Here is a 576,716-nt window from a genome sequence, read left to right as displayed (position 1 = left end):
TCTTAGGGGATGCGGTCATTTGGTCTACAGCATGATGGTCGACAGTCATTAGGTCGACATGGGTCTAGGTCGACATGGGAAAAGGTCGACCTGATTCTAGGTCAAAAGGTCATTAGTTCTACTGGTCATTAGTTCGACAGGTCAATAGTTCGACAGTGTCTAGGTCGACAATCAAAGGGTTGACATGGGGTTCTTCACTGTTTTTTGAGCCGACAAGTGCCGACAGGCGGTATTTCATGCCCTACTGTACCATCCACTAGGGCATGGTGTGAGAATAAAATAGTGTGCCGAGCATAGTGAGGCACCGTGCCATGCCATGTCCATGTCGACTGTGTTGACATTCGGGTAAAAAATACATGAAAAACCCCATGTCGATCTTTTGAATGTCAACATGGACACTGTCGAACTAATGACATGTCAACCTATTCCCATGTCGACCTAGAACCATGTCAACCTTTTCCCATGTCAACCTAATGGTGTCACCCTAATGACTGTCGACCATCATGCTGTAGACCAAATGATCCCAACCCCTTAGAGCTCTGGCTCTGTCCACACAGTGGTGAAAATCAGGGGTGTGACTTCATGGGAGTGCTGTGGTCATAGACCACGCCTCCTGGTTTCTAGGCCATACCCCCAAATACATTTCGGGCACATGCAGGCGTTCCTCCTTCCAGTGAGGTGAAGTGTGGATGTATGGTGTGCACGTGCCAGAAAAGATGGCGTGGTCACTAAAGGGGCATATCCTTAAGATGGTGAGACATAAACAGATGCTGACACTAACAACAACTGTCACACATACACACATACAGACATTGACACATGGAAGCTAACAAAGAGGCTGACACACAGACAAGCATACAGATACTGATGCTGACACACATATGCCTACACACTGACACTGATATGCAGACAGATGTTGGCACACAGATGATAAACATGGGGCCTAACTCAGACCTGATCACAGGGCACATTTTCATTGCAAGTTGACAAAACCATGCACACTGCAGGGGGGCAGTGGCTTTAAGAGGGGGGTGGACCGAGTACTTTTTACCCGAGTCCAGCTCTCAGATCCCTCCTTGCAGGGACCCAGGCAATGGGGAGAAAAATTACAGGCTGTCGCTACAGCTCAGCTTCTCTCCCAAACTCAGCACATGCTGATCGGTGCTGTGTAGCGTGCTGGGGAGAGAGACAGCAGTAGCTGCAGCCTGTCATCTCTCTGTGTGCGAGGAGGCTCCCACCCACCACTTTGCACAAATGACATGGTCCCCACCCCACCGGGGACATGGCCATACCAGCTCTTGGAGGCCATGCCCCTATCTGGTGACCACACCCATTTATTTTACAAGGGTGTGGCCAACCTGACGGCACCCCTGCAAGGGGGGGGGGGGGATATGTAATATGTGCAGATAAAGATTTAGATTTGGTTTGGGTGTGGTTAAAATGAAATCTACAGTATATTGCAGTGTAAAAATAAAGCAGCCAGTATTTACCCTGCACAGAAACAAAATAACTCACCCACATGTAATGGGGTGTACACACGGTCAGATGTGCCTTCCGATTCGATGTTCGATTCGATGTTTAGTTCGATTTTTACTTTTCCCCTTTTTTTATATTTTTTCTCTACTCCTGTCAGATCTACAGACAAGGGTAGTAGCCCTAGTGCTGCTAGAGAGCGCTAGTTGTGTAGATCAAAGCCCCAGTGATTAATTTATATTACATATAAGTGCAAATTAGAAAACCTGGGTTGCACTGATATAAATGACACGGTACTTATGTAGTATCTGGGCTGCCGATTTCTAAATCGGGTCGGATCGGGAGATCGCATCGCATCGCATGCGACCATGCGATTCGATGCGATGCGATGCGATGCGATGACCCGATTTTTCCATAGGAATCAATGTTAAAATGGACTGAGTCCATTTTAACATGGAATTCAATGGGAAAAATGGGTCCTTTTCATACCCCTACTATCCAAGTGGGCATGGAGTTGGATATAAACCTGTGGCGAGCGTAGCGAGCCACCGAGCCCGAAGCGTGGCGAGCGAAGCGAGCCCCGCGAGGGGACGAATACCGTCCCCTCGCGGGGCTCGCTTCGCTCGCCACGCTTCGGGCTCGGTGGCTCGCTACGCTCGCCACAGGTTTATATCCAACTCCATGCCCACTTGGATAGTAGGGGTATGAAAAGGACCCATTTTTCCATAGGAATCATTTTAACATTGATTCCTATGGAAAAATCGGGTCATCGCATCCGATATCGGATGCGATGCGATGCGATGCGATGCGATATCGCATCGCATCGCATCTGATTGTATGCCTTAACTTAAGGCATACAATCAAAAAATCGGCAGCCCAGATACTACATAAGTACCAATGACACTTTCTTTCCACTGTGCAGGATTTGCTGCTTCTTATCAAATGTGTGTAACCTTTTTTAGATACAGAAATGGAAATTAGTGGCAGATACCAAACAGGTATCTGTCACTTTAAGAAGCGCAGTCCTGCTCAGTAGATTGAATATCCTGACCAAATTGTTTTAGTAGAATGAAAATATTTATTAAAAGTTCTTGTATAGGGAAAGCTTGCTCCTGTTGAAAGCACCTAATTGGGTGTAAATCACATAGTCAAAATTTACTATTTTCTATGCATAGCGAAGGCATAGAAAATTTTTACAACGCAATGATTACTACACATATCACACACCATTACATGATATTTCACAATGCCCATTACATGTAATGCAAAACACCCATTACACATTCTTTTAAACACCGCTACGCCCATTACACATTAAGCCACGCTGTAATGCCCATTACATATAATACCACACACTGTTATACTTATCACATATTATGTCACATTAAATGCCGCTTATCTACATGGTCATTGCCAGGGGTTACATGCTTGATGCCAAGGGTCACAATGCCCGTTGACAGGTATAGCAGGCAGGAACAGCTGGTGAAAACTCAGTTACAGCCAAACTCTCCCTCCTAATAAGAAACCAGCACCTCTACCTCCCCTGGCCACACACATGCCCCAGGTAATGCCCCTCCACAGTACCATATCCACAATACCCCCCCCCCCCCCCCCCCCTAGTGACACATACATAATGCCTGTGGTGGCCGGGCAAATGGGGGATAGAGCACTGGTGGCTGAGCGGAGGGGAGGGCTGTCACGGATCTCACATGGCCTGCAGAGGGTGGCTGTCACGGAGTTCACATGGCCGGAGGGGGGTGCTGTCACAGAGCTCACCTTGCCGGGCGGAGGGGCAGTAGCGCACGCAGGGGGGGTTTCTGAGTACCCAGAAACCCCCCCAGGAGTTTAAGGACACTAGGCTTAAAGCTGAGAGTCCCCTCTTTCCATGGGTACAAGAATTTTAAAAATCGGCCCTTGGGAACCGGAGATATCTGACTTCAAAGTAGTGGTCCCCATCCAAGCCTGTTAATTGCTCTTCCCAGTCAGATATTTCAGGTTCTGTCTGACTTAGAGCTTTTCTGAAAAGCTGGGACTCTCCCCCTTTGATGGACACTAGCAGCTTGTCTCTACTGTTCCTAGAACCAGAGATATCAGCCTTCCAGCAGCTGGTTACTGCTCCAGCTCCACACACCTGGTATGTAGTTTTATATACTCGTTGGCGGATTGCTCTGCCTCCTGAACTCTGATCCCCTAGTCCATTATACCATTTGGAAGGTGGGATTCTCTAGTTTTTAATTCCATTAAAATATAAGAAATCTAGGTACTTGTTTCCTATCTGGGCGCCCAGGTTTTCTTTGTACGGCACCGTAATGAAATCGGATCGCATCGCATCGTACACATACACGATATTGAACGATGCGATGCGATCCGATTCGATTTCCCATAGGAAACAATGTGAAATGGCTCAATTTAGCCAAATTCTCATAGGAACAATAGTAAATGGCCCAAAAACACCCCTGAACATTGAAATGTCCCCCCAAAAGTAGTTTACGCCACCCCGCCATCAACGTGAACCCGAAGCGTGGCGAGCGCAGCGAGCCCGCGAGGGGCAGCGGTACGCGTCCTCCGACCTTTTTATGCCCTACTATCCACGTCGGCGTGGAGTGAGAATAGAATAGTGTGGCGAGCGCAGCGAGCCACCGAGCCCGAAGCGTGGCGAGCGCAGCGAGCCCCGCGAGGGGACACGGATACCTTCACAGTTATACGCGTCCCCTCGCGGGCTACGCGGACATCTGGGAAGCCCGCGAAGGGACGCGTTTACCTGTGAAGGTATCCGCGTCCCCTCGCGGGGCTCGCTGCGCTCGCCACGCTTCGGGCTCGGTGGCTCGCTGCGCTCGCCACACTATTGTATTCTCACTCCACGCCGACGTGGATAGTAGCGCATGAAAAGGTCGGAGGACGCGTACCGCCGCCCCTCGCGGGCTCGCTGCGCTCGCCACGCTTCGGGTTCACGTTGATGGCGGGGTGGCGTCAACTACTTTTGGGGGGACATTTCAATGTTCAGGGGTGTTTTTGGCCCATTTACTATTGTTCGTATGATAATTTGGCTAAATTGAGCCATTTAACATTGTTTCCTATGGGAAATCGAATCGGATCGCATCGCATCGCATCGTTCAATATCGTGTATGTGTACGATGCGATGCGATCCGATTTCTCTACGGAGAATAGCATGGTGCGCAATTAACTTAGTGGGCGCCCAGATAGGAAACAAGTACCGAAATCTATTTCCGGTAACTGGAGATACAGTATCTGCAGTCAAGCAAGCTGTCCTCCCACCAGAAAATTATGAATAATAAGCCCACTCCACTATACACCCCTCCGCTGCATATTAAACATCCTGTATAACCCTGGAAGTTATGTATCAGGGCCCCTTCATTCATCCCAATGCCCACTTCTCCCACCCCATCTCCCACCATCTGTACAGTAAAGGGGTAATAAGTGGAAATTACTGATCCAGGCCCTACATGCTGAACGGTTGATATAATACCCCCTACCACCCGCGGGACATCAAAGCTTCCCCCACCCCTACCGCTGGAGGATCGGTAGGGGCCCCAATACATTGCTATAACCAGGGATCTACACTGCTGTTATATTTATATGTGTGTGTGTGAGTGTGTGTATATATATATATATATATATATTTTTTTTTTATTATTATTATTATTACTATTATTATTATTTATATACATTTGGTCTATCTATAATACTTTAACTGACCCGGCATATACTGGGTCACCTAAGTGTCCATCTCTGTGCTTTGCTCCGCCCCTCTGGAAACCCCCTTGTGAAAATCCTGCGTTTGCCCCTGAGGGGGGCTCCTGCAACAACATGGAAGAGGGACAGAGCTTCAGCGGCCATGCTGAGGCGGCCATGGAGCTCCCGCAGCCGGGTGGAAGGGGGACTGAACTCCGGCAGCTGGGTAGAGGCAGGGACGGAGCTGCTGGGCTAGTGGCCGCCGCACTTAAACTTTTATACATGGACAGCGGGGAGAGCGCGTCTTTCTACACCAGCCTGTGCCTGACAGGCTGGGCTGGGGTTTGGGGACAGCGCTGCCGCTGACCTGACAGGAGGGGGCGATGGGTGGTCAGACTGCCTATGACCAGATTCTGCTTCCTCCCTCCCTGCAAAAAATCTGGTTGCCAGGAAGCAGAATCTGGTCGCCGTGGCGACCTGGCGCCAGGTATTTGTCGAGCCCTGCAAAACCATAAAAATGCTTATACTGCATACTAATATTCATGGGTGGTGTGAAGTGGTAAAGTTCATGGGATATATAACAGTGTGAGCCCATACGTTGGTGGTCAATGGCATAATGCACATTATTATACTGTATGTACAGTACATTTATTATTATTTAAACTAGGTGATTCATCGCGCCCTACAGACGCTCTTCACACCGTCGTAAGGGGCTTGAGTTGGGCGGGGTCTGCAAATCGCGGGAGGGGGGGTCGCGGCGGGGGGGGGCGCAAATCGCGGGAAGGTGGGTCGCGGGGGGCGCGAGTCGCGGGAGGGGGGGGGTCACAGGGGGGCGGCGTCCGGCTGAGTGACAGGTCCCGGGAAATCGGATCTTCAATCAGATCGGACATCAGATCTGAAGGACATCGCAAGGCGCATACTATGCATGCGATCTCCTTCAGATTTCCACTAAAAAGTCTTGCCTGCCCTCTATTTACAATCTGATTTCAGAGGACACGGGAGCGCGCATCGCCCTCAAATCGGAGCCTGAAGCCCTTAAAAAACATACAACCTACATCCGATTTATATCCGATTCCGATCCGATGTATCGTCAACATCGGAAACGAAATCGGACTGTGTGTACACACTATAACTTTCTCTACACATGTTACATTTGCCCCACCTGCAGTGCACATGGTTTGGTCCATTTGCTAACAAAATATGCCCTGTGATCAAGTCAGAATTAGACATTGTCCGATGGGTGCTGACACACTGACAGACACTGATACATGGACAGTGACACACAGACGCTGACACACGGAGAGGCTGAAACACTAACACCATTACATGGATAATTGCATACACAAGAAGGTTGACACACAGACAGACGCTTACAATTGTCAGACACTGACACATGGATGCTGATATACAGACACTGACAAACTGAAAGATGATGACACACGGATGGTGACATCATTGACAGATGTGACACATGGACACACAGGCACTAACAGATACTGAAACACAGACCAGTGCTGACACACAGACAGATGCTGAGACACAGATACAAGAAGGCTTACACAAATATGAACACATGGATGCCGGCACACAGACATATGCTGACACAAAGACTAATACATGGTTGCTCACACATAGACAGATGCTAACACAAAGAATAACATGGATGCCGACACACAGGAAGATGCTAACACAAAAACATTAACACACAGACACTTACATACGGACACACAGACTGACGTTGGCACATGGACACACAGGCAGACAGCACACTATGCCGACAAACTAACAATACACACTGGCAGATGCTGACAGACAGACATTTCCACATGGATGCTGATCCACTAACCCCAACACAGTGACAGACACTGACACACTGACTATGACACACAGACAGTTGCTGACACACAGACTTTGGTATGGTATGGTATAGTATTACGTTGACCCAAGAAAGGTCGACACTCCTTAGGGCAACACTGGAAGGTCGACAGGCAGAAGGTGGACAGGGACTGAAGGTCGACAGAGTCGACTGGCGGAAGGTTGACAATTCTGAAGGTTGACACGTATTTTTTTATATCTAGAAGTCTAGTTCTGGACACTGTCTAAGTGTACGGCAGCCCCTCACTGAGCTCGCAATGCTTCGGGCACGGTGCTTTTCTAGGCTCGGCACACTATTTTATTCTCCCTCCATGCCCTAGTGGATAGTAGTGGTAGTGGTCTATTCTGGAACCACAGTGAGGAACGTGACCTTCTGCATTGTCGACCTTCCACTAATCTGCAACTAATCGCTGATGTCTCAGACCCTCCCCAAAAATGTCTGGGCATGCCTACGTTTCTTCTGAAATTCCCAGAAAATGCAAGGTTTCCGCCCAGAAACACTGGCTTCCTCTCAGCCAATCTGCGAATGGATTGTGTTTATGATCCACATGCACTTTCTGTCACTAATTCCCCTCATGTATATGCAATGCGTACAGTACGCATGCGCAGTAGTTTGATTATCGCTCAATTTGCAAATTCACTAATTAGCGATCCATGCTGAATAAATTTACTAAACAGACCGATCATGGCTGAGCCATTATACAAATGTGTATGAATAGCTTCGTCCAGGAATAGCCGCATAACTTGGCAAATTTACCATGCTGCTCAGTTATTTATTTATTAACAGTTTCTTATATAGCGCACACATATTCCGCAGCGCTGTACAGAGAATACTTGAACATTCAGTGGAGCTTACAATCTATATTCCCTGCCACATGTACATGCACACACAGACATTCTAGGGTTTGTTGGGAGCCAATTAACCTACCTGTATATTTTTGGATTGTGGGGGGATACTGGCGTACCCGCAGGAAACTCACGCAAGTACGGGGAGAATATACAAACTCCGCACAGTTAGGGCCATCAGGATCTGCATTTGGAGATGGTGAAGTAATTAGTATTTGAATGCCAAATTTCCCGGCCTGGACTTTTGGGCAATTCTATGCTGTCTTATCAGTGGCGTAAGTTGGTTCCAGAAGCCCGGAGGCAAGATAAAAATGTATGCCCTCCCCCCACACTTTATGTAAATATATGTTATGTATATTATGTTGAAAATAACAAGAGTTTGACATCTATAGTCCTGTTAGGAGGGGGATTCAGCCACAGAATCATTATAGACGGCTTTCAAATAAGTGATTCAAGCATGCAGGGTAGGAGCAGGGCCGGCGACAGGGGGGGTCAAGGGGGACATATGTGACGGGCCCCGGGAATCAGAAGGGCCCCAGAGCCCAGCAGTGGCCCGTCTGTATTACCCCCCTCGGCCGTCTACTGTGCAGTCTGTGTGTGCCGTCCCCCGCTTGTGTCTGTGTGCTGCCCACTGTGTGTGCAGTGCACCGTCGCTGGGTCTCTCTTGCTGTGTGTGTCCGGAATAGGCGTGCGCACCCCGATCCTGCCTGCCGCCCGGCACTGACAGCAGTAGTCAGAGGGACCCGCTCATATTCACAAGCAGGTCCCCGCTCACTGTCAGCACCGGCTGCTGCTGTCATCCTCCCTCTCTTGTCAGGCTCCCACTACCTGCCGGTGCGCCCGGCGACATGGGGGGACAAAGGGCTCAGCCACTCGGCTGCTTACCCCAGCCACTCAACCTCTATCCCCTCCCTGCACCCTGGTCAGCGCTGTACATTGATTGCATGCTGGGCAGCTCTCAGTGGGAGATGGCCACAGGGGAGGTGCAGGCAGGGCAGAGGCATGCGATCGGATGCAGGAACCTGTCAGCAGCAGCAGCGCTGCTACACAGACTCAGAATCATCTGATCAGTGTAGCAGTGCTGCTGTTTCTGACAGGTTCCTGCTCACTCCCCTCCTTCTGACCCAGCACCCGGACGCCCGCCCCCCGCCTGCCAACTATATATATAAAAAAAAGAAGTGCGTGTGTCCCTCGGACCCGGTAACTGGCTATCACGCCCGGGTATACCTGTACTGCACTCGCCCCCCCCCCCCCCTCTTCCCTGAGATGGCCAGCGGGAGAGGCAGACAAGCTTTCTTGAATGTATGTACTTATTAATTTTCTGTGTGTATATATATATATATATATATATATATATATACAGGTATCCTGGATGTGGGGGGTTAATAGTGCTTGAGGGGGTGGGGGCCCCCAGAGATTTTCATGTTTTTCATGATTTTTTGGTGTCTATGTAATCATACATTGACATGGACACTGTATTTATGTACCACATACCTTGCAAGGCTCACCTCGCTCATCATGCTTCGGGCACACTATAATTTTCCCACTCTATGCCCACTTGGATAATAAAGTATGAAAAACAACCTTTTTTAAAAAAAAAACCTCATGCCTATGTCAACAATAAGCTTATTTCGACCTTTTTACAGTGACGACTTAAGTTATGTCGACCTTTTTAGGTGTTGACCTAGTCACTGTAGACCATTAGTGGTCGACCTAGTGACTGTCGACATAGACATTGTCTATCCACTGATTGTATACCTTCTTTCAGAGGATACTTACATTTTAAGGGCATACTGTCTTTTGGGGTGATTTCACACAAAATGTGAATAAACATGCTCCAAAGACTTAACTGTTACATGTGAGTGAGTTTATGTAGAAGATGATAAACAAAATACATAGCTCATAGCTCACACGTTGATGCATGAAGGTAATGAGACTTTACACATACCTCCCAACATTTGGTATCTTGAAGGCGGGACCTGCTGCACCAAAGCTGTGTCCAACCCTCAAAAAACAGGGCGTGACCTAGTGCTGCAACCCCAATTTTCATCACTTTGGGGGCATGCCCAGCACTCCCCGAGCAGCTGGGCAGCCCCACCCCACTGCACTGAAGAGATGCCGAGCGCATGAATCCGGAATCTCTTCAATAATCACTGGCTGAGTAGCAGAGTACTGGTGATATACGGCTCTCCTCAGCGCCCCCCCCCCTCCCCCCTGCTTGCGGGACATTGCCCCCCCCCCCCCCCCCTCCCATGGGAAGGACAGCGGGAAAGTCTCCAAATAGCGGCACTGTCCTGCTGTAATCGGGACGGTTGGAAAGTATGCTTTATAGGGTACAGATGAACCCAGTTTGAAATGGGGGGGAAGGAAGAGGAAGGGCAAAAGGAAGCTGAGGGTAAAAAGGTGAGGAACATATGTTACACACAGTAACTAGCCACACACTGTAGGAACTGGAGCTGGCTACAGGGGAAGGAGGGCCCTGGAGGTGGGTGTAGAAGAACTATGGGGTAGTTGCTAGACCCCTAGAAAGGGTATTATCTCCATGCTGACTGCTGACACTTTCCATCAGCCCCACGAGCCAGTGAAGGCAGGAGGGGCTAGTTGTTAAAAAAAAAAAAAAATCAAAAATTCTTCATCACACCCAAACAGAAAAATGTACAAACAAAACACCCCCCGCGACCCCCCTCCCGCAATTCGCGGCACCCCCCCGCGACCCCCCCTCCCGCGATTCGCGGACACCCAGCACACCCCCCCCCCTCCTCCCCACGATTCACGGCAACCCCAGGATGGCACATGCAAAACACTGACGTGGCTATGGTCGACAATGAAAAAGGTTGACATAGTTACATAGTTACATAGTAGGTAAGGCTGAAAAAAGACTTGCGTCCATCTAGTTCAACCTGGTATAGATATCCATTGCTGATTTGGTAGGTTCTGGTATTTTACAGACAAATTATATTTTTTATTTGTACCCATGGATGTTTTTCTCCAGTAAATGTTTGTCCAACTTTGCCTTGAACGCATTTAATGAGCCAGCCGTTACCACCTCTCTGGGAAGAGAGTTCCAGAGTTTGACTGTTCTGACCGTAAAGAAATTCTTTCTACTAGCTGAATTAAATCTTTTTTCTTCTAATCTATACTCATGCCCTCGCGTCCTAGATTCCTTTCTAGTAGAAAATAGGGTGTGTGACAGTTCCTTATATTGGCCCTTGATATACATGTACATGTTGAGCATGTCCCCCCTTAAACGTCTCTTTTCTAATGTAAATAGTCCCAAATTGCTTAATCTCTCCCCGTAGCTTAAATTCTCCATTCCCCTAATAAGCTTTGTTGCTCGCCTTTGGACTTTTTCTAATTCTATGATGTCCTTCTTATAGTGTGGGGCCCAGAACTGTACTCCGTACTCTAGGTGAGGTCTCACCAATGCTTTATATAGTGGCATAATTACCCTTGAGTCCCTAGTTTCCAATCCCCTCTTAATACATGCCAGAATTTTGTTGGCCTTTTTTGTAGCTACATTACAATGGGCACTACATCCTAGATTGCTGTCTATTTGGACTCCTAGATCCTTTTCAAGTATGGAATTACCCAGTTCCTCTCCGCTAAGGTTGTAACTTGCACACTGGTTGTGTCTCCCAAGGTGCGTAACCTTACATTTATCTACATTGAACCTCATCTTCCATTTTTTTGCCCACTCATCTAGAATTGCAAGATCATTTTGAAGCATGGTGACATCTTCTGGTGATTTGATGACTTTGCTAAGTTTTGTATCGTCCGCAAAGATGGATACATTGCTGAGTAACCCTATCCCAATATCGTTAATAAAAATGTTAAACAAAATGGGCCCCAAAACCAAACCCTGGGGCACTCCACTTAGTACCGGTATCATATCTGATACGGCACCATTCACAACCACTCTTTGTTCTCTATTACATAGCCAATTCCCTACTCATCTGCAGATATTTTCACCCAATCCTAGGTTCTCCATTTTATTAATCAATCTCTTGTGTGGGACAGTATCAAATGCTTTAGCGAAATCTAGGAAAATCACATCTACAGCATTTCCATTATCGAGGTTTTTGCTAACCTCTTTATCGAACCCTAGTAGATTAGTTTGGCATGAACGATTTTTCACGAACCCATGTTGGTTAGTACTGAGTAGACGGTGATGATCTAAATATTCCTGGATACCATCCCTTAAAAATCCTTCAAATAGTTTACCCACAATTGATGTTAAACTAACGGGTCTGTAATTAGGATCTTCCTTTTTTCCTTTTTTGAATATTGGCACTACCTCTGCTATTCTCCAATCTTTTGGTACTATACCTGACGATAGTGACTTGCTAAAGATATAATGTAGGGGGGTAGCTAGTTCATCCCTTAATTCCATTAATACCCTCGGATGAATCCCATCTGGCCCTGGTGACTTATTTGTTTTGAGTTTGCTTAGCCTCAGTATTATTTCCTTCGGCGTGAAATCCACAATGAGATCTGGCTTATTTGTCCCGTTTGTGGTAAATGTTCGTTCCACAGTCTGCTCTCCCTTAGTAAATACTGATGAGAAGAACTCATTTAACAGTTTTGCTTTTCCCTTGTCCTCAGTAACACTTTTTCCACTAGTATCAGTTAGTGGGCCTATGTTTTCCTTAATTAAACGTTTACTATTTATGTATTTAAAAAACTTCTTTGGGTTGGTTTTGCTTTCAGTGGCTATGCACTCTTCATATAATATTTTAGCTGCTTTGATTACCCCTTTACAAGTTTTGTTTGATTCTTTGTATTTTGCGAACGCCTCCTCATTCAAGTTATTTTTATAGAATTTAAAGGCTCTGGTTTTATTGTTGATAGCTGACCTTACTTTTTTGTCCAACCATGGTGGCTTTTTTTTGTTGAATTTACCTTTAGTTACTTTAGGAATGTATTCAATAGTTAGTGAATCAAGCACCTTTTTTAGAGTATCCCACATTTCCTCTGCATTTTTTCCCTCCATAACCGTTTCCCACCCAATTCCTGTTAGGGCTTCCCTGAATAATTAAAAGTTCGCTTTTCTGAAATTTAGTATTTTTTCAGATCCTTTTTTATGTAATTTACTGAAGTTGATTTCCAGTGAAACCATACATGAGTTTTTGAAGATTTATTTTTCAAATTTTGAATGTTTTCATATTCATTCTCATGTGTCGACATGGACACCAATGAAGTGCCACATGTGTTGACCTTTCTGTGTTGATATTTCTTGTGGCGATTCGCGGCAACCCCCCCCGCACCCCCCCCTCCCGCGATTCGCTGCACCCCCCACGAGCCCCCCATCCCATGATTCGCGGAACCCCCGTGACCCCCCCTCCCACGATTCGCAGCAACCCCCGCCCCGTGACCCCCCTCCAACGATTCGCGGCAACCCCCCATCACCGCGACCCCCCTCCCATGATTCGCTGCAAACCCCCGCACCCCCCTCCCGCGATTCGCGGCACCCACCCCCCGCGACCCCCCCCCCCTCCCGCACTTCACTGCACCCCCTTCCCCACCCCCCCGCGATTCACGGCAACCCCAGGATTAAATAGCACATGCAAAACACTGACGTGGCTATGGTCGACAATGAAAAAGGTTGACATGAGTTTTTGAAGATTTGTTTTTAAATTTTTGAATGTTTTCATATTCATTCTCATGTGTCGACATGGACACCAATGAAGTGCCACACTTATGTCAACATTTACATGTGTTGACCTTTCTGTGTTGATATTTTTTGTGGCGATTCGTGGCACCCCCCCGCGACCCCCCCTCCAGCGATTCGCGGCACACCTCGCCCCCCGCGATTCGCTCTACCCCCGCGACCCCCCCTCCCGCGATTTGCGGCACTCCCCACGAGCCCCCCTCCCATGATTCGCGGCACCCCCAGCGACCCCCCCTCCCACGATTCGCTGCAACCCCGCCCCCGTGACCCCCCTCCAACGATTCGCGGCAACCCCCCGCCCCCGCGACCCCCCCTCCCGCGATTCGCTGCAAACCCCCGCGCCCCCCCTCCCGCGATTCGCAGCACTCACCCCCCGGGACCCCCCCCCCCCCGCAATTTGCTGCACCCACCCCCCGCGACCACCTCCTGCAATTTGCGGACTCCCCCCGCGATTCACGGCAACCCCAGGATTAAATGGCGGATTCCGGGATTGAAAAATGCTCATTCCCGGGATTCTCGGGATCCCGGGATTGGCATCCCTAAAAGAAAAACACGCCCTTTCCACCCCGCAGTTTAATCTACATGTGCAGACAGCAGCGCTGTGGTGGTGCTTGCCTGGTACCTCCGTGCAGGTAGCGGCAGCACCAGCTGGGCAGGAGGGGAGGCTAGGAGATCAACACAGCCGGGAGCGTTTATCTGTAGCAGGAGAGAGAAGAGGCTCATGTGGTTTGCGAGCCGCGGGTTGGCCACCCCTGCTCTAGAAAATAGTAGACAGGATCTGATTGGTTGCCCATAGCAACATCACATGTGAAGTCTAACTCACATCTTAGTAAATTTCCCCATTGTAACAACTTATCCCTGTAACAACTTGCCCAGCCTGCCCCTACTTTGGTGCCTCTTAAATGTTTTTTTTTGGGGGGTTGCGGGGTGTCCCCTTTAACTCACCACCCCCCCCCCCTTTCCCAGTTACAGCGCTCATGCTTTTTGTTTTCATTCATTTATAGCCTGATGAAAAGATTTTTTGTTCTTATTTTATTCCATATTATTATTCTATGTATCATACTGTATATAATGTGTAATCTATCTAGAGATGCTGTAGATTTTAGATTAATTTAAATGTATACAAATGTTAAATAAATAAATAAATTATAGCTTAATACATTAAAATTCTGAATTGATGCTGGTATCATTACAACTGTTTATTTAGACATACATATATCCTAGCACTGACAATATAATAACTCTTTTCTGTTGCATGCATCTTGCTCAAAACGAAAAAGAAAAAAAAGAAAAACAGTGGTACTGTGTATATATACAGAAGCACTGCTAAATATCCCAGAACACTGTCAATCAATAAGGAAAATAATTAATTTAATCCGCAATGCATTGTATACATAATTATTGGAAGCTGTATAGGAATTCCAATATAATCTACATTATGCAGCTTCTGCTATTTTCATTCTTCAAATACCATGAGGTATTGTATGCCTACAATGTCCTTCGGGGCTTGGCACACAATAAAACGCAGGGGCTGATCAGCAGTCGGATTAAAATCTCTATCCCTCTATCTCTCTATTGCAGCTGTGAACTGGGAAGCATTCTCCAATAAGCAATTGTCTCCTGGTCTAATAATCGGACCCAGCTCATCCTGTTCTTGTAATCTCTTATCTTTGTTTCCTGAGAAATGCAGACTCTATAGCTTTAATGACGGGAGAGAAAAACAATCAAAAAGATTTTGCAGTAAAGCTAAAATGAGGTGGCATCTGTGTAGAAAGAGAATATAATGAGATACTTGTCCCATTTAATATTCATTTCCTCTTCCCTTGAATACCATCACTGCTCTTGTTTGCATATTTGCCCTTTCAATCTCAATCAATTGTAATAATTAAAAAATGCTGGAACTGTGGCTGTGACAAAACAAACTGTAATTGCCTGTTTTAAGGAATAAACCTTATTTCTTTTGTGATAGTTTAAGTAATGTACACTGCCCTCAATGTCTAAACATCTTAATTCAACTGTTATCTAAATAACATATTAACCCTAGTTTAAGTATTCCTCTAATTTTTGTGGATAGAGTTTACATTAAGGGCCTAATTCAGACCTGATCGCAGGACCAATTTGTTCTCAAAATGGGCAAAACCATGATGCACTGCAGGTGGGGGACATGTGCAGAGCGAGTTAGATTTGCACACACCCCACCCAAATCTAACTCTCTCTGCACATGTTACATTTGCCTCACCTGCAGTGCAGCATGGTTTTGCCCATTTTGGGTGTCCATACACGGAGTGATGTGCTCCATACTTTTCGCATGGGGAAAATGCTCCATGTATGGCACCTTCAGGCCCTAAATCATTATAGGATCTCAATAGGCTGTTTTCTAGCACTTTTTCGCTATAAAGCTGTTTTTATTTTATGCCATATAAACTTGTTATTAACCTGGGGCTGATTTAAGCATATTATTATACTCATGGGGCAGGATGTCATTGTTGATGTGAAGTCAGCTGGTAACACGGGTGCACCTGAATCTCGCATATGCATCAGGAAGCGTCTCCTACTGATGCTTCATACTGCATTTGCTAATTATTTTGTACGGTATTGCACAGTCACTTCCAGAGCAGTGCCCACTATATAGTGCAGGGGAAACCGCTTAGCACATATAAACATATATGTTATCATGTATGTAATATGGGCATCAGAATGGGGAGGGGGCAGCTTTCCCAACATCGTAGAGATGCCAACGCTAAATGCAGTGCCGGCACAAGAGAATGTAGTGCAGAGAGGAGCTGTGCTGAACAGGTGCTCTCTCGACTGCTGTTTCCATCATTGCTGCAGGCTGCCACTGCACTTGTCAGACTGTATGACACATGTCTTCTCCTTGCTGGCAGGTCTGGTGACTGTGTTCTCTGGCATCTGGGTAGGGTCCAGTTCCGGGACCTCCTCTCATTTATTTCTGGCTACAATCAGGCTTGTGAAAGGATCCGGGCAGAGCTGCAGCTGGACTTAATGTTAGACGTGTATAATTATGCATGCAGCCCTGGCGGTATTTTATATAGTGGGCAGGCTGCTACCAGTGACACTGCAGGGTTCCATGGTCTACAGGAGGCAGAGCCCTAAGCAGCATCAAATAATGGACGAAGAGTAGATTCCCCCCCAATTACACATTATGCCAGATAGACTATTACACCAGGTAGATCTCTCATTACTTAATACGCCAGGTAGATCCCTCATTACACACTTTGCCAGGAAGAGCCCCCTCTTACATGTTGCATGGTAAGCCCACTTTGCAAATTGTATCCTCTTACCTGCAGCCTCAGCTTCAGCAGAGTCCAGGCCAAAGCTGTGACCGAAATCCTGCACCTCCGCAGCTGGAGAACTAGGGTCTCTACCTGGCACAATGTGTAAAGGGGGATCTTCCTGGTATAATGTGTATACTAGGGTCAATGTATGGTCTACTACGGGCAATGTATTTTATGGTCTCTTCCCTTTGCACATTGTATTGAAAGGAAAGTATACCCTTTTGCAGATGACACAAAGGTATGCAATAGGGTGGACATACCATGGCTGAGGGTAAAGCAAATGATTGATGATCTAGGTAGACTAGAGAAATGGTGTCAATAGCATGGTTATTACAGTTTAATGCCCAAAAAAATGCTGGTACATGTGAGTTATCCGGACGCCCGATTTCAAAATCGGGTCGGATCGGGCACATCGCATCGCATGCGACCATCGGATGCGATGCGATGCGATGACCCGATTTTTCCATAGGAATCAATGTTAAAATGGACTGAGTCCATTTTAACATGGAATTCAATGGGAAAAAGGGGTCCTTTTCATACCCCTACTATCCAAGTGGGCATGGAGTTGGATATAAACCTGTGGCGAGCGTAGCGAGCCACCGAGCCCGAAGCGTGGCGAGCGTAGCGAGCCCCGCGAGGGGACACGGAATACCGTCCCCTCGCGGGGCTCGCTTCGCTCGCCACGCTTCGGGCTCGGTGGCTCGCTACGCTCGCCACAGGTTTATATCCAACTCCATGCCCACTTGGATAGTAGGGGTATGAAAAGGACCCCTTTTTCCATAGGAATCATTTTAACATTGATTCCTATGGAAAAATCGGGTCATCGCATCCGATGGTCGCATGCGATGCGATGCGATATCGCATCGCATCGCATCTGATTGTATGCCTTAACTTAAGGCATACAATCAAAAAATCGGGCGTCCAGATAACTCACAAGTACCAAAATGCTAATCATGCATTCGGATCTCAAAAATCCAAAGAATAAATATAGTATTAATGGGACTATATTCAAAACTGCTGAGTATGAAAGGGATCTAGGAGCCACTGTTTCAGGTGACTTAAAGGCAGATAAGCAATGTAACAAAGCAATGAGTAAGGCAAGTCAGATGCCTGGTTGCATAAGGAGAGGAATCAGCAGCAGAAAGTAATAATGCCACTGTATAGGTCATTGATACGACTTTATCTAGAATACATCTGGAGGCCATATCTCCAGAAGATAGGAATACATTACAGATGGTACAAAGAAGGGCAACTAAATTGGTACATGGCCTCCATCACAAAACTTACCCAAAAAGACTAAAAAGTCTCAATATGTGTAGTTTGAAGAAAAAAGAAAGGGGGGACATGATAGAGACTTTGAAATATATCAAGGGTTTTAACAAGGTCCATGAGGTAAATATTCTTCAAATGAAGAGAAGTATTACAACACGAGGGCATGCACTGACACTGGAGGGAGGTAGTTTCATGGGAAATCTGAGGAAAAATTTATTCACAGAAAGGGTATAGCACAAGTGAAATAGCCAACCATCAGAGGTGGAAGAATAGAGGGGTTTAGGACACTAGGTGTCCTAGGAGGGGCTTGGAAAGGAGTGGTTTTGCTAGAGCAGCGGATTCCTGAATTGGGAAGTCAAACCCAAATAACGTAAAGATGCGAAGAAGAAGGCATGAAACCGCACTTATCTAAGAACATGCAACAGGTGTAAAGAATAATAAACAAATTTATTAAAATACTTGTGTTAAGAATTACTAAATTAATTTATTGGATAATCCATAAAAATTGCTGGTACCACAAAAGAATAAAAATTTGAGCAAGGATAGTCACCCAGAGTCCGAACGAGTGATGTCCTGTGTCCATTCCTATAATTGCTTCCTTGCTAGTATCCCATTGGAAGAAGGCCGATGTTACAAAGAGGACTCTGTTAGGAGAGATTGCTATCTCCAACCCAGGGAGCGCCTGTTGTTATGGAGCTCTACCTGGTGTGCTTGTATTGCGTTGTCCCGATTTTTGCGGCTATTGGGATAGTTCTGGAAGCTGGTCCGGTCGCATGGAATGTATACACATTGGATGTCCAAATAGTGGGTGTCCTGGCTCTATTCCACCCACGTGTTTCGCTTTGCAGCTTTTTCAAGGTGGAATAGAGCCAGGACACCCACTATTTGGACATCCAATGTGTATACATTCCATGTGACCGGACCAGCTTCCAGAACTATCCCAATAGCCGCAAACATGGGCCAAATGGTTATTTTCTTGTGTCAAATTCTATGTTTCTATAACTCCAGTACCTAGGTTATTTTCTCGGGATGTAACCTTTCCAATTAACCAGAAAATGAACTGGACCTCTACTGAACTTGAAATCCAGAATCTTCTTAACCAAATATTCCTGATGCCCTTGTATCATTTTTGGGAATGAGCAGTCCTGGATCTCCCAGAAATTAATGCTGATTTGAACAAAGAACAATGAAAGGTGTTATTAATCTTCTAAGATTTCAACACTAATTGAGTAATTTGTTGAATAATTAGGAATGGACCAATGTATCTGGGGTTGATGTACCTTAAAATTTTGGTTGAAAAAAACATATCCTATTGCCAATTTTAAAAGAGCACAATCTCTGTAGTCTGTCAGCAAACTTCTTTGTCCGCAAAGAGATCTTGGAAGGACTTGATACTCTTCACTCCAAATTTTTACCAGATGAGTTATGGGATTAAAGAAGAAATTGTTGCTGCTGGAAGCTAGGATGGAATCCGGTCAGACAAAAGAAAGGTGACATGGACGAGGATGAGTGACTGGAATTATTATATACGAATTCGGCAAAACCCAAATGATCCACCCAATCATTATACACTTTGAAGCATAACAACAGTGATGCCGCCAGCCATGATTCTGGCTCCGCAATCCTTATCGATTTTGACATTCCAATGCCAGTCTCTTGGCTATAGTCAGGAAGCTGGCACCGGAAATGTGACTTGTGGAATCCTGTCCGCCGTGATGCTAAACATATCCCTGTAGAGCATGTTGGAGTCATCTCACTATAAAATGCTGACATGTATATGTCACTATAAAATATCTTTCAATAAATGTTGATTTTAACGAATGGCACCACCAAAAATTTGGTAAAACCACGTCTCCAATATCTACATTTCATATATATAGTTGAGATAATGACCACTTTCATGCAACTTGCTATTTATCTTTATAAAGTAACTGTTGTCATTTCCCTAGTGGTGCAAAAAAGTGCGGCTATATTTATGATACCTACTCATTCACAAGTTTTGTTTCAACCCTATAAGGCAGTGGTTCCCAACCCTGGTCCTCAAGTACCCCCAACAGTGCACGTTTTGCAGGTCTCCACACAGAATCAGTGAAATAATTTGCTCCACCTGTGGGTCTTTTAAAATGTGCCTGAATAATCTGTGCACCTGCTGGGTGACATGGAAGACATGCACTGTTGGGGGTACTTGAGGACCAGGGTTGAGAACCACTGCTATAAGGCTACATACAAAAATCTGCTCATCTATGGGGAGTCCAGGACTGAGGAGGAGGTGAGTGCAGGGCCATCTTAACATATGGGCTCACTGGGCAGCTGCCCAGGGGCTGTTCATTCTAGAGGCCTCTGAAAAGAGGCGTTTGCCCCAGGCCAGTGCCTCCAGAGCTTATTGGTAGGCAGGTAGAGGATGCTGTCCGACTCCCCTGAGTGTAAGTGACACAGAGTGACCAGGCAGCATTACCTACCTGCTTCCAAGTCTGAATGACTGTCAGAATGCTGATTGGTGGATTGCTAGAAGTATTCACTAATAAGTGGGTTTACAGCCATTCACTGTATAGAAGCATGTGGAGAGACACTCCACATGTCTCCATGGCCCCCGGATGTTACTGAAGGCATCATCATGAGAATGGGTAGGTAGGGGCTCTAGTACAATGCATGGCCTGCAATGCTTTTAAGCCATGGGTGAGTGGTGCTGTCATTGCTGGAGATTTTTTGCAGTGGCAACGGCAACTCATCCCCCTAGCATCTAATAGGATTTACCCAATAAAGTTATGTTACTAGGGATTCTGTAGCATACATTTTATTTGCAATTAAATTCTGCAGTCAGTTTCCCCTCAAAACCTCCTGTTTAGGGGTCTCTCCTAACAGGCACACCACAGCTAACAATATATTACATTACAGTGCTGAACTCATATATTTCAGACAAACTACCTTTGTGACTATGACTACCCTCATTATTGTCTACACTCATCACAAGATCTGTTATTTTTGAACCTCTTTGTTTGCAAGTGGAAAGAACAAATGAAAGGGTTAACTGTACATGTAGTTGGTAGCCAGAGGGCAAGTTTAGTAAAGGAAATCTGTCAAACAGAACCCAACTGGCACTGTCATCAATAAGGCTGACAGCTGCTTTGTCACTGAGCTAGAAGTCACAGCGACAATAATGAAGTACTACAGGCCACAGGCTCTTAGTGAACTCAAGCGTCTAATTCTTTACACAGTTGTAATGATCGAAGACTAAAAGTACTTTCGACTCTAAAAGAATCTTTTCAGCTACTGAGAAAGGTCAAACTCAGATAGGATGTTGACAATTTATAGCAGTTGGTCAACATATAACTTATTAGCACTTATTCAAACTTCAGCACATACTTGATTTTAGTAGTGTTTTATTTATACTCTTCTATATCAGGATATCAAATGGCAGAGACTTTGAAATTTGCAGAGCCCCTGCGCTGTACAAAAGGGAAACATGGTCTACATGGACTAGTTACCAATGCACTGATTAGGGTATACTGTATATCGTCCCGATACCCTTAAGGGGGGTAATCAATAAGCGCTAATTTCTGGTAAATAGCCCCACATCATGGAGAAAGGCCATTCAATTAGGCTTTTTCTTGCGCCAGAAAAACGGGACTAAAAACCCACTAATTCTGGGTAAACTGCAGAATCAATGTGGGTTTTCACACGCGTGACCCAATTTTGTGGGTTTTTACATAGATCCATAAGCTGTAAGGTTTAATTGGTATGCAGTGACTTGCGCGTGATGTATTCAATGCTACCTTAATATCTCTGGTACTGGCTAATACCCCACTAAGTATCATAGCTATCTAGGATTGGCATCACAAGACTGCCATTGCGTAGAGCAGGGGTGGCCAAACTTGTCCTCAAGATCTACCAACAGTTCATGTTTTTCAGGCAACCTGTGGATGTATAGTAGGAATGACTGCAGCAGGTTTGTAAATGTGACAGTTAGTAATGACCACAGCTGTGCACCAGCCAGGTGATTTGGAAAACGTGGACCGTTGGTAGATCTCGAGGACTGGTCCGGCCGCCCCTGGTGTTGATGATTTGGAAAGAAGCGGTAAAAGAAATATTAGCCAGAAGTCACACAGAACAGGAAGGTTATTGTTTGGGAAGGGCAACTTGACACTACTCAGATATACAACAAAATTCACTGGCAATATAGGGGTTGTTCCTTGTTCTGCTTGAAAACAAGTTGTGAAGTTTCCTTTGTGACCAGAGCAGAGGGTTGACTGCTACCTGACATAACAAATTACCATGTATATATGCCAGTGTGCCTGGTACAATGTATATTTGTAGTATAGTAAAGGCTTGTGCCTACTTTCAGGCTGCCCTCTCTGGGAGAGAGCAGCCGGCTCGGATCGGGGCCGCTGGAGGTGTCGGGGAAGGGACAAAGTTTATGGGAAGATCCATGCCTTGGGGGCATGGCCAGCAGGATCGCATCATCGTGGCCACGCTCCACCATGCCGGTAGTACAGGCATTGCACAGCAAGGGGGGGGGGGGGGGGGGCAATGATGACACAATTTACATATTTGATCTCCACATACCCCCCACGGAGACCGAGGACAATGCTGGGACTTGCCCACCTTTCTGGAGGGTCGGGAGGTGGACCTGGTTTTTGGGAGCCTCCCAGCCATTCCGGGAGGATAGGCAACCCTGGTGTAGTATTATGTGGATACAGTGGGGTAAATTTACTAAGATGGGAGTTCTATTAAAGATGAGATGTTGCCCATAGCAACCGATCAGAATCGATCTATTATCTACTAGAAGGTGTTAAATAAATAAGTAGAATCGGATTGGTTGCTATGGACAATATTCTATCTTCAATAGAACTCCCATCTTAGTAAATTTACCCCAGTGCCATATATATTTGTCAGTGTGTGTGTGTGTGTGTGTGTGTGTGTGTGTGTGTGTGTGTGTGTGTGGTAGATTGCATATATGTAGTATATAGTCTATGTAGTATTTCTCTATGCTGATATATATATGAAGCCACACAGGCAATGTCAAAGACAACAGCTAGTACAGTGGTTCCCACAGTGTATGCCATGGCAGCCTACCCTGGGGTGCTCGGGAAAATGACAGGGGTGTCCTAGATTAATGCCCCAAGACAAATTTAAATTAATTATGGTTAATGTAAAAGACAAAACCGGTTCTGGCGGCTGCTATTCATAAATTATATGGACAAACATGCTGCATTAGGGGAACGGGCTGCAGGGGGTGAGAAGGGTGCGAGGGAAAGGGGAGCCGCACTGCTGGTGAAGATACAGGCTGTGGAAGGAGTAGCGCTGTGGGGGGGGGGGGGGGATTGTGGGGGCGGGAGACTGGTGTGTGGAAGTCAGGCTGTTGGGGGAGGGCAGGTGTGCAGGGAATATCCACTGCAGGTGGGATACCACTGATAATCCAGCAAAATTAATAATTTGGCACACTGCTATTACCAAGGGTGCCAAAATATCAGTGGTGTGCCTGTACTAATTACTATCTTCAGTCTATACAGCAGCAATACTATACTACACCATGTATATGAAATATAGTACATACAAAAGGACATGTCTTAATCAGTTAAGTATTGTGAGGTAGTAAGAAAGGGTGAATTTAAAGGTCAAGTTGCCCCTAGGGCATTATCAGCGCTATCATGTCACTGCCCCCTTCATATTGAGGTCTGCCAACTGCCAAAGCAGCACTAACTCCTCCCCTCTACCACTACAGTTTACTGACCATTGCCCCGCCCCCACCCACCCACTAGGCATGTGCCGAGTGGTAACAAGGGTTCAACAACTGTGAGATGACAATCTTTAGATAAATTATTTAAGAGCTGGAGTTGAATTTATTGGTTCGATAGAGAAACATTCACAGATGGATAAGGCAGTATATATCACTATGGGATATTTATAGGGCACCTCCAGTGCCCCTGGCAGTGTAATTATATATATATATATATCTAATGTCTGTGTGGCTCCCTCTGTGCTTGTAGGTATATGAAGTGAATAAAGGATTCCTCTTCTTCCTATAACACCATTCAAGATGGTGTTCTAGAAAGTAAGCTAGTATGCCTTTACTTTACGTTTCCTGCTGCCTGAACAGTAGAAAACGTAACATTGCTGTTGAAAGCTATGGCTTGCTCTCTTCGAGGAACGTCTGTAGTAGTGGGGTACCAACGGAGAAGATACTTGCAATGTCTTCCCCATAAGTCTTTTGCTAAAATGCTAATTTCTGCATAATTTAAATAGACAGTTGCTTTCTGAATAGAATCCTATCAGATTAGTATACACATTATTGCATAGAATATACAAGGATGAATCAAATAGTAAAATTAGAAACAATCTGATATAATCTCCAGCATGTGATCATTTAGGATTTTGTTATACACAGTCCATTTTATTTCTCATCAGAAAATACAGCTGGGTATGCTTTGTTGTAATAGTAAAGGAAAGTTATAGTAAGGTTAATCCTCCGTGCAGAGATATATGCTGCATTCTGCTTAATGTGCAGTGCCTTACTGATAGCAGTAGGATGTGTGAACATTATGGTTCTTCTTGCGTTATAGTTGCATTTATATTGTTCATATGGGTCCACATCACCCTTCACCTTCTCCAAAACTCTCGCTTGCCTTTCTCTTCTTCGAAACTGCTATATCCAGGATTTCAATTTTCTTCTTTTCAACTTCTCTTTTACAAAACGACAGAGGAGCTTGGTAACCATCTTCCTGTGGGTCCAGGGGATCTTTGGACAGGAGTATGCAGATAGAAGGAACATTTTTGTGAACAGTTAAACATGGGGCTGGGTCCTTGATTTGTGGCCCTTTCTGCTGCCACAGCTCCTGCAGGGCTTTGTACTGTACCTTGGTGATCTGGTGAAGACCACCTATTTGCCTCTTCAGTATTTCCACGCAAGTGATGGCTTTAGTAACAGCACGACCGTAGGCTCTGAAGACAATCTGCCCAGTTCCTTCTGCTCCCATATATGACATTGCATATCCAACCAAATTGCGGATTTTACTGCCCTCTTTTACTCTCATCTGTGCCACATGTGGACGAAGGTTCTGGAATGGCAAAACTGTTCCATCATCTACATCCATAATTTGTACCCGGCGGAAATTTTCCATTCTGGACAAGGAAACAGGACATATTTTTAAGAAATGTCTGAGACAAAATGAATGGAGCTGAAGGATTCTAGTATAATAGAAGGACACAACAGTATTTCATCTGGAAGATGGATGGCAAATGCTAAACAGCTCAGTGGGAATACGAACTCTAATGACAGCACATCAATGTTCCCTACTCTAAAATAATGTAAGCAAAAAGTATTCAAGCAGACAATGCAACACAAAGCCCAGCCAAGTAGGAGATGACAACGGTCTAGCCTGCAGTAGGATATGGGAGAGATAAACACAAGGACAACCTATGCAAGAAGGAAGTTAATTTAAATTATGCATAATTAAGAGAAATTCAAAACAAGAATAACGATAATTAATCTGCACAGTACCAATGCAACCAATAGTAGTGCAGTAATGTATTATTGCAGCACTACATAACTGTAACCTTGCTGGTTAGACTGTATGGAGTAAAACTACAATGCGTTACTGTGGTCAATAGAAGTTATGCTGCGACATAAAAGTGTGAAATAAGCAGATTTAAACCAAATATTTCTATTCATTATAATGATACTCACTTTTCTTGTCTGAAGCCAGGTATTTTTAAGATCTCCTTACAGAGCCTCCTTCACTGAGCTGAAGAAGGACCTAGGAAGTTGCCCCGGGCATGTTCGCGTATTCCCAGCGATTGTGCTCTAATGCTTGTCCCGAATGCCAGCTCTTATCCGCGTCCTAGCAGATCCTGTTCAGACAGACCCTGTCATCCATGAGAGCGGTCCCAGAGATGTGTGGTGACCCCCCCGGCATCCCCCAGTGTTACTACTGTGCAGTGTGTGTAAGCGCCGCTGCTCCTGTCACTTGTCTCCCTGTGCTCCCCTCTGTGTGAGACGCCCTGTGACTGCTGTGTCTGATGCACTTAGCACAACACCCACCTCCCTCCTTCTCTTCTCCACAATAATAGGGGCTGCTGCATCAGGGCTGTTACTTCTGTACAAGCACTTTGCCGGAGGAATGGAAATGCCTAGAGATTATTATCTGTAATTATACCCCTAGCCTATAGACGGGCTTAGCTGCGCTTTGTAATCATCTTGTCTAAAGCTGGGTACACATATATACAATCGTCGGGCCGTTCTTCCAATCTGGGGGCAAACGGTCGTTCGATTGTATAGGTGTGTACGCTGTCCCAATTGCTGCTGTGCGACCGATAAACGGCCAAAAACGCTCTTGGCCGTCCACGGTCGGTCGGTCGAAGGTTCTTTGCTGCTTAATATTTCATCCGACAGGACGGCTCCATATCGGAACAAAAGTGAAGTGTGTACGCACCTTCGATCGATATGCTTGACAGTTTGACAAAGCACGGTGGTATGCTGCATTATGAGAGACCCTGTAACCCTTTGCCTGCTGTTTTAACTAATGTGTGTATAATGCCTCACTGCCCAACACTTTAGACGCATCCCTTTAAGACATTAATCAATGTTGAAGTTTTAATAGTGTGAAGCTGGTGCCCTGAAAAGAGCTTCCAGCCCACTCTATTAAAACTTCAACATTGATTAATGTCTTAAAGGGATGCGTCTAAAGTGTTGAGCCACTGCTCAACATATATACATTATATACACATTAGTTAAAACAGCAGGCAAAGGGTTACAGGGTCTCTCATATACTTCTTCTTGCGATTGTTTGGACGGGAGTACATCGGACGTCGCAAGTAAAATTGTACATATGTGTACGCGCAGAACGGTCGTATGTTTTGGACGGCCGAACGTGTATTCGGTCGATCGAACGGTCGCAAGAAAAAGGAAATTGTACATATGTGTACCCAGCTTAATATTCTCACTTTGCTGCTGTACCCTCTCCTCAGCATCGCTGTCTGCCTGCTTAATATTCCCCAACCTGCTCACATCCACTCTGCTATCTCCAAGGAGCTACATGCCTCTTCTGTGCTTGCTACACACAACTTCCAGCACCTCTCCAGCCACGTCCTTTCCAGGAACAGTTCCTCCTTCACAACCATGTGGCTTTTTTATCCTTTCAAGAACAGTGTAAAATTAATAATTTAATTTTTAAATCAGCAAATAATTGTAGGACGCAAAAGGTCAAAAACTATAAAAGCAGGAGAGAGAGAGAGAGAGAGAGAGAGATAGAGAGAGAGCAACAAGGCAAGAGACACTCATGATGTAATAAATAAAACAATTGACTGTAAAATAATAACCCTTTCACACCACAACTAAATCCTGGGTTATTGCTGATTTTTTGCCTGGTCGACCTGGTTGTGGTGCAGTGTGAATGTACCACACTAAATAACCTGGGTCGACCAACCCAGCAATTCGTTCCAAGCTATAAGAAGGGTTAAACCCAGGCCACTCTCTGTATAATGGGCTACCCGGGTTTAGTGTGAAAGGGTCGAACACAGGATCTGACCCGGCTTTGCGCTGTGAAGGCGGTATAACTAATGTGCATACCAAACGAGAAGGCTTGCAGTCATCTCCCCACTATTATTACACTGCAGAGGAGGATGCAGAGGGGGGGAGGTTGCTGCTAGGAGATATAGTCTCCAAACCTCTCCTAACCGAAACTGATACATAAATCCTAAATTGCTATCCCTAATACCCTAACCCCATCCCCCAAAATGACAGTAATACCCTAGCCTAAACTGCTAAAACAACTCTAAAACCTATCCCTAATATCCTCCTAACCCAATCCAGTAACCTTAACCCCAAAGGACAGTCCGGATGGGCCTAATCAGGAGTTAAAGTGAGGGAGAATGGGGTGGAACTGAGTTTCACCACCTCTAATGGTGAGGTGGAACTTTTTAACCTCCACATTGGCCCTGCACAATAATTTTCATAGGAAAGCATTCTAGTTTGCAGGGGGATGCCAAAAAATCCTACCACTGGCCCTGTCTCTGCCTAATGGGGGGAGGGGGGGTTATGAGGTGGCATAGAGAAATGAGTTCCCCCACCTCTGCATGACCACTTTATGCCGTGGCCCTAATGGTTCTTATCTGGGACCAGGACACCTGACTGCCTGTTCCCTCAACCAGACGCTGGCCTATTTGTAGTTATATAATTTAATTCTAGGAATCATGACTGAAGAACAACCGGGATTGACATCACACACCCTTCCCAACGGCCCTCAATTCTTTCTTCCCACCACCTCTAAGGCAGCATGGATCAGGCCTTGTCATATACTATAATTGGATGCATTATGCAGATTCCAATTGTACTTTTGTAGAAAATAAAATTACTTGGAACACCTTCACTATTGTAAAAGAAACTTTAAAAATTCAAAAGTGACAAGTAACAAATACTGTTGTCATATTGCTGATGGATAAGGCATAAGTGAAGCTAAACTGAGCAGGGTTTTAAAATAAAAAAAAAAGATGAAAAAAATGGGAAGATTAGATGGTTTAGTAGGCTGAATTTAGCAGATACATTTCACTCTTCCATCAGCTCAGGGAAAGCTACAAAACCAGGAACTAAGATAGCCGGATAAGTAAGCGCAGCAACACAAATGGAGAAGCAAAGCATACACATAGGGGGTTATTTTGGTTCACTCTTTCTGACAAGTTCCTTCTTAGATGGACAAAACCATGTGCACTGCAGGTGGGGCAGATGTTAGTTGTGCAGAGAGAATTAGATCTGGGTGGGGTTTTACTTCAAAGTGAGATCTATATTGCAGTGTAAAAATAAAGCAGCCAATATTTACCTTGCACAGAAACAAAATAACTCACCCAAATCAAATTCTCTCTGCACATTTTACACCTGCCTCCCTGCAGTGCACATGGTTTTGTCCATCTAAGAAGAATTTTGGCAGAAAGAGTGAACCAAAATAACCCCCTATGTGTATGCTTTGCTTCTCCATTTGTGTTGCTGCACTTACTTATCCGGCTATCTTAGTTCCTGGTTTTGTAGCTTTACCTGAGCTGATGGAAGAGTGAAATGTATCTACTAAATTCAGCCTACTAAACCATCTAATCTTCCCATTTTTTTCATCTTTTTTTTTTATTTTAAAACCCTGCTCAGTTTAGCTTCACTTATGCCTTATCCATGAGCAATATGACAACAGTATTTGTTACTTGTCACTTTTGAATTTTTCTTCGAGAATGCCTTAAACAATGTCAAATCATTTTTCTTACTAATCATTACAAGCTGTTTCCACCGCCTTATATACAGCTAGTTGCGTCTTGCTTTTCTAACAAACTTATAGGATTGTTCAAGTATGTAGACTACTTTGGATGATAAATTCATGCTTAAGTTGGGTACACACTGGGTAAGAATTACTTGCACACATGCCCAAGTGCACACACACTTGCCGATGCCAGCAGCGATAATGGATGGGTGGGGGCATTGCTCTAGATAGTGATATCTTCTGTGATCCTGCATGTACAGCTGACAGACGACATCGCCGGGGGCTGCCCAGCTGCTAGGGGAGCGCTGGGCATACCCTCGAAAATGATGAAAACTGGGGTTGTGGTGCCAAGTCATGCCCTTTTCACTGATGTCACGCCCACCCATGCAGTAGCTCCACCCCCTTCTCGGGTTGGCCGCGCCTTCAGAGTGGCAGGTCCCGCTGTTGAGAGGTATGCTCTAACGATATTGTTATTGTGCATATCTTATTCTAGTTCACTCTTAGGGGCAAATTCCTTCTCAGTTAGACAAAACCATGTGCACTGCAGAAGGGGGGGGGGGCAGATGTAACAGGTGCAGATAGAATTAGATTTGGGTGTGAGTTATTTTTTTTCTGTGCAGAGAAAATGCTGACTGCTTTATTTTTACACTAGAATATAGAACTCACTTTGAAGAAAAACCCCACCCAAATCTAACTCTATCTGCCCCACCTGCAGTGCACATGGTTTTGTCCGTTTGAGAAGGAATTTGCTTCTAAGAGTGAACCAGAATAAGGCCCAAAAAGAGGTGGTTGTGGTAAGCGAGATAGTACAAACCACATGCTGTTTGAGTTGTCTGGTCAATAAGAACATAAAAGGCACAATACATGATTATACACAAAGAAAATCATTACTTATTGCGAAAAGGGGATAAAGAATAATGACAATTGAATTTTAAATGATATTTTCCCTTAAAATAATGTTAAAATCATATTGACCTTTTAGAATAATCATATATTAATCTCTCCCACTTAAATGATCACACAATAATGTTTCTCCCATACGTTCAATTATTTTTTTTACTCCCTTAATCAATACATAATTATTATCCTCATCATCTATGCGTATACCGTTTCTCCTCTTATATTCATCCAACACCTTTTCCACTGACTTATCTGGGGCATTCACCCTGTGAAATTGCCACACGTTGCTGGAATGACCCTAAAAACCACTGAATAGTAAATGCGGTGGGATGGAGGGGAAGAGCGCCACATTGCTAAAACTAGAAACCAGAAAGATTCTTAGTAAATGTTCCGTGATGTTGCATGCATTTGGCTTGAACAAGATAACAACATGATTTATATACTGTATGTGTGTTAATATTATCATACATTATGTTATAAAAATACAGACTCCACTTTTCATGGAGTCTTAATAGTATATATTATCTACTTTTATCCTGATATCTGTGGTCTTTCAGTTGGAGTAGATAAGATAGCATTATGGCCCTTATTCTGATTGAGTCGGACGGCTGCGTGTTCGGTCAGACGGCCAATGTATTGTGTTTGCGCATGTGCAAAGGCGTTTCGGCGCATGTGTGTACACCGTGCAAATCCGAATACGGTGTGAATTCCGTACAGAAAACGATCGGTCGGAACAATCCGAGCAGGTGGTTGAGAGGGGCGTGAAGGGCTGTTTGGGCTCATTACCATATGCGTACACCCCGCGTTTCATGGGCATTCCCATGAAAACACTGGGCGTTCGTATGGTAATCCGGCCGTGACGCATGTGTGGGGGGCGGACAGCTGACATAGCCGGATGCCAGCTGCCCGCCCATATCCCTGCTTTTGTCCGAGTGGTCTGGAGCTGTCTGACCGCTCGGTCCATCATTTGATGGTCGACGACCATCGGAGGATGGGGGAGGTTCCCACAGATGGGGGAGTTGTTCACATGAAACATCCACACGCAGTATGTTCACTCGGCGTCTTACCGCATTCGGACGGTGTGAGCGATCCGTACGGTAGGTGGGGCTAAGAACACTCGGTGGCCGTCCGAAAAATACGCATCCGTCTGAGTCAACTAGAATAAGGGCCTATATGCGGACAAATATTGTTGTTCCTGTCTGACGCTGATAAATGTTTGCAGTGCTTCTGGCCACTGGCAATACCTTAATACTCTATTTTGCACTCAGTATTATTTGGCATAAATTTCCATTGAGCAGCTTAATCCATGTTTCTGATTCTTTTACACATTTCTTTCAGTGAATCGTATTATTTACATACCTGGGGATCTGGATCATTTTGAACGTCTCTGAGCATTTTGGTTTATGGAGTCCTTTAAGAAAAAAATCACATACAGTATAGTGTACTTCCACTTATGCATTCCGGATATCTGTTTGTACTACAGCACTTCCCAGTGTACATTCCAGTGTTTCCCAAATTATTTACATATTTGTTTCCTCCTTTGTATGGAATCAGAAAAGGGCCAAACTAATAGAGAGTACACACGGGGGATATGCACTATGGGCCTTATTCTGGTTGACTCAGTTGGATGCGTATTCGGATGGTTGGCCGATGTTTTGCGTATATGCATGCGCAAAGTCTCTTCTGCGCATGTCTGTAAGCAGAGACCATCCGAATTCGGCTAGAATTCTGCTCGGTGAGTGCATGCTCATGGAGGTTCGAGCAGGTGGTGGAGAGGGGGGTGAAAGCCTGATTAGGCTCATTACTATATGCGCACGCCCTGCGTATGGAAATATGGTGGTGACGTGTGTGCGGGGGGCGTACAGCTGACCATTGGTAAGTGAATGGGCGGCACAAGCGATCCGTACGCTAGGTGGAGTTTGCAACGTTCGCTGCCCGTCCAAATACGCATCCGAACGCGTCAACCTGAATAAGGCCCAGTTTTTCTATTCGATTTTGCTTATAGAAGCAAAATCGAATAGAACATCGAATGGGCATTAAATGGTTTTTCTACATTCATTGCAGATTTGATCCCGATGCATGCTCTCGTGTAGTGTAAATCGAATACAAAAATAGTCTTGTCAATAGTCTTGTCAGGCAAGACTATATAGTACAGATCTGTACTACATGGTCAAAACCGAATGTGAGCACTGTAACCAACCCAGATCAGGACACAGATCCAGACACAGATCCAGATTGAACAGGGGTTGAAGAGAAAGTAAAATCTCACCATGTGTATGCACCATAATAGTGGGTACACATGGTGAGATATGCACTATACAGTATTTCTATGTGATTTTGCTTATAGAAGCAAAATCGAATAGAAATCGATTCAAAATCAAATGCACATTGAATGCCTTCATTAGCATTTGATGCAGATTCGATACCAATGCGTGCTCCCATGTAGTGGAAATCGAATAGAAAAAAGTATTGGCAGGCGAGTCTCTGTCTAGTGCAAATCTAATGTAGATAGTGCTAATATAATGGGGGAAATTTACTCAAGGAAGTTTGTAAAAAAAATAGGTGTATTTGTATCCAGAAATACACTTATTTTTGACATTTACTATCCCGAAAATAAGGCAATTCGTATTCGTATTGATAGCACATCAATACGAATATGAATTGCCGTATTTTCGGGATAGTAAATGTCAAAAATAAGTGTATTTCTGGATACAAATACACCTATTTTTTTTACAAATTTCCTTTAGTAAATGTCCCCCAATGTGTTCACTGCTGCATTCTATTGGATTCAGATTCGATTTCAATCTCTTGCCTGAAGGTTCAGAAACACTGTGAGATCGAATTGAAACTGAATAGTGTAAATCGAATTTAAATCGAATCTAATAGTAAATCAAATAAAAAATAGTGAAAATCGAAAAGGAGTAGAAAAAACTTCAGAACAGGTCAAATAGGCCAAATCTAATCGAAATCAAATCACAAACGGAATTGAACCGTGTGCACCCACTATTAGCCTTAAGATTTTTACCAGATCCACGTAGCCTCTCCTACTCTTACTATTTAGCTCCTACTCTTACTATTTAACTCCTACTCTTACTATTTAACTCCTACTCTTGCTATTTAGCGCCTACTCTTACTAGGCCCCTAGAATTGTGAGGCACTGGGCATTGTGCCTCTGAGTTAAGATGGAGCTGCCATCTTATCACAGAAATTGCTCTGTTTTAATTTATTGTTTTCATACTCACATTTTGTTTATTTTTTTTCTTTGTCTGATCAACAAAGCCAATACATAATTCCTGTCTTCTGTTCTCAAGGTGCCCATACACATACTGATTTTCCCGGTGCAATGTGTGCTATGAGATGCGTGCTCCCGTGGCATCTCATCGCACAGTACAATAAGTATGTGCTGCACATACTTTTTTGTACTGTCTTTTGATCACATCGCATGCACAACGCATGCAATGCAATGCGATCCTATTTTAGCACAAAACGTACCGGGTAATCGGTATGTGTATGGGCACCTTTAAGGCCCCCATACATTAGGCCGACTTGTCCTTAGGACAAGTCGGACCCAACTCTCCTGTGAGCCGCCCGGCAGCTCCCCGGGAGGCTCACATACAATTTGGCACTTGATGAGCCAGTTTTTACATGTGATAAATCGTTTGCGATTTATCACATGTAAAACAAATGGGGAGCTGCAGGGCGGTGAGGAGCAGTGGGGGCGGGCGGCGGCAGTAGTGGGGGCGGGCGGCGGCAGTAGTGGGGGCGGGCGGCGGCGAGTGATGCTGACCTGGCCGGGCAGCTGTGATGACAAATAGCAGCGCTGCCGCTGCGGGACGGGACGCACAGTGGCGGCTATTAGATTTTCAAAATCCCTGTCAAATGACAGGCCGTTCTGTGATTGGCTGAGAGAGCTCTCAGCCAATCACAGAACGGCCGGTCATTTGACAGGGATTTTAAAAATCTAATAGCCGCCACTGTGCGTCCCGTCCCGTCCCGCAGCGGCAGCGCTGCTATTTGTGATCACAGCTGCCCAGCCAGGTCAGTGTGTCTGCATGCATATGCCTGACAGGTGGGCAGGCATATGCATAGCATACAGGGAGGTCGGATGATCTTATGTGCTGACCGTCCGACCTCCCTGATCCGGTCCGATGCGCACGGGACCGCGCATCGGATCATACATCACACACCTGCGATTTTGGGGCAATTTCATCCGGTTATCGGCCCAAAGTGCCGAAATCGGATGACATCGTCCCAAAATCGTATAGTGTATGGGGGCCTTAAGATGCACTATGCAATCTTTCTGTTATGAACATGATGTCAGCCAAAACGTTTTGTAGTGTATGGTTATTACACGTTAGAACCTTATCCCTTTTGGTTAGAAACTCACTAAGGAGGATGGTCTCACAGACGTCATGGTATAATATGGAGATAATTGTTAATGGAACTTGCCCTTTCTGAAACTTCTAAAAAGGAAATATTATGAATGAAATACTAAACATGTATAAACAGAAAATAGTTGTAATCGATGGTGCTTCTTCGATTGTATGATTGTCTACCTGTCTTCCATTGGGAGAAATGAATATTGATTGTTAATGACATTCTGAAATTAAATGTAATTATTAAAATGTATGTTAAGTGTTACATGATGTATACGAAAAAAAGATCTTTTTCTTTTTAATTGGAATTTTTTTTTGTTTCTTCAATAAAATATATTTTAAAAAAAGAACATGATGTCACTGTCTTTTCCACACTTTTTGGCATGTTATGTGTGTTTCTGTTGTGTTTGATTGCGTCTACGTGTATATGTGTACTTCTTCAGAAAAATGTAAATACACCTCATTTAAAATCAATGTAAAATGCATAGTTAACTCATATAATACACACAATACAGATTATTTTTGTTTTTAATTGCATGTTAACAACATGTCTTAAAACCGCATTACAAACGCAAGTACTGTGGCCCTTATTCTGGTTGGTGCGGCCAGAGCCGCACACGGGGCTCCGGCCGCACAAACCAATCCCCGCCCACCCTACGGATCGCCACGGCCGTCCGTACACGGACGGCTGGCGATCCGCATAAAAATGGTGGAGGCTACGCCTCCACCATGGTGGGAGCTGCCCCCTGCATTCGATGGTCGTCGACCATCGAAGGCAGGTCCGCACGCCGCGGCAGCTCCCGCAAGCTGAGACCACACGGACAATCGTCCGTGTGGTAGCTTGTATGGGGGCTGAAAGCTGACATCCGGCGACGTCAGCTTTCCGCCCCCATGAGTTGCGTCATGGCCTCATTACCATGCATACGCCCCGCGTTTGCATGGGAACGCCCATGAAACGCGGGGCGTACACATAGGGAAATGAGGGCATGATGCCTCTCACGCCCCTATACGCCCCCTTTGCGGCGGACGAAATACGTCTGCGGCGAAGGGGGCTGCACATGCGCAGATTCACCTCTGCGCATGTGCAGAGTAAAAACATCGGCGGTACGGCCGCACGCGGGCCGTACCGATCCGATTAGAATAAGGGCCTGTATATGTTGCCTATAAGTGACTTCTCGGACTCAGCCTGATAGATCTGTACACTCGGACCAAGTTCACATGATTATAACCCGACGACATTTTGTAATGCATCTTCAGGATCAGCTTCCGACTCTGTCTCTCTCTCACCACGTCTCTTCTTCTTGCTTTTGCTCAAGGACACCTACTTTTTTTTATTAAGCTTGCTTTATCAGCACAGCTATCTGACACAGCCCAGTGATTCTGCCTGTCCTGGCCCAGCAAAAGCCAATTTATTATACTGTCAGAACTCCTCCAAGCCTGTGAACACATATTGTGACATACCCTAGTGTTGAGATGTCATAGCGAGATGTATTTAGCTGCTCAACCTTAATATATCCTGTTCGGGGGAGGAATACTATCTAATTTATACACATTAAGCCATCCAATACAAATAAAGTGGGGGGCAAAGAGGTCAGTTCCAGAAACAAAAGGCAGCAGTGGAATCTATTTTTGCTAAAGAGCATTTCTACCATTATACTGTACATGTTGTGTACTGTGGAAAAAACACAGACTAAGGCATCCCTTTCTCTGCCTGCTTTTGCAGAAATGAATCATGAGTGGCAGACCTTCTATCACCCCCTTCTATCAATGCTGAATAGCAACACTCAGCTGTTCCTGTGTTGAACTCTGACAGTCAGAATTCAATGCAGCAAAGAAAATGGAGCAATAAAAGTTGATACAAATGCTGGTTAATAGAGGCTATGCCATCTGGAAGGCATTATTGTTGTTTTGGAAAGAGATCACTTTATTTTACTGTATATTTGTTACTAGGAGGTGTCTGCTTTGTACGCTTGTCACTAGTCACAAAAGAGATTTATGCTTTGTTTGTAGTCACCATAGATATGATCAATACCTTGTACACAGAGGGATATGGATTGTACACTAGTCACCATAGAAAGTGATGTTTTTGCACTCTAGTGCCCAGAATGCTATTCATAAGAAATCAAACTAGTTTCAGGGAGATTATAGTTGGTAATAGAATTTTGTGCAGTGTCCCATTGAGGGGGCGTGTCATGCTCCTCCCAAAGGGCGTGTCTAGTTCCATATATGGAGAGAGTGTGAAAAGAGATTGTGAATGTGGCACCTAGAAGCATGGGTGTGTACTGCTACATCTGAGAGGAGTCTTTTAAAATGACGGTACTCTTTACCTAGCACGGCGCCCACGATTTTGATCGTGGGCATCGCAGGTAAAAAAATCGCGGGCATCGCGGCCATTGAATGCACTAAAAATCGGGTGCGACGCGACCGACGCGATGCCCGCGATTTCCCATAGGGAACAATGTTAAATTTCTCAATTGACCCGATTTTACTGTTCAATGCCTCAATTGACACGATTTTTCCATAGGAAACAATGTTAAATGGCCCACAGAGGCCAAATAGCCACCCTGAAGTGTGAAATGGCCCCCACAATTGGTAACGCCACCCCACGATCAACGTCAACCCGAAGCGTGGCGAGCGCAGCGAGCCCACGAGGGGCGGCGGTACGCGTCCTACGACCTTTTCATACCCCCACTATCCACGTCGGCGTGGAGTTGAGAATAGAATAGTGTGGCGAGCGTAGCGAGCCACCGAGCCCGAAGCGTGGCGAGCCCCGCGAGGGGACGCAGATACCTTCACAGGTAAACGCGTCCCTTCGTGGGCTTCACAGGTATCCGCGTCCCCTCGCGGGGCTCGCTGCGCTCGCCACGCTTCGGGCACTATTCTATTCTCAACTCCACGCCGACGTGGATAGTGGGGGTATGAAAAGGTCGTAGGACGCGTACCGCCGCCCCTCGCGGGCTCGCTGCGCTCGCCACGCTTCGGGTTCACGTTGATCGTGGGGTGGCGTTAACAATTGTGGGGGCCATTTCACACTTCAGGGTGGGTATTTGGCCTCTGTGGGCCATTTAACATTGTTTCCTATGGAAAAATCGTGTCAATTGAGGCATTAAACAGTAAAATCGGGTCAATTGAGAAATTTAACATTGTTCCCTATGGGAAATCGCAGGCATCGCGTCGGTCGCGTCGCACCCGATTTTTTAGTGCATTCAATGCCCGCGATGACCATGATGGGCGCCGTGCTAGGTAAAGAGTACCAAAATGACTTATATCCAAATGTAGATGATCACCAAAGCAGTTAGTAAGAGCTACTGTACTTGGTAAAGTGCTGGGACATGGTACTGATTATGCAATGTAAATGTATCTATCTCTTATTCCTTTTTTCCCCAAAAATGTAACAGTGTAATGTGGACTAGGTAAAATGAGGGAGATTGCTAGACTAATGAGGGAGAGAGGGAGATTGCTGCTATTTCAGGGAGTCTCCTGCAGCCTGCTCTAGGGTAGGCAGCTATGCCAGAAATATCTCTGCCTTGCATAAGTAGTCTCCAGAATTTGAGCAAATAGATAGGAAGGAATCACACCACAGTCTGAGTGTCAAAGTCTTCCCCTGCTATGAGTATTATTTTTATTTACAGTTTCTTATATAGCGCATTACATTTGTAAAGGGCAGCCCTCACCGGGCGAGCACCAATAACCGGACCTTGATAGGTGTGTATGAATTTGTTTATTTTCTTTTTTCACACAATGTGATTTTTGCAATTTGTTTCGCCGAAATTGCACTTTTTCATGAATTCGCATATTTAATGAGATGCAAAAAACGGCAAAAAAAGCCGAAAGTGCGTTTTTTAGTCACGCTGGAACTCGCATCCAGACGTTTCCCCATTGAAAAGTATACAATTTGCATATTTGATGAGATGCAAATTCAGGGAAAATGTGTCTAAAAACATTTAGACCAGGTTCTGATATGCGAATTGGCCAGAACCCTGCACAGATCATTGAGATCTGTGCATGGTCCTGTGTTAAAAAATGGGCTAAAGGTTTTTTTTTTTTTTAAACGCGTGGGGTCCCCCATCCTGAGCATAACCAGCCCCGGGCTCAATGAGCCGGACCTGGTTCCAAAAATACGGGTGATAAAAAGCGTAGGGGTCCCCCGTATTTCTGATACCAGCCCCAGACTCTCTGCTTTCTAGCGGCAGTGAAATTTGTGTAGAACAGGGGTGGGGAACCTCAGGCCCAGGGGCCGTATGCAGAACCAGTAGACGGTCTGAGTGGCCAGCCCACTCGCCGGGCAGCTTTGCCGGGAGTAGATTACAGGGGAATTATCACGAGAGTTTGGTAGTTCTCGTGAGATTCCTCTTAATCAACAGCACCCGGAGACTGTCAGTCCTACTCAGCGGCAGCCGCCGAAGCATGGGACGGCTGCAGCAGGACAATTTGTAAGATAATTTTTTACATATGGCTCTCGATGGATTTTTTCCCCATACAAACGGCCCTTGGCATAAAAAAGGTTCCCCACCCCTGGTGTAGAACCACGATTCAACTGTAATGGAGTTTACTCAACATTGTATTAAAAAAAAATAATAGTAGTATTCATAACAGTATATTTTATTTTTATGCATTATGCCAAGTTATTCGTTTACAAATTGTAAAAGCACTGTCCAGTTATCTGACTCATTTCACTGTATTGTTTGCCACTGCAAAAATAAAGAGTATATATATATATATATTAAAATTTTATTTGTAAAACTCCCCAAATCTCTCTTTGATTCTCACATTTGGCCCCAGGTTTCAACCACAAAGTACTGCTTGTTTAAGGATTCAATCTCCACTGCAGGTATCAGTGTGTAGTGTTGTAAAGCACCACAATGCAGCTCTACAGCTGCCCATACACGCCCCGAGACGGGCATGCTTTCTGTGCTTAATTAGCACGGATCACATTGCATTGCATTGCCTGTGCACACGTTGTGCATGCAATGCGATGCAATGTGATGAAAACTAAGTACAAAAAGTATGTGCAAGCACATACTTTTTTTACTGTGCGATGAGGTGCCACGGGAGCGCGCACCTCAAAACACAGAACCCACAGCCCGCATCGCAGCGTGTATGGGCTGCTTAACTAAGCATACTACTCTATTCTGAGACATAAGCAAAGCATCCATGTCACAGTGCTGGTTTCTCAAGGGCAGACCACTTTACTGTGGTAGTCATAGACTTGCCTACTACTTATTCCTTATGGGCCCTACACACATAGCGGTGTGTGTAGGGTGAATTAGCTATGCAGTGCTGCGGTGCTGTCGCTTAGCACCCAGCGCTAAAAGCCCACACACAGTGCGACCTGTCAGCGCTGTGTGCTGAGCGAGCTGACAGCGCAACTGGTGACCGGTGAGATTGATGGACAGTGATGTGCGGGGACGTGCATTGCTGACGCTATAGCCCCCACATACACACACCAATTTAGGGGCATTTTCTAAGCGACTTTGCCAAACTAAGCAAAGTCGCTTAGAAAATGCCTTAATATCGGCATGTGTGTAGGCCTATAAGAGTACAGGTTGTTAATCCTAAATTACATAAATTGGAGATGATAGAATAGTGAGGAATACAGCTGAAGTTGATGGGCCAGAAAATGTGGAAATTTGAAGGACAAAACTGTAGCCTTTAAACTCACATATAAAATAAGACCCTTGAAACACGATCAATATAAATTACGTTTCAATTATGTGGGAGCAAAGATTGGTAGCTGTCTTATAAAGGATATGCACAGGGCAGATATTTTATTTCTAATTGGCATGACCTTTATTTATTAACAATTTGCAAGTGAAAAATAATGTACAGTTGCACTGCCACCTATTGTCCATAGCTGGAATGGCAGTATATCATTATAACCTTATTCAGTCATCATAAATACCTGCTGGTCTCCACCAGGTATGAACAACATACCTCCTTACTTTGCCCATTGTAGAGGTGCATAGGGAAAAGTGACGGAGCATAAGAGGGGAAGGTGGGCCTCAGGGGGCATGGCCTCTTGTGACCTCAGTTTCTGTAATTTTGGGGATGTGCCCAACACTCCCTGGGCAGCTGGACAGCCAACGCACGGCATCTATTCAGTGATCACTGACTGCTTTGCAGAACAGAGCAGCAGTGATCACAGGCTCTCGCAACTGTGTCCAATTCATAAAAGTGTATCTATATAAATGAAAATATTTAAATTAATAGCAGCGATTCTAGTAAGTATGCAGTCCAATGCAAACCACAAGTATCAATTGTACTGCATGTCATTAACATTGTGTGTACGGGATACAGTCAAATTATCGACCACACTTAGGTCGACAGTCATTAGGTCGACACCGTTTGGTTGACATGGGGGAAGGTCGACAGGTGTCTAGGTCGACATAGGTGAAGGTCGACAGGTGTCTAGGTCGACATAGGACAAGGTCGACATGGGTTTAGGTCGACATAGCGTTTGGTCGACATGGGTTATGTCGACAGGTCGGAAGGTCGACATGTTTTTTTTTACTGTTTTTTAAACCGACATGTGCCGACAGGCATTATTTCATGCCCTACCATCCACTAGGGCGTGGTGGGAGAATAAAATAGTGTGCCGAGTGCAGCGAGTTGCCTTCCAACTGTGTCCATGTCCACTGTGTCGACATTCAGGTAAAAAGGTACTTATGTATTATCTGGACTCCCATGTTAAATGCACCCCATTTTTTCATACTCCTACTATCCAACTACGCATGGAGTTAATTTTATATAGTGTGGCGAGCGCAGCGAGCCCTGCGAGGGGACGCGGTCTCATAAGAAAAACGGGAGGCCAGATATTACATAAGTACCGGTAAAAAAACAGTAAACAAAACCACGTCGACCTTCCTACCTGTCGACATAAACCATGTCGACCTAACGCTATGTCAACCTAAACCCATGTCGACATTGACATATGTCGACCAAGACACTTGTCGACCCAACTGTGTCGACCTAATGACTGTCGACCTTAGTGTGGTCGATAAAATGATCCACACCCATGTGTACACACAGAACAATATTGTCATTCTGATTTGGGGATACTGTCACTGGGTTTATAAGCATTAAGTCGACACCACTAGGTTGACATAACTGGAGGTTGACATGCAGGAATGGTAATTTTTATTGCACTGCTTTTATCCTTCCCAAGGATGTGTGGACTTTTATTTAGTTATTGATTTCAACTTGTGATATTATCAATTGATGTATTGAGGACATGCACTACAAATGAATATACCAGTGCTAGCTAACTGAAAAATGATTATTTTTTCCCTCTAGCAATGTCGACATGACTGAAGGTTGACATGGGTTAGGGCGACAGGGTCATTAGGTCGACACACGCATTATGTCGACATGGGGAAGGTCAACAGTCAAAAAGTCAACATGCATCTTGGTCTAGTGGTGTCAACCTAATGCTTGTAGACCTAGTTGCCTTCTATCCAATGATCCCATTCCCTGATTTGTTGGAATCTGCAAAATCGTTCCATACGTCATTCAGTGTGCACCCAGCTTAAGCGTATCACTGCTGGCTCCACTGCTGAGACTCCAGTCCATACTTTTTAGGTGAAAAGTACTTTAGTGCTTCCTCAAATAAAGCAGTTTTCACACAGTACATTCAACTTATACCTTATGAACTTTACTTTGTGAGTTCATTTTTTGGTACTTGTGTACTAGCACGGCGCCCACGATATTTGATCGTACAACATATAATCGCATCGCATGCCATACACCCGATGCACTGCGATGCAATTTAAAATTGTATAAGCCCCCTATACGATGTTTAATTGTATAAGCACCCTAATGGGGGCTTACAATGTTAAATGCACCCCCACTCCACCCCCACTATGAACGTGAACCCGAAGCGTGGCGAGCCCGCGAGGGGCGGCGGTACGCGTCCTCCGACCTTTTCATACCTCCAATATCCACGTCGGCGTGGAGTTGATATTATATAGTGTGGCGAGCGCAGCGAGCCACCGAGCCCGAAGCGTTGCGAGCGTAGCGAGCCCAGCAAGGGAACGCGTATCACTTTACATGTATTCTGCGTCCCCTTGCGGGGCTCGCTGCGCTCGCCACGCTGCGCTCGCCACACTATATGCTAATCGATTCATCCATGTGATTGTTATCAATTATCGCATTGAGGAATGTAACAATATTATCACATCACATCTTCCTCTGAAGAGGCAGATGGTGATAAATCGGTCTCTAAATGACAAAGGCCCATATATAGGTTGGATTGTATACACTAAGCTGCTCGTAGCATCTTAGCAGATGTAATCCTTCCTTAGCAATGCAGATGCATGTTCAACTGCTACAATAGTCTGAGTAATAAGTCTGACCTTGCACAGGCTCCCAGTTGCAGGGCCACGCCTGTGAAATGGGGCGACATGCCCCTGCTTTCTAGAACACCATTTGCCTCCGCCTTCATCCCTTCCCACACAAACCTCTGCCTGTCATTCAGACAGAGGTGTTCGCAATATACACACTGGGTCTTGCGCTAGTAATTGCTTCAGTGGTCAGTAGTGAATAGGGACCAAATTCTTGGAATTTAGGATTAGGTTTTGAATGGAGCAAGTGGGGGTTGGTCAATGGACAGTACTGATCTCTATAGCTGGTGATTCCGGATACATTAGTGCTGTTGGTGCTGTCAGAGAATCTTCAGTCTCAAACACTCCCAGTAGGCCTGATCATATGTGGTGCCATCAGCTTCCACAGTGTAACACTTTGGTATGTTGGAACATGTTCAATGCCCAGTTTGACAAACCCAACAAAGATCTGTATGACCATAATATAGATGGCACAAATGGTGAGAGGTCTTATTATTACTGTTTTCAAGCCATGTCTTGGATCTGGTGAGTGCACCCAGTACATCAGAATGAGCACATGCTGCCATTTGGGCTGCAGGGATGACAATACAGATATGTCTTTAGAGCAGACATTAGGCATGTGATGGCAGTCCATCTCTAGTGGTATTCATCCACAGAGCACTTTTTTAGAAAGTACTTGGCAGCGCATACTGCCCTTTTGGCCAGCTGATTAGACTATTGAGGTTTGCTAGTGGTCTGCTTGATGTCTCATGTTTTGATGAAGTCTTGTTTATGGGCTGCTCACTATTATTCATGAGAAACTGTTGTGGGATGGAATTGCCCCTGCAACTTGATGACTGCTGAGCTAGTAAGGTTAGGCAAGTAGTCCTTTTTGAATCACCCACACTACAAATCAGCCAGCAACTGGTGCTAGTTTCCTCTCTAATCAAATACATCAGCTGCAATGGTGGACCAAGGAAGGTTGGAATGCTGCTACAAAGTTAGGGGGTCTTTGGTATGCAGAGATTGAAGGACAGTGCAGGGTGCACAATCAGAGACCACACATTCAATGTCACTATATAGAGGACTAATACAGAGCATCCTCAGCCCTGCTTTTTGCCACCTCACAGCCAGGGTGTCTTTGATGGCCCTGTTTGGTACAGAAGCATTTGAGTGAAGGAGACGATGAATAGGTGACTATGCAAGATGCCATCAAAGAGTGTGAGTTCACTGATTGACTGATTCTGGTTCACTTGCAAAAGCAAATTCTCTCTCTTCTGGACAAAACCATGTGCACATGAGATGCAAAAACCACGAGAACACATGAGATGCATGCGCAGACTTCCATTTGCAGTTTGTACACAATATCGACACTAGGTCCACCTCTGAATCAGGCCCATAGTATCTCATTCTGATCCTTTTAAGTATAGTAGCTGTAACCAGTATGACATCATCAATTATCTTTCTTTGTGTAAAGCATTTTATAGTATCAGGTGTCTTTGGATTCATGCAATGTGCAATGTAAGCTTTACTGTTACATTTACCATTACATACTTTTGTCTATATACAACTCTGTACTGTTTCATTCTGAACATTATTTTTGCTATAATTACTTTTTTATTTTCCTGTGATTTACTGTACCCTTAAAAATAATTACATTGCTAAAACAATAAGTGAACATGTTTCTGTATTTGGAGGTGTGCCAGATGGTGCCTGTCGTGCATTCCTTGGTGCCTCACTATATTATAACTATCGCCATTTATACTGTTTTCATGTGTTTTAGCTGAACATTGGGGTCATTCTGATTGGTTCATTCTCCCATGTGTTCGCACGGGGGACCAATGTTTTGTGTCTGCGCTTGCACATTTCTGCACATGTGCAGATGCTGGGTGCGAGAGGGCATGGCAAACTACATGTTCACTGTCCCACTCGCACCTAGCAATATGGCCAGGGGCATGGGTTGGTGGCGGGGTGCGCAGCCCATGGTAATGCCCAGCGTTTCATGGGTGTTCCCATGAAAACGCTGGGCGTTTCCATGGTAATTGCCCGGCGACACGGGTGCAGGGGGTGGGCCACCTGCTTCCTGCCCACCTGCTTCCTGCACAGGACATTTGGAGATCAGAGACACCATAGAGGTATCTCTGATCTGCGAGCGCTGGAGAAATCATTTGATGGTCTCCGATTATCGAATGATTTCTCCCAGGCAGCAAATGGATGATTATGAAATTATCAATTCACAACCGTGCGGGGATTCATGGGGGATCGCAGCGTTCAAGGGGGGGGGGGGTGGTGGCTGGCACTGTTGGCAGCGGGCAGTGGCTGGTGGACTCGCAGCTTTGCAAGTCAACAAGAATAAGGTCCATTATTTCAGTGATGTATACTTCTTTTCTGCCATGGTTGCTATAATTTTTTTTCCGTAGTGCACTGTTGTTATTTTTTTTATATTATTTATTCATTTTTTATTTGATGTTGCTAGTTTGCAATAAACAAAGGGGAAACTGCTGATTGCATCTTCTGCATTAGACTGCCCCATTCTGTGAGGGGAACGATGTTACTTTGTGGTGCCGACATAGGAATATTTACAATCTTACACAACTGCGAGTCCCCTGTGATTATGTTTGTCTTTTTGTGCCCCTGGGTACAACAGATGTACATTGCAACAGCTGCTGTGAATTCAGTCGTGACAAAAAAGACAAAAAACAGCAGAATAAAATCCCGCAGGCAGTAAGAAACAGCAAGAGTGTAAATGAATGTATGCATGTAGTGTCCTTAAATACTAAGCACTTATATGCAGTGCATACAATCTGTATTGTCTTTGTATGGAGCAAGGAGAAGGCCGTCATTATCCTCAGGATGGCAGATGTGTACACAAAATCCACTTTCTTTGGAAAATGTCTTTGTGGTTTGTTATCCTTTTATTACAGTGCAATACAACCGCAACATGGAAATAAAAACATACGCATACACATAGGGGCCTATTCAGACCTGTTCGCTAGGCTGTGTACACTCTGGGCACAGGTCAGCGAAGCCTGCCAAACACCTGCACCCCCACCGCCACCAGCACCGCCTGGATCCCCTCGGGAATGTGTAGGAGAACACATCCCCTCGCAGCCAAAGGGGAGAGAAAACATTTGATGGTCGCCAACCAGAAATAAATGTCAGTCTAAACTGACTTGGATTTCCGACGCTGATTGTCAGAGATGGGGCGTGCGCTGATGTCATGTGAAGTCAGCTGGTCGCCCTGAGCAGGCAATGCCAATGCCCAGCGTTTTCATGGAGATGCCCATAAGCAGCTGGGTGTACACCTGCTGCCGCCCCTTGCCCGCTCCCATCCCTGCCCGTGCAAACGCCTCGGCCATTGTGATTCTTGCTGAAGGCTTTTGCACAGGGGAATGCACATGCGCAGACCCCCCCCCCACATCAGAAACGGGGCTGAATTTGGACCCGTATGAACGGGTCTGAATCGGCCCCCAAAATACACTGCTCAACATACATTATTTTCATGGTGAATGCAATAGTGGGTTACTTATGAAGAAGCAGAAATATTTATGTGCATTACATATATAGTTGTGATTTAATGCACCTGTTCTGGACGGGTGCCGGACAGTTTCCTGACAGTCGGGATCCCGACAGTCATTAACCCGACGTCAGGATCCCGACAGTCAAATCCCGACACTCTGGGTCCCGACGGCCACCGGCTATTCTCCCTCGTGGGGGCCACGACCCCCATAGAGGGAGAATAGAATAGGTGGCGAGCCACCGTGCCCACAGTGTGGCGAGCACAGCATTGCATGTGGACCAGAATAAGTTGCGCTCGCCCTGCTGTCTGAGTCCGGGCAGTCAGGATCCCGACGTCGGGCTAATGACTGTCGGGATCCCGACTGTCAGAACCATATACCACACCCTTCTGGGGGTATGCAAAAGTTTGCATCTTCTCATGGGAAAAGTTACGCTGAGTAGGGGTTTCCTAGCTAAATGCATGCTAATATATTGGGCCTTATTTTGATCGCCTCGCTCCCCTGTGCATTTGCACGGGGAGCGATGTTTTCCTTCTGCGCATTTCTGCATATGTGCATATGCTGAGTGCGAGCGGGCATGGCAGACTGCTAGTTCGCCGTCCCGTTCGTACCTAGCAGTGCGGGAAGGGGCACAGGTGGCAGTGATGGGCTGCACCCGTGGGAACACCCAGCATTTCATGGGTGTTCCCATGAAAATGCTTGCCGTTCCCATGGAAATCAGGCAGCGACACGGGTGCAGTCAGATGTCAGCTGCCCGTCCTGTTGCCATACAGGGAGTACGCAAAGCTAAGATGCCAGAGAGTGTCTTAGTTTTGCATGCACCTTCCGAATCATTCGGTGGTCAGCGACCATCGAATGATTTGGCCCCCACACCCAAGGCTGCGAATGGATATGTATGCAAAACATCCATTCGCAGGGGGGGGGGGGGGGGGGGGGGGGCTGTGGTTTTATCCACATGCAACGCTGTGAATTTTGCAGCATTACGTGTGGACCAGAATAAGGCTCATTGTGTATAAGAACACATCCACCAACTAGCAAATCTACCATCTGATGTGTATCCTTCTCCATCTCCTCACATTGGACTCCAATGGCAAGGACACACGTGTAAATATGGCAATACAATGGAAGCATTCCCACATGTACTGTGTAAAGATGCATTGCTCACCTACTGTAGGTTGAACTGTCAGGACACAAATGATTCATCTATGCATTAGTCAGCAGGCAGGGATTTCGGCAAAGTGATATCCAATGATAAGCCCAAAAGGTCTTGTATGTTGGGAGGCAATGGTTCACAGACAGAGATGAGGCCAACACATCCGAGGCTTTGTATACAAGAGCAAGTATATAGCAGACAAGGGTTAAAGCAAAATGTGGTTAGAGACAAGTCAGGTCAATACACATTAGTTCAACAACTGCAATTACAAATGAATGGTCAAGAAATAAGTCAGAAGCCGATATCTCATTCAACATTTGTGGGCTGTGCACAAGAATGGGTTCACAGCGCAATCACAAAGCAATCACCTAGCACTGACTCCTAGCTGAGATCTCATCATACATTCTGTGGCACAGAGATTTGATCACAGGGAGGTTAGTTGTTTGCCAATCATGTGCAATCCCTCTCAAACAATCCTGTAAGCCATGTACTGTCTCATCCTATAGGAAATGTCACCAAATATCTGAGAAACATTTTGATAGCTTAGCATGCTATACTGGCACAAAATTTGGTACTCTTTACCTAGCACGGCGCCCACGATTTTGATCGTGGGCATCGCAGGTAAAAAAATCGCGGGCATCGCGGGCATTGAATGCACTAAAAATCGGGTACGACGCGACCGACGCGATGCCCGAGATTTCCCATAGGGAACAATGTTAAATTTCTCAATTGACCCGATTTTACTGTTCAATGCCTCAATTGACACAATTTTTCCATAGGAAACAATGTTAAATGGCCCACAGAGGGCAAATAGCCACCCTGAAGTGTGAAATGGACCCCAAAATTGTTAACGCCACCCCACGATCAACGTCAACCCGAAGCGTGGCGAGCGCAGCAAGCCCGCGAGGGGCTGCGGTACGCGTCCTACGACCTTTTCATACCCCCACTATCCACGTCGGCGTGGAGCTGAGAATAGAATAGTGTGGCGAGCGCAGCGAGCCACCGAGCCCGAAGCGTGGCGAGCGCAGCGAGCCCCGCGAGGGGACGCGGATACCTTCACAGGTAAACGCGTCCCTTCGCGGGCTTCACAGGTATCCGCGTCACCTCGCGGGGCTCGCTGCGCTCGCCACACTATTCTATTCTCAACTCCACGCCGACGTGGATAGTGGGGGTATGAAAAGGTCGTAGGACGCGTACCGCCGCCCCTCGCGGGCTCGCTGCGCTCGCCACGCTTCGGGTTCACGTTGATCGTGGGGTGGCGTTAACAATTGTGGGGGCCATTTCACACTTCAGGGTGGCTATTTAACATTGTTTCCTATGGAAAAATCGTGTCAATTGAGGCATTGAACAGTAAAATCGGGTCAATTGAGAAATTTAACATTGTTCCCTATGGGAAATCGTGGGCATTGCGTCGGTCGCGTCGCACCCGATTTTTTAGTGCATTCAATGCCCGCGATGACCGCGATGGGCGCCGTGCTAGGTAAAGAGTACCCAAAATTTCAATGAACACTGAAAATATCGCCACACGTATTGTTGACTGTGACATTGGTAGACAAGAAAATATTTTTGGAGAGAAACTAGTGCTGTATGAAGACTTGCTTAGGTGATGATTCCACAGGAGTTGGGACAGTCATGCACAATATCGGACAGACCAGATTCCCTATGATCCCACACTTACTTTAAAATCCAATCTAGAGTGCAATCTCAGAAAATATTACATGGATATCAGCAGTCCTCTCATAATGGCAAACACTTACTTAATATTTCTGTCATGAGTGCCTATAATGGTTTCTTTAATCTGTATATCCACTGACATGCACACAGCCTGGTATACATATGAGGTAACTGACACTTCTTGTCTGCCACCGTATACCAGAGACCAGTCAGAGAGGAGCACAGGTAGCCTTTCCATCCTTCTCAACACTGATAGAGACTGAGATTTGTATTCCGTACATCAGCTCTGCATCGCAGACTGCTATTTAGGTTTTGTGAAAAACTACCAGGAGACTCTCTTGACATTGCCACATATTTCAGAGTTTCCCAACTCTATTCCTTAGGGACTCCTAGCAGTGAATGGTTTACAAATACCCTAGTTGGTGCACAATATATTTATTGGGCCGAGAAATCGGGTGAAATCGGCCTAAATAGCATGTGCCGGCCCCCTCCCTGCGACAGGGTGTGGGGATTGCATGCGATACATGCGATGTGTCACATTTGGCATGAACCAAAATCCATGTTAAGTGCATCCTCTGGGCAGTAACAATCTCTGGGCTTTTAACCTAGGAACTAATTAAGCTGGCCATACTATGATGCAATTTGGGCCTTTTCACCTAATTCCGACAGTGGCGATGTTCCTTATAAATTGCAATCACAAATTCAGACAGGAGGTTACATACACTTCCTCCTGCATTTGCATTGCTAAGGATTGCATATGCTAAACTGTTGCAAGCAGCTTATCATATGTAATCCTTACCGAAACATGCCTTTAGTCTGTAAAGTTGGGATGTCGGAACTCTGGCCACATATACTGTAATACTGTTCAAAACATATGGCCAGATAACTCCATAACCAGGAATACCCACATTGTATTTTAGCCAGGTACAGCAGGCCCATTTTAGTACTTACTGTCCATGACCACAGTAAAATGTATCATATTTTTATTGAAGTCCTGACTCACTGTGCTATAAATATCCATGTTCACTATCAGCTGACAGATTGACGTATTTGGCTCCCAAACTTCTCTTGCAGTAATTAGAATGACAATTGGCCATTTGCTCTACTTGTCAAGAAATTACTTTTAAGTTGCATAAGGAGCACTTTGTCAGTGTTGACCACAAAAATTAGCTAAAGAGTATTTTGTGAGCCACCAGCAACAGATTGAGAGTTGAGTGTAGTACCGCTGTACCTTGTGATTGCTAATCACCTGGTTTATAGTATGCTAAGTGGTTGTATTCCAAGTAGCTATTGAGTAAAGCTGGGTACACATCTATACAATCGTCGGGCCGTTCTTCCATTCTGGGATGGACGGACGGCCCTCCAGATTGTATAGGTGTGTACGCTGTCCCGACTCCCTCTGTACAAGTGATAAACGTCCTAAAACGGTCTTGTCCGTCCATACTCGGTCCGTCGAAGGTTCATTGCTGTTCAATTTTCATCTGACCGGACGGGTCCATATCGGAACAAAAGTGCAGTGTGTACGCATGTTCGATCGATATGCTGGCCGTTCTTGCGACTATACTGCCAAAGCTGGAACGCCCATGTGGGCGTTCCATAGCTGCATGATTAGTTTAAGAGAAAAATTACATTAATTAAATATGTCATCCTAGAAAGGTAGTAGTAAGTAAGGGCTTTTGAAGTGACCTGGGCCTGATGGTGAGATGGGCCTGGTAGTGCCAGGGACCCCTCACCCCCATTTTACTGGCTTCCAATTCCCTGGGGTGCGTGCCTATGTCACACCATAGATGCCCAGAGGGGACACTCACCTTGTTTTTCTGAGAGCAGGATGAGGGGCTAGAGCAGCATCACTGGACTGGACCCTTTTCCCAAACCAACCTATGGGGCCCAACAGTGGCAAATGTAGGATTTTTAGAAGGGGGTTTCCAAATGTAATCCAAAATCTCCCACTCTGCAGCTCATTGGACTCTACCACAGTAATTCCAACAGAAAAGCCTGTCACAGTGGCTTCTTCTTCTGGCACAGCGTATGTGATGCCATCACCACCACTGAAGTGAAGAAGAGCCACTAAGAGGAGCAGGCTCTGTGCTTGCTGAAGACAGGGTGAGAGGGGGGAGGGACACAGAGATTAGGAGAAGCTGCTTGAGGGACACAGGGCATGGAGCTTCTGAGGGACATGGACACTGAGCTCCTGGAGTGACAAAGACATATTTGTATAAGCAGCACAACTGTGGATAGTATGTGTATAAGGGGCAATACTGTGTGATTTAATATGAATCTAGGGCACTGCGAGGAATGTGTGTCCTATGGGAGGTAGGACACAAATTCCCTGGCACCTAATGTGTGTGTGTGTGGTGGGGGGGGGGGGGGTTAGGGGAAAAGAGTTCCACCACCTCTCCAGGACCACTTTAAGCCCTGTTGATGAGTCAAATAATGGAATGCAGTATTTATATTTAACAATATATATACATTATATATTGATTAAACAAGATAAGTGGTCAGGAAAAGGTTAAACATATAATAAATAAATACACAAGCATAATAGAAACAGTACTGAACTTTCTAAGCTCACAATCTCCCACTTCTTGGTAAGGCTCCTGTCTCTTACTCCTGGCAGCTACTTTCTGGTCCATTGCGATATTTGAGGGCTCAGATCCACGTACAGTAAATTTGGCAGAAGAAGCTGGTACACTAGGCGTGTGCAGCAGCTCTGCTCAGTCCCTTAAACTGCATGATGCGGCCACTGGAGGGCGGCAGTTTGGAGCAGGCCTTCCCTGGATAGAGGTTGGCGGCGGCCGCAACTCTTCCCCCCCCCCCAGGATCACCCCCGATGGAGTGACTTGGCTGCCTTCGAACGGCAGAGGACCTGGATCGCAGCAGCGTTAAGTTTCCTGCAGCTCTCTGTGGGTAGAGCAGGGGAATCCCCAGGTCCCTCCTGCGCCACATCCCCCGGCACCCAAGCACACCCCACCCCCGCCGAGTGACACAGCAAACCCAGGTCCCTCCCGCGCCGCATTACCCGAACTCCGGCACACCCCCCCCCCACCCCGTTGAGTAACATGGCCAACCAGGGCACCACATCGCAGGCCTCTCCACACCCCCTTCCCTCCGTGTATCGGGTGAGCGCCGGGGAACCCCCCCCCCCCCCCCCCCCGCCTGGAGCGCTCCGATGTCTTGCCCTGGCCCTGTATGTGGCAGTATTCATCATATTATATACCAGTGCTATTAATTTCATAATTGAAGGCACAGGGGGGGGGGGGGGGGGTTTCTGGGCAACCAGAAACCCCGCTGCGGTTTCCTATGCCCAGCCTGCACTTTTCTGTTCCTGCTTTCCATATGTGCACTCAGGTGGAGCAATAAGCCTGTAAAAAACTGATTTTCCCCTTTTTTTTTTAGGCTTTCATTGTGCTGCCGTGCTGCCCAAATATACAAAGAAGTTCTATTGTGTGCCCTTGGTAAATGCACTTTTTTCCATAATAGCCTTTAATACTGCTACACACTCTCATACATGTCGCGCACTATACCAAAAGACATTCATCATACAACTGTAACGTGGTCACTCATGGAGACATCTTGTAATTAAAGGGTTATACAATACTCTTCAGTTCCAAACCAATGTTAGTTAAAAAAAAAGCAGTGGTAGCGCAGTGAAGTGGTTGAGCTCTTTCTGACAGGATTGTTCTATCCTCGAGCTAAGAATCTGACAGCTTAAGGAATAGCTGTGGACGGTAATTAGCAATAGAGATGCTAATAATGAAATCTATTACAAGTGCAACTGCAGAGAGGGGAGAGAGTATTCCAGGGGAGGGAGGGAGGGAAGGGGAATGACAGGGGGAATATACAGAAGGGGGAAGGAATCACAGACGTAGGCATAGAATATAACAATATACATTTAATCTACATGTATAAAGCAGGAAATCTGAACAAAAGATAGAGGTGCATTTGGAAATGATGTACTGCAGAACATCCCATTGGCCTGTCTGTTCTGTGCTGTTTTAGTTTTTTTGTTAGAGTAACCTATCCTTTATGCTGCAGCTGTTTTTGCTTACCTAAGCTTAGAAAGTATTAACAGGTGCGGTCACAAGGAAACATGAACATGAGTCCATTGCATACTTGCATACCTTTCCATGGAGCATACGTGGCTCCATGGAAAGGTGGGCACGTCTCCCACCTTCTCCCTGAAACCCAAGAGGTTCAGCCAATCAGTGGCTACCCAATCATTTGTATTGGCTTTGTTTTTAAAGGCCTCTGCTCCTGCCGCTGACGCTGCACTGCTGCCCGGCTCCCTGGTTCCCTGCGCCACCCCACACCCTGCTCCCGATGGCGTGCTGACGGCAGCGGCTTCCTTCCCTGCCAAGCTCCCTGCGACCCCCCCCCCCCCCGCTCCCTTTGCCCAGCTCTTTGGTCACAGGCATTCCCTCCGGTACCATCCCCCGTTCCCTGGTCCCCTCGACGGCGTCCAACACCTGCAGCTCCCCTGGAACTGCATGGGATTTATCACATGCACAACTTGGCACATCAAATGCCAAATCGTGTGTGACCCCCGGGGAGCTGTCAGGATGATGTCCTTTGGACAAGTTGGCCTAATGCAGGCATTCCCACACACGGTCCTCAAGGCACACCAACAGTGCAGGTTTTGTAGATATCCAGGCTTGAGCACAGGTGACTTAATTAGTACCTGACTGATTCTGATTAAACCATCTGTGCTGAAGCCTGGATATCACTAAAACCTGCACTGTTGGTGTGCCTTGAGGATCGTGGTTGGGAAAGCCTGGCCTAATGTATTGAGGCCTTTACTTACAAGAGGTTCTTCACAGATTCAAAGTCCTTCACAGTGGTATAAAAATGCCACCGCAGACCTAGCAGTGGTGCAGGGTGCAGGGTCTCTATCTGCAGATTCCATACAGTCTGGCTGCATGGAATTTGCTTGAAAAAATGACCGCCGCCTTTGATGATACAGATGCTATTAATTAGATTGGGTTTATATGACATTCTTGGGCTCAGTTATATGGCAAATGGCAGGATTTGCTTCTGTTTGTACACATTTTATGATTGGCAGCCACCAGCACTGGATCTGCTTATAAATATTTAACCATTATTAATTTGAGTTGGTCCTGGACCACCAACCCAGGGCACCCCTGCATGTTTCCCGAGGCACCCCAGGGCACCCAGGCCACGGCACACAGTTTGAGAACCACTGGGCTATAGTATTCAGAATATCTAGTCCACGGCCAAACACAGAAGATGCCCAGGACTTCCCTCATGTTACTCCTTACATACAAATCAACCAATTAAACTCGCTCACTGGCTGGACAATTTTGTCAGACAGCAGCAGCAGGAGCAGCCTTTTGGTCTTACATTTGTGGAGTCTTTTTATAAAAAAAAATTCTTTTGCACCAACATTTATTCAATTGGTTGTCACTGTAGCCATATCCCTAGTATACTGTATTTTACATCTTAAATAAAAATAAAACATATTTCCCTTGATATATTTTTTTATTTTCTTTGCCCTGAATATTACTCTGTATATAATGCAGACCTCATTCTCCGAAGGCAGCACATTTGTGTTCACTAAACGTGGAACTGCTATCAAATACATTGTTTCATCACAAAGTGTTACTATTTGCATCTCAGAAAGTTACATGCTTGCTACTGATGAGTAACTGCTGTCAGTAATACTAACCAAAGTCATTGCTAGCCTAAGTACAATTATAAATATCTTTTCCCTTACAGAATCTAGCATCTACTGACCTATCAGCTAATTGGCTTAAATGGTCATAACAATTTAAAGTCCCGTACACACAGAATGATTGAAAGGACAATGTGTGCGTTGCCGATTGATGGGAATGACCAATCGTTCAAATGGTTCCGTGCATCGTTAACAATGTGCGTACTCGCCAATCATTAACAATGGTCTATGATCTTTCCTGCATGCAGTAAGATTATAGACCAATCTTTTGGGAAGTGTATCAAATTGTTCTGTGTGTACACAGGATGAACGATTTGATACACTTGTGAACGATGTCAGAACGCTTCTGGCATTGTTCCATTTGTATGCACCTTTTGCGTAATACAGATTATTTATCCATTATGACATGTCGAGACGCTCTCCTTTACTGAGTTAATAAACAATGTTACAATTGGGGGAAAAATGGAATATAGATATAAAGGCGCAGTGAATACTTATAACTTTGTGTCAAGTGTCCTTTTTGATGGTCTTTTTCCAAAGTTGTTTGTCTCAAGCCGTGGTATTCAACTAATATAACAACAATAATCAATTTTTGTTGTGTGTTTCTTATTTCATACAAAAGTGTCTATTCAGTGAGAAGGTGGACTATTTCCCTGGAGCGTACCAAGACTCATGTTGGATTAGGTGGAATAAAGCTTATAACAATTTCTTTGATACGGTCCTGGGAGAGCTCCACTTTTTAATAGAGGTGAAAGTGATCTGCTTTTTTCCATAATTATTCAAAATATGAACTGGTGTTTCCACATGTGCCCAAACAAAATGAAGAAATAGAAACGACTCATGTGTAGTACATAAGTGAACAATTTCTTATTAATTGGTGAGTAAGGGGCTGCAAAAACTTAATATATTTGACAGCGTACCTCACTTACCCTAGTGCTTGTGATAAAAAACATTTAAGGGTTTCTTTAAGTAATTGGGCATACCCCCACTCACGATGTTATCTGTGGATTTCAAACCTATAAATGCTTCTTTAAATATGTTATTCAAAGTGGCATTGTGTAGTTGTACTCATACAAGTGTCCAAGTGCACCGTGATCTGATGACTCCAGTGATTCAAGATATATAAGAAATAAAAGATAGTTCAATGTGTAATTGAATATATTCAATGAAAGGGTTTCAACAATAGTAGACCACCGTAAATTGGCATACCTTACTCACCCCTTTTAAATGGGGGCCAATGCCAGATGTGAAAAAAACCTTCCCAAAAAGTTTTAAGGAGCCAGGCTTGATAAAAAATTCCAACTGCTTTTAATCCGAAAATTCTACATATATCCCACATAGAGCAGCATGGGGACTACAACAATTTAAAAGTCCATAATAAAATACAAACAATGAAAAAAAATCCAAACAATAAAAAAAGTCCAATACATACATCCGGAAAAATTGGGACTGTACACTCTCCTCTGACCGGATCTACACGTTTCAGGCGGGTGGACCTTTATCAAGATGTGTCAGAGAGGAGTGAGAAGTCTACTTTATATGGTCGAGCCAATAGAAGGTCATTATATGGTCAGCCAATAGAAGGTGAACAGGAAGTGAGGTCATCACAACATATATGCAATTTACATAATAATTATTTTGCTTATAAACCATAAAATTTCCTTAGGGCGTTTATCCTGATTTATGCGACAATATTTTGAACCATGTTTCATCATATTATTTTCAAATTCCAACGTTTTATTAAAATATCAAGTTCATTGTACATTGGTTACCATAGCAACCCTCTGTCAAATCCGGGCACGGATCTCTGTGTATTCAATGTGCACTTGTGGAGGTGATTGGGCAATGGATATATAAAGTCCGTGCCCCTAACGTTACAATTATTCTACAGCATTTCTCAAGGATTATTAGAGGTGTGTTTTGTACCTTCAGGATATTGAGCCACCCCTTCTGTGGCATAAATACTGTATATTGCATACTTAGCAGGCTTTTAATTCATGGTGTTTAATTTGTGACATATATCGTTACCCAAAAAATAGTTTATAGGCAACCAGTAATAGACCACACATACAAGCGTATTTACTTGCTGTCACTAATATTGTTTTGTCAATATATAATTGGTATTTGTTGTTTGTCTGCCTGGTTAAATATATGTTTTTATATTATACAGATTATTAAAAGTTACAATTTAATTTCATTCTGACATACAACTGAGAGTGCCCCCAACAAAAGAGTACTTATTCTCCTTACAATTTGCACTGTAAATTTACTCTCAGGGGAGCACCTCCAGTGATTTACCTAATAATTGTGGATTTCACTATTTTTCCACTAACATTCTAGAAATAATTGTATACTACATGGAACCTGTGCTTGGGTATCTCTCCCATTTTCCCTTTTCCTCTGACATACTGCAATAATTAGTTCAAGGAAGTCCGTAAGCTGTATCAATACAGAGAAGAGAAAGGAGTTTTGTGAGTACTTATCAGAGGTGTTTGTCTGCCATTTCCTCTTTCTGTGCATTGGGAACAGGTTCCAAATGTGTAATTCCTATCTTGACACGCATTTCACCGACATGAGGCTTGTTCACCAGATGATTTGTCGGTACTTGTGTATTATCACAGTGCCCAAATTTACTACGTACGCAAACGTAGTGAAATCACATCGCATGCCATTATGGTATGCCATTATGGTATGGCATTCGATGCGATGCGATTTTGACGCTTATAATGGCATTTAATGTACTATAGCATTAAATGACATATAATGTCATTTATTAATGCCCCCCCCCCCAGTATCGACGTGATCCCAAAGCGTGGCAAGCGCCTCAAGCCCCACGCAGGGGGGGGGGGGCGGTGGTACGTGTCCGACCGACCTTTTCATACCCCCACTAACCACGTCGGCGTGGAGTTGAATTTATATAGTGTGGCGAGCGCAGCGAGCCACCGAGCCCGAAGCATGGCAGGGGCAGCGAACCCCGCGAGGGGACGTGTATTAAGTTACATGTATTACGCGTCCCCTTGCGGGACTCGCTGCGCTCGCCACGCTTCGGGCTCGGTGGCTCGCTGCGCTCGCCTCACTATATAAAAACAACTCCACGCCGACATGGATATTGGGGGTATGAAAAGGTCGGTCAGACGCGTACCGCCACCGCTCGCTGCGTTTGCCACGCTTCGGGATGACGTGGATAGTGGGAGGGGGGCAAAATAAATGACATTATATGTCATTTTACCATTAAATGGCATTATTCTTGGTTCCATCAGAACCGATATCTCATCGCATCGCATGCCATACAATATGGCATGCAATGCGATGCAATGCGATTTCACTACCGTAAATAGCCCTCTACGCAAATGGAGTAGTGGGCGCCGTGATAATACACTAGTACCGATTTGTCCTTCTATATACTGTAACCCATAAACTCTAGGAAGCACCACCATCTGAGTGATCATATTTGATATCCAAATCAAAAATACGCTATGTTGGATTAATTTATGTACTATAATCAGATCCTTAGAACCCATCAATGAGCAAGAAACCTATAGCAACGAGCATGTAACCCCCTGGAAACAAGCTTGAAACACCTGTAACCCCTGGCAAAGAGCTTGTAACCCTTGCCAATGATCAATTAACATGCAGACAAAAAATTATAATTAATGTATTAATGAACTGGGGGGCCTTCAAATCTTTTTTTTGGGCAGTGGTGCACAAATTTTCAAGTTATGCCAATGGTCCTGCTTATTGAGAATTTGCTCCTCTGGGTCTGACTGCAGCCCACCTGCTTTCTCTGTAAGTTTCCTACAGCTCAGAAGACACAGGAGTGCCCTTGCAGCCAGCCGTATGCCCCTTGTGTATACCTGCATGTAGATGAGGGATCCAGGATGGTGGAAGTGGCAGCTGCTGCTGCTGGTGGTGGGACAGGAGAGGCAGAGGAACTATAGTGGGAGTGGAGCTATCTGATGACTCCTCGGATCTCTCATACAGTGATCCAAGTAGTCTGACTGAGAGATTAGAGTAATCCATAGCAGGACTGTTAGCAACATGGAGTCGTGACCCCATGCTGCTGGTCAGGTCAGGACCAACTTTGGGGTCATGACCCACAGTTTCAGAACCGGTGCTCTACTGCATTCAGTTTATTGCATTGTAAAATAGGCTTGTTCATGCAAATATCCTTTTGAATAATATACAAGACATATTTTCCCCTGGCACACCAAAGGAGCAAGTAAAGATTAGATAACCAGGTGCCCTATATGGCATAATGTCAACTTTGGACAGTGTGGCACAATGTGAACTGGAGGCACTACAGTGTGGTATAATGTGAAATGTAGGCACTTTAGTCTTTGTGAATTAACATGAACTGGAGGCACTTAGGGGGTAATTCAGACCTGATTGCTTGGCCGCGATCAGGTAAACTCTGCCCCGCTATAGTGAAATCTAGCCTTGCAAATTAAATTGTACGCCGTATGAGGTGATGTGTACACCTTGCGAAGATGTAGCAGCCGAGTTAATATGTCCAAAACCTTTCGTAAAGAGGCTCACCATCAAAAGATTTTTCCTATTGGCAACACTCATCACAGGCTCAGAGAAGCCAGAGACTTACTCAGCGGCTATGCTTTAATACAGGCATATTCGGCCTGTTGCTGAAGTCACACTTCCTCCCCCAATATGCTTGGGCATACCTGCGCTTTCCTGGACACTCCCAGCATTTTTTCTGGCACGCCTAGCGTATTTCTTGGAAGTCCTACAAAATGTCCGGTTACCACCCACATGCGCCTACTTCCTGTCAACCACCTTGCGCACGCCTTGTGAATAGAAAACGTAGCAGGATTTTATTGCTGGTAGGGCTCATGCATGTGTACTGCGGCCCGTACGCAAGCACAGTCTATCTATAATAAGCCGGCGTGCAAATTCACGGGCGTGTGATCGGGTCTAAATTACCCCCTTAATTCTGTGTTGTATATTATGAACTGGGGGTACTAAGTACTGTGTGATCTAATTCAATTCATGTTGACTTTAGTTTAAAAAAAATTGGTTTAAAAAAAAAAAGAGCAGTGGTCATAAAGTATGGGACAACAGCGGTGATAAAACTTGACAACTTTACTGCCTATTAACGATTATGACATAGGGGGAAATTTACTAAAATTGACAATTATGGGCAATCTGCGGTACAAACTGGTACAACTGGGATTTACTGAGCTGCCGAATTCTCAGGATTCGTATTTTCTGATGGTGAAGTCTTTCGTATTTGGCTGCAGAGTTTCCCGGAAGCCAAATACGGATGAGCAGATCAGTTAGATCTCTGTGATGCTTCTCTGTGTAAAAAATTGAAAAACAAATAAATAATTTTAAAAAACGCTGTGGGGTCCCCCCTCCCAAGGGAAACCAGCCCCGGGCTCTTTCAGCTGGTCCTGGTTTACCGAATACAAGGGAAAAAAATAACCGGGGAAACCAGCATTGGGCTCTTGAACTGGCCTTGGTTACAAAAATACAAGGGGAAACGAATGGGGATCCCCTGTATTTTTATAACAAGCACCCGGCTCCATTGGTGCATGCCACAGCAAGGGGAAACCTTTTATACAAGTTCCCCTGACCAAAACATGAGGACTGTGGCTGTTCAGCCCTGGCCGGGTTCCTGGGGAAGTAAGAACCTCCGAAGGGTACCCTCCAGGGCACATGCTGGTCTACATCAAATCAGGATTGAGCTGAGCCCTGATTGGGGTAGGGGGGGGGGGGGAGTGACACACAGTCACACAAGAGCACTGATAGGTGGTAGGTCTCATATATTAGTCTGAGCCAAGCTGCTGCCCCTTATACAAAGGTTTGTGGACCTCTAATAAAGCACTGTGGGGATGGAGTCAGTGAAAACATTCACTGGCCCCTATTTAGGAGACCCAGCTATGCTCAGTGTAATAAACACAATTTTATATATTCATAGATTTTTTTAAAAACCCCACCAATAATCAGTAAAAGATCATAATAACAATCAATTTCGAAGTGCACTTCTAACATAAAATAATAGACACACACGACTCACAACATATAACATATATAATCAATACTGCATTTTTCATTTACACAGGGATGCATCTGACTGATCCGTACATGCTTCATCAAGATACAAATGGAGCGACGCTTATCTGTGCTCCCAGCGACCTGACCCATGTAAGACCCTTGCACACCCCATTCGCAGCAATGGGGCGCGCTAGCATCTCACACGCACGTGCCTCCCATTCTCGGCCATCGAGCACACATGAGCATGGCTCCATCTGTACGGCTGCAAAATGTGGTCTATTTCACAGTTATATTTTCTGCTGAATTTGTGGCTGAATTCGGCAGAACGATTGATAGTAAATGAGCCGACCACCATAGAGCTCATGGCCATTTACCGCTAAGTTCTACAAACGGTGTACTCCTTCGCACTGCCAAATTTGGCTGAAATGGCTGTTTATAAAAAAAAACGCAACTCCGCCGATTTAGAATGTGTATGAATGATTTGATCTTTTCCGTCATAGTGGCAAGTTGTCAAAGCAACGGCATTCTGGCCAGGTGTTGTAACTGGGACCACCAAATCTAGTTTACCTACAATATGTTAACAATAATAAATGCGCTTTATGCAAATGACAATAATAAAGTGTACTCTAACCCAAAAATGCACCAGTAAGAAATACAACACACGTATAGAGCATATTTACAGTAAGTTCTCTGTTATTTATTTCTTAAATAATATGGTTGCCTAAAAATGAATATTGATATGTAATATGTATAGAACAGAGCTGAAAAGAGAATTTCAGTGCTAGCTTCCTATTGTTATCTTTGTATCTCTAAAAGGCAATAGTGCCCCCTCTGGGTCAATGAGATGAACTCTCTAGTGCTAGAAGTACTGAACCAAAGGCATTTGATTGACAAAGTTCCCTTGAATGTAGATATGTATTTTCAAAATGAACAAATACCAGATAAATTGAAGCTGTATTTTGTCTCTGACTGCTGAATCTCTGTAATTGGTAACTAAGTCACAGTGACACATGCGCTAAAATAAAGACAGCTGCTATGACTCTTTAGTTCATGACTTATTTAAGACAAAAGTGATACTTGAGCAGAATGTTCTAAAAAGAAATATAAAGATATTACTAAATTAACCCCTTCACTGCGGAGGGTTTTCTCAGTGCTCTCCTGAGCACATTTTCACTGTTTGTCACATCATGGGGATTCCTGCGAGACCTAGGTAGCTAGCACACATTCTGGACCTTATTCTGGTTCATACGCAGAACGAAGCTTTTCAAGCTTAGTACATCTGGCCCAATAAATAGTGCTACCAGGCTCAGTGGCGTAACTATAAATTTTGCTCCCCCCAGCCAAAATATTTTCAGGCGCCCCCCCACTTACTGTCCCTTATACATTAGGCAATCCATCTTAATGTCACTTATACTATATGATGCACACTGTAATTACACTCACACTATACACCCCACACCATAATGTACAGTACCTTACACTATACACTCTATGGTTAGGGTTATAGGATGTGGTGTGCTTGTATGGTTAAGGTTATAGGCTGCGGTGTGATTGTATGGTTAGGGTTATAAGCTGCGGTGTGTGAGTGTATGGTTAGGGTTATAGGCTGCGGTGTGTGAGTGTATGGTTAGGGTTATAGGCTGCGGTGTGTGAGTGTGTGGTTAGGGTTATAAGCTGCGGTGTGTGAGTGTATGGTTAGGGTTATAGGCTGCGGTGTGATTGTATGGTTAGGGTTATAAGCTGCGGTGTGTGAGTGTATGGTTAGGGTTATAGGCTGCGGTGTGTGAGTGTATGGTTAGGGTTATAGGCTGCGGTGTGTGAGTGTGTGGTTAGGGTTATAAGCTGCGGTGTGTGAGTGTATGGTTAGGGTTATAGGCTGTGGTGTGTGTGTGTATGGTTAGGGTTATAAGCTGCGGTGTGTGTGTATGGTTAGGGTTATAAGCTGCGGTGTGTGAGTGTATGGTTAGGGTTATAGGCTGCGGTGTGTGAGTGTATGGTTAGGGTTATAGGCTGCGGTGTGTGAGTGTGTGGTTAGGGTTATAGGCTGCGGTGTGTTTGTATGGTTATGGTTATAGGCTGCGGTGTGTGTGTATGGTTAGGGTTATAGGCTGCCGTGTGGGTGTATGGTTAGGGTTATAGGCTGCGGTGTGTGTGTGTGTATGGTTAGGGTTATAGACTGCGGTGTGTATGGTTAGGGTTATAGGCCGCGGTGTGTGTGTGTGTATGGTTAGGGTTATAGGCTGCGGTGTGTGTGTGTATGGTTAGGGTTATAGGCTGCGGTGTGTGTGTGTGTGGTTAGTGTTATAGGCTGCGGTGTGTGTGTGTGTAAGGGTTGTGGGATGCGTGGTGTGCATGTATGGTTAGTGTTATAGGCTGTGGTGTGTGTGTATGGTTGGTGTTATAGGCTGCGGTGTGTGAGTGTATGGTTAGGGTTATAGGCTGCGTTGTGTGGGTGTATGGTTAGGGTTATAGGCTGCAGTTTGTGAGTGTATGGTTAGGGCTATAGGCTGCGTTGTGTGGGTGTATGGTTAGGGTTATAGGCTGCGGTGTGTGTGTGTATGGTTAGGGTTATAGGCTGTGGTGTGTGAGTGTATGGTTAGGGTTATAGGCTGTGGTGTGTGAGTGTATGGTTAGGGTTATAGGCTGCAGTGTGTGAGTGTATGGTTAGGGTTATAGGCTGCGGTGTGTGTGTGTGTGTATGGTTAGGGTTATAGGCTGTGGTGTGTGTGTATGGTTAGTGTTATAGGCTGCGGTGTGTGTGTGTATAAGGTTAGGGTTGTGGGATGAGTGGTGTGCATGTATGGTTAGGGTTATAGGCTGTGGTGTGTGAGTGTATGGTTAGGGTTATAGGCTGCGGTGTGTGTGTGTGTATGGTTAGGGTTATAGGCTGCGGTGTGTGTGTGTATGGTTAGGGTTATAGGCTGCGGTGTGTGTGTATGGTTAGGGTTATAGGCTGCGGTGTGTGTGTGTGTGTATGGCTAGGGTTATAGGCTGCGGTGTGTGTGTGTATGGTTAGGGTTATAGGCCGCGGGGTGTGTGTGTGTGTGTGTGTGTGTATGGTTAGGGTTATAGGCTGCGGTGTGTGTGTGTGTATTGTTAGGGTTATAGGCTGCGGTGTGTGTGTGTATGGTTAGGGTTATAGGCTGCAGGGTGTGTGTGTGTATGGTTAGGGTTATAGGCTGCAGGGTGTGTGTGTAGTTGGGGATATAGGCCGCGGGGTGTGTGTGTGTATGGTTAGGGTTATAGGCTGCGGTGTGTGTGTGTGTATGGTTAGGGTTATAGGCTGCGGTGTGTGTGTGTGTGTGTGTGTGTGTGTGTGTGTGTGTGTGTGTGTAAGTGTATGGTTAGGGTTATAGGCTGCAGGGGGGGGGGGGTAGGTGTACACACTCACACCTTATTGTACTTATCTTCTCCTGCAGAGGTCTCTCTGCTGGCTTGAAGTCTGCACAGCCGTGCAGCCTGGAGCAGGAGGGTTCTATAAGGCACTGGCAGGCAATGAAACAGTGCTGCAGGCGCTATGTGGAGACACCTTTGGGCGGAGAGTGACAGCTCCCTCAGCATAATTTCACAGCAGGCTCCGTGTCCTCAGCTCCCCCGGCATATGACACAGCGCCAACTCCGTCTCCATATATATATAGCGCCGGGGCTCTCCTCACTCACTACAGGAGGGACGCTGGTACAGAGCGCGGGCACAGCACACTACAGCGCTGGGCACCCCCCACAAGTAGCGCTACAATTGGCTGGTAACGGAGCGCTGAGGGGCTAACTGCGCTGTCACTCAGAGATGTGACAGCGCAGGACGACGCTGGTACAGAGCGTGGGCACAGCACACTACAGCGCTGGGCACCCCCCACAAGCAGCGCTACAATTGGCTGGTAACAGAGCGCTGAGGGGCTAACTGCACTGTCACTCAGAGATGTGACAGCGCAGGACCGCCTATACCTGGGGATGGTGGCTGCAGGGGTCAAACAGCCTGTGGGCTGCTGCTGGGGTTGCTATGGAGAAGGTTGCCGAGCGCACCTCTCCAACACCTGCGCCCCTGTGGCCCCGGCTCCCCCCCGCCACCGCTGGGGCTGCCTACCGCTAGTTACGCCACTGACCAGGCTGAGGCTTCTAGTTACAATTGACATGGAGTACATGTGAAGTTCTTAGCACAAATATGGCCAAAAATGTGGTCCCATCTACCACATCCAGGTGAAATTCATCAGATGGGTCCCCAAGAACCATATTAACACATTATATACATTTATCTTACCTTTAAATAGTGCTCATTCTACTATGTAGGTAACACATCCAGCACACACTACTAGGACCTTGAAAAAGACTCCTTGGCGGGTAGAAACGCGTTGGTCGGTGGGCCGTGGACGGAGAGACTGACAGCATCTTGCACAAGTGCGGGCACTCACCATCAGGAGCCAGGACAAGTGTATATCACCCGGGGTATCATTTAATGCTATGTTCTTTCTGAACTGTGTTATCCTACCAGTTCACACGCCCTCTGGTAATTTGTTGCTATCCACCCTATACCACGGCTATGTGGATGTGATGAATTTTTTAAGATTGATATTTTATATTGTTGAGTAAACTGTACTTCACTATATTATCTTTCTATTTCATTCTGGGTTATCCATGTGCCATTGGAAAGATTATCCATCATAAGAATTGATTCAGCGCTAGCAAAGTGAAACTTTAGAACTTTTTCTATGTATGTCTATTTCTGGTGAAGGTTTGGGGAAGCTTCAAATTCTATGAATTAACCTGCTCAGTCTTTCTTTGTACATGTGGCTTCTATTATACCGCTTTCAGGCCGCAATCTAGACCCGGGTTATTGCCGTGTTCTTGCACCCCAACACGGGTCAAGGTGGATTCTGAAAAGGCCACCACGGGTCGAGCAACACGGGTGTTCAACCCTGGTAATGACCAGGGTTGAACACGGCTATGACCCGTGTCAAGTGCAGTGTGAATGGGTGCCTGGGTCGAGCGACCCGTGTCCCGTTCACAGTATGGAGGAGGCAGCACTGTCAGCTCCAAGTACTGCCTCCTCCAGGGCCCCTGATGACGCGCCGCCGCACAGCTCCGCCCCATGTGACGTCACCGACTCGGCAATATGCCGTGTCTGTGTCGGAACTTTCAGATCGCATTGCCGTGTTGCTCTTGGTAGTGGACCTGTGTCCTAATCCCGTGGGAGACACGGTATTTGCGATCTGAAAGTAGTATGAGTCTGCAAGCTGTACAGAAGGGGCCAAACCGCTGGCTGTACAATTAGCTCATCTTGATGAAAGCCCTCCCACAACTGGCTCTGACCCTTGGTGATTTCCCTGTGTCAGCTGAGGGTGAGCTACACAGGATGGGGGTAAATCTATATGAGGAGGGGGAAGGGCAGAGCCACATGATATACCACTTAATGGACGCTGTAGTCATATATTTGTACTTATGCGTATTGTGAAGCGAGGCACAGTGACCGTGCAGTAGAAGCCGTTACAGACCTGTTTTTACATGTGGCATAGAAGTTAAGTTTTATTGCCTTCCCCTCTCATAGGAAGCTTCACACATGTTCCTTACCACCGTCTCTCCTCCTTTATTTGCTTCCTCCTCATACTTGTACAGTAAAAAACGCATGTGTGCCTCTAGCCTTGTCCCTCCCCTAGTGTTCTTCTGTCCTCCACCCATTAGTGGGACTCTGTCCCTCCCTTCCTATATGTGCCACTAACTCTCCCCCCAACTCACCCATGTTTGCCTCTGCTCCCTCCTCCAAATGTAATGCCCCTTTCACATTGCAAAGAGGGGTGGCATGTGGTATTTTTTACACTGGCCCATCCCGGGTCAGTGTACATTCAGATTGGTGGCCCTACTCGACTTATTGCTGTATTGGTGATGTTACCAACAACCAGGGGCGGATTCAGGAGAAAATGACAGGGGGCACCATGATAGGAGAGGGTTTGCGAGGGGGAGGGGGGTGTTAGTGGTACATGCTAAGAGAGCGTTGAGAGAGAGGAGAGCAGAGAGAGGGCAGGAATGGGATCAAAAATAGACCCTGACATTAAAGTACACAGGCCAACCTTGGAGACAAAAGTGAAGGATGTAGTTGTGAGCGCGCTGAAGGTGTGCTCCGGAAAAGGGGTGTGGCCACTGAAAAGGGGGTGTGTCCTTGAGTGTAGTGTACCACACCATATACAACTTCTACACATTATGCAACAAAATACTAGACCCCATTATACTTGCCCCTTACACATGATGCCAAATGGAATGAGCCAAAATTGACATAATGCCACATGGATTGAGACAAAATTCACATAATGATACATGGATTGTGCCAAAATTCACATATGCCACACGTATTGAGCCAAAATTCATATAATGCCACACGGATTGAGCCAAAACTCACAATATGCTTCATAAATAGCCTTTGGCGCGCATTAAAAATTTACATCATAATGCCCATTACATATTAAGCCACACATCATAATGTCCATTATGTATTATGCCAAACACCATAATGCCTAATAAAAATTACGCTAAATAAGTGCTTCTTACCTACATTCTCATTGCCAAGGGTTCCATGCTCATTGCCAGGGGTTCCATGCTCGCTGCCATGTGGGATTACATGCTCATTGCCAAGGGGGATTACATGCTCATGGTAACTGGGGGACAACTGCTGCCAGGCAGAAGTGACAGCCAGTGGCAGCCATTGACAGCCGGGCAGAGTTTGGGAGGCTGCCCGGCTGTATTCAGAGCACTGCAGGTCCAGGCTATTTGAAATAATACCCTTTCCCACCAGAAAGTGCTGGGAATATGGCCCAGGATCATGCAGCGACATTCCCAGGTTGGCCCCTTTTACACCAGCCTACTCCCTGCATTTTCTGCTGGGAGGGGGAGAGAAAACCACCACCTCCCTTTTAATCGGCTATATTGTTTAAGCAGCTATATATTCGGAACCAACAGACCAGTATCATATTGAAGAACTTTTGAGTGGCCTTCAAATGATTTTGGCCCTGGGAAACTGGTACATTTGGTTCCAGAGTAATCTGCCCTCAAAGAACATGAACAGCCATGAAATTACATTTCAGAAATAAAACAATCGGTCTACCCACAATATCTCCGGAACCAATTGACCCATATGGACCTGCCCAGTGACTTGGGTTCGAATGAGATCAACCATGAGCTGTGATGCCCGGGGGAAGGGGGGGGGGGGAATGGACTGGCAGCCATCGTACTGGGGGTGTGTGTCAGAATTAGCGGGTCCCGTGTTATCCTATGGGGAAAACGTTCCAGCTTTGCCCGGCGGTATCTCTGGTTCCCAGGGGGCTAGGCTTCGGCGCTGGGCTGGGCTCATTGGAAAGCCCTGGTCCTCAGCTACAAAATTAGCTATGTCTGAAATGACACAGGGAGGCACGTGCCCAGGTGCCCCCCCCCCCCTGAATCCGCCCATGCCGACAACGCTACCTGAGGTTGCACTTGGAGATAAGATCATCTTCAAGTGCCAGCTCTTCCTACCTTCCTATTATGATAAGGACGTATCGAGAGGTGTTGATCACAGGTGCCAGGTCAACCAGCCACCCATGTTCAACACTTCTCGATAACTGGGTTGAAATGCTGGTTCACTCGTCCTGGCTTATTTCATCTGGGTGCTTTCACACTGAACAAATTCTAGGGTTGATGCGTGTTCACATGAAATAACCTTGGGTAATTCTGGTAGTGTGAAGAGGTATAACTGTGCTCCCACCACATTCCTACAGTGCTTTGCCTCCACCATAGGCAGGGGCTAGCTGGCAACTTTTAGCCTGGGTGGCAAATCCAGAGGACTGGCCCGGCCTGTTATTAAATTGCATGATGACAGACCAGCACAGATGCCACCACTAGCACCTATAAAAGATGAATGCATACATTTTGAGATTAGAATGTCCTTCTGGAGATGAAACAATTACACCCTGAGAATCTCCAACTTCTGACAGGACAGAGTGGATAGTTGATGTCAAACTGTTAATGGATTGCCTATGTGGAATACAGAGGCATAGCAAGGGGCTATTGCTTCCCAGGGCACCATGTAAGTGCAGCCTGCTTGCTATAGTTATGCCTGAATTAGTGCACGATTAGAGCACAGTGGAAACTCTGACCTACAGGGCTTTCCTATCCATGTAGTATGTAGTATGTTCCATTGCTATCACATGGGCTGCAAATGCCGACAGTGACTGTAGGATCGTAGCCACATAACTTACTTGACTACCAGGTCTCTGTGGAGTGAGCTGCCCAGGATACCAGCTGATGGTATGTGCCAGGTGATACATCCAGACACTGAACACAAGCACAGAGTTGTTTAGTAACGCCATATGCCTGTACATTTGCTGCTAAAATGGCAAATGACAACTTTCCCGATAGGCGCTGTCCATTGCCATATAAGGACTTCTGGGTTTATAACTCAGATCTTTTATGTCATAAACCCAGATCCGAGGGAAAGAACATAGAGAATTGCATGGGTGTCTATACTACATATGGATGGTGTTGCCCAAGCTCCAGAAATGTATGTTCTCCAAAGCTTGGCGTATTTGAGTAATGCAGTCAAACCTCCAATAATGTCATTTTGGGAGTTGGAACACATTTTGCCTTTGATACATCTTTCCCTAAAAGCTTTGAGGAACCCTTCAATATGTTGCTATGGGTACCACAAAGTTATATCTATGCCCCTGTCATCATGTATCCATTGCCTATTACCTTATAGAGTAGATGTAGACTTCCAAAAAGGACATTTAGAACCTGATTCTGGTTCATTCGCAAAAGCAGAATCTCTAATGGACAAAACCCTGTGCAGTGCGGGGTGAGGGGGGGCAGATGTAACATGTGCAGAGAGAATTAGATTTGGGTGAGGTTTGAAATTCAAACGAGATCTATATTGCAGTGTAAAAATAAAGCTGCCAGTATTTACCCTGCACAGAAACAAAATAACCAGTGGCAGGTTTTACCTATGGGCTTCACTGTGACTGGCAGTGATTTCCTATTGGAAGTCTGAACTGCCAGTCACCAAGGCAGTCCCATTGGGAGGTGTTCCCTCCCTCCGGGACACCTTGCTGTGGGCTGCCGTGCAAAATTGGCAATTGTGCATGCGCAGTACCTATATCGGTATTGCGCACGTGCTGGTCTCGGTGCCTGTCATTTATATTGTACAGGCACCAGGACCAAGATTCCTTCTATGGGCTGTTGCAGAAGCAGCCCATAGAAGCTGGCCGCCTGCACAGTACATATGTTTGTACTATGCATGTGCCAGTCCCGGTGCCTGTCATCATAGGACAGGCACCGGGGACCAGGAGGAGAGCAGCGGCGGCAACAGGGGGATTGGGGTGCCTGCATCGCGGCCGGTACCCCCACGGTGGCTGCGGCCAGAGGAAGTTCCCCTCCCCAAGAAGGTAGGAGCCACACTAAAAAATAACAACTAAATCTAACTCTCTCTGCATATGTTACATTTGCCCCCCTTCTGCAGTGCAGCATGGTTTTCTCCATTAGAGAGAGAATTTGCTTTTGCAAGTGAACCAGAATCAGACCCTTAATTTCTATGGTTTTTTCCCTATTTCACTGCCAATTATAAAGCAATATTATAGTGCTATAAATGTAAATGTTAATAAATAAAAACATACTGACATGCATGTTCCAAGACATGGCTTGCTAATGTAGGTAATGCCAAACTAATTTAATCAAGTGTACCGTACCATCCATATACTATACATATTTACATTCAGTACCTCTTTTAGCCCAGTAAGATAATCACACATTTTGCCAATTGGTCCTCATTCTATATTATTATGAGAAACTAATATTGCACTATACAGTATATTGCCATTTCGCACAGCTTACTGTATAACTCCCAAACGTTTGTGTATGGTAGAAGATTTTCCACTCTAGAATGAACAGAGTTAACCTCATGTGGACTAGCCCTTTGCATCAGCCAAATGTAAATTATTCAATGGGAGAGACTTGCAGAGCAGATAAAGTTGTACTACCATCTGCCACTTGCTTGGAAGGAAATGCAGAGAACTTACTTGTAAGCTCCTGCTAATATCTATCTTTTATGAACATTTGCTAGCTTTTTTCTCACAGACTTTATGCTGATCAATTATTTATATGGAAAAGAGTAATGCATCAGAAAAGCATTTTAGCTGTTTTCTTTTAGTATTAAAGTAGATTTATAGTACATATTTAAATGGCTATTTTAAATGAACTTCTATTAATTTTCTGATCATTTTATTGCACATATGTTTACTTTATTAAAAAGAATTTCATTACGTTTTAAAACATCATGCATAGGGCTTAGCAATCACATAGTTTGTATTACTCATTTATACATACAGTATTAAGCCGGCTCAAAGCAAATGCTTCGAAAGCTAGTAGATGTAGTGGGACGGGGGTTGGGCGGGGCGGTGGCGGCACCCTGACATGGGAATGCCCAGCATTTATGGGGGTCCGAATGCAAACGCCCATGTAAATGTATCCGTGACGCAGTTTGCCGGGGGAAGATGGATGACATCACATGACGTCAGCCACTCACACTGTCTTCGTCCCGGAGCCTGCTAATATAAGTCTGTCTCCACTAACTTATATTTTCGAGCCAAGGTCGAAATCCTTCGAAGGTTGCCGACAATAAAATGATTTTTCTTGCTGCGAACACATGCGACAGGATGTGTTTTCATAACACCTCCCCTTGCATGATTGCAAGGTGATACGGCGGCGGCGGTGGAGGGGGCGGGGGCATTTTTTCAGCAGGGCGGGCACTCTGGGACTCAGTAAGCTGTGATCTTCGCAGCTTACCGAGTCAACCAGAATAAGGGCCATAATTTGTAGGTCGCATGTGATACCCCGCCATCTCACCCGCCAGCTCCTGGGCAGCAGGACCACTTATAATATATTATACGGTGCTTTGCATACAATGTATCGTATGCGATCCCTTATCTGGCTGTAAGGTCCTTGGTGCAACAGTGCCAATCTCTGGCTCCTATCCGATGCACACGGGACCGTGCATCGGATTGGAATCGGAGATTAAACAAACATGATTTGGGCCCTTTTCATCCGATTCTTTGGCCCGATGCCTCGGAAACGGAAGAAAAGGGCTAAATCGCATTAGTGGATGGAGGTCTTTAGACTTGGCCTATCCTGAGACTAGTCCCACTGGAGGCATGTAGTGGGACCACGTTACCTTAAAAAAGGCTTTTTGGTTTAAGAGTGACATTTTTTTTGCATGTATTATTACATGTAATAGCTTTCTTTATTTTAGGGCAAGAATTGTATAACTATCAAAGTAAATATGAATTTTATAATAATACAAAACAGAGGAATTCCATTGTGGGAAATAAGTGCGGTCCATACACTGAAATTATTGTAAGGTTAACCCAAGTGCAAATGTACGTTGTTACTGGTAAATTAAAATGACAGATTAATACAAAAAAATACAGTTCAATGCAAAACTTACTATTTGAGTGTCCTTAAATTGATATTGCGTCCTGGGATACAGTATGTATCTCTGCATAAGCTTTTAGTTCATAAAGAATGTAAATTTATTTTCCAATGCCGCAAGTTATAATCTTTACAGAAATGCTTATGACCGGTTCCTAGTCCAGTCCCAATGTTTTATATGAAACCTAAGTTTGCTGCTATATTATTTAGGTGTTTAACATCAATATGTTTCTTCAAAAACATATTTTGTTCTTTTTATTCCAATTCCATGATTTCTGAGGTCCCATAAGGACGTGCTACCATTACTGGCCAGGAGATGGCTCTATAACTATTCTGTATAATTCTTACTATCCAAATACTAATGAACAGCTGCTTCCCTGCCTTGAGAGCAGTCTGGCCCTGCTGGCCATTTTTCTTCAGGCCTTTTCTACCCGTGTAGAACATAAATCTTTCTTTCGTCATTCTAACCTGGACAGCAGATCCATCCACCTGTGCCCACACTATGGACGGACATCTTATGCCCAGAGAGAAAATATAAGATTCTTACTACTTTTTTTTTTTAAGTGGGAAACAAATGACTTTTATTTTCATTTATACATTTAACTTGAATGAGCATATCACGGAAATTCTGAAGTATCCATGAGTTTAATGAGACATAGAAAAAGAATGTGGGGACTGATCACAAATACAAAAAAAATAAAGATCTTTAAAAACTATACTCCAAGCATCACTATACTCCAAGAACACTGAGTTATTCATGGGAAAATGATGTAACATAACAAATATATTTTCTACGTTGCATGTGCTGTAGAACGACAGGCCTTGTGTTCCCAAGTTCAATATTTGCTGACAATATAATAAAAAACAACCAATAAATGTTATGCACTTTCAAGGTAATAAACCTTATACTAAGGCTCCTTTAGAAGTCATCAGTTTCCAATTATTTAAAGTCTTTAAAATAAATAATTTAGGCCCTACTGTAAAGGTACGACAATGTACACACTGAGCGATGTATCGTTAACGACATGCATGATAACGATATTGTTAACGTTATATCTTCGAGTGTGTACATACTATATGGTTATTTATTTATTTAGAGCTTCCTATATAGTGCAGCAGATTCCGTTGCAATTTACAATTGTTGACAGTGATAGAACAAAAAGGGTAACAACAGATAGACACAGGGCCGGATTATAATGGAGGCACAAGGGGTCAGTGCCCCTGGGCCCCCCACTAGCTAGGGGCCCCCTGTGGTTGACATGTATTTTAAAAAAAAAAATTTTTTTTTTTTTTTTTTTTTAGCTAAAGGTTTTGTGCATGGCAGTGGGGTAGTGCTGCAGCTTCACTTATCTGCCAATGTGACAATGATTAATGGTGCTGAGCATCAGGAGCCAAGGCACACTGATTGCACAAGTGTGCAGTGCATTACTGGGAGTTGACTAAGTCCCATGACAATTTAAACCAGACGGCAGAGGCTGAGAGGCTTGTGCTGAGCTCTAATTGGTGGAGCTCATTACATGCCCATGGAGAACAGCAGCAGCAGCAGCTTAGTCATGGGAGGGTTTTTAATCAGAGGCAGCACTAGGACTGTGAGGTCTCCTACAGTGTGAGGAGCAGAGGAACAAACACAGGCTTTTCTTATGGTATGTATGTGTGTGTGTGTGTGTGTGTGTGTATATGTGTGTGTGTATGTGTGTATGTATGTGTGTATATATATATATATATATATATATATACACATGCATGCAGTTACCCATTGACCAAGTTTATACTGCCTTTACTCTGGGTTTTGACAGTGTAATATTCTTCCATGCAGTGTGCGGCCAGTAATGACAAGTGCAAGGGGGCCCCACTGGCTAAAGTACCCCGGGCCCCCTGAAGGCTTAATCTGGCACTGGATAGACATGGAGGTAGGAGGACAATGCTGCTAGCTTACAGTCTATAGGGAAATAGGAGGGAAACAGAAGGACAGGCATCAGTAATAGCATAGCAGTCCCACCAAGTTCCAAGTCCAGAAGGGAAGCTATAAGATACATAAGTGCCTCAGAGTGTTACGCGTGTGGAACTTAAATATGATAGGCTTGCCTGAAGAGGTGAGTTTTCAGGGAACGCTTGAAACTTTGTATTGTGTGTGGAAGGGCATTTCACAGGGTGGGGGCAGTCAGATGAAAGTCCTGTAAAAGTAAGTGGGAGCTAGTAATACGTGCAAAAGACAGAATCGGGTCTTGCACAGAGCGGAGTGGTCGAGTTGGGAGATATTTTGAGACAAGTAAAGAGATATATACGTTGGTGTAGTATGTTAAAAGCATTATATGAGAGGTATTTTATATTGAATATGGTAAAATACAGGCAACCAATGGAGGGACTGGCAGAGCGGATCAGCGGATGATGAACATCTTGCTAGGAAGATCAGCCTAGTAGCAGCATTCAATATGGATTACAATGGCTAGAGTCTGTTCGTGGGAAGACCAGTAAGGAGATTATTGCAATAATCAATACGGTATATAATGAGGGCATGGATTAGAGATTTAGCAGTGTCTTGTGTAAAGATAGGGTCGTATTTTGAATACAAAGGACAGTTCAGAGTTACATAGGAGGTTATTCTGATCGGAGCGGCCAAACGTGCGTACGTTCACTATTAACGTACGCTCTCCGTACGCGGCCGTTGGGGTTAAGTCCACCCACAAATTAGCCGCATACGTACGGCCAGAAACAACGTCAAAGGGGAGTGGCGTACAATTGAGCGTACGCCAACGTACACGGACGGACCAGCCCTTACACTCCGACAACTGGCGTACAACAGAGCGTACTCCACCGTTTACGGACGTCTCTCGTCCGTCTTCCCACCGACTTCTTGCGGCTATCTGAGCGTACGCCAGCTTGCACGGACGGGTCCCTATTGTTTTCAATAGAAAACTCAGCTTATGTCACCGCTCTCGAGAGTGAGCGTACGTCCGTGCACGCTGGCATACCCTTCACATATATGGACCTGCAAATCTTGCCTTTCAACTACAATTCAGACAATTAATTAATTATTCTAATTGTTATTCAATTATTGTTTTATATTAACTCAATTGTCTACCTTAATAAAGACCCTAAAAAAACAACATTTTAACCCTCATTACATGTATATTTGTTATGTTCTAATGTGGCATTTTAATCACTATCTATGTGTCCCCACATTGCTGTTACTTTTAAAACAAGTTATGTTGGTGTTTCTGTATATGTACTAAATTATGTCCATAATTATTTTGTCCAAAATGTGTAACATGTATACCTACCCTGATGTTATGTGTGATGTTTTCATCTAACAACATTAAACATTCATGCATTTTCACTGTGTTATTTAACTCAAAAACACACACATTCACACAGCAATCGTTACCCCTCACATCAAAATACAAATATAACTTACATTACACATCTGTATGTACCTGCCCTTACAAACCTGCAAACATAGGCCCTTATTCTAATCGGAACGGTACGGCCCGCGTGCGGCCGTACCGCCGATGTTTTAACACTGCACATGCGCAGAGGTGAATCTGCGCATGTGCAGCCCCCTTCGCCGCAGACGGATTTCGTCCGCCGCAAAGGGGGCGGATAGGGGCGTGAGAGGCATCATGCCCTCATTTCCCTATGTGTACGCCCCGCGTTTCATGGGCGTTCCCATGCAAACGCGGGGCGTATGCATGGAAATGAGGGCATGACGCCACTCATGGGGGCGGAAAGCTGACGTCGCCGGATGTCAGCTTTCAGCCCCCATACAAGCTACCACACGGACGATTGTCCGTGTGGTCTTAGCTTGCGGGAGCTGCCGCGGCGTGCGGACCTGCCTTCGATGGTCGACGACCATCGAATGCAGGGGGCAGCTCCCACCATGGTGGAGGCGTAGCCTCCACCATTTTGATGCGGATCGCCAGCCGTCCGTGTACGGACGGCCGTGGCGATCCGTAGGGTGGGCGGGGATTGGTTTGTGCGGTCGGAGCCCCGTGTGCGGCTCTGACCGCACCAACCAGAATAAGGGCCATATTTTTGATTAACAACACCGGCAACTTCTCTCTGTACAGAAATTTTTAATTTTAAAATACAAACATTAAAAAAAATAAACAAACTTAAATGCGGGCCTCCAGTAGGCCAAAAAGTAACTGCAAATATAGGAGGGTCAGGAAGATCTCCCGAATAATGGCTGCCACCTCCTCCTGGTGCTGTTCAGTGTCTGTAGTGAAGGGATAAAAAAAATATATATATATAATATACACAAATGTTTGTTGTATTTGTACATAATAAGAAGTTGTGAGTTATGTGTGAAGGCCACATACATTTTTTAACTACATTGAAGATGGGTCTGATGTAAACACAGTACTAAAAACTACACACATACTGTACATAGAAAATAACATTAATTAAATTACTCCTTCTTGGATGAATGTTTTCTGTATCCCAATTGGTAGTTTTGTTTTGGGGGACTCACCTCTAACCTCACAATTAGGCTGTGCTATTTAAGGGTTATGACATTGTTGCGGCTTAAGCACTCCTTAATATTTTAAAATTAGGACATTGCTGTACAAATTATAGGCCTAAAGCTATGTTTGTAAAGCATGCATCCGCATGGCCTCACACACTATGAACAAAACAATCTATAAATTAATGTTGCACATCATGCTGGGAAGTGGAGTTACCCAACACCTGGACCCACATAACTACAACACCACTAATGTCGGATATCTCATTGGATGTACTGTTATGTCAATTATTCAAGGGGTGAGCCATGGCCACACTCCAAAAAACCACCAAGGGGACCCTTGTTCCTGGAGAAGGACAGGCCACACCTCACCTGCAGTGATATGTTGCAACTTATGTTGATGTTGGATACACATATGTGGTTGTTGTGATTGTTTATGTGTAGAAATGTGTAGGTAAACATTAGACACATTATTTACTTATGGCTAGTTGAGCCATCCTGCTCGCCGCTGGTTGGGTGTGCGGTGGTTGGGGGGGTCAGGAGCAAGGGGGATGGGATAGGACTTGGGATACTGGTAGTGGGTTGGAGTGGGGATTGGAGAGGTTTGGGGGTGGGTGGTGGAGAGGTGTAGGGGGGTTGGAAATGGGGTGGGGAGGGGGTGGGGGTAGGGGAGGGGGTGGGGGTAGGGGTGTGGGTGGGGGTTGGGGAGGGGGTGGGGGTAGGGGTGTGGGTGGGGGTTGGGGAGGGGGTGGGGGTTGGGGTAGGGGTGTGGGTGGGGGTAGGGGAGTGGCTGGTGGAAGGGATGTGGATATTTGGTGGTCCCCAGCTGGACCCATTGTCTCCTCCTCTTCCTCCTCCTCTTCCTCCTCCTCGTCTGGCTGCTCCTGGGCTGCCTGTTCCTGGGCTGCCTGCTCCTGGGCTGCCTGCTCCCGGGCTGCCTGCTCCCGGGCTGCCTCCTCCCGGGCTTCTATGCGTGCCATTGCCCGTGCTGAAATGTTCATGTTGATGGCATAGAAATTGAAGGTTGGGTTTCATAAAAATGGGGGAAAGAAAAATTCACATTAGTCATGCTCATAACCTTACAAATTATCATTGCTGTTATAGTTCAGACATTTATCATGCAAACTAATTGATATGCTACACCCAAAAACTGAGCAACTACTTAAACCCCCCCTATACACCCCCTATACACCCATATACACCCCCTATACACCCCATATACACCCCCTATACACCCCATATACACCCCCTATACACCCATATACACCCCCTATACACCCCATATACACCCCCTATACACCCATATACACCCCCTATACACCCATATACACCCCCTATACACCCCCTATACACCCATATACACCCCCTATACACCCCCTATACACCCATATACACCCATATACACCCCCTATACACCCCATATACACCCCCTATACACCCCATATACACCCATATACACCCACATACTCAGGAACATATTTATAAAAAGTACAGAAATCATTTTAAAAAAAACGCAGACATACTAGTTAATAAAAACTTACATCGGGCAATATGGCGGCGAATGGAACTCAGCATGACTGGCTGGCGCCGGCGCAGGTCAGACCAGCGCCGCTCGACTTGGGCCAGGCTTCTCTGTACGCCGGTCCGGGTGTATATTAGGCGGCGGGCAGCATTATATGCCCGCCGCTTGTCCATGTTGGACACATATGGGCCCCTGGGCCCCAGTCGACGGTCCATGACCTCAACCAAGGCCACCAGCTCCTGGGTCGAAAACGCACTAGCCCTGGTTGAAGTCATAGTGGCAATGGCGCAGTTATTAATTGCAGGTACATATATCACTTTTGGTGCTTGCTGATTGGTGTAAAAAATTGTTTGTTTAGTATTAACTTTATTAATCCTTCTTACATTAACAAACTGGATGCGAATAGAAACTTACGCGGACCGTTCCGATATACACACACCATAACCAACAGCATGCATTCAATGTATAGAGAGGAACTGTATATACAGTGTGCAGAAAAGAATACACGCAACCGTCTACTAATAAATACGCAGCTTAAAGGGGCACAATACACCGATTTCCATGGAGAGACGTACTGTATATACAGTGTGCGGAAAAGAATACACGCAACCGTCTACTAATAAATACGCTGCAAAAAAAGGCACAATGCAACATGTTGGTGTATGACAATTTCATACTCATTACATATGTAAGGAAAGCATTATAACGTGATGTTTTGAAATGTGACTCACAAAGCATACACGAACTCCAACAGATACCAGCTGACAACACTCATCATTGGAATGACAGGTGCACACATTTCACGATGTAGCACACAATGCTCCACAACCTGTGTATGTGCATATTTAGGTGATTGATCAGGTGCGTTGAGACCTGCGTAATTTAAGCGGCAATTATCGGCGGGAAATATCGGCGTAAATTAGCAACTACATTGCGGGGAAAAATATACGCCCCCTTGTTCATGGCGGGAGATTACCATATAAATATTCAGTCAGATGCAGGCCAGAATTGCTGCAAACATGTCTAGCTCAGACGATTCCGCAGCTGAGGACGCTCTACAGAGAGCTACAGCAGAATCCCTGCTTGAAGCTTTGCAGAAGAGGGAACAGGAGCGGACAAGGAGGGCCCAAGAGAGAAGTAGCCTGCAAGACCAAGCAGGCCCCTCACTAACAGGCCCTGTTCAACCTCCACCAGCTCCACAAGGGCCAAGCAACCAGCCAGAACAAGAGGTTGCATCTCTCCAAACAGGTGTGACCCAGCAGGTGCATGGTGAGAGAACTGGGGCCACCAGAAAACGAGCTGCAACATCTAGGGTGAGGACTGAGCAGGATACCACCACCAAAAAGAGAAACCCTGCATTTGTAGAGGCAGAATTGCGAATTTTAGTGCCCAGAGCACGCGAATGGATCGAATTGCCAACCAGGAAGCCGGGTGCCAGTGCAAGGAGAAACCTTTGGGACAAGATCACAGAGGAAGTGAACCAGGTGTCACCAGTGGTCAGAGATTGGCAAGCGGTGAAGAAAAGGCAAGTGTGTTTGTCCCCCTGATAATGTCATATGTGTGTACATATGTTACATGTATGTTTTGAGAATAATAGAAAGGTGTGTTTGTAGATAGTGCTACACTTCAATGTCACATTTGAACACAACCATGTCTAATAACCCACATTTATATATGAAACATGCACCATTGGTGTGATGTGAGGTTATGGGCACAGTTCTGCTCATGTGAAGTATGTGAAGTATGTGATGGGACAAGAGAAAGAGTGTTTTTTAAAGAGTTGTTGTAACATGTTCCATATGATGCTACTGAAACAAGAATGACCAAACTGTGCACATGTAGCTGGTGAGAAACTACACATCCCAGTATGCCATCCCATAGTTAAATTACTCCATAATAACCACACTGTCAAGCTATGGTGGAATGTGTAGTTTCACAACAGGTGGAGGTGCATAATTTGGCCATGGATGATGTCATTTCTGCATAGTGATCTATGTATGTGCATTTAGTGGCCTAATGAATGAGATGAGACACTGAAATGCCTCCTAATGGAGACATTAATGTGTGTGTGGGATACATATGGCTAAAAAACATAAGATCACCCACACTAGGAAATGTAACGTAGTCATGATGTTCACTAGCACTGTGGTGCACATATCTCATGGTGATATTTGTATGTTTAAACTTGTAGGTGGACAGACTTCAAAACGACACTGAAGAGGAAGATGACTGACCGGTACAACCACAGCATGTCCACCGGGAGGGGGCCTATGCCAGACACCTTGGAATGTACCCCCCTGGAGCAGGATGCCTTGGATGTCATTGATGTGGCCGAGGTCAGGGGGATATCCAATGTGGATAGTGAGCTCCCGGTGGAGATCTTTGCTGCTGATTTTGATGGTAAGTCACAGTAATGCATTGTATTTGGAAAGATATTTTTTAGTGCGTATGTGATGGTGACATTGTTTTCAATTATTATCCTAGAACAAGCAGAAACCCAGGATGAACCGGCAGCATCTTCCTCTGCAGAGCCACAGGTGGAGCAAGTGGTCCAGCCTCCACCAAGACGACACCCCCAGACACAGGACACATGGGATGCCAGCTTGATGGTGACGCTGGAGAGGATCGAGAAGCAAGGGGAGGATGCTGCGGCCCGTCAGCAGCAGGTTGTGGCCATTCTGGCGGATTGGCAGGCCACAACCAGGCAGCAGTGTGAGGCCTTCAACCGCATGAATGACACTCTGGCGGCTGGCATGCAAAGCATTGGCCAACACCTCAGCCGCCAGAATGAAATTCTTGCGGAGCTGCTGACCACCGCCAGGTCCCTAAGGGACAATCCCCCATCTGCTGGCCCACCCCAAGCTGCTCCCCAACCTTCCACCTCTGCTGACCCTCCTGTGTCCACTAGGGGAAGACGCCGCAAGCCATCTGAGCCAAAGGCCCCTGTCCCCAAGGCCCCATCTAAAAAGGGGAAAAAAGGGCCCAAATAATCAGACCTGGTTCACTTCCTCTGTGGTTGGACCCCAAATGTTTAAATTGCACTGGACATCCACTTCCTGAGTTGGCCATCGATCCATTTTCGTGCCATGGGCATTAAAGTTCTTATTTTGACCTCTACAAATGCAGGATAAATTTTTGGTGGTGTGTATCTTGTTTAGTATTCACCCTGGTTGTTGCAGTACGTATTCTGGTGTCCCCATTTCTTTCACCATTGCATTTGCAGGGTAACACATGTTTGGAGATATGCAACCTCTTGTTCTGGCTGTTTTTTTATTTTTGTGTCTATTTTATTTGTTTATTTGATTTATGACATTAAAGTGTCAAATAAGCTGTGATGCTGAACAGCAAATAAATTTATTTTACCAATTAAAACAAAATTGTTGTATGTGTAATTTCTTGTGTGAAACAAATACTACATTTATGTGTACTTACTGACCAGGGTATTTTTGAACATTTGTTGAAGTGTGGTAGAAGTTTCCCATGTGTAACCCTCTCCATGGCCATTCCCATGTTCCTATCCAACTTTTCCCTGCTAATTAGTTTGTGTCAGCACATGTGCAGAGCAACTTAATAGGTGAGAAAGCAGTTTGTGTGCAGGTGAGGTAGCTCCTACAGTAGTAGGTAAAAGCAGGTCCAGAACAATGCTTTCCTCATGGAGTGGGTGAGGCAGACAAACAAGGGTCAAAAGGTACATTTGTGTAGGAATGCATATGTGTCCTCCCTAAAAAAAGATGTGTGAATTGGCCAAACATGAGAAAATTGCTTGTGAACAAACATGTATAACTTTTTAAATATATATGATTTTACAGTGTCATAAGCAGATGTAGGAATCCTTTGTTAGAGAGATGTGAGTGCAATAATGTGATTGGTGGCATCTTACATCCAGAGTGTAGTAAAATCCAATTCATAGCAGATCAGATAGTGGTACAGTTCTGTATTTTGGGTACTATACAAAGATTGTGTGCAAAATAGTGGGCATGGGCTTAAAACATTGCTGAAACATCCTTTGTAGGTGTTAGATGTGGTTTATGTTATTGTATCATAAATACAAAACCTATGTTTGTATTAGAGTGAACACGTTGACACATGTCGACTTGTGTAGATTGAGTGTGCTACTGTGTAAAGTCTATGAAAGCACGTAGTGAATGTGTATAACTGTTTAACAAATACCTACCTTAGCATATATAAGCAGGTCTTAAAAAGATTCTTACCTTAAATTAAACAAACCTTTAAATGTCGAGAAGTATAGAAAGATAAGCTTCCAATGTGTTTGAGTGCTGTGTGTGGCTTGCAGGTAGTGAAATCATGGTTTGGACTTAATAGAATGCAGCATTGGTTATTACATTCAGGTTTATGTGTTTGAGTAGTAATCAGCGTTAAATAGCAAACCCAGGCGCACGCTGGCATGCGGTATCTGTAGGGGTGGTCTGAGATGGCGGTTGGCGGCCGCCTGTTTTGTGTCCGAAATGAACGGTGCTTTAGGCGATCGTGCGGTAGTAGCACCGTTCATTTTTGGTGTACACCCCCGTGTACGCCCATATTTACGCCCATTTTCCCTCATTATTTCGGCCGCTCCCCTCATCACGCCCCTATGCCGCCCCCAATGCCCGTACTCTCGCGTACAGGTTTTTTCGCACGTAGAGACCCGTCCGTAAGCATTGTGGAGTGTTCGCGCCTGCGCATTGGAGATGGTACGCATGCGCAGATCATTAAAAAACCCGGAACGTACGCGTACGGCCCGGCCGCACCAACCAGAATAAGGCCCTTAGTTATATAGTTACATAGTAGGTAAGGCTGAAAAAAGACTTGCGTTCATCTAGTTCAACCTAGGATGTTATAAAAGATTATCCATTGCTGTATAGTGTGTTCTGATATTTTAAAGACAGATTATATTTCTCATTTGTACCCATGGATGTGGATTGTGGAGTTGTGGATGATCCCTACGCAATGAGCTTGTGGGGTAGGGTAGATTGTCGAGTTGTGAACAGTTATGGAGATACTGTATCAGGATGTTAAATGCTCTTGACTGGTGGGAGTATAATTAATTCTGTTTTGGAAATGTTGAGTTTGAGGTGACGAGAAGACATCCAAGATGAGATGGCAGAGAGGCATTCAGAGACTCGACCTAAAACCACTGGTAACAACTCTGGGGTTGATAGATATATTTCAGTATCGTCCGCATATAAGTGATACTGATCCGATAGAGCTGATCAGTTTGCCAATAGATTATTATTATAGATTGAGAAAAGTAGAGGACCTAAAACTGAGCCTTGCAGAGCTCCGACTGACAGAGGTAGTGAAGAGGAGGTAGAGTCAGAGAAGCGAACACTGAAAGAGCGATCAGATAGGTAAAATGGGAACCAGAAAGGACTGTATCATTAAGACCTAGGGAGTGTTGTGTTTGTGAGCGAGATGCACTAAGCCTTGAAAAGTGATAAAATGGAGAGTGATAAACAACCAGCCAATCAGCTCCTACCTGTCTTTTTTCAAACCCAGCCTGTGACATGGCAGGCTGATTGGTTGGTGGTTTATCACTCTCCATTTTATCACTTTTCAAGCTTAGTACATCTGACCCAGTATGAGAAGAGTGTGATCTAGATAAATGAGTAGTGAGTAATGGCCTTTAGATTTGGCAGTGACCAGATCATTCACCATTTTAGTCAGTGCTGTCTCTTTGGAGTGTTGGGAATGAAAGCCTGACTGAAGTGGGTCAAATATGGTGTGAGAGTTAAGAAAGTGTGTGAGGCGAGAGTAGATGAGTCTCTCGAGTAGCTTGGAGAGGCATGGGAGCTAAGATATAAGATGGTAAATAGAGAGAGTCAGGGTCAGAATTGTGTTTTTTTTTTCAGAATGGGAGTAATCACTGCATGTTTGAACAGAGAAGAAAAAGTACCAGTAGCAAGAGAGAGATTGCAGATTTTAGTTAAGGTTGGGCTAAGCACAGAAGATATGCTGAGTACACACCAGAACGATTTGAGCACAATTCCCCCAATTTCAATGCAATTTTGACAGATTGTATGTAAAAAGAATTGGGAATGTTTTCAATGCAATTTTGATCCGATGCGTGTCCCCGTCGGTCATTTGGTCCCTTTGGAGATTTTACCAGCTGCACTTAAGATTTGTCATTCTACATTAGATTGGGTACAAATTTTGAGCAGATTGTGTGCAGATCATATGGTCCAACAAGATTGTGCGACCATCGTACCATTGTTTCACGATTGTCTCATGATCACGGTCGTTCTGGTGTGTACCCAGTAATAGAGTTTTAATGACTTGTGCAGGTATAGGCTCAAGAGGAGAGGTAGAGGAGGATAAGAAGAGTGTGGATGTGTCCTTTTCATTTGTGGGCTCAAATGAAGAGAAAGTGCCAGAAGGTTCAGGTGGGAAATTGATTAGTTTAGTGGCTGCAGAGGAGCATACCATTTCATCTTGGATTTTTTCAATCTTGTCCTTAAAGTAGGAGGCAAGTTCTTGTGTACTAATGATAGCTGGTGGGGGAGGAGGGGGGGCGGGGGGACAGAAGAGACTTAAATGTGTTCAAAAGTCGCTTAGGGTTGGTGGCATGAGAGAGATGAGAGATTGAGAAGTATGTTTGTTTGGCAGTGTCTAAAGCATTGCAGTAGGAGTGGTAGATGGTAGATGAGGTGGTTGCTGGTCGCAGGAGCACGCTCCTGCGACCAGCGGCTTCCCCCGACAATCTGCTGTTCCCCCCAGCAGGGTCTGCTTTTTATCAGCAACCATCTCTGGTCATTGATGAAAAAGGGACACTGAGCAATAGTCAAAGATGCAACTTTTTCTGTGAATAAAACTTTTAACATTTAGAACATTCTGCACCATACAGTATAGATTTTTTTATTTTCTATTGGGTATACCTCGTGGAGATCTCAATCAAGCCAGAATCATTTCCAATTGAGGATATCATAGCGGTTACAGCTTGCTATAGAGTATGTGGAGGAAGATATTATTAATATATGACCTAAATCTAAGTGAAGTTTATTTCTGTATACTTTGGAAGATATTTCCAGAAGCTTCTAATTACCTTTTCATTTATTCATTCTATGTTATGAAAAGAAGACCATAGGCTTATCTAGACAATGTGTTTAAATGTTGTCCTGTCTATCAGGCTCAAGATTCAGACTAAGGATGATATTCTGGTTAAATAAGCTCACTGCCCGATCGATGGTCTGGCTGTGCGCATGCGCATTTCTGCACATGTGCATGCGCTTGTTGTGTGCGGCCTTGGCGAACAGATTGTGGGGGCAGGGCAGGGGAACGGCTGATGGAGTGCTCAGCCGCGCTGCTTGGCACCCAGGAAACGCGGTGGTTTTTTATTTTAGGGAGCGTTTCCCCAAACTTGCCCAGTGGGGAGCGCTCCCTAAAAAACCCACCACTGGGGTGTGAACAATAAACCATTATTGGTTGACAGTGAAAAGTTCGATACAGGAAATGGACAACATGCACTAGGTCCACATGGTCAAAAGGTTGACACAAGTTAAAGGTCGACATGGAAATGGTTGACACATTGAAAGGTCAACATGAGGTTTTATTTATTTTTTGGGTATCTGTGCTGACATCTGTCGACGTGGACTCCCAATTAGTGTAACACGTACCCTCATGTGGCTCGCTTTGCTTGCCATGGTTTGGATCAGGTGCCTCCCAATTGTAGTCTATGTGGATTGTAACATATAAGCAAGTTATCTGAGTGAAAACAATTGTGTAAAAACTCACGTCGACCTTTAGCCACATCGACATATTGTTTGTATCGACCTTTTGCCTGTCGACCAATAGCGGTTGACCTATACACTGTCAACCTACCAACCGGAATCATGCATTAAGAATGGCACTGTAACAGAAATAGTGCAATTTCAGCAAGACATTCAGGAGCCATTAGGACCAGGGTAAGGAAACAGGAAAGACATTAGCATGAAGAAGATAGGACTAACACAGGCACAGAGAATGCAGGACAACAAAGACTGGCACAAGAACTGGGGCAGGGATTGGGACAGAGAATTCAGCAATTTATAATCAAGGAAGAACCGGACACAGGGCCAAGCGACAAAATGCAGGAATGATCTCCAATAGACAGTGCCATGTGCTCACTGGTTTTACAGTCCCTGCTGCATGTGGCAATATGCTCAAGGAGGAAAGGATGAGAAGGAAGGTCACTGCAGGCTGTGGCTGGCTGCTTTCTGAGTAGAAACTGTGGACCTTATTCGAGTTGATTCGCAGCCTGGCGAGTCCACCAGATGCCGCCTTGGGAATGCTGTTATGAACGCCCCCCCCCCACACACACACACACTGGGTTTGTATTCGTGGAAGGCACATGCACATCTAAGGTTACTCTTAGGTAACCTTAGATGTGCGTGGACATTCTGCAGGAAGTGGGCGGGCACCTGACATCCGGTGATGTCAGCTGCCTGCCCCCCCGCGCACACATCACCAGGTGATTTCCATGTGAACACCCAGAGTTTTCATGGGAACGGCCATGAAACTCTGCATGTTCCCATGGGCGCGACTCTCCAATGCCGCCCCACGCTCCTGGCCGCAGTCTGTTCACTGTGGCCGCACCCACCCAGCATATGCACATGCGCAGAAATATGCAAAACATCAGTCCCCTTGCAAACAAACGGTTCCTGCGATTGGACCAGAATAACCTCAAGTATCTCCTTCCACCCTGGGTGGGGTCACTGGACCCACAACCCTTGTTATGTCAATGTGGGTAGAATAATCTGATTTTAGTAAGTAAGGGTTACGTTTTTCAGGAAATAGTTACCCGGAAAAGCATATAATCTCCTAAAATTAGTTATAGAGGTATAGTGGGGATGGTAGTATGTGCAGCAATCTGGGCACAATTTGGTAGGCACAATAAACCCTTGCCATATGTGCCATAAATTTGCTCATCCTGTCCGCTTCAATGTAGTGATCATGAAAAAAGAAATCCATAGTAGTCAGTTCACTCTTTATGGACAGTAAGGGGGAAATTGGAAGGATCGAATGGGTAAAATTGATTGTATTTTATTTTACACATTTGATATACTGTACTTTAGTATTAAACATCCCAACATCTTATGTATCCCCTTAGCATGTCATATTTTATACATTCTTAACTTATATAACTAAACCTGAAATAAAGACTCGGAGGCATAGGTTTGGCAGAAATTGTTAACTGATTTATTTGTAGCAATATTTTAAGATAGATTGATTATTTAAATTAGATTAATTAATGGTGGCCAAGAAAGAACGGCTACTACTATAACTCCACCACAACTCTAACGTAACTCTAACAAACGGTATCCAACACCACCCAACAGCATTGACTACCCACCCAGCCGGGTGGGGTCGCTGTCCCCGAACGGGCGATCCAGCGAAGGCCTAAGCCAATGAGAGGTGAGTGCACATAAAACAAGCCAATAAACATCAACATCAACACGTAGTGTGGGCTAAATTGATTAAAACTGCCGTTCTTTCCCGCCTATCAGCTAACGCGATTAAAACCCACCACCCTCTATAAAACGAAAGGGAAGGGAGGGCGAGGAATTCTGCAGGAAGAAGAGGAAGTCTCCTCCTCTTCCTGCTATCTTAACTCAGTCAACCAGCCAGCCCTATGCCCTTATTGGATCCCCGAGTCACATGCATCCCAGTGTCACACACAGATGGGGATGTTTAATTCACTCCATGTCTAGTGCTTAGGGATGCCAATCCCGGGCCATTTTTTCAATATCGGGATTGAAAAATGCTCAATCCCCGGAATCCCGTGATCCCGGGATTGACTTATTGGTGAAAAAGCAGGTAGCAGCAGGGCTCTTTAGCTGCACTGCATCTTTCTCCTTAGCTCTACTCCTTGTCCCTCAGTCCTTATATACTCTTTCTCTCCTCCACGGTCCTTCTATCTCTCTCTCCCCTCTCAGTCCTCTCTCTATATCTGTCTCCCCCCTACCAACCTCTCTCTATATCTGTCTCCTCTCTCCCTCCTCCCGCCTACCAACCTCTCTGTGTGCTTGGTGGCACGTGTCTAGCTGCTGGCTGGAGACCCGGCATGGCGATCAGCGGGGAACGTGCGGATGGCTGTTACCTAGCCAGTTGTCTTGGGCTGGCTTCTTCCTGGCTGGAGACATTTGGTGCGGCACGCAGGAGACCTAGCTGGTAGATGCGGCTGTTGAGTTGCGTAGCGTGACCTCTGATGTCACGCTGCGCACAAAGCCGGGCAACGTCTGCAGGAGACCCAGCGGGTGAACACGTATGTTGGGCTGCGCAGCGTGACCTCTGAGGTCACGCTGCGCACAGAAGAGGGGCAGCCGGGCAATGTTTGCTACTCAGCGCTGCCCGGCATTTAAAGAAAAACAAACCCACATTTCTGAAAAAGACTGTGCGGTAAGCAATCCTGAAATCCCGGGATTGGATGAGCCAATTCCGGGATTGAAATCCCGGTGATTTTAGGCCAAAATCCCGGGATCCCGCCGATCCCGATCCCGGGATTGGCCTCCCTACTAGTGCTGGCATTACGTTACTTTTCACATATTAGATAATTTACTAAGGCTGAAATGTATATGATTAATATATTTTACACTCGTATTTTCCGTTAGTTCAAAAAAATACGAATACACCATTGAAAGAATACGTCTGTAAATCCCCATTCATTTCAATGGTATCAACAAGATTATTAAAGGTTCATATTTTGGTTTACATACGTATTTCGATCCTTTTATGTGTTTTTTTTTTTATATATAAATCCCTATTTTGTTCCGATTTTCAAATAGACCACGTTTTTGATGGGAGGTTTAAATCGGAACCAAATTGACCAATCATCTGTGCTTAAATGTGCTGCCTATAAAGGGCCATTAAGCACAGAAATACCTCGCTCTTGCCTATTAGAGCCATCGCAGCTTTTCCAGGACATTTTGGCATTGTTACATACTTGATGCACTGTCAGCAGCACAGAAGACGACAATGGGAGGGTCACGAAACTGAGCAGGTTTGCCAGGGGATACAGTCACTAGGTCGACAAGGGGGTTGACATGCATTGGGTCGACCATTGAAGCTCAACACGCATGAAGGTCGACATGGGATTAGATTGACAGGGACATTAGGTTGACACAAGCATTAGGTCGAAATGGGCTAGGTCGACAGTCAAAAGGTTGACATGGGATTTTTCAAAATTTTTTAGGTGACAGGCAGTATTTTATGCCCTACCATCCATTAGGGGGTGGTGGGAGAATGAAATAGTGAAAACCGAAGCATGGCGAGCGCAGTTGACCTTTTGACTGTCATGTTGACCTTTTGACTGTCGACCCTGCCCATGTCGATCTAATGCATGTGTCGACCTAATGACCCTGTCGACCTAATCCCATGTTGACCTTCAGACATGTTAACCTCGATGCATGTCGACCATTATGACTGTTGACCTAATGCTTGTCTGTTCAATGATCCATACCTGTTTATGGTCATTATTTTGAGCAAGTGGAGTCCCATGGAGAGGGCTGCAGGCTTAATTGCATTGATCAATACATGAACTAAATCTCCACGGTTTATTATTATTATTATTATTATTATTATTATTAGTTAATTACGGTAAGTAATTAAGAATTTCTCTCTCTCTCTCTATAAATATATATATATATATATATATATATAGATAGCTAGATAGATAGATAGATAGATAGATAGATAGATAGATGATAGATGGATAGATACATAGATACATAGATAGATTGGTAGATAGATAGATAGATAGATAGATGATAGATTAGATAGATAGATACATACATAGATAGATTGGTAGATAGATAGATAGATATATAGATAGATAGATAGATGATAGATTAGATAGATAGATGATAGATTAGATACATAGATACATAGATAGACAGAGACACAGCTGCATTTATTTATTTTTTATTAATTACGAACGTATATTGTACGAATGACTACGATTGGCAGCGACATCGGAAATGCTGAATGACCCAAATACAACTACTTAGTAAATTATATGTACATAGTCGTACATTTTACAACATAAATACATACAAAGCCATTAGATGTGCAATAAATAAGAATAACCGATTAAAATACAAATGCTTACTAAATTTACCCCTAAGTCTCTAAACCTTATCTCTCGCACACAACACTTTCTCTTCATATTCTCCTTTGCTTTTGATGGAACAATTTGAGCCACCCTAGCTATCCAAGTGCTGCAGAGAAAGGCCTTAGTTGTGCCCCAAACTATTGGGGCAGTTTGTCCTAGAGCAGGGTATCTCAACCTCAGGACCCCCCAAGTGAATGAATTAGCCCTACCGTGTGGATCTTTTAAAATGTGTCAGTGAGTAATGAGTGAAAAGTGAACTGTTGGGGGGTCCTGAGGACCGAGGTTGAGAACCATTGTCCCAGAGGGTTATCAGTAAGAAACTGCCCCAGGCTGCCAAGAGTTCAGATGCCTACCCCACTGGGTTTAGTCTCCAAAAAGAAGGCATCTCATAGGAAACTTCAAATGAAGTACAATAAAGGGGAGTGGTCTTATACACCTTGGGAAAAATAAGCTATATTAGTGACCATTGTGAAAAGTGACTAGTAGATTAATGGCCCCCTATACTTAACAATAAATTGCTGGGGCGTGGCCTAGCTGAGGAAGAGAGAAGCTGCACATTGACAGAGCTCTCTCAAAAAAAGCCCTAAAAGTGCTCCTGACTGCCCCCTAAGTCCGTGCCCCAGGCCCTCACTGCCTACTAGGGGTGCTTAGATCTGTTGAGGACAGGGTGGGAACAGCTGCGGAGTCGGGGGACCTCCTAAAGAGGTCCCCGCGGATTGCGGCCTAGTACCCCCTCCGAAGCCGGGGCCTCGATTTTGCTGACTGCCCGCCGTTTGAGCTCCACGGCGGCGCGAGCCCGTTTTCGGCCCGCCCGCCGCCCGAGGAACAGACCCACGGACTCAGGGGAACCCCCCCCGACCTGCCTCACCCCCCCTGGAGCCTCTCCCCCTCACCTGAGCGGCGGGGTGAGCCACAGCAGACGCGCCGAGTCCAGCATCACAGCCGCGGCGGCCATTTTAGATTTCGGGAGACGCAGCAGCAGCGTCTCCTGAGCCTACACAGTCCAGCTCCGGGGGACCCCTACGCATTGCCAGGCTTAAGACACTGGGGCACTGCCCCCAGACACCACACAGGAGTCCCAGCACGGTGGAATTGAAGGTACTGGGCACGGGGGGCGTGGCCTGACGGCGCTGTGAACCAGACAGCAGCCCAACACCCGATACTCTCACTGGGCCCCTTCTTTGAAGGATAGTTGGCACCTGCACCCACCAGCCAGACCTGCACAATACCAGGCCCCTCACCTAGTACAAAGTCTGGCACACTATCCATCCACATATACAGTACAGCTTGACCAAGGTAACAGGAGCCCCACCTGGTGGTCATATGTTTCAGTGCAAGCCTATTAAACACAGGGGTAGCCCCTTACCTGAGCTGCCCAGTAACCTAGGTCTACATATGCGTCCATAGACCCTCTGCCTTTCTTCTCCTGCCGTCCCGCTTCCTCAAGAGATGTCGTAAACAACTCAGCCTCAGTGGAAACACCAGCATCTACAATACATTAATTGTCATAATCCTATTCCCAGAAGAGGGAACTCTACTATGCCTCCCAAACGCAGTAAGCAGCCTAAACCGATCTCACAGATACCTTTCTTCAAAGCCTCTCCTCACAACCCCCGTCCTAAGACTACAGACAATACGGCTGTTACTATGGACTCTATGCCCCCTGAGCCGAGTACAGGGACGCCACCTGTGGCGACTGCCAGCCCACCTGCAGACCCCATTGGAGATACGGACGCTCTCACTGTGGGCACCCTGAAACTCCTATTTACACGTTTCAAGGATGACGTTACAGCAGAAATCCGAGCAGCGGTGCAAAACTGCCAACGCTCTGTTGACGAGCTGGGGGGCCGCACCAACCATCTAGAGACCAAGATGGAGGAGGTGGTCAGCTCCCATAATGGTCTCATAGTCTCCCATGATGCGCTTGAAGCTGAGGTGAGAATGTTGCGAGATAAGGTGGCAGATATTGAGGACAGATCTCGTCGCAGTAACCTTAAGCTACGGGGTGTCCCGGAGAAGGTGTCAAATAGCAGCCTGCACGACTACGCTGTAGACCTGTTTAAAAAACTACTTCCTCATGCTTCGTCAGCGGACCTCATTATAGATCGAATACACAGGCTGCCCAAGGCCAGAGCGGCCCCCGAAGGTGCTCCCAGAGATGTGCTGATGAAGTTGCACTACTATCACATCAAGGAGGCTATTTTGAAAGCTGCCAGACCGTCCGCAGAATCTTCAGCCATCCTCAGTGATCTACAGATCTTCGGTGATCTATCTACAGCTACTCTGATCCGACGACGCTCATTCCAACAAGTCACCTCGGCCCTCAGGAGAGCAGCTATCCCATATCGCTGGGGGTTCCCCACCAAACTGCTGGTCTCGTATCAAGGCTCCACTGTTGCTATTTCCGACGCGGAGGAGGGACTAAAGCTCCTGTCTTCCTGGAACATCCTTAGTGCTCCGCCCGGTCCTTCGTCCACCCCTCGACTTCAGCAGGACTGGTCTGTGGTTGGGTGAGGACGGGTAAGATGAACTCTGAATGCTTTTACATATGTTTGTCTTTGTTCGGTTCTCCAACGGCCCCAGGCATGTCAAAGTACACCGTTAGATTGTTTTAAGTACATAACCTACCACATGCAGGCCGGAAGGTGGACAAGGATTGGTCAAGGACTAGACCAGACGTTTTCACTAGTTAAATAAGTATATGGTTTATTACATAAGAAGTTAATGTTGCTGTTTTCTACTCTTATGTTTTTGGAGTTTAATTTGTTCTGTTTTGAGGCATACGGAGAAACTCCCCTCGGGGCTTCTTAGATATATAACATCATCGCATAGAGAGATGTAGCTCCCCTATTGCGCATTCTATAGCGACCTCCACTAATTACAATCCTTTTCTCAATACAATATTATACAAACTAGGAGTAACAAGATTCATCTCGGCTACTCGGGGAGATCTACACTATAGCCCACCTGGGGGGACGGTAGGAGAATAGCCACTACCCCCCCCCCCCCTACAATTGTACCCAACCGCCTAGCTAGGATGGTTGGTTTTGGTCCCAAGTGGGATCACTCCCCTTGTTACACCCCTATGTTGTTCCCAAATGTGTCTTTTTGTGTTTTTGGTTTATGCAACTCATACGCCCTACATGTGTCAGGTAGATACTGTATTAGTATTTCTAAACATTGTGTTTATCTCCCTTCAGAGATAGACTATGGTTAAGGTACTTTCTATTAATGCTAAGGGGTTGAACTCCCCTCAAAAACAGAAATTAGCCCTAAATTACTTCCACAAACAGGGGGCACAGATAGTCGCCATTCAAGAAACGCACTTCCAGAATCGTAACCCTCCCTTACTCACAGACCATAGATACCCCCATTGCTATACGGCCAACGGCCCAAGTAAGAAAGCAGGAGTAGCTCTTCTTATTGCTCAACAGTGTCCCTTTATTCTGACCTCACAATACGCCGACCCTGAGGGAAGGTATCTAATATTGACGGGCCTGTTGGAGAACACCGAGATTACACTCGCCTCATGTTATGCCCCCAACACCAAACAAGTACCCTTCTGTAAAAAGTTCCTTAGAATTCTGCATGAACGTACTAAAGGGGCCCTCCTATTGCTGGGTGATTTTAACATGGTTTTAGATCCCATTATCGATAGATCGAGACCACTTAGGACTACATGCCCGAATAGGCAACAGGACTTTTCTGCACGATTCAGACAATTATTGGCAGAGTATGAGCTGTTCGATGTGTGGCGGTCTAAACACCCTTCGGTGCGAGACTACACCTTTTATTCACACGTCCATAGCTCGTACTCAAGAATTGACATGGCTCTTGCTGATAGGTGGATACTTCCCTCCATTTGTAAAATTAATATACTGCCAATCAGCTGGTCAGACCACTCCCCCCTAGCTCTAGTGTGGAAAATAGGAAAACGTACAATCACGCCTGGTCAGTGGAGAATGAACACCCATATGTTAGTCAAACCAGAGGTCCAACAGGCCATACAAAACTCCTTGGACCTATATCTTGACACCAACAGGCCACAAGACACATCCATATTTGTACACTGGTGTGCATTAAAAGCAGTAGTGAGGGGAAAGTCCATACAAATAGCCGCTAAGATTAAAAGAGAGCTCAAACAGCGCTATGCTGCAGCTGAAATGGAAGCAGCCAAATTAGAAACGGCCCACAAGGCAGATCCTACAAATAAATCTTTATTCAGCAAACTCCTTGCAGCTAGGGAAAGGGTTAATACCTTCTCGCTGGCAGAGGTCCAGTATAATTTACAGCGTCTCAACCAAAGGTACTATACCCTTGGTAACAGAGCTGGGCGTCTGCTAGCCCGAAAACTTCGCGGCCGTAGAGCTAAAGAACGTATCCATGCGATACACACATCCAGAGGTGCAAAAGTTACAGACCCCACAGAGATTGCCAATGCGTTTGCTGAATATTATTCACGACTATACAATCTGAAAAATGATCCTGACACCCCACAACCGTCTCAGGCGGACATTAATGACTTTTTGGGTGGGCTTTCCCTCCCATCTCTAAACCATGCAACTTGTGAAGCACTTAATACCCCTTGGACAATTGGAGAGGTTGAAACCGCCATTGACGCTCTTCCATTAGATAAAGCACCCGGCCCTGATGGATTCCCTTCTAACTTTTATAGGAAATTTAAAAACACATTAGCCCCAACCTTGACATCAGTTTTTAACGAAGCGTCCAATTCCACCAACTTCCCCAAAGAAATGTTGGAGGCTCGTATTGTCACCATCCCCAAACCAGGTAAGGCCCCCACAGCCGTACAAAACTATAGACCCATCGCACTTCTAAACGTAGATGTTAAATTATTTGCTAACAAATATGAGAGAACAACAACCGGCGCTGATTATAAATGGTGACCCGTGAAGAGGTTTCCTCTTCAGTTTCCACAAGTCCTACTGGGATCCCAGTGAATATCACTATTGGACCACACTGACCTGAGTGTGGGTCCCTATGTACACATAGCGTTTTCTTTGTCCAAATATCTTTATTCACCAATCCACATGTCACAAATGATTCCACGCACTGACCTGGGGAATGGTCCCTATATTCACACAAAGGTATCTTTGGACAAAGTATGTTTCTCCAAAATCACTCCAGAATCAACCAGCATTGCACATCATAGGCATAAGGAGACAAACTGACCTGTATTAAGGTCCCTATATTCACGTAGCGTGTTCTTTAGTCACTCACTCCTTTTCAATGGACCAAAGTATACGCAGTCACCGGATTTTCTCCAAGACCATTTTTAATTTCCAAATAGATAAAAAACATACAATAAAATGTAGTAAAACAGTGGGAGCTTTGCACAGGCAGAGACCAATAACACTGTATTATTCCTCCTCACCCGGAATGAGTTGGAACAATCTGTGATGCCCTGATGGTAGGGTAGATATTAGCCTTTCCTGTGTCCAGCGTCCCTGTACACCAACGCGTTTCTGACGTCACCGTCCTTCCTCAGGGTGTCTGAGGAAGGACGGTGACGTCAGAAACGCGTTGGTGTACAGGGACGCTGGACACAGGAAAGGCTAATATCTACCCTACCATCAGGGCATCACAGATTGTTCCAACTCATTCCGGGTGAGGAGGAATAATACAGTGTTATTGGTCTCTGCCTGTGCAAAGCTCCCACTGTTTTACTACATTTTATTGTATGTTTTTTATCTATTTGGAAATTAAAAATGGTCTTGGAGAAAATCCGGTGACTGCGTATACTTTGGTCCATTGAAAAGGAGTGAGTGACTAAAGAACACGCTACGTGAATATAGGGACCTTAATACAGGTCAGTTTGTCTCCTTATGCCTATGATGTGCAATGCTGGTTGATTCTGGAGTGATTTTGGAGAAACATACTTTGTCCAAAGATACCTTTGTGTGAATATAGGGACCATTCCCCAGGTCAGTGCGTGGAATCATTTGTGACATGTGGATTGGTGAATAAAGATATTTGGACAAAGAAAACGCTATGTGTACATAGGGACCCACACTCAGGTCAGTGTGGTCCAATAGTGATATTCACTGGGATCCCAGTAGGACTTGTGGAAACTGAAGAGGAAACCTCTTCACGGGTCACCATTTATAATCAGCGCCGGTTGTTGTTCTCTCATATTTGTTATTGCGTATCTTAAGGAGTGGTGCTCCTTGAACAGATAACCAGGCTGCGATTATAGAGAGCGCTGTGTAGCTGAAAAAGATTTTGTTCATATTGTTCTTATTTGCTAAGTTGATTGCCAACCGAATCTCCCCCCTTTTGCCCGGCCTGGTCAATCCAGATCAGGTGGGATTCGTGCTAGGCAGGCAAGCGTCAGACAATACGCGCAGAGTCATAGATATCATGGAATTCTGCCAGAGGCAAAAACAGGCGCTACTAGTCTTATCATTAGATGCGGAAAAAGCATTTGATAGACTACACTGGGACTATCTACAGACTACCCTGCGGCATTTTGGCTTTGCGGGTAGGATACTCCAATCCATATTTGCTTTATACTCCTTCCCATCGGCGAGGGTGTTCTCCAACGGCTGTCAATCGACTCAATTTGACATAACGAACGGCACCCGACAGGGATGCCCTCTCTCTCCCTTGATCTTCGCCTTGGCCATTGAGCCACTAGCTGAATGTATTAGAACGCAGAATGCAATTCTTGGACCTGTTATAGGAGGAACCCCCCATAAAATTAGTTTGTTCGCTGACGACGTGCTGCTGTGCCTCCTCGACCCAGAGACATCTCTCCCCCACCTGCACAACATCCTTGACAATTACTCAAAGATATCATTTTACAAGCTTAATACCTCTAAGACCGAGGCCCTCCCTATTGGTATACATGAAACGGTAGTCAATCGCTTGAAAGACAAGTATAAATACACATGGAAATCCAACGCCATTAAATATTTGGGTATTAACCTGGCTAAAGATAATAACATTCTGGACCTTAACTATAACCCGCTACTGCGGGCTTTCGAAACACTCACGAAAGAATGGATGATGAACGAGGTGTCCTGGGTGGGACGCATAGCAGCTGCAAAAATGGTGCTCTTACCCAAGTTAATGTACCTCTTCCGAACTATCCCCCGGTCCCTCCCCTCAGTGCTCTGTAATAAATTTAATAGAATACTCTCAGCGTATATATGGAAGGGAGCGAAACCCAAAATAGCAAAAAAGATTCTGGCCTTCGCTAAAAATGAGGGGGGCCTTGCTTACCCTGATCTAGAGAAGTACCACTCGGCATGCATTCTTAATCAAATAAGGGACTGGCTCACAGGGGACACAGCGAAACCCTGGGTGTTGATCGAAAGAGCTATATTGACCCCACTTGACCTTGCTGACCTGCTTAGATTGCCACCATCTGCTATTGCATCCAAGCTTGCAAAGTGTAAAGCCATCCATTCCACCCTAACAACATGGCATAGATTGGTCGCCTCCAGAGACGATATTCTATTGCCCTCTCCACAACTGTCCCTACGCTCTATTGCAGCCCTAATCCCAGACCTGAATATAGACACTTGGTCTGAGTTGGGTCTGCTGACGTTGCAAGACGTCCTGTCAGATGGAATCGTGGTCCCATTCTCACACCTCCAGCTGCGATTCCACGTCCCAAAACAGGACTTCTACAAATACCTCCAAATCAGGCATTGGCTTCATGATTACATTCCCAAACCCCCTGCCCACCTTGCCATACCGAAAATAATACTCTCCCTTTTGGAGTCTCGGTCCACAAAAGGAGGTATATCCCGCTGGTACCAATGCCTGATCACGGAAAAGCTGGGAAATAAATTCCCTTCGCAAGTTAAATGGGAGACAGACTTACCAAACACATTTTCAGATGAAATATGGAAATCCATATTTCACTCATGTTTTAAAGTATCAAAGTGTGTAAACCACGCAGAAATGTACTATAAACTAGTACATAGAGCATACCTCACCCCAAACAAGTTCTGGCCTAGTGTCTCTTCACAATGCTGGAGGAGATGTGGAATGGTGGGCAATATCCTACATGTGTTTTGGTCCTGCCCAGTTCTCCGTCCACTATGGAAAGAGATCGCATACCTCATTACCTCGGTACTGGGTCGGGACATACAGTTAGACCCTCTTCTTGCCCTATTTCATTATCGCCCGGGTGCTCTGTCGGATAACGAGAGATACCTTATAGGCCACATTCTGATAGCCGCTAAAGCATCTATAGCCCAACTCTGGAAGTCACCCGACATTCCTAACATACAAATGATTGAAAATAAGGTCCATAAACATTATCTATTTGAGACAGCAGATGTGAAATACTCCCCCATACCAACATCTATACACATGAAATGGTTTGGCTGGAGCACCTACAGGGAGAGATCGGGCCGCCCCCACTTATCCTCCAGCACCAACCCTATCGATCTATCTGTACTACACTCCCCGACCCCCCCCTGAGGCCTGTAAATGTTAAAATTCATACCTAATATCTAACCTTAACTCTGTGAATTTGAATGTATGTTTATACAACCCTGTACCTGACATATATATGTTCATTACCTGTATCAAAAATGTTTGCATAACCCTGTACCTTTCCACCCTTGCTTTTTTCCTGTGTTTGTTTTCCCCTTCATACCCATGTATTTCAAAAATTTGAATAAAAATCGAATATTAAAAAAAAAAAAAAAAAACAATAAATTGCTGCAATGCCCCGATTCACCAATGGCTGGGCAGGGGAATTGGGAATATTAAACAGAGCATTTTATTTTATTATTAAGTCCACCGTCATTCCAACAAGAACATTTTTAATGTACAGTTAATGGGACACATACTGTAGATAAAAACAGGAAACAAAACAAAGAACCCAGATACTAACTGGATAATTATTGCAGTGTTACCATGCCTTAAATGGCATAAATTGCAATCTAGAATTTTGCAGATACAAAGAAAAGTCTTGAAAAAGAGAAACTCCCTGTCCTTTAAATTCTAGGGTCCTGGCAAACTGTAAAGCTGTGGACACACGTTACGATTTTGGCTAGAAAGTTAGTCTAAAGCACACAGTATTCAGCCGCATGCAATGCCAATTTGATGCCGATGCATTCCTCCGTTTACTCTGTATCGCATACAAAAAAATATTTGGCCTAGGGCCAAATAGCAAGATAGTCTAAATTATAAGCACACCTAAAGGTCCATACACACTGGGCGATTATGCCCAGCATGTATGGACAGCAATGACCGCTGTCAACGCTGGGTGTAAAGCCCCTCAGTGCATACACACTGAGCGGCTTTCCCCCTGCCCGGCGCGGTCAGCGGGGGGCAGACGACTTTGCATAGCGCAGGGCTATGCAAAGCTGCCCTCAAAGACACTCATAATACCAGCAGATGGGCGACTTTCCCGATGATGATGCGGGATCGCACATCACCGCTCACTGCTCATCACCGGGCCATACAAAGCTCAGGCTTTGAGCTGAAAGCCACTCAAACTTGCTGTTTTGAGCATCTTTCAGCTGAAAGTCACCCAGTGTGTATGGGCCTTAAAGTGCAGTTATCCAAAATTGGATAGTCAAAATCGGTCATGAGCGAGAATCACACCATGTGTCCACAGCTTATGAACATATAATTGTACATGTAGTGCAGTATCTTAGCAATAAATGCCCTGTCCCCTTGTAAAGAGTCTCTTGGATATGCAGTTACCTGAGTGGTAAAAGCATCCCATCCACAAGTGGAGGTCAACCAAGATTCTAGGAAATGCTCAGGATCGTTAACTTCTATCTACTCCGGTAAACCAAGCTTTAGTATAGTGGGATTGCCTCTTCATATTGACCAATGGCGCAACACCATTTGACATTCCAGCAGGTCAATCACTCTGGAAGTAGTATCTTCTCATGTAGAAATAGGATTTTCTGTAACTCAAACTTTTCCCTCATATTTTGACTATTTTTTCAAAGAAGCGAAATGTCAATTTGTACCTTAATCACCTTACAGTATCTATCAACAGTTTCCAGAATCATCAATAGTCTGCAGAAACTGCTTTGTGGCGACCCTGAAACCTACAACTGGTAGAATTCACGTAGGATTTCAGAAAGAAAAAAAAATTGCATATTTATTTAGTAACAGATCAGTACTTTTTATTTTAAATTGACAAACCTCATTTGTTGGACTACTTTTTGCAACTAATGTAAAGATTCTAGAGGTTACATTTTATAGAGTAAATTCAGAAGATGGCCATTTTCTCCAGTATCATTTGGACTAGATAAGTAAGGGCAGATGGCTCAGCTCAGTGGTAGTCGGTTCTTAAGGACTGACTAAGAACTAAAACAAAGAGAGGCAGTTAAAAAATTAAACAGGTAACAGATGGCTATTAATTATTGCCTTTCTTAAGTGAGAAGTAGCCAAGAACTCAGTTTCAATCCTATTCTGAATCACCCAGTCAAACAGTAATTGGCAGAATCTTGACTGAGTTAGAATTTTAGACTACTTATTCTTCAAAGTAAAATGCGTGAAGTTTCATAATACTATGAAAAATTATCCTTCATCTAGTTCCATAGGACTAAATACTTGCAAAGCCACACAGAGAGAGTGCCTCTTTATGTCTTAAGGTTTCATGCATGTCTTTCCCTCTGTTATTGCTGCAAACAGCGACGTGACTGTTCTGTTGATATCGACTTCTGTCAACCGGGAAGATGCTTTTTTCACTCATTTTCACGAATGCATTGTTTTTATCGGAGAAAATTTTATGTTATATGTATCAAAGCATTTTTTAAATATTTTCTCCAGTTATCAGAATTGCGATTGTCAAGCAAAATAAGAAACCCAATATAATGTATTACTTGTCAAAGGTGAATAAAGTATAATCTATATATGGTGTATACCTGGCATTTTCTTGTTTTTGTTTAATAGACTATACTTAAATATTAAAATGATCCCAAAACTGTATATGTAATTTATCCAATAAAACTTGCATACACAAGGGGTCAATCATAATAGTGTTTTGTTGCCACTAATTAGCATATAATATTAGCAATGATAGCAGTGATTTCATTATACATCCAGTGGCAGATGTTATCTTTGGGCACCCCCCCCCCCCCCTGTAAAACCCAATTCGGATTAGAATATTGTTATTTGCCACACCATTTTATGGCCTGTAGTTCACTTCAGTCCACGTCACTGTAGTTTGAGTAATACTGTATGTTAATCAACATATATATACAGTCCAGGTGATCAAGCACAGCCACTTTAATGAGTGCTTGGGTGGGTGCCAGTACAGCCAATTCAGCAAAATACTCCAACAGAGGTACAGCACTCCAGCCACTTGTACACAAACTTTCTTTATTGTGAATAAAACAGCAACGTTTCAATACACTCAAGTATTATCGTCAGGCTATATATATATATATATATATATATATATATATATATATATATATATACAGGTTGAGTATCCCGTATCCAAAATGACCAGGAGAATTTTGGATAACGGATTATTCCGTATTTCGGAATATTTTAATATTTCGATGATGTATTTTGAAGTATCTTGCATTTATGCTGTATAAACACATAATATACACACAAATATATTTTATTACCACATAAAATACACACAAATATATTTTAATTGTTCAAAAAACAAGGTTTCAAAACGTGAAACAAAATGTGTGTACTATCTCAGCACTGAATTTGAATGCCAAGCAATCATTGTCTTGCACATATATAGTGCCAGTTACATATCATGTCCCCAGTGATGCTGTTACAAATGTCCCCAGTGAGTTTTTAGCAAAAAAAATAAAAATTTTCACTTTCTGGAATGTCCGTATTTCGGAATAATTCGGATAACGGATACTCGGATACGGGATACTCGACCTGTATACAGTATATATTAAATAGAAGAACAAATTAGAGCAAAAAGTTTATATTCCTGGACTTCTTATTTCACCTATTTTTAAATATTGTTTTAGCTGAAGTTTTTCTTGTAGGTCGCTATCAACCGTATTTTAATCAGGTTCTCGTGAGTTTTGAATTCTTTATAAGGGCCTCATGGACTTGGAGCTGAATATGTTCAAGGGCAGTGGAGGAGGTGGAGGAGGTGAGGCCAATGCCATGTAGGTATGTAGAACCCATACACTATAAGCCCTAGTGTCTCCCTAAATATATAAAAGTACAACAGTTGCATAAATGTACAAAACAGGAATGCCATTTTAACACTTAGGATTTATGGCCAACCATGTGGCCAGCTGATGCCTGCCTGGGGATCATCATGCTGTCCTAATGATAAATCAGCCCCCCCCCCCGCCACCCCAAATGCCCGCACTCCCTCCACCAGGCTGCCAGCATGGAAAGCAGCCACAAGGCACGGAAGGGTAAGTACAGAAAACGCTGCGCACCGTGGCATCCTGTGGCAACCTGGGTATCAAATTTTAAAAAAGTCACCTCTTGTGTATGGGATTATTTTTACCAAAATCCTGCCAATATTTGTGTAGGCATCTGCTCCATTTGTGAGATCATAAGGCCCCCCATACATTATTCTGACTTGTCCTAAGGACAAGTCGGACCTGAGTGTCCCAGCAGCTCCCCATGAGCGTTCACATGCAATTAGGCAATTGCGTGTGCGATTTATCACATGCATCTCCAGGGGAGCTGCAGGCGGAGGGAGCAGGAGGGTGGTGGACGCCGGCGAGGGGACCAGAGAGTGGGGATGGCAAGGGGGGGGGTAGCGGGCGAGGGATGCCGGCAACCAGAGAGCCAGATGGAGGGAGCAGGGGGGGGGGCAGCGGAGGGAACCAGGGAGCCGGGCAGGGGAAGCCAGGCAGCGGAAATTTAAAGAAAAAAAGAAAAAAGGCCCAAACAAAAGAATGGGCATCCACTAATTGGCTGAGACCTCAGTGGCTGTCCTTTCATTTGTATGGGTTTTTTCTTTTGCACCTACTGCCCGGCTCCCTGCTCCCCTTGCCACCACCCCCCCTGCTCCTTCCGCACAGCTCTCTGGCCGCTGGCATTCCCTGTCTGGCTCCGGACTGCACATAAGATTTAGCTGGGCTGTCTAAATCACCGCCTCCGATCCGATGTGCACCGGACTGCGCTTCAAGTCGGACAGGATGTTTACACGTGCGATTTGGGCCAATTTCACGGCACAATTAGTGTAGTGATTTGTGAATAATAGAGAAGGGAGACTCATATTCCTGTATTCTGTTAACAATATATTGCATTCTGAATACGGCCATACATAGAGCTGCATGCGACCCAGAATCAGGCCCCTGATGTCTCATTACTGCCTGTGTAGCAGAATTCTCTATTCTCTATACAAAAGTAAGAAAACATGTAAAATGCATCTAAAAACATTATTTCTCATCATTGTTTCCCAAGCTTCCAAATAAGACTGATTAACCATACCATGATCATTTGTCTGTTTTGTATTTTTAGAAGAGGGTGCTTATCTCCACAGTGACACATATCATTCTTCCTTTCTACGCTGCTCTGTATTCTATCTTAAGCCTCTGCCTTCTCCCACCAAATAGCACTTTTCTGACACTTATTTTCTTAGCCTGACTTAAGATTAACGAGCTTGGGGCTCTATGAGACTCTCCCGCACTTACCAGTGGCTTCCAAAATAGCAAACTATATTTCATGCTGGGGACGTCGGGAGTCACAATTCAATGCAGCAGGTGCATTACCAACTCCTATCTGAAGAGATGGGACAGATTCATCTCCTGGCCTCCTACACATGGATAGATGAAGACGATTACTCTCCAGCGGGGCTGGAGATCACATATGTTGGGTTTACAGATAAGTATGTGATCTATATACAGGAGATGTGCCTAATTAATTAATATGGAACCCAAGCACAAGAAGTGAACTTTAGAACATCTCTTCCTCTCTCTCTCTCTCTCTCGCTCTCTCTTACACTCTCTCGGAGACCAATATAATAATACACAGAAGCTCAGCAGCAAATGGAATACTGTAACTGACTGCCAGAAATAGAACTTAAATAATTTGTATCATTTATTTATATGGCATCACAAATTCGGCAGTGCTTTTGAGTGGTAACCAGATGAGACCACAGGTAAACACCAAAACATGCAATGGCAAAAATACAGGATATTCAAGTAGCATTAATGGAAGGATCGCTTGAAATGATTCATAATACTATACATGGGACATAAAAGTACCTCCTGTGGCATGTGTGTACGTATGTTTGTTAAATAATGTAGGTACTTATCACCTCTGTACTTGGTATTTAGTGTCTCCACTTTGGGGGACTGGTTGTCACAACATTTGGCCCAGCCCCCGTCATGGGAAAATGCTGTGATTCATAGGTCCGCGGTCAGTGATGGGGCTTATTTATACAAATCCTGGCTGACATGATTTTTCTCCTCAGAAAAAGAATTTAGAAAACAGTTCAAATCCAAACTGCAACTTCTCTTGCTCTGTGCACTCTGCAAACTGTGAGCTCTCTCTGTCCAGAGCACCAATAGAGCGTTTTTCCTCTAGCGGACACAGCTCAGTCTTTCTCAGGATGTTCCCCTGTCTGTAGCTTCCTGGGGTTTTCTGAATAGTAGTGACTAGATTCCCTTCAGATAATACATTCTCTTTCTTCATCAACTATTGGGAATAGTAACCTGTGGTATGCGAAGCAAGCCACCATGACCAAAGCATGGCGAGTGAAGTAAACCCGTGAGATTACAAGTTTCTACTGTTGGTAGCCAGAAACAAGAACATTGAAAATAGATTACGGACAAAATAACAGTGCTTTAAGGGTATAGAACCACAATCACTTAAACTTTACATCTGGGTACAGTACATTGATAGACACAAGCGTTTGCCAGTCTCCATACACACTATATTCTGGTTGATTCGCTCAGATGCGAATTCGCATCCTTGCGAGTCAACCAGATCCCGCCTTGCGAATGGTGGTACGCCGGCCCACCATTCGCACAGTGTGTACGTTCGCACAGCATGCGAATGGATGTTTTACATAAACATCCATTCGCAGCCTGCGGGGTAACACATGATGTAGAACATGCACGCAGACCTAAGGTTGCTCAGACCAACCTTAGATCTGTGTGCACATTCTGAGGAAAGTGGGCAAGCAGCTGACATCCGGTGATGTCACCTGCCCGCGCCCCACTCCCCCATCATCGGGACATTAGCATGAGAACACCCAGCCAATGAAACGCTGAGCATTCCCATATGCTAATGGCCATCCCAAACACTTGTATTCGTACCAATTTGATTTTAGTAAATTTCCTCCTGTGAGTGATAATCCTATCCGGTTAAAAAGGTTTTTGACACTTGCTAATAATTACCTTTCACATTTTCTAAATCCCCCACATATCAAAATAATCAGGAAGACACACTCATGCACTTGCAGCATATACTCAATAGTCCTATGATGCTGAGCATCCTATGTAAAATAATGGATATAACATATCTTTTTTTAAAGCAGCAATCATTTACACTGAAAAACCAGGTTGATTTTGCTATGTACAGTAAATGATTGCCTCTTTAAAAAAAAATGGAAAACTCTCCCAACATCTCTGACTTTCTGATTCTCACATCCTATTACATTTGACTCCATGTCTGCATTTAAGGCATGCCCTATGTTGCATATGACCTTATATTAGACTGGTACAGTACTACACTGTTAGGCACTCTTGTTCTACTGCTGTGTGCCTATGACTTCAATAGTTCAATTACATAATTCAATAACAAAAAGTGACAACTTTTCCTTCCGTAGATTTCATTTCATTATTACTTGTTTCGTGAATGTATGAAATAAGGGTCACTCAGGTTATGCTCTCACCTGTGAAATCTCATTAGCATCTAGTTTCTAACTCATGTACACCAGTGATATCATCCAGTTCTAGGCTGAAGGACACAGGAGGTGACCCTGATGATATTTGGTACTGGAGGCTACAGTTAGCATATTTTGTCCTCTACCTGGATGTTCTGCCTCATTGCTCTATGACAGACCCATTAGGAGACTAATAAATAACAGATGGACTATGGCAAATGTATCTTGATCCAGTCTTTCTGGCCAGGTTTAAAGGAGTTTTATAACATCTATGGTATACTAAAAATAATATAAAAAAAAGTGAATAATGCACAGTTGGGATATACATTCAATCAAAAATATGGGACACATGCCAAAAAATATAGTTATCTTATCTCTAGTCATAACATTACATACGCGTTACAACTGTTTCTATTTTAATAGTTTATTGTAATAGAACCATATACTGTACATATATTTATACAGTAAGAGTCATGCAAAAGATACCTGCAAAAGTGTACAAATCCCACTTGTATATGAAAGCCAGTTGGCGTTTCCATTTACTTTGAGTTTCTTTTACTAGGCTCCATGCAGTTTGGTTACTTGTCTAAACTTTTTGGCAACTTACTATTATGCATCTGACTTGTGTAGTTATTTTTCTCCCCCATCACCCCACAGTGAAGCCACACCCCCTGTTGTATTCCTGCCACATATGCCCCTTTTAGTTCAGGTCAAAGGGGGTCACACTTGCTACCTATGCAGACCTGATCACATTTATTATATCTAACATTAGTGGCCAACTCTGCATAGGTAGCAAAATGAGATGATTTTTTTCCCTGGGACGCAAAATGCATATTACATATCCACTTTGAATGAAGCCCACATTGTTTACCTTTAGTAACAGGATTAAATAAACATATTTTTATGTGACATGCATTATAGAATGGGCAGAATTGGTAACATATACAGTTGTGCTCATAAGTTTACATACCCTAGCAGAATTTTTGATTTTCTGGCCATTTGTCAGAGAATATGAATGATAACTCACAAACTTTTCTTTCACTCATGGTTAGTGGTTGGATGAAGCCATTTATTGTCAAACAACTGTGTTTACTCTTTTTAAATCATAATGACAAAAGAAACTACCCAAATGACCCTGATCAAATGTTTACATACCCTGGAGATTTTGGCCTGACAAAATGCACACAAGTTGACACAAACGGGGTTGAATGGCTACTAAAGGTAACCATCCTCACCTGTGATCTGTTTGCTTGTAATCAGTGTGTGTCTATAAAAGGTCAGTGAGTTTCTGGTCTCCTGAAATAACCTTGCATCTTTCATCCATTGCTGCACTGACATGTCTGGATTCTGAGTCATGGGGAAAGCAAAACAATTGTCAAAGGATCTGTGGGAAAAGGTAATTGAACTGTATAAAACAGGAAAGGGATAAAAACAGATAACCAATCAACTGAGAATGCCAATCAGCAGTGTTCAAACTCTAATTAAGAAGTGGAAAATGAGGGATTCTGTGAAAACCAAATCATGTTCAGGTAGACCAACAAACATTTCAGCCACAACTGCCAGGAAAATTGTTCAGGATGCAAAGAAAAATCCACAAATAACTTCAGCTGAAATACAGGACTCTGAAAAAAAGTGGTGAGGTGGTTTCAAGCTGCACAATAAGGAGGCATTTGAAGAAAAATGGGCTGCATGGTCGAGTCACCAGAAGAAAGCCATTACTACGCAAATGCCACAAAGCATCCCACTTACAATACTCCAAACAGCACAGAGACACGCCTCAAAACTTCTGGAACAAAGTCAAGTGATGAGACCAAAATTGAACTTTTTGGCCACAACCATAAACATTACATATGGAGAGGAGTCAACAAGGCCTATGATGAAAGGTACACCATTCCTACTGTGAAACACGTAGGTGGGTAGCTGATATATTGGGGATGTGTGAGCTACAAAGGCACTGGAAGCATGTTATCAGAAAATACTGGTGGAAAATTTACACTCTTCAGCCCAGAAGCTGCGCATGGGACATGACAATGTTCCAAAACACAAGGCCAAGTCTCCTGTCATTGGCTACAGCAGAATAAAGTGAAGGTTCTGGAGTGGCTATCTCAGTCTCCTGACCTCAATATCATTGAGAACCTCTGGGGAGATCTCAAACATGCAGTTCATGGAAGACAGCCCAAGAATTTACAGGAACTGGAGGCTTTTTGCCAAGAAGAATGGGCAGCTTTACCATCTGAGAAAATAAAGAGCCTCATTCACAAAATACTTCAAGCTGTCATTGATGTTAAAGGGGGCAATACACATTATTAAGAACTGGGGTAAGTACATTTTTGATCAGGGTCATTTGGGTAGTTTATGTTGTCAGTATGATTTAAAAAGAGTAAACACAGTTGTTTGACAATAAATGGCTTCACCCAACCACTTACCATGAGTGAAAGTAAAGTTTGTGAGTTATTATTCATATTCTCTGACAAATGGCCAGAAAATCACAAATCATGCTAGGGTATGTAAACTTATGAGCACAATTGTATGTACTTTTCGACTAATCTTTTCCTAGTTATTTTGAACCAAATTAAGTATGACGCACTTACAGTACGTAGCTTAGAAACATATGTTAATTCATTTTAAGTTATTTATTTCTTTTTTCTTTTCTTTAGCAGAGCAGCCTGCTTCAGGTTTCTCCTAGTGCTAGCATTAGTAGATTCAGGTTACTCAGCGTTGAGAGATAGAAGAGATCTGAGACTGATATCCACTGTAGCTGTCTGGGCTTTCTTTATTCAGAGAACTCCCTGATGCAAACTCTAATGGCCCTTGTACGAGAATGTACACTGTACAATTAAGCTTGAGCTCCTAATGTCAGTTCAACACAAAAGCCACCCGATGGCGCTGTATATGTAATGACTCTGAGTAGGAACTAAAGCTTGTCACCAACTGTGATGTTCTATTTAAATTAAGTACAGGTTTGCAGGACAGCTGTGGTTCTCCTGCTAACAAACAGTGCCTGTTTTAAGCGCACGCCCCCAGTTATGCACGCAGGGTATTTTGCCATTCATGTCATATAGGGAAATAGTACATATATGTGCCATGCTTCCGATCATGTATGAGATTTTTCTTTCAGGGCCTACAAAGGTTGATTTAACCACTAACCCCTATCTTAGGCTCGAGTCTTGCTAAGTAGACTAGCAATTGGCTGTAAAGCAGGGTACACACCTATTATTTATTTATTTAGAGTTTATTATATAGTGCAACAGATTCCGTTGCGCTTTACAATTGTAGACAGTGATAAAACAAACTGGGTAACAACAGACAGACTTGGAGGTTAGAGGGCCCTGCTGCAAGATTACAATCTATAGGGATATAGGAGGGAAACACAAGCACAGGCACCAGTAATAGCATAGCAGTCCCACCAAGTTACACGTCCAGAAGGGAAGCTATATAATACATAAGTGCCTCAGAGGGTTATGCTTATGGAACTTAAATATGATAGGCTTGCCTGAAGAGGTGAGTTTTCAGGGAACGCTTGAAAGTTTGGAGGCTAGTGGAGAGTCTTATTGTGCGTGGAAGGGCATTCCATAGGATGGGAGCAGCCCTATGAAAGTCCTGTAATAGTGAATGGGAGCTAGTGATCCGTGCAGAAGAGAAACGCAGATCTTGCGCAGAGCAAATTGGTCGAGGTGGGAGATATTTTGTGATAAGTAAAGAGATATATTCTGGTGCAATATGGGTCATAGCTTTGTAAGCGAGTAGAACTATTTTATATTGAGTACGGTAAAATACAGGCAACCAATGGAGGGATTGGCAGAGCGAATCAGCAGACAATGAGCGTCTTGCTAGGAAGATCAGCCTAACAGCAGCCTTTAAAATGGATTGCAGTGGTGAGAGTCTGTTCTTGGGAAGAAAAGTTAGCAAACTATTGCAACAGTTAATGCAGGATATAATGAGTGCATGGATAAGAGATTTAGCAGTGATATATCTTGTTTTCAAAGTGATATCCCAGGTCCTCTATAGCAGAACTGATACATGGATCACATGTGTGTTGCATGTGTGCTGCACTGACAAATGGTGGTATCCAGTGCTTGGACCTATAGCTGGATGGGCTCAGTATACACTAAAGGATTTATTTACTGCCCATAGCAACATCCCATCTTCAATAGAAGGCCTATCTTAGTAAATAAAACCCTATATGTGGTCACTTATTATGGAACAATTACTTTTAGGTACAATATGTAGCACAAGAGCTGTGACCGCAGACACAAAAGTCCCTGTGTGTAGGGTAATTCGAACCAATTGGGTTAATTACATTCTTTTACTGGTGTTGTAAAATCATGGTTTCTAATGCAAGAGATAAGGGCTAATTGTTATGATTTTATATTTTATTTTAAGTGGAAATAATAGTCTAAAACTGCAACCAAATCTCATCTGGGAACTGTTAACAGCGACAACCTTTCTCAGCATCTCCCTGACACTGATTCATCATGTCCTATGTGTATTCAAATCAGCTGAGTGCAAGTTCTCGTCAGACTTCAGCATACACATCTGCATTACAGACTGATCTTTCCACAGACATTCAGTAAATGTCAGGCAGGAGGAGAACCGCAGAACGCCTGCAGCTCCAGCACACAGACAGAGCAAAGAATAGAAAGACAGATGATGCCCAGGACCGAAATGAAAACACAACACACATACATCAGGAGGGATGCGGTCATTTGGTCTACTGCATTATGGTAGAAAGTCATTAGGTCGAATCCATTAGGTCGACATGCTAAAAGGTCGACATGAGTCTAGGTCGACATGTGAAAAGGTCGACATGATTCTAGTTCGAAAGGTCATTAGTTCGACAGGTCATTAGTTCGACAAGGTCATTAGTTCGACATTGTCTATGTCGACATTCACAAGGTCGACATGGAGTTTTTCACTGTTTTTTGAGCCAACATGTGCTGACAGGCGGTATTTCATGCCCTACCATCCACTAGGGCGTGGTGGGAGAATAAAATAGTGTGCCGAGCGTAGCGAGGCACCGTGCCCGACGCATAGCGAGCGCAGCGAGCGATGCGAGGGGATGCAGTGCACTTTAAACTGTGTCCATGTCGACTGTGTTGACATTCAGGTAAAAAAACAGTGAAAAACCCCATGTCGACCTTGTGAATGTCGACATAGACAATGTCGAACTAATGACCTTGTCGAACTAATGACCTGTCGAACTAATGACCTTTCGACCTAGAATCATGTCGACCTTTTCCCATGTCGACCTAGAATCATGTCGACCTTTTAGCATGTCGACCTAATGGATTCGACCTAATGACTTTCTACCATAATGCAATAGACCAAATGATCCCAACCCCATCAGGACCATGTTTCCCACTGACTGGTATTTAGGGATGAAAGATTAAGCAGAATAGACTTCATTGGAGCTGCAGGATGGCTGAAATTAACAAATCTCAATTCTTTGCAGTTGCATACTGAAGATTCTGTTTTTTTGCTGCACTTTTCTGTCTGCTACATGGAAAATAAGTTGGGCAACTCTATACCTAAGCCGTAACATTTAATAGGGAAAGTGAGAAATTATAGCAACGAAGATAGATGTACAGCAAGAAGATGGAGGCTTACAAGATGGCTTCTTTGGCCTATTATTGTAGCTATGGGCTGTAGTTAGATTCAAACTCCACATTTAATTTACGCAATTCTCAAGTGGCTCTCTTATTACAGGAACGTAGTTTAACCCTTTTTCCAAAACAAGACTTGTGTGCTTTTCACCAAACCTTTTTTACACTTTCCTAATTTTTCCCCAAACATGAGTCTAGCATTGCAAACTTTATATGATCTAGGACATATTTGCCTACCTCCTGACCCTCTCCTTCAGGGAGAAAATGGTCTGTTCCTGGACTTCCCTGGTAATGTATGATTGCCAGCACCTGTGGTGAAACACCTTTCTTATCAATTACCTAGCTCCGCACAGGTGATGGCAATCATACATTACCAGGGAAGTGCAGGAACAGAGCATTTTCTCCCTGAAGGAGAGGGTCGGGTAAGCAACCATGATCTAGGAAAAAAACTCCAAGTGCTGGAAATCCCACTCAGTAATAAACTCTATCAGTCAAATTGCTGCTGCCTCCTGAATTCAATTATTGCCAATTGAACCATTATAAACAAAACACATAGAAAGAGAAGTAGCGCATATTTGTGACTCTTAGAAGAATAACAGAACTAATGTTTAAAATATAATATCAATACATTTAGTGAAGATATGGGTGTATTATTAATTGTCAATAGTTAAGACATCAATTAGAATGAATATTAATAAAACAATTAGATAAATTAATAATAAATGTACACAATTATAAAAAAAATGTAAGGACAATCAAAAATTGAATAATGAGAAACATCGAAAAGTATATGTATGGAGATAATTATTAAGTCCACTTTAATATTAAAGTGGACTTAATAAGTATGTCTATACATATACTTTTCAATATTTCTCATTATTTAATTTTTGATTGCCCTTACTATTTTATAATTGTGTACATTTATTATTAATTTATCTAATTGTTTTATTAATATTTATTCTAATTGATGTCTTAATTTATATGATCTAGAGCTACATGTTTATGATCCATATGCGCACAGCATACAGTCCTATGTTACTGCTGCAATCTTACTTTCTATGGTCTAGATCCCTCAATAAAATGGAAGTCAAATTCTATACAACTCCAAGCTACAGCACCAGCCTCCATGTATGAAATTAGTATAGATCTTCTGTCCTTGAACTACCATCATGACCTGAACAGGTGTGGTATGGGGCTCCGACAGTGGGGGGCGAGTGAAAGAAGCCCCTTGCGGGCTCGCTGAGCTCGCAACGCTGTGGGCCCAGTGGCTCACTATGCTCGCCACAGGTTCTATTCTCCTTCTATGGGGGTCGTGGACCCCCACAAGGGAGAATAACCCTTGCAAGTCGGGATCTCCCCTGTCGGAGCCCCGGCACTCGGGATCCCAATGTCGGGATACTGACTGTCGGGATCTCCACTGTCGGAGCATCATCCGGCACCGGAACTGAACAGCGGCTTATTGCATTCAGAGCGTTACAACATGCAAACTTTTATGTGTGGGAAGTTCCTCAAACTCCTATGCAAAATCTAAGCATCCATAAGATGAAACAAGCGGTGAAGCACAGTTAAAACCACTCTCCCTAATATATTAATTAAATATTATTTCCCTTATAAGAGAATTATCAATGTTACATTATCTGCCTCTTTATTCAATGAATAATGGGCAAATCCCTTGTGTACAGCCATGTGTCTCAATGTACAAAGACCAAGACACCCAATTTGAGCATCTGTAAATGCTGTGATTGTTAAGCCAACTCAGTCCAAGGCAGAACCCACCTTGGACTGAGTTGGCTTCTAAGTCAAAACAACCAAACTTACAAAAGGTATTTTTGACCTTCTGAACTGAGCCCACTCTCGATCAAAGTCTGTTTCAAAAACCCAAACCTAACTTATCCTGCCGCAAAAATGCCATACTTACAGGTGCAGACTTCTCTCTCTGATTTTTTCAAAACCTGAGGATCTTGAAAAATGTTAAACCAGTATTACGCATTTAGGGCCTGATTCAGAGTTGTACAAAATTTCACAGCTGAGGGAAGAGGCTGTGCAATACCATACTGCTAATATGCTAATGCAGCAGGAGGTATCTGGTGTGAGTAGACTACTCCTGCCTGCTTCGGCAATCCACCAAATGCACTGACTTTTGTACTCCCACAAAATGGGGGCAAAATGCCTCCAATTTGAGGCACCCCCAAATGCCCTCAGTCTGTAAATCAGACTGGCGCTTAGCGGACACTGCGTGAAAGGGTTGCTGTATAGCGGGGTGATGGGGTTTTGATCAACCATGTTATAGTTGACAACCCTTAGTCGACCCAGCTGTGCCTAATGTCACTGCAGATTGTATATGTGCACAGTGTCCCCTCGCATGGCTCGTACACTCGCCATGCTTGGGGCACTATTCTATTCTAACTCTACTTCCACTTGGATATTAAAGAATGAACCATACAGACACCAAAAAATCCAGAAAAATTCCTGTCGACCATGGTCCCGTGAACATTGACCATGGTCCCGCCTATCATCCGCCAGTAGCTAACTAGTGTTACTGCCGCTCCAGCGGCCACCACTGATCTTTACTTGTCTAACTCAGTCTGGTCAACTTAAGGTTGTCAACCAAACCATGGTTGAAATAAGCTCCGTCGACCCGGCATCCGGATACCTCATGAGAGGATGCAGGACCTGTTCTGCACATTCACAGTGTCCTCACCATCAGACTTGTAAGCTAACCATCAGGTTAGTATACAAGTCTAAACCAGGCCCAAAGACTGTAAGGTCCCCCTGCCTGACCCCCACTAAATCCTTATCTCCAAACACTTGAGTACATGGGGAAATGATTACTAGGATGTCTAAGTGGCTCTTAGATTTTTTTGAAGTTGTGCTGTTAACTGAAGCAATTTCCGCTGAAAATATTCTTTTCCATTTTCCAGGGAGCACGTGACTTATTTCTCAGTTGTAGGTTCATCTATCTCCAGAGAATTTTGTATATTCCCTGCAGAGTGCGGTTTTGAAATGTCTCTCTGTGGGGTCCTAACATTATTAATGGCGGTGAATTAATTGCGTTAGCAGCGTGCTATTTGGAATTGGTATTTATAATGGAATAAAAAGGAAGCTTTTGCGGCACAATCTGTGACAGATAGGGTAGGCCTGATTGATATTCCTAATAACAGCCACTTTACCAACTACTCCTACTTACACTGATACTGAATATATTTGTATTCCTTTATACTCTACTAGGAACTTTAGTGATTATATCTGACTATAGATAGTTTTATTTTTAGAGTAAAAAAAAAAAATTATAAAAATGATCATATTATTCAGTCTTCTATTTGTTTGTGCTGAATAAGAAATAGAGACAATTTATTTTTACTACCGTTTAAAATGAAAATTGGTTTGTAAATCCAATGTCGTTTACTCTGTTTCTCACCAGGTACTTATTATTATCTACTAAAATCGCTCTAGGCATTTCTACTTCAGTGAGGGTTAAGAGAAACTGGTCATTTGTGACCTGGGAATAATAGGAACATAAATCCCTTTTCCATGGACCTATCTTTGCCCAATTGTACCCATTGGTACAGCAGGTAAGTGCCCGAATTAGCTTGTCAAGGCAATGCCAAATCAGCTGCAGTAATACAGATTATAATGCACTCAAATGCAAATACAATATTTCATGGTTTGAGACAATTAATGTGAATGAGCTTTATAGTGTGAATAAAGCACAAAGTAGTGTTTAGATGTAATTGGCTGCCCACAGAGCCTTTTAACCTATGATTTTACACATCGTCATCTGGCTCTAACCGTAACATCCAATGGGAAGCAATTCCACTGTAAAGTTTATGCAAACTAATACTAATGTATTAAAACAATAAAATTAGACATCCACCTCCCACTTTAAAGCATAAATGAGACTTTTTAGAAAAAACCTTGAATTAAAATTGGATCTAAATGTAATTGTAGGTGGTATTCTGAAGTGACATTTTTTATTCTGTGCAATCGAATCATGGACCACATTCTTGCTATTTTGCCTGTATGTGCGCAGTGGTAAAATAGGTTCATTTTCAGAGCATTTCTATTTAACCCACTAAGATACTGTAATGTCATACTTTGATTACGATACATGTCATTTCACCCTCTTTTTACCCCAGGTTAGGCAAGCTATTGTATATGCGCTTTACATAAAATCTTCCAAATGAGAGCATTGGGCCTGATGCATAGATGATTACTTTGCTGATATTTACACAGTTGATTGATTATCATCTGTCTGCATATGCTCCATGGTCTCAGTACGCATGTACCAAGGATTCTTAGCATTTTAGGTTGCCTTGTCGACCTTAAGTGGTTGATCTTATGTATGTAGACCTCCATAGTGTCAACTTAATAACCTGATCCCAATTAGACACAGTCACCAGGTAAAAGGTGCCGATAACTTTCCTTTTAGGATCTGCAAATCATTTATACTTGTTGGAAGTCTTCAAAAGATTTTCCTTTACTAAGTGCCACCAAGTGTTTTGGTAGTTTTCAATAACATGATTATCAGGAACTGACAAGCAATCCAGAGCATCAGGAACTAGGAGGTGATTACCATAATGGATAACATAAAATGGAAAAGTAGGACATAGTTTCACGAAACAGATTGTTCTGGTCACCATTTGTAACCAATTATTTTATGTAGGAGTGAGATAGACTACAAGGAATTTATCAAGATTCTAGTATACCCATTGCACTGAGGATGATAGGCCAAAGAGAAAATCAGCTATATTTGAAATGTTCTCTTCTTTGAAGAATGTTGCTAACTTAGGTAAGCAATTAGGTATTTCCCAAGGAATTAAGTGTGTGGACTCGAAAAATATGTCAACCTATATGGTATTGTATGATGACATTGACATGGCAGTAAGTCTGTAATGAAATCCATTGGTACAGTAGGTGGGACAAGGGACATCAGGAATGGGTAAACATAGGTAAACAAAGCAGAGGAATGGAGGGGTCTTGTCTGGATTCTGTTGGAAACACTGAGCACGTTTGACATCAACCATGATAAAAGGTCACCAAAAAGACAGACCCCAAAATTTGGAGGCACAGTCTCATCGCACAATCTAAGAGTAGAAATTAGGTGACACACAGGTAATATCACTGGTGACTGAATGACACCGGAGAGATCCAGAATCTGTTTATATTTAACTGATCTTATCTTGAGTAGCATGTCAAAGAAGTGTGATAAAGCATCTTTTGTTTATTTCCTTTATCCTGGTTGAAAAGTGATAAACAGATTAGACGATGAAATGCCAACAATGTCGTCTGCCACGGCCGATGCCCAGTGTGAAAGCAGAGGGCATGTACAATCAAAACCAAAATTCCGTATAAGGAATCAAAATATGAAATGTAAATTGTTGGAAGAGAAACTTAAACTTGGCAATATGCCATTTACGACACGGAGTGGCAAGGAACAGCTAAGGTCATGGCCTAACTTCATGACTAGTGGTGCAGCTTCAGATGGAGCAGGCTGCCAGCGGTAAGGACTCTGCCCTTTATTGTAATGCACACTGAGGCAGCCCGCCCCGGAGTAGTGGCTGTATGAAGTCACCACCCGGGGAAGGTGGTGTCAGACTAGGGAGACTGCGGAGGGCAGGGAGGGGGTGTTTGTAATTGTGTATGGAGCTGTTTTGTATTGTTGAGAGGGGGATGGTGGTGTTATATATATGTATGGATTTGAATGAGGTGTGTCAATGTATATATGATTGGATTGATATAACAGAGGCAGTGTATGTATGTATGTATGTATGTATGAGAGCAGCAGTGTATGTATGTATGTATGTATGTATGTATGTATGTATGTATAAGAGCAGCAGTGTGTGTGTGTGTATGTATGAGAGCAGCAGTGTATGTATGTACAGTATGTATGAGAGTGCCAGAGTATGTATGTATGTATGAGAGTGCCAGAGTACTGTATGTATGTATGAGAGTGCCAGAGTATGTATGTATGAGAGTGCCAGAGTATGTTTGTATGAGAGTGCCAGAGTATGTATGTATGTATGTATGTATGTATGTATGTATGAGAGTGCCGAAGTATGTATGTATGTATGTATGTATGTATGAGAGTGCCAGAGTATGTATGTATGCATGTATGTATATATGAGAGTGCCGGAGTATGTATGTATGTATGTATATATGAGAGTGCCGGAGTATGTATGTATGTATGTATGTATGTATGTATGCATGAGAGTGCCGGAGTATGTATGTATATATGAGAGTGCCGGAGTATGTATGTATGTATGAGAGTGCCGGAGTATGTATGTATATATGAGAGTGCCGGAGTATGTATGTATGTATGTATGTATGAGAGTGCCAGAGTATGTATGTATGTATGTATGAGAGGGCCGGAGTATGTATGTATGTATGTATGTATGAGAGGGCCGGAGCATGTATGCATGTATGTATGTATGAGAGTGCCAGAGTATATATGTTTGTATGAGAGTGCCAGAGTATATTTGTATGTATGAAAGTGATGGTGTATGTATGAGAGTGCCGGTATATGTATGTATGATAGTGGTGCTGTATGTATGTGAGAGGCGGTGCATGTATATATGTAGATGCGAGGTGGAGGATGGACTCATGGGCCTGTCCTTTGTGCATGCCCCCCAGGCTAAACTTTGCCAGCCAGCCCCTGCCGTGATGCCCATTACACATTAATCCACACAAAATGATGCCCATTGCACATTATGACCCACACTGATGCCCATTATGCCACAGACCATAATGCCAGCAGTACTCCTGCTTATACATATGATGCCCCAGCAGTGCCCCTCACCCAATGCCCCAGCAGTGCCCCACACAATGCCCCAGCAGTGCCCCTCACACACAATGCCCTTGCAGTGCCCCTCACACACAATGCCCCCAGTAATGCCCCACACACAATTCCCCCAGTAATGCCTGCAGCTTTCCCAGGTCCCCTGCTCCCGCCAGCTGTACTTCCTCATCCTGCAGCTTTGCCGGGTCACCTGCTTCCACCATCCATGCCTCCTCCTGCAGTTTTGCCAGGTCCCCTCTGCCAGCTGTGCCTCCTCCTGCAGTTCCGGGGCCGGGTCCCCTGCTCCCGCCAGCTGCGTCTCCTCCTCCCGCAGCTTCGCCGGGTCCCAACTCCCCAGCTCCCACCAGACGTGCCTCCTCCTCCCTCAGGTGGCACCCGGGGGGGGGGGGGACTCCATTACGCTACCTCCCTCTGCAGCGTTTTCTTTTACTTTAAAAAAAAATCCTGTGCATGGCGGGCAGGGGGCCACTGAGATCTGCTCTGCGGGCCACTCGTGGCCCGCGGGCCATGGGTTGAAGACCCCTGGATTAAAGCAACAAAATTATAAAAAAAAGCTTTCCATGGGTATTTACAATGAGCAGACTGGAACAGGAACAAGTTTTTCTGGTCTGGATAGACCATGACTGGGATTTTTGTCCCTTCAAGATCTCACCACTTGTTAATGTGCGTTTGTCACCTATGGTCTACTTTTTACAAAGGGATGGTAATTGCACTTTTAACATTTCTAAGGAAGGATTGACATGATGCTCACTGCTGAGGCATCTACCTCCAGAAAAAAAATACAGAATTGTATTCAGGTTACTGCAGGATCAGGAGTAAAGTAAAAATATATTTGCATTACAGAAACACTTTCCCTTCACTTGGAGACCACTCTCTTTCATTTTTTGGTACAGTATTGCCAGATTATAGCTGTTCTAAGAGCGATAGTTTGGAATTATTCTTGACAAATTGTCTATAGTAAGTGCAGAATGCCAAGATGCATTGACCTGCTGTCAGACGTCATTTTCTGGGCATTTAACAGCTACTTCTAGTTTTTCCAGTCAATTTTAAATGTTTTTCCAAAAATAATATGCACAAGGAAGTGCAACTGGGTTTGCTGACAATTTTTAAGTATTCAGTATAGGAGTGATAAGACATAACGGGGGAAATTTACTAAGATGGGAGTTCTATTTGACATCAGATGTTGCTATGGGCAACTAATCAGAATATACTTTTATCTATTTAGCACCTTCTAGAAGATAATAGTATATGATTGGTTGTCCATAGCAACACCACATGTGATTTAGAACTACCATCTTAGTAAATTTCTCCCAATTTATGTTCTTAGAGACACAAAGAGAAGAGAAGATCAGGACATCATCATGGCAGACCTTTGGTATACCCATCTCATTGACCTTAGCATTAACATAGCAGCATAACAAAGACTTTAAGGTATCATTAGATACTCAAAGTGTCCACTGCTGGTTTTTAAAATTCCCTTTGTATTCTTATTGAATGGGAGGTCCTCTAAAATCCAGTTTTTGAAAAATATGGTGGCCCCTTGGTTCTATTGTTTAAGAATTAATGGCAAGAGATAGTAGCCATTAATAGTACTGGCATTCAGCCATAATACATGATCAATACATTAGTCTGTAGTCCAGTATGTTTCTTTTTATTATAAGAACCTTCCTCAGAAGGCAAGTTAGATTTAATACTTAGATCTCTTTTCAAGTTCTTTATATACCCAGCTATAGCTTCTGATTATGACAGAGATAGTGGAAACACTCTTCTCCATGGCTAAATTGTCCCCAGGAGTAAAGCAATTGGGCAGTCCCAATCATGACGAGGAGACAGTTATTAATTTTGGATTGACGATTATTGTTGAGGTAATGTTATTGTGGAATCAGTGGCAAATAATGTGATATATTTTAATCAGAGAAGGGAGGAGAGATGATTAGCTTGGCAAGAATAACGTGAGTGAAAAATTTACAAGAATGCAAGTCAGACTTGCAACCAAAACAGAAACATAAGTGTTTATGCTGATTTATTAGGAAATATGGCGCCACATATGGTGCAGTGATTATGCATCATATCCGTACTGGGCATGCAAGCGATTTTCAGGGCAGAGAAAGGCTGAATATTTGCAAATGGACCACCTTATAAATTAAAATTCCTCTTCTACTGTAGTTGGTATCGGAATGCGAGGGTCAGAACTATGCAATGCAGATAGGAGAGACTGGAACAAAGGTCACACACTGGAGCCTAGGTATGCTGCCAGACTGGAGTTTAAATAAAGTCTCACAAGAGCGCAAGTAGAAATCCTAATCAGAACCGTACTCCCAACCCTATATGAAACTAAGGACAGGACTGGCATAACCTTAGCATGGGGCAAAGAGCGTAAAGAAGGGGCAAAAACCAGCAGCCACCAGACCCAGTAAGTAGAAGCTGTGTGCTGCCCATGGTGACTTGTGATGCTAGATAGGTAGATGTACTTACATTAATGTTCCAATAATAAAAGTAGCACAGGAATGACTCATGAGGGCAGATGTATTAAGCCTTAACAAGAGATAAATGCAAGGGTGATAAGGAAAGATAAACGTCCAGCCAATCAGCTCCTTACTGACTTTTTTCAAATACAGCCTGTAACATGGCAGTTGGCAGGTGATTGGCTGGATGTTTATCTCTCCTTATCACCCTTGGATTTATCTCTTGTTAAAGCTTAATACATCTGCCCCCATGAACAGAAAAGCTCTTATGTCCCCTTCTTTCAGTTAGGCATTTACCATATTGATGGTGGTCAAAAATAAAAGATTAAACTTAAAGAGCGGAGTGTCCACATGTATAAGTAGCAGAGCTTCGCCAGGATTTTTTTACCTTTTCACTGCAAATAATGTACTGCAGTAGACAAAGAGCAATGGATGAGCAAACATTAACAAAGCAAATGGCATATGTATTGCTCATTAGAGCATGAATAAAATGTTGGAAACGAGCAGCTCCAGAAGCTGCAGCACAAAAATGACAACCAGATTTGCAATGTACAATTCAGTTGAAAATAACCCCCATTAATTGCTTTTTTTTATTATCTAGGAAAAGTAATGAGTGTATGCGGCCTGGTGAGAGAAGTCTGAGAAGTTGTTTCTCACATGTGGCCCTGTTGAAAGGGCTTCCCTAGATATTTAGCTTTTAATCATTTTGCTTGGGTAAACATGAGTGCGTGAATACATTTTATGTTCAAATGATATATCACCAGCAACCGTCTCACTTGTGGACTGGGTGTATTGGAGAAGGAGTTGTCTCTTTTCTGGACTGACGCAGTGATTACCCGGGTTTAACATCTATCACCGCATATGCCCATTAAGAGAACTTTGCCAGGTTCTCCACCATCTCTGGTAAAAACTCCACCCCTTCTCCTTCTCGCCTGGATTTGTTTTTATCATTGATTTGTGTGTTATATGTACTTAAATAAATAAGTGGTATTGCGCTATAGCCTTCTCCCTTTCTTCCTATGTGGGATATCATCCGTGGGATGGAACCGGTGAGGATCTGAAGTGTGATACACGATCCCAGGTCACTATTCTTTGGCAAAACCTAAATTCGGAGAAGAGGATCGCCACTTTATCCTAAGGGAGGTGTGGTAGATACGTCTGAGAGAGCGCTGGTAGTGAAGGCTGATCCCTGTCTGTATCTTTATGATACTTACCTCCATAGCTTCGTGTCCACCGTCATTTGGGAAGGCGGTTTTTTGGGGATTGGACTTTATAACCAGCAGCCTATTTATTGTATTGCGCAGAACTATTCTGCTCCAGTTGATTGTGTACACCCCAGATGGAGTTGCAGGTCCAAGTCGCCACATAAAAATCTTAATCATGACAGCATTATAATCAACAAACATACACCAGCTCACCACATGGTTAACTATAAATCGTAAGTATTGAAACTGCATTCCTATTTTCCACACAAAAGTATGCAATATTTGTATTTTTATATACTTAGGGAGACATTGGGGCTTATGGTGTGTGGATTCTACATGCCTATATGGCATTGTCCTCACCTCGTGTAACTCTCACAATGGGCCCTTAAACATTTTGAGCTCCAGGCCCATGAGACCGTTAATCCATCCCTGAGGAGACCAACAGCGAGATTCTGACTGCCAGAATCCTGACACATCCCAGAAGTAAGTACAGGGGTTTGTGTTGGAGTTAGGCACTAGGCAAAGGGTTAGGGTTAGGCTGCATTGAAGGAGGCAGATAGTTAGGGTTAGGCTGCATTGAAGGAGGCGGGTAGTTAGGGTTAGGTTGCATTGAGGGAGGTGGGTAGTTAGGGTTAGGCTGCATTGAGGGAGGGGGTAGTTAGGGCATTGAGGGAGGCGGGTAGTTAGGGTTGGGCTGCATTGAGGGAGGTGGGAGTTAGGGTTAAGTTGCATTGAGGGGGTGGGTGGGTTAGGGGTAAAGTATAGGATTATGGGTAGGGAGAAAGTACTTTTCCGATATTAATCGGGATTCTAGCTATTGGGATCCCGCTGTCGGTTTCCTGACTGATGACATTTCTTACTCAACCCATATGGTCATACAGTATATATTAGCTTAATGTACAGTACTATAAAATGTTATACATGAATCGCAATAAGAAAAAGTGTACAGATTAAATCAAGACATCATAACCATAATATATTTATTGCCTCTCCAGGGCTGTTTGAAAGCATTTTGCTGGAAATCTATTATTCGGTGCTGAATAATATGCTGTATTAAAACTGCATTCCTATTTTCCACACAAAAGTATGCAATATTTGTATTTTTATATACTTAGGGAGACATTGGGGCTTATGGTTTGTGGATTGTACATGCCTATATGGCATTGTCTTCACCTCGTGTAACTCTCACAATGGGCCCTTGAACATTTTCAGCTCCAGGCCCATGAGACCGTTAATCCATCCCTGAGGAGTCCAACAGCGAGATTCTGACTGCCAGAATCCTGACACATCCCAGAAGTAAGTACAGGGGTTTGTGTTGGAGTTAGGCACTAGGCAACGGGTTAGGGTTAGGCTGCATTAAAGGAGGCAGGTAGTTAGGGTTAGGCTGCATTGAAGGAGGTGGGTAGTTAGGGTTAGGTTGCATTGAGGGAGGTGGGTAGTTAGGGTTAGGTTGCATTGAGGGAGGCGGGTAGTTAGGGTTAGGTTGCATTGAGGGAGGTGGGTAGTTAGGGTTAGGTTGCATTGAAGGATTCAGGTAGTTAGGGTTAGGCTGCATTGAGGGAGGTGGGTAGTTAGGGTTAGGTTGCATTGAGGGAGGTGGGTAGTTAGGGTTAGGTTACATTGAGGGAGGTGGGTAGTTAGGGTTAGGCTGCATTGAGGGAGGCGGGTAGTTAGGGTTAGGTTGCATTGAGGGAGGCGGGTAGTTAGGGTTAGGTTGCATTGAGGGAGGTGGGAAGTTAGGGTTAGGTTGCATTGAGGGAGGTGGGTAGTTAGGGTTAGGTTGCATTGAGGGAGGTGGGTAGTTAGGGTTAGGCTGCATTGAGGGAGGCGGGTAGTTAGGGTTAGGTTGCATTGAGGGAGGCGGGTAGTTAGGGTTAGGCTGCATTGAAGGAGGCAGGTAGTTAGGGTTAGGCTGCATTGAAGGAGGTGGGTAGTTAGGGTTAGGTTGCATTGAGGGAGGTGGGTAGTTAGGGTTAGGTTACATTGAGGGAGGTGGGTAGTTAGGGTTAGGCTGCATTGAGGGAGGCGGGTAGTTAGGGTTAGGTTGCATTGAGGGAGGCGGGTAGTTAGGGTTAGGTTGCATTGAGGGAGGTGGGAAGTTAGGGTTAGGTTGCATTGAGGGAGGTGGGTAGTTAGGGTTAGGTTGCATTGAGGGAGGTGGGTAGTTAGGGTTAGGCTGCATTGAGGGAGGCGGGTAGTTAGGGTTAGGTTGCATTGAGGGAGGCGGGTAGTTAGTGTTAGGTTGCATTGAGGGAGGTGGGTAGTTAGGGTTAGGCTGCATTGAGGGAGGCGGGTAGTTAGGATTACGTTGCATTGAGGGAGGCGGGTAGTTAGGGTTGGGCTGCATTGAGGGAGGTGCAAAGTTAGGGTTAGGTTGCATTGAGGGAGGTGGGTAGTTAGGGTTAAGTTGCATTGAGGCAGGTGGGTGGGTTAGGGGTAAAGTGTAGGAATATGGGTAGGGAGAAAGTACTTTTCCGGTACTAATCAGGATTCTAGCTATTGGGATCCCGCTGTCGGTTTCCTGACTGATGAGATTTCTTACTCAACCCATATGGTCATACAGTATATATTAGCTTAATGTACAGTACTATAAAATGTTATACATGAATCGCAATAAGAAAAAGTGTACAGATTAAATAAAGACATCATAACCATAATATATTTATTGCCTCTCCAGGGCTGTTTGAAAGCATTTTGCTGGAAATCTATTATTCGGAGCTGAATAATATGCTGGCATATTTATAAATAAATAACGTGCCCAGTACCTACCTGCAATTTCTCTCTTTTGTACAGAAAGGTTGTTGTTATCTGTCAATGCCAGACATCAGAAGAGCAGACTGTGTGAAAAGACACTTATTGACAGGTGCAATGGTTGATACAGTATAGCTATGAAACATATACATAAATAGAAACAACTGCTCCCACTAGCGCTCACAGTGCCTGATATGTATGGTTTTGGACTGCCATAGGGGAGTGGCTGTCCAATTCTGTACAACAAATGCTCTATTGCTCTGGTATCGGTGATCCAAGCGCTGCATCTGCATGCACTCCAGGTCCAGAAATCTGCATCGTGGGGTGCATTTTGCATTGGAGAAATACAGGGGCTGTTGCCATTGTGATCTAGTAGGGTCTGACCATCTTGAGTGTTGAGGTGTTGTACCCGGGATTAACCCTTTTCATGGAATTTACATGCCAAGTCTAAGGTCCAATTTAGTACACTGTTATTTCTATTGGTGGCAGTAATTTTAAGAATTTTATGTTCACTAAATATGTACTTTGACTTTTTAGTGTAATTTTGGGTCTTTGTGGTAACCCTTTTCGGTACTTATGTAATATCTGGGCTCCCGTTTTTCTTATGAGACAGCGTCCCCTCGCGGGGCTTGCTGCGCTCGCCACGCTTCGGGCACGGTGGCTCGCTGCGCTCGCCACACTATATAAAATCAACTCCATGCGTAGTTGGATAGTAGGGGTATGAAAAAATGGGGTGCATTTAACATGGGAGCCCAGATAATACATAAGTACCCCCTTTTCTTGTAAGTTAGGTAAACCCTTATCTGAGCACAGAAGGTAAGTCTGTTATAGGATGGTAATAGACAAGCTGGTCCCAAAGTTTTTGAATAATGGCGCCCTAAAGTATCAAAATTTGTTTTGTGTCAAACCTAGGCCGAAGATTCTTATTGAGAAATTTTGAGAAAAAAAAAGATTAAATTAATTAAATGTGTGCTATGACATCGTTAGGGCCAGCTATGTTATCAAGTAAGCTAGAAAGGGAGAAGGTTTTAAAGGGTAATTAGAAGGTTGTGAAAGAAGAATAGAGAATAAAGTAATTAAAATAAAAAATAATACAAATTAATAAAATAATAATAAAAAAAATTAAAATAAGTGCAGAATGTTTACAATTCCTTTGTAGGAAAAGGTTGGAGAATACCAGTCCCGGAATTAGTATAATATATTCCGAATGCTATCTTGCCCTATCTAGTCCTACCTGGAGTCCGTTTAGTTAGGTACTCCAAGCGGCATTCAGGCGACACAGGTCCGCTGCTGTAGCGTACGGAGATTATGCAGGAGTCCTTATGATGTTGTCACGGCTCCTTTGACTGTGCAGTGTAGCGGCATGTAGACCTCGGCTGAAGCTTTTCTCCTGGTATCTTCCTTAGTTCCACCAACGCGTTTCACATCAGTTAGATGCTTTTTCAAGGATGATCATCCTAATACCCCCCATGGCCAGTTATGTGGTGAGAAACAGGATTTACTTCTATTTTTCCACATATTGTATGATGGGAAGCCACAAGCACTGGTTTCGCCTATTATACTGCCCAATTCAGATTTTAATTATTTCTTTACCACCAACCTGAGGAACCCCTGCAAGTGTGCCAAGGCACCCCAGATTGCCACAGCATAAAGTTGGGAACCACTGTATTAGACAATGCATGCACATCACTCTACCTCATTCTATATGGACTGATAGATATATTATAGAATATTGGCAGTATTTTTCAAAATCTTATCTAAATAGAGTTAATGCATTTCTCTCTTTTGTACATTCTGTACATAGCTAACATTGTGATCTCACTCGTAAGTGCTTGCGACCCCACAGGATAGCAAACAGGGATCGGCCAGACGAAGGATGCAAATCGGGCTGCTGTTGCCAGCTATTAAACACAGCGGCGATGGCAATTAGCCTTCTTCTCCAGCAATTAAATTCCCCCTTAGATCTGAAATTCAGATGCGATCATTTCTGAAAAAAGGCCCATGTACCTAGGAGTTACAGGGTTAATTCACGCGCATGCAAAATTGAATTCCACATTATCTAAACTGATAGGACTGACGTAATCCTGTCTGGGCGTTTCATATCACAAATATAGCTAAGAAGCAGGTAGAGATGAAAACCTTGAGAAGTATTAGATGTGGCTCTGTAGGAAGCAGACTACAGGAGTGAAGGACGATGGTATATATTTCATGAAATACACTACAATGAGTAAAAGTGACAATCCACTTGTGGGTAAGTTTCATAATTAGCTGCAGGTTCATAACAGATAATGAAACCTGTTTATTACGGGATCAGTGTCATTCAAATCTGAGTGTTCAACACTATCAGCCATTCAAGAAATTATATTAAAGGTCATTTAAATTTAGATGGTGCACTGCCAGTACGTATGTCACTTAGCATGTCTGGTTCTGCGTGTTTGTACCTTCTTGGCCACAACCTATTGAGCAATGCACTTGCCTCCTTCATTGATGGATTTGGACCCACTAACTTCTGTTATCTGGTCCTTCCAACAGTCTTGCACATTTAAGGCCAGATGTATCAAGCTTTAAAAAGTGATAAAATGGACAGTGATAAACAAGCAGCCAATCAGTATGAGTATACTATGATACTATGTGTTTGTGTACATCGTGCTGCTCCGCCTCCCGAATGCCGCTATTGGCCGCCTTGCAGCCTAGCGGCCAATAAGGAGCCGCTAGGCCGCAAGGCGGCCAATAGCGGCATTCGGGAGGCGGAGCCGCACGATGTACACAAACACCGTGGGGCTCCTACTGTCTGGCTGGTTTCGGGTGTCGGTTTGTTTTTTTGCCAAGACCCTTACCTGGACTACGTCGCCCCGGGACAGGTGAGTATGGTTTCCTTCCACAGCTTCCACATGGATTTCGTCGGATCCGGACGCCATCGCCGACAGCGACGTCGACTTGAAGAAGGACGTCGACATGGATCCAGAAGACCGCCGACACAGGACCAGAAGATGACACAGGACCAGGGCTACCTACGGAAAGAAGATAGGTAAGTATTAGTATGTGTGGGCTTTGTATGTATTAAAGTTTTATTTTAAGTGTGTGTCAGTGTGTTTTATTGTACTATTTTTAATACCTTTAATGCCCCGCAGGCTGGGACTTGTGGTTCTCCAAGTCCCAGCTTGCGGGGGGAGGCTTGCTGGGACTCATAGTGCCCCAGTATTAGACAAAAGTTTAATCTTTTTTTTACACCGCTATCAGCTCGATGCCCACCGCCCAGGGGCATCGAGGACAGCACCAGGCTTCAGCCTGGTCAGGTAAGTCCTGGAGGGGGGGGACCCCACTCCCCCAGGACCCCTGGCCAGGCTGACTGGTCGGTAGGGTTAATGTTTTGGCCGCGGGACCTTATATAATAAGTGTCCCCCGGCTGTGACATTACCCTGCTGGCTGGTTTGGCCTGGGGCTGGTTCTTAAAATACGGGGGACCCCTAGTCATTTTGTCCCCCGTATTTTGGGAACCAGCCCCGGACCTGGAGCCTGGGGCTGGTTGTTAAAAATCGGGGAACCCCTATTTGTCGGGTTCCCTGATTTTTAATTACCGGCCCCGGCTCCTTCTGACTGATCCGTGCAGACTGCCTGTACGAATTCGTATTAGCGTCCGTATATATGTGCTGCTAATACGAATTGTTACACCATCGGAGGGTTACAAAGCAGTCGTATCTGACTGCTTTGTACATTCCCCTCCGGAACACGACTTTGCATATGACTAAAACAGTCGTATGCAGCCGTAGGGGAAATACCAATACGAAAAACTAGGTTTTTCATATTGGTAAATTTCCCCCTATATGTAAGAATTTTACAGAATGCTAAAGGCCCCCACACTCTAATTCGAGGTATCACTTGCAGCCTTCCATGTGATAACTCGGCATCTTAAAATACTAAATGGAAAAACTGTGCTCATAAAGCTAATTTGCACCAGGGACTGAATAACACAATAACCATATAATTAAATCAAATAGTAAATATTTATTTAACTATAAAATCATAATGCTTAGGTGTCCACCTTTAAATAAATCAATATAAACAATCACATATATACATACATTTTCAAAATGTAATTATTTACCTATGAGCCTCATTTACATATTTACTTTGTACTGTATGTGTCAATTTTCAGTCTCTTGATTTAATTTATATCCATTCACCAGCACTCTGATATATCATTTTGTAATCCTCAGAATAAATGAATAGAAGCGTACCGGACACAGTATGGGGGTTATTCTGGTTGATTAGCTCAGATGCGAATTTACATCCTTGCGATTCAACCAAAACCTGCCTTGCAAAATGGTTGGCCATTGCCACTTATTCGCAAACACGACTCGCTTGCAGGTCATGCAAATGGATGTTACACAGTAGCATCCATTCACAGGCCAGGAGGAACACCCACATCTTTGTATGGTTGCCGACCATCGAAAGATATGGTGCGTGCACGCATATGTAAGGTTGCTCTGAGCAACCTTACATATGCCTACACATTCAGGCGGAAGTGGGCGGGCAGCTCACATCCGGTGATGTCAGCTGCCCGCGCCCCCGCCTGTCCGTCATGCCCGCATTAGCATGAAAACTCCCAGTGTTCTCATGGGAACTCCCATTTGCTAATGGGGCTGCCAGGCGCCCCACGCCCCTCTCTGCCCCCCGCCCGCTGTCCTGGGTGCATGAACAGTTTGTTCGCTATGGTTGCACACACCCTGCATATGCACATGCGCAGAAATGTGCACAGCGCGACCATCGGTCCCCATGCAAACGCAGGGCGGCAGCGAACAGACCTGAATAAGGTACTATAAGTACTGTTTCACAACTCAGTTTGTAAAATAGCATAAAATATGCCTACCACAGTTACAGTATATGGTGTTTTGTGAAACAAGTAGTCCCCAGTTAGATCGCTGTGGTGCCGGGACATGACACCCACAGCGGGATAAGCGCCAAAAACATTCTAAAAGGTTAATTAGATTCTGACACAAGAAATAATTATAGTGTATTTGTTCCTATATGGTTGGGAATATAGACTGTAAGCACCATAGGGACAGGGAGTGGTGAGAATGGGCAACATTTCTCTGTAAAGCGCTGGGCAAAAAGGAATGTGGCAAATAAATGTTAATAAATAATATTACTAATAATAATATAAGCTTCCTTTACTGGCCATACAATGATTATGATTTTTTACTATACAAAGAGAATTTGTTTCCCTTAAAAATGCTTAGCAGGGAGGCTTCCTTATTGGTACCAATTTCATTTTTACAAGTCATGGGTGATACTTTCCTATATAACAAATGTGTAAATATAACACATTCAATATGAAAAATATGTTTCAGCTAGTAGGAGCAAGGCCGCCGACAGGGGAGTGCCGTGGGTACAGCTGTCCCGGGCCCCGGCCTCTGGAAAGGCCAGGGCAGCTCATTTTGCCCCCCCCCCACACACACACACACCTGCACCGGGTGAGCAATTGGGAGGGGCGGACAGAAAATCAGTCCCGGGCCCCCAAATTCCTAGCGGCAGCCCTGAGTAGAAGTTTTACACTACATAAAGTAGCACACATCTGGTTGTTTCAGGACCTCATTCAGAGATGTATACCAGGGTTGCCGACTTTTTCTGTCTCCTCTCCGGGAGAAGCCCGGAGAGGAGACTTCCAGCTGCAGGTCGGGGGCGGGGCTTGAGCGTTACATCATTAAGCCCAGCCCCAGGATGGTAAAACCCCCAATTCACGGATCTCCGTGGAGGGGGCGGGGCTAAAATGATGCGGTTTTAGCTCCGCCCCCTCCTCTGAGACCCGCGGATTGACGATTTCAATCCAAAAGGTATGGGGAAGACGCCGCAATCGGGGGGTGGTGTGGGGGTCCCCCGGAATCCGGGAGGGTTGCCCACCTTTCCGGGGGGCCGGGAGGAGGACCCGATTTTCGGTATCCTCCCGGTAATTCCGGGAGGGTCGGCAACCCTGATGTATACTGCTGCTGCAGCTACAAATGCATGTGCAGTGACTGCAAAATGATGCATATGCTATTGCCACCTGAACTTGTATTGAGACATGAACTGGCGACTTTGTGAGTAGAAGTGAATGGGACAAAGCACAAAGTTGGTTGAAGATCAGTCGATTATAATCTTTTGGGCAGCCCTATGATTGCTGAGTCTGGCTGAAGGTAGCAAGAAGCCAAAGCCATTGCAGCTGCACACAGGATCACAGTCACTGGCTGAGACATGCCCCCAAATAGTCACATCCTTTCTGCCACTATATCTGCTCCCTGGATGGTCCCTGCCCTTCACTTTCTTTGCAAATATTCAATGCGACCGCCATAGAAAGACCATTGCAGCACAGGTGCAGCATTGATGTAGACGCACATCTAAATCTCTGAATTAGGCCCTTATTCCTGAAGTTTAAATTACTTAGCTCTGTCTGCTAAAACAATTGCCCATATAGAGTGATTGCTAAAATGTCACTTATACTTTAAATGTAACCAACAAAAGATTATTATTACTATTAAGCTTTATTGATAAGGCACCACAAGTGGTTTGCAGCGCAGTACATATGGCTCGACATTAGAACAAAACAGGGTACACAGAACTTGGCATTACACTAACTGTTCCTGCTTAACTGTTACCTACCTGGATGTTGCAATGACCATTGGCGCCGATGTTGGCTGCTTAAACACTGTGCAGCTCAGCGAATTTAGGTTCCCTGTGTAATAACTGTACTGTCTCTGCTTATATTGTTACCTACCTGGCTGTTGCAATAACCATGTTCAAATCCTCTTGTCCAATCTCTGGATTCAATACAACTGGAGACATCCTTTTGTATTTGTCAAAAGACACCCAATGCGTTTCATCAACACGACTTCCTCAGGGGTATTCAACAACAATAATGATCACTAACACAACATCCTAGATGGACTTATTGTGGTGGATTTAAAAGCAATCAAATTTTTACTCACAATGGGAGAACCAACAGATTTTTATAAGGTCACAATCCTGAAACAAGAGGTGGAATTAACAAAGGATCTCAATCCTGGACAATAGGGGAACAGTTAGCCACAATGAACCTGGATACAACTTGTCTCAACTTCAGTTGTGGGGCCCTTCAATGTGGGTCAATGAGATCATAGAGGCAGTGGGGCTGGTTAATTACAAGGTTGGACAGGAGGGTAGAAGAAGGGAGGTCCAAATCTACCATGCAAACCTGCTAAAACCTTAGAAGGAAAGTGCCAATCAGCCCTCTTTGGAATTGACACTTAGTCCTGGAGAGAAGTGGGAAGTGGTGAACTTGGTGAAGCAGTACCAAGATGTGAACTTGGTGAAGCGGTACTAAGATGTGTTTTCTGTCATTCCTGGAAATATACAAATCATCCAACATGATGTTGTGACTCCACCCGGGGGCAGAGGGGGGAGGGGGGGCATTAAACAAAGACCATATTGCATATCCAAGGTAAACGAGCAGCAGTAAAGCAAGAGGCAGAAGAGATACTATGCCTAGGGGTTAGAGGAGTCAACCAGTGAGTGGCATAATCCCATTGTTTTAGAACCTAAGCCTTTGAGTGCTCTAAGATTCTTGGTATGAATAGGGTATGAATAAAAGCAAGTCTCATGCTTTGAATCATACCCTATGCCCGGATGGTGAGTTGGTAGAAAATTTAGCCAAGAGTCAGTACTTTACCACTTTTAAACTAACAAAATGTTATGGCATATTTCCTTGACAGAAGCTTCTAAGGCAAAAACAGCCTTCTCTACCCCAGAGGGCTTTTTCCAGTACAAAGTGCTACCATTTGGTTTACTGGTGCTCCAGAAACCTTCCAGAGAGCTACAGTATGAATAAGTTACTGAAGCCCCATAATGCAACTTCATAATTAGACAACATTGTTATCTTCAGCTCTGACTGGGAATCACACCTACAGTGGCGTAACTAGGCCTCCGCAGCCCCCGCCATGGCGGGGAGGCGCAGAGTAACTATGGGCGCCGGGGGGGCTGCGGTGCTATAGTTACCCGCTGCGCTGCTGCCCGGCCGCATCTTCGGTCACTGTCCCGTCACTCGCTCCCGGTGCCGGCTCCTGCTGATAATGAAAAGTGACACTTAGAAAATGGCTGCCCCCGTATTGCAGACAGTTTTGGCAGCCATTTTCTAAGAGTCACTTTTCATTATCAGCAGGAGCCGGCGCCGGGAGCGAGTGACGGGACAGTGACCACAGATGCGGCCGGGCAGCAGCGCAGCGGAGACTGGAGCAGCGCAGCGGAGCTGAGGGAGACTGGATGCGGCTCTGTCAGGTATGGGTATGGGGAGGGGGGGGGGGCGCCGAAAATTTTTGGCGGGGGGGGCGCAAATTATATAGTTACGCCACTGCACACCTACCAAAGGTAGATGCCATTTTAAAGTCCCCACGGGCACACAGGTTTACTGCCAACTCTGAGAAATGTGCCATTGGTATGGTGGAAGCTAAGTATTTGGGGAACATTGTGGGCAGAGGACAAGTTAAACCTCAGCCTAGTAAAGTAGAAGTAGTCGCAGTCCTCACCTGGTCTAAACCTAAGTGTATGTCACAACTTATGACATTTCTCAGTCTGGTGGGATATTATCACAGGTTTATTGGAGATTTCACCACTAGAGTGTCTCCACTTACCCGAATGTCTTAAAAAACAGTCCCAAGACAAGATAACATGGTCTAGACCAGTGGAAACTACTTGGCAGGGTTTAAGACCAGCATTGTGTACCGAGCCTATGTTGCAAACTCCGGACTTTTAGTAAACAATTTGTGTTACATACGGATGCCTCTAGAACAGGATTAGGAGCAGTCCTTTCACAGGAGGTAGACGGAGAGGAGAAGCCAATGCTCTACTTTAACCGTAAGTTACAGCCCAGAGAACGCAAATACTCAACTGTCTACAGTGTGGAACTGTCTCAACTGTCTGAAGGAGTAGCAATAAAAAAGGGGTAGGTTAGCGCTAAGGAAATCTATGTACGAAGGGGCTGCAGGACCTGAGTGGTCCAAGCTCTGGAGTAATACAGTAGAATACGGGAGTGGTACTGCGCTCACCTTCTTGGAACCTTGATGTGATGATGTTATCAGAATCAAGGGTCCCGTGATAAGTAGATGAATGGTGCGTGCCTGTGCACCAATGTGTGATAACCACTGATAACTCTAGTACACCCTCTAAAATGCAGAATATTTCCTGTGTGACCCTGTATGAACGTACAAGACACAATGGGTATAGTGCAATAAACAAGAAGTTTATTTGGTGAGAATGGATAATGCACTGAGTATCTCAGATGGATTGCAAGTCCGGGTGTCCCAGTCTGGGCTGGTGCTGGTAGCAAAAAGCACGTACTGGGATTGGGTGACCTGGATAGCACAGTGGGTGGTGGGGATGGGGGTTGCGGCGTTACTCTGTGATGGGGCAAAGCACAGGTAAAAGTGAACACGGACAAGCTGGTGCAGGGATGGAATAAAGTCACTGCGGTCATAGTAAGTGTGTATGTCACCGGTGGCTGGCGTCCCTAACCGCCCGGTGGTGCATCCCAACACTTACCCGATACCAGTCCTTCTGTGGTGCGGTCAGACGTCCCTCGTCGCCGAGTCTCTGAAGATCTTCACCGGCGCTGACACTACGTGCCGCCGGCCGCTGTGTACACACTGCTCTGACGGCTGGCGCCGTCACTTCCGGGTTCGGATGGCGATCGTGCGCCCGGAATTCAGGTGCTGCCGGAGCTGTGTTTGCTCGACTCCCGTGGTGTGGGAGGAGGCTTGTAGGTGAATGAAGGTGGATGGCTACACTCCTATCCACCTTCATTCCGGGCGCACGATCGCCATCCGAACCCGGAAGTGACGGCGCCAGCCGTCAGAGCAGTGTGTACACAGCGGCCGGCGGCATGTAGTGTCAGCGCCGGTGAAGATCTTCAGAGACTCGGCGACGAGGGACGTCTGACCGCACCACAGAAGGACTGGTATCGGGTAAGTGTTGGGATGCACCACCGGGCGGTTAGGGACGCCAGCCACCGGTGACATACACACTTACTACGACCGCAGTGACTTTATTCCATCCCTGCACCAGCTTGTCCGTGTTCACTTTTACCTGTGCTTTGCCCCATCACAGAGTAACGCCGCAACCCCCATCCCCACCACCCACTGTGCTATCCAGGTCACCCAATCCCAGTACGTGCTTTTTGCTACCAGCACCAGCCCAGACTGGGACACCCGGACTTGCAATCCATCTGAGATACTCAGTGCATTATCCATTCTCACCAAATAAACTTCTTGTTTATTGCACTATACCCATTGTGTCTTGTACGTTCATACAGGGTCACACAGGAAATATTCTGCATTTTAGAGGGTGTACTAGAGTTATCAGTGGTTATCACACATTGGTGCACAGGCACGCACCATTCATCTACTTATCACGGGACCCTTGATTCTGATAACATCATCACATCAAGGTTCCAAGAAGGTGAGCGCAGTACCACTCCCGTATTCTACTGTCTGAAGGAGTGTTTAGCAACTAAGTAATCCATTGAGTCCTTAAGATATTATTTATTGGGACCACTGGTGAATCTAGAAATATGGTTATGGGTGGTCCCATATTCAATTCTACACAAACAGGCTCTAACCAGAGTAGAAAGAGAAGTGGGAGGCCCCGGTGCACAACTTAGCAAGAAGACAAGTACATTAGAGTAGAAATGGTGAGCAGCACTAGATTTCACTGAGATATACCAATACCCCAGGAATCCAATTAATCATACCATTTCTTACCCCACTTTTGTTATTGTATTTATATTGGCCAATTCAAGCTTGTATTGTTGATTGTGAATATTTGTATTTTTTTATTATGCAATATTAATATGGTACAATTGTATGTCTCATAAAGCTCAGGTTATAATAGAAACGTACAGTATGGTGTGGTTTTTATTAAGCTACTCATACATTCCCTGGCTGTAAAAATAAAGTATGGTCTCACCACTAGAGGGCAAATACTGTATTGTAAAACTGAGCTAGCCGAGTTACTGATGGATTTACACATCTTGGATTACAGGTATCTTTTTGGAGTACAAATATTATTTGAGATATGGAAAATAAATATTTAGGGCCTGAGTTGCAAGCAGTAGAGTTGATTTATATGTTATATCCTGCAATTGGGAATAATCACTTGCAAACCTGTAAACACCTGTAATATGCTGCTGTCACAAACTATTACATACCTTCCAACTGTCCTAATTTTCATGGGACAGTCACGACTTTTTGTGACTGTCCTGCATCCCACCCACGGCAGTCACCAGAGGATTGGAAAATGGTGTATTTTGGAAATCTTCTGGGGTTGCCAGCGCCAGCAGTGCAGCTCAGCCCAGAAGATTTCCGGGCATCACATATAAGTAGAAAACCAAGCACAGATTAACCCAATTTAACCCTTATATATTAAAAATGTATTGAAAATTGAATACTTACATTACATTACATTACATAAGAATTATATTATATTCTGCCTGGCCCTTTTCCCTAACAGGCTGCCTGCAGCAGACACTCACAGTGAAAACTTAGTGCTGCTGGCTGCCCAGTGCAGTGAAGTCACATTTGCTGCAGAGTTTTCAATTACACGAACAACATAGAACAATTATTATTTACTATTCTCAATGTCTCTCATCTAAAATCATCGTCCACCTAAGAGAAACGCTGGCTGGCTTCCGCACAGCACAGGCATGGCACAATGACTCACTGTAGAACAGGCACTCCCAGAAACCGCTGGCGTGCCACCCCCAAATCCCCGGCACCTGTCACTCAACTTGCGAATGGCCAGCTTTGTTTGCATAGACAGCTCATGCATGTACACTGTGGACCGTGCACCCCCAGGTAGTAGTGCCCACAGCTTGCATACACAGAATTTCCTATTGTTTTTAGAGACAATTTTCCATATTGAAAGCTAAATGGTTTATTACTAATATTCATTGTTTAGTTTTCACTGATAGTGATAATTTATGAAGTGTGCATTATTATTACTGTATGGTACAATGCATAATGGCAGGTGGCAGGGGATGACCCTGCCAGTAAATTTATAGGTGCTTTATATCACCTGACCTGGTTATATGAATCTATTCACGTTCAAAGTAGTCTTTTATTTGGCCGTAGCTATAGAAGTATGTTGCTCTGATAGGGCCTCCACAGTGTTTAATATTGTGATTTCCAGTCATCAGCTACTGTATATGATAACATGATGGAACAGGTAAAATGGCAGGTGGTTTGCTAAACTCTATTTTTCGGTCATTAAGAGAATGCTATCCATATTTTGACTTAAAACCTAACTACTTATGTATACACCATTTTACATCTACTATACTGTATACATTCTACTACAACTTCCCTACCATGGATTGTCCACAATTAGCATACATTTATATACACCTTAACTTTCCCCAGGCATGTCCTATTTGATACATTGAGGGCCTGATTCAGAAATCATTTTGCTATTGTGATAACATATACAGCAGATCTGCAAACACCTGCAAATGTCAAAGCTACAGGAATTTGCACTGAGATGCCCACAGTGAGTCTCAAATCTGCAGCTTGTGTACAAAGACGCAACATCAGACAGACATCAGTTGCATCATCAATCATCTGTGAAACCCCATGGTTTGGAGGCAGCCAGTGGAGCCTTTGTAACTGCACCCGGACTAGATCCATTTCATCTGCATACTAGTGAGGACCAGCACCACCATTAAAATCTCCTCCAGCGGCAGATTGTGGATTCCAGTGGGAAGAATGTCATCTTGACTTTATATTTATTGCACTGCAACATGATTGCAGGACACAGGGGTAGATGTATGAAGCAGTGATAATAGAATAGAAGTGATAAAGTTCCTGGTACTTTATCACCAGCCAATCAGTTCCTGACTGCTAAGTTACAGGCTGGGTTTAAAAAGGGACAGTTAGAAGCTGATTGGCCAGTGATAAAGTACCAGGCACTTTACCAGTTCTCCTCCCTTATCAATGCTTCATAGAGCTACCCCTGAGTATCACCATATATACAAGTGGGGTCTATTTCAATTCTTCTGAGTGTGCCCATCATTATTATTTTAATTAGCTATATTTTAACAGCAATATTATCCGTACCAATATAATAAATGTCTTTACTTGTACAATTGATCCAATATTTAATTTCAAGCTCTGTCCTTATCATTTTATTTGTAAATTTCCTTTCCTGCTTTATAATGTACAGATCTGCTACCTTTAATTTTGAAAATGTTTTTGCAATATATTGAGAATATTTTTTATTATTCCCGTTATTTGTAATAAATAAAATGTACACATTATAAAAAAAATAAGGTATGTAATACTGCACCCAATACAGTAGCAAAACTATAAATTACATATGATGGTATACGGTCACTAGGTCGACAAGATGAAAGTCCAGTTATTAGGTCGACCACTGAAGGTCGACATGCATGAAGGTCGACATGGGTTTTTTTCACTTTTTATTTTAGCAGACATGTGCCGACATGCCCTACCATCCACTAGGATGGGGCGGGAGAATAAAATAGTGTGCGCAGCAAGCCAAGCGAGGGGACGCGCTGCACTTTTTAGTGTCCATGTTAACTGTGTCGACATTCGGGACAAAAAAGGTGAAAACCCCATGTCGACCTTGTGCATGTCGACTTAATGCTTGTGTCGACCTAATGTCCCTGTCAACCTAACCCCATGTTGACTTTAAGTCATGTCAACCTTGTTTTTGTCAACCCAATGATACATACCCCATATGATACAGAGCATACCTCCCAACTTCCAGGGAGACGGAGGAGGGATAGAGTGATGCACGCCGTTTTGACGCTATTGGGGGCATGACCCAGAGGCTCTGTGAGCCTCTAGCCATGCCCCCAGCCCCCTGGCTGCGGGAATAGACGCTGTGCGCATGCGCACAGCGTTTATTCAACACTGCTCAGCAGCCGACAGGGGGTACTCCCAACAGCCTTCCCCCCCCTCGCCGCGGGACACTGCCGGCCTCGGGAGGGACGCGGGAATGTCTGCAAATGTTTAGATTTTCCTCTGTACATACCTCCCAACAGTCCCGAAAACCGCGGGAATGTCCCGGTTTTCGGGGACATTCCCGCGGTTTTCGGGACTGTTGGGAGGTATGTACAGAGGAAAATCTAAACATTGCAGCATAAAAATTAGATAGTGTGTTTGCTAAGGTGAAAGTGTAAATACTTAATATGCACTGTACATAGGGCTTCATTTGTGCTGTAAAGCAAAGGAATACAGTTCCAACATTTCATTTGGCTCCATGGTCTTTTATGTTTGAAGATAATTTTGAATGACTGTCTAGCAGATGTCATACGTTTTTGAGTTCCATTTCTTTTTATCTACAAAAAAAAGCACTGGCTGTTTAGCTGTATATCAGACTCATCTTCCTATAATATACAGCCAAATCTCTAACAGATATGATTCTAATATCCACGTAGCTCCAAAATTCCACCCGTTTGCAGTGCACTAAATAAATAACACACACACATATATACGGGTTGGGATCATTTGGTCTATTGCATTATGGTAGAAAGTCATTAGGTCGAATCCATTAGGTCGACATGCTAAAAGGTCGACATGATTCTAGGTCGACATGGGAAAAGCTCGACATGATTCTAGGTCGAAAGGTCATTAGTTCGACAGGTCATTAGTTCGACAAGGTCATTAGTTCGACATTGTCTATGTCAACATTCACAAGGTCGACATGGGGTTTTTCACTGTTTTTTTACCTGAATGTCAACACAGTCGACATGGACACAGTTTAAAGTGCACTGCATCCCCTCGCATCGCTCGCTGCGCTCGCTATGCGTCGGGCACGGTGCCTCGCTACGCTCGGCACACTATTTTATTCTCCCACCACGCCCTAGTGGATGGTAGGGCATGAAATACCGCCTGTCGGCACATGTTGGCTCAAAAAACAGTGAAAAACTCCATGTCAACCTTGTGAATGTCGACATAGACAATGTCGAACTAATGACCTTGTCGAACTAATGACCTGTCGAACTAATGACCTTTCGAACTAGAATCATGTCGACCTTTTCCCATGTCGACCTAGAGTCATGTCGACCTTTTAGCATGTCGACCTAATGGATTCGACCTAATGACTTTCTACCATAATGCAGTAGACCAAATGACCGCATCCCCATATATACATACTTGCCTACTTTTGAAAACTAGTTTCAGGGAGATTTTAGCTGCTAGAAGAATGCACCATGCCACCGAGAGGGTGTGTCATACTCCACCCAGAGGGTGTGTCTAACTTCACCTATGGGTGTAACTATTGCCATTAAGAGGTGTGTCCTGCAGTGGCAGAAGAAAACTCTGACACAGAATGAACCGAAATTCACATTCTGACACAGGGGGTGACATTTATTGATCGATGTTGGGTTTTTGGCGATTTTTCTCGCAAAAATGGCTGTTTTTTTCATTTTTTTCCCAAATCGACTATTTAATGTGTGGCGATTTGCGGCATAAATCGCAATTTTTGCCGCTAATTCACACTTTCTGAAGTGGGGATTTACAACATCGCATCCAGATGTTTTCTCATTGAAAAAGATACAAATCGCTAATTTATTGTCTGCCGCATTTGAAAATCGGCAGCAAAATGCGATTCCCCCCCCCCCCAAAAAAAAGACCAAGTACAGGGTGGCGACTTGCTTAAAATCGCCAGCGTTTGAGCGTAGAAACGGTTAAATCTCTCACAGGTGACCCACATAGCACTTACTAACTCCCCTACATATACCCCCACATGATTATCGCCACCTGTGAGGCTGTTTCAGATGGACATTTTGCAGAGTGGACTGGAGGTGCTAGTGTGTGAGCTGGGGCGTTTGGAGGAGCTACGCAGGAGGGATGATGCTGCCCACCAGATCCAGGTACCCCGACCACTCCGTGCTTCTCGTCGGTACCGTGCTAGGGTGTACCTGGACTCCCTCTCTGATCAACAGGTGGTGGACATGTTTAGGTTGAACCGACAGAACCTGTTGAACTTATATGAGCAGGTGAGAGATGATTTGGACCCTTGTGGGGGGGCCAACTATGCAGTGTCTGGGCTGCAGGAATTAATGTGTGCCCTCCACTTGTTTGCCACAGGCTCCACTCAGTCTGTGAGCTCATGGGCCTTGGGGGTGTCACAAGCCACTTTCTCTAAACATTTTTCTCAAGTGTTAAATGAATTAAAGAAGCTGGGGCGCACATATATCACATTCCCACGTTGTGAGTCCGAGTGGCAGGATCTGAAGGTGGCATTCTATCGGCTCTCAGCATTTCCAAATGTGCTGGGAGCCATAGACTGCACCCACATTGGGATTCGGGCCCCGCACGTGAGGGAGCATGTCTATGTGAATCGCAGGGGCAGACATTCCCTCAATGTGCAGGTGGTCTGCGATGCCAACCTCAGAATTCTCAGTGTGGTTGCAGGCTATCCCGGGAACTGCCATGATGCCTATATCCTGCGGCACTCAGCTCTCTGCGACCGTTTCCACAACCACACCATGCCAGAGGGCTGGCTACTTGGTAAGTCACGTACCACTGTTTACATGATGTTTGCTTACCTATGTCTTTCCCTTTAACATCCATGTATGTAACCTTCACACATGGATGTTCAAGTCATTTCTGTTGTAATTGTTTAAACCAGCCCAAACAATATAGTATAGGCGGCTACTATTATGTGCAAATTACCCACATGATATGTGACCACACAAATCCCTTTACACGTTAGGTGACTCAGGATATGGGTGTCATTCGTGGCTCATGACACCTCTGCAGAACCCACAAAGCCCTGCACAGCACCGCTACAATGCTGCACATATTGCTACCCGCAATGTAGTGGAACGCACCTTTGGGGTGCTGAAAAGCCGATTTCGGTGTTTGGACAGGTCAGCAGGTACACTGCTATACCACCCTGCCAAAGTGGTTTTGGTTGTCCAGGCTTGCTGCATGCTGCATAACATAGCTTTGGGTCAACCAAATTATGTAGATGTGGCCACTGCAGCAGTCGTGCAGGAAGCTCAAACTACTGATGTTGTAGTGCGAAGTACACGGAGGGGGGATGTGGTTCGTACACAGATGATCCTGCAGCATTTCACAGGTAATTTTTGTGTGTACAATGAATAGTAAAGGGGAACCTGTGACACACATACATTGGTAACATTACATTTTTCCCTGTCCATGTTAATTGCCCAGAAGCAGACCAACAATAATGGCCAACACCTGCAAGCTACCCCACCACAGCATACTTTATGCCTGGCAACATGATAACACCTATAACAATGTCAATTAAGTACTGTAGTTTTCTGTGTGTAAAAATGTTGGCAAATACAAATTAACATAGGCTTAATGGATGGAGGTGACATGGATCATTGATCTGAGGTGGTTGAAATGTAGCAGAACAAGTGGCGCCTACATACAGTATGCATTATATACACCATCCACATTATATACACACCCCACTCCCCCACATTATATACACACCCACTCCCCCACATTATATACACCACCCACATTATATACACCCCCCACTATCCCACATTATATACACCCCCCACTATCCCACATTATATACACCCCCCACTCCACCAAATATATTATATGCTGTGTATATCACATTGACCATAATGATTTGTTTTGGTACTGGACCAACAAAACTTGAAAATTTTCTGGGTTATGGTGCAAGTATTCTGTATATATAAAAAGGGGTACTTATGTATTATCTGGGCTTCCATGTTAAATGCACCCCATTTTTTCATACCCCTACTATCCAACTACGCATGGAGTTGATTTTATATAGTGTGGCGAGCGCAGCGAGCCACCGTGCCCGAAGCGTGGCGAGCGCAGAAATGGGAGCCCAGATATTACATAAGTACCTAAAAAGGTTTAATATGTATAGATTATAGAAATATTCTATACTCATTGGCAAAAATATGTACGGTACAAGATGTGTTAAAAGAATAGTATGCAGCATGGCGCAGAGTGATGAAATAGATGATAGTGCCACCCACCCACCCAACTCATCCCTTTTTGTCTTGACAGCCCCCCCCCCGTGTTTCTCTAGCCAGTCCCCCTTCTGTCTCTCCAGCACACCTCTGTTCCTTTAGTACCCCTACTGTCCCCTCCAGCCAGCATCACTTCTTTACCTCCAACCAGCATCACTTCTTTCCCTCCAGTCAGCACCATTTCTATCCCTCCAGTCAGCAGCACTTCTGTCCCTCCAGTCAGTACCGCTTCTGTCCCTCCAGTCAGCACCACTTCTGTCCCTCCAGTTAGTACCACTTATGTCCTTCCAGTCAGCACCACTTCTGTCCCTCCAGTCAGCACCACTTCTGTCCCACCAGTCAGTGCTGTTTCTGTCCCTCCATTTAGTACCGCTTTTGTCCCTCCAGTCATCACTCCTTTTGTCCCTCCAGTCAGCACCACTTCTGTCCCTCCAGTCAGTACCGCTTCTGTCCCTCCAGTCATCACACCTTCTGTCCCTTCAGTCAGCACCACTTCTGTCCCTCCAGTCAGTGCTGTTTCTGTCCCTCCAGTTAGTACCGCTTCTGTCCTTCCAGTCATCACACCTTCTGTCCCTCCAGTCAGCACCCTTCTGCAGCCAGACCCCTTCTGGCTCTGCAGCCAGCAACCCTTATTTGTCTCCAGCCAGCAACCCTCATATCCCTCCACTCAGCATCCCTTATGTCCCTCCAGTCAGCAAACCTTATGTTCCTCCAGTAAATACCCCTTCTGGCACCACAGCCAGCACCCATTCTAAGCCTACAGCCAGCACCCCTTCTCCAAGCAGCACCCCTTGTGTTCCTCCAGGCAGCACCCCTTCTATTCCTCCAGGCAGCAAGCCCACCTGTTATCTGTCTGCAGCCATTCACCCTTCTGTCTCTCTGCAGCCAGCATCCCCCCATTCAGAAGGGCTGTATTAAGGGCCTCATTGGCCAGGGGTTAAAAATGTTTAAGGGCCTATTATGGGAAGAAGAGCGGGTGTGACCAGCGCTTTGAGTTTGGCTAGTGTCATGTAGACAGATAGTACTGATAGTGTACAGGGTCTATGTACAAAATGAAAATGTTACTAAGATTATGGGTCTGTTTTAAGTGGAGGCCTCAAGCTGTAGCTCCATCTGCCCCATTGTTAATCTGGCCTTGCAAAAGTGCACAGAGGTGGAACAAACCCTTTCCCTTGTTTCAGTGCAACTAACCCTTGTCAGTATAATTGGGTGTTTATAATCTCACTACAAAGAAGCATATTGGCATTGGCTAATGGAAATGTGCATTATTAGAGATAATAATTTAATTCTGCCCTGTGTCAGTCCCACTACCCAAACTTGTTTCACTGCCACCCGCCAGCTGCCACCAGTACCAAGACGGGGCAGAGCACCGGACCACTCTGGGCAGCTCTGTGCTGGCACCAGACAGCCCTTTAGGTGGGCCAAAATGAGGATTTGGGCAGTAATATTGTGCCTCCCTCCACCCCCTTTCACCCTAAAAAGAATAAAATTAAAATATTTAAAAGACGGGGAAACTACTGGATGAAATTACCCTTGTGGGCCCCAAATGTACTTAGAATCTGTCACATGACCCTCAGCAGCCTGTTCCCCAAATACATACACAGCACTTCATCATTACACTGTATTACTATATTGTATGCCCCCATATGCTTCACTACATTATACTACACTATACGCCTATATACTGCACTACATCAATAACTACATGCCCCTATACACTGCACTACATCAAAACACTACATGATGCCCCTATACACAACACCACATCACTACACTGCACACTCCTATTAACGACACCATATCACTACACTACATGTCCCTATACACTGCACTACATTACTACATACCCTATACACTACATAACTACACTATGTCCCCGAATCCCCATACTAACAGTTGAAAAGCATAGTGCCTCCCTCTGCATGAGCTTACCATAAGTAGTGTCTCAGTGTCAGCTCAAGGAGTGGAGGGCTAGCCTGGTTCAGAAGAAGGGAGGGAACACTTAGGTAACACAGCAGCGCATGGGTGGCTGGTCCTGGAGGCGGTACCAGTCATCACATGCAAGGAGGTGGGCACAGCAGAGATTGGCTGCACTCACTGACACTCTACTGGTAACCCTCTCTCCTCAAACCAGACTGCCTGCTGCTGACTGAGGGCTGGGGACTGCGAGCAAGGACTGCGGAGCAACAGTGAGTGTTAAGGCTCCCATACACTAGTCAAACTTGGCCTAAGGAGCGGGGTCCATGTGGCAAGGGGCGGGTAGCAGGGTCCATGCTGCGCAGGGTGGGTAGTGAGGTCCACGCGGTGCTGGGCAGGCAGCGGGGTCCGTGTGGCGGCTGGGAGCTAGTAGTGCTATTTAACGGGCGGTGGGCGGGAAGCGGCTGCTGAATGTGAAAAATTCCATCGAAAAGACTGTCAATTCTAAGCGATCTAGTCAGAGTATGGTGTAATTTAAATTTGAAAAGCTTTGCTTTCTGGTGTTTGGTACATACAGTACAGTAGGAGTAAGACCAGGGCCATAACTAGGTAGCCAGACTCATGATACAATGATTCTAGATCGACAGTCATTAGGTCAACCACTAATGGTCGACAGTGGGAAGGTCAACACCTTTAAATGGTCGACATACTCAATATCAACATTGGCAGAATGTTGACACAAGCAACATGTCAACGTAGGCATGGTTGACACTGAAAAGGTTGACACAATATTTTTATGTTTTTTTTTTTTTTTGGGGGGGGGGTTAGATCAACTTGGTTCATTCTTTACCATCCAAGTGGGCATAGAGTGAGAATAGAATAGTGGCCCTTATTCTGATTGAGTCGGATGGCTCCAAATGCAGACGGCCGATGGTTGGTGTTTGCACATGTGCAGAGGCGTATCTGCGCATGTGCAAACGCCTCACACGTACGAACACAGCATGAGTTCCGTGCAAAAAATGATCCCCCCCATCCCTTCCGTCGCTAATACCTATACAACATTCACAAACTTAACAGGAGAGCTTTTTGTTATTTAGTCACACTGTCCTTTTAGTACATTTCAAGATAATAATTACTGCACCTAATTACCGGGTTCATGCCAGTTTATTTCGGGTTCATGCCAGTTTATTTCCGCTTCGACCCAGTATTTGGTGCAAATGTGAAAGGGGTAGCAACACGGCAATAGGAACCGGGTAAAAAGAAGGGTTCTTACCGGTTCATTGCCAAGTTGCTGTGCAGTGTGAATGGGTTAATAGGGTCGAGCGACCTGTTTCACACTATGGAGGAGGCAGTGCTTGGAGCAGCACTAAGCGGTGCCTCCTCCCCCACCCCCGATGACACTCTGTCGCACCCCCACATGATGTCAGCGAACCGCCAACAGACTGCAAATGCAGGGTCGCACCGGGACTGAACCGTTTCAAAGTCCCGGTGCGACCCTGCATTTGCGGGTCAGGGAACTTTTTACCTTTTACCCCAAAACATATTTAGATACGCTGACGTTATCCCCTTGATTTGTACCATACACAGCCATTAAACATATGCCACACACCGTGATGCCCATTATACATATGCCACACACTGTGAAGTGCATTACAGTAATGCCACACACTGTGATGCCCATTACAGATATGCCACACACAGTTTTGCCCAATATACATACAGTATGCCACACAATGAGATGCCCGTTACATATTATGGAACATAAGTACTGCTTACCTACATGCTCATTGCTGGGGAGTTCTTTCTCAATGCCAGGAGTTACATGCTCGATTCTAGGTTACATGCTCAATGCCAGGGGATTCCTGCTTGATGCCATGGGTGTCATACTCGATGCCAAAGAGGTTTTATGCTCATTGCCAAGTGGTAGCAGTTTGGGGTGTACACTGCGCTCGCTTCGAGTGGCTAATGGTTTGGGCGCTGCTTAGCCTCAGGGGTTACCCGCTTCCCCTGTGGGTCATAAATGGAAACAAAGAAGGGTTGGGCTGAAGCGCTGCCTCTACGTGTAATGGTGTAATGATGAGGAGAGGTGTTTTGTAAGATAAATGCTTTTATTTAAGAAATGTGCAGATATCACTGTAAAATATGGCATGCGTGATGGGAAAAGGCTGTTCCCAGTCGTGACTGGAAAGTCTTTCCTCCAAGGTGAATACCCGTCCGTCTGTCACTGTTTAAGAGCCCCGAGGGGAATGAGGGTGTCAGCGGACCCCTTTAAACCATAAGCCCAACTGGGCTTATGTCTCTTTAGGCAGTCAAATAGTGACAGTTTACTGGGTTGTGGTAATACAGTCTGGCACAAGTGTGCTTAGGTTCGCAGAAGTGTGGTACATCTAGCGACAAATGCTTGAGGTGTGCAGGAGTATGCGGTACGTACTGGGATTCAGCGAGGTGCGGCGTCCCGCTTGCTCGCTTCTTACCCTGTGTGTCCTGTGGCCGGAATGTCCTTCCGTGCTCCTGCTGAGTCTGGCTCTACCCCTCTGTGTGCGCAGCCGCGCTGGATGGGGGAGCCTGTCCGTGGGTCTGGGGTGACGCTGCAGCCGCAGCGCTCGGGTCCCCGTTGGTGTGTGCCTGCCCGGTTTCACTGGCGTCAGTCTGGACGCGACTTCCGGGTCTCAGATCTCGCGAGATCAGCGTTGATCCCCGGAGTGACGTCAGACGATACCGGTGCGCTCGACTCCCGCCGGAGGAGACTTCGCCGTGGTTCTTAATATGCAGGAAAAGTTTCTTGATGTGGGTGCTGAGTGCCTTGTGTCCAACGCGTTTCGGCCAGTAGGCCTTTTTCAAGGATCCTTGAAAAAGGCCTACTGGCCGAAACGCGTGATCTGAGACCCGGAAGTCGCGTCCAGACTGACGCCAGTGAAACCGGGCAGGCACACACCAACGGGGACCCGAGCGCTGCGGCTGCAGCGTCACCCCAGACCCACGGACAGGCTCCCCCATCCAGCGCGGCTGCGCACACAGAGGGGTAGAGCCAGACTCAGCAGGAGCACGGAAGGACATTCCGGCCACAGGACACACAGGGTAAGAAGCGAGCAAGCGGGACGCCGCACCTCGCTGAATCCCAGTACGTACCGCATACTCCTGCACACCTCAAGCATTTGTCGCTAGATGTACCACACTTCTGCGAACCTAAGCACACTTGTGCCAGACTGTATTACCACAACCCAGTAAACTGTCACTATTTGACTGCCTAAAGAGACATAAACCCAGTTGGGCTTATGGTTTAAAGGGGTCCGCTGACACCCTCATTCCCCTCGGGGCTCTTAAACAGTGACAGACGGACGGGTATTCACCTTGGAGGAAAGACTTTCCAGTCACGACTGGGAACAGCCTTTTCCCATCACGCATGCCATATTTTACAGTGATATCTGCACATTTCTTAAATAAAAGCATTTATCTTACAAAACACCTCTCCTCATCATTACACCATTACACGTAGAGGCAGCGCTTCAGCCCAACCCTTCTTTGTTTCCAAGTGGTAGCAGTCTGACAGCTGGGCAGAATGTGGCGGGCTCCCCGGCTGTCATCAAAGTGGGTCCACAGTGGCAGCACTGCCACAGTGTGACAGCTGGGCAGAAGTGGTGGGCTGCCTGGCTGTCATCAAAGCGGGTCCGTGGCTGTTTGAAATCTTGCGCTGGGCTGCCAGCCACTGCCACATCTGATTGTAAAAGCATATGAATTTGAATCCTGGGTATAGCATTATATTGCCATGCTTTATTTCCTAAATGGTGGTGGTATGCCAATCCTCTTTTTGGTACAAGACACCAGAAATTGTAATTATGGCTTTGGATCAGACCGCAGACACCATTGAGAATAATAAGACTGTGATCTGCAGCTGTAATAAGCCTTCTATGGTAGATTTCTGTGAAATATTGTGAAATATCATGCATTAGGATACTACTACTGCACCATAGTTGCCTTCCCTCCTGCATTCTGCAGGAGTCTCCCTGAAATAAAAGCAACCTCCCTCTCTCCCTCATTAGGCTAGCAATCTCCCTTATTTCACCTAGCCCACATTACACCGTTGCAATTTTTGGGGAAAAAGGAATGAGAGATAGATACATTTACATTGAATCATCATCACCATTTCCCAGCACTTTACCAAGTATAGTAGCTCTTACTAACTGCTTTGGGGCTCATCTACATTTGGATATAAGTAATTTAAAAAGATTCCTCCCAGATGTAGCAGTACACACCCACGTTTCTAGGTGCCACATTCACAATCTCTTTTCACAATATCTCCATATATGGAACACGCCCTTTGGGTGGAGCATAACATGCCCCCTCAATGAGGCACTGTGCAAAATTCTGCTACCAACTATAATCTCCCTAAAACTAGTTTTCAAAAGTAGGTAAGTATGTACTGCACAATCCTGATAGATAATATTTGTGTTTCTGCATAATTTCATGATAGGAAATACATTCTAGAATTTGTAAATAATCACTTCAAAATGAAATTCTAACCAAATGCCACCCATCTGTAGAAATAAATGGAATAATGCGGAATCACAGGGGTTACGTAGTAGAGTTCCACAGGATTTGTTTAAACTTTCCCCGTAAAACATTTAATTGACGAAACAATACACAACATTATATCATTTTTCAAACCTATCATTTATATGCATAGTTATGTCTTTGGGTCCAATATTAATGTAGTTGTCAGAAGTTAAACTTGTCTAGCACTGTATTTTGAAACTGTCTCTTATTAATAGAGTACATAGCAGAATAAAAGGTAGAGCACAAAACACTTGTTGCTGAAGAGTGTACAAATAAATAAACAGACGTGTCCTTTGAATTCCACCCTTCATGAACTATAGGACTTAAACTGAACTGGGAGAATTCAGCCCCTCTGCACCAGGTAGCAATGTATTATGTGATCCCGGTACACAGACATTTCTAAACACCGAGATTACATGTGTTCTCCTCAGAATAAACCCGAGCAGCACTTCCATACAATACAGTAGCTTCCCTCTAGCGCTGTCAGTGGCCATTCAGTCTAACTGCTCTTATATCACACACTTTCCCTCAGTCTCTCTCCCTCCTTCCTTTCCTTACCATAGAGTTGCATTGACACAGAGACAGAGGGAGTCTATGAGCCTCCTCCCAGCAATATCTAACATTGGGGGGATCCTAATCCTCAAGACCCTAATACATCTTTCTTTTGGGGGAATAATGGATCCTTGTTCTCCTGCAAGCCCCGATCCTGCTTTGGAAACAGAAATCAACAAGCAGCCTCCCCAGCCCAGGGACCCCCAGGAACCTGCAAGAAGAGGTGATCACCCAGCAACAGCAGGAAAGCACAACTACCCTATAACCACCACCAACAGAGGTACCCTTTCCGAAAATCCTATGGCTCGTACGAGGAGGGAGGGTGATGTGGAAGAGCAATCTGGGGCTTTCATTGCACATTCATGGAGGAGATAGAGGCAGCAATGGGAGGATAGTGAGAGGAGACAGCACAGCAGCCTTGGAAAAACTTTGACAGCTTTTTTTTTTTTTTGGGTTAGGAGGAGGAGGAGGGGTGTTAATTAACCCTTGCAATTCTGCAGCAGCTGTGCACCTCTGTAGGTGTAATTGTTTGCAGTGTGAACGGCATTTAGAGGAACTGTGCAAAAGTTGAATTTGTATTGGTGTGCACACTGACAGGAGCAGTAGTGTTAGTGGAGGGGATGGTTTGACCTGGGTACCACTCCTCCTCATTCCTCTACCACTGCTCCATCATGTACTGTAACTGATTGCAAAGCTGCATGGTGGACAGGTAGGGTACAACTGCTTTTAGTTGTTACCTCCAGTTTGTCATTGGCAGTAACCCCTTAAATGTTATTAAAAGCACATTGGAGAATAATACAGTATGTCATCAGCTGTTCTGCTTCTTAATGGGTGACTACACACATTCCAAATTGTGACAGCAGCATGTGTAGTTATCACTAGAGACTGTGATTGCTTTATTATATATTCTATTCATTCTGGCTGATGTCCATTATTCCTACCCCAGTGAAAGGGTTAATGGTTAAACACTTGTGACTTTGGTTACATTTTCCCATTTGATTATCCTACTGGGTTTCATGATCTGAGTGCAAGTCAGTGTGTATTATGTAATATGTTATTTCATTCATATGATAATTATATGTAGTGTTCTTAATAGGAGATCATGTCAGGACAGGGAGCTGTATACAAATTAAATCTTTGAGCATATGGTTAGTCTTTCGATATCCTATTTCACTGTTGTATTTTAAAGTGTTATCTGAAAGAGATGTTTTATACATAACCACTTATTATGATTTAAATATGCTTAAGTAGGACACGTTAATCTATGAATAAATGTAAAAGCTAAGGAATGAATAGTGTACACATATGGTATATTTCATGTGCGTCGCACATCACAGAGGTGGGTGCCTGCGGAGAGTTAGAAATGCACATAAAGTGACATTAATGCTATTATTGTCAAATAATAATATGATTGTTATGGAAGCATTTTAGGGTGTCTCTATATATTTTCTGTTGGAGCAATGTGTATATGACCTGATGTTTACATGTACTGTTTATGAAGGTTACAGTGGTGGAAGAGCTCAGTGCTGTAAAGTTGTTTATTATATAGTTTTATATTTATATAATGCAAACACAACTGCAGATCTGAAGATGTGCTCGGGGACCAGGTATATATCCTCTATTGCATAGAAATAGATGCATGTGTTTTACCTTAACTAGCCTGTCTCACTTACAGGGGACAAGCTTAAAGTTTGGCTTGGGAGTGGCCCTTGAGAGCCTAGACTTTGTCTCTACATGTAAAGTTGCAAAGTTATTGTCAATGCATTATCAGTGAATTGCTTTTAAAGTAATATTTATTATCAGTATCTTATATAGCGCACACATATTCCGCAGCACTTTACAGAGAATATTTGAACATTCACATCAGTCCCTGCCCCAGTGGAGCTTACAATCTATGTTCCCTACCACATGTACACGCACACACAGACATTCTAGGGTTCATTTTTTTTTTGTTGGGAGCCAATTAGCCTACTAGTATATTTTTGGATTGTGGGAGGAAACCGGAGTACCCGGAGGAAACCCAAGCAAGTACGGGAGAAAATACAAACTCCGCACAGTTAGAGCCATGGTGGGAATCGAACCCATGACCTCAGCGCTGTCAGGCAGTAATGCTAACCATTACACCAGATGGTATTTTGATCCGTTTGGACATTGGTGTAGTGTGATTTCCATCTTTAGGCGGGATGTGGTCATTCGTCAGACTGCATTTAGGTCTACAGTCATTAGGTCGACCCCACTAGGTCGACTGGCAGGAAGGTCGACCTGACTTAAGGTCGACATGGGCCAAGGTCGACATGACTTAAGGTCGAATTTGCATAAAGGTCGACATGAGGAAGGTCGACTGGTCATAAGGTCGACATGGGTTTTTCACTGTTTTTTGAGCCGACATGTGCCGACAGGCGGTATTTCATGCCCTACCATCCACTAGGGCGTGGTGGGAGAATAAAATAGTGTGCGCAGCGAGGCACCGTGCCCGAAGCATTGCGAGCGAAGCGAGCGATGCGAGGGTCCGATTCTCATTGCCAACTGTGTCCATGTCGACTGTGTCGACATTCGGATAAAAAAACAGTGAAAAACCCATGTCGACCTTATAACCAGTCGACCTTCCTCATGTCGACCTTTATGCAAATTCGACCTTAAGTCATGTCGACCTTGGCCCATGTCTACCTTAAGTCAGGTCGACCTTCCTACCAGTCGACCTAGTGGGGTCGACCTAATGACTGTAGACCTAAATGCAGTCTGACGAATGATCCCATTCCCTTTAGGCTGTGTATTATTGTCACCATTTCGATTTACTGAATGTCAGTAAAAATTGGATATATTTTTAAAAACTTGTAGGGTACACACATGCTGTTTTATGAATTACATATTTTGCATCCATTTCTAATGCATGAAAAAGCATGTGTATCACTTGAAATCATTGTTCGATGTGACTTCATCCGTATTTGTGTTCTTAGTAGGGGTTTCGCTACGGTAATGTTCTTATTATTGTAATGCTGTTTGTTTCAATTTTTTTGTGTTTACCGCGCTTCAACAGATAGGATTACACTAGAAAAAGGAAAGGAAAAGTATATGTGAAAAGTGGATTGAACTTTTCAAATTTCATTAGCCTCTTTACTTAAAATACATCCTAATTGCCAGTGGTTATGTACATTTACTGGTACAATCTGTATAAATTATACATACATGATCTGTCACTTACCCTCCAAAATGACCCATTCCATTATGTACAAAATGCTCTGCTCCTGGACTTCCCTCTTACTGTATGAGTGCCGTCACCTGTGTTGAAACACCCATCTCATCGATTAACTAATTTAGCACAGGTGAAGGCAATCATATATTAAGAGGAAAGTCCAGTAGCAGAGCATATTGGACCTAATGGAGTGGGTCATGTTGGCGATATCTGTCAGTTCATCTTGTGTAGTGAAGGCAGTTTTGGTATTTGTTCTTAATTGTACAATACAAATTTACTATGAGTAATAATGCGGTTGTCAGTAAAAATTAGTAAAATTGAAAATGGTCTGTAATGAAGTTCTCAAGAGTTGACATAAACTGCAGGCCACCTTATTTACTCATACCGCCACAAAAACAATAAATTCAGTCATAACACAGGCCTGCATTAGAAAAATGCAATACAAATAGCTGATTTTTATAGGTTTGTGGGTGCTATTTAAAAAAAAAAACATCCAAAAAATTCCCATCGTGTTCAGTTTTTTTTTTTTTTTTTTTTTTTTTCAAATTTAAATTTTTATTGAATGTCACAAATTCAAATATACAATAAAACATTTCAAGTGAATCTCATGACTTTGAGTTTTCTATTTTTTGGGGATGTAGTACAGAACAAAGATAGGGGTAGGGAAGGGGGGGGAGGGGGGGGGGGAGGTACGGTAACAATTCCATAGTGCAATAGTATAGTGCAGAAGTACATTGATACAACATATTAGAATGGTCTGAGTTAATAAGTACATACATTGTTCAATCTTTAATTGCTAGTTCTAATTTATATTCCACCCAAGTCTGCCATAGCCTAGTTGCAGAAGTTGATGGCGTTGAGTTATAGGATGTGCCAGCTGTTTCAAATTCAAAGTGTGATTGGACTGCCTCTTCTATCTCTTTAAGGCTAGGTATGTTAGTTGTCCTCCAGTTGCGGGCTAGGAGACGTTTGGTTGAGGCCAGTATGTGGCCGATGACATATTTATCAGAGTGTGAGGCTATGTCTGGGAGGATATGAAACAGTGCAACTTTCGGCTGTGGGTCAATAGTATGATGGAGTATATTAGAGGTTAATCGGAATATTCTCCTCCAAAGGTCAGCCACTAGAGGGCAGGTCCAAAATATGTGGTATATTGATCCCACCCCGCCACAGTTGCGCCAGCAGGATCTTGGGTTCGTAGCACTTATTTTGTGGAGGAGGGCGGGGGTCATATACAACCTATGTAATAGTTTAAAGAATTGTTCTATGTGGGATATACACTTAGACATTTTAAAGCACATCTGAAACACGGATTGCCATTCCTCTTCTGACATAGGCAGGCCCATATCTGTTTCCCATTTGACTTGAGAGGGATATTTTGAGTATTGTTGAGGTGTGACTAGAAAGTTGTACCATCTAGATATTGCCCCTTTGTTGTTTGTCTTTTGGAGTAATGCCAATACTGTATTGGGTATTGGCTTCAGGGCCCGGGGGGGTGGGGAGACAGTTTGTAGCCAGTGTCGCACCTGTAAATATTTATAGAACTCTTTCCAGGGTATGGAGTACTTTTCTTGGATTTGGGTGAAGGAGAGTATTGCTCCTGATTCTGTCAAATCTTTTAAAGTGATAATATTGTTAGTTATCCATAGGTCGAGGGACAGGTCTGGGATCAGGCGTGCTAGTCCCCTCAATGACAGTTCTAGTGTGGGTTGTGGCCCTCCCAGCATATGGGTCCTCAGTGTGTTCCATGTTTTACATACCGCCTGAACCACTATAGAGGGATGGACCATTTGTTTTACCTCCGATGGAGGTAGCCATAGTAGATCCGCGAGCGGAAATTGAGATACTAGACCTCTTTCCATTATGACCCAGGGTTTGGGTTCATCAGTTGTCATCCATGCCCCCATAGAGGCCAGCAGCGATGCCCTTTGGTACGCTCGGAGGTCCAGTTTGTTTGTTTTTTTAACAAAATTTAATTTTCATTACAGTATTTCCAGAATTACTGCTGTCTACAAGAAAAAGGGTGCCAAAGGGAGCTTTGATGGGAAAAGGAAAGCATAAGGACTTGTAAACACGCATAACACTATTTTTGTTGATGTTAGGATGGATTTCTATCAATAATTTAGTTTTTTACTAATACATATTATTCAGACAGCATACGTATTATTATGCTATTTCCCCATATATTCACATTCAACTTATGAAAAAAACTTGCAGGGCAGAGTAATTTGGTGGTCATATATGAAATCCGCATGCCACAACCAATAATTTTCAGTGACCCCAATTTCGCAGGCCTGTGAATGAATCCTCCTTTATCCTGAATTATCCTGATATAATACATCTGACCAGTTAAGATGTTGAGGAGATGTTAATGATGTCCCATAGTAGCTTGTCGTTCATTTACTTTTTCTCATTATTAGAATAAAATGGCACCTTCCCATAACGATGTGAAAATGAGGAGTAAACAGAAAAATTTGTAACCTGCACACCCTGAAACACAATTTAATTATCTAGTGTAGTTATATAACTTCAATAGGAGTATTTGTTCCCTTCATAGTAACACATTAATCTTCCATCTCTAAATGTGGCTCATCGTAAGAGAACTATTTGGTAACAACCCAGCCCCATAGTGTCTCAGTTTTCCTGTATTTGGTTTCTGGCGCAACGACTACAGGGTCTAATGTCCAGATTATAGTGAATCATTGATTTATTTTTTAAAAGTACTTGGCTAACTTTTATTCCTTTGAAATTTTCTAATATTGAAAGAACTCTTTGGACAAGTTTATTGGTATCAGTAAGATATATCCTATACATAACTTGTTGCACATCTATAGGCTTATCTTGGGAATACAGTCTATTTTTGCACATTCGCTGCAAAAAAGGTCTGCATCCATGACAGAGTTATTATACTAGACCACTGTATACAATATACTTTTATCTGAGCAAAACAAGGCTTCCAGTTGGGTCCACACTATACAATAATAGGGCTGATCTACCAGATATTGGGTCGTAGGACCAATAATTGGTTAGTACCCCAGGGGCTAATGGTTGGACTATAATCCATTGGGTCTGTCACATGCTGTGTTGCTTCCTTTAGAAAGGAATTTTTTGGCGTTTGTATTGTGTGGATAGAGATGCCCGATACTGGATATAAAGCGCTTCACCTCTTCAATTTGAACTCCATGTGATCGTTTAAAGCATAGCAATTATGGATTAGTGTGTACACTCCACATCTGGTGTTATTGGGATTCTTTAGGTTGTTGGAATTTGTCTAGTTATTGGCAAATCTGTTAGGTCTGTGCCTAGCTTAAGAGTTGATTTAATTCAGTGGTTCCCAGCCTGGGCCTCAAGCACCCCCAACAGTTCATGTTTGCCAGGTCGCCTGGTTATACACAGTGCACCTGAACAGTTAGAGGTAGCTTAGGACTGAGGTTGGGAACCACTGCTTTAATCAACTATGCTACATAACTGGGTTTCATAGAATACCCATAGAAGTTACCGTATGAATTGCATTTCTGACTACAATTTATTTATTTATATTTAAATTATGGCATTAAAGGTAAGTATGCATTAAACGCACTGAAGCTGAAACAAATAAGAAAATCCAATCCAAAGATACAATTTAAGCCCCATACACACATGCTGGGCTCTACCGCCAATATCATTAATGGAAGACGCTGGTAAACATTAACATCAGTGACGATATAGTCAACATTGAGTATGCTGCACAGACAACAAGGCGGGGGGTGTGTTTCCTAATGATAGCGTTAACGATACGTGGAAGCGCGCATCTTTAACGATACTGAGCATACACACTCATCAATTTTTTTAAAAGATATTGCTCAGAAGGGCCAAAAGGAGTGATATCTTTTAAAAATCCGTATAGTGTGTGTGTTGCTTAAGACTCTTCCATCATAGGACCTGCATGTTAAAGATCTATTGCAAGTGAACTTTCTTTTGAGGCCGCAAACACTAGTGATTGTCTGGACTGTTTTTTTCAGTGAGTGGACACAAATCTTAAAACTTCTGACAGCAGGGAGTGAGCTTGCAATTGTTACCATATAGGATCAGGCATCACAAAGAACCATCTGGGTTCTCTGGTGTACAACCAAGCCATGTTGTGGTGTACATTTCACTTTGTCGACGCTAGAGTACTTTCACTCCATATATTTTAATGGCGTGTAAAGATTTGTGCCTGAAAGGATTTCTTTATTTTTTGTTTTTCTAAAGATTTTTTTTTTAAATTGTTTATTCCAGTGGTTCCCAAACTGTGTTCCTAGGCACCCTGGAGTCCCCCGAGATACTTGCAGGGGTGCCTTGGGTTGATGGTCCAAGACCGATTTAAATTATTTATATTCAATGTAACAGGCGAAACCAGTGCTTTTGGCCATCAATGTGGACAAATAGAAGCAAATCCTGTTCCTTACCACATATCTGACCAAAAGGATGACAGATAAACACGATTCACTTAATTTAATATTTGTTTATGTATTTTGCAATAAGAAACATTTGGCCATAGGGTGCCTTGAAAAAATGTTGATGCTCAAGGGTTCCGGGAGTCAAAAAAGTTTGGGAACCACTGGTTTATTCACAACCTCTGTGTATTATGATATTTTATTTATGTGTATTTTGGTCTGCTTTAACGATACTGTTATATACTACAAGAGTGAGTTTAGCCTATATTATATAATAATAAATATGTACAGGAGATTGGAATGCAGGGTATCTGGATCCTAGGCCAAACATGTCTAGGTCAACATTTATTAGGTCAACACCACCGCATGGTCGACATACTCATGGTTGACAGAGTCTAAAGGTCGACACATGCTTTAGGTTGACAATGGGATGGTCGACAGTGAAAAGGTTGACACGAGTATTTCAGGTTGTTTTGGACCGACATGTGCCGACAGGCGGTATTTCATGACCTACCATTCATTACTGCATGATGGGAGAATAAAATAGTGTGCCGACCACTTTTTTTTGTGTCCATGTCGACGGTGTCAACATTTGGGACAAAAAACGTGAAAAACTTGTGTCGACCATCCGATTGTAAACCTACAGCTTGTGTGGACCTTTAGACTACTTCAACCATGAGTTTGTCGACGCTTCAGTGGTGTCAACCTAATAAATGTCGACCTAGACATGGTCGACCTAGCATACCATAAGCAAGATGCGGTCGGTGGGTCAAAAATTAAAAGAAGGTCAATGTTTTTGCACCTTTTAACCATGTGGACCTAAGGAATGTCGATCTTTTTCCATGTGTCGACCTATGGCCTGTCGACCAATAGTGGTCTAGCTATGGCCTGTGGACCTTCTTACTGTTGATCCTATGACCCATACCCCAGGAGATGCCCCCCCCCCCCCCCTCTCCCAGCTGCCTGCCCTTTTGCAGCTGCATTCCCTACTAATATGGTATCTCCACCTATATGACAACGTAGGAAATATCAGTTTGATCTGTAAAAGTTGTATTGGTAACAGTACTAAAATACAGAACCGTTGTGTGGTCTGACTTTTCCTCTGGCTGTTGGCAGAACACATTTCTTAGGTTGTATATATTCTTCATGTTTCTCTTAATTGGAGTCAGTAATTATTTGGTTCTCTTCTGTATGAAATGTTGGCAGTTTGTAAATACTTTGTAATAAATGTGCGTCCATGGACAAAGCAGTGCAATGTGAATGTCTAACTTACTGTAGACACAATAGGATGGGGCAGGCTAAGCCCTTCTTTTGTCTCTGTTCTTGTTATAAATGATGTTGATTGATTGTGCCCTTGGTACAGAGATGCAGAATATAATGGTGTACATTAAAGATAAATAAGAAGTTACTCTTAATGATGTGGGCTGGCTTTGATGCATGGTGCAGCAATTACACCAAATACCACTTACTAAAAACCTTTGCATTAATATTTTAATCAAGCATGTCACTTAGCATACCTGGGACTGACTTCAACCTGAAGCTAATTGTTTTCTGTCTCATGCAACGTAAAAAGAAATGGTTTTACCACAATCATGAAAACACTCCTGCCTACAGCGGAATTAGGGGGCATATATATATATATATATATATATATATGTATATATATATATATATATATATATATATATATATATATATATATGGGCCATTTATGGAACAGGACCTGTTATACTGTTTCAAATTATATAAGGGCAGTCCGGTGAGCCTAGTGATACCATATTCAATTCATTTTAGAAAGGTGTTAAAAATCATATACTGACTCTCCCTTTTCTCTAAAAAAAGGTTTCTCTTCTCTTCCAAATGATGATTTTAGCTCCGTGGCATCCTCTGGTCTGGAATCCTACCCACTCCTCTCTGTTGTTTCAGAAATGTCTTTCCAGTCTAGAAAGAATAGTTGAAGGGATGTGCCATGCATAGTGGGAAAATAAGCCTGCAAGTTTAATTATTCTTATAAATAATGTATAAATTAGCTCCAGCTTTCAGAGAACGCTTGTCTTCTCATGGCAAAGAGAAAAATATGATGCTTAACCCATTCATCCTGCATAGTATTAAGTGAGGGTATGGTAGCATCTATACTCTGAGACTCTCACTACATGTAAACGCATGAACGTAATAGTGTTAAGGGCTTAAGAAGAGGTAAAAGGAAAGCTGGTATTATTGGCGTAACATAGAAGGCAATGTGTTAATGGGTTCACTACAAAACAATGTACCATTTATACTGTTTCATTGCTAGGTGGCACTGGGAAAAACAGGCAAGTTAGCATTTGCTAAGACAGCTAAGCATATTACAATGCAAATATGCATATGCGTCTTACAGCTACAGTACAAAGTGTTCTCTTTTCTAAATCCCTTACTAATATATGCAGGAAGTGTCTTATTTTTGTGTGTGTGTCACCTACATGACATTCATAAGGTAGGTAGAAAGCTTTGTGTTGCCTATATACAAAGGTATGGAAGTTGTGGGAAAGATACATAGGATGACTCTGACTTGTGTAGATTCAAATGCTGCCACTTTAAGTAAAGTATCCTTACTAATGTCATTTTAGGGGTCATCCGGGATATGGGGCCTACACACGTAGCAATTTTGGGGCATTTGGGGATCTCACTAGATCGCTTAGAAAATACATTACTCTGTTTGTAGGGGCATAGTGATAGCGTCGCTATCTCCCGAAACGCTGGATACAGGTAGTTAAGGGTCAGGGCCAGTGTCTTCAGTGGAGAACACCGGCCCTATGTGCTGAGCGATCTTGCTTAGCGTTCTAGCATCACCCAGAATGCTCAGCAGGGTCGCTATGAGTGTAGGACAATACACACATAAAAGGTGTCAATTTACTAAGATGGGAGTTCTATTGAAGATGGAATATTACTCAAAGCAACCAATAAGATTCTACTTCTTATTTATTTAGTACCTTATAGAAGATACTAGATAGAATCTGATTGGTTGCTATGGGCAATAACCCATCTTCTCCAAACAGTACTCCCATCTTAGTAAATTTGCTCTGAAGTGAGAGTCATTTACGAGGAGCGTGGCTGTGTAGATTTGCATATATCTTTAGCAATGTTCTGCCCACAAATCTGTAAAGCCCCATACACACTAGGCGATATTGTGAACAATATTGCTCAGAAAGGGTTTAGCGTGTACACTCCATATCGTTAACGATGCGCATTCCCGCACATCATTATTGACCCCCTCCTGTGTCTTGTATGTTCAGACGAGGGAGGTCCTCCTTAACGACGGTCCTGCTGCAGCCGCAGTTGCTCCCTTCCCTCCCTTGGCATGTGTGTATGCTCCTTTCGATGCCCACCACCGCTGATATCAGTGTCAGCGGGGATCGGCTAGTGTATAGGGGGCTTAAGATAAGTACACACTCCCAATATTGACAAAGTTACTTGTGTGCCCTAATAATTTGCCATATCCAAGGTAGTCGTTTCAAATTGCCTTTTAACCCTATGTGAACCGTCGAATGTTTCCAGTGTATCCCAGTGATAACATTGTAGATAAATGAGACCCTAAGTCACCCCCCAAAAAAATATGGTTTGAACATTTTGGTCAATTTTGTTTTTAGTTCATAAAGCACGGATACCAAAACATTACAATTTGTTCTACAGGAAAATTACTTTCATACATTTAAATGGACATTGGGATGTGATTGGCAGCAGTTATCACAGTACAATCTGCGCAATAGATTTTTTAATAATGTTGCTTGCACTTGCAGTTGCTGATAGTAGCGTGTGCAAGCCCCAGTGCATGCGCAGTGCATAAGCTTACAGACATTATGGCGTACATTTCTGAACCTGGTACTAACTGATTGGTGGTTCAAACCACCTAGGAACTTTCCATTCACAACCACTGCTTGCTTGAATTAGGTAGATACTAGCAGTGGCTTCTCCTAACCAATGGCCTGCTCTGACTACACATTGCCAGGGGAAAGCCAGTCAGCACCTGTAAACATACATGTGATGTATGCAATATATGTGCTGCCTTACCTAGGGATCAGCAACCTCCGCTGTTGAAGCACGGGAGACAGCACTCAGCGCCAATGGGAGTTGTGACTAAGCTTATAGATGATAGATAAGCAGAGTGCTGTCAGAGGGCAGCCGGTAGGACAGAGATACACACAGCAACAGTTGTTGATCCCTGGGTAAGGTAGCCATCATGTATATTACATACAACATCACATGTATGTTTGAATGTGCTGACCGTCTCTCTCCTGCAGTGTATGGTCGGAACTGCAGCCCAGGGATGGTACTATTCTCTGGGACAATTATTATTATTATTATTATTAATAATAATAATAATAGCAGCAGAACAGATAGGAGGGCAGTAAAAGGCTAATGAAACCACTGTGGGAACATGTCAAATCAAAGCATCACACCACCAAATGTAAGGAAAAGAATGTTTTTCATGCAAACAATGAATTTTCATATTGGACTCCATCCAAACATGCGTTAGCTTCTTTTAAAACCTTGCGCACATTGCAAAGACTTTTCACTGTAGTACAAAGAGGATTTATTGCACCACAATGGCAGAATGTATCTTACAAGCAGAAACCAAATTGCAGCTAGATAATTAAGCATATGGAAGGCCCCACTCCACCTACTATCAAGAGTAAACATTTGCAAAGACCATCAGCTTTCCATGAAAATCTACTAAAACGGCATAAAGCCATTCACATGTTGTTACAAAAGAGAACATATTCCTCTTCTGCCCCAATGTAAAGTGCCCCATGACCTCACATGGCCACCCGCGCCCTCAGCAGAGGAAAAATGGGTACTTGTTTCCTAGCACGGTGCCCATCGAATCGCATACCATAAGGCAGGGGTGGGGAACCTCAGGCCCTGGGGCCGTATGAGGCCCCGTAGCCGATTTGAGTGGCCCTCCCACCCTTTGCCAGGAGTCAAGTACAGGGGAAATCTCGCAAGAAGTTGGTAGTTCTTGCGAGATTCCTCTTAATTAACAGCAACCGGAGACTGTCAGTCCTATTCAGTGGCAGCCGCCAGAGCATGAAACGGCTGCAGCAGGACAATTTGTAAGAGAAATTTTTACATATGGCCCCTGAAGGATTTTTCCCCCCATACAAACGGCCCTTGGCACAAAAAAGGTTCCTCACCCCTGCCATAAGGCATACGATGGTATGCGAGGCGATCTTACGCGATGGCAGCCGATGTTATACAATTTTAAATTGTAAACCATCGCATTGTATGCCATTGTATGCCATATACAATGGTATACGATTTAAAATTGTATCAACGCCATCCCGAAGCGTGGCGAGCGCAGTGAGCCCGCGAGGGGCGGTGGTACACGAGGGGCGGCAGTACGCGTCCTCCGACCTTTTCATACCCCCACTATCCACGTTGGCGTGGAGTTGACTTTAGATAGTGTGGCGAGCGCAGCGAGCCACCGAGCCCGAAGCGTGGCGAGGGGACGCGGAAAATATGTGAAGTCGTCACGCTTCGGGCTCGGTGGCTCGCTGTGCTCGCCACACTATATGAAATCAACTCCACGCCGACGTGGATAGTAGGGGTATGAAAAGGTCAGAGGACGCGTACCACCGCTCGCCACGCTTCGGGTTGGCGTTGATAGTGGGGGTGGCTTGGGGGTGCATTTAACATTGTAAGCACCCATTAGGGTGCTTATACAATTAAAAATCGTATAGGGGCTTATACAATTTAAAATCGCATCACATGCGGGCATATGGCATGCGATGCAATGCGATGCGATGTCATACAACTTAATATTGTGGGCGCCGTGCTAGGAAACAAGTACCGAAAAATGCGCTGCCATTGTTGGGCCCAGTTGGTTCCGGTTCTTGCCCTTTGGCATGGGGGATAATGGATCTATGTTTTTTCCTGCTGAAATTTTTTCATAACTGCTTTCCCAGAAAGTTACTGTTCAGCTAATGTGTAGCAGTAAAAAACAAAGCTGTGGAATACTTTGGCCTGAGTCTCTATAGTAAGATCCACCTGTACTATGAGCATTGTCATATTAACAGGACAGCAGTTTGAAAGATGGCTGATGGTGTGCAAGAGGCTATAGATTGCATTAAAGAAGAGATTTAATATGGGCAACGTTTGAGAGGAATTCAGCAAGCAGCATTCTGCTGAGATTCCTGGCTGATTCTCTTTCTGCAGGGGGAGAATTTAAGCCAGAGGGATTTGGGTGACTGAAATGCAGGATTTGGAAAAGCTGGTCTGTTATGTAACCAGGTTCAGGAGGGGAGAGAGACAGGGGGAGAGAGAAAGCAGGAGATACAGGGAAGGGAGGGGAGGAGGAAAAGGGAGGGATTGAGGAAGACAGCGAGAGAAGAGGGAGACAGATTAGCAACATAGACTGATGTATATATAAATCTACTTTGAAAGTGTGTATGTTTATTGATATACTGTATATCTTTTCTTTAACGCTTTCTATGGATGTGTATATATGTTTATATATATACTTAGACTTATATATAGATAGTGAGAGGATTTAAGGTAAAGCTATTACAAAAGCAGGATATAAAAAGGATTACAATATGCAGCCATCAACATATACTGTATAGCTCGGCTGTTTCATACTTGTAGCTGCCAAGAATTCAACACTAGTCTTTGGGATCAACCATAACTCCTCAGTAGTAGCAGATACAATTAAAATCTTATATTTCCCACCACTGACAGAGAGCGGTGACACATTCAGTGAAGGATTGCTAAAGAGATAAACCCCAATACAGTCATACACTACCACTACAGAGACAGCATGTTATGCCTGATTCATATCACTTACACTAAGTAAAATCTTTCTGACGGACACTGGGCCTTATTCAGAGATGGATTTGTATGCAGCTAATGTGCATAGATATACTAATGCTGTAGCCACCTGCAGATGTATTGTGATGCCTACCGGGCAACTTTGCTGATGCCAGCAACCGAGTACATATACGCTGCAGTGGTTGCAGTTCCTTCAATAAACAACTCCCTCAGCAAGCCTATGGCTGCGCAGAATGGCTGCAGGAACTGAAGCGCTGTGTTCTCTGAATATGGTATATACAGGTGAAAGCTGAGACATGCCACAAAAACAGTGTGTTACGTCTGTATTTCTGCTCCACTACCCATTACGTCCCCCAAACAGTCCTTGATCTTCTCGCACTCTTTGGGCAGTATTCAATGAGGCTGATTCGCCATGTTTTCTGGCGATTTTGTGCTATTTTCGTGCTGTACTGCGATTTTTTTACTAAAACGGTGAATCATCCTATTCAATGGCCAGATGGTGAATACATTTCAAGGTTTGGTACTCTTTACTTAGAAGGGCGCCCATCATGGCCATCTCGGGCATTGAATGCACTAAAAAATCGGGTGAGATGCGACCGACGAGATGCCCGAGATTTCCCATAGGGAACAATGTTAAATGTCTCAATTGACCCGATTTTCCTGTTCAATGCCTCAATTGACCCAATTTTTCCATAGGAAACAATGTTAAATGGGCCACAGAGGCCAAATAGGCACCCTGAAGTGTATAAAAGCCACCCGAATTGTTAACGCCACCCCACGATCAACGTCAACCCGAAGCATGGCGAGCGCAGCGAGCCCGCGAGGGGCGGCGGTACGCGTCCTACGACCTTTTCATACCCCCACTATCCATGATGGCGTGGAGTTGAGAATAGAAAGTGTGGCGAGCGCAGCGAGCCACCGAGCCCGAAGCGTGGCGAGCGCAGCGAGCCCCGCGAGGGGACGCAGATACCTTCACAGGTATCCGCGTCCCCTCGCGGGCTTCACAGCTGTCCGCGTCCCCTCGCGGGGCTCGCTGCGCTCGCCACGCTTCGGGCTCGGTGGCTCGCTGCGCTCGCCACACTTTCTATTCTCAACTCCACACCGACGTGGATAGTGGGGGTATGAAAAGTTCGTAGGACGCGTACCGCCGCCCCTCGCGGGCTCGCTGCGCTCGCCACGCTTCGGGTTGACGTTGATCGTGGGGTGGCGTTAACAATTCGGGTGGCCATTATACACTTCAGGGTGCCTATTTGGCCTCTGTGGCCCATTTAACATTGTTTCCTATGGAAAAATCGGGTCAATTGAGGCATTGAACAGGAAAATTGGGTCAATTGAGACATTTAACATTGTTCTCTATGGGAAATCGCGGGCATCTCGTCGGTCACATCGCACCCGATTTTTTAGTGCATTCAATGCCCGAGATGCCCGAGATTTTTTACTAACGATGCCCACGATCAAAATCGTGGGCGCCGTTCTAAGTAAAGAGTACCCAAGGTTTTTATCGCCATGATTCACCGAGTAGCAATCGCTATCTTTTTATTGTGAAGTGGAATGTGAACTTTTAAAATAAAGTGTTTTGTTTTTTACATTTGGTGTCAAAAAATCAGGAATTTTATTCTGAGGAGGGGCATGCTATTTTTATTCATGTGCTGTAAGGGGGCCGGAGCCGAGCCGCTCATTAGATATTCATATATTCACTGCATCCGATCATTACATATGCACCATCGGGTGCAGTGAATATCTGCTTCCCTGCTGGCTCTCCCAGGGGGCAGCCTGTGCTGCCTGGCACCCGGGGAGCCCACCTCCCCCCCCCCCACAAACTTCTGGGGCAGGCAGGGAGACTTCCATCTCCCTGCCTGCCGCTGTCCTCAGGCTCCCTGCGGGATCCGCCACAGGAGTTAAAATTCGCCGGTCAGGGGCAGCGAGCCCCTGACTCGTTGAATACTGGAGCCGGTGAGGCTCCGGAACGCGGCGGACAGTGGCGAATGTGCAGCGAATCCTAAACAGGATTCGCTGCACGTCGTCATTTTTCTCATTGAATACTGCCCTTTGTATCAGTCCCCACTGTGAGCAGCATCACTAAGGTACCTCCGTGCATGTACAGTGCAGCCATGATGCATACGCAGTCAGACATAATTGCTCAGCTCAGCTACCACACATCGCTTGGGATTCACATCCATACTAATCGCATATTCACTAACATATTGTATGCAATTAGTAATGCAAAAAACAGCTCTTCCAATGAAAGCTGACCTTGCTATGTACTCCGGTCACTGGATTTCCTGGACTGGGAGTCCCCTCTGCATTGCGCAGAGTGACAGCAGGGGCCGCAGGGCATGCTTGGTGGGATACGTGATGGAACCCTTAACCAGAGCTGCATAGTGAAGCCCAAAGGCTTTTATAGGTTAACACCCATGTTTGCTGGCATTAACCCTGCCCTGACGTGTGAGGTTTAGTGCATAGGAAATTGTGCTAAAAACCCCAAAACTTTAGAACACAATTGAACATTGAGTTACCATCTTTGGCTCTCCCTACAGGAAGATTCAAGATTGCGCCGCAATGGCTGCCTAGGAACTGTGCACTCAGCCATATGTATCCCGTGTCTCCTGTGTGATAACTGTACTGTCTCTGTTACAACTGTGCTGTCTTTGCTCATACTGTTACCTCATACTGTTACCCACCTGGCTGCTGCAACGACCAGTGGCACCGCTGATTGCTGCCTAGGTGCTGTACAGCTCGGTGGGTATGTGTTTCCTGTGTGATAACTGTACTGTCCCTGCTCATATTGTCACCTGCCTGGCTGCTGCAGTGACCAGTGGCGCCGCTGATTGGCTGCCTAGGCGCTGCGCAGCTCGGCGGGCATGTGCCCCCAGTATGTAACATCTTAATGTAACGTATCTAATGTCCGTCCCCCCCTTCATCCCTGCTTGATGCTGCACTGTAATCCACAAAAGATTCCTAGTGTGCGCAAGCATACATGGCCAATAAAGTTGATTCTATTCTATTCTATTCTATTTCTGCATTTACTGAGTGACTATTTTAGAACCATCTGCAAAGCCAAAAAAATTATAGACCTACCTCTGGCAGGCGAGATTTGCGCCAAGCACTGCACTGCTCGGATCACTAGAATTTGCTCTACTCAGCGTACAAAGGGGATAAATAATAAAGGGGCAGATTTATTAAGCTCGGTGAAGTGATAAAGTGTTTTTATCACCGGCCAATCAGCTCCTACCTGTCATTTTTCAAACTAAGCCTGTAACTTCACAGGTAGGAGCTAATTGGCCGGTGATAAAAACCAGACACTTTATCATTTCACTGAGCTTAATAAATCTGCCCCAAATGTAAAAAACAGCATGGGATTCCATCTATTTTAAAAAAAACTGTACTAGCCTGACCCAGTCGGGGTTGGTGACACTATAGCGGGGGGACATATAACACGAGTCCCACTTCCAGAATGATCAGCCCAGGATTGGAGATCCTAGAAAATTGGGTAGCCCCTTAAAACAATTAACTAAGGACAGTAGCCCTGGGATTTTTCAATGGTATGTACTTCACTGCAGACTATGTTAGTACCACATAAATAAAGGATGCTGAAGATGGTTAGAAAATTATAAACTCAACAACTAGTTTTTTAGCTTAATATATATTTGAATCACAACTTGTTTCTGTAATACGATAGTGGAAATTGCATTTTACAGCTCTCCTGAAGTTTTCTGAGCTGTCCAGTGCTGTTAATACAACCATTGTGCTACAGACACCATGGTATTTAGTGCCTGATATATAGGGCATCATTTGCAGTTAAACACATGTGCACATTCAAATTTCCCAAGTTTTTCTTGCAGGATAATATACATTATATTAGTGAGCAATATTCAGACAAAACTCCTCCGCAGCAATTATGGGGTTAAAATCTTTACGTTTTTTTTTTGTACTCCCACACTGCAGCTGTGAAAACTATTGAAATTATGATTCATACCTCTTTAAGACAGAGAAAAGGACTCAGGAATTTGCTAGGTCAAGTTGGATGAACCCGGGTACTTTTTCTGTGTGAAAGCACCTACATGGGTCAGAATTCACATAGAGAAAGGACCCAGATAAAGCTGAGTTGCCCTATCAAATTCATACCTCTTTAAGACAGAGAAAAGGACTCAGGAATTTGCTAGGTCAAGTTGGATGAACCCGGGTACTTTTTCTGTGTGAAAGCACCTACATGGGTCAGAATTCACATAGAGAAAGGACCCAGATAAAGCTGAGTTGCCCTATCAAATTTTTGGGTCTAAATGTTTGCCCTGGCATTTAATTCACTTGTGTGAAAGGGGGTACTGAGCTGTGTTCTCTATGGTAACTGTATGGTGTGACTTAATTCATTCTTTCATGCTTGCTAGTTCTGCAGGCCTCTACATTTCACATGGCAAAATGACAACTAAACGATTTAAAATTAAAATCACAATTGTGATAGTTTCATGTCTAACATTAATGTCAACTGATCTGATCAATCAGGATTTTAGTAGTATCAAAGCAAAACTAGATACCACCTGCCACTCTTGCTTGTAGAAGATGAAGTGGCATTGCTTCAGATATGAATGTAGTCAAATTGAATGTACATTTTTGTCACCATAACATAAATCAATTAATGAACCAGCAAAATGTTATTTTTTAAGACTCCATTGTAAAAGATATTCTTACACGTCTGGATTTTTCAGCTACCCCAAAAATCTGGACATACCGACAGTAGAGAAATTGGCATTGGGATTGAATGGATTGAATGAAAATGTTACCGAAAATCGGTGAACAGTGCTGATTTTCTGAGTGTCGGAAAATTCGGCATGGATTGAATACCCCCCCCCCCCCCCCCCCATAGGGTTCAAGTACATTATGCTATTGATTTCATTATATAACATAATCATGAAGTAAATTCTAGTAAATCGTTATTACATTTAAATACATTTTAGGTGCAAGATGATTAAGGGGCTAATTTAATAAGAGATGGAGATTACCAAACAATTTTCAATTAAAACTGTGGTCGCATTCAGAAAAATATGACTGCACTCTAAGAGCTAGTGGGGGGGGGGGGGGGGGGTGTAACATGGGGTTTCTGGATGGCGATGCGACATTGCTGGGGTGCGGTCCAGAAAATGCAGGTGTGTCTGGATCATTTGCTGGATGGGCTGTGGAGGCTTTGTGATGTCACAAAAAAATGGATTATCCTGTAAACATACTCATATTAGTACTATTTTGATATGTATGTCCTATTTGTCATTACATGTAGAAAAAACTAATCCAATATAAAACAAATAGGGGTATAATTTATAAAGCAAACAAGGAATCATGCTGTACAAACGAAATTAAAGAGATTAAAACATAATCAATTTCAATGAAAATGAAACTTGCTACATTCAAACCAAGTCCAGAAAAGGGATGATACACTCACCAGGCTAGGCTGCTTCGATCCACTTGCAGCAGCTCCGGGCGGTGGTGACAGGGAGGACAGCACGGCTGCACCTCCGTGGCTGCCATCTTTATGCCTGGCAGCCAGCCAGGGGAGAGACAGCGGTGTTCCGGCTGTAGGGGGTGGGGTGCACGATCGGTCTGTTCGTCGGGGTGCTATTGGCTTGCGGGGGGCGCCTTCATTCACCGGGCTCCAGCTCCGTGGCCGCCATCTTTATGCCTGGCAGCCGGCCAGGGGAGAGACAGCGGCGGCCCAGTCAGGGGGGAGAGGGGCCAAATCAGGGCCGGTCCACTGGGAAATGACCCAGTTTCCAGGTGGCCCAATCCGCCCCTGTCTCTGATACTGAAGGATAGATATAGATATACAGGTCGAGTATCCCATATCCGAATATCCGTTATCCGAATTATTCCGAAATACGGACATTCCAGAAAGTGAAAAAAAATTTTTTTTTTGCTAAAAACTCACTGGGGACATTTGTAACAGCATCACTGGGGACATGATATGTAACTGGCACTATATATGTGCAAGACAATGATTGCTTGGCATTCAAATTCAGTGCTGAGATAGTACACACATTTTGTTTCACGTTTTGAAACCTTGTTTTTTGAACAATTAAAATATATTTGTGTGTATTTTATGTGGTAATAAAATATATTTGTGTGTATATTATGTGTTTATACAGCATAAATGCAAGATACTTCAAAATACATCATTGAAATATTAAAATATTCCGAAATACGGAATAATCCGTTATCCAAAATTCTCCTGGTCCCGAGCATTTTGGATAAGGGATACTCAACCTGTATTACCATTCAAAAGTTTGGGGTCACCCAGACAATTTTGTGTTTTACATGAAAACTGACTCTTATTTATCAAATGAGTTGCAAAATGAATAGAACATATAGTCAAGACATTGGCAAGGTTAGAAATTATTTTTATTTGAAATAATAATTTTGTCCTTTAAACTTTGCTTTTGTCAAATAATGCTCCTTTTGCAGCAATTACAGCATTGCAGACCTTTGGCATTCCTGCTGTTAATTTGTTGAGAAGAATTTTCATCCCACACTTTCTGAAGCACCTCCCACAAGTTAGTTTGGCTTGTGTACCAAACAGTCTAGTTGCTCCCACAACAGCTTAATGGGGTTGAGGTCTGGTGCCTGCTTTGGCCACTCCATTACAGACAGAATACCAACTGCCTGCTTCTTCCCTAAATAGTTCTTGCATAATTTGAAGATTGAAGATGTGTTGTAGTTTATTGTCCTGCTGGCAGAGGCGTAGGGAGGTTGGAGCCAGTGGAGCACACGCTTCGGGCGCCAATGGGGCACAGGGCGCCGCCCCCCACCGCAAATGAGCTGCACTGCACTCAATAATTCACATTATGACAAGGGGACACGGATTTTTCAATCCCTTGAATTAAAGCTGAAAGTCTGGCAAGGGGACACGGATTATGTTACATGTATTCTGCGCCCCATCGCGGGGCTCGCTACGCTCACCACGCTTTGGGCTCGGTGGCTCGCTGCGCTCGCCGCACTATATAACATCAACTCCACGCCGACGTGGATAGTGGGGGTATGAAAAGGTCGGGAGGACATGTTCCGCCATCGCTTGCCACGCTTTGGGGTGGCGTGGATAGGGGGGGGGGGGGGGCGCCTCAATCTCATTGCATCTCATATAAGTGTATAGTAAAGTATATGGCATCGCACCCTATAAAATCGCATACGATTGCATGCAATTTTGCCAGGGGCCAAAAAAGAGCAGTGAATAAATTACATAGGAAAATCGCATTGCATGCGAACGCATCGCACGCAAAACGCATGCGATACCATGCGATGCCATGTGATGTGATTTTCTTGCGCAGAATTGCCCGCTAAGCAATTTGCTTAGTGGGCGCCGTGATAATACACAAGTACCGAGAAAGCAATGTAGTTTCACTCGCTCCAGCAGATGGCAGTGTTTTGGTTATACACAGACACTAGACATATATAAGATTTGCGTGGGTGTGTGTGTATAGATCTATCTATCTATCTATCTATACATACCTACATACATAAATTTTCATAATTTCACCTTGGATTTGAAATTTAAGAATGCACATGCTTTTAAAGTGCAGACTTTCAGCTTTAATTCAAGGGATTGAAAAAAATATTGTACGAAACATTTCGGAATGCTGCTTTTTAAGATTTTTTTTTTGTCTAGCAGTCTATTTTCGCCTTTCTATTCTTGTAGCTCATGAATGGTTTGTAAATTGTGGTGAATCCTCTGTATTCTTGTGATGTCTTCTCCTTATGATAGACTTGATATTTATTCCACCTGGAGTGTTCTTCACTTGGATGGATGTTGTGAGTAGATTTTTCTTTACCATGGAAAGCATGCTTTGATCAGCCACCATGAAAATCCATTTTTTCTTAGAAGGTACCACACTTTTGATTTTGCCGCTCCCAAAGTTCCCATTGTCTCTCTGATTATTTTTGTTTTTGCTGCCTTAGAGGGCATACACAAAGGGCGGTATTCAATGAGCCTGATTCGCCATGTTTTTATGGCGAATTTGTGCTGTTTGGCGAATTTCTGACTAAAACGGTGAATCACCCTATTCAATGACCACATGGCGAATACATTTCAAGGTTTTTTTCACCATGATTCACCGAGTAGCAATCGCTACCTTTTTATGGTGAAGTGGAATGTGAACTTTTAAAATAAAGTGTTTTGTTTTTTACATTTGGTGTCAAAAAATCAGGAATTTTATTCTGAGGAGGGGCATGCTATTTTTATTCATGTGCTGTAAGCACATGAATATATGTTTAATTAAAAAAAAAAAAATATATATATATATTTTTTTTACACAGCAGCCAGCAGGGGGCGCCGGAGCCGAGCCGCTCATTACATATTCATATATTCACTGCACCCGATCGTTACGATCGGGTGTAGTGAATATACGCTCCCCTGCTGGCACCCCCGGGGGGCAGCCTGTGCTGCCTGGCACCCGGGGAGCCCACCTACCCCCCACAAAGTTCTAGGGCAGGCAGAGAGACTACCATCTCTCTGCCTGGCACCGTCCTCAGGCTCCCTGCGGCAATCGCTGCAGGAGCTCATATTCGCCAGTCAGGGGCAGCGAGCCCCTGACATGTTGAATACCGGAGCCCGCTGGCTCCGGAACGTGACGAATGTGCAGCGAATCCTAAAAAGGATTCGCTGCACCTCGCAGGTATTCTCATTGAATACCGCCCACAGGGTGGATTTTGGGCTATTTCTCTCTAGTCCCTCGCTTTGCCATCGCAGGTTCAGATCTTGAGCACATGCAGTCGCAATCTAGATCACCTGCATGTGCATAAAGCATGCTGAGTTAGCACATCACTATGCGTGTCTTGGCGATCTAGAAAGCAATGTGTGCCGAACGATCTGCTACAGATAGCTGTGCACACATCTCTCGGCATAACTTGACCAATGTATAAAGGGCTTAAGAGTTACCTGTTTCACTTGAATTGAGAGATTGTATCCTTTGACTGCTTGTTGTGGCTTACAGCAACAGTAAGTTGTATGAGGGGCAGTTTATGTCATATCCAGCTCGTCATATATCATATCCAGATCGTCATATATCATATCCAGATCATCGTATGTAATTTTCAGCTCACCATACATCATATTCAGCTCATCATGTGTCATATCCAGCTAGTCATACATCATATCCAGCTCGTCATACAGTATTGTCATATCCAGCTCATCATACGTTATATCCAGCTAATCATACATCATATCCAGCTCATCATACATCATATCCGGCTCATCATATGTCATATCCAGCTCATCATACATCATATTCAGTGAGCTGTAGTTTTGACTTGAACGGCCCCTCATCAAGGTGTAACAATTGGAATCAACTCCAAACCATTCTTCTGCTTGATAAAGAAATAACATAGTAACAGCACACACCTGTCCACAATACAGCTTTTGAGTCAATTGTCCAATTACTTTTGGTTCTTGAAAAATAGCTTGCTATATGTATGCAACAGCTGTCATTTCTAAACTCCAGTTTGGAATTTAATACCCTCAAATTAAAGCTGATAGTTTGCACTTTAAAACCATATTAATTTATTTTATAATAGTAGGTATCATGAATTGCGCATAGAGTCCATTGCCAGCCATGCACAAGGTAAGTTAAGAAATATAAAGAAAATTGTGTGCTATTTTCTCAGAGAGGAATTAAAAAAGCTGCTCCATAAGTAGAATCTACTTCACTGCCGGAGAGGAGGGGGTCCAATCAGATCCTGCACATGGTCCCCCTCCTATGTTAAAGTGTCTCTGCTAACTATGGATAGTATGGTGACAAAGATGCAGTACCGGTATTAGCCCTCACACTGTATGCACAATTAGTTTATCACAAGCAGACAAGCAAACAAGCATTTTACAGCTACAGGGGCCAAATAGGGATCATCTGATTTAAGGCGCCGATAAGCTTTATAAATAGGCCCCTTAATATGTAGATAGCATATTGTACAGTAGATGCACTTTTCCTGATGCCCATGATCCATCCAAGTGGCACTCATGTCTACCAAACTACTCTGACTTCCAAATTTAGGATGTGCCACCTAGTATTATTATCTTATGTCCTGGTCTACTACTCTGTTATGTGCACAAGAATCCATTTATTTATTACAATTCAAATATCTTACATAAATGACACTAGCATTTAAAGACATTTTATTACCGGTTTATATATATATGACTTGATAGAGGCTCATTAGATGCTATTGAGCTTTGTGAAGCTTTTCTATTAATCGGCCTAAAGGTGTATTTCGTACAGCTGTATTTTCATTCAGTGGCTCAGTAATTAACAGCACGCAGGTGTAACGCACTCAAGTACAGACTTCATAACAGTTCATTTATTACATTCCAGCTGTAGGGAACCTGCAGACATTTTTCTCTGCTAAGAATATTGTGAGGCTTAGCAAAAGCATGCATTGTTAATGCACTACATTGACCCATAGCAGGAGAAACGTGTATTGCAGTCCATTGTACATTATATCCTATGGAGAATGTTTCATAGACAGTTAAAATTCTATTTTAGTGGTCAGTGCAGAATGCAAAGACTGTGTAATCTAGGGGAAAGAAGAGTGTTATGTTCTCTCAGGCTATTCAAAGTAACATGTACAGTATATCAGCCGGCTCCCCACTTCAGACTAAATGGGTCTAATTGGGCAGCAATGGAGGTTCACTCCTGTATGGTGTGTCATAAGCATGTAGATGAAATTATGGCCATCAGCCAATGGCGTGCGGTGGAGTGAGGCAGGTGAGACAGAGCCTTTCCTGTCATACTACTGTTTGAGTTTATAAAGTATGTCAAAAATACAAAGAATATATATATATATATATATATATATATATATATATATCGAAAGATCCCTCCCTTGTTGGAGGGGGGGAAATGAACACTCTCCTTATAATAATCAAAATAAAGTCACTGGGGTTGTAAAGTCAACAATAGAAAATTTAATCCAATGTGTACAATTCCATCAATGCCCCGACGTTTCGGTCCACAAACGGACCTTCCTCAAGGAGCTTTTAGATGGTACATCAGCGCATAAAGTATCCTATGCCTCAGCCCTGGAGGACCTGGAAACAGCGGCTATGGCAGGAGAGGCAGTGCCTCATATGGCTACCTTTTCTGCACATCTCTTATCAAAACTCAGCAAATCTCCAGCAGTATATCAGTATATACTGCTGCACATTGTGTAATGCCGGCATGTACAGTACCCCTGGGCTCATATATTGTGTGCAAATATGGCTCTTTTACAGCCATGAGTGCACACAGAGACCAAAGGATTCTGGCCCTTATTCAGATCTGGTTGCAGTACAAATTTGTTCTCAAAATGGGCAAAACCATGTGCACTGCAGGTGGGGCAGATGTTACATGTATAGAGAGAGTTAGATTTGGGTGATTTATTTTGTTTCTGTGCAGGGTAAATACTGGCTGCATTATTTTTACACTGCAATTTAGATTTCCGTTTCAACACACCCCTCCCAAATTTAGCTCTCTCTGCACATCTGCCCCAATTGCAGTGCACATGGTTTTGCCCATTTTGAGAACAAATTTGTACTGCGACCAGATCTGAATAAGGGTCTCTGTGTGCATAATTTGTACTCATGATAAGGCTGGTGCTGATATTAATGACAGCTGTTCTCCAAACCAGATGTGTGTAAGTGGTATAGTGATACTACAGCCACTTAGATTTGTATGATCAGAAGCAAGTCTGATTCCGAATTCATTCACAAATCCGTATGTGGCCTCTGTACATGCAACTTTAAAACAAACCCCTAATGTAGATTTCAGGGTGCATTTTTTTTTTGTTATAACAAGCAAGTGTACGGTAGAAATATTTTATAGCCCAGAAGACTTTCTAACATAGCAGTAGATATGGTTTATATATTAAAAAGTTAAACCGGCAGGAATCACTCATTTTTGTACTTTCCATAGCGATTTTAAATGTTAATTATGATCACATTAATTTTCCACTACGTACGCAGGAAATATCCAAGTATAACTTTCAATACTCTCTCCAGTCTAGTTACAGCATTAGAATACACTTCATCGTCTGACTTGCTGCACTGTACTGCTTTGAAGCCTTGTTTGTTGGGTAATACTCCACCTCTCATGCCTCAGGCAAGTTGAGCCTCAGTAAATCGTTGCCTGAGGCTGTAGGTATGATTATGGAGGCAGCACTGAGTCTGTCTGTGGCAGATTGAGATGGCAGGCCAGCTACAATCTTCTCCGCTAAGTACAGATGATGCAAATGTCCTTTATTTCATAGACAAACCCCTGTTTTAGAGAGACTATTCTGCATCTTAATGGTGAAATGACTGTAGTCATGATGTAGTCCTGCCCGATGACTCCTAACACGTCTATTTTCACTTTATAGATAACATCTGTACCTAACATCCCCAAACAGCAATTACTGTTAATTCTGTCACCTACCTTGCAACCACTTTTTGAGGTATTGTCAGTGATTCTGTAATGAATGCTAGGCATTGCTGATGTTTCTGCTGGTTGTCTGCCTATTTGACACAATAATAGTTGTCTGAGGGTAACATTTTATGACATAAAAAGATACTTCTGACAATGAGCTGTAGCAGAGAAGAGGGCACTGTGACTGCAGTCAGGGCAATGTACAAAACATAGTTCGGCTATACTGTACAGTATACGTATTATAGCCAGAAGTATTAATATGGAGCAAGTACACACGCAAACACAAACACAAGACATGGACATTGGAGAACACAGAACATATATAACCAAAGATGATGTTATATCTAGTGGCAGGGATTCGAACTTCAATTTGAAAGAGCTACATACTGTAGCTCTTTCACCTATTGGGATTTGCCTGTGAAAACATAACTTTTACAAACAGTGGTACTGTACTAGTGAGTTCTGCGTGCTAACAATTGCACACGCAGTGGAATCCCATCCATTCACTTTACGCTGACCCTTTTTGAAAATGTCCAAATTTATCTCTACAACTTAAATTTAATACTTGAAAAGTGATAAAATAGAGAGTGGAAAACAAGTCAATCAGCTCCTAACTGTCACGTTACTGTATGTGTTTGAAAATGACAGTTATTAGCTGATTTGTGGTGGTTTATAACTCTTCATTTTATCACTTTTCAAGGCTTAGTACATCTGGCCCAGTAAAACATGTGACCACCATGTCTTAGTTACTAGATTTCCTGACAAATATCTGGCGTAAATGCACCTTCGGAGAAATAGGCCTATACATTCTTCCTGGACAGAGGCCCAAGTCATCTTTGGTTATTCAGCAAGTGTTTGCATACAACAACCAAGAGGCTACTTTAGTTTTACAGACTGACTGAATACTATACTTCATATATACGTATCTATATCTCAAAGATGGTATATGTGTAAGTGCTTTTTATTAGCCTGGAGTTCATTATATCCTTCCTTAGCACGCCTCTTGTGTTAATCTGACGGGCGGGGGGATATTTCTTATCTTCACGCTGCAAAATTACACAGCCTGTCTCTGCTGGCTGCTAAGAAGATTAGAAAGGAAAGCTGGATTTAAACTGGCATTACAGCCTAGAGAAAAGCACTCACCAATGCAACATCATATCTGCATTCCAGCATCATCACATCCCCTGACACCTCATTCACACAATTGTGAAACAATGAGGACCCTTTAAATGTTCAAGAGGTTTGCATGCCACATGGAGATGGTGGGCAAGGTGACCCAGCTGGGATGATGACACTACTCACTCACAGTATTTGTTAGTATATTTACACTATCCAGAGATTTGGTAATGTAGAAAACTTTAAAATGGTTACTACAGCATGTTAGAACATTCCCCTGACATTGTATTGATTGCTCAGCACCTTGAATCCCTACCAGCTTAGCCACAGGGATATTGCCTTGTTGCAGACCCCTTGCTTTCTTTTACACAAGTACAAAAACAGCTGCCTTGTGTAATAGACTCAATGGCAAAAGTGGAAATGAAAATTTGCAATGACCTTTTTTGCAGTGGCACCATGACAGGGGTGTGAAGGGGTCATTCACACTTCGGTATAGTGCCCGAAGCATTGCGAGTGTAGTGAGCGATACGAGGGGCTGCCGTACCCTTAGACAGTGTCCAGAACTAGACGTCTACATCTAGACGCCTAAAAAAAATATTAATAAAAAATAAGTGTCGACCTTCTGCATTGTCGACCTTCCGCTGGTCAACCTGAAGACCCTGTTGACCTTCTGCCTATCGACCTTCCGGTGTTGACCTAAGGAGTGTTGACCTTTCTAGGGTCAACCGTGATCCATACCCGCTGTACTGTAACATTACATGCAACACCTAGCTCCTGTGACAATGTAGGAGCCCAGAGCGATGGCAGGCCAGCCGGGCCCCCGGAAAAAAAATGGAGAGGAGTGGCCACCGGGTGGGGGTGTGACTACACCCTGTGAAAAAAATAAAATAAAGAAGAGAGTGAGAGGATCTGATGCAACGCCCTTACCCACGGCCTATCTTGCCTCATTATGTGCCCTTACCCTCCATGACAAGCTTGCTACCTGCCTCACCCGCTGCTGTGCTGATTTGGCTGACACAAAGTCATTAGCAAATTTGTATATATGTTCTTTGCTGAGTACACATTGAGCACTTTACTGCCCATACAGTAAGATAAGGTTATTTAGATAAGGAAAACATGGTGGCAACTTTTGCAAGCATGTAACTGCCATACTGACTGCTACTAAAAAGGATGTTATACACATAAGAGGATTGGTACCAGGTCACTAATGATATTGGGTCCCATACGTCAGGGAAGATTGGGACACTTGCCTATATTCCTGATGCCCGGATCGGGGGATGGGGAACTTCATCAAACTGTATATTGGGATCAGCGAGTTGGAGATCTTTCCCATGCTATATTCTGCTCATTGCTCAATGGATCAATTATCAGCATTGGGGAATCTTCCAGCTGATGGCTGGTGTATGATTCGCAGACTTAGTATACCTGATGATTATGGCTACTTATCATTTATTTATTTTGTCAGGTCAGAAAGTATAACAAAACTACAATGAAAATGGACCTTAATCATTAATGGCCAAACTTGATGCACTTGTTTGGAAGACAATAAAAATGTTTCAACTAAAGAAATAATCTTAAGGCCCATACACACTGGGCGACTTTGAGCTGAAAGCCGCTCAAAACAGCAAGTTTGAGCGGCTTTCAGCTCAAAGCAGCCCAGTGTGTATGGCCCGGCGCCGGGAAAAGTCGCTCATCTGCTGGTATTACCAGCAGATGAGCAGCTTTGAGGATGGCTTTGCATAGCGCTTCGCTATGCAAAGCCGTACCCCCCCCGCTGTCAACGCCGAGCAGGGGTATGGGCGGAGCGGCCTTTCCCCCAGTGATGATAGTGGTCATAGCTGTCCATACACGCTGGGCAAAATGGCCCAGTGTGTATGGACCTTTAGTCTGGTTTTGTTGTTTTATATTTATGTAGGCAGTACAATTTGGGAGGAACAAAGTGTTGGTGATTCTGAAAATTTACAAAAACATGTACAAAAACTTTGTTACATGTATTTGTGTCATTGCAGATCTTGTGCTGTGTAGTGTTCCACTGTGGAAATATAAATACAGTACAACACAATTCTATGAGGACACTGAGTTTTATTATACTGGGCTTCACGAACACTTTGAGACACATTTATGAACAATCTCCTAGGTGTGGTATAGCTCACAGACAATGTCTAGGTAGACAGTCAAAAGGTCAACAGCGAAAGGTTGACAGTCAAAATGTCGACATTGAAAAAAAGTTGACACATGAAATGGTCGGTATGAGTTTTGAACTTTTTTTTGGTGTCAATGTCGAAACTTCAGCACATGGAACCTCGCTTCGCTCGCCATGCTTTTGGGACACTTTACTGTTCAAATTCGGAATCCACGTGGATGGTAAAGCATTAAAATAAAATGGTAAAAATAAATCAACTTTTTCTCTGTCAACCTTTAGTCAGTGTCATCCTTTTGACTGTCGACCTTTTGGTGTCAAAGATTAACTATCTACCTAGACATTGGCTAATAGTCATATAATCATATATTTATGGCTAGTGTCCGTGTGTAACCGAAACACTGCCATCTGCTGGCAGCAAATTAAACTACATCTCTTCACTTTCACACATACAGAAACACAGAGGCAATCATGACTAGTTTTCAAAGCTTTCGCTTCGAGCGTGCTTAACTAGTACTGTAACAAAACATAATTTGTGTCCTATCTCAGGCACTGAAATTGAATGCCAAGCAATCATTTTTTTGCACATACAGATGGGGCAGGCTTCTTCTTTGCTGGCGAATTGCCAGAACGTCACCGCTGGCTATCCGCCAGCAGCCTGCCTCACCATCTGACTGAGACGCGCGTGCGTCTCACGGGCACGCGCATTTCAATCTCCGTCTGCAGGGCGACGGGAACCCTGTCCGTCTCTGCTTCAGAGAGATGGACAGGGTTAGGGGGGGTACGGGCAGGCGGCGGGGACCCCGGGTGACTGCCGACAAGCCGGCGGTGACCCGGGGGAAGCGCTGGAAGCGCCATCGGAAGGGGACGCGGACGCCGCCCTTCCCGCTATAGAGATGGCGCTGGCGGGGAATGGCGACTGGTGTCGCCATCGGCATCCCCTGCAAAGATGGGACCTGCCCCACCTGTATATAGTGCCAGTGCCATATATAGTGCCAGTTTCATTACTTGTCCCACTAGTGCCAGTTACTGATGTCCTCAGTAAGTTTTTAGCAAAAAAAAAATTCCACTCTCTGGAATTTAGGGTTTTTGGAATCATTTGGATAACGAATCTTCGGATAAGGGATACTGAACCTGTAAAGCTGTGATGAAATATCATTGAACAGTAAGTGAGTAAAGAGCACAAGATTTAACACTCAGTCAAGTATTGATGCACAAAGGAAATCAAGAGAGGGATATAGAAGATAGAAAAGAGGGGGGGGGGGGGGGTTGAGAGAAAAAGGGGGTAGACAGTTGATCTGTCTGCATGGGGTGATTAAACAGTGATATGAGATAGGGAAGATATGACTAAATAATCATACAGTGTCTAATGGGGGTTCAGCCTCAAAATGCTTCGTCCAGGGAGTCCAGGTTTTAATAAAATGATCAGGAGTGTCATGTAAAATCGCCGTAATACGTTCCAGTCTGTACTGTAAGTATGCCAGATAGCATTTATAGTGGCAGTGAGTGTAGGAGGTGATGTAGATTTCCAGTTAGCCGCAATTTGCCATTTAGCTGTGTTCAGAATGTGCTTGACTTAGCTTCTGTTGCTGACATAAAACATGAGGGATTGGGCTGGAAAGTAAGGAATGAAAAGGGGAGATCGGGATTGAAATACCAAGAATATCAGAAATTAGTATATGAATTTTATTCCAGTATCACTGAATTTGTGGGCAACTCCACCACATATGCAGCAGAGTTCCACGTTGACCACATAATCTCCAACATCTAACCGTGCAGGAGGGGTAGAATGAGTGGATATGGGCAGATAGGTACCAGCGGTAGTATATATTGTAAAAAAAATCTTTAATCCGAACTGATATGGAGCTTTTGGAAACTTCTGTTCTAATATCAGACCATTCCTCAGGGTTCATGGTCTCACCCACCTCTCGTTACCAAGCTATTTCCTGAGGTTCTTTTTGAGGTGATTTCAGTTGAGTATTTGCACATTTCTTGGTATTAATTCTTAAGACCTCAAGTTAATTTAGAGTAAATATAGACTATAGCAAAATCATTTTTGGCCGATCTGTAATGCAGAATATGTTGGTGCTATATTAATAATGAATAATAGCAGTTTGCTATTTCTTAAAGGTTTCAGCTTTGCAAATTGAACCTCAACACTTTGGGCCTGATTCAGACATGTTCACATAGGCATAAATTTGCTGAAGCTAGCATTCAGTTAAGCCGCCGCCCCGCAAATTAACGTGCTCGCATTGCGAATGGATGTGTACAGGTGCACATCCACTGGCACACATGCAAATATGTCCAAAATCCTTTGTTACAGGCTCACCATCAAACGATTTTTTACACTGGCCACAAGTGATCGCAGGCGCAGAGTAGCCCAGGATTTTCTCGAGACCGTGATGAAAAACAGGCACATCCGAGCTGCTGCGGACGTCACAACCCCTCCCCTAACAGGCTTAGACACATCTGTTTTTTCCCTGTCACTCCCTGTGTTTTTTTTGGCACGCCCAGCATTTTTATTGGCACTACCATGAAATGGGCGGTTCCCACCCCCACAACGCGAGGTTCCCAATGGTCAACACATTTTAGATTTCATGTTATGTGACCACCATCAGTACAAATGTAGACCCTTAGGTGACTGCTGCATTTAAGGCAAGGTTACCATACTCAATAGATGTCCATGCGCATAGTAAATCAAGCAAATGCTGGGAAAATGTGAAAAAGAAAAATGATGCCTTCTGCTGACCCATGAATCTCGACCATATGGTACATCTATCATGTGGATTCCGAACATCCAAAAGTCACTAGATTTTGACTTCCTTCTACCAAACTGCATTTAAGAACTTACGCCTCCTGTACTGATTGGTTTTCCAACAGAGAAGTCATTTAAAGGGTACATCCTCTTTTGGTATTCCAAATAGATTCATTGGGGACAATTCACTTAAAAGCAATGACTCAATTTGAACCATTTCCCAGTAATTTGTGGCCACAGACATCATAGATGAGTTTGTTTTGTGGATGATTAAGGTCAGTGTTTGTAATACTGTGTGGATGCAGGAGGACTACAGGTGATTGGAATGGGAAGTTTGTGTCAAATATTGGAGTTCTAGGGCACTCATACTGTGTAATGGTAAGTATAGGTGAGGCTTTGCAATGTGCACTGTTGGGCATCTGATGGAGCTGTTCCCTTTATATTGCAGGCAGAGTTCTACACTGTAAAGGGATGGGACAATAATGATGGAGCTCAGTCAGCAGTGCACACAAATGATGGGACTCAGTAGTGCATACTAGACTCCTGATGAAGGATGCTTGTTGTTTAGGCATTGGAAATTAAGTTCAGCTTTATGTTTAAAGGTAAAGCCTAAAACTATTTTTTTTAAAGGTGTACTTTTAACAAAGAATATCTTAGAGCCTCCATGTTGTACTGAAGCAGCTGCTTATTAGCTCAAAAGGGGTGAATCGAGAATTCCTAATAGAGCACTTGAGTTGGAGGAGCTACACATTTCAGCTAACAGAGGTGCAAGCTGAAATGTGCGAAAAACACCAAGGTTTGAACACTCAGATAGGAGTTTGAGAGACCTCATCGAGACTTTAGACTTTGGTGTCGGCTAACCCCGGCACTAATGGGCGTGCCTGTGTGGCATATCTGGCAATACATATCCACAATAAGTATAAAATGTTTATTGCAGTAGCTAGTGAAGACTGCATTGGAGGTTTCTAGCTATTTACTATTATTAGGGAAAACTCTCAGCCATGGTTGGAAGTCAGTTCATGTTGTGGAGTGAACCACAATCCTGTGTCAAAGTAGCTGTTACCATATATTGAGTGGCGGGCTACAAGGATAGCTGGCTGTACTTTAGCTGTTCCTCTGGAGTACTCATTCCTTTATCTACAGTGTTCATCCTTCAAAAGTGATTACTATCAAATGAAGAAAGCTAAGATTGTAGTATAGCAAGAAAACACTTGAATTGGTGAGTGATCCAAGGAAAGTATTTTAGCTGATACAGACAAACGCTTTACAAAATGCAAAAGAATAAACAGATAAACTATTTTTTTCCACCAATATCTATCATAGCTTCTCTGTATGAATAAAGGTTCTCTGTCATCTACCTCCTAAAGGACTGGCACTCTGTCTTGGCAAATAGTGTTCACTAACTTTATCCTGCATATAAAGTATTCAATGGTGATATTACTTTGTATCATAATGCAGATGGTTCCTTTGAGAACCTACTGTAAGCATCAGATCCTCCCTGGTGTAATCAGAAATTGTCCCAGCAACTGCACAAACCCTACTTTGACTTATGTGGTCATAGGCTCTGCTCCACTGAGGACTGGGAAACAGCTGCCACTTATGGTGGTCTGTGCATATACAGTCACATTTTATGTTGTGTAATCTCTTGTTATTCTTGGTGGATTTAAATGAATATGGATATTCGCCTGTATGCTGAATTGTACTAATTTCTACAACCATACTGATTCCTATGATTACTCTTGGTTAGATAGCGCTCATCACTATAAGTGCGTATTGCACAAACCCAGTTCCTGATACAAGACATCTCTTTAGGATGCATAATTATGTGTATGCGCAACTCTGCTTAGCCTGTAATTCCGTTACTAAGGGTGTGGTATGGCGGGCTGACAGTCAGGATTCCGATGGTCAGTATACCGACATCGGAATCCTGATCGCCTGGTACTCTTGAGGGCTCGCTGTGCTCACCACGGTGCAGACTTGGTAGCTTGCTGAGCTCTTCACATTTTCTATTCTCCCTCTATTGGGGTCATGGACCCTCAAGAGGTAGAATAGTCCCTGTCAATAAGAATCATGACTGTTGGGTATTTATAGAGTCGGGATTGCAATGCTGGTGTACTTACCATCGTGATCCCTACTGTCAGGCTGTCATCTGGCACGTTACTTAGCTTTACATAAGTGCCAAAGGGTGTGGTATGCACGCACGACAGTCGGAATTCTGATGGTCAGTATCCCAACTTTGGAATCTCGACTGTCGGTACTCCGACAGGGCGGCGAGTGCAAAGATGCTCCTTGCAGGCTTGCAGCGCTTGCCACAGGTTCTATTCTCCCTCTATGGGCTCCTTTCAGTCGGGATCCTGACTGTCAGGCATTTGAACAGACGGGAGCCGATGTCGGTATAATGACCATTGGAATTCCGACTGTCAGGGCGTCAACCAGCACCACTATCCTGTTACTATCCAATTACACACCTGGAGTGGATATGTAACAGAGTGCAAAAAAATATGCAAGATTGGTCAGCAAAACTGCATTCAGCTCTGTATCAGCCTTTGCGTCTAAATGTGCATTTGGCCTGTGCGCAATACATCATGAGGTGAAAACTTATGATTTTTATTGTGAATTATATTTTGGGAGCTGTTAATAGTATTAATTGAGTATCCGGATGGCTGACAGACATGGTCTAGGTCAACACCATATGGTCAACAGATGCAACTGAGACATTCCTGCATTTTTGAAGGCCCACCGTGTTACTTCCCCCAAACTGCCTCTTTCTGTCAATCACTCTGTGACTGCTTCTTCACTGCAAGTGGCATTGAAAGGTACCTTGGCACGTGCACACTGCAGATGCATCACATGCACAGTCTACCGATAATCACTTCATTGTGACACCATTGAAGTTGAGACTGTATCTAAATCAAGCCCCTAGCCCAGTGCTTCCCAAACTGTGCCTTGATGCACTTGCAGGGGTGCCTTGGGTTGGTGGTCCAGGACCAACTCAAATTATTTATGGTCAATGTACAGTAATGGCAAAACCAGGTCTGCCAGTAATAAAAATATGTGGACACACAAAAGCAAATCTTATTCCTCACCCCATAATTAAACCAAAGGTTGAAATATAAACACATTTTACTTAATTTAATATTTATTGATGATACTGTAGAGTGCCATCATTCAACAAAGTTTGGGAACCAATGCCCTTGTCTTTAATAAAACTGTTGTAATGAAATTTCCAAACCATTCCAGGTAGTAAAGTAAGGGTTTGTGGGGCATTCAGTTAAAAGGACAACAATAAGGCTAATTTTTAATTGTAATTCATCCAAAAAAATGTTCTGTCGGCATGTGTAAGATTATTTATCAAGCTCAGGATAGCACCAAAATCATAAAAAAATACTTAAATTATTTCAATATATAATTTTCTAATGTATTTTTTTCTACAAATGTGATTCTCTTTTTAAATTGCTATTATTATTATTATTTAAATTATTTATTTTCTAAGTAATTGGTCTTTCAGTTTGCTCATGCTTGAGTCGGGAAGCTGGCTCACTCATGTGTACAGCTACAGAAGTCTGGCTAAGTAAAGTGGTAAGTTAACTCTCACCACTCCAGGTCAGTATCGCCATGACAGCTGCCTAAGTTTTTGGGTAAATGACAACAACACAACACCACTTACTGTATTGTCACAAATATACCACTGGGTCAGATAATGAAGTAATGAGCCCCAGTAAGTAGCAAGAAAAATTAACACCCTGTACATCATTTTACCGACTTTACCCCTGCTTTCCTTTTGTAACATCCTGTATGTTTTTGAAAAATCAGTTGAAAGTAATTGTAAAAATGTGTATAACTTTAAATGTACTTCCTACTACTATCCAGCTATTCACAGTTCAGTAAGAAATGCAACTGTTATTGCCGTAAAGTGAGGATGGGGATGACCATAGGTGGATTAACCATTGATAGTGCCATCGGTAGTTAACATCAATGTCATGTAACCATCAACTAGGAAGCATTTATGATTTGCATCCATCAATGGTCATTCCTTCAGTGGTGAAGGATGGGCATTGTGTCCATCAGTGTAAAATAAATATCCATTGCTGCCTTTCAGTTATCGGTGACTGAGAACCATTTATGGCAGTATCATGGACCATCCTTGTCATAACATTGATGGTTAATTATCAATGATCAATAGCTGTGCCTATGTCAGGGTGTTTCATCAATGTTTGAAGAGCAGCCACACCATTTTGTGGGGATATCAGGCAAGTACACTGGTCAAGGATGCAATGCCAATCTTAGAAAATGGCAGACAGAATCTGATTGGTTGCTATGGGAAACATTTCCTCAGTTATTTTAAAGGTTTACTACTTGAAGCCACGGCAGGGGATGGAATGGGCGTGGAATCTGCAAAAATGGGCTCCCACAAGCAAGAAAGCCCCTGGCATTAAACATGTAGCCCCATGCAAGGAGCAAATGTAACCTTAGGCATCGAGCAAGTAACCCTTTGCAATGAGTACGTAACCCAGGCTTGCCTACCCTCCCGGAATGGACCTGAGTCTCCCAAAAATCGGGTCCCCCTCCCGCCCCCCCTGGGATGGTGGGCAAGTCTCCCGCAATTTCCTCGGAGCCCTTGCACCCCCCTTCCCAGCAACTACAAATGCTGGAATTTGCGATGTACGGGGGAGGGGCGGGCTAAAATTACGTAAATCACTGCATTTCCTGTCATTTAAGCCCCGCCCCCTCTTTGCGGACCCGCGAATCAGGGGGTTTTGTGGAATGGGGGCGGGGCATCAGTCTCCCCCCTGCATCCCCCACCATGTGCTTCTCCCGGAAAGGAAAAGCAAAAGGTAGGCAACTATGACATAACCCCTGGCAAGACTTGCATCACCTTACAGGTCTGGGAAGAGCTAGGGGAAGGGGAAGTAGATTATGGGTGAGTTTCTGTAGTTGCTAAATAATTATTTGCAGACCCAGCTTAGAATAATACACCTGTTAGGAGGTATAATTGTTGAGGGGTCTCTACCCCTGAAGCAAAGATGATCCATTTAGCACAGCTTGCCTTCTAAGTATGTCACAAATAAAATAAAAAAACCCACATCAGCAATGTTTTTACTGCACCGTGGACCATCCTGTGCATGTCATATTTATTTTGTTCTATAATGGCATTCTAAATGAGTGAATGCATGATCCAGCATGCGGAAAGAATCCAAGTGCAAAATGTGAATGTGAAAATGAACTAATATTATCACTGGCTTGATAGTGTGCTGATAAAACAATAGTGATGGAGAATGAACTATATACAGACAATAATAATGCAAATAAGATAAGGGGAAGTCATCAAACCTCACAATACACAGACCAGATGAACCAATTTGTTATCTACATTTAGCTTTTGTAATATATGGCATGTTTTGTATACCACAATGAGTATTTTATACTATGATTAAGACCATTGTATGTGTGTTCAAATAAACATTATAAGTATGTAGTATTTATCTAGGAAGTACATTTAAAAAAAAAAATCTCCCTTTCATCTAAGCACTTTGGTATATCCTGGAACAGCCCCTTTAAATGCGATTGTGACCTGAAGTGACCGTTTCATGCTTTTGTGGTAGAAATCCGTACACTTCCGCACATTAATCTCTGCTGAGAAAATGTCCCCATCTGCCTTAACTAATGGGATCTGAACATTCTCTTCTGCCCCAAAACAGAATCTTGATTTATCTTGTTGGTCTTTGAATTGAGGGTGCATACTTCAAACAGCAATATTTATTCAGAGTATACAGTAGCTGCCACAGATCTGTTACCTGGTATTGTAGATCTTATTATTCCCATGTTGATGTGGCCTCCACATTTCCATATCACATGCATTCCAGCACTACACAAGCTTACACAGTATTGTATTTCTCTAATTGTATATTTGCTCTCACTGAGACCATAGCAGTTTGTGATTTGTTTCTTAAGTTTGGTATCTTTCTGAGTCAGTAAAGGTGACCCATTCAAAACAACTGAGCTAGTGATTAACTAATTAGTACTCAGCTGGGAATGTCCCCAAAATCTGTACAAAGGTAGCATGCTTAGCACTACTTAGCAAGCCTTTGCCCACAATAACTAGCATTCCTACTTGGCTGCTGGAGCCGAATGCGCTTCTAACCTGCAGCCTTTTGGATCAGCAAGCTGGCGTTACATAACAGTAGTTACTGTCTTTCATGTGGCGCTTTGTAAAAAAAAAAAGCAAGGCTGGGCAGACTGGGAGAGAGGAAGAGCTGATTAAAGGCACATTACTCTGCAGAAGTGGTAGCATAGGAGAATGGTCATGACCTATGTAGTCTGCCTCATCCCTGTCTATTGTAAATGTTTTAGTAGTGGTCTAAAAAGAATATCCGGGCAATGTCAATAAAGGTCAATGCCACTTTAGTCCACCTTCCTCTAATATATCAATATGGCTTTTATTTAATAAAGGCCCTACATATGATTTAAATTTCTTCTGTAAATTGAGCTGGAGCGGGATCTGCAGATCCCACTTCTCCATTAGCATATACTGTTCAATATTTCCAATGGCAATTCCTTTCCAGATGGAAAATAATAATAATAATAATATTATTATTATTATTAATAATAATAATAATAATAATAATAATAATAATAATTAATAATAATGTTATTTATATAGCACTTTTCTCCTTATAGAGATTTACATTTGCCTATATAGCACAAAATACAAAACAAACATAACAGTGTAGATAGGTAAGTCTTGAGTATTTTTGAAGGATTCTAGAGTGGAGGCCTCTTGCTCTGTGCGGGAAGGAGGGCTTCATAGAATCAGAGCCACAAAGCTGAAAGCTCGACCTCTAGATGAGCTCAGAGAGATTTAAGTACAGTTAATAGTCCATCATCTACTGTTCGCAGAAATCGAGCGTGGCAGTAAGAAATCAGAAGCATCTTTAAGTACCTTCGGCCCTGGTCATGTGGTTCAGAGGAGCCAATATTAAATCAAAGACAATGCACTTGGGGGCTAGAGGAGATGGTTGTGCTGTCAATAGATAATTAAGTAGTGGTAGGGTAAGGGCTGGGACATTCTGGGAGAAATAACAGAGAGATAGTTGGATATATGAGTGAGGTGAGAGGAGAAGAGGTCAGGAGAGAAAAGATAGATCGAAAATGTCATCAGCATAGAGATGTTATTGGAGGCCAAAAGATCTGAGCTCTTATAGAAGGAGAATAGCAGAGGTCCCAGAACAGGACCTTGGGGAACACCTACCAATAGTGGAAGTGGGGGAGTCATGAGAGAAAATGGAGAAAGAGCAATCAGAGAGGTATAAGAACAGCCAGCAGAGGGCTGAATCATGCAGACCAATAGATTGAAGGATTCCAGGAAGAGAGGGTGAACCACAGTGTCAAAATCAGCAGAGAATGGATGAGAAGAATGAGCAGAGAGTAGCGGTCCATGGATTTGGCAGCAAGGAGATCATTGCTAACTTTCATTAGGGCATTGTTATGCCCCATACAAACTAAACCATTTGCATGCATGCTCCAGTGGTTCGTTAACGATTGTCCTGCCTGTACAGATGAGGGATCGCATCGTTAATGAGAGCAGTATGACCCCAGCTCCTCCACTGCTCCCCCGTCCAGCACTGTCTTCCGCTGGCATCGGCAAGTATGTACCCCAATATTGCCAGGTACACGCATCGCATATAATGTAACTGCCTTTATTTTCCACTTGCTGGCTGGACATAGATATAATTGTATCGAACAATACATGCTAAGACACAATTCTGAAGAAACAGTGCACATCTGCCTTCCCCATCTAAACCTCTCTGAAATGTTTCCACCATCCAAAAGTTAGATCTCAGTTAGAGATCTAACCATAAGTTAGATCTCTAGGGAAGGATAATACTGTGTGGCATGTGAATAAACTATTGAGTACCTGTTAAATTGATCCTGGGTAGGACACCATTGCTATTGCCATAACAGGAATATATGAATGGAGGAACAAATTTTCCCAGTAGGGCCACAAGTCTGCAGCTTAATTAAAATTTTCTCTACATAAGTCCTGCTCCTACAATGTCTTCTTCAGGGATAGAAGTACTGAAATATGCTTTCACTAATCATGCTACAAGCTTCCAATTGATGTACCTATAGACAACTGGGGAATTTGACCACAGGCAAACTGTAATTACTGGGAATTTGCAACACTGCAACACTTTCACCTGGAAATAATTCTCATTTAATTTCTGTCAGCGCATTTGTCTCCAGAATTTTTGTGCCACTTTGCAGACCAATAAAAGGGTCCAAGACAGGGACATCTCTAATGGAACACGAGTGTAAGAAAACCTTAGAAGTGGCCTGCTGCCTGGATTCCAGAAAAAGGATGGGGATCTACATATAGTCAGCTTCAGTGGTTCGTTAGCCCAATAATACTGGAATCCCCTAAAATCACCCAAGAAACCCCTATTGGGCAACTGGATCCCTGTACAGGTTGAGTATTCCTTATCCAGATATCTGTTATCCAAATTATTCCAAAAACCATCGTTTTCGGAATGTGTTTTTTTTTTTTTGCTAAAATCAGTACTGGGTACATCTTTAACTGGCACTAAACGCGTGCAAACAAAGTATTGCTTAGCATTTAAATTTAGTGCCGGAAAGTTCATGTTTTGAAATAAAATATATTTGTGTGTATTTCATGTGCTTAAAGTGTTTATACAACATAAATGCATTTTGTGTTCACACGTGATTCCGGACCTATATATACCTCATTGAAATATCAAAAATATTCCTTGCAGGCCTAACATAGAATCCACAACATGTGGGTTTCTCGCTGCAGGGTTTATGTCGTCTTTTGGGGACCATAGTGAACACTCTACACTTTGGACCTTATTCTGGTTTAGTCGGACCCCTGCGCGTTCGCACGGGGGTCCGATTGTTTTCCAACTGTTATTTCTGTACATGGGCATCCTCTGTATGCAAGCAGCCATGGCGAATAGATTATTTGCCGGGCGCTCACACACAGCAGTGCGGGCGTAGGGCGGTGGGCTGGGGATTCGCCCATGGGAACAGCATTTCATGGTGGGAGGGGCGGTTGGCACTGCAGACGATGGGCAGTGCCTGGTGGATTCGCTTGCGAGTCAAGCAGAATAAGGTCCTTTAAGTAGCACACACCATTATCAACTCACTTTGTCTACATCAATAGAGTGTGATAGCACACTCAGCTTGTTGCCCCCCAAAGTCAGTGACCAAGGAATTGCAGAAGTATGCAGATCTATAATTAATGTAGTGAGACAGTGACTTGTATTATATGAATTCCCCTGTTAACAACAGAGTCTGGAGCCTAAATATTTTAATATATTGCATGTAAGATTCTTTAGCTCAGTGTACCAGACCTAGTTTCCCCTTTCATTTCTCTATTGTATTTAGAAATAAACACTTTATTAGATATGTCCTTAAATTTGACTCCAGCTGAGGCAGAAAATAAAACAGTGTATATCTAAAAGGTCACAAACGTGTCTTGGGTGGACGATACACACATTTTTCTCAGCTGTCAAAATTCAAACAAGTTTCCTTTGTAGAGGCTTTAACTGTGAATTTATTCGTCCATTGTTCTTGGCTCTTCATTTATCAATGCCGGAAAGGTCTCCATTAAAAGCTTCGGACGGTGGCCCCTAAAATCAGCAACACTTTGATATTTCTGTTGCCATTTGAAATGAGTTTGCTGTCTTTAACTGTTAATTAATAGCTCTTGGCTTTGTGTTCTCATACGCAGACTGTCGGTCCCTGCGGTTTGTGGAGAGGTAGTTTATCTCTGTCAGGAAGGTGCTGGGTTTGGATGAAATGCCCTTCAAATATCCTGGTGGGCTAAAAAAATGTCTGCCAGGATATCACTACTCATGGTTTCTCTTTTTGATTTGTAATGGTGTGACATTAACCCTATCATGGACTAAGTAAAGTACATAGCTTCATTTTCCTAGTCCAGGAGCCATGGTAGTAACACAAACTCAGTAAATACATCACTGTCATTAAAACTGTTTGGGTGACTGACCCTTAACCCATTTAACAAGCCACAGTCATTAGGTTACAACATGTTACTGACCCATTAAATATGTCATTAAGACCCTGCACAATCCAACTCTAGCATTACACATGGCTTCCTCAAAAAATCTGCGCATTGAGAGAGCCGGCAGATTAAAAATAGATTGAGCGCCAGTTTGGTACAAACCCCCTCGAGGGATGCAGGAGCACAGACCTCGCAGACGCTGCCTGATGCCAATTAACCCTTTAACAGCTGCGGAAGCTTGACAAAATCGCATTGTCTTCACATGCACATCACTTCATTATTATCATCCATTTATTCTGTGGGTTTGCATAATACAGAATGAGGTATATTTAATCAAGGAGAGAATACAGTGAAGGAAGGTAAAGTACCAAACAATCAGCTTCCGTCATTTTTGTAAACACAGTCTATAAATTACATTTAAGAGGCGATTGGTTGATACATTATCTCTCTCCACTTTACCTATCCCCAACATTTGATACATTTCCAATATATTCTTAACAACTTCTGTCTCATAGGGTAGTATTTATCAAATCTTTGCAAGAGATAAAGTGGAAAGTACCAACAAACCAGCCCCCAGCTGTAATTTTACAGTCTGTGTTTGAAAAAAAATTGAGCCAATTGGTTGATATTTTGGGGTGAGTTGTATTAGGGTGCGATTTTTAGTCATGCTTTAAAATCACATTAAATCGCATGTGACAATCAAAATGTAATAAGGTACAATTTTTTAGACAAAGTCGGAATTCGCATGTGATTTAGGGCAATTTTTAGTAAAGAAAATGTGCGATTTTTAGTAATGATAATTTTTTAGACACGAAAGTGTGCAGTATTTAGTAAAAATAAATAAAAAAATGGCGTTGGGCCCCTCCTCCTGAACATAACCAGCCCTGGCTAGTTGAGCCAGACCTGGTTCCAAAAATGCGGGGGGACAAAAAGTGTAGGAGTCCCCTGTATTTCTGAAACCAGCCCCGGACTCTTGGACCAGTCCTGGTTCCAAAAATATGGGGGACAAAAAAAAACTGGAGGTCCCCCATATTTTGGAACCAGCACTGGGCTCCAACTTTTTACGTAAGGTCCCCTGGCCGTTCCAAGAGCACCATAGCTAGTCAGCCCTGGATGGGGTACCTGGGGGATTGGGCCCTCCCCAAATTTCACCCATCCAGGGCTGAAGCCCAAAGCTGTCCCCGGCATCCCTAGATTGCGGACATCGGGCTTATAAGTGTAAAATTACGTTTAAATTGTTTTATTTTTACAGTCAAACTACATGTCCCAGCAGGCCTCCCCCAAATGCTGGAACTTGGTGAACCACAAATCCCAGCATGCAGGGCATTAATGAGCCCCCTTGGACTTGGTAGTTCACCTGTAAAAAGAATGTTCAAATAAACACACACACACACACACACACACACACACACACACATAGAATAATGCTGCTTTCATACTGCCTAAACAAGAAATGACCCATTATTTTCAAACGGGTCTATTATTTTCAAACGGGTCTTTAAACGGGTAAGAGCCATAAAGACCCTTTCCCACTGCAGCTTTCAAACGGTAAATTACTGTTTAAAAGCCGTTTTTGTCACATTCACACTTACCCGTTTAAAAACCCGCTTACACCATAGTAAAGATGGGGGGGGATTTAAAAAAAGCTCCAGGCTGAAGAGCCGGGGCTGGTATTTAAAAAAAAAACAGGAAACCCAGCAAATAGGGGCTCCGCTGATTTTTTAAAACCAGCCCCAGGCTCCAGGGTCGAGGCTGGTTCCCAAAATGCAGGGGACAAAATTACTAGGGGTTCCCCGTATTTTAAGAACCAGCCCCAGGCCCAACCAGCTAGCAGGGTAATGCCACAGACGGGGGGAGACTTTTTATACAAGTCCCCCCGGCCAAAGCATTCAGCCCTGTGACCGGTCAGCCTGGCCAGGGGTCCTGGGGAAGTGGGGAACCCCCCCCCCCCCCAATAAAGTTGTCCCCCCCCTCCAGGACTTACCTGGCCAGGCTAAAGCCTGGTGCTGTCCCAGGTGACCCTGGAGCGGTGGTCACCGGCTGATTAAATGGTGTAAAAAAAACAAAAAAAACTATTGTCTTATACTGTGGAACTATTGGAACTATGAGTCCCAGCAAGCCTCCCCCGCATGCTGGGACTTGGAGAACCACAAGTCCCAGCATGTGGGGCATTAAAGGGCCCGCTGGCACTTGTAGTTCCACAGTACAAGAAATAGTTAAATAAACACACACTGACAACAATAAAAGTTTAATACATACATTACACACGCATACTGATACTTACCTATCTTGAGCCCGTAGGTAGGTCCCTGGATCCGGGCTCCAGGGCTGCAGAGTCCGGGGCTTGAGGATCCGAAGAAATCCATAGGGGTACCTGTGGAAGAAAATCCTACTCACCAAGGTCCTCCGGCGAAGATCCCGTCCTCTTCTTTCCGCCATAGTCCAAGTCGCCAAACGGGTAAAGCAACCTGGAGCATTTCCACTGCAGCTCTACCCGTTTAAAAAGGCTAAAAAAACGGTAATTTACCATTTAAGAGCTGTAGTGGGAAAGGGGTATAATATAGCTTTAATACATACATAATTTCACATCAGTATACAATACCAGGCTCCAGTGGTGACTCTCCCCTGCACCTCACCCGCACAGACAGAGGGGGTGAGCCAGCTCCCCTCGCACTGACTGCGGGGTGAGGCGGCTTCACTCTCACTAATGGCAGCGGGGATCTCAATGATCTGTGCATGGTTCTGACAAATTCATCAGTCAGAACCTGCTCTGTATTTTTTGTGATTTTTGGTAACGTTTACCAAAAATCGCACCCTAAAGTTGTATACTTTATAAGGGGAAAACATCTGGATGCGAATCGAAGTGTGAGAAAATATTGAAAGGCCAAAATGTGCGATTTTTACTGCAATTCGCAACTCTTCATTTTATCACTTTTGATGCTTAGTGTATCTGGCCCAGAATCTTTTATCTTCTAGAAAGTGCTAAATAAATAAGTAGGTTCTGATTGGTTACCCATAGCAACATCCTACAGTATGTGAAATAGAACTCACATCTTAGTCAATGTCCCCCAATATATAATGTATATGCTAGTTTTTTTTTTTTCATTTAAACTTTGCTAGTTACTTCATAAAATAGACACAGACAGCATATATCTAGTGCTGCAGACTACTACTTCACTACTTCAATGTCTGATTGAAGTAGTAGTTTGACTGAGAGTTGACTCCTTGTTGCACATATACATTACTGTCTCCTTTTTTTTTAATTGTTTCAAGTTTACCCTTCTCAGCATTTCCTTAACATTTACAGTATACTGTAGTTCTGCACATGACCTTTCTATGTAGCAGATAATGTGGTTATAAGCAGTGGAGAGAATGGGAATGCTCAGAAGACCAGAGAATGCTTCAGTGCCCACTTTCTACTGAATATTTAGAAATTATATAAATGATATCACTGTTGTGAATATATTAATAGCATACCTCCCAACTGTCCCGCTTATCACGGGAACATCCCGTTTTTCTGGGACGTTCTCGCATCCCTCCCGCGGCCAGCAGTGTCCCACGGCGGGGGCAGTTGGGAGTCCCCCATGTCGTCTGTGAATAGACGCTATGGGCAGTATTCAATGACAATTTTGACGATGTGCAGCGAATCCTGTTTAGGATTCGCTGCACATTCGCCACTGCCCTCCGCGTTCCGGAGCCTCACCGGCTCCAGTATTCAACGACCAGCGAATTTTAACTCTTTCGACGATGCCGCAGGGAGCCTGAGGACGGCGGAAGGCAGGGAGATGGAAGTCTCCCTGCCTGCCCCAGAACGTTTGTGGGGGGGAGGTGGGCTCCCCGGGAGCCAGGCAGCACAGGCTGCCCCCCGGGATAGCCAACAGAGGACCAGGTATTCACTACACCCGATCATGCATATGTAATGATCGGGTGCAGTGAATATATGAATATCTAATGAGCGGCTCGGCTCCCGGCCCCCTGCTGGCTGCTGTGTAAAAAAAAAATATATATATTTTTTTTAAATTAAATATATATTCATGTGCTTACAGCACATGAATAAAAATAGCATGCCCCTCCTCAGAATAAAATTCCTGATTTTTTTACACCAAATGTAAAAAACAAAACACTTTATTTTAAAAGTTCACATTCCACTTCACCATAAAAAGATAGCGATTGCTACTCGGTGAATCATGGCGATAAAAACCTTATAATGTATTCGCCATCTGGTCATTGAATAGGGTGATTCACCGTTTTAGACAAAAAAACGCCGTACAGCACGAAAATAGCACAAAATCTCCATAAAACATGGCGAATCAGCCTCATTGAATACTGCCCTATGTGTATGCGCACAACGTCTATTCTTGAAGTCAGAGGGGCTGGGGGCATAGCCAGCAGCTCATGGAGCTGCTGAGCATGCGCCAACTGCACTGGGGCATGTGAGCATGCGCCCAATGCACTGCACTGGGGCATGGCCTCGCAAGTACAGACCACGTCCCCAAAAATGCTGCACATGAGCTGTCCCACTAGCCTTACATCAAATGTTAAAAGTACTGTTACAAAAATGCCTGTATGTTGATACAGAGATGTCCTCTTAATGTAGCCTCAATACGGGTTCCGCAAGTGAGCAGCCAAGTACTATGCAACTCTGCCAGTGCTATGCATCTGAAGGCCCATACTCACTGGGGGAGTTTGAGATGAACGCAGCTCAGTTTTGAAGTTTGAGCTCAAAAGCCGCCATGGGTGAATAGGCCAGTGATGAGCAGTGAGCCCTGATGCGAGCTCCTGCATCATCGCCGAATACCGCCGCTCATCTGTTGGTATTACCAGCAGATGAGCGATGGGCTGGACAGCTTTCTATAGTGTCCTGCCTGAAAAATCGCTTGGACAGGCGAAAATCGCTCAGTGTATACGCACCTTTAGTCACACTGCAATACAACTAGGGTGCATCAGTAGACTGTGCTGATTAATTACTTTAGTTTAATATAGGACATTGAGGGTAGATGTATTATGAGGCATCATATGGGAGGAGTGGTAAGTTTTGTGTGCTGATACTGCTTCTCCCCTAGGTATGAATGTGGGAATGTGTGCTAAATGACAGAGACACTGTGCCCTTTTCTATTTCGGAACTTCTACAGTATCTATAGAATAACACACCGATATACTGGGCAATGTATGAATGGTCAGTAACATTGACCATTTTAACACCTCCCAGCTATCAATTTTGACAGCTGCAGGTGTCGTTACCCATTCACCACAGTAGGGGCAGCGCTATCCCTGGCTGCAGCAGCTGCCAGCTCTGGGCTGCATGGGAGATCTTGCAATAGTACAGGATCTTGCGCGTACCCAGTGAGCCAGTTTGGATGAGAGACATAGTGCATCAGCACTAGATTGATGCACTGTGAGGGTCTGGCAAGGATGACTGGGGGGGCGGCACCTGCAATGTTCATAGATCTCATTGCTAGTGCTTCCTGCTTTGCCCGCTATACTACATCTCCCCCTGAATCTGTTTATGAAGTACCACGCCAACTTGGCATTATAAAAAAAAAGCAGCTGCTGCATGGTAGCACTTCGTGTACAGATTCAGACTTCAGAGACTCAATCGCATCGCTTTACAGAGAATATCTGAACATTCACATCAGTCCCTGCCCCAGTGGGGCTTACAATCTATATTCCCTATCACCGGTACATGCACACACAGACATTCTAGGGTTCATTTTTGTAGGGAGCGAACTTACCTATCAGTATATTTTTGGATTGTGGGAGGAAACCGGAGTACCCGGAGGAAACCTACACAAGCATGGGCAGAATATACAATCTCCGCACAATTAGGGCCAAGCTGGGAATCGAACCCATGACCTCAGTGCTGTGAGGCAGTAATGCTAACTATTATCATTACACCATCCACAATGTCCCTAACCTTACATATCCTATAGAATAAAAGGATAATACATACGGGGCAACCGGAGCCTTGTGCTGAGCGATCTAGTTAAGCACAGCTCAGTCAGCACATAGGCCCTTATTCTGATTGATGCGGACTTTACCGCGTTCTTACGGATCGCGTCTTTACGGCGTCTGCGCATGCGTGGAGAACGCTACGCGCATGTGCCACGCCTTGACTCGGTACCAGTTCGGACAAAGCCCGTCCAAAACTGGTCACCGCAATCAGTCGGGAAATAGGGGCGTATTATGGGCGTCATGCGGAATGACACATGGGCGTAGTTTCAAAGTGGGCAAAACGGGGCGGAAACATGGGCGGACACGGGGGAGTACACTTATGTTGGGGGGCGTACATTCGGAAACCACTCCGAATGCACGCGAGCAAAAAGGGCTGAAATGTGCGGTGTCCACAAGTGTACTATTGCTTTGCGGACACCACTCGTTCATGCGGTAGGCGAACGTACGCCTAATGACTACAACCATTAACACCTGAACCCAATAACAATCTACTCCTTTACTCATTACTCACTAATAGGACGCTTGTCAGTGCTTTAATTGAAACCATTGCACTTCAATTGCTGTAAGGGTTAATGTGTGCTATGCATGTGTTAGGCATGCTTGTAAGGATATATTGGAATCTAATTGATTCCAATTCCAAATAAGCAGTTTTTTATGAGGATAGGTAATTGAATAAGTGGGTCATGTGATGTCTTGCAGAAGATACTTCATAGTGGGTTGTTTGGCGTAAATCCTCCGCTTACGTGCGGTAGCACCGCTTGGCTCCCGTTCGGATGCGGTATTCCCGAGCATACTCTGTAATACTCTGTAATACCGTGCCGAATCGGAGTGTTTCTCCCGCACACGCATGGTTTGTATGTCGTCCGTAAACACGCCCTGTTCTTAAAGAGTGAGTCCGTCCGAATGCGGAGGACACGTGGGCGTTTCTACGGACGATGGCCGCATGCGGCAAAACACCGTGGCGTGCGGACCGCTCCGTAAGAATGCGGGAATATCCGCACAGATCAGAATAAGGGCCATAGTGCTGTACCAGCAATGTGTGCTGAGTGATCTGTCACTGCCCGTGTTCTCAATAGAGAGAACATGGGCGATGACTAGATTTATACTGCATGCTGTATGAAGAGCCAACATCCTAAATTCTCAACTGAAAAATGAATCTCACCGTATCATTCTGAAACTCTACACTTTTAGTCTAAGTAGTTGCAGGCAGAGATCAGATACCATGTTACATACTATTATTTTGTGAAAGTACATGCAAATTAAACACTATTACAATTTTAGTTAAAAAAAAATGTTTGTAACAAGTATTATAACATTATAGAAATTAATTACAGGTTTCTTCATAGATCCTACTACTAATGATTATATACTGTCCGAGGGCTCTCTTCTATCTGTATATTAGTACCATTGAACTATAGCTGGGATTTTTTTTTTATTCATCTGCCCATCGGTGGTGAAATTCTCATTAGGCACAAGCCTAATGAGAGAATCACCAAATGAGGTTATATAACCAAACATTACTGTTGTGTCTAGGGCAGGCATGTCCAAACTATCGCCCTCCAGCTGTTGTAAAACTTCAAGTCCTTGCCACAGTTGTGCTAGTAGGGAATGCTAAAACTATGGCAAAGCATGCTGGGATGTATAGTTTCACAATAGCTGGAGGGCCACAGTTTGGACATGCCTGGTCTAGGGGCACCCTTACCCTTATAACCGCCCTGCTGAACATAGAATCTTTCCTTAAGTAGTGTACACATGGTGCGATTTACTGTCTATTCGGATCGAATCTGGATCGAATCGCATGGCGCCGTGTACACATTCGATTTATACTATATATTATAGATCTGCACTATATAGTCTTGCTTTCACAGTCTTTTTTTCTATTAGATGGAATCTGGATTGAATGCGTTCGATTTCCATTCGATTTCGATTTGATTTTGCTTCTACAAGCAAAATCGAATAGAAAAATAGACCGTGTGGAACCGTGTGTGCACTACATTCGGACAACTCCAGGGATAAGCTCTCCAAGTAAAAAAACAGGGACACAAGCTCTGAAACGGTGGTCTATCTGCGGGTAAGGAGCTTTGTTTCCTGGGGTATTTGGGGACAACATACTGATAGATTTCCTAAGAATTCTGAAAGGGTAAATAATGCTCTCTGACCCCTGCAGGGATCATACAGTATGTCCTTTCTCACACTATCTCCTATGGAAGCTGCAGTTGGGGCTCCTAGCTCTTGGGACCCTGGATGGTAGTCCTACACTGTCAGGACCCACTGGTCCCACCAGCAGGTCCTGACCCAGAACCGACCTGGGTCCAATGCTTTTAACAGTAAACCTGAGTCGAATAAGCTTTGGTGCTTTCATACCGCACCTCGACCCAGGTTGACCAGGCAGCAACCCAGCAATAACCCGGGTCCTAGGTGCAGTGGGAAAGGGGGTACTATTTATCAATATACTTTCATTTGCCTGGATGCCTGCTGTAGTAGATGCTAATATAACTGTACATTTAGAAGCTGCACAAAGTTATAATATTTGGATGTTGTGATCACTGTTTACATATATGCTGTGCATGCAGATTTTATATACAGTACAACTTAAAAATTACAGGAGTAAAAGAAGCCTGTGGTGGAAACTCATGTGATCAGCAGGTACTTGTAACATCACAAGAAGCTCCCCGCATTCGCTGCCACAACCTGCATCTCTATTACCATCTGGACTGCGTGCTGGATTATAGATAAATGCAGCTCATGCTGCAAGTGATAAATCTGCAGGCCACATTGAAAGTAACAGTGTAATGTGCTGCCTACTGAGAGCAACACATACCATGCAGTCAGTTAAGGGAAATGTGAAAAGAGCACTCGCTGAAAAATGCAGCTGAGGGGAAAGCGGCAGCAATTCTTTTGGAAACCAACAACAAAAAAGTAAATAAAGCAAATTGTTTGAACAACTGTACTTAGAACATTGCAAATCATTTTAAAAATCAGTCAACATTGCCTGTTTATTGCATAAACATACAGTACTGCTTTTTGCAAGTTAAATCTAATATATAGTAATGTAAGCTGGTTGTTTAGAATTAAACATTGGGTTCTGTTGGGACCACAGTATCCGATTAGCACATGTATCGCTATTGTCAAAATGCTAAAAATCCATTTACATACATCCCAACTGTCATGATTTTCGAAGGACAGTCCTTTTTTTGGGGACTTCACCTCTGTTCAACCCATGGGCCACAGTGTCCTTCAGTGTTGGATGCAGTTAGGAGCCCCCTGTCACTGCTCTGCTGCTAAGCAGGGCAGTGGTAAATAGTTGCTGTGTGTGTATGCGGGTATAACATGAGACAGAGGGACCGGAGGCATGCTAGCAGCTCTACAATGACACAAAATGGGGGGCATGGATTGTGATTGGGGCATTTGAATGAAGCCACCGCCCTTTAGATGAGGCCACACATTTTTGGCAACTAAATCCTCTTTTGCTGAGGTCACACCTTTGTTGGAGCCACGCCACCTTTTGGTGAGGCCACACATTTATTGCACTGTAATTGTGCATAAGGGGTATGGGCCATTGGGTCAAAGAACAAAGGTCGATATACATTGGGTCAACCAATGAAGGTCAAATAAAAACCAATAACTGGATTTCAAGCACAAGCAAAGATGTGCAACTGTGGTCACAATAGCATTGGTGTCTTGTCAATCACCAAAAAAATTACAGGAAATTTAAAAAAATTGCCGTGACCAATAGCGCTCCCTCTGTTTCCATATGATATACACCATAAAATCATGTGCATGGTGAACAAGTTGAAATTAGTTACAGATGGAGCCGGGCTAAACTGTGCAGGGGCTGGCGATACTTTTGCCAGCCGCCGGCTCCCGGGGTCTCCGCTGCCTCCCCTGCCACCAAAGGTCCCCCTCGCCGCCCCAAACCCCCCGCCAATCCTGCCCGTGTCCCTGAAGTCTCCCTGCCCTGCCGACGGAGGATTGGGACGCGCGACTGGAACGCACGGAAGAGAGTACAGAAGAGCCGCGTACGGAAGCCGCATCCGAACGTCATGATCGGAAGTGACGTGGCAACCCACGCGTCACTGACTCCAACAGTTTACACCGTCATAACTGGTTAGAGAGCATTCTCTTTAGCCAATTTGAGAAACAACAAAACAAGGAGAATCGGCGCTCAGAAAAAATACTAATTCAAGTGCTTGCATCAATTTAGTAAATATTTAATGAAAAAAATTTCATACATATACAAATATATTATAAAAAGAACAATAAAAACTTGTATAATAAATTAACAATGGACCTGTTGGGAGAGATTAGTATAGTCACCAATATTATGTTGATAGGACCTGCACTGATCCAGGAGCTTATGTCCATAGAATGTCAAGAGAGCATCCGTGTGGATATAGCCATTTGTTGGTATGTCCTGTTTGGTGCCTTGGAGGTTCGCCCGTTGGCAAAGAAGATGTTATAATAGCCAGTCCGGGGTGTCCTTTGATTGAAATGGCATTCAGGATTTGTAGGCTTCTCACGGTCTCAATGGAGCAGGTTTTAGGACAGGATCAGAAGAAATAGAGCAGGTAGTCAACAATTTCCTTGGCGAGGCTTGAATTGTATCTCTCTCCAAATGGGGTCCAGTAAAACACCAACGCGTTTCGCTGTGTTAGCTCACAGCTTTATCACCTTGATAACATCTTTTGAATTGTGCTCTTCACCATTCTTAAATATTTATTACTGAAACCTTGTTTTAATTATGTTTAACTGTTTTGGTACTTGTGTAGTTTCACGGCGCCAGTATGGCGCCGTGCGTCTGAGTCCCCTTGCGGGGCTCGCTTCGCTCGCCCACGCTGCGTGCTCGGTGGCTCGCTACACTCGCCACACTATTTAAAATCAACTCCATGCCAACATGGATAGTGGAGGTATGAACTATCCATGTGGGCATGGAGTTAAGTTACTTTTTTTAACATTGTTTGTGGCGAGCGTAGAACCCGGAAGTAGTGAAAGTAAGTACCACTGTTTTTATTTATCCTTTTTATGTTTTGGACTATTTGCCTAATTATACCTCATTTATCTACTGCTGGGACTCATAAGTGATGATTATATGGAACACATATATGGACTTCCGGAAGAGGTGATAATGCTCATCAGCCTTCCAGGTATATGGAACGCATACACAAGCCGCGGGTGGGACTAACGGAAAATGTTATGATGCATATCCGCCCTTAGCTTTGACGGCTTCTCTGCAGGACTCCTGTGGAAATCTGGCTGTGACACTTCCGGACACGGCTATAACTGGATGTGACGCGTGGGTTGCAGCATCACTTCCGGTCATGGCGTTCGGATGCGGCTTCCGGCCGTGGCTCTTACCGGATGTGATGCATGGGACGCCACGTCACTTCTGGTCATGGCGTTTGGGACGGACCTCCTGTTGTTCCTGGACTTAATTGATGGGGGTATATATGTGATGGTCCATGTATACACACACTTCTGATGAAGGACCCTAGAGGTCTGAAACGCGTTAAGTGTGTGTTGTGATCCTTGTAGGACTGTGCTGTGTTCTTTTCCATTCTGGTGTGTGACTCCTGAACCGGCACTTGTGGTCCACCGAATCAGCCCCCAGATGACATTGTGTGTGAGAAGGGGAATTGTAATCAGCCGAGCAGTTTTGCCTTATTGGAGTTTTATATGCATAAATTTACTCTGAATTTGTGAGTGGCATTTTAAAAATAATTATTTTGTGCTTTCCAGACCTACTGCACCAATTTCTATCTGTATGATCTCCAAACACCTGAGGTGTAGTGGAGATTTTTGTGTATTTCAGGTCTATTGTGATCAATTGAGACGGAAGTAACCTTGATTTGCTGAAGTTCACAGCCACTGAAGGTCGACAGGGCTTAGGTCAATACCTTCAAAAGATTGACATGGCTTTAGGTTAACAGGGTCATAAGGTCGATACAAGCATTAAGTTGACAATGAGAAGGTCAACAGTCAAAAGGTCGACATGGGTTTTTCTAATTTTTTGTCCCGAATGTCAACTGTGGACACCAAAAAAGTGCACCACATCCCCTTGCATGGCTCGCTACGATCGCCATGCTTCTGCAGTATTATATGCCACCTCCACTCCCTAGTGGATGGTAGGGAATGAAATACCACATGTAGGCACATGCCGGCTCAAAAAACATAAAAAACCTGTGTCAACCTTATGCCCCGATCCGCCTTTAGCCATGTCGATCTTTTGAAGGTGTCAACCTAATCCCGGTCGACCTTCAGTGGTCGATCCAATGTATGTCGACCTTTCCTATGTCGACCTAGTGACCGTATACCATGTACAAGTACTGTGGTTAAAGAATATACTGGTTTTTCCCTATGTAGCAGTCCATTACAGCACAAAAGTAAAAATATTCCAAAAGATCGGACTCCATAGTGCCCAATTCCAGTACAATGCAGAGGTCATCATAGGCTGCATTGACCAAAGTACAATGCAAATCCCACATTTTTCTGCACAAGTTACATTGCAGAGTCTGTAGTCTGATGACCTCAGCATGTTTATGACAATATTTGGGAGATCATGGCGGCGAGGTCCAGAGGGCAAGTTCAGAGGGTATTGCAGTGCAATTCCTAGCATCATGGTGACGCTCTGTATAGCGTAGCGCTTCATGTCATTGATTCTTCATGTCATTAAGCTCTGCCTTGTACTATTGGCGAAGTTCACAGAATGTTTCAGGGTGTACTACTGCTGCACGAATCCATATGCCATGGACATTTCCAGAGAGGAGATATGCCATCGCTGTATCGTTTTCTTCTGACCATTGATTGTCTTATATCAGTAAATAGGATTTGGACATCTTTTTTCTTTTGTTAACCGTTGTTAAAGTGTTAATTTACAGCGCTTCTCCTGACACCCAGAAAGCACTACACATAGAAACTGCAATTCATAAGCACTTTGATACTCTTTATGTTTCACTTCATTACAATTTGATTCAGAAATCTACTCATTGTTAATTATAACATGTTTCTTTTCCATTGATGTGGAGCAATAAAGAGGCATGTATTATTTGATTGAATTATCGCTAACACTTTCTCTGCACTTTTTCTTGTGTTTTTCATAAGCTTGTCATGTGTTTATTTTTATCTCACCCTTTCATGTGTTGGGGTTTTTGCCATTTAAAAATACCTTTTACAGAACTAATTGTAAATAATTAGTATTCAAAACACATTGTTTCTATTCCCCTTTTTTTACACTTAGCCTAAAAATGATTGCCTACACAGCATGTATAATTACTCAATTTTGACTAAACAATGAATTGTTAAATAGTTATTACCAACAATATTGGCTATAAATATTTTCAGCCATCTCGTATATAATTTCACAGAACTGTCACTCTGTGAGTGTGTGTATAACGCTGGGCGGAGTCATAGAGTGAATAGCCTATCAGGTACCAATCTGTCACTCTAAGACTCCACCCAATGTTACACAGTCACAGTGACAGATCTGGCCTAACTATGTAGGACACGGCTTGTCAACCCGCGGCTGGCGAGCCACATGCGGCTCATCTCCTGCCTATGTGTCCCCGGCACCACAGGCAGCGATGACCCGGCGCAAGCGCAGTCACGCTAGGAGGCAGCATCCCCGGCGCCATTTTAGACACTGCGGAGTGCGCCATAGATGTCCTCCCCTCCGTCGGCTCCGTCACCAAGACATCCTGCTCCTACATCCTGCTTAAAACACTGACTGGACTCTGGAGTGAGTTTTCAAATATTTATACACAGTTTGAGTACTATATATACCCTGGATGTGTGTGTATATATATATATATATATATATATATATATATATATACCACCTTTAAAGAAAATCTAAGTCCCGGAAAATGGCTGCGCGTTCCACCAGCGGCTAGGTGGAACGCAAGCTGGCTTATTAGGTTAGTTTAGTTAAATAGAATAGTTTTTTTTAGATATCTCTGTCATTTAGCACTTTAGTAAGGACTAGATATAGAGTTACAGGAAGGTTAGTTAGACGCACCTAAGAGATAAGTAATAGTATAACACGGAGCGGCACCTCACTTTTTTTTTTTACTTTTTTTTAATATGCTAACTATATATATAAGAATTGATTGAATCGCATAAATTTCATTTAGATCAAAAATAAAATTAATATTAAGAATTAAAGAGTATTAAACAATATTATTAAATTATACAAACACAGGAAATGATGTCATAGGCTGGCCCCTATAAATATTTCAACCCAGTCCCATTGTAGTTCACTTGCTATCTAGACTTTGGAGAGCACACATCCACAGGGAGCATTAAGGTAAAGGCACTGGGAATTTTTTAAGTCCTATTTCCCATATGGGTATTTTTAAAGAATTATCACCATTCTAATAACATTGTAAATTGTTCATTAGGAGACTATTTTGCCCTGATTTTAAGCCACCTAGAGGATTTAAGGGATTTCACACTTTTTTGAGGTATGTGAGGAGTTATAATTTATTTTACTTTAAGTTATAAGCTAAATTTATGAAAGATATATGTCATCAAAAATAGCACATAATAATAAAAATATCCATTTACCTACAGGATAAAATCACATATAAGAAAGTTTCCCCGTTTATGTGGTTATTTTTTTATATTTGGACATATAATTTTGTGGCATTTTCACATCTGTCACGGCCACTATACATCATATACCTATAGACTCCATATCTGGGGCACTTAAGGAATTAGCATTAATGCACAGAAAAATCGATATTACACGTAACATAAAAAATAATACTACAAGAACAGCCTGGAGACACCGAACCTAGCTTCAAAAAATAAAAAAATTAAAAATTAAAAAAATGAGAAAAACAACCATAAAACTGAGAAAAAGGTAAAAGGGAATTAGTAAATATCATCTCAGAAAGATGGACAATGGGTTGGCTTCATTGAGTCCCCTAGGAGAAAGGGTGTCCAACTCAAAGATCCACTTTGATTCCCTTTTCTTAAACATAGTAACCCTATCGCCTCCCCTCACCGGTTTGGGGATGTGGTCGATGAGCATGCATCGGAGACTGGCCACACTATGACCCAGCTTAGTGAAATGTTTCGCCACCACCTTATCTGACACTTTGGTATCAATCGCTGCTCGTATCGACGCGCGGTGGTTTGTCATCCTCTCTCGAAAATTCCTTTTTGTTAAACCTACATAATATAGGCCACACGGACAGATTAGGATGTAAATCACGTAGTCCATCCTGCAATGTAGTCGGTGTCTTATCGATATCTTTTTCCCACTATGAGGGTGGGTGAACGAGGGACCCGTCATCAGTGATCTGCATGTCGTGCAGTCACTACATCTAAAGCAACCATTTTTAGGTTGTGGAATCCAGTTGCCTGTAGGTTTAGTAGGTTGTACTAAGGGTCTCATTAGTAAGTCCTTGAGGTTACGATCCCGTCTATACGCACACATCGGCGGCACTGGACTCACCCCAGAGAATGCTGAGTCTGTTGCAATAATCGACCACAATTTAGACAGTTTCTTTTTACTACTGTGTGCCCCCGTATCAAAGGTATTAGTATAGATCATCCTCAGGCGTACTTCAGGGGAAGAAGATACCTTATATTCTTCAGACTTTTTAGACCCCTTTTTAGACCCCTTCAGACTATTCGCCGCCCCCTGACGCAAGGGGGCGGTGATGCGGGAAAGCTGGGAGATACCGCTGGTATTGATAGCCGCACGATGCGCTGGGTTACCATGGTAGTGACGCCGTGGGTTTGAGACATGTGCGCCACTGCTGTGGGTGCACAGGTGTTCTGGCTTGTTGGATAATACCGGCGTGAGCGAGTGGCACCAATTTAAGATAGATCTTTGTTTGACACATTGTACATGCTTTTGCCTCTTGAGAAAGGGGTAATAACCCCGAAACGAGCCGTTGAGGCTATGCAATAAATTTTCAAGTATTTTTTCAACTTGCTGCAGTGACGTGTTGTTCCTGGGTGACACTTGGAGTCTCGGAACCTTGCTGTGTATTTATATCTACAAAGGCACGCAGCTTACATCAATTCTTCATGGGAAGTGCCGGTCCATTGGCTGGATATATATATATATATATATATATATATACATTTTCTAAAAGATGCTTAAACCTTAAATAAATATTCAACAATAAATAAAACAGTATTTCAAATTGCGGAGAGAGAACCCAAGTTCACTTTAACGATTTTGGGGAAGATGTATTAAGCCTTAAAAAAAGAGATAAACGTGAGGGTGATAAAGAGTGATAAACATCCAGCCAATCATCTCCTAACTGTTATGTTGTAGGCTGTGTTTGAAAAAATGAGTTAGGACTTGACTGGCAGGACATTTATCACTCTTTATAACCCTCACATTATTTCTTTCTAAAGCTTAATACATCTGCCCCACTCTACCATGTACTTGTTCCAGGGCCATTGTAGACTTGCTTGAATTGATTTTGTTAAACGTCATGGGAAAGGTTGACGCATGTGTGCCATTGTTCTGCGTTTCTTGTTTGCAGTTACAGCGCTTGTGCCTTGCTTAACCCTGTGAGTTATTAGTTATTAGGAGAGCTGTAAGCTGGGGATGTTGATTAATGTTGCGTAAGGTTAGATGACGCCAGTCTCTTTTGTGAGTTTGGTGCTGTGATTCTGGAGACAGTGAAAATTTGGCTGAAGAATTTTTAGCCCCGAGTATTCAGCCAAAAGATGAAGACACTCTTCTAGCTGTTCCTTTTGTGTGTGTCTCTATAAAGGACACTTGTCGCTTTGTTATCCTCTCTGGTCTAACAAAGCAGAGCCACAAAGGAGCATATTGGAGAAATGTGTGAGGTCGCTGTGTTTTCTAAGGTGGTGCGCAAAAAAAAAACATACTGTATCCTCCAAATGCTGCGGGGTTGACATAACATGTAGTGATGAATAGTAATTAAATAGCCTATCTAGGTTTCCCATTTAACTCCACAACATCTGTAACCTTTCTACTAAAGCAAAATATTTTTAGATTGAATATATGATATTTATATTAAAATACATTTCAATTACTTATAAAACAGCTGGCAGCTCTGTCTTTGTATCACCTGGATAATGTTACACGATAGTATACTGGGGTCAGCCCCAGTATACCAGCTACTTAGCACTTACAATTACTTTTTTTATTAAGCCTGGCACAAAAAATATAGTTTAAACAGTGTACATGGTAGTATTTTCTTTGCAGTTACAGTAGTGCATTTGGGATGTCCTCTTACTAAGTGGACATACAATGCACTGTCTCTGAATTGGAGTGAAATCAGCATTGGTATTCCGCCATTACATGTTACAGTATCTAGCATTGCATAAAGGCCAATAGTTACCTGGCATACAAGAACACATCCCCTGGAATGTGGCCGAAGAGGAGAGAAATCATTTGATGGTCGCTGACTAGAGATGGGTCTTTCGCGAACGAATCAAATCTTTGAGACGGCTCCCATTCAAGAACGACTGAGCCGCCGATCCCAAAAAGGTGATCCGTCGTTCTTTTACTTTCAGTTTCGTTTTTATTTACAATGCATTTGTCTGATCTCAGCACTGCCACCTGTGGCAGCTGAGATATACTGACTCCGGAGACTGAGTTCAGTGCTGCTACTGCAAGTAAAATAAAGAATAATAAGGCTGCTGCTGCTAGGGATGGCCATCGGTGCAGACGCCATCGATGGTTGCCATCGATGGCGATTCTGCACCCAGCCATCAATCAGTGTTTTACTCGTTTATGTATGTTCTTATTTGTTCAGCTCAATGTTTAAAAAAAAAAAATAATAATAATAATGGGAATAAATGATTGTAAGACAAAGTATGCTTCGTTATTAACAAATTACCCCTTCTTTCAAAGTGAACCGTTGATTAGCCTAAAAAAGATATGGATCTTTTCACTGACTGATCTGCTGGATCCCAGCTCTCGCTAGTGACCCGTTTTGCCCATCTCTATCGCTGACCATCGAATGATTTTTCTCACCTTCGGTAATAAAATCAATTGAACACTGACTTTTATTTCATAAGGAGATGGTCGAATAGGAGGCGGGTGCTGATGTCATGTGACCCCCTGCGCTGCTATGTGTGGTCCCAGCCTAACAATGCATAAAACTAGTGCACAGTCTGGAACCTGCCCTCCGCCCCTAGCCCTCATATGGCAGCTCATAAGCCCAGTTATGTTTCAAAACCCTTAAATGGAGTTTACAAAGGGATCAATGTACAGAGTTTGTCCACAGTCAGCACACTGGCCAAACGCACAGCTCATGTGAATGGAATACAAACGGGAGTGCAGTGCTGTCTTCAACAGGAAACAAACATAGGCAGTTGTATGAAGGCTATTGGGGTGCCAGACGGGGTCCTTACAGTCGGGATCCCGACAGTCATTTACCCGACATCGGGATCCTGACTGGTAAAACACCGGCAGACAGGTTCCCGACGGCCACAGACTATTCTCCCGGGTGGGGGTCCATGACCCCATAGAGGTAGAATAGAATAGGTGGCGAGCGTAGCTGGGCACCGTGCCCACAGCATGGCGAGCGCACAAAGGGCTTTGTTGTGCTCGCCATGCTGTCTGAGTCCGGCCAGTCGGGATCCTGACATCGGGCTAATGACTGTCGGGATCCCAACTGTCTGAACCCTATACCGCACCCGGCTATTGTCATGCACACGGTTGTCATTTTTGACTTGTTTGTCATAAGTTTTACCCCAAACTGTTTTAACAACATGTACCATTTCGCCATACACTTTCTCCCTATAACTACAGTCTGAGAGTTTCTCAGTCTCAGCAGTAGACTGGTAATAGCTCAACTCTAACGTCTTGTGTATTTCTTTGTCAGGACCAAGTCTTTTATTATGTGTAGGATAGTTTTTGATTTCCGTGGCACATACCATGAAAAATTGTCACAAAGCATTATCGTTCTCTTTAAACAAGTGTCCTTCGGCTCATCAGGAATACTAATTGTTCCAGTGGATCAGAATTTGAACTTCTGAATGAATATTTACTAGAGAAAAGTGTAAGAGACAGGAACATGACATAATACATTGTGACATACATTTTTATATGTATGTTATGTAAATTATTTGTATATTCTCCATCTTAACCCTTTGAGTCCCAAGTGAATTTGTCAAAATACAGTAGGTGTGAAAATTTCCAAGCAAACATTGTTATTCATCATAATGTCCTGCAATGTTTACCTTATATAGGAAATAATCTTTTTTTACACAGCATTTTTTTATTTGAATTTATATAACAAATGTGAACGATGCTGGCATTTTTAGCAGATATTTTGCACATCCTACACAGAGTTGTTGACACTCAGAGGGTTAAAGAATGTATGTGCCCATAATATGTATCTTTATGCATTGGTATTCACCTAGGAGTTTTGGTTCTATCAACAATTTTTTTTTTTTTCTTTTTTTTTTTTGTAGTTGCAATTTCAATAAACTTATATTTAAAATTACCCCTCTGTCCAAGTCATTGAAATGCTCATTAAATACTGTAGTTTAGCATGGTTCCTCAGTATGAGGGTAATTTCTGAGTGTACAGCTGTGTCCACATACATCTGTACTCCATGTGCAACAAGTCACATTATGCATAAAGCGTCTAGTTTATTACTTTTTCCATTACAATGCAATTTGTTTGCAAATCAGCTTCTTCTGATTAAAATTATATGCAGCATGCCTACATTCTATGTGTGACTGCAGCTGTTTCTGTATATAAAACGCTACGTTACAGTGTTTTACTGGGAAATCCTGAGAATCCGGTCTAAATTACCCTAGTCATTTGTAAGAGTACCCACATGCAGAAACATAATAATGATGAAGAAGAGGATAAAGAAGAAAAATAATTGTATTTATATAGTGCTCTTTCTTCAATATATAGGCCAGTGGTTCCCAAACTGTGGGGCAGATTTATTAAGCTTGGAGAAGAGATAAACTGGAGATAAAGCGGAGAAAAGGTAAAAGGAGATAAAGCACCAGCCAATCAACTCCCAACTGTCTTTTTCAAACACAGCTGATTGGCTGTGCTTTATCTCCTTTTACCTTTTCTCCGCTTTATCTCCAGTTTATCTCTTCTCCAAGCTTAATAAATCTGCCCCTGTGTGCCGTGGCTCCCTGGGGTGCCTCGGGACACATGCAGGGGTGCCGCGGCTTGGTGGTCCAGGACCAACTTAAATTATGAATAGTTAATTATTTATGAGCAAGACCAGTGCTGGTGGCTGGCAATCATAGAATGTGTACAAACAGAAGCAAACCCTGCCCTTTACCACATAACTGCCGAATCGCATATAAACCCAATCTAATTCATTTTTTTTGGACCTAGGGGTGCCGTGAAAAAAATTCTGATTCTCTAGGGTGCCCTGAATCAAAAAAGATTGGGAACCTCTGATATAGGCACATGAAATGTTTTCCCAAAGGGGGCACAACCTTTTCCTCCTCACAAAACCTTTTATTTTCCACATCTTCTGAGCTACCAGAAGTTGAGTTAAATTCTATATTCTTTAGTGGAAGTTGAGTTAAATTCTATATTCTTTAATGGAAGTTGAGTTAAATTCTATATTCTTTAGTGGAAGGTACAGTATATCTCGCCACCCAGTTTCATATTTGCTGAAAAGCACATTTCTAATAGCACTATACCCATTTCCTCAGTGTGTTAATGAATGTACTATTTTCCCTGCTTCCAGTTGAAAAAAACCTTCTAAAATATATATATAAGTGGAGTAAAAACAGGAACAGTACATTATCATGCTGTGGAAATGGGACAGGGTTACAAATTCTAATATTTCTGAAAGTAAAAGAGCCATGAGAGGTATATTGGGTAAACAGAGTGTTTTATTGCCTCAGTGGTTACTAGTGGTCACTGTTATTCAGTAATAGTAGTAGGGATAACAATGCCTGCCAAATGAGTAGACTAAACAGTCAACGTTGTCCTTGCTGGTAGCATAACATTCATAGAGTATTTTTTAAAGCTTCTCTGCGGCATCATTAACTAGAACCCATATCATCCTATAAAATCAAAGGCTAAAACTGTTCCTCACCTATATAAGGGGAATTCAAGTACTGTGTGTGCCGGCGGCCACTAGATGGTGCCCGAAAGAGAAATTAAAGTGTTGCTCCATTCTGGCACACAAAGCCGCCAGTGCTGACATCGCTGTTATGTTGTTTCGTCATTTTGGTTTTCTGGAAGCTAGTTCTATTATAGTGTTCCAAGCCACAGCCTGTACTTAAAAGAAGGCGGAATCTAAAGACTAAGTTAACAAACATAGCGTACACACACACACTACACACATGTATGCATACACAAACACTGCATATATATATATATACTCCACTCAACACACACACACACACACACACACATACATACATACAATACACACACAGCATGCCACTCAGGGGGCCCTCAGACATGGGGTACCCGGGGTAACATACCCCCTGGTCGCGCCCCCCCCCCCCCCCCTTAGTCCAGCTCTGATCCAAGCATTATACCAACACTTCAAGAAATATAACTATATAAATATCAAATATAATAGGTTAATAATATTAATTTGAAGAATTGTATATACAGGTATTTTGCGAGTTATACTCTATCATACACATACAGTAGTTATCCACATACAACTATACTTTTTGCACTATGTGGCTGCACTTATAACAATGCTTCTCCAGCCTGATCTTCAAAACACACTGTTCATGTTGTAAGGACAGCCATGCTTGAGCAGTAGGGCAGGGGCGAATTTAGGGGTCAGGCCGCCCCTAGGCACAAAATTTTTGGCCGCCCCCCCCCCCCCACCCCCCATTTTAATGTAATCATTATTAAGTTAAGTCCCAACTTGCTAGTAAAATTAGCCTAGAGATAAAACATTTCGCAGCGGGAAGTCGGCGTCTGCACAAGGTGACTTGCACACTATATAGGCTACGAGTGCCACCCACCCACCAGTATTATCCTATCTCCCTGAGCTTTTGGAAGCCACCGGGCGTCAGTTATATATTTTAAGCACTAGCCAGCCACCAAACACATAATATATATATATATACAAAGTTAACTGTAGCCCACCTCAAAAAATGTTAAAGCAGTCTGGACTGTATGGAAGACCCGGAGGGAAGGTGGCCGGGAGTCAGAGTATTTGCAGTCTCTCTCTGTCTCTCTTACACTGACTGAGAGTGCAGGGAGGTTCGCGCCGCTCAGCTGCTTTCCCTTCCCTTTGGATGCACAGAAGCCAATAGGCTGTGTGAACACAGCAGCCAATGGGCGCCGGCGGCAGTGAGCCTCAGCAATCCAGCGGCGGAGCCGGACGCACAGGGGGACCATAGGATGAGAAGTCGGTGAGATGATTTACTGTGTACACTGCATGGCAGAGCGGGTGGGCAGCGGTGGGTGACGAGCGGCGCTGCCGCCGACATATGATGAATCATGCCGGCGGCGGCGCTTGTCACTTGCCGCTATCCACCTGCTCTGCCATGCTGCTATTTAAAAGCATGACAGCCTGCCGTGCCGCCCTCGATTGGTGCCGCCCTGAGGCCCGTGCCTCACGGGCCTAGGCACAAATCCGGCCCTGCAGTAGGGCAGTAGGGTGAAGTTTTGCCTAGGTTACCTAGAAGCCTTACGCCGGACATGGGTGGGATGTCCTCCTTTAAGATGGAGTTAGCCTAATAGTCACATTTGTGTAAAATAATTAATATTTAGTGCAACTCCCCCCCCTCCCCTATAACTGACTGCAACATAAATGCTGTTCTGTTTTTATTTTGCACCAACAATGTAGTCACCTATTTGTGTCTGATTGCATTTATCTGTGTTTCCATAACGTTCTACTTTGGACCGGTTCACGCTAGAGTGTAGCTACTATAGGTCCAGGGTAGGATACGTATATGGTTTGAAGAGAGGGCACTTATAAGCAAGACAAGATCCATAAACCTGCACTCGCACTCACCAATCGTTGTGAGTGGGGTGCCCTTAAGGGCAGGCTCCTGACAGGCTCCAGTTCCCTGGCAGATTTGTTGACAGCAGATGGTTATATTATTATTCTTTTTTTGACTGTGTTTCTTGTGAGCAAGGTCCCTTACATGGGACCAAAACTTTGGAAGGAACAGAACCCACAGGTTCAGTAAATCTTTATTGTTATCATTTTTTTTTTATTAAACTCAAAGCTTTTTATGAGATTTTGGAAAGTGCTCTTTCCCCATTTAATGTCGTATCTTGGACATATCTATCTATCTCTCTCTCTCTCTCTCTCTCTCTCTCTCTCTCTCTCTCTCTCTCTCTCTCTCTCTCTCTATATATATATATATATGCAATAAGATCGCACTCCATACAAAAAATATTTAACCGCTGGGGTGACGTCCAGAACTTTCCTTACAAGAAACAAAGTCCATGTATATAAAGACCAAAAAGACACACTCTCCAGACTGTTTGATGCAAAATAAAAAGCTGTGTATTTGTATTCACATAGACATCAAATGTAAAAAGAAGGGTACTCAACGTTAGCGTTTCAGTCCATAAAGGACCTTCCTCAGGAGTTAGGCAACAAGGGCATCCATTTGGGGTGAAGCACAGCGTGGACCACAGGCTGTAGGAACCTGCTGTGTGGTCCACGCTGTGCTTCACCCCAAATGGATGCCCTTGTTGCCTAACTCCTGAGGAAGGTCCTTTATGGACTGAAACGCTAACGTTGAGTACCCTTCTTTTTACATTTGATGTCTATGTGAATACAAATACACAGCTTTTTATTTTGCATCAAACAGTCTGGAGAGTGTGTCTTTTTGGTCTTTATATATATATATATATATATATATATATATATATATATATATATATATATATATATATATATATATATATATATACATGACTGAGGTAATTGTGTTCAAAGTAGTCAAAGGTATGTTCAAGGTTGTGTAAAACCTAGGGCCAATTGTAATAGGGTGAGAGTTTAAGAAAGTGAGAGATTTTGGGAGAGTTTTCCCCTTTTTTTTAAAGCAGCAATCAATTACACTGCAAAACCAGGTTGATTTTGCCAGGTAATTGATTGCTGCTTTAAAAAACATTGGAAAACTCTCCCAAAATCTCTCAATTTCTGAAACTCTCACCCTATTACATTTGGCCCCTGGTTTCAGGAATAGCGGCGCACGTCTGCACCCGTATCGCGACGCAAGTCCCTGATCAGCGCTGTACTCAGTCACTCACCATGGTGTGATGTCCCACTTGGAGTCACATGACAGTTTTGCTCCAATGATTTCCCTGTGACCTTGATCCTCATACCTGTGCACTTGATCGTGCGACTGGCTTTCAAACACAGACAGGCAGGGGGGATATAGGTCAGGCCCCTGGCACTTCCTCCATGCCTTGAACAACTCTTCTATCCCTGAGTGATTACCCAGAAATCAGTGTTCTAGGCTCCAGGTTCCCTATTCCAGCATTACCTGTCTCAGTGCACCTGTGATCTGCTGCTGCTGCTGCTGCTGCTAACCAGCTCCCTGGATAACCCTTTGTCTGCCAGGCTATCTTCCAGCTATCTTCATTTGCAACTTCCATTAGACGTATTGTAGTCTGTGCCTTCCAGTCACCACCAAGCAGAGATCACTACTGGCTCCCAAACCATCTATCCCGTCATCGACTCCCTAGTCAACATGGGCGTCAACTCCCAAGTCAATGCAGTCCACGGCTCCCAGGCAGTTACCGTCTATGGCTCCCAGGCCAATACAGTTCACGGCTCCCAGGCCGATAAAGTCCATGTCTCCCAGGCTGACACAGTCCATGGCTCCCAATTGTAATTCTGTTGCTTATTTTGTGAAAATGTGTAGTGAGATGTATGGCACAAAACCCATTTCACACCAAACAGATATATCTGTACATGATACATTTAAAGACAGTTTGGTCATTATAAGCCAGTGCAAAATATACAGCAGCATACCTCTCAACACAATTATAATGTAAGAGGTGCCTGTATGGAGGTCTGGCTTTGCGACACATGGTGATGTCACAATAGTAGAATGCCCAGTGCTTCCTGATTTGCTGGATTGTCCCCATTTCCCCACCTTAGCGCAAGGCTTGTCTTTAACGTTCCCGGTTATTCAGAGCAGCAGGCTAGAGGGAGATATCCAAACCCCTCCACCTTCTCTCTGTAGGACACTGCACATAAAAAGCATAAATTCCCAACACTATTTGAATGGATGGGTGGTTAACAGTTTTCAGGTGGTAGTGGATTTATAGTGTTAATATTATATGACTTGACATGTGTTGGATCAATACGTCTGTCCTAATTTGATTGTGTTGTCTTCTTTTTTATTGAAAGTGGTGAAATACAATACAGTAGAATATGTCACACAGATACAGACTTTGTCTGCCTATTAGTTTCCATATTTATGTTGCCACACGATGCTCATTGTGCTTTACAGCAAATCTGAATAAATGCAGTGGAGATTAAAGAAATGCTAGGCATATAGAATTAGATTTTTCTGTTTTTTTTTCTGTTTATCTTGTCAGTCAACTCACCAATTTAGAGTCAATGTTTAGAATATTGACAACTGCGTAGTTTGTTGTTTGAGGCAACATGATTTTTTATGGATTTTGTTACCACATGGAATTGTGAATGCTTTTCTAGAAAAGGCATTTAAATAACATACTGTACTGTACATTTTGGAAAGGGAGAATGAATCAAGGTGTTAACCGTGGAGGCCCGTTTTGCACTATGACATTATATGGGTGGTGAAAATACACTAGCAGAAGCAGAATTAAGTGGAATATTTTGCTATCTCCATATCCAGTTAGCATTAACTATATTAGAGGAGGAAGAATCAAACAAAAGCAGTCGGACTTAGCTCTTCTTGGTAATTATTCTGTGGGGTCCCAGCTCCTCCTCGTACTCTCTGCGCTGCACAGGCCAGTGATTAGCACAGTGCTTACTGTGTCTTTGTGTTTAGTTCCATTTTTTAGTTAGTAGAATTTTTACCTAACAGAAAAAAACACAAACATATTACTTTAAATGTAGCCTGAAGCCCACAATTGCAATTATTTATTGTAGAAGCACCTAAGACCTTGGTTCCCAAATTACGTGCCTAGGTACCCCGGGGTGCCTTGGGACTCTTGTAGAAGTGTCTCAGGATGGTGGTCCAGGACCACATCAAATTATTTATGGTCAAAATTATAGGCAAAACCCAGTACTGGTGGCTGACAATAATAAAACATGTAGGCAATCAGATGTACAGCTGTAGACCAGTAACTGAACTGAGGGATGACAGGTTTTGCACAATTTACATAATTTAATTTTTAAAACGTGTCTCAATCTTTTTTTTTAACTTTGAGGTGTTGTGAACTAACTATGGGCTCTCTCATCCGATAAGTTAACATACAAGGACACTGGCACTGTGGGCGGAGGGCGACATCTGATGGACTTGCAAGGCTGCAAATTTTGCAGCCTAGCGAGTCAATCAGAATAAGGCCCTTAGTACAGATACCCAAATCCACATTCCCTTAAAGAATTTTACATTTATATCCCATACCAAGATCTAGCAAATCTTACCGATTCTTGAATGGATTGAGATCATGTCAACAGCTTGAACTCTTTGGTGAATTTCTCAAACCATTCCTGACCAATTTTTGCAGGCTTTGTTTTGCCAGTACATCCCACAGATGCTCGATCAGGTTAATATCTAATAATAATAATAATAATAATAATATCACTGAAAATAATGTCACTATTCCCCATTTTCCTTCACCTAACACTAAATCATTTCTGTTGCACATCCTCACAAATTCTTTACTATTCCACCACAGAAGTATCAACTCTTGATTTTCAGTCACCCCAAAACTCACTCTTCATAGTAAAATTTAGAGTTTGATTAGGGCAAGATTTGCAATGCTGAATTTATAGTATAGTCACTTTTTCATGGTGCACTTCTTAGAATTGGTGGACCAGGGTCTTATTACGATAAGCTGTACTTTACTAAGGATAACTCTGCAAGCTGTACTTTTATAGGGACAATTCTCTATTTTAGGATTTTCTTTAGTTACTGTTGTTTCTGGTATTTTCTGTTGTGTAATACCCTAAAAAGACACTTTACACTTGTTACTGAACTGCAGATATCTGTGCCTCACTAAAAGTCTCTTTGCGTTACTTATAGGCAACAAGCACTTTTTTGGTTTACACTTACAGCTGAACTGGCTCTATATGCCTTAATAAAATAATATTTGTGTTACTCAGGTGCAGAAATCGCTTTGAGCTGCTCACTTGCTGAAATACTGTGACTGCAGCATATGGACAGTATGTCTGTGGTTCACTGAAAGTCTCTCTTTCCGAATGGCAGCTGTAGGTCAAAAATACTTAACTCCTTAAGCTTCAGATTGAGACCCCTCACCAACTCCACTGATACTACTGTCCTCTTGATCAGTACCTATGCTACTGTGGTTTAGGCGGTCAGCTCTCCTCTACCAAATTTTATGCTCTCTGCAGCTGTTCCGCTGGAGTCAGTGATACTCCTCCGTTCTTCTCCATGCTTAGATTCAAAGCTGAAAGACTTTGAACAGATCTGATCCCAGTTTCCAGTTATGCTTTTTTCTTGAATTTCTCGAATATATGCCCAACCTGACAGGATTCTCCAATTCTTTGGTCATATACCTCAAAAATTAAGCTCTACAAGGCTTTCTTATATACCCAACAACTCTTTTCTAGGTTATTTTCCAATCAGGGAAAGCGTTAGTCTTGTAGCAAATTTTCTTTTCACCCTGTCGTAAAATCCAAGAGCACTATTGGGTAACACAGAGAGAGAGGGTGCAAATGCACTATGCTATCATTACATTATAATATATAATAAGAGGTTGTTGGAATATCATTGGCCAGTGATATTGGCCAGCCCACCAATCGTCCAGGTCACCTCTTGTCGAGCAGGTCCCTAACACTCTGGGGTCACCACCTGGGACGCAGGGAACCCCGAAACACGATCCAGCCAAGGACCCCCCCAGGGCATCACAATAAAGAATAGGGATAGTAAAGTGGTGAAATTATAAGAATGGAGGTCCCTACTATATGTTTGAAGGTAGAGAGTATGTGAAATAAAGAGTGCATACATAAATAATAGACATACAGGATATAAAAAGTCTCATCCAAGCAACGGAGCCTGGTAGAAGTTGTAGTTAAACCTTCTCAACCACTCAGTCATTAGATTTAAACCACCAGCTGAATATGAATAGGTAACTCTTGGTAAAGAAACGCCTATGTCTTTTGAGATATGCGTCTACCAGCTGCTTTAAGAGTATAGTGAAAATGGACACACTCCACCACCTTTTTCGTTTCATCTCTGTACTCAAATTATAATCTTTTCTTTTGCAAGGGTGTCCATAAAAGCAGGCATACTGTCACACTTATTCCAGACTGTACAAGGAATTCCCTCAATCCAGCTTCTCCCATTTGTCTGAACAAGCATTAGCCTCTCCACAGATGCAGCCATCTTGCTCCATAACCATTGAGTTCTAATGCAAATTTAGTTATGCCAACGGGAATCGTGGTGGCACCACCAAAGACTTTTTTTTTTTTTCTACTGCTTATCAGCCATTTTGCTTCTCATAAATGAGGCCCACTCTTGTCTATGGTGTTTTTTTCTCGAAAAAGAAACATTTAATGAGAGACAATGTACAATAGCTAAGTGCTTTTTATTTGCTGAAAATGCATTGCGGGTTGGTAAGAAAAGCATTAAAGACTTTTCCTACAGGATGAATTATAAATGAAAGAACGGGTTCTGAAAAATATTCCGACTGTCAGCTTGTCAAAGCACAACGTTCTGTGAACGGCAAGTTCTCCTCTTTTCAGCATTCTGAATCACACAATCTCTCTCTCTTTCTCTTAGCTTGCGTGCTCTATTCATGTCTGACATTATCATTTCACATGGATGTAAGGAAAATTGCAAATTAAAAAGTATAATACAATGCTTTGTTGTTAACGCTTTGGAGTTGTTGAGAAGAAACCAACCTCATTAAATGTTGCTTTGCCGACACCTTATATCTCTTGCACTTCACTTTTGGTCTCTTATATAGTGCAGTTTATATTACTAAAAAACCTATACCAGAGGAGAATCCCAGCTTGACAAACCTTTAAAGATAAAATATTAATTTCAGTTGTAATTATCAACGTAATGTGCACAAAAGGTGAACCAAGTGGTGACCCTCTGTTTCATGAAGGGCCACAGTATTCCAAAATCGCTGATACTTGTAGTTACCCAACACTATACAAACCACTTTACCTGGTGCACTGATTTGTTTACCTCTTTCTAATGTCACACTGGCCAGCACACTTGTTCTACCACTACTGTATGTTTGTATTCTTCACCAGCCATGAGCGGGCTGTGAAGCTATAAAGGGACAAAGAGAGCTCTAATGCTTGCATATATAGGCATGACTGATTGGCTGCTGAGGCATATAAAGGGGGCAAGATGATGCTCAGATGTAAAAGGCAAGAGGGGGCCCTGAGCCATATAAGGGACATGAAGGTACTCCAAGGTATATAAGGTGCAGATGGCATATAAAGAGGCTGTGTAGGCCTGAAATCTGAGAAATAAAATGAGCGCAAGCCTGCAAGTCAGATTTGGACATCCCCCCCCCATCCTGGAATCTGCAAATGAAAATGTGGTATCCTGGGCTCGATGTAGTATTTATGTGTAGGTATATTGTTGTGTTACTGCTACTCAGGGCCGGCGCCACCACTAGGCAGCCTTAGGCATTTGCCTCGGGCGCCGGCCACTGGAGGGCGGCATGGTAGCAGCTCCCCCCCCCCCACACTTGGAGCCATGTGAGCGGTGCCCCACACCAACACCCCCGCCGCTTCAAGCTCCCCTCCCTCTACTTGGTAATTAGGAAAGTTCCACAAGAGGCTATGGCATTGATATAGTTATCAGTCCCGCATATTGTATATCCAAATGTAAGCATCATCGCTAGTCGGCAATCTCTGGGGCATACACACTGGGCGATTTTCTGCCGAAAATCGCTCAAAACGCTCAGCACAATTGCGCAGAGAAGATATCCTAGAGTGATGTATGAAGAAGAAAGCTCCACTAATAAATGACTTGGTGTTGCCAAGAAATCTGAGTGACACACAGTGGGGAATTTACTAAGATGGGAGATCTATTTTACATGGGATGTTGCTATGGGCAATCAATCAGAATCTACTTATTTATTTAGCAACTTCTAGAAGATAATCAATAGAACTCCCATCTTAGTAAATTTCCCACACAGAGTCAGGGGTGGGTCTATGATGAAACTAATGGAGCTAAATCTTCAGGGCCCCTCCCCCTGGAAGGGCCTTGAAGCAAAGTTTTTTTTTATTAATGAGTGTATTTTTCAACAAAATACATTTTTTGGGTGATAGAATCATCACTCATCTCACCTCTGCATTTTAACACCAAAATATCAGATTTTCTCCTCTTCTTTTAATGTACTGTGTGGTTATAGTTTGTCACCAATAACACCATGACAATAGCATAGCTGCTATTACAGCTTGGTTGCGCATCACTTAACACTACAGAAGCTGACGAGATTTGTAGTCTAGCTGTGAGATTTGCGCTCTGTAAATACTGTGAAACATGTATTCGTTTTAAAATATAATTCCCAATGCAAAATTTCTCTTTGTGACATTCCAAGGAATGGCAGAGCCTGAGAGGGCCCATCCTAGGAAGGAGACTGTTAGCAATAAAAGCCTTTAATTGAAAGGTGAGAGGAAGCCCAGGAAAAGGAGGAGTATAATAAGGCAAATTTGCTGGCACAGAGTGGCTTGCGATGCCACGTGTTTATTGAAGAGAGGAGGGGAAACACTGCTGTGAGTTGTTTAATGAAAAGGGGGTTCTGTGAGGTGATTATTGAAAGGGCTGGTTGCATATGAGGTGATCAGTTGAAGACTATCCCACTGTCTCTCCCGTGGTCACAGAGCCGGAGATCATTGCTGGGGGGTGCCAGTGATTGCTGAAGAGATGCCATGCATCCCTTTAGTGCAGGAAGGGAGCTGAGAGGGTGGGGGTCTGTACTGCTACCAGGGGAGCGCTGGACATGCCCTGAAAGTGGGGAAAATGGAGCGGTTGCGACACTAGGTCATGCCCCCTCTGGCCGAGATCCTGTCCACTTGAATTGTAGCCCCCCCACCCCCCCCGGTGCAGCAGGTCCCAATTTTCATTATGCTGAAGGGGGGTGCTGTTAGACTATTATTAAAGGGAGTGTAGTGGTAGATGTAGATATTTGGACCTTGTTAGATGTTTCCTTATTGTTGCTGGTTGTGTAGTAGCCCCCATAACGTCAGGGTTGCAGAAATGTAGGTCTGTCTACCTGCAATGAGTGAGTATTAGAGGCTGATGTAGAACAATTCTACAGAGTTGAATAGCCCAGTTTAGTGCAGGAATAGTCATCCAAGAGTCATTAGAGAGGAAGATGACTTCCTTCATGTTTCCTTTTACACACATAATTGAATGAAGATAGTATGTTACAATTGTCAATAAAAGAGTTAAGGAAAGATAAGGGAGTTTCAGGAGAACCCACTGGTGACCTTTTTCAACTAGTGCTTCATATTGATCTCCTGCTCTTAATCCTTTAAAAAATGCACTTTATGACATTCATGTGTCGACAGAAGCATTGTTTTCACATTTTTTTTGTCCCGAATGTCGACATTAACAGCACCAAACGGTACCGCCTGCCACACTGCGCTCGGCACATTTTATTTTATACCTAGATTTTAGTTTACACATGGAGAGGGCTCGAGGAGGCGGCGGGGCAGTCGCAGCTGGTAGAGAGGAGAACAGCGGGAGGGAGGAGCACAGCGGGCAGAAGGAGGCGGGGCTGTCTAATCCAGTAGCAGTCCTCTCTCCCAGCTGCGCTGTTATCCGCTGCCCCACCTCCTCCCACCCTCTCCATGGTTTTTGGATGTATGTATAAAATAAAAATATGAGTCCCCAGCTGTCGCAGATCAGTGGCAGCGCTGCACACAGGGCCCTGCTACTACTAGATGCAGGCCCGCCTCCTCCTGCTTGTTGTTCTCTCTCCCTGCTATGTTGTCGGATGCCCTGCCTCCTCCCACTACCCAGCTGTCCCTAAACAGTGCACACTGCCCTGAAACCCGGTCCCCACCTTTTCATCTCCTCTGGAGTGTGACAGTCATACATAAGCATGTGCATGGGGCCACAGAGGCACCTCCTAATGACACCCCGCATGATTGTAGCACCTCCCAATGGCGTAACTCTAGAGGGTACAGGTATCGGCCCAGCTGTTCCAGGGGCCTGCAGGCCCAGCAAACACCCCCTCTGCACCATGCATCTAATTATTTTAAACATTTTCCTCAATTAAAAAAAAAACCGTTGCTAGCTCCGGAAGAAGAAGGGGGCGGTCAGTAGTCAAGCAGCGCTGCAGCATAATGTGCCCCTCCCACCAGCAGCAGTGCGGAACTGGCCTGCAGCTGTCACAGGAAGCAGTTTCCTCTGCCGCCAGCACCTGCGTCTATGCGCCCCACTGCCAGCGGCACCATATGCAGGGAGACGGTGTCACTTCCAGCAGTACTCCTTCTCTCCGCCTACTGGCCAGGAGCACCATGTATCAGCAGCAGTATCATCCTAGGCCAGCAGTAAGATAAATAATAATTGTCAGGGTTTTGGGTGTCCATAGAAGTGGCTGTCTGGTGTGTGCACTAGCGTGAGGGAGGGGTGGGATGAATGGGATGAATGGATGAATGGGAACAGTGTATGTATGCATGTATGTATGAGAGTGGCGGTGTATGTATTAGAACGGTGTATGTATGTATGAGTGGCGTAGTATGTTTTAATAAAGGATTACGGTAAAAAAAAAGTCTGCAATAAGTTGCTTTGTGGGCTAGCGTTAAAATTATAGCTAACACTAACAACGGCATTACGTTGTGAATTTTTGGCGCGCACTTTCCCTGTTGCCCCTATTTTAAAAAGTGATGTAATAATCCCACCTACTGTTATGTTGGCTCCGCCCATTATTGATTTGTTGCCGCCCACATGAGGCCACTTCCAGAAATTTTCCAGGTCCACTTTTAGTCCCGAAGGGGGAGGATTTGGGGGTGATCGCACAAGACTCATAAATAGAGAGGACCCCTGTGTAACAATCTAGGATACATATTGGTAGGGGTGTGCTACCTCAGGACAAAAATTGTAGACATATAGGGAAAGAGAAGAATGTCCTTTTGTTAGGTGCACCTCAAAGAAAAGATTTTAAAATATAACTTTTAATATTTTATTAGTAAAAGGCTGCGAAAATTTAAAACCATATAACAGACAGGGGTGGGTACATACACATATAAAAATGGGGTGGCAGGCGGGTGTTAGCTGACGATATAAGTTTATTAGAGCTCTGTGAGATAGCGGTGTGAAGGTTTGACACAATATCACTGGTGTGGCCCTGTTAGGGCGGAGAAAGGTATTATTCCGCCAGCGGGGTCTGGATGGGTGAGTAACTCACTCTACTTTTTTGCATACTGTGGTGCGCTACATGGCATGTTATATATACCTGCTGCAAATACTGTGTTAATGCTCATAGACAGTGCTGTAGCTATAGCAACCACAATTCAATCAGTGTGTCTACTCCGTAAAATATCGGAGAGACCTCGACACTGGTTGAAATGGTATACAGAGCCAGCAGATATTAACAGAGGATGGTATTACTGGGGTTAATTCTACACCCAGTATGAACTGTTAGGGCATGTAAGCCTCCAAACATATACCCCTCTGTATAGATAGAGACCCAGTGTACGGTGTCTCTACTAGTAGCACTCAGTGGGTAGGAGCCCTGATAAGGGCTATAGAGTCACCACACCGCTAAGACATAAATCAAAATGCATTCATATGAAAAATAATGAAAAATAATAAATCAATCAGCTAAGCAGAACCGCCTGCGCACCGCTAGCCGGCACGCGCTTCGCAGTTAAGCTTCCTCACTGGCCAGGAGCACCATGTATCAGCAGCAGTATCATCCTAGGCCAGCAGTAAGATAAATAATAATTGTCAGGGTTTTGGGTGTCCATAGAAGTGGCTGTCTGGTGTGTGCACTAGCGTGAGGGAGGGGTGGGATGAATGGGATGAATGGATGAATGGGAACAGTGTATGTATGCATGTATGTATGAGAGTGGCGGTGTATGTATTAGAACGGTGTATGTATGTATGAGTGGCGTAGTATGTTTTAATAAAGGATTACGGTAAAAAAAAAGTCTGCAATAAGTTGCTTTGTGGGCTAGCGTTAAAATTATAGCTAACACTAACAACGGCATTACGTTGTGAATTTTTGGCGCGCACTTTCCCTGTTGCCCCTATTTTAAAAAGTGATGTAATAATCCCACCTACTGTTATGTTGGCTCCGCCCATTATTGATTTGTTGCCGCCCACATGAGGCCACTTCCAGAAATTTTCCAGGTCCACTTTTAGTCCCCAATCCGCCCCTGGACACAGGTGAAGTCATATGTATTATTCTCTCTGGGGTTTCCTCTGTAGTCAGTGTGTATGTGTCTGGAGAGGGGGGGGGGGTGTTCTCATATTGAGGTAACATAAATACTATAATCAATTATTTTCGGTCTGTACCTGGTTCCGGTATAAGGCTCCCTCAGAAGTCTGATACTTGCTATTTTGAAAGTTTCCCTGAAATTTAAGGATGTTTGATAAATATGGCTAAATCTAGAAATGCTGTATTGGTTAACTAGTTGATTTTTCTTTTCTTTTAATGTTTTTATAACAGAAAATATCTACAAAAACTGCATTTGAGTTTTCTGGGTAAATTTGTTTAGATTGCTAGGGTTTACCTAACCATTGGTGCACATCATCACACATGAACACATGGGTTTATTCTTATATGTTCCCCAAATTAGTTCATTAGAGTAAAAGTCACTAACATACTGTATGATAAAGGTCAGCGTTTAGCTTTGGTGTAGTGGCTATTAAGTCTACAGTGCTGCTTTCCACTTTCCTACTAACACTTACCTGTTTCAGGCAGGCTGAGTGGGCCTCAATGCTCCTGCATCTAAATGATGTACCTACTGCATAAATAAGGTCTCTGGGGTTGTGGGGCATCAATGTTGATTAACAGTTGTCTGTTTGAATTAGACAAACCATCAAGAAATAGTATGGGTGAGCATTGCAGTGCTAAACAGCTGGGGCCTTCAGTAGTGCTTAGCAGATCTGACTATTCCAAGCGGTATGCAGTCCCTAGGTCGACAATTTCTATGTCGACAGTCACTTGGTCGACAGTAACAGTCAACACCTAAGAAAGGTCAACGTGGGTAACGTTGACACACGCATAAGGTCGACATGGACATGGTCAACATGAATACAGTCAACAGGAGTTTTTCGTGTGTTTTTTTTTTTTTTTTAAATGGTGGTATTTCACTATCCAAGTGGGCATAGAGTGAGAATAAAATAGTGTGCCGAGCGCAGTGGGGCACCATCCCTGAAGCATGGCGAGCCATGCTCGTCATGATAAATGTATGAAAACTTTGATCATGAGTTAATTGGGATCTGCAGACATTTAGGGCCTGTGGATGCTACTGTATGATTTGCAGGCATTTAGGGCTATTGCAGGTTAATGTGGCATACACACTGTGCAATATGGACTATCTTAAGGTGACCAACTTTTTTACAATGAAAAGGAGGACACAAAAAATTTGAAGAAAAAAAAATATCTTCCCATTTAAAAACGTTTTAAACATATTAGCACTGACATCCAGTGGCGTAACTATAGCAACCGCAGCCCCCGCAATCGTGGGGGGGGCGCTGTGCATATGGGAGCGCCGGGGGGGCTGCGGTGCTATAGTAATCCCACCGGCCCCCATCCCCCGCATGCTTACCTGTCCGCGCGCCCCGGCTCCCCTCCTGGCTTCAATCAATGCTATGAAGACGGACCACGATGAAATGGCCGCCCCATAAAGCAGACTGTTCTCTGAAACTGTCTGCGGTATGGGGGCGGCCATTTTATTGTGGTCCGTCTGCATAGAATTTATTGAAGCCAGGAGGGGAGCCAGGACGCGCGGACAGGTAAGCATGCGGCAATGGGGGGAGGGGGCACGGGGGGCAGCCGGACGGACGGATGGGCGGGGCGCCCCAAACAAAGCTACACCGCTGCTGACATCTATTCTTCCCACCTTCCCCATTCTCTGCTGCCCCCATCTCCAATATGTTCACTGTGCTCTGAGCTGTCTCTTACCTCCTCCTCTGAGACGAGGCCTGTGTTGGGCATGCTGCACAGTTAGCTAGAGTCTGGACTCAAAGCCTCTGGGTGCTGCTGTAGGCAGGTGGGAGGGCGCAGCAGCCCCTATGTGTCTATTACATTATGGCTGCGTACAGTGCTTCTGTGCATGTGCAGAAACTACTGTTTCAAACAGCAGCTTCTGTACATGTGCAGAAACACTGTACACGGCCATAATATAATAGGTATTATGGCCTCGTACAGTGCTTCTGCACATGTGCAGAAGCTACTGTTAGAGCCAGAGAAAGGAACAGCACTGTGCGATCAGAGAGGTCTGATCATGGAATCCGCCGCCACCGCAGCAATGTTATTAAGGGCAATAAAGGAGGACACTTTTCGATGGAGGACAGAATTTACAAAAGAAGGACTGTCCTCGGTAAAGGAGGACGGTTGGTCACCTTAACTATCCATATCAGTAGAAAACATACACAAATACAGCTTGCAATGCCGATGTGCGACTCCCACAGGGTAGTTATCACAAAAAAAAATAGACTGTGCAGGTAGCACAATTTTAACTTGAAAGTGTACAATCTATACTATAGTATACTCAAAATTGTACATAGCCAAAATGGTACATAATCAAACTCGTACATAGCTAAAATCAGACATATGGGGTGACATTTATTAGAGATCGATGTTGGGTTTTTGGCGATTTTTATCGCAAAAATGGAAGTTTTTTCATTTTTTCCCCAAATCGACTACTTAATGGGTGTCGATTTGCGGCATAAATCACACTTTTTGCCGCGAAATCGCACTTTCTGAAAGTGCGATTTTTTTTTAACTCCGGAATTCGCATCCAGATGTTTTCCCCATTGAAAAATATACAATTCGCATTTTTAATGAGATGCGAATTTGGAAATCGCCCCAAAAAATGGTCTAAAGTTCAAAAAAAAAATAGACCTGATCCTGACTGGCGATTTTGTCAGAAACATGGCGATTTTGTCAGAATCATGCACAGATCATTGTGATCTGTGTATGGTTCTTTGGTAAAATATGTGTAAAAGTAATAAAAAAAATTGGTGTGAGGTCCCCCCTCCTGTACATAACCAGCCCCGTGCTCATTGAGCCAGACCTGGTTCCAAAAATACGGGGGACAAAAAGCGTAGGGGTCCCCCGTATTTCTGAAACCAGCCCCGGACTCTTGGACCGGTCCTGGTTCCAAAAATACGGGGGACAAAAAATCTGGGGGTCCCCCGTATTTTGAAACCAGCACCGGGCTCCAACAGCCCGCAGTGTCATGCCACAGCCGGGGGACACTTTTTACATAAGGTCCCCCGGCCATACCATGAGCACCGTGGCTGGTCAGCCTTGGACGGGGTGCCTGGAGGAGTGGGGACCCCCCCAATAAAAGGGTCCCCCCCAGGCTTCACCCGTCCAGCCTCACGCCAATTTTTTTTAAAAAATCACACCTTTTCATGACTAAAAAATCGCACTTTTCATCCCGAAAATCGCCCTACATCGCACTTTCTCGCACTTTTCATGCCGGAATACACACCTCATTAAATATGCGATTTCTGGAAAAAATGCTATTTTAAAAAACGGCGATACAGGGCGATTTGAGCAAAAATCGCATTTTCGGAAAAACGGTCATCACAATAAATCTCGCCCATGTAGTCAAAATCGAACATAGTCGAAATCGTAGGGGAGGTAGTGAATGGGTCACACCATACCTCTGGCACTATAAATAAACAACCAGCTTGTAAAGAAAAGCAAATAGAAGACAGTCACTTGCACCAATAGTTAAATTAATAATAATAATAATAATATTATTATTATCATTATTATTATTATATTGTAGGTCCACCTTTTCAATAATGGCACAAGACTAAATCTAGTTAAAATATCAAAAATATACAGTACATATACAAAAATCACATGTATTATAATAAAGCAATATTAGAGAAAGCTGGTGTCCCAGCTATTTAAAGAAAGGAATGTGGTCTTCTCATATAAATATCAGCAGCAGGGTAATGCAGACATAAAGAGAGTATTGTAAGTGTTAGAGTGCACTTAATTGAAATGTTCCTTCAATGCACCTACAATAGGTCTTCAGCATATGTAGAAATAACGGTGGTGGGCCAATTGTACTGCACACAATGAGCTCACCTGCATGGAGGGTCAGAGCCACCTTGGATTAGATGTTATGACCAAGTGTCCTATGTATAAAGCGGTGGAGAAAAAAGCCGCTTTGCTACACTGATTATCAGCAGCCACCATCAGTGGCTCTGGGGCTTAGGTGGAGGGAAGGTATCCACAAGGAAAATTCTGGAGGGTCTGCTTCTTCTAGAGCCAGTTGGAATAACTGGAAACCAGGGGGGCGTCGATGGGTTTCGTCTCCTAGCAACAGAGACTTTTTCAAGATAGTCAAAATCGTATTTAGTCAAATTGTACTTACCGGTAGTTAACAAATGTACATAGTCAAAATTATTCATAGTTAAAATCGCACCGTGTGTATGCACCTTAAATGTTTTACAGACCTGTCCAGAACATTAACATGAGCTCTGCATTTGTTGCATCAAAAATTGACCTTTACTCTTCCACATATTTGGTCAGACTCCCACAAATTGTATTATACATTTTATCATCTTCAAAGTAATCTCTCAGTTCTTGTTAGTTGTGTGCTTTATGAAACTGTTGGAAAGCTGTGGCTGGGTTCTGTGCTTTACTATATGTCAGCAGCACCACTTAAATAATGGGGTTGGATAAATGAATACTTCCGCCTATTAAAAATGACTTGCAGATATACTGTATCATTAGAATTGATAACGGTAGCTATACATTTATCAGTGGACAGAACAGTAGTAACACATTACATTTTAAAGCAGTGTTTATGTAACAATGGTGACCTCCTGTGGTCACCACATATTTCGGGGCTTGCATGTATTCTAGACTATGTCTGATGTTTTTTATAACCAGCATGGTTTTGTTGTTATTTTATGAAACCAATGGATTGTGTCAAGGAGTTTGGATGTGAAAATATGCTTGTGTCATTGTTTTGTGACAGTGCATGTCATAAAGCATGCAAAGTGATCTGCCAGAGATATTGAGATATATGTATTTCTGAGGGTTTCTTGTATTGTTCATCAAACAAGTTGAGAAGAAAAGACAATGGGCGGTATCCAATTACCCGCAATTACTGATCACAGGTAATTGTCTCGCTGGGGGCGATCCAATTAGTCCTGATAAGCCAGCGCATGTCTGCAGGTAAAGCAAAATCCCTGAGAAACGATTTCTCTGGAGTGTTTTCGGGAGAAAATTTGATTTTTTTTTTTCAGGTGACCTAATTGGATAATATATAAAAGACATCAGTGAAACAGGAATTATAACTTTTTTCAGGGGTGATTTATACTCCCCAAAGTATCCCAAATTGATATTGATCATTTAAAGAATATAAACAATTATATATTATGTACTGTAGAAAATTACTTATCATCTATATATATATGTCTAGTGTCCGTGAGTCTCCGAAACACTGCCATCTGCTGGCAGAGAGTGAAACTACATCTCTTTCTCACACATGCACAAACACAGAAGGTATCAGACTAGTTTTCAAAGCTTTTGCTTTGAGCGGGCTTACTAGTACTATATACCTTAAATATTACATTATGTGTTATTGCTTACAATAATAATAATAATAACAACAACAACATTATGCGTATATGGGGTATGCAGTTTTTTGTAATTAAGGTGTGATGTGCATCAATATATTATGTTGCAATTCCTTACTGACTTTAGAGCGATCTACTACCATTTCCTCATTGTTCTTGCTTCTGTTACTTTCCCTTGTGTAACTAGTTTCTACATTCTGCATTTTGTTTGCCCTTCTCTTCATTGACTTTTATGCCAAATGGCTTGAAATCTAATGCTGGGTAAACACTAAACAATATTTTAAACAATCTTGGTGATTCTGATGGGTTGGAACGACAAAAACCTTAATATTGTCTAGTGTGTGCTCTATGTCACTGATGATGTGCGCTCCCATGCGTCATCAGCAACATCCTCTGTGGTCTGTACATGCACTTGCTGACTTACTGCTGGTCCCCATTGCTAATGTGGTTGTTCTAGGTATACAAACTCAGCCTAATGCCCAGTACACACCAGGCAGTGATAATGATATCGACAGTAAGCCTGGCTGTAGCCGCATGATATTGTGCATATACACATAGTGATATTGTTAATTGTTACGGGTTCCTTAATATGTATGCAGTGACTGAGGATATTGTTATATTAAGCTGCATGAACAGATGATGGCAATAGGGGCACTGCAACACTACAAAGCGATATCTTTTTAAAATTCATCTAGTGTGTATGCGGCTTAACACTCCACATTACACTACTGGTGTGCCAACATATTAGTCCAGTGTTTCCCAAACTCTCTTGAATGAAGGTGCCATAGAGGGTGCCTTGGCACACAGTATGGGAACTACTGTATTAGTATATTCATTTGTTTTATTTTCAACTACCCAACACAGGAAAATAGATTATACAGAATGTTTCTAACAAGGATGGAGTATCATTTTAGGTGGACTCTCAAATTAGATACTTTTGAGAATTTGAAAGCTAAATTAAACAATATTGAAAATTGTAGTATTTTGAAAATTGCACATTAACCTACATATTAATCATATGTGCTAATCATATATGGATAAAGATTGTTGCATTTCCACTCTTTCCTCTATATTTGCCTTATTATAATGAGCCCAATATTTTTCTATATTTTACTTTGTGAGGCTGCCAGCACTGTTGCAGCTCATGGGCCCTATTTATGCTACAGCATAGAGCCCATGGGCCATGTGTTTGAAAAATGTCAGACTGGAGCTGATTGGCTGGTTATTGTTCACTTAGTGCATCTGGTCTCATATCATTTAGAACCCAGCAGTCTTTATTAGCAAATAGATAAACAAGTCACAAGTTTGGTGATAATTCAGAACCAATCTGACACCTTTGAGTTTATTTGACCTGGGTCAGTGGCAGTGGTGGCTCCAGAGGTGGGGCTACAGTGCAGTCCAAAACTCAAATAGAGGAGCCACACTTACTCATGGCTCCTGGGCAAATTTTCAAGGTTGTACTCCTATTTGACCTTTGGAATCGGCAGTTCTGTGTTTCACAGCCATGGCTCTTCTCAAGACTCAACATTCAGCTTTCATTTTCTTTCCAGTATAAGTATGCCCGGCTCAGACTCCCATTGCCTAGTTACACAGGTAGCTGGGGACGGGCTTAAACAGGATGGGGTGCTGCTGCTTTTTTACATCCAGCGGTGACAGTGAAACACACAGCACTGCTGATCTCTGGAAATGGACTGCTAAATCACTTATTTAGTCACAGTAGACTGATTTCTGGGTCGGCCTCCTTGACTTTATTGGTCACAGACCTGAGTAGATTATTTATTCGGGTAATCTCATTGGCAACAGCAAACACAAGCACAGCCAAGGATAACAAAAGTGATATTCAGGGCCGTAACTACCTATGGGCAAGCGGTGTCCTGCACCGACTGCAGAGGCCCCGTGGGCGCACCATTGCCCAACAAAATGCCTAGCTTCTGAGGACAAGCAGGTCCCAGTGTGAGCAACATCCACGCATTACTCAATGGCTTACAGTTGGGGGCAGAAAGAAGAAAGTCTGCTACTATGATGGGAAGAGAGGAGCACAGTGCTGGGGTCTGCACCAGCCAGCAGGAGGTGGCACATCAGGGCAGTCTCAGACCTCTCCCGTACATTGCCGTGCACCCGCTGCCCATCGACTGACAGACAAGGCAGAGTACATATTCTTGTGTTTATTACGTTGAATGATAGTGTATAGATACTGTTAGGTTCCTGGGACCTCTCCTGCCACCCTACCTCCGTTGTTTCTGAATACCTTTGGTGGACGCGTGCTAGTACTAGGCTTCGCCAATAATAGCCGCGTTCGAAGGAGCCCGTTAGTCAGGCTCCAACCCCGATGCCACCTGGTCTTGAGAGGGGACAACGCGACCACCAAAGTTAGGAGAGAACAAGGGGATGAAGCTAACTACCCCTAAGGCAGTGGTCCCCAGGAACCCGGGATGATGAAGCAATCCGGGGAAAATGGCTGGATACCTAGGGGTATCTTTCACATAACCAAGTAAAGACACAAATAACATAAATACCTAGGTAACGTAATACTGCGACACCGTCGCGCAACGTAAGTGAACCTAGTCCCACAAATACCTATGAGACCAAAATGTAACTAAAGAGAGTTGTGACCCCACAACTAATCGTACATAAACAACCAATAAGGAGGAACAAGGCCCACCTCCTACCAGGGCACAGAACATAGAAATAATGCTACTCGGCGGTAGCCCAGGATAACTCACGGCACCCAACAGGGGTGGAAGAGATGTGGGTGTCCGGACCGCGTGGGTACCGCCGATCGTACACCAGGGATGGCTGCCTGTAACAGAGACAGCTGACCCGCAAGTAACAGGAATCTATCACCGGCGTCTGAGAACATTCTCAGACCGCTGATAAAGGGAGCGGGACCAATGAAAGAGAGGCACCTGAACCGAGCCTCTAACAAGGTGATAGGTGCGCGAAGAAAAGGGCGCCAAGCAACCGGCGTCCTGACTACCAGGAAACAGTCAGGACTAGGTTTGAATCGCCCGGCGTCTGCCGTTACCTGGCAACGCGCCGGGACCTCTGTCAGTACCGCCGGAAGCAGCGCGCCGGGCTGGTTGCCTAGCAACCCCCGACGCCCGGCGTCCGGAAGCTGCGGAGGAAGTCTCTGCCGCGCGGCTGTTCCCCTGACGCGTCCTATGACTCCAGTATGTAGCGGAGGTCTGGGGCGTCCGTGTGACCACCACAGTACTGCCAGTGGGTGCGTCCACGGCACCCCGGGTCCTGACAGTACCCCCCCCCTCGACCAGGGGTCTTAGTACCCCTAAATCCGGGCTTATGAGGAAATTGTTGAAAAAAACTATTTTTTTAGCCTAGGGGCATGTAAATCCTCATCAGTGACCCAAGACCTATCCTCTGGACCAAAGCCTTTCCAGTGAACCAAGAATTGGAGTTGCCCGCGGGACACCTTGGAATCCAAAACCTTCTCCACCCGGAACTCCTGTTGTCCCTCAATAATGACTGGAGAAGACCCTTGGCTGATTTTGCGGGGAAACTTTTTGGACGTGACAAAAGGTTTCAAGAGAGAACAGTGAAACGTATTATTGATCTTCAATGACCGTGGCAACAACAGACGAAAGGCAACCGGATTGATTTTCTTTAAAATCCTAAAGGGTCCTATAAACCTGGGCCCTAGTTTGGCCGACGGCTGTTTCAATTTGATATTGCGTGTTGACAACCAGACTTTGGGCCTTATTCTAGTTCATTCTTTCTGACAAAATCCTTCTTAGATGGACAAAACCATGTGCACTGCAGGTGGGGCAGATGTTACTTGTGCAGAGATAATTAGATTTGGGTGGGGTTTTACTTCAAAGTGAGATCTATATTGCAGTGTAAAAATAAAGCAGCAAGTATTTTCCCTGCACAGAAATGAAATAACTCACCCAAATATAATTATCTCTGCACAATTTACATCTGCCCCCTGCAGTGCACATGGTTTTGTCCATCTAAGAAGGATTTTGTCAGAAAGAGTAAACTAGAATAAGGCCCTTTATCCCCGACCTTAAAGGGGCAATGTCGTCTATTGAGATCTACTCTCCTTTTCTCTTTGAGCAAGGTTTTCTCCAGGACCATGCGGACATCTCGCCAGACCTTTTTGAGATGCGTGGCCGTAGAAAAAGAAGAAAAAGAAGAATTGGGATCCAAGGCATTCGACCTGGGATGACAGCCCAAGACCGCGAAAAAAGGAGAGACTTTAGATGCAGAGTGACAGGCGTTGTTGTAGGCAAACTCTGCTAGCGGAAGGTGTTCCACCCAATTGTCTTGCAGTTTAGAGGCATAGCAACGCAAATATTGCTTGAGGGATTGGTTGAGTCTTTCCGTCTGCCCATTGGACTGGGGGTGATAGCCTGACGTGAGACTGAGATTAATACCCATGGCCTTACAGAACAACCGCCAAAATTTAGCAACAAATTGTGGCCCACGGTCAGAAACCACATCCGTGGGAAGACCGTGCAACCTGAAGACATGCCGGATAAACAAACTGACTAATTCTTGGGCAGACGGTAACTTGCGGAGTGCCACAAAATGTGCCATCTTACTGAAGCGGTCCATAACCACCCATACTACCTGATAGCCTGCAGACGAAGGTAACTCAACCAGGAAATCCATAGAAACATGGGACCATGGCCTCCAGGGGGTCCCCAACGGTAGTAATTTGCCTAATGGCAAAGACCTGGGCACCTTATGCTGGGCACACACCGGACATGACAAAACAAAGTCTTTAATATCTTTCAACATCTGCGGCCACCACACCGAGCGAGAAAGAAGTTTGTGTGTTTTCCAAATCCCGGGGTGTCCCGCCAGTTTACTATTATGAAATTCCAGAAGAATACTTTTTCTTAGAGAAGAAGGCACAAAAAGACGACCGACCGGAACTCCTTCCGGGGCTTGCTCCTGAACCTGTGTTAACTGGGTCTGCCAGTCCTGCAGAACGCCCGCATGAATGCATCTGGCAGGAATGATAGAGACTACTGGGGCCCGAGTCTCCTGTGAGGCCATGAAAGATCGGGACAGGGCATCGGCTTTGACATTTTTGGCGCCTGGCCTGTATGTGATAAGAAAGTTAAAGCGGGCAAAAAACAACGCCCATCGGGCTTGCCGGGAATTCAACCGTTTCGCAGACTCGATGTACTGAAGATTTTTGTGATCAGTAAGGATGGAGATCATATGCTTAGCTCCCTCGAGCCAATGTCTCCATTCTTCTAACGCACATTTTACTGCCAGTAATTCTCGGTTACCGATGTCATAATTAGCCTCCGCCTGTGAGAACTTTCTAGACATAAAAGCACATGGGTGTACGTCTCCTGAGTCAGGATCCTGCTGAGACAAGACGGCCCCAACTCCCACCTCTGAGGCATCCACCTCCACCAAAAAAGGCAACTCAGGATTAGGGTGACGCAACACCGGGGCAGCCACGAAAGCCTGCTTAAGAAGGAGAAAAGACTGTTCCGCCTGAGGAGACCATTCTGCAGGATTGGCTCCTTTTTTGGTGAGTGCCACAATAGGCGCCACCACTTCAGCAAATGCGTGTATAAACCGCCGATAATAGTTAGCGAATCCTAGGAACCTCTGCACCGCTTTGAGGTTGCTAGGTCGCTCCCACTCTAAAATGGCTTTGAGTTTTTTGGGTTCCATGGAGAACCCCTGGGGTGAAATAATATAACCCAAGAATGCAATCTCAGAAACATGGAACTCACATTTCTCCAATTTGGCATACAATTTATTCTCCCGCAATTTCTGCAAGACTTGACGCACATGAGCGTAGTGTTGGGTGACTGAAGACGAAAAGATTAATATATCGTCAAGATATACGACCACGAATTTCCCTAAAAAGTCTCTGAGTACGTCATTGATAAAGTCCTGGAAGACCGCTGGAGCATTGGATAATCCAAAGGGCATTACTAAATACTCGTAATGACCGGAAAGTGTGCTAAAAGCAGTCTTCCATTCATCCCCGGACTTTATACGAATAAGATTATACGCCCCCCTGAGGTCAATCTTGGAGAAGATGGTAGCTCTTCTGAGCTGATCAAAAAGTACTGAAATGAGTGGGAGGGGGTATGTATTCCTGACTGAGATTTTATTTAATGCCCTGTAATCAATGCATGGCCTCAAAGACCCATCCTTTTTCCCGACAAAGAAAAAACCTGCACTCAGAGGGGACCTAGATGGACGTATAAACCCTTTGGAAAGACTTTCAGACACATACTCTTCCATGGCTTTAGTCTCCGGAGCACTAAGGGCATATAACCTAGCTTTAGGCCATGGGGAACCAGGAATTAATTTAATGGTGCAATCATAGGGTCGATGCGGGGGAAGAGTATCCGCTTTTCCCTTGGAAAACACATCCTCAAAATCCCTATATACCTCAGGAAGGTCTTTACAAAGTACGGTGGCGACCCGCAATGGTTGTGATAAGCACCGAGAAAAACAATCAAAGCCCCAACTAACAATCTCCCCCTTTTGACAGTCAATTACCGGATTATGCCTGACCAGCCACGGATGGCCAAGCACAAGGGGAACCGATGGACAATGTGTGAGGAAAAAAACTATTTGTTCGTGGTGTAACGCTCCAACTGTTACCTGCATAGGTGGTGTACAACTCACTATCTGACCATTGGGCAGCGAGTTACCATCTAACCCACGAATGGGGGATACCTAGAGTCTTGGCCAAAGAAATATCCAGAAAATTTCCTGTGGCTCCGCTGTCAATAAACGCCCTTAATGAGTCAGCAGAGTCTCCCCAGGAAATCTTCACTGGTACTAAGCATGCATTTTGCGAGGAGACAAATTGAAGACCTGAGCGAACCTCCTCACCATCCGCTAGGTCCGGGAGTTTCCCTGACGCTGAGGACAATTCTGGACAAAGTGCCCCCTTTTGTTACACAGAAAACAAACACCAAAGTCTCTTCGGCGAACCCCTCCTCCCGCTGGGAGCCGAGCCAGGCCTACCTCCATGGGCTCTTCTGACTCTTCAGCCGAAGAATAGACGACAGGGTGAGGGATTGCCGCAGAAACCCTTTCTGCTTTGCGTTCCCTAAAGCGTCTATCAATTTTTATAACCAACTCCATAAGTTTATCCAAGGTGGGGGGAACAGGATATTGTAATAGACTATCTTTGATGGATTCTGATAGCCCTAACCTAAATTGACTCCTTAACGCGGGGTCATTTCACCCGCAGTCGTTGGCCCATCTGCGAAACTCTGTGCAATAGGCCTCCGCGGGATTTCTACCCTGTTTAAGGGCTCGGAGATGGCTTTCCGCGGAAGCTTCCCTGTCAGGGTCATCGTATAATAGTCCCAAAGCTTTAAAGAGGTTATCCACTGAGGACAGTGCCTCATCCCCAACTTTAAGCCCAAATGCCCATGTTTGGGGGTCGCCCTGAAGTAATGAAATGATGATCCCCACCTGTTGGGCCTGAGTACCTGCAGACCTAGGTTTGAAGCGGAAGTACAATTTGCAGGACTCTCTAAAATTAAAAAATTCTCTACGGTCCCCAGAAAACCTATTGGGAAGGTTGAGTTTGGGCTCAGGGGGTGTGCTCCGAGCATCACGCGAAATACCTTCCTGGACTGATACCCGGAGAGTAAGGTCTTGCATCATCTGAGTTAAACCCTGAACCTGCTCAGGGTTCATGTTGGAAGTTGTTAAAGATTTGTCTCCAACTATAATTTGGCCGGTGATACTGTTAGGTTCCTGGGACCTCTCCTGCCACCCTACCTCCGTTGTTTCTGAATACCTTTGGTGGACGCGTGCTAGTACTAGGCTTCGCCAATAATAGCCGCGTTCAAAGGAGCCCGTTAGTCAGTCTCCAACCCCGATGCCACCTGGTCTTGAGAGGGGACAACGCGACCACCAAAGTTAGGAGAGAACAAGGGGATGAAGCTAACTACCCCTAAGGCAGTGGTCCCCAGGAACCCGGGATGATGAAGCAATCCGGGGAAAATGGCTGGATACCTAGGGGTATCTTTCACATAACCAAGTAAAGACACTGTCACGGCAGAAGGGCTGGATGGAGTCGTGTGGTGCACAGAAGCTGGAGACGGACCAGGGCGAGTAGGATTGAAACGTGCAGGTTTAATAACTGGTTTCATAAATAATAAGTTCACTTAAATACTTCTTTAAGTGGCAAAAGAATAAATCAATAAGTCCAGCACAATATACTGCCAGTGGTAATTCTGGAACCAGTCTTTAGGTGAGCCAGAGTACATAGAAGAAGATGCAGGAAGAGGTTGATTTGATGATGGAAGAAATGGATCCGGAAGACTGGAAGAGGATGGAATGGATGGATGATGAAGAAAGGGAATCCTGGAACAAGCAGGAGCCAGCACTAGATAGCGCTTGCAGCATTGGTGTCAGGAGAAAACCTTCCTTGGATAAGGTGCAGGGAGCAAGGCACCAGAGTCAGGAGAGAGAACCAGGATCCAGGAGTCAGCTCGGAGATGTGAACGACTCAGAAGACTCATTGCACTGACACGGATCAGCCTGGGCAGCTCCACTATATCCCCAGGGAGTGGCTGCCATTGGCTGTCCGTGCAGGATGAGGAGGAACTCTCTACTCTGGCCCAATCCGCTACCTGCCCTTACTCAAGATGGCGCCGCCGGCCTCCCGGCGCCGCAATCGTCAAGGACGCTGCTACCTGATGCTCCGTCGCTGCCGCCTCTACCCAGCGCTGCCCCCACCTGCCCGCCTCAGAGTGGAGCCTGCACACGCTAGCCGGCGGCGGGCGCGGACGGGTGAGTACTGTACCCGCCGCGCTCCGTCGCGGCTGCGTGTGACAGTACCCCCCCTTTTCAGGGTGGCCCCAGGACGCCTATGGGCCTTGTGAGGATTTCGCTGCAGAAATTGCTTAATCAGCTTTGGAGCATGCAAATCAACGGAGTCCACCCAAGAGTTCTCTTCAGGACCAAAACCGACCCACTCCACCAGATACTGAGTACGAGCATTGCGGTGACGAGAGTCTATGATACGTCTTACCTCGAATTCGATCCCACTCTCGGAGTTAATCTTGGGTGGTTTGGGAACCTTCTTCTGATAAGAGTTCAATCTTAAAGGCTTGAGGAGGGACACATGAAAGGAATTCGAGATCCTTAGGGAAGGAGGAAGTTGAAGTCTATAAGCGACTGGATTAATGACTTGGGTGATGGCATATGGCCCAATGTACCGGGGAGCCAGTTTCATAGAAGGCAGACGGAGGCGTATATGACGGGTAGATAGCCATACCCGATCCCCGAGTTTTAATCTGGGCGCTGCTCTTCTTTTCCTGTCCGCCATTCTCTTGTATCGAGCAGAAGATTTAAGGAGAGCGGTGTGGACATCCGACCAAATCTTCGCAAAGCGTTGGAGGGAAGTGGTCGCTGCAGGAACTTCAGAAGAGGGTAATTCTGAGAAGTCTGGAGATCGTGGGTGTTTACCAAATACGGTAAAGAAGGGCGTGGTTCCGGAGGAAGAGTGATAGGAGTTGTTATGCATAAATTCTGCCCACGGGAGGAGATCTACCCAGTCATCTTGAGAGGACGAGATGAACAATCGAATAAAGGCCTCCAAGTCCTGATTCACCCGTTCCGTCTGGCCGTTGGTCTGGGGATGAAAGGCAGTAGAAAACTTGAGGTTAACCTTTACCGTGGCACAGAGAGCTCTCCAGAATTTCGCCACGAACTGTACTCCGCGATCAGACACAATTTCTTTGGGCAGACCATGTAATTTAAAAATGGTGGAAATGAATAGCTGAGCCAGTACTGGAGCAGAGGGAAGACCTTTTAGTGGGACGAAATGGACCATTTTTGAGAATCGGTCAACCACTACCCAGATTGCTGTATGACCTTTGGAAGGAGGCAACTCGCAAATGAAGTCCATAGATAGATGAGTCCATGGTTCTGTGGGAATGGCCAGAGGACGGAGAGGACCAACAGGAGTTGTTCTGGGCACCTTATGCTGAGCACATTTTACACAAGACGCGATGAAGTTGGTGACGTCGTGACGAATGGTTGGCCACCAATAAGAACGTGACAGGAACATCAAGGTCTTCTGTATTCCTACGTGACCTGCGAAACGGGAGGAATGTGCCCATGATAATATTTTTTTTCGCAGTTCGAGAGGAACAAACGTCTTGCCTGGAGGAGGAATTGGCTGTACGGACACTTGAGCAAAAACCACTGGATCAAGGATTGGACGAGGAAGAATCTCTATATCAGAAGTCGTTTCAAAGGAACGGGATAGGGCGTCAGCTTTAATATTAGTGGTGCCAGGTCGAAATTTAATTTGAAAATTAAAACGTTCGAAAAACATAGCCCATCGGGCTTGACGAGCAGTGAGGCATTGAACTTGTTTGAGAAAGGACAAATTCTTGTGATCTGAATACACGGTGATCTTATGCCGCGCACCCTCCAGAAGGTATCGCCACTCCTCTAACGCCGTTTTGACAGCAAGTAACTCTTGTTCCCCAATGGGGTAATTCTTCTCTGCCGGAAGGAATTTTTTGGAGAGGAAAGCACAAGGATGTAATTCTTGATCCTCTCCTTTTTGTGACAAGATGGCCCCAATACCTTCCGAGGATGCGTCCACCTCGAGGATGAAGGGCTTGTCGAGATCTGGTTGGAGGAGAATGGGTGCCGTCATAAACGCCCTCTTTAACTGTTGGAAGGCTGAGAATGCTTCTGGCGGCCATTGACTTGGATCAACTCCTTTGTGGGTAAGAGCTGTGAGGGGAGCAGCGATGGTAGAGAAGTTCCGGATGAATCGCCGGTAATAATTTGAGAATCCTAAAAATCTCTGAATTCCCTTGAGTGTCGTGGGAGGTGCCCAGTCTTGGATCGCTCTCACCTTCTCTGGATCCATCTCGATACCAGTAGCAGAGAGAATGTGGCCTAAGAATGGAATGGAGGTGACTTCAAAAACGCATTTTTCCAACTTACAGAATAGTTGATTTTGACGAAGACGTCGTAGCACCTCGGACACGGTCTGTCTGTGATGTTGAAGATTGGAGGAGAAGATGAGTATATCGTCTAGATAGACTACAATGGAATGGTACAGCAAGTCCCGGAAGATATCATTCACGAACTGTTGGAAGACGGCAGGGGCGTTGCAAAGGCCGAAGGGCATCACCAGATATTCATAGTGACCGTCTCTTGTATTAAAAGCCGTCTTCCACTCGTCACCGGAACGGATTCGTATCAAGTTGTAGGCCCCTCGTAGGTCCAATTTGGTGAAGACAGTCGCTCCTCTGATCTTATCAAACAGTTCTGTGATAAGGGGTAAGGGATAGCGATTCTTTATAGTGATGTCGTTCAGGCCTCTATAGTCGATACAAGGCCGAAGACCGCCATCTTTCTTTTTCACAAAGAAAAACCCAGCCCCGGCCGGAGAGGTAGAAGGTCGGATGAACCCCTTGTTTAAGTTCTCTTGGATGTACAAGGACATGGCCTCAGTCTCGGGTAGCGACAGAGGATAGATGCGGCCACGAGGAGGAAATTTCCCAGCCATCAATTCTATTGGGCAGTCCCAAGGCCGGTGGGGAGGTAAAGTGTCAGCACCTCCTTTACTGAAGACATCTGTAAATGGACGATACGGTATGGGTATAGACAAGGGTGGAGCTGAAGAAGATGAAGAGCAGTTATCCTCACATTGTGGATGGGTCTGGTAGACCGGAAGGATCTGAGGAATGCAAGTAGACTGGCAGACTGTTCCCCAGGCCTTGATCTCCATAGTGGTCCAATCAATTTGTGGATTATGTTTGGAGAGCCAGGGAAGACCCAGGACCATTTGATGAGAAGATTGTGGAAGAATGAAGAATTGAATGGTCTCTTGATGTAAGGCTCCGATGAGCAACTTCAGCGGAATGGTTTGATGAGTGATTTGTCCACTCCGAATTCGACTCCCATCCACAGCCGTGAGGACCAGCGAATGATCCAGAGGTTGCACAGGCAGGGCATGCTGGTTGACAAAAGAAGAAGAAAGGAAGTTCCCCGCTGCTCCAGAATCCAATAAGGCCTGAAGTCTTCTCTCGCCTTGGGGACACACAAGAGTCACTGGAATAATAGAGTCAGTAGAAGAGGGAGATGAAAACAATACTCCTAATCGGACCTCCCTCGGGGGGATTAGGAGCGGTCGTTTCCCGGCCGCAGTGGGCAGGCAGCCAATAGGTGAGCAGATGAGCCACAGTACATACACAAATTCTCTCGCTGTCTTCGGAACTTCTCCTCGAGGGACAGGCGGGAACGATTGATTTGCATGGGTTCATCAGCTGGTGCAGCAGGCGAAGGAATTGCCTTGGGGCCCGGAGCAACATTGGGAGAGAAACGAGGACGAAGGCGATCAGAACGATTCCTCTCAAGTTGGCGTTCTTGGAGTCGTAGGTCGACTTTGGTACATAGGGAGATGAGTTCTGCCAGGGTGGAAGGAGGATCGCGAGTTGCTAACTCGTCTTTGATGCGCCCAGCCAGACCGTTCCAGAAGGCAGATACTAGAGCCTCTTCGTTCCATCGAAGTTCGGACGCCAGGGTTTGGAACTGTACGACATATTGTCCCACTGGGCGACTGCCTTGACGAATCCTCAGGATCTCCGTGGCTGCAGAGGACACTCTGCCGGGCTCGTCGAATATACGACGGAAGGAGGCCACAAACTCTTCATAATTATTGAGAAGAGGGTCCGCACGCTCCCAGAGGGGGGACACCCACTCCAGGGCTGGACCAGCCAGTAGGGATACGATGTAGGCCACCCGGGTTTTGGGCGAAGGGAAATTGGAAGGCTGGAGGGTAAAATGCACGTCACATTGATTTAGGAATCCTCGACATCCTCTCGGAGACCCGTCATATTTACTGGGTGTCGACAGCTGTAGATGGTGAGGAACAGATGGACTCGCAGGAGCAGGAGGGGCAGAGACTCCAGCAGTGGGTGCGGCCGAAGCTGAGGGAGCCGCCTGAGGTGGTGACAAGGACTGGAGGAAGTGAGCCACTTGACGCTGGGTGGTTTCTACTTGTTCCAGGCGAGCCATGATGCCTTGAAGAACATCCGTCATGGAAGCCTGTGCTTCACCCGATTCCATCGGGTCAGTGCAAACTGTCACGGCAGAAGGGCTGGATGGAGTCGTGTGGTGCACAGAAGCTGGAGACGGACCAGGGCGAGTAGGATTGAAACGTGCAGGTTTAATAACTGGTTTCATAAATAATAAGTTCACTTAAATACTTCTTTAAGTGGCAAAAGAATAAATCAATAAGTCCAGCACAATATACTGCCAGTGGTAATTCTGGAACCAGTCTTTAGGTGAGCCAGAGTACATAGAAGAAGATGCAGGAAGAGGTTGATTTGATGATGGAAGAAATGGATCCGGAAGACTGGAAGAGGATGGAATGGATGGATGATGAAGAAAGGGAATCCTGGAACAAGCAGGAGCCAGCACTAGATAGCGCTTGCAGCATTGGTGTCAGGAGAAAACCTTCCTTGGATAAGGTGCAGGGAGCAAGGCACCAGAGTCAGGAGAGAGAACCAGGATCCAGGAGTCAGCTCGGAGATGTGAACGACTCAGAAGACTCATTGCACTGACACGGATCAGCCTGGGCAGCTCCACTATATCCCCAGGGAGTGGCTGCCATTGGCTGTCCGTGCAGGATGAGGAGGAACTCTCTACTCTGGCCCAATCCGCTACCTGCCCTTACTCAAGATGGCGCCGCCGGCCTCCCGGCGCCGCAATCGTCAAGGACGCTGCTACCTGATGCTCCGTCGCTGCCGCCTCTACCCAGCGCTGCCCCCACCTGCCCGCCTCAGAGTGGAGCCTGCACACGCTAGCCGGCGGCGGGCGCGGACGGGTGAGTACTGTACCCGCCGCGCTCCGTCGCGGCTGCGTGTGACAGACACAAATAACATAAATACCTAGGTAACGTAATACTGCGACACCGTCGCGCAACGTAAGTGAACCTAGTCCCACAAATACCTATGAGACCAAAATGTAACTAAAGAGAGTTGTGACCCCACAACTAATCGTACATAAACAACCAATAAGGAGGAACAAGGCCCACCTCCTACCAGGGCACAGAACATAGAAATAATGCTACTCGGCGGTAGCCCAGGATAACTCACGGCACCCAACAGGGGTGGAAGAGATGTGGGTGTCCGGACCGCGTGGGTACCGCCGATCGTACACCAGGGATGGCTGCCTGTAACAGAGACAGCTGACCCGCAAGTAACAGGAATCTATCACCGGCGTCTGAGAACATTCTCAGACCGCTGATAAAGGGAGCGGGACCAATGAAAGAGAGGCACCTGAACCGAGCCTCTAACAAGGTGATAGGTGCGCGAAGAAAAGGGCGCCAAGCAACCGGCGTCCTGACTACCAGGAAACAGTCAGGACTAGGTTTGAATCGCCCGGCGTCTGCCGTTACCTGGCAACGCGCCGGGACCTCTGTCAGTACCGCCGGAAGCAGCGCGCCGGGCTGGTTGCCTAGCAACCCCCGACGCCCGGCGTCCGGAAGCTGCGGAGGAAGTCTCTGCCGCGCGGCTGTTCCCCTGACGCGTCCTATGACTCCAGTATGTAGCGGAGGTCTGGGGCGTCCGTGTGACCACCACAGTACTGCCAGTGGGTGCGTCCACGGCACCCCGGGTCCTGACAGATACATGCTGATTCAGGATCATTATTTGCAGCTGTCACTAATTTATTATCTCAGTTATCATTTCTCATCCCGTCTTCCCTATGTCTTTTAATCAGGATGTCAGCAATCATCACCATATCAGCATTATATCTTATCAGAGCTTTACTTGGGATTATCATCAGTAATGCAATGGCCAAGTTAAGGCTAGATTATTCATTATTGTCATCATCATTGGTGACAATGACAGGCAATGCGTCAGCAATAACGATATCATGAGGATACACTAAGCAAAGCAGAGTTATGGGTAATGTTTGGGGAATAATGCCAGCTTGGGCATTTGGGCTAGTGAAAAATTGCAAACTGGCTGATGTATCATCACCTTCATCATCTCCACTTACAACTATTATTTGATTTGTTTCCAAATGTACGTTTGTACCCCTGCGCTGCCTGCCTCTTAACACCATCATTAAAACTATCTCTTGGAATACAACCCTGCATGAGCTATTTGGAATTGGTTAATGCCAGCTCTGTTATCTTTCCTAATCATTGACAAGTGTGATTTGTGTGACACTAGTAAATATTGTGTACTTTTTTTTTTTAATATAGTATTTCTTTATTGAATTTTTAAATTGCACTTAAAAACATAACATTTAACATGTTGATGCACACCATAAACATAGGATTTCAGTCTGCGCCCACCTCCGCTGCATCAACCAGATCGGCGCCGACCATCCTGCTTACCCCAAGAGGTCATATCACCACCTCTTTCCAACTGTACTCTATATTGCTCAGCCCTTTGTCGGTCGCTCTCCTTGATGCACCGGAGGATCCAGCGCATCACCTGCTGTATACACATAGAGTCTCAAATAACATAAATTTTTACACAGAAACCAACTACCCCTTAGCCTACCCTTCCCCCCCCCCCCCCCCCCCGAGTTTCCCTGGTTGGTATACGTACTTGTGCAGAAGTGATCACCACCTATATATCTACAGACTACCTTGTGGTTCCTATTTATTCATAGTGCTCGTGCCTATATACATTGGAGTTTATCCATTTATCCCATATTTTATGGAATGTGCCAATATTGTGTCTCTTAGTGTATACATATCTTTCATGCCTCAGCGTTTCATTTACCAAAATTACCCATTGACTCACTGACGGTGTGTCTGGTGCCATCCAATATCTAGCTATTAGTGTTTTCCACAGTGCAACTAACTTCTCAATTAACTGTGTCTCATATCGTGTTACTCCACTGCATGGGACAATCCCTAATAGTCCTATCTTCATACTCATTTCAAACCTATCTATTCCAATCTGCCTAATAATCTGCCCGATCTCCCCCCACCTATTATTTATTTGTCTACATTCCCAAAGCATGTGTATAAATGTTCCCTCAGCTATGTGACACCTAGGGCACCTGTCACTACGGCTTCGGTCGAACTTCTTTATTCTAACCGGTGTCAGATATGCCCTATTTACAATAAAAGTCTGGACCTGCTGGTGGTTGACCGCGTACGTTGCTCTAGCCGGGGAGCTAAGGGCTTTACACCATTCCTGTTCAGTTAGTTCTCCTATATCCTGGCGCCAAAGTACCTCAATCCTATCTAGTTGGGGGGATTTTTTTTTATGAAGGAGAAACTTATAGATTCCTGATACCCCAATTTCTTTGTTACTTAATAATATCTTCTTGATTGGTGAGTTCTCTAGATTTATACACTGTGTGCCATACACTGCCTGCAGTCTATGTCTGAGTTGGATGTATCTATACAGTGCATTATTACACACATTATATTCCTCTTTTAATTGTGCAAAGGGTTTCAGCCTCCCCTCCCTATATACCTGCGCTAGGGATTCAATCCCATATCTTCCCCAAAACACTCTCATCTCACGATTTCTGGAGAGATTTAACTTTTTATCCTTAAGACCGCCCGCCCAGATCGGAGTGTCAGGGTCTATTGCATCAAAACCACAGATCCTATTCGCCTGATGCCAAACTTTTTTGGCCTGGGACACCAGTGCCGTATGTATATTTCCCCCTTTCTGATCTAATAATATCTGTTTCGGGGTATAATTAGGGTTCGTTTGAGTCACTAACTTCTTTATACTTTCGTCACACTGACCTGTAACCCAACCCTTGATTTGCCAGATTTGTGAGGCTATATAGTAGTATCTAAATAAAGGGAGGCCAAGGCCTCCTAGGAACTTATCTCTAGCAAGTGCTTCAAGACACATTTTAGGCCTTCTTCTCCCCCATATTAAGGATGATGTTATCCCATCCAGAGTTTTAAAGAACTTTGCGGGGATATATGTTGGTGCCTGCCTGACCACATAAAGTATTTTGGGAAGTACTACTAATTTGATAAGATTGATTCTACCCGTTAAGGAGAGAGGTAGTCTCCCCCATGTTCTTGCTTTGCCATGATACCATTTCACGAGTGGATCAAGATTTAATTTACGAAACTCCTCGGGTTTATTTGAAATCTGTATCCCCAAATATTTAATGTCGTCTACCCACTTGAGCACTGACCCACCTCTACCATTATCGTTATTCTGCCGACACCTGCCTGATAGGGGCATCACATTCGACTTGGTCCAATTGACCCGGATCCCCGCCACCTCACTAAACGCCTCTACTTTCGCCAATACCCTTGGAAGGCCCATTCCATGGTCCTCCAGAAATATCATTATATCATCGGCGTAAAGTGACAATAGCCTGCCGTCCCCCATTTTCTGCAGTACTTTATCCTGCCTCAGGGCACAGGCCAATGGTTCTACAGCCAGGTTAAAAAGCAAGGGGGACAGAGGGCATCCTTGCCTAGTTCCTCTGGCTAAAGTAAATGCTTCGGTTACATAACCATTGACCTGTATCCTGGCCTTCGGGGCTTGGTACATCAATTGGATTCTCTTAATAAACTCAGGCCCTATACCATATCTCTTCAGGGTTTCCCACAGGTAGTCCCATTCGACGCTGTCATATGCCTTGGCAGCATCCAATGCGACCACCCCTCCCTTTCCTTCCTCCCCCCGCGTCGTTTGAGCATAAACATAATATCTTCTAATGTTGGTAGCCGTACATGACCCCTTACAGAAACCCGTTTGGTCCCTATGTACTAGCTTACTCATGACCTTCTCTAACCTACTTGCTAGTACCCTGGCAAAAACTTTATTGTCTGAGTTTAGGAGGGATATCGGTCGGTATGACTCGGGTAGCAGTGGATCCTTCCCTTCTTTAAATATTACTGTTATTACTGCTTCTTGCATAGACGACGGCAGTTTACCATTCCGCACACACTCATTTAGAATATCTGTTAATTTTTGAATCATTGGGGTATCCAGTAATCTGTATATCTCCACTGGTAGGCCATCTAACCCGGGAGCCTTCCCGGCCTTTAACATCCTTATAGCATTTTTAACTTCATCCACCTCTATTGGCCGTTCTAATTCAAGCAGCTCTTCCTGACTTAACTTAGGCAGCTCAAGCCCGGATAGGAACTTCTCAATTCTTTTGCTACCCCCTATCGTGGTTTTTGCATATAATTTCTTGTAATATTCCATATATACTTGTGCTATCTCTGGGGTACTGACCACTATCTCTCCTTGTTGATTTTTAACCTTCATAATTCCCAGTCCCTGTTTATCTCCTTTCGCCAGGTGGGCCAAATAGCTGCCTGGCCGATCCCCTTCTATATAGCGATTATGTGCTCTAAAAGCCTCTTGTCTAGCTGTACGCCTCTGTTCCTCCTCTAAGAGCTTCTGAACTGCCTCCTCCCATTTGTCCTTAGCTGCTTGTGTGTTTTGTTGGGTGTATTCAGTTTCAAGTGCTTTTACACTCTCCTGCATTTGTTTTATTTCCCCCCTGGATTTACTTTTAATATAGGCAATCTTTTTTATCAATATCCCCCTGATATAGGCCTTACTTGTGTCCCACACCGTGTCTGGACCAGCTGATCCTCTATTCAATTCTATCATTTCTAACCATTCCTTCCCCAGCTCTGTTCTAGGTCCTAATTGCTCAAGCCAACTTGGGTGGCACTTCCACGGTCTGTATCCACACACCTCCTCCTGCCGAATTGTTACTTCTATAGGGCAATGGTCCGAAATCCCTCTTGTACCATATTGCACATTTTCAATCACTCTTGTCATTTCACTATTTACCAACGCCACATCTATTCTAGAGAACGATTGAAAGGTCTGTGAATAACATGAGTACATCTTAACATTCGGATGTACATCTCGCCACCAATCAAACCACCCAACATCATGGCAGAATTTATCGAATCCCTTATTGCCTGTTTTGGGGGCCCCCCCCTTTGACCACCTATCCTTGTCAGGGTCCAATACATTGTTTACATCTCCGATGAGTAACATTGGCGTTCCATCTAATCCCGCCATAAATTCAACGGCCTTCCGTACTACCTCATATTGAAAAGGTGGTGGTATGTACACTGCTAACAAACAAAATTTAACATTGAACATTTGACAATGAATAAAAATGTACCTTCCTTCACTATCCACCTCACTCTTCATGCACTTAAACGGCACCCTCTTATGCACGAGTAGTGAGACCCCCCTGCAGTTGTTCGAGAAATTGGTATAATACATTTGCCCTACCCAGGCTCTTTTCAGGGCCAGATTTTTATCCCCTACCAAATGCGTCTCGGCCAAACACACAACATCCGACCCCTGTCTCTTTATATGATTCAACACCAATGCCCTCTTATGTCTATCATTAAGGCCACGGGTGTTCCAATATATAATCTTAACCATATTCCTCACCCTCTAGACAAATATATCCTTCTATCTGTACCCTAATTTCCCATATATGTGACCACTCATACCATCCCCTCTGAACCAAATATAAACGTAGACCAACCAACCCCCCCCCACCCTATATACCTGCCCTACCACGGTATACCTTACCCCGTACCCATCGCCCCCCCTCCCCCCACTGACCCACCAAATATCCACATCCCCCCTCCCCCCATCCCTGGGCATATCCACTGGGCTCACCACCTGCACGTGGCGTCCCTGGCGGTTTATTTAATACATTATCCTCTAGCCGTCGCATTGTTTGACATCAAAGACCCGAGTTCCCTGATCATTCTAAAAAAAAAAAAAAAAAAACCCCTATACATACACCCCCAAACAACCATTTGTATACCAGCAGCTTTTGGCCTCCCGTTCCTCTCTTAGCACCTAAAGAAACTGCATAGACAAAGGGTGTGCACAGATGTTGGAGCAGTCTACTGTCCAGTCCCATTTAAGTCCCCTTTCTTTGTTTCGGTATCTTCTGACCATCCAACCATCGTACCGCTTCCTCTGGACTAGAAAAGAAATGTGACTGACCATCTGCAACAACCCTTAACTTAGCCGGGAACATTACTGAATATTGCATATTCATTTCTCTCAGCCTCCTTTTTATGTTCACAAACTTAACCCTCTCTTGTTGAATTGCTTGAGCATAGTCTGGAAAAAACATCACATTTGATCCATTGACTTCAATATGTCCTGCTGACCTGGCAGCCCTGAGGATATTGTCCCTATCCCGATAATTTAGCAGCCTTATAATCAGTGTTCGGGGTGCAGATCCCGGAGGCAGCGGTCTGGATGGGACCCGATGTGCCCTTTCTACAACAAAGTGGGGGGATAGCTTGTCTTCTCCAATTTGTAATTTCAACCATCCTTCCACCCATCCCACTGGATCACTGCCTTCCATTTTCTCGGGTATTCCCACTATTCTTATATTATTTCGGCGGGATCTCCCTTCTAGCTCCACCAATCTGTTTTGAATTTGTTCTACTGATCCAAAGAGGGTTTTTACTTTCTCAGTCAGTGGGGCCTGTATATCTTCCACATTAGACACTCTTGTTTCAATCTCCGTGACTCTATTCTGTACAGCCTGCATAGTTTGCCTCAGCAGCGCTATTTCTGTCTGGGTTTGCTCGATTTTCCCCATCAATCTGGTTTCGCTGGCACTAATCGCCTCCAGCAGCTTTTGAACTGAATCATCCAATCTCACCTCTGTGGACCCCTGACTTCCACTCAATGATTTATTTGGTGACATAGAATCCCTCGAGTCACTGTTTCCTGCCTTTTTTACCCCCCCAGACGATTTCAGAAACTTATCCATTTTTGCTGCCGACGCGGCCTGGCCAGTTTTACCCATCTTGCCACCGTGTCTCAAGAGCAACAAAAAAAAAAGGGCAAAAAAGCAGACAAAAAAGAGAAAACCAAAAGCAAAGTTCACTGGCTATGCACCTGATATGGATCCCCCAATTGGGGTCTTACAGCAAGTGTTGTCACTTATGTAGAGTAGATGCACAGTACCTTGTATAAGGGGCTGAAGAGGGCTCTGATATTTGAAGATGCCCTGTTCTTCGTCACGTGCCTGGCGGATACTTCATACATCTGATGGGTTGTAAAACTTCTCTGAGGGTGGGGGTACCCCCGCTTCCACCTGGGCGATCTCACTTGGCTGAGGGCTAGCCCAGGGAGCAGCGCCCACCTCCCCTCAGCTTGAACAGACCATCATTCCCCGCTGGTGCAGTTATGAAACATCAGCAGCTTTGAGCGGCAGGGGGGGGCAGTTTCCAGTACTCAGGCACCATATGTCCTATAGCCACCCGCAGTTTCTTCGAGAGAGGGGGGGTCACCCGCTTCAACCTGGACAGCCCTGTTGGACTGAGGCTAGCCCAGGGAGCAGCACCCACTCCCCCTCGCTTGCTCTGACCTTGCTGCTTCTGCCGGCGACCCCTCTGCCAAAGGAGTTCCTGGCTGTAAAATCAGCAGGCTACACTTGCTGCATGTCCAACTCCGGCTCTGGTTCTGCCTGTCAGCACTTCCTCCATCTCCGTCACCGTGCCTCCTCACCGCCTCACTCGGCATCCGCCAGCATGCAGTGCTGGCGACTAGTGACTGCCCCGCTCACCACCGTCCTCTGTGTAAGTTTGCCGCCATCCCACTCTCCCGCGCGCCTCCTCGTGCGTCTCCTCCTCGTACCCAGATCCGTCTGAGGGGTCACAAGGCCCGGGACTCCAGCCACTCAGATTACCTTAGCGCGCACGGCTCACATTGCCACACCGCACACATCACGCCAGGGAACGCCACAGGCTCCCGCCCTACGTGCAACACTCCGTGATCACGCCCATTCCTTCCCCAGTAAGCTGAACAAATATTGTGTACTTATTTCTTTCTTATACCAAATGCTGCTTTTGTTGTTGCCTGTGAGCTCCTATCAGCATCTACAAGCATACTGCATTAGGACAGTATATCCCACAGATTTTCAAGTACAGTATTAGCTCTTGCTAAGGGGAGTGAGGATTTACTCTTTAGACAATTAATGCCACTGATGAGCAGATCAGAACTTATTTGTCTCACCTCATTAACTCTCCCTCCTCATTAACCTAATCAAGACTAGATTGATTCATTTTGCAATTGATTTGAGTACCAGTACAGAAGCTTTATCCCCTTTCAGTATAGTTGTCTATATTTTAGCTAGTGATTATTATTATTATTATTATCATTATTATTATTACAGTTATGGTTTGGGTCTGCATTTCTACCACACATTGTTTCTTTTTGGTCACTTGAAAATGATGGCTAAATATTATAGTTGAGAATTTATAATTATAATTTATAATTGCAAAACTAAAAGGTAGGAGAAATGATTGTGAAATGTAGGAGAACATTTCACACATGGGTCAATAGGTGTGGCCAAAAATGAATAACCAGTATAATAAGCTCTCTTGCGCACCAAGACTTTTCACAATGCCCATTTTTTTGTGCCAAGCAGGTTTAGCTTATGACACAACAGCTGAGATGGAGGTTGGAGAGATGTGCAGTGTAATTGTGTCTCATTGTGAAATGTACCTAACATGGCTTTTAAACACCCTGGTTAAAATTATGTGATAATGATAATGATGATAATGAAGTCTGTTAGCCAACTCTGATAGGTAAAATGCGTCTAAGACTCACCCAGTAAATTAATGTGAATTTAAATAACAGTGTTGATGTAAAAACACCTGTTTTTTTTTTGTTTTTTTTTTTCAAACTTCCTCTTCAGGGAAACAGTGTCTTACATATATTCTACGTATTAGAATTCTAATTATTTGCACCATCTGTGGATCTTTCAAAATGGGTCAGCTGGTAATAAATACATCTGTGGTCCAACTGGTATATCTGGAAACCATGCACTGCTAGGGGTTCGAGAAATTTGTTTTAGGATCACTGAACTATAGGGGGGAATTCAATTGGAATTAATAAATTTTTAGGTGACAAAACGGGCTTTAGCACAATTTTGGATGGATGATTTTATTGGGCAGCCAATTTTTTTCAACCAAAACAACACAGATAATGATAATGAGCGCTGATTGATTTATTCTGCACTGCTGCTGAACCTGAAAGGGGGATTTCCCAAACCCCTTTAAAAAATCACAAGAAGAAAAAAAAAATGTATTGGAACAGCGCTGGGCTGAGTAAGATACAATTTATTAAAATTGAACACATTAATATTAATATTAAAAGATAAACAAGACACAAACATTAAGATTTAATAACTCCCCCACTTGTTAGAACTGGTTAGTTTTTAAGCATGCATTTGTAGATTTCTTTTGCTCATTTTTGGAGCCAGTGATTGGGGTTAGTATTCAATGTTCAAGTCCCCACAAAATGTGCACATTTAGATACGGTAGTAGTGTATACTTATTGTATTCCAGGGGCAATGTCAGCGGCTTGCAGACGCCGGCGAATTTCGCCGACCGTTGGCAATGCGGTCATATCCGAGATGGATTCGTCGGCTCTGTGTAGTGACAGCCTTTGCGTCCCCTCGTCCTCTCAACGCGTTTCTCCCCTTAGCGTCCCTCAGCGGCTTCCTCGGGAGAAGTACTCCTGATGCAGGATGCGGGAAAAAACACATGATGCGGGATGAGTTCCACAGATCTGAAAAAACGGCATTGAGCAGGGATTTTGCGTTGCCTCTGGTTCCATGTGAATGGGGAAAAAACAATTTCCTAATAGCGCTGGTATTTGGGGACAATTTAATAACCTCTGGGGGTCAATTTGTTGTGGTATGTTACGATGGCTAATTGGATTTCCTCCATAGTGTATTTAGAAGTGTAGGCTACTTTACTAGTTAGCAGCCCGTCAAAATAACAGAACAACAGAACAGTAATGCTTTATCTGATGTCATCTAATGAGCATAGAGGTGAGTTGTAGCATTTTATTATGTATGATAAGTATGTACTTAAAAGTTTGAATCTTATATTTGTGACGGGTTCAATGAACCCGTCACAAATATAAGATTCAAACTATGTACCCCCGTTTTCGGGGGTTTTACCGCATTTTCTAATGTATGAATATCCAGCCACCACGTCATTGCAGGGCAAGGTAAAGCCAACATTGGGCCTATGGGCTTCTATCGCCGCCTGCCACAAACCCGCCACCTCCACCGACTCCCCTATCCCCCTCCCCATGGCTTACCTTCCTGCAGGTCCTCCTGGACCCAGAAGGTAAACCCCTCCTCCCCCTAGCAACGTAGCCAGCTGCAGGGGGAGGAGGAGGCGCCAGGGACAGCCTGCTTAGCTGTCCCGGCATAAGGGAAGGAGGAGGTGCCCAGGGAGGTGATGGAGCCCCCCCTCCGTCACCGCACTGCGATGCTAGCCGCATATGCGGCCGGGTGGTGAGGGGCAGCGATGTATATTAATACATCCCACCTGAGCCAGTTGTGTACTTAGTATTTACTTTCCATTTACTTTAAGGTGTATTAATCCTGTACTGTGCTTTTATTTGAACACATTTTGTACTCATTCCTCCTATCGGGATGGTATCACTATCCCAGCAGTCACCATCTCGTCAGAATGCCAACAGCAGCATCTTGATGTTCAAAATCCTGATGGATCTTGGTGAGTATTTTTATCCAGGGCATAAAGTTGTTCAGGGCCAATGTGGAGATTAAAATGTTCCACCTCACCATTAGAGGTGGTGGAACTCAGTTCCACCCTGTTCCCCCTCACTTTTACTCCTGATTTTATCCGTAACCCAAATCTCCCACAGCCTAAACCTAATCCTCCCATACCGCAGCCTTACGCTAACCCTCGCCGCGCACAGCTTAACCCTATCATTCCTCCCATAGTGCCTAACCGTAACCCCAGTACTTACCATCAGGATGCTGCTGTCTGTATTCTGATAGTCAGGGTGGTGACTGCCGGTATATTAACTGAATCTCCTCGTATCATCTGCTCCTGTTACTTACATGGAGAGGAAGACGCATTTGCTAACTATGCAATAAAATTAAACAGTACTAATTAATATATACAGTTTCAACAAATGTATACATTTCAGCTAATGTATTTAATACTTTTAAATGCTTTTGCTCTGTTATACATTAAGAACACACAAAGCATATCAAAATTGATCGGCATCGTCCTTAATTTATTTAAAGACTATAAATTCAGTGAAATGTGAATTTACAAATAGAATGCAGAATGGCCCATTCTGCTGTGAAAAATATATTTTTTTCCTATCAAAAGGCTGCTTGGTTAAGGCACATTTATGTCTTAAATAAATCATGAGATTTGGGCAATCTATCATTATTTCATGTGTCACATTTATAGAAAAGCGCTTATAAATAAATCTACTTTTAAAGTGCACCAGGAAGGAGATGAAGATGTCCCACTGAAATTAGCCAAGTCATTTTACAAGGGCAGGGGAGATTAGCCCTGCGGCCCCTCTCTAAACAGGGTAAAATAAGCATTACATCTTATCTAAACATTGCATTTTATGTCTCGCAACAGAGAATTAATTTTGTATTGATGCTTAAAATGAAGTACATAAGTGCACTGACCTTCCCCATTCTTCCCATTTGAGAATGATAGTTATTGTAGTTTTATGAAATATGGTGTATTTTGCTTGTGGACATTGTGCATGGAACATATGTGTATATTTCCTTGTAATCAGAGTTCTACTTTCCTTGCAACACATTATCTACATTACCACCAGTAGTGAGTGAGCATTTTCCTATGCCCAGGCTAAGTGCCTCCAAACTTTCAAGTGTTCCCTGAAAAGTCACCTGTTCAGGCAAGCCTATCATATTTAAGTTCTACACGCATAACCCTCTGAGGCACTTATGTATTATATAGCTTCCCTTCTGGCCCTTTAACTTGGTGGGACTGCTATGCTATTACTGATGCCTGTCCTTGTGTTTCCCTCCTATGTCCCTATAGATTGTAAGCTTGCAGCAGGGCTCTCCTACCTCCTAGTCTGTCTGTCGTTACCCAGTTTGTTTTATCACTGTCTACCAAGTCTGCCATGCTTGGCTGCCTACCTGAGATCTGCCTGGGCCAATTGACATCAAGGAGGGCCTGGATTTTGAAGCTCTGGGTCCATTTTTTGTCTACTGTGAGTGTGTCAGGGCTGGGCTCCCTGCAGTTGCTTTCCAGCTTGTACCTGTGGAGACAGTATATTAGAGGTTAGCAATCCGTGGTGAATTTCTGGTGGTTGGCGTAGTTGCTGGTATCACTCCCCGTCTATCCCTCAAGCGCCCCATCCCTCTGCCTTGTTGTGTGTTCCTTAACCCAAATCTTGGCCGTAAGTCCCCTTCTCTTTGTTCTCCATTTTCTTACCTGCTCTTGCCTCTTGCTCAGTATATAGTCAGTGCTTTTTCATCTGTGGTGCTAGAGATCCTACTGTACATCTTACTGGGATTGGGACTCTGGGATTGGGACTATGCTAAAATACTTCAATGTGCAGTTTGTGAAGCCCCTGTGCACTATTTGGACTTCATCTGCTACCTACCCTGGATTATTAGTGGGATGAAGTTTTGGTCCTGCAGTTTGCGAGCCCTGCTGTTCTTTCTAGGTATCGTTTTTTTTTAATTAGTGGGCCACTTTTCTTGTATTGTTTTTGTACTGCTTGCATTTATAATATCCTACATACATCTTACATATTATTTGCTGTTACTGGGTAGGCAGTCCACTTTCCTATTTGTTTTTGAAAGCACTTATAGTACTATCACTTGCTTCCTTTAAATAGTAGTGTGTCCTCTCCCTCCGGTGGTGTACAATGATACTAAAATAATTTTTCTTTCACTATACCCAGTCTATCTATCTATCTATCTAGCTTCTGGGGAGGATCGGCTCTCACCCTCTGGCTAGGAAAAGCGCTCCGGTACCTTCCAGATGATTGTAGATAAGTGCTTGTAGGTGGCGGCACTCAGAGACGTCAGATAGTTTTTAAGGTTTATTCAAAGGTGCAGAAATACCAATGTTTTGGGGTTAACTATAACCCTCGATAAAGGGGTATAGTATAGCTAAACCCTCCCTGAGTGCCGCCATCTACAAGTGTATATATATTTATTTATTTATTTATTTACAGGTTCTTATATAGCGCAGCAGATTCCGTTGCGCTTTACAATAGTAGACAGTGATAAAACAAACTGGGTAACAACATACAGACTTGGAGGTAGGAGGGCCCTGCTGCAAGCTTACAATCTATAGGGATATAGGGGGAAACACAAGGACAGGCACCAGTAATACCATAGCAGTCCCACCAAGTTACAAGTCCAGAAGGGTAGCTATATAATACATAAGTGCCTCAGAGGGTTATGCATGTAGAACTTAAACATTATAGGCTTGCCTGAAGAGGTGAGTTTTCAGGGAACGCTTGAATGTTTGGAGGCTATTGGAGAGTCTTATTGTGCGTGGAAGGGCATTCCATAGGATGGGAGCAGCCCGATGAAAGTCCTGTAATAGTGAATGGGAACTGGTGATCCGTGCAGAAGAGAGACGCAGATCTTGTGCAGAGCGGAGTGGTCGAGATGGGAGATATTTTGTGATAAGTAGAGAGATATATGCTGGTGCAGTATGGTTAATAGCTTTATAAGTTAGTAGAAGTGTTTTGTATTGAATACGGTAAGATACAGGTAACCAATGGAGGGACTGGCAGAGCGGATCAGCAGATGATGAGCGTCTTGCAAGGAAGATCAGCCTAGCAGCAGCATTTAAAATGGATTGTAGTGGTGAGAGTCTGTTCTTGGGAAGACCAGTCAGGAGACTATTGCAATAATCAATGCGGGATATAATGAGTGCATGTATAAGAGATTTAGTAGTGTCTTGTGTGAGATACGGTCGTATTTTGGATATGTTCTTTAGATGCATGTAACATGATTTGGAGACAGATTGAATGTGGGGAAGAAAGGACAGGTCAGAGTCGAGGGTGACCCCTAAGCAACGAGCTTGTGGGGTAGGGTAGATGGTCGAGTTGTCAACAGTGATGGAGATATCAGGATGGTAACTGTTCTTAGTTGGCGAGAATATAAGTAATTCTGTTTTTGAAATATTGAGTTTGAGTTGGCGGGAAGACATCCAAGATGAGATGGCAGAGAGACATTCTGAAACTCGGCCCAAAACCACTGGTGACAAGTCTGGGGTTGATAGATAGATTTGAGTATCATCCGCATATAAGTGATACTGAAATCCGAAAGAGCTTATTAGTTTGCCAAGAGAGGAAGTATAGATGGAGAACAGCAGAGGACCTAAGACTGAGCCTTGCGGAACTCCGACTGACAGAGGTAGTGAAGAGGAAGTAGAGTCAGAGAAGCGAACGCTGAAAGAGCGATCAGATAGGTAAGATGTGAACCAGGAAAGGGCTGTATCATTAAGACCTAGGGAGTGTAGTGTTTCTACAAGAAGAGTGTGATCCACAGTGTCAAATGCAGCAGATAGATCTAGAAGAATAAGTAGTGAGTAATGGCCTTTAGCCTTAGCAGTTACCAGATCATTCACCACTTTAGTCAGTGCTGTCTCAGTGGAGTGTTGAGAGCGGAAGCCTGACTGAAGCGGGTCTAATAGGGTGTGAGAGTTAAGAAAGTTTGTGATGCGAGAGTAGACAAGTCTCTCCAGTAGCTTAGAGAGGCATGGGAGCTGAGAGATAGGACGATAGTTAGAGAGAGAGTTAGGGTCAGAATTCAGTTTTTTTTAGAATAGGAGTAATCACTGCATGTTTGAGCAGAGATGGAAAAGTACCAGTAGCAAGAGAGAGATTGCAGATGTTAGTTAAGGTTGGAATAAGCACAGGAGATAGATTTTTTATAACTTGTGCAGGTATAGGATCAAGAGGAGAGGTAGTAGAGTAGGAGGATAAGAAGAGTGCAGATACTTCCTTTTCATTTGTGGGCTCAAATGAAGAGAAAGTGCCAGAGGGTTCAGGTAGGGAAGAGAGCGGGTTAGAGGTAGTAGAAGAGCATACCATTTCATCTCGGATGTTATCAATCTTGCCCTTAAAGTAGGAGGCAAGTTCTTGTGCACTGATGGTAGCCGATGGGGGAGGAGGGGGAGGGTACAGAAGAGACTTGAAGGTGTTAAAAAGTCGCTTAGGGTTGGTGGCATGAGAAGAGATGAGAGATTGGTAGTATGTTTGTTTGGCAGTGTCCAAAGCATTGCAGTAGGAGTAGTAGCTAGTCTTATATGTGAGGAAATCAGTCATATTACGAGATTTACGCCATTGGCGTTCTAATTTACGTGACTGATTTCGTAGTTGTCTTGTTGCTTTGGAGTGCCATGGTTGGCATCTAAGCCTACGTGGGGTATAGTGGGTAGCTGGAGCCACTTCATCAAGGGCTGTTTCAAGAGTCTGGTAGAGGTGGGAAACAGCAGAGTCAGGAGAGGTAAGTGTAGAAATTAGTGAGAGCTGTTGTTGCAGGGAGGTGGTAAGTTGTGGAAAATTTATAGCTTTAGTATTTCTGCGGGTTAGAGTAGGCATGCATGATTTCTGTGTCAGTGAGCTTGGGGTAATGGAGGAGAGCGAGAGGGTTATGAGATTGTGATCAGAGAGAGGGAAGGGAGTGTTAGTAAAATCAGAGACTGAGCATAGCCTGGTGAAAACAAGGTCCAGGCAGTGGCCTTCCTCATGAGTAGCGGCGTCGGACCACTGGGAGAGGCCAAGAGAGGAGGTTAGAGAGAGGAGTTTGGAGGCATGCAGAGATGGTGGACTGTCAATAGCAATATTGAAGTCACCCAGGATGATAGTGGAGATGTCAGAGGATAAGAAATGGGGAAGCCAGGCAGAGAAATTTTCCAGAAATTGAGATTTGGGAAGCCCAGGTGGGCGATAGATAGCAGCCACACGCAGAGAGAAAGGGGAAAAAACCCTAATAGAGTGAACTTCAAATGATGTAAATGTGAGTGAAGGAACTGGTGGTAGAACGGAGTATGTGAAGGATTGTGACAGTAATATACCAACTCCACCTCCTTTGCAGTTACCAGGCCTGGAGGTGTGAGTGAAATGGATACCTCCATGTGACAGTGCTGCAGGTGATGCCGTGTCTAATTGTGTGAGCCAGGTTTCTGTAATAGCCAGCAGGTTGAAATTGTGAGAGATGAAGAGGTCATGGATGGATGTTAATTTATTGCAAACAGAGCGTGCATTCAATAGGGCACATTTAAGTTGTTTGGGGTGTGGTGGGAGGCATGTGATATTTATGAGGTTTGATGAATTTCTAGTCTTAGAAGTAATTAAATCTGAATGGGACAGGTTATTGGGGCCTGGGTTTGGTGATATGTCACCAGCTAATAAGATTAAAAAGGAGAGATAGATATAGGTGGATGATTGTGGTTTTTTGTATTGGTGATGGGAAGTGGATGTGAAAGTACAAGTAGAGAAGTAAGTAAAGAACTCATGAGTGCTTAGAAGAGGGGAGTGCATAATGGAAGAGGCAATGTGCACAGAATTGTGAGTATCAGGGAGATTATAGGATGGTTGAAGTTTGGTGAGTATTCCATGTAATGAAATGAGAAGTAGCAATGTAGTGAGCATGATCTGAATATGTTTGTGATCAGGTTAAGAAGAGTGGATAATGTGTATTAATAGTGTAAGTATTGTATTTACCTTGTTTGAAGTTGTTCAATGTTTTTCAACTGTTTTATAACTGTTCCTTATAAGTAATTCCCACTTTGAAATTTCTCACTTCGGATATTTCTCAATTAAAGAACTGCCCCGGCAGAGAACTGCCTTCTATGTGAACAGATATACCAGGTCTAATTTGGAGAGCCTACAGCTGAGGTCACATGACCAGCTAATCAAAGCCTGTGTAATATGAACACTAGACAGACCATATACCCCAATAAACTATGCCTCACTTAACACAGCTTCAAACAGGTACTACAAGACTAGAAAAACATTAGCAATACTACATTTGTCATGCAATGGGCAAAATACAGATTATCAGTTAGTGTTTAAGATACCAATTAAATCACATACATAGTATATTACTGCAATCCGCTCAAATGGGGTTAATGCAGAGCAGTCAGCTGGGACTTGTAGTGGAGCTTGATCAGTTAAATCACATACATAGTATATTACTGCAATCCGCTCAAATGGGGTTAATGCAGAGCAGTCAGCTGGGACTTGTAGTGGAGCTTGATCAGTTAAATCACATACATAGTATATTACTGCAATCCGCTCAAATGGGGTTAATGCAGAGCAGTCAGCTGGGACTTGTAGTGGAGCTTGATCAGTTAAATCACATACATAGTATATTACTGCAATCCGCTCAAATGGGGTTAATGCAGAGCAGTCAGCTGGGACTTGTAGTGGAGCTTGATCAGTTAAATCACATACCTGTGAGATGAGAGATAAACAGAAGATCAGTCCAAATTCAGGGAAAATCATGCAGGATAACTGTTTTATAACTGTTCCTTATAAGTAATTCCCACTTTGAAATTTCTCACTTCGGATATTTCTCAATTAAAGAACTGCCCCGGCAGAGAACTGCCTTCTATGTGAACAGATATACCAGGTCTAATTTGGAGAGCCTACAGCTGAGGTCACATGACCAGCTAATCAAAGCCTGTGTAATATGAACACTAGACAGACCATATACCCCAATAAACTATGCCTCACTTAACACAGCTTCAAACAGGTACTACAAGACTAGAAAAACATTAGCAATACTACATTTGTCATGCAATGGGCAAAATACAGATTATCAGTTAGTGTTTAAGATACCAATTAAATCACATACATAGTATATTACTGCAATCCGCTCAAATGGGGTTAATGCAGAGCAGTCAGCTGGGACTTGTAGTGGAGCTTGATCAGTTAAATCACATACATAGTATATTACTGCAATCCGCTCAAATGGGGTTAATGCAGAGCAGTCAGCTGGGACTTGTAGTGGAGCTTGATCAGTTAAATCACATACATAGTATATTACTGCAATCCGCTCAAATGGGGTTAATGCAGAGCAGTCAGCTGGGACTTGTAGTGGAGCTTGATCAGTTAAATCACATACCTGTGAGATGAGAGATAAACAGAAGATCAGTCCAAATTCAGGGAAAATCATGCAGGATAACTGTTTTATAACTGTTCCTTATAAGTAATTCCCACTTTGAAATTTCTCACTTCGGATATTTCTCAATTAAAGAACTGCCCCGGCAGAGAACTGCCTTCTATGTGAACAGATATACCAGGTCTAATTTGGAGAGCCTACAGCTGAGGTCACATGACCAGCTAATCAAAGCCTGTGTAATATGAACACTAGACAGACCATATACCCCAATAAACTATGCCTCACTTAACACAGCTTCAAACAGGTACTACAAGACTAGAAAAACATTAGCAATACTACATTTGTCATGCAATGGGCAAAATACAGATTATCAGTTAGTGTTTAAGATACCAATTAAATCACATACATAGTATATTACTGCAATCCGCTCAAATGGGGTTAATGCAGAGCAGTCAGCTGGGACTTGTAGTGGAGCTTGATCAGTTAAATCACATACATAGTATATTACTGCAATCCGCTCAAATGGGGTTAATGCAGAGCAGTCAGCTGGGACTTGTAGTGGAGCTTGATCAGTTAAATCACATACATAGTATATTACTGCAATCCGCTCAAATGGGGTTAATGCAGAGCAGTCAGCTGGGACTTGTAGTGGAGCTTGATCAGTTAAATCACATACATAGTATATTACTGCAATCCGCTCAAATGGGGTTAATGCAGAGCAGTCAGCTGGGACTTGTAGTGGAGCTTGATCAGTTAAATCACATACCTGTGAGATGAGAGATAAACAGAAGATCAGTCCAAATTCAGGGAAAATCATGCAGGATAACTGTTTTATAACTGTTCCTTATAAGTAATTCCCACTTTGAAATTTCTCACTTCGGATATTTCTCAATTAAAGAACTGCCCCGGCAGAGAACTGCCTTCTATGTGAACAGATATACCAGGTCTAATTTGGAGAGCCTACAGCTGAGGTCACATGACCAGCTAATCAAAGCCTGTGTAATATGAACACTAGACAGACCATATACCCCAATAAACTATGCCTCACTTAACACAGCTTCAAACAGGTACTACAAGACTAGAAAAACATTAGCAATACTACATTTGTCATGCAATGGGCAAAATACAGATTATCAGTTAGTGTTTAAGATACCAATTAAATCACATACATAGTATATTACTGCAATCCGCTCAAATGGGGTTAATGCAGAGCAGTCAGCTGGGACTTGTAGTGGAGCTTGATCAGTTAAATCACATACATAGTATATTACTGCAATCCGCTCAAATGGGGTTAATGCAGAGCAGTCAGCTGGGACTTGTAGTGGAGCTTGATCAGTTAAATCACATACATAGTATATTACTGCAATCCGCTCAAATGGGGTTAATGCAGAGCAGTCAGCTGGGACTTGTAGTGGAGCTTGATCAGTTAAATCACATACCTGTGAGATGAGAGATAAACAGAAGATCAGTCCAAATTCAGGGAAAATCATGCAGGATAACTGTTTTATAACTGTTCCTTATAAGTAATTCCCACTTTGAAATTTCTCACTTCGGATATTTCTCAATTAAAGAACTGCCCCGGCAGAGAACTGCCTTCTATGTGAACAGATATACCAGGTCTAATTTGGAGAGCCTACAGCTGAGGTCACATGACCAGCTAATCAAAGCCTGTGTAATATGAACACTAGACAGACCATATACCCCAATAAACTATGCCTCACTTAACACAGCTTCAAACAGGTACTACAAGACTAGAAAAACATTAGCAATACTACATTTGTCATGCAATGGGCAAAATACAGATTATCAGTTAGTGTTTAAGATACCAATTAAATCACATACATAGTATATTACTGCAATCCGCTCAAATGGGGTTAATGCAGAGCAGTCAGCTGGGACTTGTAGTGGAGCTTGATCAGTTAAATCACATACATAGTATATTACTGCAATCCGCTCAAATGGGGTTAATGCAGAGCAGTCAGCTGGGACTTGTAGTGGAGCTTGATCAGTTAAATCACATACATAGTATATTACTGCAATCCGCTCAAATGGGGTTAATGCAGAGCAGTCAGCTGGGACTTGTAGTGGAGCTTGATCAGTTAAATCACATACATAGTATATTACTGCAATCCGCTCAAATGGGGTTAATGCAGAGCAGTCAGCTGGGACTTGTAGTGGAGCTTGATCAGTTAAATCACATACCTGTGAGATGAGAGATAAACAGAAGATCAGTCCAAATTCAGGGAAAATCATGCAGGATAACTGTTTTATAACTGTTCCTTATAAGTAATTCCCACTTTGAAATTTCTCACTTCGGATATTTCTCAATTAAAGAACTGCCCCGGCAGAGAACTGCCTTCTATGTGAACAGATATACCAGGTCTAATTTGGAGAGCCTACAGCTGAGGTCACATGACCAGCTAATCAAAGCCTGTGTAATATGAACACTAGACAGACCATATACCCCAATAAACTATGCCTCACTTAACACAGCTTCAAACAGGTACTACAAGACTAGAAAAACATTAGCAATACTACATTTGTCATGCAATGGGCAAAATACAGATTATCAGTTAGTGTTTAAGATACCAATTAAATCACATACATAGTATATTACTGCAATCCGCTCAAATGGGGTTAATGCAGAGCAGTCAGCTGGGACTTGTAGTGGAGCTTGATCAGTTAAATCACATACATAGTATATTACTGCAATCCGCTCAAATGGGGTTAATGCAGAGCAGTCAGCTGGGACTTGTAGTGGAGCTTGATCAGTTAAATCACATACATAGTATATTACTGCAATCCGCTCAAATGGGGTTAATGCAGAGCAGTCAGCTGGGACTTGTAGTGGAGCTTGATCAGTTAAATCACATACCTGTGAGATGAGAGATAAACAGAAGATCAGTCCAAATTCAGGGAAAATCATGCAGGATAACTGTTTTATAACTGTTCCTTATAAGTAATTCCCACTTTGAAATTTCTCACTTCGGATATTTCTCAATTAAAGAACTGCCCCGGCAGAGAACTGCCTTCTATGTGAACAGATATACCAGGTCTAATTTGGAGAGCCTACAGCTGAGGTCACATGACCAGCTAATCAAAGCCTGTGTAATATGAACACTAGACAGACCATATACCCCAATAAACTATGCCTCACTTAACACAGCTTCAAACAGGTACTACAAGACTAGAAAAACATTAGCAATACTACATTTGTCATGCAATGGGCAAAATACAGATTATCAGTTAGTGTTTAAGATACCAATTAAATCACATACATAGTATATTACTGCAATCCGCTCAAATGGGGTTAATGCAGAGCAGTCAGCTGGGACTTGTAGTGGAGCTTGATCAGTTAAATCACATACATAGTATATTACTGCAATCCGCTCAAATGGGGTTAATGCAGAGCAGTCAGCTGGGACTTGTAGTGGAGCTTGATCAGTTAAATCACATACATAGTATATTACTGCAATCCGCTCAAATGGGGTTAATGCAGAGCAGTCAGCTGGGACTTGTAGTGGAGCTTGATCAGTTAAATCACATACATAGTATATTACTGCAATCCGCTCAAATGGGGTTAATGCAGAGCAGTCAGCTGGGACTTGTAGTGGAGCTTGATCAGTTAAATCACATACATAGTATATTACTGCAATCCGCTCAAATGGGGTTAATGCAGAGCAGTCAGCTGGGACTTGTAGTGGAGCTTGATCAGTTAAATCACATACATAGTATATTACTGCAATCCGCTCAAATGGGGTTAATGCAGAGCAGTCAGCTGGGACTTGTAGTGGAGCTTGATCAGTTAAATCACATACATAGTATATTACTGCAATCCGCTCAAATGGGGTTAATGCAGAGCAGTCAGCTGGGACTTGTAGTGGAGCTTGATCAGTTAAATCACATACATAGTATATTACTGCAATCCGCTCAAATGGGGTTAATGCAGAGCAGTCAGCTGGGACTTGTAGTGGAGCTTGATCAGTTAAATCACATACATAGTATATTACTGCAATCCGCTCAAATGGGGTTAATGCAGAGCAGTCAGCTGGGACTTGTAGTGGAGCTTGATCAGTTAAATCACATACCTGTGAGATGAGAGATAAACAGAAGATCAGTCCAAATTCAGGGAAAATCATGCAGGATAACTGTTTTATAACTGTTCCTTATAAGTAATTCCCACTTTGAAATTTCTCACTTCGGATATTTCTCAATTAAAGAACTGCCCCGGCAGAGAACTGCCTTCTATGTGAACAGATATACCAGGTCTAATTTGGAGAGCCTACAGCTGAGGTCACATGACCAGCTAATCAAAGCCTGTGTAATATGAACACTAGACAGACCATATACCCCAATAAACTATGCCTCACTTAACACAGCTTCAAACAGGTACTACAAGACTAGAAAAACATTAGCAATACTACATTTGTCATGCAATGGGCAAAATACAGATTATCAGTTAGTGTTTAAGATACCAATTAAATCACATACATAGTATATTACTGCAATCCGCTCAAATGGGGTTAATGCAGAGCAGTCAGCTGGGACTTGTAGTGGAGCTTGATCAGTTAAATCACATACATAGTATATTACTGCAATCCGCTCAAATGGGGTTAATGCAGAGCAGTCAGCTGGGACTTGTAGTGGAGCTTGATCAGTTAAATCACATACATAGTATATTACTGCAATCCGCTCAAATGGGGTTAATGCAGAGCAGTCAGCTGGGACTTGTAGTGGAGCTTGATCAGTTAAATCACATACATAGTATATTACTGCAATCCGCTCAAATGGGGTTAATGCAGAGCAGTCAGCTGGGACTTGTAGTGGAGCTTGATCAGTTAAATCACATACATAGTATATTACTGCAATCCGCTCAAATGGGGTTAATGCAGAGCAGTCAGCTGGGACTTGTAGTGGAGCTTGATCAGTTAAATCACATACATAGTATATTACTGCAATCCGCTCAAATGGGGTTAATGCAGAGCAGTCAGCTGGGACTTGTAGTGGAGCTTGATCAGTTAAATCACATACATAGTATATTACTGCAATCCGCTCAAATGGGGTTAATGCAGAGCAGTCAGCTGGGACTTGTAGTGGAGCTTGATCAGTTAAATCACATACATAGTATATTACTGCAATCCGCTCAAATGGGGTTAATGCAGAGCAGTCAGCTGGGACTTGTAGTGGAGCTTGATCAGTTAAATCACATACATAGTATATTACTGCAATCCGCTCAAATGGGGTTAATGCAGAGCAGTCAGCTGGGACTTGTAGTGGAGCTTGATCAGTTAAATCACATACATAGTATATTACTGCAATCCGCTCAAATGGGGTTAATGCAGAGCAGTCAGCTGGGACTTGTAGTGGAGCTTGATCAGTTAAATCACATACATAGTATATTACTGCAATCCGCTCAAATGGGGTTAATGCAGAGCAGTCAGCTGGGACTTGTAGTGGAGCTTGATCAGTTAAATCACATACCTGTGAGATGAGAGATAAACAGAAGATCAGTCCAAATTCAGGGAAAATCATGCAGGATAACTGTTTTATAACTGTTCCTTATAAGTAATTCCCACTTTGAAATTTCTCACTTCGGATATTTCTCAATTAAAGAACTGCCCCGGCAGAGAACTGCCTTCTATATATATATATATATAAATTAAAAAAGATGGTGTGATCCTAATAATGCGCTCAAGAGCAAGCAGCACCTCTATAGAACCTTGCTGTTAAAGAAGGAACCAGAAGAGATCAAATGGAAAACAGAATAGAGGTGCACTTCTATTATTTTTTACCAATATCCCCTAAATAGGTAGGTAATTACCGAAAAGAAGTCAATATGATAAAACCAAATACATATTTATTCAATATTAAAATGCAAATATTTATTCAGCATTTTCTTTTTCTCATGATGGCTCATAAGACATAGACAATTCGCAACTCAACGCGTTTTGTCCTTAGGACTCCCTCAGTGGCAATAGGTGTATCTAATGATGGTATATCCTTTGTTTATAGGAATAATACAATCCTGTAATTGGTGCAGTAGATGCACTGCTGCTTGTTCTAGGAATTTTGCAATGGAATACATATTTTACAAAGATTTAAAAAAAAAAACCCAACCAGGCAATCTTAGGCCCCATACACACCAGAACGACCAGGATCGTCTAACGATCGGCTACCGATTTGGCGTGCACTTTCCTGGTGCGCTCTCCCGCTGCCGGTAAACGACTAGGGAACGATCATGTTCCCTGGTGCACACGATTAGCTAACGATCCGACATCGGTAACGATGGTCGTACGACCGTCGGATGTGCGGATCGTTAGTAAATCGCGAGTACAGTGGTACAGTCGTTTTTAAAATGTTAATAAGGGGCAGGGCTAGCATAGTGGGGCAAGGGGGAAGGAAAAAAGAAAACAAAGAATATGGGCTGGGCTAGCAGAGGGGGTACAAAGACTAGGGGCCATTTTGCAGGACCTCATTTCTGCTTTGTGACTAGTGAGGCTTGGTGTATACCTGCTGAACGCTGCACATTGCTATTTTTGGCTGCTTTGTTTTTGCTTTGCACTACAAAGTTTGCTTTTTGCTTTTCCCATACTGCTATTTGCGTTATGGATTCTGCCCAGCAAGATTTCCTGCTTTCCTACGCTGTGCTCAGGGTGAGGAGGATGAGGGCCCAGCGCAGGAAGGCTCGATCTTGCTGGACCAAGCAGTGGCTCCTGGGCCGACAGGCGCGGTCTCATATGCCCCTGCTGATGGAGATTCGCGAGAATAATCCCCAGGATTATCGGAATTTCCTTCGCATGGACGATGAGACCTTCCAGGAGCTGCTGCGTCTGGTCACCCCCCACATCCAGAAGCAGGATACCAAGTACCGGATGGCTATCCCTGCTGAGGACCGGCTGGTGGTGACCCTCCGTTTCTTGGCTACAGGACGATCGCTGGCGGACCTAAAGTTTGGATCCATCATTTCCCCGCAAGCGTTGGGACTCATCATCCCGGAGACCTGTAAAGCCATCGTGAAGGTCCTGCAGCATCAGTATTGCAAGGTAAGTAAAAATGTACTAGACACGTGTAGTGAAAATAACTGTTTTTTTATTAAATAAGTAAAAGACTGCAATATTTTTTTACAAATGTACTGAGGTAGAGACAATTTTTTGTTGTAGAAATATAAAAAAGGTACAAAAACAGTATTGCTACTATTACAGCTCTGTCCTGGCATGAGGTAGAGAAAAGTAAATTTTTTTGAAAAAAATGCACTTTTTGGCTACATCACGTGTTGCATAGTGCAGATGCAATGGTCCCGGCACCATTGATGTGCACTATGCACCACGTGAAGCTTTGAGGCATCTGCAATGCTGCACCCTGCATGCAGCAATGGTGACATCACGAATAAAATATTAGCAAAGTGCCCAAAAAAGTATAATACTGAACATACAACCAAACAGAAGTCACCTTGCCATGCGGTCACAGGTAGCATTGCAGATGCTGCATGTAGCACAGATCATAAAAACACCCTCATGCATCTGTGGTGCATAGAACAGAAGCAATAGTCCCGGCCCCATTGCTCTGAACTATGCACCACAGCTGCAGGAAGGTGTTTTCAGTATTTGTGCAACAAGCAGCATCTGCAATACTGCACCCTGCATGCAGCAATGGTGACATCACAGATAAAATATAAGCAAAGTGCCCAAAAAAGTATAATACTGAACATACAACCAAACAGAAGTCACCTTGCCATGCGGTCACAGGTAGCATTGCAGATGCTGCATGTAGCACAGATCATAAAAACACCCTCATGCATCTGTGGTGCATAGAACAGAAGCAATAGTCCCGGCCCCATTGCTCTGAACTATGCACCACAGCTGCAGGAAGGTGTTTTCAGTATTTGTGCAACAAGCAGCATCTGCAATACTGCACCCTGCATGCAGCAATGGTGACATCACAGATAAAATATAAGCAAAGTGCCCAAAAAAGTATAATACTGAACATACAGCCAAACAAGAAGCTGCAACATGCAGCATCAGAAAAAATGCATAGCATCTTACGACAAATCCTGTAATAAAACAGGGGTGTCATCAGTCCCCGTACCCTCTTCCAGCAATGAAGAGTACAGATGGGTGTAGCGAGGAGGTGTGGTTGATATGCTAGAGGATTGTCCGCTAGTTGGTGTTGTTTCCTGCAACGAGGCAGGGATGGGCGATGTTAATTCGGTACTGGTGGATGGTGTATCTTCCCACGGTACAAGGCCGGCCAAATGCGTCTGAAATGACAAACGGCGAATGCGACCCATAAACACCAGCTCACTGCAGACACGTTCAAAAGCCATCTGTTGTGCGGGTTCCAATTGGCGTAAGCTCTCTGCCACATATTTCCCATATGTGTCAAAACGGTCTGGGGGCCTACGCAGCACCTCTTCAGCTCGCTGTAGCAATTCATCCTCTGGTTCATGGACCGGCTTACATCTTTTTTTTTTTCTTTTTTGGGTCGTTACCGGCGGTGTGGGTGTTTCTGGCACTCCGCTAAATGTACCTGAGGATACAGGGCCAGACTGTTCCAGGGGTGGGTTTGTGCAGATCTCTTTTTCTGTACTTGTGGTCTGTTGAAAAAAAAACACAAAGACATGTCAAACTAATGTTTTTTTTCTATTTCTTTTTCTCCCAGTTCCCCAACACCGTGCAAGAGTGGAAAGATATTGCTGCGGAATTTGAGGACACTTGGAATTTCCCTAATTGTGGAGGAGCTATTGACGGCAAACACGTGCGCATCAACCAGCCACCCCACAGTGGATCTTATTACTTTAATTATAAAGGGTACTTCAGCATAGTGCTGATGGCTGTGGTGAATGCCAATTATGAATTTATTTTTCTGGATGTCGGCAGGAATGGGCGAGCCTCAGATGGTGGAACTTTGAAGGACACAAAGTTCTACCACAGGCTCGTCTCCAACAGCATGCACTTGCCGACAGTCCAGGAAACCAAACATGGTCTGAATTTTGTGTTCGTGGCGGATGAGGCATTTGGACTTCATGAACACATCATGAAGCCATATGCCAAAAGGGGACTAGACCACGACAAAAGGGTCTTCAATTACAGGCTGTCCAGGGCACGGCGGCTTGTGGAAAGTGCGTTCGGTATCATGGCTAGCCGATTTCGCATTTTCCACACGGCCATAAACCTGCGCCTGGACAAAATAGATTGGGCCGTCATGGCGTGCTGTGTCCTGCACAATTTGTTGCGCCGGAAAGAAAGGCCCAATCGCCAAAGTGGACCAGCGCCTGATGAGGACCCAGAAGAGCCAAGGGAAGTAGCCCCAATCTCATCCCTGCAAACGCCGGCACTGCAGTATCGAGGGAGTGCGCGTGCCAAACAGGTCAGGGATGAGTACAAGGCCTACTTCAATGGAGTGGGTGCTGTCCCTTGGCAGGAGGACCACATATAATTGGCCGGCAAATGAATTTAAAGTGGAGACAAAAAACTGAAAAAACTTGTGTAATCAGTGGGATGGTACTTACCGATAAGGCCTGTGAACTTTCATCCTGTACTGGCACCACGTCATCTGTTTCGCTCTCTACCATGAGGCAAAGCCCCGTCCTTGGTAACTCCTGGCTCAAGGTGAAGCAAATCAGGTCGTAGTACCAAAGGGACGTTTCATAGACATCTGCTGCTCCTGCCCCTGATTTTTTGGACGCCTGTATCTTTTTGTGTTCCTTGAGGAACACAGTCCGCAGGTTTTGGATTTTCTTTTTGACCCATTCGGAGTTGGCATCTGGGTTGTGACTGCGGCTGAACTGGACAAGGTCCTCCAGGGCTTGACTGCGCTTTACTTTATTGCTGTAGTCCTTTGATTTGGTTTTCCAAAGGCACTCATGTTCCCTGTATTGTTCGATGAATGCCTCAATGAACTCTCTTTCTTTTTGTATGGCTTGTGACATGTCTGCCCAAAAAAAAAATATTTAACAATAAATATACATTCACACAATGAAGGAAAATTAAATGTATTATTATTTCTTAAAAGGACATTAGGAAGACAGTACAGTTGGGGTGGGCTGCTGTGTCCTAATTAGCAGGCCAGTGGATACACAGTACAGGTGGGGTGGGCTGCTGTGTCCTAATTAGCAGGCCAGTGGATACACAGTACAGGTGGGGTGGGCTGCTGTGTCCTAATTAGCAGGCCAGTGGATACACAGTACAGGTGGGGTGGGCTGCTGTGTCCTAATTAGCAGGCCAGTGGATACACAGTACAGGTGGGGTGGGCTGCTGTGTCCTAATTAGCAGGCCAGTGGATACACAGTACAGGTGGGGTGGGCTGCTGTGTCCTAATTAGCAGGCCAGTGGATACACAGTACAGGTGGGGTGGGCTGCTGTGTCCTAATTAGCAGGCCAGTGGATACACAGTACAGGTGGGGTGGGCTGCTGTGTCCTAATTAGCAGGCCAGTGGATACACAGTACAGGTGGGGTGGGCTGCTGTGTCCTAATTAGCAGGCCAGTGGATACACAGTACAGGTGGGGTGGGCTGCTGTGTCCTAATTAGCAGGCCAGTGGATACACATTACAGGTGGGGTGGCCTGCGGCGGCCTGTTTACATTGCTGCGCCTGGCACACTGTGCAACCTGCGGTGGGGCACCATTGGTGGACAGTGGGGACACATACAGGTGGGGTGGGCTGTGCTGTGACCAACAAACAGTGGTGGGCAGTGGGGACACATTACAGGTGGGCACCATTGGTGGACAGTGGGGAAGGGCTTTTGTAGAGGGCTGCGTGCAGTTCACATACCTGTTTTTTGTTTTGGCAGCTTCCCACGCCGAGAACCTCCGTAGCTGTGCTGTCTGCGGCATCCACGAGGCAAAATGGCTGCGGTGGGAGTGTCTTTATAAACAAGCCGGATTGGAACGACGGTCCGTACGACGGGAGCACACACAATGTGCTTCAGATGTGCATACAATCAGCACCCGACCTGCGGTCGGATTGGAGATTCTGCTGCAGGAGGCAAAATCTCCAATGCGACACACGACGTGACGGGAGCGCGCATCCCGTCGCAAACGATCCTGATTGTGAGTGAAAAACGAACGATTGACCCACAATGCATGCACAACCGTCGTTACAACGGTCGAAATTAGCCCTAATCGTGAGCTAATCTTTCTGGTGTGTATGGGGCCTTAGATGTTTACACAACGGGTGTGAGAATTGTTCCGTAATCAATGCAGATTTTTCTCCTGGGGAGATATGCTGGAACTCCCAAGCTACTACACTGGCCAGGACAGTAGCTTGGGATTTACAGCATATCTCCCCAGGAGAAAAATCTGTGGTTTATATATATATATATATATATATATATATATATATATATATACAGTCCCAGCGAGGGTGCCGCACACCAAAAAACTTCTTTCAATCCGTATAAAACAGGTTTATTTCAGCAACGTTTCGATATCACCGCGATATCGTCATCAGGCTTAAACAACAAACATTAAAAGTACACATACCTTTATAAGAAACACCAGCTGTTTTGCTTTACAGTTGTCTTGCGACAGTCTCCTGTCAGGACGTGGCTGCGTCCATTTGTTTACCCTTGTTACCTTGGTGATGGGTGCACGAGCGCTGGAGGATCATCCTGACGCTGCTGACGTCATCCGTTTGCGCGGAGGGGCTGGTCCCCAGCTCTCACTGTTTGGAAATCACTCTGGTGTTTCTTATAAAGGTATGTGTACTTTTAATGTTTGTTGTTTAAGCCTGATGACGATATCGCGGTGATATCGAAACGTTGCTGAAATAAACCTGTTTTATACGGATTGAAAGAAGTTTTTTGGTGTGCGGCACCCTCGCTGGGACTGTGTATGTATTTTTTGGTGCGAGCACCCAAACCTCAACGTTACTAGGTGGAAGTGCCTGGCCACGCTGGGAATATATATATATATATATATATATATATATATATATATATATATATATAAAAGAAAGATACCCAGCGCAAATCAGTCCCAAAGTGTCCAAAATATCAGGCTAAGTCCATAATCTTCCCATATGTGTGCAGCTTCAAAATAGGGATCCAACCACGGCTCCCACGAAGTATGCTTGTAAAGAAAAAAGAAATTGAAGCGCACCAGTCAGCAACAGGTAGGTACAATTTTTACTGATATACAGCTGACAAACATAGGTAAAAACATATAGGAATAAAAACTTCCCAAATGGAAAAGGCGGTACAGCAATACCAGGTGTCGATGGAAACCGGACAGCAGTGATCAGTTGCGGTCGGAACACCGGACAGCGAATACCAGCCACGACTTCCACAGGATACAGCGGACCAAAGCCAGGACGTCTACAGCGTCAGGATAGAGTAACCACGCCCAACGCGTTTCGACTACGGTCTTCGTCAGGGGGTGTGACTATCCCCTGACATCCACTAGCTTATATACCAGCACAACTCAATTACACAGGTGCCGCATTACAATACAATTATATAAACACAAAAGCCTAATCATGCACGCTGATACTTATCAGAAAAGCACAAAATAAATAGCTACATAACTAATACAAAAATACAAAGAGGTATGTAGAAAAATGTATATAAAAAAGTATATAAATATATTAAGAAAAATATTTATTTTATTTTACAAAAATACATTATATATAATAGATAAAGTGGTGAGTGCTAAAGTACAAATATTTTATAGGATAAATCCGTGAATTTTTTTTTTTTTATATATGTATGAATAATATAAGGACTAAAAACATAGTCAGAAAAATATCTAACAATAAAGTGACTAGAGCAAGGTATAATAAATGATATAAATATTATAAGCAAAGAATAATAAATGCTGTTCGATTCAGTATCAGCCTGCAGGATGCACAGACTAAAAAGAGAGAAATAAAAAACATTATACATATAAAAACATATCAACATAATAGTCTGTTTATAGTCAGACTAATTCCATATAAATTATCATTTTTAATAAATACACAATAAAACCATGATTAAACAACAATATTTGCGGTATATCAGTAGAAAATTAAAATACATAACCATATTACATACTTAGTGATTATGTTTAAAAAATAAATAAAATATAAAAATACTAATACCCTAGAAGGGGACCAAGCTGTGTATAACTGAATAAAGGGATACTAATTGTGTATAGGTCAACAAAAGATCATATTACCAGGCAAGTTATAATACTATATGAGGATGGAGTAAATGGCGGGCTGGGGGAGAAAAAACCTAAATCAACGGTGGCAGGTCTGAGGGAGAGACACGACCCTGCACGAAAGCAGTCTGGTGGCATCCGTCATTGTGCCAGCGAGCGGGGTTATTAGCCCAACAACACTCACCAGCACTACGGGTGTCCCCAAAAAATGCACTCAATGCAGGAAAGGAGTGATCTCGCAACCCTCATTCATGCCAACCGGACTCAAGGTTCCTAGTGTATAAATCCAGTATGTTTCACGTGTCCCCAATTTTATACTTAAATCACCGCCTCTTATGTCAAGGGTTACATGTTCAATACCCTTAAAGGAAAAATTCTTGAGATTGGATTGACAACAGTTGAAAAAATGTCTAGGCACACTATGAAGCAAAACATTGTTCTTAATACTTCTCATATGTTCCAGAATGCGGATCTTAAGGGGGCGTTTCGTTTTTCCCACATACCTTTTCCCACAACTGCATTCTAGAACGTATATAACATTCTCTGTTGTACAAGTAATTTTGCTTTTAATGTCAAAAGATTTGTCTCTCTCAACGTTCCAAACTTTATGCCTATCACGACTGGCGTGTTGGCAAATTTTACATCTGTTGCATGGAAAAAAACCTTTAAGGTTTGTCAGCCAACCTCCATCTTCAATTACTTTTAAATTACTCGGGGCCAGAACCGATTTAATGGAGTTAGCCTTCTTAAAGACCACTTGAGGTTTCTTAGGTAAAGTGTGTTTTAGTAGGGGGTCAAGGAGCAAAATGTCCCAATGTGTATTTAATATTTTGCGTATCTCATTATCACAAGAGTTAAAGCGTGTGATAAATGTTAAAAAAACATTTTCATTAGGGTCAGGTATAGGTTTTTCTTTATATACCAACAGGTCTTTCCTGTCCAAATTTTTAGCTCTCTCTCTACATTTGTTGATTAATCGGATGGGGTATTTCTTTTCCTGAAATCTCAGCCTGTTCATCATATTTATCGATGGTATTACAATTCTTTCTAATACGTCTGAATTGCGAGTATGGGATGTTAGATATCCATTTGTTATAATGGCTGCTCTCAAAATGGATATAGCTGTTACTATCGACAGCTTTGACATGAGTATAGGTAGAAATCTCATGCCCTTCAGACCAGTCATTAGTATCGAGGACTAAGTCAAGATATTCAATTTTAGTGGGACTGCATTTTGAGGTGAACTTTAGATTATAGTTGTTGCTATTCAATTTCAGCACAAACAGTTCAAATGATTCCACATCACCATCCCACACAATCAGGAGATCGTCTATATATCTCTTGTAACATTTAATGATACATTTAAAGGTCTCATTTATCTCCACATTATTTTCTTCCCACTCCCCCAAATAAAGATTTGCGAGGCTGGGTGCATACGGGGTCCCCATAGCTACCCCCCGTTTTTGCATAAAAAACTTTTGTTGGAAAGTGAAGAAATTATTTTCCATAACTAATCTTTATCTATTATATACTAGCTGACCCACCCGGCGTTGCCCGGGAAAACATTGGGGTTCCTTTATTTCCAAAATTGCTGAAAAATGTCATCTTACAGTATGCTGTGACCAAGACCTAAGATTGTAATTTGTTATAGATTCCACCATAATGTTAGAATGTGTTTGCATTGATACTCAATGATGGCAATGAAATCAGGTGTGGTGTTGTTGTTTTAAACACAACGCTCCTGAGTTGAAAACTTGTATGTGTTGATGAATTCCACATCCACTCCTGAGATTTAGCACCTACTGTATGACATATCCTCCAACATCTGAGGGTCAGAAATCGGTACAAAATCAGAAAGGGACATGTCCACACCTCAATTTCTATACTTTCAATGGTACAGTTTCTAGGGTGTGTAATTACAGGCGCTGAGTGCGTGGGGTCCGGGGTGGGCGTTACTAACGCGCCATAATTAATTAAAAATTCACTGCTCCCTGCCACTGCCACTCCCCTCACCGAACCTGCATGCAGCAGTCTCTGAGGTCTGGGGATCTATAAAGCACATGCACCGAGCATCTCTACCAAACAGTGGAGCAGCCCCTGAGTGTGGGAGCATGTCCTCGGGCCTGGCCACATGATGTCATCACGCGACGCACACTATCCGCACCACTGTAATGCACCACTGGGAATGGGTGCAATGGGCCAAATTCTTCCCTACACCCGCCGGGCCAATCCACTGATCCAGCCATCACAATCATCAATGGATGCATTGATAAGGTTTGGAGTTTAAGAAGATGAAGAATAAGACTGAGAAAAAGAATTGCCATGTTACAAAGTGTACAATTTACTCAATAAATCGTGAAAAAAATGTAAGTGTACATAGAAGTACAATCAAGAAATGAAAGTAGGATTAAAAAATAAGTTCTGATTCAAACTGATAATTGTTTGGATGGGGTGGTTTGTGAAACAAATCTATAGGTGGGGGTATGGATATTGTGGGCATAATTGGTGTTTGTTACACCTACAGGGGGCCCTCAATTGATGGGATTTTCACTACAGTGTCACGGTCACAGTGTCACCATAGGGGGATTCCCAATTGGGGTCCAGGTGGTCTTTTAGGGACCCTTTACAATCCTGTAGGTCTCTTCTCCTTGAGCTTACAGTCTCCCTTAATGATAGTCAATCACTGAGGGAGACCGTAGGCTCCAGGAGAAGAGACCAACGGGATTGTAAAGGGGTCCCTAAAAGACCACCTGAACCCTAATTGGAAATCCCCCTACGGTGACACTGTAGTGAGAATTTCTCATCAACTGGGGACCCCCTGTAGGTGTACCAAACACCAATTATGCCCACAATATCCATACCCCCTCCACCTATAGATTTGTTTCGCAACCCACCGCCATCCAAACAATTATCAGTTTGAATCAGAATTTATTTTTTAATCCTACTTTCATTTCTTGATTGTACTGTACTTCTACTTCTATGTACACATATTTTTTTCACGATTTATTGAGTAAATTGTACAATATAACGTGACAAATCTTCATCTCAGTCTTATTCTTCAACTTCTTACACTCATAACATTCAAACAAATGCATGCAGCGCTCATGCCCATCGACCAAACATTATCTATGAACCAAAAGAGTCTGGGAAACCCTTAATGCAGAGCAGTGCCTGATATCCAACTGACTAACAGGGTGAGTGCAGTGTACCCATTTTGTATTGATCAATGGGTGCATTGGCCAGGACAAAGATTTCTCAGTGCAACTGGCCGGGGAGCGCAGTGACAGGCTGGAGGACTGGAGAGACGGATATGGGGAACAAAGTAGAAACGGTACATTAGGTACAGTTTTTATTTGCCGGTACAGACGGTTAAATAAACGGCAAATTATTTTTTATGTGTTCTGTGTGTTTGTGTGTGTTGTACTGTTTTTGTGTGTGTGTTGTAGTGTGTGTTGTATTGTACCTGTATGTATCTGTCCAATGCGTAAGTGTGTGAGGTGTGCTACGTATATACAGTATGTGTGTGTTGTGTCTTTGTGTATCTGTGCAATGTTTAAGTGTGTGTTTTGTGTGTGTCGTACTGTTTTTTGGGTGTGTGTGGTGAATGTGGGTGTGTGTTGTGCTGTTAGAGGTATGTTATGTGTGTGTGTTGTGTGTATCTGTCCAATGTGTAAGTGCGTAAGGTGTGCTATGTATAAATCTGTGTGTGTGTAGTGTGCTGTGTGTATCTGTGCAATGTTTAAGTGTGTGTTTTGTGTATTGTACTGTTTTTAGGTGTGTGTTGTAGTAAATGTGGGTGTGTGTTGTACTGTGAGTGTTGTGTTGTGTGTATCTGCCGAATGTGTAAGTTTGTGATGTGTGCTACGTATATATGTGTGTGTAGTGTGCTTTGCGTATCCTGGCAATGTTTAAGTGTGTGTGTTCTGTGTGTTTGTTGTACTGTTTTTGGGTGTGTTTTGTAGTGTGTATGGATTTGTATTGTACTGCAGGTGGTGTGTTGTGTGTGTGTGTGTATCTGTCCAATGTGTAAGTGTGTGAGGTGCTCTACGTATAAATGTGTGTGTTGTGTGCTATGTGTGCGTATGTGGTGTACTGTGTGTGTGTGTGTGTGTGTGTGTGTGTGTGCGCGTGCGTGTACAATGTGTATGTGTGTGTGTGTGTGTGTGTGTTGTGTGGTCTATGTATATCCTCAATTATTTCCCAATTGTTTAAAGCCTTCACCATAATGTTCATTGAGTATGAATGTGTCATTCATACTCAATGACAGCAATGAAATCAGGTGTGGAGTTGTTCCTTCGCAAACGGTTTGCCAGATCATCAATCTTTTCCCCAGAACATCAATGAAGGAAAATTACAACTTGGTGTTTTTTAAATTTCTAAGTGAAATTTCCCAAAAACGGCTTCGAGGTGCACACCACCGGGTCCAGAGGTATCTTGTTGCTGAATTTGGTGTCTCTGAGTGCCACGGTGTGTCCGCAATGCGTCGGACACGCACACACACACACACGCACACAGACTCTTCAACTTATTATATAGATAATAATGTATTTTTGTAAAATAAAATAAATATTTTTCTTAATATATTTATATACTTTTTTATATACATTTTTCTACATACCTCTTTGTATTTTTGTATTAGTTATGTAGCTATTTATTTTGTGCTTTTCTGATAAGTATCAGCGTGCATGATTAGGCTTTTGTGTTTATATAATTGTATTGTAATGTGCGGCACCTGTGTAATTGAGTTGTGCTGGTATATAAGCTAGTGGATGTCAGGGGATAGTCACACCCCCTGACGAAGACCGTAGTCGAAACGCGTTGGGCGTGGTTACTTTCTCCTGACGCTGTAGACGTCCTGGCTTTGGTCCGCTGTATCCTGTGGAAGTCGTGGCTGGTATTCGCTGTCCGGTGTTCCGACCGCAACTGATCACTGCTGTCCAGTTTCCATCGACACCTGGTATTGCTGTACCGCCTTTTCCATTTGGGAAGTTTTTATTCCTATATGTTTTTACCTATGTTTGTCAGCTGTATATCAGTAAAAATTGTACCTACCTGTTGCTGACTGGTGCGCTTCAATTTCTGTTTTCTTTACATATATATATATATATATATATATATATATATATCCACATTGTCTTTACGCTCCATTTGAAGTTTCAGTTGCTTATTCTCCTCGCACATGGGCAATGCGTACAGCACTTATGCGCAGTCATTCAATAATCGCTTGATTTGCAAATTCTCTGATTAGCAATCCAAAATGAATTAGCCCCATAGTTGTTTAGGCATGACCTGCAGCGCAACAGCCCACAACATACACTCAGCAAATGGACTTGCATTCAACACCAATATAAGTACTAACTAAGGTTATTTTCTCTGTTGATATAATATGGGTATCTCTGGTAGAAATGGAATGCTAATGTAATCTGGGCATTATGGTTTTATGGACCCTTCACTGCAGACAAGTGCCTTGAGTCCTGTTGCATAAATCTTACTTACTTAATTACATAATCTGGGAACCACTGCTGTATTTGCACTGCTGCTATAATGAATGTACTAACTATACAATGGATGCTGGTACCATACATATGCAATTCTGGTATACAGCATAACCACTCATGACTGGCTTATACCATTTTTAGATTACACCTAATTACCGGGTTCATTCCGGGTTGTTGCCGGTTTGACCTGGTAATAGGTGCGATCTGAAAGGGCTTACTGGTCAAGCAAACCGGCATTACAAGCCGGTAAAAAAAGCAGAGGTGAGATTTAATGGGATGAGAGATTCAGAAAGTGAGAGATTTGGTAAGAAATCTCTAGTTTTTTTAAAGCGGCAATCATTTACACTGCAAAATCAAACTGGTGTTGCAGTGTAAATGATTGCCGCTTTAAAAAAACTGGAGATTTCTTCCCAAATCTCTCACTTTCTGAATCTCTCATCCTATTAAATCTCACCCAGGGTTCTTACCAGTTCTTTGCCGGGTTACTGTGCAGTGTGAATGGAATGAAGGAGGCAGTGCTTGGAGCAGCGTCAGCTCCAAGCGCTGCCTCCTCCCCCACCCTCCATGACGCCCCGCCCCTGCATGACATCAGCAAACCGTCAGTATTGCCAGGATGCTGAAAGGGCTAGAAAGATCAAAATGTAGAGTCCTGGTGCGACCCTGCATTTTGTGATCTGAAAGCGGTATGTATGTACTGCCACTGCTGGAATAGCCCATAAATGTGCACTGACAACTGAAACAATGTATGAAATAAAAAAAAAGCACAAATAAAGTAGTTTCTTTAAACGGAGTTTAAGTGAATGCAGGCAAAATGATTACACATGGTGACATTTCTTTGTCTCTCAAAATATATGTAAAGGTTAGCAGCTATTAAAACGTATATCTGTTTTTGACCTGGTCTGCCGTTATGTAATCCCATTATTAGAAGGTGCAGTGGGTATAATTATCTCTCTCCTCCAAGGTGCCCGCCAGAAAAGCCTCACATTTAACTAGTTGCTCGCAGCGTCATTTTCCCAGTGCCAAATCCCCTAAGGACAGCCCTAAAAATAGAAGTGTCCCGTCCTATCCTGTTACACATGTACTGTAGAGCAGTTATCTGTGAATCTGAAGCTTTGCTGAGGCATAGCTACTTAGGAGGAATAAACTTGAATTTCATATACATTTCATTCTGTTACTTTTCATTTATTATGGTTTCGCCATGAAGATTCAGTAACACAATTGTAACTAATTAGCAAGAGTGTGTGCTGTAGCGCTTATGGAATTTACAAATGTGAGGTTTTCCAGCTTTCTTTAAAAAGGAGTAAGAAATGTAAGGTTCAGATCACTGGGAAATAGACAAAACCGTTCTGCGCCATTACATCAGAGTTAGATCGCATTAGCTGCTATACAACATGTCCTCCTGAAACACACAGGGCCCGATTCAGCAAGGTTCGCTAAGCAGGTGCTTCGCGAGCCCTGAAACGCCACCTGGCAAAATGCCCGTCCCCCCCAATCCCCTCCTGCCAAATCCCCTTGTACCATGTGAGGGGATGTGTTTGCATGCGGCCACTGCAGGAGAAATCATACCATGTTCTACGACCATTAAATGATTTCTCCTGCCTTCAGAAGTAAAAGTCAGGCTGACTTTTGTTTCCTCCACAAAATTGCTGAAGATGGGGAGGGCGCTGACATCCTGTGACCCACCCCTGGCAAACATTGGCCTGCCTGCGTTCCCATGGGCAAGCGCTTAATTTTCATGAGGACTCCCATGAAATGTTGGCTGTTCCTCTGATCCACTCCCGTTTCCACATCCGTCCCTCCCTCACCGCAATGAATGACCCGATGAGTGTGTAACTCGCCGAAGCCATTCAATGCCGGGCACACAGAAATGTGCTTGCGCAAACCCCCACAATCAGAACAATTTGGCCCTTCTGATTGGTAACGAATTAGGCCCACAATCTGTTTAGGCACACACATTTCCCAGCCCATCAACCAACATACCTGAAAATAAACCACAGAATATTTACATTCAGGCATGGGTGCTTATATATAACTTTACCTAGGTTGAACTTGATGGACACAAGTCTTTTTTCAACCTTACCTACTATGTAACTATGTAATAACTGTATACACCACACGTCATCCAAATTCACAGTGTTTACATTAAAAACAACACAATGGTGCAGTGCAACAAAAACACACTATTGTGTTCCAAAATATTTAGAAATGGTTCTCTTAACAATATTTAAGAAAGTAGCAATAAATTTCTCCTTCGGCCGATCTCTCTAATCCAGTGGTTCTCAAACTGTGAGTCCGGGCCATCTCAGCATGGGGTAGCCAGCCATGCTGCTGGCCATCAGGTTGATGACTCAGTGATCCAAAGAGTCTGAAAAATCAGCTGCATTATCAGTTACAGTACAAACTCAGACTCAATGCAATATATTGTGCATCCACAATTTTGCCATATATGTGCAGTCTGCTGACCACATATGTGTGTCTTTGGTAAATTGCTGGGGTCATGTAATCATTTTCATTGTCTGACAGGATCCCAGAGAAAAATAGGACACCTGCTCTAATCATTCACTAGATACTCTCACTAATATAACAGACAGAGGCAGCTCTAGCAGTGGTGCATTTGCTGCATTGTACCACCACTGTGAAGGGGTCCGTATCATGACCATAAGTCAGACTACTGTAACTCATTATATGCGGCCAGCAGCTGGCCACCATTCAATGTTTGTCGTGCTTCCGCAGCCATCTCCCGACGGGGGAGATGGCTGCGGGGCAATATTCAATGCTGTCTTCCCCGACAGCATTGAAGAGGGGTTCTCGGCAGAACGAGCCCGACTGCACAAGCTGTCGGGCTTGTTCTGCCGAGAAAAGCCGGAAATAGGCAAGCTCCCGGCCGGAGCTCGTCTATTTCCGCCCTTAACTCGCGACCACGCCCCTTTCTTGCCGCTCGGCGGCCGAGACATTGAATACCGACCGCCGAGCTCAAGTCGAGCAAAGTGAGAACGGGACAGGGGCACGGCTATTGAGCTTGCTCGACAGCCGTGCCCCTGACATTGAATACCCCCCTAAGCTGCACCCTGCTAATTTAGATGAGTGCTGCCCAGCTGGAGGGTGAAGGAGGGCCGCTACACTCTCCTCCAACTTCCACTTGAGTCCTCTGAGGCTGTGTTTGCTGCCAGTGCTAGGGATTTGACATCACTATCTCGTGACCACCCCAGCTTTAAATCCCAAGGAGGAGACACCTTCCAGGCACTGCAGTTCTGGGCCCAGGTAAGTAAATTGTAATATGCTTTTCAGTACTTTTGGTCACCCACTCCTGGTCACCTATTGCCTCTCTCCATCACCCACCTCACCTCCTGTCACCCACTGCTTCTCCATGTCACCCTCTGCTTGTCACAACCTCTCCTCATCTCCCATTGCCTGTCATGCTCTCCCTCTCTGGCATAACCATTCCCTTCTTTTCTCACTATATTTCACCTAATATCTTTCTCAGTCACCCACTGCTTCTCCCTGTGAACCTCCCCTGGTCACCCACTACCTCCCTCTGTCACCTACTCCCTGTCACCAACTGCCTATCTCTCTTATCCTCTCCGTTTAACCAATTACTTCTCTCTGACACCTTCTGCCTGTTACCCACAGCTACTGCCACCCACTGGCATAACCCACTGCCTCTGTCACCCTCTTCCTGTCACTGCCTTTTCCTGTCACCCTTTCAGTGCTCCTTCCCATCACCCTGGCATCACTTACTTTTTAGATCACTTCATTTGTTTATACCAGGACTTGCAAGCACAGCTCCTGCATGTAAATATTCAATTTTCTCTCATATTTTCATTAGTGACGAGAGTGTTGTTGCTTTTAATATTGGTTAGGCCAAACAGCTTTTGGAAGTGCTGATTTTAGCTATTATTTGTCATACCTGAAAGAAATCAATGGAACTTCTTCAGTGGAGTTATATATGAACTTGCCAGTAGTTTTTACCGTCCATCTTTCCATATGGGTAATCTACCATGTATCATTTCTGCTTATGCACGTTCCTCTTGTTCACGGAGTAAAAGCACCAACTGATTCATGTGAATTTATAAAATACGAGACACCTTACAATACATTCATAAGGCCTGCATTACATACTTGCCTACTTTTGAAAACTAGTTTCAAGGAGATTTAGTTGGTAGTAAAATTTTGTACAGTGCCCCATTGAGGGGGCGTGTCTAGATCCATATATGGAGAGATTGTGAAAAGACATTGTGAACGTGGCACCTAGAAGCGTGGGTGTGTACTGGTACATCTGAGAGGAATCTTTTAAAATAACTTGTATCCAAATGTAGATGAGCCCCAAAGCAGTTAGTAAGAGCTAATATACTTGCTAAAGTGCTGGGAAATGGTGCTGATGATTCGATGTAAATGTATCTGTCTCTCATTCCTCTTTTTCCAAAAAATGTAACAATATAATGTGGGCTGGGAGAAATTAGGGAGATTGGTTGACTAATGAGGGAGAGAGGGAGATTTTATTTCAGGGAGTCTCCTGCAGAATGCAGGAGGGTAGGCAACTATGATGCATTATTGACTGCAATACCTGTTAATATTTCATAACATGTTTTAAGTATATATTAAGTTGTATTATCTGAGAGTACAACATGTTAATAATAGGAAACTTTCATAGATATACTGTAGTGTATTATACTTGCACTTTACATAAATACAGAAAAGTATTTTCTTCAAATATGGAATATTATTGTATTATTTGAGTATTATTTTATATACAATCGTGTCCTATAAGTACATGTCTTATGCTAATATGCTTATCATCACCCACATTTCACAATCCTGTACATCAGTGACTTTCAAACATGTGCTCCGGCTCCCCCATGAGTGCTTGTTGTCAGGATCTCACAAGAATAAAGACCATCTGCCAGGATAACCCCTTCAATGATTGATGTACCAATGTGCCTGTACGTAGACCCTAACAACATGCGGCCTTCAGAATTGCAGATGTCATTGTGTCTACTGGCTGCACAAGGGCCCTATGCGCATTATTACATGACCTTAAATTAGCGTTCCCATTTTGATTATGTTCTACATATTCATTATACATAACCAAATACTAAAATGTTGAGCTTTGGGATAAAATAATTAAACATATAGGTACTAATTTTGGTATACAGCATAAGTAAAATATATGTTTACTCAACCTCTGAGATACTGGACGAACTGTGAGGAAATAATTTTGTCTAAAAGAGGTATATATCATTTTACATGAATATGAGCTATCAATTTATCTGTAGTGGGAAAACCTGAATGTTTTGCAGCATGTAAATGTTAAACTTTATATCATTTCCCAGAGAGTAGTGCCTATTATTTTTTCCCTAAATTGGCACTTTTTAGCTTGTGAGTACCTGTCTATGCAGGCAGGGGACACTGCTCGCTTATTAAGCTAGAATATATTACAGTCAAGGCGGCTGGCATTTTGATAAAAGCAGATTTATTTTCCTCAGTCAGTGTGCTACTTTACATTGCAGTTGCTCTGAACTCACAATTTCTAGAGACCCTACAAAAAGGTTCTCGCACTCTTTATGACTGAGGATAAGATTAGTTATAAGGATCAGTTTAAGAGTTTATATAGGAAGACTTATAAAGGTAGTGCCTGGATGGAATTATACAAAAGCTCATACAAACGAATCTGATGCGTTGGTAAGAGGATGGTATCGAAAAGAAAGATACCAGCTGTAGTGAGAAAAAGCTATGTGGGATGTTTAGAAACAGACTACTGTATAAAAAGAAAATATTGGATTAAATACAGAAGGCGTACTAGAGTGACTCCTCTTTCAAGTTGTAAAATTATTATTGAAAGGAGTTATAGTAATAAAAGTCATATGTGATCAATTGTGGTCATTGTGGAAAATGCGATCATATGGTAGTACAGGTTGAGTATCTCTTATCCAAAATGGTCGGGACCACAAGCATTTTGGATAAAGGATTTTATGGTTTTTGGATTTTTTTTTTTTTTTACATACTTACCTGGTCCCCCCGATGGTCCGACGGCATCCCACGGCATCCACAGCGGCCTTCAGGACCTTCTTCAGTGGTCCCAGGGTTGCATGGCGTGAGTTTGCAGGCGCGCTGGTGATGTCACCAGCATGCACTCGCACAATGCACCCCTGGGACCGGAGATGCCACAGAAGAGGTTCCTGAAGCCCGCCGTGGATGCCGGGGGACGTGGTAAGTATCAAAAAAGGGGTGGAAAAACCACGGTTTTTGAATATTTCGGTTTTTGGATATACGGATACAGGATACTCAACTAGAGATGAGCGGGTCCGGATCTCAGGGATCCGACAGATCTGAATATGGTGATCCGAGTCAGGATCCAAGCCGGCTCGGGAGTTCCCGTCTGAATTCCGGACCGAAAACGAGGCAAAACGTCGGATTCTCGCGGGATCTGGATTCTATATAAGACGCACGCGCGCCCCGCCATCTTCACTCCATTATAGGAGAGGGAAGAGGTTGGTTGGGATCTGTGCTCCGTGCTTCTTGCCCTGTGCCCTATGCTGTGATTTATTTAGTGACTGATTTTTTATTTTGTTGTAAACTAGGTGCTGCAGTGCTCACAAGCAGGGGCTGCAGTGCTGCTGACTGTACACTCAGTGTACAGGGGCTGCAGTGTCCATTATACAAGGGGCTGTGTCCAGTGTGTCAGGGGCTGTGTCCAGTGTCCAGGGGCTGTGTCCAGTGTCCAGGGGCTGTGTCCACTGTCCAGGGGCTGTGTCCACTGTCCAGGGGCTGTGTCCATTGTCCAGGGGCTGTGTCCATTGTCCAGGGACTGTGTCCAGGGTGACGGGCTGTATCCAGTGTCCAGTGTAACGGGCTGTGTCCAGTGTGACGGACTATATCCAGTATCCAGTGCGACGGACTATATCCAGTGTCCAGTGTGACGGACTATATCCAGTGTCCAGTGTGACGGACTATATCCAGTGTCCAGTGTGACGGACTATATCCAGTGTCCAGTGTGACGGACTATATGAAGTGATCAAAATTGACTAGAAATGAGTGGAAATTAATGTTGTTGAGCTCAATAATACTTTAGGGGCAAAAACAGGCCCAAAATCTGTTATTTTAGCAATTTTTAGCATTTAAAAAAAAAAAAATCCAGAACCAAAACCAAAACCCGCAAGGGTGGTTTTGCCAAAACCAATCCAGATCCAAAACACGAAGGGAGATCCAAAACCAAAACCCGAAAAAGTGCCCGCCGCTCATCTCTATACTCAACCTGTACCTGGTTTGCAATATTCCAACTGCAATTTATTCAACAGTAATCTGGTTATTTGATCTTATGTTGAATGTGAGGATATTGGTTTACCAAATTATAGGACCACTGTTAAAGAGTAAGATAGTGGAAAGAGTAACATTGCAGAATGGGGGGAAGGCAGAAAAATCATTACCAGCAGGGGAAGAACCACTAGAATAAATTATTGGGCAATGGGGACAATGGGGCAGTGGCAATTCAATTAGAGGTGATGGCCACAAGTGCTGCCTGCCGCTACAACCACCAGCACTGCCAATTTTCACTTCTACCCTAGGTATGTATAAAGGAAAATTGGTGCTGGGGTGCCATCATCTACATAGATGTGCAAAAGATGAAGAAGGGTCATGATGTTCAATGCACGTCTCTATGAAATGTATGTGACACTGCGCTTTACTGTCCTGTAGACCCTGTAGAAGGTAAGTTACACTGTGGATAACGTGGCTTATCACCATTTAACAATATTTATGGATTCCTGGAATAAAAATACTAGACACTCTGTAATGCTTACTGCTTTTCTTTCTGTGGGTAGAGTCAATCCCTATACCCCTGTGGAAAGTGACACAGTCACAGACACACACCCCTGAAATGGTGGCTATACACCTGCTTTTGACAAGCCACACCCACATCATCGCCAACAAAAGCTCAATCCCTCTCGCTCACTTTGTGACAAAATCCTCACTGCAACCGCCGTTGCTAATTAAGTACAACTCAGTGACGTGCGGTGAGGTTAATGGTTGGTGAGGCACTGGCTTGGTGGAGCCAGCACTGACCGGCTCTGTGGGGAGCGCTAGGTCCGGGTTGCTTCTGCGCTGACAGGCAGGTGCGGGAGCTGCCGTCTGCATAAGCAGCTGAGACCAGAAGAGCAGCTCATGCCTGTCAGCAGAGAATCAACCCGGACTCAGCGATCCCCGCCTCTCCCCTAATATATCCTGACTAAGGCTATTATGAACTGAAATGTTGCCTTAATCCTGCCCTACAATAACCACACTATTAGCCATAAAATTTCCAGAAAGTTTTTCACCTCTTAAAATACCAACTAGCCAAGTATGCAAAAATGTATACAAACTTGCATGTATTATACTGTACTATATATATCAAGACACCAAATTATTTAAGAGCCACTGCTGGTAAAGAAAAAAAAAACACATGCGGCCAAATGTACTAGCCTCTGAGTTCAGTGGCTGTGCGGGTTGCCGTCAGAACTCTGAGGTTTAGCCGGCATCCCGCACAGCCACTGAACTCAGAGGCTAGTACATTTGGCTGACATACTTCTTTCATTTTCAAATACACTTATTTTACACAAACACACCTCTGTCGCTTAAACCATACTTGCCTACTATTGAAAACTAGTTTCAGGAAGATTATAGTTTGTAGCAGAATGTTCATGCGGCAAACTGTTTAGTGGGCGTCATGCTCTACCCATAAGGTGTGTTCAGCTCCATGTATGGGCATCTCAGGAATGTGTCCTCCAGTGGTACATTGAGTGAAAACTAAAGTACTAAATGCTGTATTCACTTTAAAAAATGTTTTGCATAAAACTTTGCTGTGTGTCAGCCTTTTTAAAGTAATATACAAATGATATCATCAACATATAGATAAATAGGATACAAACTTTTGAGTAAATAAAAAATAAAAGGATTATAGATAAAAGGGATGTAGCTTATTTGCTATAGACATGGTCTATAAAAATACAAAAAAAAGGCATGAAAAATACAAACTAGCATTGCCCAAACCTAATAATAAAAATAATATTAATGCTATACAGATATATTCAAATCTTCATACTTATAACGACAGGCTTAACCTCTAATCTGAAGTAGTTGTGCAGAGTATTGTAACTTGTAACTAAATGTTACACATGTATCACTGTATAGTTCTGCAGGACTGTTCTGATACTTGTGTTGCTCTATGAGACATTACAACTATACAAGTTTAATTACCAGTCCAGGTGAAAAGGGGAAAATCCTGGGATCACCTTCAAAATTAGCATACAAGCACCACTTTCCAAGTCAGATTAGTTTCCAGTTGCCAACTTGCCACACACATTTTATAGGAAGATAACACTGGTCCCTGCAGCCTTGCCATTGGGAGCCGACAGCAGGAGCCGGCAAACTGTGAGAGTGTGCAGGCAGGTGAAACTGCTTAAAACAGTGCTGCACTATTATGGAGGCAGAATATGGAGGCAGCTGAAATGTTAGACAGGGCACACTGGTCACTTACCTTTTCCTTCCTGGCTGGGTAAACTCTGCTCCTCCATCTTAGCGATGTCCTTGGTCATGGCCTGGCTCCACATATTGATTGCTGTGCTAGATCCACCACCAGCTCTCCTGTCACCTCAGCCATTTCTCAGGTAAGCAGCAGCTGTACACATTTGGGCTCCTCTTGTTGGTAATGCAGCTGCACTGACCCATGGAGCAGGACAAGTTGTTACTGTTAGTGCTGGGGGCCTGAGCAGAGCTTCCGTGAAAAGGTCACTGTTACAGCTTAACTCCGCAGTGGCTGGCGTTATGTCTTTGTCTGTGTGGCTGCTGTGAGTCACCAGGATACAGGGGACGGGCTGAAGTGGTCAGCAGGCCGGTGTGAGCAGCGGCAGCCCCCAGGCTGGATCCCTCGCACAGGAAGGACTAGGACCACCATTCCAAAAGAACAGATTGGCAGGAGTGACCAGTGCTCCCAGAACAGGCACAGAATCAGGATAAGAGCCCCGAACGGAAGGCAGGAGAGACCCCAGACAGCAGGGACGGATTGGGCAATAAAAGTGGCCCTGGAAAATTTCTGGAAGTGGCCTCATGGCGGCACAAAATCAAAAATGGCAGAGCCAGCATAATAGTAGGCAGGATCCCTAAATCACTATACCTAGAGACATCGGTGACAGGCTTAAGCATCGGCCGGTGGGGAATGGGGGTGCATCGGTGGTTATGCTGCAGCATAGCCCTCCTGCAATATAGTATAAATAAATTGTGCTGCACAGTATATTTCTACTTGCAATACTGAACGTGTGGGGCAGTCCATCGGTAACGCAAGCCCTGTTAACACTGAGCGATCTTGGCTTCCGATTTTGACTAAATGTATTTAAAAATGAAGTGCGTCGGGAAGGGGCATTGTCACATATTAGTACCAATTCTCATTACACCACACACTGCACCAGGTAGGGCCCCTTAGACACACTATACGAGGGAGAGCCCCTTAGACACACTACACCAGAATTACACACCTTAATGCCCATTACACATTGTCACACATGGCAATGCCATGACATATGTCACACACTGTAATGGCCATTACATATTATGCCACTCACAGTAATGCCTATTACATATTGTTCAACACACTTTAATGCCCACTGCATATTCTACCACACACAGTAATGCCTATTGCATGTTATGTCACACACAGTATTATGCAACACACCGTAATGCATATTACATCTTACACAACACACACCGTAATGCCTATTACATATACCACACCGTAATGCCTATTATATATTATACAATACACCACAATGCCTATTGCATATTATACCACAAACCGTAATACCTATTATATATTATGCAACATAGCTGCTGCTTACCTACATGCTCGCTGCCAGGCGTTACATGCTTGCTGCTAGGGATTTCTTGATTGATGCCAGGGGTTATATGCTCCTTGCAACGGTATGGGGGGGAGGGGGGTTTAATTGCTCATTGCCAGGGGGTTACATGCTAATTGCCCGGGGGGAGATATAGGATCGTTGCCCAGGGGGAGTTTAATGCTTGTTGCCCAAGGGGAGTTACATGCTTGTTGCCCAGGTGGAGTAACTTTCTCATTGTCCAGGGGGAGTTACATGCTCGTTGCCCAGGAGAATTATTTGCACGTTAGCCAGGGGGAGTTACACCTCATTGTCCAGGGGGATATACATGCTTGTTAACCAGGGGAAGTTACATGCTCATTGCCCAGGAGAAGTTACATGCACGTTGCCGAGGAGGCAGTGGCATAACTATAAATTTTGCTCCCCCTTGCAAAAAAGGACATTTTGGTAAAACAAGCAGGTACTTTGCAACCCCATCTCCGCACATACTACACTACCGCCGCTACCCTGCACCCCTCCATACACACACTACACTCCTGCCTCTTCCCTGCACCCCATTCCCCGCACATATTACACTATCACTGATACTGTGAACTACTGCCGCTACCCTGCACCTCATTGCCTGAACACACTATATTACCACTACCCTGCACACACTACTGCTGCTACTCAATCCCACTGCACGCACGTACTTCACTATCTCTGATACCCTGCACCCCTCCTCGCACGCTACACTACCACCGCTACCCAGCCCACACTATACAACTGCCATTACCCTGCACACACTACTGCCCCAACCGTGCACCCCACTCTTAGAACACACTACACTACTGCTGCTACCCTACACACACACACTGCACTACTACTGCTGCCCTGCACCCCACACACTATACTACTGCCACTACCCTACACCCCGTCCCTGCACATGCTACACTACCATTGCTACCCTAGCCTATACCCCTGTCCCCGCACACACAATATTACTGACGCTACACTGCACCCCACTCCACGCACACACTATACTACTGCCACTACCAGAACCAGAATACCCTCCATTGAGTGTCCTGAGAGGGGGGTGAGCAGTTGTGAGTCCTCAACCGCAGTGAAGCAGCGTCTATTTAGAGAGACAGAGGGCATGGGCAGCAGATCATAGAGCGCTGGCCATGGCCCCCACAGCAACGAAAGATGGGGAAGCCACACCCCTTTTGTGATTTGACACCCAGGTCATGCACGGGCATAAGTCCCAACCCCACTGATTTTAAGAGTTGTGAGGTATGCATACATGTACATACTGCATGCACACATATAACATACATACAGAAACAGCATAGATCCACACAAATAGCATAGGTACATACAGCATGTACACAAAGATAAACATAGCATAGATATACACACACAGCATGCATGTACACATAGTTTTACACAGCATTTGCACACATACATGCTACATATACATACATACAGAAACATACCATGTACCCACATACAGTACATGCATCATACTGTATACATAAACACAAAGCATGTAAAAACACACACACACAGCATATACTGTACAAACAAACACACACTCAGCATTTACCCCGTCCCCCTATTAGATTTTAAAAAAATCTGCACATTGTACTTGCCCAGCTGATGAGCACAGTCTCTGCTTCCCCCCGGCCAGCAGCTCTCCTCATAGCACAGTCTCTTCTTCCCCCGGCCAGCTCTCCTCCACACACAGCAGTCACATGGGTGGAGTTCAGCCTTCGAGGAAGTACACGCTGCCTGTGCAGCTACAGTATCTCCCCCTACTGTCAGCCAGCCCGGCCCCAGTGACAGCCTATCGGCTGTCACTCTATACTGTATACTAGGAGCCGAGGAGCGGCTAGAGGTGCAGGAGCCCTCTAGCATCTGTCCCCAATGAGGGGTTGGCCATCTTTAGAGTATGCGGTGCGGACAGAGACTCTGAGGCACCGCTCCCGGCCGCAACGTCTTCTGTGAGTTAAAAAAAAAAAGTTAAATATAAGGACAGGCTGGAGATCCAGTGGCCTCCTGGGTGGCCGGCCTCCCGGGATTCCTCACGGTAATCTCAGTGGCCAATCCGCCTACTGCCAGACAGCTCCCGCTCCAGTGCCGGTGCTCCCCTGCCCTCTTCCCCGACGGAAATTGGAGTCAGCGGGCAAGCCATGCAGGTGCGCCTGCTCGTCCTCCTCTAAAACACTGCCTATAAGCGGCACCTATAGCAGTGCCTTAGTGACAGTCAAGGACGTGCTTTCTGCCTATATGAAAGCACGTCCCTGTCACTTTAGTGGCGCCACTGTGCCCAATCACATCTGTCCCAGTGACAGGGGTGTGCTTTCATATAGGCAGAAAGCACGTCCCTGTCACCGAGGCACCGCTATAGGTGCCGCTTCTCCAGCTTTTTCTGAATCGGCTTTTACAGCCCCGAGCTTGGGTCTGCCCACTGCCCACCCCCTGCTCTGGTAGTTTAACATGCACAGCGGGAGGCACCGCTCTTGGTGCCTCCGGAAAAAAAAAAAAAGAGTGTAAAAATGATTATATAAATATAAAGCATATACTTATGACACATATGTGTCATAAGTATTTTCTTTGTATTATTTTATTAATCATTAATGACAGGGGAGGCACTGCCTCCCCTGCCTCCCCTGACTGCACGTCCCTGGTACAACTCTAATGCATGCTCAGTGCAAAAGTAGTTAATCAATTGCACAAATATCAGCATTGCATTCACCTCGCAATCAGGGCCTATCTTACTTGACTAAACAGCATAAAATTAGCATAAAATTAGTAGCAGTGGGAAAATTAGGTAGTGGACCAAGAAAAAAAAATGGAGTGTGTTTGTCTTTCCAGTCATCACTGTCAATAGACATTATTTATTTCCTGTTTATTTTTCATTAAACTACAAATCTCATGCTGCTTTCCCACTGCAGACCAGTTTAAAGTACTGGTAATCTTAAATGGTATTTAAAACGGTATTAGCATTCCCACTGCAGCAGATTACCGTTTTAAATACCATTTAAGTACCATTCCCATTGCAGTGAACCGTGTAAAATGTAGAGTGCCTAAAAGTGTAAAGAGTGCCTAATCCCTCCCCCCCCCAAGTGTAAAGAGTGCCTAACCCCCGTACCTGCCCTGTGCCCCAACCTCCCCTCCCCTTGTACTTACCTGCACGGGGATGCAGGGCAGTGGGGAGGCAGCGGGGGTCCATGCAGGGTCCATGCGGGGTACAGGCAGTCCCAGTGCCTGATGAGAACTAGTAGTTCTCACTTTGCGCATATGTAATGAGTGCACATGCATAATAATGAGCCACTCATTACATATGCGCATATGTAATGAGCAGCTCATTATTATTCACGTGCACTCATTACACATGCACAAAGTGAGAACTACTAGTTCTCATCAGGCACTGGGACTGCCTGGAGGCTAAATAACGTTTAAGAGGCATTCACACTGCCTCTTAAACGTTATTTTAACGTGTAGGACTCTGCTTTAAAAACGGGTTGAAATACCATTTAACTTTAAACGGTATTTCAACTCTGGCACTTTCCCACTGCAGCCTTAAAACAGTAAATTGCGCGGAAAATCTGCAATTTACCGTTTTTTAGCTGCAGTGGGAAAGGGGCATCAGCTGCTGCACACCTGGAGAGCCTGATGTTGCGCCCGCCCCCTCCACAAGTTCCTTTCCAGATATTGGGCCAGATGCACTAAGCTTCAAAAGTGATAAAATGGAGAGTGATAAACAGCCAGCCAATCAGCTCCTACCTGCCATGTCACAGACTGTGTTTGAAATATGTCAAGCAGGAGCTGATTGGCTGACTGTTTATCACTTTCCATTTTATCACTTATGAAGCCTAGTGCATCTGGCCCATTGCCCCTAGGGCAATAATGAACATTGGGCCTGATTCAGACCTGATCGCTGATGATCAAATTTGCACAGTGGGCGATAATCAATATACTGAACATGCGTATAATCCGCAATGCGCTTGCACGACGTCTGCTAGCGAAGGAATCCTGCTACTTTTTTCCTCTGCTAGTCATTCCCATGGTGATTGACAGGAAGTAGGCGTCTGGGGGTGGTTGCCATTTATTGGGAGTGCTTAGAAAAATGGTAGGTATGCCTAGGAAAACGCAGGTGTGCCCAAGTGTTTAGGGGAGGATGTGTGAAGTCAGGTCCAGGCAGGATATGCCTGATATGCCTGCATTCATCACAGCCACCAAGTACCGTAAGTCCCTGGCTACTCTTAGCTTGCGATGTCTGGTGCCAAAGTGTCTGAGGTTAAGTTGCAAGGAGTGAGTTCGGACAGACTGACTGAGCAGGTGCAAATTGAAAGCAATAGATGGTGAGAATATAAGAGAGTACACAAATGTCGGGAGAGCAGCTGAAAGAATTGGTCTGGGAAAGTAGGAAAGTGTACGTGAAAGAGAGGATGTGCGGCAGCCAGGACCCATCTCATTAGCAACTCCAGTTTCTCACTTGGCTCTCAGTTCTTGGCAGTTTTGCTGTTTCACTGAACAAGGCATATGCAGGAAATGAACAGCCTGGTATCCCAGACACTGCAAGGATCAAATCAAACAGAACAATCTGTCTGTGTATCAGTGGAAATGGGGAATAGGGATTGTGCTATCTCTTCTCTAATCCTGTTGCTGCCAGAAGGACTACCTTGCGGGCCCATTCTGTTGTGAAAGATGAATGGCTGCCTTTCACATATGTGCAGTACTGTTAGATTCATAAATCCGAGGAGCTAGCAATCCAATTTTACTATAGGTTTTTTTTTCTATTATAGGTTTGAAACCGTTGATTTTAGCATTGAAAAGTAAATGCAATGTAACCCTCATTATGGGACTCACACTGGGTTGGATATAAATGCATCAGACAATTAAGAGGTACAATGCTGCACATATGTATTATTTATACCATGTATAGTGACAGACAAACCTGTATCTATTGTAGATACACTTGTAACCAATCAGGTATGGACTTAATATAAGTTTCTTAACATTTGTTTTTTGATTGTAAAAAACTTATTAGCTGTTAAGTTAAAAATACTTATAGCTGGCATAATCTTCCTTCTTGTGTACAAATGGAATCCAATAATATATGCCAATAAAGAAAGCACCTACCACCATCACATAAGAATTCACATTGAGCTAGTGAGAAGTAACTAAGGGGTCTATGTACTAAGCCAGGGAGAGAGTTAAAGTGGACAGAGATAGAGGGAATAATTCAGACCTGATTGCATGGGCGAATACGCACGGTGGCCCTTTATCGATAGACTGCTCATGCATATGGCCTGTAATACACATGCACGAGGCCAACCAGCAATAAAAGCCTGCTACTTTTTTTAAGTCGCTTGCTGTTCCCACGATGATTGACAGGACGTAGGCGCTTGGGGGTTGAAACCATCTGTTTCATGGGAGTGACGATTAAAATGCTAGGCATGCTGAAATAAAATGCTGAGCGACAGGGAGGATCAGGGCCGGCGCCACCACTAGGCAGCTTTAGGCATTTGCCTAGGGCGCCGGCCACTGGAGGGCGATAGTGAGCTGCAGCCTGCAGGAGAAGCAGCAGCAGCAGCAGCAAAGCTTCCGGAGTCCGGACCCGCAGAGGAAAGCAGGAGGAGTAATGAAGCTAGCAGCTGCATCTGCCAAGCACTTATTCGGTGAGTGAGCACTACCTGGCCGCCCCGTGCCCCCCCTCCACCCCTGCCTGGAGCCCGCCTATGTTACTCAGCGCATTAAGCCAATCTTCGGCGGGTGGCAGCCGCCCAATACCCCCTCCCAGCCTCAATCCACTGCCTCCCCGTGCAATCCACAGCAATCTTCGGCGGGTGGTTGCCGCCGCCCCCACCCCCCCGCTAGTCAGCGGCAATCCGCTGCCCACCCCTGGGACACCCCCCCCCCGCTGCACACAGCAGCAATCCGCGGCATACACTCGCTTCTCCCGCACTCCTCCACCCCCTGACCAGCAACTGGGGGTGGGCTCAGCGGGCACATTGTGCGGATTGCCGGTGTCCACAGTCCAGCAGCAATACTGGTCTATGGACTACACACCGCAACACCTTTCTGGGAGAGAGTTCCCAGGTAACAGCTACTCTGCACCGAGGATTCTGTAATCACAATCCCCCCCCCCCTGGAAAGAGAGGTGCTGCTGGACTGGCAGGGGGTCTCCTGTGTGACTGGACCTGGGGGGACATTTAAATAGACAGGAATCAAGGTGGCTACAGCAGATGTGGATTTTGTTTGCAGTTACTGTAGCTATGATGGGCTCCTGTCCCTTATCTGTGAGAAAATGTTATTATTTTTACCCAGATAGCTGCATATAGAGTTTCAGCTCACTGGAGTGGCTTATTTTACTGTGTGGGGGTTCAGGCTGCAGGCGGGGGAGGGGGGGGGGGCGGTATCCTGTTGGTTTGCCTAGGGCACCAAGATGCCTTGCACCGGCCCTGGGGAGGATGCAGGTGTGTCCAAGAGTTTTAGGGGAGGGTGCATGACATCAGCAACAGGCGGGATGTGCCGGTTTTCATTGGCGCAAGTCTCCAGCTACGCTGATCCTGTGATGACTGGTGCCCAGTGGAAAAGTAATTCGATGTTGAGCGGCTTACGAATGGTTTTGAAGATTTTTGCATGGCTGTGAATAGATCTGCTGCAGTAAACATCCATTCGAGCAGCGATCACATTAATTCGCAAGGTGGGATTTTACTCTAGCGGGGCGACATCTACCTGACCGCTGGCTGCTGCGAATTCGTGGCAGCACAATCAGGTCTGAATCAGGCCCAAAGTCTTCTTATTGTCAGCTTTGAGCTGATTGGCTCACACTTTATCTCCATCCATTTTATCTCCAAGGCTTAGTACATAGGGGCAGATTTATTAAGTCTGGTGAAGTGATAAAGTGTCCAGTGATAATGCACCAGCCAGTCAGCTTCTGTCATTTTTCAAACACAGCCTGTAACTTGACAGTTAGGAGCTAATTGACTGCAGAGTTTTCACCTTTCCCTACAGTATATCACTTCTCCAGGCTTAATAAATCTGCCTCATACACCCCAACTAACATCATCATCAGCATGTAATTACCCCAGCCCTCAGGCACCTGTACGTGATACAGCCGCTGACAGGCATATACTGTAAGCAGCTTTGTCCTTACAGTACTCGCTTGTTTTCTTCTCCATTCACTCTTCCTAAGCATAAAGAGGCATACAGACATACTGTAAGTTTATGCTATTGTTTGTGGGTCTGTGTAGTACAATTGTGTCTATTTAATCCAGCATATTGCCAGAAAATGGCCACTGCGCTGAGCCGACGGAAAGGTGAGTATATTTACATGGGTGCAGGGTGTGCGGTGTGGGCCCCCCTGGAACCAGGGGCCCGTGAGCACTGCACATCTTGCACCGATTGTAGAAACACCAGTTCAACATTATACCGCTTGCACGCATTGGGGGAAATTTAGTAAGAATATCCGATGGCGTATTCATTCATATTTTTTCTGATGCAAATTCGTATTTTAAATACAAATTCATATTTTTAAATACAAATTCGTATTTTAAAATACAAATTCGTATTGTAAAATACAAATTTGTATTGGTTTTAGCCTGCATGGATCAGTGAGATCCGTGCAGGCTGCAGTGTAAAAATTTAAAAAAAAAAAAAAATAATTTAAAAAAACGGCGTGGGCCCCCCACGGGCATAACCAGCCCCAGGATCAAAGAGCCGGGACTGGTTTTAAAAAATCAGAAAACCATTTAAATAGGGCTCCGCTGATTTTTTAAAACCAGCCGCAGGGCCAAGCATGGTTCCTAAAATACAGGGAACCCCTACACTTTTTGTCCCCTGTATATTTGGAACCAGGTCCAGCTCAATGAGTCTGGGGCTGGTTATGCTCAGCAGGGGGGACCCAACGCCATTTTCTTTATAACCTTTTTTTCATTTCCATTAAATCTCAGCCCAGGTATCTCATAGCCCACACTGAAATGGTCTATGAATGCAAACCTTGTGCCAGGTTTGAAGCTGAGAAGTGTGTATGTGTGCTTAGTGGAATTTTATAAGTCACACATTTGTGATTTTGATCAGCTGGGGGTTATTTTCTGATTTTTTTTCCTCATGTTTAAAATTCTAAGATGTGAAATACACTTCCAAATCAAGGTGTATTTTTTTGGGCGTATTTTTTTACGATTCGTATGCGTTTACGATTCGTATTTTTTACAAATACAATTTGTTAGTAAATTAGGTTCTTGTTTCCTAGCACGGCGCCCAGATTTTCTACGTAGTGAAATCTCATTGCATGCGCTTTTTGCATGACATGCGATTCGATGCGATTTTCCATATTTTCAGATGTATGATATGGCTGGTGTGAATGTGTTCCTACAACACCATCACTATCCACACCACCCCGAAGCGTGGCGAGCGGCGGCGGAACGCTTCCTCCGACCTTTTAAATCCCCCACTATCCACGTCGGTGTGGAATTGATCTCATATAGTGTGGCGAGCGCAGCGAGCCACCGCACCTGAAGCATTACTTTACATGTATTCCGCATCTCCTCGTGGGGCTCGCTGCGCTCGCCACGCATCGGGCTCGGTGGCTCGCTGCGCTCGCCACACTATATAAAATCCACTCCACGCCGTTGTGGATAGTGGGGGTATGAAAAGGTCGGATGACGCGTTCCACCGCCCCTCGTTTCGGGGTGGCGTGGATACTGAGGGTGACGCAATGGCATAGTAAGCACCCATCACATCACATGGCATGGGTACTTATACAATGAAATACCGCATCCCATTTGATCCTATGCGATATTTCATTGTATAAGCACTCCTGTGCACTTAATATGGACATCGCATGCAGAATAGCCCACTAAGCTATTTGCCATGCTAGGAAATAAGTACCGTAAATGACTAAAGTATGTTGTTTTCATGTTAAAAATAGGCGTATTTTATCAATGTCGTATTCATTCATATTTGTATTCAAAAATACGAATACGCCATGTATACACCATGAATACGAATACACATTTACAGGATAGTAAATCCTAAAAATACGAATACGCATAAAAACTCGTATTTTGCTGTACGAATGCATTTTTTTTTATACGATTTTACTTTAGTAAATTCCCCCCATAGTGTCCACAGTAGTAAAGCTACTTATACACATACATGTAATAATGCCTGCAGAAGTAGCCCTACTTATATACATAATAACCCCCTCAGTAGTAGCACAAAAATGCGTGCAGTAGTAGACATAAATCCCCAGAAGCAACACCCTTTATACACATAATGCCCACAGTAGTAGTGCCGCTGATGTGCATTATGCGCACAGTAGTAGCACATAATGCTAGAAGAAGTAACGCCATTTACACACGTAATGCCAACAGTAGGAGCGCTGCTGATACACAAATTTAATAATTCCCACAGTAGTGACGTTTACACGTAGTGCCTGTAATAGTAGCATCACTAATACACAATGCCCATAATAGTTACTTGGCTTATACACATAATGCCTGTAATAGTAGCGTTGCTTATACACATAATACTCATAGTAGTAATGTTAGGGTTGCAGGAGGGGAGAGTCACACTGCGGAGCTGGTACGGGTTGTGGAGGCTTGCATCCCTTGCATCCAGGATACAAGATGAGGGGGGGGGGGGGGAATGGAGCTGGGGGCACACTGCGGGGGCTCCCTGCATTCAGGTGACACCATGGAAAATCCACCAAAAACTGTAATCTGGCCCAGTGGTGGAACCGACGATGCTGGATCATCCATCATCCGTGTTCTATATACTGTATATATATATATATATATATATATATATATATATATATAGAAAAGAGGTTCAGAGTGCGCTACCAGGAATTAATACACAATTTGTAAATCACAATACAATTTAATATAAAAGGTGCCTCATGGGCAGCATATAAAACACAAAAGCTTTCTTTACAACATGTATTTGTTAATTCTCCAGATTTTTTTGTTGTTATTCCATTGGTGAAGCAGGCCCAACGCGTTTCGTCAGAAAGGTGACTTCATCAGGGGCTTACAAGCAAAGTTTTTTTGACAACCAAATGGCACTTTGTATGAGATAAAGTATCATACACACTGTCCGGATGGCGTCAACAATACATATCATTAAAACACATATTGCCTAAAGTTTATTCGAACCGACAGTAGTAATCGGACCACATTCGATGTTTAGGACCCGATAAATGGGGGTTAGTATCTGCCCCAAACCAAATAAAATCTCAAAGAGATTTTTTTCACAACAATATTGGCCCATATGAATCAGGACAACCGGATGTGTGCTCTCTCGAATCCAAAAACTGAATCTAAATTTTCAGCTTTTGGATTCCAGTGAGCACACATCCGGTTGTCCTGATTGATATGGGCCAATATTGTTGTGAAAAAGAATCTCTCTGAGGTCTTACTTTGTTTTGGGGCCGATATTAACCCCCACTAATCAGGTCCCAAAGATTGATTGCGGTCCGATCATTACTGTCGGTTCAAAAAAACTTGTTGGCAGTATATATTTGTTTTTAAGATATGTATTATCACTCATGAATTTTTGACGTCATCCTGACAGTGTGTATGAAATTTTATCTCATACGAAGTGCCATTTGGTTGTCAAAAAACTTTGCTTGTAAGCCCCTGATGAAGTCACTTTTCTGACGAAACGCGTTGGGCCTGCTTCACCAATGGAATAACCAAACTCTGGAGAATTAACAATTACATGCTGTAATAAAAAAGCTTTTGTGTTTTATATGCTGCCCATGGGGCACCTTTTTTATTAAATTACATTGTGTTTTACAAATTGTGTATTAATTCTTAGTGCGCACTCTGAACCTTTATATTCCTTATCTCTAAACCAATCTGGGTCCTGTCTAAGAGCATACCTACACATGAAGGTAATGTGGAGGATCCAGTTCAGGTTTTAGAGCAGCAGCAGGAAAACTGATGTGGTCAGGGTTGGGCTGTGCTCTCCTGATATAAGTGTTTCCAGGGCAGAGGGTCAGGGTTCCTGATGGTGGAATAGCCACCCAGGTGTTAGGCCAGGGGGGTTTGGGCTATGGTAGGAACCACTGGAACATACTGAGGAGTTTGTACTATGCCGTTACATCTGATATAGATTGTCTATGTTATTATGAAGCTGTGGGGCTCCATATGTTTTATTGGTTAATAAACATTGTTATTTTTGTATTCATTATTATACATTTTTAATAGGATATTAGTTATTGGCTGACATTATTCATATTTACAATAATATCATAAGAGGTTAGCAATATAACTATATACTGTGGATGAAGGAGACAACCAAGTTACTGTATAAGTGACACTGCATTCTAAATAAAATATTAGTTTACTATTGGATGATTTCTTTATTATTTGATGTCTGTCTGGTGAAGATGGGTAATTGTTGAATCTACTTTTTTTAAACATTGTTTATTAGTATAAGCCTGATATTAGAGCCCTAAATTATTTAAGGGTCCAACTTTTTTTGGGTATATCATATACAGTATTGATAATGTTATTTCTGGGGGGTCCCTTGTCTAGCACCAGAGATAAACAAATCTGTCTTGTATGCGATACTGATTATGCCATTGATGTCCAAGGTGATTACTAGGCCGACAAGGTCCAGGATTGTATCCTTCCTCTGCTGCACCCCCTGGTGGATTCCAGCCGAATGCTGTGGGATACAGGTTACTGAGTAATACGCATGCGTCATGGATGTCTGAGCATGTGCATTTTGGTTCAACCTGAATTTGCGAAATCTTTGCTGGGTCTCCGCTGTCAGCAATGGGGAATGTACCACTGGCGCTATCCATAGATGACCTACGCGATAAAGGCATAAACCGCAGTACGCTAGATGGATGCCGTGACCTCTTTAGACAGTGTTATATGGGGTTACAGATCATTCTTATATGGAGCACCAAAATAATTTTGAATATTTAGGAAAGTGTCTTGTGAATCCTTGTCTATCTCCTAATCTACATAAACCATGTGGAATAATGATTGATTGGTATGTTTGCATTCTGTAACAGACATGTTACAGCCTAGAGCATGTCAGTCATGCTGCAGGCAGATTGGTGATGATGTCAGATGATGGCGCTTCTGTGTGGTAATAAATGATAGATAGTATGAGATGCTTACAGGACATTGTACAAGGGCTCATGTAAAATTTGTTTGCCAGTCTCTAATTTCTATTGTTTTTACACCTTATTTTTTTTTTTATCTTATTTTATTGTACTTATGATCAGTTGGGAGAATGGGTATTCTATCTCCTTTCTTGCATTTCTCTTGCAGTCATTAAACACTACAGTGCCTGGGGGTCTAGGTTTTGTTACCCATTCTGCAGTTACTGTGTCTGTGGCTAACTAGACTGCGACTTCATATTGAAGCACGTCTCAGTCTCTACTAACAATTATCGGTTACTGCTGCAGATGTAGCCTCTGGTAATGTTATACGAAGCCAAACAGTATATATTCACAGAGGCGTAACTCTGAGAGGCAATGGAGTCATCTGCCGCGGGGCTCCTGCTCCCAAGGGGGCACCTTTCCTCCCCTGCAAATTTAAATCAGTTCATTGAAAGCCTTCAATATCGCTTCTGTAGCTGACTTCCCCTCCTAGTAGGATCATAGACATTACACTCTCTTTATTTTAAACATAACATGCATACATACAAATATTTATATAAGGTGCTGTGTGTGTGTGTGTGTGGGGGGGGGGGGGGGGCACCAATATTTATCATGCCACCGAGCAACTGGGGCGAACTTATGCCACTGTATATTCATAGTGTTTAGGCCCCAGGGGATGGTCTCAGTTACCTAACCTGATATCCAGCACTGAATAGGACATGTAAAACAGATAAGCTACTGGTCTGGGGAGAAGTACTTCTCTTGGACATGTAGAGAAAAGCTAACTTAGGTTTTGGCAACATTTGGAAAATCATTTGATAACATGTACACTTTCTTGGCAATAATATTTATATTTAAGAGGTTTTTTTTTAGGTGGTGCAGTTTAATTTGCTGGTCAGTCAGCACGATAGTACACCCTAGACTAACTTTGTCTCACGGTCTAATAACAGTATCTTAATAATTGCTTCATTGTACTGTACTATTAATTTTCCTTTCAATAACAATTACATTTGTGGAGCACTGAAATTCCCAAGGCCATAAATGCATTGAGATGCCACTATACATTATATTTAATTTTCCATACCATAAACTCCTAGCATGTTTCTCAGTAAAGGGTTCAGTCAACCGTGGTACCTAATGTGATAAGTACGAGTCATGCACTGGATTCTGGGAAATGAAGCAATGTTAGAGATATAAGTCATGTATTATGAAGAGGGCTCACCCACTCTCCCTCCTCTCTAAGATCTGTCTCAAAGATCAGACCATCTTCTCCCCTACCGGCAGAAGCAGACGGCAAATTTAGGTCTTTGAAGTATTCTCCAGCAAAAGCATCACTCCGGGGATCACGCCATTCTTCCAGACCGTCTGTGAGAACCTTTGAGTGAAAGGTTAATATGTCTCGTTTCAAGCTCTTAGATGTAAAGCCTTGTAATCTAAATACAAGTGAAGTGGGTGTCCATTAAACAAGTCCCGCGTTTCTGTCGTTGATTTGGGATGAAAGGAATTGTTCTTTGGCGGATATGTCTGAGCAACATTGCACTTTGTACCTGTCGCCTTGGGATGCAAATTTTATGAATGACTCAATAACAAATAGATTGTGTAAAATAGACAGCCCTGGACAAACAAACTGCCATTTGTATCACCACCATAATATCAACTGGTGGTGGAGAGTCATTTGCAATGCAAAGCATGAGCATGGGGCAGCACAGTACCAGTTAATGCTGGAGTGGAACAACCCATTAGAACCCACCCATCAGAAATAGGTTTAAAACCCCATAGCACACCCATGGTTAATCTTCCCATAGACCTTGCTAAATAATAGCATGTACTGGCCAAGGAGCAAAATACTGCCTACTATCACTCTTTCACTTTTAACTCATTACTCTTCTCTTTTTTCTATCCCAAAAAAAGTGCTTATATGATCTTAATTTCTGTATTTACCTTTTTTAACATTTCATACTTGCCTAACCACCCTGAACAGCCAGGGGTATCCTACAAATTGGGTGGACCTCCCAACCCCCTGGAAAGGTGGGCAAGTACCCCTTATCCTTGCAGAATCCCCACATCCCCATCCACAGCTAAATCAAATACTGGCATTCGTGGAGCTTTGGGGGGGTGGCAAGGCTAAAATGACACAAAATCAATTAGCTGCATTTGGGAGGAATGGGGAGAAGGTTTGATTATATCAAAGTCCGTCGATACCCCCCCCCCCCCCCCCCCAAAGTTTACAGCGGCGTCTCATTAAGCAAAAAAAAGGCAAGTATTTATCATTTTGCAAAATATAGCTGACAATATAATAGACTTTAATAAAGATTTATTGTCCTATTTATATTTTCATTCAGATTTTAAAAGCACTGCTTTATATGCACTTAATTACCTGTGCTTTGTGTAATATGTTTAGAGACTTTAGACTAAACAAATAGCTTCTTACTGAAAGTAGTGGATAATTGAAGAATGGCATCACACATAGACAAGTGTAAAACATTTCTGCTCCACACTTTTAAGCCAGTGCTATTTCCACTGCTTGTAGCACATTTAGAAAAAAAACAACTCTAATTCAAGCATTTCGGATGCCTTTTCTTGTAAATAATTAATCATATGTGAATATTAGAGGACAAAATAAAGTATTCTATGTGGAAATCACATAGTGGCATTAGTGTGCTTATACAAGCTGAATGACTGCAGAGGCACTTCCTGTATACCCAGAGTTGCCTACCCTCCCCGAATCTCCCTGGCTGCAGCAGTAAATTACCACAATTCAAAGCTTTTCGGGAGGAGTGGGGCTACAGATGCAAATCGCTTCATTTAGCCCCGCCCTTCCTTGAAGACCCACAAAATGCAGGATTTGCTGTCTTGGGAGGGCGGGGCTTGATTACGTCTACATCAGGCCCCACCCCCCAAACTGCTGCTGACAGTCTCCTCTCTGGGGCTACTGTACTGGTTTGTTGCTCGTCTTGTGCAGAATTACATTCACATGTAGAATGATAGGTGGCATTGGAAGAAAGAAAGAAGTATTTACCATTAACCAAATCATGCAAAAAGTAATAAAAATAGTTTGTTGAAAGTGCGTCGCTAACCAACAATGGATTGATGGGTTCACCCACAAGCAGTAGCCCGAGTGCCTGTAAACAGTGTCTTCTGTAAGTCTGCTGTCAGAGACTGATGTGATACCCAAGAGAGGAGCAGTTAGGCCTCATGTGCTCCAACGTTCTATGCCCTTATAACACATCAAATCAAGTGTATCTAATGAATCTCCTGCCACCATTTAATGTACATTAGCTGAATTGAAAACTGCTAATAACATATTAACTGCTTTATTAGCTTGCAAGATATTTAATTAACCTGCAACAGTTGATTTTGGAGTAAGCACTTTTTAGATGCATCACGACCTACAGATGAATTAATGGCTGTTTGTATCCTGTCAGTCTTCACAGACTTTGCTGCTGTTCTTACAGCTCTTGTTTAATCTATATCCAGTGTTGCTGAACAGGGAATATGTGTAAAGGCACAATATACTACAGTACAAGTCCATTGCTAAATGACAGGTCTGCACACAGAACAGTTCTGTTATCCCAGCTGTCCACTGCTGTTAGGAATGCACCAGTGACACACCATATAATTGCTATTGACTTACAGTGCAGTGTTGCTCCTGTGCTTGCAGTTGAAGGGGGCTTAAAGGTGCACATTCCATTGTCCGTAATGGCTTTCTTGCAGTAAATGCAATTAGAGCAGGCAGAATCCTGCACCACTGCATGCGCTCATGACTGCAAGCTCAAGTGCATGTGAGTTTGTTAGAACCTAGGGCCCGATTCAGACCTAATGGCAGGGCTGTTAATTTGTGGACCTGCAGATTATCGGTGGGTCAAAAGGTTGATATGAAAAAGGTAGACGCATGAAAGGGTTAACAAAAGATTTTAATTTATTTTTTTAAACCGGCATTGTTCTTATTTTACCATCTTTGTCGGCATAGAGGGAGAATATATATAATACAATTGTCGACATTGTCACAAAAAAAGTGAAAGACTTAAGTTGACATTTTCATATGTCTACCGTCCTGTGTCTTCAATTTCATTATTGATTGACATGCTTTTATTTGCATTACAAGGACAATAAAATGATTCTATTGATGCTCCCTGCCGCACCCCCTACTGAAGCGAAGCTGTATGTCTACGTCCTGGGAATGTCTCAGATTCGTCAGCGGAGACGGGGAAGGGGAGATCCCCAGGATTATATAAAAAATGGAAAGGTCCGGAGTCCAGAATGCCAAACCAAACTGGCTCTATACAGCCATTTCTGCCACTCTGGAGCTTCCCCATCCGTGGGGCGTCCCATCCACTGGGGGTGTCTGTCATCTGTCACCAGGGAAACGGAGAAGAAGACATTACAGCCTCCCTGTATGGTCCGGAACAGTCAGGACCATAAGAGAGAGGCTGTAATCTCCAGCTCCCCATCTCTCCTGTAACAGATGTCCAAGTCACCAGATGGAGGCGCGCACTACAAGATCCAGAATGGCAGAATTTGCTGAATGTGTGTATGTACTATATTGTTTGTACTGAAGTTCAACATTGTATAGATTTCATATCGACTTGTGTGTACCCACCTTAAGTCCTCACTGCGTGGGCAATAACAAGGATCCCTTGGTGCTTGCTCACTGCGATAAAAACACACGTGCAGTCTGCTAATAGCACTGTGGTGTGACCATTGACCACTATGTATAAATATGAATTAGACCCAAAATGAATAGTAGGCATTTAAGTAAGATTAATAGTTAAAGACATTATGTTAGTCCTTTATGTACTGTGCAGAACTAGACAATATATATGCTGCAACATTTCTGTTTCCTGTTGGTTAGTGGCAGCTGCTTTTTATAAATATGAGGATCTATAGGCTGTGAGAGTGGTGTAAAACTGTATGGTCTACGAATAGTTCTTAAGATCATATTTAAGAACGTACTTGGTGTTTGTATAACATGGTATTTCTACCCTAGATAGTTTGCTAAGTAATCACTTTGTTTTACTGACCAATAGGAGGAGCTCTAGTACTGAAATGTAAGGTGTGAACCTGAGCTGTATAACTGACTTGCGTGAGGTTTTGCGGTTTGGGGAAGATCATACTGTTGCTTAACAAGCAGGGAGATAAAGGGTTAAGTGGCTGGATTATTGTGTCGATGCTAGTGATCAGTGAAAATCACAGAATAATAATTCATGTTTTCTAAACATCTGTTTCAAAAACATATTCCTTTGGTTATTAATAACCGTAGCAGAGAATATTTAATCATTCAAATCAGTACCTATCCCAATGGAGCTTAGAATCTATGGGTCTGATTCAGATATCTACATTGCAGCTGCGATCCTGTAAAGAGATATGGAACGAGAATATGCTATTGCTGTTCCCACCTGGAAATGTACCATACCTTCCAACCTTTTCAATTGAAGAATAAAGGGCGGCTTATACACATTAGGCTGCGCCCGTTTTCGGTTGCTGCTTCGCTGAATAGACGCTGTCTAAATATGTAATAGGCATTACGGTATGTGACATAATATGTATTATGTAATGGGCATTATGGTGTGGGCCATAATGTGAAGTGGGCATTATGGTGTGGGACATAATGTGTAATGGGCTTTACGGCGTGTGGTATAATGTGCAAGATACATTATGGTGCGTGGCATAATGTGGCCATGACCTATTGTTATGTAACCACTTGTCTAGTTTCATATGACCATGCCCCTTCATGACGTATGGCACGCCCACTTTTGGCACACGCGCACACCACTAAGAAATTATTTCTACTTGCATGCACCGACTGAGACACAGCATGTCAGCTTTTCACAGATCCCAGCAACTGTGTACAAATTTGTTGTGGTGGTCGCCGATCCTTTGATGATCAATTTCCTGAGATACCCAATGGTCCCACATAATGGCTGCTGGAACTGAGACCCTGGTGCCATGCTTTCTGCTTAGGCATTCGCAGTTGTACGCCGAGAAAAATCTGAAAACAGTTACAAATCACCCATGCCCTGGACCGAAACCTTAGGAATGTTAGGGGCCCATCTGATGAGGCATGGCAGGTGAGCCTATATTTATTGGCCAAAACTATGGTAAGAATCTAAATTTTACTCTGTTCTGAGGTTTCCTAGTGTTTAGAGAGTGCACTAGCATTTTGTGTTACCTATCCGAGGCGCGTTGTGGGCCCAGGTGCAAAATATGCTATGTAAAAGCAACAAACTGAATACCCCAGTGTTTGGATGGTTGGGGTTTGTGCATGCGCTTTTCTGCACATGTGCAAATCCCGTCACTGAGCGGCTTTGGCGAGTTACACACTAACCAGGCTTTCCATTGCGGGGAAGGAGGGCTGGGGCGGAAACTGGGCTAGAGCAGGGGAATGCCCAGCGTTTTATGGGCGTCCCCATGAAAATGCTGGGTGTTCCCCTGGGAACGCAGGTGGGCCGATGTCTGCTTGGGGTGGGTGGCTGACGTCACATGAGGTCAGCGCCTGCCTCATATTCTGCCATCTTTAGATGAAATAAAAGTCAGTTCAGCGTGACTTTTATATCGGAAGGTAGGAGAAATGATTCGATGGTCGGCGACCATGAAATGATTTCCCTTGCTAGCAGCCACGTGCAAGGGGATGTGTTCCTCTCATGGTACCAAGGGAATTCATTGGCAGCGGGAGGGCGGTCGTTCAGCCGGGTGGCGTATGAGTACTCGGTAAGCAGCAAAATTAGCTGCACACCGAGCCAACCAGAATTAGGCCCTTAATAGAAACCATCACATTTCTTTATAACATAAACATTACATTTAATTATAAAAAAAATACCACAACATTGAGATTGAATTTAATTATACAGCTGCGCTAGAACCTATATACTATTTACACCTACCCTAGGAATAGTAAATACCCACACAAGCTCCCCAATACTACATACCCCCACATATTATACTGTAAATAATGCCCCACCATTACCAATATTGTCCACCCTGCATATTATATTGTAACACTCACACACTGCATTTATTATAAAACACACACTGCCATGCAGTTACCCTATTAGTTGCTCTGCTGTGCTCTCAGCCATAAGGACAGGAGAAGGGACAGAGCCTCGAGGAGAATCATTGAGAAGGGGGGAAACAGCAGGAAAGCAGGGGGGACTGGAGGACAGAGAAGACACCTGAGAAGAGAGGGAAGGGAAGTGGAGTAGAAAGTGAGAGGATGGTGACTGGAGGACAGACACAGTACAGAGACAGTGGAGGAGACTGGAGGACAGGAGGATAAGGGGTGGGACAGTATAAGAAGGCAGCACAATGGTGACTGGTCCTAGGGGAGGGAGCAGCTTCCAGGAAGAGCAGGCAAGGATCCTTATGGAGAGCCATAACGCCGGGCACAGTGAGTGACACTCCCTCTACTACACCCCCCCCCCCTCACCCCAGGCCACTGCGGAACAATCATACAGCCGTACCGTCACAGCCGCACTGAATCTGCACTAGCGCCGGCTGCTGTGACTGCTGTTAATAGGGGGAGCAGTGCCGTGGAGTGGATCGGATCCATAACAAAGATCAGATCCTCCACAACCTAGTGGAGGTATGCATATGCAGCTGACATTATGGGGGGGGGTGTCCAATTACCTACAATCACTGATCATGAGCCATTGAGGAGTATTCAATGTTTTTTGAGAGTCTGGCTCACCGCTCACTGTTCTGTGTCCCTGTGATCTTGCTGAAGCACTCGGCACTTTTTCTCAACTCCTCATTTCTGACTTCCTCAGTATTCAACGTGTGACCGGCCCCTTTTGCGAACTTAGCATAATTATGCGAGTTCAAATGGGAGTGCTGTAACTGGAGAGATCTGTTTTCTCCTGCTCTCCACGTGAGCTGGTCAGACTGGGATATTCCTGAGCAGAATGTTCATCTCAGCAGCGTATTCCTCGCATTTGTGGACTTGTATTTTTTTGACAAAGGTTTAGAAAGGTTAATGTTTTGTTCAGTATTTATTTTACAACAAATGGCTGTGTGACTATTTTAATTGGGTTTGTGCAGACGGGAGTATTTTGTTCTGTTTGGCCTTTATCCTTGTGTTGTGCTTTTGGCATTTTTTCTTTGCCCTGTGTTTTTATTTAATTTATTTTATAATTGTTAGCGTGTTTAAAAGCCTGTTTGGGGGTTAGGTGAGGAAGAAGAGAGGAAGCATGGGAAATTACTAGGAGCATTCCAAAATGATTTCTTATTGGTTACCATTAAAATAACCTATTAAATTCCAAATCAATTAATAGAGTAGTACAGCATTATGGCACTTGCAATAAATACATTACAGTACATATTTTTAATTTTTTTAAACAAACAAACAAAAAAAAAAAGACAAATTTAACAAAGATAAGCATATAGTTCACCTAAAAAAGATGCCGAGGGAAAAACGGAGAACCTCTCCAAAAAAAAACAACTTACAGGACTCGCTATTTGTGCACTGAATAGACTTTTTGAGAGGGTACAATGAATGTGTATAAAATATATGAGCATATGAATGTGTGTAAAGTTTATCTATAATGCTAGTAGAAAAGAGCATTCCGAGCGAATACCATGTTCTGGTGCTATTGTAAACAGTGGCTCATGCGTCATTATTAACATGTGAGCCACATACTGACTATGGTTTTGAAGTGGTTAACCAGCTGTTTCTGTAAGCTATTGAACTTTCTGTGTCTGCGTTCCGGAAACATATAAACATTAATGATACATTTTCATTTATTGCTATGAAAAAGAAGAAATGATCCCTGTGCAGTTTGCATTGCAGGCCAGTCTGGTTCAATTGCTTGTTCTTGTAAGAAAATATTCTTTGAAGTTGCTTTCAGAATGACAGCCGCCTTACCCTGGCCCTAATATCTTGGTTACGCTCACATATTTGCGCTATAACAATGCCCCCTTGCGCACCTCATATCTGGAGGTGACATGTATCTTCTATTAATTGGTCACTAGGTGAGGTTCTCCAACATCTCTTAAGGGCATCTTTATCAACACAGACATTGCTCCTTTTTGACAGCCATGCCTCTTGGGATAGGACCTTTCCTGCAGGGCATCTTGTATGACTGACAACAAGAATGTAGCAACCTTTACTTAAGAGAATGTTTCCAGTATATTAGATGTATCTAACCAATTATATTGCTAAGTGACCCATTCTATTGGTCTATTCATCATAAAACTATAGAAACTGTGGTGTAAGTCATGATATAAGTTTCTGGTACGACAATGACAATAAGTATGTTGTATGTGTATGTTAAAGGCATTTCACCTTGTAAAACTGAGTACTGTAGATCAGTATGTGCTTGGAAGGAGTAACCAGCCAATTAGAACAATTTAGCAACGTTGTGAGCCAGCTCTGCACTATCCTTCACTAATCACTTTTTTCTTGCCCATTTATTCACAATGTTATTTACTAATAGAATATTGTTGTAGCATCAACATGGAGTAGTATTAAAAATACATATATATATATATCAATCACTTGCTTGCAGTCCATGTGGCAGTGGCGTAACTAGGGCTCAGCAGCCCTAGCGGTGGCAGGGGGGAGCAGGCGCCACCGCGGTGCAGGGTCACGGTGCTCACAGAGGCTATCAGGAGACTTGTGTGAGGTGAGCTCTGCAGCACTAGTCTGCAGCAGCAGCCAGTAAGTAAGCATTATTAGCAGACTTGCTTCTCTCTCCGGCTGCCTGTGTGAGGACTCTGTGACCCACAACATGAACCGCCCATGGGGCAGGTTACTAAGCGTCCTCACACAGACAGCCGGAGAGCTCCCCTCCACCCTACCTGCTGCTCCCCCTTACTCCGTGGCCACCACTCCTTCTTCCACCCTGCCTGCCGCTCCCCTTACACCATAGCTCCCGCTCCCCCATCCTCACCTGTAGAGAGCAGGATGCTCTCCTCCCGGGCCCTGACAGATCCAAGCAGCACAGTTACTGTGCAGTCTGTACCTGTGCTGTCAGCGTGTTTGGGGGTGGGGGTTTGGCGGCAGAATTTTTTTCGGCTGGGGAAGCTATTTTTCTAGTTACGCCGCTGTCATGTGGTACAGTGCCCATATCTTACTATGTCAACAAAGGAACTGATTCAGATTTGTATGCAATTTATTTTTTCCCCCTCAAAATTCTACACACAATGGGCCTTATTTTGGTTCATTCTTTCTGACAAAATCCTTCTTAGATGGGCAAAACCATGTGCACTGCAGGTGGGGCAGGTGTTACTTTTGCAGAGAGAATTAGATTTGGGTGGGGTTTTACTTCAAAGTGAGATCTATATTGCAGTGTAAAAATAAAGCAGTCAGTATTTTCCCTGCACAGAAACAAAATTAGTCACCCAAATCTAATTCTCTCTGCACATGTTACATCTGCCCCCTGCAGTGCACATGGTTTTGTCCATCTAAGAAGGATTTTGTCAGAAAGAATGAACCAAAATAAGGCCCAATGCCCCATAATGACAACATGAAAAAAGTTTTTGGGAGATTTTTGCAAATTTATTAAAAATTTTAAAACGAAGAAATCACATGTACAAAGGTATTAACAGCCCTTTCCATGAAGCTCAATATTGAGTTAAGCTGCATCCTACTGTATTTCCACTGATCATCCTTGAGGTATTCCTACAGCTTAGTTGGAGTCCACCTGTGATAAATTCAGTTGATTGAACATGATTTGGAAAGGCACACACCTGTCTATATAAGGTCTCATACTTGAGAGTGCATGTCAGAGCACGAACCAAGCATGAAGTCAAATTAAATTCTCAGAGACAGACTTGTCTCGAGACACAAATCTGGGTAAGGGTACAGAAAAATGTCTGCTGCTTTGCAGGTCCAAATGAGCACAGTGGCCTCCATCATCCGTAAATGGAATAAATTTGGAACCACCAGCAGTGGCAAACGCAGGATTTTCAGAAGGGGGTTTCCAGAGGGGCAGAGCAAAGCATGGAGATGGACACTTAGGTGACCCAGTATGTGCCGGTCAGGTAAAGTATTATAGATAGACCAAATGTATATAAATAATAATAATAATAATAATAATAATAATAAAAAAATATTTATATATATACATACATACATACATACACATACATACAGGGGCGTCAACAGCAGTGTAGACCCCTGGGCATAGCAATGTATTGGGGCCCCCACAGATCCCCCGATAGGCCTCCACCCATTCCAGATGAAATACGTGAAAAAAAGCTTTGCAACTGAATAGTGGCAGGCTTCACATGGATCCACTGGTGTAGGATGCATTTGCGGGCTACCACTGATATTATATGCATTACTTTCTTTCTAGTGTGTACAATTGGAATGTTAGGAGGGAAAATCCCCAAAAGTTCCTACTCAGCCATTTATGGAAGATTACACAGTAGGTACAGTAAGTCATAGAAAATCCTTGCACCTATTTCCAAAAGGACAAACCCACATGGAATGTTTGAACATTCCGCCTGGATTACCGCATTTTGGACATGCGTCCGTTTCGGAGATACCTATGACAAAGCATCTATGTGGTGAGAGATACCCATTGTGATAAATATTATACAGCTTTTCCCTATACGGATTGAGCGCCCTTCATTCAGCGCTGGGGCTCGCCAGAACGCCCCCTCTGGCGAACTGGCGCTCCATCCGCGATCCCTGCCCGTGTCCGCGTCAGGGAGACAGGCAGGGTTAAGGGTGGGAGCAGGGAGGTGGGATCAGAGCTTTGTAGTAAAGGGACGCACGTGCGTCCCCTTCCAGCGGCTGGCGGGGGCTGGCGTATCTACCGCCAGCCCCTTCAAGAATGACAGGCGCTACATTTGTACATGGAAGAAGTAATGTTTTCCATGACTATTGAAATGACCGCAATATATGTATCATTGTATATTGGGGGAAGATCTTTGTCCATGTGGACATGCCCGTGCGCATGGTGGTTAGATCATTAGGGATGTGTAAAATCTGATATTAGGTGAATATGGCCCTCCTGCTGGATGTGGGTCTGAAATAAGAGCGTGTCTAAGGCGTTGGTCCGGTCCTGTAACAAAAGATGCCTAAGGACTGAACTTGTGTTGGGCTTGATACATAGCCAGTGCCTGCGATTTGGGGAGTGTATATTTTTCTGCTAGATCTTGAACCGTCAAAGCGGCTGAAGCTGTGTTGTTTACTAGGGCCTTTTTTTTTAGCAGATAATTTGAGGATCTCTCACAAGCAATGTTGGCACTCAAAGGGTTAATAATTATGGGCGTTCTAACATTGACATTTTGTCTAGGTGATCCTGTATTTAGTTATTTAGGGCTAATCCTGCCTCATTTTTATACATCCCTATCCCCTTTATTTAAGTGTTCACATGATTTGTGTTTATGCTTGTGTTCAGTACAGAAATGTGCAGATGATATCACACAGTAAAACTGGAGATGAAAACTGCACAGGTAGCAGCATTACATAGTGTGCAGTCAGTGGGCGGGATGCATTACGCACAGTCATTGCAAACAAAGCAATGGTTAGTAATGAAGTACAGTATGCTTACAGAAAATTATAAAGGATAGCCTTCCAGTAACAGCTGTTCTCTGCGATAGACGGTCTTCTGGGTTTAGGACCAGGAAGTCCATGCGTCTAGTGATGCACATGTCGTATGGGGTGTTGGGTTCCTAATGGATCCCTCTCAAGGCCAAACTTCCGAAAACAGTTTTTTCAGGGGTTTGCCTGCAGATTTAGCGTTGATGCATCCCGTCCAGTATGTCTTCATTGGCAATGTCAACATACATAATTCTGACACCAAAATGGCAGTAAAATTACATCATCAATGATTACACATGAGAAATTGAAATTTTGAAAATGTCAAAATGTTGACATTACTGTCAGGGATAGACTTACCTGCAGCCTCTGATGTAGTACGAGTTGTACTGTGCATCCGAAGTTGAGGATTCTGCCACTGCAAACTTCACAGTGTTTGATGATAGAAACAGTTGCTGATGAAGTGATAACAATAAAGATTGTGCGATTTGGACATTAACCCATATTTGCATTTCTGTAGGGCTCAGTCAGAGGCGTGTGACTGTGTAGTAGCTGCTAATAAAGCTCACACTGATGTTGTACACTGTGCTGAGTGGTGAATTGTTCTGGGATGCCTCTACTCCAGGAGCTGCTAGGAGCAAAACGCATAAATACTTTATACACAGGGATCCCCAGCAGGCCACATATTGCTCGCTTTTCTATCCATCTGCTGCTCTGTTGTGTAATGATGTGACTATATAATGATGTGGAGGATCTGTGCACTTGTAAGGAACAAACAAAAGTATTGCAACAATATGCAATGAGTTGATTCTTTAATTGACAGTCTGCTGCCATTTAATGGGTAAAGTGGCATAGCAATAGATTCCACACATACTCCGCATTGGCTTGGAGGCGCTGAGTGGCTTGTGGGCACTGGAGGTCTGTAGGGGCTATTGCTACCACTGACTGGATCACAAACAAATCTTATCTGTGGTGAGGTCCCATTGCACCTGCCTCCATTGAAAATGTCCCTCACAAATGGCCGATGGCTCATAGGAGATAGTTATTATGAATGCTAGTGGAGGATGTTGCCATTTTGGGAGGAACATCTGACACGGCGGACCCAGGCAGCATCCAAAGGGAGAAGGGGGAACCCCTAAAAAATGACCAGGTACCCGGTGGTTTCCATACAATTCTAATGTTGGGAGAACTGAGCATATACAGGAACTGCCTTGCCAACAAATCCAGCTTGATTGATAGGCATCTGGCAGAGAGGCAGCGTTCTGTTGGTTGCGATTATGATTCGATGTTGTATCTTCATGGGCAATCAAATTTGCAATGATGGCGCTAGGTGTCTTTTGCCCTCAGATACCTCTTGCGGTATTACCATCTTTTAGCTTTGCTGCTGCAATTAGTGTCCATGTATAAATCTCCCCCTACATCATTACATTATACGGTACTTGTTTCCTAGCACAGCGCCAACGATTTTAATTGTTTTGACGATTTTAATCGTTTTGATCGCATCGATGCGATCAAAACGATGATTTAATTGTACATGCACCCTGATGGGTGATTACTATGTTATATGCACCCCCATTGTTAACGCCACCGCCATTATGAACGCCAACCCAAAGTGTAGCGAGTGCAGTGAGCCCGCGAGTGGCGGCGATACATGTCCTCCGACCTTTTCATACCCCCACTATCCACGTCGGTGTGGAGTTGATTTTATATAGTGTGGCGAGTGCAGCGTGCCACCGAGCACGAAGCGTGGCGAGCGGACGCAGATAGCTTCACATGTATTCCGCGTCCCTTCGCTGGGCGCGCTGCACTCACCACGCTTCGGGCTCCACGGGTCACTAATTAAGGTATGCGATGGTATGCGATGCGATGGGCGCCGTGCTAGGAAACAAGTACCCATTATAATCTTAGTCATGCTTGACACATTTTAATTTAATTTTACTTACACTCTATCTGAAATAGTAAAGCGACAATTGCGGGGCCCGATATTTCCGTGGACAACATACCTCAAAATTAGGACTCTGTGACATCTAGTTTCATTTTGAAGCGTTGCTGTATAAAATATAAGCTTTTACCATTTTGCAGAGACTCAGAGGTATTTTGTAGAACAGTATATTGCTGCATCTCTTGGGGAAAAAAATTAATGTTGAAATAAGTTTTACAAGCTGCTGCAGATCCACCTCGGAAACCAACCTTGCTAGGTCACATCGTCCTGTCTGCACGAGTCTGTTCTCTCCAGACAAGGAGATGCTGTAAGAAGACACCTTGTACAAAACAAAGAGGCTGCGTTTGGGATATAATTAGAATATTCCTGGACTCTGCGGGAGCAACGGATCCAGATAGATGATGGGCTCACCTGCAATGTCTGCTGTAGCTAAATGGCAATATGTACTCTTTGCTAGATATAATATTCAAGGGGCCTGCATTTTACAAGGTGTAATTGTAGTACCCCATACCGAGGTTACCCCTTACTCCTCTTTGGTATGACTTAGGGGTCGGGTCGCTAGGGTTCTTTGCCTCGTTGGTGGAGAGGAACTTTTCTTGTATGGGAGGCAAACAACAAGGCTTAGTTGAATTGGTTTATTTAGTCCCAACTGAGGGTAGGTAAAGCTCAGAAATGTAATTATAAAATAACACAATATTATCAACAGTACTTCACTACAATGTATTTGTCAGAATTTGAAAGGCTAACCGAACATTTGGAATGGAACTTAGCGCATCATTACACGATTTGTGCTGATGGTTTGTAGCAAAGCTACTCGGTCCCTTTGTCTTGTATAACGAGTGTATTCTTAACTGAGACCACTAGGGGGAGCAGTCACTTAGTCCATCCCTAGACAGTAATCCAAGGGCTGCGTTATGTAGTATTATGGAGAGCTGTGAATGTGAAGTACTTTGTGCTGTGTGACGTGGGGACCGGGTTTGAAGTGTGATAGCTCTTCCAGAATAATACCCATCAGGGTGTCAAATGGGAATCTCAGGCCTAAAATAGTTATCTGGAGAGAGCTGTCCCTTCTCCCAATACATGGCAATGTGACTGACCAGGTAGGCTGACTTGGGGCAAAGGAGTTTCCCTCTATTGCAGTTCGGGGTCCACAGTGGCTGACCAATGGTTTGTGCCTTTGACTTCTGCCTGTGCTGTATCGGCCTGGCTGTAGTGCGACTCCATGCGGGAGGGTGGCATCAGAAGGTAGGAAACTGCAGGCCGCCTCTTATCCCTTGGACTTCCCTGGCTGCTTCTGCTCCACCACTCCAGCTGTTGGTCTCCGGTCGCTGCAATGGGGCTCCTCTTCCTCCAGTTACCGACACAACTCCCTCGTCTCTCACGCGCATGGGTCCGGGCATCCTCAGCAGCTCCAGGCCACATCTCACCGCTCCGCTCTGTCTCCCTCTCATCATTTCCGTACCCGCTTTTTCACGCCACCACCTCCTTAGCCATTCTCTTCTCTCCTCCTTATCCATCCATCATTATGTCCTGTCTACCTCCTTAGGGACTGTCAATCAAAAGACCTCCCCAAACCCCGCTCTTCCAATCAACTTTAAAGGGATTCTGACCCAGTATTGAGGGATGTTCTATGGGGTATTACATATTTATCTTGCTAGTCCCATGTTGTGATTGTTAGATTGATAAACCAGCATGCATTGCTATTGAGGGTGTGGAACATTAAGTTGACTAGGTCAACCCTGTATAATAAAAATGTAAGCCAGACACCTGAAATATGGATAGGTACACAATGTTTACACAGTGAAAAGTTTGACATGGAAATAATTGACACAAAATGGTTTAACCAAGTAAAAGCTAAATTAGTGGAAATGCGTACCGCTGGGGGCGTGCTTTACCCGCCACGCATCAGGCAAGGCGCCTTGCTCAGGTGCCACTCCCACAGGTTGCTATAACCCAGTTGTAATCCACATAAATGGTATGAAAAAGTTGAATAAAAAACAAAACTTGTGTTGACCATTTCTGTTTTGACCATTTCAACATGTTGACCTAAAGCACTGTCGGTCTTTTACATGATGACCTTTTGACCATGTTGACCTTTTTACCTGTTGACTTTATGTATGTTGGCCATATTGGGTTGACCGATTGACTGTTGACCTACTACCCGGGTACAGCTTTTGTGTCATTCCTGTATGTGCATCTTTTGCGATCTGTCTATTTACTTGTGCTGTTAATGAATAGTTTCTTATTGAATAAAAGCAGCTGTCTACTGTATGTGTTATTAATAGAAAACAAGGGAACTTCAGGAAACAGGGTTAATTTACTAATATGGGAGTTCTATTAAACATAGGATTTTGCCCATAGTAACCAATCAGATTTTATAAATTATCTTCTAGAAGGCACTATATGAATACTATAATCCTATTGGTTGCTAAAGGCAACGTCCAATCTTCAATAGAACTCATCTTAGTGTGGGCTGACAGCGGTTCACCTAGTCCTGGTGATGTTTAGAGAGATTTACATTTGGATGGGTTTTCGCAGTTGTGTGGTTTTTGCTTTGCTAACAAACCTGTCGGGCCCTTACTTCATAAGTATCGTGCTCACTACTAACCATAAGGGTCCAAGCATATGCAAATAAGTAGATGTGGGCACTGCTATACCTGGGACATCACATTTGGTTTTAACATAAGGTTGACACTTAGCCAATTTTGTCCCTGTCAGTTTGGTCTAAATTGGACATGAAGCCACCAATAGCGTGGCAGAAATAGGGTAGGATTCCTCTATTCAGTATAGGACAGAATTTATTTTTACATCTAAGCTGGACATCTGTAAAAACTATTATCACGCTGAGTCCTTCTTGCCTGTTATGTGTTATGTGATGTATAGACCTGGTCCTGGAATTGTCTCAATACACATTTGTGAATAAAATAGTTTCTATCTGACATTTCTTTCTCCTTGATCATTAAGTGATGTTCTGCTAGATAGGAGGAGCCCTTTGAGACTGTGGCTGTGATGTCTCTTATATGTCCGGCTTGTAAGTTTCCCCATGACAGCCGGTGGAGCACTTTAATCCCTTCCCTCAGGAACTGGATTCCCACAGCTCTAGTTCTTACAAATATTCATATATCTTATGCTGCTCTCGGGAGATCTTTTTGTTCAACTTATTTCCTCCGAGATAACATTTGAATACAAAATCATTGTACCTCCTAATACAGAATTTTATATTCTTTATGTATAATTCTTTATTTTCCTCAGATTTCTGCTTTATGTAGTATTTTTTTGTCTCGTTATGCATTGCCTTTATTATTGCCTGTTACACTGTTTCATATGCTTTTTACTTAATAATTCCCTGTTATTTCTGAAGTTATTACTCAATTATATTGCCCCATAAAATTCTGTTTGTAACTGCTCTTGTTTCAATAAATTTCAGCTTGTTCGGTCTGTTGCGGCACACAAGTGTACCAAGCACAGTAAAGTTTTTTCTTTTTTTATTGTGTATTATTTTGATTTTATGACTTCTTTTTTTACAAAGTGCTCCTTATAGTATCATTCTTGCCAATTCTGGAGAGTCCTGAATTTGGTGGGTCTCTCCTGGCCTCCCAACACAGTTAGCTAGAGTCTATCCTCTGTAAAATACAACAAATCACTGTTTTGAACATACCTCCCCAAAAAATATGGGACATGGCTTAGCAGGAAGGGGTGTGACCTGTACTCGCGATGGTTCCACGAGACCACTGCTGTGGGGGCATGAATAGACAAAGTGTGCAGCGTCAATTCACGGGTGACAGTGGAGACTCCCAACCAGGGAGGAAGATTCAGGGGAAATGTGAGGAAGAATTTTTTCACAGAAAGAGTAGTAGATAAGTGGAATAGCCTACCATCAGAGGTGGTAGACGCAAATACAGTAGTACAATTTAAACATGCTTGGGATAAGCATATTGATATCCTTACAAAAAAATAAGGATCAAATATGGTTTGAGGTAACATGTTTAAAAAAAGGGGCAGACTAGATGGGCCAAGTGGTTCTTATCTGCCGTCAAATTCTATGTTTCTATGTTTCTATTAATGACTGTGGCCATAATTTGACATAATGGGATTGATTGTCCTTGGAAATTAGGGACAGCTGGTAACTACGGTTTACATATTATCTGATTATTTTGTATATGGTGTCATGTTTAGAAACCAGGAACCTTATTCTTGCAAAATAGATCTTACAGGACCCTTTGCTTATACCACTTTCTACTCACAGATATATCTATTTTTATTGTTGTGGTTAAGCAAGAAAATGCCCTATAAACTTTAGATATAGATCAATAACTGTGCTATCTTTAATATTGATTGTTACACTATATACATCCTTGTTATAACTCCTAATATTTCCTGTTCAGACTCTTTTTAGTGGCTGTTATTATTGTCTGTAGCGGCTTTCTGTGATCCCGTCTGCAGAGCTTCTACATAGGGAGATTTTGTTTGTGTGCAGCATTAACAGAAATGTGTGATTGTAATGGAATCGCACTGTAACCAGTCGGGTAATTACGTTATGTGTCACTCAGCCCCTTCAGCTTGGGGACCACAAACCTTTTCTCCTCTGCGATAGGGATAGCCAATTACTTCTTGAAGCTGACAGCATGCGCTGGATCAGTATAAAACCACAGGAAAAAAAATCCCACAGCGCCACAACACTGCTTGTATATATTATAGGAACAAGACATTTTTTTCTGCACTAGGGCCACACACCTCTTCTATGAGCACATGATGCACCAGGATCAGAATTCAGGAAAAAAAAGTGCTGAATGCATGATCCCATGTTGATTGTACATTATGGGCCTTATTCAGGCATGTTCGCTAAGCTGTGTATACTTGAAACCTAACGAAAAAGGTAAGCACCACCTATAGGCGAAGAAGGCCATTTAAGCATTTAAAGGTTTTGTATTTATCTGCCCAGACACTTTTTTTTCTCTATCTATACAGGTTGAGTGTCCCTTATCCAAAATGCTCGGGACCAGGAGAATTTTGGATAGCGGATTATTACGTATTTCAGAATATTTTTATATTTCAATGATGTATCTTGAGGTATCTTGCATTTATGTTGTACAAACACATCAACATGAAATACACACAATATTTTATTTGTGCATAAAACAAGGTTTCAAAACATGAAACAAATTGGTGTACTGTCTCAGATACTGAATTTGAATGATAAGCAATAATTTTCTTGCACATATTTAGCGCCAGTTACATATCATGTCCTCAGTGGTGCTGGGCCCAGCCATGCTCTTTACTGCCCTGATTTTACCCATCCATATCTAAGCTTTTTGCTATGCTCTTTATCATCATCATCATCATCGGTGTGCATTTATTTATACAGATGTAGCATGTCCCATCTTTGGCCGGCGCTCGCTAGATCCCTTGCACTGGCGAGCACCGGCAATAGAGACTGGGACGCGCTTCAGGGAGACGGACAGGGTTAGGGTGGGGTGCGTCAAGGCGTCGGGGACCCGGGGCAACCGTCGGCGAGGCTTCGGGGACCCAGGGGGAGCCCCGTTGTAAGGGGACGCGTGCGCATCTCGTGCGTGCGTGTCCCCTTACGGCGGCTGGCGGGGATGGCGGTTGGCGAATCTTCCGCCATCCCCTGCAAAGATGGACCACGCTCCATCTGTATCTGCCTTTACTTGGTGCCAAGATATGGCCAGAAAGAGGTATATATATATATATTTTAATTGCGACAAAGAAAAAATATGACTGTACAATAGTGATGTACTGTACGGTCTAAAAAACTATCTTTACTTGAAAGGATAAAACCCCTCACACAAGTGAAACATGAATGTCACCAGGGCCGGCGCCACCACTAGGCAGTGTTAGGCATTTGCCTAGGGCGCCGGCCACTGGGGGGGGCGGTAGTTGGGAGCAGGGCAGGAGGGAAAGCTGGAGGTCTGGCTTAGCGGGCAGGAGGGAGGGCTCGCTGCGCTGTGTGCAGTTCAGTCCCGGACCCCGGTGCATGTTAACTGACATTTTCCTCCACCCGCACCGCATACAGCCGCACAGCCGGGCAGCATCTGAGGGTGAGCCAAGTGCTCAGCGCTGCCCGGCTAAACGGCTGTACACGGTGCGGGTGGAGGAAGATGTCAGTCACACTGCGCCGGGACTGAGCTGCGAGGCCTCCCTCCTGCCTAAGCCAGACCTCCAGCTCTGCCTCCCGCCCGCTGAGCTAGACCCGAGCTCCTGAAGGGTGAGTATGTACACGGTCACCGGAACAGCACGGCGGCCTTTTCCCTCTCCCCCCCCCCCAAATCAGCGCGGCAGCACGGCGTGCGTATTCCTCTCCACCCCCCCCCTCCCGTGGAGCGGGGCGCCCGGCGCCGTGCACCGGCACTGAATGTCACAAATACCGCCTAACAGTGCCCAGCCTGACTACCTGACAAATTCTGGTGCCTGTAGCATTCCAAACCTCATTCTGGGAATCGCAGTGTCACCGCAAGAAGCTGTGCACATCCCAATGGACTTCATCAGAGACCCAGAGAGATAATTGGTAGAAGTGATGTAAACTTAACAGTTAACAAATGCACAAAATGGTCACCCATGTATATTGACCCAAAGGATGGGTTCTTTTTAATTATACAAATATCTTGCATTGTGGTTTATTTTTTATTGCTATTATATAAATTTATTTTATTTGTTTATTTAAGATTTCCGTGTCTTTACAAAAAAAAGGGGGAAAAAAGTGCAAAGTTATCAAATGTTGCTAAGTTGATAAAGAACAGAAAATACCGCACTAGAGAAAGACTTGACTGCCCGAAAGCACAGGAAGCCGGAAAAAGCCTTTGATGTAGTTAAAGGAACTCAAATTTCCTCACAGCACTTTATAAAAAAAAAAATATATTTTTTCCTCTTTCTCTCTTTTATTGAAGAATACATGTGTACAGCTATGATATACAAAGTACAGTACATCAAAGTGATACTGTAGATAATATATCCAATGACATCGTATAGATACATGTAATATTAAAAGCCTCATATTGTCCCAGCTTTCAAATTGCCAAAGCAGAACTAATGTTGGCTTGTGTCCAAAATTAGGGGGCGTGAGGCCACTGTGGGTGCATGGCCAGTGCTCTGTCCTTCACTCGCAGTCAGTGGCATCAAGAGGGGAATGGGTACTTTATACCCAGGTCTGCAGGAGGGGCCCAGGTCCTTCTCCCCTCTTCTCCATTGCTGGTGCGGAGAGAGATGACACACATCCTCTCGCCCCAGCTCAGCACACGCTACTCAGTGCTGTGCGATGAGGAGGGGAGAGACAACTACAGTGGCAACCTGTCATCTCTCTCCACGCCCCAGACCAGTGGCCATGCCTACTCCATTTTACCAATGTGCGGCTGACCTGTCGCTGTCCCTGCCTGCCGTTGGATAGATATTGGGGGTTATTCTAGTTCACTCTTTCTGACAAAATCCTTCTTAGATGGACAAAACCATGTGCACTGCAGGTGGGGCAGATGTTGCTTGTGCAGAGAGAATTAGATTTGGGTGGGGTTTTACTTCAAAGTGAGATCTATATTGCAGTGTAAAAATAAAGCAGCCAGTATTTACCCTGCACAGAAACAAAATAACTCATCCAAATCTAATTCTCTCTGCACATTTTACATCTGCCCCTGCAGTGCACAAGGTTTTGTCCATCTAAGAAGGATTTTGTCAGAAAGAGTGAACTAGAATAAGGCCCATTGTGCGCTTGCGGACAGCATCTATACACACAGGGGTAGATTTATTAAGCTCAGTGAAGTGATAAAGTGTCTCGTTTTTATCAGAGGCCAATCAGCTCCTACCTCTCACTTTTCAAACCAAGCCTGTAACTTCACAGTTAGGAGCTGATTGGCCGGTGATAAAAGACTCTTTATCACTTCACCGAGCTGAATAAATCTGCCCCACAGTGGCATGGGGATTCCCAACTTCCCCACACCACCACCAGCACAGCAGGAACACCAGCAACACAGGACACTGCTGCCCATTTTGGGATGCAGGACAGTCCAGAAAAAATCATGACCGTCCCTCAAAATTTGGAACCGTTAGGAAGTATGCTACTAGTATGCTTGTTGAGAGAATATAGATGTACTGTATGAGTTGTTGTGATACCAAAACAATGTACATGTGGCATGGATGTCAATGGGTTAAAGCAAGCAATTTCCTAGAGTCTTTTGAAGAAGTCAGATTTCTTATTTTTATGCTAGACTTATTTGCATCTAAAAGTGTCTAAGGCAGCTGGTGAAAGATGAGACTGATGCACAGTTGGAAGTGAATTGGGTGTATGTACAGCATGCTGCTCAGAACAAGTGTGCATGATGCATCAGACCTATACTATAGGATTTGCCTGCAAACAGGCCTGTTTTCCATCATGTCCAACTTTGTACTGTTGAATATGGTATGTTGCTATGGGCAACCAGTGAGATTACACTGTATCTATTATCTTCTAAAACATATTACCCCAAAATATATATATAGATACGCCCACGTTACCCCCTTGATTTGAAAGGAAGGAAATCATATAATTGTAATACACACTGTACCCCCAGTAATTGATGATATATCCTGCTAGTACGGTACACAGCCTGGCAGCAATTGATGATGATGATGATGATGATGATTACCCTGTATGACTGTATGTGTTACAAAATTTGTATCACACACAGCCATACATGGTAATCATCATCATCATCATCATCAATGGCTGCCAGGCTGTGTGTGTGGTATAGCCATTGATAATGTGACGTCCAGGCAACTCTTAGTGTAGTCTAGAATCTAGAGCAGGGGGGGCAATAATCGTCCCTCCAGCGGTTGATGAACTACAGATGCCAGCATGCCTTGCATCAGTTTCAGCATGGCCAAATAGCAAAACTAAGGCAAGGCATCCTGGGATGTGTTGTTCATCTACAGCTGGAGGGCCGCTTATTGCCCAGCCCTGATCTAGAGGTTGCTATATATATAAGAAGTATATTCTGGTTTATCAATTTTTTAACGCTGACTCCTTACAACCATTGTCAATAGCGGAAATACAATCTCACGCTTATGCAAACGATGAGTTATGCTCAAGGAGTGTTGCGAGCTATACCATCAACTGAAATATCCTGCGGTTTACACACTGCACTACGCCATTACTCCCACTGCAGGAAAAATAGAATATTGAAACTGTACTGTTGGCCTCATGAAATAGCTGATTGATTTTCCAGATTTGACCATGAGCAGTATATTGAAGTCGTATGTTAATATGAATAAACACTAAGGGCCCATACACACTAGAAGATTTTCATTTCAAAAGACTTTGATAGATATATCTTTCACCAAAGTAGTGCGTACACACCGAGCTATTTTCCCAAAGAGCAAAAGATTTTCAGGAGGTGAAAGACTTTGCTGAAAATCTTTCATTAAAAGGCGATTTACATAATGGGCTGGGTTTGAATTCCAAGGGCTGGAGCAGGGGGCCATTGTATTTAATGCATTTCTGTTTTTGGGGCCTGATTCAGAACTAATGTAAACCCCACCCTACGCTGCTAGCTAGGGCTTTCTTTATCTTTGCCAGGGGTTACATGCTCTTTGCAAGGGGTTTCATGCTCTTTGCCAGGGGAAGTTACTCTGTGCACTGCACTCCGTGTTAAAGGAGAAAGCCGGGGCAGAGCGGTGGAAAACCCAGATGTCTCAGAACAGGTCTATCTGTCCGTGGCGCGGCTATTTGAACTGATGTGCCGGCTCCTGACTCACAAGCTAATCGAAGCTCGCGGCCTGGCAGTGCCTGATTGGTTGCCTGGCCGCTAACTCCGATAGGCTCAGGAGTCGCGAGCCGGTGAGTCATTTGAAATAGCCGTGCCACAGATGGATGGACCTGGTCTGAGACAGCCGGGTATATATTACTGGCTAATAAATTCAGTAAATAATCATTGGTGGGCAGTGGTGCCAGTGATATATACATTGCTGGCACGTGCCAGCAATGTATATATTACTGCCTTATGAATGTCATCGGTGCCCAGTGGTGCCAGTGATATATAGATTGCTGGCACGTGCCAGCAATCTATATATTACTGGGTTATGAAACTCATTGGTGCCCAGCGGTGCCAGTAAAATATACATTGCTGGCACGTGCCAGCAATCTATATATTACTGGCTTATGGAACTCATTGGTGCCCAGCAGCAGTCTGAGTGGGGCAGTGCGGACCAATCCTGCAGGGTGAGTATGACAGGCGAGGGGCGGGGGGCAGCGGGGTGGTCCGCCAGGCTGAAAGCGTACACACATGGCGATGATGGATGAAAAACCATCCATCATCGCCACATCTGCTGGTAAAACCAGGAGATGAACCACTTAACTAGCGATGATGCGGTAGCGCGCATCATCGCTAGTCGGCAATCTCTGGGGCATACACACTGGGCGATTTTCAGCCGAAAATCATCAAGTGTATATGGGCCTTTAGGGTGAGATTTAATAGGATGAGATATTCAGAAAGTGAGAGATTTGGTAAGAAATCTCCAGTTTTTTTAAAGTGTGAATCATTTACACTTCAAAATCTAACTGGTTAAGCAGTGTAAATGATTGCCGCTTTAAAAAAACTGGAGATTTCTTACCAAATCTCTCACTTTCTGAATCTCTCATCCTATTAAATTTCACCCCTAGTGTCCATATCATATATGGAGATGGACCACAAAATTCTACACAGGGCTTAATATACACCTAAACCGAAGTATATTATTGGTGATTCTTTAGATTCTAATTGCTATAAATGCCAGGCAAATTATTATTGAAAGAAAGAAAAAGAAGTAGATTCCGATTGGTTGTTCATAGCAACATCCCATCATCAAAATAACTCCCATCTTAGTAAAAAAATAAATGTCCTAGATCAACGGTTCCCAACCTTTTTGTTCTCTCATAGCCTTGATTAGGCTTTTAATTTATGAGTTCCCCGTCCTCTCAATTTGAAATAACCACAGTACTTATGAGTGGAGTGGTAGTGGGTGAGATGCACTAATCTTCAAAAGTGATAAAATGGAGAGTGATAAACAGCAAGCCAATCAGCTCCTACGTGTCATGTCACAGGCTGTGTTTGAAAAAATGTCAGATAGGAGCTGATTGGTTGGTTGTTTATTACTCTGTATTTTATCACTTTTGAAGTGTAGTGCATCTGACCCACTGAGAGGTATGTGTGTCCTTATATCAAGGAGTAGCAGATGAGTAGTGTGCAGTCAGGAATTGTGTGCCTATGAGTCTGGCCGCTGAATGCTTACTGTCTCCAGGGTTCCCCCTAAAGCTCCCAGTGGATTGATGGCCCGTCAAAAGCATGAGGAGATGCTGATGATACTGCCGACAGAACCGGAAGTGATGCAACGTGGTTCATCTTCACGGCAACAAGAGACTTCCACCATTACCAATATTATTTTCTAGTACCTCCAGTCTACAGCATACCCTCAGGTTTGGAACCACTGTCCTAGATCATGTGTAGATTTGATCAAAATCTGTACAACTCTGCTTTGACCTTTTCAGAGTATGTCGTGGGAATACACTCAATATATGCTCCCCAAATGGGAGTACATTCAACTCTGCATCATCCCTTATGTGTCTAAATGGTTATAATGTTTTATATGAGCAAAAACTGTGTCTCTGACCACATCGAAGGAAGGAGGAGGTAAAAACCAGGCTTTGCCCCTCCACTGTATCTGTAGTCAATTGTCTTTAATTCTATAAACTATGCACTCAAAAAATGTTTAATATTATCCACAACATATTTGAGATTTTTTTGCTAGCCCAAATATCTATTATTCTATAGAGATAAAAGAGAAATCCAATGCAGCGTTCTAGGTTGGGGGAACACAGTAAAATAAAATAATGTGTGTTACGTTCTCTTTAAATATTTTGCTTCCAGTATATGAATTTCTCTCCCTATTATTCGCCAAATCAACAATTAAAACACTATATAAAGAACAACTTAACTTGAATATTTTTAATAAATAATGCCGCAGAATCAAGAACTACTGATAAAGAAACCGCCAAGCTGAAAATAAGTTATTTCATTAAAAATTAATAATGCAAATTAATTTGCAGTTTGTTAATAAGTGCCTGCAGATATATCCGTTACCCCGTCGCACCGCAGCCCATTTATTGAAGAGATAAATTAGAGGTTGGTGTCAGCGTTTGAAAAATGTTGTTTTATTGGCTGTAATTTGTCATGTTACCTGCTGGGTTCAGCTGACAGGTAACCCACTACTTTAGGAAAAAAGGCTTTTTTTAGTGTCATTGTCAGGGGAATATCCTAAACATGATTTATACATCCCTGCACTGTGACAGCTCCAGGCCGCGGGGACAAGAAAAAGTACTGATGTTGACACAGGGGCGCTTAAAACAGAGAGTTTGTGCACACCGTGTGTGAAGCAGCCTTTTACAGGAGAGGGGACATGTGGCCCACCCAGTGCATCTCATTTCTATTCTTATTAAACCTTGTACCCTAAAGTATTTCATCTGATATAAGCAGAGTTAGGAACAAATGAAAAATGTTATGGTAAAATCAAATTTCAGTAAGCTAATAAATAAAATAGACGTGTGTTAGCGCTAAGTAAAGTCTTGAGACAGCAATCTTAAAACACATGCAGTTATGATAAATTCCTCTACTTATTGTAAGTAAAGCTGGTGGATTACTCAATATAGTCCAAAAAAAGATAGTCATCAGTAAATAAAAATAATTACTCATTAATTTATACTTAGGCATCCACTATTCGGATTTTGATTGTAGATCCTTAAGTGATGTCAAATGGTATTCTCGTAGTGTTAATGAAAATTAAAAAGAAAAAGGAAAACCATATCATATTGTAGTATATCGTAATGAGTAAAGCTGGACACCTTGTAAAGTGCTTTCGATAACTATTTTATCTGTGATGTTAAAGAGAAAGCGTACCCAAATTCACAGGAAATTGATGATAGCACCCCATATCAAGGTTTCTTTAAGTAAACTCAGCAATGGTATTCATCATAGACCGTTATGCGTACCATACCAACTCAATGGCAAAATTGAATCCTCATCTAGGTATCTTTGGGGAGCATGTGATCTTAAGCCTTTACTGGATCCTAATCCCATACAGAGTATGCTCAGATGTGTGTGTTAATAACCACTAATGGACTAATAAAAGCTTATTTAATCAATTATATAAAAACATATTTTTAAAAAAGCATAAAAGTGGGTCTATAAACCAACATGGATGGCAAGCAGGAACGCTTTAAGAGAGGAGGAGGTCTATGTGCAGTGTTCTCTGGCCCCCTCCTCTCTGCCAGGAGCAGCCCCCACTGCCATCTAGCACAGTAGAGTCTGAGCACTCATTTTCATCGCGCAATGTTTTAATCGCGTCGCATCGCATGCCATGCGATGCGATGCGATGCGACGCGATTTTTGGCCCCTATACGATGAAAGATTATATAAGTACCCTAAAGGGTGCTTTTAAGCAACCTAATGGGTGCTTACAATGTTAAATGCACCCCCACGCCACCCCCCCACTATAAACGTGAACCCGAAGCGTGGCCAGTGCAGCGAGCCCGCAAGGGGCGGCGGTACGCGTCCTCTGACCATTTCATACCCCCACTATCCACGTCGGCGTGGAGTTGAGAATAGAAAGTGTGGCGAGCGCAGCGAGCCACCGAGCCCAAAGCGTGGCGAGCGCAGAGAGCCCCGCGAGGGGACGCGGATACCTTCACAGGTATCGGAGTCCCCTTGCGGGCTTCACAGGTATCCGCGTCCCCACGCCACGCTTCGGGCTCGGTGGCTCGCTGCGCTCATCACACTTTCTATTCTCACCTCCACGCCGACGTGGATAGTGGGGGTATGAAAAGGTCGGAGGACACGTACCGCCGCCCCTCGCGGGCTCGCTGCGCTCGCCGCGCTTCGGGTTCACGTTTATAGTGGGGGGGTGGCGTGGGGGTGCATTTAACATTGTAAGCACCCATTAGGGTGCTTATACAATGTTTAATCGCATTGTATGGCATTGTATGCCATATACAATGTCATACAATTTTAAAATTGTATGGCATTGTACAATATCACTCGATATCGCGTTGCATCGCATACCATCGTATGCTTTATGGTATGCGATGCGATGGGCGCCGCCAAAATACACAAGTACCTTTTTTTTTTTTTTTTTTACACAGACCAGCCAGCAGGGGGCCGGAGCCGAGCCGCTCATTAGATATTCATATATTCACTTCACCCGATCATTACATATACATGATTGGGTGTAGTGAATATACCCGGTCCCCTGCTGGCACCCCCGGGGGGCAGCCTGTGCTACCTGGCATCCGGGGAGCCCACCTCCCCCCCACAAACGTTCTGGGGTAGGCAGGGAGACTTCCATCTCCCTGCCTGCCGCCGTCCTCAGGCTCCCTGCGGCGTTCGCCGCAGGAGTTAAAATTCGCCGGTCAGGGGCAGCGAGCCCCTGACTCATTGAATACTGGAGCCGGCGAGGCTCCGGAACGCGGCGAGCAGTGGCGAATGTGCAGCGAATCCTAAACAGGATTCGCTGCAAATCGCCAAAATGCTCATTGAATGCCACCCATTGTAGCCTACACACTCTTTCAAACAGCATCTGCACAATTCGAAAATCATTACTGCGCAACTTGGTTTTATATTATTATTGTTCATTCATATCTCTATGTATTTTTCTGTATTCTAATCCTTATGCTTCTTATGCTTCTGATGTACTTACTCTTGCTTGTAAGTTGCACTTTCTGTTTCCCTTATTCCGGGATTCTCCCGGAATTCGGGTGTTTGAAAAAGCCTCCATACTCTCTCCGCCGCTGCGTTGAGACATGTCATCATCTCGCGAGCCTGTCTGCAGGCCCGCCGCAATCCGCCCTCGGCCATCCACCCCCCGCTCACTGCTGGTGTTGCCCGTAGTAACTGGCATTGTTATCATCCAGCTGCCTCCTCCTGTCTCCGGCCCTGCCCAGCCCGCAAGCCAGCCCAACCCGCAAGCCAGCCCAGCAAGCCAGGCCAGCCCAGCCAGCCTTAGGTAATTTTTTTTAACAACAAGCACATTTTATTTATTTATTTATATATATATATGTAATGGGCAAAAATTGGTTGTTTTTGAATTTTTAGCTATTATAGGGGCCACGCCCACTGTATCGGATAGGCCACGTCCCCTGCATTGGACCACGCCCACTTCTCCGGGAGCGCGCATTAATGAGAGGGAGGGAAATGTCTCCAGGAATCCATGATGAGTGAAGTGGCAACCCTAGTCACAACTTCCCTGTTAAGGGTTAAGGAGCCGTCCAGCCTCAGAAAGTGTGCTTTGCAGCCAGGTAACAGGACCTGGTTCATTGCAAAGCCAGGAATGGGTCTCTGAGGTGTGCTTGGGGGGTAGTCCTGTGACAAAGAGATATTTAGACAAATATAAAAGCTAAATGAACCTGTTAAGGTTCCAGGGGCTTATTAAAGGAGGAGGTTGCTCATGTGCAGTCTCCAACCAGGTCCCATCCTTTGTCTCTTACCGGCAACAATTTAAACTTATTATTTTATAATGCCCCATCAGACAACAAGATTAGATTCAGTTATCTGCAGGAGTCATTAAAGATGACTGGGTACCTCTAGAATGGACTTTGTAAACCCTATTGACCTTCATAGTGCACCCAGTATCTGGAGCAAGAGTACGGATGCCCCCAGTGTTTGCAAATCTTTACTACACTGGGCGCAATTTACAGTGGGCTCCATAGGGGGTGCGAGCAATTTTCAGTGAATTCGGCCCTGCGCAGGGTGTGAGTTAGGTTTAATTCAGGTGCCATTGTCCATGTTAAAACGACACCTGAACAGCAACTCGCACCCTTCGGGGTTAATTGGATCGATCCCTTGATCCATGAGTTTAGCTTCCACTTACTGTGCATTGGACCAGCCAGCATGTAATAGGAGGACAATGCAGTCCTGTCCGGACCATTTTCAGGGCGGCTGAATGACGTCACACACAGCTGCTGCTAAACGTAAAATGGCGGCAGGGTGCCTTCTTTCACAGCCATTCTGAAGGCAGGAGGCAGCCCTAGTTGCTAAGATTGCAATGATTTCTGCGATGCGATTGCAATTATATTGCGATTGCAGCACAGGGCAGGCCTATTCATGCTGGGCAGCCTTGCTCTGTGCTGTGTGGCCCCCAGCCATACGATAACATGTAGTAGAAGTTTTAATATTTTAGCAACTGCTGCTGAATCAGCCTCATATACCTCAAAACATGAAAAATAGACATATTTAAATATGATTATACTTTCAACATGTAAAAAAGAATGGAAGATATGTTTTTTTCTTCTTCTTTTGTTTTAAACCTATGCTAATGTCCAGTAAACAGTGTTACAATAATTAAGTATGATGACACCTATTCTATAAAGCTTTTGGAGAATAAGGGATGCAGTGGCTCATGTATCAAACCTTCTAAAGACAACTTTGAAAAGAAATTGCCGTAAGTTAGCTCCCATACCTCCCAACTTTTTAAATTGCTGAGGTTGAAATTTAGGGGTGTGGCCTAGTGGCTAGGGGGTGCGGTCTATGCTTGCCATGCTCATGCGATGCCACAGCCTGTTTTCGCCGCTATGGGGGCATGGCCAGTGGTTCTGAGAGATGCTGGCCATGCCCCCAGCCCCTCTATCTCTGGGAATTTATGCTGTACATATGCATACTGCTGGCCCTGGGCGGGATTATCCGCAAAAAAAAAAAAATTGTCGACCGGTGTTATAAGCTGTTGTGCTTTCCACACTTTGTTCCGTTTCCATACGTCGCCAACACGGCAATAACCTGGGTCTGAAGTGTGATGTGACAGGGGTATAAATTATAATACATCTGTATTATATTTAAATTAAAATATTGAATTAAATGTTCTATTTTGATTACAAAAATAAATCTGTCAAAAACACCAGTTTATTGAATATACCACTTTATTCAATAAACCTGTAGACGATGACCTCCTATGTAACAAGAACAGCAGCTGTACAAATATCCCCTATCCCTATCACTATGACCATCTCAGGATGGTGACAGCAGAGGCGCTGAAGATTAAACTGTGTTTTTTTCCAAAAGCATTTATTAGTTTCAAAAGGATATTAAAATATTTTTCTTTTTCTGTTTCAAGTGGTTACTAAAGATTTTTAAAGCATTTCTAAAGTTAATTCCATAGAGATATATGAAAACTTCAAGAGAGAAAATCCTATTCACACCTGACTGACTAAAAGCAGCAAATTGATATTTAAGCCTCTTATAGTGCCTCCTAGTGTTTATTATAGAAAGTGCAGCGAAGTTCCATAATACAGATTGCTATTCCACATAACAGTACATTATTGCTAAAGTGCTTCTAACTCAAAAACTATTTTTTTGTAATTTTATTCATTTATTTTCATCTCAAGCTCGTTTTATTTGTTATTTTAATCATAATGATTTTAACTGGACATAAAGACAAAAGTTAAAAGGCTGTTTATTGTCATTTTTATACTAAACTGCAACAGAAAACCATTATCAAAAACCTCCAATGTCTCCCCTTCCAACCTATCCCCAAGTACTTAATGTACTATTACAATCACATAAGAAGAATTAATGGTAGGGGTGTTTCTTTATGAACTTTATATAAAAACAACATATTATCCAGTGCAGCACAATCACATCATGTTTATTGTACACATTAGTCTCTGCCCCAATGGAGTTTACAATTGAAACTCCACAAGCTACATTGACCCACAATTTTTTAGCTAGAGTCCAAGTTACCCAGTAGTGGATATGGATAGAAATAGTGTATTAGCAACTTAGGTGGGAATTTGAGGATCAAAGCATTTTGAGGCAGGGCTGGATTAAAGGAGGGGGGGGGAAGGGGTCAGTACCCCTGGGCCCCCCTTTAGCTAGGGGCCCCTGTGGTTGGCATGTATTTAAAAAAATTAGATAAAGTTTTTGTGCATGGGAGTGGGGCAGTGCATTACTGGGAATTGACTAAGTCCCATGACACTTTGCACAAGAGGGCAGAGGCTGAGAGGTTTGTGCTGAGCTCTGATTGGTGGAGCTGATTACATGCTTCTCAGGTTCATGGATGACAGCAGCAGCAGCCTTGTCATGGGAGGGTTTTTAATCAGAGGCAGCACTGAGCCTGTGAGGTCTCGGACAGTCCTAGTACAGAGGGAGAAACACAGGCTTTTGATGTGGTATGTATATATACCTTGATGTTCCAAGTTCCGGTCCTCACACTTCTATATATATATATATATATATATATATATATATATCCCCCTTGCAGTTACACATTGACCAAGTTTATACTGCCGTTACTCTGTGACAGTGTAATATTCTCCCATGCAGTTTGCAGCCATTAATGACAAGTGCAAGCGGCCCCCCTGTCTAAGTTGACCCTGTGACCCATACCCATATTTCTTTATCTTCCGCACAACTTCCTCATTAACTTTATCTTCCTCACTTTTGGAAACTGGGTCTGCAAAACCGTAAAAGACTAGTTAACAGCCTGTCAAACGGCAGCTTCTGCAATGCACTTTCACTTTGAGCTGTGACAGTTTTTACTATCAGTCTGAGATGTAACTTTTTTTAGCCAACAAACTCTCCACCCCACCCGTTTTTATCTGCACCTTCCTCCAATATCTTTCGTCGCAGCTCCCTCTCTCCATATCCAGCAAGTTTGAAACAGATCAGTGTCTCTGAACAACTTGATTTCACTTTCAAAAAGGAGTCATTTGGTCCATCTAGTGGCCTCTAGTGATCAGTTGCAGTACATCGCCTCATAGAGGAGTAGTAGTAGCCTTTTATATATATAGATTAGGTAGGCAGAGATGGACAACACGATCCACATTAATAAGTGGGCAGGCAAAATGTGGCTCTCCAAGACATCCGGCAGATCAGGCAACTCTGAGCCTACAGCTCACTGACCATTACAGAACTTTCTGTACTTGTCCTTAGCACCAATCACTCTCTAGGGATAGAGAAACAATTCATTGTGATCTCAACCCAGTGGTGGAAAACCAGCCCGGGAAATTTCTGGAAGCAGCCCTCCGGGAGGCGGGGTCTGATGAGGGGGTGGAGTCTGTTGAAGGGGCGGGACCCCTCATCATAGGCCTAAATCTGAGTTGGACACAGTCTGCGACTTTATGCTAATTCCAGTAAAATGCCCTTCCCTGATACCAGGGCCGGATTGGAAATTTTAAGTGGCTCTGGAATATTCCCAAAAGGTGTCTCCATTATAATCCCAGATCGCTGACCTGCAGCCTTTTACCCCCTAACACGCTAACAGTCTACGCTCTAGCCCTTAACACACTCATGCCACTAGTCTGTCACTCCCTATCCTCTCCCTGCCACAGGTGGCCTAACAGAGGTGTATTGTCGCACAAGGATTCTTCTCTGTGGCTTCTATAGCCAATCTGCCTGTCTCAAGCAATGTTTTTTTGACAACACACTGATTCATGTAAAGCAAAACATGTTTCTGTACTATCTACATGTTGAAATTGAGATGCCAACCAGTGTACAGTATTTGTTATAAAATGCTACAAGCAGGAAGCGGGCAATGTATGCATCTGACAGTGCTTGTACATTGCCATTACACAGATAGCCATACAGCACAGGCACTTTTGCATCAGTGTCATAACAATTTCATTGTGCTCGCCACGCTTCGGGCTCAGTGGCTCGCTGCGCTCGCCACACTATATAAAATCAACACCACGCCGACGTGGATAGTGGGGGTATAAAAAGGTCGGAGGACGCGTACCGCCGCTTCGGGTTGGCGTCAATAGTGGGGTGGCGTTAACAATGGGGGGGCCATTTCACCCATGAGGGGGGGTTAGCAATTAAAATTGGAGTTTTGGGGGCTCTTTACATTGGAATAAATGTTAAATTGGGTCTCAGGGACCATTTCACATTGATTCCAATGTAAAAATCTCGTTGATTGCGTCATCACATGCATCTTATGCCGCACAAACACATAAGATGCATGCAATGCTTGAGATATCAGCCCGACACATACAATCTAGATCGTGGGCGCCGTGCTAGGAAATAAGTACCAAAATACTATAAAAATAATAATGTGAATAAAAATAACTAGCCCTATAGTACTCCAATTTACAAATTTAAATGAGTAAAAACTTGTCATTCATTGCCCACCTTCTAGTGTTTGTTCTCTCTATTTTCAGGAAACACAATTAGTTCATACTTGCCGATGCTCCCGCATTTTGCGGGAGCCTCCCGCCTTAGCCCCCAGTCCCCCGGTCCCCCGCAAAGCCCTCCCGATCCCCCGGAATTTCAAAGTCCAGTTTCAAATGGGGGGGCGGAGCTTGGCACTAGCGTGCATAGTAAGCAGTGCTGCCGCGCGCCCAGCAGACAGAGCCTCCAGGGAGACTTTACAGTAGCAGCTGCGGAGTCTTCACCTCACCCCGCATTGTGGAAGCTGCAGGCTGAAGACAGTGACAGGGGGAGTGACCGGGAGCTAGAACAGGAAGCAGCTCAGAGGACAGGCTGGGGGAGGAGCAGGAGTGCAGTGCTGAGTGCTCCGTACTCAGGTTAGTGCATGGTGACAGTATTTCTACCTCCAAGCTGGCTGGTACTGTGTTTGTGTGTGTGTGTGTGTGTGTGTGTGTGTTTGTACTGGAGCTTGCCACTGACACCAATATGTGTGTAGGTGACCTCGGTGTAACTATAAGAGCTGGCAGTGACCCGTGTGTGTGTAGGCTGGTAGTGGCCCCTGTGAGTGTCTGTGTAGGCTGGTAGTGGCCCCTGTGTGTGTGTGTATGTAGGCTGGCAGTGACCCCTGTGTGTGTGTGTGTGTATGTATGTATGTATGTATGTGTGTGTGTAGGCTGGCAGTGCCCCTGTGTGGTTGTGTGTGTAGGCTGATAGTGACCCCTGTGTGTGTGTGTGTGTGTGTGTGTGTGTGTGTGTGTGTGTGTGTGTGTGTGTGTGTAGGCTGGTAGTGACCCATGTGTGTGTGTGTGTGTGTGTGTGTGTGTGTGTGTAGTTAGGTACTGATCCCTGTTAGTGTGTGTGAGTACACTGGCATTGTATGTTTGTGTATAGGAGAACACTGTCCTGTGTATTTGTGTGCGTGTGTGTGTGTATGTGTAGGCTGGTAGCTGGCAGGAGGCTCACCTTTTAGCCACCAGTCCCCCAATGCCCCGCATAGCCCTCCCTATAACCCCAGAATAATCAATCCCCATCTAAAAATCTGGACAGCACAGCGGAGCCTGGCACAATCATGCCTAAGAGGCCTGCCAAGCACCGCTGCCCGTAGTCCGCACAAGAGCCACCCAGGCCAGCAAAGCCTGCTAGTGGCCAGCCACCAGAGAAAAAAATGAAGAAAATGGGTGTCACTGCACTTCGCCATGCCCACTTTACTGGAGACCACACCCACCTTCTTTGTAGTCACACCCCCATCCCGGATTAGCCACGCCTCTGGCGTGGCAGGTCCTGGTTTTAACCATGTACAACTTGTGAGGTATGGAATCTCCCTGAAACCAGTTTCCGAAAGTAGGCAAGTATGAATTAGTTAACTCAAAAAATGTTAAAATGGTGAAGTTATCAGTGTGTGGTGCATATGCAGCAAAGCTGGGTGATTACCAACCAATCAGCTCCTACTATAACTGTCAGGTTTTTTTTTCCTTTGAAAAATTACTACTAGAAGCAGATTGGTTGGTACCAAATAATGCCTACATTTTTTTCTCTCTCCAGGCTTTACTACATACTGTATGCCCCTATGTCCCAGCACCTGGTGAACTGCTTTCCATAGTTTAGACAATGTGAGGTTATAACACCAATGATCAGGAATAAGGGGCCAATGTATTAAAATTATGTAAAAAAAAAATCCACACTCTTGTTGCATTATTTTAGTAACAAAGCTGTCCTTTGGGTGTAATACTGCAGTATTTTACATATTCCTGGTTCTATCCTATCATCATAGTAATACGTTCTTACTCTATGTGCTATACCATATCCTCTTCTGCACTTGCTCTCTTTGCAACGTCTCCCATTACTTTCTTACATCTAACTATTTCTCTTGCTGCGTAACACGTGACTCCCAGGAGCACCAAGCCTACTTCTCTGCACAGATTTATCTCCGGACAGTCCGAGGAGCTGTACTTTCTTCTCTAGAGATGACACGCCTCGGGTTATAGATAGTTTGGATCCTGCTCCTCGCTCCACAGTGAGAGGTCCATCAATATCCAGAGAAGCCAGGTGTGAGAGGCCCTTACACTTCGTCTATATCTTCACCCACATTACAGCTGCCAAAGATTATTCTTCCAAAGGGCGGCATTCCTTGGTACAGTATAAATCAGGAGAGGCGAAGGGGGAAGGGCAGAACCATTTTTACACGCTCCCCTGGGGGACTCAGGGTAGGGATTCACTCTGTATTAGCTGTGTAATGATGTACACTGCAGGCTGGGGACATTTCCACTAATCCATCTTTGCTGGGCTGGAAATATATAATAGAGAAAAGGGACTGCTTCATGCAGCAAGACCAAAATATACTTGTATATAGTCTTATTTTTCCCTTTAACTAATTAGCTTTATTTTATCCCTTCATCATGCGCAGTACCTTGCAGTGGAACCCTCTGGCGTGTTCTGCTTTGGAAGGTAATTGATAGAATGAAACAATTTTTTGAGGCTTGTTAAAAAAAAGGAAAAAAAAGCTATTTTCATTAGTATTTTTGTTTGTAGATTACTTTCATACCGAGGGTTAAGACTATTAACGTTTCCATAAGCCATTAACAAATAAAAGGTTATGCTGGGTGTCTGTGTTCGATATTCCTGATCTAGTAAAGTTTGCTCATTTTTTAAATGCTTGTACGCTGTCAATAACTATAGGGCAGTGGTCACCAACCTTAATTTAGGGGTGAGCTACTTGAGAGAAATGAAACCATGTGTTCTGTGTACTTGTCTGGCTGACTTCCAGCCAGGGCCCGACTGGCCACCTGGCACTGCTAGCAAATGCCAGAAGGGCCGATGGCCTTGTGGGTCGATTTTGTCTGTACCATTCTTTTTTTTTTTCTAACCGAGTGGGAGAGCATTGCCAGCCCACTGGTAATACTAGCAGAGAGGACATGGCAGCGGCCAGCGAGGGTTTAGGTTACCGGTTAGTAGATGGGCTGTCTGCACATGACTGTCAGCAACCTGTGGGGGAGTGTTGCCGGGTGACCACGGCGCTGATCTGAGCTGTCACCTAGGAAAAATGACCAGTGACTGCAATAGCGGTCAGCCAGCCAACCTGGTCAGCCAGCACGACCAGAGAGTCTCTCTCTCTTTATAGTGGCAGCCTGACAGTCAGGCCCAGAAGGTTTCAGAGGAGCAGCTGCAAGCACGCTGAGGTGAGGTAGGATATTTTTGTTCATGGCTATTTACCTTGCTTTTATGTATAATTTTAAATAATATATTTATAATGGATTATTGGTGTTGGCATCTCTCTCCCAACCTTCTAGCGTCACTCTATCACCTCTATAACGCCTAGCATTTCTCTTTCCCCTCCTTCCCACCCTGCATCTCTCTCCCTAGTGCCTCCTTTTTGTGATACCACGCCTCCTTTTCATGAGGCCACACCCCTTTTTGCTGCGCGGCTTTGCCGCGCAAGGGTCCCACCTGCTGCGGGTGGACCTGCATGCTCAAAATGCCAGGGCCGATTTCTGGTCCCAGTCCGTCCCTGCTTCCAGCCCTGGGCCAACAATGCCAATCTGACCACTACCTATTGCATGAAGGCTCACCTGTGTATCCTCTATCCATCCTGCATTGACTCCCATTTACCTTCCCACTTACATCTGACGTGGTAGTGTCAGCCGTGCTGCTGTCTCCCGCCTGTGGCTCGTAGTGGGGTGCATTTTTGCGGGTCCCCAGAGCAACCTCATGTCTGGGATGGGACACTGACACTGGATTCCTGCATTTTGATTGCTCCCGTACTCAGGTCCTGATTAGAGCATCAGAGGTCACTTTATCCTAGCTGGCGTATCAGTACTGCAGCTAGGGGAGCTACCCAAATTATGACCGTGAGCTACTGGTACCTGTAGCTCGCAAGACCATTGCTATAGGGGAAACAAAGATGCAATAATATATTGTTATTTGCTGCCACCTATTTGGTTGTCTAAAAAGGGTTGAGTGTCCTTTTATTTACTAAGATGGGAGTTCTTTTTCAGATGGGATTTTGTTATGGGAAAACAATTGGATTCTATCTATTATCTAGATGGTGCTACATAAATAAGAAGTAGATTCTGATTGGTTACCCATTGCAACATCCCATCTGAAATAGAACTCCCATCTTAGTAAATAAACCCCCTAGTCTGAAGTCCTTGCAGCTTCTATCACCTTCCTTTAGTGCAGGCATGGCCAAACTATGGCCCTCCAATTGTTGTGAAACTACAAGTCCCATCATGCTTTGCCACACTTGCTATTAGGGAATGCTAAAACTATGGCAAGGCATGCTGGGATGTGTAGTTTGACAACAGCTGGATGGCCACAGTTTGACCATGCCTGCTATAGTACAACTACTACAGCAACACATTTCAGGTTGCACCAACCAAAGTCACTAGTGTCTAACCGGTTCCTGATTAAGTAATATTTAATGAGAGGTTCGGGAACGGAGTTCCTGCTAGTTCCTGCTAAAAATTGCCCTGGTTGTATATGTTCTATTACAGCATATTTTGCTTTATTTTAGACCAACAACATTTTTCTTGCTTTGGTTTTTATTTTTTATATTAGTGTTTTATGGATGAAACCTGGACATGGGTAAGCAGATACACATGGCATTGCAATAGTATACAAATACATTGTGGGCACTATACTAATACAAATGGAAATGTTATAAATATAACCATAATTCCGAAATCTGACATTTTATTAACGTTGTGAGAAGAAATAGATGGTTGGAAGATGAAATAATATTAAAAAAATATTGTCTTTCTTGGAAATCAGGCCTATGTATGAAATCAGTCGACATGAATTAGGTCGACACAACATTGAACAGGTTGACCTGAGTTTTTAATGTTTCTTTTTCTTTAAAGGTGGTTTTCATACGTAACTATCCAAGTGTTCATAGAATGAGACTATAATTGTGTACCAAGCATGGTGAGGCACCGTGTCCGAACCATGGCGAGCGAAACGAGGTCATCCAGTACACTTATATGGTGTCCATGTTTACTTAAGTCGACATAGACACCAAAAAACATGTAAAACTCATGTTTAATTTTTCATGTCGACCTTTTCCATGTCAACCTAATGCTTGTGTCGACCCAGTGGCCGTGTCGACCTGTTTCATGTGTCGACCTGGTGACTGTCGACCTAATGACTGTCGACCTAAGTTCTGTTGACCCTATGACCCATGCCAGTGTCAACACAGTGCAGTTGGAGTGCTTTAATGCTGTTGCTTTTTGGGGGTGACGCTGTTGCTTTTTGGGGGAGTGGAGTTGTTAGCGGTCAGAGCACATGTGTGACACCACCCTATGTATCATAGAGATTATTTTTAGTTACATGTCATTTTTCTCTAAGAATTAATGAGCACAACGTGGGCTTATCAGGGTTGTTTGATAAGATAGCGCTGTTTAGCAGGTCTGGGCCACGATTTGTTTTAAGCAGAGCATAAGTGGCTGCGATTCCTCTGAGGAGTCCCTCTCCCTACACACTGCCAGCACTAATTTCACAGTCTTAAAACAACTCAGGCAACAAAAGGAATTGGTAATGAACTGCCACAAGATACCATTGTTCCGTCTACTCAGGGAAAGATGTTGCTGTGCCAGGCTTATTAAAAATCATTTCTCAATTAGGGTAGTTACATGTTTTAACCATTCATGAGTTGCGTAAGAACAGAATACAGTGAACTGACACATTAATTCTTTTCAGGGCAAAATGAATGTCATTTGAAGGGACAGCTAGTAACATCTACTAATGTTCAGTAAAGTCAATTTGTGCTCACCGGCTATATGAGGTGTTAAGGTGGCTTAAGTAAATCCGCACTGATTATACTAATTACATCTAGCAAAAAGTCGTATAAAATGCTTTTTCATATGTACACCATTTGTATTTCTGTACAAGTGTGAAAGGTGAGGACTAATAAATTCTGTAAATATTTAGGAACATGCAGGGCTGTGGAGAGTGGTCTCTGGCCACGGTTTTGAGGGGGGACTTGGGCAAATTCTGGGAGGTGTGGCCAAGTTCAGGAGGTGTCCGTGATGGCACTGGGGGACATTTCTGCGAAGAGGGGGAGCTGTCCCTCTTAGCAACTGGCCTAGGCTGTGCCCTGGTAATTAGTTCCTTCCCCACCACTGGCAGCGGCCTTTGGGCCTGATTCAGACCTGCATGTTATCGCAGCCTAGCGAACAGGTAAACACCACCTGCCGCCCGCCTTCCCCGGTGCCCAAATCCCCTGGCTAGCAAGCGTGCGGATGTGTACGCGAAGAAATCCCCTGGCATGCGGCCAAACGGGAGATAAATCATTCCATGGTCGCAGTGATTTTTCTCCCCTTTGGTAATAGATGTCAGTCTAGATTGACTTTTATTCCAGTTGCTATCAGCCGAATTCGGGGCGGGTGCTGATGTGACATCAGCCATCCACCCCAAGCAGACATCGACAGGGGAATGGCCAGCATTGTTATGGGAACACCCGTAGAACGCTGGGTGTTCCCCTGCTGCTGCTCACTGCCCGCCCCCCGGCCCTCCCTTCTTGGAGCGAGTGGCTCAGCGAGTTTCGCTCCCGGGGTTTGCATATATGCATAATCACGTATGTGCATGCGTAAACGCCAAACATCGGTGACGGGGCCAAATTCACTCCCAAACAAACACTTCTGAATCGGCCCCTTTATTACAAGATCCAATCGTCTTTAAAAAGCATGCGTTTACAAAGTTCATCCTGGAGACACAAAATAAACCTGGAGACAAATCGGTAATGTGGATCAGATGTACTGTAAGAGGTCCATTACCCTTGGAGGGCCAACATCTCTGTGAGAGATGTGCAAAAATCTACTGAAAATGCCAACGTCGCTCACATTTGTTATATTTATTCAAATAAAATATGTTATATTCCCTATATAAGGTAAACATTACAGGTCACTATGATGAATAACAATGTTTGCTTGCCAATTTTCACACCTAGTTTACAAACTCACTTGGCACTCAAAGGGTTAACACTGAGACCACTGGCGTCCCAGAACTCAGCACTGTGTGTTTGTATACAAAAAATAGAAACACTGATGATGATATATGATTAGGCATATTATAAATGTTGCATAATTTACAATGTTGAGAAACTGGATATCAGGAAGCACTAATTTGTCTTTGGAAGATGGTGATACATACAGTCATATGGTGGTATTCAATTGTTATATCGCATCAGATCTTCTGTCTACAGTGGCGGGGGATCGTGGGACAATATTCAATTGATCTATTTTTTTGCATATATTGCGCACATTATGGTCAGGTTTAGCTGTGCATTCTTGCATTTCAAAATAAACAAGAAAATAACCAGCGCTGGCTTTGTTTCTCAAATGATTCATAAAATGACAGTTTCTTTCAAATTAGAAATTTTATATATTTAAAAACATACATATAAATATATATGAAAACACATGAAAAGTAAAAATAAATTGAGGTAAGTACCCTTTAAGACATATATGGACTCCTACTGTATATCCAGGATAATTACTGTATATCCACTGGAGGGGATGTCTCTATTATAGAGCAGCAATGTATTACCAGGTAGCCGATTCCAGATGCATGTTGCAATATTATTTGATAAACCTGGGCGAAGATGAAGTCATTGCTGCAGGTCCAATCCGTAAGATGTATGGAATATTGGATGACCAGGTAGAGATAGTGAGTCCCGTGTCCAGTGGAACTTGCAAAAGTTTTGTAATCTTCAGGAGTCAAGTAGTGTCAAGGGTATACCGTATTTATCGGCGTATAACACGCACAGGCGTATAACACGCACCATCATTTTAAAAGGGAAATCTCAGGAAAAAAAGTTAAGTTAAACCAAACTATCTCAATTGTGTTTCCTATCTAAGGAATCATAATGAGGTCTTTTACATACAACACATTTTTCCATTCATCCATTTAAGTGTAAGCTGGCTTTGTATTTTATAGCAGGCCTCTTGTTAGCAGATTATGGTTTCAACTTCTATGTAGCAGGTGACTAGTTAGCAATCACTTTATTATTTTTTTTTTTTCTTTTTCATGTCCACCTTTATATAAGGCTATCCCTTCTAAGGCACCTTAATATTCTGGCATCACATCAGTAACCACTAGTAAGATACTTGGTGTAATTTTCACGTACCGTATCTTTATCACGCCCTGCTGCCTCTCTCCCCCTTCCTAGCCGCCTGTCACATTTAGCAGTGACGTCGGCGGCAGGCTGGGGGATGTTCGCGGCTCGGGAGGACTCGGGTGCCTGAGCGCTTCCGAGTCCCCCCGAGCCTGGCCGACATTACCCGAGCCTGCCGCCGACGTCACTGTAAAGTGACAGGCGCGCCGGGGTGATCGGGGAAGCTCCGATCGCCGGAGGACAGGGGGACTGGGCTGGAGCTGATCGGAGGTATGGGGTAGAGGTGCTGCGCCAGTGGTGCACACCTGGACACCACTGGCGCGCACCTATTATATAATACAGGTACCGTCGGGTGTATTTACCGCAATTTACCGCCGTATAGCACGCATATCGGCGTATAACACGCACCCATCTTTTCCCCCTGTTTTCAGGGGGAAAAAAGTGCGTGTTATACGCCGATAAATACGGGTAATAGAATCTGAGAAGCTCTACGCGTTTCTCTGGGAAAAAAACTCCCAGCTTCTTCAGGAGCAAATTAAAAATGTCTTGCTGTGTCCATATATATACCCCTATGTCACAATTAGGGATGGTTTGCAGCTGTAAAGCAGAGTTGGCAAATCTCATTAATGGGGCTGCTAATAATTAAGAACTTGTACTGTGCAATCTGCTTCTGATGAAGCTGGGAGTTTTTTCCCAGAGAAACGCGTAGAGCTTCTCAGATTCTATTATAACCCTTGACACTACTTGACTCCTGAAGATTACAAAACTTTTTGCAAGTTCAACAGGACACGGGACTCACTATCTCTACCTGGTCATCCAATATTCCATACATTTTACGGATTGGACCTGCAGCAATGACTTAATCTTCGCCCAGGTTTAACAATTAATATTGCAACATGCATCTGGAATCGGCTACCTGGTAATACATTGCTGCTCTATAATAGAGACATCCCCTCCAGTGGATATACAGTAATTATCCTGGATATACAGTAGGAGTCCATATATGTCTTAAAGGGTGCTCACCTCAATTTATTTTTACTTTTTATGTGTTTTCATATATATTTATATGTATGTTTTTAAATATATAAAATTTCTAATTTGAAAGAACCCGTCATTTTATGAATCATTTGAGAAACAAAGCCAGCAATGGTTATTTCCTTGTTTACTTTGTTTACTTTGTTTATTCTTTGGGGATTGACAATCCCTCAACCAGCTGCTGATAGCAGCGCACCTTATCACCACATATTATTCTTGCATTTCAGCTCAACACCCTTGTGATAGGGAGCTGAAATGCTGGTGAAAAACAATTGATTACCATTCATAGTGTTTGTACTGTACAGATGTGGTGATGTACAGGATGTTTAAAAAAAAGGGGAAACTGAAACCTTGTCCATTTCACACCCGACACAGTCACTGCTCATGGTGCTGCCGGGACTGCCAGAACGTTATAATTAACCACAGACCATGGATGGCATTCTGTGGCATGCCAGCTGTCACTCAATATCTCGTGTAGCACATAAGATAAATAAGGGGCCTAATTCTGGTTCTCTTGAAAAAACTAATTCTCTCTCTAATGGACAAAACCATGTGCACTGCAGGTGGGGCAGATGTAACGTGTGCAGAGAGAGTTAGATGTGGGTGTTATTTTGTTTCTGTGCAGGGTAAATACTGGCTGCTTTATTTTTATACTGCAATAGAGATATCAGTATGAAGTAGAAACGCCACCCAAATGGAACTCTCTCTGCAAATGTTACATCTGCCCCACCTGCAGTGAACATGGTTTTGTCCATTAGAGAGAGAACATGCTTTTGCAAGTAAGCCAGAATCAGGCTCAGGATACACAGACAAGTTTCAGGGGTGTGGACTGAAAGGTTTACAGTGTCTATCTAGACAACAGATCAACACCAAAAGGTTAACATGCAATTGGTCGACATTGACAAATTGTCAACATACATCAGCGATAGCCAAACTAATCTAAAGTTGCATATCTCTAATCGCGGAATATGACAGCTATGCGCTATGGGCCTGATTCAGCAAGGATTGCATATGATAAAATTTAGCAAATGAGTTTGAATGCAATGCAAATGCAGGAGGAGGTGCATAGGACCCCCTGTCTGCATTTGTGATTGCTAAAAAACTGCAATTGCATCACAGCCACAGGGAGGCTTGGATGGTCAAGGAAACTAGTCTGCGCCTCACCACTCATGCCCCCCTTTCTGGTAACCACTCACGGCTCCCTTTCTGGCAACGACATTTGCCCCCCCCCCCCCCCCCCCCCACATGGCTCCTCCATGTCAGGTCAGGCAATTGATATTCTGTGATACGAGTGCAGGACTTACTTACACATAGGCAGAATGGGTCCTGTGTGTGCGCAGTTTCACAACCATCGCTACTGATCACGAATGTACAGATCACGGAGGGGCCGTTAACAACCCTTGGCAGCGCGTTTCCTTCATCTTTTGAGGAATACACACTGGGCAATACAATGAACAATATCGCTCAGAAGTGTGAAAATTAGCGATATCGCCCATTATCACCTGGTGTGCGCAGAGCTGTAGAATAGATACTTACCTGTAGAGCAGGACATAACATACTGTAGCTTGCCAGAAGAATAATGCTTGTGTGCCTTTCACATTTACTATATTACAGTAATGTTTAGAACTTAGGGCCTGATTCAGACCTGTTCCCTAGGGTGCATGTACTCGCAGCCTAGCGAACAGGTTGGTGCCTCCTACCGCCCCGTTAAACGCCCGCGACGGCCGCATCCCACCCATTAGCATGCGAGGGGATGTGGATGAGAACACATCTCCACGCATGCAGCCGAGTGGGAGAGAAAATCAGTATAAAATTACTTTTATTTCCGCCACAGATTGCCGAAAAGGGCGCTGAAGTCATGTGATGTCAGCCGCCTGCCCCTGACAATGCATCAATCCACCTGCATTCCCATAAAATGCTGGGTATTCCCCTGCTGCCACCCCCAGCCCTCCCCTTGGCCCATCCAATGGGTCTGAATTAGGCCCTTAGACAAGTGATGCCTATTGTGTGCTTTGTATGTGTAGTGTACTGCGTGCACTGTACTATATATAACAGGCTCCAACACTCAGTGAGTGAATGCTGAGTGTTGGAGCATGGCTGTAAATGTGGACTGCAGGTAGTGACATAGTTTTCCCTGAGAAGCAATGACAGGCTTAGCTGTGAGAGAGGAGAAGGGGATTCTATGTGATTACCCCTTCTCTGGACAGGTTAGATATGACAGATGTGCTGACTCATCCCTAGACCTGGGAAAGTTTGAGGCTTCCAGCTAACGTCATACTACAATCAAGTCGCCTACCTATTTCACAGAATGAATCTGATCATTTGATTTAATTACTTCCTATAGGGGCTATTCTACTTAATCAGCAAGCTGAAGTCACTTTCAGTTTCAAAGGAATAAAAATATGTTCTAATTACCAAACAAATGTTTCCATCATAGATCTGACTATCTGTACACTGGTCTTCTTATGCCAAGTCATTTCTCGTACCTTCTGCAATTGTGTCTTTTTGTTCTCAAATCACCAAGAACTTGTGCAGACAGCATGTATTTTGTAAAGTATCATTTTTGTATAATAGTGTTTATAATGAAAAGGCCACCGGAGTGTTCTCAATGTCCGAATATCTTCTCAACTACTCTCTCTGAGACCTGGGGGGCTCCCAGTAATAGGAGAATCTCCCAGATCTTTCAAGAGTAATGTAAATGTGAGAAAACTATTTATATAAGCTTTGCAGTAAGTAATCAATAGCTTCTTTCCACGACTTGCTTATCAGATGGTCCTTCATCAGTTATTTATGTGAATGGCAAACCTTAATGCAAACAACCCAGTATTTTTCAAATGGCCCTTTCACACTGCACAGTGACCCGGGTCAAACCAGCAATAACCAGTGTGAAAGAGGTATTAGTAGAGTTGCCGCCACATCATGCAGTTTAAATGACAGAGCAGAGCTGCTGCACATGGCCAGTGGTTTTATTTATTATTATTCATTTACAGTTTCTCATAAAGTGCAGCATATTCCGTTGCGCTTTACAATTGGAAACAACAGTGATAACGCAAACTGGGTAGTATCAGACTGACATAGAAGTAGGAGGGCCCTGCTCACAAGCTTACAATCTTTGCAGCTTCTTCTACCAAGTACATTAAACCAGAGTAGTTACGAAGAAGAAGAAGAAGAAGAAGAAGAAGAAGAAGAAGAAGAAGAAGAAGAAGAAGAAGAAGAAGAAGCAAGAGCCTTACCATGAGGTGGGAGATTGTGAGCTAAGAAAGTGCAGCACTGGTTCTATTATGCTTGTGTATTTAATTATTATGGTATGTTTAACCTTTTCCTGATATACAGTATTTCTATTATTTAAATGTTTAATATAGCCTAAACTATATATAGATAAACCATCTATAAAGTTAAATATTAATACTGGATTCCATACAGTAACCAGTGTATAAAAAGACCAGGGTTGCCTACTTTTGAAAATCATTTCAGGGAGAAAAGTAAAAGCCAGGGGGTGGGTCTTGCGGCGATGGGGGCAGGTCTTGCGATGCCAGGGGCAGGCCTTGCTGTAACCTTGGATTATTTTTATGAAGCATATAGCAACAATGCTATTCCCTATTGTATATATAATTTATGTAAGCCTGGACTTATAGCAGGTACCAACCACCTCTACTAAACTATAGACAGACGATATTTAGGAAATGAAGGAACAGGTTTAAAAAAAAGCCCATTTATAAAGCATCATTCATCTAATCACTCTCAAGTAAAGTCATAAATGGCCAATGACCTTTTCTTGCCATCCAACATCAAATATAGATTTAAATAAACCCAAAAACCCAAGTTCGACAGCAATAAGTGATTTGCACCTACAGGCAGAAGCCAGGCTCCTGCAACCCATCAGGACTGTGAGGGTTCAAATCAGTGTATCTGACAGGTTCTCAAAATTTTACACACCAAACTTTACACACTATGAAGTAATATTCAGATGGGGAGGAGGATAGACTACTGCAAGGAGGGAGAGGAGGATACGAGTGAGGAGAGGGGTGAGGGAAGCATGGGCTGTTGACACGGAAAGTAGCAGAGACAAATGTGCCAGTGAAGAGAACCAGTGAATACTAATGAGCCCTACACACATGCCGATGTGTGCAGGGCTACCTAGCTATGCTAGGTCGGGCTGTGCTGCGCCGCTATCGCATAGCACACAGAGCTGACAGCCCACACACAGAGCGAGCTGTCAGCTCTGTGTGCTAAGCGAGCAGACAGCGCCAGTGTTCTCCGGTGGGAGAACACTGCCGATGCCGAGATTGATGGACACTGTCCATCAATCTCGGCCAGCGATAAAGACGCGTGGGGACGCGCACAGCTGCCGATACAGCCCCCACACATACACCGATGTGAGGGCATTTGCTAAGCGACTTTGCCAAACTAAGCAAAATCGCTTAGAAAATGCCTTAATATCGGCATGTGTGTAGGCCGTATTACACACAGTTCACTTCTCTCCGCAGTCTGGCAGCTTCTTCACTCCTGGAAAGCACCCCTTTCTAGTGCTGCACTTCCACGCGATGTGTACTGCGCATGCGCAATGACGGTACCACGTCATCGCGCATGCACAGTACAAATTGCAGAAGAGAAGGGGCAGCTCCGGGAGAAAGTGGTCCTCTTCTGGGAGTCTGGGAGTCTCACGGACATTCCGGGAGAGTCGGCAACCCTGAAAAAGACCAATGTTTACATGTCTAGTGTCATTGCTCATTAGTTTATTTCAACAAGATGCAAAGTAAATGAACAGAAATCTAAATCAAATTGGTTTAACCGTTCTTTGGTTATGTAGAAGATTGGCAATATTTAGATTGGCAATCACTTGATTGACCATTAATGGTCGACCACGACTACTTAAATGCCTAAAAAATGGATGTGGGGGCCATTTTTCTGGCAACTTTATTATAGCTGCTGCTGCTGCTGGCTGCAGCTCAGCGTTGTGTAGTCTGGGCACTAGAGCTCTCAGCCTCCACTGCACATGTACAGCTCCTGCCACCACCGCTGGTCTACTGAGGGTAATTATTATAAAAATGGGTGCAGCGTGTCCAGGGGCCCGTGCGCTCTGTGCACACTGCACCAATTATCGTTACGCCACTGCATGTGTTGTAGTGCACATGAAGAAATGCCTGATATTAAAGGATCTATTTTCATGAGGGTGCGTGGACGATTAATATTATCATGTGACTGCATATAGCACAGTATAGGCATTTATAGCAGCCAGGTGGACGTAGAAGAAAAGTAGAAGCAGCAGGGGCCAGTGTAATGCTTCCCTGGACCCTAGGCAAAGCTTCAATCTTCTGCTCCCCCCCAACTCCACACTGCCACCCACTAAACAGATCCTCAAGTGAAAGTGTGTAGGTGGCATCTTACACGTCCCACAGCCACCACCTGCATTAAGCACATTTTCCTCATAGACATCCTTAATTTTGTGATAGACAGGCTCAATAATCCCCCCCCCCCCCCCCATCCTAAAAGCTGTCTAAAGCTGCCAAATGGTAGAGTCGGCCCTGGGGATACAGATACATAGTGGGTCATGGCTCTTTATGCCACCCCACTAGCTGTCTGAAATGACATCTTGCATGGTATAACTTGTTTGGGTAAGACTTGTCAAAACAGGTTGTACCATGCTGATTTTAAGCAAGACTTGCACACGTACTTGTTTTACTGTTTAGCATGACTTTACTGTAAACCTAGATAAAAGAGATGTAATGCTCTCAAACAGCATATCAGTACAGCTTTACTGTGTTTGCAAAGACTTTGGAGTACTGCTGCCTTTTTCTATATACACTACCATTAAAAAGTTTGGGGTCACCCAGATGATTTCATTTTTTACTTGAAAACCGACTTTTATTTATTAAATGAGTTGCAAAATGAATAGAACATACAGTCAAGACATTGGCAAGGTTAGAAATAATGATTCTTATTTGAAATAATAATTTTGTCCTTCAAACTTTGCTTTCGTCAATGGATGCTCCTTTTGCAGCAATTACAGCACTGTAGACCTTTGGCATTCTAGCTGTTAATTTGTTGAGGTAATCTGAAGTAGTTTCTCCCTACACTTCCTGAAGCACCGGCCAAAAGTTAGTTTGGCTTGATGTGCACTTCTTGCATACCATACGGTCAAGCTGCTCCCACAACAGCTCAATGGGGTTGAGATGGTGACTGCCCTGGCCACTCCATTACAGACAGAATACCAGCTGCCTGCTTCTTCCCTAAATAGTTCTTGCATAATTTGGAGATGTGCTTTGGGTCATTGTCCTGTTGGAGGAGGAAATTGGCTCCAATCAAGCGCTGTCCACAGGGTATGGCATTGCGTTGCAAATCTGTCACTTTACCAGCACCAATGCAGCCCCAGACCATCACATTACCTCCACCATGCTTGATAGATGGCATCAGGCACTCTTCCAGCATCTTTGTCTCACAAATGTTCTTCTATGTGATCCAAACACCTCAAACTTTGATTCATCTGTCCATAACACTTTTTCCAATCTTCCTCTGTTCAATGTCTGTGTTCTTTTGCCCTTATTAATATTTTCCTTTTTATTGGCCAGTCTTAGATATGTTTTCTTCTTTGCCACTCTGCCTAAAAGGCAAGCATCCTGAAGTTGCCTCATGGTTTTGCAGGTACCATTTAATAAAGTAGCCAGTTGATGACCTTTGAGGCGTCTATTTCTATTTAAGTAGAGACTTTAATGTACTTGTCTTCTTGCTCAGTTGTGCATAGGGGCCTCCCGCTTTTCGTTCTACTCTGGCTAGAGCCTGTTTATGTTGTTCTCTGTGGGGAGTAGTACACACCATTGTAGGAAATAGCCTTCATTTCGAAGAAGAAGAGTAGACTGTCGCGTTTTACATGAAAGTTCCCTCTGGACATTTTGAGAGTATATTCAAACCCACAAATGTGATGTTCCAGATACCCAACTAGCTCTAACAAGAAAAACTATTTTCAGCAGTGCTAACATAATTGCACAAGGGTTTTCTAATCATCCATTAGTCTTCTAACGCTATTAGCAAACACAATGTACCATTAGAACACTGGATTGATGGTTGCTGGAAATGGGCCTCTATACACCTAGATATGTAGATATTCCTTTAAAAATCAGACGTTTGCAGCTAGTATAGTCATTTACCACATTAACAAAGTATGACACGTGCTTAGGTTGCATGATAATAGAAGTAGCACTGTAATTCGTCTAAATCAATGTGCAATCTGTTGACTACTCTGCACTTCATTGAAGTTTGCTATATGTCCATGTTTGCCCAAACAATGTATACAACAGTATCCTATATCTACATAAATATAAATATATTAGAAATGATAAAAAAGACAGTTACAATTATGACATGCAATATTAAAGATAAATATATAAATACGAAAAACACATAAAATAGTAAACATACAGTCCATGTAGGGGAGAATAATAATTTGAATTTATATTATTTAAAAAAAAAAAAAAAAAAAACATTTTAATCTTTAAGGGACTAAAGGGCTAAACATTATTTAACCCAGAGTGGAATCGAATAAAAAAATTCAAAAGGGGATTTAACATCTAGACAAAACCCTCTAAGGGGTCCTGTAAAAGGTTAAACTTGATGGACGTAAATATTTTCTCACTACTATGTTAATACAAACTACAAAGTTACATAAAGCATCTAATATGTCTTTAAAAAAAAAAGAATTAAATATAAAGTCCAAACGCATTTTCTGCTTCAATAATAATCCACTACCAAGAAGGATCGACACATATATGTGAATAAATAAAACTCGAAAAATGTAAGGAGAGGAATGTAGTGTTGTAAATAGAGCAAGTGTCAGTACTGAACGAGTATTAATTGTGCATGCAATGCGATGATCAATAAAGCTTATCTCTATTGATGCTCATTACAGCTCATCAGGGAAGAGCAGATCAATATTCAAACTCAATACGGTTTGGTCTGTGTAATAGCGAGTATTGTGGCTCTGACAGTCACAAATAGTGCTCCATTTTCAGGCAAGTGTTTTGTGCCATAGATAAAATCAAATATAGAATTAAAGCATATCATATGGTTGAATGAGAGTCTAGATAAGGAGATTACGTAGTTTGATATTGTGTCAGCATGCTGGAAGAGGAAGTACTAAGTCCATGCTTAAAGTGGACTCAAAAACACCATACATTTACTGATTGTTTGTAATTATATAATACAAATATTTTGATTTTTGAATGTCCGTATACCTACCTGAATTCAAGTGTCACATATTGAAATATAAAGTATGTCACACAAAAATGTTCTTTTACAGTTAGCTTCCAAGTGTGGACAAGCAGTTAGATAATATTGCTCATAACCTGCATGTGGGTTTATAACAGCAATGCGGCAAAAAGAATGAATGCAGACTCACTGAAAATTCTGTATACTTAACAAAAAAACCTTATATCTAGATAGATACCTGTTAAATATTGAATTCATGCATTTCAGTCAGACCTGTTGCAACAGGTATAGACAGGTATTAAAGTGGGCTAGCAGTAGCGCACGCAGGGGGGGTTTCTGAGTACCCAGAAACCCCCCCCAGGAGTCTAAGGACCCTCATCTGAAAGCTGAGGGTCCCCTCTTTCCATGGGTACAAGAATTTTAAAAATCGGCCCTTGGAAACTGGAGATATCTGACTTCAAAGCAGTGGTCCCCATCCAAGCCTGTTAATTGCTCTTCCCAGTCAGATATTTCAGGTTCTTTATAATTTAGAGTTTTTCTGAGGGTATATTCCAAAAGCTGGGACTCTCCCACTTTGATGGACACTAGCAGCTTGTCTCTACTGTTCCCAAAATCAGAGATATCAGCCTTCCAACAACTGGTTACTGCTCCAGCTCCACACACCTGGTATGTAGTTTTATTTTCTCGTTGGCAGATTGCTCTGCCTACTGAACTCTGATCCCCTAGTCCCCAATACCATTTGGTAGGTGGGATTCTCTAGTTTTTAATTCCATTAAAATCTAAGAAATCTATTTCTGGGAACTGGAGATATCTGCAGTCAAGCAAGCTGTCCTCCCACCAGAAAATTATGAATAATAAGCACTCCACTATACACCCCTCCTCTGCGTATCAAACATCCTCTACCACCCTGGAAGTTATGTATCAGGGCCCCTTCATTCAGCCCAATGCCCCCTTCTCCCACCTCATCTCCCACCATCTGTGCAGTAAATGTGTAATTAGTGGAAATTACTGATCCAGGCCCTACATGCTGAGCAGTTGATATAATACCCCCTACCACCCGGGGGACATCAAAGCTTCCCCCACCCCTACCGCTGGAGGATCGGTAAGTGCCCCAATACATTGCTATGTCCAGGGGTCTACACTGCTGTTGATGCCCCTGTATGTATATATATATATATATATATACATATATATATATATATATATGTGTATATATATATATATTTTTTTTTTTATTATTTATATACATTTGGTCTATCTATAATACTTTAACTGACCCGGCATATACTGGGTCACCTAAGTGTCCATCTCCGTGCTTTGCTCCGCCCCTCTGGAAACCCCCTTCTGAAAATCCTGCGTTTGCCACTGGCTAGAATGGGGCGGAACATCAGTTCAAATTTGAGGAAGAATGGTTCCGCCTCCGTCCGCCCACCCACCAACTGCAGTGCAGCAGCAGTTAAGCAGAATGTAGTCTGACAGGGAAGACTGGCTTCTTCTCCGCTATGTGCAATGTGGGCGGGGCTGCCCCGCCCATTATGCTGGATACGTGGCTGAGCAGGGCCCTTATTCTGATTCACTCGCAAAGGCAAATTCCTTCTCAAATGGACAGAACCATGTGCCCTGCAGCTGGGGCAGATGTAACTTGTGCAGAGAGAATTCGATTTGGGTTGGGTTTTATTTCAAAGTGAGACCTATATTGCAGTGTAAAAACAAAGCAGCAGCCAGTATTTTCCCTGCACAGAAACAAAATAATTCACCCAAATCTAATCCTCTCTACACAAGTTACATCTGCCCCCCCTGCAGTGCACATGGTTTTGACCATTTGAGAAGGAATTTGCCCTTGTGAGTGAACCAGAATAAGGGACTAGGTCCTCTGTTCATAAGTGTGAATGTTTCATAGTAACTATTGGTGCGGATGACAGAAAAGGTCTAGTTCAACATACATATAGTTGGCGTATTCTAATGGTCGACAGAAACAAAGGGTAAAAATGGCAATGGTCAATATGAGTTTTTTTCAGTCTTTTTTTTTAGTTTTGTTTATTTTTTGGACTTTTTCATACATTAACATCCACGTGGAGTCCAATTAGGAACAGTAAAGTGTGCTGAGCGGCAGCGGTAGCTGAGCACCTGACCTGAAGCACGGTGAGGGAAGCTCTACACTATTTAGCGGTCCACATGATCAGCTGTTGACATTAGCACATTTAAAAAGCATGTCAACCTTTTTCATGTGATGTCCTTTTGCTTTTCCTTGTGTCAACCTTTTTCCAGTGTCAACCTGCTATACCACACCAGTAATAATTACATTTAGTAGTTAATGACTGTGCAGTATTTATGGGTCCATCTCCCACTCATACTGTATATTTGCTTCCTGACATTTTACAAACATGATATTGAAGTATTAGAGTACATTTGGTGAACGCTCCATTCAACCGTCCCCTGTTGTGATTATTATTATTATTTCCTTTATGCCCACTAAAAACTGTGATTAAATTGTTTTACTTGGTAAGGTCTTTATTTCCCCCTTCCCTTGGCTTAGTCTGTGGAGGCCAATGCTCGCTGTGCTATTTTTGTATTTCAGAGAGACGTAGTTCATATATTTCACACTATGAGAAGTTACCACCCCTCCCTCCTTCTGTGTGTCTATAAGGATCAGCATAATCCTTGTTATCCAGATCTCTGTAACTAATCTGCATCCTCTAATCACCATCAAAATGCACTTGTAAAAGATCTCATGTATCAGGGACACAAGTGCAGTGTATCCCCAGGATCAGACACAGTGCTTGCGCTTCACAAATCACACATAAACCCAGCCTGATGTTGACAGCTTTAGAAAATGTCTAGGATAAGACACAGCATACGTGTAAATGAAGTCTCTAATGCTATATTAATAATAACAATTACACAGTAGAGTATTTCAGTATGTCCAGTGCTGTTCAGCACACGTTATACAGGTCTGCTGAAGTGGACTGGATGAAGTGTCTCCAGAGCTGTCAGATAATGGGGGTTCTATTTGCTTTTTATTAATCGGAGCAATATAACTTTTGTGAAAATAAAAATGGTCCATGTTGAGTTTTGTTGGCCCTCATTTGGGGCCAGATGCACTAAGTTTCAAAAGTGATAAAATGGAGAGTGATAAACACCCAGCCAATCAGCTTCTGCCTGACATTTTTCAAACTCAGCCTGTGACATGGCACTTAGGAGCTGATTAGCTGGCTGCTTATCACTCTCTATTTTATCACTTTTGAAGCTTAGTGCATCTGGCCCATAGAGTGGTGGCATTGCCAGTTTTTCCTCAGGCCCATCACAGCAGATCAGAACGAAGCCTCACCAATACAAAATATATATTTTTGCATGTGCATCTGCGTTTGCCTTGTTGTTGTACATGCCTCTGATCAGTTACATGGAAGCATTTGTAACTATCATCAATGTATCTGTGTTGTCCAGTGATATCTCCGTGTGTTTATTTATTCTGGTAACATGCTTATGAAATGCAGCTAGTAGTAAAAGGTGAAAATATGATGCCATGCCTGCAGTTATATTTCATTCATTTATGTGAAGTGATATTTTGTTCTGGCTAAGCGGGACTCTACAATGCTGCAGATACCACCAAGTTATGCAATAACTCTGTTTACTGGTAGAGATGCTGTAGGACAGCAAAGTGTGTTAACCAAAGGAAACAGGCCCAGCGGGGGATGATATGTTACGTGGGCCTGATGGGAGGTGTTTGTGGTCTCACGCTTGGGTTATGAGGGGCTCCAAGAATTTAAAAAGTCAGCAAAAAAAAAAAGTATCTCACCTTTAATATAGTTAGGTTTAGGTTTAGATTGCAAGTGTCCATACTCACTGGTAGTTCAGCATTCACCCATTGTGCATTACCGTGAAGGTGAGTGCAGCTTGAAAACTTTAAAACCACGATAATATAGAAGCTTTAAAGAGAACCAGTCATCACAGAAGACTTTTCTATCACTAAACTATTATAGACACCTCCATCCCCCACGACTGTGCTCTGATGTTACCCTGAAAGCCAATTGTTGTTGCCTCTCCTGCACTGTCACATCACTGCGTCTGGCATCCGACAATCAGCATTGGAGGCTATAAGAAGTGACAATCTGGAAGGAGGTGACATCGGCGGAATAGTCTAGTCCCGTAGTGCCAATACACAATAATGAACATTTCTATGCTGAAGATTAAATAATATTTTGTCTCAGTGGTCCTGGCACACAGGACAGCTGTATTTTATTGTGTTTCCAAATATACAGAGAAATAAATGTGGCTCTGGCTTACAGTACAGTTGCAAAGCTTCATCTGCCTGCTGCATGCCTAAACTGGGAATTAGTTTGTACACATGTTCCATCTGCTGTTATCTACTTGTGCCGGTTAAATGGCAACAGGTTTGTTTGTTGTGTATTTGTTTGGTTCGCAAGTGAGATTATTCTGCAAATTGTGCCAATCCTGCAGAAAAAAAAGAAATGTGCGGTATAATACTTGGAATCATAAAGCGGTGGGTAGAAGTGGCTTGTTTTGCGTTTCATAGGCTGTCAGAAAAGAGAATATTCCCAGTTCAGGTTGGAGCTGACAAAGCACATATATTGGTAATTGTGACAGGTTCTTCAAAGACGAGAAGGGAGGCGATTAATTAGAGGAAAACAGAGAGGTTGAGGTTTACCTGCAGAGAAGATACGGACATTTAACCATTGCATCATAGAGCTCTACAGACATTAAATGCCAGTGATTCTTAAGGTCCCCATACACTACAGCGATTTGGGCCGACTTCACCCGTTTCTAATGGATCAGTCAGAGAAATCGGCCCAAATCAGATGTGTATGACATGCCAAGGAATATACAAATAGAGAAAGTGGTGCTTGTTTTGATGAAAATGATATAGACATTTATTATAAACTTAAAAACATGCATAAAGTAGGATAAATCACACACACACACACACACACACACACACACACACATAACAATAATAAAAAGTATATATATAATGATGATAAAAATCACAATGGACCCAGACTATAGAATATTTTCTGCAGTGAATGTCCCGTTCCTATTTTGCCGCCAGATGTAGATGAAAAAGGTATTTTAAATCAATCAAATGTAGCACATTCTATATTGTGAGGCTTGCCCCATAGATGGATAGTTACCCAGTACCGCTAGAGGTTCAAATCCAAACAGATAGCATTGCAGCAAATGTCCTCAAATCCTGCGGTTCAGTGACTTGCTGGGCACAATTTGTAATCCAAATGGGAATGGGTAGTGAAGTTCACCTCATGGAGGTATGGTAGGATGGTAAACGGATACACAATTGATTGATGGATATCACAATGGGAGCAGTGTTGCAAGTAAGGGGGTACGGCATGGTACGGAGTACCTGTAAGAAATATGTTGCAGGTACGCAGTACCACTTACCCCCTGACCCACTGTCAATTCTATTTTTATTTTAAGTCTAAATATAATGCATCCACAGCCCGCCCACCCAGCGTTATGATTGGTGCTGTATGCAGCTACTGCTGATTTAGCCTGTCACACTGACAAGCATCAGCGGCGCCGACAGCATGAAGAGCAGGCTCCACAATTGTAAGCACAAGCTGCCCGGCTCTCCCCCAAGCAAGAGCCAACCCACCCCCAGTCATTCCCTGTCTCCTGATGCCACGCCACTATTGTCATTTAGTCACTCCTCTAGCTTTGTGTGACCACGCCCCCTCATGACACATTGCCACGCCCATTTTTGGTGGAGGCCATCAGTACCACCAAGAAAAAAATTCTACTTGCACCACTGAATGGGAGGCAGACTGGTCCAGGCAGTTTGCAGAATGAAAGATCTTGAGATGGGTCAGGTCTAGTCAGCCTGACGCGTTTTCGCTGTCCATAATACAGCTTTGTGTGACATGCCATCGGGTCCGACCTCGACCCAGACCCCCCCTCCCGGTGGTGAGGAACAGGAGTCACATGCGCTACATAACATGTGAAAGGGTCGCATATGATCCTGCCACCCGGTAAGGTCCCTGGCGTATTGGATGGCCATACACTGCTGCGATACATTGCAGTAGTGTATGGCCAGCTTTAGTCGCGTGCTCCCTATATCCCCCAACCACAACACAAAATGTTTTCTGGTTCCTAACTATGAGCACAGTTTTTTTATTAGTTTGCTGACAATTGTTTTAAATTTGATTCCATTAGGAGATCTGGAAAACATTCATTATGTGTAAGGTGGGGAAAGTCATGAAATTACCGTGTACTTTATTTGCCCAATCCCCCCCCCCTCCCCCCAAAATAAAAAAAACTCCTTGGAAGAGTATAAAGTTACCAGCATGTAGTTCAAATGTTGCCCGGAATCCTTCCTTAGTCAGCAACGCGTTTCGATGCTCAATGTCTTTTTCAAGGTATTTAGGTCAATTGTGGCTGGCTATATAGCAGTAAAGTATACAAAAAAATTGTTTTCCCAGTATTTAGCAAGCATATGTTAATTACTCAGGTTTTTTTTTTTTTTTTGTCGGTGTGGTTCCCCTTCCACTGTTCCAGTGACCCACTTGCACTGTACATTTAGAAGAGATACAGGAGGATCAAACGGGGAGAGGAACAGATTCATTTATAAACCCAACTGACCCTTTGTTGGCTGTATAAATTCAGGTGACTACATCTGAATTCCAGGAACCAAGCACATAGCAATGTTCTCAGTACAGGTGATTCTCAGCAAGGGAAATATGATTTTCTTTCATGATAATTCTATTTGGTGGTAGAACCAGGGAGGAGCAGAGAGATGATAGGTGAGAATTATAGGACATGAGTGGTAAACTTGGGTAAGATTTTAGCTATTTTAAGCCTTTGAATGTTGTATATTGTGCAGACATTTATCAGGTCAACATCCATAATGTGGTCACAATGTTGGTATGCTGGGGCAAATAAATAAATTTTGGAGGGGTTTCCAAACGTTTGATTTTCAAGCGATTGTCACCAGCCCATGAAGGATGCATCACAGTCATGTAACAAGCTATAGTGTACTCCAAAGTGCAGTTTATGTAATACAGTACATCAGACATATGCAGGCCCAACGCCTCTTACCAGATTCTCTGCAGCGCACTTAGATCCACATGCACACACAGCAGACTTGGTAGGAAACTCTGCTGTCACTGGGCATGTGCATTACAGCAGCTCCATTTCACCCTTTATACTGCATGTAGTGGCCGCTGGCCAGGCTCAGAGTTAGGGGGGTCCCCAGGTAACTGGACCCCCTCCTGCATTTTCTTATGGCCAGAAGTGGATTGGGAACTAAAAGTGGCCCTGAACAAAATATCTAGAAGTGGCCTCACATGGGGTGCACCAAATCAAATGTATGCAGAACCAGTACCAAAATCAGTGGGATTTATACATCACTACATCTGTGTGGAAGTTGTTAGTTTTATTGTGCTTGGCAGTCTGGTGGCCCCCAGACCTTTAAGCTGCAGTATCAACCCACAAACCTCCACATGTCACATAATACCCCACTTCCCTCCACTGAGACCAAACACAGACTCCACATCCTCCATCAAATAGACAAACAACTTATTACCATAATCCCCCAAATATTACAAAAATCCCCACCCCCTCACAGTGGAGCCCTATAATTGTTACATCCCAGATAGCACCCACTCCTGTCCCTTTAACAGATGTCACAATGGCAATAAATAAGCACCCCGCTTAGATGAGTATCCTACCAGGCCATCTGCCACTTCCTATGGCATGGTTGTAAGGAGTAGTACTCATATCAATAAAATACATACTATAAAATACTGAGGGGTTATTCAATTAGGTGCACTTTTTACTGATTTTAGGTTGAATTTGCATTCAACCTATTAATTTAAAGTCCTGGTTTTTCGACTGTCAAGAAATCCAGCATGGTCGGAACACATGTGTATTAGCGTATTACTGATCGATCCAAGTGATTTAGTTAAAACTGACGGCGGTTTCACCTTTTTAAAAAAAATATTATCACTAACGCAGTTACGTCTTTTAAGAAATGCAAGCATCCATTCTCTGCTGCCTCTGAAGAAAGTGAGAGAGTGACTTCCAACCCTTCTCTCCAGGGGTGGGATGATGCGACAGTGCCTTAAAAGCAAGAATGTCCTGCCAAAGGGGGTTATTCTGGTTCACTCCTTCTGGCAAATTCCTTCTTAGATGGACAAAACCATGTGCACTGCAGGGGGACAGATGTAAAATGTGCAGAGAGAATTAGATTTGGGTGAGTTATTTTGTTTCTGTGCAGGGGAAATACTGACTGCTTTATTTTTACACTGCAATATAGATCTCACTTTGAAGTAAAACCCCACCCAAATCTAACTCTGCATCTGCCCCACCTTCAGTGCAAATGGTTTTGTCTGTTTGAGAAGGAATTTGCCAGAAGGAGTGAACCAGAATTATCCCCATAGTTCAGATGGTTGAGAGCATTGTCTGATTACCAAATAGGCAGAGTAGACACAGGCCTATGGGCCTAACTCATTTTATGGGCCCGGCAACATAAGATCAAAATAATATAAATTTGGTCTTGAAAGAATATTACAATCAAGCTTTCTTACATTTTTTCCAAAAGTAAAAAAAAAAAATAGTCAACTCAAAAAAACAAAATCTTTACATTACAGACTCTATATAGAAAATTCTGTGTAAATGTAATGTACCCATTAACAACTTTAAGTACATAAACCATAGACATCAAATTGACATTACAGTTTCCAGATTATAGATTGTTGGTTGGAAAAATGGAAAATAAATTAGGAGATCATTGGGAGGGGGTCCCCGTGATGTTGACACGTATTAGGAAATAATTTGCGAGGAAATAATTTGCAAGGAAAGTTTTTAATCTGGCACTGGATTAGAGGTGTGCATCTGCCCATTTCTTTCTGTTCCCCTTCCCTTTGAACACAGCAGACAGAGTTTGCAGCATCCCCATGGCAAGGTGATTAGAGATTAGATGGAACAATATAATATGTCCATTTCTGAAAACAATGGCCTTATAGCAAATTGCACACATATTTGAAATAAAATAATGATTACAAAAAAGCTGCACGTACGCCCAGAGTGGGTAGTGCATGGCCTTTTACCCGCTACTGCTCGCATAAGTAAAGGAGATAGGTGATTACTCCAGGCCATTAGCGCAGCTGCCCCAAAAGCAATACTACAGGCAGTGTCGGACTGGGGCATAAAGGGCCCACCAGGAAAATGCACTCATAGTGGCCCACTGAGGGGCGTGGTCATTTGCTTGAAGGGGTGTGGCTTGGGACTTGAAGGGGTGTACGCCACACACCGTGATGCCCATTACACCGCGCACCATGATGCCCATTATGCCACACACCTTGATGCCAAATAACAGGACACAGAACACCTTGATGCCCATTACACCACACACTACGATGGCAATTACACAATACTCCCCACACCGTAATGCCCATTACACATCACACCCCACACCATGATGCCCATTACACATATGCCCCCATAGTGCCAGACACAGATATGCCCCCCACAGTGCCAAGAAGATTCCCTCAACCCCCCCCCCCCTATAGAGTGACAGGCTCAGCTCAGACTACGTGCCCAAAACGGGTCCCTCCTCCATCCATGGGTGGCCAATCCCGGGAGCCACCGGCAGTGAGTGACACTGTCACTGTGACTCGTCCAGAGAGCATGCGCACAAGCAGTTGGGTCCCTCCTCCGTCCCCTGGGGTGACCAATCCCCACAGCAGGAGGGGGAGGCACCCATGACCCACTCTTACACTGCCAGCCGCGGCCTCCTAGCCTCCCTGCACCGGAATGCCAGTCCCCGCCCCCACCCTCTGTGCTGTGCACTGCTCGCACTCGCAGCCTGGCTTTCAGTCATTATCACTGACAGCCAGGGACCCCAGCCTGGCGCCATCCTCACCTCTGCACTGCCACTGGCACCGCTGCCTGAGCACGGCACATTGAAAAGGTGTCACCCTCGATACACCTGGTGCGGATATAAAGTATAGATATAAAAAATAAAATAAAAGGATGATGGGTATTAGAGGGGAAGGAGCCATTCTCTTCTAACAAAAATATTAGTTGTGCTTAGATCCCACAGTCCACACCTCAATGCCCCACTGTAAGAATCTCCAGTGTCCCCTGCTGGATGACAGATAAATACACATATGCATAAATACAATATATACACAAGCAATATGCATGTTATGTTATGAAAAATAGTATAGGTCCACACCTTTTCTTTTCTTTCACTCACCATACTGATCTCACTTTAGTAATGTTACCGCTGGTATGATGAGGCTGTGATAAGGTGGTGGCGGTTGCAGATGTGAGCATCCTGTCCTCCCATCAGCAGTGTAAGTGTACATAAGCTGAGTCTCTCTTTAACTCTTTAAATAGTGTCCAAGGGGGTATGTCTGATAGTGGGGTAGACTGCAGGTAAGCTCTGATGCGTTTCTGGAGCATTATCAAAGAGTCACACGTTTATCAAAGCTTGAATAGAGAGTCAAGGCAGCAGGAGCACTTATGATGGCCATATACTAGTGCAATTTGGCCACTTTTCGCCTGATTCTGACAAATCAGGCCGACAAATCGGATGAAAAGTAACCAAATCACATTAGATTGACATTCAACTGTCTTTGCAATTTTCTACAGGCTTGCGTGCTAAAATATCACTATGCTTGTAATTACAGGTGGCATCCAGCCTCTGCCTGCAGCTCCTTTCCCCTCTATCCCAGCAGCAGGAGCTTGGTCCCCCTTCCACCCATGAGCTCCGTACCCCCTCCGCCCAGCAGCTTGTCCCCCCCCCCCCCACCTGACAGCGGGAGCTCTGTCCTCCCTCTGTCCAGAAGCTGTCCCCCCACCACCCAGCAGAGGGAGCTTGGTCCCCCCTCCGCCCATGAGCTCCGTCCAACCTCCGCTCAGCAGCTCTCTCTCCCCTACCACCTAGCAGTGGAAGCTTGGTCCTCCCTCCCTTCACTGGCTCCTGGCAGCTCTATCCCCTCTGCCCCCGATTGTGTGAAATGTAGGCGGCAGCACTGCTGAATGAACAGTTATTCTGCACATGACAGGGGAAGCACGTGCCTTGGTGCGCCTACCTAAATACTCCACTGTGTATATGGCACTACAGGGGGCATTATGTATGTGGCACTAGGTGGGGCCTTCTATGTGTAAATGGTATGGAAATGCCATGAGTGGCAGGCGGATGCAAAATGTATAGTTATGCCACTGTGTGTATAGCGTAGCCCAGAAGTGCAGGGAATGCTGGCATACCTCCCAGCTTTGATGGCAATGGAGGAGGGACATGAGCCTAAAATTAGGGGGCGTGGCCTCCAAACAGGGGGCATTGACCAGGTCTGCGGCGCTCCCGTGAGTCCACGCCCCTCATTTTCGCCATTGCTGGGGCCATGGCCAGTGCTGTGAGAGCTGCTGACCATGCCCCCATCCCCTGTCTCCAGAGCATTTATTCCCTACTGCTAGGCTAAGCAGAACAGCGGGTAGCAGGGGGGACTCCCAACTCCCCCCCCCCCTCTGCAAGACACTGCCGGATGCGGGACTGTCCCCCAAAATATTATGGTCTCACGAAAATCGGCTCAGTTAGGATGTATGCACTGAGGATGCTGGGTTTAATATGTAACCCTAATGTAATGTGCTGTGCAGGCCTATTGCTGTAACACATCTGTCTGTGAAGAAGTCCTGACGTCCTTTTGTATAAATTAATTTGTCATTTTTTTTACAAGTGTGTGGTTAAGAACGAGTTAAGTGATTGGGTGCCACTTTCAGATGAAAGGAGACATGAGACCCACCACTGGAGGTGATCTTGTCATCCTCAATGCTTGTGAAGTGAGTGAGATACTCAGCCGAGCTCAGGAAACCAGAGATAGGTAAATGCATACTTTGCTTGAGGTTTTTTTTCGTGCAACAGGAAACCTTCATGTCTCATGCACAAAGAGAAAGGATGGGATTATTTTGTCATGCTTCACGTGAAGGGAGCATTTTGCAACAGATGTCTGCTTCTTAACAGCATGATTTATTTCACGTAAGATTTGAGTGGAAACATAAGTGTAGTGAATGTTAGATACTATATGCTCCAGAAGGCTGTCTAACAGCTTTCCAAATAAAATACAAACTGATTTGCTCATAAAAGTCTATGGTCCGTCTGGGAGGAGTTGTCACCTCTCGTGTTTAGAGAAGAAACAGATTAAGGCGGCGATTCAGATTGGTCAGGTCCGAATTTGCTCCACCGGCCGACGGTGGGAGTTTGCGCATGCGTGAATATGCAAACCCCCGGAGCGAATGAGTTTCACACTCGCCAGGGCGTCCGCTCTCTGATGGGTGCGCATGGGGTGGACGCAGTGGACCGGACAGCGTTTTATGGACGTGCCCACAAAAACCATAGGCACTCCCATGGAAACACTGGATGGACACCTGTCGTGCTTGGGGCAGGTGCTGATGTCACATGAGGTCAGAGCCTGCCCCCATTTCGGCCATCTCCTTCCAAGATAGAAGTAAGTATAGACTTACTTACATCCACGAAGAGATGAAAAATCATTTGATGGTGAGCCATGCGGCCGCATGCGAGCGGATGAGTAAGTGTACACATCCGCTCACATGCTAGTGCAGGGATTTGCTTAGCAGGGGGGCATGCATTCGGCGGGGCGGCGTTTACCTGCTCGCTAGACAACAATTATATGTAGCCTATCGAGCAGGTCTGAATCAGGCCCTAAGTGTGGCAGGGGTGTGGATAAGCTCACAAACAATGGGAGGGATGCTCTAACATCTGCGGCCCCACTTTACTGGCTACCGCATCCATAATAATTGCATAAGCGCTAACATATGTGATTATTAACGTAAAGGACAGCTCTAGCAATAAGCGCTGTCCCTTGTGATGCTGGTCTGGGACCCAGGAGCCACTCTGCACATGCGCAGAGTGACGGCGCAGCCAAGGGGTTTTCTGGGAGGGTTCTGTGATAGATCCCTCACACACACTGTGGAGAGAAGCCCATAGGCTTCCATAGGGTATCGCCAGCTTTTGCTGGTGATACCCCCCACAGTGGAACCCCAGCGTGCTGGATTTACTGCATTTGAAAATGGTGTAAAATCCCAGAAAACTGTTTTTTTTTTACAGAATTTTCACTTTCGTGCACCCCACCCAATGTCTAGGTGGGCAGTTAATATGTCAAAACCAAAAGGTTGATGTACTAGGTCGACACTGACAAAAGGTCCACATGCACAAGGTAGGTTACGGTACAGATGATAGACAATGTCCAAGTCGACTTTGACTAGATCGACAGGTCAATATTGACAGAAGGTCGACACAAGCTTTAGGTCGACATGGACATGGTTGACATGAGTTTTTCAATTATTTTGTGTCTATGTCGACCTATGTCTCATGTTGACCTTCTCATGTGCGACAATTGCCATGTCGACTTTTTGCCTGTGTTAACTTTTGGTCAATATCTACCTAGTGTATGTCGACCTATTGACTGTCTACCAAAGCATTGTGCTGGGAGTCATCCGGATACCCACCAGGGCATTGTGATTTTCCGACATTCAGAATACCGACAGTCAAAATACCGACATGTTCAAAATGCAGACATTTAAAATGTATGTCAAAAAGTTGACTGTCAGTAAAATGAATGCATCCCATTATGTAGAGAGGGAGAGTCTCCCTTAGGATATTTAAACAAAAACAAATACACAGAGCAATCAAAGTTACTAGTTATAATTACTTATATTTGAACTCTAAATTGCAGCCTACTTATCATCTCTCTCTCTCTCTCTCTCTCTCTCTCTCTCTCTCTCTCTCTCTCTCTCTCTCTCTCTGTCTCTCTCTCTCTCTCTGTCTCTCTCTCTCTATATATATGTCTAGTGTCCGTGTGTCTTCAAAACATTGCCATCTGTTGGCAGCTAGTGAATCTACACCTCTTTCTCTCTCACATATGTACAAACACAGAGGCAATCACAAGGTAGCAGACTAGCGTTTGAAGCATTTGGTTCGAGCGAGCTTATTAGTATACTATATATACACACTCAAGGACCCGTGGCAGCAGTAGGAGGGGTGCAGGCTGCACCCAGCTGTCACCTTTTAAGAGGCGACACTGAAATGTTGACTGCTTTGGAAGACAATCCTGGGCCATTTTTTCAATCCCAACACTGTGCCACGCTGGGAACTGGAGCAGGCAGGCGTTGGAGGAGGAAATGCTTATTGGATAGACACGGGAGATTGGGCAGGTGGCAGAGCAGGCAGTTGGAGGCAGTGGAGAGGGCATGTAGACATGGCAAGAGGCCGTATGGAGGTGGCAGAGCATGTGGATAGAGGTGGCGGAGTGGGTGGATGGAGGTGGCAGGGAGGGTGGGCAGATACAAGGGATGTGACATGCATTAGTGAGGCTTGCGGGTGCTGCCAGTACATGGCTGTGCAGCATGACCTCTAGCATCAGGCTGGGCAGCGACACAGCATGTTTTCCGGGCAGCGCCTGAGCCAAGCACATCTCATGCTCTGCACTGTCCTGCAGAAAGGGATGAAATGCAGATTTCAATCCCGAGGTAGGAGGCTCTAAATGCCTGAAATCCTGGGATCCTGCCGATGCCAATCCTGGGATTGACATCCCTAGTGTAGAGCAATGTATACAGCATTCACATTACTGAGCATGTGTTTAAATGACAAGAAAGTGTGCATATGACAGGGTAGTGCACAGTCTGTGTAGAGCAGGGTTGCTTACCCTCCCGGAATGGCCGGAAGGGTCCCGGAAATCAAGACCCCCTCCCGTCCCCCCAGAGAGGGGTGCAAGTCTCCCGGATTTCTGCCTGTGTCCTGAACCCCTCTCGTAGGCAGGGGTCAGTGGGACCAAATGACATGTTTGCGTCATTGTAGCCCCACCCCCTACTGTGCAATGCATGCAATACCAGCATTGCACAGAGGGGGGGGGGGGACAAGGACGCATTTGCACTAGCCATGCCCCCAATATATGTCACATTGCTGTTTCTCCGCCCCCGTCCCACCCCATCAGTGGCCCGCCCCCCCATGCCTCAAAGAACTGGCTGCGCAAAAGTAGGCAACCCTGGTGTAGAGCAATGTACACAGCATATACAGTATACAGAGCAATGTATACAGCATCTATACATTACAGAGCATGTGTTTACATGACATGAAGCGTGTATATGACAGGGCAGAGCGCAGTGTGTGTTGAGTAGCTCTCATATAACAGCAGCCTCTGGTTAATCTTTGCAATGTGCTCATAGGAGAATCAGCATGAAAGGGAATAATAAAACATATGAGAGTTGAAGCATTACATTGAGCTGTAAAATACTCATGAAAAATAAATGGATCACACATGTCTGCATTAACCATCTACTGTCATTATATCTTAGTTGTTTTAAAGCTCTTCTGTGTGTTAATTCAAATTGGGAAATCCATTAGTCACAGTAATATTGTCAGATTAATCTACCATTGCCAGAAATATGTTTCTGTGAATGAATCCTAAATTGTTGCAAGTTAGTTGAAAGGAATTGGACCAGGGAGCCTATGTTTAAATATGGTCCAAAGCAGTGGTCGAAGTGGGAATTTTAAAGGGGGGGTATGGATACACCGCTGGAAAGTGGGCATGGTCACTTAAAAAGAACGTGTCCTTAAGATGACAAAGGCAATTAGGAAGACTGGGGTGATGAAACTGACAGATGCTAGCACTGGTACAATTACACACAGTCGCTGACACCAAGACATATGAAAGCAGTCACACAAACAGGGCCGGTGCAAGGCACCGGAACACCCCAGACGAGTCGGGGAGGGGGCGCCCCGGTGCCGGGTGGGGGAGGGTGTGTACCTGTCCTGCGGCTGTGTATATAAAGCTGTATATAAAGCTTGCGGCGGCAGCGGGGGGTCCCTGCAGTCAAGAAATAACGAGCGCTATCCACCTGGCTACGCGGAAGCGCTTCTGTTGTGAAAACACTGGCCGCACGGCGCACGCTGATTGGCTGAATCTGAATTGGCCAGTGTTTCCACAACAGAAGCGCTTCCGCGTAGCCAGGCAGATAGCGCTCGTTATTTCTTGACTGCAGGGACCCCCCGCTGCCGCCGCCGCCGCAAGCTTTATATACACAGCCGCAGGACATACATACACATATACACACAGCCACAGCCGCGGCACGGGGGGGGGGGGGGCGAAATGCCGCCCTCCAGTGGCCGGCGCCCTAGGCAAATGCCTAGATTTGCCTAGTGGTGGCGCCGGCCCTGCACACAAATGCTGACATTCAGACTCTGACACGCAGACAAATGCTGACAGACAGACTCTGACATACAGACAGATGCTGACACATTAACACAATCACTGGGAACCGACAGATGCTGACACAAGGACAGATGCTGACACATGGATAGATAGTGAAAGATAGATGCTGGCACACAGATGTATACTGGTTCAGTATCCGTTATCCAAATATCCGTTATCCAAATAACTGTGAAAACCATACATTGCTGAAAGTGAAGAAAAAAAACATTTTTCTTGCTAAAAACCTACTGGGGACATTTTTAACAGCAGTACTGGGGGGGGGGGGGGGGCAATAATATATAAATGGCACTAAATATGTGCATGAAATGATTTCTTGGCATTCAAATTCAGTATCTGAGATAGTACACAAACTTTGTTTCATACTGTATTTTGAAACCTTGTTTCATGCACCAATAAAATATATTGGTACTTATGTAGTATCTAGGCTGCCGATTTTTGTGATTGTATGCCTTACCTTAAGCATACAATCAGATGCGATGCGATGCGATTCGATCCGATTTTGCATAGGATTCAATGTTAAGAAGGTCCTGTTCATTTCCCCACTATCCAAGTGGGCATAGAGTTGATTTTATAGAGCGTGGCGAGCGCAGCGAGCCACCGAGCCCGAAGCGTGGCGAGCGAACGCATATTTCTTAAAAGGTATTCTGTGTCCCCTCGCGGGGCTCGCTACGCTCGCCACGCTTCGGGCTCGGTGGCTCGCTACGCTCGCCACAGGTTTATATCCAACTCCATGCCCACTTGGATAGTGGGGAAAGGAAAAGGACCCCTTTTTCCCATTGAATTCTATGTTAAAATGGACTCAGACCATTTTCACATTGAATCCTATGGAAAAATCTTGACCATCGCATCGCATACGATTTGGTCGCATGCGATGCGATGCGATCCGATTTCTAAATCGGACGCCCAGATACTACATAAGTACCAATATATTTGTGTGTATTTCATGTGTTTGGTGTGTTTGTAAAACATAAATGCAAGATACGTAAGGATGCATCATTAAAATCTAAAATTATTCTGAAATATGGAATAATCCGTTATCCAACCCCCCCCCCCCCCCCAACACATACACCATTTATACATATTACTCCCCCCCCTCCCAACATAACCCTCATGTCTGACACACTCCTTCATCCATGTGACGGAAGGCAGGAGGTGCCTTAGATGCCAGGGGAGAAGGGAATAGAGTCGGATAATGCTGCTGCTGCTACTGCTTCCTGACTTCCATTGGTTAGACTGGTGGCCTGACTATGTTGCTGCTCCTGCTTGTTGGAGTGGACCAGAATAAGATCCCTTGTGCAGGACTGTGGGCCTTATTCTAGTTCACTCTTTCTGACAAATTCCTTCATAGATGGACAAAACCATGTGCACTGCAGGGGGGCAGATGTAACATGTGCAGAGAGAATTAATTTGGGTGAGTTATTTTGTTTCTGTGCAGGGTAAATACTGACTGCTTTATTTTTACACTGCAATATAGATCTCACTTTGAAGTAAAACCCCACCCAAATCTAACTCTCTCACACAAGTAAGATCTGCCCCACCTGCAGTGCACATGGTTTTGTCCATCTAAGAAGGATTGTGTCAGAAAGAGTGAACTAGAATAAGGCCCTGTAATTGCTTCCTTGATCGACAGTCAATAGGCCGGCTACTATTGGCCGACTTGCATTAGGCCAACAGTGTCAAAAGTTTGACCTGGTCAAAGGGTGAACATGACAATGGTTGACATTAGTATTTTTTTTTTTTAATTTGCTATCCATGTGGACTCCAACTTGGAGTGTAAAGGGACACTTATTGGGGGTCCTTGTGCTAAAGGTTAAACATTGACACCCCAAAAACCTTAAACCCATGTTGACCTTTGCATGTGTCGACCATTTTCATGTTGACCTTTTTGGTGTGGACCAAGACACTGGTGACATTTTTACTGTTGACCTGGTGAACTATACTAACCCGTGCCTGCAGTCTACACTGTGAGCCCGCAATCTATTTATAAAACTTGTTACATAGCAGGGGCAAACGCAGGATTTTCAGAAGGGGGTTTCCAGAGGGGCGGAGCAAAGCATGGAGATGGACACTTAAGTGACCCAGTATATGCCGGGTCAGTTAAAGTATTATAGATAGACCAAATGTATATAAATAATAATAATAATAATAATACTAATAAATAACAAAAAACACACACACACAGGGGCGTCAACAGCAGTGTATACCCCTGGGCATAGCAATGTATTGGGGCCCCTACCGATCCTCCAGCGTTAGGGGTGGGGGAAGCTTTGATGTCCTGCGGGTGGTAGGGGGTATTATATTAACCGCTCAGCATGTAGGGCCTGGATCAGTAATTTCCACTAATTACCCCTTTACTGCACAGATGGTGGGAGATGGGGTGGGAGAAGGGGCATTGGGCTGAATGAAGGGGCCCTGATACATAACTTCCAGGGTGGTAGAGGATGTTTAATACGCAGAGGAGGGGTGTATAGTGGAGTGGACTCATTATTCATAATTTTCTGGTGGACAGCTTGCTTGACTGCAGATATCTCCAGTTCCCAGAAATAGATTTCTTAGATTTTAATGGAATAAAAAACTAGAGTATCCCACCTACCAAATGATAATGGGGACTAGGGGATCAGAGTTCAGGAGGCAGAGCAATCTGCCAACGAGTATATAAAACTACGTACCAGGTGTGTGGAGCTGGAGCAGTAACCAGCTGCTGGAAGGCTGATATCTCTGGTTGTGGGAACAGTAGAGACAATCTACTAGTGTCCCTCAAAGTGGGAGAGTCCCAGCTTTTGGAATATACCCTCAGAAAAACTCTAAGGGCAGTATTCAATGAGAAAAATTCGCTGTGATTTCTGGAGAGTTTGTGCTTTTCACGCGGTGGAGAGAGGTTTTTTTTCTCCAAAGGCGAGCCACCCTATTCAATGTGAAATATTCTCCGTCTTTCTAAGTGATTCTCGCCGTCTCTCTCCGTGTAGAAATTCTCCATCTTTTGATGGAGAGCAGGAATGTGAACTTTTAAACTAAAAGGGTGTTTTTTTTAATTTTGGTGTAAAAAAATCAGGTTTTTTTTTCTGTGAAGGGCCATGTTATTTTTATTCATGTGCCTATAGCACATGAATATATATTTAATTTAAAAAAAAATATGGTACTCTTTACCTAGAACGGCGCCCGCGATCAGAATCGCGGGCGTCGGGGGTAAAAAATCGCGGTCATCGCGGGCATCGCGGGTAAATCGCGGGTACATCAAAATCGTGTACCCGCGATGACCGCGATTTTCCCATAGGGAACAATGTTAAAAAGCCTAAATGATCGCGATTTTAATGTAAAATGCCTCAATGCCCGCGATTTTCCCATAGGAATCAATGTTAAATGGGCTACAGAGCCCAAATAGACCCAATTAACCCTTAAATGTCACCCCAATTTTTTTACGCCACCCCACGATCCACGCCAACCCGAAGCGTGGCGAGCGCAGCGAGCCCGCGAGGGGCGGCGGTACGCGTCCTCCGACCTTTTCATGCCCTACTATCCACGTCGGCGTGGAGTTGAGAATAGAATAGTGTGGCGAGCGCAGCGAGCCACCGAGCCCGAAGCGTGGCGAGCGCAGCGAGCCCCGCGAGGGGACGCGGATACCTTCACAGGTAAACGCGTCCCTTCGCGGGCTTCACAGGTGTCGGCGTCGCCACGGACACCTGTGAAGTCCGCGAGGGGACGCGTATAACTGTGAAGGTATCCGCGTCCCCTCGCGGGGCTCGCTGCGCTCGCCACGCTTCGGGCTCGGTGGCTCGCTGCGCTCGCCACACTATTCTATTCTCAACTCCACGCCGACGTGGATAGTAGGGCATGAAAAGGTCGGAGGACGCGTACCGCCGCCCCTCGCGGGCTCGCTGCGCTCGCCACGCTTCGGGTTGGCGTGGATCGTGGGTTGGCGTAAAAAAATTGGGGTGACATTTAAGGGTTAATTGGGCCTATTTGGGCTCTGTAGCCCATTTAACATTGATTCCTATGGTAAAATCGCGGGCATTGAGGCATTGAATGCAAAATCGCGGTCAATCTGGCTTTTTAACATTGTTCCCTATGGGAAAATCGCGGTGATCGCGGGCATCGCGTCGCGGCCGTTTATGTACTGCCCGCGATCCCGCGATCACCCCGATGGGCGCCGTTCTAGGTAAAGAGTACCAAAAATATTTTTTTACATTTTTTTTTTTTTTTTTTTACACAGTGCAGCCAGCAGGGGGCCGGAGCGCTCGAGCCGCTCATTAGATATTCATATATTCACTGCACCCGATGCACGTTCGGGTACAGTGAATACTGGGTCCCCCGCTGGCTATAGGGGGGGCAGCCTGTGCTGCCTGGGTCCAGGGGAGCCCTGCTCCCCTCCCCATATCCCCTGCAGCAGCCAAGAGAGACTTTAATCTCTCTTGGCTGCTACGTCCCCCGGCTCCCTGACAGCTCCCTGCCGCGGACGCTCGTCCGCTGCAGGGGTTAAGACTCGCCGCGAGTGGCGGCGAGTCTTTAACACGTTGAATAGGGGGAGCAGGAGGCTCCGGAACACGGAGAGTGCATGGCGAGAGAAAAAATCTCTCGCCATGCACGGACAATATTTCACATTGAATACTGCCCTAAGTCAGACAGAACCTGAAATATCTCACTGGGAAGAGCAATTAACAGGCTTGGATGGGGACCACTGCTTTGAAGTCAGTTATCTCCGGTTCCCAAGGGCCGATTTTTAAAATTCTTGTACCAATGGAAAGAGGGGACTCTCAGCTTTCAGATTAGGGCACTTGGACTTCTGGGGGGGTTTCTGGGTACTCAGAAACCCCCCCTGCGTGCGCTACTGCATAGTCAGTAGCTGATGGAAAAGCTATTACCAGAGATATATACCTTGATAAATAGGCACAATTGATAAATATTAATTAATACTGCCAAAAAAAGGAAAATAGTTTGTCAATGCATTAATAATGAAAATTGGGCGCTAGGTTAAGTAAGGTCAAAATGTTTGCATACTGTATCTACGGTCAGCAACATACTGTAAGTAAAAAAAAAAAACATTGAAAAGGTAAAATTATTAATACCAAAACCCTGTGTGTCACGACCCTAGTCGGCGATTCCCCAGATACGACAATCTGAGTATCCCGGCCACGTGACACTTTCACTGAGTATCCCAAGCGTGTGCGTATTTCACCACGTTTCCGCTTGCCACCAATCAAAGTAAGCTTTTTGGACTTAGTCCGCGACAGCTTTGATTCTGCCGACACACCAAATTATGAGTTACAGGGTAGCGCTCTGGCAATTCGTCAGAGGCTTGGGCTGGAAAACAGCAGATACCAGAACTAATTATGACTTTTTAATTAAGTGAAAACACTACAAGGCTTACAGTATATTACAGAAAACATAAGTTACAAGTAAAATGATTAATAGGTAAGTCAAACGTAAAAACAATTTCAAAATAAAACAAAATGGGAATAAAGAAACAAACCACTTCAAGGACACACAGCATGAAGCGGGATTTGGAGTGGAAACCTCTCCGGATACTGGATCATCTCAGAGACAGGTATCGGACCCGTCCCATTCCCAAGAAAATGAACGTCATGTCTTGTGAGACACACACTTTTAAGATTGGCAAAAACACACACAATCACAGCCCCCACCTCAGGAATCTTCCTTGTCCAGGGGTTTCCTGAGGATATCCCCAGGGGCTGGCTAATTGACTTCCCTTTTGAGGCTTAGCAATTTAGCCATTCAATCACCCCCTGCTAATTCTTATCTCAAATAAGGTGTCATTCTAGAGGTCTAAGGGAATTGCTTTCCTGACATCTCTCTGGTCTGGGAAGACATTTGCCAGAGATCCTGGACTTCAATACAAGATTTATAGATGCAGGGGGGAAGGAGATAACCTCTGAGGTTTCAAACAGATGAGCAAGGGTTGTTGCAATAACCTTTTTACCCACATAAAAATACAGGATGAGTAGATTGCACACCATATCAGAAACAGTATTGTAAACAGAGCATGGACTTCAAAGGCAAGAGATCCCATCTGCCTTCCTGCTTCCCCCCCCTAGTCCTCCCAACCATCCAGGGCAGAGGCAGGTCACTTTCTCTATTACATTTACGATTAGGGAAGAATGGCGTGGTACAATTGCGCTCCTTCTGGCGTAAAAATGGCGGTCGCTCATGACAAAATGGCCTCCAATCATGACACCTCCCCCTTTAAAGATCAGCATGGGAGCAGTGGCCAAACCAGCCACAGTATCCCATGCTGAGCCCTGACACTTGTCAGCGCCCTGCCCGACAGACTGCTGCAGTTTCCAGGTTAGGACCAGCGCTATGGGCGGGGTCTCCGAACTACCGGATTCTTGCTCCTCTTCCAGGAGACAGCAAGCTGCGGGCAAACAGGTGTCCCTGCCCAAGCCAACTGTGGGCACACTGATACAGTGGAAGCTGTGTCCCCTTGTGCCATCCTTGCTGGCAAGGACACAGCCCACCCCAGCTGTGCGTTGGACTCCTGGGCATAGATTCTCACCTGCAGCCGGCAGTTCCGTTTGCCATCCTGGGGTCAGAACCAACCTCTTCTGCCACACCCCACACGGGCATTCCCCTGAGGTATAGGCATTCCAGAGCCTCTGCTTGGCTGGGGCAGCCTTAAGAGGACTGTGGGACAATGCTATCAGGTGTTGTAAAGTACCTTTACACGACATGAGGTTAACAACAATAAATATGATACAAATCATATGGGCTAGGGCCTTTCCTGTGTTTACCTCAGCACTACATACAGTGGGACAGGTAATCCTGTCACCTTCCAAGAATCTCTTGTCCTGCTCTCTTGCCTGAGCTGATTGACTCCCCCTCCCTTTCACTGGGGGGAAGGTACACTCCCTCAAAGCCTTTGTGTGTGTGAATTGTGAAGGGGGGCAGGTTTCTGCAGGGGGGAAAACCAACAGGTCATTGTCCCCTGTGTTGGAAACATCCAATTCCAGCCTTTCAGAGGTTAATGGAGCTGAGTTTATCTGTGCTCCGTGGGCCCTCAGACCCTTCTGGTTACACACAGCACTTGCCACTGGCTCTATTACTGAAGCAACCCTCTCACTATACCCATGTGTATCTTTCACACTTCCCAGGTACGGGGCAGCCGCAGTGGGAGGCGGCTCACCTGGCATCTGCAGGCTTGCAGCCTCCGTGACGGTTTGGTCACGGAATCTCTCCGTGATTGGAGGGGACCCCTTCTGGGTTCCTGTGTTCGTCAATATCTCCCTGGGGAACCATACCCGGGAGAATATGGGGACAAGGACATCGACCACTTTGTCGGCCCTAATGGATAAAAGGGCTACAGCTTCTGGGTAATGGGTGGCGTAATCTACCCCTATTGAAATGTACTCTGTTCTGGAGCTACTGGGCACTGCAAGGGGCCCTAACATATCTACAGCCACCCGCTCAAAGGGTTCTGATACCACAGGGAAAGAAATGAGGGGGGCCTTGCCCACATCCCCAAGCTTCCCCACTATCTGACAGGTATGGCAGGTCCGACAGTACCAGTCCACCTCTTTCATCATACCTGGCCAGTGGAACTTAGGCAGGCGAGCCCCGGTCTTTTTAACCGTAAGGTGTCCAGAGAGGGGAATTTCATGAGCTACCTTAAGCAGACCCTCCCTATACCTTTGGGGTATGACCAGGTGACGTTCCGTAACTTGCCCTGGTGGAGTGTTGGGGACTCCATACTCTCTATGCAAACAACCATTCTCCCAGTACAGCCTGGGAGTACCCTGGGAGCCATCTGACTCCTCAGCTGCTGCTGCAGCCCTGAGACTTGCCGTTATCAATTCCACTTTGAAAGATCCACTTTCTATTGAGCCCTCAGGGTGTGCAGGGACCTCCTGCTGTGTGACTGTGTCCTGACAAGAAGAAGGGGGGTCTATGGGGGAAGCTGCAGTAAGGGACACTCTCTCCCTATCTGACAGTTCTGCAGTGCACCCAGGACCCACCCGGTCACTGATTATACCTGGTACCACATTTCCCACAGTAGCACAAGACATCACATCATCAACAGTAACATCCATCTCATAACCTGGGGAGACATCCTGCAATACCTGCAAAATAGCCTGTGCATCTTCCACAACACATGGGACCCATCCTGCTGGCTTACAATTGGCCAGTGGTAAAACCTCTATAGCCTCAGGTCCCTGGGGAAGAATAGGGTTAGCTTCTAGCACCGCAACCTGAATGACATCACCAGCAGCACTCCTACCATTGGTGAGTGAGGGTGTCTCATTCCCAAGTAGATTAGGGCATTCGTTTAACCCCACAAACTGGCAAGGATTACCCACTATACCTGTCTCTAACTCACCCTCCCTTACCTCTACAGAAGGTACGGCACTATCACAGATCATCCCAGGAGTTTCACAAGAAATCACAACATTGCAATGTTCAGCATGGTTACATACTACCTGAGATGCATCATATGGTTCAGAAGGGTCAGCGACAGTGGGTAAAACATTGACACATATGTGTGGAGTGAATAAAAGTCCCACATCAGTAGTCCCACACACATTTGTGTGCATGCAGTCAGAAAGTCCCATTCCTCTTTCCGACATTGTCCCTTCCCTGCATACTTTCACTATGCAGGCAGCCTCTTTTTCCGGCAACAAATCTGGAGCAACGGATGGGAACATGCTGCTCACATCTTCCAGCAGTTTAAACTGGGCCTTGTGATGTGAGGTCTCCGGAGCAGGTTCCATGACGACTGTAGTAGGCAGAGGCACCTTGCCCTGGTAGGGCATTCCTGGTGAGAGCAAGCTGCTGACATCCTCAGCTTCTGCTTCTCCCAGCAGTTTAAACTGGGACTTTACTTCCAGAGCTGGTAACAGCAACTGTTCTAGGCGATGCCACTCTGCATCTACCCGGCGGCACTGATCTCTCCAAAATGGGGTATCCAGCTTTCTCCAAGCAGCGACCTCCTGCTGCGCGAATTGGTAACATTCTCCCAGCTCTCTCAGCAGCACCTCAGGAGACGCAGATGGACCCCAGACACGAAATGCTGCACGATACTGGCTGAAGGCATTGTACTCATCGTCCCTTGCCTGGGTGAGCTGCGTGATCATCTCCCCACGAGTATGGTTGTGGCAGGAGATACCTTGCAGCTGGCATTCTTCCGTTAGTTCCTCTGTGCTCATTAGGGTAAACACATCATCATCCTCCTCTGGGTCAATATACCCACTGGACTCCTCCGGTACCATAGGGGATTGGTACTCCGCAGCCTCTGTGACTGCCATGCACCCTCCAGTCTCCCTGGTACTAGCAGAAATGCCAGTCCCCTGAGTAAAGTCCAGGTCCAGCTGGTTATCCACAACCAAGCCGGCATTTACTTTGCTCTCCCTGTGTGTTTCAAAGACAGGGAAATCCTTGTGACGCAGTCCATTGAAATTTGCATCCACTGCCACAGGCTGCCAGCTGAGCTTAGCTAGTTCCAGCTGAAGCTTGCGATCTGCTGCTTCCTTTGCAGCAGTGGACTCCCTTTTATTAAACTGCATTATCAGTTTCAGCACCACGGCATTATCTGGCTCTTTCACATACTTCAGAGCCTCTTGCATATACAGATCCAAGGCAGAGCAGTAATTGAAGGCATCCAATCCACGGTGTGTGGGGCCTGCAATCTTCATTGTCCGCTTCTCCTCTTCCTCTGTTCTGGAACCAGAATGATTCCCAACCTCAGACCTGGAATCCGCTTGATTCCCCCCAGCTACCTGCTGGTCCGCATCTCTGAGGACTTGGATCATCTGTTCCCTGGTCTGCCCCTTGGCAGGCTCCACTCGGTTGATACCAGAGACCACATCACGATCCAACTTCACACTATTAATTTCCGCAGAAAGTAAAAGTTCAGTACGAAGTCCACCTCCTGCTACCTCAGTAGCCCTGGCTGGTGAACTCTCACGCACAAGTCCGCCATCGTGATGCTCTGTATCTTCCTCCATAGAGTCACAGTTCAATCTCCACTTAATCTGTGCCTCATTATAAGTAGCTGCCATTCTGCTGCAGTTACTTCTCCAAAATAATAAAACAGGGATGGGGAACAGAAAATGCTTTTACAGTGACTTACACTACTACATAAGCCTTGAGTTTTGGTATCTGGTGAAATGTATTCACTTAAGTTATCCAAATAAAAACAAAAAATGCTTTTTGAAATATCCCCACCGCTGGCCACCAGTTTGTCACGACCCTAGTCGGCGATTCCCCAGATACGACAATCTGAGTATCCCGGCCACGTGACACTTTCACTGAGTATCCCAAGCGTGTGCGTATTTCACCACGTTTCCGCTTGCCACCAATCAAAGTAAGCTTTTTGGACTTAGTCCGCGACAGCTTTGATTCTGCCGACACACCAAATTATGAGTTACAGGGTAGCGCTCTGGCAATTCGTCAGAGGCTTGGGCTGGAAAACAGCAGATACCAGAACTAATTATGACTTTTTAATTAAGTGAAAACACTACAAGGCTTACAGTATATTACAGAAAACATAAGTTACAAGTAAAATGATTAATAGGTAAGTCAAACGTAAAAACAATTTCAAAATAAAACAAAATGGGAATAAAGAAACAAACCACTTCAAGGACACACAGCATGAAGCGGGATTTGGAGTGGAAACCTCTCCGGATACTGGATCATCTCAGAGACAGGTATCGGACCCGTCCCATTCCCAAGAAAATGAACGTCATGTCTTGTGAGACACACACTTTTAAGATTGGCAAAAACACACACAATCACAGCCCCCACCTCAGGAATCTTCCTTGTCCAGGGGTTTCCTGAGGATATCCCCAGGGGCTGGCTAATTGACTTCTCTTTTGAGGCTTAGCAATTTAGCCATTCAATCACCCCCTGCTAATTCTTATCTCAAATAAGGTGTCATTCTAGAGGTCTAAGGGAATTGCTTTCCTGACATCTCTCTGGTCTGGGAAGACATTTGCCAGAGATCCTGGACTTCAATACAAGATTTATAGATGCAGGGGGGAAGGAGATAACCTCTGAGGTTTCAAACAGATGAGCAAGGGTTGTTGCAATAACCTTTTTACCCACATAAAAATACAGGATGAGTAGATTGCACACCATATCAGAAACAGTATTGTAAACAGAGCATGGACTTCAAAGGCAAGAGATCCCATCTGCCTTCCTGCTTCCCCCCCCTAGTCCTCCCAACCATCCAGGGCAGAGGCAGGTCACTTTCTCTATTACATTTACGATTAGGGAAGAATGGCGTGGTACAATTGCGCTCCTTCTGGCGTAAAAATGGCGGTCGCTCATGACAAAATGGCCTCCAATCATGACACTGTGGCTGCAGAAAAAACCCTGCATCGATTTCAAATCTCAGTTGCAGTGTTGGCTACATTTATTTATTTATTATTTATTTACAGTTTCTTATATTGCGCAGCATATTCATGCAAAAGCATCCAGTATTTACCTTGTTTCTGTGTTGGACATGACTTGAAGGTCCCACTAGATAGGGGAATGTAATCACCGAGACCCATTAAGGGGCGTCGTCACTTGCTGTAAGGCAGGGGTAGCCCACTCCAGTCCTCGAGAGCTACCAACAGTTCACGTTTTCCAGCTCACCTCACAGGTGCACAGCTGCACTCATTACTGACTAATGCTGTGTACACACGGGAACAACCTGCATGAGATTTTGAATATATAGTCAAAATCTCATCGGGATTGCATGCAGATCGCATACAGATTGCATGGATTTTTAACCCTTACGATCCCGATGTGATCACGGTGCGCGTTCACGTATCGCAAGCAAAAAGTCTTGGCTGCATTGACTATATAGTGCAGATCTGGACTATATAGTGAAAGTTGTATGCAGATCGCATGCATGCTGTGCGATGCGATCTGATCACGTCGGGATCGCACGGTACTCGCACCGTGTGTACACACCATAACACATTTTAAAAGATCCACAGGTGGAGCTAATTATTTCACTTGTGAGTCTGTGATGAGACATGGAAAACGTGAACTGTTGGTAGCTCCTGAGGACTGGAGTTGGCTACCCCTGCTGTAAGGAATGACCAAAGAGGAGTGGAGCTCTATAGTACAGTAAATAAATATTTAATAAATATGCACCTTTCAAAGAAGGCCAGTTTCATACTTTGCTCCCAATCATGCTAGCAGGTAATAACATCATTTTTTATCACAGTATATATATATATATATATATATACATATATATATATATATATATATATATATATATGCAGTTTTAAAAAGGTTAGAAGGCCACCCAATGCTGCTCCAAAGTGTATCAGATTGACTACCACTTCTCTATTATATAGTCTTGCAGTAAATCAGGCAAATACAAGTGGTGTCTGAGGGGTAGATATATAAAGCAGTGATACGGGAGGAAAGGTACTAAAGTGTCTGGTACTTTATCACCAGCCAATCAGCTCCTAACTGTCCCTTTTTAAATCCAGTCTGTAATGTAACAGTCAGGAGCTGCAGATGTAGAAGGCTGTGGTCATGTGGAGAAACCCCTGCTATAGGACTGATGCAAGTTTCTATGGTATATAAAGATGGCCAATCAGCATTGCTGCATGCATGGATGCTGAAAATGGACATCTCATTTTTATTTACCACAAGGGATTAAAGTAAGTTTTGTCAGTTATTTCAACCTCCGCCATCCCACCTTGCCCAGCCGGGACTCTGTATAGGACTGGTTTTCTGATTTATGAGACTGTTTGCTGCACCTCCCACATTAATAAATGTGGTGGGCAGGTGGCACAAGTGTCTTAGCCGGCCTCCTCCAGTTATCCTTCCAATAGAGCTAGTGGTGGGAAGAACTAGATGCCAGTCAATCAGAGATTGTGTACTGTATCACTTTGTTCATAAATAATATGATTTGGTCCTTGTCCACCAACTTGAGGCACCTCTGCACGAGCCTTGCTTCGCCCCTGCACGAGCCTTGCAGCACCCCAGTGTGCCTAGGCACACAGTTTGGGAACTACATCTATGGTGGGAATTTTCTGTGTGAGAGACATACCTATGTGGCATAATGTGTATAAGGGGTACTATTGTGTGTCGTAAATTATGAATAATTGTCACTACTATGTGGTATAATGTGAATTAGATTGTGCTACTACTGTATCTGGTGTAATTTGAATTAGGGGTACTATTATGTGTCCACACCCCTTTATTGCGAGACCACACCCATTTTTGTAGTGCACACCTTCAGCACGCACTGTTTCTTTTAAAGTCTATTATAATTTGCAGGAGGCACCGTACACCCTAGCACCGGCAATGGCTGAGCATAATAGTAGTGAGCTAAGGTGGCATGGGAAATTAGTTCCACCACTTCTCCTGGAAAAAAAGGAGGGCATTCAAAGCATTTAAACAAGATGGGACACCCGAATCATTTGCTGAATATAATGTAATAAGAAATGTAAAAATGCAATCAAGATGGTTAAATTAGAGACTAAAAGTAAAATAGCCGCAGATAGCTAATCTAATCCCAAAAAAATCTATAGTTTTAGTAGCGGGAAACAGTTAAGGAAGGAAAATATCTTCAGTATTTACAAGGAGAATCTTCACAAGATCTCCCACAGATTAAATTCTCGGCTCTTGATTGCTCCCAAACTGTATGTTTGAGTGAGGAAATAGTCAAAAATAGATGACAGAACCTAAATAGTAACAAATCTCCTGGCCCAGATGAAATACACCCTAGGATACTAAAAGTATTGAGTTCTGTCATAGCACTACCATTATATCTGATATTCGAGTAATCAATAAACTCGGGGACGGTACCAAGTGACTGGCACATAGCTAACGTAGTACCAATGTGGAAGAAAGGTAGCAAAATTAACCCTGAAAATCTTAGACCGGTCAGCCTTACATCCATTGTGGGGAAAATATTAGAAGGAATAATAAGAGATAGTATCCAAATTTTCTTAGAACAGGAGAAAGTAATAAGTAAGTCTCAGCATGGGTTTGTCAAAAATAGACTAATTTAATTAGCCTCTATGAGGAAGTCAGTAGGGTGCTGGACTTAGGGAAATCTGTTGATGTAATACTGCTTGATTTCGCCAAAGCTTTTGACACAGAGCCTCATAAAAGGTTATTAATAAAACTAGGTAATTTAGGGTTAGGAGATAAAATTTTAATTGGATTAAAAACTGGTTGGGGTCAGAGAGTGGTGGTAAATGGCATACATTCCAGCTGGGTTAAGGTCCACATTAGAGTCCTGCAAGGTTCAATATTGGGTCCCACCTTGTTTAATATATTCATTAATGATATAGGAAGTTTGTAGTGAGTAAAATTACAATATTTGTGGACAACACGAAATTGAGTAAGTAAATTAACTCGGGAGAGGATGTGGATACACTACAAAGTGACTTAACTAAACTGGAAGGATGGGCAGAAAGGTGGAAAATGCAGTTTAACCTTGATAAATGTAAAGTTATTAATTATAAGAAAAAAAGCAAAAGCACTGTCATGCATTAAAAGGGGTAATGTATTCAAGGGATGCCAATGTGATAGTGCCTCTTTACAAGGCATTGGTGAGACAACACTTGGAACACTGTGTTCAGGTCTGGGCACCGCACCTTAGAGAGGACATAAATGAATTGAAACAGGTACAGAAGAAGGGCAACTAAGCTAGTAAAAGGTCTCAAATCACTAGACTATAAAGATAGGTCAACCAGGCTGAATATGTTTTCACTGGAGAAATGGAGGTTGAGAGGTGATATGATTAGTATGTTCAAATACAGAAAGGAAATCATATGGAACTGGGAGATTATTTGTTCATTAGAAGGCCTATACTTAGAACACGCGGGCATGTACTGAGGCTCAAGGAAAATAAATTCCGTACTGAATTAAGAAGAGGATTCTTCACCATTAGAGCAGTAAAATTCTGGAACTTTGAATTTAAATCAAAACTGGATGCATTTTTGGCCACTAAGGTAATCCTATAGATATGACTTACTCAGGTCAGTAGTTACAAGTCAAATAGGTTGAACTCGATGGACTAATGTCTTTTTTCAGCCTTAATTGCTATGTATGTTAATGTGGCCATTACCGGAGTGTGGCCTTTAGAATCCCTCTCCCAGTAACTTTTGCAGTAATAGCATATAGGCTACAATAGGTAACCATGCAGAGGGGATGCAGCCATTAGGTCGACAGTTAAAAGGTTGACCACTAGACTAACACTTGAAAAAGGTTGACATGTATTAGATCAACATGTTCAAAAGGTCAACATTAAAACATCGATGTGGAAAAGATCAACGTGATTTTTTTTTACTTTTTTTCCCCAAAAAAAGGACTTGCTCATATGTTACCATCCCAGTGGACGTGGCTACGGAATATAATACTGTGCCCGAAGTATCACGAGCACAGAAAGCCATCTGAGGGGCCACAACATATACCCCTACAAAAAAACAACTCATGTTGATCTTTCCATGTTGACCTTTTTAAATGTCGACATTTTGCTTGTGTCGATTTCTTGACCATATCAACCTAATACATGTTGACCTTTTTCATGTGTCAAACTTTTGTCTGCCGACCAATAATGATCAACCTTTTGACTGTCGACCTGGACATTGTCAACCTAACAACTCGTAATCCATTTAAAGCTAGCATAGTCAAGCTGCTTGGTGAGTCTCAGAGTCCTATTGCAACTGAAGAAAGGGGACCACAGTAGATATCTCTGATGGTTTGACCACGAGATGAATGGGATCCGCGCCCAAACAAGTTTTTGAGAAATAAATTGTTATTGTTAACTTTAATATTAAGTGCCAATGCAAGTAAAAACGAATACATGCAATGACATGAAATAATTTACAGATGGCCCTGGCCTCAAATGAACTTACCATCAATTAAAGAGGTGTGGTGATGATCCGATTCACAGAGGAGCATAATTAACATTGTATCTACCAGAGGATAAAAGTGTGTGTGGCTACTTTACAGCAAACACATAATGGCCCTTATTCTGATTGACGCGGACTTTACCGCATACTTTCGGATCGCGTCTTTACGGCGTCTGCGCATGCGTGGAGAACGCTACGCGCATGTGCCACGCCTTGACTCGGTACCAGTTCGGCCAAATCCCGTCCAAAACTGTTCACCGCTATCAGTCGGGAAATAGGGGCGTATTATGGGCGTCATGCGGAATGACACATGGGCGTAGTTTCAAAGTGGGCAAAACGGGGCGGAAACATGGGCGGACACGGGGGAGTACACTTATGTTGGGGGGCGTACATTCGGAAACCACTCCGAATGCACGCGATCAAAAAGGGCAGAAATGTGCGGTGTCCACAAGTGTACTATTGCTTTGCGGACACCACTCGTTCATGCGGTAGGCGAACGTACGCCTAATGACTACAACCATTAACACCTGAACCCAATAGAATCTACTCCTTTACTCATTACTCACTAATAGGACGCTTGTCAGTGCTTTAATTGAAACCATTGCACTTCAATTGCTGTAAGGGTTAATGTGTGCAATGCATGTGTTAGGCATGCTTGTAAGGATATATTGGCATCTAATTGATTCCAATTCCAAATAAGCTGTTTTTTATGAGGATAGGTAGTTGAATAAGTGGGTCATGTGATGTATTGCAGAAGATACTTCATAGTGGGTTGTTTGGCGTAAATACTCCGCTTACGGGCGGTAGCACCGCTTGGCTCCCGTTCGGATGCGGTATTTCCGAGCATACTCTGTAATACTCTGTAATACCGTGCAGAATCTGAGTGTTTCTCCCGCACACGCATGGTTTGTATGTCGTCCGTAAACACGCCCTGTTCTTAAAGAGTGAGTCCGTCCGAATGCGGAGGACACGTGGGCGTTTCTACGGACGATGGCCGCATGCGGCAAAACACCGTGGCGTGCGGACCGCTCCGTAAGAATGCGGGAATATCCGCACCGATCTGAATAAGGGCCAATAGCTGGTAGAGGCTGCTCTGCAGCTTTTGGTGCTATGGTAATGTGGATATGGTAATGTGGAATGAGGAGAGACAGTGTTAGGTGGGATAAGTATCCTCTATTCAGCTGCTGACAACAATTACACCTTCCTACTGTATGTTGCTTCTTTAGAAGTCTTTCACCTTCACACAGTAAGGAGCCTCTTGTGATTATTAATCTGTGAATAACTGTGGGCCTGATTCAGAGGTGTTTTTATTTGAGGAAAAAGAGATGTCACTGGTGTAGTGATTCAGAGGTGCTTGCAGGGGCGTAACTCCTAGAGGCAATGACGGCATTAGCCTCCGGGCTCCAAGGAGCACCTGTACCACTCACACACGCTACAGCAAGCAATGGTGCACCCGCGCACTGCGGCTGTACTGTGAGCTGTAACGCACCAGTGAATGCTGAGACACACACATTCCACATATTTACATACAACAGTGAGGGGGGCACCAAACTCCACCTTGCCTCCGGGCTACTGGGATGAACTTACACCCCTGGGTGCATGCAGTGTCAATGTCGGATGCAGTCGAGCAACTTTTTGCCACTGCACACACACTATATTTGAAAGTGTACAGTATTTGCAAAGTGAGGTTGAGGGTAGTTCAATAAATTAATGTATTCCAGGATCATTTTCTGTGCGTTCCCTAGTCAGCCACTGCAAATTTGTTCACGGCTGGAAAGACCCAAGGGGAGATTCCTGCATAGAGATACTCAGAAGTACGATGGTGTAACCGATGTTCCCTGGATATGATGCACTTAGTGGGATGGGGGAGGGGGGGTACTAATTACCTGGGCCCAGGTCTGAAGGAAGGGTTCCTGGTACCACTCCCCCATTACCTGAAAGCATCAGCTGTAGCAATTCTGCTCCTCGACCAAGCACAAACTGCTGCGTGTTGGGGTGCAGTGTGGCAAGCGAGGCGCTTAATTATTTCTGTGTTTTATTTTAAGGGTGCATGACCAAGCCTGGTGTGATTAGGCCACACCCCAAATAAGTATCCGGGACCGGAGAGGCTCTCTACTGCCCTGATGAACACAAGTAGGGGACAAATGTTGCCCATACTGTTGCAGAAGGCACACCAGTAGGCAATGATATCAGTAACAACTGCTGTAGAGAGCCTTCGGTATCCGGACTTATTATCGACAGCTCTTACCTGCACCCCACTGTGAGTGCTGCCTGCACTGAAGTTATGGCACCACTAATAGCCAAAACAGTGACGCTTAAAGAAACAGATTAGGTCCTGTATATGAACAGATGTAATATATCGCTTGGGTAGAATATTACCCACCTCTATAACTACTCTTATTAAAACTCATTGCCTATTTCTTTTCCTATTGCTCCACTTAAAATCCATTCATATTGATATAATTACTGTCATGTCATTTTGAAAGTTATGGTATAAGCGGGTTCTCTTCTTATACAACATTCATCACAGATTTTGGGATCCCCCATGACTGGAACACTGAAGTTTGTGTAAAAGTTTGATAGTAAAGTTACCTGTATAATTAGTACGCTCCTACAGAGGATCGCTCCCGTTTTATAAATGCCCTTTTTACTTGCTCCTCTACTCTTTAATTTCCTTCAGTTCCCTCCTTGATAATTTCTCTGCTTCCCTCAGGAGATGAACTGAAACACAATTAATATATCACATTTTCCATTTAGAAGGGGATTTTAGCAGTTAACCCTGCTCAAGTGTATCTGGTTTATTCAGAGATCTGTCTACATCTGCTCAGGCTAAAAAAATTACTGTATGTAAACTCCAATTAATGTGTAAAATGGTATTATAGAAATGTATATTTTTAAATTTTAAATAGTCTGTTTTATTACGCTATGACAAGGATGATTTATATAGGGCCGATTCTACTATTAGGCCGCTTTAGGCAGATGCCTATGGAGCATGGCGGCAGCCACCGGAGAAACATGTCCCCTGGCTGTGGCATTACTTTACTGACTAGTTCAGCCTGGTGCTGGTTTCAAAAATACAGGGAACCCCTACTGTAGGTCTTTTATCCTGTGTCTTGTATGCCACCCTGATACAGAGAACGGCGCTGCAGTTCCGGCACCTCTACAATGATGACAGGTGCCGGCATCACGTGGTCGGTACGAGGTCGGTACTGCGCATGTGGAGGTCAGTACGAGATCAGTACTTCGCATGCGGCCAACTGATATGGGCTGCTTCGGGAGCAGCCCAAAAAATGTGATACCTGCACGGTGGCTGGACCGCATACGATACTTCATAAGTGGTCCTTTAGCATACTGAATGCGATCTCAGCAAGCGCTGCCGGATCCGATAAATATTACGTGCAGCAATTGCGCTCTCCAGAGCAGATACAATGCATGCAGTTCCTTGGTTTGTAATTGGAGGCTAGGCACATATACGATTTGGGCCTAATTTCTCAGTCCAATGTGTCGGAATCAAGTCAAAAGGCTCAAAACGTATTAGTGTAAGCTTAAACTTTTCATTTTTATCTAATGTAAAGATGTGTATAGGTGCGTATGTATGCAACTTGTGTCTGAATTTAGATGTAAGCACATACCATACATTCTCGCTCTTCTAGTGGTGGATCAGAAACATACATGCACATACATTGAAATTACATTAAGTGCATGCAGATGTATGGAAGCATATCCCTTTAAGATGTGTCTTATTTTGAGTTACATCTTTTAAACATCTCAAAATATGTTAATACATTTCTCACCACAATCTGCTAGTTGTCAGATAGAATTATTTGTGCTGATAGCTATCGTATTTGGTAATAGAAGAAGGGCCAATGTTATACAAACACTTTTGGGCATATTTATCTATAGCACCCTCAGTAGATATTTCCATCCCTGTCACCACATGTCTAACAAAAAAAAGTTTAAAATAAGAATTAATTTGTTTGAAAATTGTTAGTTCTGTTTCTCCATCCTGTCGTGGGGATAAGAGAACAGATAGCATCCCTTGTTGTATCCTTCTAAGCTAGAACTACCACTATTACTATTTTCACTGGTAATGGGGCATTTTGCCGAATGATAAATGTACCATTTTAGTTTCAAGTTGGTTGTGAAAACATCTGAAAATAAAAATACTTCACTGTGTGTCTGTAACATGATGAAAAGGGCAGCACAGATGGTGTAATGGTTAGCATTACTGCCTCACAGTACTGAGGTCATGAGTTCGACACCCACCATGGCCCTAACTGTTCGGAGTTTGTATATTCTCCCCGTGTTTGCGTGGGTTTCCTCCGGGTACTCCGGTTTCCTCCCACAATCCAAAAATATACTGGTAGGTTATAATTGGTTCCCAACTAAATGAACCCTAGAATGTCTGTGTGTGTGTGTGTATGTACATGTGGTAGGGAATATAGATTGTAAGCTCCACTGGGGCAGGGACTGATGTGAATGTTCAACTGTACTCTGTAAAGCATTGCGGAATATGTGTGCGCTATATAAGAAACTGTTAATAAATAAATAAATAATAAAAAAAAAGGCCCAGATCACCTCTATATGAACACATGTAAAAGTGTAAAAGGTTTGCAGGAGCTAACAAACATGAAAGCCAAGCTTTATAGAGTCATAAAACCGAGCACAACTTCGTCCATTCCTCTTAGTTAAAACACCGTCTTTTCTCAGACCCACGCTATAAATGACAAAAGTTTTCTGCCTCGGTGAAATGGTTACTATTAATTAAAGCCACAGCGCCATACATCTGGTGTGCGGACACGTACACTGAAGAAATAGTGTAATCCTTGTTATGTGTAATCCTTCGTGATGTGCAGGCATTTATTGTGATAAACTGCTTTAGGACATCTAAGTAATGCAATGGCCAATTTTACAGGGTCATGTATCACTGTGTCTCTATAAAGAAGTACAATGCTTATTTCATTGTGTTTGGGGGAAAATGTATACTATGTAGTCAGTGAAGAGGTAGAAAAGGGTTCTTTAGCAATAAATTCCTGCAGGAGAAAATAATAGTCCGTTGAGTTGAAGTAGCACGTTTACTATAGGACTGCGTGTGCTCTGTGTGTGTACTTTGGTTTCTGATAGTTTTTGAAGGGAGATTGACCGTCTTCTACTCAGATCGTTTGTCTTGTGTAATGCTGATGGCGGGGCTGGATTCAGAGTTACACGTAAACCATACTCATTGAATGGGAGTAGGTCCTAATAAGCTGGAGGCATGGTGAGAGAAGCACGCCATCAGGACCCTGCCGCTTTCGCTTTGTGCTGAGTTCCCTGTCCTATTATGGGTCTTATTTCCTTGCTCTATTGTGGCATCATAGAACCATTCATATACATTTGTGCTCTTCTCCCCTTAGTATGTAAGCTCTTTAGGTCCATACACACTGGGCGTTTTTGCCGAGTGTGTATGAATAACAATTATGGGGAAAATTGCTGGGGTGTTTTTTTTACCCATTTTAGCGATTTTTCCCTGGGGTGGATGGCTTTCCATAGTGGGACGCTATGCAAAGCTGTCCACTCTGCCACTTATCTGCTGGTAGTACCAGAAGATGAGCGTCCGGGCAGGGCAGTTGCAAGGCATCTAGGCGCCCTAGGCAAATTTACAGGATACCGCCCCTGTTTCACCGACACCACCACCCCCCCTTAAAAAAAAAGCCCATACAAAAGAATAGGAAGCCATTGCTTGGCTGAGACCACTCTCAGCCAATCAGCAATTGGTTGAGAGAGGTCTCAGCCAATCAGTGGCTGCCCATTCATTTGTATGGGCTTTTTTGTATGGTGCTGATTGGCATTGGTTGTATTGGCCGAATTCATTATAGCTTGTCATTTTATGAAGTTACACACACATTTAAAAATTAATATATAATGAATATTTAAAATGGAACACATTGAAAAATGAATATATAGAAAATGGCATTGACCAAAAAAAGAGAAGGGGGGAGGTTTGGCAGATTTAAATTACCAGCTGACCAGCTGGGGGTGGGGGGTGGGGTTGAGGGTTGGTCACGTACCTACTCCCTGCAGTGCTGGGATGAATAGCTGGGATACGCTTGGCAGCTGCTGCAGCTTTCTCCTGCTCTGCAGGAGTTTTCCTGCTGCTGCTCCTTGAGTGACGTGCGGTACTGGCTGCGGCTCAGTACCGCCCTCCCGTGGCCGGCGCCCTAGGCAAATGCCTAAAGTTGCCTAGTGGTGATGCCGGCCCTGCGTCCGGGCCATCGATGATGCAGGAGCACACATCACCACTCATTGCTCAGTGATGCCCCGTACACACTGCTGAAGCTGAAAGCCGCTCAAATGAGTAAATGCAGCGGCCATCAGCAGAATGTCGCCCAGTGTGTATGGCCTTTTCAGCCAGGGCCCACTACCCTCTTATTCTTCCCTAGTTCCTTTCATGTCATCAGTAATATGCTCTCTTGCCTCCTTCTTTGCAGAGCCCTGTGACTAGTTAATTGCTGCCCAGCCAGAGTGAAATCTCCCTGTGCAAATCTGCAGATTGATGTGCAGGGCTGTCAAAAAGCTCAATGGATTAGCAGCACATCCATAAGCAAGTTGCTCACCATCGAATGATTTTTCCAGTGTGTAAAGCCTGTGCTCGGCCAGTGCAATAAAAACAGGTCAATTGGGGCCAGAGCTGACATCAGATGACTTCCCTTCAAATGTCTGGGCCTGTCTTGGTTTCCCTGACACTAAAGGCGAAACTGCGGGTGGTCTGGGGGTGCACCGAAGCGCCCATTCGCCATAAAGATAATTTTATTATTATTATTATTATTATTATTACCGGGCGGTCCAGAAGTGTTTTTTATTATTACCTGGCTGGCCAGAAGTGTTGCACTTACAGGACACTGCTCTGTATTACCGCTGCTGCTGAAACCCCACCGGACGCCCATGTCAGCCTCAATCAGGGAGCCTTAATCAGGGTGTCATTGGCTCAATCCAGGTGGCATAATGTGAATTTTGGCTCATACTGTGCGGCATAATGTTTAAGGGGCACTAGTACTAGATAGTATAAGGGATCCTACTATTGTGGTACTAGTGGTATTATGGTGTGGTACACTAAACAACTTTTCTGGAGCACCCACGACTTTGGCGCACGCATAGTTACAGCCTTCACTTTTTCAGACCCCACTTCTAAATTTTCATTTCGACCACTACATTGCACTGTATACGAACACCCGCCACCATAGAATGTATGTAGTATAAGGTAATCTTTTATTGCAAGACCACATCCCATGCAGTGTGGCCACGCCCCCTTTTAGGTGTGCGCAATTTTTCTTTTGGAACAGGACCACCTATTGCCAACTTTATAGCTTTGTCTATATCTGACACTCACCCTCAAACGCCGACTTCCTGTCAATCAACTTGGATACAGCTTGCAGGACTTTAGTTAGGGAATATATATTGTAAGCTCCACTGGGGCAGGGACTGATGTAAATGTTCCACTAATCTCTGTGCTGCGGAATATGTGTGCGCTATATAAAGAACTGTTAATAAATAAATCGCAGGATGGCCTCGCGCATGCGTTCTGTGAGCCATACGCATGTGCGTATATATATAATATTTAAATAATAATATATATATATTATATATCGTGCTTCTGGCCCGGCATTCTCCCTCGTGGTTTCGCGACCCCGGTGCCCTCCTGAATGTATGTAAACAGATGCAGAAAATCAGATGGCGGCACTCAGAGGCTTTATTAAATAGTGTATATTCACTTCATGGTTTGCATTTCCATTCTGTGAATACACGCTATTTGATAAAACCTATATATATATATATATATATATATATATATATATGCATAGGCAAGGTGGCACTCAATTGCAGTAATGGCAATGGTGTGGTGCAAGGTCCAGAAAGATAATTACAACAGCACTTTTTTCTTTGGAGGGAAAGAAAACAAGCACTCACGTTTTGGTGAAAGAAATAAATGTATTTCAGACGGTCATCATATTCAGTCCCTGCCGACAGGCTGGTGAATATGATGACCGTCTGAAATACATTTATTTCTTTCACCAAAACGTGAGTGCTTGTTTTCTTTCCCTCCAAAGGAAAAAGTGCTGTTGTGTATATATATGTATATATAGATATGTAGCTGCGGCCCGGCACTCCAGCACATCAGTAAAATAGACCTTGGTGCCTTCTGGATCAGAAGTGTAGAAATGAATGAACAGGCAGCGGCACTCAGAAGAATTTCAAAGTTGTATTAAAAAAAACGTGACCAAACCAACGTTTCGGGGACTAGCCCCTTTGTCAAGGTGCAGGTAGAACGTTCTACCTGCACCTTGACAAAGGGGCTAGTCCCCGAAACGTTGGTTTGGTCACGTTTTTTTTAATACAACTTTGAAATTCCTCTGAGTGCCGCTGCCTGTTCATTCATTTCTATATGTATATATATATATATATATATATATATATATATATATATATATATATATATATATATATATATATATATATATGTATATGTTACATCCATTTATTTTACTGCAGAGCTTTACGATTGATATTACAACCGTAAATCTGACAGTGTAATCTAGTTGTTACAATCTGTATTTCTATGTAAGGTGAAGATAATGGCACTGTGTTAATGTTAGCAATTTACTGGAAGGGTCTCTGTCAGGAAAGTACTTTGCACACATATGTCTGCGGATCCCCTTCTCTGCATCAATCAGAAATGAAGAACACGATTAATCGCACCTCCTTAAATGCTATGTACATTATCGTGGTGTTCAACTATATATCTAGCCCAGGTTAAATGAATTGTTCCCATTAGAGGAACGTGATGGCTGAAGGAGATTCTGCGCGTCTGAAAGTCACATGGAGGGAGGGGAACAGAGCTTGTATAGAAGGTGACAGGGCTGCTAACGGTCATATTTTACTGTCATAGTTAAGAATGCTATAAAGTGATAGCTTACAGGAAAGCCTTTCAGTTTATAATGATAACAAGACCTCTGCCAAATAGAGAATGGATGTGGCCCATATTCACTAAGGAGTGTCAGGGTCTTTAATGTATGAGAAAAGCACCGTTAACAGAAAGGTTCACTCGCAAAAATATTTGAGGGTCATCTAGCATGGAAATTAAACATGGAAGATCAGGTGCACCTGGTAATATGTATATATATATATATATATATATATATATACAGTATGTGCATGCATGCATCTATATTTAGCTTCAGGCCGTGTACTCATTGTACTACCATTTGTGAACATATGTAAACATACAAGTAAAACATTTGACCTGCATTTATTATTTTTCTGTTGTTTTTATTTATTTATTTAGTTATTTTTTATATTTTTATTGACAGGAATTTTAAAGAAATACAATATATTGCATGTATGACAAATAATAAAACTGGTTGGTCAAGACAAATAACAGTAATTGACGGTACATAGGGCCTTATTCTGGTTAGGTCGGTGCAACGTACGTACGGTCCGTTTCACCTTACGTTTCCCGTACGTGGACGGTGAGCGTAAGTCCGCCCACAGAACAGCCGCATACGGACGGTCACAAACACCGACAATGGGGAGTTGCGTACACTTGAGCGTACGCCACCGTGCACGGACGGATCTCCTCTTAGCCACCGATAACTGGCGTACAACAGAGCGTACGCCACCGTATACGGACGGGTCTCGTCCGTTTTGATACCGACATCTTCCGTATATCTGAGCGTACGCCACAGTGCACGGACAGGTCTCGTCTTTTTTCAATGGAAAACTCAGCGTGTGTCACCAATCGTGAGAGGGATCGTACGTCCGTGCACGGTGGCATACCCTTCACATATATGGCCCTGCAAATCTTGCCTTTGAACTATAATTAAGACAATTAATTCATTATTCTAACTGTTATTCAAATCTGTTATTGTCTACCCTAATAAAGACCCTAATAAAACAACATTTTAACCCTCATTACTGGTTTATTTATTATGTTCTAATGTGGCATTTTACTCACTATCTATGTGTCCCCACATTGGTTTAACTTTTAAATAAAGTTATGTTTGTGTTACAGTGAAAAAGTTGACACATGTCGACTTCTGTGAATTGAGTGTCCTGCTTTTTAAAGTATACCAAAACACTTTCTGAATGGGAGTAGATGGTTATAAAATAACTACCTTGACATATATAAGAAGGTCTTAGAATGAATCTTACCTAAAATTAAACCAACCTTTACATGTAGAGAAGTGTAGAAATATTTGCTTCCAATGTGTTTGAGGGCTGTGTGTGGCTTGCAGGTAGTGAAATCATGGTTTTCACTTAATAGGCTGCAGCATTGCTTATTACATTCAGGTGTAGTAATCAGCGTTAATTGGCAGACCCAGGCGTCCGCTCTCATACGGTATCTCTAGGGGTGGTCTGGAGCTATCTTTGGCGTCTGCCTGTTTTTGGCCCAAAATGCACGGTGCTTTCGTCGATCGAGCGGTTGTGGCACCGAACATTTTTTGTGCACACCCCCGTGTACGCCCATGTTTACGCCCAGTTTTCCTCATTATTCCGGCCGCTCCCCTTAAAACGCCCCTATGCCGCACACAATGACCATACTCTTGCGGACAGGTTTTTTCGCATGGAGAAACCCGTCCGTGAGCGGTGTGAGGTCGCCGCACCTGCGCATTGCAAAAGCTACGCATGCGCAGTTGCAAAAAAAAAAACCTGATCCACCCGTATACGGTCCCACCGTATCGAGCAGAATAAGGCCCATTGTGTGTGATCAGCATAACAAATTAGAACACAACAGGGCACCCATATAATAATCATCAATAAGCATTTCAGAATGGAGGATCTTTACTCAAAGATTCTATGAGATACCAGGTGGTATTGGAGAAATTATTTCTAATGGCGGCTTTCAGGGGGGGGGGGGGGGTGGGGGAATAGGGTGTGGATGTATGGTAGCCAAGTATCAAAGAACTTAGCTGTCAATATTTATTTTAGTATTGAGGTTTCTGTCCAGTCCATTGTGAACAGGTAAGATATTCTAGGAAAAGCCAAAGCAATGGAGGAGGGAGTTGGGGAGATCCATTCTGACAATATGTTTTTTTTTAATAGTTGCTGCCAGTTAAACAAGCAGTAGACGGGTACCTGGGGAAAAACGTTTGCGATCTGAGGAGGAATATCTTCCCCAAAACACCCAAGATTTGGAAATGGCAAAGTCTTTATTAAGGTTCGATTTAACATATTCCTGAAATTCAGACCAGATAGATTTTACCATGGTACAGGACCACATACAGGGCCTTATTCTGATCGGAGCGGCCAAACGTGCGTACGTTCACAATTACCGCACGCTAGCCGTACGCGGCCGTTAGGGTTAAGTCCACCCACAAATCGGCCGCTTGCGTACGGGCAGAAATAACGTAGAAGGGGAGTGGTGTACAAATGAGCGTACGGCAACGTACGCGGTCGGCCCAGCCCTTACACTCCGTCGACTAGCGTACGACTGAGCGTACGGCGCCGTCTACGGCCGTCTTTCCTCCGTCTCCCCACCGCCTTCTTGCGGCGATCTGAGCGTACGCCAGCTTGCACGGACGGGTCCCTATTGTTTTCAATGGAAAACTCAGCTTATGTCACCGCTCGTGAGAGTGAGCGTACGTCCGTGCACGCTGGCATACCCTTCACATATATGGACCTGCAAATCTTGCCTCTCAACTACTAATCTGACAATTGATTAATTAATCTATTTGTTATTCACTTATTGTTTTCTATTAACTCAATTGTCTACCTTAATAAAGACCTAATAAAACTACATTTTAAACCACATTACATGTATATTTGTTATGTTCTAATGTGGCATTTTAATCACTATCTATGTGTCCCCATATTGCTGTTACTTTTAAATCAAGTTATGTTGGTGTTTCTGTATATGTACTAAATTATGTCCATAATTAGTTTGTCCAAAATGTGTAACATGTATACCTACCCTGATGTTATGTGTGATGTTTTAATCGAAAAACATTAAACATTCATGCATTTTCACTATGTGTTATTTTACTCCAAAACACACACATTTACACATCAATCATTACCCCTCACCTCAAATTACTAATATAACTTACATTACACATCTGTATGTACCTACCCTTACAAGCCCTCTAACATATTTATTATTAAAAACACAGGCAATTTATAATACAATATCAACTTTTATTTATTACAAACATAATAAGGGGGGGGGGGATAAAAAAAAATTAAATGCGGGCCTCCAGTAGGCCAAAAAGAAGTTGAAAATAAAAAAGGGTCAGGAAGATCTCCCGAATAAGGGCTGCCACCTCCTCCTGCTGCTGTTCAGTGTCTGTAGTGAAGGGATAAAAAAAAAAATTAATATATAACATACACAAATGTTTGTTGTATTTGTACATAATAAAAAGTTCAGAGTTATGTGTGAAGGCCACATACATTTAGAAACTACATTGAAGATGGGTCTGCTGTAAACACAGTACTAAAAAAAAATATGTTAACACATACTGTACATAGTAAATAACATTAATTCAATTACTCCTTCATCAATGAATGTATGCTGTATCCCAATTGGTACTTTGTTTTTGGGGGACTGTCCTCTAACCTCACAATTAGCCTGTGCTATTTAAGGGTTATGACATTGTTGTGGCTTAAGCACTCCTTACTATTTTAAATTTAGGACATTGCTGTACAAATTATAGGCCTACAGCTATGTTTGTAAAGCATGCATCCGCATGGCCTCACACACTATTACCAAAACAATCTCGACATTTAAGTTGCACCAGTGGCAGATTAAGCCTTTGGGGGGCCCGGGGTACTTTAGAGCGGGGGGCCCCCTTGCACTTGTCATTACTGGCCGCACACTGCATGGCCGAATATTATACTGTCAAAACATAGAGTAAAGGCAGAATAAACTTGGTCAATGGTTACCTGCAGGGGATATATATATATATATATATATATATATATATATATATATATATATATATATATATATATATATATATATATATATATAGACAGGGGGTTGGCGGCACTCGGAATAATAATAGACACCATATATATATATATATATATATACACACACCACATGAAAAGCCTGTGTTTGTCCCTCTGCCCCTTACTCTGGAGGAGACCTCACAGTCCTAGTGCTGCCTCTGATTAAAAACCCTCCTATGACTAAGCTGCTGCTGCTGTTCTCCATGGACCTGAGAAGTATGTAATGAGCTCCACCAATCAGAGCTCAGCACAAACTTCTCAGCCTCTGTCCTCTGGTGCAAAGTGTCATGGGACTTAGTCAACTCCCAGAAAAGCACTGCACACTTGTGCAATCAGTGTGCCTTGCCTCCCGATGCTCAGCACCATAAATCATTGTCACATTGGCAGATAGGTGAAGCTGCAGCACTACCCCACCCATGCACAAAACATTTAGCAAAAAAAAAAAAACATAACTTAAACATTGTCTTTTTAAAAAAAAAAAAATGACAACCACAGGGGACCCATAGCTAGAGGGGGTCCCAGGGGCACTGACCCCTTGCGCCTCCATTATAATCTGGCCCTGTGTTGCACATCATGCTGGGAACTGGAGTTACCCAACACCACATAACTACCACACCACTAATGTCGGATATCTCATTGGATGTACTGTTATGTCAATTATTCAAGGGGTGAGGCATGGCCACACTCAAAAAAACCACCAAGGGGACCCTTGTTCCTGGAGAAGGACAGGACACACCTCATGGTCGCCCTGCAGTGATATGTTGCAACTAATGTTGATGTTGGATACACATATGTGGTTGTTGTGATTGCTTATGTGTAGAAATGTGTAGGTCAACATTAGACACATTATTTACTTACGGCTACTTGAGCCATCCTGGGCGCCGCTGGTTGGCTGTGGAGTGGTTGGGGAAGGCAGGAGCAAGGAGGATGGTCCTGGTCTTTGGCCCGAGGTACTGGGTGTTACTGGGGAGTGGAGAGGTTTGGGGGTGGGTGGTGGAGAGGTGTAGGGGGGTTGGAAATGGGGTGGGGAGGGGGGGGGGTGGGGGTTGTGGAGGGGGTGTGGGTTGTGGAGGGGGGGGGGTTGTGGAGGGGGGGGGGTTGTGGAGGGGGTGGGGGTTGTGGAGGGGGTGGGGGATGGGGAAATTGTGTGGGTGAAAACTGCACCCTGGGTCTCCTCTTCTTCCTCCTCCTCTTCTTCCTCCTCCTCCTCTTCCTCCTCCTCCTCTTCCTCCTCCTCTTTCTTCTCCTCCTCCTCCTCCTCCTCCTCTTCTTCCTCCTCCTCTTCCTCCTCTTCCTCCTCCTCTTTCTTCTCCTCCTCCTCCTCCTCCTCTTCTTCCTCCTCCTCTTCCTCCTCTTCCTCCTCCTCCTCCTCGGCTGCCTGGTCCCGGGCTGCCTGGTCCCGGGCTGCCTGCTCCCGGGCTTCAATGCGTGCCCTTGCCCGTGCTGAAATGTTCATGTTGATGGCATAGAAATCGAAGATTGGGTTTCATAAAAAAGGGGGAAAGAAAAATTCACATTAGTCATGCTCATAACCTTCAAAATTATCATTGCTGTGAAATTTCAGACATTTATCATGCAAACTATTTGATATCCTACACCCAAAAACTGATCAACTACTTAAACCCCCCTATACACCCCCATATACACCCCCTATACACCCCATATACACCCATATACACCCCCTATACACCCCCTATACACCCATATACACCCCCTATACACCCCCATATACACCCATATACACCCCCTATACACCCATATACACCCCCTATACACCCCCATATACACCCATATACACCCCCTATACACCCCCATATACACCCATATACACCCCCTATACACCCATATACACCCCCTATACACCCCCATATACACCCATATACACCCCCTATACACCCCCATATACACCCATATACACCCCCTATACACCCCCTATACACCCATATACACCCCCTATACACCCCCATATACACCCATATACACCCCCTATACACCCATATACACCCCCATATACACCCATATACACCCCCTATACACCCCCTATACACCCCATATACACCCCCATACTCAGGAACATATTTATAAAAAGTACACCAAACATTGCTAAAAAACGCTGACATACTAGTAATCAAAACTTACATCGGGCAATATGGCGGCGAAGGCTGCTGAGTAGAACCGGCTGCCGCCGGCGCAGGTCGGACCAGCGCCGCTCAACCTGGCCCAGGCTTCTGCGGACGCCGGTTGTTGAAAATATCAGGCGGCGGGCAGCATTATACGCCCGCCGCTTGTCCGCATTAGATACATATGGGCCCCTGGGCCCCAGGTGACGATCCATCACTTCCACCAGGGCCAAAAGCTCACATGTAGAAAAGGGCCTGGCTCTTGTAGAAGTCATATTGGCAATGGCGCAGTTATTAATTGCAGGTACATATATCACTTTTGGTGCTTGCTGATTGGTCGAAAAAATTGTTTGTTTGGTATTAACTTTATTAATCCCTCTTATATTAACAAACTGGATGCGAATAGAAACTTACGCGGACCGTTCCGATATACACACCACAACCAACAGCATGCATTCAATGAAGAGAGAAGTACTGTATTTACAGTGTGCGGAAAATAATACACGCACCCCGTCTACTCCTAACTACGCTGCTTAAAGGGGGCTCAATACACCAATTGCCATGAAGAGAAGTACTGTATATATATAGTAAGCGGAAATTAATACACGCAACCGTCTACTTATAACTACGCTGCTTAAAGGGGGCACGATACAGCGATATGCATGGGGAGGAGTACTGTATATACAGTAGGCGGAAAATGATACACGCAACACTCTACTTATAACTACGCTGCCTAAAGGGCCACAATGCAACATGTTGCTGTATGACAATTTCATACACATTACATATGTAAGGAAAGCATTATAACGTGATGTTTTGAAATGTGACTCACAAAGCATACACGAACTCCAACAGATACCAGCTGACAACACTCATCATTGGAATGACAGGTGCACACATTTCACGATGTAGCCCACAATGCTCCACAACCTGTGTAGATACATATACGGGTGATTGATCAGGTGCATTGAGACCTGCGTAATTTAAGCGGCAAATATCGGCGGGAAATATCGGCGTAAATTTGCATCTACCTTGCGGGGAAAAATATACGCCCCCTTGTTCGTGGCGGGAGATTAACATATAAATATTCAGTCAGATGCAGGCCACAATTGCTGCAAACATGTCTGACTCTGACGATTCAGCAGCAGAGGACGCTCTGCAGAGAGCACAAGCCGAATCCATGCTTCAAGCATTACAGAAGAGGGAAGAGGAGCGGAGAAGGAGGGCCCAAGAGAGGAGTCGCCTGCAAGATCAAGCGGGCCCCTCAGTAACAGGCCCTGGTGAACCTCCACCAGCTCCACAAGGGCCAAGCAGCCAGCCAGAACAAGAGGTTGCATCTCTCCAAACAGGTGTGACCCAGCAGGTGCATGGTGAGAGAGCTGGGGCCACCAGAAAACGTGCTGCAACATCTAGGGTGATGACTGAGCAGGATACCACCACCAGAAGGAGAAACCCTGCATTTGTAGAGGCCGAAATGCGAATTCTCGTGCCCAGGGCACGCGAATGGATTGAATTGGCAACCAGGAAGCCAGGTGCCAGTGCAAGGAGAAACCTTTGGGACAAGATCACAGAGGAAGTGAACCAGGTGTCACCAGTGGTCAGAACTTGGGACGCGGTGAAGAAAAGGTTAGTGTGTTTGTCAGGGCAATTTGTTCAGCAGTCTCCAGCAGGAACTGAGGCCCTTATTCTAGTTCTCTCTTTCTGGCCAAATATTTCTTAGATGGACAAAACCATGTGCACTGCAGGTGAGGCAGGTGTTACTTGTGCAGAGATAATCAGATTTGGGTGGGGTTTTACACCTGCCTCACCTGCAGTGCACATGGTTTGGTCCATCAAAGAAATATTTGGCCACACATGGCACAAAAGATCACCCACACTAGGAAATGTCACGTAGCTAGGGGTACCACCTAGTCCCTTTAATTCCGGACACATATTAATTACACAGGTTCTGTGGCTGGCTGACTTCAAGACTCCACTTCACCTAATTTTAAACTGCCACAGAACCTGTGTAAGTAACATGTGTCCAGAATTAAAGGGACTAGGTGGTAACCCTACACGTAGCACAGTGGTGCACATATCTCATGGTGATATTTGTATTTTTAAACTTGTAGGTGGACTGACTTCAAAAGTGCCCTGAAGAGGAAGATGACTGACCGGTACAACCACAGCATGTCCACCGGGAGCGGTCCTATGCCTGACCATTTGGAGTTTACCCCCCTGGAGCTGGACTCCTGTGACGTGATCGATGTGGGGGAGATCAGGGGGATCTCCAATATGGACAGTGAGCTCCCGGTGGAGGTCTTTGCTGCTGCTTTTGATGGTAAGTCACAGTAATGCATTGTATTTAGAAAGATATTTTTTATTGCGTATGTGATGGTGACATTGTTTTCAATTCTTATCCTAGCAGAAGCAGAAAGTCAGGATGTACCGGCAGCATCGGCCTCTGCAGAGCCACAGGTGGAGCAGGTGGTCCAGCCTCCAGCAAGACGTCGCCCCCAGCCCCAGCCACAGGAGACATTGAGTGAGAGCCTGTTGGTGACGCTGGACAGGATCGAGCAGCAAGGGGTGGATGCTGCGATCCGTCAGCAGCAGGTGGCGGATTTTCTGGCGGAGTGGAAGGCCACAAACCAGCTGCAGGTTGAGGCGTTGAACCGCATTAATGAAACTCTGGCGGCTGGCATGCTAAGCATTGGCCAACACCTCAGCCGCCAGAATGAACTTCTTGCGGAGCAGCTGTCCACCGCCAGGTCCCTAAGGGACAATCCCCCATCTGCTGCCCCACCCCAAGCTGCTCCCCAACCTTCCACCTCGGCTGACCCTCCTGTGGCGACTAGGGGAAGACGCCGAAAGCCAGCTGACCCAAAGGCCCCTGTCCCCAAGGCCCCATCTAAAAGGGGCAAAAAAGGGCCCAAATGAGACCTGGGTCACTTCCTCTGTGGTTGGAGGCCAAAGGTTTAAATTGCACTGGACATCCGCTTCCTGAGTTGCCCATCGATCCATTTGCGTGCCATGGGCATGAAAGTTCGTATTTTGACCTCTACAAATGCAGGTTTTTTTTTTTGGTGGTGTGTATCTTGCTTAGTAGTCACCCTGGTTGTTGCAGTACGTATTCTGGTGTCCCCATTTCTTTCACCATTGCATTTGCAGGGTAACACATGTTTGGAGATATGCAACCTCTTGTTCTGGCTGTTTTATTATTTGTGTGTATATTTTTTTTTTTTTTTTTTTATTTCTCACATTAAAGTGTCAAGCTGTGATGCTGAACAGCAAATAAATTAATTTTACAAATTAAATCTAAATGGTGGTATGTGTAATTTCTTGTGTGAAACAAATACTAGATTTATGTGTACTTACTGACCAGGGTATTTTTGAACATTTGTTGAAGTGTGGTGGAAGTTTCCCATGTGTAACCCTCTCCATGGCCATTCCCATGTTCCTATCCAACTTTTCCCTGCTAATTAGTTTGTGTCAGCACATGTGCAGAGCAACTTAATAGGTGAGAAAGCAGTTTGTGTGCAGGTGAGGTAGCTCCTACAGTAGTAGGTAAAAGCAGGTCCAGAACAATGCTTTCCTCATGGAGTGGGTGAGGCAGACAAACAAGGGTGAAAAGGTACATTTGTGTAGGAATTCATATGTGTCCTCCCTAAAAAAAGATGTGTGAATGGGCCAAACATGATAAATTAGCTTGTGAACAAACATGCATAACTTTTAAAATATATATGATTTGACAGTGTCATAAGCAGATGTAGGAATCCTTTGTTAGAGAGATGAGAGTGCAATAATGTGATTGGTGGCATCTTACATCCAGAGTGTAGTGAAATCCAAATCATAGCAGATGAGATAGTGGTACAGGTCATAATTTGGGGTACTATACAAAGATTGTGTTGAAAATAGTGGTCATGTGCTTCAAACATTGCAGAAACATCGTTTGTAGGTGTTAGATGTGGTTTATGTTATTGTATCCTAAATACAAAACCTATGTTAGTATTAGAGTGAACACGTTGACACATGTCGACTTGTGTAGATTGAGTGTGCTACTGCGTAAAGTCTATGAAAGCAGGTAGTGAATGTGTCTGTTTATCAAATACCTACCTTAGCGTATAAAAAGATTCTTACCTTAAATTAAACAAACCTTTAAATGTGGAGAAGTATAGAAACATAAGCTTCCAATGTGTTTGCGTGCTGCATGTGTGGCTTGCAGGCAGTGAAATCATGGTTTGGAGTTAATAGACTGCAGCATTGCTTATTACATTCAGGTGTATGTGTTTGAGTACTAATCAGCGTTAATTAGCCAACTCAGGCGCACGCTGGCAAGCGGTATCTGTAGGAGTGGTTTTAGCTGTCGGTTGGCGGCCGCCTGTTTGGTGTCCGAAACGAACGGTGCCTTAGTCGATCGTGCGGTAGTAGCACCGCTCATTTCTGGTGCACACCCCCGTGTACGCCCATATTTACGCCCATTTTCCCTCATTATTTCGGCCGCTCCCATCAACACGCCCCTATGCCGCCCCATTACCCGTACGCTCGCGTACAGGTTTTTTCGCACGTTGAGACACCGGCCGTAAGCGTTGTGGAGTGCTCGCGCCGGCGCATTAGCGTATCTGCACATGCGCAGATCGTAAAAAAACCCGGGACGTACGCGTACGGCCCGGACGCTCCAACCAGAATAAGGCCCACAGTGTACTAGGTCCACATCGGGGCTACTGCATTTGTAATAATTAGCGTTGGGGGCTCCTCCAGTAAGGAATTTAAGTTTTGGGATAAAGTATGATCTGTGCAAAAGCTTTGGTGCATCTCCATATAGGAGGTAGATACTAGGCTTTTATTTAGTGACTGTATTCTGTCAGGATGGTTTTCATGGTCAGTTCAGGAAAGTCATTTTGCCACTTCAAAAGTCCCTTTGGAGGTTGGTCTAAAGGCCCATACACACTTGAAGATTTTCATTTCAAAAGACTTTGCCAAAATCTCTGATAGATATATCTTTCACCAAAGTAGTGCGTACACACTGAGCTACTTTCCCCAAAGAGCGAGAGATTTTCAGGCGGCCAAAGACTTTGATGAAAATCTTTCATTATAAAAGGATATTTACATAATGGGCGGGGTTTGTATTGCAAGGGTGGGAGAAGAGGCCCTTTAATTTCAGTGCATTTCTGTTCTTGCGGCCTGATTCAGAACTGATCGCTGGGCTGAGTATATTCGGAGCCCAGCGATCAGGTAAATGCCGCCCCGGCCATTCCTGCCATATATATATATATATATATATATACAGTGGTCGAAGTGGGGCGGTATACGGGGGTATGGCATACCCCCACTTTAATCTGAAGATAAAAAAAAAAAAGTTTTTTTCCCCCCTCAGGATGCTCTCTGATCACTCAGCAGCACATATTGTGCTTTTGTAATACCCCTGTACAACGGGGCAGTCTGGCAGGGGACGTTGATGGACAGGGGGGTGTCCGAAGGTGCGCACTATATTCACTCTTTACTTTTCCATACCCCCACTTCAAAATTTCCATACCCCCACTTCAAAATTTCCACTTCGACCACTGTATATATATATATATATATATATATATATATATATATATATCACACACACACGCTTCGGGTTCGGTCGCTCGCTGCGCTTGACACACTTTCTATTCTCAACTCCACGCCGACGTGGATAGTGGGGGTATGAAAAGGTCGGAGGACGCGTACCGCCGCCGCTCGCCAGGCCTTGGGTTCACGTTTATAGTGGGGGGGTGGCGTGGGGGTGCATTTAACATTGTATAATCACCCTTTAGGGTTCTTAATCAATGTTTAATCGCATTGTATGGCATTGTATGCCATATACAATGTCATACAATTTTAAAAATGTATGACATTGCGCGATATCGCATTGCATGCCTTATGGTATGCGATGCGATGGACGCCGCCAAAATACACAAGTACCCACACATATACTGTGTATATATATATATATATATATATATATATATATATATATATACACACACACACACTCACTGTATATATATATATATTATACACTGTATGTATATATATATATATATATATATATATACAGTGTATATATATATATATACACACTATATATATATATATATATATATATATATACACACTGTAATATATATATATATATATACACTGTAATATATATATATATATATATACACTGTAATATATATATATACTGTAATATATATATATATATACTGTAATATATATATATATATATATACTGTAATATATATATATATATACTGTGTGTGTGTGTGTGTGTGTGTGTGTGTGTGTGTGTATATATATATATATATATATATATATATATATATATATATATGACATACTGTATATACATATATACTGTGTGTGTGTGTGTATATATATATATATATATATATATATATATATATATATATATATACACAGAGTATATAATATATATATCTGATTAGGCAGCCATACATTGGTGGCAGTGGTCTCACTTTAGAGAATTGCTCCTTTTTTTATTTGCAGCTGAGGAGGCGGCAGGGGGACTGGAAAAAAACTGCTGCTGCGTGCGGGTGAGGGGGGGGACAGATTGACTCCGTAGCGGGCGGCTGCAGCTCCACTGACAGGTGAGTACAGCTGCTGCTGCGTGCCGGTGAGGAAGGGGGCGGACGGACGGACTCCGGAGCAGGTAGCTGCAGCTCCACTGACAGGTGGAGGTGTGGCTGGCAGTGTGTCTTCTTCCCCCTGCTCTGTCTCCGTGCGACGAGCAGGGGGAGGGGGGAGGGACTCGGGAGCCGGGCTGAAAGTGGTTAATCTTTCAGCCCGGCGCAGCGTACACACACAGCGATGATGGATGGTAAACCATCCATCATCGCTGCATCTGCTGGTAAAACCAGCAGATGAACCACATTGCTAGCGATGATGCGGGAGCGCGCATCATCGCTAGTCGGCAATCTGGGGGGCATACACACTAGGCTATTTTCAGTTGAAAATCGCTCAAAACGGCTGTTTTGAGCGATTTTCAGCTGAAAATCGGCAAGTGTGTATGGGCCTTAACGCTATGCACTTACGGCAGAGGTCATATATATGAGAGGTTGAGAGAGGACTATCTAACCGTGCATGTAAGAGTCTATCAAGAGCACAAAGTGTAGGATGGCCCGGCCGAAGCTAATGTAGATTGAGCATAGCTTTTTTCCTGCGCGTATACAAATTGTGGTATCTGAAGTTGAGGATATTTAGCTTTTAAATCCGAGTAAGTCAGGATGGTCATCTTTAGAAGATTCGCAACATATTTGAGGCCTCTGACATTCCGGGATCTAAAAACATTTGTAAACTGGCTAGGTATGAAGCTGGGGTTGCCCCTTAGGGGAAGAAAAATAGATGTATATTTGGAAGTATGGACAGCAGACCTAACTAATCGCCATGCCATGCAGGTAGTATTAAGGAGGACATTACCCTTTACTGCATCTGGGAGAGCCCGGGGGTCTTATGTAATAACGCTACTAAGTGTATGTCAGGAACGAAACACCGTTCTTCAGAAAATGCTGTTATTTTGGGAGTTCTATGTCACATGGGATGTTGCTATGGGCAATTAATCAGAATCTATTACTTATTTATTTAGCACCTTCAAGCAGATTACAGATAGTATTTGATGGTTGCCCATAGCAACATACCATGTAAAATAGAACTCTCAACTTAGTAAATTCCTCCTATGTTGTTTCCTTTTGTAAACATTTACATGTGTTTTACTAGAATTAAAGGTGCCGATAAAACACACGCAACTAACAGTAGGTACAAGGCCTTACTGTCCTGCCTCACTCTCTACTAACAATTCATTCCATTTACAGTATGTGTGATATGGTGGAGGTCTTACCTCCAGTAATATTTGGGAACAGATTGTTTAAAGAAAATGAAGAATGATTGTTTTCCCATTCTTGACACATTCATTATTCCCTAGATCTTCAGCCTCAAGACAATGCTTCATTAACAATTCTGCAGTGATCGTTTCATAGCTGCAGTCAGGCGATTTCTGCTGCCTTTCCAATAGGAAGTTGGAGATAAAACTTAAACTTTTCTTAAATTGTTCTTCCAGATCTATTCATTTTGTACATACATCAAATTTGTAATTATTGCAATTCTAGCAAATGTGTTGTTTATTTTGAAATGATAGCATTCTAAATTACATTTCCACTTCCACAAATAGAAATCTTTTTTTTTTTTTTTTTTATTCCCTGAATCATACTGAGATACCTATGCAAAAAGATGTGTAAATTCCAACAGATGTTCCATTGTGTCAAAATGACCTAGAGTTACGGCATAGCAACTAGCCAAGACCATTCTCATCATCGCCAACAAGCATAATTGCCATATAAATCAATTTTTGTCACATGAGCATGGTTGAAATACTGAAAAATAAAACCGATTCTAAAAGCAACTGCAGTATAATAAAGCAAAAGAATATAAGAGGATAAAACAAATGTAGACATCACCTCCATCCTTCTTTGGAAATCACTGACAAGCTTAACATTCAATGTGACCATCTACCAACAGTGCATGTGTCGCAGGCAACCTGTGTGTCTATAGTAGGAATGAGTGCAGCAGGTTTGAAAATGTGACAGTTAGTAATGACCACAGCTGTGCACCAGCCAGGTGATTTAGAAAACGCAGACCGTTGGTAGATCACGAGGACCGGTTTTGCCGCCCCTGATGTAGTATCTTTACATTGATGTAGTTACTGGAAGTTTGAGATGTAGCATTACAGTGCTCCCATATGATTATTATTTTGGAAACGTAATAATAACTCATTGTTATAAAGCAGTTTCCAATAATATTGGCTGTGACACAGTTGTCTTGAAACATAACATAGAGTTGCAGCATAAGTGCTTTCATCTCCGAGGGGATGGACAGAGGACGACATAGCAGTAAAAGGCTACAGGTAGATATGGATGAGGTGGCTAAGCGATCCAGTGTGAATTGTGTGACATTACATTTTCATTGAACTGAGTTTGTAGTGGATGTTATAATGGTAAGGAAGCACTGTAAGGTGGCATAATGTGAACTGGAGGCCACTGTAATGTGGCACAATATGAACTGGAGGGCATTGTAATATATCAGAATCTGATCTACTCATTGCTCCTGGGTGTACACCTTTCTAATAAGGCTTTACTAGTTTAGCAGATCTCCATATACAAATTATATTAAGTATCATAAACCTACATATTTCAATGTAATAATTAGAGAAATGCCAAACGGTCATGTATGATGTGTAGCATGTTTTACACTGACAAACTAAGGTAAATTAGTCCTTTCTGACTTTCTTTTCTCTTTTTCCCCGGCCAGGTCTGTCCATAACCAAGAAGACCCACACATGTAAGTAAAAAGCTGTAAGAACAGATCTGCATACACCAATTATCAGAGATAACCACCCACCTCCTTAGACTTGCTAACAAGGGGATAGTGTATACTCGCTGCTGCCTCTGCTTGCTGCTGCTGCTGCTGCTGCTGCTGAGCGGCATTTCATTCATCTGTGTGTCTCTGAACGGAATTTGAACTGGAAATGATTGATTCCTATTCTAAGCTGATTATCTTTTCTCATGGCTCAATGACAGATGTTAGATACGAAATGGTATATGCCGTCACCCTCATAAAGTTCTGTTACACTGTGTGTACAGCTCATACTTTAATTAAATGTATTAATTAGCAGAGTGAAAACTTTTCTAATTCATATATTTCAATTCATTGCTATGGTAGTTCACAGTAGGTTAAATGTGATGTAAGAGACTCTCTTGTTTGTTTTAAACACTTGCAAATTATCATTCGCTTAGGCCCCTTTCACACGCTCTGGCTCCTGCCAGGCAGCGAAACCCTGCATAGCCAAGAAGCCGTGCCGCACTGAGAAGATTACAATGGAGGGGCTGGCCACAGCCCGGCAGCTGTCTTTTCAGTGGTGGAATCCGGCTGCAACCGGGCGGTCAGGCCGTGACCGTCCCGTGTGAATGGACACAATCGGGTTCATTTTTAACCTCTGTGTGCGGCACGGCTTTTGGCCGTGCGGCGTTTCGCTGCCTGGCACGAGCTGGATCATGTGAAATTAGGGGTCCATTTCTGCTTGCCCAGAATCCTTCCCAGTGCTTGAATCATGTTCTTTCCCTGCTTCCTACCTGTGTACAATAGTTGCTACCATCACCAGATAATCATCGATGAATGGATAACATTGACTCCTTGCTACTGATGGGGAACACATTCGGACAGCTTCCAGAAAACATCAACATTTGAATGTTGTTGTAACTGTTATTTGAGCAAACCAATCAGAACGCAGCGAATGAATCCGAGCTTAGCAGGATTCCATGTAGTTTAATATGAACAAATGTCAGTACATTATCAATAATGATGGGAGACCTTGTCCTCTCACCGACACTTGGGGGGGTGGCTTGGGGGCACGCAAGACATTAAAACATTAAAGTTTGCAAAAACTATATATATTTTTTACCAGTTACCCCAGTTTTACCACAGTCATTTGGTTAAGTGCAGCTCAGCATACATGGGTGTGCAATACGTATACAGGACACATTATACAGGGATGGGTAGGATGTATGGACAAACAGTGTAGCTTGTTTATCCTCAAGCAGCAATGTTAGAGTTTATAGGGTAACTTAAAGCTTCTTCGGCACAAACTAGTGACAGCAGTACATTGGCCCTTATTCTGATCGGTGCGGTAATATCCGCGTGCGTTCGCCCCGCCGATGTTTTGTGTCTGCGCATGTGCAGAGGCGTCTCTGCGCATGTGCAAGCGGGGTGTACGGCCAAATCCCGCATGATATGTGAACACTCCGAACAGGGGGTGGAGAGAGGCGTGAAGGGCTATTTGGGCTCATTACCATATGCATACGCCCCGCGTTTTATGAGAGTTCCCATGAAAACGCTGGGCGTACGTATGGTAATGCGGCCGTGACGCACGTGTAGGGGGCGGACATATGACATCGCCGGATGTCAGCTGCCCGCCCAGATCCCTGCTTTTGCACGGAAAAATGTCCGTGTGGTCTGAGGTTGCGGGTGCTGGTGGAGCACTCGGTCCTGCATTCGATGGTCTGCGACCATCGAATGATGGGGGAGGTTCCCTTAGATGGAGGAGGCGTATTCCGTGAAAAATACACGTGCGGTCCGTTCGGCCAGCTTCTTACCGCATACGGACGGAGTTGGCGATCCGTATGGAAGGCGGGGTTTCGCACGCACGGTCCTGGCCGCATAATCGGCTCTGGCCGCACCGATCAGAATAAGGGCCATAATGAGGTAATTGTACAGCCCATGAGCTATTTGGTATTTCGGTACTTATATGTTAGTTGGGTGCCCACTAAGCTATTTGCTTAGTTTTCCGTGTCCCCGCGCGGGGCTCGCTATGCTCGCCACGCTTCGGGCTCGGTGGCTCGCTGCACTCGCCACACTATATAAAATCAACTCCACGCGGACATGGATAGTGGGAGTATGAGAGTACTAACTATAGTGGGCGCCCAACTAACATATAAGTACCGGTATTTCTGCTTGGCCTGCTGCATTCTGCCACTGTGACCTGGGTCCAGCTAAACCAACACCTGCTTGCCAAGTGTGAGTACTTTTATTTTGTTGCCTAGGTTACTAAATGAACCTTGTTGTCAGACTGCAATATGTGACATTAATATCTGACTATTGCACAAGATGTACCCTAATATCTTCTAAGGCAGGGGTGTCAAACTCAAATTCATCGGGGGCCGCATCAGCAGATTGGTCACCCGCAAAGGGCCGGTACACATTCAGAAAGGGGGCGTGGCCATGAACAAATGGGAGTGGCCATGGGCAAAAAGGGCGTTACCACGTCCCCTTTCCGAATGTGTACTACTACAAGTATCATGGTGAGTAGTAGGCTGCCTACCTGTGTCCAACCAGGACGGGGAGAGGGAGAGCTGCTCTTCAAACTGTCTCCTGCACGATTTTTCTTTTTGCTGGTGGTGGCTGCCAGGGGTTAATGTCTGTTGCCAGGGATTCCAGCTCGTTGCCAAGGGGTTAATGTACATTTTCAGGGGTTCTTGCTCGTTGCCAAGGGGGGGGTTAATGTCTGTTGCCAGGGGTTCTTGCTAATTGCCATGGGGTTAATGTCCATTACCAGGGGTTCCAGCTCGTTGCCAAGGGGTTAATGTCCGTTGCCAGGGGTTTCAGCTCGTTGCCCAGGGGTTAATGTCCGTTTTCATGGGTTCTTGCTCGTTGCCAGGGGGTGTTAATGTCCGTTGCCAGGGGTTCCAGCTCATTGCCAAGGGGTTGCCCACCCACCCCACAGTTACTGCTGCCTTTACCTGCGCACAGAATGTTCAGCGTCTGACAGGAAGAGCAGCTCTGCACGTCACCAGGAAGTCGCAGAGCTGTGCTTCCTGTCAGACACTGAACATTCTGTGTGCAAGGACGGAGAGGCGCGGGGGGGCGGGCAGCGGGGGCGGATGGGCAGCGGCGAGGGGGGGGTGTGGGCAGAGGCAGGGGGCCACTTGAGGAGGTCCGGCGGGCCGCATTCGGCCCGCGGGCCTTGAGTTTGACACCCATGTTCTAAGGCATCCACTCACTTCACTCAGTGATGGCCCATTGTTTTAACAGGGTCCCAATGCTTCTGATAATGTCCAACCCATAAATAGTGTTCACTCTCTTTGCAGCACTGTTTCTGCCTTATGCTTGACAGTCGTATAATATTGCCGTTTCTAAACTATATTATTATATAATGAAGAATTAAAGTGACATTTTTTTAGTTTGTTTTTTTAAATCAAAGGTGATAATGCACCAGCCAACCAGCTCACAACTGTCATTTTTAAAGCCAGTCTGTAACTTAACAGTTAGGAGCTGACTGGGTGGTGCGTTATCACCATCAATTTTATCTCATCTCCAGGCTTAATACATCTGCCCCACAGTCGTTTGTTTTGACCTAAATCACATCATTATTAGTGTTTTGTGGTATATATATATATATATATATATATATATATATATGTGTGTATATATATATATATATATATATATATGTATATATATATATATATATACCCTCCAACATGACCCATTCCATTAGGTACAAAATGCTCTGTTCCTGGACTTCCCTGCCAGTGGCAGTTACAGAGGTTGGACTCCAGCACAGACCAAAATTCAAAGAGGGGGGTCACATCAACTGCCAGTGAGTCCAGGACAGTGATGTTTGGGGTAGCAGTAGGTGTGGCTCCCCTTTTTTAATATTGGACTGTGCTGCAGCCTCACCTCTGCAACTGCCACTGGCAGGGAAGTCCAGGAACAGAGGTTTTTGTACCTAATGGAATGGGCCATGTTGGAGGGTATGTATGTATGTATGTATGTATGTATATATATATATATATATATATATATATATGTGTATTTGTGGTATATTAAAGCTATGTAATTTGTAATGTAAGAAAGTATTTTATGTTCCCCTCAGGACCCTTCCGCAGCATTGCATTCAGCAGAGTGCAGCTCATACTGTGAGGGGCATTTATGAACAATAGGGTACAGCTATAAAGAACAGAAAAAAAGCAGCAGCAGCTTTAACCTATAGCAAATAATAAAATGTAAACTGGCATTTGTTAGAACAGTATAGAAAAGGAAATATCTGGTTGACAGGCATTACATAAAGATGTTTGCAGTAATATGTGCACCACGTTTTATAAATGTCTCTCAGTGAGTGCAAGCAGAAGACCTGGACCAGTTTTGTTATTTCCATCTGGGCCCGAGGTGCTGATTTATTCTAGTGCAATGCTGTAGTACTGTCATATAAGTGTATGTAATGAATTGGTTGGTATCCACAGAGGAAAGCGTTTTTTATGCACGGAGCTGCTGAACACTTGTATAAAAGCATATTATATTAGCTTCATCCCCCTACTGTATCTTTGCTTTCTTTAATGTTATATAGACCCTTATTCAGATCTGATCGCAGTGCAAATTTGTTCTCAAAATGGGCAAAACCATGTGCACTGCAGGTGGGGCAGATTTGACATGTATAGAGATAGTTGATTTGGGTGAGTTATTTTCTTTCTGTGCAGGGTAAATACTGGATGCTTTCATTTTACACTGCAATTTAGACTTCAGTTTCAACACACCCCACCCAAATGTAATTATCTCTGCACGTTACGTCTGCCCCACCTGCAGTGCACATGGTTTTGCCCATTTGAGAACAAATTTGTACTGCGATCAGATCTGAATAAAGGCCACAGTGACAAAGAACAGTGTAACCATCACACTAAATTTACTTAATTCATTTATATACATTTAAACTAATGACTAGTCCATTTTGAATGTGTGTACATGTTTTCAGTGGGTTTAAGTTACTTCTCTGACTACCCATATAATGTGTACCATAATTGCCTTTGTGTATACGTGGGTTAGAGCTATATAGTAATAGGAGGATCTGTGTGTTGCTCAGCATTGCATAACATTGTTGCTAATTGAATCATCTAATTGCATTATCACGCCATGTACACAGTGGGCATGAAACTATTCTCCATTGAATTTGTGCAGAACACTAACTTTTTTAATGTTTTACTGACAATGATATAAGTAGTGTAACCGTCACACTGAGTTTACTTAACTTCTTTATATCCAATCCCATATGTACTTTGGGTACTTATGTAGTATCTGGGTGTCCGATTTAGAAATCGGATCGCATCGCATCGCATGCGACCAAATCGTATGCGATGCGATGGTCAAGATTTTTCCATAGGATTCAATGTTAAAATGGTCTGAGTCCATTTTAACATAGAATTCAATGGGAAAAAGGGGTCCTTTTCCTTTCCCCACTATCCAAGTGGGCATGGAGTTGGATATAAACCTGTGGCGAGCGTAGCGAGCCACCGAGCCCGAAGCGTGGCGAGCGTAGCGAGCCCCGCGAGGGGACACAGAATACTTTTTAAGAAATATGGGTCCGCTCGCCACGCTTCGGGCTCGGTGGCTCGCTGCGCTCGCCACGCTATATAAAATCAACTCTATGCCCACTTGGATAGTGGGGAAATGAACAGGACCTTCTTAACATTGAATCCTATGCAAAATCGCATCGAATCGCATCGCATCGCATCTGATTGTATGCCTTAAGGGAAGGCATACAATCACAAAATCGGACGCCCAGATACTACATAAGTACCATACTTTGTATTTGAATGACTAGTCCATTTCTAATGGTTGTGCATCGTTTTTAATATGTGTTATTTATTGTTTGTCTGCCATGTTAAGGAGCCTTTGAGCATAATTTGGACATCTCAGGGTGACCACACAGACAGAGTTCTACCTTGTGTCCTTTTCAATAACAGTAAGCATGTGTAACATCATTATAATTAACAATCTGCATTTTTATATAAGTCTAAAGGTACCCATAGACGGTCCGTTCCCGGACCGTCCGTTTTGTACTATGCGATGCGCGCTCCCGCGCATCACATAGTACGGTACAAAAAGTATGTGCTGCACATACTTTTTGTACTAGCTAAACATCGTATCGGATCGCATTGCATGCACTAGGCATGCACTAGGCATGCGATCCGATACGATGCATGCTAATTAAGACCCAAACGGATCCGTTTAACGGACCTTGTATGGGCACCTTAACCATTACTATCACTAGCATCTGCAATTCATAGCAAACTGCGTCGTCGTCAGCAGCAGCTCCCAACTCACAGGAGACTTGAACAGGATGCAGGACTGTTGCCATCTTTCCAAGGATTTAGGAGGATTTTGGGGAATTCCAGGAGAGGGGGCAAATATGCAGATCAATGAGGTGTCAGCTGCAGACCAATCATAATGGGGATGGTGCAGAGTTTAACATATGCCTTATTGCAGAGTTCAACTGACTTGTTCTTCACACATGGGGCCTGATTCAGACCTAATAGCAAGGCTGCAATTTTTACATATGGATAAAACCATGCTGCACTGCAGGTGGGGCAGATGTAACATGTTCAGAGAGAGTTAGAATTGGACAAGTTAGTTTGGACCTTATTCTAGTTCACTCTTTCTGACAAAATCCTTCTTAGATGGGCAAAAGCATGTGCACTGCAGGTGGGGCAGATGCAACATGTGCAGAGAGAATTAGATTTGGGTGGGGTTTTACTTCAAAGTGAGATCTATATTGCAGTGTAAAAATAAAGCAGCCAGTATTTACCCTGCACAGAAACAAAATAACTCACCCAAATCTAATTCTCTCTGCACATGTTACATCTGCCCCCCTGCACTGCACATGGTTTTGTCGATCTAAGAAGGATTTTGTCAGTAACTAGAATAAGGCCCTTTGTTTCTGTGCAGGGCAAATACTGGCTGCTTTATTATTACACTGAAATTTAGATTTAAATTTGAACACACTCCACCCAAATCTAACTCTCTCTGCACATTTTACATCTGCCCCACCTGCAGTGCAGCATGGTTTTGCCCATCTGCAAAAATTGCAGCCTCGCTATCAGGTCTGATTCAGTCTATTGATTTTAAAATCAAGCAAATTCAATTATGGGTGATCATACTTGTCATATCTCCACTTGTGGCCGACTAGGTGTAATTCAGCATGTTCAGTAGGGGGAGCATATGTAACCAATATCTTTGAATTCTATTATCATGTAGTGTTCAAGATCATTTACTAATACTACTCAGTGTGCTGAGGGAAAAAATGTCTTGTTTACTTACTCAGTATTAACCTCTCCCTCATGCACCTGAGTAATATTACTGAACTAATTGAGCATCTACCCCTATCTGTATGTATAGTGCTAGATAAGAATAAGATCACAAAATTAGGGATGTCAATGAGGAAGACACCGTTGTTTTACTTAATGCAGGTGGCAGCTGAGGATCCTCTAAGACAGTGGTGGGGAACCTTCGTCCCTCCAGCTGTTGTTGAACTACACATCCCAGCATGCACTGCTCCAGTTTTGCTATTTAGCCATTCTAAAACTGTTAAAGGGCATGCTCGGATGTGTAGTTCAACAACAGCTGGAGAGCCAAAGGTTCCCCTTCCCTGCTCTAAGCAGGGCCAGTGTAACCTCTTTCAGCGCCCCAGGCGCCCGTCCCGTCCCCCGCCACCCTCCTCTCTGACCCGGTCCCCGGGGGGGGGGGGGGGGAATGCGCCTGCCGTCTACCTTCTCAATGGCAGGGGGGGGGGGTTGCGTTACTCTCCAGCTTCTCCCTACACTCCCCCCTACTCCCCGCAGCGCATCCAGACCGGGCTAGAGATGGGAGAAGCTGCTTCCACTGTGCAGCTTCTTCTGCCTCTGAACCGGTCTGGACAGGCGGGGGGGGGGGGGGGGGGGGGCGGAACGGGGGACAGGGGAACACTCACCTGCCTCCTTGGGGGATGCAGCGCCCGCTGCTTCCATACGGTACTACAAAGTGGCCTACGGCCACCATCGCATGCCTTATGGTCTGCGATGCGATGGGCGCCGTGATACTACACAAGTACCCAAAGTGCAGTGCATCCTTGGTACAGTACATATGGTGGCATGTCTTGACACAGAGGAAATTACAAAGAAAAGAAAGAAAAGCTTTGTACTTTTCAAAGGCATACCCTTGCTCTGTCCAGCTTTCCCGTCAGCTGGTGCAATTGATTTACCTGTGCAAATACTATCACCTTGCTTCACAAACCCATTCACTTTTTCAGAATGTGGGTGCATTAGCATACATGGAAGCATGTGATGTCACCTATGGCCATTTTGCATACTGCATTTTGTGACCGTGGATAAGAAGACTTGTCTGCTGTATTGTCATCCATTCATAGCAACGATACATATCACTGCAATAAAGAGCTTCTTTGTGTCTATCTTTTGAAGTGGGACTTTTCTATATGCCACTGACTTATTTGCACCACAGCAGGGGAAGCAGTCTTTCCATTCTTCCCCTTTATGCCATTTTGGGCTTTCACTTACATTCTAGGTTTGGCATTGCTAGATAGGCTGGGTAATAATTCCCTGCCCGTATAATTTCAACTTACATGGAGTGTGGCTAATAGGAAGCAGAAATAATCAGATCCCTCCAGAGTACTTTCTGAATCTAAGCTTCGCTCTTCCATTCCCCCCTGAGGCCCAGGAAAATAGCAGTGAAGGTCCCAAAAGTATTGCTTCATAAATGTCTTAACTGGGCAGCCTTGGGATCCCTCACGGAGCTTTTTCCAACTGCCAAATTACTTTCCCTTTCTCTCAGCGGCTTTAAAAAGGCTTATTAAAAATGATTCTATAATAAAGCTGCAAGTTCTCCCTTGGTTGTCCTTGAGAAGGAAGTGCGATCTCTTGCAGACGGCTGTGCCAATTTGAGGAAATTCTTAATTCTTCAGGCAACACAGAGGTTAAATAGAAATGGCATTTTCATCTGATAATTGGGAAGACCTCACCTTTGGTGCAGTGTTCGGTTACGGAGACCAGGTAAATTATAGACTGCGCAAGAATAAACTGCAAACGGGTAAACTCCCTATACTGTAGCAGCACAACTGACAACACTTGCAGCTCAGAGATACTGTATGAAGATATGTGTATTAGGGGATCTTTTATCCTTTGTGTTATACACAAACATTTGGAATTAAGATATGTACAAAGTAGTGAGCAGCTAAAACAACCTTCTTTGTGATTGAACCATACTTACCTACTTTTGAAAACGAGTTTCAGGGAGATTATAGTTGGTAATAGAATTTTGCAAAGCACCCCTATTGAGGGGGCGTGTCACGCTCCACCCAAAGGGCGTGTCTAGTTCCATATATGGAGAGCTTGTGAAAAGAGATTGCGAACGTGGCACCTAGAAGTGTGGGTGTGTACGGCTACATCTGAGAGGAATCTTTTAAAATGACTTATATCCAAATGTAGATGAGCCCCAAAGCAGTTAATAAGATATACTATACTTGGTAAAGGGCTGGGAAATGGTGCTGATGATTCAATGTAAATGTATCTATCTCTTATTCTTCCCCAAAATGTAACAGTGTCATGTGGGCTAGGTGAAATGAGGGAGATTGCTAGACTAATGAGGGAGAGAGGGAGATTACTGTTATTTCAGGGAGTCTCCTGCAGAATGCAGGAGGGTAGGCTACTACGGATTGAACTGGAGGGAATTTATTTCTACTTCAGTGTAATCTGATGTAATTGGATCATTTCAGCCAGGATATCCTGTTCTGGGGTTGTTGCTAGAAAGTAATCTACAATTTATGTACAGTTTCTGTTTGTTTGAAAGGAATGCTTATATTTATATTTATTTAGTTTTGACGCTAAAATGTCAAAATACTAGGATGTAAAATAACCCGATATGACACTTTAACCCTGCCTCCTCCTCTGACCGCATGTAAACCCTGATCTAAAATGTCATTAATAATCTTATCACCGCTATAGGAGTTTATGACACAATGACCAAAAAGTTACTATAATGGAAGTTCTATCTCACATGGGATGTTGCTATGGGCAACCAATCAGATAATATCTGTAATCTTCTTGAAGGTGCTAAATAAATAAGACTTTAGTTTCTGATTGGTTGCCCATAGCAACATCCCCTGTGAAATAGAATTCCCATCTTAGTAAATTCACCCCACAGTGTCACCATACCCATTTCATCATATTACTTGCTTTCATATGCTATTAAAAAAAATAAGGTACTTCTTTACTTTCACGGCGCCAGCATGGCGCCGCGCATACTTCCGGGTTACGCTCGCCACTAACTAAGTAAAATAAACTAAGTTAACGCCATGCCAACATGGATAGTTCATACCTCCACTATCCATGTTGGCATGGAGTTGATTTTAATTAGCGTGGCGAGCGTAGCGAGCCACCGAGCCCGCAGCGTGGGCGAGCGAAGCGAGCCCCGCAAGGGGACTTTGACGCGCGGCGCCATGCTGGCGCCGTGAAAGTACAGAAGTACCATAAATAATAATAGTAAAGCAGGTCAAATGCTGCTGGAGGGGCCCGGCGGGGCCCTAATCCAACCCCCCCCCTCTCCTTCCTCCTCCATCTCTCCGGGGCAGCAGCAGAAGCACACACCTACAGCATGTGCTGTGCTGACAGCAGACTCAGCATGAGCGTCTCACTTACAGCGTGAGGGCTCATGCTGAGCCCCTGCTGTCAGCACAGCACATGCTGTAGGTTTGTGCTGCTGCTGCTGAGGGGGTGGGGGGAGACAATATCAACAATCCCCCCTTGACTTTAGACTGTTTTCTCAAACCCCACTAAAAATGTTGGGGGTGTGGCCCAATCGCATTAGGCCCTGTACATATGTTCACAAATGGTAGTATAATGAGTACTGGAGCCTGGAGCTAAATATACTTTTTATTTATTTAGCACCTTCTAGAAAAGTGGCTCTCAACCTCGATCCTCAGGACCCCGCAACAGTGCATGTTTTCCAGGTCTCCACATAGAATCACAGGTAAATTCATTAGCTCCACCTGTGATCTTTTAAAATGTGTTGGTTAATAATGAGTGCACCTGTGCACCATCCGGGTGACCTGGAAAACGTGCACTGTTGGGGGGTTCTGAGGACCGAGGTTGAGAACCACTGTTCTAGAAGATAGTAGATAGTATCTGATTGGTTGCCCACAGCAATATCCCATGTGAAATAGAACTCCCATCTTAGTAAATTTCCCCCAATGACTTCCCTCAACAAACTGCTAAAATACAGTGGGCAAAAAATGCGGTAAAACCCGTTTTCGGGGAGTTTACCGCATTTTCATATGCATTAAAACCCGGCTGCCGCGTCATCGCTGGGCAGGGTATCGCCACCCAAATTCTAGGGGCTTCTATACCCTCCTGTGTCCCGCTGTAGACTCCTACCCCCCTCCCTGTCCTCCGTGAAACTCCTCCTCCCCCTAGCATATGTCACAGTACTTCTGGCTGCAGGTGGGAGGAGGAGGTGCCGGGGACAGCCGCGATGAGCCGGGATGTGGCGGAGACCCCCCGCACACCACATCACAGGTATCGCAGGGGGGGGGGGTCCTTCAACACATTGCGATGCTAGCCGCATATTTTAATACATATGTGCTAGCATCGCGTGGCGAGGGGCAGTGATGTATTTTAATACAGTACATCCTGCCCATTGCATGAGATACACTCATCTGTGCTGCTTAGTTCCTTTTGCTGTCCTTGTTAGCTAGAGCACTTTGTCAGTGTATACATAGCAGTGTTGTGAGAAAAGTCATGTCTGCAGAGTGGGTTACACCTAGCCTACCCATGGGTTGCACATTAGCTGTGGTGATGATTACTAGCTTTTATGGTTCAAGATACTGTTTGTGACCACTTCCTGTCATTCTCTTACTAAAGCCATTTTTTTTGTAATGGTGTTTACACTCAGCGGCCTTATAGAGTTCTACAATACTATCAAGTGTGACTAAGATAAGGTTGGATTTTGTGTGCAGTTTTACCTTATAATTAGCAAAGTACATCACATGTTTACTAGATAGATATTAATTAGTGTGACTGATACATACCTTCCAACCAGTGGCGGTTTTTAACTGTGGGCTGCAGGGCTGCAGCCCCCTAGGTAAAATGCGCCACTGTATGAAGTCAGATGCAGTCTGTGAGACTGCACTGGCTTCACTGTGGCTGGCAGTAACTTCCTATTGGAAGTCTGACCTGCCAGTCACCCAAGGCAGTCCCAATGGGAGGTGTTCCCTCCCTCGGGGATGCCTCTGTTGGCTGCTGTGGCGGCAGCCCATATAAATGGATTATGCGTATGCGCAGTACCAAGGATTATACTGCAAAACGTGGCAGCCCCCCTTCAGACTAGATGGGCCAAGTGGTTCTTATCTGCTGTCAAATTCTATGTTTCTTCACAGAGGTAAGAACCGCCGCTGCTCCCAACTGTCCTGCTTTCTGTGGGAACGTCTAATTTTTTGGGGACGTTCCTTCCTCCCGCCAGGGGCTGGCTATGTCCCACGGTGGGTGGCAGTTGGGAGTCTCCCCTGTCACCCATGAGTAGACAATGTGCTCAAGCGCACAGCATCTTTTTATGCCCCCATAGCCCCCATCGAAAATGGGGCATGGCCTTGCTGGAGTGCTGCAAGTATAGACATCACCCCCTTTTTGGTTGGCCACACCCCTAAAAATTTTGGGCACGACTTCAATGCACGCAAGCGCCCCTCTTCAAAGTTGGGAGGTATGCTGATATAGAATTGTATTCATATTATGTATACTACACTAATATCTTCTGTAAATAGTATAAATAACAGTGAGTTCTATAGATGCCACATCAGTGTTCACTACAAATATCCACCCCGCAGCATCATTGCTCTCATCTGGCTCTGTAGCACTCGCTACGCTCCTGAGCTTACTCGCTCCCTCCTGGCTCTGTAGTCTTCACTACAATCCGAGCTTCTCCCTGAAGAGATCCTGCTGGCCGTTTACTGCTTCATGTACCATCGGACTCTGCTTACCGCCAATGTGGACCATGCAAGGTTAGGCTCTCTAAGGGGTTTCACCTTCCCGACGGTTACTTCCACCGTTACCTCTGGCAGCAGCCATGGTCTCATTCAGTTATCATTATTCTTCAAATAACCATCCAAGCCTCCAATCAGCCAATTCTCCAATCTTCAATTAACCATTCAATCCTCCAATCATCTAATCCTCCCTTCTTCAAGCAACCATCCAATCCTCAATCATCTAATTCTTCAATCTTCAACCAACCACTCAACCCTCCAATCTTTAAACAATCATCCAATCCTCCAATCATCCAATCCTTCGTTCTTCAAGCAATCATTCATTTCTCCAATCATCCAATTCTTCAATCTTCAAGCAACCATCCAATCCTCCAATCTTCAAACCAAGCACCCAATTTTCCAATCGTCCAACCATCCAATCCTCCAATCATCCAATTCTCTAATCATCAACTAACCATTTAATCCTTCAATCTTCAACCAACCATCCAATCTCCAACCAATCATCCAACCTCTCATCTTCAATCATTCATCCAATCTTCCAATCTACAATACTATCTTCATCTGTTCTTCAATCCATCCAATCTTCAATTCCTTCTACAACCCTCAAGTATTTAACTTCAGCTTACATTCAAATTCCACTCTTCAATTATATTACAATATTCTTCAAGTACCAAGCTTCATCATCTATTGCAATAACTTACTGGACAATTGACTTTATATTTGCATACCTGCCATATACCGTTTATATCATCATTATTACTGTCTGCAATATCTTTATTAAACCCATTATATTTTACTCTTATTGTTTACTCTATTCTGTTGTGGATGCAACCGCCAAGGCACCCAGCTTACGATATTCTCCAGCTGGTGCTACTCCAGACGTGACAGCGAATTCGCAGCCTTGCGAATAAACCTGAATAACCCCCGTAGTGCATCTGACCCAGTGTCTGTTCACAGATTGCCACTATTCTATGTGAGATGGATATACAGTACAAAGTGTTCTTAATAAATGGCTTATTGATCAGTATCTGATGATCACAGATAGTTACCTACCAGTATAGTTGGAAGGGGGTGAAAAGAAGTTCAGTCATTAATATATTTGGTACTTGTGTAGTTTCACGGCGCCAGTAAATTGCATTCGATTTTCATGCGATTGGCATGCGATTCGATGTGCGATGCGATTTATTACCTGTTCATACCCCCACTATCCACTACGGCATGGAGTCGATTTTATATAGTGTGGTGAGTGCTGTGAGCCACGGACCCCGAAGCGTGGCGAGCGTACACGGATTACTTGACATGTATTCACTGAGCTCGAAGCGTGGCGAGCGCAGCGAGTAATAGTATAAACCACACCCAATGATAGTATAGTTAGTCTAATAATCTACTTTAAGGTGCATACACACGGGCTATAATTGCTGGTAATATTGTCGCTGAGCGACCATATTGGCAGTGATTGGAGTGTGCACCGGCGATAAATCGCCGCGTGCGCGCTCCCATTTTTAACACCCTTATGACCAGCTGATTCCCTCTGCGGCTCCCCCGGCAGATGTTCCCTTTCATCAGCGACCACCTCTGGTCGCTGATGAAAAGGAGACACTGAGCAATATATTGCTCAGCAATATATTGCTGAGCAATAAATTGCTGTTCAATATATCGTCCCCATGTGTACACAGCTTAAGGCTATTATGACCTGTGAATATTAATTTATAAATATTTTTCCATTCAAAGCACTGAAGGGGAAGATCTTAAAATATCCATCATAACAACTTGGCCTCTGTTTTCCCATAGCAAAAAGAGATGCCAGAATTACGCTTGTAAACTTTTTTTCACTGAATGGACTACAAAACACCCTTAATATAACCTGAATCGCCTCTTTTTGACATATTCCTCTGAAAAGGAATGATTGATAATAAGACAAATTCACTATGTCCATTCATAATTATTTTTTGGGAAAATAATAAAAATTGTGCATATTTCATTATGTTAAGTAAAGTCAAATATTCCTGTGACTATGCACATCCTCCATTAGGCTGCTTTATATTAACCTTACTAAACATTCATCTTCGGTCATCCCACGGAGAACACCTCAGATTTACTCTTGTAGCTTCCTTATTTGACCAATTCAAAACATATGTCACATCTCTTAAAATATCCAACAAGTAACCGACCATTATGAGTCAATTGCTGTATGAACACAAAAGTTTTAACTTAAACAATGTAATATATGTCAAGTCAAACAATTGAATCAAGTTTTCTATCAGCTATCATAAGCACACTAATAAATAACCCTATCAGTTATTTATAATTCTGGCCAATCAGGAGCCGACTTTCTTGGCTCCTGATTGGCCGCTAGGCGGCCATCTATTGGCCGCCTAGCGGCCAATCAGGAGCCAAGAAAGTCGGCTCCTGATTGGCCAGAATTCATTCTGAGTAGAGGCGCAGAGGAGGAAGGATCTCTGCGCCTCTGACAGTCCGCAGCGGGGAGTTGCCGGAGTCGCCGGCAGCTTGAAGAAGGAAGAAGCCCTGGACTACGTCGGATCAAGCCAGAAGAACTTCCATGGAGGACCTGGGTGAGTAGGATTTCCTTCCACAGGTCCACCATGGATTTCTTCGGACCCCGGACCGGACGCCAACGCTGACATGAAGATCAACATGCTGAAGAATGACGACACGGATCTGGAACCAGGACAAGGCACCGGATCAAGACTCTGGGACCTACCTACGGGATCAAGATAGGTAAGTATCAGTGTGTGTGTAATGTATGTATTAAACTTTTATTTTTCAGGTGTCAGTGTGTATTTATTTAACTATTTTTTTTACTGTGGAACTACAAGACCCAGCGGGCCCTTAAATGCCCCGCAGGCTGGGACTTGTGGTTCTCCAAGTCCCAGCTTGCGGGGGAGGCTTGCTGGGACTCATAGTTCCACAGTTTAAAATAATAGTTTATTCATCTATTTTTTACACCAGTATCAGCCACCGCACAGGGCCACCGGGGACAGCACCAGGCTTCAGCCTGGTCAGGTAAGTTCTGGAGGGGGGGACCCCTTTATTGGGGGGGGGGATCCCCACTCCCCCAGGGCTCCTGGCCAGGCTGACTGGTCAGAGGGTTAATGCTTTGGCCGGGGGAACTTGTATAAAAAGTCTCCCCCCGGCTGTGGCATTACCCTGCTGGCTGGTTTGGCCTGGGGCTGGTTCTTAAAATACGGAGGACCCCTAGTCATTTTGTCCCCCGTATTTTGGGAACCAGCCCCGGACCTGGAGCCTGGGGCTGGTTGTTAAAAATCGGGGAACCCCTATTTGTCGGGTTCCCTGATTTTTAATTACCGGCCCCTGGCTCCTTCAGCCTGGTGCTGGTTACAGCTGTGGGGGGGGGACCCCACGCTGTTTTTTATTTATTTATTTTTTCTATTTTTTTTTGTCTGGGGGATCTGTTTGTGCGGCGGGCTGCAGACAACCTGCGACCACCACTGTTGAGGGGGGCCGCAGTGTTTGTGAAGGCAGGTGCTGGCGGCCATGCAGGCTCCGGGGATAGAGCTGCCCAGGCCCTATCTTCTGTCAGAGCAGCAGGGCCCAGGACAGTTGTCCCCATAGCATCCTCCTGATGACGGCCCTGATTGTAGTTACCAAAAACATCTCTGTATGAAATGACATTCATTTAGCTAACTTGTTAAAAAATTAACAAGCAAGAACTCAGTTATGTTTTCTTTTTCGTGATATCTTCTTGTTGCAATATCTGTTTTCAATCTGTCTGCTTATCCTCATTAATGTCTGATTCACGTCACTGGCACTATTGTGCAATCACAAAAGAATATTTCAGTCTTCCTATTTGGAACCAAACCATAGAAACAGCTGAAATTCTAGATTTCCCAATCCAGTGATATCACTGCACTATCATCCGAGGCTTTAGTATGAAACAAGAATTACATCCCAGTATCATGCACAATAACAGGAACAGTACAAGTCCTTTAACTGGTTGATGACTGCTTCCCCCAGCAAATCTGGGTCTCATAATCCACATAGTCAATAGGGAAAAACATGCTGCGTTTCTGATGTGTGAAAAACCTATTTGTATAAGCCTGGCATGAAATCTGCATCAGCCAGCGAATAAAAGTTCTTCATTGCAAACCTATGGAAAAATGCTCGACAAATGTGTGTCAATGATATACCTTTATTACAGGATGACGATATGTTCAAATATTGGGATAGTACAATCAAAATTCTCCAAGCTTCTGTTCTGCAAGAAATACATGTTAAGACCATATAGAGCATACATCTCTCAGAAGCAACGCCGTTATTTCGACCCAGATGAATTAGGCAGATGTCTGAAATGTGACCACCATTCCGCTACGTTCTTTCATAATTTCTTTACCTGCGTAAACATTAAGAAATACTGGTGTAAACTAATAGATTACATCAACAACACTTTCCTACTTAAAGTTTTTATTCACCCTATTCCTTTATTACTGTCACACCAGGGGACTCAGTCGACAAGACTGAGACCTCTGGTGGGGACCTGGACCGGTACCTGAACCGGGGAGGTTGGAGAGGACCCCTGCGCATGAACTGCGCGACAGTGCACCCAGAGCCAATAAGCAGTCAGAGGTAAAAGTACAACCAGATTTATTATGCAGAAGGTTGTAATGATACAGGCAGTAAAGTATGCAGGAGAAATGACAGTTCATACGGATTGCAATACTTTACAGGGATGATGAATGGAGTATCGATGGTGGAACATCGGATGGATATCGGATATGGAGACTGTAGGTCCGGAATGACGGACGGCAGGAAGGAGCTTGACTGTGGGTCCGGAATGACGGACGGAAGCTTGACTGTGGGTCCGGAGTGTCGGACTATCGATGGTGAAACATCGGAGATGGATGATGGAGACTGTGGGTCCGGAATGACGGACGGAAGGTAGGAGCTTGACTGTGGGTCCGGAATGTCGGACTATCGATGGTGGGACATCGGAGGCAGATGATGCTGGAGCATCGGAGGACCAGAGTCCTGGAGCTAGGCTGGATCGCTGGGCTGACGAGGCAGGCTCACAGGTGATGGAATAACCTGGATATCAACAGGAGATGGAATAACCTGGAATACACTGCAGCATGGAAGACAACACCAGCGGATAAAACACACTTGCCCGGAGACAAGGACAGCTGACCATATACAGGAGACAACTGAAGCACTAGCATTGATCTGAGAGCTCCCAGCATACTTATACCCACTGGGTGGCCAGGATTGGCCGGGCAGGTATGACTGGGAGATCAGATCACACAGGATTGGATGGGAATGACATGTGACTGGGAAAACATGGCAGCCCCCATGTCAGGCTATGGCGGGAAAGTATGTTTGTGCACACCATGCTGGATACTGGGAGCAATGGCGGCGGACAGGTGGATTGCCGTGCACTGAGTACTGTCACTGGGGACAAGGAGAGCGGTGCGCCGCGCAGCCGCGGACTCAGCAGCGCTGAGCAGACTGGAGGATGGCAGCGGTGATGGCGCACGGCAGACAGGACGCCGGCAGGGGTGACGTCTGGACCGCAAGCTGAACCTGCGGAGGCACTTAGCCGGTAAGAAAGTCTGTCTGAGAGCTCGGATCGTGACAGCACCCCCCCCTTTAAGGGTGGCCCCAGGACACCTTTTAGGCTTGCGGGGAAACTTGGAGTGGAACGCCCGGATGAGTCTGGGAGCATGGACATCGATGGCATTGGTCCATGATCGTTCTTCGGGGCCGTAGCCCTTCCAATCGATCAGATATTGCAGACGACCATATCGGATGCGAGAGTCCAAGATCTTACTGACCTCATATTCTGTTCCACGCTGGGTGCAAACCTTAGGAGCCTTGGGGAGCTTGGAATGAAAGCGATTCAAGACCAGCGGCTTGAGCAGCGAAATGTGGAATGTAGCTGGCACTTTCAAATAGGGCGGCAACTTGAGCTTGTAAGCTACTGGATTGACGACTCGCTCAACTGGGAAAGGACCAATATATCGGGGAGCGAACTTCATCGATGGCACTCTCAATCGAAGATTCTTGGTTGACAACCAGACACGATCTCCGGGACGGAGGGCTGGCACAGCTCTGCGTTTCCTGTCGGCAAATTTTTTGTACCTGCTTGAAGCCTTCAGGAGTGAAGAACGAATAAGCTTCCAGGATTTGACGAATTGCCGGATGGTCGTGTCGACCGCTGGAACAGAGGACACAGGTTGCAGAGTGAAGTCAGGAACTCGAGGATGAAACCCGTAGTTGGCAAGGAATGGAGTGACATTAGATGAAGAATGATATTGGTTATTATGGCAGAACTCTGCCCATGGAAGGAGTTGAGCCCAGTCATCTTGGGAAGAAGAGACATATGTGCGGAGAAATGCTTCAAGGTCCTGATTCACCCTCTCCGTTTGGCCATTGGTTTGAGGGTGGTAGGCTGTGGAAAACTTTAGCTTGATTTGAAGCAGGGAGCACAGGCTTCGCCAGAATTTGGCTACGAATTGGACTCCTCTATCGGAGATGATTTCGAGAGGCAGTCCATGAAGCTTGAATATCTCTTTGATGAAGAGCTGGGACAGCTTGGAAGCTGACGGAAGACCGGTGAGGGGAACGAAGTGAGCCATCTTGGTGAACCGATCAACAATCACCCAGATGGTGGTGAACTTGTCAGACTCTGGAAGATCAGTTACAAAGTCCATAGAAATATGCGTCCAAGGACGATGTGGCACTGACAGTGGCATCAATTGCCCAGGAGGAGACTGACGACTGGTCTTGTGCTGAGCACATTTAGCACAAGAGGAAACAAAGTCCTGTACATCCTGTTTGAGGGACGGCCACCAGTAGGACCTGGTGATAAACTCGTAAGTTTTCTGAATGCCTGCATGGCCAGCGAATTTTGAAGAGTGCGCCCAACAGAGCAACTTCTTTCTTAGAGCTGGCTTTACATATCTTTTCCCTGTAGGGGGCGTGAGATTAGAAACTCTCGTTGCGGAGAATGCCACTGGATCAATAATAAAGTGTTGATGTGTGGACTTAGACTCACTTTCTTGCTCCCATGAGCGGGAAAGGGCATCAGCTTTTCGGTTTTGTGTCCCTGGACAGAACGACAGCTTGAAACGGAACCTGGAAAAGAAAAGTGTCCATCTGGCTTGACGGGGATTTAAACATTGAGCAGACTTGAGATACAGAAGATTCTTGTGGTCTGTGATAATTGTGATCTCATGAACAGCGCCCTCTAAAAGATATCTCCACTCTTCTAATGCCAACTTGATGGCGAGAAGCTCTTGGTCACCGATGGCATAGTTACGCTCTGCAGGCAGGAACTTACGGGAGTAGAACCCACAGGGATGAAGACGACCATCGGGCGCTTTCTGCGAGAGGACTGCCCCAACACCCACGGAGGAGGCATCAACCTCGAGAATAAAGGGCAAGGTGGTATCAGGTTGTCTTAAGACAGGAGCGGAAGTGAACCTCTGTTTCAACAGATGGAAGGCTTCGATGGCTTCTGCCGGCCACTTCGCTGGATTAGACCCCTTTTTTGTCAAGGCAGTGATGGGAGCCACAATAGAAGAGAAGTTACGAATGAATTTTCTGTAATAATTGGCAAAACCCAGGAAACGTTGAATACTTTTCAGCGAAGAGGGAATTGGCCAATCTTGGATGGCCTGCAGTTTTCCTGGATCCATTTGAAGACCGGAACCGGAGACAATGTACCCTAGGAAGGGTATAGACTTCACCTCGAAGACACACTTCTCCAGTTTACAGTAGAGATGATTAGCTCGCAGCCAGGACAGAACCTCTTTGACCCAATAACGATGTTCTGTGATGTTATTGGCGTAGATTAAAATGTCATCGAGATATACAACTACATGACTGTAAAGAATGTCCCGAAAGATCTCATTGACATAGTGCTGGAACACGGCTGGGGCATTGCTGAGCCCAAAGGGCATGACGAGGTACTCATAGTGGCCGTCTCTGGTATTAAACGCCGTCTTCCACTCGTCGCCCTCTCGTATGCGGATGAGATTGTATGCACCTCTCAGATCGAGTTTTGTAAAGATGGTTGCACCGCTGACACGGTCAAACAGCTCGGTGATGAGAGGCAACGGATATCGGTTCTTTACTGTAATGTCATTGAGGCCGCGATAATCAATGCAGGGACGTAGGCCTCCATCCTTCTTTTTGACGAAGAAGAATCCTGCGCCAGCAGGAGAAGTCGAAGGACGGATGAATCCCTTTGCCAGATTTTCCTTGATGTAACTGGTCATGGCTTGAGTCTCTGGAAGAGAGAGAGGATAGGTTCTACCTCTGGGTGGTTCTTTGCCTGGGATAAGTTCAATAGGGCAATCCCACGGTCTGTGAGGAGGTAGGACATCAGCGCCAGACTTACTGAATACATCTGAGTACTCTTGGTAGGGAAGAGGCGGAAGGTCTGCTGCATCGGCTGAAGAATGACGAGCTGGAAGTACCTTTTGGAGACAGGTACCAGAGCAGGAAGGATCCCAGGAAAGGATTTCGGATGTCTTCCAATCAAGACGGGGATTGTGAAGACGGAGCCAGGGTAAACCCAGAACCAGAGCATGAGTGGCTCGGGGTAAAACCAGGAAGGACAAGAGTTCAGTGTGCAGGACTCCCACTTTCACTGTAAGTGGCAAAGTTCTGCGGGAGACTGTCGCATCAGGAATCCTACTGCCATCCACAGCAGTAAGGAAGACAGTCTTGGAAAGACTTTCAGTGGGCAACCCCCACTTACGGACCAGTTCTGCAGTAACAAAGTTGCCAGCGGCACCGGAATCAAGAAGCGCGGAGACAGTCTTGAAATGCTGACCAACTTGTAGGGAAACTGGAAGGACACAATCGGTTGCTGATGGAGAGGACTTAATTACTCCTAGCCTACCCTCTCCTTGACGGGCTAGGAGGAGGAGTTTTCCTGACGCTTTGGGCATGCAGAAATTTGATGTGCAGGATCGGCACAATACAGGCAGAGCTGTGCCAACCGTCGACGTCGACGTTCTCCTGGAGACAAACGGAAGCGGTTTATCTCCATTGGTTCTTCTTTGGAATGGACCGCAGGAGCAGTGGGTAAAGAAGGCGGAGGAGTTGGCACTTTAACTGGAGCGCTCTTGTGACGTTCTATAGCCCTTTCTCGGAAGCGTAGGTCTACTTTAATACACAATGAAATAAGGTCACTTAGACCTGAGGGTAAGTCTCTTGTAGCAAGTTCATCCTTGATACGATCAGATAGGCCATGCCAGAAAGCTGCGTATAAGGCCCCATCACACCAGGAGAGTTCAGACGCCAGAATCTGGAACTGGACCAGATATTGCCCGACGGAGCGGGATCCCTGTCTGAGACGGAGGAGTTCAGTGGAGGCAGATGCTGATCGCCCAGGCTCATCGAAGATACGCCGGAATGTTGACACGAAGTCCTTGTAATTGGACAGGATGGCATCAGATCTTTCCCATAAGGGAGATGCCCACTCTAGTGCCGCTCCACACAGGAGGGAGATGATGTAGGCGATCTTGACCCTTTCAGTAGGGAAGTTGCTGGGTTGCAGCTCGAAGTGAATCTCACACTGATTGAGAAAGCCTCGACAGGTCTTGGGGTTCCCATCATACTTGGTAGGGACAGACAGATGAAGGCGAGGTGCAGCAGCCATTACAGGAGGATGAACGGGACTTGGAAGTTCTCTGACAGGCTCAGGGCCACTGAGAGTGGTCTGTAACTTATCCAGCCGGGAAGACAGATCTTGCAGGTAATGAATCACTTGGCTCTGCGCAGCCTCTTGCTGATCCAAGCGAACAGCCAGTTGCTGTACAGGGCTGGGTGGAGAAGCTTGGTTTGCGGCTGGATCCATTTGGCTAGTGCTTACTGTCACACCAGGGGACTCAGTCGACAAGACTGAGACCTCTGGTGGGGACCTGGACCGGTACCTGAACCGGGGAGGTTGGAGAGGACCCCTGCGCATGAACTGCGCGACAGTGCACCCAGAGCCAATAAGCAGTCAGAGGTAAAAGTACAACCAGATTTATTATGCAGAAGGTTGTAATGATACAGGCAGTAAAGTATGCAGGAGAAATGACAGTTCATACGGATTGCAATACTTTACAGGGATGATGAATGGAGTATCGATGGTGGAACATCGGATGGATATCGGATATGGAGACTGTAGGTCCGGAATGACGGACGGCAGGAAGGAGCTTGACTGTGGGTCCGGAATGACGGACGGAAGCTTGACTGTGGGTCCGGAGTGTCGGACTATCGATGGTGAAACATCGGAGATGGATGATGGAGACTGTGGGTCCGGAATGACGGACGGAAGGTAGGAGCTTGACTGTGGGTCCGGAATGTCGGACTATCGATGGTGGGACATCGGAGGCAGATGATGCTGGAGCATCGGAGGACCAGAGTCCTGGAGCTAGGCTGGATCGCTGGGCTGACGAGGCAGGCTCACAGGTGATGGAATAACCTGGATATCAACAGGAGATGGAATAACCTGGAATACACTGCAGCATGGAAGACAACACCAGCGGATAAAACACACTTGCCCGGAGACAAGGACAGCTGACCATATACAGGAGACAACTGAAGCACTAGCATTGATCTGAGAGCTCCCAGCATACTTATACCCACTGGGTGGCCAGGATTGGCCGGGCAGGTATGACTGGGAGATCAGATCACACAGGATTGGATGGGAATGACATGTGACTGGGAAAACATGGCAGCCCCCATGTCAGGCTATGGCGGGAAAGTATGTTTGTGCACACCATGCTGGATACTGGGAGCAATGGCGGCGGACAGGTGGATTGCCGTGCACTGAGTACTGTCACTGGGGACAAGGAGAGCGGTGCGCCGCGCAGCCGCGGACTCAGCAGCGCTGAGCAGACTGGAGGATGGCAGCGGTGATGGCGCACGGCAGACAGGACGCCGGCAGGGGTGACGTCTGGACCGCAAGCTGAACCTGCGGAGGCACTTAGCCGGTAAGAAAGTCTGTCTGAGAGCTCGGATCGTGACAATTACTTGTTAATTTTGATCCCCTGTCTTAATCACAGTGGGCAAAAAGGTGATCTTAAACTCCTGGACAACCAAACACACTCCCTCCCTGGCAGACCTGGACGTATTACTCATGAAATATTTGTACTTTGAAAGGTATAATTTTACTGTCCTCCTTCATGCGTAAATGGGACCCATATATATCCTCTAGACCTTGCGATGGGCAGAAACAAATTCTCAAGGATATTGATGTCGTTATTACTGGTAATTGAGACTCTAATTGTACTGAGGTATCCGAACTTCCGCAATGCTTATGCTTATGTTTTAGAATGAGAGTGAAGAAAGTATTCCGTGAACGCACATGACTACCCGACTTTCAACTGAATCACTAATGATAAATTCCACCTAAGTCATTGCTCTACCTGAGCAAAATCCCCCTCCCCCCCCCCATTTTTTACCCCCTCCATACAATTTTTTTTTAGTCTGTTATGTTTCCACGAAGTTAACTTCAGCTCTATTATCTGTTGGCGTTAATGGGTTGATAATTTTTCCGGTCAAAATTTTGCGATTAATAGCTCTTTCAATGGTATATACCATTTGAAATCTTATGGCCACACATCCTGAAAATCCGTAGCCTTAAAACACCTTCCAGAACGTAATACGCAAAGTGCAATGTTTTCTATCTAAACCTGTTTATATTTATGTTTATGTGGAGTGAAATTGGGTTCATCGTCTATTTTTTACTTTGAATTCTGTATGGAATGTACCATATATACTCGAGTATAAGCCTACTTTTTCAGAACATTTTTTATGCTGCAAAAAGCCCCCATCGGCTTATACTCGAGTGAGGGTCCCACTTGAGTCAATAAGTTTTCCCAGTTTTTTGTGGTAAAATTAGGTGCCTCGGCTTATATTCGGATCGACTTATACTCGAGTATATACGGTAAATTTTCATGAAAACCCAATAAATATATTTTGAAAATTCCTTGGAATGAAAGAAAAAGTTCTTAAATATGGTTTCAGTTCTTTTTTTTATTTTTTTTATTGGATTTCCAATAATATCCTGCATGAAAAGAGAATCCAGTAATATGTATTTTTCCCACTTTATTAACCTACAGTATAAGGGGTGGATTGGAGACACTGAAAACATGAGCAGATATGATCATGTAAATAATGTGCCAAGGAAAAAAAATGACTTGTACCAAACAGAATGCAAAGTCCCAAAATATAAAATAAAATAAAAGGATTAGAAACATACAATAAGCATGATTACAGGGCAATGATATAGGATGGTCATTATCTACTAGACATAATGAACACCACTAAATAGAAGAACAACATCTGAAAAGCAGCTGTTGTGTCTGTAATGGGAATATAGTTGTGTATCTTTCCCAAATATAAATACATTTTAAGGGGTAAATTTACTAAGATGGGACTTCTATTGAAGAAAATATGTTGCCCATAGCAACCAATCAGCTTCTACTACTTATTTATTTAGCACCTTCTAGAAGATAATAGAAATAATCTGATTGATTGGTTGCTATGAAAAACATACCATCTTTAAAAGAACTCCCATGTTAGTAAATTAACCCCTAGAAAAAAATTCAGAGGCAGAACTCTGGGAGGCAATGGAGTCATCTGCCGCCGGGCTCCTGCTCTCAAGGGGGCACCTCTCCCCTGCAATTTTAAATCCATTAACTGAAGGCCATTGATATCACTTCTGGCGTTCTGAAATATGTGTTCTATCTCTATCTCTCTCTCTCTCTCTCTCTCTCTAGATATAGATATACTGTATACATATACTGTATATTTGCCTGTTATATTTCATAACAGACATACAGTACAGTATAAACTTAATATACGGTTTTGTGTATGTATGGGGGGGGGGGGGGGGTGTAATACACATCTTGCCTCCGGGCAACTGGGACAAACTTACGCCACTGTTTCCTATAAAAGGTAAACATTACAGGTCATTATGATGAATGTTTGCTTGGCAATTTTCACACCTATTTTGACAAATTTACTTGCCACTCAAAGGGTTAAGATGCTTTTATGTGGCCCTCTAATTATCTGTGCACCCATCCTTACTAAGGTGCCCATACACTATTTTGCCAGATCACGATGGATCAGGCCGAGATATTGGCCCAAATCGGATGTGTTTGATATCCCCTCCCACCCAATGCTCAGTCCCATGCACATTGGATTGGAGTAGGGAGGTCGGATGGGCTGCACTATTGGATCGGACTCAGTGGCACATCGCAAGTGCTTTTTCACAACCGTGATATGTTGGGTCCGATCCATAGGTGTGTGCCAGCGGTGAAGCAGCGGTGTCCAGGCAGTGTGGTCAGCAAGATCAAAACGGTGTGGTCAGGGCAGTGGGGTCTGGCCGGCAGCAGGGACCTGGCAGCAGCATTTGGGCGGGTGACAGGGCAGGAATTGGCTGCTGAATTAAAAAAAAATCTTTAGAAAAGACTGGATGGCCGCTTTCTGCCCCTCACCTGACAGGCTGCATACTGGAGAATGATCAAATGAAGCTAAGGTCAGGGTTACAAACACAGATGCAGAAGAGGTAACCGTTTCTCTGGAAATTTTCTGTGCAACTTTTTAAGAGGTTGTCGGGGAGCAAACATTATCCAAGACTGCTCTTCTGGATCAAAGTCCTTCCAATCAACAAGAAAGTAGAATTTAGAATTTTATTGATCTCAAATTCTTTTTGTCCTTGTACCAACATGGGAGTAGGATAATTATGATAAGAAAATTGATTAACTACTAGAGGACTTAATTATTAAATATAAACATTGGGAATATGCAAAGATCTTTGATGTTACAGTTAAAAAGCTACATAATTAATTGCTTGAGTTTTTAAAAGGTCCAGTGAAATGAGGGTCTTGTTTCATACTTGGTACCATCAACCCAATGTGGCAGGTTGTGACCGCTCCCCGTTGATTGGGTATTACTCTATATTTCGCTTGTTATCTGCAAAGACTTTTCTTGTAATTACCTGACACCATCAGCAGATTGTCTTTTATTTTGGCCCAAATGGATATTTGACAGCAAGAATCTTACAATGAGGAAATGGAAAGAGTAGGCATTTGTGAATGCATTTCCTATAACCCATATTATATAAAAAAAAACCCTCATGGCCAAAGAATGTTCACATTTGCTGCTACAGTACAGTACATACTTCCATCTGCTACAACATCTCCCTGTATTGTTGGTGGTGCCTCCCCTGAGTGTCGGTGCATGAGTCTGCCCATGGTTTATATGGACATAAAGAATGGACATAAAGGGAATTCCTTATTGTCAGCAAACCAATAGTCTGTCTGCATGTCATTTCTAGGGCTTATATTCCAAGCTGCTTATAAATCAAGCTGCAATGCTCATCTGATAAACCCACTTTGCTGTATCAAAGTCACATGCAAAATCATGAAATGCAATTCTGACTAATACTACTTTCAGACAGCAGCTGCCGAATAACTCTGCAATTACCCGGCATTTGAAGAGCCGGGTTATTAAACCATGTGCTGTCAGACCCCCTTCATACAGAAGAGCAAATCTCTGTGTCTAAAATTTAGACTGGTAATTTGCTCAATTACACAAGGTTTTCGCCTGCATGAAAGGGTCAACCCGGATCCTAAACTCCGGGTCTCTGACCCTGGTCATTGGCAGTGTTGGAGAACCGGAGGTTAAGATCCGGATTGACCCTTTCACACAGAAAAAGGACCCTTGCATTTCATGAAATTCCCAGGTGGACCTGCTACACCCGGGAATTTCAATTTCTGTGTGAAAGGGGTATAATATACCCTTTTTCCAAAAATAAGAGGATGAGCGATTCAGAAAGTGAGAAATTTGGAACTAAATATTCAGTTTTCTTGAAGCGGCAATCATTTACACTACACCAGTTTGATTTTGAAGTTTAAATTATTGCCTCTTTAAAAAAAAACAACTGGAGATTTCTTACCAAATCTCTCTCTCTGTCTGAATCTCTCGTCCTATTAAATTTCCCCCACAATGTTCCTTCAGTATGGTGCAGCACACATTAACAGTTCACCAGTCGTTGCTCTTTAAAATGACTCCTTTTAATACATTGGCCCTTATTCAGAGTCTGATTACAGTACAAATTTGTTCTCAAAATGGACAAAACCATGTGCACTGCAGGTGGGGCAGATGTAACATGTATAGAGAGAGTTAGATCTGTGTGATTTATTTTGTTTCTGTGCAGGGTAAATACTGGCTGCATTAATTTTACACTGCAATTGAGATTTCAGTTTCAACACACCCCACCCAAATGTAACTCTCTCTGCACATGTTACATCTTGTTACATCTGCCCCCCCCCCCCCCCCTGCAGTGCACATGGTTTTGTCCATTTTGAGAACAAATTTGTACTAAGTTCAGATCTGAATAAGGGCTAGTGGGTGAAATTTAATAGGATGAGAGATTCAGAAAGCGAGAGAAAATGGTTTTGCAGTGTAAATGATTGCCACTTTAAAAAAAACTGGAGATTTCTTACCAAATCTCTCACTTTCTGAATCTCTCATCCTATTACATTTCACCCATAAGTTTAATTTAATTCATTAAACCACTGTGTCTTTTCCATTACTCTTACAAGGGCAGTTTAGGCATAATATGGGTCCACACAAAGCAGCATGACTATGGCATCACTCCCTGTGACATAAGTATAAATAAAAGTATTATTATTATTATTATTATTATTATTATTACTCTGAAATGAATAAATTAACATAAAGTGGCAGCAAGATTAATGCAATTAGTATTAAAAAAAGACAATTATAAAAATAAACATTACATTTAAAAAATGAGATTGCCTATGGAAAATGTAAAACTATAAAAGCTATCTTTGTATTACCAATAAAATGACATCATATAAATACCAATAAAACATTGCAAACCCTTTATAAAAGAAGAGAGACCCAATGTTAATATATGTTAAGGAATTTGGAAACGTCATAGTTATAGGAAATTGGCTATACTGTAACATATAAACTACATAAAATATTTGTTTTATGCAGTTTATACGAATGTCTATAAAGAAACTCAAATTTTAAGTTAAGTTCAAAGGTCGAATTGGTTGAGGTGTTTAAATTATGAAGTCCTTTTGTTATAGAAACCATATGCATAAAAAAGTTATATTCATCTCCTAGGGTCTGGAGCAAAGGATAAACTGGGTGAAAATTAATAGGATGAGAGATTCAGAAAGTGAGAGATTTGAGGGGGTATGCAATGTGGGATCACGGCTGTCGATCCCTGCGGACAGCCGTGATCCTGGCCCATTTGCGGTCAGATCGACCGCATAACGACAGACGGGATTCAATGTCCCGCCTGCCAATGGGCGCAAAGGGGGCGTGGCCACGAAAACGGCCATGGATTGTCGGTCTGCGGCCCGGATAACCACAATACGCGGCCGCTATCGGCAGAACGGGCCCGACAGCTTATGAAGTTGGGACCCTTCTGCTGTGATCCCGCATCAATGCTGTCGTTAATGACAGCATTGATGAGGAGCCGCCGCTATTTCTCACTTCGGAAATAGCGGCGGCACATTGCATACCTCCCTTGGTAAGAAATATCCAGTTTTTGTTAAAGTGGCAATCATTTACACTGCAAAATCAAACTGGTTTTGCAGTGTAAATGATTTCGGCTTTAACAAAAACTGGATATTTCTCACTAAGGGGCAGATGTATTAAGCCTTAACAAGAGATACATTCAAGTGTGATAAGGAGAGATAAACGTCCAGCCAATCACCTGCCAACTGCCATGTTACAGGTTGTGTTTGAAGAAAAAAGTCAGTAAGGAGCTGATTGGCTGGACGTTTATCTCTCCTTATCACCCTTGCATTTATCTCTTGTTAAAGCTTAATACATCTGCCCCTAAATATATCACTTTCTGAATCCCTCATCTTATTAAATTGTCCCCACAGTGTCTAGGTCAACAGTCAAAAGGTCAACATTGGATGGTCGGCATGAACAAGGTCAAGATTGACAAAAAAGGTTGACACATGCAAAACATAGGCCCTTATTCTGATCTCGGCGGTACGGCCCGCGTGCGGCCGTACCGCCGATGTTTTCACTCTGCACATGCGCAGAGGTCACTCTGCGCATGTGCAGGCGAAATCGCCGCACAAAAATTTTATACGCCGCAAAGGGGGCGTATAGGGGCGTGAGGGGCTTAATACCCTCATTTCCCTATGCATACGCCCCGCGTTTCATGGGCGTTCCCATGCAAACGCGGGGCGTATGCATGGTAATGAGGCTATGACGCCAGTGATGGGGGCGGAACGCTGACATCGCCGGATGTCAGCTCTCCGCCCCCATACAAGCTTTCACACGGACGATTGTCCGTGTGGTCTAAGCTTGCGTGACCTGGTGGAGCGTGCGGCCCTGCCTTCGATGGTCGTCGACCATCGAATGCAGGGGGCAGCTCCCACCATGGTGGAGGCGTACGCCCCACCATTTTCATGCGGATCGCCAGCCGTCCGCGTACGGACGGCCGTGGCGATCCGTCTTGTAGGCGGGGATTGGTTTGTGCGGCCGGAGCAACGTATGCGGCTCCGGCCGCACAGATCAGAATAAGGGCCCTAGACGTGTAAAAGTTTGACACAAATATTTTGTGGTGGTTTTGTGTCAATGTCGACACCTGTCTACATAGACTCCCAGTTAGTGGAGGGCATAACCTCACATTGATCAAATCACTTGCTATGCTTTGGGCCACTTTAGCACATAGTTGCCTACCCTCCTGCATTCTGCAGGAGACTCCCTGAAATAGCAGTAATCTCCCTCTCTCCTTCATTAGTCTAGCAAGCTCCCTCATTTCACCTAGCCCACATTACACTGTTACATTTTTGGGGGAAAAAAAGGAATGAGAGACAGATATATTTACATTGAATCATCAGCACCATTTCCCAGCACTTTACCAAGTAGAGTAGCTCTTACAAACTGTTTTGGGGCTCATCAACATTTGGATATAAGTCATTTTAAAAGATTCCTCTCAGATGTAGCAGTACACACCCACACTTCTAGGTGCCATGTTCACAATCTCTTTTTACAATCTCTCCATATATGGAACTAGACACACCCTTTTGGTGGAGCATGACACGCCCCCTCAATGGGGGCTGTGCAAAATTATTTTACCAACTATAATCTCCCTGAAACTAGTTTTCAAAAGTAGGCAAGTATACTTTAGCGTAAGCGATCGGAGCCCACGTGGATGTTAAAATATGAAAAACTTTAAAAGAATAAGGAAAAAAATGTGAAAACTTTCATCAACGTTTCCACATGTCGACATTTTGTCAATTGTTGACCTTGTGCATGTCGAGGTTTGGGTGTCGGCCTATAAACTGTCGTTCTATACAATGTCAACCTATCAATCAGATATCCCACATTACAAACATCAGAACTGTGAACTGATAATACATGTTGATCACAGTGGGGCTCATTTAGTGTCAAATATATGCCATTCTGTATAGGGTATTTTTCTAAAATATACTGCACAAAATATAGTGCATAGCTCACAAAGACCATTGTTTAATGTTGTACACAATTTAGATGCATCAACCCTTATGAATGAAGAGATGCAACTGGGGTGGTTACAGGCGTTCTTATGTGCGCTGATATGCAACGAGTTTTAAATAGCTCAAACACATTGATAAATAGGCTCCCTAGGACACATTTAGCAGGGAAGGGGCTTCTGTGACAACCAAGATAATTTCTGCTCCTGATTCTGTTCTTCCTTTCAGCTGCACCATTTTGTTCTGATGCAACATTGTTTTGATGCTATATGCTATGTTGTTTCAATCATTTTAAATTGATATATCCTTTGAAGTTACTTTGTCTGTCACTTCAAAATGTTGGTGGATCTTGACAATTATTTCTTGTCATTTCTGCATTGTCCTAAAATTTGTCCAAAATGTTATCTTAGTTTTCTTTCGATAAATGAGTATATATACAGTATATGTATTGAAAAAGTGATTGTAGAAGTAACTTTTTTAATTTTGCCTTCTGGTGTGTAGTTGTGCATGATTTTGACCAAAGTCTAACACTGCCCATTTGGGTGTGTCTAACATTGCCAATCAGACGTGTCTACCATCATGTATTGGCACTCACTACAAAAGGCTTTCCCAACCACGGTCCTCAAGGCACACCAACAGTGCAGGTTTTAGTGATATCCAGGCTTCAGCACAGATGGTTTAATCAGAATCACTCAGGTACTAATTAAGTTACCTGTGCTCAAGCCTGGATATCTACAAAACCTGCACTGTTGGTGTGCCTTGAGGACCGTGGTTGGGAAACCCTGCACTACAATATAAAAAGTCTCTCAGCCACACCAAAAACTCCTGCCTATTTCAGTTGTAATCTTCTAATGAATCTGTGTAACAGTACATGCAAATAAAGTCACAAACATATATGGATGACGCAGGTATGTAGTGATATGACGACAATGGTCTAGCACAATTAATGATGCAAAACACACATAATTGATGGGAACTTCTTTTAATGGAATAAAGTTATAAAATTTAAAAAGTAAAAAAAAAGTCTTTGGTAAAAGATATTACTAGTATTGCTAGTGGGAGGAGTTCATAAGGGTGTGCACAGCATTAGGGGGTGCCTTTGCACCCCTAACACTCAATGTGCGCATGCCCATGATTTTGACTGTGTCTGATATTTTGCTGGTTTTTTTGCTGTTATTATTTTTTTTAAATGATTATGCTTGGTATACAGTATACGATGTGTACCTAACCTAACATCGGCAGCGACAGAACTCAGCTGGGAGTTGACATTGGTGTGTGCATACACACTCTTGCACCAGTGGGGATCAAACAGCATAGAGCCGATAAAGGATGCGGCATAGGATGTGGCATAGTGGGTAAACACTTTACGATAAACACTTTCGTAAAGTGTTTACCCACATGTGGCATAGTGGGTAAACACTTTACGATAATCGGGCAACATACTGTATTTCCTAGTGTGTAACCATCTTTAGTCTTGTGTCTACTGCACAACCACTGTATAATTGCAAGACAGTAAGGACACATACACACTGGGCGACTATGCACAGCGTGTATGGACAGCGATGATGACAATCATTGCTGCGGGGAAAGCCACTCAGTGCATACACACTGAGCGGCTTTCCCCAGGCCCGGCGCCAACGGAGGGGGGAGGACAGTGTTGCATAGCACAGAGCTATGCAAAGCCATCTTCAACGCCACTCATCTGCTGGTATAACTAGCAGATGAGTGGCTTTCCCGGAGATGATGCGGGAGCGCGCAGCAGCGCTCACCGCTCATCACCAGGGCATTCTCTTTCGGGAACAACCTAATCCACTTTTTGAGTGTTATCACCAACTCTCTACTATTCCATATCCCTCTTGTCACTCACCACCTATTAAGGGTACAACCTTTTCTGCTATCTGTATTTTAATACTGCAATTTACGTTTGGTCAGGCCTACGTAATACAGGCCACATGGACAGATTAAAATGTAAATTACGTAGTCCATCCTGCAGTGGAGACGATGTTTGATAGGGATTTTCTTCCCACTGTGTGGGTGAGCAAAAGAGGAACCTGTCATTAGAGACCTACATGTTGTGCAATCACTGCATTTGAAGCAACCTTTACGAGCCTGTGGGATCCAGGTGCCTGAAGTTTTTGTAGGTTGACTTAGCGGTCTCATCAGTAGGTCTTTGAGGTTCCGTCCTCTTCTGTAAGCACACATAGGGGGGACTTTGCTGACCCCTGAGAAAGCAGGATCCGTGGCAATTATTGGCCAAAATTTCGTCAGTTTCTGCTTCTTCTTGTGTGCACCAGTATCATAGGTGTTAGCATAGATCATTCTTGGTCTAACATCAGGGGATAAAGATATCGTCTGGTCTGCAGTTAGTTTGGACCTTGCCTTGGTGAGGCACCGGGAGAGAGTGGCGTCTGAATACCCACGTTCTTTAAAGCGAGAGTGCATTTCATCAATTTGTTCTTCAGTCGTGGTCAAATCTGTATTATTCCTAAGAACTCTCAGGAATTGAGACACTGGGAGGTTCTCCTTAAGATGTGGCGGATGGTGGCTAGTTGCATGAAGTAATGCATTTCTATCAGTGTCCTTACTGAGATTGAAGAGTTTAATTCCACACACCTTGCAGCATTATTATCTGACAAGAAGAATAAGTGGACTGATAAGTTGAAAGAACAGATAGGAACATTTGAGAGAGAATTGGTAGCGTTCAAGAGACGCAAGTTGGCCACAGTAAATAACGACTATAGCACACATCAAGTCTATAGGTGGCTTAAGGGTGAGTCTGGCCCCAACAGGAACCGCTTTAGGCAAAACCGATTTAAACAACAATATTCCTCCACGTCAGCATCTAACTCTGAGTCAGAGAGAGGGGAGGGTAACCAGAGATTCCCCAAACCCCCTACTGGGTCTTTTTCTCGGGACACCCGATCAAAAATCGGAGCGACGTCGGGGGAAGACCCCGATACCCCTCAAGAAGGGGCGGGTACAACCAGAAGAAGAAGGGGCAGGAATCGCAAATAGTGGATTCTGTAATTAATCTTTCCAGCCACCATTTGACAGCTAGTGAAACCAAAGTTCTGTCATTTGGTTTCTCATTTGTTCCTACCTGTGACCATCAACCTTTTCAGTCCAACATTGATCATTATAAGTTTGGGCGCAAGCTCAGACTTAGAGAATTTTTTAATAATAAGGAGACCAGCATTGAGATGCCCTTGTTCAAACAGCCTAGCATGTTTGACCCCCCTAATGCCAACCCGAGTCTCAAAACATTCATGAGACTCACTGATTGCTCAAAGGATTTGTCACCCTCACAGCCACATTACCATAATCTACAAGTAGCTGAACGTGAGGCACTCAAGTCCTTGATGGCCAACGACTCCCTGGTCTTTAGACAGGCCGACAAAGGGAGTGCGTTGGTCATCCAGGACTGGGTGGATTACGACAAAGAAATCCGACGACAACTAGGTGACGCCTTGGTATATCAGTGTTTGCCAGGTGACCCCGGACTTAAGATTAAAAAAGAGGTGGACAAAGTGTTAGATTTGGCATTTGGGGCAAGATGGATTGATGAAAATGTATGTGGCTTTCTTAAAGTTGATTACCCTATCTGTCCAATTATATATACTATGCCGAAGATCCACAAAAGCTTGACGGATCCTCCTGGCCGACCCATTATATCGTCCAGAGGATCCGTCCTGCAGCCTTTGGCAAGGTTTGTGGACTATCATTTACAGCCCTATGTTGTGAAGACTCCAAGCTATTTGAGAGATACGGGTGACCTTCTAGAGAGTCTGACTAATATCTCAGATATACCATCAGGAGCCATACTTGTAACGATGGATTTGGCTTCTCTCTATACCGTGATCCCTCATGGGACAGGTTTAGAGGTGATCAGACAGACACTACAGGATACCACACGGGTGGGCCCTCCTACTGAATTTCTGGTGGAGCTCACCTCTTTGGTCCTGACCAGAAACTACTTTATGTATGGAGATAAATTCTTCATACAAAAAACGGGCACGGCTATGGGGTCCAATTTGGCCCCAGCCTATGCCAATCTTTATATGGCATGCTATGAGAAGCTACATATTTTTCCCAGATTTGGCATAAACATCTTCTACTACCGTCGATACATTGACGATGTTTTTTTGATTTGGTTGGGCAGTGAGCAGGACCTGAAGGACATGCTTTTTTGTTTGAATAGCCTAGAGACGCCAATCCGCTTCACGTTTTCTTTTAGTTCTTTGGAAATTAATTTTTTAGATGTTACACTCTTTAGAGTTGATCATGGCTTGGGAACGAGACTGTACCGTAAGGACACTGATAGAAATGCATTACTTCATGCAACTAGCCACCATCCGCCACATCTTAAGGAGAACCTCCCAGTGTCTCAATTCCTGAGAGTTCTTAGGAATAATACAGATTTGACCACGACTGAAGAACAAATTGATGAAATGCACTCTTGCTTTAAAGAACGTGGGTATTCAGACGCCACTCTCTCCCGGTGCCTCACCAAGGCAAGGTCCAAACTAACTGCAGACCAGACGATATCTTTATCCCCTGATGTTAGACCAAGAATGATCTATGCTAACACCTATGATACTGGTGCACACAAGAAGAAGCAGAAACTGACGAAATTTTGGCCAATAATTGCCACGGATCCTGCTTTCTCAGGGGTCAGCAAAGTCCCCCCTATGTGTGCTTACAGAAGAGGACGGAACCTCAAAGACCTACTGATGAGACCGCTAAGTCAACCTACAAAAACTTCAGGCACCTGGATCCCACAGGCTCGTAAAGGTTGCTTCAAATGCAGTGATTGCACAACATGTAGGTCTCTAATGACAGGTTCCTCTTTTGCTCACCCACACAGTGGGAAGAAAATCCCTATCAAACATCGTCTCCACTGCAGGATGGACTACGTAATTTACATTTTAATCTGTCCATGTGGCCTGTATTACGTAGGCCTGACCAAACGTAATTTTAGGGACAGAATGGCGAATCACCGCACTTCGATTAGGGCGGCTTTAGAAACTAAGACATCAGACAAGCCTGTTGCGAAGCATTTCGCCAAAGTCGGTCACAGTGTGGCCAGCCTCCGGTGCATGTTGATTGATCACATCCCAAAACCCGTAAGGGGAGGGGATAGAGACACTATGCTCAAGAAAAGAGAATCAAAGTGGATCTTTGAGCTGGATTCCCTTGCACCTAAGGGACTTAATGAAACAAATCCACTATCTATCTTTTTGAGATGAAATGACCCATTACCTTTTTCCTGTTTTTTCAGTTTTATGATTAAGTTTTTCATTTTTCTCAGTTCGGATTTTTTTGCTTTTTTGAAGCTAGGGTTGGTGTCTCTAGGCTGTTCTTGTTTATTTAGTTTATTCAATTTTATTTATGTCATACTTTTGGTGTGTATAGATATGATGTTCAGCGAGCCATATTGCTCCCATACGTATGATAAAGATATAATTATATGCATATGTATTATACTTCTAATACCTGAACAGAATCACCTTTTTTTTAAAAATATATATAAAACTATAAAAATACCTAAAACTATAAAATTATAAAAATTTTGGCTTTATATGGCCATTTGTAAATATGTATATACTTTATTTTTTATGTTTATTATTTGCCAGTACTAGTGATCCTCACCTGGGCTGCTTTATATGTCCTGTACACTTAGCGCCTGATTTAATAAATATATTCCGTTTTTGTGACTACTTTGCGGTCACCTGATGGACACAGCGGTAGAGTGGCAAAAGGGTTACTATGATAACGCGCTAATGCTTTTCTGCACACTAGCCGGATGTAGTATAAGATGCGTTAGCCTGATGCCTAGCTACAGCTGACACGCAACACCTTCCGCTGCTGACATGGATGGAACGCAGGGGACACTTCCGGTGAAGCGGTGGTTCCCAGCCTTCCCTTCCTTATTTCGCGTGGCTGGTGGAACGCAAAACGTCACGTCCGCCGGCGCGGTGGAACGCACTAGTGACTTCCGGTCGGACGTATTAAGCAGTAACGTTATGAATTTGGACCTTTTGCACCCGCTGTTTTTACTCTATATTTACCCCGATGCCCATATACTCTTTGGGATCGTTTTGAGTGACACATATACAGTATTTACGTTATTTTGACTCGCAGTGGTGTACAACCAGGAAGTGATGACATCACTTCCGGGACTTAGGTATATAAACTGGCCCGGTGAGGCTATACAATTGTATCCTCTCTGGAGGATGGATACCAGGTTGCCTGTGCTGAATATGAGCTTGACCTTACCTGTTGTACTTATTCCTGATGACGGTCTATACTAGATCGAAACGTTACGTTACGTCGGATGTACCTACAATAAACTGATGTTGCTGATTAAGTCCTTGGTGAGTGCCCATTTCTTCATTCTATATATATATAATATATATATATATATATATATATATATGGTTAGGAACAGTCTGCACACTTAAAAGGGCAATGTTGCGGGTGTACAGTCACGTAATGGAAAATGCAATCAAGTATTGGAAACTGGCACACCAAAAAATTAAACAAATGCAAAAAGGTTTTATTTTCAAGCTAAAAGTTTTCAAAGTGGTTTTCAAAATCCATGCAGTGGGAGAAACAAGCAATTCAATGCAATAGTTAACAGGATCCCCTGCAGGTCTGCCAGAGCATGGAACATAGAAAGAACAGAGAAGGACTCTCTCTTTTTTGCCCCAAAAAAATTGTGCCCCCAAAAAAGAGAGAGTCCTTCTCTGTTCTTTCTATGAGGAAAAAGTTCTCAGGTTGGCTGGTCTGATGAACAAGTTGGTTAGGTGTGTGTGGGGTAGGGTGGGATTTTAGTTGGCAGAATATTTGGATGGTCAGTCAGTTGGATGAAAGTTGGTTTGATTTATGGCCAGCATAACACACAAAATTGTATGTAATCTATCTATCTATCTATCTATCTATCTATCTACCCATCTCGCTCTATCTTTAGGAAAGTGCAGTGTTAGGCTAATTTCTCTGTCATCGGCAATGGGTCATTTCATTATTACTCTTGTCAATGTCTTTTAACTTGAATTGTCATTGTGGCGTGTAGCAGCAATCTCACACTGGCCCTTATTCTGATTGACGCGGACTTTACCGCGTACTTACGGATCGCGTCTTTATGGCGTCTGCGCATGCGTGGAGAACGCTACGCGCATGTGCCACGCCTTGACTCGGTACCAGTTCGGCCAAATCCCGTCCAAAACTGTTCACCGCTATCATTCGGGAAATAGGGGCGTATTATGGGCGTCATGCGGAATGACACATGGGCGTAGTTTCAAAGTGGGCAAAACGGGGCGGAAACATGGGCGGACACGGGGGAGTACACTTATGTTGGGGGGCGTACATTCGGAAACCACTCCGAATGCACGCGATCAAAAAGGGCAGAAATGTGCGGTGTCCACAAGTGTACTATTGCTTTGCGGACACCACTCGTTCATGCGGTAGGCGAACGTACGCCTAATGACTACAACCATTAACACCTGAACCCAATAGAATCTACTCCTTTACTCATTACTCACTAATAGGACGCTTGTCAGTGCTTTAATTGAAACCATTGCACTTCAATTGCTGTAAGGGTTAATGTGTGCAATGCATGTGTTAGGCATGCTTGTAAGGATATATTGGCATCTAATTGATTCCAATTCCAAATAAGAAGTTTTTTATGAGGATAGGTAATTGAATAAGTGGGTCATGTGATGTATTGCAGAAGATACTTCATAGTGGGTTGTTTGGCGTAAATACTCCGCTTACGTGCGGTAGCACCGCTTGGCTCCCGTTCGGATGCGGTATTCCCGAGCATACTCTGTAATACTCTGTAATACCGTGCCGAATCGGAGTGTTTCTCCCGCACACGCATGCTTTGTATGTCGTCCGTAAACACGCCCTGTTCTTAAAGAGTGAGTCCGTCCGAATGCGGAGGACACGTGGGCGTTTCGACGGACGATGGCCGCATGCGGCAAAACGCCGTGGCGTGCGGACCGCTCCGTAAGAATGCGGGAATTTCCGCACAGATCAGAATAAGGGCCACTGTTTAGATTTCCAGCAAGGAAAGCAAAATCTCAAATAGACAAAAAAAAGGACAATGTCAAATTAGTCTTTAAATCCTCCAGAGATTTCTGCATAAAATAACAACGGGGTTGGTAGATGAGTTTGGTAATGTAACAATAAACATATTAATTGTTTCTGGTTAAACCGGTTTGAAAAGTACATTATGTAACAGATAAATTAGTCTACTTCATAAAAGCTAAGAATATCTTGCTGCTTGTTTTCACACCTACAAAAATTCCGTACCTCCTTCTTGCCTGGAATATTTTTTATTTTCAATAGTTTTAAAAACAAACGACAATAGATTTTTGGAACCTGCTCGGTTAAAATACTTTAATTCCTCTCCCTCTATGTGCTCTTTTTTTCCACTTATTTAACTAAAACTAGATTTCCGTGTACTTCCGTGGATTTAGACGACAACTGCAGCATCAAACAAATGCATGTGTGTTGTGCCCAGTGTAATGGATATTAAAAAGCCAGTACATATATTGTGTGCAGCCATTGTATTACCCAGTAGAAATATGTGGGCTTTTTTAAATTTTTAATTGTGATTGTGTTAGCGCATACCAGAACTGACATGTTAGAACAGCAACGGCAAAGACCAGCAATACAGCAATAGATGCCACAGCTTTTAATAATATAAACACAGGCTGTGTTTTAGGTATGAGTGTGCCAATTATGAACTATCTGCAGAATTTAGTGGTGCAAGTAAGGGAGTACAGCCTGGTACGGCGTACCTGTAAGAAATATATTGCAGGTATGCCGTATCACTTCCCCCCAACCTACAGACGCTGCTTTTGCACGCCAGCTCACCTGGCAGAACGAAGCGATGTGACAGCCGGGCAGAGAGCTGTGGGCTGCCCGGCTGTCTTCTGAGCAGGTCCACGGCTATTTGAAATATTGTCAAGCCAGTCAATAGGAGCTCTTGACCCGGCAGTCAATCAGGAGTGGCTCCTATTGGCTGACGACCTGGCAACATGTCAGATATTTCAAATAGCCGTGGACCTGCTCAGAAGACAACCAGGCAGCTCACCGTGCTTTGCACGGCTGTCACATCACTTCCATTTTCTGGGCTCGCGGATGTCACCGTAAGCCTAACTCCCACATAGCAACGAGTATGAACCACCCATGGCAGAGCATGTATTCCCCTGTGGCAATGAGCATGAAACCCCCTTGGCAACGAGCATTGCCTGTGTGCGGCATCCATTCACCTCGCGGACGACGGCTGGTGCACGGAGGCACAGCGATCAGCGGTCCAGGCGGGGATGACCACTGTCCCAGAGCTTGGAGATGATGTTATCTCCAAGTGCCGCCTCTGTCTCCACTGCGGGTGGGCACCGCAGTGTAAATGGGGTCAATCCCGGATCCAACCCGGATTGGATCCTTGTTCCAAATGCCTGGTCAGATCCAGGATTTTGGGTGTAAAAGGGGTATGACAAACCATAAACCAGAACTGTCTCCAGCCTAGACTTATAACAATAAGAAAATTATGTACCTTGGTAAAACTTTTACACTTCCCTAAACAGGGCGTCTTCTCTCTCATTTGTTTTCTGTTCTAAACCTCTTAATTAAAAGTTTACATTCCAATGAAGTTAACAATCAAATGCGCTTGGTTCTAAAAGTATAAATGAATTTGATTAATAATTTTCGGTGATATCCTATTTTCCTATTGCAGCTTAAGGGCATCCTGGGACATCTTGGTCCTATTGTTCACTACAACCTGGAGAGATCATATTGAAGACTCTTCCAATTTGCTTTGATTGATGCGCAGAAACCAATATTGTTACCACATGCCCTCCTTTGAATATCCAAGTATAGTCTTATTTCCTGACTGAGGAATATGTGTCCACGCAGGCACTGCGTGCAGGTTGCAGAGCTGCTTGGGTAACACAGCATTCTGCTGCCAGTTGTTTTAAGAGTGCCTTGCATAATATCTCCACACTGTTACACCCTGTCTTCTTTCTAGAGTACTGGACCTGTGCCACTGCAGTGATTCAGACAGACTCAGACAATCACTGATACGCTAATTATCCTCACTACCTGTATGGCCAGATATACATTGTCAGGTTAGTTGGTAACTTTGAGCTGTAGTTTGTGCTTTGCAAGAAACATTTGTATTGCATGTATATTGACATAGGAGTTTTCTGTGACCAAACCCTTAAATCAAAATACCTTTAGTTCTGATCATTTACTGACATGCAGAAATATATACAATACAAATATTATTATTTTGACATGTTTTAAGAAGAAACAATACAGAACAGCATAGAAATTAAGCACATTAGACCCAGGATTTAGCAGAAATAAGTATAGAATAATAAACTGTAATTACCGTATATACTCGAGTATAAGTCGACCCGAATATAAGCCGAGGCACCGAAGTTTACCCCAAAAACCTGGAAAAAATCATTGACTCAAGTATAAGCCTTGGGGAGGCAGTGGTGGCCCCTGGAAGGATGGAAAGCTCAGGCTGCAGCTGTCTGAGGGGGACCCAAGGGGCCACAGTACCAAGGAACTGCACAGTGAGGGACCAAATTCCCTGTGTGCCCGGGGACACGTAGTGCTACACCCCTAAGTGGGGAATGTGTGTTACTGGTCCCGTAGGGGGTACTGGAGCTTGGGGAGGACACTCAATGCGCTGGAAGGGGCGCAAGTGCAGGCTCAGGTGGGCAGGGAGGATGGCTATGCAATGCCGGGTAGGTTAGGCGTCCGGATGTGGTGTTGGGTAGGGAGTGTGTATCTGAGACCTGGACTCAGTTGCAGGCTCCCTCCCGTCACTACTGCGACTCCCGGTGTCCGGTGAGCTGGCTGCTTGGTGCTGCGGTCTCATCACTGGCTGCCGCCGGCAGGGTCTGGCACTCCACGCTCCATCTTCTGCCAGGGGGTGCACTAGTGTGGGCGCCGCGCTAGTGTGGGCGCTACAGCCGCCCATCCGGTCTTCTAGCTGCCACTCAGGTCTGCTCCCCCCTAAACGCGCCGTCTCCCCCTCAGACCCTTCTCCCTCCTTCGGCTGTCGGCGGGGTCTGGCTGCTCCTCTTCCCTCTCAGGCTCCCGGTGCAGGCGACCTTCTGCACGCAGCTCCTCTCCTCTCCCCCCCCCCCCCCGCACTACTACTTCCGGCCTCCCGTCCCTTTGTGTGCCCTGGCCTGTTTATCAATCCGGGGTCAATAGAAAGAGGCAGCCAGATGTCACAGCGCCGACCGCACGCCTCCGGCGTGACTCTTCAGGCTGTCATGTCCTTGTATTTTGCTAAGTGGGTCACTTAGCAACCACCTAGCGTTGGTTCCCTGCAGGGTGCCTCGGGGCACCCCAGGCTGGGGTGCCACATAACCCTCACTCGAGTATAAGCCGAGGTGGGATTTTTCAGGCACAAAAAAATGTGCTGAAAAACTCGGCTTATACTCGAGTATATACGGTAAGTAACGAAAGTAAAAAATAATTTACATAGCAAAATAAGAAAGATTTACAGTGAAGATGAGACAAATGTAGTTTATGTAAAATAATAATCCGGTAAAAGAAAGGCATTGTATAATCATATAACACAGCCCACAATATCAAGGAAGGAGACAAGAGTGGTAAAAGGGTTCCCTTAGAAACCATGGCCCAGATGTAACTAAAGAGGAGGTTGCAGGTGATTTCAATAGCTGCAATGTGGCAAGCATAGTTTTTTAGTACCTAGGGGGAAATTTACTAAGACAGCAGTCAGAGGCGGACCTAGATATTCATGGGCCCCATAGCAAAAGTTTGTAAGGCAACTGATGGTGATAAATATATGTAAAACATATTACATACGCATACCCTCCAACATGACCCATCCCATTAGGTACAAAATGCTCTGTTCCTGGACTTCCCTGCCAGTGACAGTTACAGATGTGAGCCTACAGCACAGTCCAATAATCAAAGAGGGGGGGTCACATCAACTCTCAGTGATGTTTGGGAGTGCAGCTGGTGTGACTCCCCTTTTTGAATATTTGACTGTGCTGCAGGCTCACATCTGTAACTGCCACTGGCAGGGAAGTCCAGGAACAGAGCATTTTGTACCTAATGGAATGGGTCATGTTGGAGGGTATGCATACGCAGCAAAGATGGGCCCCCTTCAGCTCTGGGCCCACAGCAGCTGCACCCCTTGCACCTATGGTACTGACATAGTTACGCCTTGAAGATAGGAGTTCTATTTCACATGGCATGTTGCTATGGGCACATCCTATTTAACTGGTCAGGGTTCAGGTATATAATACCAACAACAATATATTTTGTAGGATGTTTGCTTTACTGTAGTAGCAATGAAACTTTTCACTATCTCAGTCCATGCTTTGCTCCAAGCCTTTTCATCAGTTTGGGACCAATTCTCTCTCTCACACATCAGTTAAGGAACAGTGGGCCTTATTCTGGTTGGAGCGGCCAAACGTGCGTACGTTCGCTATTAACGTACGCTATCCATACGCGGCCGTTGGGGTTAAGTCCACCCACAACTCAGCCGCATACGTACGGCCAGAAACAACGTCAAAGGGGAGTGGCGTACAATTGAGCGTACGCCAACGTACACCGACGGGCCAGCCCTTACACTCCGACAACTGGCGTACAATTGAGCGTACACCACCGTTTACGGACGTCTCTCGTCCGTCTTCCCACCGACTTCTTGCGGCTATCTGAGCGTACGCCAGCTTGCACGGACGGGTCCCTATTGTTTTCAATAGAAAAGTCAGCTTATGTCACCGCTCGTGAGAGTGAGCGTACGTCCGTGTACGCTGACATACCCTTCATATATATGGACCTGCAAATCTTGCCTTTCAACTATAATTATGAAAATTAATTAATTGATTGAATTAATTAATGTGCAAAATAGTGGGCATGGGCTTAAAACATTGCTGAAACATCCTTTGTAGGTGTTAGATGTGGTTTATGTTATTGTATCATAAATACAAAACCTATGTTTGTATTAGAGTGAACACGTTGACACATGTCGACTTGTGTAGATTGAGTGTGCTACTGTGTAAAGTCTATGAAAGCACGTATTGAATGTGTCGAACTGTTTAACAAATACCTACCTTAGCATATATAAGCAGGTCTTACAAAGATTCTTACCTTAAATTAAACAAACCTTTAAATGTAGAGAAGTATAGAAAGATAACCTTCCAATGTGTTAGAGTGTTGTGTGTGGCTTGCAGGTAGTGAAATCATGGTTTGGACTTAATAGACTGCAGCATTGGTTATTACATTCAGGTGTATGTGTTTGGTAGTAATCCGTGTAAATTAGCTAACCCAGGCGCACGCTGGCATGCGGTATCTGTAGGGGTGGTTTGAGATGGCGGTTGGCGGCCGCCTGTTTTGTGTCCGAAATGAACGGTGCTTTAGTCGATCGTGCGGTAGTAGCACCGCTCATTTTTGGTGCACACCCCCGTGTACACCCATATTTACGCCCATTTTCCCTCATTATTTCGGCCGCTCCCCTCATCACGCCCCTATGCCGCCCCCAATGCCCGTACACTCGCGTATAGGTTTTTTCGCACGTAGAGACCCGGCCGTAAGCGTTGTGGAGTGTTCGCGCCTGCGCATTAGCGAATGTACGCATGCGCAGATCATAAAAAATCCCGGGACGTACGCGTACGGCCCGGCCGCTCCAACCAGAATAAGGCCCAGTATGAGGGGGAGAATGGAGTCTTATAAAATGCTATAAAGAGCTGTTCTGCAGTGGACTATGGTGGTGGAGCAATACAAAGGTCATAATACTTTAAAGGCTTAAGTAGAGGGAAGGTAGGTCAGGAAATGCTATTGTCACAGAACCCTGTTACTGCACCCAGTACTGTTGGGTATCTTCTCTCTGTGTCGACAATGCCTAAGTCAACAGTCACTAGGTCGCCCACTAATGGTCGACAGTGACTAGGTTGACACCTATAAATGGTCAATATACACTAGGTCGACATTGACAGCTTAACACATAGACGCTCAAATTAAACTTATAACATGGGATTCTATGAAGCCGAGAAAGCCAATCAGCAACGGAGCCCGCTCCTGATTGGCTGAGGGAGGACCAGGTGAATATGTCAGTGGGATATCCCTCAGTCTCGGGGAGGAGCTGCAATTATAAACACACTGAGGTTCATTTGGTGTCAGGTCAGTGGTTTGTTATTTGTAACCCGTGGATGCCTAGAAGGAACAAAGTGGACCGATCTATGCGGGGAGCTGGTGCATATGATTTTCTTTCACAGGTACTGTACCACCTTGTATTCTACTGGAGAAGTGGACCGAACCTGTGGCAAGATAGGTAAGTATGTGTGAATATTGTGTGTATTCAATTTTTATTTAAAACAGTGTTTGTGTTTTATTGGAACATTAATGCCCCACATGCTGGGACTTGTGGTTTGCCAAGTCCCTGCATGCGGGGGAGGCTTGCTATGAAATGTTGTTCAACAACAAAACTCAATGTTTATATTTCTATTTTTTACACTTTTCCTTGCAACAGCCCAATGCCCACCACCCAGGAGCACCAGGGACAGCCTCGGTCTTCATCCTGGGCTGGGGGTGCCCTGGAGGGGGGATCCCTTTATCCTTTATTGGGGGATTCCCACTCTCCCAGGGACCAGCCCTGGCTGACTAGCCATGGCTGTCATCTGCTTGTGTCAAAAGTCCGTGTCCCCCCCCCCCCCCCGGCTGTGAAAGGCACCGCTGGCTGTTTGAGCCCAGTGCTGGTTTACAAATTATGGGGTACCCTTAGTTATTTTGTCCCCCATATTTTGGGACCAAGAACCCAGTACTGGTTTAAGAAATACAGAGGGATACTAGCTGTTTTTCCCCCTGCATTTCTGGAACCAGGACCGTCTCGGAGAGCCGGCGGCTGGTTATTGCCGGACAGAGGGACCGCACGCCGGTTTTGTTTTCTATTATTTATTTATTTATTCTATTTTTACACAGAGAAGCCTGCACAGATCTTAGTGATCCTTGCAGGCTTCAGCCCAATACACCTGGAAAATGAGCAGTATTTTCCAGGGGCATTTTCTGCTTAATTACAGGACAGATTCAATATATGAACTGATAGTAAATATGGATTCACCATTCAAGTGAATGGTGAAATACTTACTTGTTCTTTTGATGGTATATTTATTAATATTAACAATACAAATGAATATACCGGTCATAAAACAGAGAACACCCACGTGTTTTACGCTTAGTAAATTTATGGCCGGTAATTGACATCGAATGGCTACAAATTCGTGCATTCGTAGCCATTCGATCTTAGTAAATTTCCCCAATAAGCTTTGTCATTCATTGATAAATAAGGCCATTTATCTCCATCCACTTATCTCCAAGGGGTCCATTTATCATTGGATCGCATATGCAATGCACAAATGCCACCCAAGACCACATTGCAATATGCGATCCTTTCAGTTGAATGTATCATCCAGCAGACACGGAGACAAGGGCTCCGTCCACGCGGGCTCTTACCCCAGGTGCCCCGCCCCCCCGCGCTTACCACACTGCCCCACCAGCAGTGTGGTGGTCTGTAGCCCATAGGCTACAATGGGCTACTGCCATCTCAGAATGGTAGTAGCCCAGGGACCCACTGCGATGCTGCCTGAAGGTGATACATCGGGCAGCATTGTATCCCCCATAGTAACTTATGGAGGGAGCGGCTGCGAGTGTGGCAGGATGGATTGGAGATTCCTGCTGTGGTCCCTCCTACATACATTTGGGGGATGCTTAATAGTTGAGGCTAACCCCTGAAAATAGGTGTTTTTGATGAATTAGCTGCAAATATTATATGATAAATGGACCCCCAAGGCTTAGTATATAGACCCTTATATTCATATCCACATGTGCACAACCATGCACACAAAGAAGGGTTCATTTTTTCGGGCAGAAACCATTTAATATACATGTTATATTGTGGGAAGACACCAAAGCACTTGAAGAAACCCAGCCAAACATGGTACAACGCACAAACCCCACACATATGGGACCTTGGTAGGAATTAAACCCAAGATTTCAGTGATGTGAGGCAGCATGCACACCATTGTGCCACTGTGCTGACGATGGGTGTTATAAAACGTCCAATGCATAATATATTAATATAATGTTCTTTATAGTTTGTACATAAGCAGGGCATAGGGAGGGTGACTAGCAGTAGCTCAGGAAGCCAAGGAGGGAAGAGGACGTGCCGCCGGCCCTGTCTCCTCCATCCTTCGTTGCACCTACCTGAGGACAGGATTCAGGACAAGTGGCAGGGGAGTGGCAAGCTGCAGGGGTGCAGGGTCTCTCTCAGCACGCAGACAACAACCCTGTGCCCCTCCAAAGATGGCAGTCACCTTGTGGCAGACAGATTATAGTGGTGTTCCCGCACCTCTAGTGTCTGTCAGGGAGCACAGAGCACCCAGCGCAATAGGCAGTGCAGATTCTGGGAGCGATGTGAGCCTTCAGCCCCCTGGCAATTAACATGCAATCTCCTCTGACTTCGAGCATGAAACTCCTGGCAAAGAACATGTAACCCCCCACCCTGGCAACAAGCATGTAACCCCCTGGCAACAAGCAAGAAACCCCTGACAATGAATAAGCATATACTGTAGGTAAGCGGCTCTTCAGGGGACATTATGTGTGTAAGTGGAACTCATGGAAGAAGAATGTGTGAAAGCACCACTAGTAGGGGCACTATGGTGCCAGTTGCATTATGGTGTGTGGCATAATATGTAATAGGCATTACTGTGCTTGGCATAATATGTAGTTGGCATTTACTGTGTGTTGTATAATATTTAATAGGCATTAGGACAGGCATGTCCAAACTATGGCTCTCCAGCTGTTTTGAAAGTCCCATCATGCCTTGCCACAGTTTTACTATTAGGAAATGCTAAAACTATTGCAAGGCATGCTGGGATGTGTAGTTTCACAACAGCTAAAGGGCCATAGTTTGCTTGCATTAGGGTGTCTGGTATAGTGGGCCTAATTTGGACCTAATTGCAGGGCAGCGTGGTACTCAAAATGGGCAAAACCATGCTGCACTGCAGGTGGGGCAAATGTAACATGAGAGAGTTAGATTCTGGGGAATTATTTTGTTTCTGTGCAGGGTAAAAATACTGGCTCCTATATTCTTAAGGCCTCCATCCACTAGGGTACGGTGTCACATGCAGTACCTTGCATGTAATACCCCTCAATCACACACAGCACCTGCTGGTAGGCAGGATCGCATAAGATACATTGTAAGCGGTCCTTTTGCATACAATGTATCTCATGTGATCCTAGCAGGGGCTAAAGGTCCCTATACACGCTGCGATAAGCATGTGATTTATGATGCGATCCGCGGGCATTATTCTATTGGCCGCCTAGCAGCCAATCAGGAGCCGACTTTCTCGGCTCCTGATTGGCCGCTAGGCGGCCAATAGAATCATTTGGAAGAGAGGCGTGGAAGATGAAACATCTGCGTCTCTCCTCAGTCCGTCTCGGGTACCGGCCGGAACAGTCCGGTGTTTGTTATTTTCTGAAGATCAGGACTACGTTGGACAGAAGAGAACAGATCTTCGCCGGAGGACCTTGGTAAGTTGGATTTCCTTCCACAGGTCCCCCTATAGATTTCTTTGGATCCTTGACCCTGGACTCTGCAGCCCTGGAGCCCCGGACCCAGGAACCAAGGCCCCGGCCCCCGGACTCTGCAGCCCCGGACCCAGGAACCAAGACACTGGACCCTGGAGTACCAGACCCTGGACCATGGAGGCCCGGACCCAGGAGCCCCGGACCCAGGGACCTACCGACGGGATCAAGATAGGTAAGTATCAGTATGTGTGGGCTTTGGATGTCTTAAAGTTTTATTTTTCGTGTGTGTTTATTTTACTATTTTTCATACTGTGGAAGTACAAGTGCCAGCGGGCCCTTTAATGCCCTGCATGCTGGGACTTGTGGTTCTCCAAGTCCCAGCTTGCGGGGGAGGCTTGCTGGGACTTGGAGACCGGGTCACCGGGGACAGCACCAGGCTTCAGCCTGGTCAGGTAAGTCCTGGAGGGGGGGGGGCTTTATTGGGGGGTCCCCACTCCCGCAGGGCCCCTGGTAAGGCTGACTGGTCAGTAGGGGGATGTTTTGCCCGCGGGAACTTATATAATAAGTGTCCCCCGGCTGTGACATTACCCTGCTGGCTGGTTTGGCCTGGGGCTGGTTCTTAAAATACGGGGGACCCCTAGTCATTTTGTCCCCCGTATTTTGGGAACCAGTTTTTTTTACACATTGCAGCCTGCATGGATCTGACTGATCCATGCAGATTGCCTGTACGAATTTGTATTAGCGTCCGTATATATACGGCTGGCTAATACAAATCATTACGCCATCAGAGGTTTACAAAGCAGTCGTATTTGACTGCTTTGTAAATTCCCCTCCGGAACACGACTTTGCATACAGCTGAAACAGCCGTATGCAGTCATATTAATTCGTATTAAGAATAAGAAATGTCGTATTCTTAGTAAATTTCCCCCTTAGTGTGAAAATGGAGGACAGCATAGTTTTACCCAGCACACCTTTGTGTTATAAATTTGTCTGTAAATGCTTTTTTTGACACAGAAACCATAATATTGTATAATGGACAGAATACACATGCAGGGGACACGTTTTCCTGGCATGGAAGATTTTTTTACTGGCACAGAGTGGGGTATACAATTAAAAGTATTGATTTTTATAGTACAGACACTAATTTGTTAATGTTATCATATTAAGTAGGGAACACAGATATAACACAGAGCAATCACTAATAATGTAAGTAGTGTATCAGAATCCAGGTGTACATGTAGCAGACAAGAGATGCTTATACTTTCCCAGTTTTTAGAACACTTATAATGTCAGTGATACCTTGGATCTGCTGCCCTGCAGAGTTGCCCTGAATGTAATTTCCGCGGTACATGAGATGAGAACGTTGGACAACCCCCATCGATCATTCTCCCTGGGAAGTCTTTCCTACACATGGCTCCACCAGATCCCACAAACCTCCATGGGGGATTCTCTACTCGCTCAGAAAGGTCGTCCCTGCCTCTCTTATATGAGATAATGAGCTACTGCTCTCACGGAATTATTCTGTTTCTGCACCAAGACTGAAGAATAATAAGCTCTGTGCTAGATTTCTGTAATTAGAATTTATTTTGTGTGGTCTGTATACTATGGAAATGCCACCTGTTTCAATGTGGTCTGTTTGATTAAGTGGCATTTGACTACGTTGATGATAGCAGCACAGGGTAATGCTGGGATCTTTGTTTACATAGTGAAAGTTGAAATAAGCTGTTCTCAAGTTAGAAATCATTTTGATAAAACATTTTGCTAGAACTTTGAGGGCCACAATTATAGCAGGAAACGTCGGCCCATGGTCACCTTAAAAGCTTGCAAGTATAACCTATTGAATGGTCAATGAAAATGTATTCAAACATATTATTAATAAAAATAATAATAATAATTTAGTTTATATAGCTCTCTTTCTCCAATAGGAGATTGAAACAGGCACTGAACAGATAGAATGAATGTAATACAGTACAGGAACAATGAAGTACAGAAAATCTTTTCATAAACTAAAGAGCATGGAGATACTTAAGGAAATTACAGAAATGCTTGAGTAAACAGGAAAGTCTTGAGTCTGTTTTTGTAGGATTCTAGAGTGGGGGCCTCTCGAACTGTGCGGGGAAGTGAGTTCCATAGTCAGCAGCATGGCTAAAAGCTTGACCCCCAGATGAATTACAGGAGATTCTAGGTACTACTAAGAGTCCTTAATCTATAGATCGCAGTAATTGGGTGGGACAGTATGGAATCAGAAGCTGCTTCAGGTACCTTGGGCCTTGGTCATGTAGGGCTTTGAAACTCAGTAAGTTCATTTTGAAAATTATTCACCATCTTATAGGCAGCCAGTGAAGGTGTACAGAATGGGTGTTATGTGGCTAGAATGGGGCTGGTTGGTTAACAGCCTGGCAGCTGTGTTTTGTACCAGCTGTAATTAGTGCAATTATTTTGCTGGGAGACTAAGGTAGAGGGCATTGCAGTAATCCAAATTATACAAATGCATGTATGACTTTTGGCAGATCTTCAGAGGAAATAAGTGTTTGATTCTGGCTATATTCCTTAGATCAGGGGTGGGGAACCTCAGGCCCGGGGGCCGTATAGGATCTGAGTGGCCCACCCACTTGCCTAGTGGCTTTGCCATGAGTCAAGTACAGGGGATTTCTCGCGAGAGGTCGGTAGTTCTCCCGAGATTCCTCTTAATCAACAGCAGCCGGAGACTGTCAGTCCTATTCACCAGCAACCGCCGGAGCATGGGACGGCTGCAGCAGGACAATTTGTAAGAGAAATTTTTACATATGGCCACTGAAGTATTTTTCCCCATACAAAAGGCCCTTGGCACAAAAAAAGGTTCCCCACCCCTGCCTTAGATGATAGAATGAGGATTAGATTGTTGCTGATATCTGGGGGAAAATTTACTAAAGGAAATTTGTAAAAAAAATAGGTGTATTTGTATCCAGAAATACACTCATTTTTGACATTTACAATCCCGAAAATACGGCAATTCGTATTCATATTGATGTGCTATCAATACGAATACGAATTGCCCTATTTTTGGGATAGTAAATGTCAAAAATAAGTGTATTTCTGGATACAAATACACCTATTTTTTACAAATTTCCTTTAGTAAATTTCCCCCCTGATGTTTACGTGTCAAGCCACCATCCGGCACAATGCCAAGATTCCACACATGATCAGAGTTTTGTAATTCTGTACCCCCAAGTGTCAGTCCAGTGGTTGACTATGCTACAGTTCTGTCCTTTGATGGGCTGTTTGATTTTACTAATGACCATGTCCAAAGGCCTAGGAGATATGCTGTCCATATGTTGCACATATTGCTTAGTATCTTTAACCTCTTCAATACCACAAGGGTATTACCTTTACATAAATAAACCAAATTTCAATATATTTTAGTCCCTGATAGTCCAGGTCCAACTGTGGAACACTCCTTTAGTGGTTGCGGAAAATATATGTGAAGTTAGTGACTGATTGTGGTTACAAGTACACTTTGCAAGTGGCGTATGTTGCATGAATATGCATTGAGCATGTACATAAAATAAACCTAAGAAAATGTGGCTATGTAGAATAGGACACATTTTGGCCTTATCACCTCTTATGACCAAAGAAGATGACAATTGTTTGGGAAGAGCTGTTCTACCCACACAAAAAGACATATCTTTATCACCTGGTATAGGATCAGTGCAAGTACACACTGGTGTAGATCACTAGTAGTTAGCAAAGCACACATACTACCAGCACAGAGGAGGACACTCCGATGGTGATTGCAAGGATGCACCAAATGCATCTCATCAATACAGGCATTGCAAGTGGGTATCTCAGTCCTTGCACATTCAAAATAATAAATCTGCACCAGGGAAAGGCTTGGTAGTGGTGTTAGCATTAAGACGCAGCCATGACTGCATCAATAGACGGGGCCATGTCTACATCCGGCTCAGAATCCACCCCAGAGTCTCCATAAATGTGTTGTTCTTAGCTGGTAGGTGAACATTACTAATAGAGAGATTGGCAGTACCACACAGCAAAAACATTTGTCAAATATTACAAACTGGGAAGGGATGGCAGATGAGGTTTGACATTGATAAATGTGAGGTAATGCATCTACATTGCAGATACAATTATGCAGGGGATAGAACTCATGGATATGTATGTAAAAATACTGTTGGATGGTAAGGTGACAAGCATTACTCAGTCCCAGACTGCTGCTGCAAGGGTTAATTAATTCCCAACCTGCCATTTATGGTACCAAGAGATTTTGGGCTACATATGTGAGGAGCCAGCTGTACTGTTCTATATATTCAAATCAAGTCCTGTTTTCTTTCCATTTTCTGTATATGAAAAAGTTAAGGGTTCCTTCGGTGTAAGAATGTCATTTTTCAGTATGAGTAGTGTTGGGTCATTTTTATTAAATGTTGCATGACATGATGTGACAACAGCACTGCATGGCCAGACCATGGGTTTGACAGGGAGCTTATAGACCATATTCCCACAGCCATCATTTTCTAAAGTAATAGCACCTAAATTGTATGCTGGAATGGTAGAGAGGCTGAATAATAGTAGATAATGGTCACTGGGACTGGTTTGCATAAAAGACTGGATATTGTGTGCCAATAAGACCCCTAACTGGCAGTAGTAGTGTGGGCTGGGCATACTAAGCCCTCTTTTCTCAATACTCTAGCCTGGAGGGTTCTTCCTTAATACAGATGAGACACACTTTGAAGCTCGCATTATTGTCCCTAAAACTAGATTTGAATGGACCGCTCATTTTCTGCACTGTACGCTAGATGTTAAAGCATTGTTTTAATTAACTATTATTTTATTGATGTAGTAAAACAAAGAAGAAAAACAAATATTAGAAGCGTATGTAAAAACATATAACACAATGGACCAAGACCAAGTGCATGGGACACAAATCCTTCTTTCATACTGGGACTTGTATTGGGGAACCAGAATTACTGATATCCAACCAAGGACTTCCTGCTAGTATACAGGTATCTGTCGTGGTTCCCCAATGTCTTACATTATAAAAGTCTGGAGGATCAATTCCAAATCAAATACTGGATACAATAACTTTGGTCAGCTTATAAACGTATTTATAGTTTAGGACATGGGTTCTCAAACTCGGTCCTCAGGACTCCACAGAGTTCACATTTTCCAGTTCACCTGGCAGGTACACTCATTACTCACTGACAAATTTTAAAAGATCCACAGGTGGAGCTAATTACTTCATTTATGATTCGGTGAGGAGATCTGCAAAACATGCATTGAGGACCAAGTTTGAGAACCTGTGGTTTAGGACATTAAAAGATAAAACCGTTACTTTTAATATTCTAAACATTATAAAGCCCATTGTGATGGAGCAGCATATACTTTAGATCTGTATTGAGAAATACATTCTACTTGAATAGGGACAAAGGCTACTGACACCACATCTCACCCCATAACTTGAGCACAACTTTCTGATATAAACCTGTAAACTTTGCACCCCTAGTCACAGTATGCTTTTAAGTTGTACTCTATTTTGGCCTATGATGACAGGGATGCATTTTCATTTATATTTATTTTGGTACTTCCTCATCTTTGCAGCCACAGCTTACGCACGTTCCGTTAGCCGCTTTGAGAATATCATCATCGTCCCCTCGCGGGTTCGCTACACTCGCTGCGCTTCGGGCTCGGTGGCTAGCTTCGCTCGCCACAACTTTACTAAAGGTAATAGATGGTGACGTGGACAGAGGAGGGTGGGGTTGACCCAGGGTGGTGCGGGTTACGCTACGTAAGTTTTGTAGCGTGAGCTGTGACCGCAAAGATGAGTAAGTACCTTTATTTTATTATTCCTATTTTCATTTGAGCTCAAGTGTATGTATATTTTATTAAATTGTTTATATTTTATATGCCTATGAGTTGCTCATTTCTTTTTCTATTGTTTCCGCACTTCCCTCTAGAGCAGCAGCTAAGGCAGTGCCCACAGAAACGGGATTGTTTTTCTTATTTGGGACTTAACAACATTTTGCTTCTGACAATACTGTCCTGGAGCACTGAGAGCTAATACCAATCTCCGGCAATGGAGCTAATTTAGGTAGCCCTGCAGATTCCAAAAATCACAGATTGAACTCAGTCCACTGGGCGATGGGGCAGCCGCCACAACATGAAAAAATGCCTGGTCTGCATCTGGCTTTGCAACTAGGCTGTGCAGCAAGGGGGCAACTGGTATTGTGCAAGTGCTTTGATGTATAGAAAAGTGCTTGTACTTCAGCAATACACATTTTTTAAAATTGCGTTTGCATTGTGGGGCGGTATATGGTGCGTGGATGGCCTTGCCTTCTGTTGGGCAGCACCCCGCAGTCTGCCGCAGGGAGTTGTAATTACTGTATGCAAAGTTTCTCAAAATAAGAGTCAGGCCCAATGTGCGTATGGTGAGTGGGCTTGTCATATTGCACATGTGTAATGGATCTGAAAGCACAGATATGGGTGTCTGTTCTGCTTGCTAAGAAAAACATAATAAAGTAAAAAATATTATTATTATTATTATTATTAATAATAATAATAATAATAAAAAAAATTATATTAGATTTACCAATAGTGCCATGGAATACTCCTTGGCCCTTAAATGGGTAGTTTCACCTCTGAGTTAGGAAGAGACGTGATGGAAAAAAAATGCCTCAGACTATATAACGCAGGTCCTTCTGTGTCTTTAGCTGGCCATACACTTATTCGATTTGGCCACTTTTCACCTGATTCTGACGGATCGGACCAAGAAACCAGGTGAAAAGTGGTCAAATCTGAGTGTTCAAGGGAATTCTTATGTGACTTGGGATGTGCCCAAGCAATATAAAAGGAAAGGTTACAAAGTAAACCTATGCCAAAAATACTGCATAATTAATAGCTCCCAAATTAAGTGTCATTAGAGGATTTTGCCAGATTGCCAGACCTGCATCAGCTGTAATCTGACAATTTATTAGTAAGCTTGAACACCAGACATTCTACATTCCTCAATCTTCAATGTTATGTATGTACCAGGAATTCCTCATGGATGGCATTTCTACCCACCATGGACAGTGCAGTAGCTTAATCCGAGTGCTTTATGATCTTGGCAAGTGGCTGGCCCATTGAGTTACAGTTCCAGTTTTTTGGGGGCTTTGGTAGTAAAGGCTAGGGAAGGGGTTGTGTGGCACAAACCTCATGAGGTTATGGGCAACATTTGTTAATGAGACAGCGTGCAGGACGTTGATGTTCCAATATGGTGTGAGGTGTTTTCATGTGTCATGGGTTGGGTCCGTTGCTCTGCCTGACGTAATTGACCAATAACCACAACACTGCAGTGCTTGGTGACCATTTGCAGCTGATCATGGACTTCATGTACTCTTACAAAAATCAAATATGGCAGGATAATATACCATATAATCAGTTCTGAGTTGTCTTGAATTTTTTTCGAGGAGCATTCTGGAGAGTACTGATTATGTGGCCACTATGTTTGCCTGACATCAGAGGTAGGTTACAAGTCGGAGATTAACAAGACTCCCTAGCCGTTTCTTGTCATACCTATACTAAGTGCTATCCATCATCCGTTGTCTTATCTGGCTTCCTGCTGTTGTCATTGCGGCATTCACACTAAGCAACCTGGCCAGACTATGCGCGTCCCTACCGGCCGCACCATGTTGGAATTCCCGACAAGTTCTCTCCATGGACAGCATCATGACACTATCTGGTCAGTTCCAATACAAGAGCCAATCAAGAGACTCCAGTCTGTGAACCATTCCAGCCAATCATCGCAGAGCAGGAGGTATAAAGCCCAGTTCCAGGCACTGATAGTTGTCAGCACGTTGTTGTCTTTCAGCATGTTGAGAGCTCCTGCTTCATTCAGCTTCTAAAAGGCAAGATTTCCATCTACAGCACTTCCTGACTTTCTGCTCTGCTGGTTTCCACAGCATCCAGCTATCCTGCACTGCTGGAATCCAGCTATCCTGCACTGCTGGCATCCAGCTATCCTGCACTGCTGGCATCCCCAACATCCAGCTATCTTGCACTGCTGGTATCCCCAACATCCAGCTATCTTGCACTGCAGGTGCATCTAGCATCCAGCTTTCCTGTACTGCTGGCATCTCCAGCTTCAAGCTGTCCTGCTCTGCTGGTATCCCCAGCTTCCAGCTAACCAGTTATCCAGTTATTTCACTCTACTGGAGTTCCCAGCATCTGCATCACTACCTCCGCCATAACCCTTACCACTGATCTCGTCTGTATGAGCAAGTCATATATTAAACCTGCAGTCCTCTGTCCTTGTGACCGCACCCCACTTCACATTCAATGGTGAGTAGTGAAGAAAGATAGACTACACTGTAACTAACTGTTGAAGACATTATGAGCAATACAAAGTACAGGTAACTTCAGAAAACTACAGAAAACACTACCTGACCTGACTTACCTAGGGCTGGATGTACTGTATCTTGTAACATCCCGCTATTATTTGCAAGCACACCGGCATTTTTCATGCAGCAGAACATACCAGTCAGAACAGCTCCTCTGATAAAGGGCCAGATGTATCAAGCAAAAAATGATCATGTAGAACGTGATAAACAACCAGCCAATCAGCTCCTACTTGTCATTTTTTCAAACACAGCCTGTAACATGGCAGCTAGGGGCTTATTGGCTGACTGTTTATCACTCTCTATTTTATCACTCTTTGAAGTTTGATACATCTGACCCAAAGAGCTTTAATGGCGAAGAATTGACTTCTGGTTAATGACCCGGGAATCGTGGAATCCAGGGGAGGGAGGTGTTGGTAGTCTATAACTGGAGAGAACGGGGTTGGTAGTCTGTGCCAGGGGAGGTGGCAGGTTTATGGCAATCTATGTCCTGGCAGTGGCAATTTTTTTATTGTAGAAAAATAGTAAAGAACGAACAATATACAACTCATTTTTTTTAATTTGTTCATTTTCTTATTTAAAAAAAAACTGGAAAACAGCATTGAGCTTTATTGTATAAACCAAATAATGATTTCAAATATTTGCCATGTTCACGGGCGCATCATTGTTTATTGTGTCTAATAGTTCTATTTGCCATCATCATATCCCCATGTGCATTGTTATCTTAGTTTTAATTTACAAAGTAATTCGGAAGCTATTATTAGAGCGATAAACAGAAGCCACTGACCTGCTGGAATTTATTTCCCACATAAATCCAGCATGTCAGTTATTTCTCAGACTCAGAGTTTAACGCTGTTATTGCTGAAGGGGGTGTTTTATTATATATGAAAAAGATGCTACACTAACCTTGTTGCTCTATCACACCTCCATGACATGTGTCAGAGGAGATGCTGCTGCATCCTGCATGTATCCGACCTCCTTGGCTACAGAGGTGACAACATACATGTTGTAAAGGGATTAATGGTTATCAAAGATAGAGGGGAATAGGTGACCTTGCAACAAGGACAAAGTCTGCTCGAAGGTGTATTATGAGTCTGTCTGCAGGGACAGTTATCTGCCAGCCAAAGCTGTGTCCTTTAGCTTGTCTGCAGAGTGGGAGTTGTTGTAAAGACCAATATGTTCACTTAAGTCTTTCATCCAACTCCATTTCAGCATCAAAGTTGAAAATGAGCAATTTAATTATTTGACTAACTGGCATATAAAGAGAGAACTGCAACATGTAATATACACCTCATTTAGGGGATTCAGTACTGAATCCCGGCGGTCGGGATCCCGGCGTTCAGAATCCCGACGCCGGAATCCCGACAGCCGAAATGCCGACAAGGGGGGGGACGTGGATCGCCCCCCCTTGCGGGCTCGCTGCGCTCGCCAAGCAGCGGGCCCGGTGCCTCGCTACGCTCGGCACACTAATTTATTCTCCCTCCAGGGGTGTCGTGGACACCCACGGAGGGAGAATATGTCGGTATTTCGGCGGTCGGGATTCCGGCGTCGGGATTCTGAACGCCGGGATCCCGACCGCCGGGATATTAACTGCATCCCCATTTAGGAACCATTGGAATAGTTTAGTGTATCTAAGGGGATGTATATGACTATTGGGCCTTAAGGTGCCCATACACGTTACAATTATTGTACCCAATATTGGATACAATATCGCATCTCATCGCATCTCGGTTTTGCGATAAGATTAGATGAGATCTAGTACAAAAAGTATGTGCAGCACATACTTTTTGTACTAGATCACATCTCATCTCATCTTATCGCAAAACCGAGATGCGATGAGATGCAATATTGTATCCAATATTGGATATACTAATTGTATTGTAATGTGTATGGGCACCTTTACTACTGTTTTGATTGTTTGTAACAACCCAGTTTGTTTCATCACTGTTATCAATTGTAAAGACTAGAGCAATGGAATTTACTGTACATTTCAAGTCTGTATTTTGTACTGAAATCCTTATGTACTTACAGTACATTGACATTGAAGATCATAGTGCTCATTCATTATTTTAATTAACATTTATATAGTGCCAGCATATTCCAGGTTTTGTTTACAATTGGGAACAATATAGTAATAAATTTAAACTGAGTCCTATAATACATAGAAACAGGACCCTGCTTGAGAGCTTACACTCTAAAGGGTAAAAGGAATTTCATAAATGAGGATAAGTGATATGCCTTGCAAAATGGTACACTTTTTGTACGCTACATGATCTATTCTAGACAAATAGGAGTTTTGTCTTTATATGGTTGTGTGGAAAAGTAAATCTAAGTTTTGTTTAAACTGTGTAGAGGGGAGGTAATGGAGAAAAATGGAGTTTATGTGGGTGGTTCCGAAAATAGTCAATGCTTGAAGGTTTGAAGACTGTCCTGTTGTAAGAACTGTCTGAGCAACACAAGAGCAAGACTCTTTCCCTTATGTGCATTAATTCTTCTTGACAGAGCATGTGCTGGTTTGAAAGTGTGTAAAGATGGCACCAGTGGACAGTTTGGGCAAGCAAACACTGGAGCCTGTTGGCACAACAATTAAAGTACTGGTTACCATCCATCCATTACACATTTTGTTGATTCCATATATCCATAGCCAGAACCCACTTATTCAGACAATACTCCTGCTATTTTAATTTCACATAAATGTGTTAATACTCTGCTCATTACACTTTAATTACAAATTTACAAGGCGCTCATTATAAACAATTATAGAAACATTGCCCCCACAGAGCCATTTATTGTACCAATTCCCACAGCAACATACACTAGCTCACACTGCACAATCTGCAGCACTGTGAGAGGATATATGGAATAATATGTGATAAGATATCTCCATAGACAAGGAAATTATATGACCATGAAAAATTATTAAGAACAAAATTCCCAAAAGTGTGGGAATTTTATTAAGTACCAGAACTTAAATGTGTGCCAAAATCTGGGCTTTGCCTAATTCTGCCCTTCTGGCGCAGATAGTGAAGCACTTAATTATATTTGTCATTATTTACCTACATTTCATGTCTCACCTTCTTGCACCTACTACATATTTCATCAGGCAAAAACTTGTTTTATACACTTCTCAATTTCACCAAATATTCTGCATCTAATCACCCTTCAACTACTCACTGTACAGTCTTAAGGGGCTTATACATGGTCTGGAGGATGGACGATTATGACTAAACGATTTTGATTAGTCAAAATTGCGATGTCACTGCGAGAGATAAGCCCGCGGCCATCCCCAGCAGCAGCCCGCGTGTACAGCAGAATAGACACTGCAGTGTCTAGCCAAAATATTGTTGCCTGCAGTGTCTATTTGCCCGGTGATATCTATGCTGCGGGTCCACGCATCGCTATAGCCCTCCGTGTACAGACGAGGTAACTCAGTGAACCCTTCTAAGTGATTTCGACGATGTAGTCAAAATCGCTTAGAAGAATCGCCCCATATTTCACACATGGTGGTTGTATCAAAGACACAGGCTGTGTTTAAAAAAGGATCTGATTGTCTGACAGTTTATATCTCTCCACTTTATCTCTCTACAAGGCTTTGTAAATATAACCCATTGTCTTCTGGATACTCTATGTTAACAAATGGATAACCAGAGTTTTGCATAGATATGGAAACAGGCAGACAGCACCCAATAACAGTATTCTCAACTGTTTATATTATATTTGCCTACCCTCTGGAACAGTCGGGAGGCTTCTGAAAATTGAATGGCACTTATGGTGCACTAAAAAGGTGGCCAAGACTCCCCTGTCAGCCCCCCGCAACATCCCTTAGCAACTTAATCACATAATTGTAGCCCTGCCATCCACTACAATGCTTGGTAATTGGTAAAAAAATGCCCAAATCAAGTAATTTTTGCGTTTTTTTCCCCTAGAGTAATATTAACCTCAATAACATTCATTTCCAGTCCTTTCCAGACAATTTTGACCATAATGGTCACAATGTTGTTTTCATTCATATTGTTACTGTTATTTTTTTTTTGCTATGTGCAGCTTGTATAATGCTGTGTGGAGGCAGAGCAATCAGACACAGAACTTATGGTGTATACTATTGGGGTGCAGTACACAACCAATAAATAAATAAATAAAAGCAAAATTTATTTTTATATTGTATTTTTTTTTTTTTATGGACTGGGCTTGTATAACACTGCGTGGAGGCAGAACAATCACACACGGAACTTGTTCTGACAGTAGTATATGGTGTATTGGATTGCAGTGCAGCACACCACACACCACAATGAAAACAAAAAGCTGACTGATAGCCTACCTGTGTACTGTACCCCACTGCACTGACTGACAGCCTGCCTAACACACAACCAGTACAATATAAGTATATAACCCAGCACAAACCCCTCTGCACTGCACAAACTCCTCTGCAGTGCACATAGTAAGTAACCCCACTGCACTGCACAAACTCCTCTGTACTACACAACACCCCTCTGCATAGCACAAACTCCTCTGCACTGCACAAGCACAACACCCCTTTGCACTGCACAGCACGCCTCTGCACAACACCCCTCTGCAAGCACAACACTTCTCTGCACAATGCCCAGACCCATGAACTGCAGAGCTGTGCGCAGCTTGTGGAAGCGGGACTGTGAAATGGTGCTGGATTCTCTGAACGCTGAGCCTTTTTAGACTCGGGGTCTCATGAGAATCCGACGCCAGATTGTCGCATTCGGCCGTGCTCGGGTTTTCCGAACAAAGCTGGAAACTCGCGGGCCGTCGAGCCGGCTGAGTTTGGAGTGGTTCGGATTCCGGAGAATCTGCACCGCTCATTTATACATCAAAGTGGCTGAGCATGGTTCAGATCGCTTCAGGGTATAACTACAGTTGACAGTGAATATCCAGACAGGTTTAAATAACTCCAAAGTAGAAGATTATATTCAAAAATTATTCAGCAATCGTGTGAAAATCCTGGTCTGACAGCTTGTATTCACAAATGACGTGCAGGGACAATACATATATGTATCAAAAAAATAATAGGCAATAAACATTTCGGTACTTCTTTACTTTCACGGCGCCAGCATGGCGCCGTGCGTCTGAGTCCCCTTGCGGGGCTCGCTTCGCTCGCCCACGCTGCGGGCTCGGTGGCTCGCTACGCTCGCCACGCTATTTAAAATCAACTCCATGCCAACATGGATAGTGGAGGTATGAACTATCCATGTTGGCATGGCGTTAAGTTCCTTTATTTTACATAGTTTGTGGCGAGCGTAGAAGCCGGAAGTAGCGCGGCGCCATGCTGGCGCCGTGAAAGTAAAGAAGTACCAACATTTCTTGTATCAATCCAGGTAAAGCAATAAGTATTCACATATAATAGGCATAAATCAGGTTTTCATAAATAACGGGCACAGGCAATGTACAGGAGCTGGGAATAAGAACCTAGGTCTACCAATCTCTGAGCACTGTTTTTGGTGAAGCCTCCTAATAGTTCAAATGGAGAGGACTTTTCATGCCAGTCTAAGCAGCCCCTACTATGCAAGAGCTCAAAATACATACTCCAGTGGCTGCAGAAGCCCGGGTAGAAGCCTGCTCATGGACTGCAAACTGCCAATGCTTCCTCAGTGTATGGTAGTACAAGAAGAGGAAGAGAATTATGCTGGGAGTATGGGTCACTTGTAAAGTTAATTGGTTTTACTTGTGTTAAAATTAAAGAGCAAGTAAAGTCAGTGTTTGACATGAAAAATAGATGATGCCTTTCATTGCTCTATTAAGGGGCTGGTAGGTACTGCTCTACAGAGTGAAAACAGGTTGAGTAATTGTTCTGCAGGTTTGCTTTGCAAAATTGCATTGTTTGGATTGGTTGATTCATAAATGCACATGGACAGCAATGTCACACCAACTGACATGACTGTAGTCTCAGCTTTGTATCAGCAGATCCCACTAGGAATTAGGAAATTGTCCTAAAGATGTGGGAGGAGATACTGGCACCTGTGATGAATGGTGCTGGTGATTTATGTGCAGTACAATGTCAGGATACCATTGAACAATGTAAGCTACTTTCATTTTTGTAAACCATCCAACATGACCCATACCATTAGGTATAACATGCTCTCCCCCTACCTATGTTGAAATACCTCTTCTCTTCAATTACTGTAACTAGTTCAACACAGGTGATGGCAATCATACATGAGGGAAGTCCAGGAATAGAGTATTTTGTACCATTTGATCCTGTAGGAGCCGGACTGGAGGCAAAGCCTGGGGGTAGGCTCCCCTGACAGGGTTTGTAGGGAGCTGACTAGCTGGACAGTCATAGAAGGGGTGTCTAAGGAGAGGGTCATAGGGGGAGGGGCTTAACGGGGTGTAGTAAGGGTATATAAGCAGAGTGCAGGCAGGAAATAGGGGTCACTGGGAGATTTTTCTGAACAGCTAAGCAGCACTGCATCTCCCATGGCTTCCCCAAACGCTGATGCTGAGGTATCTGCAGCGCTGGCTGCCCTCAGGGAGGCAGCAGGCACCAGAGGGACAGAGTGGCTGCAGCAGCAGATGTCAGGTCTGCTGGGGGGACTGGGAGCAGCAACGCAGGAGGCTGCTCCAGCGGGCGCACGGCCTCGGAGGTCCAGGCCTCCGGAGCGCTTCAGCCCATCCGTGTCCCCCAGGGTTCAGCGCCGTTCTAGGAGCCCCGTCAGGGACCCTCCAGGCCAGGCTGCGGGCCGGGCACCTTCCGCCCGCAGGACCAGGTCTGGGAGGAATCCAACATGCAGGCGGAACCCTCCGCGCGGGGGGAACCCCCCCCACGTGCAAGAAGATCCGGCGTCACGTGGGTCTGGACCTGGAGCGGCGGGGCATGCGGGGCATGCTGCTGCCCAGCGCGGGGTGAGTCTGCCAGGGGGGCAGAAGTACACGGAGCGAGAGACGCACAGCTGGCTCCGCCTCCAACGCGGTCACGCCGGCTGGTGCTATACCTGAAGGTCGGGAGGACAGGAGAAGAGAGATGGCAGCGTCAGCAGACGATGGAGAGATACCTGGTCCTTCTTCATCTGGGACCCGTCAGGACACTGGACCTGCGGCTGCTGGGTTCACAGCCCCCAGGCAGCCTGGTGAGTCTGTCTCTATGTCTATTAATGCTTTAGCACAAAGTCAGGGGGGGGGAGGGTTAGCCCCCCAGGGGGAAATGAGTAGGGGCTTTACCGAATTATTGAGTGGTTTTGCAGATTGGCTGGTGGGTTTGCGGCAGGGGGCGGGGCCGTCCCCGGCGGCAGCATGGGCACCGCAGAATTCGGGCACACCAGCTAGCATTAGTGTGCCGGTCAGTAATAGTGTGCCTGTTAGCAATGGGGTGCCGGTTAGCAGTGGGGTGACGGTTAGCAGTGGGGTGCCGGTTAGCAGTGGGGTGCCGGGGAGCAGCGTGGTGCTGGTATCTGGCGGGGAGCAAAGCAGCAGCAGGGCAGGGGCTGAAGGGGGCAGTGTGGTGACGCAGGATGAGAGTGGGAGGCTTAGTGACACTGCGAAAGGGGAGGTGTATGTATGTTTTGAGGGGCCATTGGGGGCCCACCTGAAGCAGGAGGTGAGGGAGAAGATTTGGAAAGGGGAATATGTGGATATATTTTCATTACTACCCTTAGAGCGTTTTAACCTGGATAGGCCCCGCAAGGAGGAGAAAAAGGAGGAGGAGGAACGGCGGCGGTATCGGCTGATACCGCGGTCATTCACAAATTGGTTACAGGCATTTGCTATTTTAGCTAGTGTGATTGGGGAGAAGGCACCTGACAATTGTTCAGGCTTATTCTGTTACATGGATGCGATAGGAGAGGCATACCGTGTGTACGGGGGCATGGCCTGGCTCCGGTATGATGAGCAGTTTAGGCAGAGGAAGGCGGTTCGCCCCAACATTCGTTGGGATCATAAGGATATTGCTTTATGGTTAAAGGTAACGGCCCCCATAAAAAGTGGGCAGCCCTTTCGTGGGGATGGGGGGGGGCCGAGAGAGGCCACAAGCGGGACGGCCATGCAGAAGGGACTCTGCTTTGCCTTCAACGACGGGTCATGCCGGTTTGGAGCAAAATGCAAATTCAAGCATGAATGTTCATCATGTGGAGGGAACCATGGGGCAAATAAATGCTTCAGAGGGAAGTCCCGAGACAGTAGTTCAAAAGGGGGCGACACCAGTTCGGCTGGAAAGGATGCTGGGTTATCTGCGTAGGTATCCTGACCAGCGGACAGCCGCCTTGTTGGAGGAGGGGTTTAGGGAAGGTTTTAAGATACCTTCTGACGTGCAGGTGTCAGGAAGTTTTAGGAGGAATTTGAAGTCTGCTAGGGAGCATCCTGAAGTGGTGCAGGAAAAACTGTTTAAGGAGGTGCAGCTGGGTCGTATGGCTGGACCGTTTAGGGCGGCACCGTGGCCAGATTTGATAGTCTCTCCGTTGGGGGTGGTGCCAAAAAAGGAGGCGAACAAGTTTCGTCTGATACACCATTTATCCTTCCCAAAAGGGGCGTCGGTCAATGATGGCATTGACCCCGACATCTGCTCGGTGGTTTATACATCCTTTGATGCGGCCGTTAAGTGGGTGAAGCGGTTTGGGAAAAGGGCCATGTTGGCAAAGACTGATATTGAATCGGCATTCCGTTTGCTGCCTCTTCATCCAACTAGTTTGCGCTTGTTGGGATGTTGTTGGGATGGGGAGTTTTTTGTTGATCGTTGTTTACCGATGGGGTGCTCCTTGTCGTGTGCTTATTTTGAGGCCTTTAGTTCCTTTTTGGAGTGGGTGGTTAAGGATGTCTCTGGGTGCAGTTCAGTTATTCATTACCTAGATGATTTTTATGTATTGGTCCCGCGGTGTATGTGATTTATTGTTGAGGACTGTTGAAAGGGTGTCGGCAGACTTTGGGGTCCCGCTTGCTCCGGGAAAGACGGAGGGCCCGGCGACTGTGATCAGTTTTTTGGGTATTGTCATTGATACTGTGAATATGGAGTGTCGCTTGCCTGAAGAAAAGTTACTGGGTTTGAAGGCCGAGGTAGGGAGGGCGTTGCTGTTGAAGAAAATCAGATTGAGGGAATTACAGTCCTTGCTGGGTAAGTTGAATTTTGCGTGTCGCATTATGCCGATGGGCCGCATTTTCAGCAGGAGGCTGGCAGCAGCGACAGCAGGGGTGGTTCTTCCTCATCATTTTGTCAGATTAGGTAGTGAGTTGAAAGGGGACTTGCGGGTGTGGGCATCTTGTCTGGAAACCTTTAATGGCAGGGCGTTGTGGATGTCAGACGCGTGCGTGGCTACAGAGCTAGACCTTTTCACAGACGCCGCTGGGAGTGGCGGTTTTGGGGCTTATTGCCAGGGACATTGGTGTGTGGGCCGGTGGCCGGAGTCTTGGGTCCAGAGAGGCTTGGTTAAAAATTTAGCATTGTTGGAATTGTTTCCTATTTTGGTTGCAGTTGTTGTTTGGGGTGAGCTGTTCCGCGATAGGAAGATTTGTTTTTACTGCGATAATTTGGGGGTGGTCATGGCTATTAATCAATTGTCGGCATCTTCACCTCCGGTGGTTACTATTTTGCAGCAGTTGGTATTGGAATGTCTGGCTTTGAATTTGTGGGTTGTGGCTAGGCACGTTCCCGGTGTCTCTAACGGCATTGCGGATTCTTTATCTCGTTCACAGTGGGAACGATTCCGGGAGTTGGCGCCAGAGGCGGACAGGGAGGGGACCGGGTTCCCGAGTCGGCTCTGGGCTCTGCTGGACGGGTAGTCGACCAGCTCATCAGGGAATCCTTGGCCCCAAATACATGGTCGGCATACAACCAGGAATGGCGGAGCTGGTTAGAATGGCGTGAGGTAGTAGGTTTGAAAGAGGATGATGACGAGTTGGCTGTCTTGCTATACATAGGCCATTGTAAGGAGATTGGTTGGTCAGTGGCTAAGATCACGCGCTGTATGGCGGGCTTAGCTTTTGGGTTTCGTGCAGGTGGGAGGCCTGATGTCACAAAGAATTTCCTGATTGCGCAGGCTTTAAAAGGCTGGAGAAAAAGACATGTAGTACAGGATCAGAGAAGGCCGGTGTCCTTCCAGTTGTTGCAGAATATGGGCAGGAAGTTGGGTGAGGTCTGTAGTTCCAATTTCGAGGAAAGGTTGTTCGGGGTAGCCTTTTCGCTTGCCTTCTTCGGGGCACTGCGGATTGGTGAACTCGTGAGTCCAAGCGTCTCCAGGCCGGGAGGTTTGTTAGGGGAGGATGTGGATTTATACTCGGATAGGGTGGAGCTAGTGGTGAGGAGGTCTAAGACGGATCAATTAGGGAGGGGGAAGAAGGTAGTTCTCTTCTCTGTACCGGGCTCAGATATGTGCCCGGTAGCACGGCTGAGGATATTTAAGGAAGTCAGAGTGGGCAGAGAAAGGGATCCTTTGCTGATGCATGCGAATGGGTCCTTTTTATCACGGTTCCAGTTCACAAGCGTGTTTAGAGCAGTCCTGCGGACGTTGGGCCTCAAGGGGGAGGAATACGCGGGTCACTCTTTCCGCATCGGGGCCGCAACTGAGGCTGCTAGGATGGGTTTGGGAGATGAGCTGATTAAGCGCATTGGGCGATGGGAATCGTCTCGTTTTCGTTCATATGTTCGTTTAGGGGATTGTTGAGGCTGATTGTGTTCTTTCTAATTTTAGGGCATCCCCCGTGCCTGATTTGGATTTTAGGACATTCATATGTCTTTTGGGGAGCTTTGCGGGCTGATGTCAGACCGAACGGCCGCCAGCTAGGTTTGGATAGAGAGGAGGCAGTGGTTCGATGGCTGGGGAAGCGCGGTATGGTATGGAGTGGAATGTTACAGGAATTTCACCGTTTTGTTCGGCTCGATAGGGCTCCCGACATATTAGTGTTGCACGTGGGAGGGAATGACCTTGGGAGCAGACCATTTAGGGAGTTGATACGGGATATCAAGTTTGATCTCCTACGTTTATGGGCAATGTTTCCAGAGGTGATCACAGTTTGGTCGGATATTGTGCCGCGCCGTTATTGGAGGGATGCAAGGTCGGCTGACAAGATCAATAAGGCACGGATAAAAGTCAACAGGGCAATTGGGCGTTTTATGGCTAGAAACGGCGCGGTGGTGGTGAGGCACAGGGAACTTGAGTCTGGTGCCGGTGCTTTTTGGAGAGGAGACGGTGTGCATTTGAACGCTGTAGGGATCGATGTTTGGTCCTTGGGACTACAGGAAGGGATAGAAACAGCGTTCCGGATGTGGGGGGGTCGCCCGGGGTCAAGGGCTTAACCCCGTGCTTGGTGGCGGAGGGGGGTCCTCGAGGTTGGTGGCATTGAGGCTTAATTATGCGGCGGGGAGGGCCCCATGAGGGGGCTGGACTCCCCTGGGTGAGGCTAATTAATGAGCACTGGGTGTTGACAATTGGTGCCCTCGAGCCAATCGCTATCGGCTGGGGGTAACAACTCCTGGAAGTGCTTAGAGGTGTGGATTGATTTATTGAGGGCCTCGGGGACCACCTTCCGTGGGGAATGTTTTGATTATTGTTAATTTTGTATTGTTTCAATAAAGATGGCTGCTGTGGCCAATTTTATCCAACAAGAGAGTTATGTCATTTGTGGGGGGATAATTGGGCACAGCGATTAGACAATACCCTGTCATGTAGGAGCCGGACTGGAGGCAAAGCCTGGGGGTAGGCTCCCCTGACAGGGTTTGTAGGGAGCTGACTAGCTGGACAGTCATAGAAGGGGTGTCTAAGGAGAGGGTCATAGGGGGAGGGGCTTAACGGGGTGTAGTAAGGGTATATAAGCAGAGTGCAGGCAGGAAATAGGGGTCACTGGGAGATTTTTCTGAACAGCTCCCACCCACCCTCCCTAATTTTATAATTTTATAATTTTTAGGAAGAATTATTGATAGGTTGTCTTTTGTCACAGTGGCCTGTGCGGAGGGGGGTCCTCGAGGTTGGTGGCATTGAGGCTTAATTATGCGGCGGGGAGGGCCCCATGAGGGGGCTGGACTCCCCTGGGTGAGGCTAATTAATGAGCACTGGGTGTTGACAATTGGTGCCCTCGAGCCAATCGCTATCGGCTGGGGGTAACAACTCCTGGAAGTGCTTAGAGGTGTGGATTGATTTATTGAGGGCCTCGGGGACCACCTTCCGTGGGGAATGTTTTGATTATTGTTAATTTTGTATTGTTTCAATAAAGATGGCTGCTGTGGCCAATTTTATCCAACAAGAGAGTTATGTCATTTGTGGGGGGATAATTGGGCACAGCGATTAGACAATACCCTGTCATGATGGAGGGTATGTGAAAATGTAGATTTGGGGGTAATTTTCTTTTAAGTGTATTGGTGTCTGATGTCCAAAGAATTTTGATTCTTTATCCAAGGTAGTTTCTTTTTAGGTAACCAGTGGTCATACATGTATAGCTAGAAGGTAAAATGGATACATAATCTTATCAATGTAAATAAGGATTATTTTTTTCCAAAAAAATAAAACAAAAACATGCAATTTGCACAGTTTACTTTTAAGATATAATCATGCTAATTTATCAGGTTTGGTATGCCGGTCCAACAGCCAGGATTCCGGTCAGTATACCGATATTGCAATACCGACTGCCGGTACTCAGGGGTCACTTGTGGGCTCGGTGGCTTGATGCACTCGCCACAGGTTCTATTCTCCCTCTATGGGGGTTGTTTACCCTACAATTGAGAATAGCCCAGTGTCACGGTCCACCTCTGCTCCTGGTGGCTGCTGGGGGTCTGTCCGGGGGGGTCTGGCAGGCGGCGGGGGTCACCGGCTCTCCTGGGGTCTGGCGGTGCCTGCGCTGTGGGGACAGCTCCTGTGGCTGGGCGCCGCCATATTAGTGACGTCAGCTGATGACAGGGGGAGGGTCTCTTATACCCTCTGTATATCTCTCTAGGCAATCTTCAGTTCCGTTATTTCCCATCCAAGTTATCTGCGCCAAGTAGGCATCCTGAGTTATCCTGCCTTCAGTTCCCGTTATTAAAGCCAAGTTGGCCCTTTTGAGTTCCAATTTGCTCCCGAAGTTATCCGCCCAGGTGGCCATTTCTGTTCTCCCTCCGCCTGCCTCCAGGTCCAGTGTCTCGACCTACATCCTGTCCCAGTTGCGCCCGCCTCCTGTGAGTGCTTCTGGCGAAGGTCCGCGGCCTGCTGTCGTCCGGACAGCAGGTAAATCATGGGTTTCTGCAAGTGAATGCGCATTATCCTGATATTTCTGTATGTCTGAAAGCAATCTACCTGGGAAAAAAGTTCTGTGATCCCGACCCAGCTCATTAGCAGAGTCGGGCAGAGACCTGGGAATTTTATGATATCATAAACCTGGAATGTCCTTTTTCTCATACAGTACCTGGGATATAATTGCCAATGTTAGTTTTTATTTTGATGGCATTATTTGTTTCCTTATCTATTATAGTGGTTAATGCTTTAACAGTGGAGACCTGTGTCTGGGGTGTTTTCTGGCAGATCAACTAAAGCAGGGATGGGGAACCTTTGGGTCTCCAGATGTTGTTGAACTACACATCCCAGCATGTCCTGCTACAGTTTAGCTATATGGCCATGCTTAAACTGTTGCAGGGCATGCTGGGATGTGTAGTTGAACAACAGCTGGAGGGCTGAAGGTTCCCCGTCCTTCCCACGTGTTGCACATTTATTGGACTGCAGAATTCATATGTGTATTGCTGTGTCCAGTGTTAATTCCTTCTAATGTAATAAATGTGCATGAGCTACATTTTTATCTTGTCCTTGATAGGCTCTCTTTCTAATGTGTCATTACCCAGTGGTATAAATGTATCCTTGTCGTCCTGAGGCAAAAGTTTGGTGACTCCCCCAGTAGTCCTGTACTGGGGAGAGGTGCCATATGATTGGTGGCACTGGCGGCGCCCTCTGGGGCCATTGGTATAGTTCTTGAAGCTGGCCATACACTAGTGTGATCTGGCCACTTTTCACCTGACTCCGATGGATGGGGACAATAAATCAGGAGAAGAGTGTCCAAATCCCATGTGTTTGACATCTGATCCAATCCGGTGCGCAGTCCCATGTGCATCAGATCAGAGCCGGAAATCGGAACAGCTGCATGTCCACGTTGGCATTGGGGAATGTGATCACACCCCCGTTTCATTGTATTCAAAAGGACTGCTCTTCCTCTCAGAGACTTTGCATAGTGTATGGGGGGCTTAAATGGGGCAAATATTTTATATGCTGGATTGGGGGATATTACACGTCGCTCTGAGTATAACACTTAGCAGCCTGCACTAATGAGGAGAGTCCTGGTTCCCCTTTCTAGACAGAAATAGCAAAAACAGAGAAGTGCTGGCGCTCTAAGGTTAGGGCCGTCAATATGTTGATGTCTGGCGATTTCAATCCAGACTGGGTTATGGAAGTGGTGTTGCCGGGAGCAATAACTGTGGGCTGGGTGTTGTAGGTGTTGTCCAACGTCAATATGGCATGTCTTGAGATACTGAAACTGTCCCACGGTGAGGGGACACTACGATCTGGTAGTCTTGAGGCTGGGAGTTCCTCAGAGATGTCCTGGCATCAGGGTGGGGCTGGATGTTGGTACCTCCGGTGTAAAGGCATGAATCAGTAAATGCTGCTTATCAATTTTGGAGCTTAGTGCATCTGGCCGAAAGTCTACCATAGAACAGCTCTAAAATACACATTGATCCTCCCCCCTATTCAAACACACGCACACACAGACCCAGCTCTCCCCAATCATTGTGATGTGCACTGTACTGGAGGAGGCACAGGGTCCATGCCTATCACAGCAGGTTCTTCTGCACTGTATGGGCTCATGTGTCTAGAAGTGACATGTCGCTTGGCCACTGTGCAAACTAGCTCTCTCCCAACCAGTTCACCAGTAAGCAGGCTGATCTTTTGCTGTTCCCTCCCAGGACATGCTCACCCCCTTCTCTGTGCTGCTCTGTGCCCGGACCCATGACCAGACCCCCACCCCCCCCCATCCCTGGCTGTCCGCAGACGTCATCCTGCTCTCTTGAGTTGACTGGCAGCACTGATAATGGAGCAATGGAGGAGGTACCCCTCCGATGACAACTGACTCCCTTGTCTCTGGTACTTTTGCCCATGCCATAATCAAATTTCTTTGCTGGTATTTTGCTAGTAGTTTTAATCTGGAGGCATATTCTCTCTCTCAAAGAGGCTGTGCACAGCAGTGCAAAAAGCATGTCTGCCCATTATAACCAGGGCCGGATTTGTAACTAGGCCCGTGAGGCACGGGCCTATGGGCGGCAGCTATTAGGGGCGGCATGGCAAATTGCCTGGGAGTGTGTTTTAATAATCAACACCGGGACCAGTCCAGGCAGTAGCAGCATGGCGGAGTCGAGCGGCACCCTAATTGGCGTCCGCACCGCTCGTCAATCGCTGCTGCCCGTTTGCTCAGTTATGCATATGAAATAGCGTTCGGTCCTGCAGCTGCGACTGTCTGAGAGGCTCCGCCGGCGCCGCTCACTGGCTTAGGCTCACTGCTGCCCGGCGCCCATTGGCTAATCTACACAGACAGCTGATTGGCTGCTGTGTATAGAATGGGCTAGGACAGCTGAGCCGAGCGGCGCGCCCATTCTGGCACTGTGCATCTGTCCGTATTTCTCCCCCTCCCTGCCTCCCTCCCTCCCTCCGGGTCTGGACCATACAGTGGGCAGCGGCAGACAGCATCTAAAAAGGATGCCTGCTGTAAAGAGATGAGCGCTCCGGTGTGTATATAAAAATGCCCGGCAACTTGTTGAGAAGGAATCTCAGTAAGAGCAGCTGAAAGAGGCTGCTGCAGGAGAGGGGACTGTTCTTTTCTAGGGAAAGGTAGGGATAACCATGACCCTACATCAGTACTGATTAAACACTCTTTGGTATGTTTTTTTTTTCTGGCGTGATCTATTTGTGTGTGACAATTGGCTAAAATATCATGTATTTTACTAACAACACCGTGGCAGTAATATGTATTTTTAAATCTCTATATATTAATATTCGGTTTTTATTCATATTTTTGGACAAAATCATTTTATATTTATATTGTCATGTATGTGCTTCAATCTTTAAATTAATACTATGAGTGAGGGCAGGCACTGTGCCCACTGAAGGTGCATTAAAGCTGATCCGCATAGGCAGGCACTGAGCAGTGCCATGTGGGTACAACTCATGCTTTCTGTAATATGGATCTGGCTATTTCACTGTATATCAGGAAATTAGGATTGATTTTAGTGCACTACTTGTGGTGACATGCTTAGCCGGCCGTACCGATGCTCATCTTGGAGAGGCTGTCTATCTGGTCAGTCCCAGGTCCTAAACTTTCTGATGGCAGCCCTGGGAGGAGTGAAAAGGAGCCAGGAGGCAGTGGGCATTACAGTGTGTCATAATGTGTACTGGGCATTATGGTGTGTAATGGGCATTACGCTGTATGGAAAATTGTGTAACGGGCATTACGCTGTATGAAATAATGTGTACATGGCATTATTGTGCGTGGAATAATGTAGAATGGGCATTATGGTGCGTGGAATAATGTAGAATGGGCATTATGGTGTGTGGAATAATGTGTACCGGGCATAACTATAAGAAAGAAAAATTACTATGGGGTGGGGGGGTGTCAAAATATACTCTTGCTCTGGGCACAATGTTACCTAGCTACTTCTCTGTATGCATGACACTGCCAGCAATACTGCCGTGGAGCTGCTGCTACAGACCCTGGCTCTGGCCTGGGAATGAGGATGGGGCACAAACTGAGAGTGGGAGAGAGGCAGGGCTGACGCTCTCTGGGCATGCCTGCCTCAGGCTTGTGGGGCAGCTAACATCAGTTCCGCAGTAAGAAGGGTCTCTCCGCCCATTGGGATGGAAAGGGATCTGGACTTGCTGCCTGAAAGTATTCAATGTGACTCTCTCCGAGCTTGATGCCGTGGTGATATATTTATATCATATAACTATATAATGAATATGTTAATTCAAGGGGGGTGGCCAAAAATGTTTTGCCTAGGGGCGGCCTGACCCCTAAATTCGCCCCTGATTATAACATTTAACAGTTGTAAGCATTTCTAAACAAACCATAGGGCCTCTTCTGGTCTGTGCGGACGGAGTCGAATATGCGGCCAGGACCGTGCGTCCTAAACCCCGCCTTTCGTACGGATCGCTCACTCCGTCCGAACGGACCGCAAGTGTATTTTTTATGAATACACCTCCTCCATCTCAGGGAACCTCCCCCATCCGAATGCAAGACCGAGTGGTCAGGCAGCTCCCGCAACCTCAGACCACACGGGCATTTCTCCGTGCAAAAGCAGGGATCTGGGCGGGCAGCTGACATCCGGCAATGTCATATGTCCGCCCCCTACATGTGCGTCACGACCGCATTACCATACGTACGCCCAGCGTTTTCATGGGAACGCCCATGAAACGCGGGGTGTAAACATATGGTAATGAGCCCAAACAGCCCTTCACGCCCCTCTCCACCCCCTGATCGTAGTGTACACATTTCATGCGGAATTTGGACGTGCGTCCCGTTCGCACATGCGCAGAGACGCCTCTGCACATGCACAGACACAAAACATCGGCGGACCGACCGCATGCGGACATTACCGCACCAACCAGAATAAGGGCCATAGACAGAATCTGATTGGTTGCTATGGGCAATATCACCTCTTTTCATTTTTAGAAGCTTTAGTAAGTTTACCCATAACCTTAATATGGCGATTGGTGTTTGGCTGGTAAATCTGGCAAAGCACTAACCGTTAGCAACCCCAGCTTTCGTCACACCCTCTGGTAATGTCTCCTAACACTACTGAAAGCTGATGTTGCTGACCGTTGGTGCTTTGCCCAGGTTACCGTATTAATACCAATGCGCATATGGAGACTTATTATCTGACTCATAATTGGAAGGAGTCTATATCATCTGTCTTTGAATGCCACTAATGTTTTACTTATGCAATTTTAGTCATTAGCGCGGTCTTATACTATGTTTTCCTTTGCTCTTTTGAATGTGTTTCTGGGAGGCAAAAGAGGTTTACATAGAAATGAACAGGTTGATGTGAGTTTTGCTAAAGGAGCTATATGCCATAAAAAGAATACAGACAGCAACTGCTCATCTTTAGGACTATAGAATCCAATGTTCAAATACTTTTTATATATTGTTATACAGAACCTTGTTGAACTCGCTCACTGAATGTAAATATTGACATTTATTCTTTTAAAAAGTACCTATATGAGATTTTCATCTACGTATAGTTGCATACATTGTTTTAGATGTGTGGTTGGAACCCCTAGAGCAGGGGTGTCAAACTCAAATTCATCGGGGGCCGCATCGGCAGTTTGGTCACCCTCAAAGGGCCGGTTGTATCTGTAGGTCCCCCTGTATAATTATAATGCCATGACACCACAGGCTGCTCCCCCTGTATAATATAAAATGAATGCCATGACACCACAGGCTGCTCCCCCTGTATAATAATAATGCCATGTCACCACAGACTGCTCCCCCTGTATAATATAATAAAAGTAATGCCATGACACATAAATGATTATACAGGAGGAGCAGCCTGTGGTGTCATGGCATTATTATTATTATACACGGGGACACCTCAGGAAACAGCAGATATATATTTTTTTTTTATTGTGAGTGTGATCCTCATCCTCACTTACTGTTTCTCAGTCTGTCCTGCAGCTGCTGCGGCTTCCAGCTTTTCTTCACTGCTTGCTGCGGCCACACTGTCCCCTACTCCCGGTCCAGCTTCCCTGCCTGCTCCTACTTCTCTACAGACGCATGGGCGGGCGGCGTCATCGTCATGACGTCCCTACCCAGTGTCTGTCACTGCCGGGCATCAGAGGGATCAGGCGGCCGGGCCCTCCTCCACGTAGCCGTGGAGGCCGGCGGCCATGTTTCTGTAGCCGCATACATATGTGCCTACAGGAACATGGCCGCCGACAGTGGAGGAACAGGTAAGGCGGCCGCGAACGTGGACGCGGCCCGCAGCACTCCTGTTTTAGACACACTGCCCCTGCGTGCTATCTCCTGGCGCGGGCCACATGATGAGGTCTGGCGGGCCGGATTTGGCCAGCGGGCCTTGTGTTTGACACCCGTGCCCTAGAGGGTCTTGTGCTGGTTGCTTCTTCGTGCTCACCAATTGGATTTTTTTGGTCTTATGCCATCACAACCAAACATCTAATGCAATGTAAAGCGATCTATATGCAAATTGCCTAAGGACACAGGTGGATTTTCCACAAGGCACCCCAGGTGCCCGCCTAGGGTCCAACAGATCCCAAGGAGCCCCATAAAGATATCCTGGCCATTCAAAATGCTCCCAGAGGGGCATTGCATGACTACCCTGTGATGTTATGACATCACATGGACCTGCCCACACTTTCAAAGTCCCTATGCCTATAATGTTCTTAGTGCCAGATGTATCAAGTTTCAACCAGTGATAAAGTATAGAGTGATAAACAGCCAGCCAATCAGCTCCTACCTGTTATTTTTCAAATCCAGTCTGTGACATGGCAGGTAGGAGCTGATTGGATGGCTGGTTATCACTCCTCCATTTTATCACTTTTGAAGCTTGATACATCTGGCCCTAAATAGAGTAAAAAAAATGTTTCCACACAAAAAAACACTGTATGCAGTTAGTTTTACTTTAAATGTGGCACAGGTATTAGGCCTACTTCCAAAAGACCTAGATTTGTACGTAATGCCAATCTTCGCGCAGCTGAGCATTTAATGGTAGAATGTGCACGCACCAAGGTACTCTGTCCATGCCTCCTGCCATCAACAGCAACAATATACTGCTATGGATTGTTGGAGGTAGGAGGGCCCCAAACCACTATCTTACCTAGGGCCCCATGGAGTCAGAAACTGACTCTGGGCCCTATAGTCAGATCAGATAAGCAGTTGTGCACCCACTGGGACCCTCTGGTAGGTCAGGTTGGGTATCTCCACAATTATTTTGGCTGATTGCATCATATTGTGTAGAGGGGTGACGGATGACGGCCCGACAGACGGTCAGTATAACAATATCGGAATCCCCACTGTTCAAATGCCCGACAGTTGGCATGCTGACTGACAGGGGCTATTCTCCACCGTGGGGGCTCACAAACCCCCATAGAGGGAGGATAGATCCTGTGGCAAGCGCAGCGAGCCCACAAGAGGCTTCTTTGTGCTTGCCCCCCCCCCTGTTGGAGTACCCGAAGTAGGGATTCCCCATATAGGCAGGGTCCCCCACAAAACTTAATATGGCAGAGCAATCATAATGTGTGAAATAGTTTGGGCTGCACAAGAGCCAATTTACATTCCCATCAGCAATTACATCATTCCATTCCTAGAATGGAATGGCTCTGTGGAACATTACCACATACATACACCCATATGTATAATGGCTCTGTGGAACATTACCACATACATACACCCATATGTATAACAGTGTTAGCTAAAATATTTTTACAGTCCATTATAATCAGCTGTCATTATTACACAGCAGGATCAGCTAGTGTTGGCATTGATGTATTTTGTGGCAAGCTTTTTGCATCACTTTGAAACACAGGTATGTACTATTCAGTGATACAATTCACCCATTGCTACGGAATAGCACCGAGCACCTGAGGAGGCTGTGCAATAGACCGCCTATGTGCGGCAACTCTCTAGTGCCAGGTCTCTGCCCATCTCCCACATCTCCTTCCCGATCATGCCTACGGTCCGCTCTCAGCTCTCCCTCTGTGATCTAGCCGCTGTCATCAGCGGGCCACGTGGAAGGCGGGGCTGAGCCTCGGGGGGTGTGTCCCGGCATGCTGCCGCCTGCAGGCCATTGGTCAGCGTGTGCGGTGTGGGCGTTTCCCGCTGTCAGATCGCTGGGCGTGCTTTGAGCGGGTCACATGGACTCTCATATGGCAGCTGCGGGCGGGGGATGCGACAGAGCGGAGCTGGCAGCTGAGAGTGGTGGAGTGTGCGGGGGGCTTCGGGGCACAGCAGGGCGACCATGTATTATGTGATCGCGGCCATGAAAGGTGAGATGCTCGGGGTGGTGCTGCTGCGGACCAGGGGCGTCAGAAACACGGGAACCCAGGGTGGGAGGCTGCTGCTAGTACACTGGGCACGCTGGCTAGCGCACTTGTAAAGTAAGTCACTGTCAGGGCACAGCCTGAGCTCCTGGACCTTCGCACAGGAGAGCCAACAGCAGGCGGGGTACGGGGGTATGGGCAGGCTGGCAGCAACTGTGGAACGGGGATAAGAGTAGGCTGGCAGCAGTAGGGGAGTAATTGCAGGATGGCATCAGGCAGGGTATAGGGATAAGGACAGGCTGGCAGCAGGAGGGGTCCTGGGGTGAAGGCAGGTTGACAGCACGCGGTGTATAAGGTTGAAAGCAGGCTGGCAGGGGTACGGGGGTACGTGGCAGCGCTGTATGCCAACATCGGGAACAAGGTAATCTCTTGTGAGCTGCAGACGCGGCTCCCCGGGGAGGGAGTGTCTCCCTGGCAAGGTGGCAGACGGGGAGCTCAGGCGGCTGCACTGACAGCAGGACGAGGCTGGGGATCTGTGTAGGTCATCAGAGCCCGGGCAGTGCCCCGAGCAGCATGTGGCACAGGGGAGCAGTAGGCACAGGGGTGCGGAAGAAGTGCATGGCAAGACGCAGACTGTAGCGCCAGACAAAACTTGCCCCCTGCTTTTACTATCATTAATCTGGTGCTGCCTGTGACCAGATCTGATGGTAATGTCTTCCCTGTGCCCCCCAGGTGGATCCTACTTTAAGCACTGTGCTCTTGCAGGCAGCGGTGCTAATAGGAGGAGGTGTGTGTAGAAGTATTGTATTTAGAAGTATAACAGAAAGGTAACACATGGCAGAACCCCTCTCTGTTATACCACAATGCTGTATGTCTGTATCACTGTAACTGAAAGATGACTTATTAGTTTCAGGACTACAAGTCGCCTCAGTATTGTTAAGTGGTTACACTGTGGTGGTTGTGCTCATTGTAATCGTGAATATAATGTACATGAGAATGTATGGTCAGCATTATTTGAGGTATAGAACTGTAACTTTGCATATAATGATTTACAGAGTGTGTTGCATGAAATCAAAGGCCTGGCGACTAGTATGTAATGTATTTTGCTGATGGTGTTGTGTGCCAGCCCCAAAGCCACAGGAAAATTGTGAGCATAGATAAACTAAAACTGCTGATGAAGTGTAATTCAGTGTTCCCATAGAAAAGGAGCGTTCTGTGTCAGCCTAGGAAACTTGCAGCAATGTTATGTTAAAGGGCATACGGGATTTAGGTGATCCTTAGGCCACTGGCCTGTTCTTACCTCTGAGTGGGGGATATTTATGGTTTATTTCTGTGTTACTACAAAACTGTCATTATTACCAATAGGCCAGCTAATATATCATTCTAAATGAGGTTATTTTGTATGCACTGATGTCTGATTGTTCTTAACCATTACAATAACTGATTTCAGACCAGTACTGCTAGTAAAACAAGCGTATTGGTTATAAACGAGGCGTTTTACATCTAAATATAGCATGGTGTCCTAGCTCTACAATAGATTCCCCTGGTGTAAAATACAGGTATATTACAATAAAGATCGTCAGCACCAATTCCAGACAGCTGCAAATGACATTGCTGTTATTGCTTTGCAGAGTCCTTCTCATATGGTAAACAGGTGAAACAGTTGTTTATATAGAGAAATGGCCATTATTCTCAGACTTACGATCACCGTAGATGTCTTCCTTGATTTAATAAACAAAAGTTCTACTTAAGTAATTATTTTGTATGATGGAGAGGTTTTATTGTTTTCAGAACAAAAGATCTACAAACTATGAGGTGATTTTGGTTGCAGTCAATGGAAATAGGATATTGTAGTATTCTGTACTTATCAAGACCCTGGGTGGACAGTTATTATGGATCTTGGCCATAGATGCAGATAATTCTATAATGACAGCTCCATAATTGATAAAAACAGGGCGCCTCATCTGATTATCCTTGTATTAAATGACTTTTTAATAAGTTGGCTGAGTAACCTTGAGAAAGGTCATGTAAACTTTTTCGGCATATATAGTGGAAAGTTAACATATACACAGTGAGGTGAACAATAAAGCTCATCAAAGAGTTATGTCAGAGCATTGATACCCGCTAATGTCTGATCCCTGACCTATCTAATGGGAACTTTATTATGCAATACAAGTAGCCATATGCATGCTGTAGCAGTTTCTTGATCCATCTTTGTCACATTATCATTATTGCTATCCATTGATTAAGTGACAATGAAAACGGAGACGGGATCAGTGAGACATATGTAATGCACTTTTGCTCTCATGCACCTGGCGGTGTCCTTTTGTGATAGATTAGTTATTAGTCTAATGGGGACTTCAAGTGTATATAAGGACTGCTGGCTTCCTGTGTGGGCTGTAGCAATGAGGCTAATGAGAAACCAAGCTGCGTTAGGCAGTCCAAGCACAATAAAGTTTTATTATTTGTCTGCGTAAGATTGATGTCTATAGGTTATTTGCATATGATAATATCTCAGAATTTTGCGAATTTGAACCTCCTTTTATATATCCTATTTATAATAGCAAGGTCATATAAAAGTTATTCTAGAAATTTAGCTCTCCTGCATGCATCTTCAATAACTAACATTAACTCTTGCTAATGTATCTAAAATTATTTGTATATGCATCTATGCTTTTCGGTTTTCAAACAAATTTGTAACACCCCAAAACCCCATCAAAAATTTAAAATAATTCTATTATAACTTTTTTAAGGAATAAAAAAAAAACAAGCGACCTAGTATTATACATATTTTTTTGACTTTAGCGTTACATCATGTACAATGCACTTGATATGGAATAATTAAGTTTTGTACACCAATTTTATCCAAGTGTATTTATTTCAGGCATACTTTGGTACACCTACACTCCTCATTTGTCTATGTAATCTTTATGGTATAAAGTTATTTTCGTGAAATAGGTCACTTTCATTTGAGGTGATTTTAAAATAATGTTCTAAAATGAAACTGCCTACACGTACATCTTGGGACCAAGGTCATCTTATGGCATGTTTGCACTAATTGTCACATACTTTAAAGAAATAAAATGTTTGTTTTTACGGGAAGGTTATAATTATGGCATATATTTAGATGTAGGTTTAACTATTGTCATTTTTATTATTATTACACTTGTAACTGTGAATGGGAGCATTTCATGTGTGAGAATAAAATCTGCACATTTTTGCCAGAACTGAGAATTTTGAGACAAGTGATGATGTTGTATAGATTTCCGGGCGAGATGTACTAAGCCTTGAAAAGTGATAAAATGGAGAGTGGTGAACCACCCCCAGAATCAGCTACCACCTGTCATTTTTCAAACACAGCCCGTGACATGGTAGGTAGGAGCTGATTGGCTCGTGGTTTATCACTCTCCATTTTATCACTTTTTAAGCTTAGTACATTTGGCCCTTTGTATGATAGTTAAAGTATTGTATATTGGCAACTTTTATATTGGTCTGGCAGAATGTAGAATTATAAGAAGACTAGACACGTGTCTAACCAGTGCATTCAAAGTAGATTGTAGGAGTAAAAGTCTGGTATGGGGAAGGCCAGTTAGAATGTAACTATTGGAGTTTTTGTTTATATACTTCAATTGTTAGTGCAGGTGATTTAGTTAAGGAATTAGAGCTCTAGCAAAATTGTGCATTTTATGTGTAAATATTAAAGATGTTTCTCAAATGTAGGCATCCAGATTTGGCTAACTATTGTATGTGAGTCGAAAAAAAACCAGTCAGCGTTAAGATTGACAGCTAGCCGCAATCTTGAGCGTAGGATTTATTAAGTAGGGGGAATAAGGAAGTGGGAGGGTACCGGTGCACAAGTTAATCGCACTAATAATGAAAATGATAAATACAGATGTACGAATTCCACAATATTTATAATGGGATGCCTTAGTTTATATTATGGCTGTTGGAGTACATTGTATTGTAGGGTTTATTGTATAGACATGTTAGTTGTGTACTTTCTGTTGGTTGATGGAGATTAATACTCCAGTTTTTAAGATGGCCAGGGATATGGTGCAAGGTGTAGAGGCTGAAAGGCAGTCAGTAACATAGGCCGAATGAGAAAGCCAGAAAAGATTTATACACTGGATTATCTTCTGTATAGGAGTGATGCAGAAACCCAAATAAACTTATTAGATTTACAAAGGAAGGAGTTTAGATAAAAAAGGATGGAGTAGACTAGTGCTTGGGACCAGTGCACTGTTTTAATTAAGGTGATCAGAGGGGTTGTTGTGGGAGGTTTAAAATGTAACAAACACAGGTGTTTGAGGTAAAAAAACAAAACAGGAGATTTCAAGTAAATTTTGTTTGGGAAATGTCCATGGCATTTTGTATGTATAAAAGACATCAGTATATTTGAGGAATTTACCAGCAAAATAAGGTTTGCACAAATAATGCTCTATTTTGCACATCAGCTTTTAAAGGCAACATGGTTTATAGTGCGTCCTGGCTGAAGTCATTGTCAATGCTGAATAGAAAGAGTAGTTAGAACCAGTTGATCAGCCATGAAAGTGTAGAGGTCCAAACTGGAGGAAGAAATTGTTGCAAGTGGTGAGATGGACAGGAACTGAACAGTTAGGAAAAAGTAAGAGCAAGACAGTGGCCATTACAATGAGTAAATCAAACGGCTGAGCAAGGTCGTAGCTGTATAGTTTGGAAATCACTCAAGATGATGGTGGGTACTTTAGAGTGTAGAAAATGAGGAAGGTCGACTGAGAAATTGGCAAGCAAATGCTGGGCTTATACCAGAAGGGTGACCGATTATAGCAACACACATAGAAAGAGTCCAGAATCCAGATATTATGTACTTTAAATGATGGAAATGTGGGTGATAAATCACATGGGAGAATGCTGATTGTGCATATGGGAATAGGAACAACCCAACACCACTTCTTTATCTGCTTCCAGTCCTGGAGGTGTTTGTAGAGAGACCACAGTTAGGAATGTAAGATGGGATATGATGGTTTGCTCAACAAATTGTAGTTTATATATTTTGAGTCTTTTTGATAACTTTGGTCAAGAAAAGTAGAGACATTTTTGAAAATATTGCACAGATTACTATGCAGAAAAAGTATATATAAACCACACAATCCAATTAGAAGATTGCTTTCACTTTCTTCTTCCACACAAGTGATCGCTACAGTAGGATTGCGGTGATCTGTTAACCATCATATATACATTTGCCGCATTTTGACATACAGCTTGCACAGCATTGCCAACTACACACTGGTAACATCCTTAATTGGATAATTTTTTTTGTAAAATGATAATATAATGTTCAAAATGTAAAAACAAAAATAAAAGCAAGATATCTTGATATAGACAAAATGTCATTAATCATTTCTAAATATCGTAGTTATATTCTTCTGATTGATCTTTATGCACAACACCAATTTCTATAGGGTATATTCAGTCAAACGAGAAGTCTACACGATACACTACATAGTGGGTTAATACAATAGGAAAATCGCTTTCTTTATTTTTCGTATGCGGGCAAAAGCCAGGCTCTCCAATCTTAGTAGCCTGTTTATCGGATTCTGTTTGTGTACGGCAAGTATGTATGCATGTATGCAAAAAAAGAGTGTGTGTGTGTGTATGTATGTGTATATATATATATATATATATATATATATATATATTATATAATTTATTACACACACCTGTGTTAAACATACACACAACATACACACATTATGTGCGTGATGCTTGTGAACCATTAGGGTAATATAATAAGAATGTTTTCTTTCTGTAGGAGTTGGGGTGGTGATGAAAATTAACTTTGTTTACTTTGGTCCAAGTACTGTGAAGCTTGAAATTTACATACACAGGGGTTATGAGGTGTATTGCCATAAGCAAGTACCACTTGTTGCACTTGCTTAACCTGTCTGTATATCTGCATGTACATAAGGATTATGACATTCCTACCGTACTTTTTTAAAGTGGCTAACCTGAAAAGTATTGCAAATACAAGATACAATATATTTGGAAAGAACCTTTGTGATCCATGGTCTTGGTGCATGATCTCTATAACAAATATATAAGGAAATACAGCAGGGAGATTTGATTTTAGAAGCATTTACTTAAAGCAGGCATGTCCAAACTTTGGCCCTCCAGCTGTTTTGAAACTACAAGTTCCATCATGCCTTGCCACAGTTTTGCTATTAGGGAATGCTAAAACTATGGCAAGGCATGCTGGGATGTGTAGTTTCACAACAGCTGCAGTGCCACAGTTTGGACATGCCTGACTTAAAACAAAATACAGAACAGAATTTGTATAGGATTATGGCAACCTGTCATTTCAAGTTTGGGGTACAGACACTACCTACCTTTTTTTTTTTTTTTGTCAAAGGGAGACTTTGATTTGATTATTGTGCTTCCCCTCATGCCTCATCTACTGGTTATTTGCTCCCACAGTTTATTATGGATAAAAATCTGATGGCTGCCTAGGCGCTGTGCCATCCGCTTATGGCTGCCTAGGTGCTGTGCAGCTCGACAGGTATGTGCTCCAAGTGTGATAACTGTACTGTCTCTGCTTATATTGTTACCTACCTGGCTGCAGCAAATGACCAGTGGTGCCGTTGATGGCTGCCTAGGCGCAGTGCAGCTCGGCGGGTATGTGTTCCCTGCATCTATATACCCTAGGGTACATCTAGCATATACCTGTATGTGCTATGTATATCTGTACTGTCACTGTTAACTGTACCTCACTGGCTGTTGTGCAGCAATCCAAATCAAATTCCTAGTATACATGGCCAATAAAGTTGATTCTGATTCTGAAATAGATTATGAGTTTAGTATGACTTGTATTACTTTATATTCAATAAAAATCTATTGAGTTAAAAAAGTACCCAGAGGTAAGCAAGCAATAGTTGCAATCCAGGAGCTGTGGTAGAGACATATTTTTACCGTGTGGAGTAAATGGTGATTTACTGACTGAAATAGGGAAACAGACATTGGTCTCTTTCAGATTACACCTAGAATAACTTGCCTGAGTAACATGTTTTGTAATTGGCTTGTGAAAGATATTCATAATTTGGGTTGATAGGGAGTTAACTGTAGCTCAGTACTTTTATACTTAGTGATATAACTCCCAGAAATTGTATTCTCCTGTGAACTAGAACCACAGTATTTAGTTTGCACACAGAAATTGACAGTATTTACATTTAATACTTTTTGCTTTTAATGTGGAAAAATGTAGTTTGAGGGTATGCTGTTAATTGTTGATGACTTATTTGTTTAATGACCACTCTGTCATTTTAAATATGTCTGTAACAGTAACATATGTATTCTTTAGTAAGGCATCAGTATTCATCCCAACAAAGTTTTTCAATTTGTGTTTGTGTGTGTGTGTATGATCCACCAAATAATGTAGATTAATAGAAGCATAGCATAAGTTCATTAGCAACTTTTATGCAGTACCTAGGGAACGCTGGTCAGGTGTTTGTCATCAGGACCTAATAATACTGTAATGCTGGTCATTAGCTGTGACCCCACAGGATATTCTAAAGCCCCGTACACACGGGGAAAATATATTGCTCAGCAATAAGGAGCTCCTGCGACCAGCGATTAGAATGGGGCTGAAAACGGGAGCGCGCACCCGGCGATTTATCGCCGGGGCACACTCCCATCACTGGCAATATGGTCGCCAGCGACCATATTCCCAGCGATTTCAGCCCCTATCGCCCCCGTGTGTACACAGCTTAATAGTGTTTTAGGTGCTTACTAATTACCTGGTGTTAATTCTGTGATCTAGCGTGTTCTTAGCTTTTGGACCTCTCTAATGATAATTAGAGAGGTCCAAATCATTGTTAATTTGAGGGTTTACCTGTCCAGATCCATGAGGTTATGCCCCAGAATTTCATATACTGCACATTGACTGCCATTGGATTACAAGACATATTACGGATGTGACCTGGGACCTTAATCCTAAAGTGTGTTATATAATACATGGTAATACCTCATATATTGGTCCATTGGGTAGTATTGTCTGGATGGCTGTTGTCACATTTAGTGATATGTAGCAAGTAACAATAACTATATTATATCATTGCATCTACACCACTATCCTACAGTAGCTCCAATTTATAACCTCTGGTTGTGTTTACTGGGGGTATAAAGTAATCCTAGGATTTGGTGTAACCATTATGCAAAGAATGTTTTATGATGACAAGTTGCTAGAGAGATACTGAGATATTATTGTGAGATTTCATTCAGTTTGACTGAAGATGCATGGCATACTTGGTTGTGCATATGCTTTGGACATGCACTAAAGACATCTTATTAGCCAGCTAGTTTGTGTCCCATGGCCACACTGCCTGTGACACTGATGTGAGCTCAGGAACTGTAGACATCTGACATTATTTATCATCGCGCTGTATGACTGGACCAATAGTCACAGTTTTTTGCTGTGCATCCGTTTAATTTAACCGTGTAATAACTTGTGTCTGCACAAATTAATTGAATATTGTTTCACTGTATTCATGTATTCCTGTTAAGTATTTATTTTGGAAGAATTTGGTCTTCCTTTTAGTAGCATATTGGGATTATTATATTTATACAGGTGCCTTAGGGAAAATATGCAGTTTAACACTTTTCTCCAATGTTAATTCCATCCTGCAGATATTTTCCTAAATGTATTCCAATTTTTTTTAACAAGGGGTATATATACTAAAGGTTGATTTCCATCAATTTTATAGTAATATAAAATCAATCACAATAATCAACCATGAGCAGGGCGGATTGGGACCTAAAAGTGGCCCTGGAAAAAATCTAGATGTGGCCTCAAGTGGGAAGCATCAAATCAAATGTAAGCGGACCCAACACCACAATAGGGGGCATTATTACATCACTACACCTGTGTGGGAGATGTTGGCAGTCTAGTGGCCCCCAGACCTTTTAAGCTGCTAAACTAACCCTCCATATTTCATATCATACCCCACCTTCCCACAATGAGACTGAACATAGACACCAAACCCTCCCAATTACCATGATCCCCAGAATATCATATATATCCCAACTCCTCCGTTAGTGGAAACCAGAAATACCTCAGACATTGTTTCACCGGCAGATAGCTCCCACTATACCTGTTACACATGTCAGAATAGATATAGATGGGTGCCCGCCTTATGAGTATCTGCAGAGGAGGTTGCTTCTGTGGGAGACAGGCAGGAAAGGGAGACGTGGCCACTGCTCTGGAAAGGGACACGGTTTCAAAAATACTGTCTGACGTGACCTCACAGGTTGACCACCTGGGAAGCTTCCCTTTTAAGGTCTATGGCCAATGCACCCCTGACCATGAGTAAATATACCACAAGTGTGTATGTAAGACATGTCATGTACTATGAATTAGAAAAGAAAAGGATAAATTATTCTACCATTTTTTAGTACACAGTTTTTTATTGCTTATATATTTTCCCTTAATAGAGTATTATTTTATGTTAAGTGTCCACTAGGCTAATTATATCGGCACACATAAAGCAGTGGGCACTGTGGTCCTCACTAAATTCTCGATTCTATAGGCACTTTAATTTCTATGGGAACCTTATTGATGATACTGATTAACCTAGTTTCTGTGAGGTAATACTATAGGAACCTGCCGGAATTGCATATAACCAGTATATAGATCTCATGGTGCACTGATACACTGTATACAATGGACAAACGGTCACAGGTCTGTTATGAGGTAATTGGGGGAATAGCAAGAAAGCACATGGGAATACATGCCTGGAAACTGGTGTTTAACAAAAACTGTGACCATAGCAAGCAGTTCTAAACATTTACTTATGTTACTGGTGTGCATGCTGCACTTTTCTATAGTTTTGAGGCATTATCTCACTTTTTGCAATGTTGAGCATCAATAATGTCTCCAATGTATGTTTATGTTTGCACAATCAGTGGCATATCTATTATTGGTGCAGGGTGTGCATTGCACATAGGACTACGAGTGAAGGGTCTGCACCACAACTACCCTGCACCCTATACTATGATGATTTCTGGGGGGGGGGGGGGGGGTAGTAAAGACACACATATCTTTCAGTGTCCCCAATAACGTGGGACATTGGCTCAGAAATTCTTAAAGGTCTGTGTGTCACATGATACTGTATGTAAAGAAAGGCACATGATAGAAACAAAATCCTTGTATTTAGGCAGCATAGTGGTCCCATATTTTGTATTATAGTCCTGGTTTTCCTGTATGTTTCTTGCTGAACATTGTTTATATTTGCAGTGGTCAAATTATGTATAATAATTATTTAGTGGAAATTAATATGGAAAAGGCGCTTTAATTATTCTGCTAATATCACATTATGTATACTTTTGTTTATGTGATTATGTTTGCATGTATGCAGGTAATGTGGGCTTGCCATTCATGAGTAAAGTACCTACAGTATATCAATCATAGGTACTAAATCCCTTTAACATACCATGCTCTATAGGTGGTGTTTGGTGTTTTCTGATGCTGTGACCATTGTAATGATAGATCTACGTTTTTTTGATGGCCAGCCTTTTGCGAGGTGATGAGCCTGTTTCTATTGCAGCTGCGGAGTAAGTCCAGAATTACTAAAAGCCTGCACACACTGGAAATTTTTTTCGATGGTAGCCAGCTTTTAAATGGATTTGGAAATATTTGCAAGCTGTCACATCTATTCGCAAGGCAGGATTTCACTCTGGTGGGGCAGCGTTTACCCGATAGCAACCATGCTATCAAGTCTGAATCAGGCCCTTTATGTCAAAAAAGGTCAACAGTGAACCATGTCCACACTGATTTCATGTTGCCATGATCAGAATGTTGACGTTTGCCTTTTGAGGTTAGTCTAAAGGGACCTACACATGTAGAGATTTGCCTAGCGATGCTAGATCGCTTACAATGCTCAGCAAACAGCAATGTGTCGGCCCTGTGTTCTGTGCGATCTGTCAGGGTCAGTGTTGCCTGATGAGTACACTGGCCCTGAGCGATTAATATCCAGCAAGCTGAATATTAATTGCCGGGCTATAGAGACACGCGGGGCTGCGCACTGCTATCGCAATGGCCCCTACATCGCTACAAAACCATGTGCACTGCAGGTGGGGTAGATGTAACATGTGCAGAGAGAGTTAGATTTGGGTGGGTTGTCAGTTTTGATTAACTTTGCATTCCAGAGCTTTGACCCTGGCAGCTAAAGCCATCTTCAGATGGCATTAGCCGATGGTAGCCTATGGGCTACACTTATGCAAATCTTTCCAGAGATGGATCTGTCACCCGTCACTGATGCATGCACAGTATGGGCACTGGGTCGAAACCTAATGATAGCAAGCTATCACTTTGCTGCCAGCCCTTTACCGGGGAAGTGAGTGATTTTTTTTTTTCTGGTATGCCAACCTTTATAAATACAGTACCGGTAGAGTCCCCCAGATCTGGGGCCAGATTCTCTAAGCTTCAAAAGTGATAAAATTGAGAGTGATAAACAGCCAGCCAATCAGCTCCTGTCTGACATTCCAACAGTATTCCAAAAACCGTAAATATCCCTTAACCAAAATTCTCGTAGTCCCGAGCATTTCGGATAAGGGATACTCGAACCGTACAAGTGCCAATTTTTATTACTTCAATATGAGTAGGGTCATAATTACCACATCCCAACCGGATGGTGATGCTCACGCATTTGGTGCCTAATTCAGCATGGATCGGTAATTTGAGAATTCAAAATTGAGACGATCATCAAATGACTGCACGTGCGTATTGGCAGCACGCAATTTGCAACCACATTTCCACCCGCATAGTAGTCATAGTTTGATGACAGAAAGACAGAGTTTCTGGGTGGAAACTTAGAGTTTTCTGGTTGTGTTTGAAAAAAAAAAAAAACGTAGGCGTGCCCAGATGTTTTTTGGTGTGGGTCTATGCCGTCAGCTCCGACTACTTCCAACATATCTGAGTCACAGATTAGTGGCAGCCTCCTATTTACCTGCATTTTCTTGGATGGGAAGTATACTTCGATGTTTCGGGATTTGAAAATGGATATGCAAATATATTATTATTTGTGATGTATTCACAATTTTGCAAAGGGGGGGGGGGGTTCTTTCTGTCTGGGCTTTCTGCTTGCAGTCAACTATTTATCACATTAACGATCCATTCTGAATTAGGCCATTGGTATGGTGGGAAAGGTTTATTGCTCATTTGGATCCAGAAATGTACCCTACACAAGATTAGAACTTTATTTCATTTAATTTGCTTGTGGCTTTTATGTTTTATCTGTTATTTATATAGAATTAGAAATAAAGGTACTTGTTTCCTAGCACGGCCACAACGATCCTGATCGTGGGCATCGTGAGTAAAAATCGATGCCCGCGATTTCCCATAGGGAACAATGTTAAATGCCTCAATTTACCCGCGATGCCCCCGATTTCCCATAGGAAACGATGTTAAATGGCTCAATTTACCCAAATCATCATAGGGAACAATGGTAAATGGGCCAGAAACCCCCAAAAACACCCCTGAACAGTGAAATGTCCCCCCAAAAGTAGTTTACGCGATCAACGCGAACCCGAAGCGTGGCGAGCGCAGCGGTACGCGTCCTCCGACCTTTTCATACCCCCACTATCCACGACGGTGTGAAGTTGAGAATAGAATAGTGTGGCAAGCCACCGAGCCCGAAGCGTGGCGAGCGGACGCGGATACGTGTGAAGCCCGCGAAGGGACGCGTTTACCTGTGAAGGTATCCGCGTCCCCTCGCGGGGCTCGCTGCACTCACCACGCTTCGGGCTCGGTGGCTCGCTGCGCTCGCCACACTATTCTATTCTCAACTCCACGCCGACGTGGATAGTGGGGGTATGAAAAGGTCGGAGGACGTGTACCGCCGCCCCTCGCTGGCTCGCTGCGCTCGCCACGCTTCGGGTTCGCGTTGATCGTGGGGTGGCGTAAACTACTTTTGGGGGCACATTTCACTGTTCAGGGGTGTTTTGGGGGGTTTCTGGCCCATTTACCATTGTTCCCTATGATGATTTGGTGAAATTGAGGCATTTAACATTGTTTCCTATGGGAAATCGGGGGCATCGCGGGTAAATTGAGGCATTTAACATTGTTTCCTATGGGAAATCGGGGGCATCGCGTCTGGACCATTTAAGCCTTTTTTAGCCGCATACGACGCGACCGACGCGATTTTGACTTTTTACAATGCATTTCAATGGGAAAATCAGGGGCATCGCGTCGGTCGCGTCGCAGACCACTAAAAATTACACACGATGCCCGTGATTGTGGCCGTGCTAGTAAACAAGTACCGAAATAAATGTATCTTTGGTTTTCCGTGTCAGATCTGGAAGCAGAGCCTCGCATGTCACTGTCATTCATGTACTTTCTCTGTATATCATTTATTGACAGTCTCTATACTGAATGTCATTCTTGTGCATTCTCCATAGTTCTGCATAGCATTTACATACAGTTACTTTAGTATTTAATTCATGTACAGGCTCTATGGCATATATCCTTTATGTACTGTCTATAGTTCTGCACACCATTTGTGTATGATCCCCAGAGTTCTGTATATCATTCATGTGTAGAAACTCTAAAGTTTTTAGCATATCATTCATGCATGTGGCCTCTGTAGTTTTGCAGAGCATTCATGCTTGGCCTCTGTAGTTCTGCAGAGCATTCATGCATGGCCTCTGTAGTTCTGCAGAGCATTCACGCATGGCCTCTGTAGTTCTGCAGAGCATTCACGCATGGCCTCTGTAGTTCTGCAGAGCATTCACGCATGGCCTCTGTAGTTCTGCAGAGCATTCATGCATGGCCTCTGTAGTTCCTGCAGAGCATTCATGCATGGCCCCTGTAGTTCCTGCAGAGCATTCATGCATGGCCCCTGTAGTTCCTGCAGAGCATTCATGCATGGCCCCTGTAGTTCCTGCAGAGCATTCTTGCATGGCCCCTGTAGTTCAGCAGAGCATTCATGCATGGCCCCTGTAGTTCTGCAGAGCATTCATGCATGGCCCCTGTAGTTCTGCAGAGCATTCATGCATGGCCCCTGTAGTTCAGCAGAGCATTCATGCATGGCCCCTGTAGTTCTGCAGAGCATTTATGCATGGCCCCTGTAGTTCTGCAGAGCATTTATGCATGGCCTCTATTAACTTTCATATGGTCAACATATTATTTTTCATCATTTTAAGAGTTAGGGATAATTATAGGAATAGAGTCCAGCACTAGGCAAAGGGTTATGGTTAGGAATTAGGGTGAAGTGTTAGGGATAGGTTAAAAGTTAGGCTAAAATACCCTCTTTTATGTTGACCAGTGAATGTTGACCTTTTACCCCTGTCGATATATTCACTGTTGACCTGCTGACTGTCTACCATGTTGCTGTCATTTATTAACCCACGCCCAGTTTTACAAAAAATGATTCATGTACAGAGTCTATAGTTCTGCATATTATTCTTGTGCAGACTTTGTAGTTGATCATTTATGTACTCTGGAAGCTGAGAAGTCCTACATACAGTATGTTATTAATGTGAAGCCTGGAAAAGTTGTTCCCATTATTCCTGTCTGAATGCTGAGATGTCCTACATATCATTCTTATACAGTTTTGAAACTGATTATATCTACATATCATTCATGTAAAGTCTGGAAGTTGATCGGTCTGACAGGTCACGTAACAGCTGAAAAGCTAAAACACCCTTATATATCATTCTTATATGGAAATGATTACAGTCCGAAAGGGACACACTGAGGGAAATGTAATACTGTGCGAAATTGCCATTTAGGAGAAAAATGGACAGATTTGCCAGAATCTTGTAGTTGTGTGCATCTTATTGGACCATTTCTCCTGCTTGTTAGACATTAAACTTCCTAAAGCCAAAGGCATGTGTATGTCATTTATATGTAGCCTGAGAGCTAAGAATACAGCATATTATTTGTGTATAGCACTAAATCTTGTGTCCTACATATTGGTGGTTATTGTGGTATATTTGCAAGGGCATGCAAATGGATGTTACAGTGTAACATCCATTCGCAGCATAGTGGGATCCGCCCCCATCATTCGACCATCGAATTATGGTGAAGTCGAACGTCGGGCGTTCTCATATGGTAATGGGGCAGCCCGCCCCTCTCTCCCCCCCCCCCCCCCCGCAAGTGCCCCCAGCGAACAATCGCCACGCTGAAGCCTCGTGCATAAGCAAATGCACAGAAATGCACACAGCCTGACCAGAATACCCTCCATTATTTGCGTTCAGTCTCTAATCCAAAAAATCCTGACTGTCATAAATGTATAGAAAATGAATACGTTGCACATGTACCCATCATTTATTTAATGTCTTGAAGCAGCATCATTCCTATATAAGCTTTAGATTACACACACACATATATATATATATATATAATATATATATATATACACACACACATATTCACCAATGGTGTAATGGTTATCATCACTGCCTCACAGCACTGAGGTCATGGGTTAAATTCATGGCCATAACTTTGTGGATTTGTATATTCTCACCGTGCTTGGGTGAGTTCCTTTCCACATTCAAAAAATATGCTGGTAGTTTAATTGGCTCCCAATAAATATGAACCCCAGAATTTGTGTGTGTACATGTGGTAGGGAATATAGATTGTAAGCTCCATTGGGGCAGGGACTGATGTGAATGTTCAACTATTCTTGGTAAAGCGCTGCGTAATATGTGTGTGCTATATAAATAATATATCAACTATTTATAAGGTATTCCTCCACACTTCCATGTCCATCTTCTTACTTTTTTTCCTCCAAATATTTTCACAAAATAATTATTCTCCCTGGTGTTGCCATTCCTCTCCATACCATGCATACAAGGCTCCCGCCAATGTCGGAGCCAGACATATTTCAGAGAATCACCATGTCTGCTGAATTGTCCATTTGCGCTTTGCCTTTACTCCCCACTTTCCCTTTACTCCATTTTAGTGTGGTTCATCTCTTCTACTGCTGGTGCCTCACCTCCTTTCTCCCCCTGGCTGCAGTTTAAATGGGTAACCCAGGTCATCTGACCAGGGTGCCTTTTTATTACATGGGGCAAGCCACTTTCTCAGCACAAGGAGATGTCATATCCAAGCTCCGTCACTGCATCTGTGTATATGGTCTGTTCCTGACCTGGTTTAGAAAGAGGTTCCAAGGGCACCGATAGAGTACCTTAGCGCATGTCTACTGGTAAATGTGCAGTTGTGAACATCAGCATTGCATACAAATCTGAATCAGGCTCTAGGTCTTTTGGAAGTATGTTAAATACCTGTGTCACATTTCAAGTAAACTGACGGCCCGCATACAGTGGATGAAAGCATTTTATACATTAAAGGGAGTGTGGGCAGGTCCGTGTGATGTCATGACCCACACAGTAAATGTGCAATTCTCCTCTGAGAATGTTTTGGCCAACCAGAATATCTTTATTGGCCCCCCTTGGGACCTTGGCTTGTGCCTAGGTTGCCTTGTGGAAAATCCACCTCTGAGTATGGGCGTGGCTTGCTGTGCTCCTACTATGCAAAACGGGGCAATTTGCAGACTGATATTTATAGATTATAAGTAATTAATAATACATTCTGTAAAGTACCGGCAACCAATGTAAGCAGTGATGATGCAAAGCAGGGACATATTTGGTGAGAATATTTGTCTAGATACATTTTGATTGGTTGATAAAGTGTGATTTGCATAACACTAGTAAGATTGGAAATTGAGTATTCAGTGAGGAAGAACACTAGAGCATAGCTTAAAGATTTTTTTCAGTATTTTGTGTGAGATAGGTGTGTATTATGTGACACGTCCATATTCTAAAGATTTCTATTAAATGCATATTTTAGGATAAGGAGGCAGATTAGACATGAGGAACAAAGGACATTTCTGAGTCAAGAATGACATAATTGTGGTGGGAAATAGAGAGGTCCACTGAGTACCTGCTGTTTGGCTGTGTGAAGTTTAATAGCTTTATTTTGAAAGATTGAGTTTTAGGCGGTAATATGACATCCAGGACAAACACTTCATAGTGCAGGCCAGCACAGATGGTGAAGGTTCCTGAGAAGATTGATAAATGTAGGTGTTCTCTGTATAGAGGTGATTCTAGATGCCAAACATGCTTATTCGTTTTCCTAGTGATGTACTTTGCAGCACTTTATTCAGGGTTCATAGTTGTAAATATAGTTTTCTGTTTTTAGATCCATCGCCATAATCCAGGTGTCCCATAGTGGAAAGTTCTTGGTGTCTCAGACCTGCCATCATGGGGGGGAATTTTATATCTGTAAACAAAAAGATTGCGAATACGTAAAAGTACATGTAGGGAAAATCCAATTCTATATGCTAATTACTATACGATGGTCCTCACTGTCTGAATTGGTTATATGTAGTAAGGTTATATTGGTTATGCAATAAGGCTATATGAATCTGCAAAGTATACCTGTCCTCTGGGTTCATGAAGTCCGGTACAATATTTTGATTTACCTGGCGTCATGCTGTGATGTCCCATAGCAACAGATTGTACATTTATGCGATAGTAGCATACCTTGCAGTTAACACTCTAGTTGTGTGTGGGCACTAGACTGGTAAATTTGGGAATGTATGTTGTGGCCCCACATTCTGAATATTCCTGCCCCTTCTAAGTCCTGGCATTAGGCAACTGTTGTTAATACAGGTTGAGTATCCCTTCACCAAAATGCTCGGGACCAGAAGAATTTTGGATAACAGATTATTCCGTATTTCAGAATATTTTATATTTCAATGATGTATCTTGAGGTATATTGCATTTACCATATATACTTGAGTATAAGCCTACTTTTTTTTTTATAACATTTTTTTATGCTGAAAAAGCCCCCCTCGGCTCATACTCGAGTGAGGGTCCCACTTGAGTCAATAAGTTCTCCCAGTTTCTTGTTGTAAAATTAGGTGCCTCGGCTTATATTAGGGTCGACTTATACTCGAGTATATATACGGTATGTTGTATAGACACATCGAACACATGAAATACACGCAAATATGTTATTTGTGCATAAAACAAGGTTTCAAAACATGAAACAAAGTTTGAGTACGGGTACTGAATTTAAATGTCATGCAATCATTTTCTTGCACATATTTAGTGCCAGTTACATATCATGTTGCAGTTGCCCCCAGTAGGTTTTTTAGCAAAAAAATATTTTTTTTTGTTCACTTTCTGGAATATATGGTTTTCGGAATAATTTGGAAAACAGATATTTTGGATAAGGGATACTCAGCCTGTACAGTATATGACAGCGCTGAGTCCCTGTTCAACACGGGACACTTTTATTTGTTGGTATTGGTGATTTTTGCACTGGCTGTAGAATGAGAGTGTCAGGGAAGAGGAGGCTTTATCATAGAAGATGTTGTCAGTCTTTCATGGAAAAAGCAAGACCCTGGACAGTTAAACTTAAGGATTGTAAGTAGGAGCGTTGAAAAGTGATATAAATGTGTTAATGAGATGCTTGGTAATATAGGTACACCTAATCAGGTATGTCCTCTACTCACATAGAGAAAGGAATGGAAATCTGAATAGTATGTAAAGGAACATCTAGAAACTGGTTAGAGAAATCTCAATTAATGTCTTTTGGGATAATTAAAAAATATTGATGGTAACGTGAGATGTAATACAGAACCGAAAATGAGGCTATGGGAGACCTGGACGGGGGGGGATGGGGATTTGACTTTGGTGATATATCAAGTCGGTACCTGCTAGGAAAAGATGTATTGAGAGACCAAGAGGAAGATGATTCTAACATTAAATTGTGATAGCTAGAACTAGAAGGCATTGTGTTAAGGAATAAAGGCAGTAATGAATTTTATAAATGTTAATTACATGGAATCCGAGTAAAGAGCAAGAAATATGAATAATGGTTTGTTATGCAGGGGAGATGAAGGATGTTGTTATTTTAATGATCATGCCATTAAGGGACAATAAGAAAGACCTTTTGCCAACATGGTGGTATTTGATAGGGGTTTCACAATATCTGGCAAGGGACTATAAGGCAAATAAACTATAGAAAGTGGTGAGGAATAAAATTAGCAAGTTGAATTGTCTTTTGACCTCTGCATTCACCCCCTGTGACATAGTGTGACATTGGGCCTTATTCTAGTTCACTTTTAGAGGCAAATTCCTTCTCAGGTGGACAAAACCATGTGCACTGCAGGGGGGCAGATGTAACAGGTGCAGATAGATTTAGATTTGGGTGAGTTATTTTGTTTCTGTGCAGGGGAATACTGGCTGCTTTATTTCTACACTGCAATATAGATCTTACGGTACTTGTGAGTTATCCGGGCGTCCGATTTTTTGATTGTATGCCTTAAGTTAAGGCATACAATCAGATGCGATGCGATGCGATATCGCATCGCATCGCATCGCATGCGACCATCGGATGCGATGACCCGATTTTTCCATAGGAATCAATGTTAAAATGATTCCTATGGAAAAAGGGGTCCTTTTCATACCCCTACTATCCAAGTGGGCATGGAGTTGGATATAAACCTGTGGCGAGCGTAGCGAGCCACCGAGCCCGAAGCGTGGCGAGCGAAGCGAGCCCCGCGAGGGGACGGTATTCTGTGTCCCCTCGCGGGGCTCGCTACGCTCGCCACGCTTCGGGCTCGGTGGCTCGCTACGCTCGCCACAGGTTTATATCCAACTCCATGCCCACTTGGATAGTAGGGGTATGAAAAGGACCCTTTTTCCCATTGAATTCCATGTTAAAATGGACTCAGTCCATTTTAACATTGATTCCTATGGAAAAATCGGGTCATCGCATCGCATCGCATCGCATCGCATCCGATGGTCGCATGCGATGCGATGCGATGTCCCGATCCGACCCGATTTAAAAATCGGACGCCCGGATAACTCACAAGTACCGATCTTACTTTGAAGAAAAACCCCACCCAAATCTAACTCTCTCTGCACATGTTATATCTGCCCCACCTGCAGTGCACATGGTTTTGTCCAGCTAAGAAGGAATTTGTCTCTAAGAGTGAACTAGAATAAGGCCCATAGTGACATTGTTTCCTGATCTAGCAGCTGATACTAGTTACTACAGTTACTGGTAATCCTCAGATGTTCTATTCTAGTTTAACTTGAATTCCACAGTTTTGTAAGTGAATCTTTTAAGAAGGAAATCTTAAATGCTTTCCACTCCCTAGACCACTCTGCATTGTATATCACTATTTCTGCGTGAATCAAAAACACAAGCTAAGAACAGCGAACAGACCTTCTCTTCCAAATAAATGAATTGCTTCAGAAATAAAGCTAACAAGCAAGTTCTTCGTTATGCTTCCAGGCCAGCTGTAGGTTATTCTAGATTTCATGTAGACACATACTTCCTGTATTTCTAATGACTCGTGTTGGTGGTCTATGGCTTATGTTCTAGTCATCACCACAACCACTGAATGAGCCGATTGTGAATGAGGGGATTGTTACTTGATTTTTTCCAATTAGATTGAATTAACCTATTCATTTTTCTGTACACATTAAAATCCACCCATAAGAGACTACAAAAGTACAAAATTTAGACCCAAAGCTTTAAAGCTAAGTGGTAATGTACTAAGATGGGGTTTCTATTGACGATGAGATGTTGCCCATAGCAACAAAGCAGATTCTACTTATTTATTTAGCACCTTCTAAAAGGTAAAGACATCCCATCTTCAATAGAACGCCCACCTTAGTAAATTGATCCATAAATCTTTACCGTCTAATTTCTCATAGCTGTTAAATTCAGGAGATCATTTTCAATGTTACTTAAGTGTTCCATAAAGTTCTCAGACGGAGGATTTAGGAGAAGCCTTGTTCAAGCTGTGTTTATATTATTGTGACGCATATGCAGTTCCCTTCAAGCCTGTCCTCATCTGATTATATTTCTGATGTGTCTGCAGTGATCTGCCAGGAATAATTCAGTTATGCAAGTTGCTCCTACCTGTTTTGTATATCATAGTTATAATTATGTGTACAGTACATACAGCTTAATAAGTACACACCCTGTGTTCTTATACTCCGCTGTACACATTACATCTTGGTATCGAGGCATCACACCTCTCATATACCTGTTTGTGTATATATGTATGTGTGTCTATCTATCTGTCTGTCTATCCCAACAATAGTGACTTGGCGTCCTATGGTAAAATAGTCCTTCTAACCAAACTTTGTAACCATACAATGCCTGTAGTTGCCAAGTTTGATTAGAAGAACTCGAAGGTTTGGATGCATTTACAATAATAAAAATGCTTGGGTACTTATGTATTATCTGGACTCCCATGTTAAATGCACCCCATTTTTTTATACCCCTACTATCCAACTAAGCATGGAGTTGATCTTGTATAGTGTGGCGAGCGCAGCGAGCCACCGTGCCCGAAGCGTGGTGAGCGCAGCGAGCCCCGCGAGGGGACGCGGTCTCATAAGAAAAACGGGAGTCCAGATATTACATAAGTACCAATGCTTGTGTCTTTTTTTTTTTTTTTCACAGTCTTCAAGATGTTAGTGTTTAAGTATTGAGCCTGGCATTGATATACTTTGTATGTGCACATATATGCTGGTAATATCAGCGCTTATTTAACAGGAAGCGGGTGCATAGAGTGTCTCCTGTATGCACTCAATTGGAGCTGGCAAGGTCCTGTACTTTTATGGCTAAAGAATGCAACTACAATAGATGCCTGTCTGTATTGTGTGTCCGTTTTATTTACTAACACATAAGTTCCAGAGTGGGACCAAACAGTTTTTTTTGTGTCTGATTTTAAGATTTAAAAATATGTCTTTGTTCCTTGAGGTCATTGGGTGTTACATATTTTCCCTTCTTATAACAACATAAATAAGGAGGTTTCTTCCCATTCCTTTCCCACCTGTGCAGCATGATATTTAAGATATTAGGAAAGAGCTTTTAGTAATCTTCAGATTATATAGCTATTGTCACGTAGAATTGAATATTGAAATCCCTGAGAGATGTACTTGTTATGGGGCTTACACACATAGCGATCTTTGCCTATTTTCTAAGCTATCTGACTAGATTTAACTAGATCGCTTACAAATTAAGCACAATTCGCTGTGTGTGTGTGTGTGTGTGGAGCAACAGTGATGCGCGGTCCACGTGTCGCTATCGCCTGACTAGATGAAGTATAAATCTAGTCTTCGCCCCTGTTCTCTCTATTGAGAACACGGGTAGTGACAGATTGCTCAGAACACATTGCTGGTGCAGCGCTGTGTGCTGAGCGATCTGTGCTTAACTAGATCGCTCAGCACACTGGTTCCATTGCCCGTGTGGAGGCCCCATTAAACTGCATGTTCTGCATGGACCTTAAATCTGCCATATCTTCATTATGTTATATATATCTTCATCCATCCCACAATGTACCTGCAGTGGAAGTCTGGCGGTGAGTGGGTTGGAGCTGGCCATAGAGAAGGTGGGGCTGAGTTTTCTTGTTGAGGGAGGGAGGGTGTGTGTGTGTGTGTGTGGGGGGGGGGGGAATGAAGTGACCCGGCATATTTTGTCTGGAAACCGGTGCCTATTCTGGACTCTTTTCTGATGGCTAGCACATAAGTATAATGTATTATACAGACCCTGTTTGTAGTAAGCAATATAAGATGGTATCTGTCCTGGAATATCATGGAGTCTCCCCAGACTCATGAAAGAGTAGGCAGAGAAGGCAGAGAAGGCCAGTCTTCCAGATCCCACTTTTCAGTCCTCCGAACTAGGGGAACAAGGCACTCATGATCTGACTTATCATGTAATTTGCATAATGTAATTGCACGGTGGTGGGACTGTTAAGACACAAATTGTACCATGGACTTCCCCTTTGGGATCTATTGAAGGGTATCCGGACTGATCGTAGACTGACTCATGACAGGGCCAAAAGGTCGACAGGCAATAGGTCGACATGGTCAAAAGGTCAACATGTATTTATTTATTTTCAAAATTCGTGCCATGTGCCGACAGGCGGTATTTCATGCCCTACCATCCACTAGGCCAGGCATTCCCAACCACGGTCCTCAAGGCACACCAACAGTGCAGGTTTTAGTGATATCCAGGCTTCAGCACAGATGGTTTAATCAGAATCCCTCAGATACTAATTAAGTCACCTGTGCTCAAGCCTGGATATCACTAAAACCTGCACTGTTTGTGTGCCTTTAGGACCGTGGTTGGGAATCCCTGCGTGGAGGGAGAAGCAAATAGTGTGCCGAGCGTAGGGAGGCACCGCACCCAAAGCATGGCGAGTGCAACGGCTCACTTAGTGTCCATGTCGACCTAGACACCCTAAAAACATAAAAAAGTCGACCTTTTTCCATGTCGACCTTTGGACCCTGTCGACCTTTGGACCTTGTCGACCTTGTGACTGTCGACCATTAGTGGCCGACCATATGATTGTAGACTAAGACATTGTAGATGATTTATACCAGGCATGTCCAACGTTGGCCCTCCAGATGTTTTAAAACTACACATCCCAGCATGCTTTGCAATAGTTTTAGCATTCTCTAATAGTAAAACTGTGGCAAAGCATGCTGGGATGTGTAGTTTCACAACATCTGGAGGGCCAATACCATAACCTCCTGAAGAAGGCAGCTATGCTACAGACTAATTCACAGTGTTAAAAAGAAAACTAAATGATATCTGTTGCAAATTATAATATGATGAGCCCTATCTGATGCCCAATATAATGTGATCAATATACACTACCAGGTACAATAGGCTAAGCACTGGTTTCACAGATATAATGTTGAACTATATCTGGTTCTAAATATATTTATACTGAGTCATTCCTTGTGTCACATACAACATTCCGAGGCCCGACTTGTTCCAAGCACACAAAGCTGGGCCAAATGGATAAAATGGGTCCGGTGCCAAATAAAACAACCTGTGACATAAAAGTGCATGTGTTGAAAGCTGAGACATATCTGGTATTAAGAATGCAAATATAGCCATCTATATATTTAATCAGCGAAGCAGTTTGTTTGTGATAGCGGCTACTCCACAGCGACAACTCCGATGGTTTGATGGTTCAGGTGTCATGCGATAGGTTGTATGATATGGATGATCAGCAAGGTCATTTTGTAAAGTGGTCAGAGTTATAATAGTGAGGAGCACCAGCTTTTTCCTTTGGGCTGCAAATTGCAGGAAGTCCTTGCCAGTTTTTATCTGCCCTAAATTTGGTTGATGTAATGAATTCTTTCTAAAGCTGATTGGTACCAATTTTTTTAACGACTTGTCGGAATGAGGTGATTCATAACTATAAATTGCCCAAGCCATATAGTGTATATGCACTTTGTACGTGCTCCCGTTGTCATTAGCGACGTCTTCTGGGCGGCTCTACATGCAGCTCAATCTGAGGATCTCGTCAAGGAACGCGTACTACTGGACGTGTCCACTGAGGATATATCTTTAGATCTTTTGCAAGATTTAATTTTATCATTAGTCTGGGAGTTGAAGGGAAACTGTTGATGGCCTTGCATCATCGTATGTGTACCCAGCGTAACACTTTCATATACAGTAAACTTTTACTGTCTAATTTTGGGATAAAGTTACATTTGGTTTTGCGCTTTAACGCCCAAGGGTATTTAGTTGCGCTCCCGATTTCCAGCGATAGTCACATGTTGACTTGTTAATGGGTGTTAACAGGCATTAATGCACAGAATCCGTGAAAAGTTCACATATTTGTGTGCTAACATTGTCATGGCCTCTGTTAATCCCTGCTGATTCAGGTGAAAAAAAATCCCTGATGATTCCTGGCTTTGTGGTTAGTTGGGTAGCCCCAGGTGATCAGTTTGTCCACGATTAATTTAATTCCCCAATAAATCGGTGTTACTCAACCCCGGCCTTAGGACCCCTAACAATTTACATCTTCCATCTAGCAGGTGCACAGCTGTATTACCACGGGGATGGCCGCACGCACGCCATCTCCCATCAATTGGAGCTCCCATCCCTGGCCCCGGAGAAGGGGCATCTCGTGGATGAGCTGATTCTGATTTGACTTAGAATACATGTACTGTTTGGGATCCTGAGGACAGGATACATACAGTATGATATTCCTCAGTCAAAAGACAGATCCCTGCATCAGGATGCAGAGAATCCCATCAGCAGCTCCATACTTGCCTTAACCCTCTCCCCTTACCAGCCTCTCCCTAAACTTACCTTGCATAAGCCAAACCCCAACCTGCAGCCTGACCTTAACACCCCTCCCCCCCCCCCCCCCCTGCTTGTGCCAAACATTAACCCCATACAAGCATGCGGGGAACTAAAGGGTCCGCTGGAACTTGTAGTTCCACAACAGTTCAAATAGTGAAATAAACACACACACACACACACACACACAATGCCATTTTTTTTAATGAGGTGTAATTCCAGGCGAATTTGGCCACCAATTAGCTACTGTAGTACGAATACGAATGTGCCATAAATACGAATTATTCTGATTTTTGGCATAATAAATGCCAAAAAATACGACTATGCCTAAAATAGGGGTATTTTGCTTATACAAATATGCCTATTTTAGGTATATTCCCCCATAATGTTAACCAGTCAGTGATTTATTGATCAAGACAAGGTAGAGGAAAGGCTCTGTGATATACAGGAATTATGGTTGCCATAGTTTTTCATAGTAATTGCTCACTTTTAATGTATTTTTTTAGGTGACTGTTAACTATCTGTATCACCACTAGATAGTATTTGGAGTTCTTGGAAATAGCCACACATTTTTTAGTATCAAGCCATTAAATCTTGGATTTTGTAAATGTAAACTTTGAATTAATTGCTGTCACGCTACAACTACATAACACTAATCTGTATACTATATCTAGTAATTGCTGAAGGTTAATCGAACTTTGCAGAACTGCACAGATCAGATATGAAGAATAATTTGTTGCATTAAATTAATTAGATTTATTTCTCTGGGCAGCTGTTGTAGATGGTGAATATACCCCAGATATACCCCAGAGTATTATTTATTGCTTTGCAGACATTAATTACTAATATACAGTGTGATGATTATTATTGTTTTGATACTAGGCTCCGCTTTGAAGTGTGATCACGTTTTATGAGCAAAATATAGGATCTTTTCATTGACCTTTTTTCTTTATCGAAAAATGTAATATAATCACCAACGTCCGTTGGTGATTCACCTGTACATAATTTGTGTCCATTTTCGTTGATAAACTGCATTGCAGTAAATAATGGTGGCCAAACACACGTTTCTTTTGGCTTGCGATATGCGCTTCCAAGCACTGCATATTTCAAGTCAAAACCGTATGTGCAGCCTGTACTTTCTGTACTAGATCACATTGGGCCTTATTCTGATCGGTGCGGCCAGATCCGAATATGCGGCCAGGACCGTGCGTGCGAAACCCCGCCTTCCATACAGATCGCCAACTCCGTCCGTACGCGGTAAGCTGGCCGAACGGACCGCACGTGTATTTTTCACGGAATACGCCTCCTCCATCTCAGGGAACCTCCCCATCATTCGATGGTCGCAGACCATCGAATGCAGGACCGAGTGGTCCACCAGCTCCCGCCACCTCAGACCACACGGACATTTTTCCGTGCAAAAGCAGGGATCTGGGCGGGCAGCTGACATCCGGCGATGTCATATGTCCGCCCCCTACACGTGCGTCACGACTGCATTACCATACGTACGCCCAGCGTTTGCATGGGAACGCCCATGAAACGCGGGGCGTATGCATATGGTAATGAGCCCAAATAGCCCTTCACGCCCCTCTCCACCCCCTGTTCGGAGTGTTCACATTTCATGCGGGATCTGGCCGTACGCCCCACTCGCACATGCGCAGACACAAAACATTGGCGGCACGAACGCACGCGGATATTACCGCACCAACCAGAATAAGGGCCATTGTGTCTAGTTCAGACTGCATGCTCTTTTACAAAAAAAGAAAGTCCCAAGGCGCAATCTAAGAGTCCGTGCTGACTCAATGTTGATGGAGGGTCACTGGAACACCTCCTTTGGAGAATACTTTTTGCTGGAAGAACAACACTGATGGCGCAAACTCACAAATAAATTCGTGAGAACCCATGTATAAAGGTTTCTTTAAAGGAACACCTTCCGTGATAGACCTGAGAGGGGAAGAGTAGGTGGCTACTAACTAGAAAGACCACTTTATACCCTCGTAGAGGTTTCTTTATCTTCAAATAATTAATTCCAGGGCCTCCATGAATAAAGATCCGTTTGATCAAATATTCATGACAAAAGGAAAGATCGATTGGTGTCAATTATGTTGACAATGAATTAATAAATTAATAGAAATGCAGAGGGAGCCTCTCACAGAAAGTCACAAAACTCTGTGCACATAAAGGTTTCTTTATGGGATCACACCACACGTGAGGGGTCCCAAGCATAGAAAGTGTGTGTACCGTACTTACAGCACGACTAATAACTGTATACACATCACAGTTTCTTTAATGTTGCTCAGAACATCCCAAATCAATGTCTCATGCATGGGGTGGTATGCAAATAAAAAATGGGAACCATTTAAGGGTCTCGTACAAATTTATTACAACAAATATAAAATACAAGTTAAAAACAATGGATACCTGAGTGGTGGCCGGGAGTGGACAAGGCCACAACCCAGGTGGGTGGATGGATCAGTCACTTCTTTGCCAACGCGTTGGTGGCGTTGGCAAAGGAATGACTGATCCATGCACCTGGTTTGTGTTGTTCTTCCAGCAAAATGCATGCTCTTTTAGCTCATTGCTTGCAATTTGAACTAGATGCAATCTAGTCAGAATGCATACAGTACAAAACATACCGTCTGTGGGCACCTTAAGAGAATCAATCTGAAGCTGCAATCCTTGTGACTGCCCGTTATGATTCTCCGATTCTCTAGCTCCGCAGGATCATAGAGCCCCAATTCTGCCACAGGTGTGAGACAATCCACAAAGTCCCAGGAAAAATGTTGACATGGAGACGAAGGAATAATTACTACACACAATAGGACAGAAAATAGGGTGAGTAATATATAAACAGTAAATCAGGGTGTGCTACCCTAATACCAAGGCATTTATGTAATTGTCTAGGATGCAGTAACTACAGACTGGTTGCTGTGCGCAGTGTCTCCACTTTTCATATGTGTGGTTTTTTTGTTGTTTTTTAAAGCCCTTTTTTGCAAGTGAACATAATCATCACAGGCGAAAACCTAGTACAATCAAACAATAAAGAAATCAACCTCTTCTTAGTACACAAGAACTCAACATGAGTTCTAAAGCTTCTGATAATGGTTAATATATTCTTTTTGTCCCAGTTAGTGGTCAGACTATATGATCACCTGTCTAATTGTAATAAAAATATTTTTATTTTAAGTTTCATTTAAGGTTATATTATACAGGTGACAAATTCTTGGGACAGAAGTATTTTGGATATCCGATATTTCCGTATTTTGGAATATTTACATACCATAATGAGATCTTGGTGATGGGGGTGCCAGACGTGGTCCCGACAGTCGGGATCCCGACAGGCATTCACCCGCCATGCTGTCTGGGTCCGGCCAGTCGGGATAATGACTGACGGGATCCCCACTGTCGGACCCCTATACCACACCCGGTGATGGGACCCAAGTATAAACAAAGAATGCATTTATGTTTCATATGCACACAGTCTGAAGGGTGATTTCATCAATTTTTTTTAATTATTTTGTGCATGAAACAAATTTTTGTACAATGAACCAAGCAAAGGTGTCGCTACTTTAGTCACACTCAAAAGATTGTATATTTCAGAATAATCTGGATTTTGAAATATTGGGAAACTACACCTGCAGTACTATGGCATGATATGGGTTCATACAGTATATTGAGATCTATATATCCATATGAATTCTTGACTAGTGCCACCCCTACCCAAATGGCTTTCATATGCTGAATACTGATGATTGGCTCATATATGTATAACATGATGGGAGCCATCTTCTATCTCTAGTGGGGGGTGCTCAGTCATGGTTTTATATGTAAATATATATCATTCGTACCAGAATGAAAATATGGGAATTATCCAATTAATTACCCATGATTATTGAACAGGGGAAATAGCTTTACCCAGGGCCATCCAGTTAGCCCCGATAAGTCAATGTGTGCCGCAATTTATCGGGGATTTTGTATTACCTGCCTCAGTCACAGTTGAAAATGGGACTAAAGCCATCAAAATAGAAAACAAAAATATTGAGGAAAACACTGTGAAAAAAAAAAAAACATTCCTGATGTTCCTTTGCAGGTAATTGGATATGCCCTATGGTTGTTCCCAGTATATGCTTTGTGTAAAGTGAGAGATCTACCTTCATCTCCACACTTTTGCTACAGAGTTTGCATATTGCCAATCACTCAAGTAAATGGAGTCATGTAACACTGTATGTTTTTATCAGATTAACTGTATGTTATTTTTACCCATGTGCATTCATTATTGGCATACTTTGTACCAATATTTAATGTAGGCCAGTGGCTTCATTATGAAGTGTGTTCGGCTACTCCATATCATTATACAAATGGATATGATCATTATCTGTGTAACCGTGTATCATCCCAGAGAGCAGTGTGATTAATATCAGTGTACAGATACTCAGCATCACAGTAAAGAACTTATTCATCATCCGAATGTAGGGGCTGTCCTAGGGAGCAGTGTGACCACTGACACATTATATATATATATATATTCTCTGTGATGAAGCCATGTTGTGACTGATTAGGGTGGGTATAGATGGAGTCCACTGGGACTCTGCCAGTACATGTGATGAGCAATTATGTTTATATATAATTTCCCCCATCGCATTAATGATGGCAAATGTGAAACAATAATACATTATACACACACTTTCCAGAAAACAAGAACAGAGATTAAGAGGACCCACAGATTTAGACCGGCAACATTTATAACCTGTTGATCTTGTTATCCTACCCCACCATATGCTATTTCTGTGATGTATACTGTACCTCCACTGATTGCACACCCTGCCAGCAGTGACCTACGCAGTGCACCCCAGCTGGTTGCCTTGGATGATTCCTCCGTGGGCAGGATGTGCTTCACGTGGATGTTTCCATACACTGTATAACATACTACTACGCAAGCACCCATTTTCCAAAAACTGCATTTGGTCCTTATATGGCTTACCTCCTGCAGTTTAACCTTCGTAGTGTGCCCAACATGGCTGTCTCATCTGGTACACTTGTGGATGGGATGAAAAACACATGGACCTGACTTATTGGGACCTTACTCTACACTGCAATCACACCATTTTGTGTCAGCTCTTCTACTGGTAACCTATTCCACCCAGGGTAATCCTACGCAGTGTTCCCTAGATGGCTACCTCACCTGGTACCTTGTTAGGATGGAGTACACAACTTGTGGAAGTTTATTATCATAATTGCCTACTCCAACACTACATTGTGTCTACTGGGTTCTCAAGGCTTTATTTTATGTCTGTGTCCCTTATCTATTGCTGTACTACCCAAATCTTATGTATTATGTGCATTGTTTGGATGTCTGTAAAGCGCTTTGAGTCCCATTGGAGACAGTGCGCTAAATAAAACTTCTTTACTTACCCCATGCCCACTGGGATGGGAACGCATGTCGGTTTGAAAAAAAAAATTATGAAAAATTCATGTTGACCTTTTTTTATGTGTCAACCTTTTGACTGTCTACCAATACTGGTCGACCTTTTGACTGTCGGCCTAATGACTGCATATCCAGGGAGATAAAGTTGCAGTTATAATACACCTTAGTCAAAGTGTGTTGCACTACAGGGGGGAGGGGGCAAGTGCAAAATGTTTAGATGAATTTTAGGTCACAATGTAAAAATAATTCAGGTAATAGATTGTGTGCTAGAATAAAAAGCAAGCATTGTTTTCTCTTCATGGAAAACTATACAATACATTTGCTCCCCCTGAATTACAACAGTGGTTGTCACCTGATGTCTGCAGCCTTACTGCGTCTGAGGATACAGGACCCATACTACACATGTGCAATGCAGATTCTGTGCACGCACAATATATTGTACATCAGTGCAGTGTGGGGGTCATTCTGATCCATTCGGACGGGACTGAATTTGGCCCCGTTCCAATGGTTAATGGACTGCGCATGTGCACGGTCTTTTGTGCTCATATGCAAGCGGCGACCGCAGGACGTCACCATTAAAATGCTGGGTGCTCCCATGGAAATGCGGGCGATAAAAGGTGTGCCGTCACATGACGTCAGCTGCCCCTGCCCTGTCTTCAGTCTCCAATGACTTATATTTGCGTGGCCTGAAGAAATTATTCGATGGACGACGACCATCGAATGATTTCTTCACCAGTGGGACATGCAAGGGACATGCCTTTGTGACACATCCCTGTGCATGGTTATGAGGGGATACAGTGGTGGGAGCGATTTGGCCGCCGGCAGGGCAGGCGCTCTGGACTCTGTAAGCTGTGAGCCTCGCAGCTTACCGAGTCAACCAGAATTTGGGCCTGTGTCCTTTACCTTATTGTGATGGGACCTGAATTGGACTCATTGAGTATTCTGGACTTGCAACCCCTGGCGTCTGGAAGGGGGGGTGGGGGGACAGAGGCAGACAGGGGTGGGTAAAAGTAAATGTAGTTATTTAGTCAATCTACTTTAGAGCATCCCCTTATATCTGTAGTAGGTACTGGGGGGGCAGATGCAAAGATTGATCATATGAGGACATCTAGTGGCAGTATCATTTATCCACTGATTGGAATATTTGATATGTAAAACATGTTTGTATTTATCTACCTCAAAGGCCCATACACACTGGGCAACTTTGAGCTGAAAGTTGCTCAAGCCGCCCAGTGTGTATGGCCCGGCGGTGAGCGCTGCTGCGCGCTCCTGCATCATTGCCGGGAAAGACTAATCTGCTGGTAATACCAGCAGATGAGCGGCTTTGAGGACGGCTTTGCATAGCGCTGCACTATGCAAAGCCGTCCTCCCCCCTTTGTCAGCGCCGGGCAGGGAGGAAAGCCGCTCAGTGTGTATACACTGGGCGGCTTCCCCCCTCCAGCGATGAATGCGATCATCACTGTACATACACGCTGGGCATACTCGCCCAGTGTGTATGGATGGACCTGTCTTGGAATATGTGAATTTGCCATTTATATAGTACAAATCCAGGAATGGGACATTACTGCTTCTACTTGAACCCGCGTTTGTTCTTAGACAGAATACAACAAATACTTGTATACCGCTGCAAATACTACTGTTCTCAGCAGGAAAACGTTTCCGCTACCTCTGTTACTTATGCTACTTACAGAAGCAGCAACATTTTAAGGGCATGTTTTAGAGCTTTTATTTATCTGGCAGGAAATCCAATGCATTGATGCTTTAATGACTTTACAGCTTCTATGTGCCAGGCTACAATGGTTTGCATTCATTTCTGTGGACAAATGTTTCAGGATACTTTTTTATTTACTTGGTAAAAATGTTACATATAGCGTTAGATTCTGTGGTAGCAGCTAATGTGCCAGCAGAGAGCACATGCCATAAACTGCAGCAATATGAATTACCAGCCGACACAAAGTGCTGTTGCCAAATCTCAGGTGTGCAGCTGTTAGACAAGATTCAGGTTTCTCTCCCGCTAGTGTTCCCTTTTGCAATGTACCAAAGCAGAAGCTTGTACATACACAAAGCCCGGTATTTGTGCACATATAAATATGTTCTAGATCTTTTGGCACCTCATCTGACCCATTTTAATTACCCAAAAGCCTTTTAGATAATGAGCAACTATAATTTTAGAATGGAGCCCTTAGGGGGGGAGCGGGCTCACAACACTGCCTGGAATATTTAGTATGGTTTCATCTTGTTCATCTAATAAAATGGAAGGTAATTAACTCTGCTCTCTTCTCTCATTCTTTAGCTCAAATTGAAATAATTCCGTGCAAAATCTGTGGGGACAAATCATCAGGGATCCATTACGGGGTCATCACCTGTGAGGGTTGTAAGGTACAGTATATGATAAAATCGTGTCACTCATTTTTTGTATTTTTTTGATAGCCCACAAATTGTACTAGCACTGATGACTGGTGTATGTTTGTGTTTCATTTACTAACTTATGTTTTTTTTTTTTTTTTTATTATTACTGGAATTTATATAGTGCACACCTATTCCATGTTCTTTACAGGGAATATTTGGTCACTCACATAAGTCTCTGCCTTAGTGGATTTTAGAGGCTATGGGCCTGATTCAGGACCAATAACAGCTTTGTTGAAATAGTAAAACTGCAACTGCTGTCTCTCGAATGATGTGGGCCTACCGGCCCAGAGGAAGGCCACCCAGCATGTAAAGTAGCAGCCCCGGATTGGTTGCTAACTTGCTATAGGCAACACCGCAACTTCAGTAAATTTACCCCTTAGTGTCATGGTGGGAATCTAATCCATGATATTTTAAAGAAAGATATGTTTCTTATTTGTACCCCTTTAACCAATAAATGTTTATCCAACCTTATTTTAAATGTATTTATAGTGTCTGCCGACACCACTTCTTCAGGAAGAGAGTTCCAAAGTTTGACTGCTCTGACTGTAAAGTAATTTTTCCTAATAGATATACAAAATCTTTTTTCTTCCAATCTAAACTCGTGCCCTCGCATCCTATATTACTTTCTAGCAGAAAAGAGGGTATTTGAAAGTTCCTTATATTGGCCCCTGATATATTTGTACATGTTGAGCATGTCCCCCCTTAAACATCTCTTCTCTAGTGTAAATAGTCCCAAATTGCTTAATCTCTCCTCGTAGCTTAAATTCTCCATCACCCTAATAAGCTTTGTTGCTCTTTTTGGATTTCTTCAAATTCTAGGAGTAATGTTAAACAATATGCCAATTTTGCTGCCCTAGATAAAGAACTATTGAAACTGAGAGAAATATTGAAACATGCATAGTTATTAGCTAGTAGGAGAACCTTACAAGTTTAAGGTAAAGAACAGTTTTCATACATAGGGTAAATATATTGTTCACACTAACCCTGGCTTTTTACTACAGTTTTGCCTACAATGTAGAATGCTGGAGTATTTCTTTCCCCTCCATCAAAGTTAATCAGAGCCATACCCTACAATTGTTAGAAAGGTAATACCAATTCATGGCGTGACTAGAAGGGCTGCAGCAAAGATAGATGTAAGCGGACACATCTGTATCCGTTTTCTCAGTGATGATTTTATAATTTTTCCCTTGGCTGGCACCAAGGTTACTAATGTTTTTGTATTTGATTTTTAAGGTCAACTTATATTGACTTAAATCGAAATTCATCTTTTTTGAAACCATCTTTTTCACTGTCCAAAGTCTTCATTTGTTAACATTCTATTTTGAAATTTATTTCAAAATCGAATTTGATATTTGGTTTCTTGTTTTCTTTTGGATATCCATTTCAAAATCAAACATAATCAAATGAAAAAAATCATCACATGCAAGAAACGGTGTTGGTTCCTCTATTCTGGTTTGTGTACATCTCTGATGGTGGGGACCTGTTTGTGCATGTGTAGAACGGGTCCTGTGCTGTTGCAAACAGTGCCCCATAAGCCACAGCAGATCACTGTTTGGGGTCAGGAAATCCAAAGACTAGTGGTGTCGATATTAAGAACCATACACACTAAGCGATATTACAAATCATATCGCTCATTTTGGCCTTTCTGTAGGGTATCATTTGTACTTTAATCTAGTATGTATATTCAATATCGTTAACGATGCACACTCCCTTGGGTAAAAGATTTATTTCATCCTCCTGTATGTGCAGGTCAATTGTGGCAATGTCATTGATGGCTGCATGTACACAGCGGGGACGGGATGACATTTCTTGATGTGTATGCACAATATTGTTTGGCCATAAGTTCTGCGGAAATCCTTAACAATATGGCTCATGGAGCAAATCATCTAGGGTGTATATAAAACTTTAGATTTGGTGCATATGCATTGCATTGCAAAGCATATTCATGTGCAATTAGCCAATAATCTCTCAGTTGCAAAAGCATTGACATACTGTAGCGTTCATCATTTTACTTTTATAGGCGTCATAAGGAAGGTTTAGGGAGTAGAATGTTGTTTTAAAAGCTAAAATAGTCTATCAGCTATTAGTCTATTCTTTTGGGGATTTGTTTGTTGATTTTGTGTTTGATTTTCAAACCGAATGTTCATATTGAATTTTAGTACATTGGTCTTAATTCAGACCTGACCCCTAATTAGAGAATTCACAAATCGAGCGATTATCTCCGCATGCATGAGAGGAATTTGTGACAGAAAATATGGATGGATCGTAAATGTGGCCAGAGTTTGACTGCCAGGAAGTTGGCATTTGGGGATGGTCCATTATGGTCCACCCAGGTCCTTTATGCTTTACGTGCAGTTAAAGTTGCAGGCCTGCATGTCTAGTACACTATGGGTTTCTTTATTAAGATGGGAGTTCTAGTGAAGATGGGATGTTGCTATAGGAAGCCAATCACATTTGATCTATTATCTTCTAAAAGGTGCTAAATAAATAAGTAGATTCCCATGTTCAATAGAACTCCCATCTCAGTAAATAAACCGCTAAGAGTCTATTTTGCTTCATCTGCAAAAAAAAATTAAAATGGGAGTTCTATGTCACATGGGATGTTGGTATGGACAGGTGTGCTTGGATATGACGTCATCTCCAAGCATCCTGTATAAGCGACAATAACAACCCAGGTCCTGGTGGCAGTATGAAAGCGGTGAGTATAGCTGAAGACCTGGCTCTGATTCATGTTCAGTATCTAGTGTAGGGCCTGGGGTTTCAGGGCGGTGTGCAATCTGTGCCGTATTTACTGCAGGGGGAAATACCGGCACTCGCCTGTTCAATGCTCTAATTTCTGACCGCATTAAAGGCTGTCCGTTTCATCTGTTTTTAGAAACAAAACTGTTTTGCCGAGAAACAGCCATGGATTGTGGACTCTGTGTCTGTTTTCCTACAATACATGACCAATTCCTGGACTTTCTGATACTCAACAGTCGCAAACATTGAAATCTGTCGAGTTAGTGTTGGAACCCGTGAAAACAGCTCGGGATTCTGACTGTCAAGACGGTGTATTAATTTTCTATATGTACTGATCTCCAGGAAAAACTTCCATTGACTAGCAATAAAAGTAGCTGCTTTTAACATATGTCTGCCATGCTTATTCAGAAGCAGTGACATTAGCATATTGTCTCTGATCCACTGCACGACAGGCTTTGCATCCTTCTGAATCAGGTCCTTAATGTAATTGTTCAACACTAAGGCCCCATATCTGCTATTTACTAGAAAGGGGAACCTTATAACCAAACCATAATGTCCTTGGTTTCGACTGCAGTGGTATTTCCTCCTCCAGGACCAACAGTTAAAACCAACTGGTAAATGACTGTTGCTATGGACAGGTGTGTGCTAACAGGGTCATCACAGACTTAAAGATCCTAAACAATCTCACAGTGGTGTGGATCCATCAGGGCAGATTTTAGATACCAATCTCCCTCTGGATGGCTTATTGGAGGCTGCCTCCTTGCCTCACCTTGAATGTCACACTCCAGTGTATCCCCTGTGGTGGATGTCTCTGTTCGCCCTAGCAGAGCTCAGGGATAATTTTAGGGTTCCTATTTAGCAGTAGAAATACTTTGCCCTAAAGTTTCCCTTAGCAGTCTTTTCCAGGAAGAAGGTCTGTAGCTGACCAGCATTTCTGGCAAATATAGCCAACTTCAGGCAGTGCACGTCCTGCATAGTGTGATTCATGCAGCCAGTGCAAATCCTTGTCTAGCAATACCAGCAGCATTGTGGGCATGACGGGGGATGTACTGTAGCAATGCTTAAAGCCCCGTTGGCAATATTGTATCCATAATTTTTATTTTATTTTTTAAATACGATTTTATTATTTTCCAAATATCAAATAAACAATCAATTTGAACAGTGACATGGTGACACTTGAAACAAAAACAAGCGTGTCTTTGAGTATTCTTTGTAAACAGTTACTTATCAAGAAAAACATTCGAGCACTTTGCAATGTACCAAATTAACATATTTGTTGTTCACTTGGTCTTTAACATGTAAGCAGGGACTAATGGAGGGGGGGGGGGGGGGGGTTGGAGAGTAGCCTCAATCTGATAGCTTAATAGTGACGTAATAGTTTGAGATTATGGATGCATCACAATATACCAAGTAACATGGTTGAATATGGCAAAGTGGAAATAAAAGAGAATTTTATGTAAAATTACCACGTCAACAGAAGAATTTATGTTGAAAGTTTGGGAGGGTTATCCTTATTCGGTCTAGTCATAGTATGATTGTTCTACCTCAGTAAAGGAAAACATGGAGATAATAACATATACATATGTTGCACCACCACTACATCAGGACTCAGCAACATTACTGAGATATGATTGAGCAAGGGAGCCGCATTTAGACTGAGGATAACATAGACCATTTAGAGATGTCGAATGATGTGACAACTTTGTCTCGAAGCTCCGGGTTCAGAGTAGATATGTATGGGGACCATTTAGAATCAAAGGAGTGAGGAGAGCGTGGGGAATGTGATAGCCACGTTTTCCTATCATAATATATATGCTGGATCATCATACTATGTAGTTGTAGCATAGAGGGGACGGTTTTTACCGTCCAGTGTTTTAGTATAAGTTTTTTGGCTATCGTAAATAACATAGTGAACATAGGTATCAGGGTTTTATCCATAATTTTTAAAACATATAAAACATAGATTTGACATTGTACAGTCAATGTTATGCAGTTACATAGCACCACTGGTGAGAGGGAATGGAAATGAACATCAATAACAACCAATAACAGTAGCTATCAATGTCCTTGGCAGGTAGGAAGGCAGAATATGTGTTGTAGTGTACTAGAGTTAGTAACTGCTTGAAAGTCAGTAACTATGGGTAGCTTACAGTCTAGAGAAAAGGAGCTATAACTGGGATGCGATGGAGATATATGGGAAAATTTACTAAGATGTGTATTCTACTTCACATGTGATGTTGCTATGGGTAACCAATCAGAATCTACTTCTTATTTGTTTAGCACCCTCTAGAACAGGGCTGGGCAATTGCGGCCCTCCAGATGTTGATGAACTACACATCCTAGGATGCTTTGCATTAGTTTTGCTATTTGGCAATGCTGAAACTGATGCAAGGCATGCTGGAAAGTGTAGTTCATCAACATCTGGAGGGCCGCAATTGCCCAGCCCTGCTCTAGAAGATAGTAGACAGGATCTGATTGGTTGCCCATAGCAACATCACATGTGAAGTAGAATACACATCTTAGTAAATTTCCCCCATAATGTGGAACGATAGTGGGAATTAGAGTATGGAATCAAAAGTACAGGTAAGGAACCTCTTCTCCAGAGTGCTTAATACTTTGGGTTTTCTGCATCCACTTTCTCCTTTAAAAAATATATATCCATAAATGCTGTTCTCAAATCATCATTCAGTTTAGATTTACACTATACCGTGCAATAATTGTTAGGTTTTTAAATTGTGGTAGTATGTGCATGTTTTCCTTTATTACATTACCTGATCAGATAACAGGCAAAACATGACAAGATAATTGTCAAATGAAAGACAAACACATTTTGCAATAAAGGGGTTATAGGGCACTGAATACCTACTAACTAGAGGTCAGTGCACTTGTAACAGAATTGGGTTGTAGAAACCACCGGTGACATTTAATGAGATGCAAAAAGTGGCTGAACTCGCACGGTTTTCCGAATTCGCATATTTAATGAGATGATGCGAAAAATGGCAAAAACGGCGGATTTTGCCGCAAAATCGCACATTCTGAAGGTACAATTTTTAGTATAGCCGGAACTTGCATCCAGATGTTGTCGCATTGTTAAGTATACAAATCGCATATTTAATGAGAAGCGAAAACAGGAAAATGTTACAAAAAATTGCCACACATGCAGACCAGGTTCTGACAGGCAAATTGGCCAGAACCATGCACAGATCATTGAAAACCATGCACAGATCATTGAGATCATTGAGATCTGTGAGATCTGTGTATGGTCCTGTCTTAAAAAATGTGTAAAAGGTGCTCATGGTATGGCGGGGGGACCTTATGTAAAAAGTGTCCCCCGACTGTGGCATGACACTGCGGGCTGTTGGAGCCTGGGGCTGGTTTCAGAAATACGGGGGGACCCCTATGCTTTTTGTCCCCCTTATTTTTGGAACCAGGTCCGTCTCAATGAGCCCGGGGCTGGTTATGCTCAGGAGGGGGGACCCCACACCATTTTTTTTCGCACATTTCCATGACTAAAATCGCCCATTATCGCACTTAATCGCACTTTTTTGCCCGGACTACGCAGCTCATTAAATATGCGAATTCGCAGCAAAAAAATGCGATTTCAGAAAGTGCGATAATTGGCGATTTTGAAAAGTTACTAAAACTCTCATCCTATTAAATGTCACCCCACATCCTTTTCATTTAAATATAAAGTGCTTTCTTAGGAAGATTTACCTGACATTACTTTGTGAGTATGTTCACATAAGCCTCCTGCTCTTTAGGTGATTGATCTCTCCATTGTAAGGTAAATACAATCTAAGTAAACTGTTAGTGCACCACTTACATAAGAGCTTGTGATAAGTGATGTTCACATTTCTCTTGTGTGGCTGTGTCCTGTTATTTCTAACCTGTTGCACGGCTTTGCTGGGACTGCTTATCTCTGTGGTATAAACGTAAATGTGCTACCATCTGCTTTCTTGTCATTTCTGCTGGGCAGGGGAATCTGTGACATTAATCATTTCCTAATCTTGTGTTTGACTGAAAGTGATTCTGTTACTGTGAGGGAGACGTTTATGCACCTAACTCACAAGAATCTGCTGGGAGAGATATTAACCGTAATGTTCATATTAAATTTGAGGCCTAAACTGATTATTATTATTATTATTATTATTATTACTATAGGAACACCACCGATAATCTGGAACCCTCGTGTGCTGGATTATTCGTTCTGCTGGATTGTCTGTTACACCCCCCCCCCCCCCCGGGCCGCAGCCATCTCATTCCTGCAGAGCGACTCCCCACTTCCACTCCCCCTAGAGATGGCTATCGTTGCCATTGCCATAGATGGTTGCATCAATGGCAATCATGCAACTGCCCATCGATAGTGCCAAACTGTGCAATGGATGACCATCCATATTTTTACCTATCGATGGTCCTCCATTTTGCTTGACTGATTTGCTTGTTGGCCATTCAAAACACAGGGTCGGGGCTTTGCGGGTGTCGGGGAGGAGCTATGCTCCTTGTCCCGGCACTTTGGAGGGAAAAAGCGAAACATCGTTTTTTCTGTACCATCCATGGAGGGAAACCATCTGGTTCTCCCTCATTGATGGCAAAAGTATTCAATATCGGCCATAAACCATCGATGATTTAAAATCATTGATGGTCGATGGCTATCCCTAGCTCTCTCTCTAAACCCTCCTGCAGTCTGACTTCCCTGGCACCTGATGTGTCCAGATTAAAAGAGGTGCCATTAAATAGACTCTTCTTAAATCCTGCAGCTATTGTTTCTATAACAAGCAAGTCAACCTCGCTGCAATATCTGCACTGCAGCTCGGTCCGAGGACGCTAGTTTTTGCTACACCGTTTCGGACTGAGCTGCAGTTCAGATAAAGCAGATAGCAAAACATCAAGGAAGGCAAGTGTGCTCAAGGAGCGGGACATCCCGGGCATAACATCTTGTCCCACCGTTTGGAATAATAGCAACCACATTTAAACCTCCCTATAGGGCCAGAGAGCATAATTTCTTTAACCATTATATATAATATTTATCGTCATGAATTTTTATTATCTAAAATTAACTTTTTAATAGATACATTTTATGTGATGCTGGTACCTATATTAGTAAGTCCTACCCGGATGTCCCAACCTGGGTTGTGACCGTTTACTCCGCCCACTACCCAGGTCCTGATCAGGGTGGAACACTGGTAGGACCTGGGTAGTGGGCGGAGTAAACGGTCACAACCCAGGTTGGGACATCCGGGTAGTGCTGAAAGGATTCCTGGAAGCGTGGGACATGCTTTCTGGAAGTCAGCGCCATTCATTGCAGCAAAAAAAGACAGTAGCGGGGAAGAACGTGGCCACGATCAGACAGCGCACACAGTCTTCCAGCACTCCTAGCGCTCTACAGACTGACCTGCCACAGCCCTATCCCGCACTAAGAAGCAGCGCTGACAGGCAGTAGTGGTACCAAGAGCTTAAAGAGAAGGATGTGTGATGTGCCTGTATATACCCTACCTGCAGAAATCATAATTGTTCTTTTTTTTGGGTGGGGGGGGACAGGAGGCAGATGTAAACAACAGAATCTTTGACCGTTCCTGTCAGCTGCCTGGCAATCTCTGCCTCACCCCTTATTCTCAGCAACTCCTTCACCTCATCAGGACTCCAATTTGCCATGGCTGTGTGTGCAGGAAGTAAGCAAAATCCTCTCTGCACTCTGCTGTCCAGGCACCGACTGCTGATATCATCAGACACACAATGAGCAGCCAATTAGCAGTTTACAATGAACCACGGGTTGTATAACCCAGGTTGGACCATTTAAGCCGGATCCAACCCGGGATATTTAATAGTGTTGCATTTAGAGTCCACCTCAACCCGGGTTATTTTGATGTGAATGGGGTATGAAGCTGGGTCTGACCCTGGAAACAGCCATGTTCAAAGACCAGGGTCCGTCCAGGGATTTTGGTGTAAAAGGGGTGTAAAAGGGGTATTACAGTACAGGACAATGTAGGACAATTACAGGGTATTTAAACAATATTGCGTCAGGGGACTTGACACTGAGATAAGATCAGGGTGGCATGAACTGAGGGTTAGGTGCCGTTGTAGGGAGTATGGATTAGAAAATAGTTAGAATTGAAAAAGCACATGAGGGAAGAGGGCCCTGCTCTTCAATGCTTATGTTCTAGAGGGAAGGGACAGACAGGCATGACACATATGGGGTAGACAGTGAGCATGGAACAGAGGCTACAATTTGACATTCGATTTTGACTCTATAGTCAAAATTGAATCGGGATCGCATATACATCATATGGCGATAGAACATGTTTTTAAGCTTTCTATGCCGATTCGATGCTGATGCGCGCTCCCGTTCAGCTGAAATCGAAAAGCCAAATAGACAATGCAGCAATTACTATATAGTGCAGATTGACTGTAGATGGCATGAATTGTATGTAAATAGCACATGAGTTACCAATCAAATCTTATGGTGTGTACACACGGTGAGATTCCTTTGCTATTCGACTAAGATTTGATTGCTTATCCAATTTATGCAAATTACTGTTTTTGTCCATTTTCCAGCTTTTGGGAAAAAATGGTTGATTGTAATTTGTTCCCAGATATTATCAGATTTTCATACCAACCAGCCAGATTGGAAAGATCATTTTAAGGTGCATACACACAGGGAAATTTCAGCCCCTTTTCTAAGCGATCTGATTAGATTGCTTTGAAAAGAAGCACGGAACGCTCTGGGTGTATGCCCCGGCAGCTATGACAATGCGCGGTCCCGCACGTCGTTATCGCCGCACGGGAATGCCAGTGCTTGTACTGGCTTTCCCAGATTACAGGGCTTTGCCTATTAAAAAAAAAAATAATCAAAGCCGCGCTCAGCACACATCATCGCAGTGTGCTGAGTGGGTGTCCCGCTATGTGCGGAGTGTTTGTGCTGCAGCACGTCGCTCAGCAGAAAAAAACAGATCACCCTGTGTGTACTGGGCTTTAAACCCCATACACCCTGTGAAATATTGGTTTATGATCAAATTTGACTAAGCAATTTTGACTAGATGCACAAGAGATTTTGGCTAGATACACTGGAGATTTTGACTAGGCAATTTTGTCTAAAGGCCCATACACACTGGGCGACTTTTGAGCTGAAAGTCACTCAAAACACCCAGTTTGAGCGGCTTTCAGCTCAAAGCCGCCAAGTGTTTTTGCTCCGGCGATGAGCGGTGAGCTCTGCTGCGCGTTCCCGCATTATTGCCGGGAAAGCTGTTCATCTGCTGGTTATACCAGCAGATGAGTGGCTTTCAGGACGGCTTGCATAGTGCTCCGCTATGCAACGCCGTCCTCCCCCCTCCGTCGGCTCCGGGCAGGGGGAAAGTCGCTCAGTGTGTATGCACTGAGCGTCTTTCCCCGCAGCGATGATTGGCATCATCGCTGTCCATACACGCTGGGCATAGTCGCCCAGTGTGTATGGACCTTAAGTAATGATAGTCTATGATCTAGTCAAAATTGCCTTGCCTACACAGTCTATTTATGCTAAGCAATCTATGCTAGACAATAATGACTAAGCAGGAGAAAATCAGGGAGATTTTGACTATCTAGTCAAAATCTCCAGCCAAAATCTCACCACCCCTTTATAGTGTGTATCCAGCTCTTGTGCAGAGAGTTAAGGGGCATAGACACAGGGAGATTTTAAAATGAGAGCGTTATGAGCAATTTAGTGTGGGAGATTTCCCACAGTCTAGATCTCCCATGCACACTGAGCGATTTGCACAAGAGATTTAGTAGGAGAGATTTGTGTTGAACAAAAAAAGAAATAATAATTGATTTAAATAATGGATGGATATTACTGGAGTCACGTAAATCATTCAGATGGCTTCTTAAAACATTAACTGTAATTTGCAGTTACTTGCTGAGCTAGATCATGCTTGAATGATCTAGACCGGTGATAGCGACGTTCAAGGCCGTGCATCGCCATCGCTATGGGGCATGCACACTGAGCAATTTGTGTTTTATTTCTAAGCAGTTTAGCTAAATTACTTAGAAATTAAGCAGAAATCTCCTCGTGTGTATGATCCATTCGATTTGAGTGAAGTGTGTTCAAACTAAAAAGCTAAAGAGCAGCCGATATTTACCCTGCACAGAAACAAAATAACTCGCCCAAATCTAACTGTCTTTGCACATGTTACATCTGCCCCACCTGCAGTGCACATGGTTTTATCCATTTGAGAAAATCATGGCGGATTTAGACCTCATGCAGCCCCAGGCAAGATAACTGTTTGGGGCCCTCCTACCTTGAACAATCCATAGCAGTAAAGTTTTGCTGCTGATTGCAGCCAGCATCGATAGAATATCTTGGTGCGCGCACAGCCTACCGATAAATGCTCAGCTGCATTGCACACACATCTGAATAAGGCTCTAGGTCTATTGGAAATATGCTTAATACCTGTGTTACATTTAAAGTAAACTGACTGCCCACATACAGTGGATGAAACCATTTTGTGTGTCCAAATTTTTATTTTATTTTCAATCCTATCAAAACACATCAAACTTTGGAAGTATGGGCATTTTGCGCAATGCTCCACTACGAACATTTTGGGTGGCCATGATATCTTTATGGGGACCTTTGGGATCTGCTGGGCCCTAGGGAGGGCATAGGGACCGACGGCGAAATCCTGACCGTAAAAAATACCAACAGGGGGGGGTGATCCCCTTGCGGGCTCGCTCCGCCCGCCACGCAGCTGGCCCGTTGCCTCGCTACGCTCGGCACACTATTTTGTTCTCACTCTATAGGTGTCGAGGACACCCATAGAGGGTGAAATTGCCGGCATTGCGGCGGTCGGGATTCCGGTGTCGGTATTTCAACCGCCGGGATTTTGACTCCGCTAGGGAGGTACCTAGGTTGCCTTGATGAAAAAATCAGCCACTGCCTGGAAGTAGCAAGAGTACCTTTACCTTGTATTATATACCTTGTATATCATTGCATCTGGTGCGGACATGACCTATAAATAAGTAAATACCTATGCTATACATCTCCGTTGGCAGAATCAAAGCAAGGTACTGTACAGCTGCTATATATGGAGTTCTAAGGTTAGATCTTTATCGATGTCAAAAGCTTATCAATATTATCATTACATGTGATAATAGATAAGAGGTGTTTCTGTGAAATCTTCCAGTATATTAATAAAGTGTAACTGCAGCTGGGCACAGTATACGCTGCAGGAGTTTCCTAAGGTGCGCTGCATATAGCGAGCTACAGAGGAAGTTCTTTCTGACTAGCCGTCTATCTGCACTATCTGCCCACAGCTCTCATTCTGCTGCCAGAGTGGCAGCCGCTGAGTCTGACCAAAGACACTTTCAGAATGAAAGCGAGCGTTCTACAGCACGTCGGTTAGATGCCGACATGAGAGATGTGTAGGAAGATATGACAGAGGAACTGTGTTTTTTTTTATATTACTGCAACACATTACTGTAGAAAAGGAAAGTATGACAAGACCATAAGAATTATTTGGCACTGGTCATGGCTATACAACATGACTTTCTTACATAAGCTAGTTTATTATGTTTTGCTACGTTGTTGACAATATTATTACTCTATTAAAGGAAATATAACTTTATTATTATTATTATTATTTTTTGTATATTGATTCCAATAAGATGTGCATTTGATATTAAATCATTCAATTCAGTTCTTGAGCAATTGGGGGAACCTGTAGTACCCAAAGGGGAAACTGATTTATGTAACAGCCGCTTATAAACAACAGTAACAGAGGAAGACTGTAAAATGCCTATAGTACAATGTTAACGGCAGAAAAGTCTGCTATTTAGTCCGGACATTTTATTTATATTATAGATCTATTTTGGGGCAACTGATTATCCGGGATACTGCTGCCTGTCCGTTTTATTGTTTGCTTGTTACCAGACATTAAGGGGGAAATTTACTAAAGGAAATTTGTAAAAAATAGGTGTATTTGTATCCAGAAATATACTTATTTTTGCCATTTACTATCCCGAAAATACGGCAATTCATATTGATAGCACATCAATACGAATACGAATTGCCGTATTTTCGGTATAGTAAATGGCAAAAATAAGTTTATTTCTGGATACAAATACACCTATTTTTTTACAAATTTCCTTTAGTAAATTTCCCCCTAAGTGACTAGTTCCTAGTCATAGGTGTCAAAACTGGGGAGGCAAGGAAGTGGCACTGCCCCCAAAAACTTGAAAGTTGCCAATGTACTGTGTCCGTGTCAGGACTAAGATAATCCCCTTTCTGGCTGCTCTACCTCCTCTCTCCTCAAAACCCTTCACAACCTGCCTCCATGGCTCTGATGTGCCAAACGCCAGGGCCCTCCCCCCTGTAGTATTGTGGATAGTTACTGTAGGACCAGCCCTGTGCCTTTGTCATTTGCCACTTCATATGTTCCTCAACTCATCCTCCTCAGCTCCATCTTCAAACATTTCCACCTTCCTTCCTCGTTGCAACTCTGAACAGTGGCAATAAAAGTTTTATTCACCATGTCTAAAGCTCAAAAAACAATAAGTGGGCCCCTTATTGTAATCTATTATCTGTATTGTATTATTGTATATCATAGTGTCCTCTATACTGGTTTCAACGTAAGTGTGTGTGTGTGTGTGTGTGTGTGTGTGTGTGTATATAGATAGATAGATAGATAGATAGATAGATAGATAGATAGATAGATAGATAGATAGATAGATCAACAGGTAGGTGTTGTGGCAGGTGTCCAGCTACCCATGAAGGGGAAACATTGAGCGACTTAGGGGAACCCTATCTTTGTGTGTGTGTGTGTGTGTGTGTGTCACCAACTTAAATCGTGACGCCTCTGTTCCTAGTAAAATGATAGGCTTTGCTCCACAAAATGACAACCACTATGCGCACTATGTACACATGAATGGTTTGCAAGCACATATGTCTGTATAACTAATATTTTCTCTTGCTTATACACAATGAAAACATTTTCCATCCATCCTTTTTTTTTTTACTGCTAGACCGTCTTTTTATTAAACTACACTTTTTTGTGTGTATGCGTCACAACAGATGGGAAAATATGGGATTCTTTACTTCAGTTATTTTGGCAACACTGATGAACTACAAAGGATTCGTACCCTGCTTCTCCTGGCACCTACATGTCAGACCTAACGTACGCATACTGTATATTGGCATGACAGTCTAGCTCAGAACGGTGATCTATATCTAGAAATCCGTCATTTTGAACTTTGGCTGTCTCTATAACCAAGAGAAAAGGACTTGTCCTTATGGTTGAGATAGATGAAAACCTGTCAGGAACAGGCTTACATTTTAATTGCTGGTCCTATTTGAGAGATTAATGAGCCAGAGGATCCTGCCACAGCCAGCCATAAATCACAGAGCTTTCAGAGAGTCTCCTTGTCACCCACCGGAGCAGAGACTTCTCAGCATGGCCACTGGTACAGAGAGGCCTGGCAGCTGGCAGCTGCATCCTTGTAATTAAACAGCCAATGAGCAGCTAATTAAGACATATGTGTATACAGGAGTGGAAGTGGGTATGTAATGAATTGTAGAAATACATTCATTAGGCAGGATTTGTCAGAAGACTGCAAGGAGGCCAGGTTCTTCCACGCCTGTGTCCTCAGGTTGGTGTAGTGGGATCGGACTGTCATGGTGGGATGAGGTACCATTTTTACAGCAACCATGTCTGTCTGATGCTTTGTGGCTGCAATGCACAACAGTTGCACAAGTGTATATGACTAGACAGGTATGTGGTTGTGCATATCAGTGTATGGGTAATGACCCCAGTCTTGGTTTTCTCACCAGGGTTTCTTCAGACGGAGCCAGCAGAGTAATGCTACATACTCGTGTCCACGACAAAAGAATTGTTTGATCGATAGGACGAGTAGAAATCGCTGTCAGCACTGCCGGCTGCAGAAATGCCTTGCTGTGGGAATGTCACGGGATGGTAAGAGTTACACCTCCAGGGTTTAGCACTGTCAGTAATTTACATATATTTTTACGCAGGAAATATTTGTAAACATAATAATTCTGTTTTCTCGCCATGCTTTTGGCATAGTGTCACTCTGTGCTTGGCACACTATTATAATCTCCCTCTATGCCAGGGCTGGGAAATAAGCGGCCGTCCAACTGTTGATGAACTACACATTCCAGCACGCCTTTCATCAGTTTAAGCATGGCAAAATAGCAAAACTAAGGCAAAGCATGCTGAGATGTGTAGTTCATCAACAGCTGGAGGGCTGCCTATTGCCCAGCCCTGCTCTATGCCCACGGATAAAACAACCTTTTTTTTTTTTATAATTTGAAAAACTAATTTAATTCTTTTTCAACATTCACTTGTTTCAACCTTTTGTCAACCTAGTCACTGTTGGCCATTAGTGGTAGACATTGTCTACCCAGTGACTGCACACCCCTGTAATAAATCAAAGGTCTTTACTTGCGCTGTTCTAGCATTATGCTCTGACTGGCCACAAGAGGGCCTTACAAGTATATGCAAACATTATTCTCATCCTTTTCTGATACTTGTATTGTCCTGCCTCAGTAATCACCCAATTTATAAGTAACAAAGTGAATGTTCCCCAGCCAGTAACATCTCAGCCAAATTGTTATTTCTTTATTTTGAATGCTTTACAGAATAAGAACATGTATAAAATTGAAAAGGGTTCCAAATAAATAATAATCAAGAATTGTAAAACTATTTAAATGTGTTTTTTGTACCTACCAAATACAATAAAAATCTTGAGATGTAGAGCTACATAAATATTACAGTTAATATGAAGAAAGACTCCCAGATGAAAACCTGCACTCAGAGCTCATTAGCAACTGATTCATTTACCTAAATAAAAAAGTTTATTTTTTTAGAAAAATATAGGCATTTTACAAAAAGATAAGAAGAAAACAACAACAGACCAATAGATAAACAGTTGGTGTAAATCTATGAATAAGTATCAATTCAACAATATCAATGCGGACCAGATTACAGATACAATATATTACATGTTAAAATTAATGTAAATAAAATATTTAAAGTAGCATGGGGGGGGATGTGACACTGGTTAGTGGGTTGCTCTGAACTAAAACAGGAGTACAGTATGCCCACTGATGGTAATGCCCACCCACTGATAGTAATGTCCACTGTCAGTAATGTCCACTGATGGTAATGTCCACTGGGAGGATCATTGGTTGTGGTAAACCACACAAGAAAATTTGGTGTAACAAATGGCAGTTCATTGATAGACTGTTATACAGTATGTATTAAAGGGAATATTGCTAGGTCTCGGGGTGATAGAGTCCCATGAGAAAATAAATCCTCTGGGATAGCAGCAGTCTCCTGATCCTTTTGTTCTTGGCTGGAGTGGATCCCAGATTGGCTATGATCCAGTGACAGTCCCGTCTGCAGCATGTAGGTTCACTAACCCGTTTCCCTGTAGCAATCTGCATCTTCATCAGAGTTATATACTGTTATGTATGACATTGTTAATTAAAATGGCAATGTTTAATTTTGTAAACTGGTCGACTTTTTTAAGATCATTGATTTAATAACTCATAAATATTGGTGTAAATTGAAACCACACTGCAGCTCTGTTATCTACCTTTTTGTTTTTCCATTCACCTTACCTAGGATTTGAGGAGGTTTGGCATGCTTCCAAATAGCTGCTTGTGGGTGTATAATACTAGCGCTGTTTGATGTTTTTATTATTGTTACATACATAATTTTGTATGTAACAAATCAAGGCAATGACATCAGCCATCAGACATAGATACAGGTTTCTTAGGTCACATTCACTAGGGAAACCCAGCTGGCAAAAAAAGGGCCTGAAAATGCCATCCAAGCACATGCCAGGGCCACACGGCTCCTAACTAACTATTCACTAGACTGTAGTGTAACGACCAACAAGATCCCATCCACAATATAGACTACATTCATTTTTTTAATCATTTGCCTCTGTTCATCATTGTGGTCCAGACTATATGATAATGACTGAAAATCCTGCAAACAAAAAGATGACCTGCCCTATCCCCAGAAGAAGGAGAACAGTGTGGCAAAATGAACTATACTTAAGCTAGCAATTCTCAAGTGTTTGTGGAAAATACCAACTGCAGCCCATTCGCTACTATTATGCTATACATAAAAGACAAATGGTGTTTGTCAGTACAATGTAGCCAAATTAAATTCCCAACTCACAGTAATATAATAACTGTATATTTAATGAAAGAATAAATAGTACATGTGTAAATTAGGTGGCCACCTGAAGCATATATAAAAACACAAAATTAAACACAGTAACTAAATAATCTCCAGTGTGCAGTTTATGGTTTCCATATAGTCAATAGTGACTTAATGAAAAAAATAATAGTCCATATAGCGATGGTCCTTGTATTAGTATATGGGACCACACATAGAATTGCTGGCCATAGGATCTCTATAGGGATCTGTTGATACTGTCAGCAGGAGAGTATACTGTGCTGATAAATGTTCCAATAGTGAATCATCCAACTGTTGGGCTATGTCATAGGCATGCTGGGCACTGTCGTTGCACTGCCTCTGTGGGACATTCAAGGTGTCTACTGCTGTACATATATTTATATATATATATATCATTTTATTTATTTTCATTTAGTTATTATTGCCAATTAGTACCTGAATTGGACTCTTACGCTATACTTATTTCTGTCGCTCAATAGCTGTCAAATTTGGCCGCATGTCTAAGAAGCAGAGAGATAGCCTGTATGCTGAGGTGCAGAAACATCGCATGCAGCAACAGCGGGACCACCAACAGCAGCCTGGGGAGGCCGAGCCACTAACACCTGCAGGGTACAACCTGACCCCCAATGGGCTGACAGAGTTGCAGGATGACATGGGATACATGGAAGGGCACACGCCAGACGAGGGCAAGACTCAAGAGTCGGCGGTGAGCAGCTTCTACCTAGATATACAGCCCTCCCCAGACCAGTCTGGCTTGGATGTTAATGGCATCAAACCGGAGCCTCTGTGTGACTACACGCCGGCCTCGTCCTTCTTTCCATACTGCTCATTCACTAATGGAGAGACTTCCCCAACTGTTTCTATGGCTGAACTTGGTGAGTTGCAACATAAATAAATAGTGGCACCTGTATTGTTGCCAGATTGAGAAGTTTAGTACACATTAGTCTCTGCTCCATTCCTCAGCCTCTGGCTTTGTATCAACTGTTAGAATTACAAACAATATTTAAAAACAATGCATTTACAGAGTTCCTCTAGTGGGGCACTGTCTGACTTTTCTAGACTGGCAGGATTCATATTCACATGTGTCTGAGCCTTTGGCTGCTCACAAAGGATAATTACTGTAGTTCAGGGATAGGTGAGCTTCCTCCTGTAAGTACTGTGTCTGAGATTGTCTACAAAACAATTGGGTAAAGATTAGTGTATTTACAAAAACAATGATTGGTGAAAGATGAAATATTTAGTTAACAACATATAATAAATGTCAGGATTGGGACATGGGGTAATGGGCCTAATTCAACATGAGTTGTAATTGTGCAAAGTTGTATAAAATTACAACTCCCGACGGCAGGCTGCATGGCGCGCGCTGTACAGCTAAGCACTCACACATTACTGACTGCATCCTGGCTGCACAACCTAGCTGCAAAGCCAGACGCTAGCCAGCCATATTTGTTGTCGCAGCAGCTGCGTGTGATGTCCTGCAGCCATCGCAGCCCTCCCCCAAATGATCCAGAAACACTTGCATTGTCTGGACCACACCCCAAAAACGCAGCATAGCCGCCCATGCAGCAGTCCATCGCTGCCCCCCATCACAACATCACCTCCCCCATTGCATGAACTGCAGTTGTAACACGAACGTAGTTTAAGTGCTCATGAACATGCACTAGCGTGTGCACATGTGCAGGTCCTCAAAAAGCTCAGAGAAACTGCAGGGCTTACTGAATTAGCCCCAATGTGCACTCTGAATTGTCGGTCAGAACTTGGGCTGAAATAAATACTATATATATAGATATTATATATATATATAATCTATCTATATCTATATATATATATATATATATATATATATATATATATATATATATATATATATATATATATATTTCCCCATATAATTAGGAACGGATTTGTACCACTGACATAACCACTATAATGGTTCTACAAACAGATCACAGAGAGTTTGACGCAGTATCAGTGCAGGAAACAGATTGTGTTTGTGATATATGAATTCTGATTCTTTCTCATTCCCAGAACATCTCGCCCAGAACATCTCTAAGTCCCACATGGAAACCTGTCAGTATTTACGTGAGGAGCTCCAGCAGATAACATGGCAGACCTTTCTCCAAGACGAGATTGAAAGCTATCAGAGCAAGGTACTGTATGGCAAAGATATATAAAAGCTGCTACTTGTTAAAAGGGTTGTCACTTTTATACATCCCCTCTTTGAAACCAAATGGGATCTCAGCTCATCCCTTTCTGTATGGTAGGTTACAGGGCACAGACTGGATTGAGCTGCAGTAGAAACTTGCGTATAGCTGCAAGGGAATGGATCCCCCTTCTTTTGTCATATGGGTGTAAAAGTGAATTAAATGGGTTTGTCAAAAGGTGGACAACAACATTATTTTATTATCTGGTATACCATTATCGGACCATAGTCTTCTTTTATAGCAGTTGTAAAGTCAACAAAAATGTTAAGGTGTGTACACACTGGATGATGATCGTTATGATTTTACACATGCCGACGGGTCATAATAAAAAATGGAAATATTGTCCAGTGTGTACACATAATGGCCCTCATTCTGGTTTATTCGTTCACCGATGTTTTTGACCTGCACATGCAGATAATTAGTTATGCGCATGTGCAGGCCTTCTGTGCAAGCACCCTCGCCAACCTGCACTGTCGGTGTGGCACTCGCACAGTGGGGGGGGGGGGGGGGCGCAGTGGTGGCAATGGGGCATAGGAACACCCAGCGTTTCATGGGCGTTCCCACGCAAACACTAGGCATTCCAATGCAAATGTTGGCATCACGCTGGTGTTGGGAGCCGTCCACCCAGTTTTCGGCTGGAAGCCCACAAATATAAGTAAGTCTCCACTGATTTTTTTAGCAGCGGGACATGCGAGGGCATACGCTGGCAGCAGCAATTCAACAGGGCAGGCACTCTGTGACTTGGTAAGCTGTAACCTTTGCAGCTTACCGAGTATACCAGAATCAGGGCCCATGTCACTGAGGATGCATGCTCCCGCATTTCGGCAGCAACATTCTCTGTTGCCGTCATTGACAAGTGTGTATGCCAGGTACCCATCGCTGCCAATCTCGCTGGGTACATACATCATCTGAAACATAAAGCTATAAACCTATTTAAAACAAGTAGTAATATATGTCCAACACATTTTTACTTTAATTCCGGTAATGGGGATGCGGTCATTTGGTCTACTGCATTATGGTAGAAAGTCATTAGGTCGAATCCATTAGGTCGACATGCTAAAAGGTCGACATGACTCTAGGTCGACATGGGAAAAGGTCGACATGATTCTAGTTCGAAAGGTCATTAGTTCGACAGGTCATTAGTTCGACAAGGTCATTAGTTCGACATTGTCTATGTCGACATTCACAAGGTCGACATGGAGTTTTTCACTGTTTTTTGAGCCAACATGTGCCGACAGGCGGTATTTCATGCCCTACCATCCACTAGGGCGTGGTGGGAGAATAAAATAGTGTGCCGAGCGTAGCGAGGCACCGTGCCCGACACATAGCGAGCGCAGCGAGCGATGCGAGGGGATGCAGTGCACTTTAAACTGTGTCCATGTCGACTGTGTTGACATTCAGGTAAAAAAACAGTGAAAAACCCCATGTCGACCTTGTGAATGTCGACATAGACAATGTCGAACTAATGACCTTGTCGAACTAATGACCTGTCGAACTAATGACCTTTCGACCTAGAATCATGTCGACCTTTTCCCATGTCGACCTAGAATCATGTCGACCTTTTAGCATGTCGACCTAATGACTTTCTACCATAATGCAATAGACCAAATGATCCCAACCCCCGGTAATGTGTAATACAGCCAAATGTATTCTTCTGTCTGAGAAATAAGGGTAATATAGTGATATTTTCCATTCATAATAAAATATAAACTAGTTGTTTTAGCCTTTTCCTACCTGTAACTATTGAACACATATTAAAATGTACATCTTTAGAGTATGTGGTTCTAGAACAATGCACCAAGTGATTGTCAACAGAAGAAATTATGCAAATATATATTGAAAATTTTGATTTATCCAAACATAAATGCAATTCTTATAATTCTCATTATAATGCTGTTTCTCTCCTACATGTGCAACCCTCCAGTGAATGGTGGTGGCTCTCCTTAATGTTTGGTTAATCTCCTAGTACAGCGGTTCCCAACCTTTTTTCTCTCCTGTACCCCTTGATTAGGCTTTGCATTGATAAGTACCCCCTCCTCTCATTTTGAAATATGGACAGTACTTAGCGGTATGTGGATCCTTATGCATGTCCTTATATTAAGGAGGAGCGTAGGAGTAGTATACAGCAAGGAATCATGCCCTTCTGTGTCTAGACACTGGCGTGTATTATCTCCATGATTCCCGCTAACACCAGTAGGATTAATGCTGCTGCTTCCTCCACCTTTGTCAGTGCTGGGCATATGAAGGCTGATGTCTGAGTGTAGCGCGGGAAGCTCCCAGTGGATTGCTGGTCAGACATATGACACAACATAGTTAGTCTTCATGGCAATGGGTCTTCTTCAGCCATCAAAAGACCTTTTCATCGTCCGCCATTACCAATATTATTTTCAAGTACCCCCAAATGGTCTGCAGAGTACCCCCAGGGGTACTAGAACCCCAGGTTGGGAACCACTGTCCTAGTATGAGAGATTAATGTGACATTGTAGCCTGTAGTAGACAGTAGTTTGCTAGAACTCTGATGCCCCCCAGTGGAAGAAATAGATTATTACTACATCTACAATGGCTTCAAGATTTTTAGTTTAAAACAAAGCAACATTTGCATTTAGTGTGTCTGTGTGTTCCCCTATGCAGCAGCGGGAGGTGATGTGGCAGCTTTGTGCAGTAAAGATCACTGAGGCCATACAGTATGTGGTGGAATTTGCCAAACGCATCGATGGATTCATGGAGCTGTGTCAGAATGACCAGATAGTGCTGCTGAAAGCAGGTAACTACATTGCTGCACATATTTCAAATTGGCAGAAATAGGATAAATTCACCACTTTATTTCTAATGATCTGCCTATTGCTCTTGAAAGGGGGGAGGGACAATGATTTTAATTGATTAATTTATACATTTTGTTAATTTACTTAACTGGTTGCACTTTTTGACTCTTTTTGACTCTTCCATCCTGTTCAGCTATCCTGTACAACTATTTTAACAACCCAGATAATGTGAGCATGATTTTTGGCTGTCATTTCTACTGCTCAGCTCCTACATTCCTGTGTGTGTGTGGCTCCATTACTATCCTATATTTTGATTTATTTTATTCATATGGATATTTTTTATGTTATTTTTACTGGATTTACTTTATTGTGCTTTTATGCTAGAATGTCTAAAAGGTACCCTCACAATGTAAAGACCCATACACATTAAACGTATCCCCGCTGATGCCAATATTGGTGGCAGCGGGGACCCGGGGTGCCAGCATTAGAATGTGCATACACACTTGCTGATGCCGGGAGGAAAAGGCAGCGATGGCAGGGAGAACGACAGTCAGGCTGCTGCTGCTGCACTATAACTGTCGTTAACAAGGACTATCTCGTCTGAGCATGTTCAGACAAGGGAGGGGGTCGTTTCTATGTGTGGGACCATGCATCGTTAATGATATGGAGTGTATGGATATTGTAAACAATATCGCTCAAAGAGCCCTTTCTGAGTGATATTGTGAACAATATTGCCTAGTGTGTATGGGGCTTAAGATTGTTTAAACGATATGGCCGTTTATGACTGATTGGATCAACCAATCATTTAAAAACTTACCGTGTGTGGGCTTGATGATGATCCGACATGGGTGCCCGTGGGTGGTTCATCGAGACGGCTGATTTGTACAGGCAGAAAGATGAGCGACTCATCCTGCAAGATCATGGCCACATTTTCCATGTGTAGGCATGATTTGGTCATGTCGCCACACCTCTGCCACACAGCCGCTGGCAGACTGAGAGAGAGGCTGGCAGAATATTTCAAAATTCATATTCAAATGAATAGGACTGCCAATGAGCCAATCAGCGGCCGCCTTATTCAAATGAATAGGCATTTTTAATCTCTTGCCCAAACATCCCTGATCATAGCCACACAGAATGATTGAGAAAACCTGTTAATCGTTTACTCACTCATTCTGTGTGTGGCCATGATCAGGGGTGTTCTGGATTTCAAGGGAAATTGGATAGCTATCCATGTGTGGGCACCTTTACAGTCAGTATAATAAAATCTACCTATATGTTGATATAAAGTTAACCCTGACATTTTACACATATACATTCATACTAGGCATTTAATGTTGGTTAAATATTTGGGCAGCACTGTTGCTGTAATGGTTAGCATCACTACCTTATAGCGTTGAGGTCTTTGGTTTGATTCCCAGTACAGCCTTAACTGTTTGGAGTTTGTATATTCTCCCTGTGCTTGTGTGAGTTTCCTCCCACACTCCAAAAATATACTGGTTGGTTAAAAATTAACCCTATGTACCGCTGGACTGTGCTGGACAGTGTTTTTGGGCTGGACAGCGTATTTGTTCCAATAAAACTGATCAACACTCATTTTATTGGCAGTCATATTAGAGTGATTTTAGGGAAACTTTGTTGTGTGGGTCGGTACACCTGTCAAACCATAACGCAGGGTCCTAAGGCGAGCTCAGGGAGGACAGAAACCTCCCGTGGAGCAGAAGGGCTGCGAGAATTGTCAAAGTAAACAGAACATCTAGCACTGATTTTGCTAGACTGATTGCATTGATTTTGCTAGATTGGCTCTAATATTTTAAGATACATGAAAGAGTTAACTGTTTAGCTGACAGTTGCCCATCACTTTTATATATGGAGGTAAAATATTCGTGAATGAGTTAACACCTGGAATATATGTTTGCTTTCACCATCTAGAATGCTTTGTTAGATTCTCATATGAATGCATTATGGCTAAGTTCCACATTCATTGAGGGGATTCAGTATCTCAAATACTTTCATTTTTGAATTCAGCAACCCAAAATTCTCCAATTTCTTTTAATTACCCTTGGCAGCTAAACATTTTTTTTTTTTTTTTTTTTTTGAGCTGGGTAATTCATCAGTTCCTAGTAATGAGCACCATTTCTTAGTCTTAGCTATTACTACCCCTTGAGATTCTGAAGAACAGTTGTTTGTGTTATCTATACTCTACTATGTTACATGTTCAATTCAAATGACAGATCACCCTCCGGCATAAATGTCAGTCAGTCCCTGTTGTTACAAATATAGCCTTTACACTTCTAAATAAATAATGTTTAGCAGTTATGTAACCTAATAGTATATGATTTTCCATTATTTTTTTCACAGCAATGAATGGGTAGGTTTGAAATGTATCATACTAGTACTAATGCAGGAGTGACAGTGAGTGTCACGATTATTGTATTCACATGTCTGTAATTTTGGTATTTTTTAGAAAGACTATGGGGTAAATGTAATAGTTTGCAACTTGCAGGCATCTGTAAGTTCCCACCAAGTCTTCCTGGTGATTTAAAGGGGCAATCATTTAAAAGACAAGTTGCCTTTTAAATGGTTGCCCCAGTTCAGGCAAATTTACTTTGCACTTTTGGTGATCTTTTATACGTATGCAATGGTATGTCCGGGGCTGTATTTTACCAAGCATGGATAAGTAGGAACTTGTGGTTTGTTTTTGCTTTCTTTATGTGCATGTTGTCATTTTGCTTTTGTCTTCTCTGCTCTTTTAGGCTCGTTAGAAGTTGTTTTTATCAGAATGTGTCGTGCCTTCGATTCACAGAACAATACCGTGTATTTTGATGGCAAATATGCCGGCATGGAGGTCTTCAAAGCTCTAGGTACAGTAATGTGTGATTACATGCACAGAGTAATGGAAGCGAGCAAATATATCTAAGTGAGCCTAAATCAGACGTATTCCAAAGTGAGCTAATATAACAGGACTGATTAAGGTGCTCATTTAAGAACAACTAGTAAAACATAAATAACCTGTTCACGCCCAAAGATTAAACCGAGATAATGATGATTAATTCAGATATTCATAAAATGTATCTAATAATGGCAACAGTCTATAAAGGTGGGAAGGCATGCATGGGTGAAGCTGGTTGGTATTCCTGCTGTACTGTTGGTGGGCACTGGTTGCGTTATTTACTGTAGTAATATACAATCATACATCCTAAGTTGTACATGAACACAAGACAATACAGTGGGGTGTCGGCCGTAGTACAGTGGGATCCCCACATTCTCTCCACTCAAACCTGCAGCAAAGCATTCTTTGGTGCCTGCAATAATGTCATTAACCGAGTTTGAATGAATTAATATTAGGTAAAGCACAGCAAGTGTAGCTGGATACGTACTGCAGGGTGGCAAAATATTCTAGGCATGTTCTAACAAGTTGCTTTATTTTTTTTTGATTGTTTAAAATAAATTGATGAAAAAAGGGGTGGTGTACTGAGGTCATGGCTTCGATTCCCACTATGGCCCTAACAGTGTGGAGTTTATGTATTCTCCCTGTGACTTCTCCGGTTTTCTCACACACTCCAAAATGATACTGTGGATCTTCACAGAGAGAATGCCATTAGTATTCGTATACTGTAGGATGTGTATTTTTATTCTTCATACCTTTTATGTATCTGAAATATCTCTCTTCCTCTGACCCCTGTAGGTTGTGAAGACTTCATGAGCTTTGTGTTTGAGTTTGAAAAGAGTTTATGTTCCCTGCACTTGACGGAAGATGAGATTGCTCTATTCTCAGCCTTTGTGCTCATGTCAGGAGGTAAGTGACTGTACACCCCCAACCCTGTATATATTATGTGGTCGGTGGGCAGCCTCCTAAGGTAGGGTATGTGATGTCTTTTCTGTGTAAAAGAAAGTTCACAATTGATATATCTGATGCAACCTGACTACAATACAGGTAACCCTGTCCTTACTGCCAGATCTGTGAATGGATTAACCCATGATCCATTTTCACATAATGTAGTAACACAAGACCCATTAGCCAGTGATGGGCTGTATGAGCTTGTCCTGCTGAGGTGTAATAGCAGCCATGGTTTTCTCTCCATGGATAGAGTGCAAGCTGTTATGTACAGCTGTTGGTGAGAAAAGACTTGTTGCTCCTTCTCTGTGTGACTAGCATTTGGTAGCCAGGCTTTTTAGTGAGAAAAGGGTAACACTGGGCACTGTATGTTGGTATGGCAGGGTTGCCGACCCTCCCGAAATTTCCGGGAGTCTCCCGAAAATTGGGGCTCCCTCCCGGCCCCCCGGAAGGGTGGGCAACCCTCCCGGATTCAGGGGGGACCCCCGCTGTCCCCCGGATCGCGGCATTAAAATGCTGCAATCCTCGGGTCTCAGAGGAGGGGGCGGACCTAAAATGACACAATCGCGTCATTTTAGCCCCGCCCCCTCCACGGAGATCACTGAATTAGCTGGTTTACCAGCATGGGGTGGGGCTTAGTGATGTCACGCTTAAGCCCCGCCCCCTGAGCGGCTACTGAATCTCTCCTCTCCGGGCTTCTCCCGGAGAGGAGAATGAGAAAGTCGGCAACCCTGTGGTATGGTCATGCTGCAGTGTATATAGCCCAGAATGCAGTGGAAACACCTTCCTCCAATATGTGCAGCAGCAGAATACCTCCCAGCCACCTGTATTGGGACACATGCCTGTATTCCACTGTAATCCACCACTACTTTTATGATACTCCGCTGAAATGATTGAAAAGAACTATACTTGTGCTTATCCTAACATGGTGGTGTGGACACAGTTGCATTTGTGTCCTGTTGCATTTGAGTGGCAAGAACAAGCACTAGTTTAACCTATCACAGAGCAAACGAAAAGTATCAAGAGGTGTGGAAATGGGAGAAACGGAAAACTAAGGTGTGAGGTGCGTACCCGTGCAGTACAGTTGGACATTGGGTTGTGGAAGCAGATGGGAGAAAAAGGAAGGGATAACCGATGTGACTGAGAGATGATTGGAGACGTGCAAACAAATGGAAGGTCAAAGGCCAAATGGGAATGCAGAAAGACATGTACACCTACAGAGAGACTATTATACATGCAGGATGGACCCTGTACACGCTAGCCGACCAGCCGCACCACTGATATAGATAACTATAGGGCCTTTGTAAACTATATCTTTAAAAAAAAAAAAAAAACATGTAGTCTGTGTGGAGCTTAACACAACAATGGTGACAAGATGCAGAGAACGACAAGCAATGGGACAAATACACAATTGTATATGTGTCTTCATATGTGCATGTTTGTATAGTTACATATGAACTACTATTCTCATCAATCAAACAACATTTATCTGATGGTGATTGTATGATGACTCAGATTTAAATTGAAATCTAAAAATAGAAATATTGACAATCCCAATATTTCCAGCTGCATTGTTTAATTATACATGCAGATCCACTGCTAATCAGCTATCAGGCTGTCATTTAGCTATGCACATTCCACATATAATGATCTGTGATACCTGTTCTCTAAATGCACACACTTGTAGACACAGACACCAGGCCCAGCACATCTACTCCAGGACATAGAGAGGAGGGTGGAACGGTTGCTATTTACACAGGCCCCAACTTGTTTAAGGGGCCCTGTAGGATGTGCTTGGCATGTGCATCTGCTGAGCAGCAGCAAGCATAGAAATGTTCATTAATTATTTTCTGGATGGTGTGGTCACACCTTCCTCATCACCTGCACCAGTCAGTGCTCTCTATGGCTCTGCATTACTGGTACTGTATCTGTGCTACACTGGGGGCCAACCACTCTACAACTGAAGATCGACAGTGGATGAGCCACTCCATGATCTTACATCTATATGTGTATAGACTGGTCCGTATGATAATAGACTGGTACATGTATAGACTGGTCCATTGCTTAACACATGTTGTGCCCCATTAAACTAATTCCATATTGCCCATTAGATTGTAAGCTCTTGCAACCTTGGCTCTCACTCCGCTGTCTAAGGTTATATGCCTATACTGTCACCAGTGTTTTAACTCTTCACAGTATTAAAAATAAAGATGATACTGAGACTATGCCAAGCCTTATCTTTGTAATTTGCAATATGCTTTCTTTTGTTCAGATCGGTCATGGTTACAGGAGAAGTTGAAGATTGAGAAACTCCAGCAGAAGATCCAACTCGCACTGCAGCATGTTCTCCAAAAGAACCATCGCGAGGATGGGATCCTAACAAAGGTATGTCCGCTTCCCTACAGTGACAAGTAATGAGCAGCTTGGTGACTTACCTCTATAATCTATGTGTTTTATGTGTTAGACGTTTTATTTCTCATGTTTAGAAATTAGATAAAGTAAAGGGTCCGTGATGTGACCGATGATTAGGGTATTTCAGGGCTTCTCAAACTCGGTCCTCAGGACCCCACACAGTGCACGTTTTCCAGGTCACCCGACAGGTGCACTCATTACTGACTGCCACATTTTAAAAGATCCACAGGTGGTGCTAGTTATTTCACTTGTGATTCTGTGAGGAGACCTGGAAAACATGCACTGTGTGGGGTCTTGAGGACCGAGTTTGAGAACCTGTGGGGTATTTCATAAATTTTTAGTTAGATGCCTAAAGATAGTTGACAGCTTCTACATCGCCAATAATGGAAGTTAGACGCCAGCGTTAGAGCAATGGGAGCTTGGACGACATGAGTTTTTCATGTTTCTTTGGTGTCACAGGAGTCCCCATGGACACTCGCTGTGCTTGGCACACTATTATATTCTCACTCTGGGCCAAATGTAATAGGGTGAGAGTTTCAGAAAGTGAGAGATTTTGGGAGAGTTTTCCCATTTTTTTTAAAGCAGCAATCAATTACATGGCAAAAATCAACCTGGTTTTGCAAATGATTGCAAATGTGTAAATGATTGCTGCTTTAAAAAAAAATGGGAAAACTCTCCCAAAATCTCTCACTTTCTGAAACTCTCACCCTATTACATTTGGCCCACTATGTCCACTTGGATAATAAAGTATGATCCAAGTCAATCGGTGACTTTCGGCACCAAAAAAAACACTCTCCCGTCACTCCAACGCAGGAGTCTAACTTCTGTTGCTGTCTATCTAGACACAGTCTTCTATATTTAGGTGTCTAACTAGATGGGTTCAACTAAGCGTGGTCGACCATAGTATGGTAGATCTAGACATCGTAGATCCGTCAACTGGATACCGTAAGTACATGGCTGCATGAGCTTGGTAATGATTACTGACTTATAATGTACTTACAATGATGCCTATTTGGTACACCTTTGTACCTCCATCTAATCTCAGTGGCATCTTAATTGTCCATTATACACATACAACTAATAACCTGATTTAGACCTGTTGGCTAGGCTGCAATTACACGCAGTGAACAGGTCTAAATCCGGTAAATAGTCTAAATTGGATAGCCCGAAAAAAAAACAACAACATGAAACATCAGGAAAATGCACCGGATAATTTTTTGACAGTAATTGAATATCGCCTATGCATCAAGAAGGTTTCATTATAGTGAGAACATATGTAAATGACATATGCTTAAGGTATATGATTAGCTAATAATACAATACAAGCAGTATGGATGGTGTAATGGTTAGCATTACTGCCTCACAGCGCTGAGGTTATGGGTTCTATCCCCACCATGGCTCTAACTGTGTGGAGTTTGTATATTCTCCCCGTACTTGCGTAAGTTTCCTCCATGTACTCCGGTTTCCTCCCACAATCCAAAACTATACTGATTAATACTGGTTAATTGGCTCCTAACAAAATTAACCCAAGAGTGAATGCACATGTGGTAGGGAATATAGATTGTAAGCTCCGCTGGGGGCAGGGACTGATATAAATGTTCAACTATACTCTGTAAAATGCTGTGGAATATGTGTGCGCTATATAAATTAATGTAAATAAATAATGAGTAGTTCTATGAAGCTAGGCTGTATCTAAAAGTCACTTGGCTGTTTGGTATGTGATGGTTTTACACTTCTCTATAAGTAAAAGTGCTATTGTTGTTCCTATTATAACCAAATACTTTTTCTTTATTTTCAGTTAATATGCAAAGTCTCCACCTTGCGTGCATTGTGTGGGCGTCATGCTGAGAAACTTATGTCATTTAAAGCAATATATCCAGACATTGTGAGACATCACTTCCCTCCCCTCTACAAAGAACTCTTTACCTCTGAATATGAGCCAGCCATGCAACTTGAGGGATAGAACAGCCTGATGCTAACATCTGGAATACACAACACCATCATGAAAATCTAGCTGTACACACCCGTGTGTATGTGTACATGGGAAAGAGGAACCAAGACACTTTACGCAATCCTGGGAGCTGGAGGAGAGTTAGAGGGGTGACATGCACAGACATTTGTCCTTGACCTCTCACCCCCCAGGGTTATTGTTTACAAGAGGTAAAGGAGAGAGTTTAAGGACCAATCACAGGGCAGGCTGGTAAGAGAACCACTCCTGCATTTTTAACCATGAGACTTCTGAGGTCTCTAGCAATACAAGCAAAATAATATTTATATATAAATATATGTATTACAGGGTACGTGGGCATGAACATTTATATGGCTAAAGAGATAATGTTTAAAGTGTAGGGGCCGGATGTAGCTTATTCCGGTCTGTTTTAATATGGCACTTTTTGTTTTGCACCTTTTTATTAATTCCTACTGCTCTTTTTTTCCCTTTTTGTTTAGTGAAATGTGTGTTTTTTGTTTGGTTGTTTTTTTTTTTGTACTTTTGGTGTGCACATCAGGAATTTGGTTAGTGAACAAAGCAATAGATTTTTGAGAGGGTGTTGGGGCGGTCACTGCTGCTGTGTTTTGAGTGATTGGGTTGGCTGGTCCAGTTAAGCTGTTTACGATTCCCATAAGGTATGGAACTGACTGGGCTTAAACTGGTCATAGCCATGGGAAGTGTGACCAGCCAGCTGTTTGGATGCATGACGATGTGTGCCACACTGCAGCGGGATGGACAGATCACACATGCCATTGAGTCCTTCTGTTCCATTGTGTCATCCAACATGGTAAAGTCAGTCTCTTCCTGGCACCCTGCCCACCATGGATATGTATTAGGTCATCATGTGTCATAAATACTTTGTTTTTCATATAAAACCTGTGCCATACTTACTATCTGAAATCCACTCTTCACAACTAAGCTAACCAAAAATGTCAGCCTAACATATTTACTAATGAGAATTATTTTAAAATTGAATTTCTTAACACAGAATTATACAATACCCTATATAGTAAAAGGCTAATGCTGCTCCTTGCCTCTATGGAGGAACTCATGTGTGTCATGCACCAGCGACCACTAGATGGCACCTGACTGAGCAATTCAAACGTAGCTCCATTCGGGCGCACACAGCCGCAGGCACTGACATTAATGTTAAGTTGTGCCGCCATTTTGACGGGCTGGGAACGAATATGAAATTATATGGCGTTTCCCAAATAAATCATAGAGAAAATTATGTTAAAGTATTAAAACTAGCTGTCTCACTGTGCAGTTATTTACAGACACATCGTTATTCCAGCAATGGCTGTGTCAGTATCGGCAACACTCAGCTCTTATTTTGTAACTGGCTTCCAGTGTTTATGGAGCCTAGCCATAGGGATATAACACGCTATGCTGTTGCTTCTGCCAGAGCCTTACAACTACGTTACCAGAGAGTGTGAAAGAACAGGGTGACTGTAACACGGCGTGCTCTAAACAACTCTTAGTCTGCCTAGGTCCTTTGGTATGCCCGACCAAAGTCCAAGACTTTCTTCTAACATAGATATTGTATGTTCATGTACATACAGTGCAGAAATGCTTTATAATTTTGCGAGTATTACAGACTCTGGGTAGCTAGATATCAGTGCCCCAAGTTGTTTTCGTTTTTTTAACGCTCTTCCTGCTCTACCTCCCCCATCTCGTCATGACTCCTACTGGTTCTCTCCTACCTCCCCTCTGTCTCTCCCATCACTGTCCCTTCTCCGTCTCTGCTCTATTCGATTTAGCCCTGTGGCTCCATGTTTCCATTCTGAGATCTACATTAGGTCTCCAGCTTGGTGATATTTCTAGTGCTGGCTATTAGAAGCTACCACCTTATTACCAATTCTATCTTAATTCACGATCTTCTTTCATTGTTCACACAGCTTGTAATACTTTAATTGCATAAAAGAGCAATGTATTTTAGAGATGAGACCACATGGCTCATGCCCTAGGTTTTTTATACTCACAAGGAGTAAAATACTTCATGGATGGCAAACAGTATCAAAGTGCATGATGTTTAAAAGTAATAATCCTCACTGTTATGTGCAATTGCCCTTTAGGAACAGAACAGGCCGTGTGGTGTACTGCTGTGCCTACACACCACTCTGCCCATTGTATACCAAGCAATACACAACCTTTCCGTTCTCAGGACAGGCCTCTTCAAACAAGGTCAAAGTGGCAAGCCCCGCCTCCTTACAGTTTACAACCAATGTATATATAACTAGACTTCCCATTGGATAACCATCTGGACACATTTAAATGATAAAGGTTTTAGTTTATTACAGCCCAGTGGTGCATCTATAATACATGCCAGGTGTGCGTCAGTCATACCACTCACCATAAACCCCTTATATGGTACAATTTTCCCAGTAATTTGGTAGCAAATGATTTAAAATATGCTGCATGCAAAATATTAAGCTGGCAACTGTTCCAACGCTATTGCAGGAAATATGGTTCCTGCTTCGATAGCGCAAAGCATGAGTCAACTGCCTATGGTGGGGCCCACACATAGTACTCTAGTGTTAAAACACCCCTATTATAGACCGCTGTATCTGCTAATAATGTTATGCAGAATTATGTGTGCTCAAATCAGTTATTCACACCCCTAGACTTGTATCTGCTGCTGTGTATACCAGTGGTTTTCAACCTCGATCCTCAAGTACCCCCAACAATGCACGTTTTCCAGGTCTCTCATTATTCACGGACACATTTTAAAAGATCACAGGTGGAACTAATTATTTCACCATTGAGTCTGAGAGGAGACCTGCAAAATGTGAACTGTTGGGGGTCCTTTAGGACTGAGGTTGAGAACCATTGGTGCATACTATCCTGCTGACTTTGTCTACTGGCACATTATATTGGGCCCCTAGAACAAAATCTAAGCTCCTCTGTATAAGGCAACCTGTGGATCACCATCTCTTTTAACTACTATTCCCAGCATGCCCTGACTGCCAGGGACTTGTATCATCACAAAACCTGGAGAGCCACGGCTGGCTACCTCTGCCTTAGACAATGTTCCTAGCAGCTTGATGGTGCTGTATTTATTATTAACTGTCGGTCATTCGGATCCCTCTGTGTTAATATTATTTTTGTATCCTTTGTTTGGTGACACAATGGCATCGAGTGGATGAACATACTCATGGCCTCTGTGTTTATTGTACAGTCCCAATAAGCTATGTCCAATTCGGTTTTGCAGGTGTGTGTCTGTGTGTATGTTTTGGCTGCTTTAAGTGTTAAGATGTGTATCATTAAAGTGGGAGTGGGGTACAATGACAATATTTAATACAAAGTCTGGACCACTTTAGAAAGCATAATAATTGAAAAAGTCTATTTTTTTAACCCTTGTATAAATATTTAAAGGCACTTGAACTATTCCTGCAATAAAAATGTGATTTGTTTAGCGGTCATAATGATAAACAGATTTTTTTGTAATGTGAAAAAAACTTACAAACTAAATGATTATTGTAAAAAATTTTATAAGGAAGAAAAACAAACATTCAAAGGTAAAAATTTGTATTTTCAAGAACTGTCTCTGGTTAAAAAAAAATGCAAAAATGTAACAAAAAAAGTGTTTAATTTTCTTAACTGTGCCATAGCCAAAATGTCACCTAGTTTATGCAGACATTGTTATAATGGCGTTAATATTTTGGGTTGATATGCTGTTATGGATATGCTGCAATAAATAAAAGGACTGAGTGTAAATAGATCTAACTATTATAAGTTATCAGGTGGGAAACTGTTATCCAAAATGCTTGGGACTTGGTCAACTGGATAAAGGGGTTTTCCATTATGGAGACTAAAATGCCTAAAACATCCCAACTTCCTTTTGTACAAACACCACAATTCTTTACTACATGGTTCGTGGCATTTACTTTCTAGCAGAGCTCCTCACCGTGCCAGCAGGAAGAGGCACTTGTGGATTTTGCCTCTATGTAGGATATTATCACCAATCCACCACACTTAATTACTTTCTTTTTTTGGAACTTCTTGAATAACTGGGATGACTGGATAAAAGACCCAAGACCTAAAATCTTTTTATAAATAACTTTAGGGAAGGGGGTTGGTGGTTCACCTGAAAGTTCTCCTATACTGACATCCAAAAGAGGGTGGGCTACACATTTGTGTTGACCAAACGGACCAATATATTGGGTCACACTCATCCTTTAAATAGATTGCTGCATGTTCATTATGCATTACTTGTTGTTTTATGATTTGTATTTGTGTTAGAACATTCCATAGACCTTTCTGTAATTGTTTATGAATGACCAGTTTGTTTGCACTTTTCCCGCCCCCATTCCTTCTAATGTGCAATATGTATATAGAAAATGTAAAATATATAAATACACCTTGCTCCCTCAGGGAATTGCTCATCCATCTCGTTAGGCTGTCACATCGGAGTAGCTGCCAAAAGAGGAAGTTATATATTCCTGCAATTAAACTTCTTTGCAAAGGGAACAATGTCCATTATCCCAAATGCACCGCTGAGAACTCCACGCTGGACATTGTGCAGACTGATAGCAGTACATTTTGGCTGTGCTTACAAACCCATTTCTTCTTTTTGAAGGCTAAGTTCCTATCAAACAACTAATTATCCTACTATATAAAGCAAAAGTGGTATTTGGAAGAGAAGTTGGGGCCATCCTTGTGCTTGTACAGTGTCAGTCTGTTGTAATGACCCTTGCTTGTAATACTGGATAAGGTGGCTACCTCCGTATTGACTACTATTCTTTACATAAATTTGGTGCCAGAGGGGATTTCTCTGCCATGCTTCTTATTGTACATATATATATACACTGAGGTGGAAGTTCTTTGGATTGATTTAGCTACACTATAATAAAAGAAACAATTGAATACCTAAGAGAACATTCTCCTCTGTTGTATGGCAACACAATTCCAAGTGTCATTGCAATTCCTCCACCTGTCCCTTACTAATCTTCCGCATCCTGAGGTATCTCTCAGTTTTTGATACTGTAGGTGTACTTGTATGTAGGTGATAAGCCAGTATTCTATTTATCAGGCACTAGAAAATCAGAGGGGCGGCTAGCGCTATCCTGTATTGGACCTACTGATGGCAATTACGGTGCACATTAAGAAAATGTTCTCTGCAACCTAACCTTCAGTACATACTTAGGAGGTATTTATCAAAGCTTGGAGAGAGATACATGTGTGAGACATAGAGGGCCAAATGTATCAAGCTTCAAAAGTGATAACATGGAGAGTGGTATGAGCTGATTGTCTGGCTGTTTATCACTCTCCATTTTATCATTTTTGAAGCTTGATACATCTGGCCCAAAGTACCAACCAATCAATCAATCATCTCCTGTCATTTTTTTCAAGCAGCCTGTAAAATGTAAGACAGAAGCTGATACTTCATCTCTCACAATTTTATCTCTCTATGGACTTTGATATCACTTAATTCTTACAAACGTATGAAACTTTAGTATTATATATAAATATTTTAAAAATATTTACTGGTACATGCAAATCTGCAACATTTTCTAAACATTTTAATTATTGTAGCTCCATGTATTTTTTTGCAGAATCTATTTTATAACGTACAGATAAAGTTAACTATTATTATTATTATTATTATTATTATTATTATGCCACTTGAAAAGCACAATTCCGTGTAGTCTCCAAAGGCTAAAATTTATTATGCTGGTAGATTTCTGGAAAACATCCATAATGTCAGTGGGGAAAATGGAATGATTCCCTAATAGAAATAGAACTCACTTGCAGGTGGATCTGGAGCTGCGTAAAATTCACTACAAGGTGAATGCAGTAGTAATAGATCTAAAAATATCAATCTATTAATCGCTATGAGGACACAGCTCAGTCAGTACCCATTGTACTGAATATACATGCTGGGGAGACTTTGGATGCTGCAGCCTTATTTCTTGGTGCTGTTTTGCACCTGAAGTTGCCATTGGAGATTTGCTTCTCCTGTGTTTATCTCCTCGGTACACTGACACATGTCTACAACACACTAACTGAACACAATCAAAAGGTATCTAGGTACATTTCATATCTATTATATAATATGAAAACATTTGTGTACCTTATTAGAACTTGTTGTTCTTCAGATATTGTGCTGGGTTCTTGGTGGTATTGAGTTTGCTGGTGCCCCTCTTGGCCATTGTAAATGCCTCTTTTTGATATGACTAGTGATTTTGATATCACAGAATGCCCAATGCATTCACACATTTTATAAAGCAGATTATGATAGATTGTTCTGTATAGTGTTTTCTCACCAGCTTCAATAACCTGATAAAAGTTAACCTACATCTTGGTCCAAATTAAAACTTAATACTGCGTGTGTGATGGCCTGGCCTTACAATTTAATACAATGTATCTGTGAAAGTTCTAGTGAGTTCTAAAATATAGGGGTTACTCTCTGAGGTAAAGTTACATTTTCAGCTGCATAACAAGTATTAGTACAATGTCAAACATCTGACTTTCTCTCATGGTGCATAAACAAAGGTGGAGGAATGAATGATCGCTTAAATTTCCTCTAACTCTAGGAACAATACTCCCAAATTTGTTTTAGTTTTTGGATTTTGAAGTTACGAGGAACAGACAGGAGACCACTAGGTATTAGTAAGTTCCAGTATTTCAATAAATGCTCCTGGTTCTGAATTTCCCCCATCTGACTGGAATGTAGCACCCTCTCATCAAGCCACTGAAATGTATTGACAATTAGCAGTGTTAATGTTTTAACTAGTTATGTTTTTATTGTTCAACCTTTTTTTTGTCAGTTTTATTTCTGCATTTAAAATCTATTTCTGTCTGAAAATATATCTATATAAATATGGAGAAATAAATCCGCTCTGAGAGGTTATCCAGCCATAAAGAACTGAATGTCGAAGCAATAAATCTACATTGTCTTTATCTTTTGAAAATACACCGGCATGTTCAAATCTGTTTTGCTGTTTAATTTCTGCTTTGTGTTGCTATGAAATTGCTCTTTGGTCTTCTAAATCAGATCATTTTAGTTTTCTGAAAAAATATTGTTTGTTGGTGTGATTATTATATTTGTGAAATAGATTTTTATCTTCTGAAATGTTTTTACAGAAACTGGACAGCGAGATATAGAAGAAAATCATGGTGGGAGTGGTACAATTAAGGAGTACGGCCACCCAGGCAGAGTTCCGCACAGTAAACTAGGTGGTTGCACAGATGATAGAATGTGGTGGACACATTGTAGGTCTTATTCAACCTAAATAACTCCAAGATAATTACTTCATCATCTCAATATCTGCATAGTGTTCTCAATTTCCACAGCATTTTTTAACCCTTTAAAACAAGCAATTAGGGCAGTTTTTACAAGCAAGAAAAGTGATGTATAAATCGTATCTTAACTTCAGAAGTTACAGATTTGGAATACAGCTACTGTTGTCATACTGTTCAGGAGATCAATACCCATAGAACAGTGAATTACATCAGTTTTGCTCAAATAGTACAATATTACAGCCACATGAACAGAAGAATTAGGTTCCATTATATGTGGTCTGAGATACCACCACACTATTAATCCATCAGACTATGAGGAAAAGTATGGCATGCTTCTGTATTTTCTGTTACCTACAATGATACTAGAACTATAAAACAACCTTTTTCAAATCTGAGTTTATGCATAATCAAGACATTATTGGCAATTATCTAGTGATCATCAATACATTTGAGTCACCTAATCTTGGGACAGATTATTAAAAAAATGATTTAATTTGTATTCAACAAAACCATGAAAGCACCTATTTTTGAGATCCCTGTATACCATCTCCATGGTTTGAAGTGTGAACCTTTAATGGGCCATTTCATTTCATTGCCTTGATTCTAGAGTGAAGGTGGCCATACATCTACAGATCGGGCTGTCAGATTGGGCTGGTTGGAACAAAAACCTGTTAATGGATGAGTGACAGTTTTTAGCAATTTTCCATCATTTCAAAGCAAATGGTCAACTGTCATTTACTCTCATCCATTACCAGGTTTTTGTTCCAACCAGCCAGATCTGACAATTGATCTATAGATGTATGGCAGCCTTTAGATTTGCTGCATACTTGGGATTATTGATATATTGTAAGATCCAGTTGAAGACAGGCTTCAGTTAATGGAGTTCATGGTAGGCTCAATGATTTTGTGTTGTCCACGTCTATTGAAAAAAAAAAAACCTTGATTGTTTTATTGTAAGCAGAGACAGTGCTGTTGTTTCGCAATGACGGCTACAGCTAATTCATTTACAACAGTGCACTTTCTTGGACTTACAGTAGGTGCGCCAATAATGACAGGTGCATATATTTTGCACACTACACCACATAAATACATGAAAAAAAAGTGTTCACTTCAGCACCTAAAGTAGTTACAAGTAAACCCCCATATCACCCTATTACACTTCTACCCCATTGTTGCTGAAGTATATGTTCTTCAGATAATACTTCTATAGGCCCCGAAGCCAACCGCTGTGCTTTGGCTTTCTCCTAAATACTCCTAGCAGGAGGCATGAACTTTAACATTTATTGTGGTGTGGGTCTTTGGATGCAGCTTTTGGTATCTTAGGGATTTCTCTAAACATCATATAAATTAATCTTTGCATGAATATGCTGGGATTCCCAGTCAGGTCTTCATTGCTGTTCACTATGTAAGTAATCTTACCCACTGTGTATAGGGCCTAATTCAGAGATACAGTGTATGAGCAAACATAATGGTTTATGTACATCATCAACGTTGGTCTACTTGCGCATGATTTTCTTTACAAATATAAAATCAGTTAGGTTTTACATACTTTTCACATATAGGGGTATATTCCATGCCGCCAGCGAGGGGGTTTGTATGGCGGGGATGGCTTGTTGTCGACGAGGATCACCAAAAACAAGCCATCCTCGCTGTATTCAATGATCCAAGGAAATCCTTGCCATCAGAGGACGGTGAGGATTCCCCCCGAATGGCAAGGTTCGCTGCAAATGCTTTGATAGCCGCACTCGCCGTTTCCACCTCGCTGAAAAGAACCAGCAAGGTGTAAACGGTGAATGAAGGGAATGCCGTTGAATACCCCGATGGCTAACTTTCTGCAATGCTTGCTGTCAGGCTGGCTGGCACCATTGAATATACCCCATATAGTTTCTTCATGTTCACTTCTTTTTTTTTTTTTTACATGAGATTCAATTCATTGGACATTGGGGCTTAGTGAGACGAGGACGAGATGATTGTTAATTATGTCCCTACAGTTGGAAACAGATTTGAAAGAGGGCATGTTTTCTGTTGACTGTATAGGGGTTGCTACTACTGTTCTCTGCTCGGATTAGCTACCGACTGAAGTCATTGTCCATGGACTGGGCTTGTCCATTTACTTAGCTTTCTTTGTCTTGTTGCCAACATACAACTATTCTTATTTAACATACAGGACCAAAAGTAATAGGGTGCGAGAATCAGAAAGTGAGAGATTTTGCGAGAGTTTTCCCAATTTATTTTAAAGCAGCAATCATTTACACTGAAAAAAAAAAAACTGATTGATTTTGCCATGTAATTGCTGCATTTTCTGATTCTCCCACCCTATTACATTTGGCCCGCAGTATCTAATAGAACTATCCTCCATCGGCTGTAGTGAGAAGAGTTTGAAAAGAACCAGTTCAGCTATTTGATACATTGGCCCTTATTCTGATCTGTGCGGCCGGAGCCGCATACGTTGCTCCGGCCGCACAAACCAATCCCCGCCTACAAGACGGATCGCCACGGCCGTCCGTACGCGGACGGCTGGCGATCCGCATGAAAATGGTGGGGCGTACGCCTCCACCATGGTGGGAGCTGCCCCCTGCATTCGATGGTCGACGACCATCGAAGGCAGGGCCGCAGGCTCCACCCGCTCACGCAAGCTTAGACCACACGGACAATCGTCCGTGTGAAAGCTTGTATGGGGGTGGAGAGCTGACATCCGGCGATGTCAGCTTTCCGCCCCCATCACTGGCGTCATAGCCTCATTACCATGCATACGCCCCGCGTTTGCATGGGAACGCCCATGAAACGCGGGGCGTATGCATAGGGAAATGAGGCTATTAAGCCCCTCACGCCCCTATACGCCCCCTTTGCGGCGTATAAAATTTTTGTGCGGCGATTTCGCCTGCACATGCGCAGAGTGACCTCTGCGCATGTGCAGAGTGAAAACATCGGCGGTACGGCCGCACGCGGGCCGTACCGTCGAGATCAGAATAAGGGCCATTGTGAGTGACAGTCCACAGGTTCTAGAACTACTGACCACGTCAGAGCACTATTTTACAGTATTTGGATACATTTTGCATTACAGAAATGCATACAGTACTTTATATGCAAAAATATATATAATAAGAAAATTAAAAAAAAAAAATTTCCCATAAGTTACAGAAAATATCTTACCTGCTTAAAGTAAAAACAATAATCATTCAGACAATATACATGCAATCTGTACTCTGGCTATATACAGGCTTAATGTAGCTATATATTATTTTTTTTACTCAGTGACAATATATACTTGCAAGACTCACTTTCAATGAGAAGTATGCCAGCACCCATTGCAGGCGTCTTCAAAGGTGAGGGGTATTCAATATCACTATATGCTGATAAAATGACTTCTTCATATATCTTATATCTGTTTTAGGCTTGACTGAGCCTGATCCTGTTAAACCTTTGTATTTCTCTTGTGTGGTGCTAGCTTACGGTACATATTTTGTGAACAAAAAAATAAGAGCCCAACTTTTTGGGTTTGTTCATTTTTTGCTTAATATATATACATAAATATATATTTATAAATGCATACAAAAAAAAAAATCTGCAAGTAACTGGTAGGTATCTGTATCAGACACTGAGTCCAGGGTATTCTTCTCTAGTTACAATCAAACTGTAAATTATTCTGCAATAAATGTTATCAGGATCTGATCTTTGTGAGTGTGTGGTGTTTTGTAACACTGTCTCTGTTTTATTTATTTGTATGTTAAAGTGTTGGGGGGGGTTGACATCATAGAACGAAGTTCCACCACCTGTAATGTAAGATGGAACTAGTTCCACCACTACCACAGCCCTGCACAGTAATTCCAACAGAAAAGCTTGCCCCTCACCAATGTCAATAGATGATGCAGAAGGCGTGACTGACAAGCTGTGTTTAAGGGGATTAATGTGGGCATTATGTGTGAGTGCCACTACTATTTTGGGTATGGGGCACTGCTGCTGTAAACAGTATGTATATAAGCACTACTACTGTGTGCATTATGTACTACTGTGGGAATTGTGTATGAGGGGCAATACTGCACTGTGTACATGTTGTATAAGGGACACTACTGTATAATGTAATGTGAAAAAAGGCACTACTGAGTCACAATGTGATTACGGGTCAGTACTGTGTGTTGCAATGTGAATAAGGGGCACTACATGCAGGTTAATGTGAATAAAATTGCTACTGTGTGGTATAACTTTGAGTTGGGGGTACTCTTGTTCGACACCCCCTCCATTTATAAAGTATGAGAGGAAAAAAAAAAATCCTATCACTGTGGCAGATGAAATGTGTTCCACTACCTCTTCCACTTTATGCCCCAGAAAGTATACATGGCTATTCTCACTGAATCCACCAGCTAAACGAGCCACCTGAAACAACTATCATCCAAGACACACAAGCATGTATGGTACCTTTACATTGTTTAACAAAAATATATCGACAAGTTTAAAAGGGTATTGTGCCATATCACAAACTACATTTCGACCTTACACAATTTAAAAAGGCACTAACATCACATAATTTATTTATTTTTTTGATGTATGTAGAATGTAAAAAATCAAAACCTGTTCAATTAAGGCTTCTTAAGGTCCATACACACTGGGAGATTTTGCCCAGCATGCATGGATAGGGAAAATCGCTGGGTTGAAAATTGCTCAGTGCATACACACTGAGCAATTTTCTCCCATTTTAGCGATTTTCCCAGGGGTGGATGACTTTCCATAGCAGGACGCTATGGAAAGCTGTCCAAACCGTTGCTCATGAGCAGTGGGGCCAGTGATGATGCAGGAGCGTACATCAGCGATCAGCACTGAAAGCAGCTCAAAAGACAAAACTGAGCTGCTTTCAGCTCAAAGTCACCCAGTGTGTATGGGCCTTACTCATGACCTCTCCTCTTACACATGAGGAGGGTGGACAATGAGGGAAGAGGGAGATTGGAGACACTGAAGAAAGGGGGACACATAAAGAGTGGGGAATGCTGAAAGAAAAAAGTGTGCTCTGAGATAGAAGGGGACAGTGAGGGAGTACTGCTTTGCAAGGGGGAAGTTGTTGGGGTCTTCTGTACGTGTGAATGTGATGGGAGCAGTTGTACAGAGTTAAGGAGATTGGGGCTGCTTTGTTGTGGTTGATGGGCCGTGGCCCTATGCATGGGGAAGAATAACTATGATTAGGGCCTCATACCTACCTACTGTTGCTGATTCCCTGGAGCCTAAAAGCTAAAGGGGCCTGGGCTCGCCACCTATTCTATTCTCCCTCTATGGGGGTCGTGGACTCCCACCAGGGAAAATAGCCGGTGTAATTCAATATTCTCAAAGAGAAAAGGCAAATCTTCCCCTAAAAATATAGGGGAAGGTGGCCGTCTACAATTGGGGTACTAGGCCTGCTGCTCACACTAAGGGAGGGTCAAGTCCCAATCAATTATCAAAGAAGAAAAAAAAAATGGGGTGGAGCGCTATTATAATGTTAACCTAATAAATCATTATCAGATATAATTATATTAAAATAATGTAATATGATCAGTTGGGTATCACAATAAGATAAAAATATTTATTACAGGTAATATTAATTAATTAGCAATCCGCAGACATATAGTCCACCTGCTTAATTCTGGGGACCATTCCCTTGGCGATTCAACTCATTTGCCTCTGGAAAATTAAGTTTATATCAAGGACCCTGTCCGGTATATGGATACCCATTAATTTCCAGAACTATTGCTATGGACTCCATGTCTGTGGATTGCTGATTAATTTTTTTTTTTTTTTAACACATTTTATTAGTTCATTAGTACAACCAGAACGAACATAATCAGGTACAGAGACAAAAATCGGTACAAGAGATATAAATGTATTAATTTTTATCTGAATTTTTTACCTTTTAATAAATATTTGTATCTTATTGTGATACCCAACTGATCATATTACATTATTTTAATATAAATAACTATATCTAATAATTATTTATTAGGTTAACATTATAATAGCGCTCCACCCCCTTTTTTCTTTTTCATTCGATATTCTGTCTGTCGGGCTCCTGTCAGTTGGGATTCCAATGTCGGAGAAATGACCATCCGAATCCCGATGGTCGGTGAGTCATCCTGCAACCGCAGTGATAACCCCAAGGTTTCACTCCAGCTTACATAATAAACACGGTTATTTAGGCAGAGTAAGACATGTTATGACTCTCAAGTGAAACTACTTTGAGTACACCCAGCAGATTTCCTTCCTTTATATGTTCAACATTATTAAAATCCCTATCTGTATAATGGGGCATATTTTAAACATTTGAACTCAGGTCGTTCACCAGCGCAACCCCTCTCGCCCGCCCCGCTCCGTCCTTCTGCTAATACTCACCGCGCTCCAACGCTGTCTGGCTCTGGCTGACACTGCTGCAGAGACACATCCCAACAGGAAGCCCTGCCCCCAGCTGACTGGCTGCTCCCTCCTCCTCCATGCTGAGTATACACACAGCCGCTGCCCACCAATGTTTTTTAAGGCAGCAATATATACATTGCTGGCGCATGACTAGAATTACAGGTACTTGTATATCTGTATGGGGCGCCTGTAAAAGAGTTGCATTGTCAAGCTGCAAAAGGAAAAAGGGTTTCATATAGAATAAAATGGATAGTGGGGGTAGTTGCGCTATACAATTGATCACAAATAATGTTGCAAGGGAAAAACCAGTTATGCCAGGATCCAAGTCAGGTGGTTACCATCATTGCGGAGGAATGCCACCTCTCTAACCCTGATAATCCCAAGATCAAGCCAAACACCACTGCCTCCCTCCCTCCTGCTTCAGATATTCCATCTTCTTGAAGGAACGCCACCCCCAATATCCAAGTGGAGGAAGCACATGAAGGGACGCTTACTGGTACAAACAACCCAGATCAAGTCTTTTGGGTCCAAAAAGAGGGACAATATTCCATTGAGGTGATATCCCAAATTACTTTTTCTTAATACTGGATGCGGCCACTTTTTCATGTTTAAATATTTTAATGCTCAGTGATGGGCTGTTTTAACATTTTTTTTTCAAGTATCTTGTAATAATAAATGCACACATTCTATTTTATTGATTCTACTGTAATAGTCATTATTTGTCATCAATTGTATAGCGCAACTACCCCCAGTATCCATTTATTGCTGGCACATGCCAGCAATGTGTATATTACTGGCCACCAACATTATCAATAAGCCACTGCCCACCAATGTAATGTATAAGCCAGTAATGTATACATTGCTGGCACATGTCAGCAGTGTATATATAACTGGTACCACTGCCCACCAACGTAATGTATAAGCCAGTAATGTATATATAACTGGTACCACTGCCCACCAAGGTATAATTTGTTTTTACCTATGTGCAAGGCAGCAAATGAAATCGCAGACATGCGGGTGGGTGGGATTTCACCCTGGTGGTGCAGCATGGGGCGGCGTTTACCTGATCACTGGGCTCTGAATATATGCAGCCCAATAATCAGCTCTGAATCAGACCCCTAGAACAGAAATGCACTGAATAAAATGTCCCCTGCTCCCACCCTTGGAATTTAAACCCCGCCCATTATGTAAATAGCCTTATAATGAAAGATTGTCAGCAAAGTATTTTGCCTCCTGAAAATCTCTTGCTCTTTGGGGAAAATAGCTCAGTGAGTATGCACTACTTTGGTGAAAGATATATCTATCAGATTTTGGCTTTTGAAATGAAAATCGACAAGTTAATGGGGCTTTACTTGGCAAACAGGAAGTAGTGGAAAACAGGGACATTAATTTAGGATTATGGCAAATTTTAAATGTTTATTTTACATGAAATATTGCATGCAGCACCATGCATCCATTTTGCGTGGACATAAAAAATAAGTACAACAAATACATTTGAAGTAGCCCCTCAAGACACCATGGGGAACATTTAATAGGATGATAGAATCAGAAAGTGAGAGATGTGGTTTTGCAGTGTAAATGATTGCCGCTTTAAAATAAATAAAAAAACCTGGAGATTTACCAAATCTCCCACTTTCTGATTCTCTTATCCTATTAAATCCCCCCATGTCTCCCCATCTCTGCTAGCTAAATTATAATGGTGGAATGCTGTTTGTTTGAATCAACCTTAATACAAGGTTAAATATTCATTAAAAGCCCAAACAACAGGGCCATTTGTACGGGAAAAAAATCCTTCGGGGGCCATATGTACAAATTGTCCTGCTGCAGCCCTACCATACTCCAGCGGCTGCCGCTGAATAGGACTGACAGTCTCTGGCTTCTGTTGATTAAAAGGAATCTCACAAGAACTACTGACATCTCACGAGAATTCCCCTGTACTTGACCCCCAGAAAAGCCGCCGGGTGGGTGGGCGGGCCACTCAGACCGGCTACGGGGGCCGCATATGGCCCCGGGCCTGAGGTTCCCCACTCCTGTCCTAAAGGATCTGCGATATCATGGTCAAATGACTGATTATTTTGCACATGTGTGAACAGGGTGAACAGGTCCGGTGATAGTGGATGCCAATCGGCATTAGACTGACAGTGATTGACAGCCTGATGCTGTTTGGGGGGCAATATAGGGGTGGCGACGGCCTCCATTTTTCCAAAGGGAAGAGGCCAGGGATCTCCACTATTGCAGGAGCCATCTACATGTAATAAACTCCTCCTGCTGCATTACCACTCTGAACTACCACTGCTGCTTCCAACCAATGATAGAAACTCCATTCACTTTTAAATTAGCCCCATAGTGCAGTAACTTCAGTCGCCATTGAAAATAATTTAAAAAGTATTAAGGTGTGTACACACTGGCTGATATATTCGATTGAACGGCTGATATATCAAAACACCATCAGCCAGTGTGTGTGAGCGATATATCTGTGAACAGCGTTGTTCATAGATATATTGCATCGGCTCTGCAACACAACACAGCCGATGCCCGATATATCTAGAGATATGTTCTATCCAGCTTTAGGTGTACATTCTAAATTCTTGTAATTTTTCTTATCTGAATGATTTTTTTGAACCTCTGTTTTCAGGGTGAATTGTATTTTTCTTTATCGGGTGATCTAATAGAATAGCCTAATAAAAAAAACTATTTAAAAAAAATAAATAATGACTTTTTTCTGGCATGAAGTTTTATCGGGGGGCAATTGGTTACTCCCCTACAGTATGTCTTCAGTAAATCCCATTACAACCTTAATGATTTCAACTGAAGGATGTTATGGGGGAAATTTACTAAGATGTGTATTCTACTTCACATGTGATGTTGCTATGGGCAACCAGTCAGATCCTGTCTACTATCTTCTAGAGGGTGCTAAATAGATTCTGATTGGTTGCCCATAGCAACATCACATGTGAAGTGTATTCTACATCTTAGAAAATGTCACCCTTAGAAAATGTCACCCTACAGTATGTCTGTAAGGATACTATTCCACCACAGGCACCGGCCCTTTTAATACTTTCTAAGACTGCTTATGTACTTTCTGGAAGTAAAAAAAACAACTAACATGCGTGTCATCCAATTATGTCACAAGTCCACTAAGAACATATTAGGGATGCATGCTTCCCATGTATCTCCTGCTGTCTATTTAGTTCAGCCATCCATATCACCCAACATGTTTTGTCATATTGGTGATTTCCTGAGGGATATGGCCTTAAATGGGGGTGCCCACACAACCTCTAAGTAGGTGCCATCTTCCATATTAACGAGGTATTTCTACAAAACAAGAACTATTTTAATATTAGGTGTACTTCAGAGGCGTAACTAATATTGTGGCGCCCCCCCGCCAAAAAATTACCTTACCCCTCTGCATGCCGCAGCCGCCCCCGCATTCAGTCCGGCACCGCAGCAGATAGCCTCCGGGCTCCGTCTCCTGCAGTAATGAAAAATGACACGACAAAATGGCTGCCCCCGTACAGCAGACAGTTTTTTTAGGGATGTTAGAGGAGGCGGCAGCCATTTTGTCGTGTCATTTTTCATTACTGCAGGAGACGGAGCCCGGAGGCTATCTGCGGTGCCGGACTGAATGCGGTGGCGGCGGCATGCGGAGGGGTAAGGGGGGGGTCTGACCAGAGTGCCCGGGCACCGGGGGCGCCCCGCTGGCGCTTGCTCCCCCAAGCAGCCGCGGTGGCTGCCTTACGGTAGCTACGCCTCTGGTGTACTTTCTAGAGATGGCATCTACTATTTATGTAGAACCTGTAGTCTGTGCTCCACAGGGAATCGAAATGACCACCCTAGAATTGACCACCCTGTTACTATGCACCCAACAAAGGAATTATTGGTCTACTACTAGTGTAATCTTGCGGCCAAGTAGATAACAGATTGCCTATTTGATGGATAACAGTTTGCTTATTTGAGAATTCACTGTGTATTCTCTCAAAGCTCCCCATCACATGAGCTATAATTATCTCAGACCACAAAGCTTCCAGTTTCCTGCACCCTCCTCTGGCTCACCCAGGTCATTACAGTGACAACAACCAGACAAGCCCATGACAATTGCACTATTGTGGCGATTTTTATCTGTTTCCTTAAGAATTCAGCTTAATGGAAACGTTTGTATATCAGCTTTTGAGCTCCATGGTCTATTGAAGACTAATAAATGTAAGCACTTCAATTGATTTTAAGGTGTTTTTGGTTTTGGTACCTGGAATACACTGACTCTGTTTGCATCCCACTAAAGCACCATTGTGACACATTCTCATATATGCACTGTTATCCTTGGCGGTCTCTGGTGAAGACTCTGGGGGGGGGGGGGGGATTCTGCGAATAGTGGGATTGCTGGGTGTATGCACCCAGGACAGCAGGCAGCTCCATTACCATTTGGGAAAGCCCAGCGTTTCATGGGCGTTCTCATGGTAATGAGGCCGTGACACAGGTGGGCGGGGCGGGCAGCTGACATCACCAGGTGTCAGCTACCCGCCCATTTACTCCTGAGGGTGCACGCATATGTAAGGTTGCCTCAGAGCAACCTTACATATGCGTGGGCCTTCCACATCATTCAATGGTCACTGACCATCGAATGATGTGGGTGTTCCCCCGCAGCATGTGAATGGATGTTTATGTTAAATAAATGCAATAAATGTGCGTGGGAACACATGCTGCGAGGGGGCGGGCGGCCGGCATTCGCTGGGCGGGGTTTGGTGGACTCGCAAGGCTGCGAATTCGCAGCGTTGCAAATCAACCAGAATAACCCACTCTGTGTGTTCAGGGGCAGCTTATGTGGTGTGTTTGTGCAATTGCATAGGTCACTTACGTATTACGTTCTTACGCAACCTTGCATTAGTACACTCATACCCCTGCCATTTGGGGATTTCACAAACCTTGTTGTTTTAAGTCCTTACTTTGCTATAAGGAATTATGGAGATTTCATTCCTCTTTTACTTCTTTCGTGTTCTATTTAGGATTGTCATCTGTAACCTTCTGTAATATCTAAATACAGGAGGCGGGGCTTAGCCTTATGGGCAGCATTTGCGACCTGCCATGCACATGCGCGTGAGTCATCCAAGTGCACCCGCGGCATTAGCGCTCCCCCTGTTGTATGAGAATGTAAGTGAAATTTTCACTTTACCTTCCAAACTATACCAGCTACTCTTCTTGGAAGGCTTTCAGCAAGATTTTGGATTGTTTCTGTGGGAATTTATGCCCATTCATTCTGTAGAGCACCAATCAGGCATTGATGTTGGAGGAGAAGGTCTGGCTAGCAATCTCCATATCAGTTCATCCCAAAGATGCTCAATGGGGTTGAGGTCATGGCTCTGTGCAGGCCAGTTAAGTTCTTCCACAATGAATGCATTAAACCATTTCTTTATAGTCCTTGCTTTGTGCACATGTCAAGTTGGAATAGAAAAGGGCCTTTTCCAAACTGTTGCCACAAAATTGGAAGGATAGCGTTGTACTAAATGTCTTGGCATGCTGAAGCATTTAAATTACCCTTCACTGAAGAGGGTAAGGGCCCACCAGGGGGTGTGTGTGTGATGTCAGACATGGTCCGGGTCCCAAGTGTACCATCCTTATGTGGCGGATGTCATTATGTCATCCCAGGATTCCTGTGCGTGGCTTTACCATGCCCTCCCAGAAAAGGGTGTGACCTCAGTATATGAGGGATTGGCTTCACAGGAGTGGCCATCATTTTAGCCTCCCCCAAAGAGCCGCGAATGCCGGTATTTGACCAGCAAAGGGAGGTGGTGCAGGGGGCCCCTCTAAATGCCAGAGGCTTGCCCACCCTTCCGGGGGCTGGGAGGGGGACCCAATTTTTTGTAACCTCCCGGCCATTCCAAGAGGGTAGGTAAGTATGATTTATGACTTGCGTGATAAATGTATTCCATTGTAGTACAGTCACATGTTATTAGAAAGAAAAAAAGGAAAATATTGCAATCACATTTTTCAGTATAAATTACTGACATTTGCTCACTAAAAAGTTTTTCATATATATATCCAGTGTCCGCTTGTGTGTCTCTGAAACACTGCCATCAGAGGCAATCAAAAGATAGCAGACTAGCTTTCGAAGCATTTGCTTCATAATATATTACATATCTGTCCTAAAACTAGTTTCAACATCAGAATTAAACAAAACATGGGGGAAGCTGTATTAAGCTTTAAAAAGAGCTAAACATGACGGTGATAATAAAGAGTTACAAATGGCAGCCAATCAGCTCCACGCTGCCATTTTTCTAACTTGCCTTATAGTACCATGGCATTTAGATGCTGATTATCTGGACTTTTATCACCAATGCGTTTATCTGATTTTAAGGCTTAATACATCTGCCCAGTGCCGAATTTCCCATTAGGCACGTGAGGGGGCGGCACTTGGATGCATGTGATAGTACTGTCAGACTGAACTGTACCAGTAACTGCAAAATATCCACTGTACTGTCAGTGGCGTAACTATAGCTCTGCAGCCCCCGCGGTGGCGGGGAGGGGGGGGGGCGCAGAGAAATTAGGGGCGCCGCCGGGGGGCTGCGGGGCTATAGTTACCCGCGGTCTGCCTCTCGCCCGGCTCTCTGCCAGGACCTGCCTGACCGTCACGGTCCCGGCCGGCTCCTGCTGCAATGAAAACTGACAATTACAAAATGGCTGCCCCCATACTGCAACCAGTTTTCTGTCTGCAGTATGGGAGCAGCCATTTTCTAAGAGTCAGTTTTTATTGTAGCAGCAGGAGCAGGCCGGGACCGTGACGGTCAGACAGGTCCCGGCAGAGAGCCGGGGGAGACGCAGACCGCTGGTGCAGGTACGGGTAAGAAGGGGGGGGGGGCGAAAAAACGTGCAGCGGGGGGTCGCAAAATAGTTAGTGAC

At 43.9% G+C, this 576,716-nt stretch overlaps 2 protein-coding genes across 4 annotated transcripts; one reads left to right on the top strand and one right to left on the bottom strand.

Annotated features, from left to right (window-relative positions):
• Positions 1-21,486: 21,486 nt before the first annotated feature.
• Positions 21,487-26,310, bottom strand: RPP25 (ribonuclease P/MRP subunit p25). The gene is made up of 2 exons (XM_083183650.1): positions 25,808-26,310; positions 21,487-25,242 (listed from the first exon to the last, which is right to left on the bottom strand). Exon 2 carries the CDS (start codon positions 25,239-25,241, stop codon positions 24,714-24,716), a length of 528 nt encoding a protein of 175 aa, XP_083039776.1. The 5' UTR covers position 25,242; positions 25,808-26,310; the 3' UTR covers positions 21,487-24,713.
• Positions 26,311-150,141: 123,831 nt separating this feature from the next.
• Positions 150,142-567,122, top strand: RORA (RAR related orphan receptor A). 3 transcript variants are annotated; one of them, XM_083183647.1, is made up of 11 exons: positions 150,142-150,419; positions 414,700-414,729; positions 525,956-526,041; positions 540,602-540,743; positions 543,482-543,877; positions 545,031-545,152; positions 547,838-547,970; positions 550,722-550,829; positions 551,654-551,764; positions 554,076-554,188; positions 556,014-567,122. In XM_083183647.1, exons 1-11 carry the CDS (start codon positions 150,182-150,184, stop codon positions 556,176-556,178), a joined length of 1,644 nt encoding a protein of 547 aa, XP_083039773.1. In that variant the 5' UTR covers positions 150,142-150,181; the 3' UTR covers positions 556,179-567,122. The 3 variants fall into 3 exon arrangements, with proteins under 3 accessions (XP_083039773.1, XP_083039774.1, XP_083039775.1); XM_083183648.1 differs by lacking the exon at positions 414,700-414,729; XM_083183649.1 differs by lacking the exons at positions 150,142-150,419; positions 414,700-414,729 and adding an exon at positions 493,020-493,141.
• Positions 567,123-576,716: the final 9,594 nt, after the last annotated feature.

This window comes from Crinia signifera, chromosome 4 (assembly GCF_055691185.1).
Source record: "Crinia signifera chromosome 4, ASM5569118v1, whole genome shotgun sequence".
Lineage (NCBI taxonomy): Eukaryota > Metazoa > Chordata > Amphibia > Anura > Myobatrachidae > Crinia > Crinia signifera.
This window is presented reverse-complemented; position numbering and strand designations above follow the sequence as displayed.

What these genes read in the sequence shown, in the direction of transcription:
- RPP25 (XM_083183650.1), bottom strand. Translation starts at nt 25,241, where the DNA reads ATGGAAAATTTCCGCCGGGTACAAATTATGGATGTAGATGATGGAACA.
- RORA (XM_083183647.1), top strand. Translation starts at nt 150,182, where the DNA reads ATGAGCCTCCTCCCAGCAATATCTAACATTGGGGGGATCCTAATCCTC. An exon ending in TATAACCACCACCAACAGAG is followed by an intron (nt 150,420 to 414,699) that starts GTACCCTTTCCG and finishes TTCCCCGGCCAG; the next exon opens with GTCTGTCCATAACCAAGAAG. An exon ending in AACCAAGAAGACCCACACAT is followed by an intron (nt 414,730 to 525,955) that starts GTAAGTAAAAAG and finishes CTCATTCTTTAG; the next exon opens with CTCAAATTGAAATAATTCCG.